This window comes from Ochlerotatus camptorhynchus, unplaced genomic scaffold (genome assembly GCF_037179485.1).
Source record: "Ochlerotatus camptorhynchus isolate MF236.1 unplaced genomic scaffold, CSIRO-AGI_Acam_v1.1 ptg000310l, whole genome shotgun sequence".
Lineage (NCBI taxonomy): Eukaryota > Metazoa > Arthropoda > Insecta > Diptera > Culicidae > Ochlerotatus > Ochlerotatus camptorhynchus.
Genome location: NW_027040798.1, coordinates 65,267 through 641,982, shown reverse-complemented (window position 1 = coordinate 641,982; position 576,716 = coordinate 65,267). Strand labels below are relative to the sequence as shown.

Here is a 576,716-nt window from a genome sequence, read left to right as displayed (position 1 = left end):
ATCTATTTGCAGCAAATCTTCAGAATCGGTTGCGGTGACACGGTGTGTGGAATTCTTACCGCACTAAAACCTCCTGGCGTCCAACCTTGCCCTTTTTCACCCAGAACCACTTGTCGTATTACTTCGGAGGGGGCCGTGCACTACGCACCTCACTTTGCTTTAGCTAACTGGCGCTTCCAGGTCGCTGATCGTCTCTCCAATTTGTGAGCCATTTAGCTCCCAGCGTCACGTTCAACTCGGTTATCCCCGGTGGTGGATTCAGCCTACTCTAATGGAGAGTTCTCCCGGCTTCGGCTTTCACTTCGCACTTATGTGAGCACATTCATACTATCTAGCTGGTCTTCGCTGCAGCGCTGACATGATCTGCGTTACTGCTCTGCTGACGGCGTTTAAGGTGCCCTCCTCTGGACACATTTCTTCGACGACATTCTCCGCGCTAAGGACGAGCATCTCCTCTCGCACAGTATGAAATCTAGGGCATTCGAAGACCACGTGCTCTGGTGATTCTTCCACATTCCCACACTCCGGACAGAAGGGTGACATTGTGTGTCCGAACCGATGCAGGTACTTCCTGAAGCAGCCATGACCAGACAGGAACTGCGTCAAGTGGGAGTTGACTTCTCCATGCTTCCTGTTGACCCAGGTCGAAAGAATCGGTATTAGCCTGTGTGTCCATCTCCATCTACCGTTCTCTGCTTCATCCCACTCCTGCTGCCACTTAGCCATCGACACCGTTCTCACCCTTTTTACGTACTCCTCTGGTTTCTCTCGTCATATAGCACTCGTAGTCCTCCGCCAAGGTGATGCCGATTGGGATCATAACGGCGATAACGCATACTTCCTCCATCGAAATGGTTCTGTACGCACTCACGACTCGCATGGCCATGAGCCGGAACGTACTGCTCAATTTCCTTTGGTTCTGCTTCGTTTTCAGCGCTTCAATCCAGGCTGGACCTCCGTACCTTAGTATCGATGAGGACACACTAGCCAGAAAAAGCCTCTTGCTGCTGCTTGGACCAGAATTGTTCGGCATGGTTCTGGCTATTGCGTTGATGACCTTCGCCGCCTTCTCGTAAGCATATTCGATGTGGCTATTAGAGTTTAGCCGGTCGTCGATCATCACTCCCAGATACTTTAGCACGCGCTTCGAAACAATGGTGTGCTCTCCAACGGTGATTTCTGCCCGCTGCACTGCTTTGCAGTTACTGACCAACATCACTTCTGTTTTGTGGTGGGCTATCTGCAGCTTCGCTCCTTGCATCCAGTTAGCAATCGCATCTATCGCCTCGGCCGCCGTTACCGTCAAGACGACATCGTCCGCAAAGCCATCGATCTCAACTCCTTTGGGCAGCTTGAGCGTCAGCACGCCATTGTACATTCCGTTCTACAGCGTGGGACCTAGAATAGAGCCTTGTGGAACTCCCACCGTGATTCTAAGCGATTTCTGCCCCGTGTCTGTCACGTAGACCAGGACCCGGTTCTGGAAGTAACTCCTTAGAATCCTGCAGAGGTAGTCTGGGACCCTGATTCAATGAAGCGCCATGACGATGGCCTCCCAGCTGGCGCTATTGAATGCATTCTTCACATCAATCGTAATCACGACGCAATATCGATTTCCTCTCCGCTTCTGTTTGAAAGCTTTCTCGGCTCTGTCAATCACTGTCCGAATGGCATCCACCGTCGATCTCCCTTTCCGGAATCCGAACTGCCTCTCCGACAACCCGTGTTCACTCTCCGTGCATTTCGTCAGCCTGTTGAGGATGATCCTCTCTAAGAGCTTTCCTACAGCATCCAGCAAGCATATTGGCCTATACGATGCAGGATCCCCCGGCGCTTTTCCGGGCTTCGGCAACAGCACAAGCTTTTGTACCTGACCCTCGTCCAGACATTTCTGCAGCACCATCCTGAACATTTCCGGGAACGTCTGGATCGCCGCCTTCAACGCCACGTTGGGAATTCCATCCGGGCCGGGAGCTTTCTTCGCCTTCAACCCTTTTGCTGCTGCTATGAGTTCCTCGTTGGAGACTTGTTCAACGTTGTCTTCATCTACCTCGCCATATGGTGTAAGTGGCCAGGTCGTTGGGTCATGCTGTGGGAAAAGTCCCTCCACGATGACTTTCAGCTTGTTAGAACACATTTCAACCGGCATCGTTGGACCTCTGATCTTTGCCATCGCGACTCGGTATGCGTTGCCCCAGGTGTTGGCATCGGCGTCGCGGCACAGCTCCTTGAAACTATTTGACTTGCTCAGCTTTATCTTTCGTTTCAGTGCAGCCCTGGCCTTTCGGAACACCACCCTGCGCTCCTCTCTGTCTGCTGCTGTTATTGCTCTCTGAGCACGCCTTCTGGCTAGAAGACAAGTAGCACGGAGGGTGCTAATTTCCTCGTTCCACCAGTAGGCTGGACGCCGCCTGTTCGTTCGCTCCAGTTTTCTCGGCATAGTTGTGTCACATGCCCTTGCTAATGATTCGGTCAGCTCGTTCGCGCTTAGGCCCGGGACGCTGTTGTCTACCCTTAGAGCTTCGATGAAGAGATCCTTATCGAATGCCTTCGTCTTCCACTTCCGCTCGCTTACTTTCGTCCTCCACATTTCCACCGGTGTCCGTTCGCCGATACTGTACCGGATCGCCTGATGGTCACTATGGGTGTACTCCTCGCACACTGTCCAGTTCATATTTGCCATTAGCAACGTACTGCAGAAAGTGACGTCGATAATGGATTCCCTACCATCTTTGCGGAAGGTGCTGATGGTTCCTTCGTTGGCCAGACTGACGTTCAACTTTGCCAGAGCTTCCAGCAGGCTATACCCTCTTGCGTTGGTACACATGCTCCCCCAATCCACTGCCCAAGCATTGAAATCTCCTGCGATGACGACTGGCCTCCGTCCAATGAGCTCTCCGGTGAGCCCATCTAGCATCAGGTGGAACTGCTCAATTGTCCATCTCGGGGGTGCGTAGCAACTACATACATACATAGATTCCATTGATTTTGGCGATCACGAAACCTTCGTATGAGCCCGCCAAGTGTGTATGTGTGTGTGTGTGTGTGTGTGTGTGTGTGTGTGTGTGTGTGTGTGTGTGTGTGTGTGTGTGTGTGTGTGTGTGTGTGTGTGTGTGTGTGTGTGTGTGTGTGTGTGTGTGTGTGTGTGTGTGTGTGTGTGTGTGTGTGTGTGTGTGTGTGTGTGTGCGTGTGTGTGTGTGTGTGTGTGTGTGTGTGTGTGTGTGTGTGTGTATGTGTGTGTGTGTGTGTGTGTGTTTTTTTTTTTTTTTTTTTTTTTTTGTTTTTTTTTTTTTTTGGCAAGGAGGAAACCTTCAAAAAGGCCATCGTGCCACCGCTTGACGACTGGGCGCACAGTCGCGGTGACACGGTGTGTGGGATTCTTACCGCACTAAAACCTCCTTAGACGCCTTGCCCTTTTCCCCCGGAACCACTTGTCGTATTACTTCGGAGGGGGCCGTGCATTACGCACCTCACTTTACCTCAGCTAATTGGCGCTTCCAGTTCGCTGATCGTCTCTCCAATTTGTGAGCCATTTATCTCCCAGCGTCACGTTCTACTCGGTTATCCCTGGTGGTGGATACAGCCTACTCTGACGGAGAGTTCTCCCGGCTTCGGCTTTCAGTTCGCACTTGTGTGAGCACATTACTACTTTCTAGTTGGTCTTCCCGCCATTTTCGCTGCAGCGCTGACATGATCTGCGTTACTGCTCTGCTGACGGCGTTAAAGGTGCCCTCCTCTCGACACATTTCTTCGACGACATTCTCCGTGCTAAGGGCGAGCATATCCTCTCGCACATCATCAAATCTAGGACATTCGAAGACCACGTGCTCTGGTGATTCTTCCACATTCCCACACTCCGGACAGAAGGGTGACGTTGTGTGTCCGAACCGATGCAGGTACTTCCTGAAGCAGCCATGACCAGACAGGAACTGCGTCAAGTGGAAGTTGACTTCTCCATGCTTCCTGTTCACCCAGGTCGAAAGAGTCGGTATTAGCCTGTGTGTCCATCTACCGTTCTCTGCTGCATCCCACTCCTGCTGCCACTTAGCCATCGACTCCGTTCTCACCATTTTTCGTACTCCTCTGGTTTCTCTCGTCATATAGCACTCGTAGTCCTCCGCCAAGGTGATGCCGATTGGGATCATACCGGCGATAACGCATACTGCCTCCATCGAAATGGTTCTGTACGCACTCACGACTCGCATGGCCATGAGCCGGAACGTACTGCTCAATTTCCTTTGGTTCTGCTTCGTTTTCAGCGCTTCAATCCAGGCTGGACCTCCGTACCTTAGTATTGATGAGGAAACACTAGCCAGAAGACGTCTCTTGCTGCTGCTTGGACCAGAATTGTTCGGCATGATTCTGGCTATTGCGTTGATGACCTTCGTCGCCTTCTCGCAAGCATATTCGATGTGGCTATTAAAGTTTAGCCGGTCGTCGATCATCACTCCCAGATACTTAAGCATGCGCTTCGAAGCAATGGTGTGCTCTCCAACGGTAATCTCTGCCCGCTGCACTGCTTTGCAGTTACTGACCAACATCACTTCTGTTTTGTGGTGGGCTATCTGCAGCTTCGCTCCTTGCATCCAGTTACCAATCGTATCTATCGCCTCAGCCGCCAACATTTCCACTTCTTCCAGCGTCTCACCGGTTACCGTCAAGACGACATCGTCCGCAAAGCCAACGATCTCAACTCCTTTGGGCAGCTTGAGCGTCAGCACGCCATTGTACATTCCGTTCCACAGCGTAGGACCTAGAATGGAGCCTTGGGGAACCCCCGCCGTGATTCTAAGCGATTTCTGCCCCGTGTCTGTCACGTAGACAAGGACCCGGTTCTGGAAATAACTACTTAGAATCCTGCAGAGGTAGCCTGGAACCCTCATTCTATGGAGCGCCTTGGCGATGGCCTCCCAGCTGGCGCTATTGAATGCATTCTTGACATCGATCGTAATCACGGCGCAGTATCGATTTCCTCTCCGCTTCTGTTTGGAAGCTTTCTCGGCTCTGTCAATCACTGTCCGAATTGCATCCACCGTCGATCTCCCTTTCCGGAATCCAAACTGTCTCTCCGACAATCCGTGTTCACTCTCCGTGCATTTCGTCAGCCTGTTGAGGATGATCCTCTCTAAGAGCTTTCCTACAGTATCCAGCAAGCATATGGGCCTATACGATGCAGGATCCCCCGGCGGTTTTCCGGGCTTCTGCAACAGCACAAGCTTTTGTACCTTCCACCTATCAGGGAACTGACCATCGTCCAGACATTTCTGCAGCACCATCCTGAACATGTCCGGGAACGTCTGGATCGCCGCCTTCAACGCCACGTTGGGAATTCCATCCGGGCCGGGAGCTTTATTCACTTTCAACCCTTTCGCTGCTGCTATGAGTTCCTCGTTGGAGACTTGTTCAACGTTGTCTTCATCTACCTCGCCATATGGTGTAGGTGGCCAGTTCGTAGGGTCATGCTGTGGGAAAAGTCCCTCCACGATGACTTTCAGCTTGTTGTGACACATTTCAACCGGCATCGTTGGGCCTCTGATCTTCGCCATCGCAACTCGGTATGCGTTGCCCCAGGGGTTGGCATCGGCATCGCGGCACAACTCCTTGAAACTATTTGACTTGCTCAGCTTTATCTTTCGTTTCAGTGCAGCCCTGGCCTCTCGGAACACCACCCTGCGCTCCTCTCTGCCTGCTTCTGTTCTTGCTCTCTGAGCACGCCTTCTGGCTAGAAGACAAGTAGCACGGAGGGTGCTAATTTCCTCGTTCCACCAGTAGGCTGGACGCCGCCTGTTCGTTGGCTCCAGTTTTCTCGGCATAGTTGTGTCACATGCCCTTGCTAATAATTCGGTCAACTCATTCGCACTTAGGCCCGGGACGCTGTTGTCTACCCTTAGAGCTTCGATGAAGAGATCCTTATTGAATGCCTTCGTCTTCCACTTCCGCTCGCTTACTTTCGTCCTCCGCATTTCCACCGGTGTTCGTTCGCCGATACTGTACCGGATCGCCTGATGGTCACTATGGGTGTACTCCTCGCACACTGTCCAGTTCATATTTGCCATTAGCGACGTACTGCAGAAAGTAACGTCGATAATGGATTCCCTACCATCTTTGCGGAAGGTGCTGATGGTTCCTTCGTTGGCCAGACTGACGTTCAACTTTGCCAGAGCTTCCAGCAGGCTATACCCTCTTGCGTTGGTACATCTGCTCCCCCAATCCACTGCCCAAGCATTGAAGTCTCCTGCGATGACGACTGGTCTCCGTCCAATGAGCTCTTCGGTGAGCCCATCTAGCATCTGGTGGAACTGCTCAATTGTCCATCTCGGGGGTGCGTAGCAACTACATACAAAGATTCCATTGATTTTGGCGATCACGAAACCTTCATATGAGCTTGCCACCACTTGTTGTATGGGATACCTGCCCATGACTTGTATGGCCGCCATTCCTGCTCTATCCGCCACCCAGTTACCATTATCGAGAGGGACTCGGTATGGCTCTGCAATGATTGCAACGTCGCACTTTGTTTCCGTTGTTGACTGCCACAACAGTTGCTGTGCTGTGTTACAATGATTGAGATTTATTTGGGTTACCTTCATTATTGCTGGCCCACCATCGCCTTCTTGAACTCAGGGCACCTGAAACTTCCCGTCACATGGCCATTTCCGTCCTCCTTTTTGCAGAGCATGCACCTCGGTTGCTTTGTACAGTCTTTTGCAACGTGCCCCTTCTCTCCGCATTTCCTGCACAGATCAGATCTGTCAGGGCCTTTGCAGTGTCTCGCCTGGTGACCGAAGCCCATGCATTTGTAGCATCTCTCCATTTTCTTAGATACCCGAGGAATAGCTTTCAACGGGCACACTGACCACCCAACCTTGATTCGGCCAGTCTTCAGCAGCTCGTTAGCTGCGTCCGAAGAAAGTCGTATCAACGCCGTCTGCGTGCCACCATACGCCTTTCTCAACCGAATTGCCATCGGTACGTCTCCCAGGTTGCATTGCACCTTAAGCGCACTTTTTAACTCGTCTTCTGTTGTGATCTCGTCCAGATCCCTGCACTCGACCACTGACTCCTGGGATAAGGCTCTTACGTTCGCCGTCTCGCCAAGAGATTTTTCGACGAGCTCCTTAAAAGCTGAGCTCTTAACCGTAGGGTCCCTTTTCAGCTCGAATAGCATCTCGCCTTTCTGGGTTCGCCTGGTTTTCACCACATTCTCGCCTAGTTGTTTCAACTCCGGATCGTCTCTCACTTTCCGGAGGAGTGCTGCGTAGGACGTTTTGTCCTTCGCCTCAACAACCAGAGCGTCACCCTTGCTTCTCTCCCTACGAGGCCTAGGCTTCTCCTTATTCTTCCTGTCTTCCTTCTTCTTCTCTTCCTTCTTCCTCGCTTCTTCTTCCTTCCTCCTCGCTTCCTCTTCCTTCTTCCTCACTTCATCTTCCTTCTGTTTTTTCTTCCTCTCCTTCTGGTTCTCGACTTTACGCCACGTACCATTTTCTCCCATCTCCTTGATGCCTTCCTCGTCGTCCCTGCGTTTTTTGGGCTCCTCCTCATCTCCTGGCGTGTCCCTATCTCTCTTTTCAGGACGTGGATTTGTGGGTCCCTTCGGAGTCTCATGTGCTTGAGCCAGTCTTATGCTCTCCTTGGCCTCCAGCAGAGCCTTTTCGGCATTTTCGGCCCTTTTTCTCCACTCTTGACATTCCCGATCTGCCACTGTTATGCCGGATTTGATACCGGTCACAAGTTGCTTGATCTCTTTGTGTACGTTGTTTTTATCCTTCACGAACACATAGAGATCATCGATCTTCCTCCTGACCTCCGTCATTTTGGTTCTCCCGAGCTGCAGTTCTTGGGATTTGCTACTACTGGATATTGGTGTGAATATCTGGCTTAGCCCAACGCCTGGCTGCTCTTCTTGAAACTTACTGCTGCTGCTGGAACTCGCAGTGACCCCCAGGTTCGACACTGGTGATCTCTGCAATATCCCACTCCTTGCGAACACGTTTGCTCCTCCGTTTTCACTGTCTGGCGTATTGCCGTCGTTCTTCATATTTTTTTGGTTTTTTCATTTTCTTCATTTTTATTTTTTTCTCCAATTTTATCCATTCTGATGGGTCCCCCCTTCGGGCCGCTATCTCCACTCGTTGTATGTAGTCTCCTATCGTGATCCCATGGTTATCTATGCAAGCAGGGAGGCCATGCTAGGGTTGACACGGTCCTTCATGGGGGCCGTGTTCAGAGCCAGATCGGCGTAAGTCAGGAATGTTACATCTGAGCCTACTACTCACCAATCACCAATTGGTGACGAGTTTTGAACGTATCCGGAGGCCTGCCAAGGTTTTACCGGGACGGGGGCAGCCGCACTATTAGCCCACTCGCCATTTCAAGAAGGTGTCACCCTTCTTTACTTAGGGAGCAGAATAGCACGACTGTCAGCCCTGTAGCGTGGTATCCAATCCATTGTACCGTGTCGTGTCCATAGTTCCATGCCGTATCCAGTATGCCGTAATAAGGATCTTACTGGCGTCGATCCTAATGTGCCGGTTGGCACTCCTGCGGGTTGACGAAGCATTTCCTCTATCGCCGTGTTATGGTTACCGCGCCAGTGTTCGCGTCGCACCCCCTCACTTTGCTATTGTCAGAAGGACAACATTGCCCAGGCTACACCACGGGGAGGCGTGAGGTAGGAACTTGTGAGAACCAGAGCTAGGTTGTCAACTCACCATTTGTAGCCCTGTGTGTGTGTGTGTGTGTGTGTGTGTGTGTGTGTGTGTGTGTGTGTGTGTCTGTGTGTGTGTGTGTGTGTGTGTGTGTGTGTGTGTGTGTGTGTGTGTGTGTGTGTGTGTGTGTGTGTGTCTGTGTGTGTGTGTGTGTGTGTGTGTGTGTTTTTTTTTTTTCTTTTTTTTTTATAGTTAGGTTAAGGAAAGCTTCAAGAAGCCGGCCCTGTAGTGAAGTTGGCACGGTTTGGTATCCACTAGTGCAGCTCCACTGAAACCCATTCCTTACTTTCTCCTCTGCCTTGATCCCCCCGGGACCACTGTGAAGCGACTACTTCGGGGGGTGGCTGTGCTCATGCACTTGTCATACTCTCAGCGCTAGCTGGCGTTGCTAGATCGCTGCTCTTCTCTCCATTTTCGCTGCAGCTCTGACATAATCTGCGTGACTGCCCTGCTGACGGCATTCCAAGAGTCCTCCTCTCGACACATTTCATCGACGACATTCTCCACGTTAAGGACGGGCATCTCCTTTCGCACTGCCTCGAACCTTGGACAGTCGAAGACCACATGCTCCGGCGTTTCATCGACGTTGCCACACTCCGGACAGAGGGGTGACGCTGCGTGTCCGAACCGATGCAGGTATTTCCTGAAGCAGCCATGACCAGACAGGAACTGCGTTAGGTGGAAATTGACTTCTCCGTGTTTTCTGTTTACCCAGGTCGAAAGAATCGGTATTAGTCTATGTGTCCATCTACCGCTCTCCGTCGTGTTCCACTCCTGTTGCCACTTAGCCAATGACTCCACTCTCACAACTTTCCATACTCTTCCGGCTTCTCTCCACCTGTAGCACTCGCTGTCCTCGCCAGGGTGATGCCGATAGGGATCATACCTGCGATAATGCATACTGCTTCCGACGAGATGGTTCTGTACGCACTGATGGCCTTCGAAGCCTTCTCACAGGCATATTCGACGTGGCTGTTGAAGTTTAGCCGGTCATCGATCATCACTCCCAGGTATTTTAACACACGCTTCGAGGCTATGGTGTGCTCCCCGACGGTGATTTCTGCCCGCTGTACCGCTTTACAGTTACTGATCAAGACGACGTCGTCCGCAAAGCCAACGATCTCAACTCCTTTGGGCAGTTTCAACGTTAGCACGCCGTTGTACATCCCGTTCCATAGCGTTGGACCAAGGATGGAGCCTTCTGGAACTCCCGCTGTAATCCTAACCGATCTCTGTCCCATGTCTGTCTCGTAGACCAGAACCCGGTTCTGGAAATAACTCCTCAGGATCCTGCACAGGTAGTCAGGGACCCTCATTCTATGCAGTGCTTCGGCGATGGTCTCCCAGCTGGCGCTGTTGAACGCATTCTTGACGTCGATCGTTATCACGGCGCAATATCGATCTCCTCTCCGCTTCTGTTTGGATGCCTTCTCAGCTCTCTCGACCACTGTCCGAATTGCATCCACCGTCGATCTCCCTTTCCGGAATCCGAACTGCCTCTCCGACAATCCGTGCTCACTCTCCGTGTATTTCGTCAGCCTGTTTAGGATGATCCTCTCCAAGAGTTTTCCGAGTGTATCCAGCAGGCATATAGGCCTGTACGATGCTGGATCCCCCGGTGGTTTTCCTGGTTTTGGCAGCAACACTAGCTTCTGTATCTTCCACCTGTCAGGTAAGTGACCCTCGTTCAGGCATTTCTGCAGAATCATCCTGAACATGTCCGGGGATGACTGGATCGCCGCTTTCAACACTACGTTGGGGATTCGACGTTATCTCCCTCTCCTTCTCCGTACGGTGTAGGTGGCCAGGTTGTTGGGTCGTGCTTCGGCAAAAGTCCTTCCACGATGACTTTCAGCTTCTCTGGGCACATTTCAGCGGGCATCGTTGGACCTCTGATCTTTGCCTTTACGACTCGGTATGCGTCGCCCCAGGGGTTGGCATCAGCGTCTCGACACAGCTTCTTAAAACAGTTCGACTTGCTCTGCTTAATCTCTCGTTTAAGAGCGGCCCTGGCCGCTCGGAACACTTCTCTTCGTTCCTCTCTGTCTGCTTCCGTTCTTGCTATCTGAACACGTCTTCTGGCTCTGAGACAACTAGCGCGGAGAGTGCTAAGTGCCTCGTTCCACCAGTAGACTGGAAGCCGTCTGTTATTTGGCTCCAGTTTCCTCGGCATGGTCGTGTCACATGCTCTCACTAACGTCCGCATTTAGATCTACGGGACTCCCGTCCACACGAAGTGCCTCAACGAACAGATCCTTGTCGAAAGCCTTCGTCTTCCACTTTCGGTCCCAAGTTCTCGTCCTCCGTACTGCCACAGTATTCCGTTGGCCGATGCCATATCGTATCGCCTGATGGTCGCTATGGGTATATCCTTCGCACACTCTCCAATCCATGTTTGCCATCAGCGACGGACTGCAGAAAGTAACGTCGATAATGAATTCCCGTCCATCTCTGCGAAAAGTGCTGCTGGTGCCTTTATTGGCCAGCATAACTTCCAGTTTTGCCAGAGCTTCCAGCAGACTGTGCCCTCTTGCATTGGAACATCTGCTTCAGCTCTTCGGTAAGTCCATCCACCGTCTCATGGAACTTCTCCATCGTCCATCTGGGGGGTGCGTAACAACTACACATGAAGATTCCGTTGATTTTGGCGATGACGAAGCCTTCGTATGAGCTCGCAACCACTTCTTGAATGGGGTATCTGCCCATAACTTGTATAGCTGCCATCCCAGCTCTATCCGCAACCCAGTTACCGTTATCGGGAGGGACTCGATACGGTTCCGCACTTTGTTTCTGTTGTCGACTGCCACAACAGTTGCTGAGCAATGTCGCAATGATTGAGGTTTATTTGGGTTACCTCCATTACTGTTGGCCTGCCATCGCCTTTTTGTATGCTAGGCATTTGAAGCCTCCCGTCGTATGATCGTTACCGTCCTCTTTTTTGCAGAGCATACACCTCGGATGCTTCGTGCAGCCTCTTGCAATATGGCCTTTCTCTCCGCATTTCCTGCACAGATCAGATCTGTCAGGGCCATTGCAGTTCCTCGCCTGGTGACCGAATCCCATGCACTTGAAGCATCGCTCCAATTGCTTGGTAACCCGAGGAGTGGCTTTCAGCGAGCACAATGACCAGCCAACCTTGACCTTGCCCGTCTCCAACAGTTTATTCGCTGCAACTATCGAAAGCCGTATAACCGCCGTTTGCATGCCGCCGTACGCCTTCCTCCATGCGGATTGACATCGGGACATCTCCCAGATCGCAGTGCACTCTCAACGCACTTCTTAGCTCCTCTTCTGTGGTGATCTCGTCCAGGTCCCTGCACTCGACCACTGTCTCCTGGGATAGAGCTCTTACACTCACCCCTTCACCAAGAGACTTTTCGACGAGCTCCTTGAAGGCTGAGCTCTTGATAGCAGGATCCTTCTTCAGCTCAAAGAGCATCTCGCCTTTCTGAGAGCGCCTGGTTTTCACCACGTTCTCTCCTAGTTGCTTCAACTCCGGATCCTCTCGAACCTTCCGGAGGAGTGCTGCATACGACGTTTTGTCCTTAACTTCGACGATCAGAGCATCGCCCTTACTTCGCTCCCGGCGAGTCCTGGGTATCTCCTTCTTCTGTTCAGCTTTCTTCTTCACTTCGTTTTCCTTCCGTTTTTTCCTTTTCTCCTTCGGCTTCTCGACGGTACGCCAGCCTTCCTCCTAGTTGTCTTCCTTGTCGTTCTTGACTTTTTTCAACTCCTCTTCCTATCCTGGTGTTTCCCTTTTCCTCTTCTTTTTTTTATTTTGGTTTGTTTTTTCCGTCAATCTTGTTTTCCGTGCTGAGCACCAATGCTACCGACGTGCCAGGAAGGCAGCTCCCACACCTGGACCCTACCTATCGACTCATCAACTCATGAACCGGGGACCAACGGCTTTACTTCCCATCCGAAGGAAGGCGTGATCAGAGATGTTATGCCTCAGAACATCCCGGCGGCGCCGACTGGGATTGAACCCAGGCCTGCTGGGGTGAGAGGTAATCACGCTTACCACTACACCACCGGCGCCGTTATCTTTTACTCTTCTCCGAGCGTGGATTTCGAGGTCTCTTTGGCGTCTCCTGTATTTCAGCTGCTGTTTTCTCCTTGGCCTCGATCAGCGCCCTTTCGGCAGTCACGGATCTCGTCCTCAGCGCATCCTGTTCACGTTCGGCAGCAATAATGGCGGATTTGATGCCCGTCACCATTTCCTTAATTGGACGTTGCTCTTATACTTGACGAAGTCATGGAGTTCATTGATCCTCCTCCTGACCTCCAATTTGGTCTTCCCAAGCTGCAATCCTTCTTGGGGTGTGCTACTGCTGGATTTCGGTGTGAACATCTGGCTTAGCATAAGACCTAGTTCTCCTTGGTGTCCTTGCTGCTCACCTTGGGGCTTACTGCTGCTACTGGAACTCGCTATGGCCTCCAGGTTCAACACTGGTGATCTCTGAAATATCCCACTCCTTGCGAACACGTTCGCTCCTCCGTTTTCAATTTCTGGCGTCTTGCCGTCGTCCTTCATATTTTTTTTGGGTTTTCTCTTTTTCTTCTTTTTTGTTTTTTTTCTCCTTTTTTCTCCATTCTGTTGGGTCCCCCCTCCGGGCCGCTATCTCCACTCGTTGCATGTAGTCGTGATCCCATGGTTATCTATGCAAGCAGGGAGGCCATGCTAGGGTTGACAAGTCAGGAATGTTACATCTGAGCCTACTACTCACCAATCACCAATTGGTGACGAGTTTTGAACGTATCTGGAGGCCTGCCAAGGTTTTACCGGGACGTAGGCAGCCGCACTATTAGCCCACTCACCATTACAAGAAGGAGTCACCCTTCTTTATTTAGGGAGCAGAATAGCACGACTGTCAGCCCTGTAGCGTGGTATCCAATCCATTGTGCCGTGTCGTGTCCATAGTTCCATGCCGTGTCTAGTATGCCGTAATAATGATCTTACTGGCGTCGATCCTAATGTGCCGGTTGGCACTCCTGCGGGTTGACGAAGCATTTCCTCTATCGCCGTGCAGCGGAAAGCCATGTGGAAGTTTTTCGTCCCATGCCCAAACAGCATCACCACGATGTTAAAAAGGGCCAGAGTGCTCTGAAGGTCTTTCAAGCATGTTGAATTCCTTTCCAGGTGGACCAGATACAGCTGGTCACGGTATTTACGTGAAGCGTTATGACGGTTCATCTTGAAGATGCTGATCGGCTTGAGTCCATGTTGCTTCAATTCATCCAACGGTGTGACGGTTTCCATGTCGAGAAGGCCCCGCAAGACTACCTTGAGCGGCTTGGTTGCCTCAATATCGTGGGAGAAATACTACGTTTTTCTGCTTCAGTAACGCCTGGACGGCCTTGTAGTGGTTCACCGCTCAAACCATCAGTTTGATGCTCTTGAAACCTTTGCCAATGTCGAAATTCATCGCCGTTTTCCAGGATGGCGTAAAGATTGTTCGCCAACAGCTTCTTCGATGCCAATTGTGCACTGACGGTTTCCGATTGGGATCGTTTCCTGGCCGGAATAGCAGGCGTGTAAACACGCGGTGGTTTTCTCATGCTGGGTTTAGGCGATGCTTTACCAAACACCGTGAAAAAGAAGCGCGAACACTGTCGCAACGAACGTAGTGAACAACTCGAGAGAGCAAGTAGAAACCGAACTGTACTGCTTGACGGTCAGGCAGAGAATGTAGTCAAATTTTCTACGTTTCCCTTAGTTAACCATTTAGATTTACATTCAAAGTACCACCTCTGTTTTGTATTTTGCTGATGTAGATCAATGAATAGGCTCGTCTCTCGGTTCTCTCGATAGTCATAGTGAGCGAGCACGTGATTGGTTCATTACGGCTGGAAACTTTGATCAAATTCCAATAACTAACCATAGATAAGCAATTATCGTCTTTTTACCACGAAAATCTTACATTCAATCTGAATAAAATTGTGTGATTTAAATTAAATTAAATTCTTAAATGATTATGTTATAAGCGTTCAAAACGTGACACTATTTCATCACACTTTTCTTTTAAATAGCATCTCAGTATAGTCCATAAAGATGTAGTCCTCCTACGTCAAAAATACCAGCACCTCCCTCCCTTCCTAAGATGCCTACGTAGTTTATGGACAGTCCCTTAGTCAAGATTCCGGATCTTGTGAAATTTTCGAAATCCTGAATATTTGGGAAAGGGGAATTATGGGGCTATTTATCAAGTACCGGTGAAGACATTTAAAGAAATTGTATTATTATTTATTTATTATTTTATTGAAGAGGTTTAAAATTTTAACGAATTCATTCGCCTCTAATAGATACACAGATTAAAATTCTGAATTTTAATAGTGATGTAAACATTTATTCACGTAAACTTGTATTTCATTTCACGCAACCGAGCAACTTGTAAACAATGTTGTTTACAACATGCATGAATGTAAACTTCCATCTCACGTAAACTAGCAACTTACAAGAAATGTTGCTTACAAATATGGACTGTGGTGCCCAATGAGCTGGATTACCGAGGTGAAGCAATCGGTTAAGTTGTGTGAGTAAAACCCCTGTACGATACAAGCAATTAGTGACGTCACTACTTGCGTTTACGTTGATTTTTTGGTTTACTAATACAACCATATTCCACGATCTGCTTCACCTCTCTCTGTACCTCATTGTGTGGTGCCCTCAGGGATATTTTAGGATGCTCGTGGTCGGAATAATCCGGGGATTCATCAACATAACTGTACACTTGTTTTTACTCTGTCTCTTTATTGCTCTATTCTCTACTCTCGCACTTACCATAGTCAATGTCATGTGGGTTAACCTGTTTCTCCTCTTCGGTAAGGTAGTAGTGTTTCAGTCGGCCGTTGTCGTGGCACCACGGCACCACATCTGGTTTTCTGTAGGAGATGGGAAATCTAATCAGCTATAAAGAAGTCCTTGAACTTTGATGGGAGTTTTACTTCTCGACGCGTTCTAGAATTTTCAGAAGTTATTAGTGATTTTGCCGGAGGTTCGGCAACGATTGGAGAAGGTCCAGAAACATCCAGTTCTTGGTGGCCAGATTCACTATCCGGCAATTCGTCGTCTGGCAACCTTTTTCCATCCATTACACGCTTGAGGTGAGCAACGTTGCGCTGGTACACCTTGTTCGTTTTCTTGTCGCTGATCGTGACTCTAGCTCCTTCCTTGCTTACAACAGTATACTCATCAGTGCCAAATGTTGTGGTCAGTTTATTTCCGGGTAGTAAATTCTTCATTAGCACTGTGTCCCCCGCCTGTATTTCAGAACATTTAGCATGACGTCTTTGGTTCTCCTTCTCTTTTCCTATTTGCTTTGAAATTTGATCTCTATCCGTTACTTCGTTGGTCGGTCCAGCTGATTCGATATCGTGTAGTGATGGGATCTTTGAACGTATTGTTCTACCAAAGCACAATTCCGTTGGGGTCTTTCCAGTTACGGAATGAGGTGATGTATAATACATCATCATGTAATCCATTAAATCAGTCTTCCAGCTTCGCCCTAGTGCGTGACTAATCTGAAGCCGTTTCAACAACGAACGGTTCTGGCGTTCTACAAGACCGTTCTCTTGTGGCCAGTATGGTGTAGAATGGTTCAGTGAAATTCCATCCCAAATCCCATGACGGGCATTTTCCAAAGTGATCGTAATTGGAAAACCAAGTCGAGTGAAGATCTTATGCAATCGTGATATGGTTTCATCGGCCGTTATTTGCCGCATTATTTCCACTTCCTTATATCGACTATAATAATCGACTATAAACATCAGGTTTTCACCCGTAGGAAGTGGTCCCATGAAATCTAGAGCGACGTCAACCCATGGTCGTGAAGGTATTTTTCTGCGTTGCATCGGCTCTGGTTTGTTTGGCATACCAACAAGTCTGCATCCTTCACATGAGGCTACAAACTTTTCGGCTTCACGGTCCATAGCAGGCCACGCGATGTCTTAGACGACGCTTCATCACCGTCTCCTCTGGATGACCTTCGTGTGCTAGGGTAAGCATTCTGTTTCGAAGAGATTTCGGAATTACCAATTTCGTACCTCGAACCAATAGATCACCGACAAAACCCAGTTCGTCTCGAAAAACTTCATACGGTTTAGCTTCTGGTCTTCCCCACTGTCCAGTGTGTGCACATTCGTGTACTATGGCAAGTTCAGCATCTTCTCTAGACGCCGTTTCCAATTCACATGTGTCAATATATGCTGACTCCATTATAGCAAGAACTAGAAACTGACTATCATCATCAAAATCATCATCCTTTCCATTTTCAGAAAGCCGTGAAAAGGAATCTGCTATGTTGTGGCAACCTTTACGATACTTGACATCGAATGTGAAGCCTTGCAACCGCAAAACCCATCTTTCTATTCTTGCGCATGGTGGTTGGAGGCGAACCACCCCAAGGCTGAAAGCCTCCTTAATAAAGCTAAATAATAATAATAATTCTTGCGCATGGTCGTGATGTGGGCACAAAGATGGTTTCAAGCGGCTTGTGGTCCGTCTCCAATTCGAATTTTCTGCCGAGTAAGTATGTTGAAAATCGTTCGACCGCCCAGACGAGTGCCAGTGCCTCCTTCTCCGCCTGGCAGTATATGCGCTCTGTCGGACTTAGACTCTTGCTCGCATAGCAGATTATACGGCGATCATTATCATGATGCATGCTTCCAAACTGGACCAACACCGCTCCAAGACCAACCGGTGATGCGTCGGCTATTACTCGTGTTCGTAGCGAGTTGTCGAAATATTGGAGCGTTGTTGCTTTTGATACCATGTCCTTAAGTTTCCGAAATACCTTGTCATGCTCATACGTCCATTGGAATAGTGTTCCTTTATGTGCAAGCAACCATAGAGGAGCGCATACGGTTGCCAAGTCAGGAAGGAATTTGCCAACGTACGTCACCAAGCCTAAAAAGCTCCTTAGCTCTTCAGCAGATCTCGGTGGTCGGAATGAATCGATTGCTGTCGTCTTTTCTTCTGCTGGTCGGATTCCCTTGGCCGAGATATAGTGACCTAGAATAGTCGAATGAGTCGAATTTTAACTTGTAATTATATCGTACCCATTATATAACTAACCGAGGAAGACAACCTCTCTCGTTTTGAATTCGCATTTTTGATGGTTCAACAGCACACCTTTTGAATTCAGAGCTTCCATCACCTGTTCGAGTGCTCGATCATGATCTTCTTCATCTTCCCCGAACACCAGGATGTCGTCAATGTAAACAACTATATTTTTACATTTCGATAGGATTTGTTCCAGCACTTTCTGGAACATCTCAGGTGCGCATGACACTCCAAACATGAGGCGCTTGTACCTGAATACTCCAGCGTGGCTGATAAATGTGGTGATATGCCGACAAGATTCATGAAGCTCCACCTGATGGAACGCTTCTTTTATGTCCAAACGTGTAAACAATCGTGCCTTCTTCAATCGTGGCAGAAAATCTTCAAACGTTGGCATGAGATGTCCTTCTCTTTTGATAGCTAGATTTGCCCATCGCATATCGACACACAGGCGTAAGTCCCCGTTGTCCTTAACGATTGCAACCAGTGGCGAGACCCACTGGCTGTACTCTTCGACAGGCTCAATGATATCGGCATTCAGAAGCGAGTCCAACTTATCTTTAATTTTGTCCAAAAGAGCAAGTGGTGGCCGCCGTGCGTGTTGAGTCACTGGAGTGACTTTTTCGTCAATTGGAATTTTGAGCTTGATACCCTTCATCTTTGGGAACGGATGCTTTTGATCTGCGCGCAGTGTGTATTCCTCTGGTGGGTTGGTGCTGGGCAATCCCAATGTCAGTACACCTAGGTCCTTATCGGTGGTCCGTCCCAACAAAGGTCGAGTGCCACCTTCAATAACGTAAAAGGTGGCGTCACAAGAAATACGTTTCTCGTGGTCCTGAACTTCGATTTTAGCTTCGAAAAATGCTTTAACAATCAGTGGCTTTGAAGACCGTCCGTACGCTCGGAAACTTTGATCTGAATGTGCTCATAGATTCGTAACTTCGATTGCTTGGCTTTTCATTTTGTCCCAAGACACATGGTCGATCACGTTTTTCTGACATCCCGAGTCAATAAGAACTTGAAGAAGGACTCCACCAATCGTCACCCACAAAAATTCATCACCTTCTCCAATACTGAATATGAAATTTGAGTCGTTACCTTGCTCCTCGTTTTTAATCGATCGAACCTGCTGATATCGTGGCCGTTTGTTGCTGTGTTCCGGGTATTTCTCGGCATTGTCGGTTCTTCGCTTCGTGGAGTGACGTGTCTGGCCTTGCTTTTGCTGCCGGGAACGACAGCACCTCGCAAAATGCCTGAGCTTGCCGCACTTATCACATGCCTTGTTACGAGCGGGGCAATTCGTATCAGATCCGTAGTGACCAGTTCGTCCACAGCGAATGCACTCTACCTTTTTCATGGGATTTTGAATCCTGTTTATCTCGCTTGGTCCAGCACGTTGTGTATCACCCGAAGTTGACATTTGTGTAGCTTGGTATCGAATGGATTCGTGAGAGTTAACCAGCTTCGAGACGTCATCTAGCGTCAATTTCTCTCGCTGGAGGAGCTTTTCGCTTAGGTCAGGAGGAGACATCAGAATAACTTTATCCACTACGCAAATTTCTTGAGCCTCCTGTTTGTTGGAACCAAAATTGCACTTATTGGCCAACTCCATTGCTCGCAACAAAAACTTGTCCAGTGGTTCCTTTTCTTGCGTTTTGAGGGACCAGAACTGGAATCTTTTGTATGCTTCGTGTTGCTTTGGAGAGAAGTATTCATCAAGCTTTCCTATGGCAACTTTAAACGGATCGACTCCCATACGCTCTTCTACGTTAGCTCCAGGAATACTGCTAAAAACTTCCTGAACGTCTGGCAAAGCACGGGCGAGAAAAATGTGCTTGAGACGGGTTTTATTTGTAACTCCATTCGCCAACGCCAGGTACTCGAAATGTCGTTTATAACGTAACCATTCATCTCTTACTTCACCCGGAGGAAGTAACTTGATCTTAAAGTTTGGAATATCGAATTTATCCATTCTAGTATTTCTTCAACTTATCTCGTTGCTCAACTTGGGTCGTAGTGCTGTCAAATTTTCCGGTGCAGTTACCGGATCGGTATGTCGAATAGCTGTAACACATAATCGAGTATAAGTTAACTTTCTATTTAAACTTATTTCTAATGTAGTTAAAGTTTTTATTAAATCAGTTCTAAACCAACTCCATTAATTTAACCTTGGCTATAGGAAGTTTCTATAATGAAACAAATCAAGCCAATCTGAACCACGAAAATGATCAAAACTATTTATTTATATAGCATTATTGTTTTCGTCCTTGTGCCTCACACTTGAAAACAAACGCGTAAAACGCACCGCTTGTTGAGCAACGAATATTTCACTTTTTTTTCCAATTTTTCCAATTTTTTTTTGTATTGTTGTCCACGTCAACACTGTGCATTTGCGCCAGGCTTTTCCGTGCGTTGCGCATTTGCGCCAAACTATGAATGTGTTGCGCATTTGCGCTAGACTTTTGCGTACATTGCGCATTTGCGCCGGACATTTTGCTTCTGCTGCGCATTTGCGCCAGTGGTTTTCTTCTTCTTCTTTATGCTGCACATTTGTGCCAGCCGTTTCCTAAACTTTTCGACTTGTGCATTTCCACCATTCTTTTTCTCTGTGCTACACATTTGTGTCAGCCATTTTGACGGTCCACTTTCTATAAAAAAAACATACTTCTGTTCCAGGAATGTGATAACTAGAGCTACGCACCTTCTGCTCTACCGTCCCACATTCCGAAGCTAACCTCAAACTTTTGTTGATGCGTTTTCAATTTGATGCGACTGTAAAAAAAAAAACTCTTACCGGCTGCTTCAGATGTAATAAAAATGCAGTGTTCCAATGATCCTGTCCTCCGTCGCCAATTTGTGGTGCCCTCAAGGATATTTTACGATGCTCGTGGTAAGAATAATCCGGGGATTCATCAACACAACTGTACACTTGTTTTTACTCTGTCTCTTTATTGCTCTTTTCTCTACTCTCGCACTTACCATAGTCAATGTCATGTGGGTTGACCTGTTTCTCCTCTTCGGTAAGGTAGTAGTGTTTCAGTCGGCCGTTGTCGTGGCACCACGGCACTACATGGACGATTGCATAAAATATATGGAATATTTCATGTCCCACAAATTAACACGATGTTAACTTGTATGATATGCGACGCTCCATTTCTGGTGCATCATAGCTACATAAATTTACACTACTTTTTCGAATTGTGCATCTGGCATCCCTGGTTATTGTGCTTTGTTAGAGTAAACAAGCGTTTCTCCTTTCTCCGATCCGTGATCCCTGGCCTCTTCTCGTTATCTGTTGGTGCACCGTTTTCACATTTCGCTTCAAAGTGCACAAATTGAGCCCCCTTTACATCGTGTTACATAGCCTGCCCACAAAAAGTATCTGAATGAATGCAGTCAAAACCGCAAAACCAGGCATTTAGCACCTCATTTGTTTATATGAATTAAAACATTTACCTCAACCTTCATCCCAAACCCCCTGGCCGGTTTGAACCAATTTATTTGTGTGAATGCAAATTTCTGACCAGTTGGCTCCAATTATCACTGCAATTCAACGCGATTGAATATTGCTAAAATGCATCCTGGACGGGGAGAGAGCCATTTTACTAGCCCATTTTCAACACTCTCAAATCAATATAATTTGCAAAATGGGTGCCAGCTTTTATGTGTTTGTGTGTGTGTGTGTGTGCATAATTTTAGATTCGAGACCCCTCCCTCCAGTCAATGCCGGACATTTGTATCGGGAAATCTATTGCCATTTTGGATCCTTTGTTTGAAGCTCCTACCTCCCAGTTGAAATTATAAACATAATGTTGTTCGTTGATGAAAGGAGGGGGTGGAATGAATTATCGATGCAATATCGAATGAATGGATGTGAAATGGCTTGAAAGTAGTTCAATTCGCTGGAAACTGTTGAACAGTTCAATGTTGTGAGGGAAACAATTTTTAATCTAATTTTGTGCCATTCGAAAACATCATAACAGTGTGATGAAATAATAACTGGAAAAGTAAAACAGCTACCACAAATCGATACTGGTACATGTTACAACAGATTTCACCGAGAAGGAGAACAAAACTTTCCTTGCGATGGACGATGGTCCCATTGTTCCGGATGAAAATGCAAATGATTTCCTACTGCTGGGATTGGATGGAAAAGGAAGGGCGACCGAAAGCTGGTTGGAAAATATAAAACACGTCATTCGCATGACAAATACTAAATTGCATGTATTCATGCAAACCTCACTATTCAATCCCAATCACTGGTGATCTTAATTACTGTCAACCATCGAACATTGCAGACGTTGAGGTCAGAGATAGAGTGACCCATTCAGGTTGTGGCTCATTTTCCGGCTGTGTTCGATCTAACCTGAAGTTAAGGCGATCAACAACAGAGGGATTTTTGAACATTCCAATTTCTGTTCGAAATGTCAAATTTAAGGGAAAATTCACAAAAGAGAACACAGCCTAAGTGTAATTTCAACAGTTATTTTCCATGTTTAAAAATCCCTGTGCTATCGATCGATCGGTTTTCGAGCAAAATACAGCCACATCTGTCGAAAATTACTCATGTGCAGTCATCAATCCTAGAAATCCCGTTCACATACTACAAAATAGAGTACTTGACACTGCAAAACATGTCTGCTACCTCTATACATGCATTTAGAATCATCCGAAGTTCCTCATTTTTTGCATTCCCGTTGCTCTTATAAATGATGTTAATCTAAGTGCGTAACTAAGGTTACCAACTTTTTCAGAGCCAGGTACTCTATTCTGAAGTCTGTGAGCGGGAATCACAAATCATGGCATGTTGAGCGATTGAGCTTGTGAGAGAAAGAGTTGTGTGAGAGTCAAAGTAGCTTATTCTCTTGATAGTAAGGTTGAAAGTAAAGTGTATGGGATGAACTGTTTTATTAATTTAAACAGTTAATTAACATGCAAAAAAAAATTCAAAGACGGTATATGTTTTCTTAGCCACGGGAATTCTCGACAATTGCATGTAATTATTGGAAATAATAGATTCTCTCTCTCCTCCCATACTTAATTTCAGCGATGCCCACCAAGGAAACAGCACCATCTCTGGAAAAAGTGTTTTGGGCAACTACTTAATTGTGACACAGCCTCAGCATGCCCACAAATAGAAGCAAACGCGGAAAATGATCATCTACAACGGAACGCAGTTATGTCAATCCCATTCTGTTACGCGACTATCGATTTTACCATGACCTTTGCCTATAATCGAACTTGTACACAGTCACATGTCTTTACACACATATCTATCCACGCAAGGGAACGAACTCCCGAATGGAAACTTCTCCAGATGGGACCAAGGTGACAGCAATCTTCATTTCGGCGTAATGCCATTCCCGCTCCACCTTTAGTCATGATTAATTTATAGGCAAGTCACTTGCTCCTTTGCATGGGAAATTTTCTCGATGTTCTCTTTTGTACGCTCACAGGGACCGGTTGATTCGGAAAAGAGTTTTTCGGTATCTTTTTTTTTTAGCTAGCCGACAACTTCTGTCACATAGTGTTCTCGACGGCTGATTGCGCCGCGGACCGTAGGCAAAAGGAGGGACTGGATAAAATTTATGGCCAAGTTTAATTCAATGAGTTTGTTCACGCACCCACGTTTTAAGCTGGGTGATGCGAAGTGATTTTTTGTGCAGTGTTGGCAACGCTAAAATAATCACCATCGGTTGACAGCAAGCGTAAAGATCAATCGTGACTCTTCGATTGTTTGTTTACGGTCGTAAATTTGTGAAAGAGAAGGAAGTTGCAATCCTAACAAACGATTTATTCCCTTTATATTTAGATAAGATTTAGTTTAAGTGTTAAGTTTTAAGATGACAATTGTTATACCCAAGCAACACAAATTCATAGGATTATATTCCCCAAGCAACACACATGTTCTATGCCAATTTACATAACTTTTATCTAACTGGTTTTGGTTGCATAGCAGTTTACTCAACATAAATCTACGAATTAATGTTACTTGGGTTATTATGTTTAACTTGTTGCTTGAATACTGCATGGCAACCCGGTATTCTGACAGCTCTATTATTTTGATTTGCTTGCTCAATCTGTGATCTGTGGGTATTGGGGTCCTTGTCCGGGATGCGGGGACCCGTCGGGGTGAAGTAGATACAGTGAGGTTCCGCCGGTTTTATCGAGTTGGTTTCCGGATCCATCTTCGGTTTTGCCACTTTTGGGCCGTTTTCTGGGGCAAAGCTGGGGCAACTTTTTCCGAATGTAAACAAGAAGAGAATAAAAAGGCATGACACGCTAAAAACCGTTAACCCAAATCCTATATTGTTGAACTAAACATGCTTTTGAATTTAATTCAAACATAAATATTTTAGTTTTAAACATGCTTTCAATTTACTTTGAATAAATCATATTTTTAGAGAATAAACATTTATATTTTTGTTTTAAATGAACAAAATTCGTATCCGTGATATGCACGTTATTTTCCAATCTTTTTATTTAACTTTTGTTATTTACATTTGCTAAAGATTATCCCAAGTTTTACCAAAGTGATCCTATGTGGTTTCAAATCTATTTTTAAGTTTTTGTTTTTCAAATATTTACTGAGATGATTTTAAGTTTAATTTTGAAAATCTGTGCAATAGATTTTCTGAAGAATTTCTGATTTTTTTTAATTACATGAAGTTTTCTGAAGATTTTGAGAATGTATAAATAATATTTGAAGTTTTTTTAAACATTGAAGACGTTTCTAATAATTAGAATAAACTGGATCATTGCTGATTTTCAATATATCTTGAAAATTTCTTGGAATCTAGAATTTAATTTTTGGATGTTTAGCCTGAAACTTTCTCTAAATCTGTGTTGATCAGTTTGTGAAGACCTTTCAAAATCATTATTTTGATTAAGCTTATGCTTATGTTTTATTGATTTTTTTTAAATTTCATCTAAACGTGTATTTTATTATAAATTTGATATATTTTGAAGAAGCTTCTTGTACGTGGGCTCAAGTTTAAATTTCTTGTTATGTACATAGTTTGATCTAAAATTCAATCTCGTTGAAACTTTCTTGAAAATTTCTTGATTTTTTTTTCTTATTATCTTTATCTTATTACAATTTTGTATTTTTATTTGAAAATATTCGAATTCCATAATGTGATTTCACATCGCTCGGGATTTGTTTAAAATTTACTTTGATTGAGTTTTCTTGCTTCGAAAATTTTCAATTCAGCCCACAATTAAAACAACTTGACCATAAGAGGTGCATACAGTTCCGTTGAGAAAAAAAGATCAACATTTGAAGGAAATTATTATCAGAGCAAGTAAATGCAAATATATTGTTTTGAACGGTCATTTAACATAAAAAAGCTAGTTTAAAACAGACCTGCGACTTTTAGGTTGTTTCATCAAAATATACCCAAATTAAGTAAAACACAACTTTAACTAGAAACCCTTGAAATTAATTCTAAACTTTTCCAGCCGAGAGGTGCGAATCGCCAACCTCATCATCATCGTTCAACCTTCCATGCTTGACCACCACTCCAGGGTGCTGACCAACAACGTGTCTTTTCAAACTGAAGTTGTGTTTTGTTTTAAATTTTTTCTCACAAGATTTACACTTTAATTCACGAAGAGAGTAGGCTGTGCGTGTGTTTGAATCTGACTTTTTTTCCGCAGTGTTTTTTTTTATCTATAATCGGTTGCTGATTTGGCCATAACCAGGAGACAATTTCTAGTTCCTCATTCTAAGTCCCTATTATTTGCGCTGAGAAGCTGTTCCGAAGCCAAGTAGAACCTCCACGAGACGTCCCATCATTAGTTACATCATTCGTTAAGTCGCAGCGTTGAACCTGACTATTGGCCACGAAAAGGCTTGCCACTGCACATCAAAAATCGACTACATACACCCGAACATTTGTTTATCTCAAATCGAAGGAAGACATTCCGCGCAACTACCATAAACCGGACTAGTTCATGTTGAACTTCGTCAAGCTTGGTCTACAATTTGGACTTTTACATCAACACATGTCAGGAAGCCTTCAGGTTCAATTGGCTAAACTTGGTGAGTTCGTCCCATTTTGTAAATTTTTATCTCGTTGGTGCGTTACTGGTAAAAGATCTACCACCGAACCCTAGTCATGACAACCTCAAACTAGGGAATCAGGATTTTCCAGTAATCAAAGGATAACATTTTAGTCCTTGTTACTTTTTATGACTTGATAATAGTGACAAGACTGCGGTAGTGACCACCGACCACATTTCTAAATTGTATATTTCAAATCAAAAATATTGTTTATGTTCATAGATTTCACATAATCCTTTTCCCTTTGTCCTTCTCCTTTTCCTTTCGCTCTTCTCTTTTCAGTCATAAAAGGCTAGGACAAGAGTTAGTGCTCATGCCCCAACCGTCAGAAGAAAATGGCGTTTCACTTAACCTCTCTAGCTTTGATGCTTCCAACGACCAACCATTCATATAATTTCCAAAATCGGAACGTACGGTACGAGATGTCCACGTGTTTTCTGAATCATCTTGCCCCTTAAATGCTGTACAGTAGGCCTGGCCGTTTTGATATGTGTGACGCATCTTAGATGTGAAATTAATATATATATATAAATATATATAGACAAGAAAAATGATGTAGGTATATATATATATATCATTTTCCAGGATGCTTTCAAGAACTGGCTGTGCTGGTGTTAGATTAGATTAGACAAGATCTACACTTTAATTCACCATCTGCTGAATCTCCTAACTTGCTGAAGAACAGAGCCGTATCAAAATTTGATTTGCGTTTCTGCGTCATCTTGCAACCAACTGAAGGTTATGAATTAATCGATTCATACTCCACCTGATTTAAACAGCGCTAGACCAACAATTGAAATAGGCGGAACAACAAATTGTAAACAATGGCATTAAACATAAATTCTTTGAAAATCAAAGCACATCCAAACAATCTAACGCCAACATCTGATAGAGCAAAATTCCTTTATCAAATGGAAATTTTAGTTTACGTGGTAGTGTTTTGATTCTCAAGAAGTTTGTGTTTAAAACCAGAGCGACGTCGAATGCTTACAGATCCTAAAAAAATGACGCCAACCTGGGCGTCATCGTCGTAGTCGTGACCCCGAGGACTGATTTTAGGGATGGCTTCAAATCGGGCGAGAAATTCAACTTTACCTGGTTCATCGCCGGAACGATCCAACACGAGCCAATCCTTTCAATGGAATCTGATCAAAACTGGGATTATCCTGTAATTAAAGACTGCACACGACCAATGAGAATAACCGAAATGTAAAATGTGAAAACTGCAGGAACTCATAGACTGTGTAAAGTTGTCCTCGGTTTTCCTCAAAAATCTACTCGAATATGAGAAAAATCAACATATACTAATGTACTGAGTAAAACCTATCTCAATTTTCCCCATCTTCGAGAAGTTGTTCCTGTTTCCCAAAACTGGGAAAATGGATCTTAAATTTGGGTTATTCTCATTGGCCGTGAACAATCTTGTATCGCTCTTAAAATCTACTTCGGACAAAAAAGCCGTTGTGTAAATTAAAAGTTCATAGGTGATAACGACACGGAAGACTCTTTTGGGCTAACAGCAGCCAGGGGAGATTCCTGCTTCACTGGTGTATTCTCTTGCGAACTCTCACTGGTGCTGGAATCGGACGATGATTTCAAACTGCTGGAGGGATCCGAAGAAAAAACCAGCACGGGTGAGCCTTACGAATATGTTACTTTATTATGGACAGTACCCAGCAAAGATTTAAAGCTGAATAAAGGGTGATACGGTCAAAATTTGGTCAAGGGAAAACGCGTGTAAATCGGTGAAATCGTTTATTTAAAAAATCAAATTAAATTTCTTTTTCAAGTTCAATTAGTATAAAATTCAGGAAAAATATTCAGTTAGGCTTCCGCTTTTCCAAATCCGAATTGCCGGGCCTTACGCTTGACCCCTGCCATCAGATTTTGTACAGCCACCTTGTCCACCTTCTTCGCCGCAGAAAGCCAGTTTGCCTTGAACTGCTGATCGCCCTTAGCAGTTTTTTTGGTCTTCTTTAGGTTCCGCTTGACAATAGCCCAGTATTTCTCAATTGGGCGGAGCTCTGGCGTGTTGGGAGGGTTCTTGCCCTTGGGAACCACCTGCACGTTGTTGGTGGCGTACCACTCCATGGCCTTTTTACCGTAATGGCAAGATGCCAAATCCGACCAAAACAGTACGGAACAACCGTGTTTCTTCAGGAAAGGCAGCAGACGTTTATTCAAACACTCTTTCACGTAAATTTCTTGGTTGGCAGTCCCGGAAGCTATGAAAATGCTGCTTTTCAAGCCACAGGTACAGATGGCTTGCCAAACCAGATATTTCTTTGCGAACTTTGACAGTTTCATGTGCTTGAAAACATCTGCTACCTTTCCCCTTCCTTTTGCCGTATAAAACTCCTGTCCCGGAAGCTGCTTGTAGTCGGCTTTGACGTAGGTTTCGTCGTCCATTACCACGCAGTCAAACTTCGTCAGCATCGTCGTGTACAGCCTCCGGGATCACGCTTTGGCCGTCGTATTTTGTTTATCATCGCGATTTGGAGTCACTACCTTCTTGTAAGTCGATAGTCCGGCTCGTTTTTTGGCTCGATGCACGGTTGTAGACGATACACCCAGCTTATTTGAGGCATCTCGGAGAGAGAGGTTAGGGTTTCGCTTGAAACTACCGGCAACTCTCTTTGTCGTCTCAGCGGCTTCCGGTTTTCGATTTCCCCCCGATCCAGACTTCCTGGCTGTCGACAAACGTTCCCCAAACACTTTAATTACATTTGTAACGGTTGATTTGGCAACTTTTAGCGATTTTGCCAACTTTGCGTGCGAGTAGCTCGGATTTTCGCGATGCGCGAGCAAAATTTTGATACGCTGCTCTTCTTTCTTGGACGGCATTTTGACAACTGAAGAGTGAATTCCAAAATCAAAATAGGAGCAACATTCTACACACACACACCTTCAAAATGAGGGGTGTTCAGGTTTTTTAAATGCAAAATTGAAAGAAATACGTCAAGTTGATATTGACCAAATTTTGACCGTATCACCCTTTAAGAGCTTATTCGGGCAAAAAATTGCTTCTTCAGCTAATAATGGCTTATTCAGCTTTTAATAAGCTCATATTGTTTGTTGTTAATACCCAAGAGGACACTTGGTGAGATGTTTGACGTTCCAGAGACAGTTATACATGTACTCACTCACTTCGGTCACTATACGACATCTGCCAAGATTTGTGAAACGGATTCCATTCCACGCACGACATGATGTAATCCTCCTAATTCTGCCCCTCGAGTGAGGTGAGGTGGCAAAAGTCACTGCGAGTGAGGTGACTATTTATTTGATTTGCACGGAGAGTCACCTCACTCGCAGTGACTTTTGTCACCTCACTACCTCAAAAAAGGGGGCATGTTTCGGACAGGCATTAGGATGAGCGTTGTTTTAATGGATTCTATGGCGGGGCTTGACGGAAATTTAGGAAAGTCACGAGTGCGGTTTCCTATAATTGGATTGTGTAAACAACAATGGTTTAAAAATTTCTGCGTAGGCGAAAGGGACTGCATAGTGTTGCCAGAAACATTAAAGATCATGACCCTTATTACGGGTGTCACTTCACGGTGAAAACGAGGTGAAGTGATTGCCGTGTAAATCAAATGGGAATCACTTCGCCGTGAGTGATAAGTTGTCACTTCACCGTGAAGTGACATCGATAATAAGAGTCCATATAAAATTCTAACCATAGGTGTCGTGTAGCGCCAATTGGTGTACCCAGGTGTGCCCAAATCTGGTTTTGGCACAGTGTGCTGAGTGACCAACCCCTTGAGGGTGATATCAAATCTTATTTGATGAAAAAAAATTGTTCTACGCATATGATCAAATCCCAAAGATTACTGAGCTATTAAACTTTGTTCTGATTTGGTCTATTCTTGCCATAAATTGATTCTAACTCGAAAAAATAGGCTATTTAGCACTAAATTGATGCTTTCATTGGACAGCTTAGAACATTTCCTACTTAAAAGGGTCCTTTCTATTTCAAGTAAGCTGCATTTAATTATATTTTAGTGATAAACATGATGTTTCTTCGTGTTTTCCTATATTTTTTTAAGTTTCGTTATAAAGGGCCTTATTACGGGTGTCACTACACGGTGATAAGGAAGTGATACTCAGAATAAGAGCCGTGATTGCCGTACAAATCAAATGGGAATCACTGCACCGTGACGACAAGTGACAAGTTTTCACCGTGAAATGACATCCGTAATAAGCCCCAAAATGTATTATTTTGTCTAATAAAAATGTGCCTCTCAAAGCGCTCTACAACTCTCTCTTTGACTGTAGCTTTCTCTCTCGTTTAGTTTTGATGCAATTTTGTTCTAAACACCTCATGTTGGGTCGTTGATTAACGGTTGCATAAAACACGAATTCAACCCCACCGTGTGTTACCGTTGACGTCTGTATGCAGCGCGCATAGCACACTTGATCGCCGTCAGCAGCATTGTTGTTCATGTTACACTTATCAGACCGTCACTCCACGTGGCGATCAAGTGATAAATGGATTCTAACTACGGAAGTGGACTTCAAATCAGCTCGAGGTGCTGCAAGGTCTAAGCGATGAACAAGTTGGAACGCTCTCCACTTCAACCCCGATGAATTCATCAAGGCACTCGGAATAATATGGGAACCTGAGGCCGATCTTCTCCGTTTCGATTCCCAGATTCGAGTCAGCGACAAGCCTCTTACAATGCGGTCCATCCTCTCCGATACAGCCAAGCTTTTCGACCCTCTTGGACTCATCGCACCGGTAGTTGTACGGGCGAAGATCATCATCCAGGAACTATGGCTTCTTTCTTGCGACTGGGATGATCCTGTACCAGAACCCGTCAAGTCGAAATGGGAATCCTACCAGCAAGATCTCTCGAAAATCTCTGAGCACCGTGTCGACAGACATGCCTTTCTTCCAGATTCAGTACTCCAGCTGCACACTTTCACAGATGCTTCCCAAACTGCTTACGGTGCCTGCACCTACCCCCGCTGTGAAGATAGTCAAGCACGAGTGAGGATCCAACTCCTAGCGTCGAAATCTCATGTAGCACCGCTGAAACAAGTCACAATCGTGATAGCCACTCATCTATGTACATGCTCGCATCAAGAACGTTATTGACGTCAACATTTCTGCATCCTACTTCTGGTCGGATTCCGCAGTCACACTACAAAGGCTACGATCACCTCCGAACGTCTGGCCGACCTACGTGGCCAACAGAGTCTTGGAAATCCAACAATACACACATGGCTGTCAGTGGAAACATGTCCCTGGAATTGAAAACCCTGCCAACTTGGTCTCTCGCGGCTTGAGATAAAAACTATCGTTGCAGTCATTCAAGCGTCACCGACTTCCACCCATGGTTTCTGCGCTGGTCTTCCTACAGTCGTCTGATCCACGTCATAGGATACTGCATGCGCTTCGTCACTAAAGTCCGTTTGAAAACCCCCACACAGCCCTCGCCACAGCCCGTCGGTCAAGCACTCACCGTAGCAGAAATCATTATAGCCAAAACCTATCTCACCCGATTAGCCCAGGAGGATGGATATGCTGGGGAAATCAAACAGCTGAATAAGAAGAAAACTGTATCGAAGCAATCGCACATACGCAACATGAGCCCGTTTTTGACGTAGGACTACGTCTGTGATTTCTATATGGGGGTACACTTTGTGAAAACCAAAAATGGAACATGTAACAAAATTATGAAAGATTTTGAACGTTAATAACTCTGCTGCCCCTGGACCAATTTCAATCATTTTATCACCAATTGATTAGAAATATTTCTACTAAATTTAAAATATTATCATTTTTCAATATGTCACTATTGAAAATTGCACGGATGTGCAACTGTTGCTATGATGATGAAAATTAACACCGATTGCCAGTGAAAAGCGATTTCCCTAACACAGATTTCAAAGAAGAATTCCATCCGGTCTCACCAAACGGTGTTTATTCAATCACCACGTGGTGAGTGGTGGTGTTCTCCAATACACAACGAAAGGCTCCCCGTAAGCAGCTAGCTATCAAGGCTGGCTTCAACCGCCGATCGGATTCAGTTCCAATCACCGTGTGTGGTGGTGTCCGGTCGTCGGCATCAGCAGCAGCAGCAGTGCTTTCGGCACGTGGCATTGAACATTGTTCTCCAGTACAGAACGAAAAGCTTCCTGCAAGCAGCGAGCTGCAGCCCACTTGAGCTCCATAGAAGGAGAAAGAAGAAGAAGAAGCCGCACCGCTATTGATCGGAATCAGTAGCTCTTCGTGAGTCCTGTGGGCCATCTATGTCAAGCGCGTCATTCTAAGGAGTATAAACAGAGAGATCCCCACTAAAATTCCTATTCCTACACAAAACACGAGCTCCTGTTGCAGTTAACTAATAAGATTTATTATATAAGACCACGTAGTTCTACGTGGCCATTGCTTACAACCTAATAGGGCTGTCCCTTGTAGTTTTTCGATTCAGATGGAGTGTTGAGAGTGGGAGGTCGTCTTAGTTTTGCTCTATTGCCCTACCAATCCAAACATCCTGCCCTGATTCCCACAAATCACCCGTTCACCCGCCTATTCGTTGAACATTTCCACCGCAAATTGCTTCACGGCGGTGGGCGCCTACTTTTGACTGCTGTTCGAGAGGAATTTTGGCCACCAAGGGGACGTAGACTGGCTCTCAGTACCGTCCGAAACTGCTTCCGTTATACTCTCCTCAACCCAATACTTTCCCAGCAGCAAATTGGGCAGCTGCCTGTTCAACGAGTCATTCCAAGCCGTCCATTTAGCGTCACGGGTGTTGACTTGGCCCGCTTTATCTTCGACCGATACACAAACGCGCTGCACCTGCCAAAGCCTACCTGTGTCTCTTTGTGTGCTTCTCTCGACCAAAGCAATGCACTTGGAGTTGGTCAGCGACTTGTCCACTAAAAGTTTCCTGTGTTTCCTTTGACGGTTCATCGCTCGCCGTGGGCCCACATCCACTCAGACAACGGGAAGAATTTTGAAGGGGCAAATAACGAGCTTGCTAAGCTATTTGACCGATTATGTGACCGTTCCCAGCAAGATGAAATCGTATCTGCCTGCGCCAGCGAAGGGATCACCTGGCATTTGACACCACCCAAGCACCGACGAATCGACATGCCACTGGAGCATTTCGTTTGTCCACAATTCGATTTGTTAAATGAGGGATTCGATCTGTCAAACGAGCGATCAGATCTGTCTAACGAGGTGAGACGCAAACCAAGTCAATATAAATTTTACGTGTGTTCGTGTCTTTGCACGTGATGTAACGCGATCGGATGAGTAGATGGCGGTAGGGTTTAATCTAATTTAAATATAGCGTCATGGGCAAGAATTTGAATGAAGCTTATATGAGCTGGCACATCGGTTCGTCGGTGACCCAAGGCCCCACACTTCGGTGGCCTGTGGGAAGCGGCTATCAAAGTAGCCAAAAAGCACCCCTTTCGCTCACTGGGATCCTCTCGCATGTCGTTCGAAGAAATGTGTACCTTCCTTACGCAAATCGAGGCAACAGCCGGCCGCTGCTTCCGATGATTGAAGACCCCAACGACATGGCCGCTTTGACTCCAGCTCACTTCCTCGTCGGTGCATCACTACCCGACCCAGATCTCCGAAGTTTTCTGGCATACATACTCGACCACTACCAGCAACTGCAACTGCATGTGCAACAGTTTTGGACCCACTGGCGGAAGGAGTATCTTCAGGAGCTGATGAAGGGCACCCGAGGCTGGAACCGTAACGACGAAATCGCACCAGGGAAAATGGTCATCGTAGTCGACCAGATGCAACCACCAATTCGATGGCCTCTTGCTCACATAGAATCGATCATGCCTGGAAAAAGACAAACTAACACGAGTTGTTGTTCTCTGTACTGCTCGTGGTACTATCACTCGATTCATTGCAAAAAGCTGCTTGCTACCGTACTCCACGATGGCCCCAGACGTTGAAGAAGGTTCCGGAATGTCCAGCGATACCCAAATGGTCCAGGAAAATTGAATTAACCTCGATAGATTAAGCGATAAATTGTTAGAAGTAAGAAGCAAAATCTAGTCCGTAAGAGTGAAAAATGTTTGAGGTTTGTCTACATTTGCATGTTGAACAAAGTCATCAAGGCGGCGAGTATGTTGGTCTGGCAGCGCGGAGTGAGATTCGTTTTGCTCACTTCAGAGCTGGTGCTAGCGGGCGCAATTTTCTGCCAGTTTCTTCTAGCGCTTCTGGCAGCCGCAGCCGCTCGACTGACTGACCGATACGTGGTTTTCAATGTTCCACTAGCATATCGGCCTGTTTTAAGAAGTTCGTTCTTGTTTATTTATTAGTGAATCAGCCTGCAAAAAGGGAAGATTGTATAAGGACGCAGTGCAGTTTGTTTGCTGAGAAGAAATTCGGCTACGATTCCTGGAACTCGTATGGTGTTGTTGTGGATGGTCCGTTCGAGTGCTACCGAATGCTGCCCAACGCTGAGCCCTTGGTGCGATGGGTAAAACACAAAAAACAACAACAGGGGTATTGACGCCATCAACTGGTGTTTATTAGAAATCGGAAAAATGGGATAGTCTCCAGCGGTGGGGGTAGGCCAATTGGCTTATGACTTTGGATTTCGTTCCATAATAAGTTATTCCACCATTCTTTGTTTAAATCGGAGAGGGTCGATACAACTGTCTCGGTCACTTGAGATGGAATGACCCTCCAGGCCCGCAGATCGATAATTGATCCACCTAAGTAGGGCTACAGGAAAGGCAAAAAATACAGTCATCTTAAAAAGCTCAGCCAACTCTTGCCAGTGGATAGACCTGCCAAGAGCGTCTGTCACCGAAGTTGACCTTGTTGCAATCAGCCAAAGTTTGCGCTCACGTCACACCACAAGATCACAATCTCGGCACCATCAAAGAATTTGGAGGGATTGCTTTCTAGATGGAATTTCCCCGAAAAAAAATATCCGAAAAACTTTCCCAAAACACGTGAGCATCCTACTAAGCAAGCACCGAAAGAGCCTTCCATTCCCGGTCACGATTTGGTTTCGGAGAGTGCAAAGACGGTACTTTTAATTACATTAAATTTCGTTCAAAGGATGAAATACTGGAACGCGCAATAACCTTCACTTGAGTTCACCGACGGACGACGACGTGATGAAAGGGATTTTCCTAAATTGAGTCCCATCGATATCGGGTGAGTATTTTGAAGTAGATTTTAATCAATTCTTCTATTCTTCTGGACTGAAGGAAAGAAGGAGGCAAGCAGATGTCGATTTTCCCAAAATCCCCATAGTACAAGAGCATAAACCGAAACGACGACACTTCCTGTGTGTGTTTTTCGGTAATTGAGACGCAGTGTTTTGAATTTCTATTACGCATTCTCAGAAGCCAGCGTGACTGAAAGGTGCGTAACAGTTCTAGTTTCTCTTTGTGGAACAAAGGTTACGACATATAGGATTTGCATTATTCAGTAGCAAGAAAAGAGAAAATCGGAAATCGTTCCGAGAACTGGAGATCCCGAGTAAAATTTTGAGCGTTAACAATCTGCATCATATTTCAACATCTTTCCAATGTAGTACGTAGTACGGTGTAAACATGAAAATTAATCTTCACATGATTTCCATTCGGGTTGGCAGACGCAGAGCAAATCAAGGTAAAAGAGGCTCGAGCTGTAAATGAACGGATCTACCTAGGAAAATCGATGAATCCCGGTTCTTCCACCGAAGCTGTGCTACTGTTTGCAGAACGAACCGAAGCGAATCTGGCAGACATAAGACGCCACTGAGCGTTGCGAGCCAATAGGGAGGGAGTGAGAAGCTAGCTCAATTATATTTCCAACTTAAATTATACGATTAAATTGGGGAATCCCTTCGGGAAAGGGGGTTCCTGTGTTTGGGTAAGTTTCTCCAGGATGAAACGAATCAATTCAATTAGGCGCCTTTAAAATCCGTTGGGTAGCTTAATTGAAAGTCAATAATGGCTCGGACTGGAGGCTTTGATCTCTTCGTCTGCAAGAATTCAATTGGGAATTGAAATACATCGTTGCTAATTATCAGGATTGTTGTTCGTTATCGGATTGTTCAATTAGAACCCAACACGGGTGGAGGAATTTGATTGGATTAAGTGCATTCAATTAGTTGCTCGGAATTCCGATTGTTGGCCATTATCTAGTGACTGAAGGAATAATTGTGTTTATGATGGAATGCTGAATGTGTCATGTAAAATCAAATTGCGTTTCAATTAAATTTGAAACAATCACTTTAAATAAAATCGAAACGGATCCAATACTAATTATTTAGTTACTTCTCAAATCATGTGGCGATTAATGATCATTTATTTTTGCGGATCCATGATATGGTTTTAATCTCTACCAGTCGTAAACTTGCATTTCAACCGTCCTGACAGTTATTTAAATTACAATTAAAATCAATAAAGAAATAAAAATTTTACACTGCGTTCAAGCTGAATAAGACTTTCATAATAAACTTATAATTCGTCATTTCATTTTTTTGTAATGTCCGTGATTTTGTTTTTTGACGTAGGACATCGTCTGAGATTTCTATATGGGGGGACACTTTGTGAAAACTGAAAATAGAACATGTAACAAAATTATGAAAGATTTTCAACGTTAATAACTCAGCTGCCCCTGAACCAATTTCAATAACTTTATCACCAATCGATCAAGGCTACGCTTACGCATCGATATCAATGCTTTTGACTGTTTATGTTCAACAAGAAACTATTAAAAAAGTAGTAAATGTCCAGCATTGTCCAAAAGCGTCGAATTAACTAACAAATCCACCAATTACGTACATGCATATGCTGCTTCCCCAGCACAGTCGTCAGAGAGTATTAAGTAGACGAAACAAGTCGAAGTGGCATTCACCTCCGATCCTCTGGCGCGTGCGAATTTAATATTCCAATGATTCATCTGACATATGGTTGTCTTAATGAATTAAAAAAGTATAATTAAAACAAAAACAGGACACATTCTAATTCAGGACAATCTTCCAATAAAAACAGTTAACGGCACATTAAAGTCAAACAATGCATAGACGTCATTAAACGCATTAGCGACGGCTCGGATAGGTTCATTCAGTGGCGACGAGGTGAAAATCAGTTTAGAAAAAGAGTTTTCTGCACTAAGTTCACGACCGTATGGTTTCGTCCATTTTTTCCCGTCATTTTCTCGGCGTGAGTGGTGCTTTGATAAGTGTGATTTCGGGAAAATAGCAATTAATGTAAAAATTGAGCAATCATTTTCCGTCCCATGCGGTTTTTCAGTGATTTTTTTTTCGGTTAATAAAAAAAAAGGAATTAGCTTTGCTGGGGTTGAGTTGGAAGTGATTTATAATCTTTTTCTGCCAAAATTACGATTTGCAATTTTAGTACTTTTGTAATTCAGGTTCTTTTGTGGAATAGTTCCTTTTAAATTTCATTTCTTTGGACTCCATAACAATTGTTTTTTGTACTTTGAGCTTATTGTCTTACACAATTGTATTTTTCTCTCCCTTTAACACCATTCAACGGAAACCAACACAGTAACACATCAGCTTTTGAGAGCGTCTTTGACGACATATCGACAGTGAGCATGCATAAGGGCCAATACGCGATGATCGATTCTCTTCGTCGATTTTTTCTTTTGTTAATAACTCGCTATATTTAACGTTTCTCGGTGCGTTTGCTGTTGCTTTTGACAGCCAATACAACCTGTTACTACTCTGCATTGAACAAATTCTAGATAATTGTTTCGCTTAGCTGTAGCAATGCAAAGAGAAAATCGATGAAGAGAATCGATCATCGCGTATTCGCCCTTATGCATGCTCACTGTCGATATGCAGTATACTGTGGTAAAAGCGGTAAATCCATTTTACCGTGCGACTCTCGTTGGTGATGTTTGACATTTCATTTTCGTTGGACCTGCAGCCGGCGCAGAAGATTTTTACAACTTGGTGGACGCTGAGTTCAACGACCTTCGGTGAGGGTCATCGACGTCCATTGTAATTTCCCAGCTGTTGCTGAAGTTCGTGCCGGAAGGCACCCAAATCGCATTTGCTGCTTTTGCTGTTGGATTGAGTTTTTGTTGCTGCTGACTAGTGATTGGAAGCCACTGCGTGATTTGGCTAGTGTTTTCAAGCCCATTTTGGAATTTTGGCCTGATTGGGTACGTGTGATTGCTACTCGGTATCAGGGAGTTTTCGTCAGTCACATCGGATTGGAAGGTATGTAACCTTTTTTGTTCCTATGATTTTTTTTTAGAATTCGGTGAAGTTTATTGAAATTTTATTGAAATTTAGATTCAGGGGTGAATTTTCATTTAGATTTTTTTTATATTTTACTTTCACCCTCAATAAATAAAAGGGATGTCCTTATCAACGACCACAATACCCTTTTCACAGTATCTAGAGCAGCTTGAGTGGCAGTTTTTGCATAACATCTACGGTGAGGATCGTTATAAAACATCATTTTTAGCTGTGTGCGGAACAGAGGTGTTCACCCAGTTAAAGCTCCTTTTTCCGGGGCAAAAGCTGAAGGATTTAACGTATAAGCAAATAACTGAGGCCCTGCAAAAGAGATTTCAGAGTTGGTTGGAAATGCTAACATGAAGCTTTAGTGTGATGATTTATTAGCTAGAGAATGATCTTTAGAAAAGAGTAGGTGGATAGTTCCGTTAGCGTACGGCAGTATGAAAATTGAATAGAAGTTGAAAATGAGCGAAGGGCCATTAAAGCGACAGTTTTTCAAGATAGACGCACATTTTTGCCTAGCCCGTACGATGTACGCGGGGACTTGAAGTATGTCTCCAAGTCCACAGGCAAAAATGTGCGTCCCTCTTGTTGCTCATAAACTGACTGCGGCTGTGGAATAGTTCTAGCGACGTTTTCATCACTACCTAAAGCCCCACGTTGCGAGATCATTTCCAGTCGATGGTGTGTTATAATGCAGTTCTTCTTTACCCAACTATTGTGTTGCTAAAGCTTCTAAAGCTTCATGTTAGCATTTCCAACCAACTCTGAAAATCGTTAACTTCGCGTATGAAGTAACATAAAAAACACTTTGAATGTAACAACTCAAGGCGGGAGTAGCCGTCAACAATGCTGATGATGGTACAGCACGCAACAACCACCCTACTGCTTTCTCTCTGAGATGATCACGTTGGTCATGACGAGAGGAGCAACACAATAGTTGGGTAAAGAAGAACTGCATTATAACACACCATCGACTGGAAATGCTCTCGCAACGAGGGGCTTTAGGTAGTGATGAAAACGTCGCTAGAACTACCTATAAATTTTGGACGCGCAGACAGGCTTCAAATGAAAAATCGGAGGATTTTGTACTCGCAATCAAACAATTAGCAGAACTTTGTGATTTTTGGGGCTTTAAAGAGCGCGCAATTCGTGACGCACTAGTGATTGGCGTATACGATCGCCAGTTACAGAAACGTCTTTTAGACGAGGATGATTTGACTTCTGAAAGAGCTGTAAAACTTATTGTCACTCAAGAATTGTCTACTGATAGAACGCGTTTCATGGACAGTATGATGACAACCGTTCTACTTTGATATATGACCTCTGCGACAGCTTTAATATGACAATTCTTAACAATGGAGAAGTAACACGTTTGGCTGGCCCATCCTCGAATGGAAGCAGATTAGACCTCACACTTTGCTCTAACTCATTATCGTTGGATTGCACGTGGAATGTGATCCAAGATCCCCACGGTAGTGATCACTTGCCGATCAAATTTTCAGTTGCCAGTGGGTTCAATCCGTCTGAACCCGTTAACGTCGCGTACGATCTTACCCGTAATATCGATTGGACAAAGTTCAAGAATGTGATAGAAGATGCCCTAACGTCGGTAGAAGGGTTTCCACCGTTGGAGGAATATAACTTCCTCTCCAATCTGATCTTGGACAGCGCGCTTCAAGCTCAAACTCGGCCGGTTCCAGGAACGGCTTTCCGTAGGAAACCTCCTTCCTCTTGGTGGGACCAGCAATGCACTGAGGTTTATCGTAAAAAGTCCGACGCGTTTAAGCTTTTCCGGAAACGTGGAACACCCGTACATTTCGAAGCGTACTCGGCTCTTGAACGCGAACTCAAGAGCCTCATCAAAGCCAAGAAACGCGGATACTGGCGGCAATTCGTGGACGGATTATCGCGCGAAACGTCGATGAATACGCTTTGGAATGCGGCGCGAAGGATGCGTAACCGGTCTTCAAACAACGAGAGCGAGGAGTACTCGGATCGTTGGATTCTCAAGTTCGCGCGAAAAGTATGTCCTAGTTCTATGCCATCACAGATGATTCCTCGCGAAACGACGAATTCGGTAGACGAGATCAGACAGCCTTTTTCAATGCTGGAGCTCTCACTCGCGCTCCTTTCGTGTGGCAATTCGGCTCCGGGGGCTGATAGAATCAAGTTCAACTTGTTGAAGAACCTCCCAGACGTCGCTAAGAGGCGCATGTTGAACTTGTTTGGTCAGCTTCTGGAGCTAAATATTGTTCCGGATGATTGGAGGCGGGTGAGAGTTATAGCCATTAAAAGGCCTGGAAAACCCGCGTCAGATCACAACTCGTATCGTCTAATTGCGATGTTATCGTGTATTCGAAAATTGTTGGAGAAAATGATCCTTTTTCGCCTGGACAAATGGGTTGAGTTGAACCACCTACTCTCAGATACTCAATTTGGTTTCCGTAGGGGCAAGGGAACGAACGACTGTCTCGCGTTGCTTTCCACTGAAATTCAGTTGGCTTTTGCTAAAAAAGAGCAAATGGCTTCTGTCTTCTTGGATATTAAGGGGGCTTTTGATTCAGTATCGGTTGAAGTCCTTTCAGACAAACTCCACGCTTGTGGCCTTTCTCCATTAATTAATAACTTTTTGTACAATTTGCTGTCAGAGAAACATATGAGCTTTTCTCATGGAAACTCTACAACTTCACGATTTAGCTACATGGGTCTCCCCCAGGGCTCATGTTTAAGCCCCCTTCTGTATAATTTCTACGTCAGAGAAATTGACAATTGTCTAAGGGACAACTGCACGTTGAGACAACTTGCAGATGACGGAGTAGTGTCTATGACAGGACCCAGAGAGGCCGACCTGCAAGGACCCTTACAGGATACCTTAGACAATTTGTCTACTTGGGCTATCCAGCTAGGTATCGAATTCTCCACGGAGAAAACTGAGTTGGTCGTTTTTTCTAGGAAGCATAGCCCAGCACAACCGAAGCTTCAACTTTTGGGTAAGCCGATCACTCATTCCATGTCTTTCAAATATCTTGGGGTTCGATTCCAAATGCACCTGGAGATCCCACATTGAGTATCTGAGACGAAAATGCCAACAAAGGATCAATTTTCTCCGAACAACTACCGGAACGTGGTGGGGAGCCCATCCGAAAGATATTCTAACGTTGTACCGGACAACGATTCTATCGGTTTTAGAGTACGGTAGTTTTTGCTTCCAGTCGGCGGCTAAAACGCACATCATCAAACTGGAACGAATCCAGTATCGCTGTCTTCGTATCGCGTTAGGATGCATGCACTCGACTCATACGATGAGTCTCGAAGTGTTAGCGGGCATGTTGCCACTCTCTGATCGGTTTTCGGAATTATCCCTTAGGCTTCTCACCCGTTGGGAATTATGAACCCACTGGTGATTCCAAACTTTGAGAAGCTTCTTGAGCTAAACCCTCAAACTCGGTTTATGTCATTGTACTACGTGTACATAACACAGGATGTCAGCCCTTCGCAGCATAATCCCTATCGTGTTTGCTTCTCCGACTTCGACAATTCTGTTCATTTTGATTTATCAATGACGCAAGAGATTCGCGGAATCCCAGAGCATCATCGTTCCATGATTGGTCCGTCAATTTTCGCTGCAAAGTTTGGCCAAGTTGATTCCGCAAGATCATTCTTCACAGATGGATCACTAATAGAGGCGTCCGCAGGTTTTGGTATTTATAACGAATTTCATAGCGCCTCTCGAATGCTTCATGCTCCTTGTTCCGTATATGTTGCTGAACTGGCGGCAATACATTATACGCTAGAAACGATCGCCTCACTTGCACCAGATCATTATTTTATTTTTACGGATAGTCTCAGTTCTGTCGAGGCTATTCGCTCCATGAGGCCGGTAAAGCACTCCTCGTATTTTCTCATGAAAATACGAGAGCTTCTAAGTGCTTTATCTTTAAGATCTTTTGTCATCATCTTTGCATGGGTCCCATCTCATTGCTCGATTCCGGGCAATGAGATGGCTGACTCACTTGCAAAGGTGGGCGTTATGGAAGGCGATATTTACGATCGACAAATCGCCTACGACGAATTTTTCTTCATTTATCGTCAACAGTCACTCGCCAGCTGGCAAAATAAATGGAGTGAAGGGAGTTTGGGACGATGGTTATATTCAATCATCCCTAAGGTGTCGAAGTGTCCTTGGTTCAAGGGGTTGGATGTGGGTCGAGACTTCATTCGGATGATGTCTCGCCTCATGTCCAATCACTATTCGTTAAACGCTCACTTGTTCCGTGTTGAGCTGGGGGACAGTAATATCTGTGAATGTGGACAAGGTTACCAGGACGCAGATCACATTATTTGGTCATGTGCTGAGCACCGTGGAGTCAGATCCGAGTTGTACGATTCCCTTCGAGCTCGAGGTAGACAACCTAATGTTCCAGTTCGGGATATTTTGGCTAGACGCGATCTGGAGTTTATGCAACTCATATATGTTTTCTTGAAGAATATTAACCATAGATTGTAAGTTTGATTAACCTTGTGTTCAGTTTGTGTTTTGTATGTGTGTGTGTATTTTTTTTTTGTAGATTTGTTTCTGTAATAATTGTATAATTACAGCGTTGATATAACGTCGATAAGATTAAGTATATGTTTTAGAAACAGTGAAATTTTTGAATCATAAATCATATTCCAAATCTCCTTTTCCCTCTCCCGATCCAAACAATTGTCATCCAATAACCTCGAGAAGACCGCAAGTAATCGGTTCCAATCCTTTAATTTTAGATTTAAGACATTTATAATGTATAAAGAAAATGATAACTTGGCTCCGTAAAGTTTATTCGATTGAGCCTGTACAAATAAAGTAATTAACAAAAAAAAAAAGAAAGAACCCCGCTAAAATTCCTATTCCTACATAAAACACAAGCTCCTGCTGCAGTTAACAAAAATATTTATAATATATTAGTTAAGGTCTTGAGGGACCGTGATAACTTTTTAAAAACTAAACTTCTCAGTTCAAACGCTGAACTAATAATAATCTATTATGTTATTTTAGTCTTATATTACACCTACCAAATGGTTAACCTAGCAAGATAGCTAACGTAGCCTTCTAGAAATCGATCAGCAGCAGCTGAAGAAAACGTATCAACTGAAGTATGATTCATATAACTGGATTCGGCTTCCTTCCTACAGGATGTGGTTCTACGATGCAATTTGCGGTGCGGGTAATTGGTGCTGTTCCGGGAATCTGCTTTCCCATGCAATTTGGTTTAAAAATGAGTTGATCTGTTGTGTAGGTTACTGGGGATACTTTGACATTATGAACTGATGTGGGAATGATGTTCTGATCGGATGCGTGAGCTACTATGGTAGAAGATCTTATGTCAGGGGTTATCTTGTCCGTAACTTGATCAGAAATTTAACTCTTATGGAAAATCTTGGTGACCCTGAAAAGGGCCGATGGTAGTAGAGGCTTAATCTTTTGGAAGATGATGATGACGTGTAGACAGCTGGATCAGCAAATCGGACGGGACAATCCCATATTCTTCGGTTCAATGATTGGGCACTCGCAAGAGTCTCGGCCCGTCTGTCACTGGACAGGAGTTGAACTGGTGTCTGCGACAGGTTGGAAGGCCCCAGCGAGGGAAACCACAACCTTACTACGATGAATGAGCACTCGAAAAAGTCTCACCGCGGCTGCTACTGGACATCGGTTGACTAGGTGGCTGCGACGGGTTGAAAGGACGCAGTGAAGGTTACCTCAACGACCAATGGGCACTTGGAAGAGTCTCTGCCAGGCTACTGCAGGACACGGGTTGACCCGGTGGTTGGAAAGGCGGATACCTCAACTTCGCTACGAGAAATGACTCAGAAGAGTATCGGTCCGGTTGCCTGAGGATTAGAAGCTTGGTTGCATCCTCTTACACTCCTGCTTTTCTTGTGCTCGCCGTAGAAAATATTTGTCCTTTTGCGGTCACAATTTCAGACAATGTTAGTAAGTACTGTCATCGTTCATATTTTGAGGTTAATTAAGTTACTCTGTCAATTGAACCAACTCTGAGTAGTTCTGTGCTATCAAACTCTCTCTTGAAAATAAATTGGTGGCACGCTGACGGTAACAAACAGTTTGTAACCAAGTACCCGAATTTTCCGGTCCATGAATAGTTTGCTGTTTCTCCGCTTTCTCTGGCGAGTTCGGCTGGTCTTCTGCTTCTGGTCGTACACAAAAGCCTTTATTAGAGCAGCAATTACAGGAAACAGAAATGGCAGGCAGATGGCTTCCTTTCGAACGGTTGTCCACAAAAGACTCAATAAGAGCGGCAATTTGATGCCTGGAAATGCAGGAACTAGAATTGACAAGAGCACGGAAGAGCAGATTTTTCAATACTAGGTTGAATATTCCGTCAAACCCGGGGGCGTTCATGTTTTTGCTGCATTTCAGCGCTGAGCAAATCTGTTTCACTGTGATTCTATCCTCCGGAGGGATGGCACAAGGGGAAGAATCAAGGTTGAGTACGCATTGCTCAACCTGAACTTTCAGCGGACTTTGGATGTTGAAGCCAAGGAAGTGCGATTTGACAATATGCTCACCAATCGCATTTGCTTTGCTCTAGTGATTATGAGCCGATCGTCATCATTTTCATCTTTGGGTGGAGGAATGGGTTTGGGGTGCGTCTTTAGGACCTTGGCAACCTTCCAGAATGGTCTGGAGCGGTCGTCCAGATTCTGGATGAGCCGCCCGAAACTTTCGTTCCGGAGTGAGACCGTTCTGGAAGCGATCTCCTTGTTCGGATCGGCCATTTCACGTTTCCACGCTAGATCTCCGGTTCTTTGGAACTGGCGTCTACGAACATTTTTGAGTCGAATCAATAGTTGGGTGTGAGAATCAATGGCAATAAACTTACCCCTCACAGGAACTCGTCGGACGCACGCCTCGTCAGCCACGGTTATGGCTTGGTGGAGTTCCTCCAACGCTCGGTCGATGTCCTCCACGGAGTCAAGCGGCGGGTTGTCGATGATGTGCCTGTCTACCACGCGTCCAAACTGGGCCCAGTTTACGCGATGGTAGTCCTTGCGCAGGCTTGGAGCAGGAGCTACGTTGTATCCCAGTTCAGCCACCACCGGTTGATGGTCGGAGCTGAGTTCGTTCAAGGCTACCGGCAAGCCGGTATTCGTAAGAAACAGGTCTAGCGTCGATGGGTTGCCTGCCGGTAAGGTGTATGTTGGCTCGTCCGAGAACCAAACGGAGTACAGCCCATGCTGCGAATGGTCGAACAGCAGAAGACCGTTCTGGTTCTGCTGGTAGTTCCACCAGGCCTCATGGCGAGCATCCAGATCTCCTTCAACAACGAAGCGGGAACCGGTACGGGTGATGGTGGACAGGTCTTTCTTGAATTTAGCCGCTAGTCCGCTGCTGGCGGCACACTTTCGAGGGCAGTAGACAGTGATGAACTGGACAGACTGCGATATTTTTCTGACGATGATCGCAACACACCGCCCTCCCCCCCGGAGCTGGTACGATCAAGCCGAATGATGTTGTGGTTCGGTAACCAGCAACTGTCGCCGGACTTGAGGTGGGTCTCGGTGAGGAGACCCACGTCGATGGTATGCTTGCGGAGGAAGTCCGCAAGTTCGATGGTTTTTGCTCTTAAAGAGCAAGCGTTCCATGTGGTTTAGACGCCATAATGCATAGCCAGTTTCACGATAGTTTCGAACTGTTCGTTCTTGTTGGTGCACTTGCGGAAAGCGCATGTAACATGGACGAACATGTTCCAACACTCATCCCCCGAGTACATACATAGCGTTGGCGGTGTTCTCCAGGATCCAGGGGGGAGCGGAATTTGTTCACCGGGCGTTGGTTGGGGGGAGCGGGTGGCACTCGCGGTTGCTGGTTGGTTCGAAGAGGCGGAAAATGGTTGGTTGGTTGGTTGGTTGGAGGTCGATGCATCCTTTCGGATACGCTTGAACTCCTCGCGTTTGGGGCACTGCCTGTCAGAGCCCTGATGAGTACCGCCACAGTTGACACACTTGATAACCTCAGGACTGTCATCATCTGGGCAGTCGGAGGAGGCATGGTCCTTGGCGCAGAAGCTGCAGCGTGGGTTGATGTTGCAATTTCGGGTGCCGTGCCCGAAGTTGAGGCAGCGCGCCGGCCACCACGGTAGGACTCCCAACGGATGATGACGTTGAAGAGCGAGCGGATTGCTTGCAACGCATTAAGCGTCACCGTCCCCTTCTTGAAGTATACCAGGAACAGGCAATCCTGGTACTTCCTCTGGCTTTCGTTCCTCCTCTTGATCCGAAAGACGGCGATGGGGGCCAGCTTGTACAGGTCTTTAATTTCAGCTTCGATCACCTTCGTATCGAAGCTCGGAAGGCCTCGGATGACTACCTTAAATGGATTGTCGCCCGGGATGTCGTGTGTGAAAAATTCCACTTGGGATTTCTTGAGCGAAGTCAAAGCTTTGTTGTAGTCCGCTTTGATGTGGAGGATGATTTTCGTGCCAATCCCGCACAGCTTGTACTCGGCAGCGACGCCAAGGGATGCCATCTCTTGAGCCAGCTTGTCGAGGGGTACTGTCTTCACCACTAGAGGTAGTAGTTTCACTTACGGACCGTTCTGGCCGCCCGTGACCATGTTTTCAACGGACCCGTCGAAATCATCGACGGCACTACCGTTGATTACTGTGGCGTTATCCTGGGGACCAGTTTTCATTTTGGTATGGACACTTGGGCAGCGTTAGGCTGGGTTGCAGGGTTCGAACCCTGGTTCGAGCCTGTCTTCTTCATCCGCTTCGACATCACACGCGATGCACCGAAACGACCGAAAACGTGAACAAACGCGTAGCACTACTAATATCACTGGCACTGAGCGAGCGAATCAAACAACCGACTGTACTGGGAAAGCCTGTGATGCGATTAGGATTGGGCGATCTTGGATCGATCTTTTTCATCCTGATTTCCGATTTTTCGGATCGATTCTTTGCCCACGAGGAAATCGAAAAAAATCGATCTCTTCTTTCAATCTTTTCGATCTTCAAAAAAAAATGTTTAATTGTTTAAGTGTATTTACATCGAAAAAACGATCTACTCTCACCACAGACTGCGCAGTAAATTAAACGAACATAGCGTCAACATCAGCATCGCTCGCTTCAATGACGTCACTATTTGCGTTTCCAATATTAACGAAAACAGCAACATTTGAAGGTTTGTGCTACCATCCTCCTGTGCACGTTGCTCCTTACTGTCACGACAACATTTAATTGAATATTATAAAGGAAATAATTTCTTCAGGCACCAACGTAAACAAGTGTAATAAAATAAAAATCTTAAGATCTTTGGCACCGATTTAATCAGTGGCTCGATCCTAGACCCAAATATAAGATCGATCCTCTAAGATCGATCTTTCTCTGAAGATCGCCCAATCCTAGATGCGATTCAATAAATAATACAGCACTGGACATCGAACGAAAAACTAGATGCTAACGACACCACCAAATGGGAGGAGCTTCGGTCAGCTACTGTATGAACGAAAGCAACAATTATGGACATATCAGCTGAAGTTCCTCCTCTTTTTATGGTTTTTTCGCTTGTCAATCGGACAAGAAAAAAAAAGATTTTTCGAAAGTTAGCAAATCATGCCTCACCCATTTTGGGTATTTTATCATGCACTTCATCTGCTGTGCCTTTCTACACTAAATTATGCGTTGTATAGAAACAGCCGGTAGAATATCAGTGTCCACCTAGGTAAAGCTCCTCCCACTTTTAGTTTTTCTCGTTAAACTTCTTCTCGCAACAAGTTGGTTAATCTTAGCCTTTAGCAGAAAGACGCTTAGCACGTTTTTTTTTTAAATTTATAATTCTGTTTCAAGCATGGTTCTTCTCACTCTCGACGAGCTAAATCGTCAAAGGATTCTTTGCTCAACTGTTGAGCTGTTCAGTCCGTATTTTCGCTCGAAATCTCGTTTCGATTTTGTTTCGTTTTGTGCTGTCGCGTTGCGCCGTGGAAGTGTCTCCACCTTCTCGCGTTCTGGCAAGTTTAATTGAACTTGCAAACACGAAACAAATGGTGCGTAAACGTGCCAATGAGCCAGCAGCGGGCCCTTCAAAGAAGATGCTAATCAAGCCCAGCGCGTCGCAGGATGACGCCGGAAAACGAGTACTGCAAGCCAACCAGTATGCAGTACTCCCGGAAGAAAATGGTGATGGTGACGCCGTTCCCATTGCAAGAAAAGAGCGGATTCCCCCACTTTTCACGCCGGTGAAGGATGTTGCCAAGCTGGGTGCTGAACTGGCAAAACACAAGCTGCTGCCTCGCTTCAAGCTTTGCAGCGGTACCAAAATCATGTGCTCCAGCCTGGATGAGTACAATCAAATAGGATGTTTCCTGAAGGACAACAACGTGGACTTCTTCACGCATGATCTGCCATCGAGCAAGCCACTGAAGGTGGTTTTGCGTGGATTACCGTCGTTCAAGGCGGCTGCGGTGAAATCCGAGCTGGAGCGGCTTGGGCTCAAACCTGAGGCCGTGTTCCAGATGAACCGGCGTTCCAACAACAATACCAGCTTCCGTGACCAGTTGTTCCTGGTGCACTTCACGAAGGGATCCACCAGTCTTCCGGCTCTGAGATACAAAATCCGGAACCTGTTTCAAGTCATCATTAGTTGGAAGCATTACAAACCTCAACATCGTGATGTTACGCAGCGTATAAACTGCCTCTCCTATGGCCATGGCACAAAAAACTGCCATATGAAGACAAACTGCGGCAAGTATGCTGGAATTGACTCAACTGCGTCCTGTGAGCAAGATGATGACATCGAGCCAACCTGTGTCAACTGCGGTGGAAACCACCAAGCCTCCAATCGTGGATGTCCCAAGCGAGAGGAGTTCATGAATATCCGTCGGAAGGCTACAATCAACAATCAGTTCGGTCACCTCCGTAATGATCGTTCGCCTCCTGTACTCACGGAAGTCAAGTTCCCAGCTCTCCAGCCCCGTCGACATGTTCCGACCTTAACCCCACTGCCACTCAACAACCAACAAGCCAATCCTGCGAGTATCCAAATGGTTCCCAACAGTCGGACAGTTCAGCATCGTCTCGCTGCTGCTGCGGCCCAGTTAATTCCAGGTTCATCCACCGCCCCTGGTTTATCATACGGTGGTGCTGTCTCAAGTGAATCTGTCGACGATTCTTCGTTCACCTTGGTGGAACTTGTGACGCTCGTGGCCGAGATCATCATCATCATGCGCACATGCAAGACTCGATCTAAACAGCTACATGCTGTCCTGTCCCTTGTCACTAAGTATGGACCGTGAAGCCATCAAAATCGTAAATTGGAATGCTTGCTCCTTGAAGTGCAAAAAAATTGATTTTGTTGACTTTCTCAACGAACGGCACATCGACATAGCCGTCATCACCGAGACTCACTTGAAACCCGAGCTTAACGTCTTCCGTCCCGACTTTCGGCTCGTAAGGCTCGACCGCACCAGCTCCGGGGGAGGGGGAGTGGCCATCACTGCGAGACGAAACATCAGCTGCCGGCTACTACCAAGCTTACATCTGAAAACTATCGAAGCCATCGGAGTTGAGGTGAGCACATCGCTTGGTTCAATCACCATCATCGCGGTCTACTGCCCCAAGCAAACCAACATTAGGGACGGCTCGGCCGCAGACCTCCGAAGAGACATCATCAAGCTAACATGACGGCGGCAAAATTTCGTCAAGCCTGATGCAATAGTCGGCGAAACCAGAACGACACAATCTTATACAACGATCTGCAGGAAGCCCACTACAACATCCTGTGTCCCCTCCGGTTGAGTCGATCCGGAGCTCATGCCACCATCGACATCTTCATCAGCAACATTGGCGATAACAACTCTCAACCTATCGCCTATCAGGAACTGAGCTCGGACCACTATCCGGTGGTGGTCGGAGTTAGTTCCTCGGCCAATAGGTTTCAAGTTTCCCGGCGAAATTACCATCGTGTCAACTGGCAGCAGTATCAGCGCTGTGTGGACACAGCAATCGATTACCGGAGTCGTTCAAAGAAGTCGATCAGTGTCTGCAAACCATCGAAGAGGCGATATCCCGTGCCAGGGAGCACACGTACCAGCATCCAGACAGGTGAGTCATACTCTGAACCTTGACAGCCCAACCAAATATCTTATCAGGCTCCATAACACCATTCGTAGGCAGTTCCAGCATTCTGGGCTGCCCCACTTGAAGACCAATGTCAAAAGGCTAACCACAATTATCCAGGCCAGGATGGTGTAACTCAGAAATAACAATTTTGCCAACAAGATTTGCTCTCTCCCAGATTGTGCAATACCATTTTGGAAGATGACCAAAATTTTGAAAAATAAGTCGAGGCCGATCCCTCCGCTTTCCTTTCTTGACGAGATTTTGGACCCATCGCTACTCATAACCCCAGTTGAAAAGGCCAATGCTCTTGGCCAACATTTTGTGATTTCACATAATCTTGGTCAAACCAATGGCAATGGCAATGTCTAGAGTCGCTGACACCCCCATAGTAGTGCATGATGATAGTAGAATATCGACTGATGAGGTGATAGCAGCTATTAGAAGCATTAAAAACATGAAGGCTGCGGGTATGGATGTTGTAGTCATCCTCGAGTTGAAAAACTTGAGTATTGACTTCTTTAACCATCAACAAATGTTTGGAGCTTGGCTACTTCCCTGCATGCTGGAAGTTAGCCAAAGTGATTCCAATACACAAGCCTGGCAAAGATCCTACCAGTGCCAAAAGCTATCCCCCCGTCAGGCTCTTGTCTTCCATCTCGAAGCTATTCGAAACGTTGATACTCATCCAGTTGCTGGAGTTCTCCAACGAAAATCTTACTCAAGGAGCAATTCGGATTTAGGAAAGGCCATTCAATGATCCACCAACGGGCAGAACAAGCCCGTTTCAAAAACATCTGCTATTGCATTGTTGGACGTCGAGAAGGCGTTCGACAATATCTGGCATCATGGTCTAGTGTACAAGCTGCATCGATACAACTATCCGATCTACCTCGTGAAGATCGTCAAAAACTACTTGTCGGGCGGTTCATTTCAGGTCTACTTGAACAATGTCCCTCAGGGTAGCCTGCTTGGGTTGAATAGGATCAACATTTTCACGTCAGTTGTTCCTCCCCTGTCGGGTGGTGGTATCCTGTCGAAGATGACACCTCCATCATCTATAAGGGTCGAGTGATCCGTGCTCTAGTGAGCAAACTACAATTTCTGAAAGAAGATTACATTTCTCAAGGGAATTGCTGGCGATTCTATCAGCCAGGTGAATTTCGACTGGTAGCCCATCTTTGTTTCGTTTGGTATTCTCGAATGACCATGACTGCTTTGGATTAAGCCGTAAATTAGCCTGCACACGCCTTGTGTAGCTATTCGTTGCTCTGTGTTGAAAATAATCGTTTGGTGAATGGGTTACGCGTACGACAGTATTTACGGAGGGCCTTCGATCTCAGACGCTTCAAATTCCGTAGTCGAACATTGAACCATGCGGGTTGGGGAGAGGGTCTCCTTAATGGGATAGAACCAGTTATTGCCTGGCCAACGACCTCAGCGAAGTAGTTGACGGCTTCATCAATAGATGAACACGTGTCAAGGAACTGTCAATCTGCCTGGGCAAGCGAGTGACTCAGCGCGACGAAATCTGCTCTACGAAAGTTGAGCTCATGTACAATTTAGGGTGTTTCATTTTGAAAAAAGTGATGAATTTTTGATAGGCCACCCTCCAGTTCGATTCATAGCCCCAAAATATGAACCTGTGCAAAAAATGGTAAAGATTGATGAAGGTTTAGAGGTCGCGCCAATGATTTGGATTTTGTATGGAGATTTTGGTGAATTAGTATGGGAAATTATTGATTTTCGTTTACATTGCTCTAACTTTGGTTGTAGTTGTCCAAACGTTGAAAAAAAAAAATATGTGGTTGTCATGACAATGATCAACAAGCCTGTTGTTGTTGCGATGAAATTGGCGTTGTTGCCTTGTACATATTCATCTGTCAATTTACCCTATTTTGCCATTTTTTCACATTTTTATAATTCTTGATACGCTGCAAAACTGAGCGTAGCAACTGTAGGCTTTTTGTTTATTGCCATAGCAATAACATACTAAATTTTTTCGACATTTGGACAAGTAGAAGCAAAGTTATAGCGATATAAGCGATTTTTTAAATTCTTCCATAGTAATTCCCATACAAATTTCAAATCATTGGCGCGACCTCTAAACCTTCATCAATCTTTACCAATTTTTGCACAGGTTCATATTTTGGGGCTATGAATCGAACTGGAGGGTGGCCCATCAGAAATTCATCACTTTTTTCAGAATGAAGCACCCTAATGTACATCAATAGGGTGGTTTCGTAGCGAACAGGAACAGATAGGTTGATGGAAACTTCCAACGCAGGATGATTGGTGTCGATGCCAATCAAAGGCTCTGTGGCTTCTATGATAGAACATTCCAGTCCTGCAGCTTCGTTCGCCAGAACGAAATCAAGCAGCCGAGAGTTGCTATTCAGTATCGAGTTGATTTGCGCAGGTTGAAACCATCAAGGAGAGCACAGCAGGATGCGGGCATGTACGAGCGAAGAACATCAATGCTAGGAAGATCGTTTGCAGGAACGTTCCATGAGAGCCCAGAGTCTGATTGTAGTCACCCCAGACTGATTGTAGTCACCAAATACCAGAGCTAGGTCGTTTTGTTCTAGTCGAGAGAACACGGTACAAATCGAACTGATGTGGTTTGCAATGCTGCTCGAATCAGATTTCCTGTCTGGAGGTAGATTCATAGCTTATTGATAGCTTATGATAGCTTATTGATCTACGAGGCGTCGTTATTTTGACCCACAGCTGCTCTAGAGAAGTGCAAACTGAAGCAGGATCGATGCAGGAGCTTAGACGTTTGGATACCGCAATCAAGACGCCTCCCCCACGCGATTTGGTACTATTCTGGTGGTTGCGGTCGTTTCGAAATACCGTGAATAGACTGCCGAATAATTGAGATGAATTAATGTGGTCATCGAGCCAGCTTTCCGTAAGAACTATGACATCGTAGTCAGAGTCAACGGCAGTTCAGGAGAAGAACTGTTTTCAACAAACGCATACTTGCCTGATGTAGAAGGTTGGAAGACCCCTTCACCATTCTCAACCACAGGGCCAGAACGACTACGATGACAGGAATCAGCAAGCGCGATTGGGTTGAGTGGCTCAGGGGCTTCCTTGAGACAGCAGGCAGCGCGTTCTGGTCTGGGATGTTCCAAAACGTGGCGAGCAAGATCCGGTGCAGTGCTGTATGTCCCATCGGTGATGTGGGATTTGAAGCCATCGGAGTATGACGTATTGCTGCAACTCGGAGATAAATCAGGCGGAGAAGAGTTTGTTAAACGAATATACTTGCCTGAATTAGGTGCTTGGAAGACCCCGTCACCATCATCAACCACAGGGCCAGAACGACTACTATGGCAGGAACCAGAAGGCGTGACTGTGTTGAGTGGATCGAGGGCTTCCTTGAGGCGGCAGGCAGTGCGTTCTGGTTTGAGCTGATCATGATAAGAAAGAATGGTGGTCGGTACAACAGAATCTCAGTACTTGTTGTCGATTTCGATGGTGTTGCCATGCGACGATTCTCTGAAATCCGAGGAAGTATCAGGCAATGGGACACTAACGCCAAAAACGTACTTGCCTGGGAAACTATTTTGGAAGATCCCGACACCTTCCTCGACCACAGGGCCAGAACGACTATGATGGCAGGTGCAAGCAGCGAGCGCGACTGTGTCGGGAGGACTAGGGGCTTCCTTGGTACTAAAAGCAGTGCGTTCTGGGTTGGTTGCTGTTGCATTGAATGTCGGTATGTAAGCGTGATTGCCCAAAAGGGTTTGACGCTACTGGCCACCAACTCCGGATGGAGATGGGTTTGTAGGGATCCTGATGACTCGGCGGTTTTGTGGGTAACTGATGAACTCACGGAAGTACACATTTTCGGGCCATGTGTCCTTGGACAAGGTTTCGTTCGTGAGGGATTCGCTCAAACCTACCTTGAACGTGACAAAGCTCAGCATGGCAGGATCTGAGTGTACGACTTTCGCTGGAAAGAGAAGTTGCTGCTTTTTTGAATATATACGTACGTGCCATCGCAGATGACGATTGTTTTTCGCATTTCCAGTAGAACATCCATGTTTCCGTGTATGGTGTCTGAGATCGTCTGGAATATGATCAAATCCTTAATGCCTGGACACAAATTGCAGTCATAAACATTCTCTGGCTTTATTGAGAAGTCGTTCAAGTGTCCGTCGGCTTATTTTAAACAATACACTTAGATTTTCGTTTGATCCACCACTACGCAACTTTACAAGACATATTCCCAAAACCGTACCTGGAGTTTCACATCTGTTTGTAAGGGACAGAATTTGCTCAAGAATTTGTTCGAAATGTTGTCTTTCAAATCCTACTAAATAATAAAGTTTATTATCGTTCATTTCAAACAAGTTTTCGAAATCTAATCAATTTTACTGCAAAGCAGCTCTTAAAATATCAAACATCTATTTTGTATGGGTGCCGTTGAAATCGTGGATTAGGTTTGAAGAATTCAATAATTCTTCTCATTCGTTTCTTCGTAAATGTTCCTGGCACACTCTGGAATTTTGTGGAACTTAAAAGTAATGGTGGATTAGCAAACACCTCTTGATTACTGCGATTAGAAGTATTTGCTGGCGTGAATACTCGTCAATCTCGAGGAATCCCACGGTATTAAGCTGTACATTTCCAGCACGAGAATTTCGGTTAGCTCTGGCCCAGTAAGCATGACATAGATATTCCTCGTTATTAAAAACAATCTATGAATGAAAAGGTTAACAATTCAATAGATATAGTAACTAAGTCTTGAATTATATTTATTGTCTTGAGACTTGGAAACCGAAATGACCCACTCACGTTAAAAATAACGTCGCATCTAGTGCGCTGTATTCGTTAAATGATGCGCTATAGTTCGCAGTAAAAATTGATTGTCGCAAGTAGGTCTTTCGGTTTCCAACTCTAACGACAATCAAAAACTCGACAATGTCTTTTCGTAAACGCCCGCTATGCAAATTTTCCATTGCAGACGTATACGAAAAGACGTTATCGAGTTATCGATTAACAACCCTGATATTGCACTCAATTCATGGTCAAAATAAATGCCCTTATCACAATGAAAACGAAGTAAAATCATAACTTGTCACTCACGGTAATGTGATTTCCTATTGGATTTGCACGGGAAATCTATTGAATTTCTTCTAAGCAAAATCTCAACAAAATGAAAAATGTAACACAAAACACCGAGCTGTTAACAAATTCCGGCAATCAAAATGTAGCTGGCAATAAATATGAGTGAATTTGGTTTAGATAAGATACACTACTCGAGCTCCGTCGAAACAGCACCTGAACTGAAAATCAGAAAACAGGAGCGAGATCAACAAATGAAAGAATAATTATATAATAGAGGCCATGGAGTGAATTTATTTTCACAAAGGTCGTTGTTCCCTTATTCAATGCATCGAATAATGGTGTATGATAAAAGTTTTGAAAAGATTTGATTTGAGCATATACGGAAATCTGAGGTCACTTGATCACTATTATTATATTCCGATACTTTTATTCAATACTCATTATTTGGCTACACATACTTATGTACTTGTTACATTCCGTTGATACGTAGCGTTAATCTGACTTCGTAGACGCTAAAGCAATTTTTTTTATTGAGTACCCCAAGAGACCCAATTAAAAAGATTAGTGGTGTAAGGCTGCTTGTGTTTACCTACAAGCGTATGTGAGATCAGCGAGCTTGTAACTCGAAGCCACAGAGCATTTGAAAACCACCGCTCTAAGGGAGTGCTGGTATTATAAAGACTACAGGTGACACACACGCACGCACACATCACATGCAAAAAGAAAAACATGATTAAATAGCAAAACGAGCAAAAATGGCCAATTGCCAACATTACACCTTGAGTATCTTTTTTCTCCCACGGTAAATTTTTTTTAACCTCATACCAACTTTTTCTTGTCTCAATGATACCTTTCGAATGAGATATCAGTCAATGATGTATATTCTTAAACCAGTCTCCATAAATGTTTGCCCAATCTTCTTTACTACTACATGGTTCTTCTCTATACCTGTTCAGATAAATTAGTACTTTTATTTATTTTCTCTACTGCGCTAAATCAAATGAGTAGAAATAAAAAGGGCTATCGGTTACGCGCTCGAACAATTGAAAATTCGATAAATATTTATTCGAATAGCTGGAAAAATCTTAACGATTGATCGTTAATCGAATAAATGGACTTTTTGGCATCCCTGAAAATAGAGTTATTTCATGTTTTTTGGTGGTCCTTAAAAATGTCGGACAGCAGAATTGCAACCAGCAAGTGTAACCCAAGAGCCAAAAGCGGTGCGATGCTAGTTTTAATTGCTATGACGACGACTGAATTAAGGGCTTTAGAAGCAGAGAGGTGAAAGTCAATTCTCTTCATCGATTTCCTCTTTTGATGACCATGGCTTCACTAACCTATTTCGCACTATTTCTACTAAGCTCTTTTATCATCCAGAACAACAAACGTATCAATGAATGTGTTTGCCGTCGAGTTATTAACAGAAAGTCGATGAAGAGAATCGATTAAAATCACCCCTGCTTCCAATTTTGGTTACAAGATTTCAACTCTGGAGAGCATTTCGTGTGGTCATTGAGGGCGTGTGGTTCTGGGAAAAATGTTACGCAATTGCATCCTCCCTATTTGCAAACGCCCGAAGATCGGAGGTGAATGCCACTTCGACTTGTTTCGTCTACTAACGATTCTCTGATGACTGTGTTGAGGAAGCAATATATGCATGTACGTAATTGGTGGATTTTTTAGTTATTTCGACGCTTTTGGACAATGCTTGACATTTACCACTTTTTTTTAAATAGTTTCTTGTTGAAAATCAACAGTCAGATGTATTGTTAACGATGCGTAGAAATATTTCTAATAGATTGGTGATAAAATTATTTAAATTGGTCACTGGCGTGCACAGGGTGGGGCAAGGTGGGGGCAATTGCCCCACCTTTTATAAATAAGATTTTAATTTCCACATTTACAAAGCTATGATAAAAAATATCTAGATTTCTTGATAACTTGATTTGAAGGTAAAATTGAAACCCTTTTATTGTGTCAATTCCTTTGAGATGGTGCCTGAAAATTGCACCACAAAGGTGCATGAAGGGACAAACTTCAATGAAATTTTTTTGGTCAAAAAATTGCACCACATTATTGGTGAAAACAAAAAAAATTCTGGTGTAATTTTTTTTTTCAAGGTTGATCATGGAGGGTTAAAAGAAAAGGGTAAATTTAAGGTTAAAAAAAATCACCTTCGTCGTGGTAAATCGAAGAAAAAGCTTTTTATTGAATATTTCTGGTGTAAAAATATCATCAAGGTGGTGCATGAAGGGACTAATCAAAATGAATAACTCTGGTTCTAAAATTGAATCACGCTAAAAATTTGGAGGTGCACATTTAACTGAAAATTTCTGGTGGAAAGTTCGCAACACTGTGGTGAATGTAAAAGCAAGGTTTATTATTTTTTTCTGGTGCATAATTTGCATCGTTCTGATGAATGCAAGTTTCATTGAACATTTATGGTGGAAAATTTGCACCATTCTGCATGAAGAGGCAAAGCCTGAAAATTGCACCACAAAGGTGCATGGTGAAACAAACTTCACTGACAATTTTTGGGGCACCGTTCTGGTGAATGGAGGAGCATGTTCTATTGAAAATTTCTGGTGCAAAATTTGCATCGCTCTTATAAATGAAATGAATAGAAAATTTCTGGTGGAAAACTTGCACTAGTCTGGTAAATGAAGGCACAAGCTTTATTTAAAATTAAACTTAATTTAAAATTTCTGGTGGACAATCTGCACCGTTCTTGTGAACGGATGGACAAGCTTTACGGAAAATTTTTGGTCTTAGATTTGCTGCATAGAGAAACAAATTTTAATAATAATTTCTGGTGTCAAATTTGCACCACTCTGATGATTGGAGGAAAGCTGCTTTACTGAAAATTTATGATGAAAAATATGAAAATATGGGGCAAGCTTTATTTGAAAATATCTGGTGGAAAATGGAAAAAGGAAATCGGCACCAATCAGAAGATTGGAGAAGCAATTTTTATTGAACATTAACGGTGGGAAATTTGCATCGTTCTGGTCAATTCAAATTTTCTGCTGTAAAATTTTCTGGGGGCAAGTTTGTATTGAAAATTTCTGATGTTTGATTTGTAACATTCTGCATGAAGAGGCAAAGCCTGAAAATTGAACCACAAAGGTGCATGGTGAAACAAACTTCACAAACTTGAATGGAGGAGCATGCTCTATTGAAAATTTCTGGTGCGAAATTTACATCGCTTTGATAAATGAAATGAACAGAAAATTTCTGGTGGAAAACTTGCACTAGTCTGGTAAATGAAGGCACAAGCTTTATTTAAAATTACGCTAAATTTAAAATTTCTGGTGGAAAATCTGTACCGTTCTGGTGAACGGATGGGCAAGCTTTTCGGAAAATTGTTGGTCTTAAATTTGAAACATAGAAACATATTTAAAAATAATTTCTGGTGTAAAATTTGCACCATTCTGAGGATTGGAGGGAAGCTGCATTACTGAAAATTTATGATGAAAAATATGAAAATAGGGCAAGCTTTATTTAAAAATGTCTGGCGGAAAATGGAAAAATGAAATCGGCCCCAATCAGAAGATTGGATAAGCAATTTCAATTGAACATTAACGGTGGAAAATTTGCATCGTTCTGTTCAATTCAAATTTTCTGGGGGCAAGTTTGTATTGAAAATTTCTGGTGTATGATTTGCAACATTCTACTGCATGGAGGGGCAAGCTGAATTGAAAATTCCTGATCTAAAAATTGCACAGTTCTGGTGAATGGAGGGGCAAGATAGTTTATTGAACATTTCTGGAAGAAAAACTACAACGTTTTGGTGAATTAAACTTGATTTCCGAGAAGAACCTAAAGAGTATTGAATTCTGAGGACAGTTCCAAAAAAAAAATTCTGGGGATGATTTCATGAAAATTCTGAGAATAATTTCTAGTGAATCCTGCAGATAGTTCCAAGATAATTTCGAACAGAATACCGAAAGAATCAAATTTTGAATGAAATTCCAAAGGGATGTTGAGGAAAATTTCAAGGGAATTTCGATGATAATGTCAAGCTGATTCTGCGAAGAATTTATAGAGAATACAGAGGAAATTTTCTGAAACTTTAGGGGAATTTCAGTTCCAAAGTATTCTGGGAAAAAAAAGTTCTAAAATATTCCGAGAAGAACCTCAAATATATTGAATTCTTAGGAGAGTTCCAAAATATTTCTGGGGAGAATTCCAAGAAAATTCTACGGATAATTTCTAGTGCATCCTGCAGATAGTTTCAAGATAATTTCGAAAAGAATACCGAGAAAATCAAATGTTGAGTGAAATTCCATAGGGATTTTAAACAAAATTTCAAGCTAATTCCGAGGATAATTTCTAGCTCATTCCGGGAAAAAAAAAATCTGAAACTCTAAAGGAATTTGAGTTCTAAGGTGTTCTGAGAAAAAATCATGAAGAGTTCTAAGCATAATTCCAGTGGACTTCTGAGAAGAATATTAAAAGAGCTCTTAGGAGAGTTCTAAAAAAATCCGCGAAGAACCTCAAGGATATTGAATTCTGAGGACAGTTCCAATGGATTTCTGGGGAGTATTCCAAGAAAACTCTGCGAATAATTTCTAGTAAATTCTGCAGATATTTCCAACATAATTCCGAAAAGAATACCGAGAAAATTAAATTTTGAATGAAATTCTAAAGGATTTTGAGGAAAATTTCAAGAGAGTACCGATAATTTCTAGCTAATTCCGAGAAAAATCTCTGGATAATGCTGAGGAAATTCTTCTGAAACTCCAAGGGAATTTTAGTTCCAATGTGTTCTGAGTAAAAGTCAAGAAAAGTTCTAAAAATAATTCCAGATGACTTCTGAGAAGAATTTCAAAAAAGCTCATAGAGTTCTAAAAATTTCGAAAGAACCTCAAGGAATTCTGAAGATGGACTTTTTCGCAACTGTACAAAGTCTAAAGACAGATTTTGGATTCTCTAATTGAAAAGTGGGTATTAGTTTGTTAGTTACTAAAAATTCGTCTAAGAATCTTCTCTGAAAGTTTAAAGTCATTTGTTACCGTGGTTAAAAAGTTACAGCTGTTTAAGTGCGTTGCAATAAATTCGGGTTTGTCTTTTATATTATCTTTAAAACTTGTTGAATGTTCGGCATTATTTTCTGTCATTCCGACTGGCGGTACTTTGAGACAGTGTTGACATGCTCAATCCTTCGCACAAGTCGTCATTCCGTTAACAATCATGTACTCGATTGTCAAAATAGTTTTGTGCGCGTTTGTTCCAGTCGTTACATATTTGTTAAACCTCTTTAATGATCTATGATGATGGTATTTAGGTCAAAATTTGAAAAAATAGGACCACAATTTTTGCTGAAAATGACCAAATTCAACGTACTTGCAACGGTAATAGTTAAGTGTAACTACAACAGCATATAAGGGCTTACAAAACCTTGAAATAGTCAATAATAAACTGTAACGATACCTTTAAAATATACAAAAACGTACTGCACTAAATTTCAGAAACGAAACTGCATAAAAGATGATACCAGTACCTTGAAGAATATATTTTCTTTGGTTTATATTTTTAACCTGTAAAGAAGAGCATACCGCAAAACATTATTACAACGATTCCTACAGGGTTCAGAAATTGGAAGAAAGCGACCAAGATGCAGGGCAAACACAATCGCAGTGATACCCATGTGAGTAGTATGGACGTGTGGAAGAATTTCAAAATCAGGAAGGGTGTTATGTACTCAATCTCTCTTGGGGTAGATCATTGCCCTTACCACAACAGCACAGACGAAAACCTACCTTGTAATCGAGCCACCGACAGCTATGCACTTCACAGCCACCAGCGTATGGATCGAAGAGTCATCAATGGCTGTACACGCTACAGCCACCAGCGACGGGATGCCTCTCTCGAACGAAAGACCACGACACAATTCGTGATCAAGCCACCGACAGCTGTGCACCTCACAGCCACCAGTAGTGGGACGATGAGCCACTGACAGCTGTGCACACCACAGCTACCAGCGAAGGGACGATGCATCGTTGGCTGCGCACACCACAGCGGACAGCGTAGGAACGATGGGTCGCCGATAACTCTTCAGCCACCAACCGTTGAGCTGCCAACAGCTGTAACCACTAACAGCCACCAGCGAAGTAAACCTCTCTCTCTCTCGAAGGACCACGGCAAAACTGCCGAACACAAGGCTCCGATGAGCAAGGAAACAGGAAAGTTCAACTCTTTTAAAAGTGTCCACTAGGTGGAACTTATGGAAGATGAATCGATCACCACATGCAACCAGTGGATGAACGAACAGGAACTGGACGAAGCACGAATGCTCGGGAAATCTCCGTTCTCGGACGAAAAGAATGAGACACTGTTCTAAATTCTGCCTTTTTATTCGCTGCTTCCTCTTCAATGGCTAAATGCAGGATACAGATTTAACCATGAATTAGAATGTTGTTTGCTTTTATAGTCTTTCTTCGGCTGCGTCAGCCAATCAGGATGCGCCATTCGATGACGTCGTTCATTTTTCTATTGGAAGCGTTCATCGCGTACAAAGGGTATCGACGAAGAACTGGACCACCAAAAAAAGAGGTATGATTGCTGCTAGTAAGGCAAAGCGGCTACAAAACCGCTATATAATGGAACTTTTCATCGATATTATGGGCATACTTTGCAAAGGTGGCCAACCACTTCGTGAACATTCGGAAGGAGCGGAAAGTGTGCCACCCAGTTGGTGGCTAACTACGATCCTGTGCTGGAAAAACACTTGGTGGAAGGTGCCAAAAATTGCCAGTACACAAGTAACCGTATTCAAAATGACATGATTAGATCGTTGCACAATATAATGTTGCGGAACATTGCGAAATCCTTGCAAGGAAAACCAGTGGTAATCATTGCAGATGAGACGAGCGATTGTGGGCATAACGAGCAGTTGGCGATTGTCATCAGGTAGGGGAAATGCAGGTAATGTCAGCCTGTCCCTAATTTGGGCCCATACATTAATTCAGCAATCGACTAAATTTTCAATAGCAACCAAAAATATCCATTAGTAACGTCCCAATAACGCGTTCATCTAGATAAAATTGATAAATAGCAGATTTTTAGCGATGGGCCCAATCTTAAATCCATAGGCCAACATTAGAGACATTTCCCTTATATTGATAATGATCGACCGACGGAAACATTCGTGGGTGTGAGACGGGTGTTGAAAACAGACGCGACGACCATCTTCAATGCTATTACTGAGGTCCTGACAGCGATGCAGATTTCTTGGGAGCAGGTGTTGGAAGTATGACGGTGCCAGCCCAATGGCTGGCAGCACTGCTGCAGTACAAGCCAAGTGCAAGGACGAAAACAGCAATATACTTTTATGAAGAGCTTTGAGTGTGTTGGTTTATTTTCTTTTGACAAATACGCGTAATTCGTCTACTACTTGCAGACTTCATCCGTGCCAAGCACTCAACACCACTGATCAAGATTGGATTGATCAAGAGCAATATACTGTTTGTTCACTGCTATGCAAACTGTTTGAACCTTTCATTTGTCGACGCAGTGTGCATGCGAAAGGAGAATGTGATTCTTATTGGTCATTCATGTCGGTTTGTCGGTGCTATCACCACCAACTGAAGTGACTTCAGCTGAATCCAACCACCAAGGCAACAACATTGCAGCAAATGTATCATTTCGGTTAAAGCCCTACTATTGCAACCATTTGACGAACTGATCATCATCGACATTGTCGATGGGATTAAATTGCCAATTCCATTGGCTGTCTGAAAGCAGTTTCCATTGAAGAAGATGAACCACCACCGGAGTAAAAAAATAAATAAAATTAGCTAAATTTAACAGTAGGGTATCAGTGGTGGCTGGACATCACCATCTCCCACGCACTTTGGAGTACTCTCCATCCCCAGGTTAAATGCACCATAGAAAAAAAAATTGCCTCTCCTTCACAAGATTCCTGTGCACGCTAGTGAAATTGGTCCAGGGGAAGCTGAATTATTAACGTTCAAAATATTTCATAATTTCGTTACATGTTCCATTTTTGGTTTTCACAAAGTGTACCCCCATATAGAAATCACAGACGTAGTCCTACGTCAAAAAAAACAGTCCATCCCTGAGCTGAATTTGATATTGAATTATTATTTCAATTTTCAATTATTGCCAATAGTTCGAAAGCTATTCAACGCCAGCTACCTTTTCCCATTCAAATTGTGTGTTGCACCACAGGACCGTATTGAAAACATCATTTACAAACATTCCACTCACGTTCCAACATCAAGATACTCCTTAATCTCCGGCCCCACCAGAGTCTTGAAAACGGCTCAAGGATTGCCTTCCTTTGCGAAACACACAAAACCAACACCTAAAAATAAAGAAAAGGCTTAAAAGTCACGAAAACCTCCACACTTTATCCGTCCACCAACAAACATCAACAACAGGAAAAATAACGACAACAACAAAGGCGAAGGCGGCGGCGGCGACGACGAAGAGAAACACAAAAAGTCCCGTCATCCGAGACGACAAAAAACAATCGAGCGGAAAATAACAGTGTGCCAGTTTGCCTGTTTGTAAACTGGAGAAAATTGAAAAAGGCCGGAAAAATGTTGGCTTTTACACACATCTACTCATACACATATAGGTATACAAACACGTGCACACGAGCGCGGAGAGCAAACAATGGCTGTTGAAAGCCGCAACAATCTCGCAGAGATTTATTCCACGGCAAGGTTTGTCGGCAGGAGTCGGGTGCGTCAAGAATTAATTTTCAGTCATCTTCCAACACACCTATTTCCTTCGGGACAGCCGGTCAGTTAAACCAATAAAAAAAAATTCAAAATCCAGGAAAACCCGGCAAAACTACGACAACACCAGTGATTCTTTTGCAAACCTTGCCGTCAGTCGAAAATATTGCATGGATTTCGATATTTACTTTATGGTTTTCTGTGTTTCCACCTCCTACAATAACAATACTCGCCTGTGAGACTGACTCCGGTTGTGTTGAAAGTGGAAGACCGTCATCATTTCGGTTATGGATGAGTTCAGAGATTTCGTTTCCTTTCTGTTTGGCTACGATGGGAAGATCGAGGGCCCAAATGAAACAGCTACTTCTCAGCCTGGGAGAAAAATCCTTTTCAATTTGTTTCCATCGGTATCGGAGCACGAGATGGGGACGGTTAGGTGTTGATAGTGTTGGATAGATGGGGTTTATGATGAAACAAGAAGAATAGAGACGAGTGAGCTACAAATTGCTGATACGGATGAAGGCGAGATGAACTTCAGAACATAGGGCAGACTCAATCATCATCCATCAGCATTATCTGGCACAAGTTCGGTAGGACGCATTATCGCAGAAGCTTACGGGTACGAGTTTTGAGTCGGAAATGTGTGCGCCACATTATTACATCGGAAATTCGAAACGAGATTGTATGCTCTCGATAAACAAGTAGCAGGTTTACATTTTCCCAATCGAAATTCCGCTCGAACCCGAAAAATTACTCCCACAATTAATGACTCGCTGAGTAAACACTAATTAATTTTTTTTTTCGCTTGCATTGCTGCTGCAGCAATCCACCAAACGAAATGCAAACTCCTCCCATTCCGAACACGTCGATGCCCGAATTAAAATGCTAATAATTACCCATTTCGCCTCGGGAAACTGTTTCATTTGCCAATTCGACTGAAACCCCGCTATGTGCCCTGATTGCGCAAGTGGAATTGAAAAACAAAAAAAAATCCCAAATAAATGGATTTTCTGGTTCGCAACAATTTGAAACGCATTTCTCCCAACAAGGAAAAATCACAACACCAGAGGACAACCGTAAACCTTCCAGTCATACCGGGAGTGAAATTGCCAGGCACAAAGAGGCGATTAATTTTGAGCAACAGTTCCGTCGACGACGGTTGGTTACAAAAATACTGGGGGGGGGGGGCGGAAGGAGGCGCACGGTGGCTGTCTGTGGCATGCCGAAGCACATTATTCTTTCACCACGTGTTTTAATAACAAGTGTTCTCTGTACAGTGGCAGAAGCTCAGTCTGTTGGAAAGCAGAAGCCAACCAACCAACCAGCCAGCCAAGCATCCAACCCGGACGACCAGGGTAACGAAAGACAGAGGAAAAAGCTCATTTTTCTTTCTTCCTGGTGCGACACATTGGGCTTCGGTCGGTGGCGGCAGGTCTTCCGAAAGGCTCAGAGAGTGAGAATACACTGAAGTGCCCTGTATCGATGTCTGGATAGATGAGTTTTTCAAGAATCGGAGAAAAATTGCTGGTCGATTGAATGGTTTGAAAAAGTAGCCAACCAAAAATGTCCCTCACTGGTAAGAAATATATACATCGGATTACAATACTACGTCACCATATAATGGGGAGTTTTGTCAATTTTATAGAGCATGCAAAACAAATATTTTCGGAAGAGTTGCTCAAACTGACATTCTTTAAACACATTCAGAATACACTGTAATATTTATGATATGGTTGCAACTAAATCAATACCTTAAATATCCTTTATTTAGCGTTGGTAATATCACTAATATCAACACGAAACTTTAGTGCGATAGCTGATTAGCTAGAGAAAGTTCTGAAGAGGATACATTGATAGTTTCGTAAGAGTACGTCAGTATGAAAATTGAACTGTTCCCAACTCTATATGGTACAGTCGCATCATCTATGATATCGTTTCTGTATGGTACCACAGAACAGAAGGGGAACTTCGGATCAGAAAGTGGCTCAACTCTTCATTGGCGAACACTAGCGCACCTAGCGGTAGAAGCAGTCTTCACGAAACACAGACGCGTTGAGCTTGAGTTCCAATTAACCATTATGTCAAGCCTATTTTTAGTATTTTTCACACATATGGCGCTGTTTCATTGGTAGTGAGCAAGAAATCAAAATTATCTCCAAATGACAAAATGACAAGCTATCAGCGAACCGAAAAATAACGCTATGTCAGAAGAGCAAAGCAATAATGATATAATCTTCACCGTTCTTTTTCATGACAAGCAGCCCGTGCGACACAACTCACTCGGGGCGGTAGAAGGAAACGAGCAAATTGTTGGCAAGCTGCTTCACGAAGTAAAGCCGAACATGATACACGTGTGTTAATGGGAATTTTTTTGTTATGTCTTTTCTCGATTCATATCAAGCTATGTCCTCATCCGTGTATATTGCAATAAAGCAGGCAAGCAATATATCATTATCCTTCTACCACTCGGATCGAGCTATGTTAGCTATGTTAGTTATGTTCACTCATTTGGCTGAACCTGGCTTTTGATGCATATTCAGGTCAAAAAAAGATGGCGACAACCTAAATAAATAATTCATAGACTTTGACGTTCACTTTTTTCCTGGGAAATATTGGTAAACAAGGTACGATTAAATAAAAAAAAGTGCCCATACACTTTTTAACCGCTTTACTACCAGGCTCCAGAGAGCCAAAAAAAAACAAATTTGAGAGAGAAAATTCTCTCTCATGAGCTCAATCTCTCAACACGCCATATCCAGAACAACATGTGAAAAGGGCATACAAGCTTTTTGTAAACAAACCTTTGTAGGCCCTTTTCTCACCAACCGAGGGTCGCCCACGCAAACCAGCAATATAATCGGGAAGGGGAAAGTCATATAGGTGGCGAGAAAAGGGCCTACAAAGGTTTGTTTACAAAAAGCTTGTATGCCCTTTTCACATGTTGTTCTGGATATATTTTGTTGACACTCGATTTGTGATTTTCCTCTCACGGATTACAAAATAGAGTACCAGACCACTAGCGTAAACAGGAATCTTGTTAAGGAGGGGCAATTTTTTTTTTGTATGGTGCATTTAATCCGGGGATGGGGAGTACTCCAAAGTGCGTGGGAGAGGGTGCTGTCCACCCACCACTGTTTCCCTACTGTTTAATTTAGCAAATTTTATTTTTTTTTTTGCTCCAGTGGTGGTTCATCTTCTTCAATGCAAACTGCGGAAATTGGCAATTTAATCGCATCGACGATGAGAACCGTCCCAAAGTACCGTCAGTCGGGGTGACAGAAAATGATGCCGAACATTCAACATGTTTTAAAGATGATATAAAAGCCAAACCCGAATTTATTGCAACGCACATAAACAGCTGTAACTTTTTAACCACGGTAACAAATGACTTCAAATTTTCAGAGAAGATTCATAGACGATTTTTTAGTAATACAACAATAGACCAAGGTTCAATGGCAAATCAATACCCACTTTCCAATTAGGGAATCTAAAAGCTGTCTTTAAACTTTGTACAGTTGCGAAAAAGTCCATCCTCCTTAAGGTTTTTTTCGAAATTTTTAGAACTCTATGAGCTCTTTTGAAATTCTTCTCAGAAGTCCTAAAAAAAATTTCCTGGAATGAGCTAGAAATTAGCGGTACTCCCTTGAAATTTTTCTCAAAATCCCTTTGGAATTTCACTCAAAATTTAATTTTCTCGGTATTCTTTTTGGAATTATCTAAGAACTATCTGCAGGATTCACTTGAAATTACACGCAGAATTTTCTTGCAATACTTCCCAGAAATCCTTTGGAACTTTCCTCAGAATTCAATATCCTTGAGGTTTTCCTCGGATTTTTTTAGATCTCTCCTAAGAGCTCTTTTGTTTTTCTCAGAAGATCTTGAAACTGAATGAGCTAGAAATTTTACTTAAAATCCCTTAGAAATAACACTCAAAATTGGATTTTTTCGGTATTCATTTCGAAATTGTCTTGGAACTATCTGCAAAATGCACTTAAAATTATATGCAGAATTTTCTTTGAATTCTCCCCAGAAATATTTTGGAACTGTCACTGAGGTTCTTCTCGGAATATTTTAGAACTTTTTTTTTTTCTCAGAACACCTTGGAACTGAAATTCCCCTAAAGTTTCAGAAGAATTTCCTCGGCATTCTCCAGAATGTCTTCCCAAAATGAGCTAGAAATTATCCTCGGAACTCCCTTGAAATTTTTCTCAACATCGCTTTGGAATTTCATTCAAAATTTGATTCTCTCGGTATTCTTTTCGAAATTATCTTGAAACTATCTGCAGAATTCGCTAGTAATTATTCGCAGAATTTTCATGGAATCATCCCCAGAAATATTTTCTTTTAGAACTGTCCTCAGAATACAATGCCCTTGAGGTTCTTCTCGGAAATCAAGTTTAAGTTGTCTACCCATTCACCAAATCGTTGTAGTTTTTCTACCATAAATGTTCAATAAAGCTTGACCCTCCATTCACCAGAACTGTGCAATTTTTACATCAGATCTCTCCATGCAGCAGATTGTTGCAAATCTTACACCAGAAAATTTCAAACTAATCAGAACGATACAAATTTACCACCGTTAATGTTTAATAAACATTGCTTCTCCAATATTCTGATTGGTTTCCACATTTTCCACCAGACATCCCAAGCAACCAAAAGTTCTGATAAAAGGCTATTTATGGCTTAAGCACCTTGGTTGAAGGTGGTCTATAGAATTCTAAGCAGCCTCATTTTTAAGTCGTTATAAGAACTTGAAAGTTCCGGTACCATAATTGAAGAGCATTCTAAGCAGCCTCTGGCAGAACTTGAACGGAACTTTTAGAAAATAAATTAAAAAAGGTTTTTGTCCTCTACACCAATTCTATATTTAGTTCGCACTTTTATGAAAGTTATTTCTAAAGGCAGGTATTAATGTTTATTGATTTAGTATTAGTAATGGAGCTGTTTGAAGAATTAAACCCAGTTCTTCTGCGTGAGAGTCTCAGCACAAACCACTACGTTATCTGAGATATATTAAATATAGCTGACTGACTTGAGTACGAAACACAACACCTTGATGAATTTAAATTGGTGTTTGCCCCCTTGGTATTCCATTACACTTGTGGCGCAGTGGTTAGCAATCGAAGATCACATGCCGAATACACGGGTTCGAATCCAGGAAATTACTTTGTTTATAGAATGTTGCATTATGATTTATTCGGGCCACTGATTATTTCATATTTACGTACATTAAATTTTGTTACAAAAAAAAAAAGATTTGTGCGGATTGCTTCATGTGGCTTGAAAGTTCTGTCGGAACTTTATTTGAACTTTATGGAACTTGAAAGTTCTGTCGGAACTTTATTTGAACTTTATGGAACTTGATAGTTTTTTTTTTTTTTGTTTATTAATTTATTTGACAACATTTTTTAAACGATTTTCAATGGAAAGGCTAAATCTATGTTAAGAAAATATAACCAGGAGCATTACCTAGAATAAAACAAAGATTTTTTTATATTACTCTGTTAATGATATTATGACAATTTAATTTACTTTTCTTAGAGACGTTACAATACTTGGTTTTCTATTACGAATGCAACACTCTAAGCTACGATTACCTAAAATTATCGGTTATTTTTAACGATAAAAATCGTTACGTTTTACTATAAATTATGACATTTTTAACGTTAATTATTGGTAATCCATAAAAGCCGATAATTAAGGTATGTGCACTTTCTTCGATTATCGGAAATTTTTACCGATATCTAGGTATTCTTTACCGAATTTTAGGTATGTGCATCTTAGCGTGAATCTTCTCCATGTTGATGGTGATCATTGCATGATGATTGTCTGCATTCAATTCAGGTTGTTGAGAATTTAATTATATCCCAATGAAATACTCTATTGTAGTACTAGAGCCCTTAGCAATACTGATCTCGCTCTCTAGATTTCCTTATCACCGAATGATCACACGAGTAACCGTAGGTAGGGTTTTTAATTGTATTCGATCATGAGCATCTCATATAAAGGTTATACAAGAGCCAGATCAGTCTCAGTCGCAAATAAATAGCCAAACGAAAAGCATCTACTCCGATCATTCGCTGCCAGACTGTTGAGCAGTTCAGTCGATTTGAATTCTCTCTAGTTTCGTTCGTTCGTTCGCAAGTCGAATTAGCTCCGCGTTGTATAGTGACGCTCTCGCTGACCCAACCATGGGTAAGAAATCGCGCGGTAACGCGAGTGCCGGCTTACCGGGAAAACAGACTCTCCCAGGAGACGGCGCGACCACCGAGCCAGCTCAGAAGAAGCAGAAGAAAACCCCATTGCCCGTCCCGACAGGCGTTGCGGACCCGCAGCCGGGGCCTCCCGGAACTAAACGACCCAGACCTGAAGACATCAGCGCCACCGCATCGGCAGCAAAAAAGCTGCTGAGCAACAATCCGTTCTCCGCCCTGCAGAACGGAGCCCAGCCGCAGTCGGACCCTGAGACGGTGCCGAAAAAAGTTAAGTTGCCACCCTTCTATGTGAAGGGCTTCCCTCCCGGGCTATGGGAGCAGCTGGATTTCTACATTAAGCAGGGCCTTCGCTGCACCATTCAACGGTGCACGGAAGGCTACAAACTGATGGTCTCGGCCGAAAATCACTACAACGCAGTCCAGGCCCTCTTGGACAGGATGAAGCTGGAGTACTTCTCCCACGACGTCGAGGCCACCAAGCCGCTGAAAGTGGTGCTGCGCGGGCTCCACGACATGGACACCACCACCTTAATGGACGAGATTAAGGCGAACGGCCTCAAGCCGGTCGAAATCCACAAGATGACCCGCAGCAAGGCCATCAAGTATCGTGACCAGCTCTACTTGGTCCATCTGCAGAAGAACTCCACAACCGTGAAGGATCTCCATACGACACGCACACTGTTCCACATCGTAGTGAAGTGGGAGCGGTATAAGCCAACCCACCGTGGCGTCACTCAGTGCTCGAACTGCCTATTGTTCGGGCACGGCACCAGGAACTGCCGCATGGCCAGCCGCTGCATCAAATGCGGCAAAAACCACAAGATCGACGACTGCGACAGCATCGAGGAAGCCGCTCCCACATGCGCCAACTGCGGTGCTGCCCACAAGGCCACGAGTAAGGCCTGTCCGAAGCGGGCCGAATACGCCGAGATCCGGAAGAAGGCCTCGTCCAACAACCAGCCCGGTCGCAAGAAGGTCCCGGAAAACAACGCGCAGAACTTTCCTCCGTTATCACCGGTCCAACCACGGCCAATTCCAGTGTTGGCGCCGCTCCCGCTCAACCAACAGTTGGCTGCTGCCCAGTCGGCTGCCGCTGCAGTACCCAGTCAAGCCTCCGGCCCATCGACGGATCCCCCTGCTCCGGGATTGGCCGGTACAACCGGTGAAGCTACAGACGATTCTCCGCTGTCAACGGATGAGATCGTCACACTGTTGGCCCAGGCCATCATCATCAAGCGCACCTGCGCAACAAGAACACAACAGCTCCAAGCTATCATCTCCTTTGTCGCTAATTATGGACCGTGAACCCATAAAGATCGCCAACTGGAACGCTCGCTCCGTAGGGGCGAAAAACATTGAGCTTGCAGACTTCCTCCGCAAGCACGACATCGACGTGGGCCTTCTCACCGAGACTCACCTCAAGACCGGTGACAGCTTCTGGCTGCCCGACCACAGCATTGTCCGGCTTGATCGCACCAGCTCCAGGGGGGGCGGTGTCGCGGTCATCATCAAGAAAGGCATCAAGTACTGCACCCTACCCCACTACCGCACTTCCATCATCGAGGCCGTTGGCGTAGAGGTGGAAACATCGACCGGAAACGTCCGGTTCATCGCCGCCTACTGCCCCCGGCAATGTACCGTTAGCAATGGTACAGCACAGCAGTTCAAGAACGACCTTGCCATCATAACCCGCACCAATGCCCGCTTCGTAATCGGAGGGGACCTGAACGCCCGGCACGAGGCCTGGCGGAACTACCAGCAGAACCAGAACGGCCGCCTGCTATTCGACCATTCCCAGCATGGTCTCTATTCCGTCTGGTTTCCGGACGAACCAACCTTCACATCACCGACGGGCAACCCATCGACGCTGGACCTGTTCTTGGCAAACACCAGATTAGCCAAGCCGGTTGCCGTCAACGACCTGAGTTCGGACCACCAACCGGTGCTGACCGAGCTGGGCTACAACGTGGCCCCTGCACCGTGCCAGCGGAAGGACTACCATCGAGTCAACTGGGTCCAGTTTCGACGCGTGGTCGACCGCCACATCGACGACAACCCACCGCTCGACACAGTGGATGACATCGACCGGGCCCTGGAGGGTCTGCATCAAGCCATATCCGTGGCTGACGAAGAGTGCGTTCGACGAGTTCCTGTGAGGGGTAAGTTTCAAGCAATTGATTCCCACACCAAACTCTTGATTCGGCTCAGAAATGTTCGTAGACGCCAGTTTCAGCGGACTGGGGATCTGCAGCGTAAATACGAAATGGTCGATCTGAATCGGCAGATCGCTTCCAGAATGGTCTCAATCCGGAACGAGAGTTTCGGGCGGCTCGTTCAGAACCTGGACGACCGTTCTAGACCATTCTGGAAGGTTGCCAAGGTGCTGAAGTCTCACCCCAAGCCCATTCCACCACTTAGAGTCAATGACGAACGGCTTATCACCAACGAAGAGAAGGCCAATGCGATTGGGGAGCACATTGCCCAGTCGCATATGCTTGGCTCTAAAATCCCAAGTCCACTCGAGAACCAGGTTGCGCAGTGCGTCCTGACGTTAGATGCCTCCCCTTGTGCCGTCCCTCCAGAAGAACGGATTACAGAGGAACAAATTTGCTCAGCGCTGAAATACAGTAAGAACATGAAGGCTCCCGGGTTTGACGGAATATTCAACCTAGCGTTGAAAAATCTCAGCCCGAGGGTGCACTCGCTGCTAGCTGCCACCTTCAACAGATGCTTGGAGCTGCACTACTTTCCAAGCATCTGGAAGGTGGCAAAAATCATCCCGATCCGCAAACCTGGGAAAGACCCTTCACTACCGTCAAGCTACAGACCGATTAGCCTGCTCTCAGCGCTGAGCAAGCTGTTCGAAAAATTGATCCTCAGCCGACTAAACAAGTTTGTGGAGGAACATGACATTCTTCTTCCGGAACAGTTCGGGTTCCGTAAGGGGCATTCCACCAATCATCAGCTAGTGCGGGTGATGAATAACATCCGGAGTAACAAAGCTGTATCCAAGTCCACAGCCATGGCCTTGTTAGACGTCGAAAAGGCGTTTGACAATGTCTGGCACGACGGACTTATATACAAGCTTTGTAACTCCAACTTTCCACCATACCTTGTGAAAATCACCCGTAACTATCTCCAGCAAAGGTCGTTCAGGGTGTCGTTGAATAGTTCCCTTTCGGGACAATTTCCGATCCCAGCAGGTGTTCCGCAAGGGAGTCTGCTGGGACCACTGCTTTACAGCATCTACACGTCGGACATCCCTCCTCTAGGAGACGGTTGCGTGTTCTTTCTGTTTGCAGATGACACCGCGATAGCCGTCAAGGGTAGGATGCCTCGTGAAATTACGAACAAGCTGCAACGATGCCTTGACACCTTTACTGATTATGCCACCACGTGGAAAATCAAAATCAACGCCTCGAAAACCCAAGCGATCATGTTCCTTCACAGACAATCATTAAAACTTAAACCGTCTCCCTCCTGTACCGTAATGATGGATGGTACAAGGGTCGAGTGGTCCACTGATGTTACTTATCTCGGGATGTTGTTCGATGAGAAGCTCCTGTTCCGCTCGCACATAGAGAAAACCCTAGTTAAGTGCTCCGCCTTGGTTAGGTGTTTGTATCCGCTCATTTGCCGCAGATCCCGCCTCTCAAGGCAAAACAAACTGGCTGTTTACAAACAGATCATAGCCCCCGCGATCTTATATGCCGCCCCGGTGTGGGAATCGTGCGCTCAGACCCACAGGAACAAAATCCAGGTTGCACAGAATAGAGTGTTGAGGATGATCCTAGATCGTCCATTCGACACAAGAATAGCAGACCTCCATCAAGAGGCAGAAATTCCCAAAGTAGATTCCAAAATTGATGATATGACAACTAAATTTATTCAAAAATGCAATCTTTCTGAACATGCTTTAATAAGCAATTTGTACATAGTAGGTTAAGTGTATATAGTAGAGTAGGTTAGTTTTAAGCTGTAAATAGTAGTATTAAGTAGTTTCTCTTCAAATTCTAAAAACAAAACAAACCAATCCCACCAAGGTGGTCGACCGTGTACTAAGTCTAGGACTAATTCTGTAAAACAAATTTTGAATTTTGCCCATACCTAAAGATGAAGAAATCATTAAATCACTTAGTAAAAAATTTATATGGTAATCGTCCAAGTTAAACTAAAATAAAGATCATTTAAACTAAAAAAAAAAAAAAAAACATCTACTCCGATATCAGTTCATTACATTGAAGCGAGCAATAAAGCAAACCTTTTTCTTACACCGAGACCGGACCAAATAAGTTATTTTTCGGTACATAGGTGAAAACTACTTAGGAAGGTTTAAAAAAATGTACGAAGATTAAGAGATTTGAGGATAGTGATCCAGTATGATACGTCAATGGATAGTGATGAGTTTGAAACTTTTGAAAGGTTTGCTTCGCCAAACATCTGATGGTGACTTTTGGGAAACAAACAAAATTGATTAAAAGCTAATAAGGAGCGTAAATTAAATCTGGACGTCAACCACGCAGCATTTAGTTCTAATTTTTTTGTGTATAAAAAACTATATGATCAGAAAAAAAGCAGCTTACATTTCAATAAATAGCAACCAATAGTAATGTGAGTAAATTAGAGATTTTGTATTTGAATATTGCGGGGTTATCTACAAACTAGATTGTAGAAGATAATCGTCCACTTTTGGTTTTGTTAGCAGAAACACATATTGTAGAAATTGAATCTTTTGATCAGTATAGCATTCCGGGATATAAAGCTGCTGCTTGTTTGTCACATTCAAGGCACACTGGCGGTGTTGCTATTTATGTCAAAGAATCAGTTCAATTCAATCTTCGCCAAAACGAAGTTATTGATGGCAATTGGTTCTTAGGCATTACAGTTGTACGTGGCATGAAGATGGGTAATTATGGTGTTTTGTATCATTCTCCCAGTTCAAGTAATCAGCATTTTATTGAAATTTTAGAGAACTGGTTCGAGACATTTTTAGATTCTAGTAAACTAAATATACTTGCGGGTGATTTAAACATTAATTGGCATCATACTAGCAATTAGCTGATTTCTTTAATTTAAAACAATTAGTAAGTGAATATACGCGTATCTCCCGGCACAGTAGAACTTTGATTGACCTTGTTTATTCTAATTTTGATTCTGTCAGTTCAGTTACTCAAGCTGATTTGAAAATAACCGATCATGAAACTTTAGTGATTAATGTCTTAGACCATGTTAACGATAACGATAATTTTGTTAAATTGAAGTGCTGGAGGAAATATTCGAAGCAAGCTGTTTCGATTCTTGTTGAGAGGAGCGTGGATTTTCCATTCGCGGCCGGTAACTTAGATGAATCTACAGCTGTTCTTAATAACGTTTTGAGAACTTGTACCAATTTAGTTGAACAAAAGTTTGTTTCTTTGAAAAACTCGAACAGCTGGTACAATTTGGATCTTTTGCGTCTTAAACATAAGAGGGACAAATGGTACAAAAAGTTTTGTAGATCTAATAGTGATAATCATAGGAATAGGTTCACGGTCGCGCGAAATAAATATTCACAATCGATAAAGACAACTCGATGTGAATATATTCAGAGGAAAATTGATCAGCATCAAAACAACAGCAAAGAGTTATGGAAAATTTTGAAATCTTTGATGAAGCCTAGTAATTGTAAATCGCGGACCATAACTTTTGATGGCATATTAGAACAGTCAGAATCAGTAATTGCTTCTAAGTTTAATGACTATTTCGTCGAGAGCGTTTCACTGATCAATCAATCTATTGAACTGATCAAAGAACCGGACGAAATAAAACAGCCGATTAATAGTAATTGTAGATTTAATGGTTTTCACCCAATTACATTAGATGAACTTAAAAATATTTGCTTTTCATTAGGCTGGAGTAGATAATGTTAATGCTAGAGTTATTCAAGATTGCTTTCATGTCATTGCAATCTGGGCACGTGCCGCATATTTGGAAAGAATCTTTAGTTGTTCCTATACAAAAAGTTGCTGGGACGATTAAAACCGAAGAGTTTTGTCCCATCAACATGTTGCACACATTAGAGAAAATTTTAGAACTTGTTGTTAAAGGCCAGCTGTTGGAGTATTTAAATAGTAATAGTTTGTTGATACCAGAACAATCGGGATATCGGGAAGGTCATTCTTGTGAAACCGCGTTGAATTTGGTATTAGCGAAGTGGAAAAATAACTTGGAGTGTAAAGATACGATTGTTGCTGTTTTTTTGGATCTAAAACGCGCTTTTGAGACAATTTCTAGGCCCTTATTGTTGAGAACAATCAAGCGCTTTGGAATTTCGGGTTCTGCATACAAATGGTTTTAAAGCTATTTATCTGACAGAACACAAAGGACTGTTTTTAATGATTTTGTATCTTGTCCCCTTGACAATGACCTTGGAGTGCCTCAGGGAAGTGTATTAGGGCCCCTTTTGTTTATTATGGATATTAATGACATGCGACGAGTTTTACGGTTTTGTGATATTAATCTTTTTGCTGACGATACTGTGTTATTCATTGCAGCTAAAGATTTAGAAGAAGCCGTTTCACGCTTGAATGAAGATTTGCGTTCTCTAAGTAGATGGTTGAAGTATAAACAATTGAAATTGAATATAAGTAAAACTAAATTCATGGTAATTTCGCGGAATCGTGTAGATGATGATGTCTCTGTTGTTATTGAACAAGGCATTAGCCTACACATCTTGTAACGCACGTCTCGCAACCTGCGAGATCTCGACCACAGCATACGCTTCCTGTCTCTAAAACGAGTGGCTTAAGTACCACCTCCGAAGACGACCGCTCGTCAAGGTTTGATTTGCCCGGTAAGAAACCCAACCTCAGGGCGGGTTTATGAATGGAAGAGACCAAATTTAGTTTGAGACCAAATTTAGCAGACTGAAATCCCATGAGAGATTGAGATCCTCACAAACAGAGGCCGCTTCACACGGTCCTAATACCACAGACAGACATACAAATTAGTACCGTTGTACTTCTTTAATCTAGTAGCTCTAAACGTACAATTTGTGGTACTAGCTTAAAGCAGTACAACCAACAATCAATACGAAACTAACGATTTTAAATTGGCTCACCACTTTAGTAGCCTATTGGTCCCAAGCAAACGATTAACGTACCCTATTCTAGTCGAAATTCTAGTACTACGCAATGTTTGTTTTGATTCGCTATGAAAGTTTGACAGATAAAATGAGGGGTTATTGGTTTTTCCTATGTTTCGAGGGGTGAATCGATTAGCTTGGGACCGAAGAGAGTACCAGAGCTGAGCCAAAAAGTTGAGCACGTTATTTCGGGACCTTCTAGTCTTAGAGTTACCTCTATGGTACAACGGTAGTACAACAGTGAACTTTGTATGTCTGTACAAGGTATAAGCGAAAGTTGATGCTAACCGTCGTTCTACCGAAACACAACAACCCCACTCACATTTATCATCACTGGAGGAACTTACTTGTTGATCAGCCCTATAAATTTTAATTGAGAAACTCGGCTAGCTTGACGGCTGCCACTTTTGCTTACTGAGTAGAAGATCTTTGGTTTACTCCCAAGATCCTCCTAAATACAAACATTAGATTTGAATATTATTAGAGACAAGCTAGTCAAAGCAACCCATGCACCCATGTAACTATAGAGTTAATAAAGATTTAGTTATTACTTGTTCTACCCTTACTGACAATACAAGCGTTTTTAATTACTCTGCCCCATCAAATTATAAGCCCAGAAAACGCGTTGCTAACGAAAAAAATCAAGTTTCAAGATTTCACGAAAACTGAAGATTTGAAAAATTATGGCGAATTACGGCGGTCAATTTGTCAAGCTGCGGCTCAATGAAGACCTTGGCTTCAACCGCTCACTAGCTGATCGGAATCGGGTTTCCTCTAGACGACAAGTGAATCGTTATGCTATTGTTGGCAGGACTTCCGCAAGAGCATCGTCCAATGGTGATGGGACCAAGGGGTGGTCACTCTACACACTTATTTTGCGTCAACTTTTTTTTCTCAGTGTACCTTGCGTGTGCCGCAGCTATGCCACCAGTGCCGAGAGCGCTGTCTTTTGGCTGACTTGGTTTGCTTGTTTTGTTTTGAAGGAACAGTACAACAAGTGGAATCCAAACCAAGATGACGGGACAAATACACCCCAGTTTGACAAGCTGATTACGGACAGGCTGCTAATGTTGAAATCGATGGAAAAACGATGGCTACCTGCAGAGGATCGCAACAACACAAATGCACGGTGTTGCCAGGCAGGCAGTGTTGCCATTCACTTCTAAGATCATAACAATTTCCAACCATGGGTGCCAAACAGTACCAATGAGTGTGTCAAGGTGTGCCTTACTATGTTTTTGGCACACTGTGCAGAGAGACCAACCCCTTGGATGGGACTTGAAAATTCGGTAATACAGATAACAGAAGAAGTCTTCAAGACCAAGTTCCTACAGGAAATCATCATGGCAGAGGCTACTGCAGAACCGGCGTTTGTATCGAAATGAAATCCAAAGAGCAAGCACGAGAAAGTGATCAAGACAATCTACGGAACCGGTTCAGCGAAACGCGATGCAACGAAACAACGAAGCGATGCTGACCAACGTGCACGAAGCGAATGGAAGCATCTACGCGGCAAATAAGGGCGTTTTGAAGATTGTCGCGGAAGGATCGATGAAGCTGCAGCCTGCGTGCCTTCCAGATGTGGTCGAAGTGACGAACGTCGAGTTAATCCCGGAGCTGGCAGTAAACCTACTGTCAGCTGGTAAGATAGTTGACCAAGGTCATGTAGTTATTTTCACCAAGACAGGTTGCAATTCGGGTGGCAAGGTCATTGCAACGGGAAACCATTCGGATGACTTGTTCCAGCTGGAGCAAAAACAGAGTAAGGCGCTGGCGTGCACACCTTAAGAAACGGCACACTTGTGGCACAAGCGCAGGGGTCATTTGGCTTCCGTTGGATCTCGTGCTAACGAAGTGTTCGAGTTAGTCCATTCGGATATTGCTGGTTTAATGGAAGAAATTTTGCTAGGAGAGGTGATATTGAAGTAGTAGTTTTTCAAAAAGACGTAGGTCGCAAAAAAACAAATTGATATGATAGGGGGGATGTAATGTCGTTCTAAATGCCCCTAATTTGGGCCCATACATAAATTCAGCAATCGACAAAATTTTCAAATACCGTATGCGTGATAATGTTTGCATCTTTGAGCAATGTCAAAATTAAAAAAAAAATCTCAAAAATTTCGTTTTCGAGTTTTTTTTTTATTTTTTTTAAAGAGGGGATGCTTCTCAGAGCCTTAAACTATGTTAATCATCGATCGAATTGCGGCAATTACGGCCTCCACACGCTTCCGGAATGCACAGCAGTTTCTAATAATGTAGTCTGGATCCATTTCTCTCCAGGTACGGGTCAATGTTTGTCTGAGGCTTGCTGTACTCGGGTGGCGTTTAGAACAGGCCTTGGCCTTCATGACGTGCCATATTGAGTAATCCAGCGGATTAAGATCAGGGCTGGATGGCGGTCACATCTGAGTGTGGTTCGAGGTGTGGCACGGAGCCCCATCTAGTTGAAATACAACATTTGGCTTCGGACCGTACTGTTCTTTGATCCACGGAAGAACATACTTACTTAAAATCCCGATTTAGACCTCCGTGTTGACCTTGTCGCCTTCTGGAATGAACATCGGGTCCATTTTTTGCCATCGGAAGCCACCAATCCAAACACAATAACGCTAGCAGGATGCTTGGTCAGATACACGTTCTTGTGCTCGTCAGCCACGCCTTTTACGGGAAGAGAATTAATATACCGGTCGGTTCTGGAATTTGATACGGGATCGACGATAAACATGCTCTCGTCGGTAAACAGGATTACCGGATTTTTTCGCTTAAGGAAGTTCAAGATTTTCTTGCATCGTTCGACTCGTAGCTCCCGGATGCGGTTCGTAATCATGTGAGTTTTTTTTTCCGTGCCCTCGACTTCGTCCCGCAATCTTCCTTTACGATCTTCCGTGCCGTAAAGTCACTGATCCCGTGTTCCTTTACCATTTTCCTTATTGAACGCACTGGATTCACCCGAATCTTACTTTTGATAGCAGCGATAACCCTCGGAACGCGAGCTGACCTCGGACGACCTGTGGCCTTCGCGGACAGTTGTCCTTTCTTTTCTCGGTCTAAAACCCTTTTGACGGTCCACCGGGACACTCCCACGGCGATTGAAATGTCTTTTTGCGACATTTGCGCGTGGGACAAATCACGAATACGCTGCCACTTCGTCATGGTGCAACTGTCAAACTAAGTAAATCATTTTCTTTTATACACAACCTACTACGGTATGAGCTATAGCTTACGTGCATGCAAAGAAAACCAAGGCATTGTATGCACAGGTGAAACGGAACCTTATTTGTACGATGGTGCAAACATTATCACGCATACGGTAGCGACAAAAAATATCCATTAGTACCGTCCCAATGACGCGTTCATCTAGATAAAATTGAAAAATAGCAAATTTTTAGCGATGGGCCCAATCTTAGATCCATAGGCCAACATTAGAGCCATTTCCCCCATAAGTTTTTGAAGAAAGACATTTTTGAAAAAAAAAAAATATCGATTTTTTGGACTACCCTGACAATGAAATGGTCAACCTAATGACAAAATAAAAAATACAGTTCTATTATTAGCCGATAAGGAACAAAACAACCAATTTTTACGAAATTCTAAACCTACATGTGAACTATGGCCATAGATATGGCTTAGTTCTGCTGTTAAATTCGATTGAAAGACAGACCTGCAGTATGTAAAAACAAAGAACATGTAACGTTGCACACAACTGACAGTTGTCGAGCAGTGCTACTATTTGATTTAAAGAACGATCCAATATCTAGAACAATGTGCCGAGAGTGTGCCCAACGATGCCGAATCTACTTTTGGCACACTGTCCTGAGTGACTCAATAACCCCTTGTTTTCCAGTCTATATGCAGTGCCGACTCGTACTTGACATACGAAAATCATTCCTCTGACAAATCCCCCAATTGCCACACCGTTGCCTCACGCAGGCAGCACTCAACCAATCAACCGGCGAGGAATGGTACGGTTGCCCCGGTTGGTGTTCGCACTGCCATCCTCCTGGCACGCTGTTATTTAGTGTTCCCTCGGCTTCCGGGCGGCCGCCACTTTTTTCCACTTTCTCGGCAACGCAAACGGAATTCCTATTCCCGCGAAGTCAAGAAACAATTGAGTGGAAAATGGCTGTAATGGAAAAATTGCAGCCCGGCACACGTCGTGCCAGCTATCCCAACAGCGTACAGTCTGTTTCTAAACACAACCTACGGTGGTAGATAGGTATGTACACCTTTCATCACTCTTTGGGGTTACGTACCGAGCCCCGGTTGGTCCGGGAATATTCATGAACTTCATGTACGCAACGGACGACGATGGATTGCCGTACATTTCCAAGCCATGCTTCTCCCAGCTCTAAACTCAGATAGATGGAGTGAAGCAATTTGTCGGAACGGAGTACAGTCATTTTACACGATTCGATAGTTTTTCCAAATTTTGCGTTGATTGTTATTGGAAGCCAGGGCACGGGGAGGGGGTGGTTGGGTACGTTGTGTTGTCAACTGCATATACACAGGCAGTCGCTTCCTTTTGTTTCAATTCGCACACAAATCTCAGCTGGGATTTCGGTTCGTTGCTAAATCCGTAGCATGATAGTGCTTTTCTTGAAAGCAGTCCTGCTCACTGTTCACCGAGTTCGGTGGGAAAGTGCTTTCGAATCGATAGCTTTCTCTCGGTGAGGACTGGCATGAGGCAGTGGGACCTGGGAGTAACCCTCTGGAGGATTACGCGCGTACGATTCGTCTTTTGCCGAGAAAAGGTTCGGTCTGTCGGTTCACTGCCGTGTAACTTGTCTTGTCGTATTTTCATTTATCTCCAAAAGCTGCTGCTGCTGCTGCTGCTGCCATCATCAACTCGACAATTGGAGAAAAGAACAGAAAGAACGGGGTATCCCTTGGAGAAAAGCCCGGACTAGAAAGGGGGAAACGAAGCAGAAGGAATCCGTTACGTGTGGGGAAATGGGGGTAAAATGCGCATTCCCTTCTATCTTATTAGCTGTCAGTTGTAGTGTTGAAAGCATAACCATCAGGCGTGATGCCTCCGTGGCAAATTTCGAAAACAGGTTCTTGTTGGCCTTTTAAATTAAAAGCATATCAATTGTGATAGCTTGCCAAAAGCCTAATACAACAAATAGATGGCATTGCATTTAAATATCTTCTTTAGAAAGGGCATTTTACCTCCATCTCCCCCATCATTGTGTCGTCGTTCTCTGTCGAGATAAGGCAAAGTGTAGTTATACCTATCCTGATCAACCGTTCGTTGTTCGTGGAGCCAGACGATGTGGAATTTTTCATTTCTTATTTGTTTCTGTCGAACTTGTTGTGGGTGGGCGAGAGCTGTCTGTAAGTAACGAAGGTGACCGATCTGTATAGGAATGCTGCTTTCGACTAGATAAAACATGAATGAATGACATAATCATATGGTTGATTGTCTTTCGAAAGGGTTAGGAGTTTGAATAAGGATTTTCATATTATTGTCCGGGACGATTACTCACAGTCGATTGTTTTCATTCCGTCGATGATGTATAGGGAAAGTTGATTCATTTGTCAGTTGGAAGGTTATTGTTGATTAATGTAATGTGTTTCCAACCCAAATGACTCAATTCAAATCCTGACACCACGAGATAATATCCAGCAAAACCAATTAGTGGCAATCAATAATTTGATTGCGGCTGCTCACAATCAACCGTTGAACGGCGAACAATGTTTATTCGCACTTTTCCACTTGATTAAAACTCATATCACCGGTTTATTTTCAGTTTTGCGGTCCATTTGTTGATCTCTGATTCGCTGAATGCAGGAGCATTGTGCGGTTTGGTCGATTGAGTTAATTGCGGGCAAGAATTCAATTCCATGTCCAGTTTTTTTTGCTAACGCTTAAATAAACTGCGAACTTCGCACGGCTTCTAAACTTCATAATTGAGCATTGTTGTGCCAATCAATGCACGTACCTACCTACCCCAAATCCCGCCCGGTCCCAGCAGCTAACGGACTCCAATTTGCACCCCTTTCAACCAGAAATTAATAGCATCACGAAGCAGAGAGCTGGTAATGCAGTTTGCTAGGGGAGGTGGTTTTCGGTTTTTGTCAGAGTTCACAAACCCAACAAACGCTGCTAACCTCAAACCCGCGGATCAGCCGAACGCCCAAACGTCAAACAGTGGCTGCCAATTGAATTGGCGGTTTTTATTAGATGATTTGATTTCGGCTTCCGGTCCGGTGCGCTTTCGAGGTACGGTGGGAGACAGCACATGGCAAACCGGACGGGGGAGTTTCGGTTGTTTTGGTGGTTTTGCAGTTTTTGCGAGCGTGTTAAAACTAGGTTTTTGTTTCGCATCGGCAGATAAATTTGTATTTGAGATTTGAAACAACGATAACATGGTTAGTTCCGAAGCGATCATTTCAGGGGCTGCAATTTTGGTTTTTGAACGATCCTGGAGTGATAAGCTTTGGACACCGGTATATTTTTTTCTCTATGTATTTTTCATTCACATGAGTTTATTACTGACGTAACGCCGATACTAAACTTAAACGAATTATGGATCTGTTATTACGTGACTTGAACATAGTCACTAGTGAAGTTAATTCACGATGTTTACCTCCTAGCGTGACATGCGAATACAGGGAACCCTAGTCGTAGCCGGATTCAGATATTGAGCTTCGATTCGGAAGATTTAGATCCGTCCTTCAGCGAATCCGATTCAGATTCGGATGACCTGCTGCTTCACAAAACGTACAGAAGCCTCATGTCACGCAAACTCTTCTGGCTATTACTGAACTGTGCAGTAAATGTATATGGATTTTGGAATTTGAACACGGATTCTAAATTGGCAGGGCTTTATAAGCAATTAATACATTAATTATAACTTTTTACTATTCAACATTAAACTAAGAAACTGATTCATACTCCCTTTCAGTTTCCACTAAAGCTGAAACAAATCAAACTAAAGCTTAACAAAAGGTTAACTTAAAGGTTAACAAAAAACAATTAATCAAGTTTACGTTTGATATAGTTAATAAAAAAATATGTAATTATCAATTAAAAAATGAACTAAATAAAATTAAAGCAAAACTTTCTTTTTTTCCTTTTGTTTTCCGTCGAACGAGTGCGAATGCTACCGACTTCAGCTCCAGGGAGGCAGCTCCCACACCTAAACCCTACCCCTATCGACCCATCAACTCATGGACCGGGGACCAACGGCTTTACTTCCCTCCCCTCTCCGTGATCAGAGATGTTCCCGACGAGACCGACTGGGATTGAACCCATGCCCTTTGTAGTGACCGGCAGACACGCCTACCACCACGCCACCGGCGCCGCTAGCTAAACTTACTTCATATGAATTTGTTTGAGCAAATGCTCGTAATCTCCCTAATAATGCATAATCGATCATAAAGGATCGGTTTGTTCCTTCGTTAACAACTCTACAGCATCTCTTAAGGTCTGAGGTCACGATCCGCCATTTTTGATGGTTTTTTCGAAAAACTGATGTTTAAACCCAATTATCTCGAATATGGTAAAGATTATCGCAAAATCCAACTGACAATCGTTTCTAATTATGCCAAAGAATATTCTGTGGAATTTTCAAAGTTCTGGGAGTTCTCAAATTTAAACTTTGATCACTTTTTGTTACCATTTCTGGAACCGTTTTTTAGTGACTTTATGCCTTTCTCTCAAAGTTTTTAGTTGTTAGAGAAATAGGATCGATAATTCCTCCTGACAAAAGTTTTGTTTTTCCCTAAGGATCATTTTAGAACAAAAAAAAAATGTGTGCACTCGCTATAATTTTTGAGAAACTCGGCTTCAAAGTTGCGAAATATTCATTAAAATTTACTTGAATTCCTAAATTGGGAGAGAATCCTTGAGATAATCCTCTGCCATTCTCTCTGAGCAGAAGAGAGAATGGAGCATATACCATAGTCGAGCAAGTACTGTGTTGCCAGTGGAAGGCTATGTTTCTTTTTCACACTTTGATGACCCGCAATAATGCTGTAAATGCAGCAGCATTAGAATCTTTTCGAGTATGTGATCAATGTATAATATGCAATTTATCAAACCATTTTATTAAATTGCGTTTATGTGAAATTAAAATAGCTATTATCCCTCGGTCAATTATTACTGCCAAAAGCAGATACATAAATAAACATCCTATACGAGTTGGCCACATGGCTGAGTCTGATCCTTGAACCCGAGAGAATCTAAACAGAGAAGTATGGGAAATCTTTCTATGTGGCGCGTTTAGTACTGTAAAAAACGCAAGGAAAAAACTGCTCGAATTTGTATTCCAAAGTTACGTAGCAAGTGTTTGGTGTCGGTTCATTTATTTTTTTTTGCAAAATGGGTTTTTTTAAGAAAAAATCTGCTGTCCGTCAAGTGAAAAGGTATCAACGAGAATGCCAAGATACACAGCCAGTAGAAAGGCCGTCACCAAAGCGTCAGAGACAGACATCTTCGGATGGTGAAATAAGGTAAGGTAGTATGATGATAATTCAACCAAAGTATGTCCAATTTCTTCAGTAACGGGACCCTGCTATCGCTAATAAAGTGTGTATGGTTATTTTGCTTAACGTCATGTTTTGGGTATCATCCAAACGATTTGTGGAACAGTTCTATTACTTGGGTTATCGTTCAGGTATGGTATTTTTTTAATTGGGGATGTTGGTTTATGTAACGATTTATATTTTTCTAAGACAATAGGTCTATGACCTGATTTGGAGTCTATTTTTATTTACACAAGATCATCAAATCGTCCTAGAGTTTTTTTTTGCTATTGTCACATGGGTGACAGGCTAAAGCCACGGGTGGTCCATCCCGTCTAATCGTTAAGATCACTCGATCTACTTGATCAACCACGACTGAGATAATTGCCATATCAGTGAAGCATGTTCAAGGAGTCATTCTTTAATTTCGTAAGAAGTTAGGAGGAAGGCAGTGTTGGAAATTAGCGTTATGTATGTTTTTTTTTATAATAAGGAAAGCTTCAAAAGCCCGGCCTGTTACTGTGTTGCGTGTTTGTTCTCCTTTTGGCACTATCCCCCCGGAACTCCCCTAGAGTATTTCCTCGGGGGGGGGGGGGGTGTGCTCAAGCACATCTCTTTAGCTCAGCTAACCGGCGTTTCTAACTCGCTGATCATCTCTCCATTTTCGCTGCAGCTCCGACAAAATTTGCGTCACTGCCCTGCTGACGACGCTCCACGTCCTCTCATCCCGGCACATTTCGATGACGACATTTCTCGCGCTAAAGGCCGGCATCTCCACTCGCACTGCCTCTAATCTTGGGCAGTCGAAAACCACGTGCTCCGGCGTTTCGTCCACGTTGCCACACTCCGGACAGAGGGGTGCGTTGTGTGTCCAAAGCGATGCAGGTACTTCCTGAAGCAGCCATGACCAGACAGGAACTGCGTCAAATGGAAGTTGACTTCTCCATGCTTCCTGTTCACCCAGGTCGAAAGAATCGGTATTAGCCTGTGTGTCCATCTACCTTTCTTCGCTGCGTCCCACTCATGTTGCCACTTAACCATCGACTCCGTTCTCACCATTTTTCGTACTCCTCTGGTATCTCCTCTCATATAGCATTCGGTGTCCTCCGCCAAGGTGATGACGATGGGTATCATACCGGTGATAACGCATACTGCTTCCGTCGAAATTGTTCTGTACGCACTCACGACTCGCATGGCCATGAGGCGGAACGTACTGTTCAATTTTCTTTGGTTCTTCTTCGTTTTCAGTGCTGCATCCCAGGCTGGACCTTCATACCTCAGTATCGACGACGATACAGTAGCCAGAAGACGCCTCTTGCTGCTGCTTGGTCCAGAGTTGTTCGGCATAATTCTAGCTATCGCATTGATGGCCTTCACCGCCTTCTCACATGCGTAGTCGACGTGGCTATTGAAGCTTAGCTGGTCATCGAGTATCACTCCAAGATACTTCAGTACGCGCTTTGATGCTATGGCGTTCTCCCCGACGGTAATTTCTGCTCGCTGAACAGCTTTACAGTTACTGACCAATAGCACTTCCGTGGGCTATCTGCAACTTCGCTCCTTGCATCGATCGCCTCGGTTGCCAGCAATTCCACCTCTTCCAACGTCTCGCTTACTACTGCCAACACGACGTCGTCCGCAAATCCTACGATCTCGACTCCTTTGGGCAGCTTCAGCGTTAGCACGCCGTTGTACATCGCGTTCCAGAGCGTTGGGCCAAGGATGGAGCCTTGTGGCACACCCGCCGTGATCCGGATTGAATTCTCTCCCATGTCTGTCTCATAGACTAGAACCCGGTTCTGGAAGTAACTCCTTATAATGCTACACAGGGAATCAGGAACCCTCATTCCATGCAGTGCTTCGGCGATGGCCTCCCAGCTGACGCTGTTGAATGCGTTATTCACGTCGATCGTTATCACGGCGCAATATCGATCTCCTCTCCGCTTCTGTTTGTACGCCTTTTCAGCTCTCTCGACCACTGTCCGAATTGCATCCACCGTCGATCTCCCTTTCCGGAATCCGAACTGCCTCTCCGACAATCCGTGCTCACTCTCCGTGTATTTCGTCAGCCTGTTTAGGATGATCCTCTCCAAGAGTTTTCCGAGTGTATCCAGCAGGCATATAGGCCTGTATGATGCTGGATCCCCCGGCGGTTTTCCTGGTTTCGGCAGCAACACTAGCTTCTGTATCTTCCACCTGTCAGGGAAGTGACCCTCGCTCAGGCATTTCTGCAGCACCATCCTGAACATGTCCGGGGATGACTGGATCGCCGCTTTCAACGCTACGTTGGGGATTCCATCCGGACCGGGAGCTTTCTTCACCTTCAATCCTTTCGCCACTGCTACGAGCTCCTCGTTGGTGACTTCGACGTTATCTCCCTCTCCTTCTCCATACGGTGTAGGTGGCCAGGTTGTTGGGTCGTGCTTCGGGAAAAGTCCTTCCACGATGACTTTCAGCTTCTCTGGGCACATTTCAGCGGGCATCTTTGGACCTCTGATCTTCGCCATCACGACTCGGTATGCGTTGCCCCAGGGGTTGGCATCAGCGTCTCGACACAGCTCCTTAAAACAGTTCGACTTGCTCTGCTTTATCACTCGTTTAAAAGCGGCCCTGGCCTTTCGAAACACTTCTCTTCGTTCCTCTCTGTCTGCTTCCGTTCTTGCTCTCTGAACACGTCTTCTGGCTCTGAGACAACTAAAGCGGAGAGTGCTAAGTGCCTCGTTCCACCAGTAGACTGGACGCCGTCTGTTATTTGGATCCAGTTTCCTCGGCATGGTCGTGTGACATGCTCTCACTAACGTTTCTGTCAGCTCGTCCGCATTTAGATCTACGGGACTCCCGTCCACACGAAGTGCCTCAACGAACAAATCCTTGTCGAAAGCTTTCGTCTTCCAGAGAGAGAGAGAGAGAGAGAGAGAGAGAGAGAGAGAGAGAGAGAGTGTGTGTGTGTGTGTGTGTGTGTGTGTGTGTGTGTGTGTGTGTGTGTGTGTGTGTGTGTGTGTGTGTGTGTGTGTGTGTGTGTGTGTGTGTGTGTGTGTGTGTGTGTGTGTGTGTGTGTGTGTGTGTGTGTGTGAGTGAGTGTGTGTGAATCTCTACAAATTTCATTCAGAGAATTTTAATATGGGGTTCATATGGGACACATGCAAGTCTTTATTTATGCACTATGTATTATTATTGTTGTTCTTACAGAAAATGCTTAACCACATATGCTTTGAGTGGCCATTCAATTCTTACCTAGGTCAATTTAGCCACCCCCTCTCCCTCCACACCATCAATGTAAGAATGCCTTTCCTTATATGACACTTACGAAAAGTTTGAAATTCCAGCTCCCCCCGCCCCCCTAAATGGGCTCGTATATATTGAATGATTCCTAAAACATAAATCTTGCATTATCAAACAGCATTTAAAGATATTATGCTAAAAAAATCAAGCGAAAAAAAATGTCCCGATTTTGTCAGTGTCCCGTTTTTGTCAGCCTTAAATTCATCAGGGGGCTGACAAAATCGGGACGTTACTGTATTTATAATTCACATTGAACCTCAATTATTATGAGTAGTTTCGAATGTATTTGAGATTATTGTTTAGAAATATCAGCATATTTGGAAAATAAACTTGCTAGTGTTGGGGTATTTTTGAAAATAATTTGAATACATTAATTAATTTTAGTAATAACCCGAGAATTTCAATTTAAACTATTTATTAGTCAAATTGAACTTCAATTCACATGAGATGTTTCAAAAATATTTGAAGTTATTCTGTAAAAAATTAAAAATATTGGGAGCAGAGAATTTCATGTATCTGAGAATTTTCGAATATAAATACGCAAATTTAATTTATTTTAGAAATAACCCAGTTTTGCCATTTGTGATTTAAATATTTATTTGTCACATTGAAATTCAATTCTCATGAGTTGATTGAAAACAATTTGAAATTATAGTGTAATAATATGACATCCTTCCGATGTATTGTCAAAATATCTAGAGAACATTGATTGAAATCTTTAGAATAATATTAAACCCTCTCAAATATTAAACCCCAAACGGCGCCGATGGTGCAGTGGTAAGCGTAATTACCTCTCACCCCAGCAGGCCTGAGTTCATTCCCAGTCGGCGCCGCCGGGATGTTCTGAGGCATAACATCTCTGATCACGCCTTCCTTCGGATGGGAAGTAAAGCCGTTGGTCCCCGGTTCATGAGTTGATGGGTCGATAGGTAGGGTCCAGGTGTGGGAGCTGCCTTCCTGGCACGTCGGTAGCATTGGTGCTCAGCACGGAAAACAAGATCGACGGAAAAAACAAACCAAAGGAAAAAAAAAATATTAAACCCCCTCTTGTTAAAATATTTAGAGAATACATTGTACAGGAATTTGACCAACTGATGGTCTTTGGCATAATTCCTGGTCAACCTGCTGTCTTCTGACGGTACGTTATAACTTTGTATGCTTTGAATTATTGAACAATTAAACATCTTCAGATTAATAATAAATCATCCTGAAGCATTGTCAAAATATCCCAATAACGTTATGTAGGTATATGACCAACTGAAGACCAAGGTAATTTTTTTAAACTAAGCAATTTTTATTAAGGTATAAAAATTATTAAGATTCTCTGAAAAATTCTTTGCTTTGTCTGTTTCAAAATATTATACGATCATGTGACGTTTGAAATCATAATTTTGTCGTTGAATTAAATCTGTAATTTTCTTGAAACCTTTCTTTAACTGTTTACTGATCACTTCTAATGGGTGCTCTAAATAAACATTTTTTTTTACATATTTCCTATTCTTTTTATTTTCCATTATTCTGGTAATTAGTGTTCCGAACATTGATCTAAATGGGCACCAATATGCTCACGTGGTTGACCCATTGTGGTTTAAAATTTCCGGTAATCGTATAGTAGAAATAGATTTTCTAATGCGATGGACATTGAGACTGGGATCAGAACATGCAAAGCAATGCAATGATTGCAACTTGGTAGTAACCAATGAAAAGCACATATCAATGGTATCCACTATAACTATAACCTGCCAGACGTGTGGGCAGATCTTCGTCGGCAAAACTGTAGATCCTGCACATGAACTTCATATCAGAAAATCTGCTGTATGGGGAAGTGTTGTTGCCGGGGAGACTCATAACCACCTTGAGGAAATTTTGGCACACCTGGATGTGCCATTTTTAAGCCACAACACATATAACCGGGATTTAGAGGAAATGTACACCATAATAAAAGCAGCAGCTGATAGGAGCACATCTAGAGCGATAGAGGAAGAGAAAAAGCTCTGCCACACGTTTGATCGACAGGGCGTTCCAATTTGCCAAGTAATTTTGGACGGAGGATGGCCTGTTCGATCTTACGGGAACCGGTACAAATCTAGATCTGGAGCAGGTAAATATTTTCAGCATTTATAATACTGTAGGATTTATATCACCCTAATTATTGCAGCAATTATGATTGGAGAAAAAACTGGAAAAATATTGTACGGTGATGCCAAAAACACTTTCTGCATACTGTGCTATATGAACGATAAATTTGACAAAACAGACAATCACGTGTGCTATAAAAATTTCAAGGGCACTGCAGGAGCTATCGAGCCAACGATCGTTTGTGAAGGCATTAACAAACTCTATGAGAATGGTCTGAAATTTTCTACAATTATAAGTGACCGAGATTCATCGGTTTTTGATGATCTTCAAAATAATTGTGCTTACGGTGAAGAGTTGGAGAAAGCTGATTGCATAAACCATGTGCTTAAAAATTTAAAAAAGGGCCTTATTGCGGTAAGTTTGCATTTTTGCAAAGGTAAATTAACCTAAATATTCCTAAATTATTATTATTCTAATTGTACCATTAATAAAATTCCGCTAAAATTTAAAAAAATGTCAAAAATCAGTTAAATTGGTTGCAATTAGGAGTGCCTCAACTTGACTGAATGTTTAAATGGAAATTACTATACATTTATCATAGAAAGTTCTAAATTGAAGTGTAGACATAAGCTCGTGTAACAACCGCAAAGACATAAAAAAGAAAAATCATTATTGGTTAAGCGGTTCGGGATATTTCACGGAATCATTTATTATTCATGCACAAATTACGTAGCATATGACTGGGAAAGGAAGTCAAGCTTCTTTTATTGCCGTTTCAGGGAAAATAATTCGACGCAATTAACAGCCACATAGCAAACTGATAATCTAATGTCAAATGCTTATTTTTCTCTGTATTGGCAATACTTATTGCAGCATCTGGGGGAGGGGATAAAATGAGAAATGTTACTTAACGGATTGACCAAAGTTAAACAAAATTCGAATAGCAAAAAAAATGTTTTAAGGTTAAATAAATCCTTGACAAACTGAAAATTTTCAATTCTTTTTTAATCGAACTTACTTAATTTGGAGGATGGTTCTTGTCAAGAGTTCCTTATTGTAACATGAGGGTGTGTTCAATATGTTTCACAGCAGGAAAATGTGTTATCTAATTAAAATTATGTCTGCCGGTGAAAAAAATCTAAAAATTGTTAAAAAATCAAAATAACTGTTTTTCTTTCAGAACAAAAAAAGCGAAATTGAAATACTTTTAAGCTAATAATTTTAAAACTCATCAATAGTGCTTACTTTTCTGAAATCTTCAATGAAGACGTTTCACAAACATCGTAAGAGATCAACTTTTACTAAAATGTTCAAACATATCATTATTGCAGAATGAGATTTCTTGTGACTGAAGCAATATTTTTCAAGAGTAAATTTTACTAAATGTGACCGAGAAAAGTTGGAATTTTTTGAATATTTCTAAATTAAAAGTATTATGTTTATTTTTCTGATATTGTGATAAAGAATTTAATCTCTTATAACTTGTTCATACTGGACTGATTCTAGTTAAACAAGACCCATGTAAATGGTCCGTGAACTACACAAGAGCAAACATTTATTGGTTTATTGTACTTCAAACAAACGCATAGTCAAAAAGGATTTTCTAAAATGAAGCGTCTTATAATTGCTCAAACTTTACACAAAATCAAAAATCAAGTTCAAAATAAAACCGGTAAGTCTTGAATGCTTGGCCAACCGCAGTCAAGCTTTCAGAAAATTTCATGGACAAGCGAAATAGGTACTGCTCATTCAATTTTTTGAAGAGAAAAAAAACTGGTGATATATTTTATACGGTATGTATTTTTAATTTCTTTGCTATGGGAGTTTTTATCATTGCCAGAGTTGAATTTTTACATTAATTTTTTTTTCTTGTTGAATGAGGGCATCTATAGTGAAATATTTGTATAAAAAAAAGAGAAGGATTAGTAATTTCCATTTAATTCCACTGCCATAATTGCTCATCCTTAACAGCAGGGCGCCTTCCATTCATTTTGGTTAAAAAATGTTCTATGGAATTAGTGAATAATCAGATATTATGGTGATATTGTGTATGTGTAAGTAACAATAAAAGATTGTAAAGTTTGTGTTTGACACATTAAACCTACAAATTTTAATTTGACAGTGTCACAATGAGCAATTTTCTGATGGCCTCTTCACGAAGGGTGAAGAGCAAATAGTAGAGGTGAAAAATGATAAAATCGCTTATTGCAAATCTCATGTAGCAAAAGTGGCAGGTATTATGTGTCAAACCCAAACTTCACAGTCTTTTCTTGTTGCTTACACAACAAAATATTATAATAATATCTTATTATTTCATAATTTAATAAAACATTTATTTAGCCTAAATAAATGGAAGGCACCCTACTTAACAGATACGCGTATTTCGTGTAATATGTGCAGACTTTTTCAATGTCTTGTACTAGAGTCAAGTATTAGTACAAGACACTGAAGAAGTCTGCACATTGTAAATGAAATGTTTTTGATTAGACGAGAATTTTCGAACAATAATTAAAAGTGTCATGGCAAATGGAGAGGGTAACGTTTGAAATTGCTTAATTTGCTCAAAATCAAAACGCTCTGTTATGTGTTCTAGTAAATTTGTAATACAGTTTTTTTTGCGTAATACATATGTAGACGACAGATGTCACTAAAAATGTGAATAACAGGATGCAATACAGGTCGCAAGGCATAAAATCGCACAAATTACTTCAAATCCACACCTATTTTAGGTCTAAAGAAACTTTCATAAACAATACGGCTCACTTGAATCAATGACCATTTGGCTAATTTTTTAAATATTTTATTGAGTAGAAAAATATTAGTGGATTAAAAGGCCAACTGTAAATTTAACATGGTAAAATTATGGTACAGTGACTAATGAATAAAACTTTGAAAATCGTTATAGCGAAGTTAACCACCACGAAAGTATTTTCATGTTTTGATTGATCTAAAAATATTGAAAATTAAAGGACATAATTTATCTAATATTCTTGAAAATAATAACGTGCCTTTGCTTCTAATTCTTCATTTTAAAAAAGTTGGAAATAAAACAAAATCGTAAGGTTTCGTTTCTGTGGTTTTCTATACCTAACTTTTTACCATAATGTCATTCGAATAACATGTGTTTACACGTAAATTTTCTTTAAAATCTGCGGAAAAACAGATTTTTATAGATTTTCAATAAAATTTTTCATTTGTTTTAGAAAAATCAAATGCATTTTTTTTTACTGTGGTGGTAAGCTTCACGGTAATTTTAATTACTGTTATTTTTTTTTTTTGATTTCTAATTTCATATCATCATTTTGTTGACAGATTGTTGGTAAATCGGAAAGTGATATTTCTCGTACCCTTCTAATGTGGACCGTACACGATTGCTTTTATTGACAATAATCGTATTGTCAATACATTTTATATTGACGTCAATACATCGGTATTGACAATATTTCTGTATTCACATCATCAATATTATTGTCAATACTTGTAAGTATTGACAATATTTCTTACCGTGTGGGGTTCGCTTAAGGTCAAAAATTGTAAAAATTTGCGCAGGAGTAAAATCTGCAATTTTGCATTGCGCTGCAGGTGGTGGTGAGGATGTCACGGGCCTAAGGAATGACATACTAAATACAATACAGCATATAATGGGACATCACCAACATTGCCGTGCATATTTTTGCAATGGTGAAGGGAGTTCCCAGCCTGCCGATGCATCTATTACCAACAGCGATGCCTTTAAAGCTGTTCAACGGTTGTTGGATACCTTAGCAGCCAATGCAGACAAGATCAACAATGCAAAAACATCAAATAAGGCCGAGAACTATTTCACCATACTATCCAAGCTAATTCTTGGAAAGCGTGAAAATTTAACAAATCGCGGTAACTACTCTATCCGTGTTATGGTAGCGATTTTGTTATACAATGACGGGTATGGATGGAGTATGGAAGGAAGTTTTAAAGAGTTAACTGAAAAAGATCCTGGAGAAACATTTACTAAGTATGTTAATCGAAGGAACAGGCAACGGAAATATTCAGCGGATCATTCAGAGAAACCGGAAGCAATTCAGAAGAGATATGATGTCTCAAACATCGCTGAAATAAGATATGGGCCGAGCGTGCTGCACACTCCGACCAGTGCCGCGATAACTGCAAAAGACTCTGAATATTTGGTAAGTACAACGAAAATTTATAATTTCTAATCCATCAATAAGCTCTGCTGTCCAAAAATATTTCTGTAATGTAAGCTAAAATAGAATAATTAATAGAGTTTAATTAAAAAACTTAGTAAACGCACACTGTGCTATTTCTCTTGATTTGTTTCGCCCAATTATCCAAAGTTTGTTAAATATTTTTTTGCTATTACTTCTCCCAAAAAAAAAAAAATAACAACAAAAATACATTAAAAAACAATGTAACAATAAGACAAAAATTATTGTCTTAACAATGATTTATATTGTTACGTCTACAATAAATTTACCATGATTTATGTTGTACTAAACAGTAAATTTCATGGTAAATGGAAAATTTACAATAAAAAAGGGGGGTTCTTAAGTATCTTAACAATGAAATTTTCACGATTTCGCCATATATTTTTTTTCAATAACATTATATATTATTGTTATTTTACTGTTGGTTGGCGAATTTATTGATTAAAAAAATAACAGTGTACTTTAGAGCGTATGTGTTGGCTTGACAGATCTACTTTATCGACTTAAAAAAAAATAGAAAATCGCCCCGGGAAGGGAAAGGGGTGGTGTTATGTCTGTTACGGGTGAGTCCTTTTTTTACTGGTTATGGATTGAGATTCGATCCGGAACTTGTGAGAAATGCAGGCCAACTCCCGTGCACTCGATCTCCCTAGGTCACGTCTCCTTGGTAGTTCGACTGGAGATAATCGTCCATCCTGACATCTTCAAGCGGTGGATTTCTTTTTATATTATTGTATATTATTGACTGCACGGAAAAGGTCTACATTAAGCGGGATTTAGATGAGGCAGGTGAGTTGAATTCAACTTAAACCGATCTGGTCGTAGGCGTTCAATTTACTTGGCAACGAATAGAGCAAGTCCGATATCAATCAGATTTCTGGACGTTCATTTCGCAGTTCAAGTGAGTTTAACGCTGAATTGAACCATTTTAACCCAGCTTTAGAGAGGGTCTATGATAAGAGATGAGCGGACGCGGACTGGTTGGTTTTGAGCCAAACGAACTGTCAAAGTCAGAGCCATACGAGCAGCGCCTATCTTGATTACATTGGCAGTGTTGCTGACCCTCTTATAGTCTGCATGCTTCAATTAGATTTATTTTTATTGATCGTGAAGTAACCCACAGTGAAAACACATCAATATTTGATGTAACAACAATTTTTATTGTAATAGAGTTGTTCATTATTGTTCATGATCGAATCATGTTAACAATAAAATAAATGAAAAAAAGGATAAAAATCATTGTAACAACATTTTATTCTGTACATTCATTGTACAGCCAGGTAGCAGTTTTGCCGTTTTTAGAATGGTACATCATTATAACAATCATTTTTATTGTCGACAATAAATATTAATGTTAGAGCATTGTTTCCACTGAAAATTTCACTGTAATTTTTTTCGGACTACTGACGATTTATCAATAAGATCTCATCAAGACCATTCCTTTGAAAAAAATAATAATTCCAAATTATTTCATTGGATGTAGTGTGAAATGCTAGAAATTTATTTTTTAAACTTTACGAGATTTTCTTTGGCTGTCAGTCATAGTAATCTTGGTTGTGTTATTCTCAACTCCCACTGGACCTAGAATCAAGTTTTGTTTGTTAGGCAATAAAATTGAATTATCGAAATCACATGGCTCCCGCTATTGAGCCTTTGAAATATGTTTGGTGTTACAGTACCATCCCGTTTTTGGCAACACGACCGCATCAGCTATGTATTTACTCAAATAAAATAATGCTAGTGTTTTCTATATAGTTTATCATAAAATACCGAACATCTATAATCCTTAAAGAATGATCTAATGAAACATCAAATGGAATAATGCTGTTGGTGGATTTGCGATAAAGTAAGAAGGATAAAAGTCATGTCATAGTTTTTGGAATTGTATTCTAAATTTACTCCTGAATTTTTCAATAAATTTGTTTAGGAGCTTTATTCAAATTTACTTATTTCGTCGTTCCTTTACAATGTCTTTTTGCATCTAATAAGGTTTATCAAGTTGATTTGCTTTATTACTTCATACAGGTTTAATATTTTCTGGAGTTTGGTTGATCATAACTTTTGGAATTATGGTTTCCATTTCCTGTGTAATTTATTTTGCATCTTCCTTAGTAAGTTACTTCTGAATTTTCATTGGAATTCTTTTGGTAATGAACTAGTGGTTTCTTTCAGAAATTTCTTTGAAATTGGCCTTCATTTGTAACTCAGTAAGATTCGGGCCGCCTTCTTTGTTTCGTTGCAACAACTCCAGTGGTCGGTTTTGAAATGCTATGACAGCAGTTTGTTTTAAAAGTGCTTATCAGCCCTGAGAGATTTTCATTAATGCAGTTTCTTAAAAGTTGTGCACGAAAGTAAAAAGTAACTCACAGCTGTGAGTGTGATATATTGTAATGATCTTCTTTTAACGAAAGTGAGTAAAATTTGTATGGAAATAATAGAGAGTGAAAATGAAAAAGAGAGAAGAAAATGTATCTTGCACATCCACGTTCAAAATCCAACGTGGTCATTTCTAAACATTTCGAAGAAAAATAAAGGGTAAAGAGCTACTTTGGCATAAACGCCTATTTCCATCCTATCGAGCAGAAAACATCAAATATATCAATGATTTAAAGGGGAATGAATCAATCATAGATAAAACACTTTCTTATCAAATTCAAAAGAAGCATTCATTTTAAATCAATTTTTCTTCATCTTTACATTAACTTTACCTTCCACCGTTTGCCGAAGTATGTCCAATGAAGTTTTAACAAAATAAAAACAATTTGTGACTCTTTAACAAATCTGACGGTTTAAATCGAAAGGTAAATAAGTTAGAAGTCATCTATAGTAGAAACATACATTTTTGTTAAATTTTGTTAAACAAGAGAGGAAAAGTGCAGGGTTAGTAGGAACTTAGCTCTATTCAATTTTTTTTAACGAATTTCCAAACAAATCTTTAAATAAATTTCAGAGTATCTCCGACAAAAGGAAACACCAAAGTAATTACCAGAAAAAAAATCTGACAAAATGATCCATATTATATGGCTTGAACCGAACATGGGAAAATTTAAGTAAAATGTATCCTGAAGCAAAACTTTTTTTTTTCCTTGATTTGTTTTCCGTTGATCTTGTTTTCCGTGCTGAGCACCAATGCTACCGACGCCAGGAAGGCAGCTCGCACAGCTGGACCCTACATATCGACCCATCAAGTCATGAACCAGGGGCCAACGGCTTTACTTCCCTGATGATGAGAGATTTTATGCCTCAGAACATCCCGGCGGTGCCGACTGGGATTGAACTCAGGCCTTCTGGGGTGAGAGGTAATCACGCTTACCACTACATCACCGGCGCCGCTCTCAAGCAAAACTTGTTTTAAATAGACATTGATAAAACATATTAATTTTGAACAAAAACAGTAGTAATAATCAGCTTTGAAACTCCAATGATTTGCAGAATATTTTTAAAACTATCTGACATAGTTCTTCTAAGTTTTCTCACGATTCAAAACTAACTAAAAAAATAAATTTGACTTCAAATCATATTTTTATTTTTTACAAAGACCAGGTCTCTGAAATCTAAATAATATTTATTCATGTTCTAAGCCCACGTGTTACCAAATTAAAACCCGTGTTTCAATTTTAAAGAATTATTCCCTCGTTACTGACGACACACTTTAGCTAATATGAAAATTGTTTTCAGATCTCAACGGATATAGTAATCCGTAATCCAACGTGGCATGATGTCTCACGTTTTTCGAAAGGAAGAATACTTTCAACTGTTGTTCCGGATATTGTGAACACTAGAAATCTAGACAAACTCTCCGAAAAAGCAGACACAATATCGTCGGTTGCAAGTAATTTTAAAATTATTAAAAAGCGCATCTCTATTCAAGATAAAGCCCAGCAACTTCTATCGCAAGAGCTAAATTGTAGGTTTTCCGATTCGATCCTACTGATACCACGAAAATTACCATATTCATGCGTATTTATAGATGGTATACTAATTATGTATGTTACCTAACATGAAATAAAATATTTATTATTTTAGGACAAGATACAACTGGGCGGGCTCTCCTGCTTGCAAAACGAAAAGAGCTTCATAATATGAAAACACATTTTAATTCTTTGACAGCAGCTGCTGAGAAATGCCACGGATTCGGTTTTAAAATTATTGATGGTGTTCCTATTGCTGATAATAATGTAGTGATGGAAGCTCAGGCCTGTATATATTTTACGGATGCAGAGTTGTGCTACATCGTATTCGTGAATGCCGCTAATGAAAATGACTACATAGTTTGTAAGGTGACCAAAGAAAATAATTATTATCCAAGAAAAATTGAGCCGAAATTAACACGTTTTATAAGAGAAAATTTCCTGCCAGCTGTGACAAGTAAAAACATTGCGATGCTGGTAAACCCATAAGTAAGTAAAAAAAACCACTAAGAGTTATGCGTAAAACATTTATGAATATTAATTTGGTGAACTCTAATTATTACTACGAGGAATCAGAGCCTATGTGCTTTCGTTTATTTGCATAAATCAGTTGTTTAACTGACTTATTTGCACTTCCATCTACAAACATTAGTACAAAGTAGTTTGTTTACGTCACATCATATATGTCAAAGATGGATTTCGTTACGTGTTAATTTAGTTATTTCTATGTGTGTGACTAGAAAAACTAACCAATAGAAAAATCGATTAGATACGAGTAAGTTAACCGTACAATAAATTTTACACTTATTCCTTCATAATGATGAATAAGTACACCGAAGACGCCAGGACGATTCGACGGAAACGAGCGCATTTATCACACTTTTAACATGCAAATACGCGCTTATATGTAGAATTTCGGTACGAAACACGCCTTCACCCAAAGACTTCTTTTCCTTGGCAGCGGACGATCTGCATTTTACTCGAATTTCTAAATTCGAGTAAAAGTTCGAGCTCTTGTCGAACTGCTCGATCAGTAATTTCATCACACGTAAGCCTGAAGTGCACAACGCACCTCGCGTTGGCTGTGAGAGACCTCAAGGGAAGTGGGTGCAATACGCGTTTCATAGTAGTATTCTCAATGACATGTTTTCTCGTGCTAAGATTAATTGATATAAACAGTTTTCCTAATGATAGACCAGTAGTTTATTTACTTATAGGTACTAGATGAAAACCCTTCAATTGGTTTTGAAAAACGCATTATAAACACTTTAGGGCATATTACTTCGTGGCGCGTACTGTCTCACATTCCTCTTCTCTGAAGTTCTCTCTCAACGTTCTCTTTCTGCTCAGTTCTGACAGGATGATGGTGAGGGAACGGGACAATTTTGCTCTTCGTAAAGTAGTATGTTGCCAATTTATCACCGCAATGTTTCCCCGCACATAGTAATTTTCTCTACATAAATTATTTTCAATAACCGCAAAGCGAAGTATAAACTCTTTTCTACAATACACTTCTGTGGGGCAAAAAGGGAATGTTTTCAGATCCGCATGGTTGCCAGCATTCTTTCCTTCACTGAAACGGTACCATAGTAGTACATACCATATGAAATGTTAATTTTTTTTATTAGTAATTAGTTCCCCTTTGTGTCATAAATTGTATCATGCTGTCATTTCTATTATGCGTATTGTAATGTACATAGTAGAATTGACTGCGTAGTTAAAATTATTTTTATTATGTTGTTCAAACCAGATATACCATGGCAAATGTATTACGAGTATACAATTTTTACTAATGTAACTGTACTTGGTCAGCGCAACCATGAAAATTGTAACGTTCAATTGAATGCTTGCTGTTGAAATAATAACAGTAATTGATCAATTGGGCTATTGGATTTTTGATATGAGCATGGTAATTTTAAAAACATTACGTTGAGGGTTGCATAGTTTTCTTCTCAGACCTACAAGATATTTATTTTCAAAGTTTGCACCGTCTTGTAAAGATCGCTCCTGATTCAATTAAAATTGCGTTAACATGTTATTGAGATTATGCTCAAAATAACCAAATATATGAAATTTCTGATTTTTATGTTTTCATCCTTGGCATGTGTGTGATCAAACATGATCTTCTTTTGAAGTCTTATAGGTCATATCAGGCATAAAATTTGATAACGACTCAAAAGCATTTGTAAACAAATTTTCTAAGGCCCTTTACACGCGAACCAATGTACGCCCACGCAAATCAACAACATCATCGGATAGGAGCAACTATCACCTTTCCGAAAGTGGTATTGCTTTGCGTGGGCGTACTTTGGTTCGCGTGTAAAGGGCCTTAGAAAATTTGTTTACAAATGCTTTTGTCCCGTTTTTTTTCATTTCGTTTATTTGGCAGGCTCAAATGTTATAAAAATAACTTAGCGGAGCCGAGTAACATAGAATACCAATTATGGTACTCAAAATACAAAAAAAAAATATATACAAATATATTTTATCATATGATTTTTCTGGGTGGCGATCGAAGCGGCGACAAAGCGATCTTCTCCCGTGCACGCAACTTCTTTCTTTCCCGAATTTGTTCCTCATTTTCATTGAACCCAAATCGTGATCGCTGCTGCTGTTTCTGAACATCGTTTCCCGTTGCATGCTCTCCGCTACTCTCGTCGGTCGTCGGGGTAGTCACGTCCATTTCGTTATCTTCATTCAACATCTCCAACCCCGTGTCCGTTTCCTGATCGCTAATGACAAACGACGGTTTTGTGCCGTTATCAAATGTTATGCCTGATATGATTAGTTTTGACTCAAACAACATTCTGACCACGTCCTCGAAGGCACTCGGAACATGTCGCATGAGGCCATTGGGATATTGGCTTTCCCAATCTCTCTTTGAATGTAATTAATAGAATGGTTGATTTTTTTACCATTATATTGGCAACACTGCCAGCGCTATCTCGCAACATGTTTTGTTACTCTCTGAGAGAGGCAACACGTAGTTATTAAACGGTTAAACGTGGCTATTTCGAATTAAACCGTTGAAAGCTTGACCTCAGACCTTAAAGGTTGTAATAACCAGTGCTGTTAAAAATATTTTTTTCTACACTCAACTTAGCTGAAAATGAAGACAACCCTAACAGATAAACGAACTACCTGCATGAATTTGAGTATTGACATAACAACATTCTCTTGATCTAGGGATCGCAGTAGGCTGCGCTTGAAAGCTGACGGTTTTTTTTTCATTTGCTGCTTATTTTTCATCAGCGAATTAAACATGTTTTGCTTTAAATTTTTTAATTTGTTTGCTGAAATTTAGTTTCAAGTGTTCATAAGGTTATCATTCAGTGATATATCGTGATTTGCCTTGAGTGACGCGGTTGACCTTGAATCTAACCTCCAAAATCTACGACGCAGCTTCAGTTACATTGTTCGGTGTCGGTTTTCATTGCGTCTCGGGAGCCCGCTTCTCTGATTTCAGATGCCACACTTGCGGCGTGCAGTTCTATTGCGCGATTCGTCACCGTGGGTGAGTTTGAACTCGGTCCGGTTGCTGAATTAGCCCGGGAACGTGCTAATAATGTGTCCGTCGCAAGTTTTGGCGGTGATTCGGTGGCTGACGTAGCCGTGAATCAGCAAGTTTCCCACTTGCAAAAGTGCTCGGCTGCTGGTCTCTCACCGGTGTCGGAGATTGCGAGCAATTCGAAAGATGCCTCGCTAGATACACCCAATACTGGACGGGTGGTAGATGGTGGCCGCAAACGGTTCCTCACTTTGAAAAAAATTCACGTTCGATTTACGTGAAATATCCCGTAACTGCTCTGTTTTTAGAAAACCTCAAATGCTACGTGACGTTAGTCACTTTGACCTGCATCACATGTCAGGTTCACTAAAAATGTTAGTGAAATCTGCCGTATTTTCACGTGAACATATTTAGTGTGTCTGTGTTAGTTAGTTTCCGACTTTGACATTTCAGTGAAACTAGATTTACGTGATTTTCAGGTATACAAAAAAAATCAATATGGCGTCAAAGTGTAAGTTGGCAGAAGAACTCCTTAACGATTTAAAATTTCCCGACACCTTGCTGAAAATATTGGACGGTAATTTGATTATTTTACTCAATTTGTTTAAGATTATGAGTCACTAAAGTAGCTTCTTTTATATGTTTATAATTTCAGAAGGCAGATTTGGCATCTTTAACCTCCTTTATTCTTTATTCTTTATTCTTTATTCTTTATTCTTTATTCTTTTTTTTTGTGTGAAGTAGGAAAGCCCACTGCAGGTTTTCTCCTTTCGAGATAATTCCTCCAACAGGCACAAAACCTACTCTTCTTTTCAAAATTAACATTACAAAAGCTTTGATTCACAACATTTTCAGTTTTTGTTTTAGTCGAGGCAGCGGTGGTCGTTGATGGTTGGTGGTGCGGTGGGTGGCGGTATGTTGGGTGGCAGTGTTGCTAGGCGGTGGGAGGCGGAAGAAAAGAAAATGATTTTCATGGCATTAGTAAACAGCGTAACGGTAGTTAGGAGTAGAAGCTCCCAGTGAGAGTGATCTCTTTGAAGGGAGCATAAAGCAGCAGTGAACGATATTACACTGGTACACATCGGTCTAAACTATGTAGTTTGCAATATGATTTTTAATCCATAAAGTCACATGATGTTTGTATCGCTGTGGATTTCGTTCCGATCGTAGAGAAATAGGTAGCATGTTGTATTTTGTTCTACCATAGTAACTGTAAGGCATCTTTCCGTACAAGGTGTTATGGACGACTAATGATAAGTGCTGGGGGATTTATTGTTTCATAGCGGTGGGAAGTACGTGGAAAAGACTGGTTGTGAAGAGCTGACGGATTGTGTAGGAGATTCTGGATTTGTACCTAGGTTTGTAAGTCACGCAAGGCCGCAACAGGTAATATTGAGAAAGCTGCTTCAGTGTACAAGTCTACTGTTGGATACAGCCACGGTTTCTTGTAGATAACTTTCAGACATCTATTTTGAGTCGTCTGGATTGTTTTAAGTTTGGTTTTACTCGCAGCACCCCATATTGGCACTAGGTAGCAAATTCTCGATTGCACGAAGGCGTGATAAAGCAGTAGAAGTAGATTTGAAGGCAGAAACTTGGACACTTTCCACAGCACTCCACATGTAGTAGTGATGGCCTTCTGCAGCGTGTTGATATGGTTACTCCAAGATAGTGTAGAGTCAAGTGTTAGTCCCAGGTACTTGAAACTATCCACTTCGTCGATCTTCGTCGAGTTCACGACAAGTTCGTGACTTCTTGAAACAGTTAGGCGAGGCGAATGGAATATTATGTATTTGGTCTTGGCGAGGTTCAGCGATAGCAAGTTGATGTACGATATTGAGGTGTCATCGGCAAAAAGACGTGGTTTTCCGTGCAAACGTAGGCTCGGCAAATCATTTATGTAGAGCAGAAATAAAAGCGGGCCAAGATTGCTACCCTGCGGTACTCCGACTGACATATGTCTATATGCACTGGTAGTTTTCTGTACAGAAACAAACTGTTTTCTCCCAGATAAATAACTTTGTATCAATCTGTTTGCAGTTCCCCTGATGCCGTAATTATCGAGTTTTTGCAGCATTACAGCGTGGTCAATTGTGTCAAACGCTTTCTTTAGGTCAAGAAATAGAACTCCTACTACTTTACGCTTATCCATCGCGTCGTAAATGTCGTCGACTAACTCACTAGTTGCAGTTAGAGTATTTGAACCAACGCGGAATCCATACTGGTAATGATAAAGAGCATCGGTGACCTCAAGAAATTTGGTCAGTCTACGAACGATAAGCCGTTCTAGTACTTTGTTGAAAACCGAAAGAACAGATATTGGCCTGTAGTTGTTTGGATCCTTTTTTGAGCCAGATTTGTGGATTGGTATCACTCGGGCAATTTTCAGGAAGTCCGGATAAAGTCCGGTGTCAATGATTTCGTTGAAGACATCCGTTAATAATTCGGCAAAAAAATCGTAGCGGGTTTTCAAGAATGTTGCTGGAATACCATCCGGTCCACAACTGTTGGAGCTGTCAAGTTCTTTAATTTCCACAATTACTTCCTGTTTCGTTGTGGGTCTCATGAAAAAGGAGTTCCTGGTGGGTCTCAAACTTCCAAACTTGGTGATATCTCGACGACTTGTGATGCTGGAGGCGAGCTGGGGTCCGATTCCACTGAAGAACTCGTTTCTTCAGCTTTCAGCTACATCTTTGGGATCCTTAACGCTACGACCGCAATGCTCGAGTTCAATTTGTTGCTGCTCATCAAATGTGCGACCTAGCACTTGATCCAGGATTTTCCACATGTTTTTTTGGATATGGATCACGGAGTAGGTTACTGTCTCTTGTAGGTCTCTTGGCTTGTTCTTTTGTTCGCTGAAGCATTTTCGATACATTGGCAAGTTGTTCCTGGAGGGAAGTATCGAGAGGGTGTCTCCTGCTTCTGGATAGAATTTTATCTTTTATTTGAATCATTTTTCACAGATCGAAGGTCATCCATGGACACGACGCTTTTATCTTTGCTTGCACCGTTATGTTCCTTGAGCTATTTTCTTTTAATTCCTGATACAGGTTAATGATATACTGCAGTTTTGCTTCTGCGGATCCAGTTGGAAGAGATCTGGTGGCGTCAACAAAATCTTCGTGTAACTTTGCGTGGTTTACTATAGTTTTCTCCAAAACACGCATGTTCACAATTTTGGGATTCTGGAACGTGGAAAGCACGAAACAATGGTCACTAATATCGGAAAAAAAATGTTTCATTGACTACATTGTTCAGCAGAGATTCAGAACAAACCACATGATCTAGAATATTGCTACTGATCAGTCTTGTTGGAAATGTATTCGTTACTTTTAAGTTATAACAACGCAGTGCACTTAGATATTCCTCAACTGCTCTGTTGTTTGGCTGATTGACGGGTAGATTAACATCACCAACCACAATACAAGATGATCCGCTTCTTGCATCTGATAAAACCGTCTCCAAAGTTGAAAGATACTGTGCTACGTCGAATGAAGGTGGTCTGTACATGGCATGCACATCGAAGTGTGAACCGTTCATATCAAGGCGAAGGTGAATGTGGTGGAACCCACAAATGCGTTCATTCAAAATTTCATCGTATATCAACGACTGTCTTACAAAGACAGCTAGACCGCCACCAATAGATTCAGGACGACACGAAAAAAAGTCTTTTGTATCCATCAATGCTATAAAGTTATCGACAGTCATCTTTCACCCAAGTCTCTCCAATTACCACAATGTCAATTTCTCCAGAATAAACTGCCAAAATTTCTTTAATGTTATCAAATTTCTCAAGCGAATTCATGCCTCTAATATTAAATTGTAGGTCTCTAATCGAAACGCGGTCCGATTGTATTGGTAGGTTTTTATTTAGATCAGTAACCGTATTGAAATAATAGTTCTTATTATCGAATTTGGAGTTTAAACGTTTACGACTGATTTAAGGCTATATTTAAGCCAAGAACCGTTTTGGTGATGGTCCTTGTGGTGACGGGGTTGAGTTGTTTCCGGATGAGTTGAGTGCCCGCTTCTGAGATGCTTTCGATAGTGATTCAAGATCCTTCTGCGATGAAATTTTCTCCAGTTTTGCGCCGTCGTGACGTTTCACCAGTATTTTGCCATCTCTTCCCATCCACACGTATTTGAGGTCTAACGAGTTCTGCAAATCTTTTGTTTTTTGAAGAAGATCTTTCCCGAAGGATATTATTTCGTCACGTACAGTGATCCGATTCGTTGACCCGATGAAAGCTTCACAAACAGCAGACGCCAGCAGGACTCCATGAACTCACTTCTTCTCGAAAAAAGCCTCCTTGGTGTTTTCGTCGAAAACCCGTATGATGATTGGCGCTATATTACCGCGATCATTCCTGCTATGAATACGTCTAGCATCCACGATACAAGCAGCACTATACGAAGCTCCAACGGCGTTCATCACACAACGTACCACTTCCTTGGTGTTTTCATTTTCCAACGCAGGAACCCCCAACATAACTGCATTTTTCGCCAACAGCAAACGATTCACTCTATCGAGGTCGAGCTCTAGGTCGTACACAGTGGAGACAAGTTGTTGATTTCTGTTTTGACACTCCTGTACTTCTTTAGACAACTTAGAGTTATCTCCCTTCAAGCCACATAGCTCCTCTTTGAACATGTTGTAACCAGCCTGTAAGGTGTCAAACTGATTTGCCAGAAAAGCCTGAGACTCCTCAATATGCTTGTTTGTTTCCACCAGAGTAGCCATCGACGCAGCCATTTGAACCCTAGTTTCTTCAAAAGCAGCTCGAGACTGCAACGACTCCTGCTTGATTTCCTGAATCGACTGGTTGAGCGACCGTAACTCGGTAATAACATCGAGATCATTGGATTGTTTTGGCTGACATGAGCGGCTGTGCATATCAATGCATTCAACAGAGCAGAAAAAGGGTTTTTTCCTTGCCTTAGAAATCGCGTTTCCGTTAATCTTCTTGCAGCGAAAGTGGCAGCTTTTATTGCAATAAAGGCACTCGATCATCCGTGACAGGTCATTCTCACTTTTTTCACAAATAGAGCAGACATATTCTTCATCTAGATTAGACATTTCGTAAATAAGTGCCTGGGCAATCGATACCATCGACAGACCACATCATATAATCTACCAACACAAGGAGCTTCTGGGAACGATAGCACCAACTATAATCTGATCTCACTGTAGTTTGACACGATCCGTTTGACAGACGTATATGCAGAAACCAACCGGTTGATGTTAAAACGTTGCGATGGCTTTTGTTGTTCGTTGTATGAATAGATGCCGATGACCACAGTACGATTCCGATATAAGTACCTGACCTGGTGGCTCCTGACAAACCTCGATCCTCGGAGATAACGTTGGGACCCCAGCTGCCTGTCCGAAACAATCCTTTGCAACCAGCGGTTGAATTTGAAATGAGTCCAGTGTTGCCAGTTATTACCTCCTTACTGCATCCGAGGATCAGTTCTTAGCATGCTTAGAAGAGCTGGGCTATGAAGATATTTCGCGCACATCATTATATTTATTCGAGTTAATTCAGTCATGGCGAAACAGAAATGTATGTATATAAAGCCACATTGTTAACAACAGGTTACTAAAATGTATTCATGTTTTGTCTCTTCAGAAATCAGCGATACGTTCTTTGGAGAACTCATATATATTGACTAGCCAACCTGAACCAGAAATTGATCGGCGAAAAACTTGCTCACTCGCCCTATCGGAGGTTCATCCACCAGTTGATTCGGAACAGGAAGCCTCTCATTTAGTACAAAATACTTGTGCAGCGTACAACGTTATTTTCATCAGCCAAGCTGAAGCGGAAAGCGGTAAATGTGAAGCTCACCCACTCGCCCGGTCGGTGATTCATCAACTGGTTGCTTCAGAAGAGGAAGCCTCGTCTTCAGTACATTTTTTTTTAAAAACCTTTATTAAGGAGATTTTTAGCCTTTGGCTAGTTCATCTCCAAATTCTTCTTCAGTACAGCGTACCGTAGCGGTATATTATGTTCCGGTAAAGGATTCGGGCGCTGTTGACGGTTTTTTCCATAGTGAATTTATCACTGATGCGAGCACTCGGGTTTTTGTTCAAATTCGAGCGGCAGATAAACTACAATCTCAATTTTTAAATTCGATCTCAACCTTAAAGATTCGTGTTTTTAATTTCATGCGAATTACTACATAGCTAGAGGAAGTGACAGAAAGAACCATGGAGCTAAAATTGCCAACAAGATCGGTAATCTAAAGAAGAAGAAACGCAAAGCGGATGCTTCGGAGGAACAACACGCTATTGGTCTCAAAAGTAATGCACCAGCGGATGAAACAGTTCATCATCATGACGAGAACAGCACCTAAGCTTACGAATGGCTCGTCCTGATTATAGAACCCCTTCTTGTTAGCGCATTCGGCCTTAGCTAAAGTCGTATATACGTTCTTCCCTCACTGCAGAAATCAATACGGTTATCAATAGGTGAGTTATTTTGATGTTATAGCACAATGTTCAATTTGATTACTTTTTTTTTTCCTTTATTAACGAGACTTTCCGCCATCTCTACAATTTGATTACTATTTTTGGCTTGTTATTACTATAGATCGACATCGACTTCAAGCATCTATTCGGCGGAAGTGCGAATGAAATCCGCGGACTTGAAGAAATCCGGCCAGATATCACAGCTTACAATGCAAAGACAGCCTTAGATCCATCCGCTGAGAATATTCTCAAACTGCTCACCGACAACGATACAAACGAAGGTAAACATGTTTATATTAGGTATTTGTAGTAACTGATTGGAAATGTTTTTTATTTAGATACGAAACATTGCGCACTACTACTTGGACTCAGAACTGTGTTGCCACCAATCTCGACCGGAACACATTTTGAACCCACAATCTGCGTTTCGCAAGAAGACACTGTCATTTTTGCAGAGTCGGTAGCTGCTGCTTCCAGCAAATTACAAGACACGTACCAAACATACGTTGATCGGAAGCTACCTGTGGTTCCCAAGTTAGTAGCTTTGGAAAAGGATGTAAACAATATTAGCGGCCGATTCTTTGTTTACTTCGAGAACTTTCATTACGAGCTTCCAACGGCCGCACGTGCAATCGACGTTATCATTAAAATAACGGCAGTGTTTGGTCTACCATACTCAAAGGTTTCAAAATTGTTATGGCACTTTCTTAGCAGTGAAGTGTACAGTATTTCTGAGCGGGAATCTTACACCAGCATCAACAAACTGAGAAATTATTTGCACACAATCCCTGAAACCGAGCAACAACAATGATTGGTTGTATGATCACGTCTTGTACTTCAACCTTCCGAAAAGCTGATGAATATTTGCAGCATTTAAAAAATCATCATCAGGTGCCTGTAGCTCATCGATACGTATGCACAGTATCGGAATGTTTACAAATATTCACAAACTACCATACATTTAGAAAACACACAATACGACATGGAACATCTCAGTTCAACTCATCAATACCATCTATACCACAGCAAAGCGATAGGAAGAAAGAAGCGGACACCGCAAACTGGATCGACGATGAATCACCACCCGCCAAGAAGCCAAAGATAGATAACGATAATCGTGAAACGCAAGCCGAATGTAGTAGTCAATATGTGAAGAAAATCGACAATATGCTTTCATCAGCAGTGCAACTTACGTTAGGATTGCACATGAAAAGCAACGTTACTCGTAAAGATGTTCATAATATTCAACGCTCCCGAATGTTACACGGAATAGCCGACGATTTAGAAAATATGAACCTTGTTCACCAGAATCCACAGGACGAGTTTAATTTTAAGAGATACTTAACTAAGATGAAAAACATGTTTGGTCCAATCAATACCGATTATAAGTTTTTGGAATATTTAAAGAAAATAGATAAGCACTAGGCCTCAGATAGTTACAATACAAAATGACGGGAATATTACGTTAGAACTAATGAATTTCGACACCGACTCTATCGAAGAGAAAAAGATTTTCCTTGTAATGATGCCAATTAAACATCAGCTTAAAAGTTTTCTAGAATGCAATGAGGCCCTAATATTGTTAAACGCTGATGAAATGAAAAAAAAAACACTCAAAAAAATTACGTTAATGGAAGTAACTGGAAACAAATCAGACAAAAATATGAAAACGACATACCTAGTTGTTCCGATTTCACTTTATGCTGATGAATTTGAGGTCAACGATGCTCAAGGATCGCACAATAATAGGCATAGCGTATGTGGTCTTCTCACTTTACCAAATGAATTCTCGTCAAAGCTGAAAACATTTTTGTCGCTGGAATGTTGAAAAAGCAATACATGAAAGAAAAGGACATTAACGAATTGGTTGAACCATTGATTTCCATATTTAGAGATCTGGAAGAGAATGGTATAAATTTCTGTATTGATGGTTAGATTTGTGCTATGTTTACTGTCAGGAGACAACTTAGGCATTCATACACTATTATTTTTGTCAAGCGGGTTCAATGCCACCTTTTACTGTAGATTTTGCAGAAGGCCAAAAGATCTTCTTAAAAAGGACACTTTGGAGCTTGCTGACTGTCTTAGACGGAAACTAGATTATGATGATGATGTTAGAACAAATTCTCTAATTGAAACAGGAATTGCTGGTTACTCAGTATTTAACACATCACCATGTCGTGCAGAACAGAAGTGTCGATCCTATGCACGATCTTTTTAGCTCAGGAGAATGCAAGTTTTGAATGACGAAAAACGTAGAGAAATTCGTAAAACATGTCCCAACGATGAGCTCAGACGTATGCCCGATGTATCAGAATACTTCATGAGTCGCAAAAAAACAAAAATCTGTATCTCTCAGAATGACGTCAAGTGAAATGCTCAATTTCACACATTACTTTACTTTGATCTTAGCTAAGTATGTTCCCACAGATGATTTAGTCTGGAAATTTTGCACCATAATGATACGATTGGTTGAAAATCTGCGTTTTCACTGGACGATCATGCTTGACTTAAGCATCACTTCTAAGTTCATTATCCTACCGTCATTCAAGATTCAGGTCCTGTTTATAAAATGATGTGCTTTCGTAATGACAAGCATCGTGGTTTCAAACAGCATGCTCATGTAATGTCTTCACGTAAAAACATTTGTTATACACTGTCCGTAAAAGCATCATTGCAATTTACGTATAATGTTTTCAGTGAAACATTCCTTGAACATGACATCAATGATGGATTTCAGATGGGCGATATTCTATTACGAAAATACTTCTCCGAGCTTGTTCAGTCTCTACGTCGTAAGTGATGCTTTTTAGGCAGTGTGAATAACAAAGGAACTAATTATCGAACAGGAAATTTCATGACAATGTTCAGAAACGGTACCACACTTTTATATGAGATTCTTGAAATAATGTATTTTGAAAACCATGCCTTATATACTTGAATGATCACGTAGATAATTGAAACCGGATTTTGTTTCGGCTTCATACCATTCCAGTCAATGTTACGTGAAAAGTAGGGTGAACGAAAACCACCTATGTTTACAGGTAAATCGGACGTGAAGATTTTTCAGAGTGCTGGGAAAAGAACAAGACGCGAACCACCTCCCAGATGACCATGGCAATGCAAGACAATTTCCAGTGAAACTAGATGTATGAGTGCTCATTGTGTAAGCTACGGCTTACTTGCCAGCCTATAGCTGGCCCGATTTTACCCCGGCGGGGCGGCCTCGAGCAAGGGTACTTCCCCCAAAGACGTTCGGATTTGGGTGGGACAAAACAACAAAAGGAAATGCAATTTTAGACGTCTATTCGCTACTTATCTTTGCCCTCTCCTCCTCGCTGTTGCTGTTGCTGCTCTTCGGTGGGGCCCTTCGACGACGGTATGGCGGCGGTTCTGCTGCTACAAAGCACGGACTGTGCTGAGCGGTTTGCTTTTTCGGCTGCTTAGCAGCTGTCCTTGACACTTAGCGGGGGGGATGAGCTGGGCTCGTCTGTTGGAACCCCCCCGGCGACGTTGGTGACGAATCACCGGATTGCCTACTCGCCGTAGGCAACCCCGGCAGACACCGCAGTGTTTCTGCCCAGGCGAACTTACCTCTGGTATCGCCTGCTTCGTCCTGCTTGACGATTAACTGCGGTGGCGAGACTGGCTCTATTGGCTGAGCCACCGCAGTCAGGACGGCGAGTGTCTACCGGATCCTTTTTGGTTAGCCGGGGAAGCGATTAGCTCCTTAGTATTTAGCTTCCCACAATGGCGATCCGACACTCTGTTGCACTCAACAACACTCACGGCCACGGAGCCGACTTTCACTCGCGGTGCACAACAAATCCTCCGGACTGGCACTCGCGTCGCGGCTGGGCAAACCTTTCCCAGTTAAAATCGTTTTTCTCGGGACTAACGGAAAAAGTGTCTCCGAAGAAAAAACCCGCGTAGACTTCACCGTGGCTCGAATTGTTCTCCTGGCGTTCACAACGTCACAAAACAAAACAAAAACCGCCATCGTTCTCCTGCAACCGCGCTCGACTTTTTATGTTGTTTATGGGATTCGCCTTCTTTTGCAGCGGGAGGAGAATCAGGACCTAACTTTATTTGAGACGCGATACATTAATAAACGATAATTTTTTTCCTATCTAGCTAAACTAACAACATAAAAAACCGAATAAAATCTACAAAGAAAATAACAAATTAAAATATTTACATATCAGGTAGTGGTGAGTATGTTGCCGAGCGTGTGACCAAAACAAAAACAAATTATAACAGACAAGACACACGCTCATGGCAAACACGGCAAAAGGGTGGTTTATAATTGTCACCCTGGACGAGGGTTACAATCTCGCCAACACCGAGGAGAAAAAAAATGGCAACCATTTTTTTTACTAACCCTAACACCTAACACCGTGAACAATAATAAATAAACGAATTAAAATGAAAATAAAAAATAAATAAGAAAAAAAATAAAAAATCTGCCTAATCCTAACAACTTTTTCCACAATAAAAAATGTCACAATCAGGGACAGAGAAATGACCGGACTAATAAATCGGTGCCTCGACATTCTCACCCATCTGTAGACCAGAGTTGGGTCTCCGAGATGCGTCAACTCCACCATTATCACATCCGGGTTGCAACGGGTGAATGAAGACTCAATTCCACCCGAGTTTATTTGAAACACTCGGAAGCATTCGCTTCCTAAAACCCTGCAAGTCCCAGTTACGGTTTTGACTTGCAGTGGAACGGTTGTCAATTCCAGTTTTTTTTTTGACTGTCCAGTTTGTGCCCTGACGATATCCATACTCTAAATATCGATTGGGGTTCTAATTCTTTTCAAATTCATACTTAAATGTCTCACTCATTCATCAACACTCATTTGGCCTACGCGTTCATTATTCAGTAACGTGAGTACTCCGAATTAAACCCCCGACATATTACACACATAAAGTAATCAAACAACTGGACACATACTGGACATCGGTAGGTCTTCTATACATCAAGTGAATTTCCGAAGAAAAACACAAGAGCAAGACCCCGAATGTGAAAGCCAGTCAATTAAAATCTATTTCTATGAAGAATTAGCCTAATTACTCTGATTTCAACATAAAATGAAAGAAAACAAAAATTATGAAAAACAAATTAAAATTGGTGTTTGCGCGCGCCAAAATTACGGCGAGAAATTTTCTCAGTGTATTCCCACTGAGGTGTTACGCGCAAAAGTGTAACCCATCCTGAACAGATTGCGGAACGCACGATAAATGAAACTGTCAATCCGTTGATGACGTCATCCTCGCGAAGAGGCAAAAGAGAATGAGAAAACGAGATGTAAACAAAAACAATCGAATCGCGAAACCGTCGATCGCGGTTCGATTAATCTTACCTCGTTTTCGGTAGTTTTGAGGCTTTCGCCGTCGGGAAAGCCTCTGGTGATGATCGTATTTGCTGGTGGTGTCCTTCTCCGTGTGGAGGAAAATAATTTGCACGGCGGATTGGCCGTGTTAAGGTCGAAAATCGACCTGTGAAAATCCCGTCATTCAGTATGAATGACAACGGGTAATATTTTGGTTCTCTGATGAACCATTTGAACGGTGCCGAAGAAAGAAATTCTCCCTGCGGAGCAATTTTTTAAGTTTAACGGGTCCTAGGTCGACCCTTTGGATGACTCCGACTTCCAAACAGTTAGAGGAATCTGGAGGTAAGTCAACCGGCAACATATTGGTGATGAATTCGCTTCCGAAATCGTCACTTTCCATCCCGAGACTCCCAATTGAGTACCGAGTATGATGTACTGATGACGATTTGGAAGCAGTAGGAATTTATTTTGTTGACCGGTTGACGATTATTCGCTGTTGGACGGAAAATGAAACTTCGGTACAAAGTACTGTTGTTGGTAAGTACTTTGCATGTAAATCAATTAGAATTAATCATGCTAATTGATATTTTTCATTTTAGGTTATCTTCATCAAATCCCGGTGGATGAGGAAGCTTATTCCTGTTTGGATGGTGCCGCGAAGGCTGGAAAAATGTTTGGGCTCGAATATGGAATTTTTCCATTGAGAAAATTGAAAAGTAGGTGAGCTCCAAATTTAATAAGAATTAATTTATAATGAAGTTTTTGAAGGGATAAGATTCCAAAACTATTTTTAGTCGGATCTTATCCCGTTTTTCAAACAATAAGGGCATTGAGAATGCTCGTACCCTTCAAATCCACAGATAACACAGAACACACGTGAGGGTAGGGGGCACGATTCATGATCGTGGCCTCTTCCTTCGCAGTTATAACAGACTCCAAGGTCTGGTGGACGATATACGTCCACAAGGCAATCTAATAGGGTTACCGATTTGTGTGTCTGTGTTGTTTTCAGGTTTTTATGAGCATTCTTGAGGAGATTCTGGCCCATCTGTTTACCAGATGGTTTGTTGATTTCTGGTGAAGGTGGTCGTCCACTTCTATTCCAGAAAATCTTTGTTTTAGAATTGTTTCTGCGATTCTCCTGCTGTGGCTTCCCGCATAAGCGCGAACCATAAATTGACCTTACCGATAATGGTTATAAATTGTTTATAATCCCTGCTAAACTTCAACTGAAATGGTTATGGAACTTTACATGAACGTTTAATGATAAAGTTTTAACCTTAAGTATTATAGTTTTTTGGAAGTGGACCTTACAAATAATGGGTTGTTAAGAACCATTACCATTCAAAATTCTTGTTTTCTCCATACATTTTCGGAAAGAAAACTATACTAAAACCTTTTAACTTATGGTTTGAGAACATTAATGGTTATGGTTATGGTAACCAGTAAGGTCCATGAATGGTTTTGTAACATCGATAAACTTTATGTGGAATATATCGCGAATTGGTTGCCTGTAAATTACTGATTACCAATTCACGATATATTTCACGTAAAGTTGAGCGATAATACAAAACCATTAATGGACCTTACTGACTACCATAACCATAACCATTAATGTTCTCAAACCATAAGTAAAAACGTTCGAATATAGTTCTCTTTCCGAAAATGTATGGAGAAAACAAGAATTTGGAATGGTAATGGTTCTTAACAACCCATTATTTGTAAGGTCCGCTTCCAAAAAACCATAATACATAAGGTTAAAACTTTATCACACAAACGTTCATGTAAAGTTCCATAACCATTTCAGTTGAAGTTTAGCAGGGATTATAAACAATTTATAACCATTATCGGTAAGGTCATGTGATGGTTCGCGTTTATGCGGGTTATCTCTTTTGTAGCCATCCGAGGCAGGTTTCGCAGATTGCATTGTTACTTCTCTGAACTTCCCGAATACCTTTTGGTAGATGGGTGTCTTTGAAGCATCTACTGATTTCCCGAGGCTTATTAGCTCGGCCAGCGTGTTCACCGGCTGGAAGATTAGAACCTCTTTGTATTCGGTTCTGAGATTTCGCTTTAAAATTTCGAGTTTTTCGCTTCGTGTTAGCGGTGCGGTCATAGCGCAAAAGATTTTCTCCATTTGTAGGTAATATTCCTGAAAGGATTCATCTCGTTGTTGGCGACGCTGAGATGCTTTTGTTTTGAGCGCAGCGTCAAGTTCAGGGTGAACAAAGTTCGCCTTGAGCTCACAAACGAGATGATTCCAATTGAAAAGGCGCTTTTGAGACCGCATAGTCTGGAACCAGGCCAGAGCATTTCCGGTGAACAGATGCATGGCTGAGTTGAAGAGTTCCTCTTCGGAAAGTTGTTCTGATTCTGCATAGTGGTGAACATTTTCTAAAAATTCGTTAAGTCCGATCCCCTCATCATTCCCAGCGTATTTTTGGATTTTCCAGTCAGCCACCCGTTGGTGCTGACGACAGAACGCGGGGAACTCGACCGTTTCTTTACTTTTCCAGTTTGGAGAAGTAAAGATCGGGAGTGAAGGATGAAATTCGGAGTTCTGAAAATAATGTCCAGGACCGACACTACCGAATGTTTTAGAATTGTTCACCATACCAGAATCAATAAAAATGTGTGGTTTAAAAATACCTGGACTTTTTGCAGGCTCTGAAAAGCGCTTTTGCAAATCCGCTGGATTTATAAACCCTCCTAACGTGTGTTGGTCTATATAAGAAAAACCGGTTGGTTCTCCCACCAAACACGGATCATCCAGTTTTGTGTTTAGATCTGGGCCAGTCACGTTAGGAGTCATGTTGTGAACGATGATCTGTAAATCAGAAACCGTTTTGCGAAGTGTTTCGACTTCCAAAAGTGTGTTCTTCAGTGCAGAGGTCATCGAGTTGATTGTAGCAATCCCGCTGTGGAACTTTTGAAGAGATTCTTCAAAAGTTTGATTCCTCAGAGAAGTCTTTGCTTCACTCTGTGCGGATTGTTGTTGCAAATCCTGAATCTCCGCCCTAATTTCAAGTAATATAGCGAAAATTTCATTTCCTACGCCTCGGTTTCCCGAGTTTTCCACATTAGACCATTGTTTGTATTGATCTTGGGGCGTAGTGTCCAAAACGAGCAAGTCATCCTCATTTTCTCCATCTTCCTCAATCGTCAATGGATCAGATAAAGGAATGTTTTTGTGATTTTTGTCGAAATGTTGCTTGTATAAAGCAAACACTTTTTGAAAGATTTGTAAAGTTATTTCCCTTATCTGACCCATGACGTGATGTTGGATAATTTGAAGTCGGGCACCCAAATGGAGTAACCTACTCCGAAAAATTTCCTTGTTCGGGCACCTTTGGTGAAGTTCTTCCTCAATGGAACAGAACTTCCCCTGACAAACCACCAAATCATCCACCGCACTACCTGGGAGACGACGAGCAACTTTAGTGGATTTCTCCTTTTCGTCATTCATCATTTCCCACAAACGACAACATCGTTGGACACCAGTTGGATCCGATTCAGGAGGGATAATAACACCACGAGAGTTCAACTCGTAGTCCAATTCATCGCTACACAAATAATCAACGCGCAACTGCAAATATGCAGCGTTGAAATCGTCAAGCGACAACGATTCAACAGCCATGTTGATAGGATGAATGACACAAAGAAGCAAAATATGAAAAGGATCCAAACGACACAAACAATATGTAGAGTATGGACACGGTAAGGTACCTTAATTGATTTACTGACGATTCCTTAAATTTTAGGTAACCAAATGCGTCCGAATGCCATCCAAATCGGCTCGAGGGAATTGAAAGTCAACTTCTGAGAACGAAACAACGCCGGATATGACAACTCGTTCTACAGAAGGCAACAAGAGTCGATTAGCCGATTTAGAATAAGACAAACATGTAAAAAATGTTAAAACGAACCGCGCCTATTGCGGAAAAAGCCTCACCACTATCCTTATTCCACCCAAAATCCAACTTTTGGTGGAAGTACCCCACGCTCGGATGGAAAAAATATCGGAAGATATTTTTTTCGTGTATATTTACGTTGGGCGCCAATTGTAAGCTACGGCTTACTTGCCAGCCTATAGCTGGCCCGATTTTACCCCGGCGGGGCGGCCTCGAGCAAGGGTACTTCCCCCAAAGACGTTCGGATTTGGGTGGGACAAAACAACAAAAGGAAATGCAATTTTAGACGTCTATTCGCTACTTATCTTTGCCCTCTCCTCCTCGCTGTTGCTGTTGCTGCTCTTCGGTGGGGCCCTTCGACGACGGTATGGCGGCGGTTCTGCTGCTACAAAGCACGGACTGTGCTGAGCGGTTTGCTTTTTCGGCTGCTTAGCAGCTGTCCTTGACACTTAGCGGGGGGGATGAGCTGGGCTCGTCTGTTGGAACCCCCCCGGCGACGTTGGTGACGAATCACCGGATTGCCTACTCGCCGTAGGCAACCCCGGCAGACACAGCAGTGTTTCTGCCCAGGCGAACTTACCTCTGGTATCGCCTGCTTCGTCCTGCTTGACGATTAACTGCGGTGGCGAGACTGGCTCTATTGGCTGAGCCACCGCAGTCAGGACGGCGAGTGTCTACCGGATCCTTTTTGGTTAGCCGGGGAAGCGATTAGCTCCTTAGTATTTAGCTTCCCACAATGGCGATCCGACACTCTGTTGCACTCAACAACACTCACGGCCACGGAGCCGACTTTCACTCGCGGTGCACAACAAATCCTCCGGACTGGCACTCGCGTCGCGGCTGGGCAAACCTTTCCCAGTTAAAATCGTTTTTCTCGGGACTAACGGAAAAAGTGTCTCCGAAGAAAAAACCCGCGTAGACTTCACCGTGGCTCGAATTGTTCTCCTGGCGTTCACAACGTCACAAAACAAAACAAAAACCGCCATCGTTCTCCTGCAACCGCGCTCGACTTTTTATGTTGTTTATGGGATTCGCCTTCTTTTGCAGCGGGAGGAGAATCAGGACCTAACTTTATTTGAGACGCGATACATTAATAAACGATAATTTTTTTCCTATCTAGCTAAACTAACAACATAAAAAACCGAATAAAATCTACAAAGAAAATAACAAATTAAAATATTTACATATCAGGTAGTGGTGAGTATGTTGCCGAGCGTGTGACCAAAACAAAAACAAATTATAACAGACAAGACACACGCTCATGGCAAACACGGCAAAAGGGTGGTTTATAATTGTCACCCTGGACGAGGGTTACAATTGCAAGACAGCGTATATCACGGGATATACGCTGTAATGTGAACGGGGTATAGGGCTGTCCACGAGACAGTTGCGATCACCCGATCACTTGGAAGATGCATTTTGATCCAGCTTAAGAAACACGAGAAGGCTGACTGATAACAGAACATTCGGGTGAGACCCTTCCTTTTTCCAAACTGCACGAAATAAGGTCCTAAAATTTCAATTGAGAAGCTCAGCTAGCTTGGTAGCTGTCGCTTTTGCTTACTGAGTAGAAGGCCGTGGGTTTACTCCCAAGCTCCTACTAAACAAAGCAATTACTATGGTCGCATCGCCTGCTTAAGTAGATGTTACATCACCAATATCCTTCCATTCCCCGTACCGGAGAAGATGGGCGTGGCCGGTGATGGAAATTGTCATGCGCTGGATAGTTTTTCTTAAGCGTAATCAAAATAAAAATGTTACAGTAGATATATGACAGTTGTCAGTATGCAATCTACGAACTACGCTGTTTCAAACACAACGCAACGCATGCTTTTGAAAGAAATAAAATCGGACCATATTTGACGAAGTAATAACACTCTACAGTTGACCAAAATTTGGCCTATCCTAATTATTGTGTATCTGTATACTAATGGAAAATAATCACCTTTCTTGCTCTTATGAGTATTCGACTAACAACCCAAAACTTAACACACATTTTATAAAAAAAAGTTTTTTAAATTTAAATTTTAGCCCAATCAAATAATTTAATCATCACTCTCAGCAGGAAATTGGAAAACTGGCCGCATTGCTTTGAAAACAGTTCGTCCAGTTATTTGCTAAATTACAGTCCCCACTGGTAATTTCAAATTCCACTTCAAAAATTCATCACCAGGCCCAACAATCATGCAGCAGCACAAAGCCACCGGTTCATATTTCAACCCAAACGACCCCCAGCGGAATATGATGCTGGAGATTCACCGCACCCGGAAGTGCATGTTCTGGTTCTTTCGGTGGATTTCCTGCATGAGACATGAATTTTTTCCCTCTACCTTTGCAATTGTTTTCCCCCTGTTCCACCGGCGGAATCAAATACAATCTCGCTAGAACCCGACCGACCGCGACCGGGCACTCTTCCGGACCCGGTCCAGCTCATGCATTTGCCACTTCCGTCAGCAACGACGTGGTTTCTCTTCTTAATTGGAGCTTAGAGACCAGCCCGGAATCTGCTTTGAGTTGGTCCTGGCTGCGGTTCGGCTTGGTTGGGAATCAAGAAGCTTTTTCCGTGAACAACGTACGCTCGCGTGTTCGGACAGAACCTGAAGAAGAATTAAATTATAAAGATATTAAATTATGCAAGAAATGCCTGGGATTATAATGCGGACAGGGTTTGGAAGAAACACGGCCGATGAAAGCGAATCAGAGCTCGAGTAAAATTGTATTTCCTTTCTGAAAATTTTACTCAGTTTCGTAAAAAGTTGAGTTACTCAGAGCTTTGATTAACTTCACTTTTTACGAAACTGAGAAAAGTCAAGTGATAGCTATACAATTTAACTCTGTCTCCGAGTTACTTTCATCGGCCGTGAAAGCTTCATTTCTATTCAGCTCCACCGGGATGCTACTGCGGCCGAGATCCGAACTGAACCGGACTTGGTCTGTCGGGGGAATAGGATAATTGAAACGGTTCTCCAAAATTAATTTAAAGAGAGGAAGATTTTTTTTTCGTGCCACAGGCATGTCGTTCTATTAATCTGTATAATTTTCAGAGAAAATGGAATGGAAATATAGAAGGCGGGAGTGGGTACCCGATTAAAAATTCTGAGAAAGTGTAATTTGACACTCTGATACATTTTGAGAAGACGTAACCCCTGTATGTTCAACGGTCATTCAAAAGCAGAATTTTACTCGGCCATCAGCAAGAAGCTCAAAAGACCAAGGGGAAGCAAAATTATTGTGCAAACCCTGTGATTTAGGGCCAGGCATCCGGAGAGGAGAAGGCAAGTTAATTTGCTGATTCTGGGAAATTAACGGGAAGTGATGATTTACCGGGTGGTTGTTCCTTTTTTTTTTTGTCATGTCAGGTAATTTGAATTGCCATGCCTTCCCGGATTCGCGGATGATGGAAATGAGCCCTTTAACTGCCAGGCACTGCAAATGAATATCATTAGGAATTCATACGGACTCGGGAGGTTGGATTTTCCCGTGGAAATGTGCGCCATATGTGGATCAAAGGAAAAATTTCGGGGATAGGACGGGGAATTGCTCGAAATATCATAAATCAACTGAAATGATGCCTCGAACTGATCAAAAGCGGACGTCCTCTTCTGAATCAACAAATGGATCCCACGTCAACATACACACACACATCCGCACGCACACGTGTATCATTTGTCAGCAGATAAATAAATGGGGAAAAAAGTGTCTGTTTATCTTCGGTAAACATTTGAGCTGGCAATAATGGAGGTCCGGTAAAAAAATTGTTTACTATCCGCTTCAAAGGACATGATTTCCAAACACATTTGATCACTTTCACTCCATCATCGGACTTGTTACGAGAATTACAGAAACTTCACTCGAACGGTGCACGTATCAATCGGCAATCAGAGTAATTGCTTTGGTATTTTGGATTGAAAGTGTTTATATTCAACAAAAGTTGGTTCGCATTCAATAGTCATGACATTTCGGATTTCAGAACGCTTTTGAATAGTAAGGCAACAAGGACCGAGTCAATTAAAGCTCAACGCTGAAAATCAACTTTAAAATCATATACATATTGTGGATCTTCCTACCAATCGGCTACCGTAGAGTTCAACCACAGCTGTCAAAGTTCAATCGCAGGTATAAAAACCTGAATTTACCCACCTATCGGAGATTTGACCCTTCTTACTGATTTACATTTTATTATTTTTTTTTTAATTTTCTCTATTTAGAAGATTTTCAGCCGCAGGCTGGTTCCTCTCCGTATTTACATTTTATTTCTGAATGAAATTCTGGACTGTATCTACATTTTCATGCGATTCATTTTGGATCATGGTACAAGTCAAAAGAAACAATCCACTTCCCCGGGGGTACCCGGAACATTTCCAGATGTGGCAAATGTTGTCCAGGGCTACCATTGTACTAGTTTTTGATTTCTCATGTGATTTGAGGTGTCACCTGATGGATTTCGCCCAGTCCCAGTCCTGGCCACTTCCCTGGGAGAATTCGAAACATTTTCAGATGTGCCAACTTGGTTTGACTACCAAATGAACTAGTTTTGAATTATCATATGATTTGAGGTGTTTCATGATGGGTTTTGGTCCAAATCAGAAACTAATCACTTCCCCGGGGGTACCGGAGCATGTCTGGATGCAGCCAATGCGGTCCTGAACACTTTACATGAATACCATTGAACTAGTTTTTGAATTTTCGTGTGTTTCGAGGTGTCACATGATGGATTTTGTTCATCGTCTCGAATTTATAAAAAACTCCACAAACTGATTCATAACCTAAGTTCCTAATTCATCTTTTGAATACAAACTTGGACAAATTAAAATCAAAGACAGCACTAACATTGTTACACGCCCTAACACAATTAAAGACTGGCTAAAAGTAAATTGGTACGCCCCTCGCGCGCCGCTAGCACGCCTCTAGGTTTGTTTACACTTCTACAGTGAACAACTGGTGCAAGTTTGATCAAAGTAGTCGATCACGTTAAGAAATAACATCAACGAACTCGCAAGACGAAAAAATATTGTGCACAAACACCTGGAAAATCCGGAATGGTCCGGTTCAAAGCTGGTTAAAGTGCTGAAGATGCCGAAAACAACAGTTTGTCGAGTGCTCAAAACTTACAAGGAAACCCTGAGTGTGGAAAGGAATCAGCGGACCTTCGAAAAAACTGAAACCAGGGATCGTCAGCTGCGCAACAAGGTGCGTTAAAGCCAGCTGGTCTTTCGATCCGAAATGTGGCCAGAAGGTACAACGTAAACTTTCAAATGGTGCGGAACATCCTTGCCATGGAAGGATACAAGTCGGACAAAGCCAGTAAACATCCAAACCGGCACGTGAAGCAGAATTCCGTGGCCAAAATGCGTGCAAGGCTCTTGTACGACCGTTTTTTGACGAAACACAAGGGCTGCACTTTGATCGATGACGAACCATACGTCAAACTCGATTTTAAGCATCTTCCCGGTCACATCCCCGATGATGACATCCCAAGTTTACAACGAAGAATGCCTGAAAAAGCGTGTTCATCCGCAAGCACAGGGGCAAAGTCATCTTTTCGCCCGATTTGGCCAGCTGCCATTGCTCCAAGGTAGTTCTGGAGTGGTATGCTGCCAACAAGATCGATTTTGTCCCCAAGCTAATGAATCCTCCGAATTGCCCGGAATATCGACCGATCGATTACTGTGGACCTTTTCTGGTTGCTTCGAACAACTCCGCGTAAATATTTTGTCGCAATCTTCGTCTGCTTGGTCACGAAGGCTGTTCATCTGGAGCTGGTGGGAGATTTAACAAGCGAAACCTTCTTCGCAGCATACAAGCGTTTCGTCGCACGAAGAGGCAAACCAACCCTGGTAATGTGTGACAACGCTCTCAGCTTCGTCGGAGCAAGGCGCAAACTCGACGAACTACACGAACTATTCCGTAACCAGCAGTTCCATCAGTCGGTCGTAAATGAAGCTGAAGAAGACGAGATAGAATACCGATTCATCCCAGCACGTTCGCCCAATTCCGGTGACCTTTGGGAAGCTGCCGTAAAATCCTTTAAAAGCCACTGTAAACGCACTATCGGATCCAGAACGTTATTGCACGACAAAATGCAAGCGGTGATAGTTCAAGTGGAAGCGATCTTCAACTCCCGTCCGTTGACGCCGATCAGCAATGACCCAACGGATTTCGAAGAATTGACGCCTGGTCATTTTCTCGTTCAGCGACCGCTAACAGCTGTTCAAGAGCCGGACCTCAGTCACATCCCGGAGAATCTTCTTTCACTGTGGCAAAAATCGCAAGACTTCGTGCAGCAGATATGGAAGAAATAGTCCTCGCAATACCTGTCCGATCTCCATAACCGAACCAAGTGGCCTCGTCGGCGCAATAACATCTCCGTTGATACAATGGTTCTCGTGAAGGAGGACAATCTTTCACCGATGAGATGGAAGCTGGGTCGAGTAGTAAAGGTTCACGCGGGTACCGATGGGAATATCCGTGTAGTGACCGTGAGAACGAAGGACGGTCTTTTCCGGAGAGCTATCTTGAAGATTTGCGTCCTTCCCATTCTTCTGTGTGCTCCTGTCATCGTCGACTATACAGTGGTAGGGGTAATAATAGCTGCAATTTCCAAACCTACGACTGGATGCCTTTCTTCAAATACCTCTCACTATCCCTCTCCAAAGGGGGAGTCTTCTTCAGCTGCTAATGTTACGGTACCGTTAGTCATAATTGAATCGTTTGAAAATATTAGATCTAGTACTCGGTCAGAACAGTTTCGAATTATATTACGCTGCCTCAATCCAAGAAATGACATACTATCAAGAATGATTTGACTGGCCATTGAAGTCTGTGACAGTATCGGATCAGCGAAGGCGTATCCACAGCTCGAACTTTTCCAGAACAGACGATGTTGATTGAAATCACCGAACAAAACGAGCTCACCCATATCGATATGCCGTCTGTTTGCTTCAAAGATGGCATCTACATGAAGCTGAACAAAATTCTGGTCCTGACTTTTATCTGGCAGCCAACAAACAGAAGTAGTGGTTCGACAGCAACTTTCACCCACAGCTGCTCAATGTTGCTTGTAAGCTGGACAACTGAAGAAGCGTACGTCGACGCAAGCTGTTGGAGGCGCAACGGTCAACGCGATAGACGCAGTAGTCGTTGTTGAACAGCTGACAAGATTGTATACGATCGTCCAGCCAAGTCTCTGTGAACACGTACCTACACGTCGTAATCCAATTCGGTGGTTGCAAGAAAAGCTTGATCAATTTTAGTCCTGAGGCCACGAACATTTTGGTAGCACAGGTGTAGCTCAGATGATATATCGGTGACGTTGGGTGCGGTGAGACCAGAAGATGCACCATGCCGCTCAGGTAAACTGCAACGCGAATGTATGTCAGGCAGAGAACCCCCTTAATAACCGTAAGGGATGTTCCATTAATTATGTCACGTAAATTTGGCCCATTTTCAACCCCCTCCCCCCTTTGTCACATTTTTTGTATGGACCTTTATTTTTTTTTGTATGGCTCGTCACAGTTTTCAAAACCCCCCTCCCCCCTAAATGTGTGACATAATTAATGGACGACCCCTAACTTCTTTTTTTGAAATTCCCAATTTTTTAAAAGAAACGTGTGCAAAAACGAAGGTTTTAGAATGATTGATAGTGGACGAAATTTTCTCCAGCTGCCTGTTAAATGCGTGGTTAAATGCTCCTCAAGAAAAAAAAAACCAGAACTCGAACCGACGAAAATTCAATCCCACTCTGTTCATCTGGTCGATTCAGAAGTACTATCGTGTCGCTGATTATGATGTATCCTATTGGCCACCACCCATTACACACGTTTAAGCCTACCAAGTTCACAATCTTATTTAGTTCTGGTACCTTCCTCAATGTACTAAAGCATGGCCCACTTAGTAATGGCACAAAATCATTTGGGTCTATTTCGGATTTGAAAACGGTTTTTTACTCAAGTGCATACTATTCCTTGTATTTTAAGAAAAAATATGAAACGAATTATTCGTCGCGAAAAATTTTGAAAGAAAAACAAACTTTGACGTTCCTCAATGTCAATGTCAAATATAAGGGCCACGTCACCACATAAATAATGAGACAATTTGAAAGGGACTGGAGCTAATCGCAAATGACGTCCCAACGGTAACTGAAAAAAAAACACGGGATGCTAACTACAGGTAGAACCATGTGGTTGTTGTTGCTCATCTGCACACCCATGGGCTTTTGCCGAACAGTAAGTTGCTTAGTGTCGTCATGCGGGAACCGTTCACCTCACCGTTACGCCCTCTACCACGAATCAAATTTGAGAGATTGAGCAAGGCCTTACGCGATCGACTACTTTGATCAAACTTGCACCAGTTATTTTATAATATCATTTATTTAGAGATGAATTAGCCAACGGCTAAAAATCTCTCTAACAAAGTTAAAAAAAAAATCATTTATTTATAAAGGCTCAATTGCGTTAGCTTTGCGGAGCCGTAATTCAATGTATAATATTATTATTTCGGGGAACGGGGACCGAATACTAACGGCTTTATTTTATCTAGTTCGTTTATTTTTAAGGCTCAATCGCGTTAGCTTTCCGGAGCCGATAATTCATTGTTCTTTGTTTGTAACAAAATTCACTTAATTCTATGTCTAGTAGGAGTTGGGCCGAATACTCGCGGCTTACTCGAGGTTAGAGAGGTACATTGTCGAAGAATAGGAAAAGGGGAGGAGCTTGGGGGTAGGGTTTCGTTGTTTCATCAGAGCGATGTCGCCAGTATGAACGGTAGTGTGGTTCTAGATTCGTCTGGAGTTCGACCGGCTATGGTGACCAGTGGGTGACGATGAGACTCATCGAAACGGAGGGACAACACAAAGAAAAACTATTAAAGAGAGACAAAAGACAAAGGAATTAAATTCTTATACTAGACATTTGAAGAAACACATAAACCGACCGACAGATATCGCGAGTTTCTAACACGTCTCTGATAGGAACAAAGGGTTGTCTTCCTTGGGCCTCAAGGGTATTCAAAAGTCGCTATCTGGTGGCGTAATTATCCGTACATTGCCAAACTGCGTGATCGATGTCATCATAACCGTTTCCACACCGACAGATGTTGCTGTCCACGAGGTTTATTCTATTGAGATGAGCATCTAGCGAGTAGTGGTTGGACATACGTCTACTCATCACGCGAATGTAGTCACGACTTAAGCCCACGCCTTTAAACCACGCTCTCGAAGAAACATTAGGAATAATTGAATGTAACCACCGTCCAAGATTTCCAGTGGCAATCGGTTTGCCAACTCGAAAGGGTACTCTGACGCACTAAATGGTAAAATTCATCGTGTGAAATTTGCCTGTCATAAAATTCGCCTTCCTGCGCGCCCACCTTTGCGAAAGAGTCCGCCTTCTCATTGCCTGGGATTGAGCAATGTGAGGGGACCCATACAAAGGTAATCATATATGATGAAAGGAAATAAGATGAGTGCCTACTTGGTTTCATCGACCGAATAGCCTCAATCGAACTGAGACTATCCGAGAAGATGAAGTAATGGTCTACGGGCATGTTGGAAATCATCCCCAATGCGAAGTTGATTGCTGCCAGCTCAGCAACATAAACAGAACAAGGTTCCTGAAGTTTGCGGAAGGCGCTAGAGTTTTCATTGAAGACACCGAAGCCAGCGGATCCATTGGACGTGACCCGTCTATAAAATATCTTTTCACGCAATTGACGTGTTGGTACTTTTCAATAAAAATACGCGGGATAATAATAGTTCGAAGTTGATCTGGAATCCCATGAATCACTTGTTTCATGTACAGATCATATTCAATTGAGGAACTGCGATTGGTGAAGTGAGCACGGTCTGGAGTATAACAAGGAAGACACATATCCGACGATATGTAGTGGTGATAGATTCTCATCGGGATTGTGTGTTCAGCCCAAGAATTTCTTCAAAATTTTCAATTATAAGCGTGTTCGTCACTCCGCATTTGGTGTTTATTCTGAGAGAGAGCTCCCAGAAACGGTTCTGGAGGGGTGTTACTCCTGCCAGAACTTCGTGACTCATGTTATGCGTTGAGTGCATACAGCCAAGAGCAATACGCAGACAACGATATTTAATTCGTTCCAATTTTATTAGGTGACATTTTCTTGCCGAGAGAAAGCAGAAAGAGCCGTACTCTAGAACAGAGAGAATAGTTGTTTTATAAATCGCTATGAGGTCTCCCGGATGAGCACCCCACCATGTGCCGCAAATTGAACGGAGAAAGTTGATCCTCTGCTGACATTTTTGCTTCAAATACGTAATATGGGTATTCCAAGTGCACTTTGAACCAAACCAGACCCCAAGGTACTTGAAAGACAATGATTGAGTAATGTTTCTGCCCAAAAAAATAAGATGCATTTGGGCTGGGTACTGCTTTCGAGTAAACACTACCAGCTCAGTTTTCTGCGGCGAGAATTCGATCCCTAGATTCCTAGCCCAAGAAGACAAATTATCTAAGGAACTTTGCAATGGTCCTTGCAAGTCCACGGCATGTGGACCTCTTACGGAAACCACACCGTCATCTGCAAGTTGTCTTAGCGTGCATTGTTCTGCCAAACAGTTGTCGATATCATATTGACATAAAAGTTATAAAGAAGAGGGCTGAGACATGAGCCTTGGGGCAGGCCCATGTAACTAATTCTGGAAGTTGTCAGTTGTCCAAGGGAAAAGTTCATTTGCTTTTCTGACAACAAATTGTACAAGAAATTATTTAAAATCCCGGAAAGTCCACATCTGTGCAGATTGTCTGACAGAATTTCAATGGAAACTGAATCAAAAGCCCCCTTAATGTCCAAGAATACTGAAGCCAATTGCTCCTTGTGTGCAAAGGCCAGTTGAATATCTGTGGAAAGCAGCAATCGTTTGTTCCTTTGCTCTTGCGGAACCCAAATTGTGTATTTGATAGCAAGTTATTTGATTCGACCCAGTGATCGAGTCTCCGAAGGATCATTTTCTCCAACAATTTCCTAATGCACGAAAGCATAGCAATCGGACGGTATGAGTTATGGTCAGACGTTGGTTTGCCAGGTTTTCGAATGGCTATTACTTTGACCTGTCTCCATTCAGGCGGTACAATGTTGTTTTCTAGCAAGGAATTGAATAAGTCTAGCAAGCGTCTTTTAGCGATATCTGGGAGATTTTTCAGAAGATTGAATTTAATCATATCGCTTCCCGATGAGGAGTTGTTCGATGAAAGAAGAGCCATAGAGAAATCCAGCATTGAGAATGGTCTATCCAGAGAGCTGCCGCTCAGAGACGCTTCTCGAAGAAAGTGTTGTGCAGGAACTGAGTCTGGACAGACCTTTTTAGCGAAATCGAATATCCAACGGTTGGAGTATTCTTCACTCTCATTAGAAGATGAGCGGTTACGCATGTTGCGAGCCACCCTCCACAAGGTGTTCATGGAGGTTTCTCGTGAGAGTCCCTCGACGAAATTGCGTCAATAACCGCGTTTTTTTGCTTTGATTAATTGTTTCAGCTTTGTCTCAAGCTTTGAATATTCCTCGAAGTATGTGGAGGTTTTGTGTCTACGAAAAGCTTTGAAAGCATCAGATTTTTCTACATACAATTTTGTGCATTCTTCGTCCCATCCAGGTGTGGCTGGTCTCCTTTTGAAGGATGCACTTGGAACTTTTCTTTTTTGTGCTTCCAGTGAACTTTTGTAAATTAAATCGGTGAGGAATCGATATTCTTCCAATGGTGAAAGCGTATCTATTGATTCGGCACCGATTGTCACCGCCGTTGCATATTTCTGCCAGTCGATGTTCGTTGTAAGATCAAATGGAACTCGAGATGGTTCTGCAGATTGACCACACTTAATTGAAATGATGATTGGCAAATGATCGCTACCATGGGGATCATTGATAACCTTCCACAGACAATCCAATGACAGTGATCTTGAACACAAAGATATGTCGAGTCGGCTTTCTCGAGCCGGAGGTTTTGCTATACGTGTCACTTCACCAGTGTTCAAAATAGTCAAGTTGAAATCGTCGCATAAATCGTAAAAAATAGCCGCTCTATTGTCATCGTATAGATCGCCCCACCCAGTACCATGGGAATTCATATCACCTAGAATTAATACTGAGGATGGAAGAATCGAAACTAGATTCCAGAGTTGACTACGGCTAATGGAGGTTCTTGGTGGAACATAAACTGAAGCTATGCAAAGGTCTTTGTTCTTCACATTTATTTGGCAAGCGACGATTTCGACGCCTGATAGAGCAGGAAGGGAAATTTTGTAGAAAGGGTAGCACTTTTTGATCCCTAAAAGAACTCCTCCATAAGAATCGTCTCTATACAGGCGTATAATGTTAAAATCGTGGAAGTTGAGTTCTTTATCGGAAGAAAGCCATGTTTCACAGAGAGCAAATATATCACAATCAGAATTGTGAAGTAAAAATTTGAACGAGTCTAGTTTAGGCACTAGACTACGGCAGTTCCACTGTAGCACAGTGATCATATCTTCAACCTCGTTCGACGAATTATCCATCGAAAGATATGATTGATGCAAGGAGGGGCCATGAAACAGTCAATTGATTAAGATATGATTCTAATGTTGGAAGCAAGGCAGAAACTAAGCTTGTTTATCGTAACCCAAAGATGACCCAATTTTTTTTCTAGTCATCTAACAGGTTTACAAAACCTTTCTTATATAATTTTCCCCAATTTTATTAGATAAGTTCCCAAAGCTTACATGAAAGATATGAAAATGAAAAAAAAAGTACTAGAGTCTGTGCCTAGGGGCACGAACGGAAGGTTGATGTAGGACCGCGATTGGTCGGTACACTTGTTTTTGTGCTTAGTGCTTTTCGTTGTTTAAAATCTATATCCTTAAACTCTTTAAATATTTCAAATGGTGCCGTTTGTGTGAACATGGAATCGATACCAACAGTGAATGAACTGCGGCACCGGTGGTTTAGTGGTAAACGTGATTGCCTCTCATCCCAAAAGGCCTGGGCTTCAATCCCAGTCGGTGCCTGTGGAATATTTCTGAGGCATAAAATCTCTGATCACGATTTACGGGAAGTAAAGCCGTTGGTCCCCGGTCCATGAGTTGATGGGTCAATAGAGTAGGGTCCAGGTGTGGGAGCTGGCTCCCTGGCGTCGGTAGCACTGGTATTCAGTACGGAAAACAAGATCGACGGAAAACAAATGAAGGAAAAAAAGTAAATCAATTTTTTAGTACAACCGCTGCATTGTTTTAATATTACCGATGAGTTTTCTAGTGGGGTCTCATAGCCTAGTCAGTAAAGGCACGGTATTACCAAGCCAGAGGCGGTGGGTTCGATTCCCGGTCCGGTCGAGGGAATCTTTCGGGTTGAAAATTTTCTCGACTTCCCTGGGCATAGAGTATCATTTTGCTTGCCACACAATATACAAATTCATGCATTGTTAATGCATTGAGGCGAATCTAGGAACCTAATGAAACGTGCCACACAAAGAAGAAGTGTTAGTTTGTGATGTCCGTGCAAGAGAATATAGATTCATCCCATCCGTTCGCGATTCTGATTAGTACGCGACATATTCATATTTTATTTGTTAAATTTCTTAATTGTTCAATTGTTCTATTTTCACTATTTGTACTGTACATACATCAAAAAACTACAAGGGACAGCCCTATGGGGTTGTACGCAATGGTGACGTAGGACTACGTGGTCTTATATGAAAAATCTTATTTGTTAACTACAGAAGGAGATTTTTAACAAATTTATGGTGGCCCTGAAAAGGACAGTTTTGTCGTGATGGTTGAGTAATGCTGAGCGTTCAACACAGATAGGCTGGTGAGCTGTGAGTTGTTAGGAACGAGGGTGACGCACTTGACATAGATGGCCCACAGCGGCTCACGACGCGCAACTGAATCCGATCAGTAGCGGTGCGGCTTCTTCCTCTTTCTTCGGTGAATCTAAGGATCTTGTGGGAAGCCTTAATAGCTAGCTGCTTGCGGGCAGCCTTTCATCATTTAGTGGAAAACGCCACGCGTCGAAAGCACTGCTGCTGCTAATGACGATCGGACACCACCATTCACCACGCACGGTAATTGAGTAAACACCGTCCGGCGAGGCAGAAGGGAATTCGATTTTTAAAACTGTGTTAAGGAATGCGCTTTTTGGAGGCAATCGGTGATAATTTTGATCGTCATCGCAACAGTTGCACATTCGTGCAATTTTCAAAAGTGACCTTTTTCTTATTCTTATTTGTAGAAAAATTTCCAATCGATTGGCGTTTACGAATTAAAATCCATCTCTGGATCAAAATCAAATCACTTTCATGCCACGACCAACTTTGGTTTTTGTAATTGTAGGTTGTCTTAAAAATATATGGTATGTTAGATTGAAACTGAACGGCGCCGGTGGTGTAGTGGTAAGCGTGATTACCTCTCACTCCAGCAGGCCTGGGTTCAATCCCAGTCGGCGCCGCCGGGATGTTCTGAGGCATAACATCTCTGATCACGCCTTCCTTCGGATGGGTTCATGAGTTGATGGGTCGATAGGTAGGGTCCAGGTGTGGGAGCTGCCTTCTTGGCACGTCGGTAGCATTGGTGCTCAGCACGGAAAACAAGATCGACGGAAAAAACAAACCAAAGGAAAAAAAAGATTGAAACTTATGGGAACTGATATCCGATTAATGACCATGTGAAATGTCCAGAAAAAAAAACTATTTAACAAATTTATGGTGGTCCTGAAAAGGAACGTTTTGTCGTAATGGTTGAGTAATGCTGAGCTACTATTAGGGTGTTCAATACAGATAAAGCTGGCGAGCTGTATGTTGTTTGGAACGAGGGCGATGCACTTGGAATAGATGGCCCACTGTGGCGCACGACCGCAACTGAATCCGATCAGTAGCGGTGCGGCTTCGTCCTCTCTCTTCGTAGAATCGAAGGCTGAATCAAAGAGCATGCAGCTAGCTGCATGCCGGCAGGCTTTCATTATGTACTGGAGAACGCCAAGCGCCGAAAGCACTGCTGCTGCTGCTGATGACGACCGAACACCACCACTCACCACACGCAGTGATTGAATAAACACCGTTTGGCAAGACCGGAGCGAAATCAATTTTTAAAGCTGTGTTAGGAAAAGCGCTTTTCGCAGGCAATCGGTGATAATTTAAATTATCATAGCAACAGTTGCACATTCGTGCAATTTTCAATAGTGACCTATTGACAATTGGTAAAGTGTTCATTTTAACAGATTTGTAGATAACTTTCCAATCGATTGGATTGTTTAGAATTAATATCCATCCGATATGGACAGAGTTATAACTGTTCAAAATCTTTCATAATTTTGTTACATGTTCCATTTTGGGTTTTCACAATAGAGATCACGGACGTAGTCCTACGTCAAAATTTCTGGATGTTTTCTCCGTCGAATGAAATATTTCCCAGTATGTATTGGTTTATTTCTCCATTTATAAACTTTTCGTTACATGCCTCCCATGCCTGAAATAATAAAAATCTGAGAGAGAGGAGACAGATTTGCTATCGATCACGCAAACGTCATCGAGGTCCAGTCATGAACTGTCACTGCAAACTAGGCCGAACATTAGAAATGGGGCTATCATCCTTTTGAAAACAACTTTTTTTCGTGCGGGCCCAGGCTTGCCTTCGCAAACCAACAACACGATTGGGTAGGGGAGAAAAAAAAAGAAGACAAAGAAAACAAACCATTCGTCATTGAGCTGGCTTCTCTCTCTAGGATAAAAATGATGTTTATTCAAGAAGTCGGCTATGGCGTATTCGGCCCCAACCTAGATACCAGCAGAGGCCTTCCTAAGCCTACATCGATCTTCTCGGCTGAGGCAGCTGCCATCTTCTCAGCCGTTACGGAGTCCAGTTTTTCCTGGAAGGCCATCATTACCGATTCGGCCAGTGTGCTGAAGGCCTGGAGAGTCCGAAGAACCGACACCCGTTGGTGCAAGCAATCAGAATGGCTTCGAACAGTAACACCGTATATGTCTGGTTTCCCAGCCACTCAGTGGAAACGAGGCTGCGGACAAGCTGGCAGCGATCGGCAGATCGAAAACCCCAGTGGAACCGGAAGTCCCTGCAGCGGACTTAAAAATCTGGATCAAAACGATCATCGCTTCGGCATGGGACAAGAAATGGGCTAATACCCGAGACCCTTTCTTACGCAAAATAAAAGGAGATACGAAATGCTGGTCCGACACCAAAAAATGGAAGGACCAGAGAGTACTTTCCAGATTACACTGCGGCTACACCAGATTCTCACACGATCTCGGATCCCGTGATGGATTCCACAAACAATGTATGGGGTGCTCAACCAAAATGTCAGTTGAGCATCTAATTATAAATTGCCCTGCACATCAAAACCTCCGAGACCAATGCGGTACCGGTCTCAGCATCAGAGACGCATTATCCAATGACCCAGACAGGGAAAGATCACTTCTCGACTTCCTTAAAGACACAGGCTTTTATCAATATACGTAGAACCCCGCAACGAACAATGACACGACAATGGACGAACGACGGCACTTGGACAACACCAGCTCTCTAAATGACATGTCAAACGGAAGAACAACGATGACAACCCCGCAGGCTACGGACACTGACTCTCTCTCTCTCGGAAATTAACCACAACTTCGTTCACTTTCTTTACTGTTAAAACAATCGACACAGAACTCTGAGATACTTAAACTCTGTAACAAACACTGGTGGTGGCGGGGGGGGGGGGGGGTGACACCCCTCACCATCCCTCTCCAAAGGGGGAGTTTGGTAAAGAGAGATGAAAAAACCGGTTTGTACCTTCCTTAAAAGTTGTCCTAGCTCGCTATTCTAACATCTATATGCAATCTTCACACTGCCGTACTCTAACGGAACTATCAACTCTATGCTTTCATCTACTCCATCTATCGTATAAAAATTACCACTCTAGTCTGTTATTTGAAATTAGCATCTTCAACTACTAAAAAAAATGTTTATTCAACCCATGAAAAATGTAATAATACTACGTATAAAAAAAATTAAAATGGATTTGTAACGTTAATAATCGATTGTGAGTTGATATTTTTCAATTTTTAGACTTAAAAAATAGTTACGTTATATCGAGGTGGAAGTTACGTTATATCGAGTTACGTTATATCGAGTTATGTATGACTGTAAATATAGCTTACATATGCCTAATGAAGTCATTCTTGTAACGAACTTTTAAGCAGACGTACTAGCAGCAGTAACAGCAGTAGCAGTAACAGTAGTAGCGGCAACAATTCAGGTAGCGAGAAACCAATTGCATTCGTGTAGCCGTGACAAAGGCTAGAAACCTCTGTCCGGTTACGACAGTATCCAGTTTGTGTCTTGACAGTGGCAACCCTTATTTCAGTGCGTTTAGATGCGTCGTTTCAAGCAGTGAAAAGCATCCTCAGAATGGCTCATAAACTTAGAAGTGAAACTCTCGTTAAATTTGTGGGGCCTGAATGTGAAGTTATCACTGGAGCTCGTCCTCCGACAATACGGCAAGTGCTAGCTACCTTTTACTACCAGCATCGATCCGCAAGGCTTCCGGTCAGATTGAGTGCTAGAAATACCGCTAAACAGGTGTTGTGCTTCTGGCAGAAATCAAAAATACCGGTAGTTCAGGAAATTCACTGTATTAGGAAAATTGAAACACTGCATACCGAGTTGTTTGCATTTTGCAAAAATATGACACGGGCAAATAGCAAAGCATAAATAAAACGCAAATCCCATTTTAAAACCAAGCTTGACGACCTGTTTGACATTGCAAAGAGCATGGCAATACCGGAAATGGAACGAAGCGTACAGCAAGAATTGAATCCTGGTGTAAGACAGGCGATTCTCGAAGACATAGCATTTCTGAAGGACCAGAAAGATGGACAACGACGCGTAGGTTCCATTGCTGGCATCGAAGGGGTTCTTGCTACCAAAATGCAGAAGAAGGTGGCAACAGTGAAGCGTAAAGAAGAGAGGCAAAAGCTCTTGGCAGAACGTCGAAGAAAAAGTGAAAATATGTTGACAACTGGTAATATTCAGTTTCTTTGCTTGATTACAGTGCAGTAAATTTATTTCATTATAACCGACTTCATAGAACTCGACCTATCCGATGATGAGCCTGACGATGCAGACAAGCATGTGAAGCATCGCTCACGACGAGGAACTCAAAATGTTGTAACCCCAGAATTATCCCACACACTACTAAAAAGTCATGTAAATTTCGGTTCCCTGAGACCGACACATGTAAGCGGACCTTTTGACACAAGAATCAGTTGAAAGAAACGTGAAAATCAATGCAGCAAAAGTCAGCACAGATTCTGCCACAGTTATTCTGGCAGCAGTTGCAAAATCGTTTGGGGTTGATCTAGGGAATACTAACATCAACCGTTCCACTATGCATCGATTGCATGAGCAATACCGGTCTGAATCGGCCTTGAAATTGATGGAGAATTTCAGTCCCGATGAAATCCTTACAGTTCACTGGGACGGTAAAGTGGTGAGTTCTTTGATAGGGAAGGAACTGGTCGATCACCAAGCAGTACTTGTGAAAAGGAAAAAGCACGACACAGCTTCTTGGCATTCCATTTGTTGAAAGACGGACAGGAAAAGCCATCGGAGAAGCTGTTGTGGAATTGATTAAAGCTTGGAATTTCACACTTAGAAAAATTGATGTAAATTTAGGTGCCCTGAGACTGACATATACGAGTGTCAATTTTGACATAAAATTAAATCATAATAGACGCGAAATTTAGCTCAATCAAACGTACTTTTCGTTGAGTAATGAACTTTTCAGTCTCGGAGCACTTAATTTTACATGACTTATTTTTTACGTATTATCCTTTAAGTCAAAGATGGTTTCCGTCACATGTAAAATTAGGCATTTCTAAGTGTGTTAACTGATCGAATTAAAGCTATATCCTTTGACACCACCAGTGTCAATACAGGTATTTATGATATCTTTTTAACTTTATTTCCACACTAGGTCAATTGCTGAAGTCGTTACTTTCCTTTTTTGCTACTTAATGATTTTCAAACACGGTTACTAATTAAAGGCTGGAAGAACGGTGCAGCTTCGTGGATAGAGCGCCAACTTGAGGCGAACCTTCTATGGCTACCCTGAAGGCACCATATTTTAGAGCTAGCCCTAGAAAGTGTCTTCCTTACCATCATGGGGCCGACAAGCGGACCCGACATTATTATATTCAAGCAATTTCAAAGCCACTGGAAGTCAATAGATAAGGAAAAATAAGAAGTTCCGCTGACATCCGAATTACAAGTTTCGCGGAACACAACATCATTGGGAGTATTTTATCTTAACTCATATGATAAGAAAATGTTATTATTGCAATGATATTTCGTAGCTTGGACAGCCGAGGGATGATAACCGTGAGTTTCTGGAACATAAAATAATTTTTTTGGGCAAAGTTCCTCCAAGAGGAATTTATTTCCGTGCACCGGGACCTGTGCATACGGCGCGCTGGATGACACGGGCTATCTACAGTCTAAAGATGTATCTCTTAAGGGCGCAGTTTCATCTCCACAAAGACCCGGCCGGATTGCTTGTAGTATGCGCTTTCATTGTTGGAGTGTATGTGGAAGCGTGGTTATCCGCACCCTTCGCTGCATCTGCTCCTTGCAGTGATCTCAAGTTTATAGCGGATCTTAAGGAGTTCGAAAGTTTCAATCCAGATGCTGCTGGTGCTGCGCAAAGAAAATGTTCAGGCCATTTCTGGTATCTAAGTGAAGAACTAATTGGTCTCTCTGTGTTTGACACTAGCTTATTTTTCGAAGAATGAGAGAAGCTTGTCCAATCCATTCGAACAAGGCAAGGCAATGATGATCCGATAAATATTCCGACGGAATATTCTTCTCACTGATTTGAGTACAATTCCACTGGACCAGCTGGCAACTACCAATACTGTGGAATTTTTTAGAGTATTGGGGATTGATATCAGCTTCTTCGATGAACCAGTAAGTGAATGGAGTACTAATAAGGAATACCAAAAAGGAGAAGAAATCGTTACTCGGCTTCAAGTGGTAAACGACCACGCAGAGAGAGCAATCAAATTGTTGCAGGATTATAACAGAAATGTGACAAAAAAAGAAAAAGACTTCCAGAATCTGCTGTTAAATGTGGAAGATTTGCGGAAGAAACTTCCAAATAAACAAAAGACAACACTACAAAACTTTGTTAATAAGTAAAATAAATTAATTGGATTGCCTTCATTACTTTGCTTTAATCTACTTTTGAAATAACGACTATATTGAACCAAAACACATTAAATGGAAAACATATCGCTTATAAACTACACAAAAATAATTATTATGCATATACACTATGTTTTGAAAAAGTTGCTTACACCAAATGAGATTAATCTGACGTTCCATGATCTGTTTGAGGAATACCAACAAATGATGTATTTTTACCTATGACGCATACACTACGGAAGCGTGCTTGCCGTGGCATGGGGGGTCTCCTACACTACCATTCATTTAGAGCCGATGAGCGACCTCTAAACGTTAACGTACGAACTTCAAATTTTAATATGTTTGTTTTCTAACCAAAACGAACATTTTAAAAGATTGAATTTACAAATTGGTCGAATTTCAGAAAATAAGGGACGGCCTAACGAGGAGTCAGTCAGCCTTTATTTTCCTAGGTAATTTTTTTTTAAAGTAAAGACGCATAATCTTCAGCAAAATGTAGTTGTAGATTTTTTTCTATTATTACATTTTTAGATAATCGGAGAAATAATGAAAACAGCAAAAAAGGGCTATCTTCCATTTATTTGCACTTAATTAATTTTGGTATCCGTTGCGTATTTCGACTACAATGTGCAGTCTTTATCAGTGTCATTCCCACTAAAGAACTTATCAAAATCTAACCCCCTTAAGTACTCATCCCCTAAGTAAAAAAGTCAAGATCACAGGTATAAAAATGAAACTACAATGTGTTTAATCGGAACCTACCTAACTTATGAAAACCAAAGATTTAAGTAAACTAAGGCCATCATAATGAAATAATGAAATTAGGTTGTTAGCGGAATGCTTAAATAAAACAGCAAAAAAGGTTACCTTCCATTTAATTCCACTTAATTAATTTAGATTAAGGGGTTTAGATTTTAATAAGCTCTTTAATGGGAATGACACTGATGAAGACTGCACATTGTAGTCGAAATACGTATCTGTCATTAGACTGGCCCACCTGGTCTTGCTAAATTGCCATCCTGCTGGATCACTGTGCACTGCTCTGCTCTACTGTTAATTCCGATGATGTCATGTGCATCCATGTGATAATGGTACCCTTCACTCTGCGCTCCAGCTTTCCGTATCCTAATAACACTCAAAATAAGTCTGCAGTGATATTCCACTATTCCGAAAGAAAGAAATCGCACCCACTAATTGAAGATTTCGGCGTTATATTGTTCAATAGACTTCTTTCAATATACAACATCATGACTCATCATCATCATCATCATCATTCTTTTCGTTCACTCGTGCGTAGGAGCACGCAACTACTTTAGTACTCTCTTCATCACATCCCGGATAAGATGACTGTTTTCAATTTTGGGGTTTTCTTCTTCTTTTCTTTACAATGTAGATTGTGAGATTGCATTTTACGACTTCTGCCCGTCCCACTCCCGGGGCGTTAAATAGGACCCGGATTTTTCTCATAACTTTGGAACTGTATTTGCACACAGCAGGGTTAATCTTTACTGACGCATAAATTCTATTTCAGTGGCAAAGTTTTTGTGTGTGTGTGTGTGTGTGTGTGTGTGTGTTAAATGTAGATGTTTATGTGTGGGCGTGTGTATCTCTGTACAACCATCTTTCAATCGTTCAAAATCGTGTTTTATTGAAATTCACTTTCCTCCCGGTCTTCCCGCCATTAGCCTAAAAGTGGTATTGTTCTAGTTATTCAGCTATCAACTATTGTGTTTACCCCGATTATTACTTCAAATTCATAATATAACTATCGTTAGACTCTTACACTGTGTGTGTGTGTGTGTGTGCTGCATGGTTTAAATACAAAAAATAGCTTTTCCACTTACACGACTTTCGATTTTGTTTACAACTAAGCTTCTAGTAAACGAAAAGAGTAACGAATGCTGTGCCTCCCCCTAGCCACATCCACGTCCATCGTTGCTCTCGAATTCCTCCATACCGTTCTCGGAGACATTGGCATTTAAGTAGAAGAAGAAGAAGCACTGCTCTGAACAACATAAATACTGTACACACCCACTCCTCTGCCCCCAGGTTCTGCAGCCACTTTACCTTTAGTAGGTCATCGTCATCCGCTGGCGTTAGGAAGCAAGCAACAGAATCGACGCTGGCAAGGCTATCAGTAACCGAGTCGGCACAAAGGACGATACTGCCACCGTTGCTGCTGTTGCCATTATAGTTACTACGATCAAGCTGCCAACGATGGACGGCCATTGGAATTGGCCAGTATCTTGGAGTTTACTGATGCTGCCGTTGCTGCTAGCGTACAGCCAAGGGCCAACAGCCAGCCAACATCGACGGGAGGCCATCGACGGCCAGAGCCGGTGGGATGACGAGGCGGATGATGCTGCAACGGAGGAAAGTGAAATGGAAAACATGAGAAAATTGAATTTTTATGCATGTTTGACACCACCGACTGTTGCCACCGTCGTCGTCTGATCCTTTGGGGGGAAATGGAATGGGCGTTCAAGTTACTGCACATCACGTAATGTTATTCTGAGATTCGCATACCGTGTGATACAATTGCTATAGTGAAGACGACGACGACGACGACGACGGTCGGGTTTCAGTTTCTTAATTAATTCAATTACATATTAGAGTCACATTTGAGCATACACATACATGGCGATACAGAAAGGACATTATGGCAAGGGTGTCCGTAATACAAACGTGATCGAATCGGATCTTTATGGCTGGGTGCAGTCGAGAATACCTAGACGGCGACAATGGGTGGATACACAAAGGGTTGATTATTTTTGTTCAAAATCAACATGTTCGATATTATCGAATACCTATTCTGAGCACATCTAACGAGTTTGTAACGAGGAGAAAACCCATTTGGCAATACTTGTTGAAGTGTATGCATTACAATTTTCACATGGCAATGAAGCGCTTGTAGATTGGTCGAGTATTTTTCCAGAGAATACACTGGAGTCGCTTTTTAGGCGGGGGAATACGTGCTACGTAAATTCCGAAGTCCTCGTAAAATCTTAAACTCGCCTAAATTGCAACCAATCGAGATTTTTACAAATTACATTGTATTTTTTTAAGTGTAAAAACCCATGATGTCTCCCGTACCTTCTGCACATAAGAAAAGTTAGTTTACACCAAGCAAAGCATTTTTTTTACGCAGTGTTCCTCTTTTAACGAAGTAAATCCGAAGACAACATATCAAGAAGACTGGCAACTCTTCCATTTTCTCAAACGACCGACAGGCACATTCGCGTCATCTGCCGCTCAAAGGTAAATGTTCCGAACGTATTGGATAGCAAAGGTTCCATCCTCAGAAGAAAGGTTTGTATATTTGCTCTGGTTTCTATGCATTGCTTCCACCTTCACTCGAGCGCAGCGCTACTGTGTCTGTCGCTCGGATTTAGGCAAAGTTGCCAGTCTTCTTGATATGTTGTCTTCGGTAAATCCCAAATAACGAGGATTTTTTTTTACGAAGTAAATTCCAAACTACGAGTTTTTTTTTGTTGCGATTCTGGGAAACTAGGAAACACTGTCAAATACTCAACAATATGGGTATTTTTGGAATCAGGTTGACGGGTGTGTTCAATCTAACCCCCACTGGCTGGCAGTGGTATTATGGAAGAAATTTGCTTACAACAATCCTTTCCGGGAGTTAGAAAGCGATAGCTCTACATATGCAGATTCAGCAACCCATTTCAGAATGCCTGGTAAGTCACGTCCATTCCAAGGTTACTTTCACATACAATGAGCCCCGCATGCAAACACTACCGTTATCATATGAATAAAGGTACTGCAAACACACTTCCTGATTTCGAAATGTGATGTTTCGAAATCTGGCACGTATTTAGTAATATATGGAAATATGCATTTATGATTGATTTATAATCAGATGGATCTCAGCAAATTCTGCCTCCGAAAAATCATCGATTTTTTCACTCGTGGTAATCAAAAAAAAATCTTCCGCGTTGTTTCTTACTACCGAACACAACATTTTGAATCACATGTGAAGTTTTTCATTTGCACCGAATTTTTGCCTAAAACCTCATTCGCCTGCATCCTCTGGAAGGCAGAGCGCCAGCACCAAGAACCGAAAAAAACATACCCGGTAAAACTCTTCTTGGGTGGCAGGCAAAGCACCAAAAACAAGCGAAAAGAAAAACCGACCAACGCGACACCACAACAACACAGCTACTCGAAACAAATTCTTGTCCCAAAGTTTTCACGTTAATTACAATATCACTAAAAAGCTTCCTAAAACGTGAGAGATCATAATTTACACTTGACTTGGCACAATTTAAAAATATGCGGAAGACAGATGAAATCAGCACCAGCTAAAACAAAACCAACCGTTTGCGGGCAGAGCCTACTGCGTTTTTTTCCTGGAAACAGGTTGACGTGTAGGGACCGGAAATCCATGTCACTCCATGCACCAATATTGGGTCATCTTTTTATTCAGTGTGCCGCAAGTTTGCCAATTGTGCCGGTCATAGCGCATTGTTTGTAAAATATCCATCTCGGCAACCCGATATTTCTGACACCTTAAATGTTTTGGTTTGAAATCGGAATCAGGATGACGTGGGAAGTGGCGGGAGTGCGAAATGTTGGTGTTCATATGTTAATAAAAGTCCTGTGTTGTAGGGTTTTATAATGCCCTCAAAGGCAGACCAGAAACCTAGCCTTTCGTGATGTGAAAAGCAACGGTCTAATAGCGGCCGGAAAGAGTGTGGGGGAACATTGTTGGGAAACATTATTGGAGACAGACTGTAAAGGATGATGGACATGACTTCTGTAGTTTGTTTTGCGTGAGTTGCAGCATTATTTGAATTTAAGGGTAATGGGGTCTGATTAACTGCTTCTTTCTCTTAAGCCCACTCTAGAACCTGAATTTCGTATTTAGATCTAAAGGGCGAACACGAAATTATTGCGACACCGAAAATGTCATGCCAATTTTCTTATAATGTTTAGAATCAAACCAAAATTTTAGGGTAGTTTTATACATATATTTACTTCAAAAATCAAAAGAAAAGTTAATCGACTGAGCCTTGAGTGTAAAATTGAACGCATTTTCGCTTGATGCCCTCCATCAAAGTCTTTACAGTGTCATCCGGTACCAGTTTCTCAGTTTTTTTTTTTCCATTTTCTTAACATGTCCTTCTCGTCTTTGACTGTCTTCTTGCTCTTCCGAAGTTCCCGCTTCATTATTGCCCAGTACTGCTCCACCGGGCGCAGCTCCGGACAGTTTGGCGGATTCATGTCCTTTGGAACAAAATGGACAGAATTGGCCTCATACCACTCCAGGACACTTTTAGAATAGTGGCATGATGCCAAATCTGGCCAAAAAAAAGCGGAGCTTCGTCGTGCTGCTGCAAGAACGGCAAAAGGCGCTTCTCGAGGCACTCAGATTTGTAGATCTCGCCATTTACTGTGCCCTTTGTCACGAAAAGCTCGCTCCTCAGTCCGCAAGAGCAGATGGCCTGCCAAATGAGATATTTGGAGGCGAACTTCGACATTTTCTTCTTCTTAAATTTGTCGTCCACATCGAACTTGCTCTTGCCGGTTGAAAAACTCCAACCCTGGAATTTGCTTAAAATCGGCTTTTATATACGTTTCGTCGTCCATCACACAGCAGCTATATATTGTCAGCATCTTCTCGTAGAGCTTCCGTGCCCGAGTTTTAGCCGTCGATTGTTGCCGCTCATCGCGGTTTGGGAAGTTCTGTACCTTGTATGTATGTAGTCCAGCTCTCTTCTTTGCATTCTGGACGTAGCTCTGCGACATGCCGATCTTTTTAGCCAAATCACGGCTTGAGACGTTGGGATTTGCTTTAATCATCCGCTTCACCTTTCCCTCCGTCTTTTTGTTCTCCGGTCCCGGTTTTCTTCCAGCTCCTTTGCCGTGGTCCAACGTCAACCGCTCCTGGAACCGCTTCAACACTCTGGAGACGGTTGAATGGTGAATGTTCAACATTTTTCCCAACTGCCGGTGCGACAGGTCAGGAAATTCCAGGTGTTTGGAAAGAATTTGAAAATATGTATCCTAGCCACGAACACACGTATAAAATTTATAATTTGGTTCGGACAAATTATTTTTAATCTAGATAAAACATTTCTATGGTTTTGACGGATGGGATTGCTGCACATTTGAATCGGCCGTTATGGATTCTCAATCAAGAGTTAGGTTTAAGTGTTATGTTGGTTTGTCGGTGAAATTCTGTCAAATTCCCCTCAATATGGGTATTCTAAGAATCGTGCGACAGGGAAGCTTGAGTTTAAAAAAAAGCATGCTATATTGTACGTAGCCCCCCCCCCCTATTATCTAAGGGGCTACCCCCTATGATTATCTCCTTATACCCCCACACTAGCCCCCACATGCCTAATTTGGTTCCATTTGCTTGATTAGTTCTCGAGTTATGCAGAAATTTCTGTTTCATTTGTATGGGAGCCCCCCCTTACAGAAGGGGGAGGAGTCTCAAACCATCATAAGAACCTTCCACGGCCCCAAAAACCCCTGTATACAAATTTTCACGCCAATCGGTTCAGTAGTTTCCGAGTCTATAAGGGTCAGACAGACAGACAGACAGACAGACAGACATAAATTAATTTTTATATATATTTATAGATAGATAGATAGATAGATAGATAGATATTGCGGCTTTCAGTTAGAGAAAAACTGAAAAATACTGACAAATACCCCAAAATCGGAATCGGGGTGACGCTATTTTGATATCCAAGATGGCAGCTCCCGGTTATAGAAAAACTGTGACAAAGTGTCAAATACCCCACAATATGAGTATTTTTAAAATCATCCTGCAGATTACCTCATAATTGTCTTGCAATTCAGCTCATAATAATCCTGAAGCTTTCTTCTAAATGGCTGGCAAATGACTTCGATAATGCGTACCACCGGTACTTCGCGTACTTGAAGGTTATAAAATAGACCCTTCACGCAAGTGAAAGTGGTCCTTAGCCTCTTGCCCAGTAGCTCCTATCCCTTCCACCCCGCGGCACCGGCTGGTGTACGAGTAACCTTAGGGAAGATCGGGTAACCAAACCCGGTGGGAACTTCAATCGAATTATAACTGATGTAAGAACTCAGCACTCACCAACTACCTACTCGGAGATCAAACATACAGCACCCGGTCGACTCAGGTGACAAGAGCAAGCTCCGGAACACCCAGGGTCGGCTAGCTACCGGGTAATCAGAGGGTTTCGCGATACAAAAACGAAGAACTTTCACTTGTCTTTAATTGCATTTATTGGCCACTTTCTGTATTATGTGCGTGTTGTTCTATGTTCATAGTTTCGTGTAATATGTGTCGTGTAGCCTAATCGCGTTGTTCACTGTACCGGTACATACCGCTGGTGCCGTTGATGGTGAATCGGGATGGCCGACACAGTGACTCCTGTCCTACTGTGCGGCCGGAACTCTCGCCAGATTGGCGAAGCGAGCGGATGACGGGCCAGCGGGCGTTGCTGGACGATGGGATGGCAGGCGTCGTCCTTCGTTAGCACGATCGGCCGACCGTTCAAAACACCAACCACTGCACTTAGCAAATTGAAATGCGTCTTAGCACACGGACGCCTGATATTGAAAGAGGCCGATTTTGGGCAATGGCCGTTCTTTCTCCCAATTTTCCTTCATCCCGTCAGCCTTGTTTTGCATAGTTTATTGTAGCTCTATGGTGGACATAACGTAACGGCACAACATTTTCACAGAGGTACAGAACCCTATCACTTCTGTGGTATACTGCTGTTCTTGCACAAGAAACGTGAAGGTTCTGAATATATAATATAAATGACAAAAATCTATGAACTTGTGACCAAACGGTTACAGAATGCTGACAGGGAAAGGGGTAGCTGCATCCTTTTCGAAGGATGTGGTTTACAAAATCCGAGCGTCTGGTCTCCATGTTGGGGGCGGCTCAAACAGCGTCTGACTGGCATCCAGTGGCTGAATACGAAATGCTTCTCCCCGAAAGCTATACCCAAGATGGCAGTCCAATCACGGCGGATAGGAGACCTTAGGCCGAAACCATCAAATTGTTACAGAAACCTATGGTGAAAGATTACGAACTGATTTTATGGCAACGACTTTTAGCGCTAAACAACGGACAAGAATTCGAACATGGAATGAACTGACGCTAGCCCAACAGGGTAAACTGGCACAAGCTAGAAATCCTGGGACTTAGTGAAGTCCGCTGGTCGAACTTTGGAGAACACATGCTGCCTTTGGGACAGGTAATTTAAAAATTGTGGTATGCGAGGTGAAAACGCTCCGCGACATCGTGAAGTTGGCTTTCTGCTAAGCGCCCAAGCACAGGCTGCGCTCATCAAGTGGGAATCTATCAATGAGAGAATAATCGTTGCTAGATTCAGATCACGGGTCCGAAACCTTACCATAATCCAATGTTATGCGCCAACCGATGCTGCCGAATTGCAGGACAAAGCGAACTTTTACAGTCAACTGAATGCTGTCGTGGATAAGACTTCAAAAGGTGATATCAAGATCTACACAGGCGACTTCAATGCGAAGATCGGCTCCGACAACTCGGACTATGAGCGCACTATGGGACGCCATGGTCTCGGAGATATGAGCGAGAACGGCGAGCTGCTAGCAGAGTTTCGCGGCTACAACGACATGGTGATTGGGGGTTCGCTCTTCCCCCATCGCCTAGTGCATAAAGTCACATGGATCTCCCGTGATGGATATACAGAGAACCAAATCGACCACATCTGCATCAGCCGAAAATGGAGACGGAGCTCTCTTGATGTTCGGAATAAACGCAGCGCTGACATCGCGTCTGACCATCATCTCCCGGTCGGTGAGGTCCGCCTACGCATTGCGCGGGTTCAACGGCGGGAGGAGAGACTCGGGCGGCGATTCAACACACGCCGACTGGAAGACCCAGCAGTGAAGAGATTGTTCGTCGAAGAACTCGAGGCTCGCGCAGCTAATATTCCCGAAGGCGGCAGCGTAGAAGAACAGTGGACGAGAATGCCTTTATTGAAACAAGCGAGAACAACCTGGGTGAGCTGCGCACTCAGAGAAAGGAGTGGATCACCGATGAAACCTGGAGGAAGATCGAGTAGCGGAGACAAGCAAAAGCCGCGATAGAGCGAGCAAGGACCCGAGGAGCCAAGAATGAGGCCCGTCAGTGGTATTCGGCCCTAGAGAGGGAAGTTAAGCGCTCCTGTATACGGGACAAGCGAGCGTGGGTGGACTCCCTGGCTGATGAAGGGGAGAAAGCCGCAGCAACTGGCGATATCCGCCTCCTCTATGATGTTTCACGACGCCTGAGCGGGGCAAGGATGAACCCAAGGATGCCTGTGAAAGACGCGACTGGACAGTTGCTCACCGACCCCACTGACCAGTTGAAACGTTGGTTTGAGCACTTTGAACAACTTCTCGAAGTTTCAACGGTCAACCAACCACCAACATCTCGGCATGATCCGCCAAGTGTGAGGCACGTTACTCGCGTCAACACTGAAGCTCCATCATTGCAGGAGATAGAAGCAGCCATCCGAAGTATGAAGTCCAACAAAGCCCCGGGGGTCGATCGCATATCAGCAGAGATGCTCAAAGGTAACCTCATGCTATCCTCACAAACGTTGCATCAACTATTCGGCAATGTGTAGGATACCGCAACTTTTCCGGCCGACTGGATGCAGGGCGTCTTGGTAAAAGTCCCCAAGAAGGGGGGTCCAACTGCATGCGAGAACTGGTGAGGCATCATGTTACTGTGTATTGTTCTAAAAGTTCTGTGTAAAGTTATTCTCAATCGGATACAGGAGAAGATCGACGTGACTCTGACAGCAGGCAGGATTCCGTGCTGGAAGAACCTGTGTGGACCATATTGTCACGCTCCGCATCATCTTGGAGCAGGTCAATGAGTTCCAAGAGTCCCTGTACTTGGTATTCATGACGATACAGCCATGATCGAATCGTCAGCAACCATCAAGGCACTCCGGCGTAAGCAGCCCTTCCGAAAGCAGCAGTTCAAGCAAGAGATGGGGCACTCAGCGTCGAAACCAGGTAAGCCCGATGGAACTGGTCCAGCTACACCATGTTGGAACTGCGGCAAGCACAGGTGCAACGAAAGCGGCCAGTTTGGCCATCGGAAAGGCTACTGTTCCAGCGCAAGGAAAACCAGCAGCTCTTCGAAGCGGAAGAAATTCAAGCCAGTGGCAACCAAGACCGGCAGCGCTGGTGAGCAGCGTGAAGAAGCAGCGGAAATTCGTGACAGTGCAGTTAGGAGGGAAAGCGGTTAATCTTCAGCTCGATACGGCATCCGACATTAGCGTAGTTTCGGAAACGACGTGGAAAGAAATCGGTCAGCCACCGTTGAAGCCAGCAACGATAAATGCGTCTACAGCATCCGGTCATCCACTGAAGCTTGAGTCGGAGTTTTCGTGTGAGGTCTCGATAGGCGGGGTCACTCGCAACGGTCGATTTTACGTCGTAAAGCAACCGTTGCATCTGTTGGGCATCGATCTTATCGATACATTCAATCTGTGGTCGGTCCCAATAGAGCATTTCTGCAACCAGGTCAGCAGTTCTCCATCAAACATCGACGCCCTCAAGCAAGCGTTTCCCTTGACATTCTCCAACGCACCGGGGTTGTGCACGAAAGCGAAGGTCCGGTTCAGCCTGAAGGAAGGGCAGACTCCTGTGTTCCGTCCAAAACGGCCAGTCGCCTACGCAATGTACGACACGGTGAATCAAGAGCTGGATCGACTGGAACAAGCAAACGTCATCACACCAGTCGAGTACTCCGAGTGGGCTGCACCGATAGCTGTGGTCCGGAAGGCGAGCGGTGCCATACGAATCTGCGGTGACTATTACAGCGGGCTGAACGACGCTCTCCAACCGCATCAATATCCGCTTCCTCTCCCACAGGACATCTTTGCAAACCTGGCCAATTGCACAATTTTCAGCCAAATTGACCTGTCAGACGCCTACCTGCAAGTCGAAGTAGACGAAGCCTCAAGAGATCTGCTAACAGTAAACACGCATCGGGGCTTGTACCGCTACAACCGATTGCCGCCAGGAGTGAAAGCAGCACCTGGAGCGTCTCAACAACTGGTGGACACCATGCTGATCGGACTCAAGCATACCTCAGGTTACATCGATGACGTGATTGTAGGAGGAGTGGATGAAGCGGATCACCAACGAAACCTGCAAGCAGTTCTTCGTGTGAAGTGTTCTTTTGGGTAGCGACAAATAAAGTACCTTGGGCATCTCATCGACGGACGAGGATTGCGACCGGATCCAGCTAAAATCCAAGCCATCCGGGAATTGCCAGCTCCTACGGATGTGGCCGGCGTTCTCTCGTTCCTTGGGGCAATTAACTATTACGGTAAATTCGTCTCAGGAATGCGGACTTTGCGATATCCTCTTGATGAATTGTTGAAGGCCGGCAAGAAGTTTGAGTGGACGTCGGAATGCCAAAAATCCTTCGATAAATTCAAGCAGCTTTTGTCATCTGATCTCTTGTTGACGCACTACAATCCAGAGCTGTCGATCATTGTTTCGGCTGATGCGTCTTCAGTGGGAGTTGGAGCTACATTGAGCCACAAGATGCCCGATGGATCCGTCAAAGTCGTGCAGCTCACTTCTCGTGCACTAACACCGGCAGAGCAAGGGTACGGTCAACCAGATCGTGAAGGCCGTGCGATCCTGTATGCGGTTACCAAGTTCCACAAAATGTTGTACGGTCGCAGCTTTCTCCTTCAAACAGATCACGCTTCTCTTCTCCGTATCTTTGGGTCAAAAACGGGAATCCCCGTCTTCACGGCAAATCGTCTGCAGCGGTGGGCGTTGCAGCTACTGCTCTACAACTTCAAGATCGAGTACGTCAACACAGAGAAGTTCGGGAACGCGGACGTTCTTTCTCGACTCATCGCCCGCCATGCAAGACCTGATGAAGATTTCGTCGTAGCCAGTGTCATCCTCGAGGAGGACTTGAGGTCAGTAGCATCCAATTCTATCAAGTTCGTTCCTCTCAGTTTTAGGACAGTACAGCAAGCCACCCAGACTGATCCAGTATTTAGCAAGGTCTACCGGTTCGGGCAGCAGGGCTGGCCGAAGTCCAGGTTGGCCATTGCCGATCAAGTTCAGAAGTTCTACGGCCGTCAAGACTCGTTGTTGGTTGTCCAACTTGGGTGTCCGGCTCAATTTCGAGGTAACCCCGGAGTCCAACGCATGAAGGCAATAGCTCATAGCTACGTTTACTGGCCTTCAATCGACGCCGACATCGCAGCATTCGTCTAGACTTTCCGTCAGTGCGCATCAAAACCGTGGCCAAAGTCAACCCAACCGTGGCAACGCGTACACATTGATTACGCTGGACCACTCGAAGGTGATCATTTTCTACTAGTCGTCGATTAAGTGGATCGAAATCGTGAGAACCAAAAGCATCACCTCATTAGCCACGATTGTCATTCTTCGGAGTATTTTTGCACGTTTCGGAATGCCCACCACTCTGGTTAGCGACAACGGCGTGCAGTTCACGAGCGCCGAGTTCAGCTGTTTTTGCCTTGACAACGCTATCGACCACATAACCACGGCGTCCTATCATCCGCAGTCCAACGGGCAGGCCGAACGCTTCGTCGATACGTTCAAGCGGGCAATCCGGAAAATACGAGAGAGGAGAGGATACATCCAGGTAGCCCTCTGCTAACCTATCGCACCACACCGAATCCCTTAGCTCCCGATGGTAAATCACCAGCGGAAGTCATCTTCGGACGGCCAATTCGGACGTGTCTGGAATTGTTGCGTCCTCCAGTGGCCCGATCAGAAGCAACCAACAATCCAAAAGCCAAACTACGATCGTTCAGTAAGGGATATCTGGTGTACGCCAAGGTCCACTCCAACAACATCTGGAGATGGGCTCCTGCTGTGGTGCTAGAACGAATCGGAAGCACCATGTACAACGTTTGGGCTGAAGACCGACGACTATTGCGGTCACATATCAACCAGTTACCAAACCGATCAACGTCAACCAATGCGTCAGTCGACGATGCATCCAGCCAAGCCTGTCGGCGAACAACTTCCGCTGGATATTCTTTTGGGAGAATTGAACCTTAAACTTCCCGAAAGTCCAACATCGCCATATGTTAGTCCGACACTTTTGGAACCTTCGACATCGCAGAACAAGTCTTTGCTTGGTGAACCATCAACGCAGTCAACACCATTGGTACATCCTACCGATGAATCAAGACGACAAGAACGTGTATCGGTCTCACCACCGTCAGCCGATCGTTCGAAAACGTCTACAACTACGTTGGCATCAACCACGTCTTCATCCGGTGCCACCAGTTCCAAGACAACGTCGCTTATTGGTTATTCTAATATGATGATTGCGTTTAGCGCTAATTTACAGGATACCCTTTTAAGGGCTTGTTTTCGCATGAATTTAAAAATTTGATAACCTACCTACTTGAGCACAGGAACCTGCCTAAATACTTGAACTAGGTTGCCAAATCACGAATGATCTGGTGGTTTGATCGCAGACATTTGACTCTAAACCTATCCAGCGTGGACGTCTTTCGCTCCTCGAGTGTTGAATCTCAGAATTACGAGTTCGCGGTGGACTGTTAAGGATCATTCTGAGGATCTTGTTTTGGATCCTCTGAAGCTTTAGGTGGTGGCACTTAGCACAACTCTCGCAGATTGGCATACCATACTCAAGAGCCGGCAGAATGATCTGCTTGTGAACAGCAAGCTTGTTTTTGAGGGACAGGGTGGTCTTCTTGGTCGATGTCTTGTCCACATGGGATCGGAATAGCAATTTGTAATCGAGGCTGAGACCAAGGTAGACTTCTTCACTCAACCATTCAATGGGAGTGCCATCAAGATGGATATTTACGTTAGCTTAGCTGCATTGATACAAATCTTCCATCTCTTGAAATAGTCGGACAGAACATCCAGGCCTGATTGTAGTTTACTCGTTTAGTGGTGGCGCAACAGCAGTGCTCTTTTATAGCTTTACAGGTTCAAGCAGAAAGATGCGCAACCAAATGGTACTCGATTTTTTCATGAAAACAGTGATAAAATTATCACTTTTTATTTGAACATTTTTCAAAACCTTTAAAATGAAAATTTTAAAAAATATGTGTTTCAGCAGATTTTTATAGTTATTTTCTATCGATTGATGTGTTTGGAATTTAATTCTATCTATAAACGACAAAGTTATAAGCGTTCAAAACCTAACACCTTTTCATGATGGTCGCAATTTGAGATTTTTGATTTACCACCTGCACCTTTACGTAAGACGTAGTCTCTGTCAAAGAGGGTAAGCTTTGCGTTAATGCGGGAAGCAGTGAGTGATTTTAAATTACATGCTGTACACTTGACATCCATCCTCTTTAAGCGTACCTCTTGATAACCACAATCCTCAATCCAACAAAGAAAACACAAATACATGAAATTGCAAATAAATGACCATATTGGATGGCAAACAAAAGGAAAAGCAAACAAATGCGGAAGCAAACATTTGCATCCGATAATTAGCTATATTGCCAGGCCTCAGGCCAAACGGTGCAATTTTCCCGAGTGAGCATCAACTGATGCGTCGTCGATTAATCCCATCAAAGCTCACGCTTCCCCGTAAACCACCGTCGCCGCAGGATTGCACTTTTAATCATATCTGTGCACGGCTGATTCTGACTGGAGCTTACGAAATCAATCAATCCGTTCACATTACACAATGTATCCATATTGATCACCATTCGATTGCTCGCTCGACGACGAGTTTAATTAGTTTAATTGAATATCGATTGCAACTCGAGTGCAGCCAGTGATTAACGCAAATGAACACTTACGATAGGTCATCAGCGACCAGTCGAACCGAAATGCAACTCACCTTCGTCCTTATCGCTCATGAAGGAAAAGTGCACCCCGTTGTCGCTGTTGGAGAGCACCCGCACCTGGGGGTAGTTTTCGTCCGCCGTCTGCAGCGCGCTCCGTTCGTACAGATCGAATATCCGGGCGATACATTTCACCTGCAAAAGGAAAATAAAAGCACAAAACGAGAAACTTTCCGTTAGTTGGTGGCTTTTTGCTGGTGGCGGACGAATTTCAGCATCCGGGAAAAAGTGGTCTCGAGAAAGGTCAATTTTCGTGATGATGGGGGTGGAACTCATTCGAAATGATGAAGAGAGCGAGTTCATTAGTACTGGGAACCGATACCCTTTTCGGTAGATTTGTGTGCATAGGGGTTTCCTGCTTAGTAGAGAACAAGTACAAACCTCGCAGTCTGATAGGAAAAATGAAATATCTCATTCAAACAAACATACAACCCCCAAAAGCGACGTCCAAAAACAGCAAATTTATCACGAACGAAACAATTCAACCTCTTCCCCGATCCCTGCACTCAACCGCAAAAGCCAACAAAAAGCTCGAAAAACAATTTTTCAATCATAAAGTGAAGGATATTTGAGCTTACGAGCTCAATTCCAGTCTCAACTGAACCCGGGCGACGCACGACCACTCACTCTGCCACATCACACTCACATATCATCATTATTTTCCTCCAAATCATAAATTTTATTCCTCCATTATTTCTTCTGCCAAACGAACCCCATCACCATTCAACTGCCATCCATCGGAATGCTTTTTTCACCCCAACAATTCCCAACCCTCACCAGCACCGTCGTCGTCATCAATACGACGACGACGACGACAACAACGGCGACCATGAATGGCGATGCTTGTTCGCTCGTTCGCTCGTTTTTTTTTTATATAAATACCTACCCCACCTACATTCATGCCAAGCCCTTAAGCTGTGCGAATTTTTTTATTCGTATTTGCACGACTGAAATTTCTCACTGTCATTTGTTGACAGTAAAAGCATTGCCATGTTTATTCACATTCCTAGTATATGCGGTGGGTATTGTTATTTTACCTTTTCGGTCCACCTCACCTCCCATGTGGTTGTCGAAATAAATCGAACCCCACGCTCTCGGTTTGATACTGCGCCCTCATGGGGGTTTACCATTGCGGGAGGAGAATGAGGTAGGGATGTTTAAGTTGTTTTAATTATTGTTTTCGGTTTCTGTGGGTGTGGGAAAAAACAGGGATTCTCCCTCTTGTCGATATCCATTTAGTTACTGATGCGGTAACGCACAGTGCAAAATGGGTTTTTCTGTGTGCGGTTTGCAATAATGGACAATTTTAACAAAGGCCATTACCGATTTTTCGGCCCACCGCAGCAGCGCGCCACAGGATGTTTATCTGTGCTGAGTTGAGAATAATGGGACATTTAATTCGAATCTGCGAACCATACAGCTTCCAACCTGCATACCTGTGCGGGAACATATTTGCAATATTTATTTTTTTTAAATAGGAGGAATCAATATTTAACTATTGAGATCACTGGGAATCTGGTAACCCGGCTCAGCAAATGTCATCAAAGTTGAATTATTGTGTCACTTTTCAATTACTACTATTACATTCAGGCTAGGGACGGGTTGTCCTGTGCTGTACGATAAAGTCGTCTCCATTCCACTCGATTCATAGCCAGCGGTGGAAGTATTCCAGATTTATCTGGATTTTTCAGATTTTCAGATATCAGACACACAGACAGCCTCGACAGAACTGAGACTATCCGTAAAAATAAAATAATGATCTGGTACAAGTGAGGCGATCGTTTCTAGCGTATAGATATGGCCGCCAGCTCAGCAATATACACGGAACAGGGAGCTTGAAGCATTCGAGAGGCGCTATGAAATTCGTTATAAATACCAAAACCAGCGGACGCCTCTATTAATGATCCATCTGTGAAGAACGATCTTGCGGAATCAACTTGGCCAAACTTTGCAGCGAAAATTGACGGAGCAATCATGGAACGATGATGCTCTGGGATTCCGCGAATCTCTTGCGTCATGGATAAATCAAAATGAACAGAATTGCCGAAGTCGGAGAAGCAGACACGATAGGGATTATGCTGGGAAGGGCTGACATCCTGTGTTATGTAAAGGGTGATACGGTCAAAATTTGGTCAAGGGAAAACGCGTGTAAATCGGTGAAATCGTTTATTTAAAAAATCAAATTAAATTTCTTTTTCAAGTTCAATTAGTATAAAATTCAGGAAAAATATTCAGTTAGGCTTCCGCTTTTCCAAATCCGAATTGCCGGGCCTTACGCTTGACCCCTGCCATCAGATTTTGTACAGCCACCTTGTCCACCTTCTTCGCCGCAGAAAGCCAGTTTGCCTTGAACTGCTGCTCGCCCTTAGCAGTTTTTTTGGTCTTCTTTAGGTTCCGCTTGACAATAGCCCAGTATTTCTCAATTGGGCGGAGCTCTGGCGTGTTGGGAGGGTTCTTGTCCTTGGGAACCACCTGCACGTTGTTGGCGGCGTACCACTCCATGGCCTTTTTACCGTAATGGCAAGATGCCAAATCCGGCCAAAACAGTACGGAACAACCGTGTTTCTTCAGGAAAGGCAGCAGACGTTTATTCAAACACTCTTTCACGTAAATTTCTTGGTTGACAGTCCCGGAAGCTATGAAAATGCTGCTTTTCAAGCCACAGGTACAGATGGCTTGCCAAACCAAATATTTCTTTGCGAACTTTGACAGTTTCATGTGCTTGAAAACATCTGCTACCTTTCCCCTTCCTTTTGCCGTATAAAACTCCTGTCCCGGAAGCTGCTTGTAGTCGGCTTTGACGTAGGTTTCGTCGTCCATTATCACGCAGTCAAACTTCGTCAGCATCGTCGTGTACAGCCTCCGGGATCGCGCTTTGGCCGTCGTATTTTGTTTATCATCGCGATTTGGAGTCACTACCTTCTTGTAAGTCGATAGTCCGGCTCGTTTTTTGGCTCGATGCACGGTTGTAGACGATACACCCAGCTTATTTGCGGCATCTCGGAGAGAGAGGTTAGGGTTTCGCTTGAAACTACCGGCAACTCTCTTTGTCGTCTCAGCGGCTTCCGGTTTTCGATTTCCCCCCGATCCAGACTTCCTGGCTGTCGACAAACGTTCCCCAAACACTTTAATTACATTTGTAACGGTTGATTTGGCAACTTTTAGCGATTTTGCCAACTTTACGTGCGAGTAGCTCGGATTTTCGCGATGCACGAGCAAAATTTTGATACGCTGCTCTTTTTGCTTGGACGGCATTTTGACAACTGAAGAGTGAATTCCAAAATCAAAATAGGAGCAACATTCTACACACACACACCTTCAAAATGAGGGGTGTTCAGGTTTTTTAAATGCAAAATTGAAAGAAATACGTCAAGTTGATATTGACCAAATTTTGACCGTATCACCCTTTACACGTAGTACAATGACATAAACCGAGTTTGAGGGTTTAGCTCAAGAAGCTTCTCAAAGTTTGGAATCACCAGTGGGTTCATAACTTCACAACGGGTGAGAAGCCTGAGAGATAATTCCGAAAACCGATCAGAGAGTGGCAACATGCCTGCTAACACTTCGAGACTCATCGTATGAGTCGAGTGCATGCATCCTAACGCGATACGAAGACAGCGATACTGGATCCGTTCCAGTTTGATGATGTGCGTTTTAGCCGCCGATTGGAAGCAAAAACTACCGTACTCTAAAACCGATAAAATCGTTGTCCGGTACAACGTTAGAAGATCTTGCGGATGGGCTCCCCACCACGTTCCGGTAATTGTTCGGAGAAAATTGATCCTTTGTTGGCATTTCCGCTTCAGATACTCAATGTGGGATCTCCAGGTGCATTGTGAATCGAACCAGACCCCAAGATATTTGAAGGACATAGAATGAGTGATCGGTTTACCCAAAAGTTGAAGCTTTGGTTGTGCTGGGTTATGCTTCCTAGAAAAAACGACCAACTCAGTTTTCTCCGTGGAGAATTCGATACCTAGCTGGATAGCCCAAGTAGACAAATTGTCTAAGGTATCCTGTAAGGGTCCTTGCAGGTCGGCCTCTCTGGGTCCTGTCATAGACACTACTCCGTCATCTGCAAGTTGTCTCAACGTGCAGTTGTCCCTTAGACAATTGTCAATTTCTCTGACGTAGAAATTATACAGAAGGGGGCTTAAACATGAGCCCTGGGGGAGATCCATGTAGCTAAATCGTGAAGCTGTAGAGTTTCCATGAGAAAAGCTCATATGTTTCTCTGACAGCAAATTGTACAAAAAGTTATTAATTAATGGAGAAAGGCCACAAGCGTGGAGTTTGTCTGAAAGGACTTCAACCGATACTGAATCAAAAGCCCCCTTAATATCCAAGAAGACAGAAGCCATTTGCTCTTTTTTAGCAAAAGCCAACTGAATTTCAGTGGAAAGCAACGCGAGACAGTCGTTCGTTCCCTTGCCCCTACGGAAACCAAATTGAGTATCTGAGAGTAGGTGGTTCGTCTCAACCCATTTGTCCAAGCGAAAAAGAATCATTTTCTCCAACAATTTTCGAATGCACGATAACATCGCGATGGGACGATACGAATTATGATCTGAAGCGGGTTTTCCAGGCTTTTTAATGGCTATAACTCTCACTCGCCTCCAATCATCTGGAACAATATTAAACTCCAGGAACTGACAAAACAAGTTCAACATGCGCCTCTTAGCGACGTCTGGGAGGTTCTTCAACAAGTCGAACTTGATCCTATCAGCCCCCGGAGCCGAATTGCCACACGAAAGGAGCGCGAGTGAGAGCTCCAGCATTGAAAAAGGCTGGCTGATCTCGTCTACCGAATTCGTCGTTTCGCGAGGAATCATCTGTGCCGGCACAGAATCAGGACATAGTTTTCGCGCGAACTTGAGAATCCAACGATCTGAGTACTCCTCGCTCTCGTTGTTTGAAGACCGGTTACGCATCCTTCGCGCCGCATTCCAAAGCGTATTCATCGACGTTTCGCGCGATAATCCGTCCACGAATTGCCGCCAGTATCCGCGTTTCTTGGTTTTGATGAGGCTCTTGAGTTCGCGTTCAAGAGCCGAGTACGCTTCGAAATGTAGGGGTGTTCCACGTTTCCGGAAAAGCTTAAACGCGTCGGACTTTTTACGATAAACCTCAGTGCATTGCGGGTCCCACCAAGGGGAAGGAGGTTTCCTACGGAAAGACGTTCCTGGAACCGGCCGAGTTTGAGCTTGAAGCGCGCTGTCCAAGATCAGAATGGAGAGGAAGTTATATTCCTCCAACGGTGGAAGCCCTTCTACCGACGTTAGAGCATCTTCTATCACATTTTTGAACTTTGTCCAATCGATATTACGGGTGAGGTCGTACGCGACGTTAACGGGTTCCGACGGATTGAACCCACTGGCAATCGAAATTTTGATCGGCAAGTGATCACTACCGTGGGGATCTTGAATCACATTCGACGTGCAATCCAACGATAATGAGTTAGAGCAAAGTGTGAGGTCTAATTTACTTCCATTTGAGGATGGACCAGCCAAACGTGTTACTTCTCCATTGTTAAGAATTGTCATATTGAAGTTGTCACAGAGGTCATATATCATAGTAGAACGGTTGTCATCATACAGTTCCCCCCAGCCTGTACCGTAGGAATTCAAATCTCTTAAAATCGACCGTGGAGCAGAAAGTACTGAACATGAAAGTTGTTTTCGCTTAACAAAGGCTCTAGGAGGAATGTAAACAGAAGCAATACAAAGGATCTTACCTTTAATAATAGCCTGACAACTTCAATACCTGGAAATTGTGGAAGATTCACTCTATAGAAGGAATGGCACTTTTTGATCCCCAAAAGTACTCCTCCTCCACGCGAATCCTCACGATCCAGTCGAATAATGTTAAAATCATGAAAAGGAAGATCGATATCTGAAGAGAGCCAAGTTTCACACAGAGCAAATGCATCACAATCATTATTGTGAACAAAAAACTTAAACAATTCTATTTTAGGAATAAGACTTCGACAATTCCACTGTAAAACAGTGATCAAATACCCGACCTCGTTTGGAAAATTATCCATCGAAGAAAATGATTGCTGCAATGAGAGGCCACCCAGATGAAGAAGGGGCTTCTGTTCTTAAAAATGGGACATCAGGGGTTTTGGATGTCCCCGGGAGAGGTGGAAAATCCTGGGTATAGTCAGTTCTTCTGAATCCAGGAGGAGTAGAAACTTCCTTTTTTCCACCACTCCTTGATTTGGGCAAGCTGATTTGGGGTTCTTCATTCTCAACTTTCCGCGAACGGATGCGTTTTCGTTTCCGTGCTGAAAAACAGAAAGAAGTTCCCTCCTCAGCCAAGTCAGAGTCAGTCTCGTCATCTGACAAAAGAGAAAAGGGATTTTTGTCGTTGGTCGATGGCGTGGCCGTCTTAAGCATTTCTGCAAAAGACTGCCTGGAACGGTCCTTAAGAGAGCGTTCTAGTTTCTCCCCGCGTTGTTTGTACGCCGGGCACGACGAGAGACCATGGGGAGTCCCCTTACAGTACACGCATTTTGGTGCAGTGACTGTGCAGGCGCTATCCTCGTGCTTCTCCCCGCATTTGGAACAGCGTGCCTTGCTGCCACAGTGAGAGGCCGTATGTCCCAACTGTGTGCAGTTTTGGCAGTTCATGACACGAAGAACAAACAAGCGCACAGGTAGCCGAAGTTTTCCCAACTCGATGTAGTGATGATGGGCTGAACCAGAAAAGGTCACCCGAAACGAGTCTGGGGGGGTAAAGCTCTTTTTACCCTCGCTAACAGATACTGAGCCCAGTTTTTGGACATCCAGTATCTCAACCGTAGGAAGCAAGGGGTTCTTGAAACGGCCAACCGCTTGCTTCTCCAAGATCTCGGGGGTCAGACTCGCTTCGGTGACTGGGATGTACACTCTATACTCGAGTGTAAAGTGCTGGGAGGCAGCAATCTCGTTAGCTTGTTTCAGGTTAGAGACGACAACGCGAAGTTTATTGTACCTCACCTTCGAGATTTCGGTCACGGCCGAGAACCGCTTCGTCAGATCATTAGTAATTTGCATTACATTCAAAGGTTTGTTTTTGGGCTGAAAGTAAACAACCCATGGGCCAGTCGAGTCTTCTGGGTAGGCTCGCGATCGGGGGCTTATCTGTCCCTGTCCATTACCAGACTGAGATGACGAACCAGGGAAGGCATCAACTGATTTCTGGGATGACAGACGTTTTCGACCCTTCTTGCTATCGCGTGGCAAAGTGGTGTCACCTTCCGACAAAACGTCCATTTCGTCTTGCGACAAAATGTCCATTATGCCGTACTAGTGAGAGCGAAAAACGCTCTACCACTGAAACGATAATCACTCGGACACAATACACGAAAAAAAAAACTACAAACACAGAAAAACAAACTTAAATTTAACTGATGGGCGAAAGAAAAAAACTAGAACAAAAACTTATCTGATAATCCGATACTACCTACTACTACCGATCGTTTACACAGCAGCAGCGGAGCGACGCGCAGCGTGGATGATGTTCGATCCGCGTGTGCGGGCGGTCTTCGTTGGTGTGTGCTTGTATGAGGCTCGGCACTCAGATGAACACACGATGATGGATGAGCGGTTTAAATGTGGATGCAGGGCGAGATGGACCGTTAGCGGTCTTAGCCGTCCAAAATAAGGACAACACAAAGAAAAAAAATGTGGATGCAGATGCTGACACTCGATGACGATGATCCGTGTGCAGGTATGCGTGACCACGCACCGATGGATCGGAAAATGATTGGCGAATTGCCAATCACAAAAACAATTTTCGATGATGCCGAAAACACACTTTCTTCTCAGAAAAAAAAACTCACTTTTTGATAAATTTACTGGGAATTATGCCAGGAATCACTAAGCGAGAAAAAAAACTGATTATTTACGTCAGAGAATAGCGAGAAAACTTCCAAATTAACGGAGCGCGAAACAAGTCGACCATACTTCTTGCTAGGACGCAGTGGATGATGGACCTTCTGCATTGAAACAAACAATAACGCAATTTACAGGATGTAAACAATACACTTCAAAGAAAAACTATGCAAAGTTTATTAATTTCCGCCTAGAAGGAATAAAGATACAGCCAGTTGTAAGTGTTGCAATAATTTCGTTTCAGCCCTTTAATATGCATTTGGAGAGTTTTTGTGTCGAGTCAGCTCTCAGCTTGATTTTTGCACGTTGTCGCAATATCAAAGGAGCTTTTAAAATCAACATCAAGCATGATATTTTGTTCCAATATCACGTGTGATATTGAGAGCTTATGAGAGCGGAAAAATATTATTTGATTGATGATTTTTCCAACACTGATCATCATCATATCGACTTATAACCGCTACCTACTTCTCTCCCTTCCGCTCTCAGGACAGTGTTGTCCCTTTTTTTCCAATTTAAATCTGTATTTTCAATGTAAAAGATCTTTTTAATCTACATCTGGCTGACAAAAATCTGTTTAATAATCTGTGTAGATTCTTAGATATGATCAAAGTGCGGATTTTCGTAACCTTCCTTTTCAAAGTTCAGAAAGAGTTTGTCCCAAGCTTAGAATCTTGTAAAATTATCAGCTCGGTTTTTGCTCACTCTGTCGAGTTGTTCGAAAGTTTTTGGTTTGTTCCAAACATTCGCAGTTTAATCAACCATTCAAGTAGGCTGCGCTGAAAATCTGACGTGTTGTTTTTTTCAGCTGCGTTTCTTCCTTCCGGAAATCGAACAATTATAGTTTCAAAATACTTTAAAGTATGACCCAAAACTTATATCCAATCATCCTGTAGTCAGCCCAGGCGATCCGTCTCTAAAAACGTGTGGCTTAAGCGCCACTCCACAAGGGAGACCACACGCCCAATGTAAATTTGCCCGGTTGAGACTCTCCTAAGGGCGAGTCCATTAAATTTCCTAGAAAGGATTTACGGATCAGGCAAGCCGGCTTTCAACTAAACGTCCAAAATGGGAAAAACCCTATTATCTCCATGAAACCACAAATACGATAGTCACTCAGAGAGTCGGTGAGAGCTCACCCATACCTAAAAACCTCTACAAAAGAGAATTTATCATCATCGGCAGTCTCGTCACTTGTCACCAGCGATGCCAGATCTACGGAAATCTCCGTAGATCTACGGATTTTACAATTTTTTGCGGAAATACGGATCCGTAGGCAAAATCTACGGAATTCGGTACAGTTTCTACGGATTTTTCTTCAGTATACGTCTGCCTTCAGAATCGAATTTTACAATCTAGAGTATAATCTGATTCTGAAGGGAAAGAAGCAGAAAGTAAAATACAACAGTTTTCTTGCTCACTTATCCGCTTTTTGATAGAATTGACGTTGACGGCGACTCTGTAGCTCTTCTCTCCTATGAAATATCCCGTAAGCAAACGTCTGGCTGTGCGTGAAACTCTTCACTCCGGAGAAAGTTCCCATAATATACTGTAAATCTTTGCTTGAAGAGAAAAATTTTCGACGGTGCCGTGTGAAGGCGAATAAAAGTCGTGTCGGTCGACCGTAGTCGACACATTTTCTGTGATAATCGACTGCCTTTGCTTCCGATACTTGCAAAACAAGCTTTCAAATAACAGTACCAATGTTATACGTCAGGCTCTGTCATACGACTCTGTCACCGAAGGCCGTAACGGATGTATGTATTTGAGTTTTTCTCATAATAAGAGCTACTGATGTGTGCTTGTGATAACATTTCTGATCAGAAATGGTTTAATTGACACCAAATTGAGGAATTAGAACGAAATCACATATGTCATATGATAGTTATTTGCTAATTTTATTTTTGCTCGAATGTTGCTCTACTGTTTGCGTTGTGTAAGAGAGACGCCGCTCTCTTCTCCGTCAGCTCGATGATGATCAGGCCTTCAACGTGTTCATCAAAAAGCACGTAATCCATAAGTCGTCGTAGTTGTCCGGCTTTATAAAGGAAACTACGGTTAAAACTTGGCTTTCTTATTAGATTACGACACCACTGTACCACCGCTACGGGATCACAATTGATCAGATCGCCATAGATGGTCTTGAAACCCCTGCAGTGGATCCTCAGATTGAGCTGCAAACCATTGCCGTGGATAATGAGACAGAATTGCTGCTTGGGCAACAAGAAACGATCCTTTGGAATAAGGACAAATGCCTGGAGATCACTCTCGCGCAAAACAGGGTTCATCTGTCATTAATATATGACGAGCACGGCGAAGAGATAGCTTTTCCTGCCATATGTTTTGACCATCTACGGAAATTCAAGCCAGGGATTCGGATGACATATTTCATGATGGCATGCAGTGAAACTCGTCGTTAAGACAGGCGTGTGGGCAAACCACAACATTTGTTGTGAAAGTTCTACGCCTTAGAGTTTACGAAGGCTTGCAATGCACTTTTGCACACTTAGTGCAAATGAAATGAAGTGGTCCCATTTGTTGAATCTCCTACATTGTCAGAAGGACGCAATGGCAATGACTTAACAGATCCAATCCAGGAATTGACTGCACTGCAAAGAGCAACTCTGGTCAATGATGATCCAGTCACGTGCTGTGTGTACTTCAACAAGCTGCTTCATACGATTGAGTTTTAAGCACCGTGGAAGTCCTCACGCACACATCTTGTTATGGCTGAACATTTATCCCCGGGAAGCAATCAGTGAAAGTATGCCAAAAACTACAGGTGCAGCAGTATCATGGTATTCATCCCTGTACTACCATCGACCCTTTTCAGGGCCACCAAGATTTTCCAAAAGAGTTAAATTTCTGAACATGTCCCAACTAAAAATCATATCAAAGGCTTCTTTTCAGGGCAATCATAGTCATACTAAAAAGTATAAACAGAGAGAACCCCACTCAAATTCCTATTGCTACACAAAACAAAAGTCCTGCTGCAGTTAATAAATAACATTTATTATAAAAGACCACGTAGGCTGACGTCACCATTGCGTACAACCCCAGAGGACTGTCCCTAGTAATTTTTTAAAAGTTCTTTCATCGATTTTTCATTTAACGTAAAATATCAGCATAGAACTAAAAAACAAATCACCTTCGACTAAAAAAAATCCGTAGAAATCCGTAGATTTGAATAAGTCGTATTGGTAATGGCGAACGTTATAGTTTATTTCGCAGTGCTGTGATAAATATTCAATTAATTAAGTGTGAAATTGTGCTTGTGCCGCGGTAGAATTGATCCTACGCGTGCCCCGTAGTGATAATTTATTGGATAAGTAGGAGAACGGTTACTGTTGCCGCTGGTTCTCGTTCAATTTTTGTGTTTTCCCTTCGCCCGGCAAACTATTTGGTACCCTTTTAGTAAGCTACGGCATTGTAAATTTTTGCTTTCGTTCGTTTTTACTTGTGTCTCTGTAGTGTTGCATGTAAAGTTTATGTGTATAGGTGATATATATGGCTGAGTGTGCAATATGTAATTTGGGGATTTTGGTAAGTGATTTGCCGGTTATCTGTGTGGGTAAGTGTGCTCGTGTATTTCATTGCAAGTGCACTACACTCACGCGGACTCAGGCAAAACTTATCACAGATAATGCAAATGTTCTATTCAAGTGTAGTAATTGTCTGTCAGATCAGAGTTGTGACGAGCAGAATGTATCGGTTTCGGATACCAAAATGCTGGGGGAAGCAATGAAGCAATTGTCTTCTGTTGCTGACTCTATCACTGGTATACGAAACAACGTTGCTGCTCAGATAGACAACGCGTTGAGAATTGGCATGGAAAAAATGCAACAAAATATGAACGATTCTTTAAGTTGCTTTGAAAAATTAATTAGTGAGAAATGGAATACGATGACTAGTTCATGTTTTGAAATTAGTACGGAAAAAAATTTAGCTGCAACGAATGGTGCATCTAGGACGGTTCATTCTGAATCGGACCGAAATCCCAGACGCAAAAAACGTAAATTTCAAAATAGTGACAACGATTCGACTGATGATGTTTTTCAAGAAAATGCGAGTTTTGCGGATGTTGTAAAAAGATCTAGTCATGCAAGTAAAATTAAAAATATTAGTAACAGTAATAGTAACATTAACAGTAACAGTAACATTAACAGTAACAGTAACAAACAGAGTAATCGTAAGACTCGTCCGGTCATTGTGATCAAACCAAAAGAGTCCAAACAAGCTTGCGAAGATACTCGTAAGTTTTTGAAAACTCAGTTGGATCCAAAAACACACAAAATCAGTAATTTTAGGAATGGTAAAGATGGCTCTATTATTGTTGAGTGTGCAACAGGAGCTAATCTTAATGATGTAAAAACTGGTATTGAAAGCAATCTGGGTGAACAATATAGTGCTGTTGTTCCCACTTCGGTGCCAAGATTGAAAATAGTGGGCATGAGCGATCAGTTTTCCTCCGATGTCTTCATTGACTACTTAAAAAGTCAAAATGAAGACATCGCTATAAATGATGTTAAAGTAGTGAACATGTTTGAAAATCCACGCTTCACTTATAACAAGTTTTGTGTTGTAATTGAAGTCGATGTCGATACTTATAAATGTTTGTTATGTGCGAAAAAAGTAAATGTAGGGTTTGATCGGTGCTCGATAGTTCCCGCGATTAATGTGTTGAGATGCTTCAAATGTGGAGAATTTGGGCACAAGAGCATGGATTGCAAAAATTGTGATAGATGCTCTAGGTGCAGCCAACAACACAAAACGTCGGAGTGTACGTCAACTGTATTGAAATGTATTAATTGTTTGAAAACGAATAAAGAACGAAAAATGAACTTGGACGTCAACCATGCCGCATTTAGCTCGGAATGTTTGCTCTATAAAAGACTTTTTGATCAGAAGAAAAGCAGCTTGCGTTTCAATAAATAGCAGCCAAGTTCCAGGAATGTGAATCAATTCGATTTTTTATATTTGAATATTGCGGGGTTGTCAACAAACTACGTAGCATTACGTCAGATTGTTGAGGAAAAACGTCCTCTTTTAGTTTTCTTATCTGAAACTCATATTGTAGAAACTGAAGCTTTTGATCAGTATAGTATTCCGGGATATATTGTTGCTGCTTGTTTATCACATTCTAGACACACTGGCGGTGTTGCTATTTATGTCAAAGAATCAGTTCAATTCAACCTTCGTACCAACGAAGTTATTGATGGCAACTGGTTCTTGGGCATTACAGTTGTACGTGGCATGAAGATGGGTAATTATGGTGTTTTGTATCATTCTCCCAGTTCTAGTGACCAGCGTTTTGTTGAAGTTTTAGAGAACTGGTTTGAGACATTCCTTGATTCTAGTAAATTAAATATATTGGCTGGTGATTTTAATATTAATTGGCGTGATAACCATAATTCGAATCATTTGAAGCGTTTAGCTGAGTTTTTTAATTTAAAGCAAACGGTAAATGAGTATACGCGTATTTCCAGGCACAGTAGAACTTTAATTGACCACGTTTATTCCAATTTTGATTCCATTTGTTCAGTTACGGATACTGATTTGAAAATAACCGATCATGAGACCTTAGTGATTAATGTCTTAGACCATGTTAACGATAACGATAATTTTGTAAAATTGAAGTGCTGGAGGAAATATTCGAAGCAAGCTGTTTCGAATCTTGTTGAGAGAAGCCTGAATTTTCCATTCGCGGCCGGTAACTTAGATGAATCTACAGCTGTTCTTAATAACGCTTTGAAAACGTGTACCAATCAACTAGTTGAGCAAAAGTTTGTTTCTTTGAAAAACTCGAACAGCTGGTACAATTTGGATCTTTTGCGTCTTAAACGGAAAAGGGACAAATTGTACAAAAAGTTTTGTAGATCTAATAATGACAATCATTGGACTAGGTACACAATCGCGCGTAATAAGTATTCACAATCGATAAAGAAAACTCGTTGTGAATATGTTCAAAGGAAGATTGATCAGCATCAAAACAACAGCAAAGAGTTATGGAAAATTTTGAAATCTTTATTAAAACCTAGTAATTGCAAACCGCGGTCCATAACTTTAAATGGCACATTAGAACAGTCAGAACAAGTAATTGCAGCTAAGTTTAATGATTATTTCGTAGATAGCGTTTCATTGATTAATCAATCTATTGAATTGGTCGATGAACCTGACGAAATAAAACAGCCAGTTAATAGTAGTTGTAGATTTGAAGTTTTTCACCCAATCACATTAGATGAACTTAGAGTTATTTGTTTTTCATTAGGAAAATCGGCTGGAGTAGATAATGTTAATGCTAGAGTTATTCAAGATTGCTTTCATGTCATTGGCCACATCTTGCTGGACCTTATTAATGAATCATTACAAACTGGACATGTGCCACAAATTTGGAAGGAATCCTTAGTGGTCCCTATTCAAAAAGTTGCTGGAACGATTAAAGCCGAAGAGTTTCGTCCCATCAACATGTTGCACACATTAGAGAAAATTTTAGAACTTGTTGTTAAAGGTCAGCTGTTGGAGTATTTAAATAGTAATAGTTTGTTGATACCAGAACAATCGGGATATCGGGAAGGTCATTCTTGTGAAACCGCGTTGAATTTGGTATTAGCGAAGTGGAAAAATAACTTGGAGTGTAAAGATACGATTGTTGCTGTTTTTTTGGATCTTAAACGCGCTTTTGAAACAATTTCTAGGCCCTTATTGTTAAGATCAATCAAGCGCTTTGGAATTACGACTACTGCATATAAATGGTTTGAAAGCTATTTGTCTGACAGAACTCAACGGACTGTTTTTAATGATTCTGTTTCCAGTCCCGTGGGGAATAACCTTGGAGTGCCCCAGGGAAGTGTATTAGGGCCCCTGTTATTTATTATGTATATTAATGACTTGCGACGTGTTTTACGATTTTGCGACATTAATCTTTTTGCAGATGATACTGTGTTATTCATTGCAGCTAAGGATTTAGATGATGCCGTTTTACACTTGAATGAAGATTTGCGTTCTCTAAGTAGATGGTTGAAGTATAAGCAGTTAAAATTGAATACAAGTAAAACTAAATTTATGGTAATTACGCGGAATCGAGTAAATGAGAACGTCTCTGTTGTAATTGATGATGAGACTATTGATCGCGTTCGGGAGATTAAATATCTTGGCGTGATTATTGATGACACACTTAAGTTCAACTCTCACATTGACAATGTCATCAAGAAAATTGCCAAGAAGTATGGAATTCTATGTCGATTGAAAAACGATTTAACTATTGCCAGTAAAATACAGCTATACAAATCAATCATCTCTCCTCATCTTGACTTTTGCCCTTCCATTTTATTTCTGGCCAATGCAACACAAATATCGAGATTACAGCGCTTGCAGAATAAAATAATGCGTTTGATTTTGAGATGTAATAGATTCACTTCCTCAACTTTGATGTTAGACGCCTTACAATGGTTGTCGGTGAAGCAAAGAATTGTATATTTGACTATGGTGTCATTTTTAAAATAGTTAACGGTTTTCTGCCTCGATATTTGTGTGATCGAATTGAAAGAGGAAGTGACTTTCATAGATATAATACTAGAAACGCGGATGAAATAAGTACACCACATTTCTTGACTTGTGTTTCACAGAATTCATTATTTTTTAAAGGAATAAATGTTTTCAATTCGATGCCTATAAAATAAAATGCCACAAAAAATAATCACTACTAAAATTAAAAAAATCATTGGTAGAATTAAAAGTTTTCGTTGGTTCTTTTTGGTAGAAAGTCTGAAGCATTCAAAATAAAAATGTGTAACTTGTCAAATCAAAAGTTTAGCTCTTCGTTAATTTTAAAAGTTGATGCTTTTGAATCAAATTGTAGAACTGTCAAAAGGAAAACCAATGCTTTCAAAATGAAGTGCAAACTGTTTCAGTTCGAAAAGAGTTGTTTTTATTATGACAATATATTTGTTATATTAAATTTTAAATATTATCATATTAATGATTTTCAAGATTAAGAAAAGTAGCCAAACTAATGTTTGTATCATATTTAAAACATAAATTTATTCATTTATTTAATAAAAAAAACAAAGAAAATAAAACATAGTTTATGTTACCAGCGCAGATTGTGTCCTAGCCCTATTAGGAATCAAAGGAAGGCTAATCCTACTGTTCATCGTCCTGAGTCTTCTAAGTGGCATGGGCTGAGTCAGATTCTTGTCCGTCTTGTAATGATCAAAGTATTGAGTCGAACCTAAGCTCCACGTTCATTTCGAAGCATTCCTCGTGTTTCCATCCTTTAAGACAACGACATACAATACAATATAGTGGGGGTTCACCAACACCAAAACAGTGAGCTGGTGGATAATTCCCTGTACATCATTGTCTTGTACGTTCATATGTTCTACGCCCACGTACGTTTGGTGGTCACTTTCCGGAATGATGAGTTAGGTGCCATGTAACGGGGTTTGTTTTAAGGATAGTCTTTTTCGGTCGAGACCTAGGTCGAGACGCTTCACTCTGTTACGGGATTTGTTGGCCGGAACCATCCGATGTAAGCGCTTGTTTGTCAAGTAATAGCGTACCTACAATGTAAACATAAATGTAATCGATCCTAAGAAAAATAATTTTCCAACTCACCTACATGCCCTGTTGCAGCGGCTGAATCACAATCGATCACCGGAGGCAGCTTCCAAACACCGAATTAATCGAATTAACCCATTAAAAAAATGAAATTCCGTGGAACGATTTTATTTTCGTCGCGTCAATTCTACTTTGGCGGCAAATAATGTGAGGTCCAGTGCTGCCAAAAACGTTACTATGAAGAAGTATTTTTGACAGTTGAACAACTTTTATTTTAAAAAATACACTTTTAAAATTACAAGTCAGAAGTGAAAGAAAAACTTTCAAACCAAAGATATAGCTTTCATTTTGAAAATTTTCACTGTTAAAACTACGAAATTTGGGAAACTTTTATTTTGAATTTGCATTATTTTTATACCAACAATTTTTGTTTTTTGTGTGTAGGCATATCAAACGTTCAGCAACACTTACAGAATTTAAAAGACACTGCATTTCACACGTTAAAACTGTCTTTTGAACAGTTATCCAGTGATTTTTTTATGAATTGACAAATTATGTATCTTGACGAAGTTATCTCTAACGGATTATTTTATATGGATAGCTGTCATAACGACTTTTTAATAATTATTGTAGCACTGCAAAAACTATTTTTGTTCGCCACGATGGTGATGACGGATTTTTATCTGGTAGTAGGTAAATTAAAAAAAAAGTAGTCTACAAATGTTTGAGCCTTGCGCGCCTTTTACGGATATAGAGGACTGAATTTAACATTTGATAAAAAAAATAATACAATTTTGAAGCTTATTTGGAAGATACCTTGAGTTAGTAGTAAGTTTTCTGGCAAATGTTAGGGGTACGAACCCTGAGCATTCCTGATATTGCTGAAAATTATGATAGCATCAGATTGCGGGGTTGCAAGTGTAATAGGATGCTTTGTTGATTGTTCATTGACTCTTGATTGCTTGTAATACTTATGAATATTTTAGGTGGACAAAAAGGCGAACTAAGAGGTAGACGCCTGAGTTTTTCCACATTTATATCGCGGTGAAGCAACTGTAAACTCTAGAGGAAATTTATATCTGCAACTGTAACCAGTTCGATTTTGTTTGCAAACCTGGTTAAATTGTCATATTTATTATCTTAAAGATAAATCGTCCAGCTCAAACCTTTGTAGGGGTAAGAGGTGGGACTATTATCATCATCATTATCAGTGTTGGAAAAATAACAAAAAATCATATCTCACCAATGCCCAAGATCACGCTTGATTTTGGTAGACAAAAAATCAACAAGCAAACAACTGCGGTTGATTTTGCAAGCTGTGATATCGCAGCTCAGAAGATCAAGCTAACAAAACTCACCAGCTGCAAATCTTACCAAATTGTGGTGAGATTGAGTTTAATGATTTTTGCTTTACACCCGAACGCAACCGAAGCTTCCATAGCGGCTGGCAGCAGTCCCTTCGTGTCTGCCATCGGTGAAGAGTAAAAAGAGAAAGCAAACTATACTTTCTCTTTCTAAGAAAATTATGGGCAACGGAATCGTTTTTGTGTCGAGTCAGCTCTCAGCTTGAGTTTTGCCCGTTGTGAATAGTCTCGCAATATCAAAGGAGCTTGTAAAATCAAAATCAAGCATGATATTTTGTTCCAATATCACGTGTGATATTGAGAGCTTATGAGAGCGGAAAAACATTATTTGATTGATGATTTTTCCAACACTGATCATCATCATATCGACTTATAACCGCTACCTACTTCTCTCCCTTCCGCTCTCAGGTCAGTGTTGTCACATTTTTTTTTTTTTTTCCAATTTAAATGGGGGTACACTTTGTGAAAACCGAAAATGGAACATGTAACAAATTAAGAAAGATTTTGAACGTTAACACTCCGAATACGGTGGGTAAAAAACTTTACGCCGACTACGAAGCCTCCGAAAAACGTGTAACGGCAAGTTTGCAATGTCATAACTTAGCCATTTCTTAATTAATTTCAAAAATTGTGGTACTTTAAGAATTCCTAGGGTTTGTAGATGATTTTGATTGCGAAAAGATTGAAAATAGAGTCGTCTACTTTTTTAAAAATCGAAAAGAGTTGTTACGCGTATTTTTGAAAAGTGTGTTTGTAGGGTTTTGCAAGTGGCGCAAGATCTGTAATTTAGATTAATGGACACAAATATTCACAATTAGCCAAAAAACAGTCATGGTTCCTATATATGGATGCTGGAGACAACGGAACGGTCCTCAAAAAATCCGGAACATCCGTAACAGTGGTCAATCCTGAACCTGATCCTATAGCTCTGTGGTTTTTTGAAAACGTTAGGAACTGTAATATTAGAATGAATTTGGGATTGTGACATAAACATGAACCCAGATGGCCATCGGACCGCCTTCCGGAAGATCCGAAAAATCCGTAAAAGTGGTCAATGTATAGAACTGATCCTAGAGCTCCACGGTTTTTTTCGAAAACACTTGGAACTGTCATATATACATTAATTTGCGGTCGTGACATAAACATGTGCCTAGAAGGTCATGGGACCGTCCTCCGCAAGATCTAGAACATCTTTAAAAATGGTCTATCAATGAAACTGATCCTAGAGCTCTACGGTTTTTTCGAAAGCATGTGGAACTGCGATATAAGAAAGAATTTGGGGTCATGCCTTAAACATGAACCCAAATGGCCATATGGCCATCCTCTGGTAAGTCCAAAACATCCGTAAAAGAGGTCAATCAATTAAACTGATCCTAGAGCTCCCCAGTTTTTTCCAAGAACGATCCCAAATTCATTCTATCATCTCAGTCCTTAGTGTTTTTCAAAAATTGCGGAGCTCTAGGATCAGTTTCATGGATTGACCACTTTTACGGATGTTCCGGATCTTCCGGAGGACGGTCCTATGGACATCTAGGTTCATGTTTATGTCACAACCCCAAATTTGCTTCTATCATCACAGTTCCTTATGTTTTCACAAAAAACCGCAGGGCTCTAGGATCAGGTTCATGGATTGACCACTTTTACGGATGTTCCGGATTTTTTGAGGACCGTTCCGTTGTCTCCAGGATCCATATATAGGAACCATGACTGTTTTCTGACTAATTGTGAACATTTGTGCCCATTAATCTAAATTACAGATCTTGCGCCACTTGCAAAACCCTACAAACACACTTTTCAAAAAAAACGTGTAACAACTCTTTTCGCTTTTTAAAAAAGCAGACAACTCTATTTTCAATCTTTTTGCAATCAAAATCATCTATAAACCCTAGGAATTTTAAAGGTACCACCATTTTTGAAATTGATTAAGAAATGGCTAAGTTATGCCATTGCAAACTTGCCGTTACACCTTTTTCAGAGGCATCGTATTCGGAGTGTTAATAACTCAGCTGCCCCTGGTCCAATTTCAATAATTTTATCACCAATCGATCAGAAATATGGCTACGCATCGATAACAATGCTTCCAAATGTTGATTGTCAACAAGAAACTATTGGAAAACTGGTAAATGTCCAGCATTGTCCAAAAGCGTCGAATTAACTAACAAATCCACCACACAGCAAAAAAATAATTTTGATATCACATCAAAGTGGATGCACTACAATCAACAATCAATACGAAACTAACGATTTTAAATTGGCTCACCACTTTAGTAGCCTATTGGTCCCAAGCAAACGATTAACGTACCCTATTCTAGTCGAAATTCTAGTACTACGCAATGTTTGGTTTGATTCGCTATGAAAGTTTGACAGATAAAATGAGGGGTTATTGGTTTTTCCTATGTTTCGAGGGGTGATTCGACAAGCTTGGGACCGAAGATAGTACCAGAGGTGAGCCAAAAAGTTGAGCACGTTTCTTCGGGACCTACTTGTCTTAGAGTTATCTCTATGCTACAATCATGTCGAAAATTTCATGTAATTTTTATGACCACATAAATAAACAAATGCAGTAAAAGCAGCGTAATGTCAGTTCATGCATTGTATTAATGATAATTTTGTCCTTTTTAGCAAGTAATATAACACCATATTTTCGACATGATTGTAGTGCATCCACTTTGACGTGATATCAAAATTATTTTTTTTGCTGTGCAATTACCTACATGCATATGCTGCTTCCCCAGCACAGTCGTCAGAGAGTAGTAAGTAAACGAAACAAGTCGAAGTGGCACAACCCGGGGGCAACTTGACAAGTCCAGTACATTTCCAGTGTACTCCGAAAATTTGGGGCTGGTGGTTCTGTCAAACTCACAAATTTCAGAAGTGTTATCTGAATAGGGCGAATGCAGATATGTAAATAAAGTAAATAAAATACTGAACATTAAAACAGATAGCCTCATCTGTTTCTTGAAACTTCAAGTTGGTGGTGAACAATGTTAATTAAACGGACGGGTGTAACAAAAGACAATCACTGAAATTTATTCGTTTTAGAAGCTCAATATGAATATCTTTTGTTGAGAGACGCTTATTTTAATTTATTTTATTTATTTCTTCATGTTTGAATGGATATACGAAATGTTAGTGTTCACACAGCAAACCTGCTACTCACCGCGAATAAGAATCAATTTTGTGTTTTTTTTTTCACCCCTCAATAGAAAGATGGGGATGTAAACTGTTTTTAATGATACGGCTTTTTATTGCAAGTCTTCACCGCACACACGTAGAAAAAATACTGAGGCGTAAACCAAAAAAATATTTTGTTATTATTCAATGCAAAATTTCTATTTGTTTCAGTTCATAAACAAGTTTCAAATTAATACAGAAGCCCATTTAAATCAAACCAATAAAATTGTTTAAACCTGTTTTTGATTGTTGTGTGTGTAGTGCACGTTTCAAACTGTCAGTCGACATCGTTGTTAGTCAAAAAGGTTCTCCGTATGGAAAGTCTGCCTTCGATTGTTAATCTTAACAAGTTAGTTTTAGTTTTTTATGTCTTAGTATAAAGTTTCTCAACTAGCAATCAACCTTAACTAACATTTGAAATTTCAGTGTTGACGTGTGATAGCGCACAATTTGCATGAGGATTTGGTTCGGTTGAACCAACGAGAAGGTGAAGATGGGGATTCCAACTTGGATAGATGCTGAATAAATTCAGCCAAGGTTGCAAAGACTCATTTCAGCTAAAATAATGTTTTTCGGAATAATAAAACCAAAAGATGGTATGATGGCATGTTTTACTTGTAACTTACAAGAAGAGGTTACAAAGTATGCGTTGGAAACATAAAACCTGTAAATTTTGCTTTCTATGAGTCACAATCAGCGATTTGCTGATCGCTGAGTGAGTGAGTGAGTGAGTGAGTGAGTTTGTGAAAAATCGCTGATTGTGACTCTCATGAAGTGAAATAAACAGGTTTAATATGTCAAACACATTCTTTGCAACCTCTTCTTGTATCCTACCAATTCAAAATTTGATCATGGCATCTAATTATTTCATAATTTAGAAAAACATTGTTTTAGCTGAAATGAGTCTTTGCAACCTTGAATTCAGCAGCGTGGGAATCATTTAGAAATGAATAATGACAAGTTGTCAGAAGCGCATCTTGACCCGGAGAACCAGGTGGGTTTAGATGTGGAAATTGAATGGTTCAAAACGAGCATTTTAGAATATTCTACCATTATAGGAACTCCTCCTCTGCCATTGCGTATGCTGCACCGTCCGAGGGGGATGACTCTAGCTACAATGCAGAAAAGATTGTGTTTTGCTGTGGCTAGCTGCGCGCACACTGAGTAGATAGAAAGAAGATTGATGACGATTCTGAAGATTTCCTGTAAAAAGATGATGCGCGATGCAAGTAGAAGCGACAAATGAAAAAAATATTGTTCGAAGTGTGAGATATGTTGAGCATCTAATTTTGAGATTTAGATGTGTTGCTCCCCTCGGCACCGTCTAAGGCTCCACCTAAATGCGTCAACACCAGCAGCTGCAGCAGAATCTCCACTAGCAGCAAAACAATGTTCAAAATTACCACAAACAATAACGTAAGAATCTACACCATGGTCCATTGAAAGGCACACAAGGAAAACAAGTTTTTCCACCCATTCACGCACCAAATGCTTCAATGCAATGAGCTGATTGACTGATTAATAATTTAATAAAAAAAAAACAGTGGATTAGTTAGAAAATTGATTGAAATTATAATTGAGAAAATATTGGTTTATTTTTAAATAATGACAGCTAATCTGACCTGAAAGTTTTAATAAATTTGATTTTGAAATAATAGAAATAACGTTTCAATACAACTAAAAACGATAATTACTTTAAATAATGCTTCAACTTGATTTAAGCAAACATTTTTTTCAAATCAATAAAAATCGATGTTCAATTCAATAAAGTTAGTAGTATTATTCCAACTCAATTTTTTTGTTGAATTAATCCATCAATTTTATTGATCCATATTCTATTCAAAACTTTGTTTAAAATGAAACATAATTTGTTTGGTTGAACCATGTTTTTTTCTGCGTGCAAGTATGCTCAGAAATATTATTCTCAAGACTGATAATATTCAAGAGCAAAATATAATAGAATTAACCAATGTGTTTTTATTTCTATTTGATTATATAAGAAAAACTTCCATCAATCTGTTCCAATTTGTTTAGATTTATTTCATTTCACCACGAAAATCATAAATCGCTCTTTTCACATGGCATTCTTGCTTATTGCTTGACATCCACACATGGTGAAACAAAAAGTTGCCTTCCCATAGAGAAATACCATTGCGGCGGTGAAGGGCAGTCCCTTTGTTTACGTTGTGTGGCGACATCTACTATTTGCAAGTGGGTACGTGAAACTAAGATTATCTGTCACCTTGCCGGGGAGTTGAAGTGGCATTCGCCTTCGATCCTCGGGCGCGTGCGAATAGGGAGGATGGAATTGCGTAATATTTTGCACACTCATCGCCATACTCAGAACCACACGCTCCCAACGACCACACCACTGTGTGGTGGTGTTCGGTCGTCAAAATTAGTAGCAGCAGTAGCAGTGCTTTTGGCGTGTGGCGTTGAAAATTGTTCTCCAGTAACAACGAAAGGCTGCCTGCAAGCAGAGAGCTGCAGAGCCCACATAAGCAACCATCAAAGGAGGAAGAAGCTGCACCGCTATGCTATAGATCGGAATCAGTAGCTCTTCGTGAGTCGCTGCGGATCGGTCATCTATGCCAAGCGTGTTACCCTCGCTCCAAACGACATACAGCTCGACAGCCTCATCCGTGTTGAACACCCAGCTCAGAATTACTCAACCATCACTACAAAAAGGTCCTTTTCAGGGCCACCAAAATTTGTTAAAGAGTATTATTTGGACATTTGGACATCAGTTCCCGCAAGCAGCTAGCTATCAAGGCGCAACCTGCCTATAGAAGGTGTGGAATTGTAGGCCTGAATATATTGGTGCAATTAGTTTTTCCTCGGCTTTCATTCCGCACGATTCGTTTCTTTCGTTTAATCAATCACCCTTGTAGTGACGTCGAAAATATTGTTTCAATCGGTGCGCACATTAGAAATTTAATGTGGATTATAGAATTTTATGCATGTTACCAAAATTTATGAATGATTTGCCACTAAATGTTGAGATAATTTATTGATTATTGAATTATCGCACTGTCATGGTATATAAAAAGCAGCCTGTTTGTGAGTTTTTGCCTGTTTTCAAGTAAGGAGTTTTCATAAAAAAAAAAAAACAAATCGCCAGCTGGTATTTCCCTGCGACTTTACAACTAAATAAAATCAAACAAAATCATGATGCAGAACTAGCTAGGATTTGTTTTACTTCATATTTGACAAAATTGCTTTCGAGTGTTAAGACATCGTCTCCCGCAAAGCTTACATTTTCCCTCTACCAACACATACATCAAGGCTAGATAGATCTCCATAGGATCTATAGAATCCACGCAATTTCAAAAAACCAAAATGCACAGCATTACGAAAAGAGGTCAGGTTTCGACCAATAGCAGATAGATTTTAATTCTAAACAAGCCAAACGATTGGAAATTTATCTACCAATCTGCTAAAATGAACACTTAGTTAATTTTCAATAGGTCACTATTGAAAAATACTAAATGTCCAACTGTTACAATGGTGATCAAAATTATCACCGAATGTCTGAAAACAGTGCATTCCCTAACACAGACTTAAAAATCGAATTCGATGAGGTCCCACTGAACGGTGCTCATTCAATCACCGTAAGTGGTGGTGTCAAGCAGAGATGCCAGGCTCATATTGAAAAAATCTGGCAAAACCCGAATAAAATGTCTGGCATAAATCTGGCACAGCAAATTAACATAGGAAGCTGCCAGATTTCTCAAAAAATCTGTCTGGCAGAGCTTAAATTTCTCTGGCTGTGCCAGATAAATCTGGCAACCTGGTAACGCTGGTCAAGTCCAACAACAACAGCAGCGACCTGCAGAGCTCATATGAGCAACCATAGAGAAGGAGGAAGAAGTCCCCCCGCTAGGCTAGGATCGGAATCAGTAGCTCGTCATGCTCAGCTCAGCATTACTCAACCATCACTACAAAACGGTCCTTTTCAGGGCCACCAAAAATTTTTTAAAGAGTATTATTTGGACATTTGTCAAGGTCATCAGTTCCCGCGAGCAGCTAGCTATCAAGGCTCAACCTGGTCTCTATAGAAGGTGTGGAATTGTAGGCCCGAATGTATTGGTGAGATTAATCATCGTCCGTAGGAAGTGTTAAAAGTCCATATAGAATTTGAGAGAAGTGAGAATAAATAAAATCAAATTTGTGGGAAAATTAGCTCTCACGAGTTCAATCTCTCGGAGTCCCTCCTTTTTTACATATTTGCACAAACGATACTTTCCGCCCCGCCCCATTCATATAATTCGGAAGGAAATCCTGTGAGGGGTGAATTGAATACACTTTTTAGTATTAACAAATGCACAAAACTTAAAAATTCATAAATAACAAAAAATTCAAAATACACCTTTTAAAGACGGGTAGATGAATCGAAAATATTCAAGTTGACAGTCCCTTGGATTCTCTTCATCAACTTTCTCTTTGAAATAAATACTACAAATTTGAAACGCTTACAAATAAAAAACGGAAAGAGTTAAGATAATTGATGATTGATCAATTAAAAGAGCTAAATGTTCACATTTGTTCCGTCCACTAGCGGTCCTACGTCAAGCTTCCGTTCGTGCCCCTAGGCACAGACCCTTCTAATTTTTAATCTGCATCTGGCTGACAAAAATCTGTAAAATAATCTGTGTAGATTCTTAGATATGATCATAGTGCGGATTTTCGTAACCTTCCTTTTCAAAGTTCAGAAAGAGTTTGTCCAAAGTTTAGAATCTTGTAAAATTATCAGTTCGGTTTTTGCTCACTCTGTCGAGTTGTTCGAAAGTTTTTGGTTTGTTCCAAACATTCGCAGTTTAATCAACCATTCAAGTAGGTTGCGCTGAAAATCTGGCGTGTTGTTTTTTTCAGCTGCGTTTCTTCCTTCCGGAAATCGAGCAATTATAGTTTCAAAATACTTTAAAGTATGAGCCAAAACTTATATCCAATCATCCAAGAAGTGATCAGTGTCGATTTTGCGTCGGTCGTTGTGTTTTTATCTTTTTTTTTTCGTTTATTTGGTTGATGATCCGGTCAAAATCTTTCGGAGGCCGTTTGCTCAACCTGCTACCAGAACCAAACATCAAAGTACATTTATTCACAAGCTGCTTATTCATCTCTGTCTTCGGCTCTTTGTGAGACAACTGGCTCTGATCATCGCGAACGTGCAATCTGAAAATGTACACTTAAAGGATCGGGGATGGTCTTTTTCACGATGCGTGCACAGAATGTCATGAAGAAGAAAAGTGATTTTTAGTTATTGTGTGGTTGGATTCGCTGGAGGAGGAATTGTTTAAAAATGACTAGAGAAAATTAAGCATCGGAGATGCGCTCCCGGATATATCGATTTGGTGAGTACGTTCCAGTTGAAGATTGTTCGCTCTAAATAACCCTTTTTTGAATACATTTCATTAATCAAACATTATTGTATGCTGGGTTTGGGGGGGGGGGGGCAGCCTAAGGGTTTCAAAGGATTTGTAGACTGGAAATGGGTTCGTGGATTTGCCAGTCCCTTGTCACGTGTTGACAGACGTACATCTTGTCTTTTGTCTTCCAAAGGTCTTCAATGAAGTTGATTCACCCTGTTGCAACAAACAATCAGGCAGAACTTTACAACCAGTGAAGTATCTGCAGTCATAGGTAATCCTTGCACTGATGGTGGGTTCTATTCACATCACATCACATCACATTATCTAAGCATCTTTTCTTATGTATCGATGAGTGTTACGTTAACTCGTCCTTACTTCAGAACTACTGGATAAGGAAAGAGACGACTAATTCGCTTTTCTAGTCCAGTTCTTCAAAACGATGAGTATTAGAAACTATCAACAACTGTCAGTTAGCTGTGGTGACATTATAGTTCTAGAGATGTGACCCAATATCAGAGATGTGAACGATAAAAAACGATAGTCTTTATTTTTAGAGATTTAAGCTCACCGCACTTCAGGGTATCTTTTTAAGTTTTTCTTTATGAAATCTGAGACATTTGTCCCACATGAAAAAAACTGCATATTTAAAAAAAAATCTTTACATACAGATATCTGTATTGAAATATTGAGAAAAATCTGTATGATAACAGATACATAAATCTGTATATGTGGCATCACTATCTCAGGATTCGACGACTCGCTGTCTCTTGTGGTGTGTTCTTCTAAAACTGAGCAATATTCAATACCGCAAAACATCTCCGCAGTGATATTTTCTTTCGGCGCAGTTGATGTGCGGTAATCGAAAGTTAAGAATGTATCTCAGCCTTTACAATAATATTCAAACGTGCGCGTATTGGACTGCAACAGCCAAACATACAAACGATAGAATGACCGTAGCGCATTTTAAGAAAACGTCGCATGTTTCCATGGGTGATTTAAATCAATAATTACGAAGAAACCATCAAACCTACTAGATTGCTACCAACGGCACAAATCTAGGTAACTGCATGGAGAATGATTTGTAAAACCAATAAATAAACAGTAATGAAAATTTCAATTGATTACGTATTTAAATAGTACAAACTTTTCAATTATGATGTATCATAATTAACTTTAATCGAGTTCCTCTCAAAAGAGCTCTGACAGATAAGACTTCTCTCCTAAATTATCCATGTGGTATATGGATGTCCCCTACCTCAAATAAAGATGTGCGCCATTGTTAATTGAGTAATATTGTGAAGGACACTTTCTGCTATCATTTGATTTCCTCCTGTCTTTCCTGCCCCTTCTGTAATGTTTGTGTGACTTTAAATGTGTACACTTTTCAATATTAATTAAATAGGTACAGAGTAAAACACACGCAACCAAGCCAAAGAATAGGCACCCTTAAGCTAGCGACTTTTAATTAAATCCATCCCGCTGAGCCACGCCATAATTGTCGCTTTGATCCTGGATTATCGTTCTTTCACAAAGCAAATTATCGCACGCATATGTAGGGCTAGGATTTTTTCCCCCCACCCCCAGGGGTCCATTTTTATTGCAATCATAAAAACGAACAAAATCAAGGCATGAACATTGCCACATGTAGGTATGTCTGTCTGTGTGTGTGTGTGAATTGTATGCATAGGTACGTGAGTTCTCATTGACGTCGTGCATTGTGCACCGTTTTGTTGTTTTCACGTTATTTCTCACTCAATGTTTTCTTTTTTTTTTTTGCTTGCCATTCACGGGCTTCGGGGAGAACAACGACGAGCGCAACAAAAAACTTTTTTATTCGAAATTTATTTGAAATTCAATCCCCACGGTCACCTCTCCCCCCGTCTCTCGTTTTCCCTTCATCCCATCGGTGGCTTTCTCCCGGATCAAAGCCGAGGAAGCGGAACGTGCGGATGCTTGATTCAACGCCAAAGTGAGAATTATTGTATCGCTTCACATTTCAATGCCCCCTCAAGTGCCCCTCCACCAACCCGTCCTACTAGGGGGGGGCGCGTCTCGGCGTCGGGCGTTTGAAATGGCTGCCCGAATATATGAGCATGGCAAAATGATGGAGTCTGTTTTTATTATTTTCCCAAAAAAGTATCGCAGAACTCGTTGGAGCATTCCGGAGAGTTTGAGGTAACAAATAAAATAATAATAGTAAACGTGAAAAGAAATAAAAGTTCAATATGTTTCACAGTGGGGTTTTTTTTTTCTCTCGCCAATTGTTTGCTCTGTACTTCGGTAGTCGATTTGCTGGCAGGAGGGAGGAAGAAGTGAGTGAAAATATACCTTCTACAGAATAAAAAAAAAAAAAACAAACGAAATGTGTTGTGTTATGTGAGTGGGAATGTCGGCAGCCAGGCAGCCAGCGTCGAGCAAAGAGTTGAAAACAAATTTCATTTGATTGGATGGCATGAGCTTTGGATTGCTTCCGACAAAAAAAATGTATTCCAAAGGGGAAAGTGGGTGGTGGAATTGTTCACGTTGCCACAAATATTGTGCGAATAATAAAACTGCCATGGTAGATTGAAAAATAGAGTAGTCGCGGTCCATTGTTATTGGTACTTTCCAGTCGGAACATAAAACGAATAACACGGGCTGGTTGTTTTCACGAAATGCCAAATGGGCGCTCGATCCAGTGGGAAAGGGGTTTCATTGGAGTAATGTAAGCGTCAGCTGGACTGATGCAAAACCTTTTTCACAATCGGAATCGATTTTGAAATCACTGCAAAAGTTTCTTTTTTTTTTTTTTTCCTTGATTTGTTTTTCGTCGATCTTGTTTTCCGTGCTGAGCACCAATGCTACCGACGCCAGGGAGGCAGCTCCCACACCTGGACCCTACCTATCGACCCATCAACTCATGAACCGGGGACCAACGGCTTTACTTCCCATCCGAAGGAAGGCGTGATCAGAGATGTTATGCCTCAGAACATCCCGGCGACGCCGACTGGGATTGAACCCAGGCCTGCTGGGGTGAGAGGCAATCACGCTTACCACTACACCACCGGCGCCGCTCAAAAGTTTCTTGAATTGTACTTGAATGGACTAGCTCCATCTGAATTTACTAATTCAGTAACCTCTCCATATATGCGGTGGGTGGTACCGTCCACCGACCGCTATTTCTCGGCTGTCTTTCAATTAATTGAGCCGATTGTCTGTATGGTTGACACTAATCACATACAAAAAATCATCGTAATTGACAGAAGAACTGCTGTTGAATGTAAAAAATCGGCCCATTGAGGTTCCAGAGCCTGTTTGAGAGTGTATATTTAGTAGCGCTTCACAACTGGAATTGGACCAATAATCAGTCATAAGAACTTACAGTTCAGTTTGCCTTACTCAGTTCAGATAGTTCTTGCCAACTTCTATCCTAAACCAACCGTTACAATAGTTTCTTCCTTTAAACAATCCAAAGTTATAATTGTGATTAACGCAAGGGGTGGTCACTCTACACACATATTTTGCGTCAACTTTTTTCTCAGTGTGCCGAGTGTGCCAATCATTGAACTGACTTTGTTTGGTTGTGAATAATGGCATGTTTGGCAACTCGGTAAATTTGACAGCTCAATTCAAGGCTATTTTTTTTTATTTGAATCAACTAACACAGCAAGCAGTGAAATTCGAAAAACCCGAACTAAGACGACGATACTTTTGGCGAGATTGGCCGCGACCAGGCATGGAAAATCATTTGCATTCATTTCGTGCATTCATTTACATTCATTTGCCTCTAACTTTTTTTTTCAACAACATTCCACAACATGATGTATAGAGCTTTTGTAGGTGTTGTTATTAACTACAACTTTTGTTTACAAGTCAAATCCGTATCTCTTATGCATGACGAAGCAGAGCGAACAGAAGCCACTACTGTTTTTCAGTGAATGAGTTTTACATTCACTGAAAAACAGTAACAAGTTCTGCCTGCTTTAGCTCGTGATGCATAAGAGAAACAGATTTGACTTGTTTACAAAAGTTGTAGTTAATAACAACACCTACAAAAGCTTCGTACATCATTTTGCGAAATACTGTTGATGGAAAAAGTTAGAGGCAAAAGAATGTAATTGAATGTATGAAATGAATGCAAATGATTTTCCATGCCTGGCCGTGACTGGTCTTAGCCGTCCGTCACTACACAACAAAGAAAAAAGACGACGATACACTCCAGCTGGACAAGCTGATACCGTACAAACTGGCACGTCTGGAGCATCCTCACGAGAAGTCTTTCGAATTCTTCCAACCGCTTGACGAAGACAACTTTGAAACGGATCTGATTGTATTCAAAATTTACAGACCTGCCATCGCTGAAATGGGCTCACGCTATCGATACCAGAGGGAGAAGCTCTTCTGGGAATCGAAATAAGCTTCGGAGATCAAAGATAGATATCTGGCAGCGAAATGGGACAAGGCGGAGCAGCAACGGACGAACAGGTAGACGCATTCAAAAAGTAAAGGGGTTATGTTTACCGATGTTGCTACTTTTACCAGCACCCAGTCGTCGTCGCCGGCGTCTTTAGCGACCGTCCCACCGTAACAGTAACAAGAGTAACAGTCATCAAAACCCACTATGCTACAGCTACATTATAATCGAGATCGAAATAAACGCTAGCTAAAACTAGCCTATCCCTCCAAAGGTAAGTCGAGACCTGGGTACTGCGGCCTCACTCAATGTGCTTGACACCTGGGAGCCAGTATGAACCGTCAAACGGGAGCCAAACATTGAGAAGCAACATATGCAGTTACGGTTCTTATCTATCGTCAAGCATTGTAATATCATACATATTATCCATACTTGTTCATAACGCATTCCAAGTTTTAAGCTCAAAGCAAGGGGCTGGTCACTCCGCACAATGTGCCAAAAACACAGTTGGGTAAACTCATCGGTGCAGCGCATGTGTCAAATATAAAAGTAAGCACAAGCAATTTTCCAAGGCGAAGCACCGTCGTATCGAGGTCAATCGGTTACAAGCCTTGAACCTTCACCAAGCGCACCTAACCGCAAATCTATATGGCGGCGGCAGCAGCGTCGATTGGAAAACGACATTGACCTATCCGGAACCAAGTATATCGACAGTGGAGGCGGTTTCCTAATTAAACAGCGAATCTTAATCTGAAAAGCGATCCGAAGTAGGAATAGAAGCTGGTCGACGAGAAGGAAGTGGAAAAAGGCTTCGTCCCGATGCCGATACAGTTCGATGAATGTCTAGAGCAGGCATGGAAAATCATTTGCATTCATTTACATTCATATGCCTCTAACTTTTTTCTTCAACAGCATTCCGCAAATTAATGTATAGAGCTTTTGTAGGTTTTGTGATTAACTACAACTTTTGCTCATAACTCAAATCTGTATGTCTTATGCATCACGAACTAGAGCGAGCAGAACTTGTTACTGTTTTTCAGTGAATGTAAAATACATTCAATGAAAAACAGTAGTGGCTTCTGTTCGCTCTGGTTCGTCATGCATAAGAGAAATGAATTTGACTTGTTAACATAAGTTGTAGCTTATAACAAAAACTACAAAAGCACTATACATCATTTTGCGGAATGCTGTTGAAGAAAAAAGTTAGAGGCATATAAATGTAAATGAATGCACAAAATGAATGCAAATGATTTTCCTGCCTGGTCTGGAGTGTGGAGATTGCTTTGCGAAATGGCATCTGTTGGCCACGTTAAGGTTTGCGATGCCTGTTGAAATTCAATTGAGAAACTGAAGGATTGCAACCGGAACAGGAACCGATATAGCAGGTGGAGTAAAGGGCGCTGAAGCTTTGGAAATTGGAGGATAATTTAATCAATTAATCATTTTGTCAAGCTTCTGTATTCATGTTCCATCAGATGTCACTGCTGTTGTTTGCGGTGACATCTATCGGAAACTACGCACAATCTGTTTTCCGTTCATTGTTCACAGAGGACGCTGCGGTGCAAAACATGTCTGGTACCTTTATATTTGCATTTCGAATAATATTCGAAGTCCCTCCTTTGTTACACATTCTGCACATAAAATAGCTCACCTCTCACAGAATTTCCCACCGAATTTAATGAATGGGACGGGGCATAAAGTATCTTTTGCGCAGAATATGTAAAAAAGGAGGGACTTCAATAGTTAAAGTAAATGCATATATAGAGGTACCAGACATGTTTTGTAGTGTCAGGTACTCTATTTTGTAATCCGTGAAAGGAAAATCACATATCGAGTGTCATCAAAATACATGGCATGTTGAGAGATTGAGATATTGAGAGCAAATTTTCTCGTTTTTCTTTAATTGTAGCTTGTTTAACAATAATTTCCGGGAAAAAAAGTGAACGACAAAGTCCCTGACTAATTTCTTCAGATTGTCGTTCACCTTTTTTTGACCTGAATATAAACCGAAAGCGTTATCCCCACTACTCTCAATTTCTATATGAGGATTTTTATCACTTCCTACCAGCGGAATAGCGCCATCTCTGTGGAAAATGGCCAGACGAAATGATTAATTTTTCCTTGACCTGATAAAAGGTTCTACCAGCAGGATATGGTAGACTAAATAAATTACAAGTACAATTTATTTTTGTCAAGATTGTTCATGACATTAAGCACCTCAAACCGTGTATCCGCGTTGTCCCGGTTTGCTGCCACGTATCCATCGATGGATCGCCACAGCGGATTTCGATTTCGGAAGAGCGATTTCCACAGTAGCAGCTTGTCCCAGCGGTTGCAGAATTGTGCGAAATTCTTTGCCAAGCATTTACTGCGGTCGGAGGAACTCAAACACCTTCTGAAGGGTTGCTCCCGTTTGTCCGGTATCAGCTTGTCCAGTTGAGGTGGCTTCAGATCACCATCTTGGACCTTAAAAAAAAACATTTGACCTGTCAAATTAACCGGGTTGCCAAGCATGCCGTTATTACCAAGCAAACCAATTTGGCATGGTAACTGGCACTGTCGGCACTACTGGCACAGCTGCAGTACAATGAAAAAAAAAAGTTGAGACAAAATAAGCGTGTAGAGTGACCACCCCCAAGGGGTAAGTCACTCAGCACAGTGTAACGAAAGCAGATTCGGTACAGCTTGGGCGCATTCTCGTAGGCATTGGATTGTTCATTAAATAAAATGGGAGCACTGCTGGACAGCTGTTATTGACGTTGTTCACAATATTAAGTGCTGTTTGACTGTATATTGCAGGAACATCCTCTAATTGAATAGACCAGCAGAAACCAAACCAGCAATTCGCAGCAATGTAGGCATTCGCTAGTGCTCTAAAGTAAAAGGCAGTTAATCAGTCCCCAATAGTACCCGTAATTCAAATTACGGTGCAACTTACACAAAATAAACTACAGAAGTCATACTTTTCATCCTGAATATTCAGTCTCCAACAATGTTCCCCACCAGTTCCAACACTTTCCGGCTGCTATTAGACCGTTGCGATTCACAACTCGAAAGACTGGGTATCTAGTTTGCCTTTGAGGGCATTACAAAACCCTAATACACATGACTTTTATTATCTTAATATCTTTATGATTTCAAGGGGCTGGTGAACGAATATTACGAATTGATGCTTCATGTACAACCAGGGTTTTTAATGACGTTGACGTCTTCAATGCAAATTCCCATTGATGACGTTAACGATTCACAGTACTGTCTACAACCGATCAGATAGAATTAGGAACAGGTTCGATCAGCTCCCATGAGGTAGTAACCACATTTATGAGAGCATTTTTTTCTTCTCATACGACCGATGGCGGTTGCTCCTTCCTAGTATTTTTCGAAGTTATTTTCGACATTGTTTTCCTCCTTCTTGTCTTTGATGTATCCTGATGTATCACGGCCTAACTCGCCAGCATTCTTCCTTGCTTGTCGCTAGACTGATGATATCCTTGTTATTGCAAACCAAAACATTCAAGCTGTCAGAAAAATCGGGTTGCCAAATATATCATACTATTCGTATTCTACAAAAAAAAATGCGGCACTGCCGGCACAATCGGCACACTTGCGGCACACTGAGAAAAAAAACTTGACCCAAGATTGGTGTGTGGAGTGCCCTACCCCTTGAGTATTTCTCATTTTTTTCTGATACCGGAGGCCATCATCATAAATTTCAAGAAATCCATTTCCAGTCCCTAGACCTCATATCGATTCCAAAAATACCCAAATTGAAGGGTCTTGGATTTCAAAATGTCATCCGACATCAATTAACGGTCCTTAGATGTTACCCCGATTTAAAAAAAAATATCCACATTGAAGGCTATTAGGCAGTATTTTACACTTTTTCTGTTAGCGGAAGCCGCCATATTGGATTTAAAAATGGCATCGGGAGACGATTTCCGGTCTCTTGAAGTCATCTCGATTCCTAAAATACCCAAATAGAAGGGTATTTGACAGTATTTTCCATTTTTGGCGTAGAATATTGGGGTTGTAATTTAAAAAAAAACTAAAATCGACCGCGTTACGTAAAGTGGTCAGGTTTTGGCCATTTATAATTCTGTCAATAGCGGATGGATTTTAATAAAAAAAACAAGCCAATCAATTGAAAAACATTCTACGAATCTGCTCAATTGGGTTGTTTAACTTCGAAAAATATACCAATTTTTATAGATCATCTGATCGAGCTTCAGTTTCTGAGCACAACGATATTTTTATCGATCCCGTAGAAATTCATCTCGATTTTTAAATTAAGATTTAAATATTTGATCCTTGACACTAAATCCAAAGATGAATACTAAGATAAACTGTCGGAAGAAAAACTTTCTATTTTAGTGTCTTCTTTCACGGTCCCTTTCATCGAATGAGAACCCCCCGTATTCAAGGTAATTTTATAGTTTTGCTGCCCCCTCGGAAGAGATGAAATTTTGCGCTAATTTTTATCAAAACAATCACACCAAAATCAGAGATGTCCCATTTTTTAATTACTCGATTAACAACTAATCGATTATTTTTTGTTCGCTGTGCTGCCATTTTTCCACCAATGAGAGTGCAGCACATGTTTGAAACGATCGGTGATGATCCTGTGGAGATGTTAATGCTTATATCGGCATGATCTAACCGATTATAAATAATTTACTTTTCGGTTCGTTAATCGATTAAACGATTATTCGAATGAAAATCGAACATCACTAGATGAATGTGAAACGTCATTTCAAATATAAGGCCGTTCATAAATAATGATACAATTTGAAAGGGACCGGGGCTAATCACAAATTACGTCTCCATGGTAACTGAAATAAACACGAGTGTTCACCGGTTGCTAAATCTATTCGTTGACAGCTCGCTCCCGTACAAAGTCCCACCAAGGGGGGCTAAAATGGTGATTTTTTCTAATGTAATCGTACTTATTTAAAATAGTTCCAGTGTACCAAAATTGATGAAATTTTGGATTTCGGTTCCATTTTTAATGCAGATAACGAATATGTCAATCAAAGTTCTACTGTGCCGGGAAATACGCGTTCATTCACTTACTAATTGTTTTAAATTAAAGAAATCAGCTAATTGCTTCAGATGATTCGAATTGCTAATATTATGCCAATTGGGTTCTTTAATTTTGAAAAATATATCGGTTTTTATATATCATCTGAAAGAGCTTCGTTTTCTGAGCACAGTGATATTTTTTTCGAACCCACACACTTTCATCTTGATTTTTAAATCAAGATTTAAAGCAAAATAATAACTACACTGTTTGACACTAAACTGACAAACTGACAGCTCGCATACACCGAGGGGCGCTAATAAGGTGATTTTTGTAAATGTAATCGTTAAACTAGTTCCAGTGTCCAAAAATTAATGAAATTTTGGGTTTGGGTTCCATTTTTAATGCAGATTACGAATATGCATTAACCTCAATACCCTTAAAGAACCCAATTAATGTTAAAATCACCCGCAAGAAAATAATCATTTTGCATTTGATCCTCAAAATCATCCCCACCAAGATGAAGTCGAATATTGATATTGACAACACACAGTCGATAACAAGCATCCAGCCACGAAGAAACAAAAAACAAATGTTGACTTCGATACTCAGAGGTTGCCTTGATCAAGATAATGTGTCAAAATTCAAATTCATTCAGGTAGTTGGTCTATCTGTTAAGGTTGTCTTCATTTTCAGCTAAGTTGAGTGTAAAAGGAATGATTTTAATCAGCACTGCCAACACTGATTAAATTTATGGAATTTTATTAGTGTATGATTGATTGAAAAATATCGAATGGCATAACTTTGAAAAATAAGGCGTGAGGCATAATGGCTGAATTTCGGAAAAAAAGTGGTTCATTGCCCCTGGTGAACAATTATGCGAATTTCATGGAATTCAGGGAGGGAAAAATTAAATCAATTCGTCAGTTGGCGTGGAACTGTTCAGCTGTATAGTAAATATTGACAGAGCTGCAGCTGGATAGAAAATCATGGCCTGGGTTTGACTCGCTAATCTGACTGTTAAATCCATACTAAAAAAATCAAAACAAACAGATAGCATGCTTCTAGCATAAATCTGAAAATTGACAGCACAATGTATTGAAACGCGTGTTTATGCTTTTAAATCCGGGGTCCGTATTATCGAGTCGTCGGATTAACGAATTTGCATATGAAATGGGAAGCTCTGTTCGAAAACATGGGAAAATAACATAATTGTTATTAAATGATCAATAGTTGAAGCACAATTTTAACGGTTGCTCTACAATTCAAATCGTTTTATCGGTCTCATCTCGCAACCCTTTTCGACCCTTTTATATTTTAATTGCAAAAAATCAATCATTCAATCTACGCGCTCAAATTGATTGAATGCTCGATTCTAATATGGATAACATTTCGTTCATTTCCGCTGTCACTACAAATCACCACCACCGATGACGGTAGGGCCTAAATCTCCTTCCTTCGCCCAGCCCCCTCACATCTCCTCTTGATCCAGCCAGGAGTCAGCTTTCCAATCAAATCTCTATCCCTTTTCGCAGCGAGCGCTACTGACAGGCGACATTTCCGCGATAACAACGCCCCTCGCAAAAAAAAACCTGTTTTCGCTAGCACCATACACCTCTCGCGGGAAATTGAAAATTTCAAATCGTCACCCACCCCCAATCCACAATCCACAAAGCCCATCCTGTTGAATAGCACTCGTTTCGCTCGCCAAACAAACAAAAAAAAAGACGCAACCAGGCAGTGCACGTCACATTCACGAATTCATGAAACCTAACACCGCAAAAATGGATTCCAAAGCCTGTCATCGGCAACAGGAGGATGACAACAACGACGACGACGATGGTGCCATTATCTGGAAATCTTCCAAAAGCGACCTACTTTTACTCCACCACTGCTGCCATTCTGCGAACTCATTTTCATTTCGCCGAAAAAGACTGGCGCTTTTCCTGGGATGCGGTTTTCAGTTCACATCAACAAACACACAATGCGGTCGCACTTTGCGCGAATTCGGAAAAACTCAATCGATAATGAATCCCATAGCGAGTAACTCTGATTGACAGCCAGCGGCGCATTTCATTACGCAAAAAGGAAACACGAAATGATGGATTGCATTTGTTGGTAGACGACTCACCTTAATCTTCCCTTTGTAGAAGTGTTCGTGTCCCAGCAGAAGTTTTAATCGGGAAATGGCTGTTTCGTACCGTGCCACAGGTGCACCCTTTTTGCCACCGGATGAAGACTTCCTAGACGACGACGACGACGACGGGGCCGTGGAGTACACGGCCGATGGCGACGGGAGCGCTGGGGCCGACGACACGAGCTGGGAGCTGGCCGTCGTCAGTGAGAGGGCCGCAGCCGAGGCGACTACGGCAGCAGCCACCGGCACCGTAAATTCCGGCGAGTGGTACTGCAGCGAGTTGCTGTCCAACGCCGATCCTCCGGCAGGTTCGTCGACGTCGACGTCGTAGAGCTGCTTTTGGCGAAGGGAAGACTTACTGGATTTCTTACTAGAAGAAGTGGTGGTTGGGCTACTATTGTTGCTGCTGCTGCTGCTGCTGCTACTGTCGCTCCAGTTCGTCGTCGCCGGCAACGTGGCAAATTCCAGCCGGGACGGAGGCTGTATCACACCGAGGGGCCGATCGTTGATGAGCCATTCGAGCCGGGCCGCTGGCAGTGATTCGTTTGATATGCATTCGACCTCGAGAAACTCGTCGGCACCGTAGTACGGCTTCATGTCCACGATCCGGGGATCGCCTTTCGGTAAATCTGCGGGCCGATGGAAGAAGATTTAGGTTAGGAAAACAAAGTACGAATCGTGCGAGGGGGGTATCACTTACCTACTACATTTAAATCTCTAGTGACTATCTTAGTGTGAAACGACGGTGCCGCCTCGGTGATCTCGCAGCTGAACTTCCCACTGGTGTGCGGTTCGACGCCCCTCAGCACCACGTGGCTCGCGTTGCAATGGTCAACCTAATCAATCAACAAATGCTACTTCATTACAATTTTAAATTCTACGAAAACAACTCACATTAATGTTGATGCCCGCCTTCGGGAAGATCTTAATCGACGGAATCTCCTTCGATGTGTAGCGGAAGAACTCGTGCTTCCCCTTGTACCACTTAACCGAGTAGAGGTCCTCGTCGAGGAGGTCACTTTCGCACACCAACACCGCCGGGCTGCCCACGGTCACCGCCGCCGGGACCCGCACGTGAACGCTGTCCAATCCATGAACGCTGTAAGATACTGGAAAAAAAGAAGAAGAAGAACACGAAATTTTGCCTTAGTTCATAGGTTTAAACTTTCTCCGGAAGCGACGAAGCGGAAAATATTACGAATTTGAACATGCGGAAAATTTTTCGGATTTAATTAACCATCCAGTCGAAAGATGAGCCAGCAGCAGCTGCTTCTCCAGTTACGCTCAATGAACCCCGAAAGAAGAGCTTAGACGTATTTCTCCTTCCCTAATGCCTACTGGCATTTGAATAAAGACACAAACGAAAACGTTGCTGGGAGGAGAAAAAAATACCCGGGTCGAAATAAGCCTTCAGGGTTGGATGCGATAAATCTGGCGGTGAAAGTGAAAGGTACCGGGCAGGCACAAACCTTCGTTCGGCAGAGGGTTCAAAAATTATAAAGAAAGTGCTTATTTTCCATCCAAGGTGAGTTGATTCTCTTTTTCCCTTTTCAGTGGGATTTGGGTAAAAACCGGTAAAAAGCAACATCATTCACAGCCCCAGCAGGGTGGGTGGAAAATTTCCCTTCGGCTGAGCCGTTTTTCTCGGAGGAGTTGAAAAAAAAAGGCGGATAAGGAGCATCGTTATGGGTGTTTTTTTTTCGGGTGCCGAGGAAGTTCATGGCTCGATGCGTGTATTCGATTGGGAGATGGAGGAGGGTTTTTTTTTTTGAAAAATGGCAACAGAAATTCATGATTATGAAAGGGATAAAAATATACATTCGTTTCCGAAACATACCAAAGATAACCCATGTAGCAACTTGTAAATTCAAGTAATGGACTTTTTCCATATCCGGAGTGATTCTGAAGAACACTGTTTGTTTTGATAGTAACACTGCTCAATCGCTGCCGGTTTTTGATTGTTTTAGTCCATTCAAAGACACTTCACTGAAGTTATTCGTGTACCTCGGTAAACTCTAGTTTTGTGAATTTACGTGGAAAGTGGAAATCAGTTGTTTCGTGTTGACTTTTGACGTAGGATTACGTCTTTCGGCAACATATTGGGGGTGCAATTTCAAAAAAACCAAAATGGACCGCGGGACAAAAATAGGTCAGGTTTTGACCACATATACCTCTGTCAATAGCAGATGAATATTAATTCTAAACAAGCCAAAGAATTGGTAATTTATCTACCAATCTGCTAAATTGAACACTTTATTAATTTTCAATAGGTCACTATTTAAAAATACACAAATGTCCAACTGTTGCAATGGTGATCAAAATTATCACCGATTACCTGCAAACAGCGGATTCCCTAACACAGATTTAAAAATCGAATTAGATCCTGTCTCACTAAACGGTGCTCATTTAATTACCGTGTGTGGTGGTGTCCGGTCGACGGTGTCCACAGCAGCAGCAGCAGTGATTTCGGCGTGTGGTGTTGAACATCGTTATCCAGTACGGGTACACGACGTTAGGCATACGGTCGTTAGGCATATGGACGATAGGCATAATGTACGATAGGCATAATGGACGTTAGGTATAATGGGCGTTAGGCATAATGGACGTTAGGCATAATCTACCCGATTAATTCCAGACGGACAATAATGGGGACCTTCTATTGATTGCTGACATGGGTGACAATAATGAAAGAGCCTTAAAACTTGCGGCGTCTTGGACAGACAAAGTGATGGGTTGCAGATGGTACGTTTGCCACTGTTTCTTGTTTGAACACTCAATCCAATCAATTTGACCTTCCCAGAGAAGCGAGAATTTCCGGAATTCTCCTTGTTTGTTAGAGAATGTTAAGCATTCTCTTGGAATTGATGAAGATCAACTGTTGTAAAAGTAGAATTTTGGAATTTTCTGCGTATGTAACACATATGTACATCCTGACGGATCTGGCGAAAGTCCTAGTCCTAGTTTTATTCGGAAAAGCAGTCATGGGTAAGATTGTGCCGACCGTTAAACTCAATGTTGTTCTCGTTCGAGTGTTCATGAAATGAAATCCGTGGTTAAATAAATGTAATTTATATCCAAGATGAACACTAGGTATTCACTTATTGAGTTGTGTTTAACGCAAACAATTGGTTTTATTGCAGATGGAGGAAATACGCCCTATTCCTCCGTTTCGATGCAACCAAATTGAGACGAGTAAACTGGCCAAAGAATGGCGAGCGTGGAAGGAGTCACTTGAGTGCTACTTTGCAGCTTACGGAATTATAGACCAGAAGGTCATGCGAGCAAAGCTGCTTCACTCAGGTGGTCCTGCTCTTCAAACTGTATTCAGAAATCTCAAGGACTATGACCACGTACCGGTGGTAGCGCTCAACTGGGGGTTCGATGCCGCCGTTGAAAGATTGGATGAATTTTTTGAACCAAGACATCAGAGCACATCTGAGCGTAGGAAGTTGCGACAAATGAAGCAAAAGTCAAACGAGCGGTTTGCTGATTATGTCATCCGTTTGAAGCAACAGGCCACGGAATGTGGATTTGAGAAGTACGGAACGGAACTAGCTCAGATACTCACAGAGATCTACTTGACGGACACTATGGTCGAAGGATGCACTTCGAATGAGGTTCGCAGAAGGATTCTGTTGAAAGATTTACCGTTTGCTGAGATTGAAGCACTTGGTATATCGCAAGAGGGAGTTGATCAACAGGTGGAGGAAATTGTTTCGTTGAAACCACCAGAGAAGATTTACAAGGTAGGGCAGTCGACACCAGACCCAAAGCACAGCAATAAATCGCTCATTAAGCCGGCTTTAGTTTGCTACAACTGCGGACGCAAGGGTCACGTTTCGGCATCGATGGCATGCCCTGCTCACAACAAGCAGTGCCGAAATTGCAGCAACCATGGACACTTCGAGAAGATGTGCCGAAAACGTAAGCGTAACGATTCCAAAGGATCGGCAGGAACACGTGGTGACAAAATTGGAAGAAGCATGTACCTCAGAAGGCAAAAATTCTGGAAATGGTGAACAGGATAAAGTGTACTACGCGTTTTATTCTGGAAATGAGGCCAATGTGATCGAATGTGTTGTTGGAGGTGTGAAGCTGGAAATGCTCGTTGACTCGGGTGCAGACGCTAATTTGATAAGCGATGACGCGCGGACTGACCTCAAGTCACACAATGTCACAGTATCCTCTTCCACAAAGGGATCCTCTCGAATCTTAAAAGTATACGGTACTGATAAACCTTTAAGTATCTTGGGATCGTTTGTATCACTCATAGCAGTAGGTGAACGTGAAGTCCGTGCAGAGTTTCTTGTTGTGAAAGGTGGCCAGCGTTGCTTGTTGGGTGACGTCACTGCTAAAGAGCTAGGTGTCCTACGTGTGGGGATACAGGTCAACCGAATGATCGAATCATTGAAGCCGTTCACTAAAATAAAAGGCATAAAGGCTCATATTCACATGGACCCAAATGCAGTTCCAGTATTCCAACCGATGAGAAGGATTCCAATTCCTCTTGAAGAAGCTGTCAACCAAAAAATGGATCAACTGTTACAGCGTGACATTATTGAGGTCAAGTCAGGGCCCACTAGCTGGGTGTCTCCGTTAGTGGTTGTCGGTAAGAAAAATGGCGAGCCGCGTCTCTGTCTTGACCTTCGTCGAGTCAATGAGGCTGTCCCTCAAGCATCATCCCATGCCGGTTGTCGATGACTACATCATGCGCTTGGGAAAAGGAGGAATTTTGAGCAAATTAGATATAAGGGAGGCATTCCTACAAATCGAGTTGGCGAAGGAGTCACGTGATGCCACTACGTTCATCACGAATCGTGGGTTGTTCCGCTTTACCCGTCTACCATTCGGCCTTGTGACCGCGCCAGAACTGTTCCAAAAGGCCATGGACGAGATTTTGCTAGGCTGCGATAGAACTTACTGGTATTTGGACGATATCATCATCGAAGGAAAAGATATGAAGGAACACGACGAACGCCTGGAGTAGGTAGCATAAATTTTTTTTTTTATTTGTCGAACTTTTGAATTAGTTTTATTTTTCTTGTTTGGTTTAATGAATAAATATTTCCTTTGAATGAATATTTCCTTTGAATGAATATGAATTGAATTATTTCAGGTACTATTACGATTGAAAGAGAGATCGGTTGAGCTAGATTGGCACAAATGTCTGTTCAGGGTAACAGAATTAGAGTTTCTGGGGCACAGAATCTCCCATAGCGGAATCAGACCAGGCGAATCGAAAATCCAAGCTATTTTGTCCTCAAAATGAAGCCGAAGTTCGAAGTTTTCTTGGGTTGGCAAACTACCTCAACAAATTTATCCCAAATCTGGCCACATTGGATGAGCCATTACGACGCCTTCTAATTAAAGAAGCAAAGTTTTTATGGACGGACGAGCAATCTTGTTCATTGCAGGCGATTAAAGAAGCTATGAGTAGAATCGGATACTTGGGATTTTACAAGGTTGAAGATCGCACGGCTGTCATACCCGACGCCAGCCCTTCTGGGCTAGGAGCGATACTAGTTCAATTTGATTGTGAAAACCGTCACCGTATAGTTAGCTTCGCATCGAAGTCCTTAACTGAAACAGAACGACGGTATTGTCAAACGGAAAAGGAGGCCTTAGCTATCGTGTGGAGCATTGAAAGATTCCGGTATTATCTTTTGGGAAAGAAGTTTCAGATCTTCACGGATTGTAAAGCACTGAAGTTTTTGTTTTCCGTACGTTCGAAGCCTTGCGCACGGATAGAACGTTGGGTTCTAAGGCTGCAGACTTTTGATTACGAGGTTATCCATGTAGCAGGAAAAGACAACATTGCCGATACACTCTCTCGTCTGGCAAAGGAAAATCCTACTCCATTCGATATATCGGAGGAAATCATGGTCAACGAAGTTGCTCTGTATGCTGCCAATTATTCCGCATTATCCTGGAAGGAAATCCAAAATGCTTCAAGAGATGATTCTGAAACACAACAAATTTTGGAAATGTTGAAACGAGATGCTATACATGAGCTGCCAGTTGAGTACCGAGTTGTTTCCAATGAATTATGCGAGTTAAATTACATTTTATTAAGGGGCGATCGTATAGTGGTTCCCAGTTTCCTCAGGATGAAAGTATTATCGACTGCTCATGAGGGACATCCAGGGATCGTTATGATGAAGAACCATTTAAGGTCAAATGTTTGGTGGCCAAGGATGGACAAGGCTGTTGAAAGATTCGTGAAGAATTGCCGAGGTTGCACGTTAGTGGCGGCACCTGATGCACCGGAACCAATGATCCGCAGCAAACTCCCATTTGCTCCATGGGAAACAGTAGCTCTTGATTTTTTTGGTCCACTTCCAGAAGGACACTATCTGCTGGTTGTTATTGATTGTTACAGCCGTTTTATGGAGGTCATCGAGATGGAGAGTACGACCACGAGTGACGTTATCAGTGAGCTATCGATCATATTCAGTAGATTCAGAATTCCTTCAATTCTGAAGGCAGATAATGCTCCACAATTCAGCTCCGAGTGTGCTGAATTCCAAAAGTTTTGTAAAGCCAACGGAGCGAAGCTATTGAATACTATTCCCTACTGGCCCCAGTCTAACGGGGAGGTTGAAAGGCAAAACCGTTCAATTCTCAAGCGCTTACGAATCGCACAAGAGTTGGGCCATGACTGGGGAAAGGAGTTAAGGCTTTACCTGCTCACTTATCATGCCAGCAAACATCCGTCCACTGGAAAATCACCTGGAGATATCATGTTTGGGTGTCGTATAAGGAGTAAATTTCCGACTTTGCATAATTTCCAGGAGGATGCCAGCGTTCGAGAACAAGATTTGGTTTCAAAAGAAAAAGGGAAGGAATATACGGATCGGAGACGTCATGCGAAAGCAAGTGACTTACGTGAAGGGGATGTGGTTCTGCTGAGAAGAATGCGTAAGAAGAATAAGCTCGATACAGACTTTGCAAATGAGGAATTCATTGTTAATCGTAGGTCAGGAACAGATACCATTGTCCAGTCTAAACGCACTGGAAAACATTACAGGCGCAGTACTGCACATTTTAAGAAAGTCAGTGGATTTGAAACCGAGAATAGCGACAGCGATGATACACCTGATGACAGCTCTGGTACAGTGAACGATGAAGTAAATGAGGATTCTCTTCCTTTGCATAAGCCAACACCTGAAGATGATTGTGAACCTTCTGGTGAACCAGGTGCTGTTGCAAAACGGATTAGAAATCAGCCTGTGAAGTACCGTGACTATGTATCTTATTGAAACTCAATGAAGTTCAAATCAATCTGAATGAAAGAAATAAAACATGACGTTAATAAATATTGTTCAAACTTTATTCTTAAGGGGGGGTTGTAGTGTAATGACCATACCCTGTTAATACAACATTGCTCACCTCCAAAGAGAGAGGTAAACCATACTCACCTATGAGGAAGGGACCTTGCTCTTGGAGTGAGAGGGACGGACGAAGGTGGAGGAGGAGAGGGGATTGAACGTACGAGAGGAAGAGCACGTACGGAGGCCACTGAGACTGGAGGATACGACGGGACAACATCCAGGAGACCAGGGCACGAATTCTACACTACCCCAGCTACATCTGCTAGACCGAATCATGATCGCCCCTCAAAACGCCGTCGAGGTGATACGGAAACACCAACTAAACCGACTACTGGAACAAGAGTCATTGGAACTAGCGATACGCTCGCTGTCAATGCTCCATCAAGTCTGTTTTGGGTTTACCTTTCCCGCTTTCACCCCAGTGTTAAGAGATATGTGGTTGAGAAACTTGTTCGTGATGAACTGCGAACGACTGAACCAGTTAAACTCGCCTCTTTAGTGAAAAAAGGCACCGACCCACTATCGATGAACTTCATCTCCTACAAGGTCGGCGTTCCAATGGAACTAAAAGAGAACGCTTTGAACCCTGAAACTTGGCCACAGAGAAATCGAAGATACTCAGGCGAAAAACAATGTATGGCTACCTTCTGATATCCCAGCACTCCCTGCTGTTCCAGAGACTATTCCGGGCGGCTCTCCAACGGGCACACCGTTTGGGACACCAGCACCTCTCGATATGCCAGCCCCTTTAGGAACACCCAGTATAACAGTCACCCCTTAATCCCCTCATCTGACGAATCAACAATGCCCCCGAGACGCACCGTTGAAAATCTGATGGATGCCCCCGATCGCTCCAACACAGTCCCGCCTACCGCCACCTTCGTTCAACATAGTCGTCTCGGCCCTGTAGTTGGTGGTGGAAAGGGGGTCTTCCACCTTGCTTGCATAGGCAAGTACCTCTTTAATTTATGTTTATCGTTGCGTGATGAGTTCTCCCATACTCAGGTTATTCTGACCCCGGTCCAAAGGGAATTTTCGGTGATGCCCTCTGAAAATCTATTGAGCCAAATTACTTCTCTACCAGGACGCACCGTAGAAAGCATTTTGGGAGTCCCCAGTTCCTCTAAATCAGTCACGCCTATTGCAGCCAGCGTTCATCCAAGTCGCCCTGGCCCTGAGTTTAGATGTGGATTGAGGGTTTCCCAGCTTGCTATATTAGGCAAGTACACACTTACTAGCGAACTTTCACTGCCTGATGATGATCATAATTCCAGTGCTTTCAACTCACCTCAAACATCTGTCAGTCGGCAACATGCAGTGTACATCCCTCCAGATCGAACCCGTGACTTGGATCTTATTGACGCACATTGTCGATCCGTCTTGGCCACTTCAGACAAAGCAGGCCTTCCGACGAAGTTATTGTTCTTGGCGATTTTAACCTACCGGACATTGCATGGACTTCAATCCATAGTGGTTTCTTTTGTCCTGATCACGAGCGTTCATCTTTCCACGTAGGAGCCATCCAGCTCCTGGACAGTTATGTCACAAATCAATGGCCTGTTGAATGAAAAAAACCACACCCTGGATCTCTGCTTTGTGCGTGCTCGTGATACAGCTCCTTTCCTCTCCACGGCACCCAAACCTTTAGTCAAGGAAGTGCATCATCAGCCTGCTTTAGTTATCGTGATCGAAAATAATATTGTCCATGATTTCACCAGCACTCCAAACGCTGTGTCATGTGACTTCCGTAGAGCTGACCATCGCAGTATCGTCCATGTGCTGTCTAACCTAGATTGGGAGCATATTCTAGATCCTGTAGACGTCAACATTGCTGCACAAACCTTTTCTCACGTCTTGGCATATGTCATTGACAGACACGTTTCTATAAAGATCATCCATATCGACTCTCGCGTCCCGTGGCTCGGCAGGATCGGCACCAAGGTGATGCTCCGTACGAAAGCGGAATACGAGGTAGCCGTGAAATATCTGAAAGATTCCAAGGCGGAATTCTTCGCGCACGACATCCCCGGTGAGAAACCCTTCAAGGTAGTCATCAGGGGTCTACCAAACTTCAACCCCAAAATGGTTGAAGCTGAAATCAATCGGTACAAGCTAGCCCCAATCGCTGTCTTCCGAATGACAAGGAGAGACGAAAACGTGAAGACGTACCCGGATTGTCTTTTCCTGGTGCACTTCCAGAAAGGGACGGTGACGCTCAATGCGCTGCAAGCCATCCGATCGATCTACTCCATCATCGTGCGGTGGGAGCCATACCGTGGAGGCCATCGTGACGTAACGCAGTGCCAGCGGTGACTCAAATATGGACACGGTACCCGCAACTGCAACATCAAGCCACGCTGCAGCAACTGCGCTCAAGAACACGCCACTTCTGACTGCCCTGCGGATGGAGTCGTGGCGTTAAAATGCGCCAACTGTGGTGGTGCACATCAAGGTTCCGACAGACAGTGCTCCAAACACGAGGACTTCAAACGCATCCGAAAGCAGGCGTCAAGCAACAGTCAACCAGGACGCAAGAAGGACAAAACCCCAGCATTCAGGACGGAGGATTTCCCGCCTCTTCGTGCTCCTCAGCAAAGGCAAGTGAATTCGCGGCTGACAATGGTTATCGCATTGAGATTTCTGTGACCGAATTTCCTGTGCCACTCATTTTTGCAGCCTTTCTTGTGGTTCCTGCCTGCCAGCAGGATTACTTCGTTCGGCTGCTTCAAGTAGTACAGACCTTGTTTGAGCGTTGCCGTGCCGACTATTTGCTGACCCCGCATCACCCGGCAACAGTTGCGTGTTTTTGCGCTAGCGACGGAACAGACAAAAGATTCGTGGCCAGTGTGGGTGAATACAGCGCCTTGCTCAGCTTCATCTCGGTTTGCTTACCCTTGTCATCGTAACTCCGGGACCTTCTCCTTTGACGATTGCTCGCTTCCCGTCAGCAAGTGTAACGTGTTTCACGTCGGTTTCGTGCAGCTCCGAGAAACAATCACGGCTCGCGACGGTATGACTGCTCGCGCTCGAGTCCACAATCCAAGGCTTGTCTTCATCTCCATTTTCATCCTCGCGTCTTCCGGCCAGAAAAGCGAACGATACGAAATTTCCATCGTTTTTCGGTGAAGGCTTTCCCTGCTCTCCTGGCTTCGTTTCCTTCTCGTTGTTCCGGATGAATTGTCGACAATCCCTCTGCATGTGGCCTGCCTTTTTTGCAATAGTGGCAGACCAGCGTTTTCTTTTTCCTGTTACCCTGTCCAACCTTCATCGCCGAATCCGTTCCGGAGCCTTGTCGTCTCGCGGCTTCATACAGGAGTTTCCGCTTGACATGTTCCAGGGTCAGGTCCTCGTCCGACCGGCTCTCCAAAGCGGTAGTCAGGGTGTCGAACGTGCTTGGCAGGTTTCTCAGGATCATGGCGACCATGAGATTTTCCTCCAATTGCTGCCCGCCATTCGCAAGGCTACCATAGAGGTAACTCTAAGACTAGTCGGTGCCCCCGAAGAAACGTGCTCAACTTTTTGGCTCAGCTCTGGTACTATCTTCGGTCCCAAGCTAATCGATGCACCCCTCGAAACATAGGAAAATCCACTAACCTCTCATTTTATCTGTCAAACTTTCATAGCGAATCAAAACAAAGATAGTGTAGTACTAGAATTTTGACTAGAATGGGGCTCGTAATCGATTTGCTTGGGACTAATAGGCTAGTCAAGTAGTGATCCAATTTAAAATCGTTAGTTTCGTATTAATTGTTGAGTTGAGGCTACTGAACAGTTCCTCCATAGCGAAAACGTGTTCGGCCATGTCCTCTCCTTCCGTATAACGCTTGTCGCAGATTCGCTTCAGCAACGAGACCTTTGACCTTTTGATGATGGTTCTGGAGTGACATCCATGCTTCCTTCGCTGTCTTCGACAAACGGATCAACGCGTGCTGGTTGTCCTCGATGAGCAGTCCGATGGCTTTGGCATCTCCAGCGTTCCAGACGGCAATTGCTTCCGCCTCAGGTTTTTCATCTGGTACCCCGTAACGCCACAGGTCTTCCTGAACCTGGCTAGAGCGCTGCACCGAAGGAGTGGATCGAAGGTACCGTATGCCCAATCTACAAAAAAGGGCGACAAGTTGGATTGCTGCAACCACACTGCTGAGCGCCGCCTACAAGGTACTCTCCCAAATTCTATGCCGCCGCTTGTCACCATTTGCAAGAGAGTTCGTGGGGCAATACCAGGCGGGATTCATGGGTTCATATTAGCGATTCGGTAGGTTCTCCACGGGTACAGATTTCCGGATAAACTTACGCGATTGGTCAACGCGACGATGGATCGAGTGATGTGCGTTGTTCGAGTATCGGGGATACTCTCGAGTCCCTTTGAATCTCGAAGCGGGTTACGGCTGGTGATGGACTTTTAGAAGAGCAGGGATAGACACGAGTGGCACGATCTTCAGGAAGTCCATCCAGCTTCTTGGCTTCGCCAATGACATCGACATCATGGCACGGAACTTTGAGACGATGGTGAAAACGTACATCAGACTGAAGGCTGAAACTAGGCGGATTGGACTTGTCATCAACGCATCAATGACAAAATACATGAAAGGAAGAAGTTCTAGGGAAAACAATGTAAGCCTCCCACCCTGAGTTCAGATTGACGGTGACGAAATCGAGGTGGTCGATGAGTTCGTGTATTTGGGCTCACTGGTGACCGCCGAAAATGATACCAGCAGAGAAATTCAAAAACGCATTATGGCAGGGAACCGTGCCTACTTTGAACTCCGGAGGACGCTCCAGTCGAATAAAAATCGCCGCCGCACGAAGTTGACTGTCTACAAGACGCTGATTAGACTGGTGGTCCTTTACGGCCCCGAGACCTGGACTATGCTCGTGGAGGACCAACTTGGTGTTTTCGAACGGATGGTGTTGCGTAACATGTACGATGACAAATGGAGTGCGGTAAAAATCCGTAGAACTGTCAACATGAAAACATCGTCGGTACTTGAGCGTGTCGGTGATCATCTTTTTTTGCCAGTGGTGGCAGGGGGAATACCCCTCACCTTCCCTCTCCAACGGGGGAGTTTGGTAAAGAGAGATGATCAAACCGATTTGTACCTTCCTAAAGTTGTCCTTGCTCGCTTTCTACTCTCTATATGCAATTTTCACACTGCCGTACTCTAACGGAACTATCAATTCTTCTCCTAATCTATCGTATAAAAAATACCACTTTAGTCTGTTATTTGAAACTAGCATCTTCAACTATGTAAACCTTTTTTTATATTTTTTTCGACATGATTAATTTTACTCACACAAATATTTAAGATACCAAAAAGGCGATTTTCTTGAGCGTATGATGCTCAACACTCGAACACGCAAACCCCACGTCCGTCCGCCGTAAAACCGGAATCATGATAAATTAATTACCTTAAAAAATACTACCGTCACGCTATCAAGGCAGCCCACCACGATACAAGGGGATATAATTTTTCATCCCGGAACGGACAAGCAAGAACACAAGCGCCTTGGCAGACATCGTTATGTGAAACATGGAGTTGGCTCTTCTTCACGATAAAAACTTATCCTCGTGAAGTATAATAGTGCTACTAAAGTCAACTTGGCCGGTGGATGAGGACGGGCGCGGGAGGCGCTCAACTCGAATCAAATTAGCCGTCCAATTAATTAAGTTTTACCCCCTTGTCGTTTCTTCGGAGGTGGACAAAGTATATATACGTTTCTTTTTGATAAAACCATTTAACTGCTGTTGGCGAAAAATGGGATGACATTTCAAAGAAAATTAATTAGAACGGCTTTGAGACGCCCGTGGAATATGCTGCTGGGTGGTGGGTGACTAAACATAATTGAGCTGTGTGTCGGAATTTTCGAAGCAGGTATTGCGTAACCCTTGTAATTATGAAGTTTTTCACTGCTTTAAGTCGGAATCCCTAATGCTGATAAAAGGTATCGCTATCAGTATGCTGACAGTATTACTCTGCTTACAGCTTACATCAAAATTAGACGCCATATTCAACAAGTTCCGTTCGCGGCTCATTGGGTCGGAAAATTGGCACGCATTAAATTATATTCCATCGTGTCGTCGCTGTTCACCGACTGGCTGCGAGATCAGTTGCCACAATTCCCACGCTCATCTTGCCAAAAAGCACACGCTCCACGATAGAGATAGAGAGAGAGAAAGCGAGTTGCCAACATCAAAACACTAATCCGAAGCTGTTGCTGGAAACCGTGGCGAGATGGCAGCCTACACCAAAGCCACAAATAAGATACCTAATCGAAGCGAATTGTTTACGCACCGGTGAGCCTTCGGGGCCCGGTTCGCTTACGTGCCTCTGGGAAACTATTTACACCGAAAATGATTGGTTGTTTACTTCGGTTGTCAAGGCCCAGGAACATTGGGAAAGAGGGAGTTTTGTGAAAGGATACGTCGTGATTATCTATGTGCAAATGGAGCCCCGTTTCCGGGAAGTCCGTCAACCGATTCGGATCCGTCCGACCCTTTCGGCCATTGAAAATCAAACACAGGAAATCTTTTCACCGGGACCGGTGCTCTTTCAATCTGAATGTTCGCCACTCGTTCTGGGAATCTACTGCCTGAAAGGCCAAGGATGATGCTTTATGGGAAATAGTAACGGTATCGCTTTCCTTCACAACAACGGAACGATGGGATGCTTATTTTCTATAGATGGGACCTGGAGCGGCAAATCATCTGCAATTAATTGACTCTTCCGGTGGAAGAGACACATTTGCTGCGACGTTTTGAATTATTGGAAGGATGAAGTTTTCTTCAATTCAGGAATATTCATTCCTCGGAAGATATCACCTTTTGATATCGAATCAATGTGGCTATGGATCGATAGATTTGCACCATGTTTGGGAATTCCCTGGTAAATCTTCTATCAATCTTTCACTTGAAGTTTTATGGAAGGATAAAGGTCTCCGTGGAAAATATCCACCCCAAACAATAGGGGTGTCGGACTTATACGGGAATTTTAGAAACGATTTATGCCACTGTCGGTTCAACATGATCCGTAGAACATTGCGAGATGCTAGACCTTTTCCGTGGAACTCGTTGAGTCTGCTGCTGATTGGACCATAGGAAGTGTTCTAATTTTCTTCGATTTCAAGAATCAATTACATTATACAAATTTTCTACAGTCGTCTTATATTTGCTATATCAAATTTATTGCCTCTAGTGATGACAATAAATTTGATATACAAAATATAAACAGAATGGTAGAAAATTAGAACTCTTCCTATGGTCAAATCAACAGCAGGCTAAACGAGTTGCACGGAAAAGGTCTAGCATCTCGCAATGTTCTACGGATCATGTTGAACCGACAGCAGCATAAATAGTTCCTAAGAGTCCCGTATAAGTCCGACACCGCTAATGTTTGGGGTGGATATTTTCCATGGAGACCTTTACCTTCCATAGAACTTCAAGTGAAAAATTTATAGAAGATTTACCAGGGAATTCCCAAACATGGTGCAAATCTATCGATCCATAGCCACTTTGATTGGATATCAAAAGGTGATATCTTCCAAGGAATAAATATTCCTGAATTGAAGAAAACTTCATCCCTCCAATAATTCAAAACGTCGCAACAAATGTGTCTCTTCCACCGGAAGAGTTAAGGGTTTTCAGATGACCTTAATTTACTAGGATAGAGATTTTCCATGGAGGCCTTCAGGTAATTTCAAGTGTAAGATAGATAAAATGTGTACCAGGGACTCCCAAACATATGCTAGAAAAAAATCCTCCAAAAGATCGATGGTCTTCCGAAGGAACCACAAGCACCATTCAAAAATAGCTTTAGACAACTAGAAAAATGCAGGCGACACCTGTGCCTGTCTGGCCGAGATTGTTGAGATTCTCGCGAGATTAATGTTTCGATTTAAATGTTCCGCGACTCACCGCCAGATGCCGCTGACAGTAGGAGTGGGAAGCCATTGGGAGGTGGTATAAAGGGGGTCATGATGGGGTGACATTGGGCTGAAAGAAAATTGCTCAACGATCGAAAGCGCAAGGCCATCCGCCATCGTTGGTCTACGCTAGATCAAACCAAAACCAAATTAAAGCTATAGGGTAAACGTACCTATAGTGCAGGTACGTTAGTGCAATGTGTTCCAGTAGTGGCTTATGGTGTTTCCATAAGCCACTATAGGAATATATTGAACTAACATACCTCCACTATAGGTGCGCTAACCCTAGTGAAAGATCGCAAAGTTAAAGATGGGGATAAGTCTGCACGAGACTTGAGACGTGAGACTTGAGCAGTAGTGAAGGAGGAGCCAACACGTCAATCTATCCAGCGGGACAAACTTAACGAATTTCAAAGTTGATACGTGTTTTGGAATGTACGAATAGAGTACCATAGCGTACCTTCAAGGATTTTGAACGTACCTTAAAGCCTCCCGGAAAACCCGTGTCCCGCTGGATAGACATACGATTTCAGCAATGACCAAGTCGATCGACCAGATTTCTACGGAAATGTGACGTACCAAATGCGTACTTTACGAATCTGTATACATTTTTAACGTACGTCTTATTTTCATCTAAATGCTTATACTAAACTTTTTAAATCTGTTTATGTATGAATTCTGGGTACAGAATTGGATTCCTCGGAAAATTTAAGCCCGATTTCATATAAAAACATTATACTTAAGTGCATCCAATTTGAGGACCAAAAACAGTTTTTTTATATGCTTCCCTTAAAAATATAGTAATTTCGAACAAAACCGTTAATTTTATGAATAATTATGGAGACGCACGGTCCTGCTTAGAAAACTCCATAATGAGAAATTCCTTGATCGGTCATGACCATGACCAGGGGTTGAAACAGTTGACGTTTTTTACTACACTCGCTTCTTTGTCGTGCGCGATAGTCTGTTTGTATTCGAACACTCATGCTCTACCGTCGTCTCTCTCACACAACACGAGCGGTAGAATAACATTCGAGCTAAAAGAAAATAATCAAAATAGCTATCATATGACATGTGTGATTTCGTTGTAATTCCTCAATTTGGTGTAAATCAAACCATTTCTGATCAGAAATATTATTACTAGGACATCATTGCTTGCTATTTTCAGAATTCACACAAGCACACCATCAGCAGCTCTTATTATGAGAAAAACTAAAATACATACATTCGTGACGGTCTTCGGCGACAGTGTCGTATGACAGAGCCTGTCATACGACATTTTAGTTTGGTACTGTACTATGATAGCTTGTTTCGCAAGTGTCGGAGGCAAAGGCAGTCAATTATCACAGAAAATGTGTCGACTACCGTGACCGCTTACAAGACTGGTCATGATGTACCTAACTGGAATTCAGTTTCTGATAGAATTTACCAGTGATTTAATTAAAAATTTATATTATTTTAAAAATTCCATTTCTTCGATATTGATGCATATATTATGTCACGTTCTAAGGGGGGAGGGGGGTTTCTAAGATTTTGTGACAAACAATGCATTAGGTATAGGAAGCAGACGGAATGAAGCAGACGGAAGGAAGCAGACGGAAGGAAGCAGACGGAAGGAAGCAGACGGAAGGAAGCAGATGGAAGGAAGCAGACGGAAGGAAGCAGACGGAAGGAAGCAGACGGAAGGAAGCAGACGGAAGGAAGCAGACGGAAGGAAGCAGATGGAAGGAAGCAGACGGAAGGAAGCAGACGGAAGGAAGCAGACGGAAGGAAGCAGACGGAAGGAAGCAGACGGAAGGAAGCAGACGGAAGGAAGCAGACGGAAGGAAGCAGACGGAAGGAAGCAGACGGAAGGAAGCAGACGGAAGGAAGCAGACGGAAGGAAGCAGACGGAAGGAAGCAGACGGAAGGAAGCAGACGGAAGGAAGCAGACGGAAGGAAGCAGACGGAAGGAAGCAGACGGAAGGAAGCAGACGGAAGGAAGCAGACGGAAGGAAGCAGACGGAAGGAAGCAGACGGAAGGAAGCAGACGATAGGAAGCAGACGGAAGGAAGCAGACGGAAGAAAGCAGACGGAATGAAACAGACGGAAGGAAGCAGTCGAAAGGAAGCAGACGGAAAGAAGCAGACGGAAGGAGAAAGTGAAGATGATGGTGTAGCGGAACAGAGGAGAAGAGCGCCCTCGTCGACGACAGAAGACGAAGGATAAAACTAGTGAAGGCTAAAGTAGGAGATAGCTGATAAGAAAGTGGGAAAGTTTAGGGAAATGAAAGGTACCTATGTGAAAACGGAATAAAGTAGGAGTTCATCAGTGTGTGCCAAAAGTATTTGAGTAGGGCCACCTTTATGGAGCACAGTCTGGCGAAAGAACTGGATCTCGAAGGAACATCGCATCCATTGTGCCTTAACTGGACGGGAGGTCAACAAAGGGAGGAAAAGGAATCGGTGAAGCTAACGCTGAAGGTTTCCGGAACACACGACGCCAGCAAGGTCTACGAACTCCCAAAGGTTCACACGGTACGGAACCTTTCTCTACCGAAGCAGTCGGTGGCAGCCAAATACAACTACCTGCAAGGATTGCCAGTGGAATCCTACGAAAGTGTGTCTCCAAGAATCCTGATAGGGATGGACAATTGCCACCTCGGTCACGCGTTGAGAAGCACCGAAGGAAACGAGAACGGACCGGTCGCGACGAAGACCCGTCTCGGTTGGCTCGTGTGTGGACCGTGTTCGATGATATCTGGAGTAACAAATACAGGTTACAGCGGCTACCACAGTTTTCACATTTGCCCGTGTAGTACGGAAATGGATAAGGATCTGAATGGTGCTTTGAAGGAGTATTTCTCGAATTGAGTCGCTGGGAATCTCTGGATCGTCCAAACCACTAATTTCGAAAGACGAAGAACGAGCGCTAAATATTTTATCCACCGAAACACGCCTGAAAGGGAACCGCTATGAGGCCGGACTATTGTGGCGGTACGATCAAGTGCTGTCTGCAGAAGCGGATGAGTCGACACCCCGAGCTGGGTGTGGCAGTGCGAATGAAGCTGGCTGACTATGAAGAGCAGGAGAAGCATTCAAATGACTGGTACTTGCCAATTTTCCCGGTAATCAACCCGAACAAGCCAGGGAAGATACGTATCGTGTTCGATGCGGCAGCGAGAGTTAACGGTGTCTCTTTGAACTCATTTCTCCTTACGGGACCAGATCAGTTGCTGTCGTTGCTTAGCGTTCTCTTCAAGTTCCGAGAATTCCGCGTCGCAGTTGTTGGAGACATCCGAGAAATGTTCTTTCAAGTCAGGATGAAAAAGCAAGACCAACGAAGCCAGATGATATTGTGGATCAGCGGAGATCCTGATGAAGAACCGGAGGTGTACGTCGTGCAAGTAATGACGTTCGGTGCAGCATGTTCGCCGAGTTGCGCGCACTACACGGGAAAAAAAGAGTTCCCATATTCGTGAACCACAGTCGTGAACCATAGTTCACGGTGTATATTTGAGAAAATTTTGTTCTGGATAGTTGGCCGTGATTTTTAGTTCACGGTCCGTTCCCGTTTTCGGGAACGGATTTTTTTCCGAGTACGTTAAGAACCAGAATGCGGACAGATTCGTGGAAGATTATCCAAGGGCAGTCGAGTGCATCAAACACGAACACTATGTCGATGACATGTTGACCAGCGTTGAGACTGAAGAGGAAGCGGTGAAATTGGCGAGCGAAGTCCGATCCATTCACTCACAGGGTGGCTTCGAAATACGTAACTGGTTGTCGAATTCATCAGCAGTCGTCAAGCGTCTACACGAAAACAGTACCACAGAGAAGGACATGAGCCTTTGTGCGGACATGGCAACGGAAAAGGTGCTACACCCAACCGGTGGATGTAAGATTCGCTTACAATTATGTGGGATTCATCATCAGAGGATGTAAGTGGAGACCGCATGAACCGAGGATGCGATATACCTAGCTGCGGTCCGATGTAAGAAAATTGGAGACCGAAAAGTGTGGAGTGTATTAGTGAGTGAAATTAATTATGTCGAAAAAAATAGAAAAAAGGTTGCCGACTGGACACGAACCACGGACGTTGCGACTATCAGACCTGTGCTTTCTCCACTGCTCTCTCTATGCTTCCGATTATGGACAGCCTAAAAGCAAACATGAAGCGCTCATTTTCTCGCATGCTCGACTTCGTATGCTTTTTCTGCAGGAGAGATTCGAGATAAGTGTGTGCGTCGTTCTACAATGTTCTACAATGTGCGTCGTTCTACAAGCTTACTGGTATAGTCGAAAGCGTAGATTGAACCCGAAATAAAAATGCTCGACTTCGTATGCTTTTTCTGCTGGAGAGATTCGAGACAAGTGTGTGCGTCGTTCTACAATGTTCTACAATGTACGTCGTTCTACAAGCTTACTGGTATAGTCGAAAGCGTAGATGGAACACGAAATAAAAAAAGACAAAAAACCATTACATCGCCTGCATGGTCAATTTCTAACATTCGTTGCGATGTTCATGAACAGAGGATGATAGGAAACGGAACTAACATTCATTGTAATAGATTTTTGGTTTGCGTGTAGCTGACGATGGGACGAAGTGGGCACGGTTACCGGACTTTCAGCCAAACATTCGTTGGTTCCGTGGACCCGATTTGTTGTGGGAACCTGAAAGCGAATGGCCTGGTGATGGCGGAGATCAAGGCTCAACCACGGAAGAAATCCGTCTCAGCGTTCTCCGGCATACAATCACCGAACCTTTGGTATGTTTTCAACGCTTCTCCAAATGGAAACGGCTGCTGAGGACAGTTGCATACGTTCATCGCTTTGTGGTGAATCTTCGTAAGCGTATCAATAGAACGGAAACAGAACTTGGCCCGCTAACGCAGGAGGAGTTGAATCGTGTCGAGAGCATCATCTATCGACACGTTCAACAGCAAGCATACCCGGACGAAATCCAACTGGTCTGCAGCAGTAATCCAGAGGCGCAGCCATGGGAGCGTACTTTGCCGAAGACTAGCCCGCTATATAAGCTCAGCCCATTCATCGACGAGCACGGTGTTCTACGGATGCGTGGACGTATCGATGCTTGCGAGTATGTAGATGAATCTACCAAGAATCCAATCCTTCTGCCCAGGCGCAACTACGTATCCGATCTAGTGCTCGCCGATTACCACGCTAGATACCGTCACCAGAATCACCACACTGCGCTGAACCAGATTCGACTAAAGTACAACATCCCCCGTCTTCGTACAGAGTTCGAACTAGTTCGCAGAAACTGTCAGCGTTGCAAAATTTGGCAAGCGAGTCCCAGGCCTCCAGCAATGGGGAACCTCCCAGCTGCCCGGTTGGCACCATTCCAGCGACCGTTCTCTTACACCGGGGTCGACTATTTCGGGCCGATGCGAGTGCTAGTCGGCAGACGTACCGAGAAAAGATGGGGAGTACTTCTCACCTGCATGACAAGCAGAGACGTGCACATTGAAATAGCACATTCGTTGACGACAGACTCGTGCATCCTAGCGCTACGCAATTTTATTGCTAGAAGGGGTCCACCGCTCGAGATGATTAGCGATCGAGGAACGAACTTCATCGGAGCCTCGAGGGAGCTGCGCGAAGCTCTTAAACTCATCGACGAGAAGAAACTGATGGTCGAGTTCGTCGGTCCTAACACCAAGTGGACGTTCAACCCTCCGGCCGCTCCACATTTTGGTGGATGCTGGGAGCGTCTGATCCAGTCTGTCAAGAAGACCATGAACGATTTCGACCCCCCGCGTTTGCCTTCGAATGAAATTCTGCGTTCCATGCTAATGGAGATCGAAATGATATTGAATACAAGACCGCTCACTGACATACCTCTAGATAATGACACTGACCCCCCATTAACACCGAACCACTTTCTGTTGGGTTCTTCGAATGGGAGTAGTAAGCCCCTGATCGTTTTCGACGACAATCCCACCGTGCTGAAGCAATCGTGGAAGATGGCCCAGGTATACGCCGACAGGTTCTGGAAGAAGTGGGTTAAAGAGTACCTGCCTACTTTGACCCGCAAGACCAAATGGTTTCAACCCGTAAAAACCATCGAGGAAGGCGATCTGGTGTTGATCGTGGATGGCAATCTCCCGAGGAACTGCTGGCCACGAGGACGTGTGGTCGAGACAGTCCAAGCTAAAGACGGACAGGTTCGACGCGTGACCGTGCAGACATCCAGTGGACTTCTGACGAGACCAGCGACTAAGGTTGCGGTGTTACACGTCGATTCCAATGGTGGTAAGCCACTTCGACAACAGTGGCGTACCGAGGGGGAGTGTCACAACCCTGCGCTTGTGACGAACCGGTCTACCTACATCAATGTCGACACGACGATGCGCCCAACTACGGCCCTGGCTAACGGACTAACAGCCGTTCTGTCAGATGGTGATGACGCGGCGTATGTTTGTCAAAACAATAAAAAGTAAGTCATTTTCTAAAGTAATTTCTAAAGCGTGCTAGTGCGTAGGTAAGATTGTGAAACAATCAAGGAAAAATTTGTTGGTAAATTGTTTATTTCACCTAAATTTAGCTTAAAATTATATTTAAAGCAGTGCACGCTGAGTGCTACTTAATTCTATGGATTAATTCTATTATATACACACGAATAAGAGGTAAAAATGAAGTACCACATAAATTCCTAACCTAATGTCCCGATAAATTTACAGCGATTAACTAAGCCTACATACTTCGAAAATCCTAATTTTACACGTGACGGAATCCATCTTTGACATAAAGGATGACACGTAAACAAACATGTCATGTAAAATTAAGTGCTCCGAGAATGAAAAGTTTGTTACTCGACGAAACGTACGTTTGATTGAGCTGAATTTCGCGTCTATCACGACTTAATTTTATGTCAAAATTGACGCTCGTATATTTCAGTCTCAGAGCACCTAAATTTACATGAACTTTTCTAAGTGTGTAGTAGTATGGATTGTTGATGCTAGTACGGACAAAAATCACAGAAGAACACTAAACGTAAGTGAATAACTTGATAATTTGCATTGCACTTGACTTTGTAAAATAGTTAAAACAAAAATGCTAGCCACCATGAAACATATATATATGCAATCTAGGGTAGAACCCCCAATATTGAACGTGGAAAAACTTAATCTAATATTGTTATTAATATTTTTTCTTCAAAGGAATTTTATAACTCCCTCCCTCTCCAACATCACCACGAGAAATAAAGAATTATAAAACTGGAATACAAAATCTTCATTGTCTGATTGCTAACGCGACAGCCACGGTAGTCACACCCCTAGAAATAGTTCAAGCTGAACAGTAAGAATAGAAGCTGATTATTGGTTGATTTTAAGTGTACGATTGGTGCTTGTGGTGGTCTCGTTGTACATTGGACATGTTACATCGGATGATTTTGCTCAATGACATAATCAATGAGTGTTACATTGGACGTTTTGTCCTACATGATACTAGAATCCCTTGCACAGATTTCAGAGTAGAGTACCTATCTTTAGATTGGCCCATCATTTAAAAATGTACATTGGACAATTTTTGACAAATGATTATCTTAAATAAATGAAAGTAAGTTTGGATGGGTGCTTCTGTATCACACACTTAGAAATAACTAATTTTACACGTGACGGAAACCATCTTTGACATGAAATATGAGACGTAAACAAACATGTCATGTAATATTAAGTGCTCCGAGACTGAAAAGTTCGTTGCTCGATGAAAAGTACATTTGATTGAGCTGAATTTCACGTTTGTTATGACTCAAATTTATGTCAAAATTGACGCTCGTATATGTCACTCTCAGAGCATCTAAATTTACATGATTTTTTCTAAGTGTGCACATACAATGATAGAATAGCAATAGTTTGTATCGCTTAACTCGATTTGTTTACATATTTTACTTAGGATCTTTTGGAAAGAGACGCGAGAATTGAGGTATTTTGACAGTTGCATCGGGTGGAACTAGGTAGGCTCTGCCATTATTGGCCCGCCATCGCTGTTTTTAAAGCAGGGCATTTGAAGTCTCACGTAATGTGGTCTCTTACAAAGTGGCCCTTCTCATCGCATCTTCTGCACAGCCGTCTGGGACTTGGCAGTTTCTTGCTTGGTGTCCGAAGCATATGCATTTGAAACATGTCTCCAGTTACTGAGTCTGCAGTCTACAGTTAGTTCACTGACCATCAAACCAGTCACCAGCTGCTTGGCCGTCGAAAGTTGTATAGCCATCGTCTTCTCATGAGAATAGTCATCGGTATATCTTTCAGCTCAGCTCGACAAGCTCGATTTCTGTTGTGATTTCGTCCAATTTCTTGCACTCAACCACTGTCACCTGGCATAGATCTTCGCCACCTCGCCATACGATTTCTCATCGAGCTTTGTAGACTGAGTCCTTGATTTATGGGACTTTCTTTAGCTCAAAGAGCATACCACCTTTCCTGGTGCGCTTGGTTTTGACTATGTTGGCTCCTAGCTTTTCTATTTGCAGATCTTCTCTCATATTTCGGAGGAGTATGGCGTACGCCATTTCACCTTTAGCTTCGACTATCAAAGCGTCGCCCATTACTCTCCTTCGGATGCCTTGCCCAAGTTGCAATTCAAGCTGAACAGTAAGCACAGAAGCTGATTATTGGTTGATTTAAGGTGTACAAAGCTGCCCAAGTAACCATTCAAGCTGAACAGTAAAGGCCCAAGCGCAATGTGGGGCCTCCCTTAGCTCAGCCGGTAATGGCGCAGCTACAAATCAAGATCATGCTGGAGGTGGCTGGGTTCGATTCCCGGTCCGGTCTAGGAATTTTTCGGGTTGGAAAATTTCTCGACTTCCCTGGGCATAGAAGTATGATTGAACTTGCCACACAATTATACCAATGCAAAAATGGTACAGGCATCGAAAGCTCTCAATTAATAACGTGGAAGTGTATCTAGAACACTAAGTTGAGAGCACGCAATATGCTAATATGCGATATGCAATAAGCTTGAAATGCGAAGAAGAAGAAGAAGCAATGTGGGCGGAAGCGGAACGGAAACGGAAAGTTTGACAGTTGTCACAAATGACATCAAGATGCCTAACCGAAGTCGATTTGGTTCTAACTAGTTTTCAATCCGACAAGTAGGCTTTTTCAGTTCGGGCTTTTCCGCTGCCGCTGCCGTTCCGCTTCCGCTGTCATCGCGCTTGAACCTTAAGAACAGAAGCTGATTATTGGTTGATTTAAGGTGTGCAAAGCTGATTAACAGCAGGCTGAATATAAAGTTGATAAGTAGTGCGTCAAGCTAATTGTATCCCCATAATTCAACCTCAATAGGTTAAATGACCTAATGATTAAACAAGCCTTATTTTAGCTAACAGTACTCCACAAATCAGCAATGCACTACAAATATTGTGATAGTCTGATTTGTTAAATGACACTAACTTCACTCGTTGCATTTCCGGCATTTTAGTTCTTCTAAATTCACTGCCTTCCTTTCTAATCCAAAGCTGCGGCAGCAGTAGAGGCAAGGAAGAGGAGCTTTTTAGGAATAGCTCCAGGTAGAAGTGGGCTGCGACGACGTCGAAAGCATTAACATTTGTATTTCTGTGTTTTGAATGCTATATTGCACTGAATTTTCAGACAGAATTTCAAAAATATAACTCAATTATGGCACTAAAACAGCTTCCACATGACGATCGAAATAAATCGCGCACTTGTGTCCACATTGTGAAAATGAGATGAATGTTTTACTGTCACCAGTTGTTGTTTACAATTCTGCATTGCTGTGTATAATACTCTTCCGGTTACTGTTATTTAACTTAAATCTTGTAGGTATTGCTCGTAGCAGAGAAAGACAGGATTGATTTAAACGAAGTTTATTACTGTAAACACAGCTTGATGGTTGGATTAGAACTAATTAGAACTAGGTGAAAATTCACTATTTATACCCTCCTAGTTGTTTATTGGTTACCATGGAGTCCTTGGTTATATACTTGCTGCCATGGTATCCTTTTGTTATTTACCTAGGTTGTTTATCCGTTGCCACGGCAATCTTCAAACAAACGGACCTGGCTTCGGCGTATCCTCGGCTACTTTGTTTCACACTCCCTCTCAATCCGACATTCCTAGGTAAGACGTCAGTTGTTGGAACCGGGTGGCTTCCAAAGGTTTTGTGAACAGATCCGCCAGTTGATCACGGGTTCCAATCGGCTCGATGTGCAGTGTACCACTCTCCACCAGATCTCGTATGAAATGATGTTTCACGTCAATGTGCTTGGTCCTCTTGCTTTCTAGATTTTTGGCCATGCCGATGCATCCTCGGTTGTCTTCATAGATTGTCACTGGATTGGCAATTACTTGAAGGTCGTTCAAAATGCCGCTGATCCATACGGTCTCTGCTGCTGCTACACTAAGAGCAACGTACTCAGCTTCACTTGACGACAATGATACGGTGGATTGTTTCTTGCTACTCCAGGATACGGTGCATCCATAGACCTTGAAAATGAAGCCGCTCACAGATTTTCGGTCATGAAGGTCGGCCGCCCAATCGGCATCGGCATAGCCTATGAGCGGTACTGATTCACTGTTCCTCTGGTATTCGAGACTCAGGTTTTTTGTCCCGCTAAGATACCGCACCACTCGCTTCAATGCATTCCAATGTACGGTTGATGAATCCTGCTGGAATCGCCCGAGATAACCGACAGGGTAACATACATCTGGCCTGACACAGAGCATAGCGTACATCAAGCTGCCTAGCAATTCGCGATATGGTTCTTCAGCGCTAGGCCCACCTCGAGGTAGTTGTAGTCCTTTTTCCATTGGAGTCTTGATCGGATTGCATTCACCCATTCCAAAACGATCCAGTACCTTTGTAACGTTGGATTCCTGTGACAGTCGCAAAGATCCACCATTACGGTTGTAATTGATCCGTATACCAAGAAAGTGTCGCAATTCTCCGCAATCGGCCATCTCATCTCAACAGTAGATAGCTTCTTTTTTAGCTTGTTGATGGTGTCCAAATTTCTTCCCGCAATCAGAAGATCATCGACGTACAGGATGATATAAAGCTCATCATTCTCCTCGTACCTGACGTACAAGCAGTAGTCTCTCTTTGATCGTACGAAACCCAGTTTCTCGATCTGGCTAGTGAACTTCTGATTCCAACACCGTGGTGACTGCTTAAGTCCGTAAAGCGACTTTTGCAGCTTGCACGCCATCCCTGGTGCTGACTTCGTACCGTCTGGAGGACAAATGAAAATTGATTCCTTTAGCTCGCCGTGAAGAAAGGCCGTCTTTACATCTATCTGGTGAAAGAAGAAGCCCTCGTGAACACCAACCGCAAGGATGATTCTAATCGTCGCAAGCTTGGCCACTGGAGCGTACGTCTCTTCGTAGTCCAATCCAGGTTTCTGCAGAAAACCCTTCGCGACAAGTAGGGCCTTGTACCATACTATCCGTCCGGCCTCGTCCTCCTTAATCCGGAAAACCCACTTGGTTTTTAATGGCTTCACGTTAGCGGGGCATGGTACTATCTTCCACACCTGATTTTTCTCCATTGACTGCAACTCGTCTTGAATGGCTTGCAGCCACTCGTCTCGGTCTTCCCGAACTAGCACATGCTTGTAGGTTTCAGGAACATCTAATGTGAAGGAAAACGCAGCAGGGGTTGCTTGGAAACCAGTAATATAAGCGAGCAACTTACCCGGAAACTTGCGCTCCCGTTCACTACGCCTTGACGATTCTGTATGAGTTTCGTCACTATTTATTTGCGAAGGGAGCGCAGCGACTGTTGCTTCATCTGATATGTTGTCCTCTGGATCTTGGAGATGTTGTCCATCGTTGTCCAAATCTGATTCTTCATCGGCAGGTTCGTCTTCGGGCTCAGCTGCTTCCCCCTCTTGCTCGTACGAAAGTAAAACGACTAACGGCTTCTTCTCTTTTCTAGGCTCAGAAGCGTACGGGAAACAGGTCTCGTCGAAACGAACGTCACGAGCAATCACTACCTTCCTGCTTTTTCTATTCCATAGGCGGTATCCATTGGTTGTATAGCCGATCATGAGGACTTCTTGACTTTTAGCATCCAACTTTTTTCGGAGTTGCGTAGGGATCCATGCATACGCCTTGCATCCAAAAACACGAAGCTTCGACATGTCCGGCTTGGATCCCATCCAATATTCGGCCGATGTTACTCCTTCCAGCAACGCTGCGGATGGACTGCGGTTGATCAAATACACCGCTGTAAGAGCTGCTTCATTCCACATCTGCTTCGGCATTGACGAATCAAGCAACATGGTCCTCACTTTTTCCACAAGCGTTCTGTTGAAACGCTCAGCCACACCATTTTGTTGAGGCGTGTAAGCGACAGTTGCCTCAACCTGAATACCTTTCTTCTTGTAGTAGGCTTTCTGTGCCGTTGATCCATATTCCCGACCTTGATCCACGGTCAGTTTCGAAATCCGCGTGCCGAAATGAGCGGTTACCAGTGCTTCGTACTCCTGGAATTTTTCGAAGACCTCTGACTTCCGTTTCATGAGGTAAATCATAGCAAAGTGCGTTTTGTCGTCGATAAATGACACAAAATATTTCGATCCGTCCCAGGCTGGTGGATCGATTTGACCGCATACGTCCGAGTGAATCCGCTCGAGGGGTCGCTTTGCTCGGGTTCGTGTTCCATCGAACGGGTTTCGACACTGTTTGCCTTGAGCACAGGCATCGCAGAACCGATTTAGTCCAGGCTTGAAATCCACACCAGTGGCCAGCTCCTTTTGAACGATTTTGGCCATTCCACCTTGGCCAAGATGTCCTAAGCGACGATGCCAAAGTTCGTTGCGATCCACCTGGCAAACGTTAGCAACTGGATCACTCACCTTAATATCGAGCTCGTATAAGTTCCCCTTCATTGGTGCAGTAGCGATAACATCGCCATCCTTTTTCAGTACAGCTTTATTCTTGAGAAACAGCACTTCGACACCGACGGCCGCAAGTTTCTTCACTGACAACAGGTTTTCGCGGAGATCCGGCACGTAGAGAACATTCCTCACTTTCAGAAGCACGCCGTGGTTACTGTAGCCATTGGTATCGCCTTCGTCCTTTGCTACTAGGTTTTCACCATCCTTCGCCACATTGATCACCACCGGGGTCGGGAGTCTTTCAGTCGAGTCGAAAAACGTTTTTACATTGACCAAATGATCCCTCGCCCCAGAGTCCAATTTGAAATTAATTGTGTTACCGTTTGATTTTGTTGACTCGTCGCGGCTCACCATAAAGCTAATTGCTTTCTTTCCAATTGCAGCATGCACTTCCTTCTTTGGGTTGGGGCAGTCCTTCTTCATGTGGCCTGGTTTGCCACAGTTGTGGCATTTACCCTTGAATTTGCCACCACGTCTGTCCTGGTAGTGTGCTGCGAAAACCGCTGGTCTGTCCTCAACAGTTTCGTCCATCCGATCAGCACGTTTTTGTTCTTCCGCAAGGAGCCGTTGCTTCACCAAATCCAAGTTCAAGTCTTCTTCCTTGATGTTTTCCAGCGCTGTGACGAGGGGATCGTATGAGTCCGACAAGCTAAGGAATAGCTGAGACACGAGATCTCCATCCTCCAGGTTCGCACCAGCCGTTTTGAGTTGCCTCACGAGATCATCGAACGCCAAAAGGTGAGACCGCATCGAAGCTCCCTCCTTCATCCGTAGGCGTCCAAGCTGCTTTCGTAGGAGCGTTTGACTGGCCACAGACTTCTTGGCAAAAACTTCACGCAAGCTTGACCACATCTCTTTCGCGCTGCTTTTGTCCCGGACTACTTCCAGAACATCATCTGCCAAGAATCCTACGATGTAGCTCTTCGTTTTCCGATCATCTTCTTCAAACTTCGCTTTAACTGCTTCCACTGTTGGTACGTTTTCCGTCAATGTCCGCAGCACACCAGCTGCATCCAAAAACATCTTGACGCGAAAACTCCAATTCTCTAATCCCGGTCCACTGGAATACTGGGGAATTCCATGCGCAGCTTCCTTCGGGGTGCCCATAACCTCTTGTAGGTATTGCTCGTAGCAGAGAAAGACAGGATTGATTTAAACGAAGTTTATTACTGTAAACACAGCTTGATGGTTGGATTAGAACTAATTAGAACTAGGTGAAAATTCACTATTTATACCCTCCTAGTTGTTTATTGGTTACCATGGAGTCCTTGGTTATATACTTGCTGCCATGGTATCCTTTTGTTATTTACCTAGGTTGTTTATCCGTTACCACGGCAATCTTCAAACAAACGGACCTGGCTTCGGCGTATCCTCGGCTACTTTGTTTCACATTAAATTTGACTTGTTTCAAGTCAATGTCCGTACTTTTTGCCACACATATGCTTAAGTGGTCCAGTAGGAGTGATTGATGCCTGTGAATAAGCGACTGCCGGTTCGAATCCCGAAATTCAAAGGCAATTTTTAGACTTATAATAACAATCTAAATATGTAAATCCAATTAGTTAGTCAGTCAGCACCTTGTTGCAGTCCCATAAAAATTTATAAGATATTAAGCGGTATTCAGTTATAATTTTCTTTTTCTAAATAAAACTAGAAGGCCGAACAAGGGTTGGAAAAGACTGTTATTTAAAGCCTTAAAGAAAAGCTTATAATTTAAATAACTGTTAAGCTTTTGGCTGATTAATATTTTAAATGATGTTAGATGTTTAAAAGCTGAACAAAGGTTAACGTTGTCTATGAACAACAATTATTCAAACTAAGGCTGAATTAAAATCGACTGAACAACACTTGTTAAGCATCGAATTGTTACCTGGGTGGTTTCTCCTTCTGTTTTTTCTTCTTCTTCTCGTTCTGATTTTCGACAATTTACCATCCCCTGCCATCTCCATATTTTTCTGGCTTCTTGTTGCCTTCCTAGTCATCTTCCGTTTCGTGTTTCCCGTTTCCCTCTGTCTATGTATGTTTGACTATATCTATCTTTCTAAATTTATCAGAATGATTGACTTTGTCGGACTGTCTAAATGATGATCAAATTTTTCCATTCATATATGACTATGAGAAACCAACAGCTTTTCCACAACTGACTTATACTTTGGAAATCTGAAACTCTTTTTAATTAATTTTCAAAGATTTTCCGGGTGATTGTGAAGATTTGGTCTTAATCAGATAATCAAGACTGCAAGTATAAAAAAATCGGTTCCTGTAGTTATATTTTTGAATCTGTTTACGCTCTCTTTGAAGCAAAGCTCATTCGCAAAAAAAAACAAGAATCAAATTACCTTCATCAAGATGCAGAACAAACGAATATGAAGGCGACCGGAACATGCACAACATCCTACATTCATCCAGTCGAGAGGCTCTTATCGATTGAGCCTTTTTTTTGCTATTTTCTGAATGTGTGATCATCAAGAGGAGGAAATGAAGTTGCGATTCCTTCTCCATCACACATCATCTCCTCATCGAAAAGGATGACACTTTCTTCTTTTGGCTTTATTACATCCTTGCCGGGACGTTTCGCCGGCTTTCAACTTGTTGTTAATTGAGAACATTCTAGGCTTGTACCATTTTAACATTATGCCTAGACCGGTCCGGGAATCGAATCCAGAATCTAGCTTTTATGGCTGCTGTGCCTTTACCGACTGAGCTAAGGGAGGCCCCTAAGGATGAAAGGGAAACGGGATAGAAAAGGTATATTAACCACATCAGAAAGATCTGATCTGCTTTCAGTTTGTGGATTCCTAGTTTGTCCGCTGGTAAGTATACAAATATCGTAATCGGAGATCAAGGTGTCGATGATGATACAAAGGCGGTGTGACGGGGGAGTCCATCTTCCATTCGGACTGATTCAACTGATGATATTTTCCTCCCGTCTAGGATGAAAGAGAATAAAGAGCAGGGGGATCAAATGGTAGCTGCAAATTTATTCCATTCCAGGTGATTCAAGCATGATAATGTTGTTTCTGAATGGCAACACATCAGATTAATAATTCAATGGTGGAAAGCTTTCTTTGAATTATGAAAGCCGGTTGATTTACCGATTAGGGCTAATGTATTTCCGCAACAAATCGTGTGACCAAAAACGGTACCACAATTAGTGTTGAACACGAACTCCGAAATGGTCACAGTCTTTACAATAAATCGCTGTCACACACCGTACGCCTTTTTTTTCTCCTTTCACGATGAAAGCATAAGCCGGCATTCCTTCATAACTGCCCGTGCACGATACCGTTGCTCACACCATTAGGCTTATCGGTCCGGAGAAAAATGGAGCAAAATGCTTGCACGGAAAGAAATTCGTGCGATTTTCAAAACGAGCTCCCGCAGGCGAAAATCTTTCCGTGCTTTTAAATAAATCGCTTTCAACTACACCTTGTTCTCATGCATATCGGATCACAGCGATCTCATCGCGTGGTGTTGAGTATGATGAGAATTAGCTAGGAATAAAAATGGAAAATGTTGATTAAGCTTGGGTCTTCTGAACTGGAAGTGAATTTTTTTTTTGCTGCTCCAATTCTACGTGATTGTACATGCATGACTGGGACAATCTGTAGATTCATTTAATTATGCCATAAAAGCTTTTTTTTCTTTTTACACACTGCCATTCTGTGTTGATGACGAGAGTGGGAATGCGACCAAAAAAGTCCAGTAACTTAACCTGCAATAGATTTTGAATAACATCAGTCAGCATTTCCGGAGGAAGTGCTCCAGTATTATTGGAACAATTTATTCCTGGAAGATTTTTTTCCAGAATTACCATTGGTTTTTTTTCAATATTAGTTTCACCAATACGGACGTGGAGCGAAAACTAAAACGTATGGACTAGTTTCGATTTCGTTGGTTAATGACATTTCGAATTCAAACTAGTTGAAATAAGGTGTAGCAACATGGATCAAGGAATTATGGCAAAAGGTAGTAAATTATACCAATACACATCGAATTGTCAAAGTTCCAGTCCCGTCATCGTCAGCAGAAATTCTTTTTTCCAAATTTCTGCACTCAAAAAATTCAACCCACTTTTTTATGCGAATTTCCATGCAAAATTCCATATGATTTTCATGTGAAAACACATAAACAGAATCCACTAAGAAGTGCACATGAAATGTATGTATCAAATGAATAGTATGGGTGATCGCACTGCCAATTTTGAATCACTACCCAACAAACAATTCAGAGTCACAAATAAGCATATATATTGAATAAATGCTGTATAACAGTATACAATGCTGAATAAAACGAGTATGTGCTGAAAAGGCTCCTTTAGATCGATAGATGCACATTTATTTCACTGTTTGCTCTGATCTGATTAATTTACTTATTAAAGGCTCTAAAAGCGTTAAATGTCCTCCCACTTCAACGCCAGAAGTTTGATCTAAAAACAAACTGAATAAGTGTAATTTGTACATACATTGTCACTTTAATTCGACTGTTTTCAATTGATTTAATAACATGCTTTATTAGTGTCGTATAAATGTTCTCTAGCTCCCTTATTAGATTTCATTACATTGCTTTACAATATTGCTGAAAAAAGGTGAATACAGTCACCATAATAGCTCTTATACCGCTATGCGTCCATGTTGTAATCACATGATTTGTAAATGCCTAGGGGCATCCCACTCTAAACTTAGTATTTCTATCGATATACCTATAGATACCTGGGAATATTTATAAATAGTTAAGAAATGTCTAGCGATGGTTTGTTTGATCGGTTGCTATAATCTATAGGCAAATTTCATTTTTTTTGTTTATCTGACGTTTGGATTCAAATCTCAACCGAACGGTAACAGTTTTTTGTTGCGTATAATTTTAAGACGATAGGAATATAAACAGTGTTCAGTTTGCTCAGCAAGTTAACGGTCTATTTGTAGTCGATAGCCACACACTTAGCAAAATTTATGTAATATTAAGTGCTCTGAGACTGACATATACGAGCATCGGTTTTGATATAAAATTGAGTCCAAATAGAGGCGAAATTCAGCTCAATCAAACGTACTTTCAAGCTTTTCAGTCTCGGAACACTTAATTTTGCATTACTTGTTTGTTTACGTCGCATCCTTTATGTCAAAGATGGATTCCGTCGCGTGTAAGATTAGGTATTTCTAAGTGTGCAGGCATCTACACGTTTCGTGACTGGTGGCAATTGGACTCCCATAATGAAAGGGCCACGATAGAACAGCGGAGAGAGCTAAACGCATAACGAAAGGGAGTTGCTGGGTGGTGGATGAGCTACGATGAAGAGGCGAGAAGGTCAGTGAGTCTAGAGCTGTGGAACAGAGTGAATCTGGTGAAAATTCAGGGACGTGAGGCACGTTGTTAGAGTGCACTTTTGGAAGGTAGTGTGTGAAGAGCGGTGATACTGTACCTATCGGAGACCGAGATTTCAACCTCTGGGACAGCTAACGTCCGTGGTCTCCCAGGATCTGGGATCAGTCCACACTACAGCCGTCGATAGCTACGAAGATCGGTAGCCTGACATCGACAGCGGCTGGTTTCTCTATTGCAGCAGCGTAAGTGTTTCACCTCCCGTCCACCATTGGATCAATAAAACCATAAAATTAAAGCCTAAATTAACCCTTTTTGTCAAGCTTCTCATAATTCCGAAAACTCTCCCTACCTCGCCAACGCCCGGAGACCCGGGAGCAAAAGAGGCCTTTGGTGCCCACCCCAACAACTGCCGACTGGCTTAGACCAGCAGTCAGGGATGTAGACACGTCCCCTTCAGGAACGGCGCAGAAGCTCCCGGTGTCAAACAGTTGTTAGTTTCAATATTAATAGAATTGGGTTGTTTAGGGGTAATGAGGTAAATACATATTCGTTATCTGGATTAAAAATGGAACCGAATGGTACACCGCAAATATTTTAAATAAGTACGATTACATTAGCAAAAATCACCATCTTAGCGCCTTTTGGTGGGACTTTGTATGGGAGCGAGCTGTCAACGAATAGATTTAGAAATAATTTAAATCTTTATTTAAAAATCGAGATGAATGTCTACGGGATTGATAAAAATATCGTTGTGCTCAGAAAACGAAGCTCTTTCAAATTATGTATAAAAACCGATCAAAATTCAACAACCCAATTAACTACACGCCACTGACCGTATCGTACGTGACTCGTTGATCCAGTCTCAAGAGGAAGCTATACTGATGGCTATTGGAACATTTCGACTATTGCTCGTTTAAATGTATCGTTCAAAATACAGATCTGGAAATGACTATCATGTTATAAGCAGAGATGCTATTCTCCCCAGTGTAAGCAGGGTGATGAGTTGAAAAGACACCTCGCACTATGACAAAAGCAAACTCACCCGAGAGATCTTTATTTTGTTTTCAGTTTATATCGCTTCTCCCACTTCGCAAACAAATACAGTTTCTGACCTCGCACCTCCACCAGTCCAACACACCGGAGCGTATGAGTGATCACTAGGGAGCACCGTAGAGAGTCCGTTTGCTTCACCGGGGAGAATCACCCCGGTGAAGACTTTGGTTGTTAGTTTGTTACTAAGAGGAAGAGGAGACAACTGACTTCTTACTCTTTTATCTCTATTTCTATCTCTATCTCTATCTTACGCATTTCAAATCGGCCAATCACGTTCGCGTTTGACAGAAAAGTGATTCGTTTTCGCCCCCGTATTGTCTTCTCTTCCTCTTAGGTTTGTTGCATACAAAGATTTTTTAAATGTTACTTTTTCTATTAACGTACAGTAGTCAATTATTTTAAAATTTGGTGTTCACATTTTGGAAATGCGAATACGGGAAGTGCATCAGCGCATCATTATTGAAATTTGCTTCAGTTTAGTCGACAGACAGACATGGGACAGAGATCGATTAGGATCACAGCGGGAGTTCCACAAGGCTCCATCTTTGGTCCAACGCTCTGGACCGGGATGTACAACCATAGAGGTAACTCTAAGACCAGAAGGTCTCGAAGAAATGTGCTCAACTTTTTGGCTCAGCTCTAGTACTATTTTCGGTCCCAAGCTAATCGATGCACCCCTCGAAACATTGGAAAATCCAGGAACCCCTAATTTTATCTGTCAAACTTTCATAGCAAATCAAAACAAACATAGTGTAGTACTGGAATTTATACTAGAATGGGATACGTTAATCGATTTGCTTGGGACCAATAGGCTAGTCAAGTAGTGAGCCAATTTAAAATCATTAGATTTGAATTGATTGTTGGTACAACGGCGTGCTAACGGTGAAGCTGCCCAAAGGAGTTGAGATCGTTGGCTTTGCGGACGACATCGTCTTCACGGTAACAGGCGAGACGCTGGAAGAGGTGGAAGTGCTGGCGACCGAGGCGATCGACATGATTGGTAACTGGATGTAAGGAGCGAAGCTGCAGATATTCCATCATAAAACGGAAATTCTATTGGACAGTAACTGTAAAACTGGAAGATATCACCGTCGGGGGCATGCCATAACCTCAAAGTGGAAGACAGCGAGTGCTACAAGCGGAGGAAAGCCGGAAGAGTACGGAAAGTTGTGAGAGCGGAGTCGTTGGCTAAGTGGCAACAGAAGTGGAACACGACAGAGAACGGTAGATGGACACGTAGACTAATAAAGAGATAAACCAGCTTCTGGCTGAAAGTCTCACTATTAAAGATAACCTAACCTAACCACGTAGACTAATACAGATTTTGTTCGACCTGGGTGAACAGAAATCACGGAGACGTCAAATTCCACCTAACGCAGTTCTTGTCTGGCCGCGACTGCTTCAGGAAGTATCTGCATCGGTTCGAACACGCAGCGTCACCCCTCTGTCCGGAGTGTGGCAACGTCGATGAAACGCCGGAGCATGTGGTCTTCGACTGTCCAAGGTTCGAGGCAGTTTTGTGAAGGGAGATGCCCGTCCTTAACGTGGAGAATGTCGTCGATGAAATGTGTCGAGAGGAAGGTACTTGGAATGCCGTCAGCAGCTGCAGCGAAAATGGAGAGAGGAGCAGTGATCTAGACACACCAGAACACCGATGAATATTGACGAGATGCCGCTTCAAGTTGAATACCGTGACCACTTTTAATGTTTTTCCATTTGCCCTGCAAAGCACAACATTCACAACCACCTTTTCGGTACCGTCTTCAAATCGCGTTAAACTCAGCAACACAAAGGCTTTCGGTGAAATGGCGTTCGGTGAAATGGCATTCTGCCAAATTTTCCATAGTAATTTTTTTTCGCCCCTCCCTAGCTCAAAACCTGGCTACGCCCTTGTCTTTGTATACGTTTTTCAGCCATTTTATTGATGTTTTCACTCACTCACGTCCAGCTCTGCCGGAATCTTTCGAGAAACAATAACGCATTTGCGCTGCCATCTTTCTCACGGAAGTGAGTGTATAAACAGACAAAAAATGAACTGTCAACATTCTCACTCTCTCGTGCTGTGTCTAAAAATCTCTCCAGTGGTGCCAGGAAAAATCTCCGAGGAGACTAGCAGAGATTCACCCCCAGAGAATGATATCTCTTGCACCCGGGTGATTCTCCCCAGATAATTTTCAACTCTGGTTATAAGTATAGTTTTCACTGAGGTTTTCACCGAGGTTTTAATCCACTAGGATATTGGTCCTGTGAAAATGACTACGGACATTTAGGCTGATGGGAGCTGAATCGGAACTTGTGGCATCCGGAGAGCCGAGTGTCATAGCTTCCGTAGTGTGTGTTATGGGCTGCAGAAATGAACAACATTTCCATGGATTTCTCCCCATACGATGCCCTTCTACTTGAAGCTCATAAAGGTCGCCAAGTTGGACAAGTTCAAATCGAAAAATCGGTTCAGAACAAAATTTAGAACATTCAATTCACCTGTTATTTTTTTTTACAGACGCTTACTTTGAACATTCCCATGTGGACATTATGGTCGTACAGGTTTAGTTTGAAGAAAATCTAGTATTCCAACCTAAAGAAACCAATAGATTTGGAACCATTGAGTTGGAAATCATGCATTAACTACTCCTCGCAAAAATTAGAGAAAATGTACTCCCCCCTTCCCATTCGTCACGTTGTTCCAATACCTTATGCATTGCTTGTCACATATTTGTAAATCCCCCTCCACCCTAAGATCGTGACGTTTTTAATGGATGCTTCATTAGAGGCTTGAACTAGCTTATAGTGGATAGTTACAATGATTTTACGTCACAGATTATAAAAATGGGGTATGCTCATTAAATGGGTTACTGAACGATAACCTTACAAAAATGCTCCATTTTCCATTTTTCATTTTATCGTTTAAAAAACAATATTATAATTTTCAAATTATTGTTATTTATAGATTCGGTGGTTCGGTAAAGTATGATTAGCCAGTTAAATTTTTAGCAGTATTGAGAATAAACACTTTCATTGTGTTCAGCGTTTATTTATTCCACTAATATGGAACACTTCCATATGATGAACACACTAGACTGACTGTAAGTAATTAAATGTTCTTTAATTGTAGGGGACTGTACACATTTAAAGGTCTTTGGTTCCACAATCGTCTTCTAGGATCCTGATGTAGGAGAAAACGGATCAACAAGACTTGGTGTACTTCGTTTTCACATTATAGATCACTGAAAAACATACATTTTGTTATATCCTTTCGTAGGCAGATTTGAAATACGTAGCGCTTGGAAGGAATGCAGACTTCATTTAAAATAAACTCATTTTATACTCAAAAAAATGATCAACTAAATGAATCGACTAAAATTATCGAACTGATGGAGCAAAAAACAACAAACATAGCACTAGCAACCGGACATAAAACAAAGTTACTACGATGAAAATAAAACCTAGAATTAAAATACTTAAAAATACTTAGCGATACTCACGAGATATTTAAAAAATATTTAATAAATATTGGAACTAAAGTTTAGAGTGGCATGCCCCTAGGTAAATGCTTTATAAACGACGTATTAGATTCATTATTCGACAACACTGGTTCAGTCTAACAAGACGCACAAGACGAAATCAGTAGAGTAGTGGTTACCGTTTCCGCTTTCCAAGTAGAAGGTCGTGAGTTCAATCCCAAGCTTAACACTTTTGTTATTTGTGTTCTACGTCTAATTAATTTAAATAGTAATCGTCGATCACATGACTCACGACAGTGAATGCAATGATCTAGTTTAAAATATAACCGAGCATCCTTTCTTTCGACTTGGAGAGGTGAAGAGGTAACATTGGTCTCATTTAAAACAACGATGAATGAATTAATCATTCCCACAGGGCCTTGAAGAAGCTAGAGCTGCGATCGGGAGTACTGATAGGTATTTACTTTCAAGCAAGCTTTTATTGATTATTGAGAGATCGAAGTAGGTCGCGCTGGAAAGTTGACACGTTTTTTTATTTTGCTGCTGATTTTCATTTAGTGATTTTAACCATTTTAATCATCTTTAAACAAACTTCCTATTGTTCAATTGTTCAAAATCTCATGGACGGGATCGAAATAAATCAGACCATGGCGGATGATAAGTGAAAAAAGAAAAAGAAATAAAAGGAAGATCCAGGAGCTGTGTTTGTTGGGAGCTGTCTTATCTGATGGGCAACGAAGATCCCAAGATGATCACGATGGTGTGAATCCAGCAGGCTAATAAAGATACCGAGAGATGCCGGACTGTTGCATTTGATGCATCCCTTTCCGAGGGCTGGCAACGAGAAGCGGTTTTCCTTAATCAAGATCCAAGAACCATTTCTGAACTGTATTCGGGAGCTTCAAGGATTATTCGGGTGAGATCTTTCCTTTTTATTTATTTAGTTTGTAACATTATGATCCATATAAATTTCACTAATACAGTACTAAGAAAACAAATGAAGGAATTCGGCTTGCTTAGGGGCTGCTGCGTTTGCTTATACCCCGTTCACATTACAGCGTATATCACGTGATATACGCTGTCTTGCAATGAGCACTCATACATCTAGTTTACACTGAAAATCCTATGTATGAGTGTTCATTGCAAGACAGCCTATATTACGTGATATAGGCTTTAATGTGAACGGGGTTTATTATCAAATTCCTAAAAAAAATCAACCATTTGCTTTTGGTTGCATCGCCTGCACACTTAGAAAAACTCATGTAAATTTAGGTGCTCTGAGAGTGACATATACGAGCGTCAATTTTGACATAAATTTAAGTCATAACAGACGCGAAATATAGCTTAATCAAACGTACTTTTCAGGCTCGTAGCACTTAACATGACATGTTTGTTTACGTCTCATCTTTTACGTCAAAGATGGATTCCGTCACTTGTAAAATTAGTTATTTCTAAGTGTGTGGTTGAGGCGTATGCTGACTTAATACCGTACCCAATACTCCAACTCCGTAGTACTTATGAAGGTGTCACTAATTCGGTGACCTCTCGTTGAGTACGTACTACATCAACATTTCCTTTCATATCCCTAGTTACAATAAATATAGAATATAGGCACACAAAAGGAAAAGTTCGCGAGTTATTGTGAGTTTCACGAACTTTTCCTGTAGATTGATTAGATACCGTTTTTTTTTCAGTTTTTAAACAAGGGAAGATAGAACTAGGGTTCCTTCCTACTTTTCCTTTCTCCTACGGCCTTTTATTCATTTTTCTTTTCTTTTCAGAAAGCGAGTAATGGCGCTATAACCATAAGCCATATAGGGCTAAGACAAGAGCTATTGCTCATGTCCCAACCAATCGCGGAAAATGGAGTATCATTTAACTTTTTTAGATTAGATGCTCCCAACGACCAATCATTTATATCAACGGAACGTACGGTACGAGATGTCCACGTTTCATCCATTTATTGGATTCTGAAGCATCGTGTTTAAATCTTTGATTTAAACAGGCCCGATGTTTCTGAATCATCTTGCCCCTTAAATGCTGCACAGTAGACCTGGCCGTTTTGATATATTTTGCGCATCTCTGATGTACAAAATATACCAAATAGACAAGAAAAAGGATGGAGGTATATCTATCAATTTCCAGGATGCTTTCATGAACTGGCTGTGTTGGTGTTAGATTAGATTAGATTAGATTAGAAGCAAGCTTTTATTGATTATTGAGTTGCCCATATGATGAATTCTAGAATAGCTCAGATGACAAGGCAAGCGGCTGGTGATCGGAAGGTACATGGTTCGAATCCCGTGCAACGACATGTATAAGTATTTTATAAATTTTCTAATATATGTGTGGTGCGATACACGTCAGACATAATGAAAACAATCACTTAAGAAACAAACCCTTCCCTTTCCCCGTCCCTTTTATTTTTGGGTTTATTTTCCCACAGTTGAATAATCGTTTGATAAATGTATAATAATGTCTAATTAAACGTTACTTCACATGAGAACCAAGCGTATACAGAGCATCACTGTTTTAAGGAAGCAGTGATGTCTAATAAACGCTGAATAATCAAAAATGTTATTGTATAAACTCTGTTACAACTCATATAAGTCAAATAAAAGCTTCTCGACATACCTTACACAACACCAAGTGGTTCAATGTTGCGGTTGAATAAATTCTCCAGATTTGTATGAACAAAGCCTGAACAGAAGTTATCATTAAAAATAGTACAAGTACAATTAAGCATGCAGTTGAATAAAATGGCCAAGAAGTCGTTTCTTCAATAGACGATTGTTTATTGGGTATGCTTTCAAGCGGATGTATCTCAGAATCTGTTTGGTTTAGAATAAAACGTTATTAGAAGAAAATAATATGTACTTATTGTAGTTTAAAGATACAATATGGGATTTGCTATTTTTATTATTCTCGAATGAAAATTCGAACTTTGGGCTTGATACATGCCATCAACTTCTGCTGGTCAACCTCACCGGTTGCTTTTTTCCAGTATCTGGCCATTGAAAGAGCATCCTTAGCCATTTATTTTATTTATTTTTTCAATACATTTCGATTGGAAGGAAATACGGGCAGTTGGGGGGGGGCGGTGGGGTTCATCCCTTTACAATGACGTCTACTCCCTTATCACGATACCACTGTTGCGCATTCTTACTGTAGTGGCAACTCGCCAAATCTGGCCAAAACTTGACGGGGTTCCGGCAATATACAATTTTTCAGGCATTCGTTCTCCGCTGCATTTCTGTCCGAAGCTATATTGGTTGGCTCCGTTACTGGCAATCGGACGTTCAGCAAGCTTCTTGAGCTGCTGAGTGGACGCTGGAGCTTCTTCGACTTTCCTTTGAATAGTTTGGAAGACAGTCACCCTCCGCTGGATGAACGATATGAGGTCTGTGAACGAAATGGCATCCTTCGTCGCCAAGTGATCCTCCCAGTCTCGTCGAGTGGTTGGATCCAGGCGGATGCTCAACATTCGGATGAGGATGATGTACCAGAACTCAGTCTTCTCACCAAGTTGCTTCAGTACTTTCACGTTGGCTTCAAACTTCTCCAATAGCGAATGAAGTTCAGCTGCAGATTCGCGTTTCAGTGAAGGAAACTCAAAGGAAGGACCATAGAGGTAACTCTAAGACCAGAAGGTCCCGAAGAAACGAGCTCAACTTTTCGGCTCAGCTCTGCTACTATCTTCGGTCCCAAGCTAATCGATGCACCCCTCGAAACATAGGAAAATCCAAGAACCCCTCATTTTATCTGTCAAACTTTCATAGCGAATCAAAACAAACATAGTGTAGTACTGGAATTTATACTAGAATGGGCTACGTTAGTCGATTTGCTTGGGACCAATAGGCTAGTCAAGAAGTGAGCCAATTTAAAATCGTTAGTTTCGTATTGATTGTTGGTAAGACTGCTTTAAGCGAGCAGTATTTTGAAAATGGTCCACCAGCAAATTCCAAGCGACGGGGTAGTTGTTCGCACTAAGTGGAATCGTTTGAACCAACTTTAGAGCGTCTCCAGCCAACGACAAACGAAGATAATAGAACTTTTGAATGTTGGATAACTCGAGCGATGAGTGAGCCAGGGAAACGAAAAGGTCGTGGAAATTGAGCCAGTCGTCAAGATTTCCACAGAATATGAGCAGTACACGTGACATGATGAACCAGGGAATTGCGAGCTTGAAGAAGAAGACGAAGAAGTATTTATGCGGAGTGACTACGGCGTTTTATTGATGGACAACAGAAATCCTTTAACACCATAATACGTCGTCTCGAAATCGAGCTCTGACTAGACCTGCTTATAGTACGTTCAGACTATATCTGATATCATGTAATATAGGCTATCTTGCAATAAGCCCTCAGACATAGGATTTCCAGTGAAACCTAGAAGTATGATTGCTCATTGCAAGATAGCCTATATACATGATATAAGCCATAGTCTGTACGGGGTATTAAAGTAAGTCCATAGTGCGTCGAGGCTTTCCAAGCGAACCGGAATTTCGCAGGCTCCAGTTTCCTCGTCGTAGTTGTCAACGAAGGCTTGAGGTCGAATGACGCGACAGATGGATGGGTCTGAAAATCAAAAGACCACGCAGCACAAAAAGGAAGCAATACACGTAGTTGGAATGTTAATAACCTTTGAAAGGCTAAGCAATGCCTTTAACTGAATAATCCGAATAGCAGCTGTAGAGATGGCGGATTCTTACGATCCTACATGATGATCTCAAGGATGGCAATGGTGGATCCTGTGTGAGTCGTCCCACTGCAGTGGCGGTTTTGCTACCCACAGGAAGGTTCCGGAACGGACGGAGTTCGACACCAGATCCGGCTTGAAGGACCAAATGTTCGTATACACAGTTCGAAAAAGTAGTGTAAATTTCTTTGTGATGAAAATCGGAGTCCGGTGAACTTGTTCGCGAAAAAAAAATCTTGGGAATAGCTCCACGACCCCTGGCCACGGAAAACTTCTGTCCCGGAAGCTGTTTGAAGTCCAATGTGACATACGTTTCATCGTCCATAAGCATACATCCGTTGAATTTGGTCAGCACCTGGTCATACAGCTTTCGGGGCCACGTTTTGGTCGTAATGTTTTGCTTTACGGTTCGGTTCGGTTGCTTAGTAGCCCAGTACTTGAAGAAACCTTTTGGAATGCGTATATTCCGAACAGTACTGCGAACAGCACCGAGTTTGTTGGCCACATCCCCGTCCGAAAGTCCTGCATTCGCTTTGAAAAGCACAGCCGGTAGTTTTGGCCAACAATTATTAAAGTGCCACAAATGTGTTTATTGACATAAGTGCCATAAGCAGTTTACAAAAAACAGCTTTAAATTAAACTATTAAAAAAAATGATTTAATTTTTTTAAATAAGACATGTACTTTAAAGTATATAAAGCACTTTTTATTCTAGATTCTAGATCAAAAATAATAATTAAAAATCTACACTTGTAAAAAAATACATAATATTAAATGTAAAGTTTGAGTTATCAATACATTTTTGAGCTTGAAATGCATTAATTTTTAACAGAAATGTTGCCATTTTCAGGGGTTTTATTTTATCACAAAATATCTACTCATGTTTTCCCATGTGTATGGGGAACGGCATAGTAAACAGATGGGGCATAATGAGCTTCCTGTTATTTAGCCAAAAAAAATTAATTCTATTAATCTAGTTCCAGGAGTCAATAATTTATTTTACAAAGGTCAATTTATAGATTTATTACTAGGTCTAAGATATAAAAAATCTTGGAGTTTAAAATTGCTTCTAAGTTAAAAATCATTAAACAAAATCAACGTGGCTGAAAAAATAAAGTCCCTTACAATTTCTCCTATAGAAGACTCTTTGATTCACTCTGAAATTCTAATAGAATTCTTAATTTGGTTCTCTGTATTATCTAGGAATTTCCCATAAAATTCTCCTGAAATAAACTCTCCTTAAAATTCACTAACTATTCTCCTAAAATTAGCGAATAATTATCTTCGGAATTTCCTCTTTATTCCACACAGAACTCTCTTGGAATAGTCCCGTAAATTCCATGTAACGATCATTAGAATTCTCAAGGAACTCTTAAAAAAATATTACAGTAATAGCCTCCAAACTCTTCTAAGTATTACTTTAAAATTTACCTCAAAACTTCGCTGGAAAGATCCTTAAAATTCTTCCTTCTCTTGGAATTCTACTCTTAAGATCTCAAGAATTTCTCAAGATTACTTTGCAATTTTAATCAGAACTATCCTGGAATCCTCCACAGAATTATGAAGAAAATTCACTTTGAATTCTACTCATAAGCCTCTTGGGATTCTACTGAGAATTGCAGTACCGGACAAAGTTTCATGTACATGCGGAGAAGTTACAGCTCTTTGAGCTTTTTTTGGAGAAAAAAAATAACGAAGTGATATACTTTTGTCCAGTACTTTGGAATTTTCCTCACGTTTCACCTGGAATCTGTAGTTTAACAAAACTAACATGAAAGGAATCCTCAGGTCAAATATCATTCGAGTTTTCCAACCGATTCTCCATTTGCGTTCTCCTTTGAATTCCCTTATCTCTAGGAGTTCCTTGAAAATTCACATCATTTAAATTCTTTCATTAAAGTCCATAAGATGCGACACTTTTGCCTTATTAAAAAATAATCTGAGTTCTTTGAAAATATTTAACGCCCTGAATATTTCTTTTCGATCCAGATTCTTGAAAAAATCTCCAATTTTAATTAGAGTTTTAAAAAATTGTCCTAGTTTTTTATCTGATTCATGTCTAAGTAAATTAATAAAAGTGAATTACAAGGAAGATAAAGTTGGCTGTACACTCAGTACTTTTTTTTACACGGCGGATATGCACCGTGTAAAAAAATGAGCTTGAAATGATTTGGTTTTTAACATACTAAAATATAAACAAAAAATTATGTGACATGCATAAGAATAGCATGCTATGGTCCATATAGACATATTTAAAATTACACTAAAAAAATATGTGTTTAGTATGCCAATTGATTACCTATGGTTTGAAAAGGATATTTTAAATTTAAACATTAGCCGGGAATTTCAGGATTTTATGGGAAATTCCCATGTTGGAATCAGATTGACGACAGGATTTCTTCAATATTTTCTATAGAATGTCCTTACAATTATCTCGGAATACTCTCAGAGTTTATCATAGATCTTTCTCTTGTATCCCCATATAATTTGCTCCATAATACTCTTAAAAGTCTTCTGCAGAACACTGTTTGAATACACTGTCCAATGCTCTTCAAATTATTAATAATTCTTGCAGTATAACCAAGGAATTCCACGGAGATTTCTAACATTCACTTTGTATTCTCCCATGAAATTATTCTAGGAATTCATATTTATTTCGGTTCAGGACTCGTATAAATTAATTGATTTATTCCTCAGAATTCCATTGTAGGAGAGTTTATAAACGCCTTGAAATGTTCCTTAAAATGTTCCAATGAAATAACTATCATGGGAATTAAATTACCTTCGAGTTTTCATTGAAAAAACCTTTAAATTCTACTCAGTAAGAAATCTTCTAGAATTTTTCTCAGAATATGAATTAAATTAATTTCAGAATTCCCTTTGAATGTTCACTCCTTCCCTTCGAAGTCTTCTCGTACTGAAACTCTCCTAAGAATTCACCTGCAGTTCTCCTCACAAATTCCTTACTTTATTTGTTGGACATTCAGTCAGAACTCTCCTGGAAATATTTTCCGAATTTCATTGAAGTTCTCAGAAATTATTCTCGGATTTATTTGCTATCCTCTTTCCCCTAAGTTTTCTCGAAAAATGTCCATGGAATTATGCTCCAGATTATTATTTTTTCAAGAAACATCAAGACATTATCTTCAGAATTACCTTGAATTCCTCCTTAGAATTGCCGTGGAATTCCCCTTAGAATTATCATAGAATATTCCTCGGAATTCATTAGGCAACAACGTCAGAAATTCCGATCATTATTTGAAGGTAGGTATTTGAAATCATAGTGAACGACGTTCTTTTTACCCGCTCTAATCATTACATTCGGTCGATCAGCATGGATTCTATCCAAAAAGGTCGGTTGCTACAAACCTTGCTGAATGTACCTCACTGTGCATTCAAGCAGTTGATTCCGGGATACTTTTGATCGGGTTGATCATAACATCCTTCTGAAGAAGCTGGAGGGCCGGCGCTGGTGGTGTAGTGGTAAGCGTGACTGCTTTCTCACCCCAATGGGTCTGGGTTCAATCCCAGCCGAGGTCGGTGGGATTTTTCTGAGGCATAACAATCTCTGGTCACGTCTTCCTTCGAAAGGGAAGTAAAGGCATTGGTTCCGGCCCATGTGTGTTGAAAATGGGTGCGATATCCTACTGGAAGCTGCCTGCACCTCATAAATTTGGTACCGTCGGACGATACCAGTACATGAGGTTTAGGAAATGTCCTTTATGAGCTCTACCGGAACTGGTTCCGGGTATCCAAAGGTGGCCAGACCCACCCGTCGGACGTTACCAGTACATGAGGTTTTGGAAGTGTCCTTTTGTGCCGGAACCGGTGTCATAATTGAGAAATCCTAGGAAAGGTGCCATTTTTGGAACCATCATTTTTCATTTGAGGCTAAACGATCGAAAATCGGTTTAAAAATTGATTTTTGGGAATGAATTGCAGTTTGGATCTTTTTTGATCCGCTAAATGCAAAATGCTTAAATTATTTGGATTCATGAAAATTTACCTTAGAAAATTCATGATAATTTCAAGGAAGTCCAAAGAACACCAAAGAAGTTTAGAGAACATCAGATAATAAAGACTTTACGAATATTTCTCACACGTCAGAATTCCAGTAAAATTACGAAGAAGATACGAGGCTTCCCGCAAAATAACGGAAACATCAAAGCTTATTCATGAATTTTAAGAAAATCGTGACAACTTCCGACAACAACTAGTAAATTTTGGAAGCTTTAGCAAAATCTAAATATGTTCAAACATATGTATTTTGAGATTTCAAGGAAAATTCCATCAGCATACTTCTGGGCAGTGCTGGAAAAATATCAAAAAATCAAATCTCACCAATGCCCAAGATCACGCCTGATTTTCGTAGAAATAAAATCAACAAGCAAACATCCGCGGTTGATTTTGCAAGCTGTGATATCGCAATGAGCTGGATGACCGAGGTGAAGCAAACGGTTAAGTTGTGTGAGTAAACTCCCCCCCCCCCTCCCCCCAAGTAACATTGCAAGCTTTATAGAGGTTTTATAGCATTCTACAAGTCCAAATCATGGTCTACAGAACCTTCATAAAATCAAAATTGTTACTTGGGCAATGAGTGACGTCGCTACTTGCGTTTACGTTGATTATTTGGTTTACTAATACAACAATATTTCACGACCTGCTTCACCTCTCTATGTACCTCATTGGTGATATCGCAGCACGGAATATCAAGCTAACAAAACTCACCAACTGCAAATCTCACCAAACTGTGGTACGATCGAGGGGGGCGACTCTATCTGCGATGCAGGAAAGATTTTTTTTTTTTTGCTTTGGTTAGCCGCGCTCATGCTGAGTAGATAGAAAGAAGATTGATGATGATGAAGATTTCCTGTAAAAAGATGATGTGCGATGCAAATAGATACGAAAAATGATAGAAAATTTTTCAAAGCTTCATTCGCTAGTGTGAGATCTTTCGAGCATCTAGAATTGAGATTTAGATGTGTCACCCGCTCGGGTAAGATTGAGTTTAATGATTTTTGCTTTACACCCGAATGCAACCGAAACTTCCATAACGGCTGGCAGCAGACCCTTCGTGTCTGCCATCGGTGAAGAAAAAAAAAGATAGCAAATTATACTTTCTCTTTCTAAGAAAACGATGTGGAACGGAATCATTTTTGTGACGAGTCAATTCTCAGCTTGATTTTTGCACGTTGTGAATAGTCTCGCAATATCAAAGGAGCTTGTAAAATCATTTAGCAAGCATTATATTTTGTTCCAATATCACGCGTGATATTGAGAGCGTATGAGAGTGGAAATTTTTTATATCATTGATGATTTTGCCAACACTGCTTCTGGGAAGATCAAACAACTTCAAGACAGTTCCATTAACTTCAAGAAAATTGCGGGAACTTTTTAAAAGTTCATTGGAAATCAAAGAAGTCCAGGAAATGTTTGATAGTCCTGAGAATTACTAGGAAGTTGAGAAAACTTCAGTGAAATCCAGAGAGCATTTAAAATCGATAGAAATTTACAATCCTTAAATCATTCAATTAAATCTTTACGTGAAGAAGTTACGTGAAATTTAAAAAAAAATAAAAAAGAAAGGTTGTAACCAAGACGCGATTTAGTGCTCGATGTCAATATTCTGCGACTGTGTTAGGGAAACCACTTTTTCCCATCACGGAAACGCCTTGTTTCTGATAACAAAAGTACGCATTTTCGTGCACAAAACGCACGGAATTTTTGGTTTCTTCAATAGATAATAAAACAAGCGAAAATTGATTGGAGGAATTTCTTGCTAAAATTTTCCAATCGCGAGATTTTTGCGATCAATCATATAAATTAGAGATTTTTCGTTATGGAGAAAACCTTACCTTATTTCGAAGTGTTTCTGGTTAATTGACAAGGTCATGTGGAATTCGGTCATTGCGAGAATTTGTATGTACCACTTCAATACGCGTTTGACCACAAACGTTTGATTGCTGGGTACATTATCAAAGAGCTTTGGGGGTGATGTGGCTGGCAGCAAGGCGAACGAACGTTCAATGAAAATTAACTCTTAAACAACAATAATTTATGATGGTCCTGAAACGAACCGTTTTGTCGTGATGGTTGAGTAATGCTGAGCTCGCCTCTATTCGTTACCGGGTGTAAACGATAGTGTCTGCTCGATGCGAGGGAAGCAGTCCGACCACTATGAAGATAACGCCCGTAGTTGACGCTAGTGCGTGAAGAATCATAATCCCCGTTTTCTGGCCCGGTATGAAAACCAAAAAACAAATTAAATGATTGTGTCCTAGACACGACCACACTATGATGTAGAACCAGGGTAAATTGATGTTTGTAATGCATTTTTGACTATTATTCTTATTATTAAGATCGTTTCTTTTGTGCAGAATATGGAAAAAAGGATGGACTTATCATTTGCGCATTTTTTAAAAGTTGTTTGATTAAAAATTGGAAAAGTATTTATTTTGGCAGATTCGTTAAGTAATATCCTATCGATTGGCGTATTTGGATTTTAATTTCATCAATAAATGACAAAGTTACAAGCGTTCAAAACCTAACACTTTTTCACCACACATATTTTTTGATTTGTCCCCTAGTATAGTCGAAAAAGACGTAGTTCTACGTCAAAAGTACGGTTCGAGTGGACGCTTCGTGCTGATAAGTGTCATTCGCGAAGGTGGTGTACTTTGGTGTGTCAGCGGAACGGAGAGTCCCCTCTCCCAACGTAAAAATTAACCTTTTAGACAGAAGCTAGGCTCCCCCTGAGATGAGTCATTGAGGTACGTCGCATGCTCCCAATTGTAGGAAAAACCCTTCTTACAATGATTTCACTTATCAAGGCTAGGATCTGGATTTGCAGCGAGTGTACGAAAGTTTTTTACCTCTTAAAAATCGATAGCTAACAAAACGAATTGATTGGATTGTATGAATGCTGTTCCCTATACGTATATTTAAGTGGTGGTATAGTGGTAAGCGTGATTGTCTCTCACCCCAAAAGACCTGGGTTCAATCCCAGTAGGCACCGCCGGGATGTTCTGAGGCATAAAATCTCTGATCAGGGAAGTAAATCCGTTGGCCCCGGTTCATGAGTTGATGGGTCGATAGGTAGGCCCTGGCGTCGGTAGCATTGGTGCTCAGCACGTAAAGCAAGATCAACGGAAAACATATCAAGGGAGAAAAACAAAAGTTTTATAGCATATATAGCATATATATATGATGGCAACTTAAATATTAGGGTGGTACAAAATATCGCTCTTGCTCCATCAAGCTCAATCGGTTTCAAATCAGACGAGGAATTACTACGGGAAAAGTGAACTTTTTGATCTCATCGTTCTATTCCGGTGCAGTAATGATCTAAGAAAAGTTTGCTATCTGTAGTCTCACCTGAAACTTTGCCCAAGACTGCATCTCAATTGAATGTCAGGATAATTGGTTATTAATTAAAGAAGAAGCTGATATTCTCCCGACATGCTCCATAAACTGCTCAGCAGGCAACATTGGTGTGCTTGTCGGGAAGAATAGGGAAAACAATCCAGGCTACTGTGTCACAAGTGCACACAAATTTAGTTTTTGCTGTGAAGTTGTCGGCTTCGAAAGCAATTAGTAACTAATTATCTTGACGTCTAGCCAAAAAGTGGTCTAGAGGGAAGTTGTAGCTGATAACAGCTGAAGTGCTAGAATATTGAGAGCAAAAATTTCAATTTTCCTACAGCAATTCCTATATAAACTTCAAAGGTCAGTGCAGTATGAACTCCCATACAAATAAACTCAAATTGTGGGAGAGTAATAAGGACGACCTGGGTTATAATCAATTGAACCTGGAGAAGCAAAATTCATATTTTGAACCATCCTATCACATATATTTTTCAGTTCCTACATTACAATTTTAGACTCTCGTGAAAGAGGGCGCATGAATTGAAGGTGGTCGGGGCGCAAATATGAAAATTCAGCGAGTAAGCAGCTCTCAACTTACCATGACAGCACTGACCGGAACTAACAAAAGACGCAACCGTACCGATCAAATCCTCTGGATATTCTTGAGCAATTTCTTCTGGAGATTTCCTTAAAGGATTTTTGAACGAAAACAAATTGAAGACTATAAAAACAACCATAACCTTAATTAAAGTAGCTACAAAGTGCAACCGACGAATGATCCAATTCTGGCAGCACTGCTAGCCGCCTAATGGTATTAATTTAGGAATAATGAAATGTCTGAGGAAAACTTATCACGTTGCTTCATAAAGTACCGCGTAGAAGCGATTGTGGAGCAGTCAAACAGATTCTTATTAAACATCGACCAGCACGCATCGGGCACTTCGCAATCTACAGCAGCGACCGGCTTTTCGGCCATGTAACCGGAACGAGCTCCCATTCTGCCGTTGTGAGTGCGAGTTGCGAGAGTGTGTAATTATACGTTCCACTTGGGTTGTGGCAGACGCAAAAACTGACTCGCTCGTATCAAACCGACAACGATCGCAAGAATGCTGTAATTTACTGGCGGATGAAATTTCCCGTCAAACAGTATTGCGAGTGAAACCCTACCCACCAGAACGGTGTGGAAAACTTTCTAGCCAAAAAGCAGTCATTCTTCGACAACCGAGCAGAAAAGGACTGACGACGACGACCGGCGGAAAATTTCTTTAATTGTGACTAATTTAAATTACAAATTAGACATCTGCCATGACAAAAGTCCTGACGAGCGAGAGAGCGCCACTTCGGTAATTACTGCCGTTTTTCCACACAAGGAATTTTCATTAAATTAACTCCTAGTTTTTCGGGGGAAAAGTTCGGCTAGGAACAATACTTTTCCATTGGGACGGACGGATGAATTTCCCATCGAGGCGACACTTCTTCTCTTTGCACTAATTACTCTAATTGATACCGGGTTTTCCCGGTTCGCTCCTCAGAACGAGAAAGGATGTTGAATGGAGGTTAAGGTCACGGGCTGGGAAAGCTTTCTGTTTTTTTTTTTCGGCTGCCGTTGGTCTTATGGCAACATTTTTCCTAGTTATAATTAAATTTCATGGAAGAATATTTTGTGTCAAAGTGATGTATAACGGCATCGAAGTGAGTCAAACACATTTTCCCAGTGATATGAAAAGCAATGAATTTGGTTAAAATCCAAATGTATGTTTTCCATTCGAATCAATTAGCTTATTTGCCGAACCAAGACCTACGGACAGAAAATATACAAGCAATTATCATTGCTAAACACCCCTTCGTTCGGAGCCTGATGGCTAAAACCCGGATTCATGTACCGACTTAGGTGGTATAATAGTAGAAATTAATTTCCCATACATGCCCTCTGCGCTGTTCCGCTGCCAAGCCAAGCCAAGCAAACAGCAACAGCACATTATAGTTCACAGCAATTGCGGGATTAAACTGCATTAAATCGAGACATCCTGCTGGACCTGCCTGCCCTTCCGTCCGGAGAAGTGGCTGCTGAGCTCAGCATTATCCACTTTCCCATTGGAGCATGATGTTTCGCTATCTAGAGTGGACCCCCGACAACAAACATGACCGACCCGTGTCCTGTGTCCGCTTCTATCCGATCCGATTCGATCCGATGCCATTTTGGTGTGCGGGAAGCAAAAGATAATGACTCTTTGGCCAAGCTTTAATTTAATACCGAACATAATTGCATTCATTATACACAATAGAAAATCGAATCATTCCGAATCGGTTTTGGTCAGAGGCAAGAGCAAACTCGCACTTGTTCCGGAACACCCAATATTGGAATACATTTATCATCTGGACTATCTGTGGCATCAGCCGTCGTCCACCCGGATTTAGAAACTGCAAACGAGTTCGAACAAAGTGTTTTCTGAAGCAGCTCCTACCAGCATTTATTGATTTGCGTTCGAAGCTAATTAATCTTGTGCCGTTTGACTCTGTATGTACCCAATCCCATATCTACTCAGTGCCGCATGCCGAGAGGAAACATGACGTTACAGTTCATTTGCTTCTGGGTGATTTATGGTTACAAATTTGTACATTTTCCCCAACAGCAGCACAAAGGGAGACGCATTGAAAGCAATTATAGTAATATGCGCAAACTTGGCACAGGGAACTTTCAGCAAACTCTGACACCGCACGCAACCCTACTCTAGTAGGAACACGATGCAACTCTCACACACACTCACACCCGGAGATAAATATGGAAACTTTCCCATACCGGATCCTTCTCGCTCGAGCATCTGTTTTTGGAACAACTATGACACTACATGAGAGTAGTTTCAGCGGCCATGCTGGGTCAAATAGTTCCCACTGATGGTCCATAAGTAATTGGCAAGCAAGCATGGTACATGGGAAAAGTTGCAATGGGATACTGTCACCTTCAGTGTGAGATTCTTAGCCATGTGGTGTGAGAACATTAGTTGAGAAGTTTCGTTGGTAAATTAAGGCAATGGGTTTGATTTTTAACGTAAAAATCAAAATTGACCGCATTACGAAAAGTGGTCAGGTTTTGACCACATATAACTCTGTCAATAGTGAATGGATTTTAATTCTAAACAAGTCAATCGATTGGAAATTTCTCTACGAATCTGGTACATTGAACACTTTATCAATTTTCAACAGGTCAATATTGAAATTTACACAAATATCCAACTGTTGCAATGGTGATCAAAATGATCACCGATTGCCTGCAAAAAGCGCTTTCCCTAACACAGATTTTAAAATCGAATTCCATCCGGTCTCGCCGAACGGTGCTTATTCAATCACCGTGTGTGGTGGTGTTCAGACGGTCTTCAGTACACAACGAAAGGCTGCCCGCAAGCAGCGAGCTGCAGCCCACATGAGCGTTCATTCACCGAAGAAGGAGGAAGAAGTCGCACCGCTACTGATCGGAATCTATCTTCGTGAGCCGCTGTGGGCCATCTATGTCAAGCGCGTCACCCTCGCTCCAAACAACATACAGCTCGCCAGACTCATCTGTGTTGAACACCCTAATAGATCAGCATTACTCAACCAACACGACAAAATAAAGCAATGAGCACGGGAGGGAGGCAGCGAAAATGTTGCTGAATTCGTAAAGATCGATTTTCCTAAGATCGAATCTTCCAATCATCATACATTGAACGTTCGCTCTCCTTACTGCCAGCCACACCACCCCCAAAGCTCTTTGATAATGCAACCAAACGTTTGTGGTCAAATGCTTATCAGTATTGAAGTGGTACATCAACAAAACATTCTCGCAATGACCGAATACCACATGACCATGTAAATTAACCAGAAACACTTCGTACGGTTTTCTCCAGGACACAAAAAGCAAAAAATCTCAAATTTATATTATTTAATGGAATTCGAAAAATTTTAGCAAGAAAGTCCTCCAATCAATTTTTGCTTTTTATTATTAAATAAGCCAAAAATTTCGTGCGTTCTGTGCACGAAAATGAGTAATTTTGTCATCTGAAAAGTGGTTTCCCTAACACAGTCGCTGAATATTGATAGCACTGAGCATACCAGACGGTACCTATCTCTATGCCTCTAGATGCAAATTTTAAGTCCCTCCTATTAAGAGAATTATTAATTCTCTTAATAGAGCTTAAAATTTGCATCAAACGGTTCTCTTGTCGGTCGCTCTCTCGAGTAGTTCGGTGTTTTAAGTCGGTCGTTAGGTCGTGGTACCCGTCGAGAGTTTTCGCTTCGGCTAGCAACGTGTCGTCAGTTCTCGCCTCTCTTGTGGCAGTCGCTAAATCGCCGATAGTGGAGCAACAATTGAATGCCTCCACCAGTGATGGAAAAATTCATGAAAATCCAAAATCAGGAACGGTCGAAAATCACTGCTGATCTTGAGATCAGCAAAATCACAAACAGAAAATCACGGCGGATTTTCTCTTAGCTGATCTTGAAGGTAGCAAAATCACACAGCAGAAAATCAAGGCTGATTTTAACCTTAGCTGATTTTGCGGTAACAAAAACCAAACGGAAAATCAATAGATTGGTATTACAGTCAAAGTAAAAATCCGACATCCACCGCGATTTTGGAATTCAAGATGGCGGACCAAAATCCAATAAGGCAGCCTCAGACAGGGAATATTCATCTAAACCCATGCAATATGGGTATCTACGGAATGGGCTCGATGAGGTGAAGCAAAAAATTGACAACTGCCGCCATTTTGAAAACCAATATGGTGGAACAAAATCCAATATGGCGGCCCCCGGACTAGGAATATGCATTTAAACCCATGCAATATGGGTATCTACGGAATGAGCTCGATGAGGGAAATTGACATCCGCCGCCATTTTGTAATCCAATATGGCAGTCCAAATTCCAATAGGCGGCCCCAGACAGGGAATATTCTTCTAAAACTATGCAAAAAGGGTATCTGCGGAATGGGCTCGATAAGTGGAAGAGGAAAATTGACATCCGCCGCCATTTTGGCATCCAGGATGGCGGAACAAATTCCAATAGGCGGCCCCGGACAGGTAATATGCATTCAAACACATGCAATATGGGTATCTGCAGAATGAGCTCGATGAGTGGAAGTAGAAAATTGACATCCACCGCTATTTTGTAATCCAATATGGCGGACCAAATTCCAATAGGCGGCCCCGGACAGGGAATATTCCTCTAAACCCATGCTATATGGGTATCTACGGAATAGGCTCGATGAGAGGAAGTAGAAAATAGGCATCTGACGCCATTTTGGAATCCAAGATGGCGAACCAAAATCCAATATGGCAGCCCCCGAACAGGGAATATGCATCTAAACCCATGCAAAATGGATATCTACGGAATGGCCTCGATGAAGGAAAGTGGAAAATTGACATCCGCCGCCATTTTGGAATTCAATATGGCAGACCAAAATCCAATAGGCGGCCCTGGACAGGGCTCTTGATTTCCAAAATGGCGGTGGATTTCAATTTTCCACTTCCACTCATCTAGCCCATTCCGCAGATACCCATATTGCATGGGTTTAGATGTATATTCCTTGTCCGGGGGCCACCATATTGAATTTTGGTCCACCATCTTGGATTCCAAAACGGCGGCGGATGTCAATTTTTCACTACTACTTATCGAGCCCATTCCGTAGATACCCATATTGCATGGGTTTAGATGCATATTCCCTGTCCAGGGGCCTTGTAAAGGATCGTAATCGGAAATACCGATTGGAGCTTATGGCCATTAAGGACATGTAAGTAGTTGGCAGTGCTGAAAAATTTCAACTGACAAATTGGAAAATGACAAACCAAAATATTTCAGTGTGGTGTTTTCTCTCTCACTATCATTATTTTCGCCTTTGTGAGAAGGATTGACAGGCCGCCGTGAGCACAATCCATCAGTGATTCTTACACTCGCCTGTTTTTGTTCTTTTCACTCTTTCTCTCGATTTCTTCATTCTGTCTGGTGTCATTTCGAGAATGACTAGGCAATGTTTTTTTTTTTTTTTTTTTTTAGTCTTTATTATAGAGATTTGGCAATGGTGCTTCGTCATTTTTGGTTTTTTCTATATCACTTCCTCAGTCATTCGCTATGTGACATGACAGGCTAAAGTGAATGACCTCTGCCTTTCAAAAGGTTCGTTCACGGCCCATGTCTCGCCTCTTTCAAATAAAATTTGACACGTGCTCAAGTAAAATTTTTCTTCGCTTCTCTGAAGTAGTTGTATTTGCCTAGGCTTGGTGAAATTCAGGTTTTTTTTTTCGTGATTTTTAAGTGCTAAGTGAAAATATCATACCACCAGCTAAAGGGTATCCAAAAGAACATGTTTTTATGTATTTGTAAAAAGAAATCTAGAGAAAATAGTGATAATTTACCGAGCTACAGCTTTTTTTCTCGAAACGCATCAGTTTTTATAGCAGTTGCGGTTAGCACAATATCTCCATAATAAATTCACCAATCGATCTGTTTTTTTCATGAGCTTTTGCTTACTATAATAGCTAGTTCGTGAAAAAGGAAACGGCGAATTAAGTGTTGGGAAATCCAGGGTTTTTACAAACATTTGCGGATTTCGTGAATTTTGCGGATTTGTCGCGGATTTGAACTTTCAGTCGCGAAAATCCCGGAAACATTAAATTATATCACGAAAATCGTGAAGAGACTGACGTGCTATCACATAGTTATGTATAATTTATGATAATTTTTAGGAAAAATTATCACGATTTTCCATTTATGTGTATTATGAGGTACAGAGCAGTGAAGTGTGATGATGCCTGGTGATGCCTACTTGGTCCAGGTTTTTAGGACGCATCTAGTTAAACAGTTAAAGTTTGAAATCTTCCACTTTTTTAAAAATTCATCCAGTTTTCCACTGTTAATAGCAAAATATGTTGAGGTATGATTACCAGTATGATTGGAATAAAAATCTGGAAATTGCAGTATTCAAATTAAATGCAATATTTCAATTGAAATCTGCAAACTGCGTGGCGATGATAAAATCAAGCTCGCTTCACGGCAATGAGACAGGCGTGCTGTGTCACAACATCGACACGTATTTTGCAGGTTCTTATGCAGTTACAAATTTTCATGTAGTTTGTTGTCTCACAATACCAAAGGAGCTTGTAAATAAATAACAAGCTTGATATTGTGTTCCAATATCACTAGAAAGATTAAAAGCGAATACGTTTTTTATCGGGGTGCGAAACCGAACTTTTTGTCAGTGCGAACCTCAACCTGAGCCAGGTTTTAAAAACAAACGAGCAAACTGACGTTTGTCAGAAAACAAGCAGACCCAATCTTGAAACCCGGTGCAGGTTGGAGCTGAATAATAAAGGAATACGATATAAGAGTCTTTGAGTTCACAAAAAATCAATTAAGTGATAATTATGCCGTCACTTAGTCCGATGATTTAGTTTTCTGAGCATTAAAAATACAATTTCCATCCAAATTAAAATCCCTTCGTCCACGAGCTAGTTAGATCAACCCCTGAACATTTCAGATCGATCGGTGCATTTGTTGCGGAGATATTGTGCACAACGCAAAGTTTTCGTAAAATGTAATTCGAGTTTAAAGTTGCACGCTGCACTCAAAAGTAGAACTGCTAGTGCTAGTGCTCGGATCTTCATGTTCACTTAATACGAATATGAGCGCGCTCTTTCAAATAAAATTTCACTCCACTTCTCGTGATCTGAATTCGAGCGCTCTTTCAAGTAAAATTTCACTTCGCTTTTCTTAATCCGAGTTCCATTGCTATACTATTGACTGTACCTCTCAAAATCCAAATTTGAGCGCGCTATTTATTGCAAGATTTGACTTCACCTCTCTTAATCCGAATTTGAGCGCACTCTTTCAAGTGAAATTTTACTTCGCTTCTCTTAATCCGAATTCGAGCGTGCTTTCTAGTCAAATTTGACTACGCCACTCAAAATGCAAATTTGAGCGCGCTTTTAAGTGAAATTTTCCTTCGCTTCTCTTAATTCGAATTCAGGTGCCCTTTCTAGTGGAATTTGACTCCGCTTCACATTATCCAAATTTGAGCGCGCTCTTCCAAATAAAATTTCACTTCGTTTCTCATTATCTGAATTCGATCGCGCTTTTTCAAATAAAATTTGACTTTGCTTCCCTTAATCCAAATTCAAAAGCGCACTTTATAGCAACAATTGACTACGCCTCTCAAAGTCCAAATTCAAGCGCACCCTTTCAAGTAAAAAATTACATCGCTCTCGATTAAAATTTTACTTCAGTTCTCCTAATCTGAATTTGAGCGCGCTCTTTCAAGTAGTATTTGACTTCACCTCTTGTAATCCGAATTTGAGTGCGCGAGTAAAATTTCGCTTCGCTTTTTGTAATCCAATTTTGAACGCTCTCTTTCAAGTAAAACTACACTTCAATTCTAATACAAAGTCGAGCGCGCCTTGTAAAGTGAAATTGACTGATTTGAATCCAAATTTAAGCGCACGTTTTCAAGTATAATTTCACTTCGCTTCTTGTAATATGAATTCGAGCGCACTCTTTCAAGTAATATTTGGCATAGCTTCTTCACATTTAAATTACTCATTTGTATATTTTCCTTGTATTGAAATATTTTTTCCCTTTCAGCGAAGTTCTGAACGTATCCAAAATGGAAAATCAAAATAACATGGAAGTGTCACCCGCCGGTAAGAAACAAGTTGGTAAAAGGCGCAGTGGTTCCAACGAAAACCAAAGTTCTTTGACGGAAATTGCTTCGAAGTTCATCCTGAGGAACGGAAATAAAGCTTCATGTCAAATCGACCCAAGCAGCAACTGTAAATACACGCAGGGATCCTATGACGTTGGCAACTTCATTCGCCATTTTCGTGCTCGGCACACGGAGGTGGCAAATGCAAAAGGATTACAAAAAAGTCCTGATGGATCCAAAAAGCCTCGAATTGCTGCGAAAAGACCCATCGCAATCGACAAACAACTGTTTGTTGATTCAAGCATCAAAATGGTATCGTACCACAATATGCCACTATCCTGCTTCGAGTGGGAAGGAATAAAGCAGCTTTTTGATCCGATCGCAGCAGCTGTTGGTGTATGTATTAATCGAAGTAACATAAAAGTCCATTTAAAAGTGGCGTATGAGATAATACACGATTACATAAAAGACGAAGTTCGTGGAAAATTACTTTCGATCAAAATCGACTCTGCTTCCCGGTACAACAGAAGTGTACTAGGCATAAATTCACAGTACACAGTAGATGGCGTGGTTGTAGTCCGCACATTAGGTTAGTAAATGTTTTCTAAAAGATTCTGGTTACGGAAGTCTTAAGCGTGGAGGTCTCTCTATTCTTAAACAACTACGCACAATGGATACGATTTTGTTGCTTTGCCCTAAGTTAGACGGATAACCCATGGGTTAACTGCCAAGCTAACGTCAACGCAACGTAAACGTATACATTGTGCTTGGGTCTTTAGCATCGAATTTTCATTGAAATTAATTGAAACACATGCGAAGAATTAAAGTTTTCCTGCTCCGTAAAATTAATGCAATTGTCCAAACAAACAATCTAGCTAGAAAAGAATTTGAAACTTTTTTCGCCATTTTTTTAAAATCAACATTGCACATTTAAGGTTTAAGTCACGAGTAACAATTCTGTATGCAGGGGGAAATGGCCTATCTGCTGTGATCGATTCTTTTCATCGACTTTCTCTTTTGAAAACCACAAAAACGTTTAAATTCAAAATCGTCGAACAGAACAAATAACGTTGTCGATGTACACGGATAGAAATCTCCTTATACCTTTTGGCAAATTTCCATTGCTGATTATTCATAAAATGTATAAGTCAACTAATAAGCAGACGCCTTGCAAAAAGTTAATAAAGATCATGTGTCAAATGAAATGTATAAGCGGTCACACATACCTTTTATGCATTCTAATAGGACCTATGTGGTTTGTCTTATGGAATGTATAAGGCTGATGCTTTGGCAAAAATGTATAAGTGAAACACATGAATTAAATAATTGATTTTCGTTTCGTGTAGAGAAGCGATTAGAGCAGATAGGCCATTTTTCTAGCTCTGTATAGAACTAAAAGCAATGGCTTCTAACGTTAATTTAACGGAACTAGTCACGTTGATGGTAGTGCGAATTTGCGAAAGCAAGCTAGGAATTCCATGAAATTGACGTTTGAAGTCATAGTTTACGTTAAATGTGAACAGATTTTCTTATTTTCACCAAATGACTTTTCAAATAGAAATGCTTTCTGCTTATTGTTTCCATGTCCACCAATTTCTCGAGAAAGTTTCAAATTGTTGAAAGCTAAAACTGTTAAAAATTACTTCACATGTCAAATTCTGAGCAGTACTTAGAATTTAACGTTTGAAATTTAGGGGAAACGAGTCAGTCAAAACGTAAAAAATAACATGTATCGTCGATTTCTCATGAATTACAACACCCACACAAACTAACTAAATCATCTGATAGAAATTTTTTTGATCTAACAGATGGTGTACATTAAACGTTCGCTTACTGAAAAATGTTTACTTTTTAACTAGTGGACGGCATTCACTAACTGAAATGCAGTTTTATTGTGTCGAACTAGCTATCATTTTTTTTTCAAAATGCCAGTGTTCATCAGCTTCTGTCAGTCTCTCTGACATTTTGAAAGTTCATCATTTTGACTGATAAATGCTCTTTAACTGAAAAATAGTTTCAGTAAACGGACATTCAGTTAAAACCATTCAAGTTAAAAGTCTATTGCTAAGATTGCGTGGGCATTCGCGGGAAATCTATGTTCAATGTTTACGTAAAATTGTGTACGTTTTATGTTAGGCCATTTTAAAATGTTTCCCCTGAATTGTTATTTCCAACCGTAAGTAAACATTCTCGAGATTTTAGATCCTTTGACCAATTAAAAAACAACGTTATACCTTTCAATTATTACGTAACATTATACAGGTATGCTGGAAGTACAACAAAGACAAACTGCTTCATTCCTTAAATCTAAGGTACTGGAAATCATTAATGGTTACGGAATAACCATTGAACAGATTTTTTCTGTAACATGTGATAACGGTGCAAATATGATAGCAACGGTGAAGCTTTTGAAGCGTGAACTTGAAACTGAAATGTTGCGTTGCGAAGATGCTGAAGAAGATGCTGCTAATGACACTGAACAAAAATTTCTGGAATCTTTGACAGAAGAGTTTCAAGGTCAGTTAAATTTGGTTAGGTGTGCAGCGCATACCATTCAACTAGCCATATTAGACGTAGTGAACAAGGGAAACGAAAACGTCAGGCAGATTACAGATGTGGTAAAAAAATGTAAACAAATCAAGTACCGAACGAGCTTTGAATTATACCATGCATCATACCCGCCGGTCTGGAACCAGACGAGATGGTGCGGCATTTATTTAATGATGGAAAGCTTAACCAAGCAAGAAGTATTTTTCCGCCACCTTGCTGAAGAGTTTCCTGAGTTAGGTAATTTTAATCAAATATTTCAATGAAAACTGAAGGGCTTAACTCAAAACGTAAACAACAGCTTGAATCGTTAGTTCCTCACGTTCTATCAGAGGGTATAAACAACAATCAATGCGAAACTATCGATTTTAAATTGGCTCACTACTTGACTAGCCTATTGGTCCCAAGTAAATCGATTAACGTACCCCATTCTTGTCAACATTCTAGTACTACACAATGTTTGTTTTGATTCGCTATGAAAGTTTGACAGATAAAATGAGGGGTTAGTGGATTTTCCTATGTTTCGAGGGGTGAATCGATTAGCTTGGGACCGAAGATAGTACCAGAGCTGAGCCAAAAAGTTGAACACGTTTCTTCGAAGTGACAGACGGAGCGGCTTTAAAACTTTGGTGACGAACCTACTATTGCAATTTTTCAGTGTAACACATGGCAACACTACTACTGGATTGTACTAGCATTTTCATCAAATGTACTCGAATGTTTTGGTTCTATCTGTTTCACTCTACTCAAAACTGAAATGCCTAAAAAATAACAGAATGATACACTCTTTGCACACTGTCAAAGATCATTAGCACACAAAATCAACTTTGTTCAAATAAAAACAAAAATACTAGCCTATCTGGTGGCTGATGACACAAGCTTCTAAGGAAATTCTATTACAGCGAACCACATTATTTAATCGATTTTTTCGCCAGTTAGTCGTCTGTCACTTCGTTTGTGCTTGTAAGAAAATTCTATTACAGAGGCATTCCACGAAGGTTCACAAATTGATCCTGACCGATCATTTCCAATTAAGCTGAAACTTTGCACAGTTGTTCCTTTTAAATAAAGATGCCAATTTGTTTTATCAGTTCTTCAAATTGAATCATGACTACTTTTTGAAAAGGGCCTGTGTAAAAATAGTACTAATGAGTTTAAAAACATATATTGTCGAAACGCTTTGTTCGATTGATTTGGTGTTCTCAGCAAAGTTGTAGATATTATTTTGGCAATTGTGTAAAAAATAGACACCGTAAAAAATTTTGTTTGTTTCAATGAAAAAAATTATATTTATTATTAAAAAAGTTCATTTCTCAAAAAGTACATTTTAATACATTGCAAAAACGGCTTGCTTGATTGCTATGGTGTCTTGAAGAAAGTTGTCCAAAATTTAAATGCGATTCTTGAAAAAATATACACGGTTGAAAAACATGTATTTTTAATAAAAATGTAAAAATCGTGAAATTTTCAAAAAATCATAACTTTTTTGTTTTTGAGTTTACCATCACCAAACTTTGCCAGTTTGTAGCAAACAATATGAGCTTCAATAAGGTATAAAACGAAAATTTTTAGAAATTAACTTTTTTAATAACAAATATAATTTTTTTCATTGAAACAAACGAATTTTTTTACAGTGTATATTTTTAACATTATTGCTAAAATTATATCTACAACTTTGCTCAAGAAACCAAATCAATCCAACAAACCGTTTCAGCAATATATATTTTTAAATTCATTAGTACTATTTTCACACAGGCCCTGTTAGAAAAGTAGTCGTGATTCAATTTAAAGAATTGATAGCACAAATTGGCATCTTTACTAAAAAAGAACAACTGTGCAAATTTTCATCAAAATCGGAGCCGACAAATTAAAAAAAAATTAAAAAATTCGTCAATCTGTAGAGAATTGCTCTACAGCGAACCACATTATTTAATTGATTTCTTCGCCAGTTGTCTGTCACTTCGTTTGTGGTATAAGTGGTTAACGTGGATATTGTAAGAAATCGAAGTTCATAGTCATGTTTACGTTTCGAGTTAGATGCTTCTGACATGTTTGCCCTGATTCCTAAAATAAAATTCATAAGATTGAAAGTTTCAAGGGGTCATCCACAAATTATGTAACGTATTAGAAGGGGTAGGGATTCTCAGCATTTCGATTCAGGAACTTTTAAAATCTTTCTTAGATTTGAGTGAGAAGGGAGTTTAAATGGCAATCTTAAAGGGTCTTACAAGGGAGGGTTCCATAATCAAAGTCCCTTACATAATTTGTAGATGGCCCCCAATTGTTAACAATGACTTCAAACATTAATTTCTCAACACTGCCAGCTCAATGATCTGTAAACAATGAGCTTGCCGTCTGTTTCGTTTGCTACACTCCGTCATAAATTTAAATAGCCGAGTACTAAACAGACCTCAAATCCACTAGTCCTCACCTGTTTACATCTCATTGCTGCAACTGTGTTACCTGACTTATAGCGAATAATACGAATACACGTTGGATACGAGTATCTCAAATACAACGTATAGCTCGTCTAATATTGAATTGCAAATGCTATGCAAAATTAGGTGAGTTGTACGTTGTATTCGGGGTACTCGTAAGCAACGCATATTCGTTATAAGTCAGGTAACACAGTAGTTCACCCACGTAAACAAACACCAGAAGAAGGTTGGATAAATTTCCCCCTTCCTATTGATGGTGCTAGTCGTGGGCGAGCTAGTAGTGTCGTGAAATGACGTCATTGGGTAAAATTGTTCCTTTCGACCATATGACAATTTTCTCGAGATTATTTGAGTATTAATCCTTTAAAAAAAAATAAATGTATTGTTGAACAATTGCAGAGCTCTCCAACTACTGGTTATTCATTTGTCAGTATGAAACAGCTTTCCGCCCTCTGTACGTATGTACTAAGAGAATGCAGGCCAACCACTTGCCACTGTCTGAGTGTTATATTCAGTGGTTGATGGTTGTTAATGAGATTCGGAAGCTAGATTCTAACCCGTTTGCAGCCGATCTCACTCAGTCGCTCAGCAATCGCTTGGAAAGTTTACGGACATCTAGAGCCTTTAAAATGGCCATTTATCTAGACCCCCGATTCACATACTTAGGATCGAAGATAATTGAACATGACCAAAAGGATATAGTACAGGTTTGTTTTTAATGTATTATCTTCCATGTGGTTAAAATATCATGCTATTTTTATTATTTCAGTCTTATATTGTCGAAACCTGGAAGCGGATCTGCCAGGTCAATCCTGTCCCAAATGAAAAGGATACAAACACCCCAGTAACTGTTGGACATGATTTCGATGACTTCCTAACAGAGATGTTCGGTGGGTCTTTGACATCTCCATGCGCTGCAAGTGGCTCCTCGACATTCATGGAGCAGTTAAAAGCGATTGATGTTGGACAGCGTCAGCCACATGATTTTGATGTTTGGCAATACTGGGTTAGCCGAAAAATTACACACCCCGAATTGCACGCAGTTGCAATGGTAGTGTTTGCCACTCCTGCAACTCAGGTAACTGTGGAGAGAGCATTTAGTGCCCTTGCTCTAGTGCTTACAAGTCATCGGAGCACACTTGGTGAAGATACCCTTCAGAACATTTTGACTACCAAGCTAAATAAGGACTTGTACGAGAAACTGCTTCCAAATTTGTATAATTGGAGGGAGGATTCGCTGGATGAAAAGCTTGATGCGAGACTGGATGCTCTAAGTACTTCCTCGAGTACACTTCAAAGTCCAAGTACTACCTCGAGTACACTTTTAACTCCGAGCACATCATTGAAGTAGTCGGTTTGATGTCCGTCCGTCCGTTACCGTAGACTATAAAGTTGAATTTAACACTTAAATCCACGATTAGACACTTGTTGTTTTTAAGTTCCATGACGAAGGTGATGTTTTTTCAAGATCAAAGTATGTTTAAATAGTAAATTGTTATAATCTGCAGAGAAATAAGCAACAAAATTAAATTAATTGTTTAATAATAAACCAAAATAAAAGAACATTTTATAGGGAAAATGGCTTTAAAATTGACTTTTGAAAAATCTTCTGTTTCCTGTAGATTGCGCGCAATCCGGCTCTCTTGAAAAAAAACACTCGTTTCCGTGCAGCACCATTTCACCGATGCCGGATTTGGCAGTGTTTCGCACCTCATTGTTGGACAAGAACATGGGCAACTGCAACTCGACCCAGTTCGCAGTAAACACTTTCAGGCCACGGAAGCACTCGTACAGTACGCCAATTGCAAAGGTCCGTCGTTTGGTTTTCTCCTGGTCATTAGAATAGTCAATGGTCAATGATTGGATAGGGGCCTAAGAATCGATAACAACTTACGATTTTTTGAATGAAGGCTAAACGCTTCCAAAATACACGGTAAATTTGATCGGAGGTAGGGCACTTCCAAATTTAACCAGAATACCAAACCGACTCGATGATTGCCTCACTGACTCGCTTTCCTCTTGCTCTTCTTCGACTGGTTCATCAAATTTGCAGACTACTTTACCGTTCAGGACATCAACGACACACCCAAAAATGGCATCCTTCTGTTCTTCTGCATGCATAGTAGCAGCACCAACTGCATCCGTCCAGAGCCGACTTGACGATGATCCGTTCCTCGTTCGTCCGGATAGTATCGCTCTGCTTGGGAATCAAAATCCGAAAATTTTTAATGACTTCCTCGACGTTTCTCAGCTCGTGGAGCGACACGACGAACCGCTTCAAGACATCAATCGAAGCTTTGCGGATGTCTTTGTTGCGGTAGATAAGTTTGTAGATTTCTTCGAAAGCGGTTTGATTGAACGGCGCAAAGACTGGTTCAGTATGTTGGGCAAATTCCATCAATGCCAAGATAGCTTCCTCCTCTTCGTCCACGCAGGCGTTTTCCACTCTTTCGTCGTCGGCACCGTTCACTGCCAGATCATCCCAATCATCCTTGAACGTTGGCACGATTCCTTCCGTACTTTTGACGCTTTCCAGCAGATTCTTATCTTCGCAACTGATCAAAACAAAACAAACGGATCAAAACGTCAACTTTGATTTTCGCCCGTTTCGCTTGATATGGAAGGAGCAAAAGAGACAAGGAAAATGACTAGAAGAATACGTGAGTGATGAGATCGCTCGTTCTGAGATGCGAGCGACGAGAATTTTATTCTTTTGTCATTGACAAAGCGAATGAAAGAGGTGAAACCTTTGTCAGTGAATGACTGGGGATGACTGAGAAAGTGTTGGTGAATGACAAGAAATTGTTCTTTCTCGTTGGCGACTGAGCAGTAATAAATTGAAAAGTGACGATAAAAGAGTGTAGTTTTCGGCGAATTTTGATAGTTGATAGTGATAGTTTTCAGCACTGGTAGTTGGTCCAAGAAGGTAAGATAAATTAATAAACATATAAAGTATCCGTTCGATTTTGGCAACACGTTCTCAGTATATTTAAACTGCTTGAGCTCTGCAGTTATATTATTAAATTCTATTTAATAATTTTCTTAGATTTTCAGTAAAATTGTGGAGCTTTAAACGTCACCTGCAGGCCTGTTCTGCGAGTAGTATGGCTCTCTGTCGCTAGTAGGGTGACGGTGGTCGCCTCGTGTGAGGTGACTCTTCATTTGATTGCACGGAGAGTCACCCCACTAGTGCGTGACTTTTGTTGACTCATTGGTGGTGGAGATTCGCACGACTCGCGGAATAGGTCAGATGATAAGATTTGCATTTATTAAAGATTTTGAAAAGCTAAGAAGGCAAAATTGTGTTGACAAAATCTAACGGATAATGCCGATATTAATATATATATATACACACATTAAATGCAAAGGGGAGGGATGGGACCACCAGGGCACCGGATTGAAGCGATTTGGATGAGGAGAGTGGAATTGCCAACTCCCTGTCATTAACATTTCGTGAATTGACGGCGGGCTCTTCTCCCCACTCATTGGGACGTTCCCTCGTATGATGGCTTGTTCTAAATCGGGTTGTAGGATTTTATCATTGGAAGGCGATTCTCCTGATCCCGCGGATTGCGCGTAAGTGTATCTGCTTACGGGTCCACCCCTCCGTTTTTGGCCCTTCTTACAATGGTAAATTGAATACAACCAGGTATCGTACTTGATCAAGTCATACTTGGAGGATGATCCACTGTCTAATGGCTGTGCCTTGCAACAATGAGTGGTATCCTTCACATACATACATACATACATACATATTCCCTGTCCAGGGGCCGCCATATTGGATTTTGGCCCGCCATCTTGGATTTGTGGGAGCCATCTTGGGTTGAAATCCACCATTTTAATTTCATCCGGAATGTTGACTTGAATTTCGGAATGCCCCAAACTCTAGAATCTCACATATCTTCTTATCCTATGATTTTCGATGATTTTGATCTTGGTTGATATTGATGCTGGTTGATTTTGAGAATCGAAAATCACGGCTGATATTGGTCGAAAATCACGTGTGATTATAGTGGTGATGATGCCTTGCGATATTTTTTGGTGCCAGTGATTTTAGGTGATCTTGATCTTGAAAGATTGCTGATTTTGATTTTCTGATCTTGATTTTAGCCAACACTGGCCTCCACTCACCCGTTGAAAAAACAAAAGGTGATGGGTCGCCAAAGTGTGGATGCAACCGCATTCGATCAAGATGCCCCGAAAAGGCCTCGCAAGCAAGCTGGTGGTGCCAGCAACCACACGGAAAGGTTGCTTCAAAGTAATCCGTTCTCGGCACTCCCCCCACTGTTCACCTCGACGAAGGAACTCGCGTTGCTCAGGAATGAACTGGCTAAAAATCAAATCCATCCGCCGTTCAAGCTGTGCAGCACGGGTATCAAAATCTTGTGCTCGACGCCGGCATACTACAACGCTATTGGCACTTTTCTTCAGCTGAACCGGTTTGAGTTCTACACCACTGAAAATGGTGATCCGTGGTCTTCCAAATCTTCCTGTTGCGGAGATTAAAGCGGAATTGAAGCTCCTTCATCTGCAACTAATCGACTTTTTTCCCATTGCGAGACGTGATGAAACCAGTGCATTCCGGGACCAGTTGTACCTGCTGCACTTCGATAAAGACTCCACCAGTGTGGCAGCTCTGCGGCAGATTCGCGCTCTGTTCAACATCGTGACTCAGTAGGAGCAGTATCGCCCTCGGCACCGTGACGCGGCACAGTGCTCTAATTGTCTGGCATTTGGGCACGGTACGAAGAATTGTCACATGAAGGCTCGTTGTGGCAAATGTGCTGGGGCTCACTCACTGCCTGCAAGAAGAGAGAAGAAGCTGAACCTAAGTGCGTGAACTGTGATTCCAACCATCTGGGCAGCGATAGTCTGTCCCAAGTCCCAAGCGAGCGGCGTTCATCTAGATCCGACAACAGGCTTCCCACGGTGTCTCTGGTAGAACAAAATTAATAAAAAAAAATCAGTATCGCTAAAACACTCACCAAACGAAAGCTTATGCTCTCCCCTTTCAAATGAGACCTCGAAATGTTCTATCGGGGGGCCTAAAAAATTTTTTTTTTGTATGAGTTACGGTTGAAAATTATCAAAAATCATCCTTTTCAAAGGATGGTTTGAAAAAAATCAGTGGAACTTATGATTTGGATACAATTTGATCGTAGCAGGTCATGACTCTAAAAGCCTATCTGTCATATGCATTCTGCGCACGTGGTATTGTGAACCAGCTGGTATTTGTTTTTTTGTGAAAAAGTGAGCTTTTGTTGTTTTGTGTCATCGTTTTGATTTGCTGAAAAAAGGTATGGCTCTATCTAATTAAAAAATATTCAAACGTTTATCTATATACACATATAATTCTAACAGCAAAACTTAAACATGAAACCGAAAAGTCACGAAGAAAATCGTTTGGTGTTCAATTTTGCATTTAAAAAACCTGAACACCCCTCATTTTGAAGGTGTGTGTGTGTAGAATGTTGCTCCTATTTTGATTTTGGAATTCACTCTTCAGTTGTCAAAATGCCGTCCAAGCAAGAAGAGCAGCGTATCAAAATTTTGCTCGCGCATCGCGAAAATCCGAGCTACTCGAACGCAAAGTTGGCAAAATCGCTAAAAGTTGCCAAATCAACCGTTACAAATGTAATTAAAGTGTTTGGGGAACGTTTGTCGACAGCCAGGAAGTCTGGATCGGGGGGAAATCGAAAACCGGAAGCCGCTGAGACGACAAAGAGAGTTGCCGGTAGTTTCAAGCGAAACCCTAACCTGTCTCCGAGATGCCGCAAATAAGCTGGGTGTATCGTCTACAACCGTGCATCGAGCCAAAAAACGAGCCGGACTATCGACTTACAAGAAGGTAGTGACTCCAAATCGCGATGATAAACAAAATACGACGGCCAAAGCGCGATCCCGGAGGCTGTACACGACGATGCTGACGAAGTTTGACTGCGTGGTAATGGACGACGAAACCTACGTCAAAGCCGACTACAAGCAGCTTCCGGGACAGGAGTTTTAAACGGCAAAAGGAAGGGGAAAGGTAGCAGATGTTTTCAAGCACATGAAACTGTCAAAGTTCGCAAAGAAATATCTGGTTTGGCAAGCCATCTGTACCTGTGGCTTGAAAAGCAGCATTTTCATAGCTTCCGGGACTGTCAACCAAGAAATTTACGTGAAAGAGTGTTTGAATAAACGTCTGCTGCCTTTCCTGAAGAAACACGGTTGTTCCGTACTGTTTTGGCCGGATTTGGCATCTTGCCATTACGGTAAAAAGGCCATGGAGTGGTACGCCGCCAACAACGTGCAGGTGGTTCCCAAGGACAAGAACCCTCCCAACACGCCAGAGCTCCGCCCAATTGAGAAATACTGGGCTATTGTCAAGCGGAACCTAAAGAAGACCAAAAAACTGCTAAGGGCGAGCAGCAGTTCAAGGCAAACTGGCTTTCTGCGGCGAAGAAGGTGGACAAGGTGGCTGTACAAAATCTGATGGCAGGGGTCAAGCGTAAGGCCCGGCAATTCGGATTTGGAAAAGCGGAAGCCTAACTGAATATTTTTCCTGAATTTTATACTAATTGAACATGAAAAAGAAATTTAATTTGATTTTTTAAATAAACGATTTCACCGATTTACACGCGTTTTCCCTTGACCAAATTTTGACCGTATCACCCTTTATCCTACAAAAATTTGTCGAGCATGTTCGTTTACAGTTTATTCGAATAGTAATCAGAATAATTCTGATAATACCACGCTGTACAAGTATAAGTACAATTTAAAACTTGCCACTCGAAGCGCTGATATTTGCGCATGCGAGATATGCATTGCTGCAAGAGTGACAATTTCACCTAAATCCAAGGGGAAACGTGGCAGATCCAGCTCCTCGGGTAATGCGAAAAAAAAGTGCCAGTTGAGTTTGTGTCCATATTGCTATTCGGAAATGGCAAAAGGTAAACGACATACATGTACGAAGACTGTAGCGAAGCGCAATTTGCTCGGGATTGTCCAGAACGCTCAAGATGCTGGAGACCCTGTCTGTTGGCGCGCTCCTTGGCACCAAGGCGGTGAATTCTCCTCGTCAAGGCGGAAAAAGCAGAATCGAGTCAGTTGGTCGACCAGTCCAGCGAAAGCGGTTTCGAAAGCGGCAGAATAAAAGGAGGACAAGTTTTTACTTTTAATCCTTTATTCTCCGATATTAACCGTGTGCGATACAAAAATTAACTCAGCTCATTCACTTTAGTTTTTTTTTTAGTTTAAATGATCTTTATTTTAGTTTAACTTGGACGATTACCATATAAATTTTTACTAAGTGATTTAATTGCTTTCTTCATCTTTAGGTATGGGCAAAATTTAAAATTTGTTTTACAGAATTAGTCCTAGACTTAGTACACGGTCGACCACCTTGGTGGGATTGGTTTGTTTTGTTTTTTAGAATTTGAAGAGAAACTACTTAATACTACTATTTACAGCTTAAAACTAACCTACTCTACTATATACACTTAACCTACTATGTACAAATTGCTTATTAAAGCATGTTCAGAAAGATTGCATTTTTGAATAAATATAGTTGTCATATCATCAATTTTGGAATCTACTTTGGGAATTTCTGCCTCTTGATGGAGGTCTGCTATTCTTGTGTCGAATGGACGATCTAGGATCATCCTCAACACTCTATTCTGTGCAACCTGGATTTTGTTCCTGTGGGTCTGAGCGCACGATTCCCACACCGGGGCGGCATAGAAGATCGCGGGGGCTATGATCTGTTTGTAAACAGCCAGTTTGTTTTGCCTTGAGAGGCGGGATCTGCGGCAAATGAGCGGATACAAACACCTAACCAAGGCGGAGCACTTAACTAGGGTTTTCTCTATGTGCGAGCGGAACAGGAGCTTCTCATCGAACAACATCCCGAGATAAGTAACATCAGTGGACCACTCGACCCTTGTACCATCCATTATTACGGTACAGGAGGGAGACGGTTTAAGTTTTAATGATTGTCTGTGAAGGAACATGATCGCTTGGGTTTTCGAGGCGTTGATTTTGATTTTCCACGTGGTGGCATAATCAGTAAAGGTGTCAAGGCATCGTTGGAGCTTGTTCGTAATTTCACGAGGCATCCTACCTTTGACGGCTATCGCGGTGTCATCTGCAAACAGAAAGAACACGCAACCGTCTCCTAGAGGAGGGATGTCCGACGTGTAGATGCTGTAAAGCAGTGGTCCCAGCAGACTCCCTTGCGGAACACCTGCTGGGATCGGAAATTGTCCCGAAAGGGAACTATTCAACGACACCCTGAACGACCTTTGCTGGAGATAGTTACGGGTGATTTTCACAAGGTATGGTGGAAAGTTGGAGTTACAAAGCTTGTATATAAGTCCGTCGTGCCAGACATTGTCAAACGCCTTTTCGACGTCTAACAAGGCCATGGCTGTGGACTTGGATACAGCTTTGTTACTCCGGATGTTATTCATCACCCGCACTAGCTGATGATTGGTGGAATGCCCCTTACGGAACCCGAACTGTTCCGGAAGAAGAATGTCATGTTCCTCCACAAACTTGTTTAGTCGGCTGAGGATCAATTTTTCGAACAGCTTGCTCAGCGCTGAGAGCAGGCTAATCGGTCTGTAGCTTGACGGTAGTGAAGGGTCTTTCCCAGGTTTGCAGATCGGGATGATTTTTGCCACCTTCCAGATGCTTGGAAAGTAGTGCAGCTCCAAGCATCTGTTGAAGGTGGCAGCTAGCAGCGAGTGCACCCTCGGGCTGAGATTTTTCAACGCTAGGTTGAATATTCCGTCAAACCCGGGAGCCTTCATGTTCTTACTGTATTTCAGCGCTGAGCAAATTTGTTCCTCTGTAATCCGTTCTTCTGGAGGGACGGCACAAGGGGAGGCATCTAACGTCAGGACGCACTGCGCAACCTGGTTCTCGAGTGGACTTGGGATTTTAGAGCCAAGCAAATGCGACTGGGCAATGTGCTCCCCAATCGCATTGGCCTTCTCTTCGTTGGTGATAAGCCGTTCGTCATTGACTCTAAGTGGTGGAATGGGCTTGGGGTGAGACTTCAGCACCTTGGCAACCTTCCAGAATGGTCTGGAACGGTCGTCCAGGTTCTGAACGAGCCGCCCGAAACTCTCGTTCCGGATTGAGACCATTCTGGAAGCGATCTGCCGATTCAGATCGACCATTTCGTATTTACGCTGCAGATCCCCAGTCCGCTGAAACTGGCGTCTACGAACATTTCTGAGCCGAATCAAGAGTTTGGTGTGGGAATCAATTGCTTGGAACTTACCCCTCACAGGAACTCGTCGAACGCACTCTTCGTCAGCCACGGATATGGCTTGATGGAGACCCTCCAGGGCCCGGTCGATGTCCTCCACTGTGTCGAGCGGTGGGTTGTCGTCGATGTGGCGGTCGACCACGCGTCGAAACTGGACCCAGTTGACTCGATGGTAGTCCTTCCGCTGGCACGGTGCAGGGGCCACGTTGTAGCCCAGCTCGGTCAGCACCGGTTGGTGGTCCGAACTCAGGTCGTTGACGGCAACCGGCTTGGCTAATCTGGTGTTTGCCAAGAACAGGTCCAGCGTCGATGGGTTGCCCGTCGGTGATGTGAAGGTTGGTTCGTCCGGAAACCAGACGGAATAGAGACCATGCTGGGAATGGTCGAATAGCAGGCGGCCGTTCTGGTTCTGCTGGTAGTTCCGCCAGGCCTCGTGCCGGGCGTTCAGGTCCCCTCCGATTACGAAGCGGGCATTGGTGCGGGTTATGATGGCAAGGTCGTTCTTGAACTGCTGTGCTGTACCATTGCTAACGGTACATTGCCGGGGACAGTAGGCGGCGATGAACCGGATGTTTCCGGTCGATGTTTCCACCTCTACGCCGACGGCCTCGATGATGGAAGTGCGGTAGTGGGGTAGGGTGCAGTACTTGATGCCTTTCTTGATGATGACCGCGACACCGCCCCCCCTGGAGCTGGTGCGATCAAGCCGGACAATGCTGTGGTCGGGCAGCCAGAAGCTGTCACCGGTCTTGAGGTGGGTCTCGGTGAGGAGGCCCACGTCGATGTCGTGCTTGCGGAGGAAGTCTGCAAGCTCAATGTTTTTCGCCCCTACGGAGCGAGCGTTCCAGTTGGCGATCTTTATGGGTTCACGGTCCATAATTAGCGACGAAGGAGATGATAGCTTGGAGCTGTTGTGTTCTTGTTGCGCAGGTGCGCTTGATGATGATGGCCTGGGCCAACAGTGTGACGATCTCATCCGTTGACAGCGGAGAATCGTCTGTAGCTTCGCCGGTTGTACCGGCCAATCCCGGAGCAGGGGGATCCGTCGATGGGCCGGAGGCTTGACTAGGTACTGCAGCGGCAGCCGACTGGGCAGCAGCCAACTGTTGGTTGAGCGGGAGCGGCGCCAACACTGGAATTGGCCGTGGTTGGACCGGTGATAACGGAGGAAAGTTCTGCGCGTTTTTTTCCGGGACCTTCTTGCGACCGGGCTAGTTGTTGGACGAGGCCTTCTTCCGGATCTCGGCGTATTCGGCCCGCTTCGGACAGGCCTTACTCGTGGCCTTGTGGGCAGCACCGCAGTTGGCGCATGTGGGAGCGGCTTCCTCGATGCTGTCGCAGTCGTCGATCTTGTGGTTTTTGCCGCATTTGATGCAGCGGCTGGCCATGCGGCAGTTCCTGGTGCCGTGCCCGAACAATAGGCAGTTCGAGCACTGAGTGACGCCACGGTGGGTTGGCTTATACCGCTCCCACTTCACTACGATGTGGAACAGTGTGCGTGTCGTATGGAGATCCTTCACGGTTGTGGAGTTCTTCTGCAGATGGACCAAGTAGAGCTGGTCACGATACTTGATGGCCTTGCTGCGGGTCATCTTGTGGATTTCGACCGGCTTGAGGCCGTTCGCCTTAATCTCGTCCATTAAGGTGGTGGTGTCCATGTCGTGGAGCCCGCGCAGCACCACTTTCAGCGGCTTGGTGGCCTCGACGTCGTGGGAGAAGTACTCCAGCTTCATCCTGTCCAAGAGGGCCTGGACTGCGTTGTAGTGATTTTCGGCAGAGACCATCAGTTTGTAGCCTTCCGTGCACCGTTGAATGGTGCAGCGAAGGCCCTGCTTAATGTAGAAATCCAGCTGCTCCCATAGCCCGGGAGGGAAGCCCTTCACATAGAAGGGTGGCAACTTAACTTTTTTAGGCACCGTCTCAGGGTCCGACTGCGGCTGGGCTCCGTTCTGCAGGGCGGAGAACGGATTGTTGCTCAGCAGCTTTTTTGCTGCCGATGCGGTGGCGCTGATGTCTTCAGGTCTGGGTCGTTTAGTTCCGGGAGGCCCCGGCTGCGGGTCCGCAACGCCTGTCGGGACGGGCAATGGGGTTTTCTTCTGCTTCTTCTGAGTTGGCTCGGTGGTCGCGCCGTCTCCTGGGAGAGTCTGTTTTCCCGGTAAGCCGGCACTCGCGTTACCGCGCGATTTCTTACCCATGGCTGGGTCAGCGAGAGCGTCACTATACAACGCGGAGCTAATTCGACTTGCGAACGAACGAACGAAACTAGAGAGAATTCAAATCGACTGAACTGCTCAACAGTCTGGCAGCGAATGTCCAGCTCATTCACGAATGGGCTGCTTTATTTATACTCATTCACCGATCCGACAACGTATAATGGGCGGAGCGTTGCGCGCTATTCTACGTTTTCTTCTTGTAGGTTGCCTTTGTTGGTGTGCGTCGCTTCTACTGCTGCCGCTGCTTCTGTTGGTGTGCGTCGTTTGGTTTCATTTGGCAGTCTTTCCGGAGCGAACGGTTCGGTCGCGAACACTGTCGTTGCGAAGTATATGAGGGACAAACCCACGGATGGAGATGGTCAGGTAAAGTTCTCTAATCTACACGGACTACCATCCAGCTGGAAATCCACTACTACAGGTGAAAAGGAAACCACTGACGATTTGTTTTTGATAAAAAAAGACTTGCGATTTGAGTACCAGACGGACATTACAACTGAGCACCTGTCTAAGGGGCTCTTCCAAAATAACAATCCTAAACCAATCACTCCAGCGTTTTTTCGAGGTAGCTGAATTACCATTCTATTTGAACGATAGTGAAGAAATGGTTTTGAAGCCAGTGGTCTATTGTAACGACGTGCAAGGATTGGTAGAGCATGTTATATCCAAAAGAGGCGTTGATTTGACATGCTCGTTCTGTAAAATCGATGTTGACGGAGGGGGCGGTTCTTTTAAAGTGACTCTGTCCATTATCGAAAGATCTCAAACCACGAACTCCAAGTTGAATGAAACACGAGGCCATTGCAAGGATACTGGTGAAAAAATGCTATTACTGTTAGCAGTTGCTCCTGGAGTCCCCGAGAAATATGCTAATATCGCAAATATATGGAGTACACTCTTGCACCTGAACAATTTCAAGTGCTTTGTTGCCGGGGATTTGAAGATTGTCAACCTCCTTAGTGGAATAATGGGACACAGCTCGACATTTCCTTGTCCTTATTGCACCGCACCGAAGAATAATCTTTGCAATACAGCTGCACAGCCTCGAACTCTCGGACATATTCGTGAGATGTCAGCGGCATGGAAAAGCCAGGGGTTCGCAAATAAACTGGCGAGAAACTTTTTCAATTGTATTGATGAGCTATTGCTGTGCGGATCATCTGACGACCAAATCATAACCCTCTGTCCACCGCCTTCCTTACACATTACGCTTATAATTATAAATGCAATCTACAAGAAGGTGGAATCCATTGATTCAGACACTGCTATGGATTGGGCAAGTAGCAGTAGCTGCCAACGTCACAGCAAATACGGATTCACCGGCCGGAATTGCCACAAACTGCTGCAAAATCGACATGTTTTGCAATCTGATGGAACCTTGAAGTTGCTAAGAACTGCAAGTAAAGGGTGATACGGTCAAAATTTGGTCAATATCAACTTGACGTATTTCTTTCAATTTTGCATTTAAAAAACCTGAACACCCCTCATTTTGAAGGTGTGTGTGTGTAGAATGTTGCTCCTATTTTGATTTTGGAATTCACTCTTCAGTTGTCAAAATGCCGTCCAAGCAAGAAGAGCAGCGTATCAAAATTTTGCTCGCGCATCGCGAAAATCCGAGCTACTCGCACGCAAAGTTGGCAAAATCGCTAAAAGTTGCCAAATCAACCGTTACAAATGTAATTAAAGTGTTTGGGGAACGTTTGTCGACAGCCAGGAAGTCTGGATCGGGGGGAAATCGAAAACCGGAAGCCGCTGAGACGACAAAGAGAGTTGCCGGTGGTTTCAAGCGAAACCCTAACCTCTCTCTCCGAGATGCCGCAAATAAGCTGGGTGTATCGTCTACAACCGTGCATCGAGCCAAAAAACGAGCCGGACTATCGACTTACAAGAAGGTAGTGACTCCAAATCGCGATGATAAACAAAATACGACGGCCAAAGCGCGATCCCGGAGGCTGTACACGACGATGCTGACGAAGTTTGACTGCGTGGTAATGGACGACGAAACCTACGTCAAAGCCGACTACAAGCAGCTTCCGGGACAGGAGTTTTAAACGGCAAAAGGAAGGGGAAAGGTAGCAGATGTTTTCAAGCACATGAAACTGTCAAAGTTCGCAAAGAAATATCTGGTTTGGCAAGCCATCTGTACCTGTGGCTTGAAAAGCAGCATTTTCATAGCTTCCGGGACTGTCAACCAAGAAATTTACGTGAAAGAGTGTTTGAATAAACGTCTGCTGCCTTTCCTGAAGAAACACGGTTGTTCCGTACTGTTTTGACCGGATTTGGCATCTTGCCATTACGGTAAAAAGGCCATGGAGTGGTACGCCGCCAACAACGTGCAGGTGGTTCCCAAGGACAAGAACCCTCCCAACACGCCAGAGCTCCGCCCAATTGAGAAATACTGGGCTATTGTCAAGCGGAACCTAAAGAAGACCAAAAAACTGCTAAGGGCGAGCAGCAGTTCAAGGCAAACTGGCTTTCTGCGGCGAAGAAGGTGGACAAGGTGGCTGTACAAAATCTGATGGCAGGGGTCAAGCGTAAGGCCCGGCAATTCGGATTTGGAAAAGCGGAAGCCTAACTGAATATTTTTCCTGAATTTTATACTAATTGAACTTGAAAAAGAAATTTAATTTGATTTTTTAAATAAACGATTTCACCGATTTACACGCGTTTTCCCTTGACCAAATTTTGACCGTATCACCCTTTAATCTTATCGTTATTTCAATTATCGTTTTATAATGCTAATTATATTGCAGGTACTCGATCAATTTGATCTTGTCTACAAGGGTTGTTTTCAAGAAAATGTATGTGAAGATTTCGTAGAAAAGGCTGAGAACTTTTCTAGGACGTGGATTGCAGCCAGCTTACCCAATAGCTCCAAATTCCATATTTTGCGATACCATGTCCCAGAATTTTGTAAAATCACTGGAAGTGGTTTGAGCAAATATGGGGAGCAAGCCAGTGGAACTGTATATTTCGATTTTCAAATTGTTTGGAATCGTGTCAAGGCCCCAGAAACCTCTGAAGTATATGATTGGCAGCTTCTTCGTGCTGTAGTGATGTACAATAGTGGACATTTGTAAACTGTTAATTATTTTTGGTTATATTTTAAACAATCCTTGTTCACAATTGAATTCAATGAATAAAAATTAATATTAACTAAAAAATTCCTTTTTTAAGATCACAAATTTAAAAAAAAAATCTAAATATTTGTCATGGCTACCTAGATAACCGTAGAAATGGCTAATGCGATATCCATAAGATTCAAATCACAAAGGATACATTTTTAGATGTAATGTTTTGAAAAAAAATGTTCTAGACCCCCCGATAGAACATTTCGAGGTTAGTCTCATTTGAAAGGGGAGAGCATAAGCTTTCGTTTGGTGAGTATTTTAGCGATACTGATTTTTTTTTTATTAATGTTTTCTATCAGAGACACATGTGATCGGAGATGATCCTTTCGGAGTGACGACTGGGACTGGTTGCTGAGAAGGAAGAACAACCCTTAAAGCTGGTTGGAAGTGTAGGTTGTTATTGGTTGTAAGCAGGCACCAGCACATGTTCTACCATAATATTCCAATTATTCGAGAGGTTTAGAATACACTTGGGAGTACATTATTTACAAACAAAACTGACGTCTAAAATGAGTAAACGGAGGAGGCAGGCATGGAAAATCATTTGCATTCATTCCATACATTCATTTACATTCATTTGCCTCTAACTTTTTTCATCAACAGCTACATTAGCTACAACTTTTGTTAACATGTCAAATCTGTATCTCTTATGCATCACGTACTAGAGCGGGCAGAACTTGAACTAAAATACATTCACTGAAAAACAGCAGTGGCTTCTGTTCGGTCTGGTTCGTCATGCATAAGAGATACGAATTTGACTTGTCAACAAAAGTTGTAGCTAATATCAAAACCTACAAAAGCTCTATTCATCATTTTGCGAAATGCTGTTGATGAAAAAAGTTAGAGGCAAATGAATGTAAATGAATATGTGGAATGAATGCAAATGATTTTCCATGCCTGCCTCCTCCGTTTACTCATTTAAAACGTCAGTTTTGTTTGTAAATAAAGTACTCCCAAGTGTATTCTAAGCCTCACGAATAATTGGAATATTATGGAAGAACATGTGCTGGTGCCTGCTTACAACCAATAACAACCTACACTTCCAACCAGCTTTAAGGGTTGTTCTTCCTTCTCAGCAACCAGTCCCAGTCGTCACTCCGAAAGGATCATCTCCGATCAAAAAAAAACTTTCACCGTATCACTTTGCTTTAAAAACTGACTTTAAATACTGAATTTGGTCGTAGTAAATTTTCTCAGCTACAACTTTGTTCAAAACCACTTTTCGATATAATTTAAGCTTCAAAAGTTATTAATGATTCCGGCCACTAATGTCTTATGAGTATGCTCAATCAACTATTCAGCAGGCAACATTTGTGTTCCGGCGCGTAGAATAGAGCACAAAAATCATGGCTACTATGTTACACTGCAGTATACAGTGTTGCCCACAAAACAGCTGCTTGATCATGCCATAAAATTTTCAATCTATTGAACAATTAATAACTGAACCGGGAGTCGAACCCTCACCCTCGTTCTTGATAATACCATAGAGGTACCCAACAAACAATTCAAAGTCACAAATAAGCATACACATTGAATAAATGCTGTATAACAGTGTACATTGCTGAATAAAACAGTATGTCGAATTATGTGCTGAAAAAAGCTCATTGAAATCGAAAGATGCACCTTTATTCCGCCGTTTGCTCTGATATGACTAATTTACTTATTAAAAGCTTTATAAACGTTGACTGTCTTCCTGATTCAGTACCATAAGTTTGATCTAATAACAAACTGAATAAGTGTAATTTGCACATACATTGACGCTTTAATTCAACTGTTTTAAATTGATTCAATAACATGCTTTATTAGACGTCATATAAATGTTTTATAGCTCCATTATTAGATTCCATTGTATTGCTTTACAATATTGCTGTAAAAAGGTGAATACAGTCAACAAAATTAGCTCTTGTACCATTTTGCGTCCATGTTTTAATTGCATGTCTTGAAAATGCTTTATAAACGGCGTATTAGATTCATTATTCAACAAAACTGGTTCAGTCAAACAATTCGGAGTCACAAATAAGCATATAGATTGAATAAATGCTTTATAACAGTGTACAATGCTGAATAAAACGGGTTGTCAACAGTCCGCATCGTGCTCTCTTGCCGTGCGGATCTATTTGCTTTTTGCTTAAGGAAGTGTTACTACTACCTAAAGCTACAACAAATTTAAACAGCACTTTTCAGTGCTCAACCTGTAAAAATTTTCTACCTTGTTCAACTCCTCTTATTCCTCTTCGATCCTTGTTTGGACCCTACCTGAGGTAATCCTTCTTGGATATCGATTTGGAAAATTCCTCTTCGATCCTTCAGATTCTTATAGTAATCTGCTTGGAAGTCGATTTGGATAAAAATTTACTGCCGCCATGGCGCCTAAACGCAAAAGAAAGGGGCAAACTCTTGACCCCCCTTCTGAAGAAATTAATTTGAGTAATCAATTTGATTTGCTCACGGATGATGAGAATGATCCATCATCCAAGAAAAATTCTAGTAAACTTTCCTGGCTTAATGCCAAGAAGGAAAAGATTCCCCCTATTGTGATAACCACTTCCGATTTCCATGCTCTTCGCATGGAACTTTTGAACTTCGTGAAAGTTAAGTTTTCTCTACAAATTGGACGTCGGGGTGAATGCCGTGTATTGGCTGAAACCTTGGACGGATTTAAATGTCTTCTCAAGTATCTTACTGAGAAGAAGCACAAATTTTTTACTTACGACACCAAAACTGAACGTGTGTTCAAGGTTGTCATGAAAGGACTGCCCAGTGGTGAATCCCTGGATCAGATCAAAGATGAACTGGCAAAATTACTTGGAGTTGTGCCACTCCAAGTAATCAAAATGAAAATGAAATCCCGTCCTGGCGATTCGCGCAACGGGATTTCTAATGATTTTTATTTAGTTCACTTCAAGTCTAGTGAACTAAACAACCTTAAGGCCTTAGAAAAAGCTAGCCTTATGCTCCATGTCCGAGTGAAGTGGGAACACTTCAGGAAGACTGGAGGAAATTTCCAAAACCTCACCCAGTGCCGTAAGTGCCAGGGATGGGGTCACGGAACTAAAAATTGCTACATGCCAGCTAAATTCATGAATTGTGGTGATTCCTCTCACGCAAAGGACGACTGTCCTGTGAAGGAAGATCCTAAGAAATTTAAATGTTCAAATTGTGGTGAAAACCACAAATCCAATTTTTGGGAATGTAAGACTCGCAAAGCGATCCTACAATCTCGTTCTAACCGACAGGTAAGAAACGCTCCACGTTTCCGACCAGGTACAAATTCCTCTGCTGTTAACAACGGTCAGCGAGGAACAAATTCTACATTCGTACCCGTAGGTACAAATATCACCCCTGCTTCAAATGTTTCATCTGTACCTACTCCCCTCGCTGCTAACAATGTTCAGCGAGTTAATGGAGCTACCTATGCTGCTATTGCATCGGGTAGAAATCAAAAAACTAACCAACGTTCTAACGGAAATTTTGACAATTTTGACTTAGAAAGCATTACTGCCCCTAAAATGGAATTTTTACAGAAATCATTAATTGACATGATTTCTGATATGCTTAAATCTAACTCCATGTTTGATGCTATTCAAACTGGAGTAAAATTTGCTAATAATATTGTCATGACTTTAAAATTCAGTAATGGATTTTAAAGCATTAAACATTTTAAATTGGAATGCTCGATCTCTTAAAGATAATGAAGACGAGCTATTTAACTTTTTGAGAGTTCATAACGTGCATATTGCCGTTATAACTGAAACGTTCCTTAAACCTGACCATAAGGTTAAGAAGGACTCAAATTATTTAATTTATAGAAATGATCGTCTTGATGGACCCTGTGGTGGCGTTGCCATCATTATTCATAGACGAATCAAGCATAAAATTCTTTCTTCATTTGAAACCAAAGTTTTTGAAACTTTGGGAGTTTCTGTTGAAACAAAATTTGGACAACTTACGTTTATAGCTGCCTATTTGCCATTCCAATGCGTAGGCCAGAAAAAGAATTTTCTCAAGGGTGACCTCCAGAAACTTACCCGTCATAGGTCTAAATTCTTCATTATTGGTGATTTTAATGCAAAACACCGCTCATGGAATAATGCTCAAAGCAATTCCAATGGTAATATTCTGTTTGATGATTGTTCTGCATGTTATTACACTATTCAATATCCAAACAGCCCAACATGCTTTTCTTCTGCAAGAAATCCCTCCACTATTGATTTGGTCTTAACTGATTCATGTCAACTTTGTAGCCAATTGGTTACCCATGCTGACTTCGGTTCTGATCACCTTCCAGTAACTTTTGAAATATCCCAAGAAATAATTTCTAATCCCAACAGCTCTACTTTCAATTACCATAGGGCTGATTGGGAGCAATATCGAACATTTATGGAATATAACTTCGATTTAAACATTCCTTTGCAAACCAAAGATGAAATTAATTATGCTCTTGAATCTCTGACTACTTCTATAGTTGAAGCAAGAGCTGCCTCAGTACCAAAATGCGAGGTTAAATTCGATTCAATTATAATAGACGACGATCTTCAGCTCTTGATCCGTCTTAAAAATGTCCGTAGGAGACAATATCAAAGAACACGCGATCCTGCCATGAAAGTTATCTGGCGGGATTGGCAAAAACAAATTAAAAAGCGATTCTCTGCCCTGAGGAACAAAACTTTTGAAAATAATGTTTCTAAATTAGACCCGAGTTCCAAACCCTTTTGGAAACTCACAAAAAATTTGAAAAAAACCTCAAAAGCCAATTCCAGCGCTTAAAGAAGGTGGTAAAATTTTGATCACAAATTTGGAAAAAGCTCAGAAACTTGCTAAGCAATTCGAGAGTTCCCATAATTTCAGTTTGGGTCTTACTAGTCCTATTGAGAATCAGGTTGCTCGGGATTTTCGGAATATTTTCTCTCGGGAAAATATTTTTGATGATTCCTGGGGGACTGATTTGGACGAAGTAAGGTCTATAACTAAAAAATTTCAAAATATGAAAGCTCCAGGTGATGATGGAATTTTCTATATCCTCATCAAAAAACTCCCAGAGAGTACCTTGTCTTTCTTGGTAAAATTATTTAACAGATGTTTCCATTTGGCATACTTTCCTGATAAATGGAAAAATGCAAAAGTTGTTCCAAATTTTGAAGCCGGATAAAAATCCAGCTGAAGCTTCTAGCTACCGCCCAATAAGTTTGCTTTCTTCAATAAGTAAACTTTTTGAAAAGATAATTTTGAATAGAATGATGCTTCACATCAATACGAACTCAATTTTTGCAGATGAGCAGTTTGGATTTCGCCATGGGCATTCAACTACTCATCAACTCTTAAGAGTTACCAATTTAATTCTTTCAAACAAATCGGAAGGCCACTCAACTGGAGTTGCTCTTCTAGACATAGAAAAAGCATTCGACAGTGTTTGGCATGAAGGTTTGATTGCTAAATTGAAAAAGTTTAATTTTCCACTTTACATTATGAAATTAGTTCAAAATTATTTAACTGACAGAACTCTGCAGGTAAATTATCAAAATTCCAAATCTAATCGACTACCTGTTAGAGCAGGAGTTCCTCAGGATAGCATTCTTGGGCCTATATTGTATAACATTTTCACTTCGGACCTCCCTGATTTGCCTCAGGGTTGCCACAAATCTTTGTTCGCTGATGACACAGGCATTTCCGTTAAAGGAAGAAGTCTTCGTGTTATTTGCAGCAGACTGCAGAAAAGTTTAGATATTTTCTCTTCCTATTTACAAAAATGGAAGATTTCTCCCAACGCTTCCAAAACTCAACTTATAATATTTCCACATAAGTCTAGAGCTTCCTTTTTGAAACCTAGTTGTAGTCACGTGGCTACTAGGGCTCGTGAACTGCAAAAAGTGAATGTGAGCGTAGCTGCTATTCAGGAAGTACGGTGGCCTAGATCCGGAGAACGTGAATTCCGGGCGGTGGATCCCATCGCCAACACTTCCTTCAAGTATCATATCTATCACAGCGGTGGCGATAGGGCAGAACATGGAGTAGGGTTCATAGTGATCGGGAAGCAGATGAAGCGTGTTATGCGGTGGAGACCGGTAAGCGACCGCATCTGTGTATTAAGGATTCGGGGCAAATTCTTCAACTACAGCCTGATCAACATCTATGCGTCAACCAACGATAAATCCGATGACGTGAAGGACGCGTTTTATGACAGTCTCGATAAAACTTATGATGAGTGCCCAAAACACGACGTGAAGATTGTAATCGGAGATGCAAATGCGCAGGTCGGGAGGGAAGATTTCTTTCGTCCAATCATTGGTACAGAGAGCCTACATACAGTAACCAATGATAACGGCCTGAAACTGATAAACTTCGCCGCTGCTAGAGGTATGGCCATCAGTAGCACCTACTTTGCACGCAAGAATATTCGAAAGCACACCTGGAGACACCCAAATGGCGAAACTTGCACCCAGATCGATCACATGTTGGTGGATGGCCGGCATTTCTCAGATGTCATTGATGTAAGGACTTTTAGGGGGCCTAACATTGACTCAGATCATTATCTTGTTGTCTGCAAAATTCGGGCGCGTCTATCGACCGTTACGAATTCAACGAACCGGAGATCGATGCGTTTCAATATCCATCGCTTGTCAGTAGAAGGTGTTGCTGCAGAGTACCGCCAGAAGCTTGATGAGCGGATTAGCGAAATCAACGTGAACGAGGACCTCAACAATCTGTGGAACACAATCCACGGAGCGGTGAACACAACAGCACAAGAAGTGATAGGTACAGCTCAAAGACGACCACGTAATGGCTGGTTTGATGAAGAGTGCCAGAGGTTGACGGATGAGAAGAACGTTGCCAGAAGCCGGATGTTAGTGTCTGGTACCCGGCTGAACAGAGAGCGGTACAAGGTAGCAAGGGCAGCTGAGAAACGAACCCACCGCAGAAAGAAAAGGCAGTACGAAGAACGCGTGATTGCTGAGGCGCAAGAAAGTATGGAACAGAACGATATGAGAAGGTTCTACGCGACTGTCAATGGTGTGCGGAGTAAAACAGCGCCATCTCCCGCCATGTGCAATGACCTTGAGGGGAATTTGCTGACAGATAAAACAATAGTGGCTGCCAGGTGGAAAGAACATTTTGAGACATTGTTGAATGGAGAGAGTGAGGGAGTATCGAGGAACAGAGTAAACATCGCAGACGACGATCAAGCTGTGGAGCCTCCAACGCTAGACGAGGTTAAAAAGGCAATACGTGAGCTGAAAAACAATAAGGCTGCTGGGAAGGACGAGCTCCCGGCCGAACTTTTCAAACACGGAAGTGAGCAGCTGCATCAAGCAATCCACCGTATTCTAACGAAGATATGGGAGGACGAAGAACTGCCTGCTAGCTGGTTGGATGGCCTCATTTGCCCATTATTCAAAAAAGGGCACAGACTCGAGTGCGCCAATTATCGAGGAATAACTCTTCTGAATTCGGCGTACAAAATACTGTCACGCGTTCTGTTTAACAGATTGAGACCGCTTGAGGAGTCCTTCGTCGGTGAATACCAGGCTGGTTTTCGTGAGGGCCGATCAACGACGGATCAAATGTTTACCCTGCGTCAAATCCTTGATAAATTCCGGGAGTACAACTTGCAGACTCACCATCTGTTTATTGATTTTAAAAGCAGCATACGATTCAGTGAAGAGAAATGAGCTTTGGCAGATTATGCTAGAACATGGTTTTCCGGCGAAACTAATTAGACTGATTCGCGCAACGCTAGATGGATCGAAATCAAGTGTAAGGGTTGCAGATGAGATTTCGACCTCGTTCGTGACCTTAGATGGATTGAAGCAGGGTGATGCACTTTCAAACTTACTGTTCAACATTGCTCTTGAAGGAGCGATTAGGAGAGCTGGTGTGCAGAGGAACGGTACCATCATCACACGATCGTACATGCTCCTTGCCTTTGCGGACGACATCGATATCATCGGAATTGACCGTAGAGCAGTGGAAGAGGCGTTTGTGCCTTTTAAGAGGGAGACGGCGAGGATTGGGTTCACGATAAGTTCTACCAAAACGAAGTACATGGTAGCCGGTAGACAGCGTGGGAGCAATAGTGGTGTTGGTAGTGTAGTGTTGTTAGATGGTGAACAATTTGAGGTAGTGGAAGAATTTGTGTATCTTGGAACACTAGTGACATGCGATAATGATGTTACCCGCGAGGTGAAGAGACGTATTGCAGCTGCAAACAGGGCCTTTTACGGATTACGTAGCCAGCTGAAGTCCCGTAGCCTGCAAACGAAAACGAAATTCGCTCTGTATAAGACGCTGATACTTCCGGTAGCCCTCTACGGCCACGAATCGTGGACGTTAAAAGAGTCTGACCGGAGAGCATTTGGTGTCTTCGAGCGTAAGGTGCTGCGAACAATACTCGGCGGTAAACAGGAGAATGGCATCTGGCGGCGTCGCATGAATCACGAGTTGTACCAAGTGTATAACGGTACGGATATAGTGAAGCTTATAAAACACGGCAGACTACGGTGGGCTGGGCATGTAGTGCGGATGCCGGAAGAACGACAAGCAAATATTATATTCAGCAGAGAACCCGGTAGAGGTCGTCGACTCCGCACAGCAAAAAAATAATTTTGATATCACATCAAAGTGGATGCACTACAATCATGTCGAAAAGTTCATGTAATTTTTATGACCACATAAATAAACAAATGCAGTAAAAGCAGCGTAATGTCAGTTCATGCATTGTATTAATGATAATTTTGTCCTTTTTAGCAAGTAATATTACACCATATTTTCGACATGATTGTAGTGCATCCACTTTGACGTGATATCAAAATTATTTTTTTGCTGTGCGGGGTAGACCTCGGACACGTTGGCTATTTGCAGTTGAGGAGGACATCAGGTCGCTAAACGTTCATGGCGACTGGAAGCGATTGGCTCAGGACCGAGTCCAATGGAGAAGAGTACTTCGTTCGGCGTTGAATCAACCTGGCGATTCGTAGCCCATCAAGTATCAAGTAAGTAAGTAGTCACATAGTCACTATGAGCGGAGTTCCAATTTCCTGGTCAAACCAAGTGAAATATCTTGGATTAGTTCTTGACCAAAAATTAACTTTTAAAGATCACATTGAGGGCATTCAAGCCAAATGTAACAAATATATTAAATGTTTGTATCCTCTTATAAACAGGAAATCCAAACTTTGCCTGACGAATAAACTTCTAATATTTGAACAAGTTTTTAGACCGGCCATGCTTTACGCTGTGCCAATATGGTCTAGTTGTTGCACTACCAGGAAAAAAGCACTTCAAAGGATTCAGAACAAAGTTCTGAAAATGATTTTGAAGTTGCCTCCCTGGTACAGTACTACCGAGGTACATAGAATTTCGAATGTTGAGACTTTAGAACTAATGTCCAACAAAATAATGAATAATTTCAGGCAAAAATCGTTGCAATCCTCAATTGCAACGATTAATTCCCTTTATACTTAGATAAGATTTAGTTTTAGTTTTTAGTTTTAGGATATCAATTGTTATACTGACATGCAGGTTTAAAAAACCTGTTTAAAATACTGAATTGCCAAGACAGGAACAATGTAAAAACACTTAGATATATATCATAACAATTAAGGCTGGTAAGTTACTGTAGTAACTGGAGCACCTAGGTTAAAAATGAAATGTAATTTATTTTGAATATGGTACAAATAAAGAGTTAAAAAAATAAAAAAAAATAAAAAAAACGGGTTGTCAAATTAAGTGCTCAGAAAACCTCATTGAGATCGATGATGCGCATTTTCCGCTTTGCTGTGATTTGATTAATATACTTATTAAAATCTATACAAACGATGACTGTCTTCCTGATTCCACACCAGAAGTTTGATCTAATAACATACCGAATAAGTGTAATTTTCACATACATTGACGCTTTAATTCGACTGTTTAAAATTGATTCAATAACATGCTTTATTATAGTCTAATAATTGTTTTCTAGCTCCATTATTAGATTCCATTGCATTGCTTAACAATATTGCTGAATGAAGGTGAATACAGTCAGCATAATAGCTCTTATACCACTATTGCTTTGTAAATGCTTTACAAACGGCGTATTCATTCATTATTCCACAGCACTGCTTCAGGCTAACAACAAAACGAAATTGGTAGCATAGTGGTTACCGTTTCCACTTTCCAAGTAGAAGGTCGCGAGTTCAATCCCAACCTAAACCCTTTTTATATTTATTTTCTACGCCTAATCATAGATCGTATCACTCAATAAGACAACCAATTCATAGATCTATCTAAAAGAATAGCCCAGCATCCTTTCCATCGAAATTAGAGAGATGGAGAGGTAACATTGGTCTCATGTAAAACAACTATTAATGATTTAAATAATCATTCTCACATCTCCTTGAATTAGCTAGAGTTACGGCAGGGAGTGCTGATAGGTATACAGATTCAAGCTTTTATTGCTTATTTAGCTGCCCATATGATGTATTCTAAAATAGCTCAGATGGCAAGGCAAGCGGCTGGTGATCGGAAGGTCATGGTTCGAATCCCATCTAACGACATGTGTGTGTATATGTATGTATGTAAGTAATAAATTTTCTATGATCTATGTGTGGAGGGGAGTGTACGTGCTTGGACAGAAATAATGACACCACAACAATCACTAACGAGGGCAACCATGCTCTGTCCCGTTCTTATTTTCGGATTAATTATCCCGTAGTTGAATAATCGTTTCATAAATGTATAATAGTGTCTAATTAAACAATATTTCACACGAGAATCAAGCGTCTATGTACACCTTTATAACACCGTTGTTTAAGGAAGTACCTAATGATGTCTAATAAACGCTAAATAATCAAAAATTTGATCGAATAAGCTCTGTTTCAACTCTTGTAAGTCGAATAAAAGCTTCTCGACATACCTTATTCAGCACCAAATATTTCGATGTTGTGGTTGAATAAATTCTCCAGATTTTTGTGAACAAAGCCTGAACAGAAGTTATTATTAAAAATAGTACAAGTATTATTAAGCATGAAGTGGAAAAAGTCATTTCTTCAATAGGCAATTGTTTGTTGGGTAGCTTAAAGACCAGAAGGAGACCAGAAGGTCCAGCTTTCATAGCGAATCAAAACAAATATAGTGTAGTACTAGAATTTCGACTAGAATGGGGTACGCTAATAGATGTACTTAGGACCAATAGCAACCGGTGGATACTAACGATTTTAAATTGGCTCACTACTTTACTAGCCTATTGGTCCCAAGAAAATCGATTAACGTACCCCATTCTAGTCGAAATTCTAGTACTACACATGTTTGTTTTGATTCGCTATGAAAGTTTGACAGATAAAATGAGGGCTTCGTGGATTTTCCTATGTTTCGAGGGTGCATTGATTAGCTTGGGACCGAAGAGAGTACCAGAGCTGAGCCAGAAAGTGGAGCACGTTTCGTCGGAACCTTCTGGTCTTACAGTTACCTCTATGCCAATAGGCTAGTCAAGTAGTGAGCCAATTTAAAATCGTTAGTATGCACCGGTTGATAATACCGTGCTTTAAATGACTAGGCTATCTGAGGCCCCGATCATTTGGCGCCTGTTGTCTTCAACTTGAAGCAGTACACACATAATACTCCATTTGAATTATAGAGCGTCAAATTAACAGCTAAGCACTGTACCGATCCACACTAAACCATAAGAAAGCCCTTTTCCTCCGGGTCATGTCCTTAATTAATCAAATGGGCACTCCCGTTTCCGCTCTTCCTTCGGGGCCAACTATTACCATGGCTCCCTCATTAGGGACCAGCGCCGCTTCCGGCTGAAACCGCAAAATTGATGTACCCGACATGGAACGAAGTTTGGGGCCGGTCGGTCGGCCGCTCGGTCGGCGTGGTGGACGGGTTCACTCACGTAACAAAGGTATCATTTAGTAAATAAATGGCTTTCGTTTGGCTCGTAATCGCTACATAACTCAACTTTTGCCTTGAGTGCTGCTGCACATGGCGTGAGCGGGGTGTGAGAATGATAAATTTTCGCATAGGTGAGGAAAATTCTTGGGGGTCCGATTTCACATTACATTCTGTCCACGACCGAGCCGGGTGCCGGGGAAGAAGCAGGACTTTGAGCATAATGACCCGAACCGGACCGGATTTGACACGTACACGACCGGGGAGCGATTCGCATCGTGGACGTTTTCGTACACGGTGCTTAATCACATGCGTTCCATGGCTTTCTCGGTCATTCGATTCGGATTGCGCGTAAATCCAAAGTCGTAAATCATAATATGGGCATGGTTCTGGTTCTCTGGCGCGCTTGCATGCGGAATTGTAATGGGCATTAATGTCGCTGGAATTTCGGTGGGGGTGTGAGTGCTTTGTATGCTTTTCGTGAGGATTTATTCGCGCAGAAGTGGAGACTTCTGGAGGTCATCGCTTAAATAATTAATGACACGTTGACTTTGCTGGAATCAAAGTGATGAGGGCAGTTGGCATCCTCGGCAATCGTTCCATGCAGTTCTGTAAGCAATCGAATCGATAAACCCATTAAAGATTATTTCAACTCCTTTTGACCTTCTGCAACAAAACAATCGCCACTGCCGACAACCTAAATTTATCATAGAAAACGGCATTCACCCAAACAGACCACCAGAGACGCTTCTGAGACATAAATCCTAAATTATGTAAATTTACCCCTGGCCCTTTCGTGGCGAGCAACTTTTCGGCTCATCATTGGCAGTGAGCAAGCATGAGCAAACTCCAATTACAATTGCCCCCACCCTGCCCTATGGAACCAAAAAGGCAAAGGGATGCCCATTTCGTCGAACCGGTATCCGGATCCGGCCGATTTCCGGCCTCCCTTTCCTTCCTCTGGGTTCGTAAACAGGAAAAGGCCAACCGGGGAAGAAAAGCGATAACGTGGCAATAAAATTCGCTCAGACACGACACGAAGGTCCGTTCGTTGGACCGTTTTCTTGGAGGGTCGTCTGCCCGTCTTGCGGGAGCATGTACTTCTAAGAGTTGATTGCATCACTTGCAAGGCGGGGCTCCGGGAAGAGCAGTTTTGTACGTTGTTCTACATGACACTACCAACTCTGATTGGATTGTGTCGGATGGAAAACTTGTTCCTGGCAGCATGCCCCAACCTCGGGAAGATCTGGCAGGTCGCTTACAGCCCGGCTCAAAATTGCGAATGTATGCAGATCTCTGGAGGGAACTTCTGGCTAACTCAATCACAAAACGTGCCGCAGGAATTTGTCACCCGGAAGAAGGAAGTTTAGCATATTTTCGTTTCGATGGGAAGTGCTCAAGGGGAAAAGTTTGCCTTGGCTGTCACTTACTATCTTACTACTGATGCTTCTTGAGGTCGTGGAAGCGAGAGTTGAAGTTGCACCATTCAGCTGTCACTCGGCTGAAAACTAACTGACGGGTTTGTTGAGTTTCAGTCAGTCAGTGGAATGAAGCAAGATGTGTGGAAGACAACTTTTCCGGTGATGAATTTTCTCCAGGAAGATGGTCGGATATTTGCAAGTGGAACATTCAGGCAAAGTGATTTGAATAATTTTAAGGATAAGACATGGTGCACAAGTTGTGCAAATGGGTTCAAATGTTCGAGAAACTTACCGTCAAATTCAAGTTTTGCCGATAACGCGGACATTTTTTAGACAGTCTTTATCCACACGCAAGACAAATTCAATTGCATGATTATAGGGGAAGAGAGAGTAAAATTAACATAGCAGGTGGAATGAATATGACAATGACTATTTAACGAGAAAATCATCGAAATTCTGTATCTGTAAACAATTGAAGGGGAAGAACACACATCGATTGAAGAGCCTTTGCGCTGAATTGATTGATAGTATGGTAAATAAGCCCCTTATTTTACCCCCAATTCCCTCATGAGTTTCACCTACACCCAAAATACTGAAACAGTGCAAGAATTGATCGTTGCCAAGCACGGCATAGTGTGAGCGACACTTGTTCGTCACGTATTTTGACATATAAATACTTCTCGCATAACATTTGAAAAAGGCCTGTACACTTTTGTAAACAAAACCTGAAGTTACAGAAAGTTTGCAGAACTTTCCATAAAATTGCAGAACTTTCCTTAAGCTTACAGAACTTTCCTGGGGTTCTTAAAAAATAGCTGTGTATTTCAAAACTTTCCAGAAGTTCGTTAAAAAAACTCTGAAATTCACAGAATGTTTGCTTTTGTTCTGTAAATTTTGAAGAATTTATTCAAGTTTTTTAAAGTTTTGTAAATGCCAAAGGAGTTGTGACGAGCCCGTTGAGGTTCTGGAAACACCATCGAAGTTTTCAGGATTTGTGGAAACTCTTTTGAAATTCTGGAAATGAATCTTGGGAAATTTCTCTAAAATTAGGGGGATTTTAGAACTATTACGAGTTTTCCTACAATTGATGAAATTTCCCTAAAGCTCTGGGAAGAACTTCCCTGGAGTTATGGGAAGAACTTTTCGGAAGTTCATGGAAGAACTTTTCTAGATTTCGTGGATGAAATTGGCCAGAACTTCAGAAAAGTTCATCCCTGAAGTACTGGAAAGAAGTTCCCTCCAGTTCTGAGATGAACTTCCCTCAAGTTCTAGGAAGAAATTCCCTCAAGTTCTGTGAAGAACTTCCCTCGTGTTCTGGGATGAACGTCCCTCAAGTTCAAGGAAGAAGCCTCCTTAATTTCTGAGAAGAACTTCCTTAATGTTCCAGGATGAACTTCCCTCAAATTCTGTGAAGAAAATCCTTGAAATTTTGGGAAGAATTTTTCTGAAGCTTTGTGAGGAACTTAACTGAAGTTCTACGAGAAGTTTATCTAGCAGCACATTAGGTGGATACCGGCTAAGGCAACTTGTACGTGACTTATCTTAGTCACATACAAGTTGCCTCAACCGGTTTGCACCTAATGTGCTGCTTGGGAAGAACTTCTCGGAAATTCATGGAAGAACTTGTCTGGATTTCTTGGATGAACTTGCCAGAATTTCAGCAACTGTACTGAAGGTCTGGAATATCTGGAGCTCTGGGAAGAGCATTTTTGAAGTTCTGAGAAGAACTTTTTTTTGAAGTTATGAGAAAGACTTTTCTGAGGTTCTGGGAAGAACTTGTCTGTAGTTCAGGGAAGTAATTCCCTAAATTCCCAGGAAGAAGTACCATGAAGTTTTGATAAAAACTTCCCTCAAGTTCTGGAAAGATTTTACTGGAGTATTGAGAATGACTTCTCTGAAATTTTGGGAACACCATCCCTAAAGTTCTGCGAAGAACTTTTTTTTTAAGTTTTGGGAAGAGCTTTTCGGGAAATTTGGGAAGAGCTTCCTTGATATTTTGGAAAGAACATCCCTAAAGTTTTGAGAAGGATTTCCCTTGAGTTCTGGTAAAACTTTCTCTAAAATTCTGGGAACAACTTTCCTTCAGTTTTGGAAAAAAAAACCAGCCTCAAGTTGGGGATAGAACTTTTCTAGAGCTCTGCGAAAAAATTTCCCTAAGTTTATTTCAGGATATTTTTCAAATCTTCAGCTTAATCAGGATTTATTCTGAAGATCTTCAACAGTCCATCAATGTAAATCAAGTCTCTCAGATGATCAAAAATTATTTCAAGAACCTACACAAGATTCTGAAGTCCCCAGGGATTTTAATTTACGACCTTAGGTTGACCCGGTATTATTTTATGTTCCCAGACGTCCCTGTTACTTGCAGAGATTCCCTTAAGTTCGTAGAATTTTACAGGTAGAAGCAGACTTTACTGCGGTTCTCAGAATTTTCAGAAAGTTCGCCACCTTTACTGAAATTGGCAGAATATTTTTGAAATTTGCAGACTTATTTGAATTAGATAAAAAATTTCCCTGAAGTTCGTAGACTTACTTGAAGTTTACAGAATTCCCTGTAGTTCCTAGATTTTTCATGATCTTTGCAGAATTTTTGTGAAGTTTGTAGAATTTTCCAAAAATATGCTGAATTTTCCTGATTTTTTTAATCTAGTTCGTATAATTGGAAGGCTCAATCGCGTTAGCATAACCGAGTCGAGGATTCATTGTTCACTATTTGTAGTAACATATACTTATGTCTAGTAGGAGTTGGGCCGAATACTCGTGGCTTTTCCAACTTTTCTGAAATTCGCAGAATTTTCTTGGAGTTCTTGAAAATTTTCAAAACTTTTCAAAACTTTCCAGTAGTTTGTTGCAATCTTCAGAAGATCCCAGAATGTTCCTGAAGCTCACTGACTCCACTGTAATTGGCAGAATACTTTTGAAGTTCGCATAATTTCCCTGAAATTCGCAGACTTCGCATTCGTTTGCATATTTCCATGAAGCTTGCTGACTTTCTATAATTTAGTACAGTTTTATAAATGTTGATAAAGTTTACAGACTTCGCTGAGGTTCTCAGACTTTTCTGACGTTCTTAGATTTTTTTCTGAAATTTCCAAAATTTTCCAGAAATTTGCAGAATTTTCCTAAAATGTTCAGAAGTTTCCATAAATATGCTACTCAAGTTAATAAAAGATTTTTGAATTTTTCAAAACTTTCCAACAGTTAATCAAAATTTTCACTTTTAATTCTATAATTTTCTCTTCAATGATAAATTCTGCACTTTCACTGTTTACATTGTTTACCTTTTTTGGCCGATGACGTCCAGGAACAAGAGAGCAAACTCACGACGGCTGGAGCTTTTATAGCTTTTCTCTAGAGAGTGGCTAGCATAAGAGAGGAGTGGATCCAAAACAAACTGCCTTGGCAACCGATGCCTAGGTGGTTTCTAGCAACACTGCCAATGCAATCGAGATAGCCGCTGCTCGATTGGCTCTGGCTTTGACAATTCGTTTGGCTCCGCCAGCCAGTCCGCTCCTCTCTTACACTAGACTACTTTTCTCTATCTTGCCGATCCCGAATAAAGCCCTCCAAGCAAAAGCATGGCCATCTGTCAAAAGTTGTTCCAATCGAACCGTCAAAATGAACTGCTTTGCTCGATTGGAACAACTTTTGCTCAGTTTTGTAGTGACAGTCGTCCATACTTTTACTGAAGAACTTTATTCCCGAAGGGCCGTTATGTTAATGTCAGCCAACAGTTGTCGGAGTCGGTTGGTCTAACGATGTTTATAAAGCTGTGGCTATCAAAAGAGAATGTTGATGAAGAGAATCGATCAAAGTCACTTACATCCCTTTCCTACTAACCCCCTCAAATTTTAATGATTGACCATAACCACATCCCTGGCAAGACTAGTACTCGCTGAATTCGCCACCCATGGTGGTGGTGTTAGTGTTGACAACATGTTTTTAAGCTACATTCATGTGTGCCGCATGGTTATATCGCGTTAAAAGTTTTTACTGGTGTAGTAATGCTGCTATCCCATAAAATTATAATGCACTCAAGGGGTAGGTCACTCCGCAGACCAATCTTGGGTCATCATTTTTCTCAGTGTGCCGATTGTGCCGGCAGTGTCGGTCATAGAGCAAGCTGCGATTTTTGGTTAAGCGATACTCTAAGGAAGCCTTAGCGTGAAACTTCAAAGGCAGACATTTGTAGTAGCACAGCAAACAAGGAGTAGCAATCTCAAATTTGTATGTTTTGTGGAAGCTGACATTTGTGCCTTTAAAGTTTCACGCTAAGGCTTCCTTAGAGTATTACCTTAAATACGAATATTATGGTATATTTGGCAACCCGGTATTTCTGACAGCTTAAACGTTTTGGTTTGCAATCGCAAGGATAACATCGGTCCAGCGACAACCAATGAGGAATTCTGGCGAGATCGACCGTTAGCGGTCTCAGCCGTCCAACAGGACACGTTGTGTCACACAACAAAGAAAGCCGGAGATCAACCGAAAGTGTCCCCGCATCGAAAACCATTGGATACGAAAATTGAACGGCTCCGAAAATGTCGAATAGCGTCCTCGATAAGGATTCCTGCTACCGACGATGATCCGCTGCAGAAGGTGGATTGCATTCTGACGGCGGTTGGGTTTCCTCGTCTAAACCATAGCTGTGCGAAACCACTGACCAGCAAGAAGAAGACCGACTTCTTGAAGCAGATCGAGAAGGACGGTGTGGAGGGCATTCCGTCGGTAAAGCTATTGGTTCGGGATAAGAACGACAAAGACAAGGCCAATTTTGAAAAGCTGCTGGAGGCGATCAAGGGATCCAAAGATGACAAAACGTTGGGCGTCTTCTCCAAGTACAACTTCCCCGGTGAATTCTGTGAATCGTGGCTTCGTCAAGAACAAGAGCTTCGACACGGGGACATCAGCTTCGGGTACCGGTGTGGATACCAACTAGTTGGAATTGTGCTACCCGTCGATTATCCAGTCGGGTAGCAATTACAGCTTGAAGTTCAGTGCATTCAGCGACAAGAACTATCTGCACTTCGGATCGATCACCTGTGCTCTGGTCAATTCGATGGAAACGATTCAGAAGCACTACACCTTTCTGCTCGATCTGGAAGAGGAACTGCAGAAGGTGATGATTCCGGGCAAGAAGCTCTCGGAGGTTTTCGACGTCGGAATCAACCAGTGAAATTCGGTTTAAAAATTGTAAGTTAATTAGGTTGAGTGGAAGCTATAAATAAATTAGTTCGGTATTGTTCAAGTGAGTTTGGTTTGGTAGATTGCTGGTGATTTGCTGTATAAAAGTGCATCAACATAAAATATTCTTGATTAGCCAGTAATCTTCTCCTTTGAGTTTTCCGTATCCAACCGTAAATCCATCCAAATTGTTCTTGCATTTCGGTTCGTAGTACACTCCATTTGCGTAGTAGCTGAAAGACTTGTGACCGGCATCGATAGCAATCGACAGCCCTCGGAAGCCTACATTTCGAATTAAAATGTGAACCGAGAAGTGAATTGCTGGTCTGAGTTCCTGTAGTATATTCAATTAGAGTATTTTCTGAAACACACAGTCAAGCAGGTGTGAACAGCTTCAATGATAGCTGTCCAGCAGTACTCTCATTTTATTTAATGAACAATCCAATGCCTACGAGATTGAGCCGAAGGTGTGCCGATGGATGTGCCCAAGCTGTGTCATATCTACCCTTGAATGCACTACATTATTAGGCAACGATAATTCCTGTTAAACACAGTAAACAGCGCCTATGGCACAGCAGCGGCATCCCACCGCTCTTGATAAACCTTTTTAACAAAGTATCACGCATGAATAGAGCTTGCTTGCGAATATTTGCAGCAGCTGTCAAATGTTGACGTAAAATCGAACTAGAGAACCAGGATTTTTTGGCTTCACACAAAGTATATGGTAACGACATGAATCTGGTCCTCGAAGGCCCTCCGCTATCATATGCAGATGATCTTAAAATCTATATCCGGATCCGTTCTATCGATGACTGTCACTTCCTCCAACGCCAGCTCGAAGCGTTTGCTAAATGGTGCAACTTGAACCGAATGGAGGTCAACCCCGCGAACTGTTCAGTTATCACCTTCTCTCGCAAGAAGGAACCGATCATGTTCAATTATGCACTTCAGGAAACAACTAACCACGTAAAAGACTTGGGAGTTATTCTGGATTCCCAGTTAACGTATAAGCAACACATCTCGTTCATCGTTGACAAGGCGTCAAGATCTTTGGGATTAATTTTCAGGATTGCAAAGAATTTTTCCGATATATATTGTCTCAAATCGCTATACTGTTCCCTGGTGCGGTCCACCCTGGAATATTGCTCTGCAGTATGGAACCCAAGCTATAACAAGGGTGCTGAAAGAGTTCAGTCCGTTCAGCGTCGATTTCTTCGATTTGCTCTGAGGAAGCTGCCTTGGAGAAACTCTTTTCGTCTACCCAGTTATGAAAGTCGATGTCAACTGATTGATCTGGAGCTTCTACGTACTCGGAGAGACACTTCGCGGGCCCTGCTCATCGCGGATAGTTTACAGGGTAGAATTGATTGTTCTACAATCCTGGAGAAGATCAACGTGAACGTCCAACCCCGATCGTCTGTTTAGTCGGCAGCAACCATTGTGTGGTCCTCCTCATTGTTCTTCATCAGCAGTTCTTTCAGTCGATACGTCGTCAACTTTGCAAAGCAACCCTTTCGTGATGAGTGTGTGAGTGCTGACCACGTTTTGCGTCCATTGCTACAATGGAAGCGCTCTGACCCTCGTTGGCGAATCTGCCATACAAGTAAACCACTGGAAGCGGCTCCCGTTCTGGTAGAGGAGACTTATTGGATAGCGGAAGATAAAATGTGTATTGTGTTGTACCTTTTGACTATAGTTTTAAGATGTATCGATAGTGAACAAGAATCCTCGGCTCTGTAAAGTTAATTCGGTTGATCCTTATCAAATAAATTAATATTAACAAAATAACGTTTTGGCAAGTTCGTAAAGTTCCTGAAATTTGCCTGAAGTTAATATGATTCCCCTGAGGCTCTTTGATCTTCTTTGGAGTAACAAGCAATAGCGGAGCAATAAATTTTCAAATCGAGAGCGCCTAATGAAAATTTGCTTCCACAAATTCCTTTGCCTTTGGAGATGTAGGTGCATCCAATTCATAAGGCGACCCAAATAAAATAAAACTATTTATTATTTTCTACATAATAGGCGTATATAGTGCAATTTTGTTCACATGAGGAAAGTGCATGTAGATCGAAATTTCTGCGCCCAGTTATGTTTGATTAATAAAACAACTTCAAGGGACTACGTGGTCTTATATAATAAATGTTATTTGTTAAATGCAGCAGGAGCTTGTGTTTTGTGTAGGAATAGGAATTTGAGCGGGGTTCTCACTGTTTATACTCTTTAGTGTGACGCGCATGACAAAGATGGCCCACAGCGACTCACGAAGAGCTACTGATTTCGATCAATAGCGGTGCGGCTTCTTCCTCCTTCTATAGAAGGTCATGTGGGCTGCAGCTCGCTGCTTGCAGGCAGCCTTTCGTTGTGTACTGGAGAACAATGTTCAACGCCACGTGCCGAAAGTACTGCTGCTAATGCTGATGCCGACGTTCGGACTCTACCACACACGGTGATTGGAACTGAATCCGATCAGCCGTTGAGGCCAGCCTTGATAGCTAGCTGCTTGCAGGCAGCCTTTAGTTTGATTGAATAAGCACCGTTTGGTGAGACCGGATGGAATTAAGCTTTGAAATATATATTAGGGAATTCGCTTTTGGCAGGCAATCGGTGATAATTTTATTTATCATAGCAACAGTTGCTCATTCGAGCAATTTTCAACAGTGACATTTTGAAAAATGATAAACCCTTAAATTTAACGGATGCGTAGAAATATTTTTGATCGATTGGTGATAAAATTATTCAAATTGGTTCAGGGGCAGCTGAGTTATTAACGTTCAAAATCTTTCATAATTTTGTTTTCACAAAGTGTACTCCCATATAGAAATCACAGACGTAGTCCTACGTCAAAAAACAAATTGGGTTTCACAGCTGGTTACTTTTGGAGTAACCCCAAGTAGCACACTTGTTCTATAGTAGTTTATATAACCTTTGTATGACTGATTTTGATTGTAAAAAAGTTTACTCAACATAATTCTATGAATTTGTGTTACTTGGAGCCATGAGAAACCACCATGACAGGCCTGTCAGGACAATTCCAGTGATCTGCTGAAGTACTACCTTCTAGTCCACTAAATGCTTCAAACACACCGTCGCAGTCCAAAACGAAATAATGAAATTAGTGATCTCTGATGAAAATTGCGCTTCCCGGAATATTCTCATTCTCCGACAAAATTATTTCAAAAGGAAATCATATCCAACGAATCGCACAATTGCTGTAGCAGATTCCCTTAATTTATTGCGAAATTTGTCACTCCAATAGATTCAATATAAATCCCACCCCAGCGACAACAGCAGCAATCGCTTTAATCATTCAATTAACATACTACTCCTCCGCTCGAATAAATTGCCCTGTCACGACAAAAGCCATCCAACAACGAGCGACAAATCGACATAGATTAACGGAAGCGAAATATTCCGTTCGGTGCGTCGCGTAGTTGTGTATTGTTACTTGAAAGACCAAATTCTCCAATTTCGCGAACCCACCAATCTAATTTCGAAGAAGGACTGTTGTCGTTGTCGCGTCGCTGTCGGTGGCCTAGTGCACGAGCGACCTTATTAGCATAAAGTTTATTTCACGAATTTGGATGCCTGAAATCGACGCCGCCGACGACGACGCTGGTTGGCTTCTGATCAAATCCCATAAATGCCTTACCAAGGACCGAGAGTAGGGATAGGGAGAGACTCAGATAATTCAATTGAACTCCTCCAAAATGGAAAATTGGTTTAGCGTGTTTGGAACGCGTAGTGCGGTGCGTCGTTCGATGGGGTTGTTAATTGATATTCAAAGCGGATTGGATGGGAACGTTCGCCTGTCAGTCATTCTCGGTGGGAGATTTCCTTTTTGAAGTCGCCTGAAGGTATACGCACATGTACAACACGTGTAACGTGAAAACTTGTTCTGATGGTTGAGATGGATGAGGATCTGAGTCGTAAAGGAGGATGTAGGTAAAACGAGATTAGAGCTCTAGTAATGAATATCAACTTGAGTACTCTTGACAACGCAATCGATTGCAAGAAGCGATCCGAATAAAAATTGATATGAATCGATTCTCTTCATCGACATTCTCTTTTGATAACCACAGCTATGCAAACAGATTTCGGGCTAGTTTTACCACATAATGTAGTTTGATAAAGGTGGGTTCTTATCAAACGTCCAAAATGTCAAATTCAACAGGGAAAGGTTTTGCAGCTGAATTCGAGCTGAACAATCTGAGCCTTTCGATAGGGGACGTGGCCAAGAAAGTCAATTTTTCCGTGTGGTTCGTCCAGCAGACAATGAAGCGGGTCGGACTTCATGTCTTCAAGGTAAGGAAGGCGCCTAACCGAACCGATAAAAAAACGGTGGCCGAATCCCGCGCCAGAAAGCTGTACTGCGAGTGGTTGGTGAAGCCGAAATGCATCGTAATGAACGACGAGATGTATGTTAAAGCGGACGCCAAGCAGATTCTCGGCCTGGAGTTTTTCGTCGGCAAGTCCCGCCTGGATGTTCCGGAGAAGTTCCGGAGAAAGAAGGTCGACAAAATTTGCCAAGAAGTACTTAGTGTGGCAGGCGATCTGTAGGTGCGGCAGATTCAGCAAGCCGTACATAACGACCGGCAGCATCAACGGCCAAATATATAAAGAAGAATGCCTCCAGAAGCGCCTGCTGTTCTTCCTCCAGTCCCACGAAGGTGACACTCTGTTTTGACCGGATCTTGCATCGTGCCATTACGCGAAACCGGTGATGGAGTGGTACGAAGCCAACGATGTTGTTTTTGTGCGGAAGGAGGCAAATCCGCCAAACTCGCCAGAGCTTCGCCCAGTAGAAAAAAATTTGGGCGATTATGAAGGGCAAGCTCTGGAAAACAGGGAAGGTCTTCATAAACGACAAGAGTATATGAAAGGGTGTAAGAAAGATGGCGCAAGTGTTGCACAGGATTTGATGGGAAGCGTTAAGTCAAAAGTGCGGGCATTTAGCCTAGGTGAGGAGGTTGAATAAACCAACATTGCAAAAAACATAGCTAATATGTGTTTATTTATTCCTTGAGAGTTTCAAAAATATCCGACTTAAATTGAATTTTTCGGTGATCATTTTTGTCTGTTGCATTTTTTCGAGTACAGCCTTTATTAACGATAAAAAAAGTCGATGGAGATAACCGATCAATATTACTGATCACCTAATGCATTGTTCAGCTTGAATTACTAACGAAAGAGAAAATCGATACAGAGAATCGATCAATGCAGATAGGACAATTTAAAATTTTTATGTTCGCCCTCACAACACATAGAACATCAATGAAACAAGAATAGTCATCACCCCCAACTTACCTTTCATCACAACAAGTTGAAACACGTACATCCAAATGTTGGCCTTGATTAGCATTTTTGCGGCCGCTTTTCCCCCCGATTGCAAACTAGCCTGGAGGAACCCAGGCAGCCTGGGAGGATGCTCGTAGTTCGAGATTTGAGCGGTTTCACTAATACCGCCACCACCACCACCACAACAACAACCACCGTCTTCACAAAAACACATCAACACTCACGACACGACATTAGCGTGCTAAGCGTCCTCACCGCCACGACGTTCTTCGACCGATTCCAAAATCATCCTCCTCCTCCTTCGCCGCCGTTCGGTCGTTCTGGTGTGATTTTCATTTCCGAGGATTAGCTAATTTCGAACGGGATAATGATAACGGTTTTCTTTGCACTCTGACTGGAATTTTTCAGACGGTCGTTGGTGTCAAGTTCTTCTTCAGGTTGAGTCTGTAAAGGAAGAAGAAGATGGGGGAAATTACTGTCAGACGGGAATGCGTGGTGGAAATTCAATTTGAAAATGAATCTCGATTGGAATTGGAGCACAGAAGTTCAGAAATGGTGGAACAGATGGTGGAGGGTTTAACGGTGATGATACCTAAAGGCTGACTAAAAGTAAATTAGTACGCATAAAATGACCTGTAATTCGTGATTCAATAAGTTTTAAAAGTCCATTAATGATTGCTTTACAGTACTTTTATTAAAACTTCAAAGTTATAGCATAAGATGGTTACATTTCTCCAGTTCGAACGAAATCTCGAACCTTCCTCTTCCGGGCAATTCGGAGGATTCATTAGCTTGGGGAGTAGTTGCAGCAAATCGGGCCAAAAGATGACTTTGCTCCTATGCTTACGGATGAACGTCAATACACGCTTTTTCAGACATTCTTCGATGTAAACTTAGGATGTCATCGTCGAGGATGTGACGAATGGTTCCGTTGTCAGGCCACAACTGCAAATCACTTGCAAAATCATGGCCTTCTACTCGAACTTGTCGGCAAACACGAACTTGAATCTTCCCGGCACATCCCCACGTCCAGTCGCGATGTAAAACTTTTGACCGGGAAGATGCTTAAAACCGAGTTTGACGTATGTTTCGTCATCGATCGAGGTGCAGCTGTGTTTCGTCAAAACACGGTCGTACGAATTCAGTATTTTTTATTAAAAACATAATGTTTATTCTTCAAAAAAACGTCAATGAATATTGGAGAAGGGGCCCTGGTCAGCCGTACGACGCAACTTAGTCGCGATGCTCTCAAAAGAGCGCTGGACTGTAACCGATGGTTCCAGAATGTTGGCTTGTGACTCTATCACAAGCGGACTTATGATTAACTGTATAACAGTTTTGTAGAATTGTCGTCCTAAATCCAACCCTGCTTTTGGTCGCTCACTTTCCCATACCTTTCCATTCGCCTGCGGCACCACTCACTCTCATCAAACCGGTTGACAGCAGGCGCTCTGTCGAGAAGGTTGTCCATAGATGGGACAAGGGGAGAGACAACGACCGGTTAAATAAATATGTAAATACAGCAGCATTTCGGGTCTGCTCGTATTTCGTGGTTTTTTGCGGGTAATTGCTTGGTATGCTAGCAGGAGTCAATTTAATTCTGTTCCAACCGCACTCGCGAATAGACTCAGTGCGTGACGTGCTAATTTTCCCGAAGGTTCGCTGGAAGGGCGAGGTAATGTGTAGTATGGTTTTTTAAATAGTGTGTTTTGTTGTAATTACAGATCTAGGGTTAGTCAAACTAAAAATTAGTAGTTTCAGTCGTGATTAAAAATATCGTTAGTAAAAGTGGTTAGTAGTGTTAGCTGTAAAATTAATATTGAAAATAATGTGTATGTTGTTCTTAAATGTTAGGGTACTTCGACCAATATTCACCCCAAACTGACGGTTGACTGATACCGTGCAGATAATCCCAAAAGAAACAGGTAAATTTATGTACATTTATTGTAAATTTGTGAAAAATCTGTATTTTATGGTAAAAATGCGGTTGGTTTCGTTTTAAAAGGGGCAGGCTTACTAGATGTATATGGCGTGGTTCTAATAAGCGTGGTTAGGTCCACAAAGGGCCTTTTTATATTTTTCTTTGGCAGTGGTTGTCCTGGAGAGAGCGCCATTGTGTCCGAGGTCAAAGGACAAGCCCGGCATAATCGGAGAGTCCATTTTGGAGAGGCTATTGTGGAAAGACCACGTTGCAGCGGAAATTGCCACTCTCTATACTGTTCGTCAGTCGCATATTATCACCACACGAAGCTACAGTTTTGTTTACTTCGCGCTGTGAATAATATCAAAATTATTGTGTATATAACGTAGATTTTTTCACGAAAATCACTTCAACGGATCAACTAGTGCCTGAAAATTGTGAACCAAGTGTTATTATTTAGACTTTTGACGAATCTGGAGTGCTACAAAGCAAACAAATTACCATCATATCTCTATTGATATTAGCAACAAGTAGTGTATAGTAACTAGCTGGGAACCCGTGAAACTCTCGGTTCTTTGGCATAGAAGTTTTTAAGTGAGTGTGAAACCATAAGCCGCAGTGCCCTTCTCCGGCCCCATGGTCGGCCACAACCGTGCACCCCCCAGTGACCCACCGGATGGGGGAATATTACCTGACTGGTTGCTAGGCGAAGATGAGCTCGGACAGGTTATTGCGCTTCAAATGAGAGTACGTCAAACACCTGACGAAAATAGTGACGAAAATGAACTCAGCCTCCCATCCTATCCTTTTTTGATCGGTAGCGCAGCAATACTAGCCCTGGGCTCTGTTGATGCTAGAAAAGTCCATGCATCAAAGGAAGCACGAGGTAGCCGATACATTCTTCGAACAAAGTCACGATCAATCTGCAAAAAACTGAAACAAATCTCCGAACTGCCGGATCACACTCCTGTGGAAGTAATAGAACACCCTGGGTTAAATGTTGTTCAAGGGGTAGTGTATGATCTGGATACTATAGACAAATCTGAAGAGTATATTAAGCAACACCTACAAGAGCAAGGTGTGTAAAGTGTACGTCGTATCACAAAACGTCGTGCAAACACCGTCACCAACACACCACTGCTTGTTGTCACATTCCGTGGATCGATTTTACCAAAGTACATCTATTTTGGTGTACTTCGGATTAATGTACGGCAATATTATCAATCTCCAATGTTCTGCTACCGCTGTGCAAACTTCGGCCACACAAAAAAGAACTGCAACGATAGCAAAAATCAACTCATATGCCTAAACTGCTCAGGTACACACAAATTGATTGAGGGAACCCCATGCACTAAACCAGCTTACTGTTAAAACTGTCAACAAGAACACTCTCCATCATCCAAGGAATGTCCAATCTATCGCGAGGAAGAAGCTATTATTCGGCTAAAAACGAATCGTGGCCTAACGTACGCAGAAGCTAGACGGGAATTCCGTGAAGCCAATAAAGGCTCCTCCTACGCGAGCGCTGTGCAATCAAGACTCCGTATCGAAGCAGAGGATAAGGATCGTACAATTTAGCTAATCAAAGCAGAAATCGAAACGTTGAAACAAATGGTATCGAATTTGAAGTCTCAGATAGGTAAAAACCGTCGTGACCCTCATCGCTCGACAAATCAGTCAAACAATGACTCGAATGGAAATGATTTCAGTGAGGATGCACCTACAGATGCTCTGGGAATTTCACCTCTGGCAGCAACTGTGAAAGCAGCTCGCTTAGTGGCACCTAGTCAACCGAGAGAATCGGCTCTGAAAGCAACATTCAAAGCGTTTCACATTAGTCTTGAGAGGATCGACCAGAAGCATACTGACAAGACACCTGATCATATGGACGTTGACCCTACTAGAAGTAGCAAGAGAAAAGGTGTTGATAACAAGAAAGACAGCCCACCGGACTCCCCAGAAAGGAAAAGAGGAGGTTCGACTTCGGATTTAGGAAGAACCCACCGAAATCAATCCAAAAGAAATTAATGGACCAACAACCACAACTCTATAATTTTGACCCGGCTATGGACCCTGACACGACCTACGACCCCCGATATGACTCTGAAACCAACGAATACTCTGGCATAAAAATGGACCATGACCTTGGAAACCGATTGGATAACGACACCATTACCAGCATCAATGTTGGGCCTAAGTCAGGAATGAACACCTGGGGAGATTACGGCAGACACCCAGTGTCCAACAAATCCTCTTGGGGATCAGCCGAAAACAAAGTGCTAAAGCTTCCACTGAATGTCCTCAGCAATGCGGACTTGTATGATCAACTATACTACCAAACACAGAAGCAAAGCGTAAGCAGAGATATCTGCAGTCACAAGACAACATCTCAATTCAACAAAACTCTATTACGTGATTCGCCAAGCGCGAGGCATCCCACGTCGGCCCTGACCAGGGATGTACCGGGACTACTCGAAGAGCATCTGGCGGCAGCTGACGTAGGCCGCCTGAACCCACAGGCAAGTATCTTCTCCTGTTCTCCCACTTCAAGTATGTCCGTACTCTCTTCGTGTGCTTGCGTTCTTTCAGAGCACAATAATCCAGCATCACCACCAATACTAATTCCGCTCAACACCAATGAAAATCCTGAGCCACCATCACTTGATGACAAGCATCTCTTAGAATCATCCAGCTGCAAGAATAACAAGACAATCTCTGAAATCTACAAGACTCCACTGCGTGATACGCCAAGCGCGAAGCATCTCATGTTGGCCCTGACCAGGGATGTACCGGGTCTACCCGAAGAGCCTCTGGCGGCAGCTGACGTGGGCCGCCTAGCTCCACAGGCAAGTACCCTCTCTTGCTCCTCTACTTCAAGTGCATTCGTGCTCTGTTCGTGTACTTGTGTTCTTTCAGAGCACACTAATCCAGCATCCTCATCAACACCAATACTCACCAACACCAATGATTACCATGAGTCATCACCACTTAACGACGATGCCCTCTCAGAATCATCCAGTTCGTATAGTGAAATAGGAAGAGTATCTCGTACTTTTGCTGTACAATGGAATATCAATGCTCGCATCGTGACGAATTGCTACTTCTCCTTACAAAATATCAACCAACAGTGGTATGTCTTCAAGAAACAAACACCTGGGAACATCAGGTTGCGGCCAACTACCTTGGGGGAAACTATCAGCTTCTACTTAGTCCTTGCTCATTCCACGGTAGGCAAGGAGCCGGTCTGGCAGTAAAAGAAGGTACACCCTTTGAAAGACTTCAACTGCATGCTGATATCCAAGCAGTAGCCATAAGGCTGTATGTACCAATGGAAATGACACTGGTTTCAGTATACTTATCACCTAATGATAAGAATGCTGATGACAAACTTCGTAATTTGGTTGAGGAGCTTCCAAAGCCGATTGTTCTTCTAGGCGATTTGAATGCCCACCACTCTGCTTGGGGAAGCCGAATATCGCACAAAACAAACTCGGCTCAGAAAAGAGGCAACAAAATCTTACAACTAGCAATTGATCAAGACATGGTAGTCTTGAACAACGGATCGCACACCCGTATTGACCCTGCTTCAGGATACACACAAGCTCTCGATGTCTCTATCTGCACCGCTTCCATTGCCAATAAATTTACAAGGAAAATAATCTCGGATTATGGAGACAGCGATCACTTTCCAATTCTGATTGATATCCCCGGCATTCTGACTGAACCCAGATTTCGTAAAAAAAAATGTATCTACGACCATGCAGACTGGAAACGATATGAGGAATTATGTAGCAGAACTCTGAGCCCTCACCGTAGAACAATTCACCCACCTCATCACTTCCGCCGCTGAAGCTAGTATCCCTAGAACCAGTGGAAAAGTGGGAGCAAAAGCCGTCCCTTGGTGGAATCCCGGAGTAGGAAAAGCAGTGAAACATCGTAGGATGAAATTACGTACACTTCGGCGAATTAGCAACGACGATCCCCGGAAAGTTGAAGCACTAAAAGCTTTTCAAGCTGCCCGCTCAGTATGTCGTAAAATGATCTGTGAAGCAAAGCAGGGAAGTTGGGAAAACTTTGTACAAACCATAAATCCCAATAGTCGTAGCAGTCAAATATGGACCCGAGTCAATCAACTACAGGGGAAAAGAAAAAAACAACTCGATAACTCTGAAGCTCCCACGAGGAGTCACCAACGATGCACAAATAGTAGCTGACGCACTTGCAGACGAATATCAAAGAAAATCATCTGACGAAAATTACACAGAAAAGTTTCGAACGACAAAACTAAAGGATAAGCATGTAACATCAAAAACATTACACCCGAAGGACCATAAACGGTACAACGAAGAATTTTTGATAGATGAATTGATGTGGGCCTTGATCGACGAGGAGGCTCCTCTTCTACAACGCCTACCATTCTCAGCGAAGTTGTCGCTTTTGCATTTGTACAATCAAGTATGGACAAGTGGCACATTCCCAGATGAGTGGAAAGAAGGTATAGTTATTCCAATTCCAAAACCTGATGGAGATCGGAGTAAAGCAGACGGATACAGACCGATTGCCCTTCTAAGCTGTCTAGGAAAAACATTCGAACGCATGGTGAACCGTCGACTCCTCACAGAGCTTGAAAACAACGGCAAACTCGACCCTCGCCAGCACGTTTTCCGTGCTGACAAAGGCACTGATTCACACCTGGCACAGTTGGAAGCACTACTCAAGCTCAGCGAGAACCAACATGCAGAAGTAGTATCACTCGACATTTCCAAAGCCTATGACACCACCTGGAGACCCGCATTCCTCAAGACTCTGACAACATGGAAAATAAACGGCCGCTTGTTATTAGTTTCCTTAACCACAGAACATTTAGGGTTACAGCTAATGGAGCAACATCCAGCTTGCGTGTTGCAGAAAACGGTGTACCACAAGGATCTATTCTGTCGGTCACACTATTTTTAGTTGCAATGCAACCTATCTTCGAAAAGATTCCACCAAATGTTCAAATTGTAGTTTACGCTGATGATGTAATTTTGATTGCTAAGGGACGAAACTTTGCACAAATTCGGAAACACTTACGAAATGCAGTTACTGAATTAACCAACTGGGCTACGAGCGTTGGATTTGCTATCGCTCCGGAAGAATCAAAGTTATTACACATCTGTAATACGAAACATCGAAAGCGTGGTCGGGCTATCAAAGTCAATGGTACTCCTATACCACGTGTTAGAAAGATGCGAATTCTTGGTGTGTTGATAGATACGAAAATTAATCTTCTTCAGCACTTTGCACAAACCAAACGTAGCTGTGTGCAGCGATTAAACATACTTCGAGTTTTGGGACGTCGTCTAGTGAGAAGCAACCGTTCAACTCTCCTTACCATTGGTTCAGCTCTCGTGACTTCCAAGCTACTGTACGGCCTAGGTTTCACCAGCATCAACATCGAAGCTATGGAACGTACTCTAACCCAAACATAAAATGAGGTGATACGACAAGCTTCTGGCGCGTTCAGAACTAGTCCAATTACCTCCATTATGGCTGAAGCGGGGTGTCTGCCATTTCGTCTAATACTAATCCAGCGCCTATCACAACTAGCAATACGACTTGTGGAAAAAAAAACAAACTAGTAGCCGACCTACCAGTGGTTAAGCGAGCATCTGATCTGTTTCTAGCAGTAACAGGAGTCTCCATGCCGAACATCTGTAGTGTTCTAAGACTAACCAATAGAGGGTGGTATACTCCATCACCATCTATAAGTAACGACTTGAGGGAGAAAGTAAAAGCAGGCACTTCAAGTCAAGTTGTTGTGCCAATGTTTGTTGAGCTTGTAACAAATAAATACTCAACACACAGGAAAGTATTCACCGACGGATCTAAGGACAATGAGAAGACTGGTGCAGGAATCGTTACAGATACCAAAAGAACTGCCTTCAGTTTGCCAGGAAACTGCAGTATATTTTCTGCAGAGGCTTTTGCGCTCAAAGCTGCTGTGTCAGAAATTAGCAAAGACGAACCAACAATCATATTTACCGACTCGACTAGCTGTCTAAATAGACGCTCTTCAAAATGGGAAATCAACTCATTCTTGGATCCAAGCAATTGAACGCGAAGTTATTGGAACTAAAATTGTGTTTTGTTGGATTCCCGGTCACGCAGGAGTTATGGGAAATGAGGAAGCTGACAAACTGGCAAATCAAGGGCGGAGGGGAATTCCACCAAACATGCCAATTCCACGCCAGGATGCTGTGCGGTTTATTAAACAAAGCATTTGGTGTGTTTGAGACCAAACCTGAGCACACCTACGTCAAATCAAACCGACTGCAGGCAAATTTGTTGACAGAAAAAAATCATCTGAGCAGCGAGTTCTTACCAGATTACGCATCGGGCACACTCGGCTGACTCACTCTCACGTGTTGGAAAACAAATCTCCACCAATGTGCTGTTTTTGTGGAACTCGACTTACTGTGCATCATATACTTGTGGATTGCAGAGGATTTGCCGAATTTAGGCAAAACTGTGGAATCGATGGGACAATAACAAACACCTCCAGCAAAGAAAAAGCAGTAATTAAATTTTTGAAAGATGCTAATTTATTCAAAGAAATTTAATTCGTAAGATAATTCAATCTGTCATAAAAAAGAGACACGAATGTCACAGAAGTGATAAAGTGTCACTAATAAATAATAATAATAATAATAATATGCTGTTCGTGCTGCCACCGGCGAGAAATCGGCACAAGTTGCGCTGATACCGGTAGATAATTGCCAGTTGCCAGAATTTGGCACATTAGTAATTCGCCAGAGTGACCACCATCCGCTTCATCACCACCACCGCCGAGAAACCCCCAAACTGAAACCAAACCGCAAGAAAAATGTGACGTCACATTGTTAAAATTTACCTACCCAAAATTATGTACTATGAAAATGTGTAATATAGCGTTATTGTTTATGTAACTTTCTTTGTTTAGAACTTGTCATACTATTTGAAAATCGTACTATCCTTTGTGGTTTGTTCAGTAGGAAATTGACTCTGCGGCTTTTGAGCATAGAAAACCATAAGTAGAATCATTCATGTTTTCCTTCCCCTTTGCCCTATTTATGGACAATACGTCGTGAGTTCCTACTGACAGCATAGATTGATGCGTGAGAGTGGTGTACCGTATTCCTTCCTTCCGAACCTGTTGATAACTTCTTCCACTGAGTAGCAGAGGGGTTTACAGGACGGCACTGACGTCCTTCTTCCTGATACAATTCCGGATCCTCGTGGTCAACTGCTTCGTATCCTTGGCCCACCAATTATTTTTGTACACTAGGGCACTGAGGGAGCCGAAAAAATCCTCAATGGGACGGCACTGGGGCAAGTTGGTCGGGTTCCATTCTTTCCACGTACGGTATCTTTTTCAGCTCAAGATACTCCAGTGTCTTCTTGGCGTGTCCGGCCAGAAGACGTACTTCCCATCCGTATGATGCTCCTTTAAGAACGGCAGAATTTTTTTCTCAAGACACTCCTCCTGGTACACTTGTTGATTGATGGCCAGACCGCTCGGCTTGAACCACGGCTTTGAAATCTCTCTGGCCGATATGGCGATGTACAGCATAACTTTTTTTTTCAAATTTAAGCTTAAACTTATATTTTACTGACCGACTTGTCGCTGGAATAGTAGCTGTCATTTTCTGGAATGTGGGTCTTCGAGAGCGGAAAGTAACTTTCGTCGTCCAGCATGAACGACGTCCCGCGGTAGTTCTTCGTCATGCACAGGCACCGCGATTTCACGGTCGCTATCGCCTTGTCCGTCTACTCGGGGTACCGAGTCTTCTTCTGACAAATGATGCCCTCCATCTTGAAGGTTCGGTGAATCAAGATATGGGAGCAGTTATATTTTCGGCCGGCGTTACGCAAACTCGTTCCGTCCTTGTTGTCGAACAGCTTTTTCAACGCTTCCTTCATCTTCTTCGTCATTATCTTCGCCGGACGGCCGCTACCGGCCTTCCGCTCCACGCTCAGGGATGCCAGGATCCGGTAAACTGTACTCACGGGCACGTTTTCGTCTCGAAAGTGGTCTACCGTAAACTTTTTTCCACGATGACTATGCGTTTCGTAAAACCGTAGGTACAACACGCTCGCGGAGTGCTTGCTGTTTCGACGCCATCTTCGATTGAACTAACCAGTGGTGGCACGAGTCCTGGAGTTTAACATTTTTTCCTTAACATTTGATACTTTTTGCGATAACCATTTTGACGACACACAAAAACAAACTGGCAAGCGGCAAAAATGTCATGACATTTCTAAACTTTTTTCTGCCAGCGACAGAACATTTTCGCACAAAGAAGCAGACAAGACCGGCGGCGCGCGCGACATAAATTTATGTCGTGTAGAATTTTGCTGATTTCTGCCTAATTACTGCATTTATTTGATGTTTATTGCATGGAATTAAAAGATAAGAATGAAGACTGACCGCTCATAAGCATTGATGTTAAAATTATGCGTAAATAAGGGAGTTGGTAATTTACTGTCACACGCAAGCCTGCAGCTAAAATTTCATTACAATAAACTGTTTGGAAAAATCAGGCTGCGAGATTTTATTTATTCTCTATCTCCGCTGTTCGCTTGGAATGTAGTTATAAACGGTTGCCCGTGTGCTGGCTGTTTTGTTTCGCTCTGGACGATGGTTTTTCAAAAAATGTACTGTTGCCACCTCTGGAACTAACAGCGAATATAAACATGCCACCCATTTTAAGGGAGTCCAGAGAGCAATTCCCTTGGAGAGAAAAAAATTTACGCTCTTTACTTTAATTACAGAAAGGTATTGAAATCATTCTCATTTTTTATTGAACACAAGAGCCTTGCACACTTTTTGGCCACGGAATTCTGCTTCATGTGCCGGATCGGATGGTTACTGGATTTGAACGACTTGTATCCTTCCCTGGAAAGGATGTTCCGCACCGTTTGAAAGTTGGCCACATTTCGGATCGAAAGACCGGGGTTGGCTTTAACGCACCTCAACACCTTACTGCGCAGCTGACGACCCCTGGTTCCAGTTTTTTTTGAAGGTCCGCTAATTCCTTTCCACACTCAGAGTTTCTTTGTTGGTTTTGAGCACTCGACAAACTGTTGTTTTCGGCATCTTCAGCACTTTAGCCTCCAAGCTGGACCACTCCGGATTTTCCAGGTGTTTTTTAGCTGAGATCTCGGCAAAATTCTCATTTGCTAGCTGAGATCTCGGCAAGTATTTTACTGAGATCCAGGAAAATAAAATACCGAACTGCTCGATGATGCCCATCTCGGCAAAAAAATCCAAGTGATTCAATTTGAATTCATGATGTTAATAAGGCTTGAAACTATCAATTTGGTTATAAATCATTCGAATTTTCCTCTGACTTTGGTATCATTAGTGATGATTTGATGATGGACTGCCCCTTTTTCCCCTTTCATATATACGAATCAGCCCGGCATTATGCAAAGTTCCATGGAAATTTGAAACGGTCGAGCCTTTATTTAGCCTTAAAATGCTTTTGAAAAACTTGTGTAAACATTAAACATCGAAATCAGAAGCTTCAGTTTGAGGATAAATACTACCCTTTCATCATTATCACATATCCGTTTCCAAATCCATCCAACTAAACCGCTAGCATGTTCCTTCCCAACGGTTAAGGCCAACAATGGAAACAATCGTTATTTGCATCCCGTTTCCGAGATAAACATCCTGAATGGTGCAATTTGAACGAAAATCCCGCAAAATTGAGTCCTCCTCTAACGCGTTCCCAAACGGTGGACCCCCACTCGACTAAAAAGCTGCTCGCGTTTATGACACTATCCACCAAAGCACCGCCCCTTTCGCTACGGACAGCGCAATATTTGTCCAAACACGTGTCACAGCAGTTATCTTGCCGGTGCCGTTTCGCGTGCAATAGCAGCCTCACCCATTGCTGCTAGCTCGAACTCCCAAACCGCGGTAAATACACACGTTATCATAAAAAAAGAACCATCGCACAAAACCACTTTTAAGCACGATCGTTCTCTACGCCCCCGCCTGTGATGAATGGTTCTGAGATGGGCCAGAATTTGGTCATTTTTTAACGACCGTCATCAATTATTTCGACGCTAAGCACCGCTGTTTGCTGTTACTGTCACGCGCTGATATTGTTATTATTATCATTTCCACCGGTTGTTGTTGTTGTTGTTGTTTTTTGTTCAGTCATTAATGGCCGTCAGCGCAAACTGTTGCGCTCTTCTCCAGCGCTCGTGGTTCGTGATGATCAATTATTCAGATTGAAATTGCCGTTTGCCGTGAATGTGACGATCTTTAATTATTCAATTACTCTAATGCTGCGGCGAGCTGGTTCGGTTCATATGGTGACCTTTAGTTTGAATTTAACGAAATTTTTCGATTGCTAGCTGCTGAACAGAGTTTTTTTTTAATTCAATTGACTCACTAATTGAGGCCAACGTCAAGGGCTCGGGGACAGTTAAGAAGATGATGGAGGTTCAGCCAGATTAGTTTAAGATAGGCAGTGGAAAGTGAAGTTGATTTCACAATATCACTTAATCAAGATTAATAGGCCGAATCTGTTTTTCGTTCTGCTTATTTTTATTTAAAGACCGGATATTCAAGTTAACTTATCGATTAATTTCCGTACGTTTCTGGCTCTCATAGAACACCATTGAATTTTATCCCGATCGGACATTTGGCTCTGAAATTATGTCCCAAATTAATGTGGTTTAGAAAATAAATTTTGCCAATTTGCTTGGCAAATATTACCCAGATCAGAATTTGTTTTTATAATTTACCAGCACATGTGACATGTGACTAGAACTTCAACCCAGCGAGCGAAATAAACAAATGAGTTCATTATACATTTACGGATATGCGTTATTTGATATTCACGAATGCTCGCTTATCCAACCAAAAATTTTAAAAATCAAGAACAAAATAATCCAATTAATGTTGGGCAACATTATAATTTTAAATATTGGCGTCCCCAGCGCCTAAATCCAATATATTACCATCAATTCAGCATTAGTCAATAAATTCCCATCGATCAGTTTGTAAAAACCAACACAACACGTTCTACAGAGCTATATTTGTGTAAAATGAAAATAATCATTTTGTACACGGCGAATGAGAACGACTCAAATTCAGTTTAGTCAACTCATAAATCACATAAAGTGCAGGAACTCAGCGATGAGTAAATTTGCCTCATGTTTTCCCAAATTTTTCCAGGATTTTCCAGGGAAAAATTCACGAATTTGAGAAAAGTAAAGATTGGATTCACTCAGTCTATTGGTACTTGTTATGATAATTGCCATACCTTTGATGTACTACCTTTGTATTACCAGTCTATCATACCACTGTCAAGAGAAAAGGAAAAAGGAATAAACGTCATTCTTTGTTGTGAATTGGCAGTAGTAAGACACTGTTTCATTTCACTCGGGCTTCGGCCAATCCCTGCGATCATAACAGTTGGCGACGAGTGGATTAGTAATCCTACATTGAAAAAAAAAATATTACGTTGCTGTTTGGCCACGGTGGAATCGTGGCAGAGTTCCAGTTTTGACGCTATGCGTACTCCTACCGAGGAGGACGAGGAGGAAAGTTCCGGATAGAAGGCGTTCTACATTGGGGCTCATCGAGAAGGAAGAGAAACTTCACGCACACATACCTACGTTCGTTGTTGCTGTTTTCCGGACAGGAGAAAAGTTGACGTACACTCATTTCTGCTGTGGTGTACGTGTTGCTGCTCGCTAACACCGTGTGCGTGTTGAATCTGTGCCTGATCTGAAGCCTGATAATGGCAAATCCAGGAGAAGGTGGTGCTGCTGCTGCTGCGGTACAAGTTGCTGCTATTCCACCCACTTTTGCTATCGAGCCATTTGACAAAAACAAATCGAAATGGTTTCGATGGGTGAAGAGATTCGAAGGAGCGCTGCAGATTTTCGGAATTCCAGAAGCAAACCAGAGAAATATGCTGCAACATTACATGGGAGCCGAGACGTAGAATGTGCTATGCGACCATTTGTCCCCAACCGAACCCGAAACCAAAACATACGATGAGATAGTGACACTCCTTGGAGAGTACTTCGACCCGCAGCCACTGGAGATGGTGGAGCTGTGGAAGTTTCGTCAGCGAGTGCAACGGGAAGGTGAATCGATTGCGGAGTTCATTACGACGCTGCAGCGAGAGGCAAAGCATTGTGGATTTGATGAATATTTGCAAAAAGGATTGCGCAATCAGCTGGTGTTCGGCTTGAGGAACCAGCGTTTTCGTACGAGGCTGATCGAGGAGGAGGAGTTGACATTCGACAAGGCGAAGCAGATCGCGCTCTCCATGGAAGCATCCGGTGAAGGGGCAGAAGTGCTGAATCGACGGATGCACGATGTTAACCTGACGGACCGCAAGAAGTCTCAGCCGAGACTAGATGCTTCAGCAGCATCCGCTGCAAGGAAGGTAACTAACCCTATTAACAAGTGTTTTCGTTGCGGAAGTGAAACGCCATTGTAAGAAAGTGGGTCATCTAAAGCGGGTGTGTCTCAGTTCTAATGCTGCAAATAAGCAGAAATTTAATAAGAGCAAGAACATGTCAAAGAAATATTCGGCAAATCTATTGGAATCGGTTTTGGAATCGGAGCATTCTGATGAAGATCAGGTGTATGTTGTTGATGTATGTAAGATTGATAACGATTCCAAAGATTTGTCAAAGATTTTCCTTAAGGTTAGGGAAGGTGGATCACTGGTTCAGTTTGAGGTGGACAGTGGATCTCCGGTATCTCTGATCAGTAGTGCTGACAAGGCAAAATACTTGACCGACTTGAAATTACAACCGACAGACATTGAACTGCGGAGTTACTGCGGTAACAAAATTGGGGTTCTCAGTGTTGTGGAGCCAAAAGTTGCGTACAAAGGCCAGACAAACAAGTTGCGTTTGTTCGTGGTCGATACTAAGCGACATCCATTGATGGGACGCGAATGGATGCGAGAGCTACAGTTGGACTGGAGCGACATTCTGGGTGGTTCTGTTAGTTCCGTGGACAAAATTACTTTGCGTACACCGCCACCTGTAGCGGTTAAAGGGTTGATCGAAGAGTTTCCCACAGTCTTCGACGAACCAATAGGTACAATTGAAGGAATTCAAGCCTTTCCAACCCTGTGTTCCTCAAAGCTCGTTCTCTTCCGTTTTCGATCCGCGATATAGGCGTTCTGGTGAAAGTGGAGCGCAGCGAGTGGGCAACACCTGTCGTACCGGTCATGAAGTCTGCCAACAAAGTTCGCTTGTGTGGAGACTATAAACTCACGGTCAATAAGTGTTTGCTGGTCGATGAATATCCGTTGCATACAATTAACGAGATGTTTTCGAACATGGCTGGTGGAGAAAAATTTACTAAGCTGAATCCAGCCCAAGCTTACCTACAAATGATGGTACGATTGGAGGATCAGCCGATGCTGACATTGAACATCCACATGGGCCTGTATCAACCGACAAGGTTGGTATGTACGGTGTTGCCTCTGCACCTGCCATCTTCCAGAGGGAAATTTCGCAAATCCTACATGGAATACCAGGCGTATCGGTTTTCTTCGATGACGTCAAGATTACTGGGCCGAACGACGAAGTTCACCTGTGTCGTTTGTGAGAGGTCTTGAAGAGATTCCACGAACACAACATGCGTGTGAATGTAGCGAAATGTGAGTTCTTTACCGACAGTATCGAATATTGTGGTTACACCATTGATCGCCATGGCATACATAAGATGCAGCAAAAGGTGAATGCCTTACAGAAGATGCCACGTCCGCAGAACCGTGAACAGGTTCGTGCGTTCATAGGGCTTGTGAACTACTACGGTAAGTTCATGAAGAACCTGAGTACGAAGCTTTACCCAATAAATAATCTACTAAAGGACAATGTACCATTTGAATGGACCGATTCTTGCGAACAAGCGTTCCTATGGGTTAAAGCCGAAATGCAATCGGAACGTGAATTTACTGCTGGTATTAGCAACAGACGCATCGCCATACGGCGTTGGAGCAGTGTTAAGTCACATATTTCCAGATGGCAGCGAACGAACGATCCAGTACGCTTCATAGACATTGAATACTACCCAACAAAACTACACCCAGGTAGACAAGGAGGCCTACGCGATTATTTTCGGTGTGAGAAAGTTCTACCAATACCTCTTTGGACGAAAGTTTATCTTGGTAACTGACAACAAGCCTGTTTTCAAAGAATCCATGCAGACTTCTCTGGACCATTCATGGAGTTGAACTTCTTGATCATAGTTGACGCACTCAGTAAGTGGCCAGAAGTGAAGATTATTTCGGATCTAACTACGGAGACGACCATCGAAAGAATGAGGGAGTTTTTTGCTACCTTCGGATTGCCGTTGGTCTTGATGACCGATCGAGGCACGCAGTTCACATCGGACAACTTTCAAAAGTTTCTTAAGAAGAACGGAATCGTACATAAGATGGGAGCACCATACCATCCCGCCACTAATTGTCAGGCGGACCGTTATGTCCAGACGTTTAAAGACAAAATCAAGGCATTGAAGTGTCAACGTTCCGAGATCCAGGTCGAGCTACAAAATTTACTAATGGCATATCGGAGAACTGTGCAACCTTCTGCAGGACAGATCAAGTCGAGGATTGATCTTATGATTCCAAAAGTAAACCAGCAGAGTTCTTCGCGAGGAGAGGAGAAAGCGGTGCGTTCGTTCATGGTGAATGATAGAGTAGCGGCTCGGGATTTTCTATCGAGTTCGGAGAAATGGAGGTTTGGAGTGGTTGTGGAGAAAATTGGAAAACTTCACTATATGATCGAACTGGATGATGGTAGGATGTGGAAACGTCATATCAACCAACTGAATCCAGGACCCGTGATTCAGCAGACTCGACCAGAGCTTCAGATTCCAGCTGATACTCCAAGACGTCGTGAAGTGATAATACCTTCCCCAGCAGGTCAAAACGTGGTTCTGTATCTACAGGACAAAGAACGCCTGACAGCACTACGGTTAGGGATACGGGAGCAGGTACAGATTCAAGTATCAAGCGGAGTGTAAAGTCTAGAACAATGGTAAAAACTGCTTGCGATATTGTTCGTAGATCTATTCGTGAGCGACGACCTCCACGTAGACTGGACCTGTAATGTGTTGTGACTAATCTACTAACCATTGCGTTGTGTATGTTTTCCACAGGAAACCATGAGACAAATTTACTCATCGCTGAGTTCCTGCCTTTTGGCGATTATGAGTGAACTAAACTCAAATTTGGGTCGTTCTCATTCGCCGTGTATTTGATCCGAATATTAAAATTGACTGCAACCTGGGGTGGGACGTGCTGTATGAAATTGGTTCCAAACGTAAACAAACCCTGTTTATGACTTGTTCACGTTTGGAACCAGTTATGCGATGTAGGCGACGATTGTTCGTATTTGACAGCCACCTCCCCCCCTTGACTACAGCAAAGACGATAATCTCGGCGATAATGAACATCCAGCCACGATTGAACAATAACGAAATTTAATGTTAATTTTGATACTCAGAGGTTGCCTTGATCAAGATAATGTTGTTATGTCAAAACTCAAATTCATGCAGGTAGTTGGTCTATCTGCAATGGCTGTCTTAATTTTCAGAACGGAAAACTGAAACAGTATGATGATGCTCAATAGTTTCAAATAGTTTGAAGTCAACGATTACTCAGACTAATTCAGTAAATACTTCTAAAATCGATATAAGATTGACAGTTCAATCAACCAATTCAAAATTTACGAACCTAATAACAATCCTGTACTCATTCAGAGCTTTTCCAACAAATGCAACAGTGCAGTCAAACTATGCAAATGTCTGCCTCCCAGTAACACGTATGCAAGTGGAGCAAAATGTTTCACAAAGATTTCTGAAACCGAACAGTACGGCTTCAGTTAAAAACCCGCCTTTTCCGGTTTGCTGTTGTGATCATTACTCTTGTAAATACCTATGTAGATATAGTTAATCATCAACCCTCGGAGCGAAATTCTGCTCAGCTTCACAACCAACCGTAATTACCCTGCTACAAAGTTGTTGTTTCCCATTCCTGATAGCAAACAGCAACAACTAGGCACCATCAAGACAAAGGCAAGCCAGCAGAACACTGTTGTTTGTGTGCTGTGTTGCATCTCGATAAGAACCGGCAGTAATAAAAGCACTATTAAGCGTGATCTGTGCACCAATGTTCCAATGTAATGCTGATATTTTGCTCTTGAGAAGGGAATTCCTGCATCCGGGTACTTGGACATTCTTGTTACAAGAACAATGGTGGCAAGTTTGATTTATTATAATCATAACTATCTTAGGGAAATGGATAACATTTTATAGGAATTAGTTTCTCTTGAATGCTATTTTGCCGGAGATGTCTATATTATATGGAATGCCATGTCTGCTCGGAATATTGAAGTAAACCTTCCACCAATACCAATCATTTATTTCATGCTGGTCATTTCTGAGTGGTTTTGAGCATGAGTATGAACATGATTGACCGCCCGCGGTTGCTACTCCGTTATTGCTACATCACCTGTTGTTACACAGAGAACCAACGGATGAATTTTAGGACTTGCTGTAATCCTCATTGTGTAAAAACTGGTAATCTCAATGTTTTCAATACCCATGCTGGCCGCATCCGACTGCAGGTCAATTAAGGCATTATTTAGAAGATGTTAACGTGATACTCGCTTCGTTGGAAGCCGGAAAGTCTTCTGCACTTCAACGAGAAATCACTGGGATGATGGATAAAAGAGTTGAGTATGCATCAAAATAAAGCGATTAACGAATCTTGAATGTGAATGAGCCTGAGCTAAGTAAGTAAAATCGATCGCTCTAAGGCCACCGAGCCCCTAATATCACATCACATCATCTATGATCGAGTTGTTGTTTTAAACATTCAAACCCGGTATCAACGACGACGACGACAAGTTTCGCAAAACACACGATGAGCAAGTGATGTGACTCAAAATCTAAATAAGCAAGTGATCTGACTCTAAACCGACTACGACCGATAATTTTTCAAACCCGGAGACACAAAGCTACGAAAATACGCTTAGGCCTGCATTAAATTCTATTTTTACGTGATGTTAATGGTTTATACTTGGTCCTTACGTAAGATGGAAACAGAACTTATTAACTGCCCAACGTTTCGACCGTTTTTGGCAGCCTTCTTCAGGGTAAATTAATCTTTTTCGTTCACGTTATTACATTGATTTCCAATGTTCGCACGTCTCATCCTTAAATTTGATTTTGGATGTGGGTTTTACTCGCTGGAATTAATTAATTTTTGTGCTCTAACTAAACTTATCGTTTGATCTCACAAGACTACATAACCCAATCCCGTACAAACTTCTGACCAACAGTTGGAAAACCAAATATAACTTAATAAAGAGTTCCAAGAAAATCTGTAACCAGTTGGTTACAATCCGTGGATTTTCGTCTGTATGAGTTGTTGTTGTTTGGAAAATTCACGTATTTTAATGACAACAACAGGTGGCAACACACAGCGCTACCAAAATACTCGAACGATACAGAATGGAGGAAAATCGTAGCCTTAAGCTAAAAATGGATGCGCATATGCTGAAAAGAGCATTGGCAAAATTGATTGAGAATAGCCATCTTAGGTTTAGAAGATGAGGCAGAAGTAATATCAGGCGTCTGTGTGTGTAGATTGAGATATATAAAAGTGCAGTGCTATTATATTAACTTAACACTCAAACCCCTACCCCCTCACCCCACACCCCTCACCTTGTGGAGCGATAGAACATTGGCAAGTAAATATGTTAGAAAATGTGAACATTCCTGTGTTTTCATACTTTGTATCGCGTCCTTTCATCACCCGGTGGTAAGCCGGCTCTGAGAACCAGTTCGAGGAGTCTATTGCTATTTACTGCTGAGTTGTCGGGTTAACTTTTGGGCACCAGCTAATTACAAATCTCTAGATTATTGATGAATAAATAAATCCTATATTTTGAGTATATTTGCGAGCATATTCTAAGAAGAATTCCAAGGGAAGCTAGAAGGGAATTTTGAAAAAATTCTGTTTAACGTTCCAAAGGAATTTTAAAGAGAACAATGAAGAAAAGTTTAAGCAAATTCTTTCGAGAATGTTTAGGAACGCAGAGAAAATTAACCATTTTATTCGAGCACTTAAAATGACGTTTACTACCACTCGAACTTTGAAATAAAACATTATTTTGAGATTTTTTCTTCTAGAACCTCGAGAAAAGTAGCCAACATTTGTGCGTTTCATAAAAAAAATTTAAATTAGTTGTTCCAGTTTTGTGAAATCGCTGGCAGAAAGTCACGCCAAAACTGCTTGACAAAGTGGTCAATTGTAAAGGGAATGTTAATTTTTTTCACAAGAGAATTTCTAGACCATTCTGCAGAAAAATCCAAGAATGTTGTGAAGAATGTGTGAAGGTAACAATTCTAAAATAATCAATAGAATTTTGAAAAGACCTCTGACGAAAGTCTGTCATGATTACCTGAGTTTTGTCAAAAAATCGTAAATATTTACGCTGTGCGCATCGAAGAATTGTCACACACTTTACTTCACTTCTAGATAGAGCTGGAATTAGGGCCTAACAGCTTTTGTAAACAATGAATTCTCTTGATGATTTCTAGAAATTCAAGGCTCGCCCACGCAAACCAACATCCTCATCGGGTAGGGAAAGACTTCCTCTATCCGATGGTTAGGTTGGTTTGCGTGGACGTGCCTTAAATTTCTAGAAATCATCGATAGAAGCGAAGGGGGCGACACATCTAAATCTTCTTCGAAAAATCTTTTTTCATTTGTCGCATCTACTTGCATCGCGCATCATCTTTTTGCAGGAAATCTTCAGAATCGTCATCAATCTTCTTTCTATCTACTCAGCGTGCGTGCAGCTAGCCACAGCAAAACACAATCTTTTCTGCATCGTAGATAGAGTCGTCCCCCTCGGATAGAAGTCATTGTTTACAAAAGCTGTTACGCCCTAATTCCAGCTCTATCTAGACTTGTCACATGTTCAGTCGTGTTAAGCGTGTTAAGCATGCCGTCGAAACAGGAAGAGCTGCGGGTGCGCATTGTACAAGCCTTTCAAGCGAACGAATATCGTGGGAAAAAGTACACGGTGGACCATTTTAAGAGGGTAAATGTTCCGGTATCCACCGTATACCGTATCCTTGCATCCATGACAGTAAACCGGAAGAGAGTTAGCAGCCGTCCAACGAAGTTATTGAATAAGAAGACGCTCCGCTCGCTGCACAACATATTCAACAACAAGGATTCGGTAAGTCAACTGCTGCCAGGAACTTCCGTTGTTCGAAGTCACACACCTGCAAGACTCTAAAGCTGGGTTTAGACTAGGCAAGTCAAATGATCAACTCAGTTGAATTCAACTGACTTGATCAATTGACTTGCCCCGTCTAAACCCAGCTTAAGGAACGAGGGAATAGTATAGAGGTAACTCTAAGACCAGAAGGTCCCGAAGAAACGTCCTCAACTTTTTGAATCAGCTCTGGTACTATCTTCGGTCCCAAGCTATTCGATGCACCCCTCGAATCATAAGAAAATCTACGAACCCCTCATTTTATCTGTCAAACTTTAATGGCGAATCAAAACAAACATAGCGTAGTACTGGAATTTCGACTAGAATGGGGTACGTTAATCGATTTGCTTGGGACCAATAGGCTAGTCAAGTAGTGAGCCTATTTAAAATCGTTAGTTTCCACCGGTTGGGAATAGTGTGTAGAAAGAAATCCAGATCCTCGGAGTACACTGACGAGCAAATCCAAACCGTGAAATCCCAATGCCGATGGATGACCCGAAAGTACGGTAGATAACCAAAATAATATACCATATGAGCCATTGCCGGTCTATTGAGCCCATGGTATACAAGGATAATTGGAAGGCTAAGAACACCAAGCAACTCACGAACAGGATAAAAAGCTGCAGTCGTCCAACGATCATGTGCCAATATTCACTAAGCTCAGTTTGAAAACTTAAGTTTAAACTTTTTTTTTTTTTTGTCGATCCATTCTTTACATTCTCATCTAGTAGTTTTTCATGCCCGGGGAATCTCAGGAAGCGATAACAATGAAATTCACATTTCCAAAAAAATTTAGGGAGAAACGCTAAAAAAAATCGGTGATACTTTCAAAGGAATCTAGAAGAACTTCTAAGCATTTCAGAAGAAAGTTCAAAGTGATGCTGGAAGAGTCTTCCAGAGGTACTAAGATGATATTTTTCGGAGAAGACAGAACAATCTTCCAACACAAATCGGTAGAAACTTCTGTGGAAAAGCTAACATAAATTTCCGAATGATTTTAGAAGATATTTCGAGGAATTCGGAAGGAATTTCCGGTGGAGCTCTGAAAAAGCAGAAGTCACTTCCATAGGGAGTCAGGAACGCCATGATGTTCCGTGTGAAATAGGATACCATTTCCACTCCCAAAAGAAGCCAGTGAGGCTTCTGGATCGCATTATCTTGATCACGCTTGATTTTCGTAGAAAAAAATCAACATGCAAACAACTGTGGTTGATATTGCAAGCTTTGATAGCGCAGCTCGGAATATCAAGCTAACAAAAACTCACCAGCTGCAAATCTCACCAAACTGGGGTGAGATTGAGTTCAATGATTTTTGATTTAAACCCGAGCGCAATCGAAACTTCCATAACGACTGGCAGAAGTCCCTTCGTGAAGAGAAAAAGGCGACAGCATTATTAAACCTTCTCTTTCTAAGAAACCGAGGTGCAATGGAATCATTTTTGCGTCGATTCAACTGTCAGCTTCAACTGTACACGTTGTGAATAGTCTCGCAATATCAAAGGAGTTTGTAAAATCAATATCAATCATGATACAGTCAACTTTCGCTCGTTGGGCTAAATCCATAGCCCACTTAGTGAAGTGCTTTCGTTAGTTGGGCTGAGCTGTCAAGCCAAGGGGGGAGGTTACTGTCAAATACTAACAATCGTCCCCTACCTCGCATAACTGGTTCCAAACGACAACAAGCAACGATGGTTTGTTGGTGTTTGGAAGCAAATTCACATATGGAAAATCAATGAGCGTAAACAGGTTAGAACCAGTGAATTTGTCGTCTCTTTCGTTATTCGGTTGTTTGAATGGAAGCCGGAGTTGGACGTCACAGTCGTATAACCATTTAAAAAGCGGGAGAATGAAAGAGACGGCAAATCCACTGCGCCTTACCAATTTGCATATCGTTGATGGATGATTAGTAGGCAATTCCACAGCCCATCCCGCCCCTGTGTCAAGCTGAAAATGGGTTGAGGGATACACCGATTTATTATTATCTTGATTTATTGATACTTGTTCATCCATGAGCCCCATAAAAATGAATCAGTTTGACTTCGATTCAGGTAGGCTACAGCCCACAGCGAAATTCGACTGTATGTTGTTCCAATATAACGCGTGATATTGAGAGCGTATGAGCGCGGAAAAATAAGAGTTTGCTAATGATTATGCCATCACTGCTTCTGAAACATACTTTAGAGCAGTGTTGGAAAAATATTAAAAAAATCAAATCTCACCAACGCCCAAGGTCACGCTTGATTTTCGTAGACAAAAATCAACAAACAAACATCTGCGGTTGATTTGCAAGCTGTGATATCGCAGCTCAGAATATCAAGCAAACAAAACTCACCAACTGTACACACTTAGTTTTTTCTACCGAAATCAGCTGTGCAAATCTCGGCAAAAAAAGTTTTACTGAGATCTCAGCAAAAGTGACATTTGACTGCTGAATCTCGGATAATGCTTAGCTGAATCTCAGCAAACAAATGAAATGTTTGCTGAGATCTCAGCAAAACTTTTTTTGCCGAGATTTGCACAGCCGATTTCGGTAGAAAAAACTAAGTGTGTAAATCTCACCAAACTGAGGTGAGATTGAGTTTGATGATTTTTGCTTTACACCCGAATGCAACCGAAACTTCCATGACGGCTTGCAGCAGTCCCTTCGTGTCTGCCATCGGTGAAGATTAAAAAGAGATAGCAAATTATGCTTTCTCTTTCTAAGAAAACGATGTGCAACGGAATCATTTTTGTGTAGAGTCAACTCTCAGCTTGATTTTTGCATGCTGTGAATAGTCTCGCAATATCAAAGGAGCTTGTAAAATCAATATCAAGCATGATATTTTGATCCAATATCACGCCTGATATTGAGAGCGTATGAGAGCGGAAAAATATTATTTGATTGATGATTTTGCCAACACTGCTTTAGAGGAAAGTTTAATGAAGCTTCCGAAATACTTTGACAGAAATTTCTACAGAGAGCGAGAAGAAACTACTGCTATATTTGGGATAAGATGGAAGAATCTTTTCAGATAATTTGTAAGAAATTTCCGAGAGGAATCTAAGCATCTTTTTCCAAACAAGCTCGAAAAAACTTCTAAAGGATGTTGCAAAAAATTTCCGGTATAATCTACAAAACCATCTGATGAAAATACATGCTAATATTCATAGGAGGATTCAAAATTGTTTGATTTATTGGCGAATCATATTTTGTGCTTCATGGATCAATCTACATGTACAATCCAATAAATAACTATCAAAACATATTCCTCGTCACAATATAAATATATTCTCCGATTCTCCGAGAAATTGAAACTCTACTCTGAAGCCTAAGTTTATCATGTTGAAAAAGAGTTGGCAGGCAATCAAACGTATTCCAATAATTGAAAGAGTTTTCGCCTAACTCCACAAGGGGGCGTTAGAAGAGTATTAGAGAAATTTAATGATTGTTGGATGACTTTGAAGTAGCAAGATGGCGTTAAGGATGACAGTAGATCAGCTAAAAATTATGGTATTTAAAACTGCAACAGTAGGCTATAGAAACATGATGATTTTTATTGAATGATTTGCAGTGGCAGGAGGTACAAGGGCCAAGTAACATTGCAAGTTTTATAGAAATTTAAAAGCATTCTACAAGTCTAAATCATGGTCATCCAAACTCTTATGAAATCTAAATTTTTACTTGGGAAGTGACTATTGAACTTATACCAATAATATTAGGAGGTTGTTCTGCAAAACGCTCTGTTCGAGGTGTTTTTAGAAATAAATTTTCTAGGATTTTTTTGATTACAGGAGGATAGCAGGAGGACGTTCTTATTGACTACTGATCACCTTTGAATATTTTAGGAGGTTGATCTGCAACAGCAGGGTGTCGATGAAGGCTGACTAAAAGTAAATTGATACGTCCCTCGCGCGCCGCTAGTACTCCTCTATTGTTGGGAATCGAAAATCTTTGACAGTGGTTTGTTTACACTTCTATGGAGAACAACTCAAGACCATCAATTGAAATGGCCTTAACTCCATTTTGTAAACAAACCTTGTAAGGCCATTTTCTCGCGTTTGATCAAAGTAGTCGATCGCGTTCAGAAATAATGTCAAATGGAACTCGCAAGAAGAAAAATATGGTGCACAAACACCTGGAAAATCCGGCGTGGTCCGACTTGGAGGCTAAAGTGCTGAAGATGCCGAAAACAACAGTTTGTCGAGTGCACAAGGAAACTCTGAGTGTGGAGAAGAATCAGCGGACCTACGAAAAAACTGGACCAGGGATCGTCAGTTGCGCAGCAAGGTGTTGAGGTGCGTCAAAGCCAACCCCGGTCTTTCGATCTGAGATGTAGCCTGAAAGTACAACGCCAACTTTCAAACGGTGCGGAACATCCTTGCCAGAGAAGGATACAAGTCGTACAAAGCCAGTAAACATCCGAACCGGCACATGAAGCAGAATTCCGTGGCCAAAAAGCGTGCAAGACTCTTGTACGACCGTGTTTTGACGAAAGACAAGGGCTGCACTTTGATCGATGACGAAACATACGTCAAACTCGATTTTAAGCAGCTGCCCGGTCAAAAGTTTTACATCGCGACTGGACGTGGTGATATTGTGCCGGGAAGATTCAAGTTCGTGTTTGCCGACGTTCTGTTTCTAATCCGGATACATCAAAACTAAAGTAATACTCAAATTTATCATTATCTTTCAATTGTAGTTGATTATTTCAGATTCATGGGAAATTATTTTAAAATTCACGAAGTCCAAACATAGTTATTCGGTATTTGCATCAAATATTCGAACTTTGCGCTTAACTCCATCCATTAGGGTTTGTACAGACTCCTCAGTGTTGGAAGTGTTGTATATCTTTGATTTCTTGTTACTTTCCAGAAAGCTTCCGCTTCATCAGAGCCCAATATCTCTCGATTGGACGTAACTCTGGAGAATTAGGCGGATTTGCGGTTTTTGTAATTGTAATTGTAATTGTTCAGTGCATAGGCTGTGCCTTCCGCTAAGAAGGCTTATCTAGGGACCAACCCCCTAGTCTATACACCTACTGTCCTTCCCGTTGCACTCGTCAGCTCGTGCGATACTCTAGACACACATGGGTGGTCGTATCCGGGTCCTCCCCTGGGTAGGCTCGTGTCCGTCCAGGTTCTGGTACATTAACTTATATATATGCATGGTAATTATATTTTTAAAACTCACCTTTTGATTATAATATCGGAAATGCTGAAACTAAATAAAGGTTAGCGATCCATATAAGGTGTGTGCTGCGACGGAGTGGTATTCGAAGGAAATGAGGTTCTGATGTGAAGTATAGGTAATTCTAAAATAGGTAAATCTGATATAAGACGCGTACGATTTGTGCCAAGTGCTTGCTTACCCTTTATTCATTGTTACAGTCCGAAGGTATCGTATCACTTACCATCGAATCGGAGTCATATGTGTTGAGTTCTAACCCTGGAAATGTTTCTTCTCCTTCTGAATCAGAAAATCCAAAAAATTCTTCCTCATATTCCTCATCGTTCTCGGGTACTTCTTCCGATAAGCTTTTCCGTATGTTGTTTAGGAACGCTTTTATTCTCTCCCGATCTTCGGCAATGTAGTGGATATATTCGGCTGACAATTTGGTGCACAATATGTCCTGTTCCACGCAGAATTTCCAATTGTGACATGGGCGTCCTAGTTTTAAGGGCCCTGGAATCATGTACTCCGCTGCTAGCTTTTGCACCTCATCGTCAGGCATTCGTTGCAGGTGGGCCCAATATAATATGCGAGCAATTCGGATCTTTCGCACTATGGTGTTTCCTTCCAGCATACTTTCTGCATCCATTGATTCCGACTCAAGCTCTTGGGATTGATTCTCTGATTGATTATTTGAGCGTCTTTGTGCGATATCATGTGAGCAGTGGAACAGGTCTGATACTATCGTGGCCTCCATGTCACGAAGGCGATCTCGATTATGTTTTGTCAACGTTGTCACTTTTAGACCATACAGGACGATAGGGGCGATTACTGAGTGATATATGCGGACAGATGTTTTCCACCATACCCTGAACTTCTTAACGAAGTCCAACACGCTGCGATATACTCTGAAAGCTTTTGAAATTCTTTCAGCTACTGCCTCCCTACGATTCAGAGAGCTTGTGAGATATATCCCTAGGTATCTCATCTTCGTTACCACCCGTATGTTGTAACGCCCAAAAGTGCCTTGGTGTGGGGGGTCCCGAGCAACTGTTATTGATGGATCACGTATTAGAACTTCGGTTTTGGATACATTGAGTTCCAAACCAAACGCCTCTAAGGCAGGAGTGAGGATTGTTATAAGTCTTTCGATCTGTGATGGATGCGTTAACAATCCAATTATATCATCGGCATATACCCGCAGACAGGGAAGTCGAATGCTGCTGGATTGTTCCAACAATAACTCCGGCATTTCGCGTTGTAGTTGGATGAGAGCTTGATCCAAAAGGTATACAAACAACTTTGGCGATAGTGGACATCCTTGCTTGATTCCGCGCACCTTGGGATATTCCTCCGTTCTTTGACCAAACCATTGAAGTGAGGTGCGTTCCGTTAAGCAACACTTTACGATTCGATTTATTAGGTACACCGGTACTCCTAGCGCACGAAGTACTTCTGGCACTCGGTTCAGGTCTATGCGGTCGAAGGCTTGACAGAGATCCAGCGATAGAACATATGTCACTTTACCTTTTCTCCATCGCTCATCTAGTATCTGTCTTACTATGAAAACTTGATCTTCAGCAGAGCGGTTTCGGTGGTATGCAAACTGATAGTTAGGAACATCGCCTAAAAAGAGTTCCAGCTGCTCTAACAAAAACCGTGCGTACATTTTGTACACTGCCTGGCAAAGTGTTATGCGACGATATTCTTCCGGGCCTTTGGGCTTAGGTGTCTTCGGAATCGGTACTTGGAGGGTTTCAATTATACCGCGCGGAATTTCATTTTTGTTCCACATTATTGCGAGCAATCGATGCATGTGCTGATGTAAGGACTCCGGGCCATATCTGATCAGTTCCGGTTGTACTCCATCTGTTCCCGCTGCTGTGTTATTTTTCAGTTGCGCGGAAATCCTTTCCACATCACTTAGCGTAGGGCCTGATTCTGATGGGGGAGGAATTTCTTCGGGAATTAACGACACATCATTTGAACTGGCACTTTGTTGTAGCATAGACTCCCATTCCCTTATAGCTATGTACCTGTTTGTTTTTTGATTCTGGCGGCGACGGCGGTGTTGTTTCAGATACCTATATGTTAGTCGCACCCGTTCTAGTGGTGGACGCGTACTTATATTTTCAAAAAACATTTCTATTTTGTTATTCAGGTGTTTTTGGTAGGCCTTTTCCTTATCCTTCTTTGCTGTCTTCACGGCTCTTTTTAAGTTCGCATTTTCTGGGTCTTGTAGCGAAAGTTTTCGAAGGTGTTCCATACGTTTGCCTGCACGGGATCGATTAGGCGTCTTGGGAGAGCGTTGAGTTTGAAGTGAAGTAGTGGCAGCGTTCCTCATGTTATCTACCAGCCAGGATAGTATGGTAGTTGGGTCTTCTGTGATGTCCTCATTTGCACTCAGCTGACTTGTTAACGTTTGATGATAATGATTTTTTAGTAAGTTCACGTCATATGAAGGCTTTGCTGCTGAACGACTGTCTCCAAGTGTATGTAGGTGACCGGGCCTTGATGGGTTGGTTGATTCTTGGCGATGTTTTACACTTAGTACAAGAAGCCTATGGTCCGAAAAACCAGGAGCAACGTCCAAGCATCTGGATGTTGGTAACTGGAACCTGTCGATTACCGGCATGATTATGTGATCAATTTGCGATCTACTAGATCCACGGCACCATGTGGTGAGCACACTGTTACACCTGCTGAATGTGTTGTATAGTTTGTATCCATGAAATCGTAGAAGATCTTTTACTGCTTCACCATTGGCATTGCATTCGGAGTGATGAAGTTGTTTGCCAATGATTTTTTGGTCCACTGGTAACAGATCTGTGAAACCAATGTGGGCATTAAGATCCCCCATGATAAGCACATTCGACCTTTGTTGCTCGTTCATTCCGTTGAGATACCGGAGTAAATTTGTTATCTCTGGGTCCGCTCGTGATCCAACCGATCTTGCATAGATTGAGAATATATATAATTCCGTGCTAAAAACCGGCACTTTTAGCATGCAAATGTTGTCCGTGACGCGTTGGAACTTACTCATACTAATCAGCTCTCGACGCACAAGTATTGACGTGCCGCCTCCCATTCTTGCTGCTGTTTTCGTTTGTTGGTTAACGTTGTACCACGTGAAATTCAATGTTTGGACTGTGCATGATGCCATGCGCGTCTCCTGAAGGCAAGCGACTTGCACTTCTTGATTCTTCAAAAGGCGATCTATGGTATCGCGGTCACAGACCTGTGAGCATCCCGATACATTCCAGGTAGCAGCAATGAAAGTTCGAGGTGGTACTGATGTGCTCTCACGAATGGATACGGTTTGCTGAGTTACTTCTTGGGCAACTGTGGGAGCTATTTGTTGAAAAGCCTGTACTTCTTGTAAAGGAAAATGTGTGCGCGTTGGCGTGATTCTTGAGGTACCATCCGATACTACGATACCATGATCTTGTATGCTCGTGGAGGTTATTTCCGGAGCACCCAAGGAGGCGGCCACTGTATTATTGAAGGTCAGGCGACGACGCTTTCTAGCTGTATGCAGTTTCATCACACTATCGTAATGGTTGTACTCCGCTGTGCCCGAAGAGCGATAAATGATTTCAAGTCAGCGCATTCCGTTCTCATTTATGACTCTGCTACATCCTTTTTCTCTGTAAATCCTTATTGCAAAATCGAAAGTTCGTGCAATCGCTACTAAGCTTTCCTCTCCTCCCCAGAATCCTGGTTTCGAAATGGAAGATAGGAAGAGTTCCACCAACTCGTCGCGTGTTGTTTCCTCGGCCTGTTGTGGTAATGCAACGATCGCGTGTGCATATAATTGTTCCGTCCATTCATTTAACCGTCTTTGGTAGAATTGTCCGACCATTGTGCGCAAAGTTCTGGCATAAAGCTGCCCAGTCAATGTGTTTGCATTACATTTCCATATCTGATGCGCTAGCGATGAGAATAGGCAATTTCCATCTCCTGGTATTCGCAACACTTCCACGATTCCCTCATCAACATGAACTAGCTCGGTTTCCATGTTTACTATTATTTGAAATATTATTTAGATGGATATTTTTATAGACTGTATAAGGTCCTTACTAGCATCAGCAAATTATGTTCCTGCATCAAACTATGAGCACCACGGCATCCAAATAAACTCCTCCAACTGCGCTTTACTTTTTGTGTTTGGCACTTTCACCTAACCTCAACTTATTTCCCGACTTTGCAAGTGTTGCGTGTGTACCATGTGACTTTTTGACTTTGCTAGCGATTGTGTGGTATTATCCTAAGAGAAGAGGAGACAATACGGGGGCTAAAACGAACCACTTTTCTGTCAATTTTTAACCAGCTCGTGATTGGCCGATTTGAAGTGAGATAGAGATAAAAGAGTAAAAGTTAGAATCCAGTTGTCTCCTCTTCCTCTTAGGTATTATCATGTAAGCTTCTGTCGGTCTGTGTGTGCCCATAATTCTCTCCAGGCGTATTCATATTGGTGCGATTTGCTTGTGTTAGTGATATGAAATTTTGTTAGCTATGAGAATTGTCAATCGAAAAATAAAATAAACCATAAACCTAAAACAAACCTCCTCCATCTATGGGTAAAACCCAACACAACCCCAATAAAAGCTGCTCCACTCATTAATGAGTGAATTCTTTTAACAATTAACCATTCGCTGCTAACAGTTACTAATAAATGGGTACGATAAATCACTCATCAATGTGAATTGCTACTCCCACTGAAAAATGGGCAAAACCTCAATCATAAATGGATATTCGATTCCTACCGTGTATTTAAAGTAAAGTTAGGATCTTATCAAGCAAGCACACACCTTTTACGATTCTTGTCTTACTTACGGTTTCCTGCACATCGACTTTTCCTAGATACAAGCTTCGTCTAGTATACCTTGGCTGTCTCCAACCGGCATGATCCTTTCTGTCTGCTTCCTCTTGCCGGTGCAATTTTAATTCTTCTTTTTTTGTTCGAACATTCCTACTACTTTTTCCTATTGAGCTTCTGGCTGTGTTCCCATTTGTCCTAAGGCAGTTTATATTAGCACATGATAGGAAGAAAGGAAGAAATAGAACAAGTTAAGTGTGAGCCGCATGCATTGGTTACTTATTTGGGTCATGGTGTTGTCTTCCCTATTTATTTGTCTCTATTCGTTCTCATATCGCAACGTTTAACTCACCCCCTTCCCTCACACTATTATGGTCGGTGACGAGAACCCATTTTTAGTAATCTATCGCGAAGATGCAGAAGATATTAATGGCAAACTAATCTGGAACTGGTCTAAGACATATAACCCAGTGAGTATTGACACATCACACTGTAGTGAATGAACGGACGCGAGATTTACTAGAGTATTAAATGCAAAACGCAAATTCAAAAATAAAACTTGACGAGACATCGTCAATCCCCTTATTCTTGGGCAGGGTCTGACGATGTGAGTCTGATTTTGATCAGTTAACGGGCCCCATATGGTACATATTCTCACTATGAACCTGTCATTTCCAGCCTATCTGAACTATTTAATAAATGGAAACCATAACATGGGTTACGCTTCCCCTAAGCGGGCCCTCCGCATCCTATCTCTGTCTTATCTCAAATGCCAATGGTTTGAATGTATCGATATATACATTGGAAATGCCGTTCAATCAAATAAACCCATACCCCACTCACTTGGCCAGGCTTCAGGATCGTCCAGTAGGCAGTGCGCTCTACACTCCAAGTTCCCTTTTTTTCAAATTTACCGCAAATTTGATATTGATTGTTGATTAATCACAATGAAACATTGTAACAGAGGTTGAGGTTACTAGTGTATTAAATAATCTAGGTCCTATTTAGGATTATATCTGAAAATCCAAATCTGGCCAACGCCCACCCTAAACCTAAACCTGTTCTAATCCACCTGAAATTACTAACGAATGGAAGACTTTGACTACCCAGCCATGCAATAGTCTCATTCCGTGCCTTATGGCAACTTGATGATTCTATTGCGCTCATCTTCTGGCACCACCCAGGGGAGACTTGGTCCTGTACCCAATGCTTAACTTATCTCCATTCCACTCAGCTACACGCAATTTCTTGTGATATAGTGGGCGGAATATTATTATATGAGACAATTCAATGCAGACGTCTTTCCAAATTTGGGAGATCGACAGGTAATCGGTGAGTTACCACGATAGTTGCTCTTCAACAACTCGACAACGTCCCATCGTCAACGCCTGCTATGAGAATTTCTCATTGCAGATGCCAACGAAACGACGTCATCGAGCTATCGACCAACTAGCCTGGTTATCGCCTGGTACCTTATAGCACGATGCTAGGAGGCGAACCGGAAGAATCGATGAGCTACCTCCCCTAATTAGGCGGATTTGCGGTTTTTGTTTCAATATTCACTTGGTTTGCTTCGTACCACTCCATCACAGTTTGAGCATAATGGCATGATGCCAAATCGGGCCTGAACAAACGGTTTTCTTTGTGGCTTTTGATGAAGGGTAGCAACTAGCAATCGCTACTACAGGCACTCTTTCTGGTAAATCTCCTTGTCGGTTGTGCCTGTAGTGACGAAAAAAATTACTCTTTCGGCCACACGTGCTTGCAAAAACAGGTATTTTTTGGAAAAATTTCGATGCCTTCTCCGTCCTGAAATACTCAGCAGTAACATTTTCGGCTACAGCAGAATAGAAAGCCAGCCCTGGAAGCTGCTTGTCATCGTCCATAACAAGGCATGAAAACTGTGCTGTGATTTTGCTGTCAAATTCTGTTTGTCGTTGCGATTTGGAGCTGTTTTTACTTTATACGACTTCAGCCCCAAATGCTGTTTTGATTTTTGGACAAAACCAGGTGACATTCATATTTTACAAGCCCACGTAAGAACAGAGAGATTCGGGTTTTCCTTCAAGATCCTCTTCACCTTTCGGTCCATATGACAGTCTCAGTTTCCTCTCGATCGTCAAACGTTCCTAAAATGATTTGAGCACACCGTGAACAGTGGATTTAGGTAAATCCAATTCTTTTGCAAGTTCCCGTATTAATAGGTAAGGATTTGCATTACGTCCGCTCGGGCACATGTTTTTCATTCGTCGCCATTTCGAATGTGAATGCTAATGATAGTCTTTTTCATCAATGACTCCCAGCTATACCTCAGAGAAATGAAAAGCATCGGAAAGGTGCATGGGGTGCTAAATCAAAAAGATTTTAAGGTGCCATGAGCCCCACCGCCCCTGTAGTTTTTGTAGATTGTATTGAACTAAATGATTAAAAATTGGGCATAAGAATATTTTCCCTTATCGACCTTATTGAAGATTTTTACTAAATACACCTGGAATCGCTGTTGAGAAATGATGATTATAAAATGGAACTCCCACTCGTTGCAATACAACTGTCAGTAGACTGTGGGCTACGGGGCTACTTTCGCTGTTTCGACTTGATCAAGTTTGATAACCTCAAAATTGTAGTCAACCTCCGATTGTATGAAGGTCCAAAAACGGTTTGGGTGAAACCATGTGCATCCACGGGATAGTTGAGAATCTCCTTCGAACAACAGGATCATACAACCAGTCAAAAATCAGGGTATCTAACAGGAAGATGCCCCAATGAGTGGGGAGAAGAGCTCGTCCTCTATTCACGAAATGTTAAATTTCGGCTGCACCAACCACTAGCGATACAACTTCCTGGTGCGGGATTTGGCCATCGGTTTATCGGTTCGGCTACGCGCTTTCCTTACCTTGAAGACATGAAGTCCGGCCCGCTTCATTGTCTACTGAACGAACCAGACGGAAAAATTGACCACGTCCCGAATCGAAAGGTTCGGATTGCACTTGAAGTAATCCCTCACCTTCCTTGCGTTCATGGGGTCGGTCGTTTTCGCTTTTCTTTCGCTGCCAGCTCACCCCTGGGTCGTCTGGGTCTCCTTGAATGATTTTACCACACGATAAACGGTCGAATTGTCGATTCCAAACTGTTTCGCGATCCACCTGTGGGACTGGCCTGAATTTTTCACGACCTCTCCTATAATTTTTTGGCGAAGCACTTCTTGCTTGGAAGCCATCTCGATAGCCACTTGACAGATTGTGACGGGATTTTGCACATGTACAATTTTTAATTTTAGCTGAATAAGCCAATTTTTGACTGAATACGCTACTATTCAGCTGTCAACCCAAGTAACAATTTTGGTTTTCTGAGGGTTCTGAAGACCATGATTTAGACTTGTAGCATGGTTTAAAACCTCGATAAAACTTGCAATGTTACTTGGGAATGTTCGTAGAGTCTCCATAATCCTCAAATTCGTTACCTAACTGCACTTTTTGTAGGACCTTCCGCTAACAACTCTAACCATTCCAAAGCTCCTGACAAAGGATGCGTTAAGTCATCAGATCAATAAATATCAAACAGATGCCAACTGAACTGAACCACACTCAGATGCGTTCCATAAGCCGTGTGTTATTGCACCATTCAACTCCAGTGTCGTGTCGTGTGACAAATGAATAAAATATGTTTGCAAAAGTGATTAGAGTGAGTGTTTTATTTGCACTAGCGAGCGCCCTCTGCAGCATTTGGGGTTACTTTCCCACCAACAGCCAGTCAGCGAACGGTGCCACCATCCAGTGCCGTTTGAGTGGCAAAGTGATACTGACGATCTAGTCTGGCAGTCAGTCAGTCAGCTAGCCAGTCAGCCGGCGCTGTTCCTGTTCCGGCCCCGAGTGGGTGTTTATGGGGTGGCCTTTTTTGCCACCGTCACTCGCTGGATGTGTGTAGCTCCATTATTGATGGTACAGTTACGATTAATTGGATCGTTCTCCAGGACAGGAATTTATGGTGTTTTGTTGTCGGTGAAGGTGACTTATCGGGTCGCGAAAAAGTAGTTACGTGACGGTGACGCTGATGTGGTACGGGAAAAGGATGACTATTCGCTATAGATCTCCAAAATTGCGTTTCGACCATATTGAGTAATCGGATCAAATTACACGACAGACTAACACGACCTTTTGAACAGGAAATGCCTTTCAAATATCAATTTACTCAACCAGCCGATTTCCTATTCATCGAACCACACTTGCCCCAGCAGTACACATAAATTCCATCACCATCAAATACGATTTACGAGCTTAGGCTATTTCGATGCCTCTCGCCTTTTTCCTTCGTCCCATCGTCCAAAATGCCATCATTACAACTTAATCTGCCTCGACAAAAGAAGAAAGCCACATCGCTCTGACGTGTAAATAGAAACATCCAATCCATGACGAAGAAAAAGCATCATCTTTTTAAAGTGCTCGGAGCTCTTCTGGATTCGGGGGGATAGGATTTTCCATCGGAAGTCCAAGCGGCGCGCGGTGCGGTGATAATCTTGTATTATCCGGAAAAGCCGCCGACGTCTAGCGTCTCCAGTATCCAGTCAATAAAGCAATATCACAAATCCCAACGTCCTTGTGCGAGCGATGGGCTGTTGTAAAATCAAAAAGAAAAAAGAGAATGGCCACTGACCGTCATAAAAATACCTTGCTGGAACGGAGTTTCGTGCCAAATTGAGTATTGATTTTCAGAGTGTTTTTTGATGGATCAATTTTAAGGCTGTTTGTTTGTGGGGCCTCCCTTAGCTCAGTCGGTAATGGCGCAACTACAAAGCAAGGCCATGCTGGAGGGAGGTGGGTTCAATTCCCGGTCCGGTCTAGGAATTTTTCGGGTTGCAACATTTCTCGACTTCCCTGGGCAATAGAGTATGATTGTGCTTGCTACATAAAAGCTCTCAATTAATAACTGATAAGCTATACGTTTGAAATGCGAAGAAGAAGAAATATATCTGTATGTGGCACAACAATTTATCCAATAGAGTTTTTGATGGAATTTCACCAAAACTTAGTTTCAAATCAGCGCCAGCGTAATTACAACAATCATAATAATTAAATCATTTCTCGAACTGGGCTATAATCCGGCTTTACCCCCATTACATAAATAACGCCCAAAATGCGAGGAAACGACCCTGGAATAGGACCGAAATTGCGAATCGATTTATCGATTACACACAGCGATCGTAAATTTACGACCGTAGGGGTCCTTTGCTGCTATTTTCGTTCTTTTCGTCGGTCGGTGTTTTATTTTCTCCGGTAGTAAGTCAGCTGCAGAATGTCTGGTTACGGTCCAACGGATCGGTTTGGTTTGCTATATAGCTAGGATTGCATACAGCAAGCGGCGTTTTTTTTTCGGTAATCGAGAGGAGGTGGAGAAACGGATACAACAGCCAACTGGGCTGCGAAAAATTTGAAAAGTTTATCTCAGAGTGTGAGAGGAGCACAGCATGCTGTGCCAGATGGCGCGTAACGTTGAGAGAAGTGGCAAGAGCGAGGCATTCGGAGGAAAGAAAATTGTTTTCGATTTTCATGCTTTTCTGGCAGGGGAACGGAAACGTGAAAGCCTGTTTTATGGTGCCTTTCTTAAGCCACAAATGGGCAGTTTGAATGCGCTGGAAATGGATGAGGTTCTTAAGTTTAATTTTTAATTTCTCAATTTTGTTGTCTGAACGCCATATGGGTTTATTATCCTATCTATTTACGCAGACATTCATTTCCATCCGAATGTTAAAATTTACTTAACGGGAAATGTACACTCAATCAGCTAAAGCCTTGATTTACACATAATTTCAGTGGTGGACAACACAGCATCCAGCACCCTCGTTCGTTCCGCATGATCCTCCCATAACTGCAGAGTATGAGTATCTAGCTTCGAACACATCCACGCAACTATCATCGCCCCCCAATGTTCCGTCTTTTCATCCAACTGTTTCAATATCTTCAGTCGTGGATCAAATTGGTCCACCAATCCATGCACCTGCGCCGCTGATTCCTTCTCGACCCTTAGAAACTCCGTAGGTGCTTGAAGATGCCGCTTTTTCAGCAGATACTACTCGTTAGAATATCGCTTCGTAATGGTCTCCCAAGCTATCGCATAGTTACTCGCTTAACATTTGAAAAGGGCCTAAGTCCAAAATGTAAACAAATGATATTGTTGCATCATTGGAAAGCCTATTATTTCATTTTCATTTTCATTTTGCAGCGTTTGGTGGGGCAATGGGAGCGCAAGTCAATCCAAAGCCGAGGATAAAGGAAGGGTAATGGCTGAATAGTCTATGCGGACCACTTGAACGCCATGGGAAAAGGAAGGGATTGAAGAGGTCGGTTATTGGGGTTTTGAGGAAATGATACATAGTACTAGATTTGTGTTGCAAAATGTAAAGAAACCGAAAATCCATCTCCCACTGATTCATCCTTTCACATATATACCAAATTGATATTTTAAAGCAACCATCAAAATAAACAGACAATATATGAATAGGCTAGTTGCCTCCCTAAGCGGACCCCCCGCATCCTAACTCTTTTGTTAATCTACTTAATGTTATTAGGCTCTCTAAATTTTCTTATTTAAGTTCGTTTGATGATTATGATATCTCTAGTCTAATTTAATAAATAATTGAAATCCCTAATTTACCTAATCAATCATAACTCATGCTTTATTAAGTACCTAAACTGCTGTGTAATCTAAAATTTAACGTGTTGCAAGTAATTTTGACTTTGATCTATATTTATTATATCTTAGACCCAGGTGACACCTTCAGGTGACTAAAATGCCTCACTTTGAAATTAGTTTCCTAGCTGATTTTTAAATTAAATAAGGTATATGCTCCAACTACACTCACACGTTTCCACTATGTCGTCCCACAAAATTACGTATGGATATGTCACAATAGAAGCACGCCACAGTGGAAATCCCGAGCCATAGTTCAAACACTTATCCCAAACCAAAATGAAGCATATATAAGATTAGTTACAATACCATTGTGGTGTTTAATATTGTTCCCTGAGTAATGCTTCAATGAAAACAACAATGAAAGCTTGTCACGCAAATAGAAGGAGCACCGTTGGGCACTTTCTGAAATATTTCAATAGTATAATTCCCTTGCAAACCCAAATAAATCTATCTGCGTAAAAATAAACAAAATAAGAGTGATTTGCGGCAAAACCCGCCAGTATCGCACCCAACGTCAGTGCCTATACGTAAGCGTACTACAACGCGGCTTTTAAATAAAGGAGTAACAAGTGTGATACTACAACTTCAGGCTAGAACTTTGGTTCTCTTATGCAATGGTTCATCAGAGAGGGGAAGCTCAGTAATCCTCATCGCATGCTCATGATGCTATTCTGTCACGCCATGAGCCAACGATGCCGGACCTAAACCAACCGTCTCGAACGCTCCACTATGAAGCATAAGATTAGGCCCGCCCACCAACGTCCAGGTTAAAAACTAGCCAAGGGGAAGGATCATTGGAAAGCCTATTATTAGTACTATATTATACATGCAAATGTTCGAAATGAATAAAAAAAAATTTTGAAGAATATAACACTTAAAAAAAGACCTATGCACTGATTTTCTTAGAAGTAATTAATTAATTAATTTAGCTTTATTTAGGAGGCTTTCAGCCTTAGGCTGGTTCGCCTCCGATTTCTTAGAAGTAATCATAAGCCCTAGTGTCAAAACGGCCCATCAATCAAATTATATTTATTTATTTATTTATTTATTTACTTGTATACTTGTAGAGTAAGAATTTTCTCTTATAAATTTCTACAATCGGTTTCTTCGTTGTTCACACCACAAATGCAATTCAATCCATTTTAACAAAAAGGTTCAAAACATAACTTAATATAATACAAAACTACTTTTAAATATATGCTATTCCAAACCTCAACCCTTTGCTCATTTCATTCCATTCAATTCCCTCCACTGAACCAGTTCAAACTCTCATGGTAGAATCCTGCAGCTGATTGTATAGATTGAATGTAAGTAGGAAGCTGATTCCATAGTATAATTGCACGAACAAAAAAGGTACTACCGTAATGAGAGGAGTTATGTTGCGGTACTACGAAGTGTCTTACTCGAGCGCTTCTGAATGGTTGTAATTTTTCATCAAGATAGTTTGGGCCATGATGCATAATTTTGAATAAGGTAGCACAGCTTCTCAGTTTAAAGAATTCATAAAATGGGCAGCCCAAAAGCTGCCGTTGTAAGTGTGTTACTCTAGCGTATCTTGACAAATTGAAAACCCAACGTACGCACTGATTTAAGGCAACTCTTAAACGATCCAAAGCATTAGCAGAAGCATTTAAAATCAGCTCAAGTCCATACGAAAAATGTGGTTTCAAAAGAGAGCTGAAAAGCTTGATTTTGGTTGATACCGATAACATAGCAGCCGTTAGCCTTAAATGTCGTAATCCAGCATAAATCTTTCCCCATTGGGAATTTACTTGAGAATCCCATTCTAAATCATTTTGTAATATTATACCGAGATTAGAAGCCTTGTTAACAAAGTCAAAAATATCATTTATTTATAAAAAGATTTGGTAGCTCAATGCGTGTCTGCCATCTGGAAATAAATATCGCTTTTGTTTTAGATGAATTTATCGGAAGCAGATTTCTTGAAGACCATAGCGATACACACTTCAAATCATTATTGATTAGACGAGCCATTTCTTCTACAGATGCATCAATTGAACAGAGGTATAATTGAACATCATCCGCAAACATGTGGATCAAACAGACTTGCAATATTGACGGAAGGTAATTGATGAATAATGAAAATAAAATAGGACCGAATACTGACCCTTGGGGTACACCTGATAATATATTAATGGGAGCCGAAAGATTACCTTCAATATCCACCACTTGAGTGCGAGCACTTAAATACGAATTGATCAAAGAAACAGCTTCACGACAGAATCCGAACTGGTGTGATAATTTTTTCAGTAGTTTGACGTGTGAGACCCTGTCAAAACCTTTAGAGAAATCAATCAAAAGTAAAAAAGCAACTCCTTTTTTATCAATTAATTTATGGATATCATCATGCACCTTAAGAAGTGATGAAGTTGTACTGTGCCCTGACCTAAAACCTGATTGGTAAGGGCTGAGTAAGTTAAATCGGTTAATATACTCTTGAATCTGAGATTTAAGGATCTTTTCAAAGGCTTTAGATAATGAACATAGGATACTGATTGGGCGAAGGTTATTCAAGCTAGTTCCTGCAGGCTTTTTCCGAATTGGAATAACTTTTGCGGTTTTCCATGCACTAGGAAATCTAGCGGTCGAAATGAACAAGTTGAACAGGTAGGAAATCGGAGTTATTACGAAGGGTAAAATCAATTTGATGAACTTTAAAGGAACACCATCCATACCAATCGCGTTGGATGAAATTGATAAAATTGCAGACAAAATTTCCAAATCAGTGCAAGGAGAAAAACGGAAACCTTCAGGATTCAGTGGTGGTATCGTGGGTAATTCAGGATCGATCGTAAAATTTTCACCAAAAAAGGCATTAACTTCATCACTAGTATTATGAATCTTCACACTGCTTTTAGATTTTTTGGCAACATTCAAATGTTTAAGTTTTTTCCACAGCTCTTTACTAGAGTTAGCAGCTTCCAAGCCACTGCTCAAAAAATTTGATTTAGCCTTATTTATCAGACTGGTTACCCGATTACGAAGTCTTCTAAACTGAATATGATACGATTCAATTCTACTTGATATCCAAAGTCGATATGCAATGTCTCTCGCAATCATTGCATTCAATATATCATTGTTGAACCACATCGCATTGGGATTGGACCGCACAGATCGCAGAGGAACGAAATTTTCGAAAAGATCAACTATGTGTGCATTGAAGAACTCGAGTGCCAAGTCAGAATCACTAATACTATATAACGGGGACCAATCAAAATTTGTCAACGTACTTTGTAGTAGAGGGTAGTCAATACGATTATAAGCCCTAAATAACTTAGGGAGATCCAACTTTCTACGAGATATATTAAGTGATGAAAAAAATATATCGTGTTGAGAAAAACCAGGAGCAGCAACTTGATTGAAATTTAGAACAAAATCAGTATCGTTAGTTATCAGTAAATCAATCAGTGAACTTCCACCAGAGTAAAAGTGCGTTGGTTCATTGTTGACAATGTTTAATCCAAAATTTTCCAGAACACTGCAAAAGCGTGAAGTTCTAACGCTGGTTTTACTCACATCAATGTTGAAATCTCCAATCAAAATAACATTCGAATAATTAAGTGACAGTTCGGAAAGCTTTTGATCTAGCAAACTAGAGCAGTCAACTCTAGGTGGCGAATAAATAGTACCGAGGAGAAATAATTTATTGTTTACTCGAACTTCAATAAACATATATTCGGTTCGATTACAGTCTTCCAATTCCGTTAGAGAATCAGAGACAGCAATAACTGTGCAATCAAGATCTAGTTTGTGATAAATACAAATGCCACCCCCCCCCCCCCCCCCCCTCTGCTGTACTTGCGATCGTTCCTTAAAACTCGGTAACCATCCACGGCAATTAAATTATCGTCAATACTTTCATTTAACCAGGTTTCAGATACGCAAATGATATCAACTTTGCTACTAGCAAAACAATGCTTAAATTCGTTGAATTTGCTTAATTGACGAGCACACAAACTTTGCACATTCATATGACATACGTTCAAGCAATCATCCAGTAGGGCCACATTCATAACAGCTCGTGGGATATCAGCAATACCTTGTCCTGTCCGTGCAATATTAATCTGATTAACCGACATCGAGAAACAGAAACATGATCAACAGTGAGAGCATGAACCGGAAAAGTAGATTGAAGGAAGGGAATGGAAAGAGCATCGAGTCAAAGAACAAAACAACATACATTCCTATCGTTTTCGTTAATATTCTACTCATCTGATAATGTGATGTACGATCGCTCACTCAATTGAAGTCGATAAAACGCAACAATGTCTGCTTCGGCGGTGACTATGGTGATGGAGTGAAACAACGGGAACAACGGCAGCAACAGCAACAACAGCAACAGCATCAGTTATAAACAACGCCCATGATGAAGATTTATCCGAGGTCCAACGATGTCTGACTTTTAGGAGGGAAGATATCAAGGATAATTGTAGGAACGGAGTCATGGAAATATCAATGAAGGAATAAATGAAATTCGTAGGAAAGGGTTTGGTATAGACGGCTTTAATGATGTTGATGTTTGATCGATCCGTACTCCGCCAACTGGTCCACGTAGTAAATCGGCAGAGCTGGAACGTCTTCAGTCGGCTCCACAAAAATGATCCCATTCTGGAGAAAATATGATGAATCTTCCCAGAACGTTTCAGCTTAAGAGCAGTCCCTTTGATGTAACGAGCTGATTCGGTGAGATTCTCATTTATGTAGATGCGTCTGTCAACGTCGTATCCAAGCTGAGTCAAGTTCAAATTCTTCCTAGCGAAATAGCGATGGAAAAATTCATCCCTGGATGCTCTGAAGGCAAACTGGATCAAAATCGGTGGTGTTGCACCCGCAACAATAGGTGTTCGAGCCAATCGTTTGGTATTAACAACTGGGGCATTCGTATCACTGTATTCAACTGCAACTTTCTGAATTAGAGCACCAGTGTTCTCCATGGGGCTGTAGGGTACTCCAGTCAAAATAAGATCGTTTGATTTCGGCAATCTGTTAACAGCATCCTTGCTTTTCTGCACATCCAATTCCGTTTTTGCATGAGATTCGTTTAGCCGATTTAAATCACGGGCGTAGTCGGCCTTCAGTTGGTGCACCTCTTCACGCAGTGTAGCAATTTCACAAACAACGGCTTTATTGCTTGACTCGATCTTCTGTTCGATTTTCGTGTTTCCATCATCGATCATCTGTTTTATTCGCACCAACAGATTGTCGAAGGTTTCGTCTTGTTCTTCGGTCTTATCCAAGTCTTCCCTCGATTGTTTTTTGTTTTGGTTGTCACTTTTGGAACCGGTTGACAAAGCGAGCGTAGATTTACTCATCTTTGTAGTAACAGCACGAGTCACTGCTCTGTTTATGTTCATCCAGTGAGTGTTCAAGGTAGTGTGTAAGTAGAATGAGGTAGCAGATGAACACAATTACGGCACAGAGCCAATATGGAGTATACTGAATAGGCACATTTAGAAATACGTTTTAATTTCACTAGCGTAGATAATGTTCTTGAACTCCACACTATTCAGGCATGTCTTCGCATAACGAGTCAGAATATCGAAGAGAAACGTTGCTTGAGGAGGTATTACAAGCCTAAAAAACTTCATTGAAACGCGACCACGAACAACTCACATGCTACCACTGCCACTACCACAGCGAAATATAGTCTAGGGATTGGCCCTTTTTAATACGTGGCTGAAAAAGGCCTATTCACAAAACGTCATGCTCTCGCTTCATACGCCATTTTGTTTAAAAGCAAAGCTTCTGATGTTGACGTTGAATTTTTGCCGCTGTGTAATATTGTGCTTAAACTATAAATTTTAGTATTGACTAGTTATTGTTAGTCAACACAACAGTGTTTTAACAAACATTATATTGCTAAGCACTTAAAATGGACGGTGTAGGAATCGAATTTCTAATAGGTAACAGTATATTTATTCAAACATTCACATGCGAAAACCAATCTCATACGACCATTTTGTAGCTGCTGCTTTGGCTTTAGATTCTAGTCGCGGGGAGAGTGATCGAGAAAGCATTGATGAGACGAATAAGTCGGTGCAAAATCTCAGTATTGTTTCATTCTCGAACATTGTCACTTCAACGCCAAGGAAGCAATATTTTTCCAACCCACGATGTACGACAGCTCTAGATCTGTCAGTTTCAATGCAGGAGGAATCACCATTGGACTTATCCAAGGAGAACAGACCCGATAATGGGTCAGCAGTGCCGCTAGATTTAGCAGTATTTAAACAACACAGTATCGAAACTGTAAATGGAGTGAATAATAAACGAGGCCCTTTGAATTTGATCGTATCAAACTCAAATACAAAGTTTGAAACAAGTCAAGTCACCGAAGGTAAGTGCATCCGTCGTTATTATCCGCATCTTTTATAGTTATTATCATGAAATTTTTCTAATTTTTATTATTTTACAGTTAATACAAACGCCACTGCCTGGAAAACATCAAGACCTTTTGATCCGGCAAGGTATTTTGACGCTATGCCGATAAAGAATAAACCTACATTGTCTTCCGACTAGCACTCTGCGGCCATCGATGGACGCGGAATCAGCGAGAAGCCAGCCAGGTCCTCGCTTTACAGTCTTTACGATGAGCCTTCCACCACGGCCACCAATGAATGTGGCATAGCCGCGCAACCAGCCATGTCTACGAATACAGCATTATTGTCGGGTGATTATTTCACCATGGCCACCGGTGGGTGCGGCATTGCCGCGAAACCAGCCAGGTCTTCGAATTCACCATCACTTTCCGGTGAGTATCCCACCATGGCCACTGATGGGCACGACATTAACGAGAGACTAGTGGGGTTCTCGAATTCAGCACCACTTTCCAGTGATCATTCCGCCATGGCCACCAATGGGTGCGGTATCACCAAGAAGTTAGTCAAGTTATCGAATACAGCGTCACTTTCCGGAGGGCATTCCGCCATATCTACCGATGAGTGTGGCATCGCCGCGATACCAGCCATGTCTACAAATTCAGCATCGCTGTCTGGTGAGCATTCCGCCATGGCCACCCTTGAGCGTGGCATCTTCGAAAAACCAAGAGATTCATCACGAACTGCGCATTCTGGTGGTTCTAGTGAGGACACTAGATGTAGCACATCAAAGAAATCATCCGACATTTCGAATCCTCTATCACGTTCCAACGAGGGTTCTAAAGAACCGCTGTTTATTGACGACGAAGACATGAATGGTGATGATCAAGAAAAAGGTGGTGATGCCACTCTTTTAAATCTGTTTTCAATCCAGGAATACTTTGAACCATATCATAATAATACAGTTGTTGGTCTTGATGATGATGAAACTGAAGTTGAAAATGGTGCGTGTATTCATAATGTAAAAATATTGGACCGTACTTAATCTGTTTATTATTGCAGTTGTACCGGATGAATCATGAAAGCAGAAGGTGACCCGGATGTCCTGTGATGTGAAAACTAAGAGAAATTGATAAGATTACTTATTACACACTTAGATTTTTTTTGGCCGAGATCGGCTTTTTATTTTGCTGTATCACAGCTCTCAAGTACATTTATAAGTGTACCCCTTTCTCGTACTAGAATCTGTTAGACTTTGTGTTTGTTTTGATTCGCCTGCACGTTTAGAAAAAATTACCCAAAATTAAGTTCTTTTCACTCATCTCGGCACTATAGTGCACGAACCCAACAGTAGGTAAAGTGGGTCAAAGTAGTTTTCATTTACTTGTGTGCAATTCATATGGAATTTTCCACTCGCTTTCTACCAAAAAGTAAGTTAGTTGTACCCAAAAGTAGGTAAATATGATTTTACTCAACGTTGGGTTCCCGCACTTTACTACCCCTGTTGGGTGGTTTTGCTCCTCCGTTTTTGACAACATTAGAAGGAGAAAAGGAGACAAACTAGTCAAAAGTAGGTAAAAGTGAACTGTCCGTTGGGTACTTTCTTCTTACTGTGTGTATATTTTGACAGAGTAAATGGGTTATCGGTATTCACACATGGAGGTTGACTCCATACATTCCGCCATTGAGCGAGCGAAAAAGCTTAAGTCAATGAATATAGAAATACCAAGAGATTGGACTATTTTGATCTCCCAAGTCCGTCGAAAAGTTCCAATTCACGTCATCGATATGGAAATCAAGGATATTTTTGCACTGAAAAACCTTGACGTGCGATACAATCGCCCAAAACATGACATGGACGGGAAAGTTTTGAAGTTCAAGGATATAATGTTGTTCGAGTATCGTACCGGAGATTCTGGAAAAGTTTACTATAAAATAGATCCCATGGAAGACAATTTCTTTTGTTTGTAGCGATTTGGAAGGAAAGCAAAAACTCGCAGACCTCAAGAAACTTATGCCGTACGTTTACAACAAGCAATACTATGAAACGTTCCTGAAGAACCTTGTACCACCAAAGCGAGGTAGAAGGAAGAAACCTGTATGGGGTGAGTTGAACGAATTTTTTAATGATAATATCATATTATGTCAGGAGAAGAAAGCATGTAATTTATCTGTTGCATTGCAACATGAAACAAATCTTTTACAATTCAATGCAAGGAATTAATCTGTCAAATATCTGTTTATTGTTGATAGTCAAATCGTCTGTTCAAACTACAAACTGAATCTGTTGCAGTTAAATGCAAGTAATAAAACTGACGATTTCCGAATGGTGGTAAGCTCGAACTGGTAATATCATAGACTAAGGGTACGGCCAGGGTAGACGCGATTCGCGACGCGACGCGACCAATTCAAAAGAATCTTATTATTTACTATTATTCCTTGCGTGAGTCGCATCGCGTCGCGTCGTGTGTCGCGTCTGCCCTGGCCGTTCCCTAATAGTACGTTCAGACTACAGAGTTATAACATATTATAGCGCTATCTTCATGGTGGTTTCTGTGTTGTAATTATTTGACAACCGTTATAACATGTTATAACTCTCAAGGCTGGACAGCGTTTAACACTAACACCATCAGGGGGACCGAAGAAACATCCTCAATCTTTTGGCTCAGGATGTTCCAAATCGACAATCCATAACATCATCACCACATACATGCTGAATATACGAAAATTACTGCGCAGTTTCTAATGAGCCGATACTTTATGCTACACAAAAAAAGGCTAATGATAAAGGCCTATTCAAGAGAAGAAACAAAGAAACGGCCAAAAAAAGGGCCAATAATTTATGTTTCGTAAGAAAAGGCTTATCAAAAAGGCCTATTGATGAGAAACGTTAAATAAACGACTAATAAAAAAGGGCGTATTCAATTACGAACACAGAATGGGGCTTAAAATATATTTTTATTTTTTCTGCTGGTTTATTAATATTTTCTATAAATGTATGCAACCAACGTTTAAAAAACATCTTTTTTAATATATTTCTGGACGAAAATTCTAAGAAAATGCTTTTTTCTTTAAATAGGATTTAAAAAGGTTGATCAAATTTTTCAAGTCTCTTTCTGGTTTGTTTACATTTTAGACTTAGGCCCTTTTCAAATGTTACGCGAGAGTTCTCGTTGGTGATCAGCTTAGCTGCCTCCCCTTTTCTATGTTGACTTCAGTTAGTGAAACTTTTGTACTTCACTGAGTTCAGTGGACTCATGAATCAGTGAAACGAACGTTGATTTGAAGAATAGCCACGCCTTGTAGTCTCCGGCAATGAGAGCTCCACAGCAGCTGGCAATACACGAGGCCCAGTGTCAGGCAAAAAAAGTGCTACGGAAAGACTTCTACGTCGACGATTATATTGGAGGAGCTGCAAGTGTCGAAGAAGCCATCACGCTACGCGAAAGTTTGACTACCTTGATGGCCAGAGGGGGATTTCCAATCCGGAAATGGTGCTCTAATCGACCGGAAGTATTGGCTGGTATCACTGAGGACCGTTGCTTTGCCTCTCCAAAACCAAATTGCGTATCTGAAAGTAAACCATTCGATTCGACCCATTTGTCTAGACGAAAAAGAATCATTTTCTCCAACAATTTCCGTATACAAGACAGCATCGCGATGGGACGGTACGAGTTATAATCCGACGCGGGTTTACCGGGTTTTCGAATGGCGACAACTCTTACTTGTCTCCAGTCATCCGGAACAATGTTGTGATCCAGAAATTGATTGAATAAGTTCAACAAGCGTCTCTTCGCGACGTCTGGGAGATTTTTAAGCAAGTTGAACTTGATTCTATCCATTCCTGGAGCTAAGTTGTTACATGAGAAGAGCGCAAGTGAGAATTCCACCATCGAAAACGGGGAATCTATTTCGTTACTACCCGACGGACGATCACGAACGTTGGTTTGAACCGACACCGAATCCGGACAAACTTTCCGCGCGAAGCTGAATATCCAACTGTCTGAGTACTCCTCGTCTTCGTTGACCGGCGATGACGCATTTCGCATTCTCCTGCCGACATTCCAGAGTGTTCTCATGGAAGTCTCTCGCGACAAACCATCGAAGAACCGACGCCAGTAGCAACGTTTTTTTTTTTGCTTTAATCAAGTCCTTAAAAGTTTTCTCGAGGTCGGTGTACCGCTCGAAATTCCCGACCTAACCGTGTTTGCGGAAGCGCTTGAACGCGGCGGACTTCTCGCTGTTCGCGTCTGTGCAATCCTTATCCCACCACGGGATGGGAGGTCGCTTCCCAAGTAGCATCGCAAATTTTATAGAGGTTTTAAAGCATTCTACAAGTCTAAATCATGGTCTTCAGAACCATCATAAAACCAAAATTGTTACTTGGGTTGCGAACGGAAACACCCGGAACACGTTTCGTCTGTGCTCGCAGTGCACAATCGATGATGAGACGCGCGAGAAAGGAGTACTCGTCCAGTGGAGGAAGTATTTCAACCGATTGACTGGCATCAAGAACTGCGGTCGTGAATTTTCGCCAGTCAATGTTTTTCGTAAGATCGTACGCGATATCAACCGAGCGAGATGATCCATTGGTAATAGAAATTTTGATTGGCAAATGATCACTACCGTAGGGATCTTGGATTACTTTCCACGAGCAATCCAACGATAGTGAACTCGAACAAAGTGAGAGGTCTAATCTGCTTACTTTTGCTGGAGGTTTGGCTACTCGTGTTGCTTCCCCGGTGTTCAGAATTGGGATTTTGAAGATGTCGCACATGTCGTATATCAAGCTTGAGCGGTTTTCGTCGTACAGTTCTCCCCAGCCTGTACCGTGAAAGTTACAATCTCCCAAGATGAACCGTGGCTCCGGCATAATCGTGCAGATATCCGAGAAACTTTGACGAGAAATCGCATTTCTCGGAGGAAGATATACTGAGGCAATACTAAGGCATTTACCTCGAATGTTAACCTCACATGCGACAACTTCAATACCTGTCACCGAAGGCAGATCGATTCTGTAAGGAATGGAGCTTGTTGATCCCGAAAAGCACCCCTCCATACGGATATACGCGATCAAGTCGAATAATGTTGAAATTGTGGAAAGCAAGATCGTTGTTTGAAGAGAGCCATGTTTCACAAAGGGCAAATGCATCAAAGAGTGAGTTGTGAACTAAAAATTTAAAGGCGTCAAGTTTTGGTATAAGACTTTTACAGTTACACTGAAGAACAGAGATCATATCCCCGACCTCATTCGGAGGGTTATCCATCAAAGGAATGATCGATGCAATGAAGGTCCACCTAGAAGCTAGTTGCTGCAAAAGAGTTTTCACCATTGGCAGCACTAAATTAATAATGCTCCTCGTTGAGTCCAAGATATTGAATATACTGAAGACGCTATCCACAGTACCAGAAAACGTGAACATGGGGGCATATTCTTGCTGAATATTCAGCTGATGTTCTGACTGAAAAACTGGGACATCTGGGGTTTTAGATGATCCTAGAAGTGATGGAAAGTTCTTGTCATAATTACAAGGTTTAAAACCCGGTGGAATGAGTTTCGGTGCATTTCCGTTACCTCTTGATTTATCTAAGGAGGGAGGGCGGTCCATACAAGTGGCCTTACGATGCTTTTCGATGGCTCGTTTTCTCGTATTGCCTTTAAAGATAAACGGACCACCCTCACCACCCTCTGAGTCAGAGTCTAGATAATCAACTGGGAACTAATCTTACCATAACTTTTGACTTAGATTCCGAAGAAAAGACCAAAACTCTCGGGATTACTTGGGAACCGAAAGCGGATCAACTACGTTTCCTGTTCAATGTCGGAAAAGATGGAGGCGATTGGGCTAGAAGGCAAATTCTTTCTGCTACTGTGAAGTTGTTCGATCTCCTAGGATTGTTTTCTCTCGTCGTGGTCACAGCAAAAAAGTTAGAAGGGTTGTATACTAGATACGACCACAGGGTTGGCGCTGGATAACGTCTGTTATGTGTTGTATATATTTTATATTTTAGAAATATTCCTTAATAACTCTTTTGTGAAAGTTTGGTGGCCCTGAAAAGGGCCGTTTTGTTGGGCTGATGTTGTTGACAATGATGGAACGGGCGACCTTTTTGGACGCTTATATAGTAGAACAGAAAATATCAGAGGTGTCAGATACTCGCATCTGATGTCTCGGTTGGAGAAAGTATAAGAATATAAAAAAATCAATCGATTCTCACCATCTTTAGACAATGGTTTACTTTTAACCATTTTTCAATAGTTTACAGAATGAAATCAATAGTTTTGAAACATTCAGCAAATTGCTAGAAATATTTCCAATCGATTGATGCCATTATCTCGTAAATCTATCGAGAGACGGTTGAGTTATTATCGTTCAAAATCTTTTAATTTTTCGTAACGCATCCAAAATGAATGTTTTCAATTTTGTACCCCCGTATGTTGCCGAAAGACGTTATCCAACGTCAAAATAATCATGCAGAAACTTGCACTACTGCAAACCGGATCGGATTCACCTGGACCATCGCAACTTGACGAAAAAGTAAGAGGTTGTATCCAAGATACGACCGTCAATTTGACGTAAGATTACGTGATCGGTATCAATATTAGGAAAACCACTTTCATCACAGAAACGCCTGGTTTTCGCAAAAAAAAGCACGGAATTTTTGGTTTATTCAATAGAAAATAAAACAAGCGAAAATTTGTTGGAGGAATTTCCACTTCAATACTGTTGTATGTACCATTTCAATACTGTCACGCATTTGACCACAAACGTTTGGTTGCTGGGTACATTATCAAAGAGCTTTGGGGGTGATGTGGTTGGCAGCAAGGAGAGCGAACGTCCTAATAATATTAACTCTTAAACAACAATAATTTATGGTTGTCCTGAAAAGAACCGTTTTGTCGTGATGGTTGAGTAATGCTGATCTATTAGGATGTTCAACAAGGATGAGGCTGGCGAGTTTTGTTGTTGTTTGGAACGAGGGTGATGCGCTTTACATAGACGACCCATAGCGACTCACTACGAGCAACTGAATCCGATCAGTAGCGGTGCGGCTTCTTCCTCCTTCTTCGGTGAATCTAAGACTCTTGAGGGCAGCCTTGATAGCTAACTGCTTGCGGGGAACCTTACGCAACCACTAACCACCACCGCTCGCTGAGACCGGATGGAATTCAATGTTATTTTCAATAGTGACCTATTGGAAATTGATAAGGTGTTCTTTTTAGCATATTCGTAGAAAAATTTCCAATCGATTGCCTTGTTTCGAATGAAAATCAATCCGCTATTGACAAAGTTAAAAATGTTCAAAACCTGACCAGTTTTCGTAAGGTGTTTTTTTTTTAATTACAACCCCAATATGTTGCCGAAGGACGTAATCGTACGTCAAAATTAGAAATATTCAGAGGAAGAGATAGGCGGAGAAAACAAAATACAATTGGGTTCTTTAGGGGTATTGAGGTAATTGAATATTCGTAATCTGCATGTCAAATAGAACCGAAATCCAAAATTTTATCAAATTTTGTGCACTGGATCTATTTTAAATAAATGTGTTTGAATTAGCAAATATCAACATCTTAGCGCCCCTCGGTTGTACTTTGTATGGGAGCGAGCTGTCAATTTGTTAGTTTAGTGTCAAACAATGAAGTGATTATTTTACTTTAAATCTTGATTTTAAAATCGAGATGCAAGTAAATGGGATCGAAAAAAATATAGTTTTGCTCAGAAAACGAAGCTCTTTCAGATGATATATAACAAACGATAATTGTTTCAAAATTAAAGAACCGAATTCGGCAGCAGGGATTAGTTCCTAAATTATCTTGCAACCCTTGCTAGAAGCTAGCATTTCAAATTACTTGTATTTTTGATTCGATTTACGTGCAAAATAATAAATGATTGCATCGCAATATTTTGTACATTTCTTGGTGCCATTCATTAACCAACGAAGATCAATTAATCAATAGAGTTAGAATATTGTTTTTGATTCCAAAAACTAGTTGAATTTGAGAAGCACACAAAACATAAAGATAATTGAATTTCTGTCCGATTGCAATACTCTCAAATTTATTCTAGTAAGAATAAGAAATCCTCGGGCAAATTCTAATGGGAATATTCGATTGGCTCAGATTTTGACAGTTCATTTGGCTCAAAACATTCTCTCCTCCCATCTCTCCCTCTGAGTATTTCTAGTCAAAATGGAAGGATTTCTATCGTCATTTGTCCTTCATTTCAGATTACGTCGGTTTACAGCTGCACTGTTTCACCGATGCTTCGGATCTTGCGTACGGAGCACGTTTTTACGTTCGCTGCACGGATCGCGACAACAACTTCCGCATTGAGCTTCTCTCATCGAAGTCTTGGGTTGCACCTATGAAGCGATTGACGACGCCGAGATTGGAACTCTGTACTCTGTACAAAGCTCTCTCGTTGGATAACGTGATGTCTTTCTTCTGGTCAGACTCGACTGTAGTACCATAGAGGTAACTCTAAGACCAGAAGGTCCCGAAGAAACGTGCTCAACTTTTTGGCTCAGCTCTGGTACTATCTTCGATCCCAAGCTGATCGATGCACCCCTCGAAACATAGGAAAATCAACGAACCCCTTATTTTATCTGTAGTACTAGAATTTCGACTATAATGGGGTACGTTAATTGATTTGTTTGGGACCAATAGGCTAGTCAAGTAGTGAGCCAATTTAAAATTGTTAGTTTCAACCGGTTGGTAGTACTGCATTGGTTGAACGCACCGCCGAATACGTGGAAAACCTACATTGCTAACCGCGTATCGGAAAGGAAAATCCAGCGGATCTAGTTTCAAGGGGAATGCCTGCTATGGATTTCCTTGAAAGCGAACTTTGGAAGACGGAACCGTCATGGTTGAAGCGAACACCTGATCCGCTGACCAGTCACATGCTCTGGTCCAGTACCTTCAGATGTGGATTTGGAATCTCAAGTCATCGTTCAAACAAATACCGTCGCGGTAGAATCGAATCCTATCTTCACGATTTTTTCCTCGTTGCTTCAACTGCAAACGGTTCTCTGCCAACTGTCGCAAATCAAACAGCCATACCCTCAAACCGCCTCGCACACTATCAGCAACGACAGCAGATGCACCGGACCATTGCAAGATACCTTGGATAATGTGTCTACTTGGGCAATGAATCTGGGTATCGAATTCTCTCCGGAGAAAACAGAGATGGTTGTTTTTTCTAGGAAGCTTTATCCAGCACAGTTTCAGCTTCAACATATGGGTAGCACAGTTACTCACAGCATGTCGTTTAAGTATTTAGGTGTCTGGTTCGATTCCAAGTGCACTTGGGCAAAACACATAGCGTATCTGAGGCAGAGATGCCAGCAGTGAATCAATTTCCTTCGTTCCATTACCGGCACTTCATGGGGAGCCCATCCGGAAGATCTGATAAGACTTTACAAGATCACCATTCTCTCGATTTTGGAGTACGGTAGCTTTTGCTTTAAATCAGCGGCGGGAACGCACATATTGAAGTTCCAAAGGATTCAATATCGTTGCATTAAATAGAATCGCTCTAGGTTGTATGCAATCGACGCATACCATGAGTCTTGAAGTTCTTGCGGGCGTCCTCTCCTTAACAAATCGTTTTGTGGATTTATCGTTCCGGTTCCTCATCCGCTGTGAAGTCATGAACCCGCTGGTGATCGAAAACTTTGAGAAGTTGCTGCGGAATCCTCAAACACGATTCATGAGCTTGTACTACAAGTACAGGACTCTGGACATCAGCCCCTCCTCGTTCAACCCCAATCGCGCTGTCTCCCATCATTCCAGTTGTTCTTCCGTGGGATTCGAACTCACAATGAGACAGGAGATTCAAGGAGCCTCACCGTTCCCTGATTTTCCCAACTATTTTTGCGAACAAACGCCTCCGAGAAGAGGTTTTTCACAGATGGGTCGATGATAAATGCGTCCACTTGGTATTCCACAATCTTCATAGCGCCTCATACAAGCTTCAAAAGCCGTGTTCGGTATACGTTGCTGAACTAGCAGCTATATCGTACACGTTAGAGCGTATTGCCTCACTTCCACCTGACCATTATTTCATTTTTACGGATAGCCTAAGCTCCGTAAAAATGTTAGTTCCTCCAGGAACTACGATCGTCATTGAGTGCTTTATCAAACAGCTCGCATATCATCACCTTGGTATGGGTCCCTTCTCATTGCTCTATCCCGGGCAATGAGAAAGCGGACTCGCTGGCCAAGGTGGGCGCTATGGAAGGCGATATTTACGAGCGACAAATCACCTACCACGAATTTTTCACGATTTCTCGTCAGCAAGTCCTCGCCAACTGGCAACAAAAGTGGAATGATGGTGATCTGGGAAGATGGCTACATTCTATTGTCCCACAGGTGTCGATCAAACCCTGGTTCAAAGGGTTGGATATGAGTCGTGATTTTATTCGTGTAATGTCCAGGCTCATGTCCAATCACTGTTCGTTAAACGCCCACCTCTTCCGTATTACGCTCGCCGACAGCAACTTGTGCACCTCTGGAAACGGTTATCACGACATCGAGCATGTTGTTTGGTCCTGCTCCTTGCATCATGAGGCGAGATCCGTTCTGTGTGATTCCCTTAGGGTCTGAGGAAAATAACCCTTTAAGCCAATTAGAGACGTCTTGGCTTGGCGTGATATCGACTTTATGAAGCTTATTTACGACTTTCTTAAAGCTGTTGATGTATGTTTTTAATGTTTTGTGTTTTAGTCATCCTTTACGTTTAAGTTTTAAATTAGTTCAAAATGCTTTCCCTTGTCCTCCCCCCAAATGATCAATAAATGTAATGCCTAATCTCGAGTAAGCCGCGACTAATCGGCCCCCGTTCTACTAACATTAGTTGTAAGAAATGATATTCACTCTGTAAAAATCCCCAGTATGTAAACACAATCATGTAAAAAATATTCGGCTCCGCAAAGCTAACGCATTTGAGCCTTGACAAATAAATGGATTATAAAAAAACGACAGCAGATGTTTCAACGGTACTGGCAACGCTGGGTCGAGAGTATATGACCGGTCTTCAATCAGCGAGTAAAAATCTTCTGCCAAGTCCCATTAGCATCGGCAGCATCGTAGTAGTCCGAGAAGATAACTCACCACTAATGGCCTTTAGCAAAGATCATCGAGATTCATCCTGGAGCTGACGGAATCGTCCGGGTAGTTACGATCAAGACAGAGGGTGAATCGAATTTGTCCTTTGCCATTCGAGAAATACGAAGATCAAATAAAGTTAAAAGTAGTTTCAAGGGGGTCGGAAGTGTTTTAGCATAGCTATTATACATTCAACACTGATAAGAGACACTCACCATGCACGTATACACGACTATCACAAATGAACACAGAATACCAATGCATAAAGAACACAGAATATAATAGCAAGAGATAGTTGATCAGTAGTCAATTTATAGCCGAGGAATAAAGTCAAAAATTCTATCCACGCGAGTTCGTAAAAACTAAAATAAAAGCACAGACAAACAGACATAACTCTGGCAATTGGTTCATCGATATATATCACATATCCAATAACCCTTACGTTTGACGTTTGCACACTACCCCCATCTGTTCAGCGTATTACCCATCACAGTATGCTCAACAGATGGCGGTAGTGTTTTAGCGACGATGTTTAAGATTGAAAAATATTCAATGTGTTATGTATGTTTGTCTGTGATAAAAGTGTACTCCAAATAATAATAAAAAATAAAGCGTTATTACTATTTCGAATAAGTGCTTGGTGAAATTCAGTGGAAGAACGGCTGCAGGATCTGTAAAGGATAACGTTTTAAAGAACTTGAATTCAGAAAGGACGATAAAGTAAAGGAATACCTACAACGAAACACTATTTAGAACGGGAAAGAACACCACTGCACTGTTTATCATCACGGGAAAACCACAAACGACACAACACACAACTTAGGACCTAGAAGGTAATTTGCTCAACCCGCAAACCACCGACAAACCGACATGACACTTAATTCTGACTTATGCCGGAAAATTGGCCGATTAAAAAGTGCAGTGATCCGAACTAGTAGTGGTACCTCTATCGAATAAAGCAGTGGCCGAGAATCCGGCTGTGGTTGAGCCATGCGATTTACCCGTAGATGATCAAGAAGAAGACGCCTGGGAGGATGCGCCGCCTGTTGACGACGAAGAAATGTTAAGAAGGTCAACCAGGACAAGGAAGGGTCAATTGCCGGCTCGGTATGCTTGCTCGGCGGAAGATGTGGTTCAGGAGGAGGCAAAAACAGAGAAGGAGGCGCTGTTGGGTCTGGATAGCCACAACTGGAGGAAAGCGATGCTGGATGAACTCGAATCGACCAATAGCAGTGATGCTTGGGAATTGGGCGATGCCCCACAAGGAAAGCGAGTGTTGAGGTGTAAATGGATTTTCAAACTAAAGCGCACCGCTGATCGTTAGGTTCAAAGCCAGATTCGTAGCACAGGGCTAAAACCAGCAGTATGGGAGTGAGTTCGACGAAGTATTCGCACCCGTTGTTCGTCAGACCACATTCAGAACTCTCATAACTATTGCGGCCAAGCGAGGAATGGTTGTGAGGCAGTTTAACATAAAGACGGCGACTGTTCAAGTTCTGTGGCGATGATGATGATGATGATGATGATGATGATGATGATGATGATGATGATGATGATGATGATGATGATGATGATGATGATGATGATGATGATGATGATGATGATGATGATGATGATGATGATGATGATGATGATGATGATGATGATGATGATGATGATGATGATGATGATGATGATGATGATGATGATGATGATGATGATGATGATGATGATGATGATGATGATGATGATGATGATGATGATGATGATGATGATGATGATGATGATGATGATGATGATGATGATGATGATGATGATGATGATGATGATGATGATGATGATGATGATGATGATGATGATGATGATGATGATGATGATGATGATGATGATGATGATGATGATGATGATGATGATGATGATGATGATGATGATGATGATGATGATGATGATGATGATGATGATGATGATGATGATGATGATGATGATGATGATGATGATGATGATGATGATGATGATGATGATGATGATGATGATGATGATGATGATGATGATGATGATGATGATGATGATGATGATGATGATGATGATGATGATGATGATGATGATGATGATGATGATGATGATGATGATGATGATGATGATGATGATGATGATGATGATGATGATGATGATGATGATGATGATGATGATGATGATGATGATGATGATGATGATGATGATGATGATGATGATGATGATGATGATGATGATGATGATGATGATGATGATGATGATGATGATGATGATGATGATGATGATGATGATGATGATGATGATGATGATGATGATGAACATTCAGATTCCGGTAGGTCACAAGTGGAGATACGAAACATCCGTAAAAATGGTCAATTCCTAGAGCTCCGCGGATTTTTCGAAACCACTCATCGACGTCTTATCAAAAGGAATTCGTAGTTGTGACCGGAATATTAACCCTGGTGTTCAAGGGATATCACAAACTCGAAGGAACTACTAGGCATTGTTCGAAAGAAAAGTTTGTTTCACACTACTAGTTAGATTGTATTTTCAAAATGTGCTTGCCTCTAATTAAAACTAGGGTGTGGGTTAAAACTTGTCTTCAATCAGCTCGTTATAAAACAGAAAAATAATGAATATTGGAATATTGTTTTTTTAAGTTTCAGTCCTTGGACTTGGCCTTCTTCAGGGTAAAGTTTTACCGTCTTTCATTTAGCGTAAAAAGCTGACGATATAATACTAATCCTAGCCGTTATGAAGATCTCAACCCCTGGACCGAAACGTTGGTGATGATAAAACTGTAATCAGCTGAGTTGGAAGAAAATGTTATACTAATACCAAAATGATGCTTTAGTGCGATAATTTATTAGTTAGAGAAAGTTCTGAAGTTAGTTCCCTCAGAGTATGGCAGTGTAAAATATGAATAGAAGTTGAAATTGAGCGAAGGGCCATTAATGCGAAAATACTTACCAAATGCGCACTCCTTTACCTAACTCACAGTTTGATGGATGAGGGGTTTTGAAGTATTTCCTCAAATCCACTGGCAAAAGAGTGCGTGTTTGACTTTCTCATGTCCGGTGTAGCAAAGAGAGACAACGGCGAAGGTGTACAGGTATCCAATGAGGAGCTCACAGCAGTGCACTACATTGGCAAAAGGATTAAAAGAGAAGAATGCATCCGGTCCTGAGGTCATGTTGCCAAAAAAACGGCAACTAGATTGATTTTCATCCTGTTGGCACAAAATCTTCTTAAGAATGTATAAAGCAAACGATAACATTGCATTTCATCATCGAGTGCTTACCATAAGAAATCACAGTGTTAGAAAATTAAACGAAAATTTCGCTTTCATAGCTCAAGATTTAATTAACTTTCCCCCGTCTTCCGATTCCGCAACAACTTAGCTTTAATTAAACTTTACAAGAACACCACCAATTTGTTCTCAATTCTGCTCCCTCCTTTTTGATTTCCGGCATGGCTTTGAACGAAACTTGCTCCTCCCCAATAAAATAGCCACCCAGTTCCCACTCCCAGTGGAAGAAACTCGCAAAATATATGAGCTCATAAAATTATCTTCCTGCCAATATAATTTGCTCCCACTTACCTCCCTTTCCCCCTTCCGACAACTTTCTCATATCCATAGAAAACGAGGAAAAGTTTCAACCGACTCAATCCCCAATTTTGTACAAACCACCACCACGACGACGACGACGACGCGGAGCAGATAAAAGTCAACCGAAAGACAAATAAACTACGAATTCAAATTGGGCTCCATTTCGGGATTCAACCGATATTCCCCCTTTCGGTTTAGGAGGAAACTATTCCGGTTATAGCCGGACTCTCCGGAGACGGTCCGGTCCCAGTTCCCCAGTCTAAGCGAGCGAGGTCCAAAACGACTCGTAATCGTAAATTGCCGTCGCAGCGAAGGATTGAACGGCGGCTGACGGCAGTTTGGTTAAGTTTTATTTGAGTTTTTCGGTGTACAACTATTCCGGATAGTCGAGTCGGTTACTGGGGAGAGAGTTTGGTTATTGGTTTGGCAGTTTTGCGGAAAGCAAGAGGAACGAGAACTGGGTCAATATTGAACACAAGTTGCTTCTTTCTTAGCTATTATTTGACAGAATATATGAAGTTCCTCGTCGGGTTGAAGATGTTCCAGGGGCGGCAATAGACCTGCACAATTAGTTTTGTTTGCCAGCTGAGCACTTGGTAATGAAATTTTACTGAGCTATTAAACAACTTGTTGCCAAACGATCAATAGGTTATAGCACTATTCAGTTAATTCTACCGAGATGGCGACGATTTGGAGACTTTGATAAAATTATTCAGAATTAAGTATCAATTTTATACCTAAGCAATGCTTTATTTAAAAAGAAAATCTTCAGGGAAACAATGGTTAACAAATATCCACAAATGTGTGTGTGTCACGATGGTGATGACCGTTTGTACAATGCTCACTGCCCCCAGGCAATCAGTACCATCTAAGAATTTGTCTTCAGTGCAAAGATATGCTCGTTCGCTCACGTGCTTCCCAACGATTTCCGAGTAACTTATTACATTCCACTGAAATATTTATAAACGGGCCCACCGGTTGGGTTATTTATAATTCCAGTAACGCAGAACAAAGATTACCAGTGCAAATAATAGATGGATCCACTTTGGCAGTGGCAGCTGTTGAACACATTTTCCCAGAAACCAGGGATGCCAGATATACAGACATGACTGTGTTTATACAGAGGAGATTGAAGTTAAGCTGGGTATAGGCAGGGCAAGTCAATTGATCAAGTCAGTTGAATTCAACTGACTTGAACGCGAATTGAACGTGTGAACCATGCCATTCAACTGACTTGATCAACTCACTTGAATTGAAAAAAAATGAACCAGGCTCAACTTTTCAAGTCAATTGAATTCAACTGAGTTGATCATTTGACTTGCCCTGTCTAAACCCAGCTTTTCTCATTATATCTAGTTCTACGTCCCTATTATTTGACAAGCTATTCCGAACCCAAGTAGTAGCCCTCGAAATCCCATCATTCGTCCCATCGTTGAGTCGCAGCGCGGGAACTGGCTATTGGCTGCGAAAATGCATCCCAATGCACATCAAAAATCGACTTCATCTCATGTCGAGGGAAGACATTCCGTGCAAGCTCTACCATAAACCGAACTAGTTCAGGTTGGACTTCGTTGAGCGAACGGTCTACAATTTTGAATTCTACATCAACATACGTCAAGCTTCCTTAAGGTACAATTGGCTAACTTGGTGAGTTCTGGGGGCAAGACAGCTGTACTCAGAGTAAATATATTTGCAGCGCGTAAATTTGAGTTACTCATATTTACTCAAAAATGATCATAGTCTCGATTTTCTGATCAAAGAAAATATCGTCTGACAGTATATTTCCTGACAGTATATTTCGTTTGAAGCATCTGTGACAGATCGAATCGCTCGTTTAACAAATCGAATTGTGGACAAACGAAATGCTCCTGTGGTGGTTTGACAGCACGGCGGTTTTACGGGGCTTATCGTTCGTGTTTGGCTTGAATGCCTTTCAGTGAAGTTGGACTCATTAACATGGATGAGTGAATGTATTTAATGGTGAATAAATATCGAAAGATATTTCAAAAAGAAGTAAACAAATTATTTACCCTTTGTGGAACCTTAACATTAATAATCATGCCATGACCAACAACCAAAAACAGTGTTTATTTCCTCAATGTTGTGCCGAGAACACAACATTTCATGAAATATCAAGCGTCTAATCCCTTAAGAATGATCGAGTAATATTTCGAGTAAGCTTTCGATAAATTTATAGATAGCATAACATGCAAAAATCTTAATCGGAAGGCACTGTATTCTTATCTTTTTGAAAATCGTACAGCCTGTATGTACTCTATTATTTTTATATATTTGAATAAATTACGTTTTTATTGAGCTTCTGAAAGTTTAAAAAATACATAAACGTGAACTATATTGCTCTAAGAATTGAATTTATTGAATTAATTTAGCCTAATCCCTACCTATCGAACCACCAAAAAGGTCCCTACACAGAAATTCCAAGAAAGCACGTCAGCTTATTTTGCTTGACAGCATCGGTTTCAACATTATTTTCAATATAACAATCAGGTTGCTATGTGTATATAAAATATTGAGCAACGGGAGTTACTCAGAGTTACTCAAAATTAACTCCGGTTTTACTTGTGATCGAAAGCTGCCTTGCCCCCAGGGTGAGTTCGTTCCTTTTTGTCAATTCTCAACATTTCAAACCAGTAACGCTGGTAGATCACTTTTTCGTGGTACGGTATAAGGTATACCACCGAATCCTAATCCTAACATCCTAAATCCTAGGATTTTTCAGTAATCAAAAGACTCATTTTAGTCCTTGTTGCTTTTCATACCTTGTTAATAGTGACAAAATACGGATAGTGACCATTTCCGTTTCAAATCAAAAATATGGTAAATTTTCCAAGAGTATATATAGTCCTTTTTCCCTTTGTCCTTCTCATTTTCCTTCCCCTCTTCTTTTTTTCAGAAAGCAAGTAATGACGCTATAACCATAAGCTATAAAAAGCTAGGACAAGAGTTAGTGTTCGTGTCTCAACCGTCAGAGGAACATGGAGTATCACTTAGCCTTTCAAGCCTAGATGCTTCCAACGACCTACTAATCAACTAATTACTAAAATCTTCGATTTGAACAGGCTCGATGATTTCTGAATCATCTTGCCCCTTAAATGCTGGCCGTTTTGATATGAGGGACGCATCTTTGACGTGAAACATATACTAGAAACATACACACTTAGATTTTTTTTGCCGAGATGGGCACCACCGAGCAGTTCGGCATTTAATTTAACTGGAAATTCAGCTAAAAATATGTTTGTTAGCTGAGATCTCGGCAAAATTACCGTTTGTTAGCTGAATCTCGGCAAGTTTTTCACTGAGATGCAGCAAAATAAAATGCCGAGCTGCTCGGTGGTGCCCATCTCGGCGAAAAAATCTAAGTGTGTAGACAAGAAAAATTAGAGAGGTATATCCATTGCTTTCCAGGATGTAGAGCGAGCGACTGTTGTATCAATATCAAGGTCATTCAACACGTTCCAGTCGATCCGGGACAATAAACGCCTAAGCAAACGGAAATCGGACTTCCGAAAATTGAGCCGATTGGCAGTCGAGGTTTCATCAGTGCTTCAGCGACGACACAGTACAGAAGTGCACTTCCGCTTACAAAAACCAAGTCAAGAAAACGAGACTGGACATTGGTAACGAGGTTTATCTGGCTCAGTCCATGAAAAGCCGTGCCATCTACAAGCAAGCGGCTGGCAGAAGTAGTTGAAGATGCAATCGGATCTGGACAATACAAAGTGAGAAAATGACAGGTGGTTTATTTAGTCGGAGCTGGAATCAGAGTAATTTGGAATGAATAGTAGAAGAGTGAGATGAGACGTACACTCGGAGAGATTAAAAAAACGGATCGGGATGACCGCTAGAAGAGTGTGATTGGACGGCCAATCGGAGAGATCAGAAAGAGCGGATCGGGATGACCGCTAGAAAAGTGCGATTGGACGTCCACTTGGAGGGATCAGAAAGAGCGGATCGGGATGACCGTTAGAAGATAAGACGTGAGATAAGACGTGAGATGAAACGTCCACTCGGAAAGATCTGAAAGAGTGGATCGAGAAGACCGCTTGAAGAGTGTGATTGGACGTCCACTCGGAGAGATCTGAAAGAGCGCCTCAGGATGACTGCTAGAAGAGTGCGATGGGACGTACACATGGATGAAGTGAATCGGGATGACCGATATGAAAGTACGAAGTGTTATGACAATGCGTTATTAAGATTTTGAGATCAAAGTGAATCAGTCCATGAGAGTAATTTGATTCGATGTTTCTGTAAAGGGTCGATGACGGCATCGGCAGACGTTGAATGTTTTCGACAACCAAAATTGGAACGTTAATCTCACTGGATTTTCTCTAAAAAAATACTTCGCTGAATGTTTTCATTCGATTCCTCAGTCTATAAGCTTCAATCTGATTACATTTTTACGACTGATTAAACGCATTTTACCACGTTTTCATGAAATGTAACTCAAGCTGCTTATTTCGAGTTCCCGAAAATAGAGGAGCAGTCGAACACGCAGTTCAAATGAAAAGGTTATCGAATACAAATAAATTACCGCACACATACTTTTAAAGCTTGGACAATTCTTTCGATGGTAATGGATAGAGCAGCAGGCAGCAGGGAAACGTAAATAAACAAACACTGTGTGCGCTACGTCCAAAATAAAAGAGAATATAGGAGCGTGAACGGTGCTTAGATTGGCGAGAATAAGTAAATTCCCCTAATTAAGATTGAGATTATTTATTTAAGCTGTGAACCATTTAACTAAAATGATTCAATTATTACAAAGTGATTCAGTTCTTGAGGAAGTGATTTCAAACGTTAGTGAATTGATACAGTACATTCCGAAGTGATTCTGAAACGTTCTGAAGTGATTCAGTTCTATCCCAAGTTATTCCGAGATTGAGTGAAGTGATTCAGATCTTTCCGAACGAAAGCGATTACAAACTTTCTGGAAAGATTCAGTATTTTCCAAAGAGGATCAGAAATTATCTGAAGTGATTCCCCAAGTAGCACCATTGTTATAAATTGGTCTTGGAAACTTATATACGACTAATTTCAGTTATAAACAAGTTGCTGCAACTTTTTGGGACAGAATTGTGCTACTTGGGTCAATACTATCCGAAGAGATTCCGAGAATTTCTAAAGTGATTCAGTACTTTCTAAAATGATTCAGTACTTTCTGAAAACATTCTGGAATGATTCATTACTTTCCGGAATGATTCCAAACTTTTCTAACGTGATTCAGTACTTTCTGAAAAGATTTAGTACTTTTTGAAGTGATTCCGTACATTCCTGAAGTGATTTAGTATTTTCCTACGTGAATCCTAACATTTCTGAAGCAATACAGTGTTATAGTTAAAGCTATTTATTATTATTTTTTTAAGTTCTCATGGAAGTGATTACAAACTTTCTGGAAATACTGAGTATTTTCCAAAGTGGATTAGAAATGTTCTGAAGTGATTACATGCTGTCCAAAGAGTTGCCGAGCTTTTCTGAAATTATTCAGTACTTTATGAAGTGATTTGAACTTTTCTGAAGTGATTCTGAAATTTGCTGAAGTGATTTAATACTTTCTGAAAATATTCAGTATTTTTCGAAGTGATTATAAACTTTTATAAAGCGATTAAGTACTTCTAAAGTGAGTCCGAACATTCCTGAAGTGATTCAGTGATTTTCCGAAGTGATTCTGAAAACTTCTGAAGCGTTTCAGTACTTCCAAAGCGATTCCGTACATTCTTGAAGTGATTTCCTAACATTTCCAACGCGATTCAGATCATTTCTAAGTCATTAAATTGTGATTCAGCTCCTACGGAAGTACTCTGAAAAGATTCATTCTCCAAAGTGATTCAGAAAGAAGTGATTCAATACTATCCGTAGAGTTTACGAGCTTTTCTGAAGTGATTTAGTACTTTCTGATATCAAACTTTTCTGAAGTGAAGTGAGTGTACTTTCAGAAATGATTCTGTACTTTAGAAATGATTCAGTGCTTTCCAAAATGATGGCAATTTTTTTCTGAAGCAATTCAGTTCTTCCGAAGTAATTCCAAAAATTTCTGAAGTGATCAGTGCTTTCCTCAGTGATTCCATTTATATTTAAAGTGATTCAGTTTTTGCGGAATTGATTACAAACTTTCTGGATGCTGTGATTACAGTACTTTTCGAAATGATTCTAACCCTTTCTGACGTAATTGAATACTTTCGGAAATGATTCCGAATTTTGCTGAAGTAATTTAGAACTTTCCGAAATGATTCAGTACTTTTTGAAGTGATTACAAACTTTTCTGAATCGATTCAGTACTTTTCAAAGTGAATCCGAATTTTTCCGAAGTGATTCAGCACTTCCCGTAGTTAGTACAATCTTTTCTGAAGTGATTCAGTACTTTCTGAAGTGATTCAGAACTTTTCAACAGTTATTCATTACTTTCTGAAATGATTCAGTACTTTCCGAAGTGATTCCGAACTTTTATGAGATTTTTAAAATATTCAAAAATATCTCAAATTGTAATGGATAAGATATTGTGGTCAGCGTTTGAGATATTAAGGCCGGTAAAGCTGTTGGTTCAAGATAAAAACGACAAAGACAAGGCCAATTTTGAAAAGCTGCTGGAGGTAATCAAGAACTCCAACGATGGCAAAACGTTGGGCGTGTCATGGACAACTTCTAGAGTGAATTCTGCGAATCGTGGCGAGCCTTCTTCAAAGACAAGAGCGTAGACACGGTGGACATCAGCATCGCAATCGGGTACATCATGTGCTCCAAGGAGGACTCCGAGGTTATCACCATCAAGAAGGCCTGCCTGGTGACGGTAGACGTATTCAACAAGTATCTCAAGGATCACATCATGGAGATAATCGATGCTGATAAGAAACTAAAACATGCTAAACTGTCCGAGGGTGTCGAGCAGTCTCTGACGGACAAAAGGTACGTTTCCGGTGTGGATACAAACTTGTTGGATATGTGGTTGGACCAGAAGTTCTTGATTAGCCAGTAATCTTCTCCTTTGAGTTTTCCGCATCCAACTGCCACCATGGCATGATCCAATCCATCCAAATTGTTCTTGCATTCCAGTTCGTAGTATGCTCCATTTGCGTAGTAGCTGAAAGACTTGTGACCGGCATCGATAGCAATCGACAGCCCTCGGAAGCATAAATTTTGAATTTAAATGTGAACCGAGAAGGGAATTGCTGGTCTGAGTTCCTCTAGTATATTCAATTAGAGTATGTTGCTGAAATATACAGTCAAAAAGCACGTAATGTTGTGAACAAGTTCAATGACAGCTGTCCAGCAGTGCTCCCATTTTATTTAATGAACAATCCAATGCCTAAGTGCCTGTGGACTTGGAGACATACTTCAAGTCCCCGTGTACATTGTACGGGTTAGGCAAAAATGTGCGTCGATCTTAAAAAACTGTCGCATTAATGGCCCTTCGCTCATTTTCAACTTCTATTCAATTTTCATACTGCCGTACTCTAACGGAACTATCCACCTACCCTCTTCTAAAGATCATTCTCTAGCTAATAAATCATCACACTAAAGCTTCATGTTAGCATTTCCAACCAACTCTGAAAATCGTTAACTTCGCGTATGAAGTAACATAAAAACACTTTGAATGGAAATTGGGATAATGCCTAGAGGATGAAAATCGATATCCGACGCCATTTTGAAATCAAAAATGGTGACTTCCGATTTACGAAAAAGTGGAAATACAGTCAAATACAAATCAATATTGGTATTTTTGTAATCGGTATGAAGTCTACACACAGAAAAAAAAATTGTTGAATATTACATCCAAACTGCTGCAACCAGGTCAATCCATCGGTTGTGTAATATAACGTTGTACGATGTTCATCGATTTTGCGAACAAAATTACATCCATTGATGTAATATTGTATCTGCTTTTTGCTATTACATCATTGTTTCATAAATCAGCTTGAATTACATTGTTCGATATTACATTTCTTTTTTTTTGCTGTGCAGATCGAAAATTGATATGCGACGCCAATTCGAAATCCAAGATGGCGGCTTCCGATTTCAGAACAAGTGGGAAATATTGTCAAATACCCATCAATATAGGTATTTTTGGAATCGCGTTGACGTCTAGAGGCCGGAAATCGCTATCCGACGCCATTTTTAAATCCAATATGACGGCTTCCTATTTCAGAAAAAATGGGAAATGCTAATGCCGTCCCATCAATATGGGTATTTTTGGAATCGGGGTGACGTCTGGAGATTGGAAATCAGTATCCACTGCCATTTTGTAATCCATCAAATACCCATACAAACGGTTTTTTTTTAAGAATCCGGGTAACGTCTAGAAGCCGGGAATCGATATCCGACACCATTTTGTTATCCAAACGGCGGCTTCCAATTTGCGGAAAAGTGTCAAATACCCTAAAATGTGGGTATTTTCAGGATGGGGATGAGACATAGATGCCGAAATGAATGTCACGCCGTCTTTTTTTAAATCGGGCTGACATCTAAAAGCCAGAAATAGATGTGCGACGCCATCTTAAAATTCAATTTAAGAAGAAGTGTCAAATAGCCTACAAATGGCATCGAATATCGATTTTCAGCATCTACGCGTGGTCCCCGTTCCGAAAATACCCAGATCTTAGGGTATTTGAAACTTTTGTGAAATCCGATGGCCGCCATATTGGATTCCAAAGTGGTATCTGATATCGATTTTCGGCATCTACGCGTTGTCCCTGTTCTGAAAAAAACCATATTGTAGGGTTTTTGACACCTTTTCTGAAACCCTATGGACGCCATATTGTAGTCCAACATAGCATTGGATATCGATTTTCGGCAACCACGCGTTGTCTCCGTTTCGAAAATACCCATATCTTAGGGTATTTGACACGTTTTAGGAAACTTGATGGCCGCCATTTTGGATTCCAAAATAACGTAGATTATCGATTTTCCGCACCTTCATGTCGTCCTCGTTCCGAAAATACCCATATTGTGGGGTATTTGAGACTTTCCCTGACCCCGATGGCCGCTATCTTGGAGTCCAGAATGGCCTCGTTAATTTAATTCTTATTCAATATAAAATAATACATTATTACTACACCTAATCTGGATGCCTTCCGTATCGGCAATCTTTATTGTGCGGATACTATCCGGATACTATATGCCTGCCTCGTCGTCAGGTCGTGACAAGTCGAATGAGCCCCGAATTGAAGTGAAAGTGGAAAATCGAAGGAAGTAGTTTTCGAGTCATTCATTGCGTCAATTGAAACAAGTCTAAGCTTCAAATGAAATGAACTGAAGCACTCGACGAACGAAACAAGTGATAGTCCTGTCATGTTTGAAAAGATGAATGTTCATCGTGACTCGATAACAAGAAACACGATGACTTACACGAAAATAATATTGCTCGAAATGAAGCGATTTGCGGAGTTCATTTTCTTTTCTTTGTTTCGAAAGTGCAGAACCCTGGTTGGTATTCTTTGCATTTGCAACCTCGGTCTGAAATAGCCTTATGGCCTTAACTTTCATACAACCCACTTAATCGCTCTCACTATTCCAAATTTCTGATACATATGCACTTAGGCAAATAAACTTAAGAATTTCATAAGATTCGACTTATGAACCACACATAGCGACTTATGAAAATGTTTCGTCTTGCATGAGGTAGCTCTTATACACCTGTAGCCATTGGGTCTTCTCAAGCGTTGACAAACGTGTGGTTACGACACAGACCCCACAATCTCAACGTCCATGGTTCGGTTCCAGTCTGCTACGTTTTATAATTTTGTTGTCAACATTATTTTTCATAAGGCAAAACAATGAAATTCATACTAATTACTTGTGGCTACGCTTACGTTCTTTTGCCTCAGTGTACAGACTCCTTATTAGCTTTCGTTCAGATAATTTGCAAAGCTATCTGGCACCCCTGCTGCCAGAAACCTACCGCGTTGGTAAATTGTGCCTTCTGCGAATTTCAGATTCAGACAGGCACGGTAAAGACGACGGTTCCGTTCCGGGCCGTCCTGCGTCAGCATGATGACAACGCCGCTTCCGCTCGGCTCTCAAAGCTCAACGTAGTCTATTTATTTGAAATCAGCACGCGCCGCACGACGGTCGGACAGCTAATATAACAATTTCGACGAAAATCTGCCTGTCATTGCACGTACTTGTACCTTACAGACTTTCCGCGCCATCTTGCTCTTGATCTCAAGCCTTGGCAGCATGAATTTCGACCAACACGTATACAGTCCGAAGTCCAACGTTGAGCCGGACGGCCACCGTCGTCGTCGTCGGTTGTGGAATTATTCATTCAAAAAAGAAATAAATTTCCCCGTGCCGGTGAAAGCCCAACACGGCCGATTAAACCAACTCAAATTTAAGTAAACATCACTCAATTTCACAAAAAATATAGATTAACCGATTTTCCTAAAATTCTTAAATTTTTCTGGAAAATCGGGGAACATTTTCCTTAGTTTACACTAGTGGAAAAAAATTTAAAGACACTTTAAAAGCCTGGCTCCTTCAAACTTTAAGAATCAGATTAATTTTAAGATCATGTGTGTTGGGAAGTTACATTATCTTGGTACAATATAAATCTAAGAATGAACCAATTGCATAATATTCCTAGGGGAAGTAAATGGCAATGTGATTTTCTCCTACGGAACTAAATATAGGGATGCCACACAAAAATGTATGGGATATTGGTAATTTTCGATGCATGATTTAGCATGTCATCAATTATTGCGGCTCAAAATTAATCAAAGAGTTAGCTCCAATAATCATGAATCTCGATTTTTGCTAAATTTAAAGTATATCCAATCGGTAAAGTTCTCAAATTTGACCACTTTGTCAAGCAGTTTTGGCGTGACTTTCTACCAGCGATTCCATAAAACTGGACCAACTAATTTCTATTTTTTTATGAAACGCACAAATGATGGCTACTTTTCTCGTGGTTCTAGAAGAAAAAATCTCATAATAATGTTTTCTTTCAAAGTTCGAGTGGTAGTAAACGTCATTTTAACTGCTAGAATGAAGTGGTTAATTTACAAAAATCATTGGTTGATCATCGAAGGTCACATACGAGATACATACATTTAGGCGCTTCCAGTATACCTCCTACACTGCGTAAAATTTTCGTCAATTTTCTTCATATTCGAGTAGATTTTTAACGAAAAGCGAGCCAAATTTTACCTAGTCTAGAAGTAACGTTTTTTGCGATTTTGTGTAATCCCACCGGCCGTGAACCCCATTACGGACGCAGTCCCGGTGTGTCCATGGAAGCTTTCCTTCTTGGATTTTTTTCCCCCTGTTTTTCGTCGGGGGGAAAATTCCGAGAAGCGCAATAAATCTTCCGTTTATGTTGTTTACTCATGCCGCACTTTTGGGCTCACACAGCCCATTGCATCATTGGAGGGAAGGATTGTTAGGGCGGGCTGTTGTCGGGTGGAAGGGGGGTAGGAAGCTTCGTTTGCTACATTTATTATGTATACTCGCGGGCGCTCGCTGAAAGGAGTTGCCTCGTCCTTTTTTTTTTGGCCAGGACTCGACGAAATGGCTGTAGCTGCTGGAAGAGTAAATACTCACATGTACGTTGACTTTTTCGCCCTTATTTCGCTGGCTGAATGGCGCCCGACACCCTCACTCACATACGACTGTTCTGTAGAATCTTCCCAGCAGCAGGGAGGGGGGCGCACTGTTGTTAAGCAAATCATCATCGCAAATCTGGATTTTATGACGCTCCAAGTATCTTGGAAACGGGACCGGGCCAGACATAGAGACAGACCGGAAGCAAGAGCAGAGGAGTGGATATTTTGTTGCGAATTAATTGTTGACTTTGTGACTTTCTCGTTTTGTTTGGCCGGGCAAGGCCGGGAGGTAACTTTCCGTTGACGATGGGTTTTTCAATGAGGTTCATTAGGACGTATAGGTGGGTTGGGATGTGTTTGAGTCTGTCCGGATTATTACTTTTTGTGTTGCTTGTTCTTGCTGGGAGTATGCGAGAGCGCGAGCTAGATGATTCTGCGAATGCCAGGTGAATTATGATGGGTGGAAAGTTCGCTGAAGCGACATTATTTCTATTAGGTAATAGCTGTTGTGGGAGAAATGTTTAACCTTAGAGTACTCACGCCGTTCTGTTTTGTACAACACGGAGGTAAAAAAAAGCCTGATGTGTTGTATTTGAGCATATTGTATTCATCAATTCAAAGCGACTTTTGCAGATTATATATTCAATATAAATGGATATTAGTTCTTCCGGCTTGTTTGTTGGCATCCTTAAAACTTACGTTCAGATCAGCGAAATTTCGTTAACTTGAAGAAGATTGGAGAACTTCATGACAGTTCCAATAACTTCAAGAACATTTCACGAACTTCAAGAAAACTTCTGGTAAGTTTAAAGATCTTTGGAAAAGGTCAGAGAGCTTCGGTGAATTTCTGAAAATCTCAAGCCCGTTTCTTTAAATTACGAAAAATTGTGATTACTTTAGGGAAATTCCTAAAACTTCAGGAAAGTTTCGAGTTATTACAACAAAATGGCAGGATCTTTACAGATGTTCCAAGAAAAATAGTGCAGACAACTTCAAGCAAGTTGGGATTGCCATCAAGGTAATTGCGGGATCTTGAAAACTTTATGTTACTTCCATAAACATGGCTCTTTTAGACGTAGGACTACGTCTGTGATTTCTATATGGGGGTAAACTTTGTGAAAACCAAAAATGTAACATGTAACGAAATTATGAAAGATTTTGAACCTTAATGACTCAGCTGCCTCTGGACCAATTTCAATAATTCTATCACCAATCGATTAGAAATATTTCTATGCATCGATAAAAATGCTTACGACTGTTGATTTTCGACAAGAAACTATTGAAAAAGTGATAAATGTCAAGCATTGTCCAAAAGCGTCGAAATAACTAACAAATCCACCAACTACGTACATACATATGCTGATTTCCCAACACAGTCATCAGTAGAAGAAACAAGTCGAAGTAGCATTCGCCTCCGATCTTTGGGCGTGTGTGCTCTCCAGAGTTGTAATCTTGTAACCAAATTTGCAAGTGATTTTGATCGATTCCCTTCATCGACTTTCTGTTTCGTTAATAACTCGACGGCAAACACATTCATTGATACGTTTATTGTTCTGTATGATAGAGGAACATAGTGCGAAATAGGTTAGTGAAGCCATGGTCATCAAAAGAGGAATTCAGTGAGGAGAATTAAATTTCCCCCCTCTGCTTCCAAGCCCATCAATTCAGTATTCGTCATAGCAATGAAAACTAGCATCGCACCGCTTTCCAGAAGTTCTGAGAATTTCAAGTGAAGATCCGAAAACTTCATGCGAACATAAAGGACATCCAGATCTACGGGGCAATTTCAAGAAGCCATTCATAATAGGAATTTTACAGAGGTTTCCAAAATAACATCAAAGCAGTTCCATGAATATCAGGAAAATTTTGGGAATTCCAGGAAATGTATAACGAGAGATATCAAGATGTTTTAAAAATAAATGTATTCCCGAAAATATCAAAAAAGTTTCAAAAATTTGAGAAAAATTCCAAAAACTTCACAGAAGCTCCGATAAATTCAAGGAAGTGTACAAGCGTCAGCAAGTAAAGAGATCTTCAGAGCAGCTTCATCAATTTCAAGGCTATTCCAAAAACATCCTCAGAAGAAGATCGAGCACTTCAGGAATGATTAGAGAACATCAGAGACATATTTTAGGAACTTTATAGCAGATCCGAGGAATGAAAGTAAATAAAGGGTGTCCACAGTTAAATTGCATCACTTAGAAGTATTCGCCAAAAATAAGTCCCTCAACCGATTGTCATGAAATGTTTAGGGAATGTAATACTTTACATAAGCTTGGTTAACGGCCGCAACTCCGGTGTGTTTGGGGGATTGAGATCCTTCGGCACGAAATTGACCCCATTCGACTTGTACCACTTCAGAACGTCCTTGGAGTAGTGACAAGAGGCTAGATCCGGCCAAAACTTGGTAGGAACGTTTTGTGATTTCAGAAACGGAAGCAGTCGTTACTTCAGGCACTCATTCATGTAGACTTGTCCATTTACGCTTGTAGCTGTTACGGAAGGCTTGCTCCGTTTTCCGAACGAAGCTGCCAAATCATGAACTTCTTGGTGAGCTTCGACACTTGCTGTTTTCTAAGGGACTCTGAAATATCTAACTTGTCTTTCGCAGTCCGGAATTTGTTTGAAGTGTGCTTTTGCGTATGTTTCATCGTCCATGATACAGCAGTCACTCCATCGACGAGCGTTGACCGTACCGGACGTGCATTGTTTTCTCTCCGTCGTTCTTGAGCTGTGTTTTTTTTCCGTTTCGGGTTTTTTTACGCCATCGCGCAAGTGTGCAAGTGATAGTGCTAGTTGATAATACCACAAGCAGTCAGCAACGCTCTTCGTGGAAGCGAGCTTCCCCAGCCGTCCCTGAAGCAAACCCCACACATATCAATATATTGACGCGAAGGGGAATTATTGACATTAATATTGATTATGTGAATACAGAAATATTGTCAATACCGATGTATTGACGTCAATATTGAATGTATTGACAATACGATTATTGTCAATAAAAGCAATCGTGTACGGTCCACTTGATGGCAGCATTTTTTTTTTCAATCGTGCCAAACCGAACTGTCAACAACGATCAGCACTACCGGATAGCAGCGTAGATGGGTCTTCACCATCATAACGTTGTACCGGTGTAGTTAGATAAGTAGCAAATATATTGTATTGCCCTTTGTTCTCGTTCTATTCTTCTTCCATTACTCCCTTTCCCCGCAAATAGTTTTTTTTTTCGCTTTCTCCTTCCCTGTGTGTTCTGTGTATCCTTGTGTGTGTAGTTTTTTTTTTAAATCCATTGCAGTGGTAGTTGTCACGCAATGGATAGTAGTAGTGATGGCGAGGGGGCTTCCCTTTCTACCGTTCCCACTGATGATGAGCAGTCCGATGTGTAAATGAAATCCCGAATGACAAAAAAGATTACCGGAACCATCCCAAAGGTTAAGCCTTCACCGTCCCCACCTTCTCCCCTCTCACCACCCACACCGTCTCCCTTTACCCCACCTAACCCGTCACCCCCAACACCGACTAAGCCGTCTCCGCCAATACCGCCTATCCCTGTAGAGCTAACGCAAGCTGCCCCCCGCCACAAGGCATACCCAGACGCCTCGAAAGGTCCATGGGTTGTTTTCTTCCGACTAAAGCAAAAAGCTCTAAATGTTAACCGGATCGAAAAGGATCTTTTCAATCGTTTCCCGTCCGTGACCGACGTTTTGAAGGTGCGACCAGACAAACTGCGCGTCACTGTTGCTAGTCGTAAGCAGGCAAACGAGATTGTTGCCTGCGAGCTCTTTACGTTGGAGTATCGTGTTTATATCCCATGTCACGACGTGGAAATCGATGGAGTGGTCACCGAGTCGAGTATGATCAGCGACGACTTCCTGAAGAGGGGGCTTGGTGTCTTCAAGAACCCCACCCTTCCTGAAGTAAAAATTCTCGACTGCATTCAAATGCAGTCAGCGTCCCTGGATGGGACGAAAAAAACCTATTTGCTATCAGACTCGTTTCGAGTGACCTTTTCCGGATCGGCACTGCCAGATTACGTCAGGATTGGAAGGGTTCGACTTCCTGTGCGGTTGTTTGTACCGAGGGTGATGAACTGCACAAAGTGTAAACAATTAGGCCACACCGCTGCCTTCTGCGGCTACAAGCCATGCTGCGATCTGTGCGGCGAGAAGCATGCGGAGGGTGCTTGTAGTACTCCTCCCAAATGTGTTTATTGTTTGCCATCTCCGCATCCTCTCGCAGATTGCCCTAAGTACTAGCAACAGGGGGAAAAACTTAAACGGTCCCTGAAGGCACGCTCTCAGCGTTACTTTGCAGAGATCTTGAAGGCTTTTAATCCTCTTCCCAGAACCACTCCGGAAAATAACGACAATAACCCTTTCAACCTTCTCCCAGTTGATGAGGACGACACTGATGCCGGGGGCAATGACGGAAGTCATTTTGTTTTCCAAGGTCCTTCTAGGAAGCGAGCCAGGAATGGTTCGCAGAAAACACCACTAGTACTGACTCCCAAGCCCCCTTGGATAAATCAAGAGGCCGTGGAAATGTCCCGAAACCCGTTCCACCGGGTTTCAAGCCTGTCGATTACGACAAAGCATTTCCGCAGCTTACGGGAACATCTAAAACCCCAGATATCCCAGTTTCACAGCCAGAACAGCGTAACGCCATGTTCACGTTTTCTGGAATAGTGGACAGCATTCTCGATTTGCTTAACATCTCTGACCCTCTAAGGAACATCATTGATATGATGCTTCCAATCGTGAAACCTCTTCTGAAGCAACTAGCTTCCAAGTGGCCCCTCCTTGCTTCGATCGTATCCTTCGATGGATAATTTTCCAAAAACGATACGGTATCTCTCCTACAATGGAATTGTAGAAGCATTTTTCCGAAGCTAGACGTGTTCAAATTCTTGCTAAGCAACCTGAATTGTGATGCTTTTGCTCTCTGCGAAACATGGCTTTCTCCAGACATCATCGATCGTGTAGACTCCTATGGGGGTGTGCTCTTGGGGATCGACAAACGTCACTCTTTTTACAGAATTGTCCTTCCTGCAATGTCGGGTGTTGAAATTGTCGCATGCCAGGTGAATATTCGAGGTAAAAGCCTCAGTATTGCCTCGCTATACATCCCTCCGAGAATGGCTGTTTCTCATCGAGCTTTATCGGACATCTGCTCAGTGTTACCTGAGCCGCGTTTGATCTCAGGGGATTTTAATTCCCACGGTACAGGCTGGGGAGAGCTGTACGATGACAATCGCTCAACCATCATCTATGACCCATGCGACAATTTTAACATGACTATTTTAAACACCGGAGAAGTAACACGAATAGCCAAACCTCCAGCAAAAGAGAGCAGATTAGATTTGTCACTTTGTTCGAACTCACTATCATTGGATTGCATGTGAGAGGTAATCCAAGACCCCTATGGTAGTGATCATTTGCCCATCAAAATCTCGATCTCTAATGGCTCATCTTCGCAACATCCAATCAACATCGCATACGATCTCACGAGAAACATCGATTGTGAAAAATACGCGAACGCGGTCCGTGGCGGCTCAGAATCGGTCGACGTTTTCTCTCCTCTGGATGAGTACTCCTTCTTATCTTGCCTCATCGTGGATTGCGCGCTTCAAGCTCAAACGAAGCCAGTTCCTGGTGCTTCCATTCGTAAACGTCCTCCCACTGTGTGGTGGGACAAGGAATGCACCAACGCGAATAATGAAAAGTCAGCTGCGTTTAAACAACTTCGTAAGCACGGTTCCTACGAATACTTTGAGCGGTACACGGCACTGGAGGAAAAATTTAAGAGCTTGATCAAGGCCAAAAAACGCGGCTACTGGCGTCGGTTCGTCGAAGGGTTAACGCGAGAAACTTCCATGAAAACGCTCTGGAATGTCGGCAGGAGAATGCGTAACGCGCCATCGTCGGTCAATGAGGACAAGGAGTACTCTAACAGATGGATTTTTGATTTTGCGCGCAAAGTTTGCCCTGATTCGGTTCCGGTTGGAAACAACACTCGCGATACGTCGTTGGAAAAGAATAACATGGACTCCCCGTTCTCGATGCTTGAATTCTCAATTGCTCTTCATTCATGCAACAACTCGGCTCCAGGAATGGATCGAATCAAGTTCAACTTGCTCAAGAACCTCCCAGACGTCACTAAGAGACGCTTATTGATCTTGTTCAATCAATTCCTGGAGCACAACGTTGTTCCGGACGATTGGAGACAAGTGAGAGTTATAGCCATTCAGAAACCCGGTAAACCCGCGTCGGATCATAACTCGTACCGTCCCATCGCGATGCTGTCGTGCATTCGGAAATTGTTGGAGAAAATGATTCTTTTTCGTTTGGACAAGTGGGTCGAGGCGAATAGCTTACTCTCAGATCCGCAATTTGGATTTCGAAGGGGCAAAGGAACGAATGACTGCCTTGCGTTGCTTTCAACTGAAATCCAATTAGCCTACGCTGAAAAACAGTAGATGGGTTCAGTTTTCTTGGACATTAAAGGGGCTTTTGATTCTGTTTGCATCAACATCCTTTCGGACAAACTCCATACCAGTGGGCTTTCACCAATTATCAATAATTTCTTGTACGATTTATTGTCCGAGAAACAAATGAGCTTCTCTCATGGCAACTCGGCAATTTCACGAATTAGCTACATGGGCCTCCCTCAGGGCTCATGTCTAAGTCCCCTTCTGTACAACTTCTATGTTAAAGACATTGACGATTGTCTTGCCGAAAATTGCACGCTAAGGCAGCTTGCAGATGACGGCGTGGTTTCCGTGGTTGGACCAACAGCACCGGACCTGCAAGAACCATTGCAAGATACCTTGGATAATTTGTCTACATGGGCAATGAATCTGGGTATCGAATTCTCTCCGGACAAAACTAAGATGGTTGTTTTTTCTAGGAAGCTTTATCCAGCACAGTTGCAGCTTCAACTTATGGGTAAAACAATCACTCACAGCATGTCTTTCAAGTATTTAGGTGTCTGGTTCGATTCCAAATGCACTTGGGGAAAACACGTTGCGTATCTGAGTCAGAGGTGCCAACAAAGAATCAATTTTCTTCGTTGTATCACCGGTACTTCGTGGGGAGCCCATCCGGAAGATCTGATAAGACTTTACAAAACCACCATTCTATCGGTTTAGGAGTATGGTAGCTTTTGCTTCCAATCGGCGGCGAACACCCACATCTTGAAGCTGCAACGTATTCAATATCGTTGTATACGAATCGCACTAGGTTGTATGTATTCGACGCATACAATGAGTCTGGAAGTACTTGCGGGCGTACTTGCGGGCGTACTTCCCTTACCAGATCGGTTCGCAGAATTGTCGTTTCGCTTCCTTATCCGCTGTGAAGTCATGAACCCGTTGGTGATCGAGAATTTTGAGAAGCTGCTTGAACGAAATCCGCAAACACGATTCATGAGGTTGTACTACGAGTACATGACTCTGGAAATTAGCCCCTCCCCGTTCAATACCAATGAAGTATCCCACGATTTCAGTTGTTATTCCGTAAGATTCGATCTCACAATGAGGGAGGAAATTCAAGGAATACCAGAGCCCCATCGCCCCCTGATTGTGCCATCCATCTTCGCGAACAAATACCGCCACGTCAATGCCGAGAAGAGATTTTTCACTGATGGGTCCACAATAAATACGTCCACTGGTTTTGGTCTATACAATGATCTCCATAGCGCCTCATATCAGCTTCAAAAACCATGTTCGGTATACGTTGCGGAACTAGCAGCTATATTGTATGCGTTAGAGCAGATCTCCTCACGTCCCCCTGATCAGTATTTCATTTTTTCAGATAGTCTAAGTTCTCTGGAGGCTATGAGTTCTAATCACAGCTCACATATCATCACCTTAGTATGGGTCCCTTCTCATTGCTCTATCCCGGGCAATGAGAAAGCAGACTTGCTGGCTAAGTAGGGCGCTATGGAAGGCGACATTTACGAGCGACAAATCGCCTACAATGAATTTTTGACAATTGCTCGCCAGCAAGTCCTCATCAACTGGCAACAAAAGTGGAATGATGGTGATCTGGGAAGATGGTTACATTCGATCCTCCCACAGGTGTCGATCAAACCCTGGTTCAAGGGATTGGACGTGGATCGCAATTTTATCCGGGTAATGTCCAGGCTCATGTCCAATCACTACTCGTTAAACGCACACCTCTACCGCATAGGGCTTGTAGACAGCAGTTTGTGTACCTGTGGAAATAGCTATCACGACATCGAGCATGTTGTCTGGTCCTGCACCTCACATCATGTGGCGAGATCCGAACTAATTGAATCCTTCAGGGCCCGAGGGAAACAACCTTGTCCGAGACCTGTCCGACCTATTTGGTTTCGACCTCCACACGACCTTCACCAGAAAACGTACCTCCTTCCTTATTGAACGAATCGTCCTTTCCTTCCTTGATCCTTATCCTTTCTGTATCCTTGTCATCGGCAGATCCTTCTTCACATGCAGCAATCAAAACATACTCTTGACACAATACACGAATTTATTTTAGTTTGAAAACGACACTACATGATTTATTCACTAGTACATTTATTCTTAAGGCTAACAGTAAACAATTTAAAAAACGATAACAAGGGTTTACCCCTTGTCACTGATCGCGACGACGGATCTATTTCAACTAACTATTCTCCCAGTTTTCTACACTCTCCTACCGATGACCATCAGACTGCCCGCATAGTAGTGGTAGAATTCCGGGAGCCCGTGTGAACCGGTGCACTACCACAACCATAGTAACCACAGCTCGTGGAGTCCCTGAAATGCGGTGAGTGTGCTTGTTGCTGGCTGCATCCGTTGATTTGGTAAATTATGTAACTCGCAGACAAACCTTATATACAGAGACGTTCTGGCTTACCGTGATCTCGATGTTATGAGATTAATTTACGCATTTTTAAAAAGTGCTGATTTGTGTATGTAGTAGTGTTTTGTGTTTTAATTCTTTCATTCTTTCATCACTATCCCAACCCAAGTTCCCTCTTGAATCATTTCAGCTGTGCTTTCAATGCTTCGATATCCACAGCACATGCCCGCCAATACAGTGCAGTGACACTCATCCATCGAAAGAAGCAGAAAGAAGATTTACCAATATCCCTTTCCCTTTGTCCCCTTCCAATCCTCTAAATAAATGTATTTATTAATCTCGAGTAAACCGCGAGTATTCGGCTCCCATTCTACTAACTTTAGTAGTAAAACAAATTATAAAAAATTACATTTAAATTAATTTGGCTCCGCAAAGCTACCGCATTTGAGCCTTTACAAATAAATCAAGAGCAAATTTTCATTACGTCGAATGTAACAAAGGTAAACAAAGTCGAGCTATCAGTGTCAATCGATTCTCCTGCTATTACACTATATACTGTCCGAATATAGGATCAAATCCCATTTTTAAATTTATTTGCCAGTCAAATTGCTTTTTGACGTAATCACCTTCCGATCAAAATAGTTTTCAATGTTACTTAAGTCACCCAATTTCTATGGAGATGCCGTTTGACTTAAGTAACAGCGCTGAGAAACCCGTGAAAAGTGTACGTTCGTCGTTTCGCTTTCTCATTATTAAAGTGAATAAATCGAACTGTTTGTTGCTAAGATGATTTTGGTAGTCCTAAAATGATGAATGGGCTGCACGTAAGGAGATGTAATTGATAATTCTCCCGAATATCCTGGTAAATACACTTTGACTTAAGTAACAATAGGGGCCACCAAACGACGTATAATAACTTTTGACTCAAAAACCAGTATTTTTTAGCATGAAAGCTAGCGATTTGCATTTGTATGATTAAAACCCTGCTAAATATGTTAAACATTGCTATAACTATGAGATTATATGTGTTTACTTGGAAATAGGAATAACTTTTCGGTCATCAAAACAAAACTTTATTTTTCTCGGATTGGTGCGAATGTTACTTACGACATAATGAAAATTTGCTCTTGAAATGGATTGTAAAAAAATGATACAGCAGTGTGGTTTTGTCAACATTTGTGTGTACAGCTTACGTGCCCGCGTTCTAGCTGTCCTATTCTGCCGTTCATTCACAATGAAATTCATGCAGTGTAAACAATACACGCTGAGGTCATCTCACCCAAAATTTCATTTAAATTAGCCCAAAGGGCAAAAAGTTACAGCTTTTTAAAAATGATGAAATTTAACTGTGGACACCCTTTACCGTTGATTTCGGGGAAGATCCATCAACAGACTGCGGGATGATAAGGTAAGATCTGAGAATTACTATAAAACGTTGGCACCTTCAGCGAAGCTATCTTTAAGGCGGTTCAATCAGCTTCAAGAAAACTATTGGAACTTTTGAGAAGTTCTGATAAATTCAGCGAAGTCATCAAAACTTCAGAGAAGTTCACAGAACTTGAGAAAAAGTGTGAATACTTCATAGAAATTCCAAGAACCTCCGACAACCTTGGTCCTAAGCTCTTCAGACAATTTCCTATAACTTCAGGACAGCATTTCGGGGTAGTTTAAAGATCTGTAAGGGTTAGTATCGATTAATTCTGGATAGCTCCATGAAGTCCAGAAAAATTTCAAGAAACCTTGAGAAATCTTGAGATTTCAGGAATGTCCTCTTGAAAAAAAACTTCATACATATTTTTTGAACCTTCAGGTGAAGAACTTTATGAGAATCTCCAGTAGCTTGGAGAACATCAGGGATGGTCAATTAATCTCAGTTCAATTCAATTAACTTAACTCTAAACTGAGGAGGTGACCCCGGCAAAGTGGTTTGAATTCACACTATAGTTCTGAGATCCTCACGGAAGTCCTGAGAACTTCAGAGAAGTTTGGAAATGTTTAGACAATTTATGAAATTTCAAGGATGTTTCGATTACTTGAGCAGTTCCATTAATTATTTTATTCGTACTAATTCGATAGCCTTTGAAAAATCGTTCTATAGTATGTTGATCCAATGGACCACTCGTTTACTAGGGGCTTGGACAGTTCATGAAAATTATATTTTTTGAAAATTCTTACTAGCTTCGGTTTCCGTTGTCCGAACATCTTCCCTCTAGAACCGATGATACAGGTTGAACCTCTGGGACGGTCTTCTCGCTCTCGAAGAGCGCCTTGGTAGCTGTACCTCTGGCTGCACCGTTGGTTTGCTTGCAGCAACCGATTTGAAACTGGAAGATGCGGTGCTTGAAGACGAGGACGATGACGACATATCCGGGCTGGTGGCTAGACAGGTAGGTGGTGACAACGTTGGTGTTCGAATAATATCGCTTTCAGTCGTAGTTGGCGGATTCCACGTATCGAGTAGAGCTTCCAGTGGGAGTTGCATCTGCTTCGATGACTGGCTGGATCCAGTACCTTGAACCGAGCTGGTTGACGTTCGACTTCTCAGCTGGTTCAGGTGCGATCGAACTAAACGACGACTATCGATCAAGACATTGTACATCACTAGTCCTACTCTTTCGACAATCGTGCCAGGAACCAAGTTCCACGTGTTCTTCTTGGTGTAGATCTTGGCGTAGACGAGATCGCTTGGGCTAAAGGACCTCATCCTGGATTTCTTCTGGTCGACCGGTGACGGTTCCGGCGGTGGACGTTCTGGCGATGGACGTAGCAGTTCATGACAGGTGCGTAAACGTTGTCCGAACATGATCTCCGACGGTGAGCGCAGCTGTCCACGATCAGCCCAGCAGGAAAGCGATGGAACATTATGCTTCGCTGGCAGTGTTCCCAGAGCTTCGGTTTTTGTTGTCCCAACCGTTTGTTACCAATTTTACCATTTTGAAAACAATTTTTTTATTTCTTTCTATCTGACGTATTTGACATTTTTGATATATCTTGTGCTACGTCATTTCTAATCGAAATGGTGTCTGTGACTATGTTGTAGGGAAAAATAATCATTCTTAACTTGAGGCTTAGATAGTGCACCTAGTGAATATAAAAAAAAAACTACAAAAAATGACCCTAAAATTTCAGGAATAAAGATGCATAGACAAATGCTCCAAAGACAGTTTTCGAATGCATTTGCTACACCTACTGATGAGCAGAACTGATAAATTAAATCAAAATTAATTTCATCCAGCACATCTTCTTCAAATTAACTTCCCCACACTAGATGAAAAAAAAATATCTCCCCTCCGCAACAAAGTCCCGAAGAACCATCATCAAAAAGTAGTCCGAAATCGTCCTGGAAAAATAATTACCGCAATAACGGAGTCCATTTCGGGCGGGCGCACGTCTGCACGCCGCGTGTCACAAGGTTTATGTACTTTTCACTGCTCCTTTTTACAGACTCCCTGCCCATCCCCCTTCGAGCGCTCCGGCGGCAGCCCACCGAGGACCCACTTTACACCATAATTAAGCTTCAACTTCTCGTTGCCGTTTTGCTTTTTCTCTTTCTCTGTTTTCGGTCGAACAAAGACGCAGAATTAATGAATGGCGGCTGAAGAACCTGGTGGCCCCGTAATGGCTCATAAATTAGGCGCCCATTGCGCCCTTGAAGCTTTCTCCCGTGTTTGTGTGCCGAGCAGTTGCTCTTGCTGTGCCCGTTGTAAAAGAAATTTTGCCATTTTTTTTTTTTCTCTTACTCAGCTGAGTCGGTGAAAATACGTTTTCGCTTTACAACATTCCGAGGAACAATAAAATACAGCGTCGAGATCTGTGTGACGGTGCTCGTCCGTGCTCTGGCTTCATCTAAGGTACTACATTGTTGGAGCTTTCAACAGTCTTGCCACGGATGGCGGCCGGAATGAGTCTAATTTCCTAATTCAAGCTTAGCTTCACCTCGCCGAGGCCATTATAGGGCAGTGGGTTGGAAAGTTTTGGCGTGGCAGTCAGAACGGTGGAAGGGGAGGAGCTGAAAATCAGCCTAAATTACGAAACGCGGGGAAGCCAGCACAGGCTTTCGGAATTATTATTATCTTCCTTCCCGGCGAAAAGGTGCTACCGTAAAGCGGGGGCAAATAGATCACTGGTTTACGGAAATATCGAAATAAATCTCGATGACCGTTTCAAAAGGTCCTATCTGCTTTGATTGATTTTCTCTTTTGATAACCGCTGATACACGCTTAATTTAGCTTACTCACGGGGTGAGTCGATCGTACTGAATTTCGTCCGATGCATTAGGTTGTCCAAATTTGAGTAAAAGAGAAATGTCAAAATGAGTAAAAGCAACAATCAATACGAAACTAACGATTTCAAATTGGCTCGCTACTTGACTAACCTATTGGTCCCAAGCAAATCGACTAACGTACCCCATTCTAGTATAAATTCCAGTACTACACTACCCAACAAACAATGTGTGCTGATTAAAGGCTTAACAAGTCATTTTTAAGCTGAAAAAGCATATTTTTGCCTGAATAAGCTCTTGTTCAGCTTCCAATGTTTGTTGGGTATGTTTGTTTTGATTCGCTATGAAAGTTTGACAGATAAAATGAGGAGTTAGTGGATTTTCCTATGTTTCGAGGGGTGAATCGATTAGTTTGGGACCGAAGAGAGTACCAGAGCTGAGCCAAAAAGTTGAGCTCGTTTCTTCGAGACCTTCTGGTCTTAGAGTTACCTCTATAGTAAAAGCAACTCAGTCACTCAAATCTGAGACTGTCAGAGCAAACGCTGTAAAAAACGGCGAAATTATTGTATAACACCGGCTGAAATGTATTAAGGTAAGTAGGAATTGCATGTGGAGACGATTTTCAGTCGTCTTCAGCTCCAGTTAAATTAAACTTTCCATTTTTTATCAAAACAAATAAAAAAAAAACTTCCCAGCTGAAAATAAAGCAGAGCGGTTTTGAATCAAAAGTGAGTAAAAGTGCGCCTACTCACTTTTGAGTAGCCATATTTCCCGCTGAAATGAGCATGTTCGACTCAATTTTGAGTTATTGCGAGTTGCCGTGTATATGTATATACCCGTTTCAGGTGAGCCAAAACTTCCTACGTCGAAGAAATATCCGCAGGAATCTGTAATTCCGAATTCTTTACAAAACTGACTTCCACAAGGGGCAAGTCACTCAGCATATTGTGCCGAAATTAGATTCAGCACAGCTTGGGTACTTCCATCGGGTTACCTTCGGCACAATCTCGTAGGCATTGGATTATTGTAAATAAAATGGGAGCACTGCTGGACATTTGTCATTGAAGGAGTTCACAACATTACGTGCTGTTTGACTGTATAATCAGGAACATCCTCTAATTGAATAAACCAGGGGAACTCAGACCAGCAGTTCACTTCTCGGTTTACTTATAGATCTACATTAGCACCCTTAATTTAAATAATGCTGCAATTTACACAAAACAAACTACTGAAGTCAAATTCATCATCCTCTATCTTCGGTCTCTAACAATGTTTTCCACCGGTTCAAATTTTTTTCGGTCGCTGATACACCGTTGCTTTTCACATCATGAAAGGCTAGGTTTCCGGTATGTCTTTGAGGGCATCATAAAACCCTAAAACACAGAATTTTTATTATCATATGAACACACCACAATTTTGCACACCTGCCACTTTCCGCATCATCCATAATCCCATTTTTGCTTGCGATTTCAAACTAAAACATTCAAGGTGTCAGAAATACCGGGTTGCCACGATGGGTATTTTACAAACAATACCAGCTTGCTCTATGACCGTCACAATCGGCATACCTCGAGGGGGACGACTCTATCTACGATGCAGAAAAGATTGTGTTTTGCTGTGGCTAGCTGCGCGCACGCTGAGTAGATAGAAAGAAGATTGATGACGATTCTGAAGATTTCCTGCAAAAAGATGATGCTCGATGCAAGTATATGCGACAAATGAAAGAAGATTTTTCGAAGATTGATTCGCTAGTGTGAGATTTGGAGCATCTTAACTTGAGATTTAGATGTGTCGCCCCCCTCGGCATACCTGCGGTACACTGACCTATCCCTACCCCTTGGACTTCCACCACTTGCGTTATTTTCACGGTCATTCGAACCCAAAATAGTTGTTGCATCAGAGCGATTACACAACCTTCAATTTTACACTGTAAACTGTAACTCTGTGCTGTAACTTATGCTACAATGTTTGCAGAATCTCTCCGAAGATCACGGAAACAGTCCGGAGATCACCAATCTGAAGTTCGTCGAACATCTTACGAACCATAAGAAGTTTTTCAAACCTGTCACATAAAATCTCTGAACTCAAAACTCGTCTCAGAACCACGCTTGCTTCCACTAACTTGCTATAAAAAAATTATTTTCGGAATTTTGGAATCATTAAATGTTATAATTATATTTGTTCTTGTTAAATACAGGAAGAGGTTAAAAGGCAAGTGTTTGGCACATAAACCTGTCAAATATTGCACATAATGTGTCAAATACATACTTTGCAACCTCCCCCTCCTTGTACAAAAAAAAACAAAATAACATCTAACGATTTTATAATTCCGAAAAACATTTTTTATAGCAAGTGACTGCAAGCAACCCTGCTCAGAACCATCCTAAATTTTTCAATATTTCTCGGAAAATTCAGCAGCTCACTGAATTCCATAAAGGATATCTACGAAGTTTAATGATCCAACAAAGAAGTTCAGCCATTTTCAGAAAAGTTTATCAAAGTCCAATTCAGGAAAGTTCAACGATCTGCAATGCTTATGCTAACTTTAGAGAAGTTCAAAGAACTTGCAGCGAAGGTACATTCAAACGCATATTCATTCTTTCTTGATTTCATGTCCTATACTGTTAGATTGAGCTGTATAGGCGCTCGCGATTCCGCTCAGGCAACGATTTACGATATCTCATAGGCCATAGAAGGTGTAGTTTGTAGCGCTCCTCGATCCAGGGAATCACTTCTGACGGAATGTTCGTCGGCAGTTGATCAAAAGTGACAAATATCTCATCTATTATAACCTTTTGAACTGCTGCTGGGGGTGCAACATACCTACCATTGCATTTAAATCCATCTACTTGCATCGCTCACCAACTTTTTCCAGGAAATCTTTAAAAAAATCATTTTCATCTCACAACAGCAAAGCGATATTTTTCCTGCATCGTAGATAGAGTCGCCCCCCTCAAACTGCTTTTGTTGTAGCAGCACATGGTCGTCGTTCTTCTGAGTAGTTCGCAACGCGGCTGAATTGAAGAGCGGTCTTAATCAGGCTTCTTTAATGTGTTGATAAAGATAGCTCATAGATTTATTTTACCGAGGCCTTGCTCAACTTGTACCCGGAGATATTCATTTGCTGGCAGGTAAGGACAATCGTAGCCCTTCTTAATGACATCATTTCATTTCTGTTCCTTCTGGATACTTCGAAGCGACGGATTGGATGCTACTTCTGTTCCATTTATTTCTCGTAATTTTTGAATAATTAGAAGGAAATTAAATGTTTGCAATGAATTGCAGTGTATGAGCCATTACAGGGTTGCTTCCACTCACTTGCTATACAAACATATTTTTCGGAATTATGCAATCGTTAGATGATATAATGATATGTTGTACTTGTAAGTAACGAGAAGAGGGTTTAACGTATGTGTTTGACTCAAAAAACCTATCAACCTTTCAGAGCGTCACAATAAGCGATCTTATGATTCGTGAGCGTTGACTCAGAGTGAGCACTCACGAGTCGTAAAATCGCTGATTGTGACGCACTGAAAGCAAAATTGATAGGTTTTTTGTGTCAAACACATACTTCACGTCTTCATCTTGTAACTTACAATTACTAATTTTCGCTATACCATCTTATTATTTAATAATTCCGATAAACATGTTTTTTTAGCTAGTGAGTGGAAGTAACCCTGTGAGCCAACGATGTAAGTTCGAACAACAGTTCCAGACAATGTCATTTTCGTCAGCTGCAGATCCTTCTTGGTGGACTCAATTCCTTATGCTACTCATAGTTTGAGTGAATCAACCAAAGTGTTTGGACAAGAAATCCACGTCGCTCCGCTATTCGCTTAATTCTGCAGAAACTATTCCGCGAGGACCCTCCCAAAAATAGTGAAAAAATCGCCATCTGCCCGCGAGAGTAGCGGACAATCGTTTTCATAGCAGTATTCATACCCACACGTACCACTACATCGACTCGTGCAGCCCGTGAAGAATAGCCAAAGGTGTAACACATCATACACCATAGACAAACATAGCTTCAAGTCATGGAGAATTGCAACGTATGCAACAAAACGTTAAGCTCAAGCAAGTTGATAGTTTGCAGTGGATCATGTAACCGGCGATACCATCCAAGCTGTGTAGGAGTGAACAGAAGTCATCTTGCGTCATGGTCTGCTCAAGTGGGACTCCTATGGTTCTGTCAGGCTTGTCGACTGAACTTCGAGCCTGCTGTTTATGACCGTGACAAGATCATCATGATGGCATTACGTGAGCTTCTCATCAGGATGGATTCGATGGACACAAGACTGGGAAACTATGGAGAGAATCTTCGAACCATTAACGGAATTCTTTTTGACCAGAAGAAAAGAGCATCCAACCTTTCGTTGGATCAAGCCGCCTTTCACAGGACAATCGATCAACTCACACTTGATGATTCGATTGATCCTCTCGATCGTTCCAGATCATGCGATGATACCTCTTTCTTCGAGGTTCTCGATGATATTAACAGTACCATTCATCAACCAGCTGACAAATTCATCGTTGGTAACAAACGTGTGCAAATCGTATGTGGAAATTCCAAAAGCACCTCGTCTCAACAATCAAATCTGAAGTCCACCGACACCGGTGCCACTGCTGAATCGAGACCAGTTACATCTGCTAATCCTCCCAATCAAACAACAAACCTGATGAACTCCACTTCAATTACACCTCAGCAACAAACCACTGGCCAACCTGGACCATTATCCGTATCAACCGGTTTCAATTCACTCAAGGTTGCTCGAAAAGAGCCTCAGCTGAAAATTGACGAACACCAATGTTTGGCGATTACAATCATTCAGACGTACTTTGGATATCAAATGAAAACGGTTACTCTTCTGTGGACATGGATCGTTCCCGTCTTTCAACCGCCAGCTGCGCATTGGTGGACGGATTCAACTTGCATGGATTATCGCAGCTCAACCAGATTGCAAATTCAAAAGGCCGCATCCTCGATCTAATACTTGCAAATGACATCGCTTTGCCTAATTGTACGGTCTCAGAAGCCATCGAACCACTGACTTCTATTGATATTCATCATCCAGCCATAGAGGTTGCATTATCCCATACGGTCCCAGTTTCATACGAAGCGGTGCATGATAACACCAGTTTCAATTTCCGAAAGGCTGATTTTGCTGCGATGAATCAAGCTCTACTTGCTATCGATTGGAGTTACCTTAATTCATTCCAGAACTTGGATGATGCTGTGGATTTTTTCACGAACGCTGTAAGCAGTATTATCGCTGAACATGTACCTCTTGCTGGAGCTGCACAGAAACCACCCTGGTCAACCAATCGCTTGCGAATGCTTAAACGCCACCGTTCTTCGGCCCTTCGAAAATATTGCAGCAGTCGTTCGTTGCACTTAAAACTACAGTTCAATCGTGCAAGCGAGCATACAGGAACCACAACCGTTTCTTGTACGCTCGGTACATAATTCGGATGCAGCGCAACCTACGTACCAACCCGAAGCAATTTTGGTCGTTTGTCAAATCTAAACGTAACGAAGAGGGTCTTCCTTCGTCAATGTATCTAGGAAATCTCTCTGCTGACTCAACTGCTGAAAAATGTGAACTCTTTGCATCCCAATTCAAAGAGTCCTTCAATAATTTCGCTGCGCAACCTGCTCAAGTTGAAGAGGCAGTTCGAGATACTCCACAGGACGTCTTGGACTTCGACAATTTCTACATCGATGAAAATGAGGCTGCGAGGGCAATAAGTAAACTGAAATTCTCGCTATCTGTTGGACCTGACGGAATTCCTTCAGCGATGCTGAAAAGATGTACTTCTGCGCTATGTCAACCTTTGATGAAACTCTTCAACCTTTCGTTTCAACAAGGAGTGTTTCCCTCGAATTGGAAATCATCATTCTTGTTTCCAGTTTTCAAAAAGGGGGATAAACGAGATGTCAGCAATTACCGTGGCATAACCTCCTTGTGTGCATGTTCAAAGGTATTTGAAATCATCGTGAACGACGTTCTTTTTGCCCGCTCTAAACATTACATTTCGGTTGATCAGCATGGATTCTATCCAAAAAGGTCGGTTGCTACAAACCTTGCTGAATTTACCTCTCTGTGCATTCAAGCAGTCGATTCTGGGAAGCAGGTGGACGCTGTCTACATGGACCTGAAGGCTGCTTTCGATCGGGTTGATCATAACATCCTTCTGAAGAAGCTGGAGAAGATTGGTGTAACGTCTGCTTCAGTGGATTGGTTCAGGTCGTACCTAACCAACAGATCCTTGTGTGTAAAAATCGGTTCAAGTCAATCGGAGATGTTCGTTAATCAATCTGGCGTACCACAAGGGAGCAACCTGGGACCACTGTTGTTCTCCTTGTTTATCAACGATGTGTCACTGATTCTGCCACCGGGAGTGCAACTTTTCTATGCTGATGATGCTAAAGTCTACGTCATTGTAAACAGCTTTGAAGACTGTCTCGAACTGCAGAATATCTTGAATTCCTTCGAAAACTGGTGCACAAGGAACTGTATGACTCTCAGCATCGAGAAATGTCAGGTAATCACGTTCAGCAGAAAGTTCAAGCCAATCGTATATCCATATTCGTTATCCGGGCAACCTCTAGCGCGGGTACAACGTATTCGAGACTTGGGAGTTAGTCTCGATCAAGAACTCACTTTCCGGTTCCACTATGATGACATCATCTCTAGAGCAAACAGGCAGCTTGGATTCATTATGAAAATTGCTAGTGGATTTCGTGATGTTTTCTGTTTGAGGTCATTGTACTGTGCTCTAGTACGGTCAATTCTGGAATTTGGAGCAATCGTTTGGTGTCCTTATCACGATAGTTGGATTACACGAATCGAATCTGTACAGAGGAAGTTTGTACGTTATGCTTTCAGGAACCTTCCATGGCGTCATCCTCAGCATCTGACACCATACCAGGATCGTTGTCAACTACTCGGAATAGAAACGCTGAAAAATAGACGTCAAGTTGCTCAAGCGATGTTCGTCGTTAAAATCCTCAGGAATGACATTGATTCACCATCCTTACTAGCAAGAATGAATATCTACGCCCCCGAATGTTTACTACGACGACGAAATTTCCTACAGTTTGAACCCCGCAATACTCTAAATATATGGACAGCATGATCCGGTTAGATTTATGTCAGCTACCTTTGATGAAGTTTTTCATTTATTCGACTTCAACGTACCGGTGTCCACGCTGCAACGACGGTTTACTGACCATTTTCGTAATACTTGACTAAATTTGTGTAATTTTATTTATGTATATTTGTATGAACCCTACATTATGTTATTCATTAAGACAAAAAAGTGTCAGATGAATTATATCAAATAATAATAATAATAATAATAATAATAATAATAATAATAATAATAATAATAATAATAATAATAATAATAATAATAATAATAATAATAATAATAATAATAATAATAATAATAATAATAATAATAATAATAATAATAATAATAATAATAATAATAATAATAATAATAATAATAATAATAATAATAATAATAATAATAATAATAATAATAATAATAGCAAAGCGTTCCTCTCACCTCTGCAAAATACTGAGAGAAGCAGAACTAAACGGTTCCACAAGCCACAATGTTAAAACAGCTACAATTTTTCTGTATATAAATCCGCCCGGTCGCCCATTTTCAGTTGCTCATGAAATTATTGTTGAAAAATATTTGTCAGTCGGCTTCAGCCCACCGGTGATGACAGATTTCAACACAAAAATTAGGTTGCTATGTGTGTTTGATGTTGATCAACGCGAGTTACTCAGAGTTGCTCAGAGTTGCTCAGAGTTACTCGAAATTAACTCTGATTTTACCCATGATCAAAAGCTGTCTTGCCCCTTGGATTCAACCATGTTTTTGGGTAATGCAGTACCGTGGACTTCCGTTAACCTGAACGACACACTGCGTGCATGTTAACGGGTTTCTATTTTAAATTGAACTTCTAGTAACCCTACGATCATCAGAAAAGTTATTGTCTGGTAGCCTTATTTGATGTTTTGTTTTGAGTCTGAGTTCCGTTTCGCATCGTTCCATTTCACTTTTCTCTGCTCCATGTGCTAGATGACGTTTGAGCAATTTTTAGCTTGCACGGCGTGCAGATTAGCAGAAGTGTGCAGATTAAGAATAGTCAGATTACCGGGGGTCCACGGTATTCAAATATTATAAATTAACAATATGGTTCACTCTTCTATTATTCTCAAGACACGATTTTTCCCGACGCTAGCGGCTCTCGTACACTGTAAATTGAGCGCTTAGCAGTTGACAGCTCAATAACAACAAGGCTACAAAAACAACTCACAGTTAAGTAAAATTTTATCCAGTATTGTGAAAAATTACCTGTTTTGAATTATATTATTCGAACTGGAGGCTATGGCAACACAGAATGTACAGTATGTTAGGGTATTAATTATGTCACGCCAAATCGAGCAATAAATTACCACTTCCTCCCCCTCCCCCCACCCCTAACGTGACGTTTTTCCTATACCTAATGCATTGCTTGTCACAAAATCTTAGACCAGACCGTGACTTAATATATGCATCATCCCTTATAGAAAAAAAATCAAGATTAGTCTAATATGAATAATATTTAATCTTGGGGTAATGGATGTAATGTCGGCCCCTAATTTGCGCCCATACATAAATTCAGCAATCGACTAAATTTTCAATAGCGACCAAAATTATCCATTAGTACCGTACCAATGTGGATCAAATTTATAAATAGCAGATTTTTAGCGATGGGCCCAATCTTAGATCCATAGGCCAACATTATATTTATTTATTTATTTATTTACTTGTATACTTGTAGAGTAAGAGTTTTCTCTTGTAATTTTCTACAATCGGTTTCTTCGTTGTTCACACCACAAATGCAATTCAATCCACTTTAACAAAAAGGTTCAAAACATAACTTAATATAATACAAAACTACTTTTAAATATATGCTATTTCAAACCTCAACCCTTTGCTCATTCCATTCCATTCAATTCCCTCCACTGAACCAGTTCAAACTCTCACGGTAGAATCCTGCAGCTGATTGTATAGATTGAATGTAAGTAGGAAGCTGATTCCATAGTATAATTGCACGAACAAAAAAGGTACTACCGTAATGAGAGGAGTTATGCTGCGGTACTACGAAGTGTCTTACTCGAGCGCTTCTGAATGGTTGTAATTTTTCATGAAGATAGTTTGGGCCATGATGTATAATTTTGAATAAGGTAGCACAGCTTCTCAGTTTAAAGAATTCATAAAATGGGCAGCCCAAAAGCTGCCGTTGTAAGTGTGTTACTCTAGCGTATCTTGACAAATTGAAAACCCAACGTACGCAGTGATTTAAGGCAACTCTTAAACGATCCAAAGCATTAGCAGAAGCATTTAAAATCAGTTCAAGTCCATACGAAAAATGTGGTTTCAAAAGAGAGCTGAAAAGCTTGATTTTGGTTGATACCGATAACATAGCAGCCGTTAGCCTTAAATGTCGTAATCCAGCATAAATCTTTCCACATTGGGAATTTACTTGAGAATCCCATTCTAAATCATTTTGTAATATTATACCGAGATTAGAAGCCTTGTTAACAAAGTCAATAATATCATTTATTTATAAAAAGATTTGGTAACTCAATGCGTGTCTGCCGTCTGGAAATAAACATCGCTTTTGTTTTAGATGAATTTATCGGAAGCAGATTTCTTGAAGACCATAGCGATACACACTTCAAATCATTATTGATTAGACGAGCCATTTCTTCTACAGATGCATCAATTGAACAGAGGTATAATTGAACATCATCCGCAAACATGTGGATCAAACAGACTTGCAATACTGACGGAAGGTCATTGATGAATAATGAAAATAAAAGAGGACCCAATACTGACCCTTGGGGTACACCTGATAATATATTAATGGGAGCCAAAAGACTACCTTCAATATCCACCATTTGAGTGCGAGCACTTAAATACGAATTGATCAAAGAAACAGCTTCACGACAGCATCCGAACTGGTGTGATAATTTCTTCAGTAGTTTGACGTGTGAGACCCTGTCAAAAGCTTTAGAGAAATCAATCAAAAGTAAAAAAGCAACTCCTTTTTTATCAATTAATTTATGGATATCATCATGCACCTTAAGAAGTGATGAAGTTGTACTGTGCCCTGACCTAAAACCTGATTGGTAAGGGCTGAGTAAGTTAAATCGGTTAATATACTCTTGAATCTGAGATTTAAGAATCTTTTCAAAGGCTTTAGATAATGAACATAGGATACTGATTGGGCGAAGGTTATTCAAGCTAGTGCCTGCAGGCTTTTTCCGAATTGGAATAACTTTTGCGGTTTTCCATGCATGAGGAAATCTAGCGGTCGAAATGAACAAGTTGAACAGGTAGGAAATCTGAGTTATTACGAAGGGTAAAATCAATTTGATGAACTTTAAAGGAACACCATCCATACCAATCGCGTTGGATGAAATTGATAAAATTGCAGACAAAATTTCCAAATCAGTGCAAGGAGAAAAACGGAAACCTTCAGGATTCAGTGGTGGTATCGTCGGTAATTCAGGATCTATCGTAAAATTTTCACCAAAAAAGGCATTAACTTCATCACTAGTATTATGAACCTTCACACTGCTATTAGAATTTCCGGCAACATTCAAATGTTTAAGTTTTTTCCACAGCTCTTTACTAGAGTTAGCAGCTTCCAAGCCACTGCTCAAAAAATTTGATTTAGCCTTATTTATCAGACTGGTTACCCGATTACGAAGTCTTCTAAACTGAATATGATACGATTCAATTCTACTTGATATCCAAAGTCGATATGCAATGTCTCTCGCAATTATTGCATTCAATATATCATTGTTGAACCACATCGCATTGGGATTGGACCGCACAGATCGCAGAGGAACGAAATTTTCGAAAAGATCAACTATGTGTGCATTAAAGAACTCGAGTGCCAAGTCAGAATCACTAATACTATATAACGGGGACCAATCAAAATTTGTCAACGTACTTTGTAGTAGAGGGTAGTCAATACGATTATAAGCCCTAAATAACTTAGGGAGATCCAACTTTCTACGAGATATATTAAGTGATGAAAAAATTATATCATGTTGAGAAAAACCAGGAGCAGTAACTTGATTGAAATTTAGAACAAAATCAGTATCGTTAGTTATCAGTAAATCAATCAGTGAACTTCCACCAGAGTAAAAGTGCGTTGGTTCATTGTTGACAATATTTAATCCAAAATTTTCCAGAACACTGCAAAAGCGTGAATTAGAGCCATTTCCCTATTTGTTTTAAGTTGAGCGCCGGCTAAATTCTCATTACAGAAGCGTTAGAAGCCTACACGATATTTGAAAACTACTCAAAATTAGTTAGAGTCAAAACTGAACCTACCCAAAAATGGGTAAACATGCGTTTACCCAGATTTGGGTAAACATATTTTTGGAGGAAACTGGGCAAAGTTTACTCAGCTGTTGACGTTTTCTATCTGGGTAAACGTTACCCATTTTGATAGATAAAAAAAGCCGTGTCAGGCTGCACAAACAAAGCCTCATCCGACTGGCTGCTCTAGGCTCTTTCAAGGTGCTAATTCATGAGTTTTCGAAATGGAACTCCACATTGCAATCCTCTAGTAGGGATATCCTATCGAATGCTTTTGAACTAGCTTTTGAATGAGGTTTGTAAATTGGTTCACAACCAACAACAAACATTGGCCAGAAAGGCATTCTACATTAAATTTAACGGATATCAATAAAATTATCTTCATAAATTCGATTTTTGTGGATTTCTTCGATTCGTGAAGTATAATAACACGCACTTGCCGATATCATCCGATTTCATCCGCTATTCATCGGTAATCTTGAATGAGTCAGAATTATCCAACCGTTATCGCATTTAATTTTTAGTGTGTATTACGGTTTGACTGTCACTTTCATTATCGCACCTCGGATCACTCATAACTCATATTTTCAACAAGTTGTGCGTAAATTTCATTAACCCACCCAAATCCTACATTCACCCAACCATCTACATCAGAAGCACAGTCCGAAGCTCTTCGTATGAAGCTCCCAACCAACGAATTTCTTTCATAGGATCTTCCATTCCTCACCGAATACTTCTGAAATCCAGCATTCAGCCGAAATTCGTTTGCCTTCACAACCACTTCCGGCTTCGACTAGGAACACCTCCAAACCGTGGCATTATCTTCGCCCTGGTCTTATCGTTTTCCATTGTCTTGCATCCTTTTTAACTGGGGTACACGACGTTAGGCATACGGTCGTTATGCATACGGACGTTAGGCATACGGTCGTTAGGCATACGGACGTTAGGCATAATGTACGATAGGCATAAAGGACGTTAGGCATAATGGAAGTTAGGCATAATGGACGTTAGGCATAATGGACGTTAGGCATAATGGACGTTAGGCATAATGGACGTTAGGCATAATGGACGTTAGGCATAATGGACGTTAGGCATAATCTACCGGATGAATTTCAGCAGGATGATAATGGGAACCGTCTATTGATTGCTGACTTCGGTGACAATAATTAAAGAGCCTTAATTTTTGGAACTCATGAAAACTTGCGACGTCTTGGACAGGTAAAGTGTTGGGTTACAGATGGTACGTTTGCCACAGTTCCTTGTTTGTTTCGGCAACTCGTCACTGTTCATGGAAGTATCGCTCCCTCACATCAGCAGACGGTAACGCTAGTTTTCATTCTGATGACAACAAAAACAGAATCTTTGTATCGAAAAGTATAGCAGCAGCTGGTATGTTTTTTTTTATTGAATGAAAAACCACAGAATTTACCATTCTTCATTTCATGAGCTGTTCTTTTGCATCATATTTTATTCAACCTTAGCTGTTTTTTGTTATTGAATGAAAAATCACAGAATTCACCATTCTTTATTTCATGAGCTGTTCTTTGAGGAAAATCTTTTCTCCTTGACAATTGTAATATGTGTGTAAGAATATATTACATCAAATGTGTGATTTTTTTTATTTCTAGATGCGATTGATTTCAAGTTATAGTTCAAAACTATGCTGAGTTTTCATTGCCAGATTACTTAACCGCTATCGCTACTAATTTTGGATCTAAGTAAATATGTAGCTACGTCACTTATGATATGATAAATAATGGATTCCAAACTGTGCTTATTAAAGAAACCTAGACTAACATTTGAAAGGGACGGAAGAGCCGAAATGTAAACAAACCATATTTTGCCACATATAGAGAGAATAGTTCACAAACTACTCGATAAACACGAAAAAGTAGAAGAAAATATCACTTCAAATCATCAAAAACGTTTCTTCTTACATGGCGTATTTCCAACTTTCAACTCTAAGATGCATCTGGTTGTTACGCCTTGGACCAGTACTACGAATTATATCGTTTTATTATTCCAAACGTATTGAGTCTGTAGTATCTAGTCACGCCCGATTCATTTGAAGTGCATCCGATTGATAGTTCACGTGTAAACAACGAACAAAAAGAAGACCAAAAAAATCTCCGGGCGTAATTCCACTCTCACAAAATTTGCGAACGATGAACCAAGGCGGAACAACAAACAAAAAATCCCGAGGGTGTACTTCCACGGCGTATCACCAGTGTTGGCAGTTCAAAGGGTGGAAGATCTGGGGGGTAACAACATGTATGAAATTATCAGGGCGTATGATGTTTTCTTCTCAATTTCACGGCAAAGAAAATTTTTTTTTTGAGTTTTTAGTCATGCATGATGATAGATTACACTATTAACTATATGACAAGCTTATAAAATCAACCAGAAAATGGAAAGTCGTGAAATAGGATTAATTTTTAGGTCAACAAAATTCACAAGCGATTTTCTCGATATGGTCTTTTTGGAATTACGCCCTTTTCAAATGTTAGTCTAGAAATACCGTAATCTGTCATGAGAAAGTTAGAGATGTGACCCGATATTATAGGGATGTGATCGATGAAAAATTATAATATAATATTATTTTTAATTTTGGAGATTATATCTGATAAAGTGGATTTTTGTGGATTATTTTTTCAAAAAACTTGAATAAATCTGGGAGTTTCGTCCCCCTCGGCTGATAGCTTTGTCATTCAAACAGTTCCGTAGCTGTTAAATTTTAAGCAGTACCGTGGACCCACGTTAATCTGACCGTTCTTAATCAGAACACTTTTTAGTTCTAACCTCGCTAATCTGCACGCCGTGCAATCTAAAAACTGCTCAAGCGTCATCTACCACGTGTAATAGAGTAAAACGAAATGGTAAGTAAATTATCATTTTCACATCATTTCCATCTGCCGGTCGACCGTAACGTAAATTCATCAATATGTATGAAGTGTATTTCGGATTAACGGGGGTCCACGATATTTAAACATTTATTACAGGAAGATGGTGAAGAAGTAATCAGAATAATGGCGAGCAAAGCTCTTACGGAACTTGAAAAGAAATATTTTCAAACGATGAGGGAAGAACTTGCACTGCACACTGAGCCAGGAACCGAAATTAGCAAGACAAAACCTCTAGCGCATTGGGTTTGCATTCTATTGAAATGGTGTCTTTGGCAAAGTTTCTCGGTTTAACATGCGCCTTCATCTGGTAATGAAAATTAGTTCCAATCTTCTCCGCATAGATGGTGCTGCGATACTAACTTTCTTATTTCACATGCTAGAGTTTTAATGTCTTAGGCAAAATTGTAGAACATTAAAAAATATTAAAAAATACCCAATGACTTAAACTTCTAGGTCTTCAAATAACAAAGATATAGTGAATATTGTAAAATTTAATTGAAATTTACGTTTTTTGTACTATTTTCCATACAAACGACAAATCCTTCATTTTTAACACCTTGTATCTTTTAAGTCGGATAATTTGCAAGTTTTAAGGAAGAGTTACCAATGTTTTGGGTCGATACAAGCGAAATATTAGCCAAAATAGCGAAAATTACCATGATCTTCATAATCCGGTTTCTCGAAAAGTAGCAAGTTTTAGCAAAAAGTCATTTACTTTCTAAAATGTACCATTTATCATCAATCAAAGGTGAAAGTTTGCCGGACAAATAATTTTATATATTTGAGATATTTGAATTCATAGACTACAATGTTTATTCAAGCAGCGTTCGCCAACGCACGGCTTGCTGACTGCATGCGATGGAAACGATGGAACATGTCTCTTATGCTTCGCTAGCTGCACGTTGGCTTCTTCATGTTCATGTTCATTCTCGAACATGTGTGCTTGTGTGATGAGATATCTAGATTCAAAGTTTTTTTTTTTTTAATTCTAACAACTACCTGTTATCTTGCATTGTCGATTATTGCAACAGCATTTGCACGGGTCCTGGAAATTGCTCTTTCTTGGTTTGAGGAACCTGTTTCTGAACTGTCAACATCGGGTCAGAGGTCAGCAAAAGTCGATGGAATACGTCCTCGATTTCTGCAAGACAACTGAATTGTCGAGAATGATACTCCCGATATTTTCTGATGGATTTGTTTCGTTGCTCTTGCGCCTCTTCGGATAATAAACCAATCGGAATATCACAATGGCTTATGATTATCGGTCCATGCACCAAGATCCTGTGTAACGTAGGTGACAAAGTGTAAAAACTATAATAATGGACAAACAACCTTCTAGTCTCTTCTGCGTAGGTTTCGAATGCCTTTACGTCGATTTCAAGCTTGCTAGATAGCACACACAGAATTGTAACGAATCAACAAAGGATATCCTTCTCAATTCCTGTAATTCTTGTCGTTATTTCTGGATTTTTTAATAATCTTCTGGCGGTGTTGCCATCGACCCAAAACATTGGTAACTCTTCCTTAAAACTTGCAAATTATCCGACTTAAAAGATACAAGGCGTTAAAAATGAATGATTTGTCGTTTGTATGGAAAATAGTACAAAAAACGTAAATTTCAGTTAAATTTTACAATATTCACTATATCTTTGTTGTGTAAAGACCTAGAAGTTTAAGTCATTGGGTATTTTTTTATATTTTTTAATGTTCTACAACTTTGCCTAAGACATAAAACCTCTAGCATGTGAAATAAGAAAGTTAGTATCGCAGCACCATCTATGCGGAGAAAATTGGAACTAATTTCCATTGCCAGATGAAGGCGCATGTTAAATCGAGAAACTTTGCCAAAGACACCATTTCAATAGAATGCAAACCCAATGCGCTAAAGGTTTTGTCTTGCTAATTTCGGTTCCTGGCCTGGTGCAAAGCGTTAAAATTCCTATTCAACCCTCGTTCTCGTCCATGTTCTCGGACGCAGGGTCCTCCTTTTACAGTCATATGATTATGAGATCATACTTGAGCCGGAAGCCAGTAATCTTGCGGATGCACTATTTCGAGTGTCAGTAAGAATTCCGAAAGCATTCGACACATCCGGAAAAGCCTTTGTGAACCAATTGTTGGAATATGCTTTACCGGAAGCAGTCACTCCGGAAGATGTTAGGTTTTTTTTTTTAAATTCTTTATTTAAGAGATTTTTAGCCTTAGGCTAGTTCATCTCTAGGAAGATGTTAGGGAAGCATCACAAGAAGACACTGTTCTCCAAGAACTGCAGCAATGTCTTGAAACAGACATATGGAATGAGAGAGTCAAAGGATATAAGCAATTTAAACCGGAACTTCATGTCATGAGGAGTATAATTATGCGCAGAGATAGGTTGGTGATCCTGGACAAACTACAACCGAAGGTGATTTTTTGTGTTCATTAAAGTCATCCGGGGATGAACGCCATGAAAAGGAGACTGCGGCAAAACAGGTAGATAAATGCGTCAAAGGTTGCAATGCCTTTACGTTAGTATCGACAATAGGTCCTCCTGAACCAATGAGACGGTCAACCAGATTTGTTGGGCTCTCTGTCAAGTGGTCATATCTTTGGATATGGTTGATAATTTAAGCCGGTTTACGGAGGTAATAGTGATGAAACAAATTACCGAAGAACTCAATTTTCAAGCTTTATTCGAGACGTTCTGCCGTTTTGGTATCACGGAGTTGCTACGCTCGGACCATGGACCTCAATTCATTAGTCAATCTCTTACAACCTTCTGCAGAGAATATGGTATCGAGCAACAGAAAACTACTCCATAGTGGAGAGGTAGGAAGAATGAACTATACCATCCTTAAGCGAGAATTAGGTGCATTGGATTCAGTCCGCATCGTGCTCTCTTGCCGTGCGGATCTATTTGCTTTTTGCTGAAGGAAGTGTAACTATTACCTAAAGCTACAACAAATTTAAACAGCACTTTTCAGTGCTCAACCTGCAAAAAAACTCTTTAACTCTTATTCCTCCTCGATCCTTGTTTGGACCCTACCTGAGGTAATCCTTCTCGGATATCGATTTGGAAAATTCCTCTTCGATCCTTCAGATTCTTATAGTAATCTGCTTGGAAGTCGATTTGGATAAAAATTTACTGCCGCCATGGCGTCTAAACGCAAAAGAAAGGGGCAAACTCTTGACCCCCCTTCTGATGAAATTAATTTGAGTAATCAATTTGATTTGCTCACGGATGATGAGAATGATCCATCATCCAAGAAAAGTTCTAGTAAACTTTCCCGGCTTAATGCCAAGAAGGAAAAGATTCCCCCTATTGTGATAACCACTTCAGATTTCCATGCTCTTCGCATGGAACTTTTGAATATCGTGAAAATTAAGTTTTCACTACAAATTGGACGTCGGGGTGAATGCCGTGTATTGGCTGAAACCTTGGACGGATTTAAATGTCTTCTCAAGTATCTTACTGAGAAGAAGCACAAATTTTTTACTTACGACACCAAAACTGAACGTGTGTTCAAGGTTGTCATGAAAGGACTGCCCAGTGGTGAATCCCTGGATCAGATCAAAGATGAACTGGCAAAATTACTTGGAGTTGTGCCACTCCAAGTAATCAAAATGAAAATGAAATCCCGTCCTGGCGATTCGCGCAACGGGATTTCTAATGATTTTTATTTAGTTCACTTCAAGTCTAGTGAACTAAACAACCTTAAGACCTTAGAAAAAGCTAGCCTTATGCTCCATGTTCGAGTGAAGTGGGAACACTTCAGGAAGACTGGAGGAAATTTCCAAAACCTCACTCAGTGCCGTAAGTGCCAGGGATGGGGTCACGGAACTAAAAATTGCTACATGCCAGCTAAATGCATGAATTGTGGTGATTCCTCTCACGCAAAGGACGAAGGAAGGTCCTAAGAAATTTAAATGTTCAAATTGTGGTGTAAACCACAAATCCAATTTTTGGGAATGTAAGACTCGCAAAGCGATCCTACAATCTCGTTCTAACCGTCAGGTAGGAAACGCTCCACGTTTCCGACCAGGTACAAGTTCCTCTGCTGTTAACAACGGTCAGCGAGAAACAAATTCTACATTCGTACCCGTAGGTACAAATATCACCCCTGCTTCAAATGTTTCATCTGTACCTAATCCCCTCGCTGCTAACAATGTTCAGCGAGTTAATGGAGCTACCTATGCTGCTATTGCAGCGGGTAGAAATCAAAATACTAACCAACGTAATTCTAACGGAAATTTTGACAATTTTGACTTAGGAAGCATTACTGCCCCTAAAATGGAATTTTTTTCAGAAATCATTAATTGACATGATTTCTGATATGCTTAAATCTAATTCCATGTTTGAAGCTATTCAAACTGGGGTAAAATTTGCAAATAATATTGTCATGACTTTAAAATTCAGTAATGGATTTTAAAGCTTTAAATATTTTAAATTGGAATGCTTGATCTCTTAAAGATAATGAAGACGAGCTATTTAACTTTTTGAGAGTTCATAACGTGCATATTGCCGTTATAACTGAAACGTTCCTTAAACCTGACCATAAGGTTAAGAAGGACGCAAATTACTTGATTTATAGAAATGATCGTCTTGATGGACCCTGTGGTGGCGTTGCCATCATTGTTCATAAACGAATCAAACATAAAATTCTTTCTTCATTTGAAACCAAAGTTTTTGAAACTTTGGGTGTTTCTGTAGAAACAAAATTTGGACAACTTACGTTTATAGCTGCCTATTTGCCATTCCAATGCGTAGGCCAGCAAAAGAATTTTCTCAAGGGTGACCTTTAGAAACTTACCCGTCATAGGTCTAAATTCTTCATAATTGGTGATTTGAATGCGAAACACCGCTCATGGAATAATGCTCAAAGCAATTCCAATGGTAATATTCTGTTTGATGATTGTTCTGCAGGTTATTACACTATTCAATATCCAAACAGCCCAACATGCTTTTCTTCTGCAAGAAATCCCTCCACTATTGATTTGGTCTTAACTGATTAATGTCAACTTTGTAGCCAATTGGTTACCCATGCTGACTTCGGTTCTGATCACCTTCCAGTAGCTTTTGAAATATCCCAAGAAATAATTTGTAATCCCAACAGCTCTACTTTCAATTACCGTAGAGCTGATTGGGAGCAGTATCGAACATTTATGGAATATAACTTCGATCCAAACATTCCTTTGCAAACCAAAGATGAAATTAATTATGCTCTTGAATCTCTGACTACTTCTATAGTTGAAGCAAGAGCTGTCTCAGTACCAAAATGCGAGGTTAAATTCGATTCAATTATAATAGACGACGATCTTCAGCTCTTGATCCGTCTTAAAAATGTCCGTAGGAGACAATATCAAAGAACACGCGATCCTGCCATGAAAGTTATCTGGCGGGATTTGCAAAAACAAATTAAAAAGCGCTTCTCTGCCCTGAGGAACAAAACTTTTGAAAATAATGTTTCTAAATTAGACCCGAGTTCCAAACCCTTTTGGAAACTCACAAAAATTTTGAAAAAAAAACTCAAAGCCAATTCCAGCGCTTAAAGAAGGTGGTAAAATTTTGATCACAAATTTGGAAAAAGCTCAGAAACTTGCTAAGCAATTCGAGAGTTCCCATAATTTCAGTTTGGGTCTTACTAGTCCTATTGAGAATCAGGTTGCTCGGGATTTTCGGAATATTTTCTCTCGGGAAAATATTTTTGATGATTCCTGGGGGACTGATTTGGACGAAGTAAGGTCTATAACTAAAAACTTTCAAAATATGAAAGCTCCAGGTGATGATGGAATTTTCTATATCCTCATCAAAAAACTCCCAGAGAGTACCTTGTCTTTCATGGTAAAATTATTTAACAGATATTTCCATTTGGCATACTTTCCTGATAAATGGAAAAATGCAAAAGTTGTTCCAATTTTGAAGCCGGATAAAAATCCAGCTGAAGCTTCTAGCTACCGCCCAATAAGTTTGCTTTCTTCAATAAGTAAACTTTTTGAAAAGATAATTTTGAATAGAATGATGCTTCACATCAATACGAACTCAATTTTTGCAGATGAGCAGTTTGGATTTCGCCATGGGCATTCAACTACTCATCAACTCTTAAGAGTTACCAATTTAATTCGTTCAAACAAATCTGAAGGCCACTCAACTGGAGTTGCTCTTCTAGACATAGAAAAAGCATTCGACAGTGTTTGGCATGAAGGTTTGATTGCTAAATTGAAAAAGTTTAATTTTCCACTTTATATTGTGAAATTAGTTCAAAATTATTTAACTGACAGAACTCTGCAGGTAAATTATCAAAATTCCAAATCTAATCGACTACCTGTTAGAGCAGGAGTTCCTCAGGGTAGCATTCTTGGGCCTACATTGTATAACATTTTCACTTCGGACCTCCCTGATTTGCCTCAGGGTTGCCACAAATCTTTGTTCGCTGATGACACAGGCATTTCCGCTAAAGGAAGAAGTCTTCGTGTTATTTGCAGCAGACTGCAGAAAAGTTTAGATATTTTCTCTTCTTATTTACAAAAATGGAAGATTTCTCCCAACGCTTGCAAAACTCAACTTATACTATTTCCACATAAGCCTAGAGCTTCTTTTTTGAAACCTAGTAGTAGTCACATAGTCACTATGAACGGAGTTCCAATTTCCTGGTCAAACCAAGTGAAATATCTTGGATTAGTATTTGACCAAAAATTAACTTTTAAAGATCACATTGAGGGCATTCAAGCCAAATGTAACAAATATATAAAATGTTTGTATCCTCTTATAAACAGGAAATGCAAACTTTGCCTGACGAATAAACTTCTAATATTTAAACAAGTTTTTAGACCGGCCATGCTTTACGCTGTGCCAATATGGTCTTGTTGTTGCACTACCAGGAAAAAAGCACTTCAAAGGATTCAGAACAAAGTTCTGAAAATGATTTTGAAGTTGCCTCCCTGATACAGTACTACCGAGGTACATAGAATTTCGAATGTTGAGACTTTAGAACAAATGTCCAAAAAATAATTAATTATTTCAGGCAAAAATCGTTGCAATCCTCAATTGCAACGATTATTTTTCTTAATACTTAGATAAGATTTAGTTTTAGTTTTTAGTTTTAAGATATCAATTGTTATACTGACATGCAGGATTAAAAAAACCTGTTTAAAATACTGAATTGCCAAGACAGGAACAATGTAAAACACTTAGCTATATATCATAACAATTAAGGCTGGTAAGTTACTGTAGTAACTGGAGCACCTAAGTTAAAATGAAATGTAATTTATTTTAAAGTGGAACAAATAAAGAGTTTAAAAAAAAACAATTCAAAGTAGAGTAAAATTTTACCCAGTTTTATGAAAAATTACCTATTTTAAATTATATTATTCTAACTGGAGGCTATGGTAACTCTTAGACCAGAATGTCCCGAAGAAACGTGCTCAACTTTTTGGCTCAGCTCTGGCACTCTCTTCGGTCCCAAGCTAATCGATTCACCCCTCGAAACATAGGAAAATCCACGAACCCCTATGTCAAACTTTCATAGCGAATCAAAACAAACATAGTGTAGTACTAGAATTTCGAGTAGAATGGGGTACGTTAAACGATTTGCTTGGAACCAATAGGCTAGTCAAGTAGTGAGCCAATTTAAAATCGTATTACTGTCGCGTCTTTTCAGAAACATATGAGAATTCGGGAGGTGAACCATATTGTTGATTTATGATATTGGATTTCCGGATAATCCGGAAAATTCAACTTGATTTTACGTTAGCATTCTACAATAAAAATTAATGAAAAAGTCCTAAACCAGTGATCCATCCCTGCCCACAAGCAATTCTTATCAGCATTACTCGCAGTAGCAAAAAATATGAGCAGACACCTGGAAGGACAACAGCATCAACAGAGACCTTTCCAACACACAACACTCTACACATCACCGCTATCAGCAACAGGAGCAACAACAATGTAAATGGGCGCTTTAGCAGACAAGAAGAGCAGCAGTTTGATTTAACTACGAAACTAATTTTTAACCTTCAAATATTTTCGGTGTGATGAATTTTTAGACAATTTTACATAACAATTTTAAATCATGACCAGTTCTTTCGAGTTTCAAGATTCTAAAACTGCTGACATGTTTAGTTACATATTTTCCAAATCAGATATTTCCTTCCTTGAAACATGAGCGGTTCTTTCTAGGCATATTTTAGCAATGATTTCCGACATCTTGAATCAACTATTCATCGACATCGGCCTACTTCATTAGCTGCTCATGTTTTTTTTAATCTGAAACAATACGGATGCCGATCATGTAAAGTGAACAACTTTTAAGGCCCACCCACATTAGATCCGGATCTGACACTTTGCGATAAAATGACAGCTAAATCTATTGTCTAACTTTCAAAATTTACGTCAATGCAACGCAAACGAATCTAATGTGGAGGGCCCTTTAGAATCTCAGCCTAATGGCGTTCGGCCTAATGGCATTCACTTCTAACAAAAATTCAGCACCCCACTATCAGATAGGTACATATGCCCTATCAGCTTTTATTTATGGAATTTCCCAAGCATAACTAATTACATCAACGCAAACGCACCTGTTCCTGCACGAGTCTGTCGTACAAAATCCCTCTAGAATTTTCCCATCAACGCAACAGCCAAATTTTCCCACCGTAAACGAAGAACTACACTAAATCAGTTCCGAAACCTACTTCGGAAAACACCGCACCACATTTTCCCGGAAGCTCTCCCGGGAAACGGCTGACTTTCTCTCGAAACAAGCGAACGGCCGCCCCCCGGGGAAAAGTAATCACAAATCAAACCAGATGTTTTACCTCCCCCTCCCCCTCCTCCACCCCACCCCACGCTACAAGCGCTTTCGACGAACCTTCCTGGAAGCTGGTGCTACACGTTCTTCAGTATAATCCACCGTAAATATATGTATTTTAAAGTTTCCTCCTTTTCGGTTCGGTTCGCTTACATTTCGGTTCGGGAGAACTGCTCCGTTCCGTTCTGCTCCGCGAAGAATGCTCCTCCACTTCCGATGGTTTCTCCTCTTCGTCGGATTTGGTCTTTCTCAATTTCCCACACTCATCTTCATCAATCTCGGGGAAAAACTTTTCACTCGCTTCCCTGCTTTCTGCACTTCCTGCCGAATTTTCACTTCGCCCGGCTCGGGCAAACAATCACAAATCCCAAATTAGCAACACTCGGGTAAACTTTTCAATTTTCGCTTCACGCTTTTGCCCTTTCGACGCTGCTTACTGGCTGCATCCTCGTACCACGGACTGTGTTTTCATCTTCGCCTCTTCCAGGGCAGCTCACTCTTTGAATTCTTCCAACTCCTGCCTCAGAACACCACCGTTGGCCAAAAGCAGAGTGTCCGTGTATCGGATTACGACGACGACGTTTCCTGCCTTCGTAGCCTTTTGTGGGTTTTTCTCGCATTCGCTCTTATCTATTCCCATCAGGCTTGAACTTTTGCACTTTCCTAGAATAACGGGCCAGTTCTCCACCAAACAACACAATCACCACCAAGTTGGAGAGGTCACGTCTTGGCTTAAGCTAAAGGAATGCTCCCCCAATGTATTCTCCCGTCGTCCAGCAGACGTCGTCGATCGAACAAAAAGAAAAACATTCCCCATTCACCCTTTCATCACCGAAAGTCGCAGTCGGCGGATTCAGAACACACTGCGAAAACAACCTTCTTTTCTCGAAATTGGTTATGTCACAGCACCGCCAATGGGCAAATACACCTAGCAAAAGGATACACTTTCGCCCTGGAATCACCCTTTCCACGGGATAAAGCCACTGCCGAGCCGCCCCTGCCAATAAAGACTATCCATGGAGCCAAAATATCCAAACATCACGTCGCCGTCGTCGTCGTCGTCGTCGTCGTCGCCGTCATCGTCAGTAGTGACACTTGCCTCTCAATCGAGAATGCTCTTCCTGCAAATCTTCACCGAGCACGATTCCAAAAAAAAATCACTCATCAAAAGCTGTCACACCACAGCACTGCCTATGGACTGCTGTTATGATCAACGAAGAAACCGCACGAAAGACGCGACCGCATCCGGACCGATTCGACGAGCGACTAAATTGCGACAGTTCTCCAGCTCCAGCTGCTCTCGCCATCGTCGTTGTCGTCGTCGTCAGTCGGTGTCGCGGAACGTGGCCCGTTCGGGCTCCTGAATCGGTAGATTGGACACTCGAAAGGAAGTTGCATGCAAGTCAATGTGAGAGCATGCGCTGTCCGTGTCGGATCCGGACGTTTGTTTTGGCGGGAACATTACCGATCTAGTACTGCGACTGGAACGGTAGCGCGATTTTTTGTCGGATTAAATTTCTGGCAGTTATGCAGTTAGAGGGGATCTTATTTTTTGAAATATTGCTGCTTAACTGAGCACTCAGAAGTATTTCTACTTTGTAACCGTTTAGTTACAATGTCCTAGGTTTTAATTTGTGCATGTTGTTTTAGGAAACTGTAGTGTTTGTTTAGTGTCAGTGTTGGGTTAGGATTAGTAGGATTGTTGGTAAAATTGCTGTAAATTGAAAAATGTATAAATTTGTGTTAGTAGCGCGCGCAGTGAGAAAAAAAATCCAAACTTCTGTCCACGAACCATTAGGTCTTGATCTTCTGAAGAACTTTGCCGAATACAGTAACCTTATATATGTCCAGGATCGCGAGATATTCCATGTTGGTCCCTATTAGGTCAAATCCCATATGCTACGTGTCCTCCATTTACGCGATTCCCTCGCGCAAACGGAATCATTCGAGACCAACGTAAATGGATTTCGTGTAGACCGAGTTCGCGTTCTTCGGGGGGAGCGTGTAATCCTGTTTAAATGCTAGTGAATTGAGTTGGCGCACGGAACTGCCAACCAGGGTGAAAAGAACTCAAAATTAGGTATTTTTTTCTTTCCGTGTAGGCTGGTTCATCTCAATAGTTTGAGCAAGCCAAGAGCCACATGTGAAAAGGGCATACAAGCTTTATAGGCCATTTTTTCACCAACCGAGGGTCGCCCACGCAAACCAACAACATCATCGGGAAGGGGAAAGTTTCCCCTACCGGGTGATGTTGATGGTTTGCATTGGTGTCATATGGATGGCAAGAAAAGGACATAAGAAGGTTTGTTTACAAAAAGCTTGTATGTCCTTTTCACATGTTGTTCTTGAAATGATTTTCGTATGGTTTTATTGGTAAGTATTAACAATAATTTATAATAGAATCAAGACAAACAAATTAATGTTAGATACTTTACTATCTTTAGGCAAGTCCATAGAACTCTAAAAGTAGGCTGTGCGTGCGTACGGATGTGACGTTTGTTTTCTTTTCGTATTTGAAAATTTGGAAAAATTTAAAATAAATAATTTATGTGTGATAGCTTGCCTCGTGATTGGAGCACATTTTCCGCGGTTCGAAATTCCAGTGATGACCTGTGTTATATTTATACTTGGGTGCTGATCCGGTCAACAACTACCATAGATGGACCTGGATTCGATTGCCCGGTTCTGGGTCGCCACCAAAGCCGAGATTCAAGATGTTATTTTCACGAGTAGCTCAATTCCTGGCGCAAATGGCCAATCATCAACAACGGAAGATCTTCTATTCGAGACTCCGCGAGTGCACGTACATCGACTGTCTGCAGGACCTACATTATCCCCCAGCTTGTTCCTGGAGCCGCTGTCAAGCCAGTAAACCCCCAACGTCCCATCGTTCAGTGCGATCATGTTGCCGAGGTAGGACTTTCAAATGCCAGAGATTACATTGCATATTACTGTTACATTCACTCATAACCTAGCTCGGAACGTTTGGTACGGTATGTCCACGCATCCTTCCACCCCTGAAGTATTCTTCTTTGCCTGAAGATTCACGAAATGCATCGCTGATACCATGCCAGCACCATATTTGACGCGTTCCTTATGATGACGCACTCGTCTATTTTGACAAGATATTTTTTTAAACCTTGTAACACCATCATCCTCCTAGAGCACTGAAACTAATATTTGCAGAAGTAACATTTCAAAAATAATTATTTAAAATAGTCGAACGTTATGGAGTGTGTGCTTCGATTTAACTCGATTCCTTTCACAGAATCATCTTTGCGGCAAATGCAACGCAGTAGGCCTGGCCGTTTTGATGTTTGTGTCATATCTCAGATATGCTGCAAACATCAATGTTGACAAGAAAAATGATTAGATCTTATCTAACTGTTACGCAGTAGTCAGTTGGACGGGTGAATAGAGACTGATTTTATTCAAAGAGCAAGGTAAATACATAGTGAAGGTTGTTATGAATAATTTCATGAAAGCCAAGATATATATAGGATGATATGTAGGTGTAAGCATTTCCATAACATCTCCCTTTTCATCTTCTTTAAGAAAGTTAGAACATCTCGAAATCTTCAAATCTCTTCGGAACCTGGATGACGCGCTGTGGTCGTGTGAACCTCTCAACGGTTGGTGGAGGTTTTGGTGATAACTGTTGGTTCAAAGATGATTCCTCCTTGATATGATGCGACTAGCCTTCCATCATCACGTTTGGGTGTGCTGGTTTAATCAATGTATTATCGCGGCGATACTCCCTGTCTCCAACAGCAACTATTGATGAACGGTCGGTTACAGGTTTAATCACTGTTGCGTTTTTCCACTCCTTGTCATCTGGTCTTAGCTTCACATATACTGGCTGTCCAATTTCGAGCGGTGGAAGTTTCCTTACTTTGCGATCGTAATACAACTTTGCTTCCTGACGGTTTATCTTCTTTATCTTCTCCTCTACAGCTTCTTCGATTCTCGGGAGATACTTCTTTTCTGCCATGGGTACACCAAATCGTGTTCTTCTGTTCAGTAAGCGTTGGACAGGAGAGCTGTCACACTTGTTCGGAGTGTTCCGCCATTGTAGAAGCAGATCCCAAAAATCCTTCTTCGACTCGTGCGCTTTCTTGAGCAACAGCTTTGCTATTTTGACGGCGGACTTAGCTTTTCCATTAGCTTGCTGGTGATACGGTGCTGACACAGTGTTCTTGAATCCCCAGTCTATTGCAAACCGCTGAAATTCTTCTAATCTAATCTAATCTAATCTAATCTAACACCAACACCGCCAGTTCATGAAAGCATCCTGGAAAATGATAGATATACTTCCATCCTTTTTCTTGTCTATTTGGTATATTTTATACATCAGAGATGCGCAAAATATATCAAAACGGCCAGGCCTACTGTGCAGCATTTAAGGGGCAAGATGATTCAGAAACATCGGGCCTGTTTAAATCAAAGATTTAAACACGATGCTTCAGAATCCAATAAATGGATTAAAAGTGGACATCTCGTACCGTACGTTCCGTTGTTATAAATGATTGGTCGTTGGGAGCATTTAATCTAAAAAAATTAAATGATGCTCCATTTTCCTCGAGTGGTTGGGACATGAGTACTAGCTCTTGTCTTAGCCCTACATGGCTTATGGTTATAGCGCCATTACTCGCTTTCTGAAAAGAAAATGTGTATAAACTAAAAAATACGGGTCTCTAATCAATCTAAAAGAAAAGTTCGCTAAAACTCTTAATGACTCGCGAACTTTTCCTTTTGTGTGCCTATTAGACTGATGCAAATTTTGACATTTTCGCTCCATAGTGCTCAAACGGTTCCAAATCGGGTCCTGATAAGACTCCCAACATTTGAACTCCTTTGATAAGAAACTGACTTGGCACAAACCATTTGAAGTTTATATGGAAATTGCCATAGGAAATCCAAACTTTTGTTCATTGTCTTCTTACCTTTTTCCATATTGCACTGTTCAAAAATTCAAAAACTTATGGAAAATTTTCTCAACTACAACTTAGCAGAATATAATTGTTGAGCCAAACGTCAAATAAAATAGTTATTAATTGTTTAAGAGATTGGTAATCTAATGGCATGATCAAGCAGCTGTTTTGTGAGCAACACTGTATCTTGCAGTGTGACATAGTAGCCATGATTTTTGTGCTGTATTCTAAGCGCCAGGAACACCAATGTTGCCTGCTGAACAGTTGATTGAGCATAATCATAAGACATTAGTGGCTTGAATTATTGATAACTTTTGATGCTTACATCATATCGAAAAGTGGTTTTGGACAAAGTTGTAGCTGAGAAAATTTGCTACGAGCTCAGTTATCATTTTTTTAAAGCAGAGCGTTATGGTAAATTATCAGATGGATATGAACAATACATTTGGTTTTTCCATAGTAACCTCCATATAAACTTCAAATGATTTGTGCCAAGTCAGTTTCTTATCGAATGAGTTCAAATTTTAGGAGGCCAGTCAGAACCCGATTTTAAGCCGTATGAGGATGAGCACTGTAGAGCGAAATTTTCAAAATTTGCATCAGTCTAGTGCCTATATTTACCGTAGCTAGGGATAGGAAAGGAAATGTTGATGTAGTACTTACTCAACGAGAGGCCACCGAATTAGTGACACCCTCATAAGTAATACGGAGTTGGGGTACAGTATTAGGTCAGGATACGCCTCAACCAGGCGATACAACCAAAAGCATATGATTGTTTTTTTTTAGGAATTTGATAATAAACCCACAATCTTATGCACAGTAAGCAAAACCCAGCAGCCGCTAAGCTAGCCGAGTTCCTCAATTTGTTTTCTTAGTACTGTATTAGTGGAATTTATGTGGAACATAATGTTACGAGCTAAATAAATAAAAAGGAAGGATCTCACCCGAATAATCCTTGAAGCTCCCGAATAAAGTTCAGAAAAGTTTCTAGGATCTTGATTTTGGAAACCCGCTACTCGTTGTCAGCCCTCGGAAAGAGATGCATCAAATGCAACAGTCCAGCATCTCTCGGTATCACTATAAGCCTGCTGGATTCACACCATCGTGATCATCTTGGGATCTTCGTTGCCCATCAGCTAAGACAGCTGCCAACAAACACCGCTCCTGGATCTTCCTTTTTCACTTATCATCCGCCATGGTCTGATCTATTTAGATCCCGTCCATGAGATTTTGAACAATTGAACAATCGGAAGTTTGTTAACATGATTAAAATGGTTAACATCACCAAATGAAAATCAGCAGCAAAATTAAAAACAAGTCAACTTTACAGCGCGACCTACTTCGATCCTGCAAACCGCTGAAATTCTTCGCTGATAAACTGCACTCCGTTATCCGTCGAAACAATCTGTGGTCTTCCAAATCTGGCGAAGTTTTTCTGCCAGGCTTTTATGATCGTCGCAGAGTGCAACGATGTTAGATCATCAATGTCAAAATAGTCATAGTAATGGTCAACCGTGATGAGATATACGATTTTCTTTCCTCCTAACTCAACTTCACAAATATCCATACTCAACTTCTGGAACGGATAGCTTGGTATCTGGTGGCTTTGCATTGGTTGTTGCTGTTGGCTAGGCAAGAACTTGGTACAAATGTCACACTGTTGTACCTTTTGACGAATTTGGTCGTTGATGCCAGGCCAAAACACGGTGTCCCGTGCTAATTTCGAAGTTGATTCAATTCCAGAATGTGACTGATGCAAACGTTCCAGAATACCTCCTCGAAGGATTCGATCGTTTCGAAAAACTAGTCCGTTATGAGTGCTGAACTCTTCTCGAAACGGCCAATAGACCTGGAGTGACTCCGGTACTTCTGATCTACTCGGCCAACCGTCGATCACGAATTGGATGATAGTTTGCATCTCTGCATCTTGCTTTGATTCCATTTTGATGTGTTGAATTCTATCGTCGGAGATCGGTATGTACTCCAAAGCGTAGACGTCATAGATTTCCCTGCTTGTATCATCGCCATCGGCGATTGTCACTCGAGAAAGCATATCGACTATGATGACTTCCTTGCCAGGTGTAAATCGTAGGGTAATATCATATCGCTGAAGTGCTAGAAGCATTCGTTGGATTCTAAGAGGGGCTTCACTTAATGACTTCTGAAAAATTCTGATCAGTGATTGATGATCAGTCTGAACGATCACTGGCTTCCCGATAATGTACATTTCAAATTTTCGACAAGCGAAGAGAATGGCCAGCGTCTCCTTCTCTATTTGTGCATACTTCCGCTCCGTTGCACTCAGAGTCTTGGAAGCATACACTACTGGATGTCCGTCTTGCAGGAGTACAGCGCCGAGTCCAACGCTACTGCTGTCGCATTGGATAACAACGTCTTTCTGCATATCAAAGTATCGTAGAATGGGCGCGGACGTAACCATACGCTTCAGTTGTTGGTAGGATTCATCTTGTTCATGAGTCCAATCCCACGGTTCATCCTTGTTAGTTAGACGGCGTAGAGGTTCTGCAACAGAAGCTAAACTGGGTAAATAGTTGGTCAAATATGTAATCATCGCAAGGAAACGAAGAAGGGATGGTACGTCTTTCGGAGGATCCATTTTCAAAATACTGTTAACTTTTTCTGGATCCGCTTTTACCCCTTCTGATTGGATCGATACATACCCGAAGTTTATTGTTCCGCTTCACTAGGACCAGGTTGCTCACCCAGTCTGTGTGTTCCTTCTGCTCTGTGATTATACCTTGCTGTTCCATCTGCTCCAAAGCTTGACGAAGTTCCTCACGAAGTGTTACAGCAATTCTTCTCGCCTGCTGTATCACTGGCTTGATGCTGGTGTCGATCTCCAAATGCACGTCTCCCTCCAATCTGCCGAGGCCTTCAAATACTGCCGGATATTCATTCAAAATCTGCCTAGCTGCATCCGGTGTTTGTTGTTTGCAGACGCTGTAGCAAACTTGAATCAACTTAAGCTGCATACACGTGAAAAGGAGTGGAGTTTGGTCAAAATCGACAACGTGGAAAACTAGCTTGTATTGCCCACCGCCATGAGTACACGCGATTGCTGTTCGACTCAGCGACATCAAGGAGCTTCCACCAAAGGCTTTAAGAACTGCTCGCTGATTGTCCAGTTGCAGTAGATTCGTTCCCAGAATGTCCATGGCGTTCTTCTTCCCGATGACGTTGCATGATGCAGCGGAGTCCAAGATGCAGTTGACTTCTAACGGATTCATGTTCGCTGTTTGTTTCGTTTAATCTGCTGCTACTGTGGATAGCAACTTCTCTCCACCAGAAGTGCGTTGATCTTCCGACCAATTTCTTTACTGCGTAGTAATTTTTTATTCTGACACCATGTTACGCAGTAGTCAGTTGGACGGGTGAATAGAGACTGATTTTAGTGAAGGTTGTTATGAATAATTTCATGAAAGCCAAGATAAATATAGGATGATAGGTGTAAGCATTTCCATAACACTAACCTAATGATTTTCCAGGATGCTTTCTCTTACTGGCTGCGATTGTATTAGATTAGATTAGATAAGATTAGATTTAGGGAAGTCCAGAGAACTTCAATTTCAAAGAACTTCTGGGGAGTAAATATATCTGTAGTGAAGTCCCGACTATCGGGATAGTTTAAAGATCTTTAAGAGACTATTCGGACAATTTCGTTTTCAGGAAAATGTTGAAAACTTCATCGAAGATCTAGAGTAGTTTTGATGAGAGCTTCAGAGAAGTTCTAACGAGAACTTAGTTTTGAGGATTCAGAGTAGTTCCGGTGAGAACTTCAGAGTAGTTCTGAAGAGAAGTTCAAAGTAATTCTGAGGAGAACTTCAAAATAGTTCTGAGGAGAATTTCAAAGTATATTTGTAGAGAGTTTCAGAGTAAGTCTGAGGAAAACTTCAGAGTAGTTCTGAGGAGACCTTCAAAGTAGTTCCGATGAAAACTCCAGAGTAATTCTGAAGAGAATTTCAGAGTTGTTCTGAAGAGAATTTCAGGGAAGTTCCGAGAACTCCAGAGAAGTTCCATCAACCATATTTTTTTTGTTTAGAACTTTATTAGCTAGATGTTTAGCTCTTTGCCTAGTTTATATCGTACCATTGGCCTAAGGAAAATTAAGGGAAATTTATTAAACTCCCCGGGAGCACCCGGTACATGTCTTGCCAGCGTGGTCCTGAGTACTTAATATGGCCACCAATGATCTTATTTATGTGCCGTATGAGGGTGTAGGTTCAAGAAGAACTTGACCACTTTCGCGGGGGTACCCACAACATGTATGCGGCCAACATGGTTCTGACTACTTACTACGGATTTTTTTACGTTTTGAAGGTTCTGGTTAATTCAAAATTACCAAAAATACAACTGAAAACATTGAGCACTTCTCAGGTTGCCGCTCAATCACACCGTGTTTTTCCAAAATGTTGAAAAAACGCGTTTTAGTACAATGCGCTTTTGCCGCAGCGTATTGGAAAATTTTCGCTTGTCGCTACTGAGCTTTTTGACGTTTAATCGGCGCACACTAATGCATCATTTAAATTGAAGGAGTGCGAGCAAGAGGGAAACAGATCAGTGGGAAAACAAACCATCCATACATCCCTGTTTGCTAGATAGAGAAATACTATTAAACGTCAAAAAGGTCTACCCAACAAACAATTTTAGTCTAATATGGACCAACAGGTCTGTGCCATAAAAAGGGAACAATTTGAGTTGGTCAACAGCTGAATAAGCTCTTATTCAACATTCAATGTTTGTTGGGTATGCCGCTATCATTGTGTTCACCCCTTTACTCTCAACATTGTTTAAAAAAATATTTTAGCGGCTAAATTTTATGGTGTAAAAATAGTGGTAGCTCATCGATTCTTCCGGTTCGCCTCCTAGCATCGTGCTATAAGGTACCAGGCGATAACCAGGGTAGTTGATCGATAGCTCGATGACGTCATTTCGTTGACGTCTGCAATGGGAAATTCTCATAGCAGGCGTTGACGATGGGACGTTGTCGAGTTGTTGAATAGCAACTATCGTGGTAACTCACCGATTACCTGTCGATCTGCCAAATTTGGAAAGACGTCTGCATTGAATTGTCTCATATAATAATATTCCGCCCATTATATCACAAGAAATTGCGAGTAGCTGAGTGGAATGGAGATAAGTTAAGCATTGGGTACAGGACCAAGTCTCCCCTGGGTGGTGCCAAAAGATGAGCGCAATAGAATCATCAAGTTGCCATAAGGCACGGAATGAGACTATTGCATGGCTGGGTAGTCAAAGTCTTCCATTCGTTAGTCATTTCAGGTGGATTAGAACAGGTTTAGGTGGGCGTTGGCCAGATTTGGATTTTTCAGATGTAATCCTGGATAGGACCCTTAATGAAGGCCTAAGTACTTTTTCGTAGTTTTTAGTTTTCGGATTTGAAAGATCGTCGGTTACAGTGGCCTGCTTACTGAGCAGAAAAACGCGTTCCCAGGTCCTTACATATCAAAGAGATTTATGGTAAAATCGCTTGTGTATCGTGTAATTTGCGAAACTCGTTGTTGTCGTTGGTTCCGGGTTTGAATGGATACAAAAATTTGAGCAACGGTATTATGTGATATGAGGGGCTCGGTGGCCTTAGAACAACCATTTTTGCTTACTGAGCAGAACATCATGAGTCTAATCTCATGCCCATCCACATTCAAGATTCGTCAATCGTTTTATTTGTTAATATGACTACATGATAATAACAGCAACTCGGTGATTAAAAAGGTGCTCGTCTGCCTAGCGGCAAACGTTTTTGCTTACTGAGCAGAAGACCGTGGGTTTAGTCCCAAGCTCCTTCGCGTTATATGATCGTTAGGACATCAATTCAGCTTATCGTTTACCAAAACGAACCCTGCTGCAAACCCAACCCTCTTATCCAACATCCCAGTGATTCCTCGTGGAAGTGCAGAGGTGTTCTCGGCTTCCATCAAAGCGAGTGTCATGTCAACACAATCCTTCCCATTCCTTTCTTGACCTGTGTTCGGGCGCGACCGGCGCTGGTATTGCCTAATTTAAGATCACCAGTTTTTACACATTGAGGATGATTGCTAGTCCCAAGCATCGTCTATTGGTTCTCTGTGTAATTACAGTTGATCTGGCAGTAACAGAGTAGCAACCGTGGGCGGTCAATCAAGCTCAAGCTCAAGCTAAATTTTTTGGTGTAAAAAGTAGCTTTTTAGTGACCGACTTGAAAATAGTGATGTTGCCTCTATAAAGTAACCTTCTACCAGCCTGGTACCAAAATTATGGACTTCACATTGCATTCGTTCGGGTACATTAAGGAGGGCGTTCTCCAATGAAATTCTCGCGAAGATCTACTTCACATCACACTACTTTCAACAGTCGGAAGAATTACCTAACAGTAAATAAATGTCGAATTAAATTGCATACAAATCGATTCTATTTACTAGTTAAGTGCCCTTTTATCCGATCATACCGGCAGAGTGAGGCAAAAATGTCTGCGAATATCCCATCCCCCACTTACTCCACCTTCTCCATCGTGTCCTGGTTATTATCAACTGTTCGAAGTGTGGCAAAATCAAGAATCAATATTTTCCTCCCAAAAACTCCTCCGGTCGGCCGTATCGACTGCAGGGGAGGTTCTCTCGCTCCGGGCAACGCGTCACAGTACGGAGCAAAACTTTGACACCCAATTAAGTTTTTGTGCCGAATGAGGACTTGTGGGTAGAGAGTGGATTTTGAGCTGCGACGATATTGATCATGGGGGAGTAAATTAAGCGACTTTACGAGTGCCTCCGTTTTGCGAATCGTATCGAAATATGTTGTGTATGTGTAGCGTACACATTGTTACGGCTGCTGCTGCTGCTGCTGCTGCTCTTTCGGTGGTGTTGAAGTTTAATTCGATCCGAAGACGATGACGTGGTTGAACAGGAGGAGACGGAATCAGCCCAGCGAATCGTTACTTGTGGAACTTTATGGGACTTGTTGCCGAGAATAAGGGAGTGTGTATTATGAGGTCTAATCCGGATTAACGGGGGGTGAGGATTAAATTTCAGCAACAAAGTGAGTGAAATATGGACTTGCAGCTTTGTTACGGTAAATTGAGATTTTATACTCTGATCCTTGTTGAATGTTGGTGGTAGCTGGACTGAATACAGATTTGAAATTTTCAAAACTGTTCAAATTGGATTATCTCTAGTGTCAAGCTATGAAACCAAGACTGCACAGATTTCCAAAAAAAAATATTTCTGAAGATCCATTACAGAACCATCCTGTCCTCAGATTCTGGCTAAACATAAAGATGATTACACTCCACCAGAAAGCTCTCATCGTCGTCGTCTATTTCTGCTACTTATGAGATTCTAGGTCAGTACCACCAGAAGCTACATGCCCCCCCCCCTCGGACCATCTCTGCAAATGTTGGCAATATTTCCTCCCAATGGATTAGCAGAAAATTGCATTGGCAGAGGTTTTACGAGCTTTCGAGTTGGTACGCCGGCTTCCATCTTCCGACTGCATCCAACCATCGCCCGGGTATAATGTCTCGTTAGAAAGGTTAGACGAGTTGTGAGAGGCAAAAACCACTTGACAGGCTATCCGATATCGATTGCTCTTGCTCCTGACTGACGACGTCGAAGTTCGAAGTCGAAGACGACGTGTGTGTGTTTTCTTTGCTCCATCATTGCTTGGCTCGGATTGAGGGAAGAAAAGTGCACATTTCCAGCCAAGCCACCAATATGTGTGCCTCTTGAGTGGATTGTAGCTTGTAGAAAAGAGGGAAATGCAAGCATTTCCCAACGGAGACCGAGAGAGAGAAAGCGAAAGAGTGGAATTGACATTCTGCAAATGTTTGTGGTGTAGCAGCGTGCGTCTCCATCAGTGTTTCAAATTTCATCACCCATCGAATGATTGATTGGTGGCACTGATTCAAAGATCATACAGAAGCTCAGTGCCAATGAATAAATTTTGCAGATCCTATATATTTGAGCAGCTTAGCATGATTATTAAAATTAAGCAAAAACATGAGGTACAAAAATAGATTTGATTACTGGAGAGAGTTTTTATTCTCGACTCCACCGCACCACTAAAATCTAGTCGCGAACAGCCTATGGATTCCAGCGATATTCCCTGAATATCAGCGACATGAATAAACATGCGATTCTCTCTGATATCCCCTTGTAATTTCCTATTTGTAAATGACAAAAAATTATTTGCAGAACTATCCGAACGTTTCTTGAAATTCAGAAACTTTTGCGATACTCTTCGAATTTTTATTGATTCTCTTTTTTGATCCTATACTTACCTTACCAATCAGGCTAAGGCCTTGTTGTCCTCTGCTGTCCGAAGAAGTCGTCTCCACTCTACTCGATCCATGGCCACAGTTCGCCAGCCTCGTAGTCTGCGAAGGATCCGCAGGTCACCTTCTACTTGGTCGATCCACCTTGCCCGCTGCGCGCCTCTTCTTCTTGTTCCTGTTGGGTCGCTTTCTAGAACCATTTTCACTGGGTCGTCGTGCGGCATTCTTACGACGTGCCCAGCCCACCGTAGTCGCAAAATTTTTGCAATGTGGACGATGGATGGTTCTCCCAGCAGCTGGTGCAATTCGTGGTTCATATGCCTCCTCCACGTTCCGTCATCCATCTGCACTCCACCGTAGATGGTACGCAACACCTTCCGTTTGAAAACACCATGGGCGCGTTGGTCCTCCACGAGCATAGTCCAGGTCTCGTGGCCGTAAAGGACCACCGGTCTAATCAGCGTCTTGTAGACAGTCAACTTCGTGCGGCGGCGAATTTTATTCGACCGGAGCGTCCTCCGGAGTCCAAAGTAGGCACGATTCTCTGCCATAATGCGTCTTTGAATTTCTCTGCTGGTATCATTTTCAGCGGTCACCAGTGAGCCCAAATACACGAACTCATCGACCATCTCGATTTCCTCACCGTCAATCTGAACTCGGGGTGGGAGGCTAACATTGTCTTCCCTAGAACCTCTTGCTTTCATGTATTTTGTCTTCGATGCGTTGATGGCAAGTCCAACCCGTCTAGCTTCAGCCTTCAGTCTGATGTACGTTTCCGCCATCATCTCAAAGTTCCGTGCTATAATGTCAATGTCATCGGCGAAGCCAAGGAGCTGGATGGACTTCCTGAATATCGTGCCACTCGTGTCTATCCCAGCTCTTCTGATCACACCTTCTAACGCGATGTTGAACAGCAGACACGAAAGTCCATCACCCTGCCGTAACCCCCTTCGAGATTCAAAGGGACTCGAGAGTGTCCCCGATACTCGAACGACGCACATCACTCGATCCATCGTCGCCTTGACCAATCGCGTCAGTTTATCCGGAAATCCGTACTCGTGCATAATCTGCCATAGATGATCTAACTGTGTGTTGGTCAGGTGATCTCCAGGTGGCTTTGTGGATATCCTTCCGGGGGAAAAAGGTACTTCGAACTACCATACCCCGGGAGGCTGCAAAGTTCACGCATCGTTGGCCGTTGTCGTTCGATACGGCATGCAGGCTGTTTGGCCCGATTGCCGGTCTATACATTGCCTCCCGTCCTACCTGAGCGTTCATGTCGCCGATGACGATTTTGACGTCCCGTTGCGAACAGCCGTCGTACACCTGCTCCAGCTGCGCATAGAATGCTTCTTTCTCGTCGTCGGGTCTCCCTTCGTGTGGGCAGTGCACGTTGATGATGCTGTAGTTGAAGAAACGGCCCTTAATCCTCAACTTGCACATCCTCGCGTTGATCGGCTGCCAACCAATCACGCGTTGGCGCATCTTACCCAGCACTACAAAGCCGGTTCCCAGCTCGTTGGTGGTGCCACAGCTCTGGTACAAAGTAGCCGCTCGATGCCCGCTTTTCCATACCTTTTGTCCCGTCCAGCAAAGTTCCTGCAGTGCTACGACTTCGAAGCTGCGTGGTTGAAGTTCGTCATAGATTAACCTATCGCAACCCGGGAAGCCGAGCGATTTGCAGTTCCATGTTCCGAGTTTCCAATCGTAGTCCTTATTTCGTCGCGTAGGTCTGTGCCGATTGTTCCGATTCGTATTTCTTTCTTCGGTATTTGCAACTTTGTTTGTTTTTTTCCAGGGCGGCTTGTTGGGCCTGCCCCAACCCCCTGTCTAGCCGGGGGACCATCGTGCACAGCTCTGTTTAGAGTCCCACGCTGGCACTAGGACGGTGATCAGCCGCTCCTAACATGGAGAACAGACGCCGTTTTGAGCCGCACCTCCATGGTGAGCAGACGCTTAGGTTTGGTGAAGCATTTCCTCTATCACCGTACTATGGTTACCGCGCCAGTGTTCGCGTCGCACCTCTTCACTTTTCTATTGCCGGACTGGCAACATTGCCTTGGCTACGCCAACCAGCTGTGTCCATGTTTCAGCTGGTAGTCTTTTGTTATCATATGACTCGAGGAGGCGTGAAGTAGGAACTTGTGAGGACCAGGGCTAGGTATTCCGCTCCTTCCAGGTTGTCAACTCACCATTTTGTAGCCCCTATCCCCTATGATCCTATAGAAAATGCTTTGAATTCTCCTTAGAATTCTCATGCAATTCACCAATGTCTGAAATGTCTTGATATTCAACTCAGAGCTATCATGGAGTTCTTATCTGAATTCTTCTAAAAGTGCACTTACAATTCTATTCACAATTCTCTAGAATTTCATCTCCGAATTCCCTTGGTATTCTTCAGAATTCCCGTAGAGCAACTTGAACAGTCACTTTGGAATTCTTTTCACAATTGCCTAGAAGATCTAGTCAACATTCTCTTGTCACAAAACATGTTACCTTAGCGTACTTCCTAGAATTCTTTTTCAATGTTCCTTGTTTTTCAAAGTGTCAAAATCATGAAAATTCACGCCCTTAAAACCATTCCGAGGACCACAATTTTAAATTTATCATAGACCGGGGACCAAAGATTCTACTTCCCGTGATCAGAGATTTTATGCCTCAGAAAATCCCGGTGGCACTGACTGTTTTTCATATAACCCTCAAAAATCGGGATCATCTCCGATGGCCAACGGCCACCACACATTTTCAAATTATTTATTAAATCTGCTATAAATTTCCTATCAAATGCATTTGGTTTCATCAAAATTGGTGTATTTTTGGAAAATTTAATGCCATTTGAATTTTGACATAATTTTTCCAGTCCCGATCATTTTGTCTCGAACATGACCGGAACCATGTTTATATGGATGTCAAACTCCAAGATTTTACAAGCCAACACCAATGGCAGTTTTATCAAACCAACAACTTGCTATGGCTACTTTGTAGCAGGTTCTGGATGCCCCGAAAGAAGTGGCCAATTACGGACATGACCGGAACCACATCAATATGGGTTTCAAATTTCAAGAATTTGCAAGCCAATGCCAATGGTAGCTTTTTTAGGTCCTCTACTTGGTCCGGTTTCCTTGGAACAGGTTCTGGGTACAACAGGGAAACAGGTTCTGGTCAGGTCCAAAATGTTTCACTTCCCCCAGGGCATCCAGAACTTGCTACAGAATAGCCATGGCAAATTGTTTTCCTATAAAAATGCTAATGTTGTTGGCTTGTAAAATCTTGAAGTTTGACACACATATTAACATGTTCATGTTTGAAAGTGGCCTCTTCCCTAGGGCACTCAGAACCAGGTCAACCATGGTAAGCTGTGGACATGCAAAAACTATCATTGGCATTAACTTGAAAAATCTTGAAGTTTGACGTTCCGGTCATGTCTCACTTTGGCCACTTCCCCCCGGGGCACTCAGAACCTGCTCCAGAGTAACAGAGGCAAGCTGTAGACATGAAAAATCTACCATTCACAGTTGAAAAAAGTAGTGTGAATTTCCGTTACTATGATGCACATAAATGGAGCGTCATATATCATTCAGGTTTACATTATAGATCGTGTAAATTTTATAAGACATGTCATGAAATATTCCATATATTGCATACAACTGTTCATCTTCTTAAGTAACATTTCTTGCAAGCTGCTAGTTTACGTGAAAAGGAAGTTTACAAGTTTAAACTTCTCGTTTGGTCGCCGGTCATCATCGTATAGTGAAACTGTTCAGTTTGAATGTTAAACGGATAATGTGAGTCTATTGTGAATCAAACTTAAAGCTAACTTTCTTTTAATCTAGTACTTCGTCTAGTTTTTCCTAGCTGGTGGGAGAATCCTGGAACAACCATTTACTAATACACCAATGAAGAGAAAGCAAAACGGAAAGACAAATACCAATACCTGTACGCGATCAGGTCAGGAGTAAAAAGAAAAGAAATTTGATGCCATGAGACCGTTGGTGTAACATGGATAACAATTATGAGTCGACACTTTGGTGCCTGGGAACACAAGTGAATCGGTCTGATTGCAACACTTGTGTGGTATAGAAATAATCGATTAGCTGCGAATTGACATGACCCAGATTTGTTTGTGGGAACATGCCTTGTACGGAAATATGAATAGGCGCATCCAACTTGCGCGCGGGAATGTTCAATGAATTTTCAAAAGTTTCAAGAGGATTGTAAATTTCGTTGGAAAACATTAAGATCACTGATTTATGATCTTAGGAAAATCTGTTACAGTAGACATGCATGAATGTTTGCATGCATGGATATTTACATCACCAGTAAATTCCAGATTTTTTTTTCTGTGTTGGTATTGGTTTACAAAATCTTGAAATTTGACACCCATGTTGATATGGTTCCGGGCATGGTCATCGCAATTTATGACGCTGAAAACGACTCGGGATATATCGCTCTGAAAAATCATGAGGATTGATACCCCGATTTCAATAAAATGGTCACATCTCGATTGTGTCTCAACAGATCTTGGATCTGTGGTCAGCATTAAATTCAGAAGTGCTTCTAGTATCAGGAAAAAATATGAATTCAAGCTATCTATTATACCAGAAAAAAACACAAACAATTTAAAAAAAATCAATTTTTGACATACCCACCAAAAATCCGGATGATCTCCGATGACCAATGGCCACCACAAATTTTCAAATGATTTATTAAAACTTATTTAAATTTTACCGTCAAATGCAGTTGCATCAAAATTGGTTTATTGTTGGAAAATGTAATTTGAATTTTGACAACATTTTGTTAGTCCCGATCATTTTTTCTATACTCTGTACCAGACCTTCAGTCCTAATTCAAGCATCCCTCGAAAAATAGGAAAAACCACAAACCCCTCATCAAACTCTGTTAAATCTATAAGGCGAATCAAAACAAACTGTGGCTTTACATGTATGAATTATCAAGTGACATTGATGCGTCTTTTCAACTTTAGTTCATTTAAAATTTTTAATTATTATTTAAAGTTTCTAGTCCTATCAGCCCTGTTTTAAAGAATGACCACCTTAGTGGGTGAACATCCTCGGTTTAGGGGTCCCATATTTATACCAAGTTTGGCTTTGTTCGAGAACGTTCGAAACAAGCCTGTTACTAACGACGTTGTTACTGTTGCTAACCGAACAACGTTGTTTGCTCGTTGTTGTTCCTAAAGGCGTTGCTGACTTGGATCGCTCTAGGAAGTGCTCGTCTCGTACAAATGGGGTACGCTTATAGATGGCTTGGAACCAATAGGCTAGTGAGCCAACTTAAAATCGTCAGTTTCGTATTGATTGTTGGTGTCAGTTTGCATGGACGAGCTAATAGTTTCGACAAATTGACGTTTGAATCTTTGTTTACAAAATCAGATTCAACCGTTTGAAAATTAACTTTTGAAGTTTTAGTTTGCACGGCGTGCATATTAAAATTGTTCATATAATAGACGGTAATATTACCAGGGTTCAGTGTATCTTTATAGAACATCTTCAGAATTCTACCGTATGCGTGATGATGTTTGCACCATCGTATAAATAAGGTTCCCGTTTCACCTGTGCATTAGACTGATGCAAAATTTGACTTTTTCGCTCCACAGTGCTTAAATGGTTTCAAATCGGGTCCTGATTATCCTCCCAAAGTTACAACTCATTTGGTTAGAAACAGACTTCGCACAAGCCATTTGAAGTTTACATGTAAATTACTATGGGAAATCTCAACTTTTTGTTCATTGCCTTCTAGTCTTTTTCCATATTGAGCTGCGAAACAGTTCGATAACCATTATTAAAGAAAAAATTTTCAGCTACAACTTTGCTGAAGATCGTTTCTATGTAAAACGAGACAGGAAAATGTTATTAATTATTTAAGAGATTGGTAAACTTATGACATGATCAAGCAGCTGCTCTGTAGGCAACACTGTATTTTGCAGTGTGACATAGTAGCCATGATATTTGTGTTCTATTCAACGCCCCAGAAACACCAATGTTGCCTGCTGAGCAATTGATTGAGCATGATCATTAGACATCAGTGCATTGAACCATTGATAAATTTCGATCCTTGCATTTAATCAAAAAGTGGTCTTCGGCAAAGTTGTAGCTGGGAAAATTTCCTACAAGTACAGTTGAAAGTTTTTGAAGCAGACCGATATGGTGAATTATTAGATAGACATGAACAAAAATCTTGGTTTTACCATAGTTATTCCCATACAAACTTCAAATGGTTTGTGCCATCTCAGTTTCTCATCAAATGGGTTCAAATTTTGAGAGGTTAGTCAGGATCTGATTTGGAATCGTTTAAGTATTGTGGAGCGAAAAAGTCAAATTTTGCATCAGTCTACTGTGCATACAATGCCTTGGTTTTCTTTGCATGCACGTAACCTATAGCTCCCATTGCATCAATTTGTACAATTAGAAGCCGAAAAGTGTGCTCTAAGGATTACAAGGTCAGTGAAACTCTTTGAAGGAGACCTTAGAGGACATCTTAGGATTCTAAAAACTGTTAGTATCAACTAGGGACGTTGCGATACTACTGATATCAGTAAAATATCGATACTTTTATTTCGATACCAAGTAATTAAGTATCGATACTTTACAATCGATACTTCTCCAATATCGATACTTTTATCGTGGTATCGTGGTATCGGTATCGAATCGGATGGAAAAACAAGCTAGGATGCATATGGTCAGCATGGCAACTTCTGTTCCATGCGAGCGACTCTTTTCAAAGGCTGGATCTATAATTACTGACACCAGAAACCGATTGTCAGCAAAATATTTACAGAAACTAATATTTCTAGCAAGCGTCGATGATGCTGAATGGTTCAATTAGTTGGTTAAAATGCTTTTGTTTTTAATAAAATGATACAAACGACATGTACATCAAAACTTGTCTGGGAGTGTGTTCAATCACTTTAAAAATTGTCTTGTCATAATCAAGTCAACTTATATTGGGTTCCTGGTCATTGCGGGATTGAGGGAAATGAACGAGCTGATGCACTAGCAAGACTCGGATCTTCTCATAAGTTCATCGGGCCAGAGCCCTTTTGTGGCTTATCGGCTGCATCTCTTATCAAAACTGGAAGAACACTTCTATTGCTAGGCAGTCGAAACGATTCATTAATCCAAACATTTCTGTGACCCACAAAATCCTGGAACTTTCTAAGAAAGATCTTAGTATATGTGCAGGTCTTATAACAGGTCATTATCCGAGCCGTTATCACTTGAAGCTGATTGGAAAACTTCAAGATGATGTATGTCGCTTCTGTGGCATAGAAAGGAAGACTAGGAACATTTGCTATGTCACTGTCCGGCAATTTTCAATAAAAGGCGTAAGTTCTTCGACAAGGGACTGATAGAACCCTTTGAGATTTGGATAACAACTCCCAGTACGGCAGTGCACTTTATTCGAAGTATAATGCCGTGCTGGGATAATGCTATTAGTCAAACGATGGCGTTCACTCCTAATAATAGTGATACGGCATCTTGATATAGCTAAAGATTAAAAATGGGGAATATATCACAATAGAACAGAAAAATAGTCGCAGTGATGTAAATACCCGACAAGGAAAAAAAAACCTATAGCTCATACCGTAGTAGGCTGTGTATAAAAGAAAATGATTTACTTAGTTTGACAGTTGCACCATGACGAAGTGGCAGCGTATTCGTGATTTGTCCCACGCGCAAATGTCGCAAAAAGACATTTCAATCGCCGTGGGAGTGTCCCGGTGGACCGTCAAAAGGGTTTTAGACCGAGAAAAGAAAGGACAACTATCCGCGAAGGTGGCCACAGGTCATCCGAGGTCAGCTCGGGTTCCCAGGGTTATCGCTGCTATCAAAAGGAAGATTCGGGTGAATCCAGTGCGTTCAATAAGGAAAATGGTAAAGGAACACGGGATCAGCGACTTTACGGCACGGAAGATCGCTAAGGAAGATTGCGGGGAGAAGTCGAGGGCACGGAAAAAAACTCACATGATTACCAACCGCATCCAGGAGCTACGACTCGAATGATACAAGAAAATCTTGAACTGCCTTAAGCGAAAAAATCCGGTAATCCTGTTCACCGACGAGAGCATGTTTACCGTCGATCCCGTATCAAATTCCAGAACCGACCGGTATATTAGTTCTCTTCCGGTAAAAGACGTGGCCGACGAGCACAAGAACGTGTATCTGACCAAGCATCCTGCTAGCGTTATGGTGTTTGGATTGGTGGCTTCCGATGGCAAAAAAATGGACCCGGTGTTCATTCCAGAAGGCGACAAGGTCAACACGGGATTTTAAGTAAGTATGTTCTTCCGTGGATCAAAGAACAGTACGGTCCGAAGCCAAATGTTGTATTTCAACAAGATGGGGCTCCGTGCCACACCTCGAACCGCACTCAGAAGTGGTTGCAGGAACATTTTCCGTTGTGGGCGAAGGATATGTGGCCACCATCCAGCCCTGATCTTAATCGGCTGGATTACTCAATATGGCGCGTCATGAAGGCCAAGGCCTGTTCTAAACGCCACCCGAGTACAGCAAGCCTCAGACAAACATTGACCCGTACATGGAGAAAAATGGATCCAGACTACATTATTAGAACCTGCCGTGCATTCCGGAAGCGTGTGGAGGCCGTAATTGCAGCAAGTGGAAACTCGATCGATGATTAACATAGTTTAAGACTCTGAGAAACATCCCTTCTCTGAATAAATAAAAAAAACTCGAAAACGAAATTAGTGAGATTTTTTTAAATTTTGACAAGGGCCCATGCATTAATTTTGTCATGCTAAATTGAGGAAAAATTTACCCCCCCCCCCCCTTCGTTACGTTTTTCCTATACCTAATGCATTGCTTGTCACAAAATCTTATACTCCCCCTCCCCCCTTAAGGCCCAAGCGCAATGACGGCGGAAGCGGAACGGCAACGGCAGCAGAAAAGGCCGATCTGAGTAAGCCAACTTGTCGGATTGAAAACTTGTTGAAACCTGTTGAAACCAGATCGACTTCGGTTAGGCATCTTGATGTCATTTGTGACAACTGTCAAACTATCCGTTTCCGTTCCGCTTCCGTCCACATTGCGTTTGGGCCTTTAGGAAGGTCTTGGGATCCACTCTTCAATTTTCTTTGTATTCTCAACAATTCTCGTGAGAATTCAGTGATTTGTGTTCTCTTTATTATATATAAAATTTCTCTAAAGGCTGACTAAAAGTAAATTGATACGCCCCTCGCGCGCCGCTAGCACGCCTCTTGCAACGGGTGAACACTCGTGTTTATTTCAGTTACCTTGGGGACGGTAATTTGTGATTAGCCCGGTCCCTTTCAAATTGTATCATTATTTATGTACGGCCCTTATATTTGAAATGACGTTTCACATTCATCTAGTGATGCCCAATTTTCATTCGAATAATTGATTAATCGATTAACGAACCGAAAAGTAAAATATTTGTAATCGGTTATATCATCTCCAGATCGTTTCAAACATGTGCTGCACTCTTGGAAAAATGGCAGCACAGCGATGGGACATCTCTGATTTTGGTCAGATTGTTTTGATAAAAATGAGCGCATAATTTCAACTCTACCGAGGGGGCAGCAAAACCACAAAATTACCTTTCATACGGGGAGTATTCATTGGATGAAAGGGACCGTGAAAAAGGACACTAAAATAGAAAGTTTTTCTTCCGACAGTTTCATCTTAGTATTCATCTTTGCCTCTAGTATTGGGAATCGAAAATCTTTCACAGTGGTTTGTTTAAACTTCAATGGAGAACAACTGGTGCAAGTTTGATCGAAGTAGTCGATCGCGTTCAGAAATAACGTCAAATGGAACTCGACAGAGGAAAAAATATTGTGCACAAACACCTGGAAAATCCAAAGTGGTCCGGTTCCAAGGACTAAAGTGCTGAAGATGCCGAAAACAACGGAAAGGAATCAGCGGACCTTCGAAAAAAAAACTGGAACCAGGGGTCGTCAGCTGCGCAGTATGGTGTTGAGGTGCGTTAAAGCCAACCCCGGTCTTTCGATCCGAGATGTGACCAGAAGGTACAACGCCAACTTTCAAACGGTGCGGAACATCCTTGCCAGGGAAGGATACAAGTCGTGCAAAGCCAGTAAACATCCGATCTGGCACATGAAGCAGAATTCTGTGGCCAAAAAGCGTGCAAGGTTCTTGTACAACCATGTTTTGACGAAACACAAGGGCTGCACTGTGATCGATGACGAAACATACGTCAAACTCGATTTTAAGCAGCTTCAAGGTCAAAAGTTTTGAAGTTCGTGTTTGCCGACAAGTTCGCGAAGATGGCCATGCTTTGGCAAGAAATTTTCAGTTGTGGCCTGAAAACGGAACCATTCGTCACATCCTCGACGATGACATCCCAAGTTTACATCGTAAAATGCCGGAAAAAGCGTGTATTGCCGTTCATCCGCAAGCATAGAAAAGTCATCTTTTAGCCAGCTGCCACTACTCCAAGGTGGTTCTGGAGTGGTATGCTGCCAACAAGATCGATTTTGTCCCCAAGCTAATGAATCCTCCGAATTTCCCGGAATTTCTACCAATCGAAAAATACCGGGCAATTTTAAAGCAGAGACTTCGACGAAGCGGCGGGGCAGTCAAGAACATCCAGCAAATGTGGGAAAAATTGAAGAAATGCGCTGATTCCGTTCGTTCCGCTGGGACGATGAATTCCGAGATCGTGACGCAAATCCTGCCTCTTCTGTTTCCTCGAATATTGTCGTCTGTGCGATCGATCTGTTTGTACCCAGTTTGAAAAAGTAGAGTAAATTTCTGTTCAATATGATGAACGTAAATGGAGCGTCACACATCATACAAGTTTACGTTATATATCGCTGTGTAGTAACCCTCCTTGGTCCAACCACCGAATCAACCGACTGAAGCCATCCAAAGGGCTACCTTGAAGAAATTTTGAAAACTTCGAACGAAGGTATCGAAGCGGAAGTACAACCTCGTTAACAAACAGTGTAAGCGGCTCAACAAACAGCTTTATCAAGCCCATCAGCGCCATCTAGAAACTAAACTCTACCCTACTAAAGGTTGATAATAAGTTTAAAAAGTCCATTAATGGTTGCTTTACAGTACTTTTATTAAAACCTCAAAATTACAGCATTAGATGGGTACATTTCCCCAGTTTGAACGAAATTTCGAACCTTCCTCTTGATGGAGGTCTTCAGCGCCCGCACAGTGGAAACGGACACGGAATCAGCGCACTTCTTCCATTTTGCCCGCATTTGCTGGATGTCCTTGACTGCCCCGCCGCTTTGTCGAAGTCGCTGCTTTGAAATCGCCCAGTATTTTTCGATTGGTCGAAATTCCGGGCAATTCGGAGGATTCATTTGGGGACAAAATCGATCTTGTTGGCAGCATACTACTCCAGAACCACCTTGGAGTAGTGGCAGCTGGCTAAATTTTGACAAAAGATGACTTTGCCCCTATCCTGCTTTCTATGCTCGGTAATGGCGGCCTACTTGTATGAATAAATGTATCCTTCACTGTGCTATCTGGAGGTTCGGATTTTGACCCCTCCCTTTCTCTCTCCCAGGAACAGATGAAAATGAAACAATATACGCCCTCCTGTTAGTGTCAAAAAGCACAGTGAAGGATACATTTATTCATACAAACAGGCCTCCATTGGATACTTGCGGATGAACGACAATACACGCTTTTTCAGGCATTCATCGATGTAAACATGGGATGTCATCGTCGAGGATGTGATGAATTGTCCCGTTTTCCGGCCTCAACTGCAAATTGCTTGCCAAATTATGGCCTTCGCGAACTTGTCTGCAAACACAAACTTGAATCTTCCCGGCACATCCCCACGCCCAGTCGCGGTGTAAAACTTTTGACCGGGAAGCTGCTTAAAATCGAGTTTGACGTATGTTTCGTATGACGTGTGTGCAGCCACGTGCAGCCCTTGTTTTTCGTCAAAACACGGTCGTATAAGAGTCCTGCACGCTTTTTGGCCACGGAATTCTGCTTCATGTGCCGGTTCAGATGTTTACTGGTGTTACGGCAGGCAGAATGAAAAATGATACGTTTCGGACACCGGGTTTTGAGCAGCACATAAACAAATCTTTTCGATTTAGTGCAGCTTTAAACTGCAAGTGGAATTCAGTGTATTAGGAATAGATTAACAAATTATAGGTTAGTTTGCTTACACTTACGGTTTTCTACGTGTGCAAATGATATGCTTGAAATCTATGTTTTTTTACTTGTTTAGGAACTGCAACAAATTTTAGGGTATTACAATTGTGTGTAAATAGGTTTTATTGTACACTTACTGTTTCTGTATGTGCTTTTAATTAGGCAAACTTCACTACTAGTAACAAATTGAATCGTTTAGGTATTAATAAATTTTAGAATAACAAATGTTCGCTGGAGTAGCCTCTATTTCGCTTGTTGCTTCGCTATCCGTTCTGTTGTTCCTCGTCGGAAGTAGTTTGTCCCCTTCTTTCCTTACTGTCACCTGTCATACGTTCAGCTGACCGTTGACAGCTGTCATCGGAGTTCAGCTGGGGCGACAACGCGGAACGCCAACCTGAAGCAATGCACCCAGCGGTAACATCCTCCCCCCCCCCGTAACACTGGCCCACGGTCCCAGTTTTACCCCCTGACTCAACCTCCAATACAGCCAACTTGGATACTGGCCTACGTCATATCTCCCTCGCAGTTTGTACAATAGCTTGCTGAACTCTTCCATCCTTCGCTGTCACGACCTCCTTAACGCGTCCACGAATCCAACCGTTCCTGCGGGTGTCGTCGATAATCAGGACCAGGTTTCCTTCAGCTACGAGTTTGACATCGCCGAACCATTTCATCCGCCTCGTCAGCATTGGGAGGTATTCCCGTACCCACCGTTTCCAAAAAACGTCCAATTGGTGTTGAATCTGGTTCCAGGAGTTTCTCACTGCAGAAGCTGGATTACTAAAGGCTACAGTAGGTTGGCGTACGCCTCTTGAGCTTCCCATCAGGAAGTGGTTTGGTGTAATGGCTTCACCTTCTTCAGCATCCAGTGGCAGGTACGTGAGCGGTCGACTGTGAACGATACCCTCGGCATCGTTGTTGTAAGCGGTCTGCATGGCCATCTTTATCGATCGCACCATTCTTTCCCAAGCACCGCCCATGTGAGGTGCTCCTGGTGGTATGAAGATCCATTTGGTATCTGAGTTTGTGAAAGTTGCTGCCAGTCCGTCGTGAATTTCCTTAATCTGCTTTCGTAACAGATTCTCTGCACCCTGGAAATTGGTGCTGTTATCTGTATAAAAATCCGATGGCGTTCCACGGCGGCAAACGAAACGGCGAATGCACTTCACGCAGGATGGTGTGGAAAGACTGTATGCAACCTCCACATGGACAGCACGAGTTGTCAAGCAGGTTAACAAGCAGATCCAGCGTTTTGCAGTAGTCCTTCCTACTTTCACAGACAGCGGGCCGAACAGATCAATTCCAACGTACGTGAACGGTCGGGTAAAGGACGACAGGCGAGCCGTAGGGAGTGGTGCCATTTGCGGTACCTTCGGTGTTGCCTTCGCCAACTTGCACCATTGACAAGCAGCCGCTACTTGCTTCACTACCGTCCTCAGCCGGGAGATATAGTAGAATTGACGAACTTCATTCACCACTGTTTCGGAGTTCCTGTGGCGAAAAGCTCGGTGAAAATCATCCACAATCAAACTGGTTACTGGATGTTTCCTCGGGAGAATTACTGGAAACTTGGCATCAAACGTAGTATGTGGTGCAGCTCCAGTTCTACCACCGACCCGTAGAACTCCGTATTGATCCACTGTTGGCGTCAACTGGTACAAGGCGCTCGTTTTGTGTAGCTCCATTTGTCTTCCCATTATCAAGTTCATCTCCTCAGGATACTCCTCCCACTGCACCATTTGCATCAATGTGTTCTTCGCTTTCTTCAGCTCATCCTGGATCAGATACGATGATTGTGTTTCTTCTCCTCGTCTTCTACGCCTGCAGTTGTCCACAAAACGGTGCACGAACGCAACTGTTCCTAATAGCCGGCTCCACTTTGAAAATCGACAGAAATCCACTATGGTAGCTGGAATTGTTGAACCTTGTATCACAAAACAGGGCCGTAGTTCCTCTTTCGGTTGTACCAGTTCCTTGGTTTGCTTCGGCCATTCGTTCTCGGGGAGACGAAGGTATTTCGGGCCTCTAAACCATTCGTCAGTGACTTCAGGACACGGGTTCTTTCCCCATTTTATCACCGCATCCGCAGGGTTGAGTTTGCTGGGGACCCATCGCCATTCTGCGATGTTCGTTGTTGATAGTAGCTCTCCAATTCGACACGCTACGTACTGTTTGTAGCGGCGGTGGTCAGCTCGTAGCCAAATCTCCACAGAAATCGTCGCTTCACTTCGACTGTACAAAAGACATCAAGCGACTTCCCAGGACTGCTGCTTGTAGTTCCAAGCGTGGAATTGAGAGTGGCTTGAGCGGTGCGACCTTCGCCTTGGCAGCAACTATTGTGCATTCGGCTTTACCTTCAGCGTTGACCACTCTAAAGTAAGCTACAGCGGAGAATGCAGCTTCGCTTGCATCAACGACGATGTGAAGTTTGAAGTTGATCGTATGTTTGCGTGGTCGCTTTCTTGAAGTAACAGCGAGGGATTCGTAAGTCACCAATCTTACGAAACAGTCCAGTCCAGTGCTTCCGGCACCTTTTCGTCCCACTGCAGTCCAGCTCGCCATACATCCTGAAGAAGTATTTTGCCGTGAACGAGGAACACGCTCAGAAGTCCCAATGGATCGAAGATCCCCATCAGACATTTCAGCATCTGCCGTTTAGTCGGCCGATCTCCTCTACAAATTACCTCCTGAACTTCATCCTTCATTGTCATCGAAAACTGCAGCTCATCTTCATCCGTGAGCCACAGCATTCCTAATACTCGGTCGCATCCGTCTGTTGGACTCAAGCAGAGGATCTTGCTTCCCAAAGTTTCCTCTTCCTTCAGTTCGTTTAGCACTATAGCGCTGTTTGACATCCAGTTTCTGAGATGGAAACCTCCTTTTTGGTGTATGGTTCTCACTTCTAGGGAAACACGAACCGCTTCCTCTTCGCTCTCGAAACTATCGAGAAAGTCATCCACATAGTGATTCTTCAAAATAGCTTCAACCGCCCGTGGAAAGACATCAGCGAATTCTGCAGCGTTGGTGTTCTTTAAATATTGCGCCGACGCTGGTGAACAGGTGGCTCCGAAGGTCGCCACGTCCATTATATAGATTTCCAATTGATCCGATGGATCACTCTGGAATAGGAATCGTAAAGCATGACGATCTGACTCTTGCATCAACAGCTGATGGAACATTTCTCTAATGTCTGCAGAAACTCCCACCATATACTGCCGGAAACGAAGTAGCACCGCCGGAAGCGACGTAAGCTGGTCTGGACCTATAAGCAGCATGGAATTCAGTGATATTCCATCGACTGTAGCTGCCGCATCCCACACTAGACGGACTTTACCGGGTTTCCTTGCATTTGTTACTGCACCCCGCAATAGATACCATACGCGCCTCGGATCAGCTCGTTCTAGTTCCTCTTCCGTAGCGCGATGCGCATAGCCTTTAAGCAAGTACTCCGCAATCTGCTTCTTCAGGTTGGCCGCCAGTGCAGGATCTCGAACCATCTTGCGCTCCAGACATTCGAAACGCTTGGCTGCCATGTTGTAACTATCTGGGAGCTCCACGTCATCGTACTTCCACAATAGACCAGTTTGGAATCTTTCGCCTACTCGTATAGTCGTCTGCTCCATAATTCTCTTTGCGCGTTTATCTTCATTAGATTCCGGCACTGGTGCTGGCTGCACACCTGCATCCTCCACCGTGAAATAATCTCTCACCGCATTGTGTAGCTCCTCGTCACTCGTACATTTGCAAACATGGAAATTCAGCGTATGTGATGCCTCCTTACCACCGAAGAGGCTCCATCCTAACCTGGTCTTTACTGCGATAGGCTCGCCTTTCTTGCCTTCTTTCACTTGTAGTGGTACCGTAAGGTTCACGTTATTTACGCCGATTAACAGGCGGGGAACAGCCTTCTCGTAGCTGACAATTGGCAGACCCTGAAGATAACGGTAACGTTGCGCAAGATCATTGTAGTTAAGGCTCTGCTCCGGCAAAGTCAGCTCCTTCACAGTACGAATGTCATTGAGGATGAACTGTTTCTGACTGTTCGCCCCTCTAATCAAAACTCGAACATGTTTCGACTCCGACTCGACTCTGGTAACGTTCCCTGTCCACTTGAGGCACAACGGTTTCGTCCATCCATCGATACCGAGCTGCTCCACCAGGCTGCTCTCAATCAGCGATTGATCTAACCCATCGTCCAGGAAGGCGAACGTTTCGATGGACGCTCGGGGTCCTGAGATGATGACAGGAACAATACGAAATAGTAGAGTCCATGAAACTTTGAATAATTTTCGCTAGGGGTAATGAACCAAATTTGTACTGAAATTCAGCCATTTTGGTTCTCGCCTAATTTTTCAAAATTGCGTGTTTGATATTTTTCAATAAATCATAGCACGAAAACGGCTCATCTAATCGAAATGACGTCTGAGACAAAGTTGAAGGTAACTGTTACAACAGAATGTTGCTTAACATTCTTGTTAAAAATTAAAGTTAATCGACGTCAAACCATTCGTATTTGATTCCAAGTTTGTGGAACGCCATATTACAAGCATTACGTTTCGGAATTTAATAAATGGAAATCCGCGAATCTACCTAAACGCAACCACCTGGTACTCATTAATTCGTTTCTAATAAATCTTTTCAACATTAGCCAACCGGCACGAATTTTGACAAACGCTTTTTTATCGATTCGCAAAACCACACTGAGTAAAGTACAAAAAAAAGGGGCGGCCAGCCATCAAACTTCAATTTCCTCCCTCTCCGCCCGAAACGAGCATGCGACGATAACTGTCAGCACGCAAAAACTAAACCGCCATCGAGTTCGTTCTCGCATCGCGTTTGTTTGTTGTTCGACAAGAAACATTAGATTCCACAATCCGATAAAGATCTTCATTAGCTGCGAATACAACCTAGCCCCTGTCCCGCCCCACCTCTTATGTTGTTGTTGTTCGTGCATCGACGTCGTCGCCATACTGCCGCCGGGGCAGCTGCCTAGCTGCTGTACAATGTACCTAGTAGTCGTTGATAGGTCCCTAGTAGTGTGGCAGTGGCAGCTGGCTTGCCCGAAAATGAACGTCGTCGTCTGCTCCTTCTGCTGCTGCTGCTGCTGCTAAATTGTAGCGTGAAAGTTTTCCCTTTTCCAGATTGCAAAAAGTGACCGGGGGGGGGGGGGGGCAGAGCAAGTTTAGAGAGAATGTTGCACATTTATTGAGAGGTGGTTCATAATGATGTTGAATGGAGCGGAGGGGGAGGGGGGTGGTATGAACGCCCTTCTCGGAGCAATAGTTGGATGTGCTTTATCGTTTCTTGATTTACTGCTTCCGTTCTTTCGCTAATACCATCATTGTTCAATTTTCAGTCTCCGAGACTCCATCCGTCCGTCGTCGTCGTTGTTGTTGTTGTTGCTACTGAGCAGCTCCAGGCCATGTCGCGGAAAAATAAACGAATTCTATGAAACTTCGCCTAACTTTTCGCTAGGCGCAATGAACCAAGTTTGTGCCGGAATTCAGCCATTTTGACTCACGCCTAATTTTTTTTAAAATAGAGTATTTGATTTTGACGTAGGACTACGTCTGGGATTTCTATATAGGGGTACACTTAGTGAAAACCGAAAACGGAACATGTAACAAAATTATGAAAGACTTCGATCTTTAATAACTCAGCTGCCCCTGGACCAATTCCAATAATTTTACTACCAATCGATCAGATATATTTCTACGCATCTGATAAATTTAAGACTTTATCATTTTTCAAAATGTCACCATTGATAATTGTGCAACTGTTGCTGCGAAAAGCGATTTCTTTAACACAGATTTCAAAGTTGAATTCCATCAGGTCCCACCAAACGGTGTTTATTCAATCACCGCGTGGTGAGTGGTGGTGTTCTCCAGTACACAACGAAATGCTCCCTGCAAGCAGCGAGCTGCAGCCCACATGAGCATCCAGAGAAGGAGGAAGAAGCCGCACCGCTATTGATCGGAATCAGTAACTCTTCGTGAGCTGCTGTGGGCCATCTATGTCAAGCGCGTCATACTAAAGAGTATGAGCAGAGAGAACCCCACTCAAATTCCTATTCCTACACAAAACACAAGTTGCTGCTGCATTTAACAAATAATATTTATTATATAAGACCACGTAGTCCTACGTCACCATTACGCACAACCTCATAGGGCTGTCCCTTGTAGTTTTTTGACAAATGGGGAAACAAGCCATTTTTGCAAACTTTCTCTAAGAGCCAACTGGAAATTTTAAAATTTGTATTTTTTTGTTATTTCAGTCTTGTAAATATTCAAATTTCTTTAAAAATCCTGATTGTAGAATTTCGAGATTTTCTAATTAGAATAATTCTTTAGAAAGCAAATTTTAGTAATTTTTCAAGATTCTAAACATTTAAGAAATTGTACAGATTTTTGTCAGCCAGATACAGATTAAAAAGATTTTTTGATCTGAAAACACAGATTGAAACTTGAAAAAATGTGGCAACACTGACCACTGATCGGATTCAGTTCCAATCACCGGTCGTCAGCATTAGCAGCAGTGCTTTCGGCGCGTTGCGTTGAACATTGTTCTCCAGTACACAACGAAAAGCTGCCTGCCAGCAGCGAGCTGCAGCCCACATGAGCATCCATAGAAGGAGGAAGAAGCCGCACCGCTATTGATCTGAATCAGTAGCTCTTCGTGAGTTTCTGTGGGCCATCTATGTCAATCGCGTCATACTAAAGAGTATAAACAGAGAGAACCCCGTTCAAATTCTTATTCCTACACAAAATACAAGCTCCTGCTGTAGTTAACAAATAATATTTATTATATAAGATCACGTAGTCCTACGTCACCATTGCGTACAACCCCATAGGGCTGTCCCTTGTAGTTTTTTCAATAAATCATAGCACGAAAACGGCTCATCTAATCGAAATGACGTCTGAAACAAAGTTTTAGGAAACTGAATTGGACAAAAATACACACTGTAAAACAATCACAAATTTTCGTCAATAGATGAAAAAGACTGTTATAATTAATATTTATAAGATATTTAAACATATTTATTTGAAAGCTTGTCAAAAATGCTATCTTTTCTGAAATGGACACAACGGACTCTACAAGCATAACTTTTCAAATCGATGTATTTGATTTTGTAAACAATCACGATGGCAGATTTGCCAACGGGGAGTAGAGCGCTTCCATTGCAGCAATGGACGCAAAACGTGGTCAGCACTCACACATTTATCAAAAAACGGTTGCTTTTCAAAGTCGACGACGCATCGACCGAATGAATTGCTGATGAAGTACAATGGTTGCTGCCGAGTAGACAGACGATGGCGTGACACAGCCTGTCGACAGCCGAGTGAACACTGATAAATTCTAAATCAAGCGTATTTATTCAAATCGACGGATCTGCTTTTGTAAACAATCACTTCAATCGACGATTTGTGGCAACTGCTAGCTCACTCACAGAAACTAGACACGTAGTTTACGAACAGCCCCTAGCTGGTGTTGTTAGTTTCTGTGAGTGAACTAGCAGTTGCCACAAATCGTCGATTGAAGTGATTGTTTACAAAAGCAGATACGTCGATTTGAATAGACAAGTTTGATTTAGAATTTATCAGTGATTCCCCTACCTGACGATGGTGTTTGTTTGCGTGGATGAGTTAGCACTTAAGACAAATCGTCGATTGAAGTGATTGTTTACAAAAGCAGATACGTCGATTTGAATAGTTACGCTTGATTTAACAATTTACAAAAATCGAAGAATATAATTTATTAGAATTTATCAATCTTCACTCGGCTGTCTACAGAAGCAGACCACTCGCAATGTGTGTCACGCAATCGTATGTTTACTTGGCAGCAACCATTGTTTGGTCCTTCCAAGGTATAAGTCACTCAGCACATTGTGCCGAAAGTAGATTCGGCACAGCTTGGGCACATCCATCGGCACACCTTCGGTAAAATCTCGTAGGCTTTGGATTGTTCATTAAATAAAGTGGGAGCACTGCTGAACAGCTGTCATTGAAGTTGTTCACAACATTATGTACTGTTTGGCTGTGTATTTCAGAAACATACTCTAATTGAATAATACTAGAGGAACTTCGACATGTAATTCATTTTTCGGTTCACATTTAAATTCGAAACGTAGGCTTCCTTGGGCATTGCTATCGATGCTGGTCACAAGTCTTTCAGCTAGTACGCAAATGGAGTGTACTACAAACCGGAATGCAAGAACAATTTGGGTGGATTGGATCATGCAGTGGTGGCGGTTAGATACGGAAAACTCAAAGGAGAAGATTACTGGCTAATGAAGAACTCCTGGTTCAACTACTGGGGCAACGATGGATATGCTTTGATGGCGGTGAAGGGTAACAACTGTGACCTTACCACCGATGCGACGTATGTAAATTAGAAGTGAGAATTCTCTTTAAAATTAGAATGAAGTACGTTACGAAGTTACGTCCATGACCAACGGATGGAATCCGGACTGCCCTCTACGATGACCAACGGATTCTAGAATTAGTACTTTCCGTAGTTGTTTAAAATGTACATGTTAGTAAATTGTATTGCGTAAAGTAATGTACGAAGAATATCCTAAAATATTTATCAATACATTCCATTTAACTAAAACACGCTGCGATTCAAAGTAAAAAAGAACTCAATTTTCAGTTAATAGTACTCAACCGTTATGTTTTCACCGTTGGGCACTTTTAATTTAATTTTGGATGAAAATCATAACAACCTGCACTGCCACGTGAGTGACTACCGACTGAGTCGGACGTGTGTGCTGTTTGCTGCTGCGTTCAGGCTGTTGCTGTTGCTGGTTCGAGGAAAGTGTTCGACGGAAGGCTGGTCCGGTAATACGGATTGACGTTTTTTACTACACTCGCTTCGTTGTCGTACGCGACAGTCTGTTTGTATTCGTACACTGATACACGGTTTCAATCGGTGGCGGTGATAGAAGAAGAAAGAAAAAGCGTGATTGAGACTGCTTTTGGCAGGATTGCTGCTGAAGGGGCGAAGGGTCTATGCGGGGAGGCCCAGTGTGCATATGTGTGCGAGGGGAGTGCGTTTAAGAGTGGAAATTGTGGATTCCACGCCGAACGGTAGCGAGAAGGCAGGAACGGGGAAGAAAAGAAGAAGCTGATAGTGCGGGGAAAATAAAAAGCTGCAAACAGTAGTGTGTGAGTGAGCACCCTAAAGGAATACAGAGTAAAGCGGTGGTGAAATTCTGTGAGACGAAGAGAGTAGAAAGAAAAGCAAAAAGAAAACGGTGAAAGAGAGCGGCAGCGGTTTTAATGCAGCGACAACCGATAGTAGGAGAGTGAGTGCCACATAGGTGTTTCATCTTCTCGTAGTAGGGGTTAAAAGAGAAAAAGAAGGAGAAGAACAGTGAAGTCCGACCGCAACGCGGTCCGCAAGAAAATAGTTTCCCTAGAAGCCCTTCAATTTAGTGAAGAGGAAGAAAGTGCTGAGTGGTTGCGATGATGCGCGTTGGTGTTGGCCAAATGTTGTAAAGGATCGTGATAGGATTTACCGGGAAATACCGATTGGAGCTTATGGCCATTAAGGACAGGTAAGTAGTTGGTCCATCAAGGTAAGATAAATTAATAAACATATAAAGTATCCGTTCGATTTTGGCAACACGTTCTCAGTATATTTAAACTGCTTGAGCTCTGCAGTTATATTATTAAATTCTATTTAATAATTTTCTTAGATTTTCAGTAAAATTGTGGAGCTTTAAACGTCACCTGCAGGCCTGTTCTGCGAGTAGTATGGCTCTCTGTCGCTAGTAGGGTGACGGTGGTCGCCTCGTGTGAGGTGACTCTTCATTTGATTGCACGGAGAGTCACCCCACTAGTGCGTGACTTTTGTTGACTCATTGGTGGTGGAGATTCGCACGACTCGCGGAATAGGTCAGATGATAAGATTTGCATTTATTAAAGATTTTGAAAAGCTAAGAAGGCAAAATTGTGTTGACAAAATCTAACGGGTAATGCCGATATAAATATATATATATACACACATTAAATGCAAAGGGGAGGGATGGGACCACCAGGGCACCGGATTGAAGCGATTTGGATGGGGAGAGTGGAATTGCCAACTCCCTGTCATTAACATTTCGTGAATTGACGGCGGGCTCTTCTCCCCACTCATTGGGACGTTCCCTCGTATGATGGCTTGTTCTACATCGGGTTGTAGGATTTTATCATTGGAAGGCGATTCTCCTGATCCCGCGGATTGCGCGTAAGTGTATCTGCTTACGGGTCCGCCCCTCCGTTTTTGGCCCTTCTTACAATGGTAAATTGAATACAACCAGGTATCGTACTTGATCAAGTCATACTTGGAGGATGATCCACTGTCTAATGGCTGTGCCTTGCAACAATGAGTGGTATCCTTTACATACATACATACATACAAATGTCAATCAATCAATCACTTGCTTGTATTTGTTTTCCATTTTGGTGGTATTGGTGTTATCGAAAATATCACAAATCATGAAAAACTAATACAGCTACATCTTACGTATTTTATGAGATTTGATAGATGGGTAGTATTGAAATCATGCTGCTTAGTATATTTAGTATATTTTCTTAAAATCTTAGGTAGGAGTTCGTCCCAAAAGTACTCGAATGATGCACCCCATTCTGCCAATTTATTTATGGTAGTTTAAACGCTCCTATAGTTGCGGTACGTTAGAAGCGTTAGATTCCTATAGTTGTGTATTGAGTCTCCATACACAACTATAGGAACCTAACGCTTCTAACGTACCGCTACTATAGGAGAGTTTCCCTAATAAAAATAACCATAAAAGAGAGCTTAACGACGTGTTCGGGGTATCATCCAAACCATTTGTGGGATAGTTTACCCATCCGGGATACAGTTCGTTTATGGTATTTGTTTATTAGGGTTACCCTAATAGTAAGAATACAATAAAATACCCAAGTACCAAAAACGACTTGTGATCTGACGATCAAATGGTGAAACGACCCCAATCAAAAGAATGTCACTGAATCTGGATATTCAATCTATATGATTTGTGTTTGCCAATGAACTAACTTTTAATTACTACCTCATTTTCTATTATTTTTTTAAGGAACATAATTTCGAAGAAATCCATTGCTTTATCTTCAACTCTCACCTGGAAGTAGAGTTTTTTATCCAATGTGGCACTTACTCTTACATCCCATCTTAACCGAACTGTCATGAACAGAGCCCTTTATCGCCCTTATTAAAACAGTTTTCCCGTCTGCGGAAACGCCTGAAATATATTTTGTTAAATGTTGATATCAGGGAAAGTAAGGACGCAAGTGTATTATATGTTGATAAATGACCATCAGGAATGCAACAAATAAAATTATGACATTTGTCAAAAAACATTTTGCGGCCACTGAGGCCGTACTGAAATTTATCATTTATCAATTGACTGATTGGAGCGATATTAATTTTTTCTGTCTTCGGGTAAGACACGCACGGGAAACTCCTTGTCTTCACTATCATTTTCCACTGTATCACCAGCTCTAATGATTTTCTTAAGTGCTTCTCGTTTATGTGCAGCTATTTGTGCTTTCGATTTCCGCGGCATCGTTCGAATATTGACTAGGTATATGATACGGAAGTCACGGAAGTCAAGCTACACTGTGTTGTTTGTTTGTAAACATCAGCATAATCATATGGTCGAACATATGATATTTTGGTTAGTCGTGTTGCCGGTTTACCCAAAAGAGAAAATATGTAATTTTATTAAAACAAAATTTCGATAGAAAAGTGTCATCTAGGGCGATGACTTTGTCTTTTCAATAAATAAAATATTCCTGAATAGAAAATAATTGAGTTGCTATGCACAAAGATGCTTCTAGCAATCATAGAATTTATTTTACTGAATCTTATGTAATAGTTTCATGAAACTGTTTTGGCAACGTTGGCCAATGATTACTGCTAGGATAAAACATGGGATGCGTAGCTTAACGCATACATTCATAATGTGCGCATGTGTCAGTCTTGTTGTGATCTTTCGTTGTTTACCGGTAAATCGTGAATAAAAATACAGTTTTTCTACTAATTTTCATTATAAATCGGGTTTAACTTATTAGATTGTGAAAGTAGATATATGTGCAGATGTAGTGAAGACAATTCAAATACTGTATCCCTTCTGGAAGTGAATAAAATAAGCGGTGTTCAATTTGGGGCTTGGATATTTTTTTATTGTGATGATTTTGTGTGTGTCGTAGTGCTAGGCCAAAAAATAAATTCGATGTTATTGAAAAGCAGATATCTACCCAACAAAATGAGATATTGCTTGAATAAAAGGTGAGTGCATTAAGATAATGAATCAGAGCAAACTTCGAAATACTTGTTGTTGATGTATTTTGTGTGTTTAGGCTGGAAAAAGCTTCAGAAGTTGTGGGTGGTTATTTTCATTAACTCGTTCCCACTTTTTGATGATCATCATTGATGACACCTTCTGAGGCTGACTGTTAGTTGCCTCTTAAGCGCCTAGGTAAAAGTATCGAATTACAATGTTGCGCCACTTGAAGAGTGCAACGCATTTAAAAATGTAAACAATAATTTGAGGTTGAAAGACCTCTTCTGATATTTTGTAATTCCTATTACAATGTATTGTATAGTGAACAAGAATCCTCGGCTCTGTTAAGTTAAATCGGTTGAGCCTTGTCAAATAAAATAAAAAGAAAGTAAAAAATCAGAATTTTTAATATTTATGTGAGTTATGCACGTGAAACAATTTTCTGGACTAAAAAAAAATTAGAAATATTTTACGAAAAAAATACAGATTTGAAATAATAGTTGTAGATTTTATACAGTTTAAGTCAACTTTGAAGAGTACATTGTGCCCATTTCAGAAAAGTTTGCTTTTTTGATAAGCTTTCAAATAAACATAGTTTTAATTTTTTTTAAATGTACTTTATTTGAAATTGAAGTTGGAAACAGTATTTTATTTAATTTATTTTAATTTTTGACGAACATTTTTGATTTTTTTTTCAAGTGTGTATTTTTTTCTGAAAAAGGCAATTAAGTTTCCTACAACTTTGTCTTAGTCTTTTTTTAATTGCTTTATTATTGAGAGTTCTAGCAACAAAGCAATTAAAAATTAATAGCAAAAATAATAAAAAAAAAAAACTGGGACAAAAGTTTAGGAAACAGCATAGACTTTTCAGAAAAAATTACACACTGAAAAAAATCACAAATGCTGCCAAAAATTAAAAAAAAACCTGTTAACTGTTCGTTCCAGTCGTCATTTCGATTGGGTGAGCCGTTTTCGTGCTATGATTTGTTGAAAAATATTGAATACGCCATGTTGAAAAATCGGGCATGACTCAAAATGCCCGAATTCCAGAACAAACTTGGTTCATTGCCCCTAGCGAACCATATGCGAAGTTGCATTGAATTCGGAGAGTAAAATAAAATCGCTTCGTCAGATGGCGTGGAACTGCGCCACTATTGGTGGGGTGCTTTTTGCGCTTTTGTACTGGCGAATGTGCACAGAAGTATCGAAGCTTTTGTGCTGGTTGACGATAAGATTGGAAGTGAACTTAGATGTGGGGATGATCCAAAGAAAACATGGCCCATGGCGAATTATTAGACGACAACGCTTCTTGGAAATCGGAAAAGATTCTGCCTTCCATGCACATCACACCGTTATTTCATCAATGCTGAGGATCACGCTGAGACATCCCTATCTAATATATAATCGCCAGCACATTGTTGCAGATATTGTTCCTTCAGCTCTATTGCCACGGATTTTCAAGTAAAGAGATAGTCGGTCTCAAGTCTTGCTCATTGCTGTTGTTGCTAGAGATGCTTCTTCGGGGGCAAATCGCGTGTATGCGAATGTGGATGTGCATAGCATAAGCTTCTAGTGTAGCCTTCACTCTGCTCTGCTGTTGGCTCCAGTAGAAAAGGAAAAGTTTATCATATCAGTTGTTGTTAATCTCGTACTATTATCTTGCGGTGAGCGAGGCGCTACGAGGGAGGCACGGGACGGGTGTGTCTTATTTATGCTTTCTTCATTGAAAGCGTAAATATGGTATGGAAGTTTTGCTCATCCATTCCGGGCGGCGTAACAGTATTTATTTATAAGGTTGAACACGCCCGAGTAAGCCATTTCTGATTTTCCTCACAATAGTCTACACCGGAAAGCTTCGTTCGAAAGTTTATGACTGATTAGCTTAGGATAAGCAACCGTGGAAGTAATTTGCTAAGTTTACCGAAACGCGAAATTTGTCGACAACTGATAGGAGCAATTCATAAAAATGGCTCGTAAATGAGACAGTTAGGAAATATATCTTCCGCAAAGTAGCTTTAAATTAGCTCAGCAACAACTTTGCTGAAGAACATGTGGACCACCTTAATTGTAAAAATGACCAAAAGATGAAAATATTTAAGCTGAAAAAATTCACCCGAGTCCTATGTTGTTTACGACAAAAGCACTTTTGTCTATCTAAATTCAAAACCTCAAGTTTGTGGAAAGTAAGCAAATTCATCATCGTTTCGATTTTGGATCAACACCAGGTTTGAAATATTGATTTGTATAGTAGAACATCCAGTACACATCTCCATCGGGCAGCTCAAACATTGAGATCTAACTCACTCATCAAATCGATAAGATTCGTTCCATTTGAAAAGCAGTGGATGGTTTCAATTCAATCTCCAGTCCAAGCTAGGAGAACATTACTGGCTGCTGCTTTCCATCCGATAAAACTGCAGCCAAAATCATGTTTTCCAAAGCGCAAAGACGACCCTCGTCGAAGCACTCGAATGTGATACCTTCTTCCCATTAGCCACCATCCTTGATAGCACCTAATTCATGGTTTTCCAACGGATCGGGAGAAGAGGCGAAGGGATCTCGATTTAAAATTAGAGCAAACTCCGGCGGGCGAAAGGCAAAGGCAGTGCGCACTCTGCTCGCCTCAAGATAAGACAATGGCAGAATTGCTCTGTTTGTGTTGACTAAACAGATACAATTCGGTACGTTGTCGTTTTCTTGTGGAAATCTTCGGGCCGCACTGCAAGCAGATCTGATGGCGAATGAATCCCTTTCCTGGCTTCGTCTCTCGACAAATGAAAGCAGCCGGCAACAGTAGTTAGGTAGTCGGTCCGGGTTTGAGATGAGGATTTAATTATTCAAAGAGCAAATCAGGCTCAGGGTTTCCCGGATGTCTGGCTGGACATTTTAAAATCGAGGAATGGGAAGATGTCTGCGGAGAAAGGGCACCATAAGAGGCTTGTGCTTTTCAATCGACATCGACATCTGCCTGTTGATGGGGAAAATATTAAATTCCATTCAATGTAATTCCGGTTCGGTATTGTTTTCTGATTTCTTAACGGAAGAGAGGTTATGTTTGCCGCTCGGCTTAGTGTAACTAGGATTTCCTTTTACATTTAACATCCATTGTCTTAGGATATCTTCTGCCTAATCCTCGTGAGAACCTACGAGGCAGAATGGAAGATAGGGGAAAAATTGAGCCAATTTATAGAGCAGTTCCACGCCAGCTGACGAATCGATTTCATTTTTCCCACTCCGAATTCCATGAAACTTCGTATAATTGTTCACTAGGAGCAATGAACCCAGTTTGTTATAGAATCCAACCATTTATACTCAAGCCTAATTTTCGAAATGGCGTATTGGATATTTTTCAATAAATCATAGTTCTAAGGCTGTTGTCCGTTTGGTGAATTTTCACTTAAATTTGACTGATGGAAATTTTTCAAATATAGCTGCTATTGCACCAGACTTATTTCTGACCGACCAGGAATCAATTTTGACAAACCCAGTGGTGTTTAACTCTGCACATCCCAATCTGTGCCGAAAGCTTGCTCTAGCGTTTTGCCAAACGTGCCGAAGTGTGGCAATCAAGCTATCAGTCTCAGTAACCCATGAGTTTGGCAACCCTGCACTTATGACCTTTGAGATTGTGTGTTTACATTTTCAAGTCAAGGGTGGAAAAAAGTCGTGAAACTTAATTCCAATATCATATTCAACGAGCTGGTTTTTGTTCATCCGCTTCAAGAAAATGGCCCTCGAAGATTAGCCCCTCCGCGAGGAGGAGAAGGGTGACTGATGGCAGAAGCTGTCCATCCAGGAGAAGACAGTTCTCTACCGTGTGTTATTCTGGCAGACGTTTGCCGAAACCAAGTACCCAACCGGCAAGTGGAAGATGAATCTTGTCTACAATATCATCATGCTACTCGGGAAATGCTACAATCTGAAAAATAGGAAGGACTCGACCTAAAATGACCACCGGTGGTAGGAGTAGCAGCAATAGACCTGCAGTGGCTTCCCAGTGTCAGACCAGCCCTGAAGAAGATCTCAACCCCTGGATCGAAGCGTTGACAACGATAAAACTGTTAATCATTATCGTATACTAATTCTTCAAGATTTTTAAGTTTCCCCGAAAGTCTAGACTTTTCAGGAGATTTCTGAGCTTCCCTAAAGTAATTGGAACTGCTAAAAAAATGTCTAAACTTCAATAATGTTCTCAAGAGCTGAATATATCAGAGATTTTTAAAAGTTGATGCAATTTTCCTTAAGTTCTTCAATCTATCCTAAGACTCCCACAATTTTTCGGATGTTTCCAATATTTCATTGAAGCTCATTGAACTTCCATTTAAATATCAAAACTCCCTTGAAGTTTTTTAAATTTGTCAAGAATTATCTCTTTCGTTTTTTCAAGTAGTTCTTGGAACTGCTCTAGCATTCAGACAATTTTCTCTATATTCATGTTACTTCCCTAAAGACCCCACATATTTAAACATATGTTCAGACTATTCCCCGAGTAGCACACTTTCATCACAATAAGTTACAGCAACTTGTTTATAACTGAAATCAGTCGTATATAAGTTTCTACAATTGATTTGTGACAAGCGTGCTACTAGGGTCGTGAAATCCTCGGAATATTACATAGTAATTATTATTGTTCTTCGAAATTTCTTGAAAGTTCCTGCAATTATTGATGGATCTGCTCTGAAGGTCTCTTATTTTCCTAGAAATATTTGTAACATCTCTGAAAATATTAAAACTGCTTAAAAACCTTAAAAATTATCTAAATTTCTCTGATCTTCTTTTAAGATGTGGGAGCCTTGCTTTTGGAAGTTCCCTGAGCTTCATGGTGCTTTTTTAAAGTTCCTGTAATTTCCTAAAACTTAATTGAAAGCCCAGATCATCTCAAATCCACCTTCAAGTTCTTTCAATTCTCTTGAAGTTCTTGGCAATGTCTTGAAATAAATAGAACTGTCCTAAAACAATTTTAATTTGTTTGAAAATATCTGACCTTCTTTCAAATTCAAAATCTAGAGTTTTCTAAAATCGTCAGGACTTTCCTAAACTTCTCTAAAATTTTCTTGCACTTCTTAAAGTTTCACAAAATTTTGACGACTTTCATGATGCTGTCCTGAACTCATCGAAACTAACGTTCAAGAGTTTTAAACTTGTTCGAAAACCTGGCCGTTCTGAATATATTGTGACAGTTTAAGAACTTTGAGCTACCCTGATAAACGCTAGACCTTTAGTGTTCACAATTTTCCTCAACCTCAGCTGAAATTCTTTGATGTTTTTATGACTTTCCTGAAGCTCTCTGGATATCTCTGTAGTTCCAATAGCTTCTTGAAATTTCCAGCAGCTTCCCGCTGTTCGAACCCCCTTAAATTTTTCTAAGCTTGCCTGAAGTTTCCTTACTATCCCGCAGTCTTTTCATGAAACTTCTTCAAAATCCTCGGTATTTCCTTTCATTCCTCAGAACTTCATAAAATTTGCTCCAAATTGTGTAGAAAACCCCCGAAGTTTTCTTATCATTCCAGGAGTTCTCACTACTCTTCTGACAATGTTTCTAGAATTGCTATGAAATTAATAAAACTGCCCTAAGGACCTCTAAAATTTGCAACCATGCAGTACCGTGATTATTTTTTGTCTATCTGTGAAGTTTCCGAAATATTTTTGGTTCTCTAAACTTCCAAAATGATCGCTAGACTGTCATTGATTTTTTTTTTAACTTCTAATTTCAACCTTCAATCTTGCTATTTTCCTGAATTTAATGAAACAGCCCTAAAGTAGTCAAAATTTACCTTAAGCTTTTGAAGCTTCTCTGAAGTTTATGGAATTTCCATGAAGTTTCCATTCTTGATGATTATGAAACTGCTGTGAATTCTCAGAACTGCTGGCCTTTTCCGTACCGTTGACCTTAACTATTTAGTTTAAGTTTTATTCATTTAGACAATAGGTAATTGTCAGTTGAATTTTTCAATATACAAATAAACAAATAAACAAAATGCACAAATGCACACAATGATTTACTGAACATTTCAGCTGATTTCATGGTACTTATTAACCTTTCTACAGCAGCTTTTTTGATGATATATGGTACAATTACACTTCAAATGGTGCAAAGCGGTGCATACTAAGGAGCATTTTCAAATGCTTAATGTACAGTTTTCTCTATTTTATTGAGCGTACTTTAAATATTTACTGAGCATTTTAAAAATTTTAAAGTATTTTGATCAATCATTTAAGGAGCAACCCGATCTATTTTAAGGAGATTTTTGTTTTTACTTATTAACAACATCGTCATTGTTTAATGATTCATTTACCTTTCTACCATAATTTCACAGCAATCTGTGTATAAAAACCAACACAACACGATCTACAGTGCTATATTTTTGTAAAATAAAAATAATCATTTCGCATTTGATCCTCGAAAACATCCCCACCAAGATAAAGATCTTGACAACAACACTGGCGATAATAAACATCCAGCCACGAATGAATATAAACAAATGTTGACTTCGATACTCAGAGGTTGCCTTGATCAAGAGCATGTTGTTCGCGCGACACTAACTTCTTTAGGTTCCTTCGGATACACTTTAAAATAACGCGGCGGACTTCAATTTATAAAACTATTTTATTACGCGAACAGAGTACATATATTTTTACGATATTTAAATACGTGTTATACACGCGACGGTTTATTAAAGTGTGTCCGAAGGAACCTAAAGAAGTTAGTGTCGCGCGAACATTTGGTCCTTCGAGCCGGATTTACGGTGAAGGTTCATGGACACCCGGTGGACAATTGTCGCGAAATTTATTGTGTGAAGATCGCGATGGACGACGATCCATAGTTAGACTATTGTGACGGTGTGAATAAGTGACCCGGTGAATAGTGTCACCATTTTCCGACGCTAGTGAACCTCGTGCCAAAGGAGCCATCGTGAAATTACACTTGATTGGCAGTGTGCAGCCATTTGGAAGCTGCATCAAGGAAAGGCTCGGACCAGGAACAAGTCATCTTGGGCGGTAGGAAACTGGATGAAGACAGCGATTCGTGTAATTCGGAGCCAAAGGAAGTTCAGGGAGTAGTGCATGTTGGTGGCGTGTTGCATGAGACGCTTTCAAAACTCTGTGGCTGATTTTGTAATAAATTATGAAATGCATGTGAGTCGATCTTTATTTATAAGCAGTAGCCTTGTTGTCCACTCGCCATAAGTCTCGATTGGTCTAAATTTTCGCTGGTATTGTCGGCTTGTTGGTTCTCCCAAGGTTGGTCCTCTTGCTGCAGTCAAATTGGTCAGGTCGATCGTCAGTCAAGTCGTAAGGTCCGGTGGGTGGTACGTTGAGTCGATCGGTAGTGCATTGTGGTGTGTGGCAGTGCAGTGCAGTGAGATTGCAGAGAAGTGCATCCTGTAATCACATAGTGTGAATTTTAAATTATTAGTGCAGTGCTAGTGCAGTGAGTGATTCATTATGGCAGACCTAAGGACTTTGAGCAAACGAGAACATCAGTTGCGAAATTCTTTGGACGGGATCCAACAATTCGTCAAAAACTTTCAAGCAGAAAGGGATGCTCGCCAGATTACCGTGCGTCTCGAAGCGTTTGAGAATATTTTTACGAAATTCGTCCAGACCCGCGAAAAAATTGAGTTGCTGCTTGAAGAGGAAGAAGAGGAAGAAAAAGATGATGGAAAGCAACAGGAAAACGATCAGCTCATGCAGGATTTCGAGGATCGTTATTACGTTTTGAAGGCAGATCTGCTGGATTTCCAATCGATTCGAATCTGTGAGACGGCAGTTTCTGGAAACCAGCAATCGGGCGTGCAAGCCGCAGCTCAATTCGCAAGAGTAAAGCTGCCTGAAATTAAATTACCTTCATTAGTGGAAGGGTTCACGAATGGGTGCCGTATCGTGACAGCTTTCGGAGTCTCATACACAACAGTACTCTACTCTCGGAAATCGACAAGTTCACCTATCTTAGGTCTTCTTTGTCCGGTGATGCGCTACAGGAACTAAACGCAATAGAGCTTTCTGCCGCCAATTACGTTGTAGCGTGGAAGGCGTTAGAGAGTCGCTACGAGAATAAGAAGTTGATCGTAAAAGCTCATCTCGACGCTATATTCGCGGTGGAAGGCCTCAAAAGAGAAACATACGAAGGGCTCAACCAGTTTATTGGAGACTTTGAGAAAAATCTTCAGATGCTAGATAAGATCGGCGAAAAACCTGCCGACTGGAGTACCATCCTGGCCTACATGGTGTGTTGCAGATTGGATTCGGCCACAATCCGGCATTGGGAAACACATCATAACAGCAAAGAAGTCGCCAAGTATGCAGATTTGATGGTGTTTCTAAAGGGTCACTGCTCAGTCCTGCAATCAATCGCCTTAGCAAAATCTGCCAGCTCGAGTCCACGGATACCACGCATCGCAGTTTGCCACACAGCCATGAAATCAGCTGGCAAATGTCATTTTTGCAGTGAACCACGTCACTCAGTATTCCAGTGCATTCGATTTCAACGGATGAAGTTGGCGGAGAGAAATGAGGCTGTCACTAAGAACAAACTTTGTCGGAACTGTTTGTATCCTGGGCATATCGCCAGAAACTGCGAGAAGGGAACGTGCCGCCATTGTCATCAGAAGCATCACACTTGGTTGCACAGTGATCAACCTAGATCCTCCGCTCCACCCTCGCTGTCAAGACCTTCGACAGCAAACCAACAGTCTGGACAGCCACAATCCAGCCCACCAAACTCGAACCATCAAACACGGACCGCTAACACTGCAAACTCACAAGACTCACACACTCAGCCAGCCACAGAACACGCCACCACAAGCCAAACACATGTAGCTCTCCCCATCACACCTACACAAAACATCGTTCTCTCGACCGCAATGGTCAGCATTAAGGATCGCTATGGCAATATTGTGCTTGCACTAGCTTTGCTCGATTCGTGTTCACAGCACTGCCTTATGACAAAGAGTTTCGCTAGCAAGCTCAAGCTAGAAGAAACACCAGTCTTTCTGTCAATCCAAGGTATTGGACAATCTCAAGCCGTTTCGACGAAGTTAGTCAGTGCTGTAGTGGGTCCAATATCGCAAGATATTTCATCATTCACTGAAGAGATGCAGTTCCACGTGTTGCCGAAGCTAACTGTGTCACTTCCAACCGCAAGTTTCCGCATCACGACGTGGAATCTTCCCGATCGTCTGCATCTAGCCGATCCTAAGTTCTTCGAGACAGGACCCATCGACATCATCATCGGAGCGGAATATTTCTTGGAGCTGCTGAAGGAGGAGAGGCAGAAGGCGACCGAAGATGGCCCGACGCTTCAGAACACCGTATTCGGTTGGATTGTTTCCGGTCGTATTCCTGAAAATCGTGCAGGCGCATCGTACACTCTAATCTGTTCAACAGCGCAGATTCAAGATCAGCTTTCGAAGTTCTGGGAAGTTAAAACTTGTACGCAGTACGTTATCAGTCGAGGAATCAGCATGCAAAGAATTCTTCGATAGGACAACGGTCAGGAATGAAGACGGGAGATACGTGGTTACGTTACCGAAGAAGGAGGCGATTATCCAGCAGCTCGGTGAGTCCAGATCGACTGCAATCAAGCGTTTTATGGGAATGGAGCGTCGTTTTTCGATGAATCCAGAACTGAAAAGGCAGTACGTGGATTTCATGCACGAATATTTAGCCATGGGTCATATGCAGGAAATTTTCGAAGAAGATACGAGTGCCCCGTCATACTACTAGCCTCACCACGCCGTTTTCAAGCCTGACAGCACGACGATGAAGCTGCGAGTAGTATTCGACGCTTCTTGCAAAACGTCCAGTGGCATTTCACTCAACGATGGACTGAAGGTGGGACCCGTAGTCCAAGACATGATAGGGGATATCACTCTCCGTTTCCTTACGCATCGATTCGCTCTTGTAGAAGACGTTGCCAAAATGTATCGGATGGTGCTGCATAGTTTACTGGATCGTCTGCTGCATAAAATCGTCTGGAGAGATAGCGTCACAGAACCCATTCGGACATTCGTTCTCAATACAGTTACCTACGGCACTGCATCAGCACCTTACTTGGCAACGAAATGTCTGCAACGCTTGGCCGATGAAGGCAAGGATTCGCACCCAGCTGGACCCAGGACCTTTGCATCCTTAGAAAGAACTTCTACGTGGATGATATGTTGTCAGGCGTAGATGACATTGAGGAAGGGAAGGTGCTCATCAAGGAAATGATAGAGTTACTGCAATCAGCTGGATTTTCGTTACGAAAGTGGAATTCTAACAGCAAGGAATTGCTGTCAGAGGTGCCGGTGGATTTGAGGGACGAACACTCGATTTTAGAATTGGATTCTTCGAGCTCGTCTGTGAAAACGCTGGGTTTAACCTGGGAACCAAGCACAGATTCCTTTCGATTCAGTTCGCCGATGTGGAATGAATCAACGGAGATAACGAAGCGTTGTGTCCTATCAGATGCGTCCCGACTGTTTGACCCTTTGGGACTGGTAGGACCAGTAATAATTCAGGCGAAGATCTTTCTGCAGGATCTCTGGAAGCAAGACTGTGGATGGGATGATCCACTCGAACTGCAGTTACAGGAGTACTGGCGAGAGTACAGGCGGAACTTAGCAAGCTTAGACGGGATAGCAGTACATCGATGGATTGGAATAAGCCGTATCGTCGTAGCAGTAGAGCTGCATGGCTTCTGTGACGCCTCGAACAAAGCGTACGGAGCATGCGTATACGTTCGCACTACAGCTATAGATGGAAGCGTGGCAGTACATCTTCTGACCTCCAAATCTCGAGTAGCTCCACTCGAAAATTTGAAGAAAAATAAGAAAACATTATCGACTCCTCGCCTGGAACTATCGTCAGCATTGCTCCTAGCGCACCTCTACGAGAAAATCGTCAACAGCATCAACGTTACTGCCAAATGCTTCTTTTGGGCAGACTCAACCATCGTCATTTGCTGGCTTTCGTCGTCGCCATCTAGATGGAAGCAATTTGTGGCAAACCGTGTTTCCAAAATCCAACACATAACGAAGGGAGGAATTTGGAATCACGTCGCAGGAGAGGAGAATCCTGCGGATATTATTTCAAGAGGCATGACCCCAGTGCAGCTGCAGTACGATCCACGCTGGTTTCACGGGCCTTGCTGGCTGAAGTTAGATCAGCAGTACTGGCCCAAAGTGCTAGAAATCGATGAGAACAAGTTGAACATAGCGGATCTGGAGAGTAAAGCCATTGCAGCAGCCCTTCCAACCGTCAGTCCGAGTGAAATTTTCGGCCTTCGATCGTCTCTGGTAGATCTTGTGCGACTGACTGTCTATATTCAACGGTTTAAATGGAATTCGTCACCAGTGAATCAACTCTGCAGGAAGGTGGGCTACATCACTTTCCATGAGTACAGCGATGCGATCAAGGCTCTCGTGAAATTGTCACAGCAAGAAAGTTTTCCCCAGGAACTAGCAGACCTTTCCAAGAGTGGTCAGGTGCAAGATTCGTCCAGAATATCTCCGCTCAATCCGCAACTTACTGAAGGCTTACTCTGCGTTGGCGGCCGGCTGAAGAACGCTGCTGTATCGGACCGTCGGAAACATCCCTACATCCTGGATCATCGGCATCCCTTCGCACGAGCAGTTGTAGCTTACTATCATCAGAAGCATTTCCATGCCGGTCAGCAACAAGTAGTTTCCAACGTCCGAGAACAGTTCTGGCCTACAAGCATCAGGAAACTGACTAGACAAGTCATCCACGAATGCGTCAAGTGCTTCCGCGTGAAACCTAAAATCCAGGAGCAATTAATGGCAGACCTACCTCCCGAGCGAGTAACGCCATGCTTCCCCTTCCAGAAGGTTGGTGTCGACTACTGCGGACCGTTTTACGTAGTCTACCCTCAGCGTCGAGTGCATCCGATCAAGTGCTTTGTGGCAGTGTTCGTATGCTTGGTTACAAAGGCAGTGCATCTTGAGCTATGAGCGGATCTCACTACTCAAGCGTTCCTGGCTGCGTTGAGGAGGTTCACATCTCGTCGTGGAAAACCGTCTCTCATCATGTGTGATAACGCGAAGAACTTTGTTGGCGCCAAGAGGGAATTGGATGAACTCGCACGGTTGTTCGACAGCCAACAGTTCAAAGAAGCAGTATTACGACATACGACAGAGGATAGAATCGAACTTCGGTTCATTCCGGCACGATCACCGAACTTCGGAGGGCTTTGGGAATCAGCGGTTAAATCATTCAAGATCCTGTTCAAACGAACGATTGGCACCCGCAGCCCGGTATACGACCAGATGCAGACCGTGCTAGCTCAGACGGAAGCAATCCTGAATTCCCGACCCCTGACACCCACTAGCAACGATCCAGACGACTTCGAAGCGCTTACACCAGGACATTTCTTGGTTCAGCGGCCTCTGACGGCCATTCCAGAGCCCAATCTCTGTGCAATTCCCGAAAACAGACTTTCAGCTTGGCAAATGGTGCAAGCATATACCCAGAAACTGTGGAAGAAATGGTCGGAGCAGTATTTGTCAAATCTCCACAACAGGACAAAATGGACGCGTCAGAGGTACAACATAGCAATTGGAACTATGGTTGTTCTCAAGGAGGAGAATCTCCCACCGTTGAAGTGGCAGTTGGCACGGGTGACAGAGGTTCACCCAGGATCTGACGGAAACATCCGAGTTGCAACCGTCCGGACCAAGGATGGCAGTTACAGACGAGCGATCTCAAAGATCTGTGTACTGCCAATCAGAGACAATCTTCCTATGTCAGAAGAGGAGAACTAGGACTCCTCCAACGGCGGAGGTCGAGAGGCCTCCGCACACCCAGTTAAGTTATGCATAATTTCAATTTTCTACAAAGTAATCGCTCATTTTTCTCCAGTCAAACCTCAGCGTTTTTGGTCAACCCAAAACACCCGACACTCCTTCGCCAAATTTGAGTTGTCTAGCGTCCAATTTCGAAGTAATATGTGTCGTTTTTGGTGGTGGTATTTGCATGTGCATCCAGTCTTGTTGAGGTCCAGTCAAGACGGTGTTTAGCAATGGTGCTAACCGTCAAATTTATGTTCAGCTCGATTCGAAATTCACACTCCCAAACACGTTTGATATTTCGAGGTACGACCAAACAGTGACAGCAATCCTGAGGAAGAAGTGCGCAATTCGTCCTCCTGGTTCTACGCTGTGATCGCCAACAGGTATGGCCAACCTGCTTGTACTTTCTCAGCAATGTGGGTCCAACATCGCAGTCACCGTAGTTCAATCGTCGAATGTCAGAACGTCGTCTCGATTCGAATCGTACGCAGAGGGATGGTCGATGCCACACGGGCAAGTCGTTTTGTTTTTCAGTAGTTCAATTGAAAAAGCACCCTCTTATTTTATTCAGAGATCACATCGCACGCACCGTGCGGATCGGCCGTGAACATCGTCACGCACCGCACGGATCACGTCAGTATCGCATCAGCTACAACATCAATCACCGAAACCACACGTACCAAACCACGGAAGGCATCGTTCCTGTTGAGCCGTCGATCGGACGAAAGCATAGTTCCAATCCTAGAAGGAAAACATCACCAACGTCAGAAGCATAATCGAAGATTCACAACAGAGCAACCGAAATCAAACCTGGATAGATAACCAATGTCGTGCCAATCGGACAATTGCAGAAGCAGAAATATTTCTGCCAGGTATGTTGTTCCGATTTTACACAACCAAACTGCACGACACTACATCCGTTCCATGTTTACCGAGGTACACTGGCAAATCAACATCAAACATCCAACGAGATGGATCGCACGGCAGCAGCTGATCGAACAATAGGCAGTTACAGCAGTGGAATCCAGAAGTTCGAATTTAGGCCAAGGTCATCACGGTCAGCAGCAGTTATCGTATGTGGGTCAACTGTTCGATAGTCAGCAGCAACAGCGGCAGCGGCAGCAGTAGTAAGATGAAAATGAATTCTATTGTAAATTGTAACTATATCACACCACACATTGAATTTTGAAAACACACAGTAGTAAGAGTAGGATAGATTGAAATCGATAGGATTCCAAGGCGGCTTATGGTCAAGCAGGACAGGGTTAAATGGTAAATGAGTGACCAAACGGGTTCCACACAGTTCGCCACTACTGTTATCTTTGTTATCTTCACGTAGGCTCTCGGTCTGTTTCACTTTAAGAAACGATCGATAGATAACAGTAGTGTGCGAACAGGCCTTTTATCCCGATCGCTTCTCGATCGTCAGCAGCTGTAGCCGGTCAGCTGATAGTGTAGATAGAATATAAGATAGAAGTTAATAAACCGTCGCGTGTACAACACGTATTTAAATACCGTAAAAATATATGTACTCTGTTCGCGTAATAAAATAGTTTTAAAAATTGAAGTCCGCCGCGTTATTTTAAAGTGTGTCCGCAGGAACCTAAAGAAGTTAGTGTCGCGCGAACACATGTGTTTATGTCAAAAATCAAATTCATGCAAGTAGTTGGTCTATCTGTTAAGGTTGTCTTCATTGTATAAAAGGAATGATTTTTATCAGCACTGGATGTGACACTCGCTTTGATGGAAGCCGAAAAATCCATTCCGGATTCACTATCATTAATCCGCTGCTTGGTGATCGTGTACATAGCCTTTTTATACAGGGTGCTTCAAGTGTCTCTAGTAGGAAACTTGTAACAAATTATTGAAACCAAATAAACATTCTTCAACCAACCACAGGAATATCAATAATCTCTCAGAATTCCAGGTTTTTTTCAAGTAAAATAAAATTACAATTGTTATGGTGGCTCTAACCATACCGTATGCGTGATAATGTTTGAACCATCGTACAAATAAGGTTCCCGTTTCACCTCTGCATACAATGCCTCGGTTTTCTTTGCATGCAGTTAACCTATAGCTCATACCGTAGTAGGCTGTGTATAAAAGAAAATTATTGACTTAGTTTGACAGTTGCACCATGACGAAGTGGCAGCGTATTCGTGATTTGTCCCACGCGCAAATGTCGCAAAAAGACATTTCAATCGCCGTGGAAGTGTCCCGGTGGACCGTCAAAAGGGTTTTAGACCGAGAAGAGAAAGGACAACAATCCGCGAAGATGGGCACAGGTCGTCCGAGGTCAGCTCGGGTTCCGAGGGTTATCGCTGCTATCAAAAGGAAGATTCTGGTGAATCCAGTGCTTTCAATAAAGAAAATTGCAACGGAACACAGGATCAGTGACTTTACGGCACGGAAGATTGCGGGGCGAAGTCGAGGGCACGGAAAAAAACTCACATGATTACCAACCGCATCCGGGAGCTACGAGTCGAACGATGCAAGAAAATCTCGAACTACCTTAAGCGAAAAAATCCGGTTATCCTGTTCACCAACGAGAGCATGTTTACCGTCGAGCCCGTATCAAATTCCAGAACCGACCGGTATATTAGTTCTCTTCCGGTAAAAGACGTGGCCGACGAGCACAAGAACGTGTATCTGTCCAAGCATTGGTGGCTTCCGATGGAAAAAATGGACCTGGTGTTCATTCCAGAAGGCGACAAGGTCAACACGGAGGTCTACATCGGGATTTTAAGTAAGTATGTTCTTCCGTGGTTCAAAGAACAGTATGGTCCGAAGCCAAATGTTGTATTTCAACAAGATGGGGCTCCGTGCCACACCTCGAACCGCACTCAGAAGTGGTTGCAGGAACATCTTCCGTTGTGGGCGAAGGATATGTGGCCGCCATCCAGCCCCGATCTTAATCCGCTGAATTACTCAATATAGCGCGTCATGAAGGCCAAGGCCTGTTCTTAACGCCACCCGAGTACAGCAAGCCTCAGATAAACATTGACCCGTACCTGAAGAGAAATGGATCCAGACTTCATTATAAGAACCTGCCGTGCATTCCGGAAGCGTGTGGAGACCTTTATTGCAGCAAGTGGAAATTCGATCGATGATTAACATAGTTTAAGACTCTGAGAACCACCCCCCTTTAAATAAATAAAAAAAACTCGAACACGAAATTTTCGAGAATTTTTTTTTTAATTAATTGGCATTGCTCAATGATGCAAACATTATCACGCATACGGTAGTGTTTCAAATTGCACTTCCACAGTTGTTGATTGAGAGCTTTCTATGTCAACCAATGCATTATATTTTGTGGTAAGCACAATCTAGGGGAAATGACGGCTTCGGCATGACAGACTATTTTCGGCAACCCAAATTGAAACACTATTTTCACTGGATTTTCTTACGAAAACACTTCGCTGAATGCATGCAAACGATTCTTTATGCTTTCAGCTTCAATTTGATTATATTTTTACCACCGAGAAAAAGCAATCTACACACTTAGTTTTTTCTACCGAGCTCGGCTGTGCAAATCTCGGCAAAATAAGTTTCACTGAGATCTCAGCAAAAGTGACATTTGATTGCTGAGTCTCGGATAATGCTTAGCTGAATCTCAGCAAAAAAATGAAATGTTTGCTGATATCTCAGTAAAACTTTTTTTGCCGAGATTTGCACAGCCGATCTCGGTAGAAAAATCTAAGTGTGTAGCAAGGTTTTCTTGAAATGAAACACACGCACTACAAATTGTAGCTGATTTCGAGTTGCCGATAATAAAACAGCAGATTTACATGCTGTTCAAATGGAACGGTTGCCGAAGAAAAATTGGTTGCCGACAATACTCGCTCTCACTAGAGAAGATTGGAGCTTTGTAAAAGCGTTTCAAAACAGTTTTTGACAACTCTTTCGACTGAAATTGTTAGAGCAGCTGGCAGCAAAAGATTGTAAACAAACCAACACTGCATATGTGTGCGTTCCTTAGAGAAAAAGGCCTTAGAGAAGAAGGTCGCTGCTTAGGTTGCCGAGAATACGTAAATTCCCCTATATGCCCAAGCAAGTCGAGAAAATTTCCAACGTGAAAGATTTCCTTGACCATACCGGGAATCTAACCCACCGCCTCCTGCATGAAAATATCGTGCCTTTACTGACTTGGCTATCTGACCCCCTCATATTTACACTGCATGGTACTTTCATTACTCTGTCGGAAAGTGATTGCCTTTCCTTAAACCCTTAAATACCTACATAACTCTTTACAACATTACTCTGTGAAATTGATCGGGGGACTAGCTTATAGATCTGTCTCAACTGTACTGTCGTCGTAAACAACTCGAAATTATGTTTACAGTTTCAACGAACAATAAACAAGAGACCGTAAAGTACAAATACAATTGTTCACACATACAGACAAAGACGATGATTGTCTACGTGGAACGTCATGATGATTTTGATTGCACTTTTATTGGACGCCACCGTTGCCTTACTTGCCATTACTTTGCCACTTTTAGGGCATTTCATCCCAGTTTTACAAGGTAATTAAAATGCTGGCACGATCTGGACCCTTCTCGCCATCATCATCCTGCACGCTCGAATCCCAAGCCGGCAGCCGGGTTCAGACAACCGGGATAGCGCCGTATACATCACGACTTTTTATGAACTTTTACAACCAACACACACACACACACCCCCGCGTGCTCCCCTTCTCGGAAAAGGCATCAACTATTTGAAATTCCGAGGTTGTTGGCTGACGACTGTCAGTTAGCTCCTCTACCCTCCCATCTGACATCGCATAAGAAGATGATCAGATGAAAGTGCTCTAATCGTCATTCGTGTGTCTACTCTTCGCCCTCTCCGGTGGTGGCCCCGACGTCGCTGAAGGGTTCGCTGTTGGGGGAGTAAAGAAAGCTCTGACGAAAATGAAAATGAGCTGTGAAAACGATTCCACAAGGAAGAGGAAGGATGGAGGAGGAGTGTCGAAAGAGGCGATGAAATGCAGGGATTTGTTGTGTTTCGGCGTGGGATTTTTGGGGTGAAATGCTCGTTCCGAAAGTGGGGATCGTTTAAATTTTATTTGGCCATCCAATTTGATTGGGGGGTTCAGTGTGCAGCTGCTTACTGTCTAAAGGTTGGGATTGTTATTTCAGATGAGGTAGGGTTTCTAGTATAATTAAGTTAGCTTACATTGGGATACTTGTTCTTGCGAAAGAACAAGGCCAACCGAAAACGGCACTTGCCAAGGCTAGTAAGTCATAACAATCGCAATTTACAATTACACGTTTGAAAGTGCATCCATTCGCCAAATGAAGCGTAGAGCAAATATATTCCAATGTGTTTATTGACATAACTCACGAACTTTCTCAAGTTTTGATTTTTTTCTTTTCTACCGTTAACTTTCGAGTTCGAACGAGGCGGTGGATCGCCGCTATTCCCAGAATGGCATGGCGCACCTCTTCACAAATATGCAAACATTGAAAAAGCAAGCAGCCAGTCACCGTGAGTGGTGGAAAAGTCTGCTGAATAGGTTACCTGCAATCTGGTTTGCAGGTGTGTTTCTCCATCACAGCATTTTCTAGCTGGTTGGCAGGATCTGTCGAGAGTGAAGTCAAGAGGAAAACTGCAGTACAGAAAGAGAGTTCATATTCCGCTCAGTGTGCAACATTTATCGTGTGCAGTGTCTCTCGTGCAATAGATGTAGGTAGATTGGATACAACAAACTTTCGCTTCAGTACATTAGGGAAGAATTTGCAAAATAACTGTACGTGTGCCCTCGGTGGATAGGGGATCAGAGGGTATGTTGTTTTGTGTAGCATTGACAAATTTAGGAAATTTTAAGAGTGCTCCATGCTCTTTAACTTGCGAAGAGAAAATAACTGCTACTGATACCAAAATTTGGATGAAGTAATGAAATTGGGTTGTTAGCGGAATGCTAAATAAAACAGCAAAAGGGTTTATCTTCCATTTAATTCCACTTAATTAATTTTGGTATCCATAACAGATACGTATTTCGACTACAATGTGCAGTCTTCATCAGTGTCATTCCCACTAAAGAACTTATCAAAATCTAACCCCCTTAAGTACTCATCCCCTAGGTAAAAAAGTCAAGATCATAGGTATAAAAATGAAACTACAATGTGTTGAATCGGAACCTACCTAACTAATAAAAACCAAAGATTTAAGTAAGCTAAAGGAGAAAAATCTATACAAATCTCTAATAAGGAAAATCCCCAAAGGCTTGGTAGCCATCATAATGAAGTAATGAAATTGGGTTGTTAGCGGAATGCTAAATAAAACAGCAAAAGGGTTTATCTTCCATTTAATTCCACTTAATTAATTTTGGTATCCATAACAGATACGTATTTCGACTACAATGTGCAGTCTTCATCAGTGTCATTCCCACTAAAGAACTCATTTTATCAAAATTTGGAGTTGATCGATTTGACATAAGAGGTAAAATGCCAAAGAATACTTCTTATGTCAGGCTAATCCATACCAATTTAAGGTATCGAGATAGTCGTTCCTGCTCGATATTTAAGTACCCTAGGCGACCACAATTCCACGATAACACTGGGGAGTAGTGGTTAACATCCATACCTCACTCGCCAAAGTCACGAGTTCAAATCTCATCCCCAGACAAGCTCCGAATGGCTCAAGAGTGCTGTCAGCATGGATGCCAGATTTGAAGATTTGTCTTCATTTTGAAGATATTTGAAATTTTGTGAAGACATTTTGACCAGCAGACTTTTTATGATTTGTGAAGATTTTTGAAGACGACGTTGAAATTCAAGAAGACTTCGGATGGCTTTTTGAGTTTCAAGCTGGAAAGATAAGATTATTTCTTTAGAAATGAAGATTTTAACGTTTTTTTTTTTCTTTATTTAAGAGGTTTTGACTTTAAATTTTAAACTCCAACATCAAGATTATGAAAATAGCTAATAATAACTTGACAAAATATTCATACTTAAACTTAAAAGTGTTAGTTAGGAATCACGTCAAAACGTGTGTTCTAAAGGGTGTCCACGATGAAATTGCCACACTATGAAATTGCTCTAACTTTTTAACCGTTGGGTAGAATTTAATGAAAATTTGGGTGGATTTAGTTCATAGTGCATTATTTACATCCTGCAAGTTTTAAAGTCCTGTGATCAAAACTCGCGGAAATGGAGTCGAAAGAACAGCTCGTGCGTGATAAAATCTTGCGCATTCATCACGAGAACAAGGATCTCTCGCATCGTTCCATCGCTAAAACGTTGGGAATCGCGAATTCCACGGTGTCACGAGTGATTAAGCGGTTCGAGGAACGGTTGACCACCGATCGGAAGCCCAGAAGTGAAGGAAAAAGTATTCCGTACAACACCAAAAATCACAACCGCGTAGTTGGGGCCTTCAACCGAAATCCGAACGCCTCCGTTAGGGATGTGGCTAAGAAGCTGCACCTAAGCCGAAGTTTTGTCCAGAAGGCCAAAACTAAGGCTGGGCTTCGAACGTTCAAGGTACAAAAGGCCCCTAATCGCGACGAGAAGCAGAACAAGTCCGCCAAAACCCGTGCCAGGAAGTTGTACCTCAACATGCTGACGAAAGTTGAATGCTGCATCATGGACGACGAAACATATGTGAAAGCCGACTTCAAACAGATCCCCGGCAACCTGTTTTTCACGGCCAAGGATAAGTTCAGCGTTCCGGAGCATGTCCGCACTCAGAAGATGTCCAAATTTGCGAAGAAATTCCTGGTTTGGCAAGCCATCTGCACGTGCGGGAAGCGGAGTGCACCTTTCGTGACCCAGGACACGATGAACGGACAGGTGTACATAAAAGAGTGCCTCCAGAAGCGGCTGCTTCCTCTCCTGAAGGCCCACAACGTCCCAACAATCTTCTGGCCGGATTTGGCCTCATGCCACTACTCCAAGGACGTGCTGAAGTGGTATGCGGACAATAAGGTCAATTTCGTGCCGAAAATGTTCAACCCTCCCAACACTCCGGAGCTCCGCCCCATCGAGAAGTACTGGGCGATTATGAAGCAGCACCTTCTTAAACGACCTAAGGTAGTGAAGACAGTCGAGGAACTGAAGAAAGTATGGGTTTACATGCAAAAAACGGTTGATTGACAGGTTATGCAGAATCTTATGGCCGGGGTTAAGGCCAAGGTGCGGGCATTTGCGTATGGACTGTAAATAAAATACGAGTAAAATGGTAAAATGAAGTTTAATAGTTATTTCTCAATCCCTGAAAATTTGATGGCAATCGGATGAAAACTCGAATTTCGCGAATCAATTTTGTGTGTGGCAATTTCATCGTGGACACCCTTTATTTTCTTTTATCTTCGATGTTTAACCTCAGTCTAATTTGATTTGTAAGAGTGTCTAGTTAACTCGTGCATTTTTTTAACATGGCTAATCCAGTTCCTGCATCAGCACCTGGATTGACAGCGGCACAAAAATTTGCAATCGAGAATTTTCAAACGTCGGTAGATTATCCTACTTTGTGAAAGGTCTTACCATATTCGATGGAAACCCAACTGATATAATAAGTTGGATAACAGACGTTGAAGGTATTTTTGATGAATACACAGATCTCCCTAAAGACAGTGTTGAATATGGCATTTTAATCCATAGCATTAGACGGAAATTTTTTGGAGAAGCCTCAGCCTCAGACTTTCTTAACGCAAATAGTTTTGACTACAACTGGGATGATATTAAGAGTACCCTACTACTTTACTAGAGAGACAAAAGGGATGTGCAGACGCTAGACTTTGAGCTAACAGCTGTAAATGGCATCAGAAAGTCGCAGCGCCTACTTTAGTAGAGTGAATGAGCTCCTGTCTGCCATTATAGTTCAAATACAAGTGAACAAAGAGACGCATCCCAACGCAGCCTCACATATAGATTATTTCCGAAAAAAGCTTTAAATTCATTTACACTAGGTTTAGAGAAGCCTTTGAATATCCTGTTAAAACAGTAGATGTAAAAACTCTAAGCAGGGCATACCAATTTTGCTTAGAGTATTATAATATGGATATCCGTGCAGCTCCGTTCCGAAATGAGCACAACAATCATCCTATTCCCAAACCTAGAGAACTTAACGTTCCAATCCCTTTAGCTAGAGCTCCTGTAAAAAAAATCCATCACCATTGCCACCAGCACCCTTTCCAATGCCTAGAAACGAAGACTACTTTTTACCTCCAAGAGTACCACCACGTCCACAATTTCAACACCCAATGTTCAATCCTCAAAGATCCAAAGACCTCCATTTTTCCAACCACGACCAATGAATCAAAATAACATTTTTAAACAATATAATAAACAACTTCCCAGACCAGAACCCATGGATCCAAGCATCCGTTCTAGAAACATAAATTATGGCAAGAGACCTCCCCTGGAAATCAAAAGACCTCACTCACCATCGAACCAAATTCAACAACTTAAACGAGTGGCACACCCAATTGAATATACCAATGATGCTCATTACTCAGACGATATGTCGGTGTACGATAATTTCTATTATCAATTAGAGTCGCAAGACGAACAAATTCAACCAGACGCTTCTTATTACGATGGGCCAAATGTTGAAGAAACCCCAAGAATTAGATGCACAACCTTCCTCTTCATCTCAGACCAATTTTTTTTTTAGAATGGAAGCCGAGTTGGTAAAACCAACTCTTCCGTATATAAATTTAAAGAAGACCATTGGAGAATTTCCTTTTCTTATTGATACTGGAGCCAATATTAACATAATCGATCCAAAGTAAGCCTATCAGTATAAAGGGTTTAGGGTCACTCCGCTCACCAATCTTGGGTCATCTTTATTGTCAGTGTGCCGCAGTTGTACCGATTGTTCCGGTCATAGAGCAAGCTGCGATTGTTTGTTAAATACCCATCCCGGCAACCCGGTATTTCTGACACCATGAACGTTTTGGTTTGAAATCGCAAGAATAACTCGGATTGAGGATGACGCGGGAAGTGGTGGGTGTGCGAAATTTTAGTGAATTAAGGGTACTAATGGGGTCTGATGAACTACCTCTTTCTCTTGAGCCCACTCAAGAATCTACATTTCGTATTTAGATCTATAAGTGAACTGCTGCTCTGAGTTTCTCTGGCATATTCAATTAGAGGATGTTCCTGAATATACAGTCAAACAGCACGTAATGTTGTGAACAACTTCAATGACAGTTGTCCAGCAGTGCTCCAATATTTACAACAATCCAATGCCTATGAGATTGTGCCGAAGGTGTGCCGAAGGTATGTCGAAGATATGCCTAAGGTGTGCCGATGGATGTGCCCAAGCTGTGCCGAATCTAATTTCGGCACAATGTGCTGAGTGACTTACCCCTTGAGTTTAGACCCTATGATTTTAAAGCAGATGATATTTCTAGCGCAAATGGTACTTTCAAAGCTACATCTGCCATTGACATAATAAATTTTTTATCCTAAAATCAATCATTCTGCGCAATTTTTACTTCATAAATTCAACCCGTTTTTTAAAGGAATTATCGGAACAGAATTGAAAACAGCGTTCTGTATTTAAGAAAGGGGCCGAAGCTTTAGAAGCCCCATTTTTATTATATAGTTCCATACATTCAACATCAAATAATTTATTTAGGACTACATCGGTAGACGAAAGAGAGAAACTTCAAAAAGTGCTTGATTCACATAGAGAGGTTTTTCATCAACCAAACACACAACTCACTTGCGGTACAACGGTTGAATGTTCTACTAACACTACTGATAACATACCTGTTCATCAGAAAGTGTATCCATATCCTGCAGCCTATGCAGATGGGGTGCGAAAACAAGTAGATAATCTTTTGGCTGATGGTAAAATTAGGCCTTTTCGGTCGGCTTGGACGTCACCGGTATGGATAGTGCCGAAAAAAAAAGATGCTTCCGGCGAAAAAAATTCCGAACGGTTATCGATTACAGGAAACTTAATGAGAAAATAATTTCCAATCGATATCCAATGACCGAACTTGGTTATGTAATTGACCAATTGAAAGGACAGAAATATTTTTCAACACTTGACCTTGCGTCAGGCTTCCACCAAATAAAGATGAAAGCCGATAATATTGGAAAAAAAAACAGCATTCTCTATAAACAATGGCAAGCATGAATTTACTTGAATGCCATTTGGCCTGAAGAATGCGCTCGCAACATTTCAAAGGGCAATTGATGATGTTCTTAGAGAACACATCGGGAAAATCTGCTATGTCTACATCGATGACGTAATAGTTTTCGGTAAAGATTTGGAAGAACACCTGAAAAATTTATATATTATTTGCAAAACTTTAAATCATGCAAGATTGAAAATCCAATTAGATAAATCGGAAGTCCTACATCAAGAGGTCGAATTCCTTGGCTACATTATAAGTTCAGAAGGAATCAAACCTAACCAAAAGAAAATTGAAGCGATTAATCTATTTTCAGAACCAAAAAACCTAAAAGAACTTCGAGGATTTTTAGGAAAATTTCAAAACCCCTGACAAACCTTCTAAGGGGGGGGGGAGAGCAAATCCTCATCTAATAGAAAAAATTTCATTGAATGATAAGGAAAAGCAGTGCTTTCAGAGAATGAAGAGCCTGCTTTCATCTTCTGATGTTCTTATCTACCCTGACTTCAACAAACCTTTCATTCTCACGACGGATGCCTCTGATTTTGCAATCGGTGCAGTTCTGTCACAAGGAAAATTAGAGAACCCATACACTATGCTTGCAGAACACTATCTAAAACAGAAGAAGGATGCTCAGACCCTGAAAAGGAAATGCTACCCATTTGTTGGGCACTGCAAACCTTTAGAAATTATTTGTATGGTTCGAAATTTAAAATTCTCACGGAGCATCAGCCTCTCACTTTCGCTTTGTTTATTAATTTATTTGATAAGGCTCAACTGAGTTAACTTTACAGAGCCGAGGATTCTTGTTCACTATACAATACATCTTAAAACTATAGTCAAAAGGTACAACACAATAAACATTGTATCGTCCGCTATCCAATAAGCCTCCTCCACCAGAACGGGAGCCGCTTCCAGTGGTTTCATTGTATGGCAGATTCGCCAACGGGTAGCAGCGCGCTTCCATTGCAGCAATGGACGCAAAACGTGGTCAGCACTCACACATTCATCACGAAACGGTTGCTTTCCAAAGTCGACGACGCATTGACCGAAAGAACTGCTGATGAAAAACAATGAGGAGGACCACACAATGGTTGCTTCCGAGTAAACAGACGATCGCGTGACACACATTGAGAGTGGTCTGCGTCTGTCGACAGCCGAGTGAACACTGGAAGGCATATTTAGAAGAGAATGAAATGATTATCAAATCATTTACAGACCAAGAAAAACAAACGTTGTAGCCGATGCTTTAAGCAGAATTGTGTGTTCTATGACAGGAACCCAGCATTCTGCAGACGATAGCGACGACCTTTATATTGAATCCACTGAATCACCGCTAATGTATTAAAAAAGGACCTGATAAAACTGTTACTGAAAACCCTTTTCCAGGATATACTAGGACAACAATAAATCTAAACGACATTAACGAAAATTCACTGTTTCAGATACTTAAAACTCACTACAACTGTTAAAAAAAGGGTCTGTTAACAGACGAAAATACAATGGGAAAGATCCAAAAAGTATATAAGTAAAATTTTGGACAGCAAAAACTGTTAACTATTCAGTTTATACATAACATGCTTGAAGACGTGAGGGAGGAAGACCAACAGTGGGATCATAAGCACCGAACACAACAGAGCACACAGAGGTGCACAAGAAAATAAACAACAGATATTTAGAAACTAAGCCAGAAGGTGGAAGATTTTATCACCAACTGTCAAATATGCAATGAATGTAAATATGACAGGAAACTGCTAAAATATCCACTTCAGTGTTGGGAAAATATCAAAAAATCAAATCTCATCAATGCCCAAGATCACGCTTGATTTTCGTAGACAAAAATCAACAAGCTGCGGTTGATTTTGCAAGCTGTGATATCGCAGCTCGGAATATCATGCTAACGAAACTCACCAGCTGCAAATCTCAACAAACTGTGGTGAGATTGAGTTTAATGATTTTTGCTTAAAACCCGAACGCAACCGAAACTTCCATAACGGCTGACAGCAGTCACTTCGTGTCGGTGCCGCTGAACAGTAAAAAGAGATAGCATACTATACTTTCTCTTTCTAGGAAAACGATGTGCAATGGAATGATTTTTGTGTCTAGTCAACTTTCCGCTTGATTTTTGCACGTTGTGAACAGTCTCGCATTTTTTTTTTTTTATTAATTTATTTGATAAGGCTCAACCAAATTAACTTTACAGAGCCGAGGATTCTTGGTCACTATACAATACATCTTAAAACTATAGTCAAAAGGTACAACACAATAAACACTTTATCTTCCGCTATCCAAAAAGCCTCCTCCATCAGAACTGGAGCCGCTTCCAGTAGTTTCATTGTATGGCAAATTGTTGTACGCCAACGAGGGTCAGAGAGCGTCCATTGCAGCAATGGACGCAAACACAATGGTCAATGACGTTTATATAAGGTCTGGGCCAAAAGGGTTATTGGTGTTAGTGAAATGTGCAATTGTTTAGTGATGTTCGTATTTTATTGCAATGTTTATCTTTTTACACGAAACAGCTGTTGGCAGTGACGTATTTCTATCTGTTCTCAGTATGTTGGCAGTGACGTATTTCTATCTGTTCGGAGATGTTCAGCAATGTTTACAACATTTTTGCTTCTAATACCAGCAAGCTGCCTGTTGGCCCAGACCTTATATAAATATCATTGCACAATGGTTGCTGCCGAGAAAACAGACGATCGCGTAGCACACATCGAGAGTGGCCTGCTTTTGTCGACAGCAGAGTGAACACTCAAGTCTCGCAATATCAAAGGAGCTTGTAAAATCAATATCAAGCATGATATTTTGTTCCAATATCATGCGTGATATTGAGACCGTATGGGAGCGGAAAAATATTATTTGATTGATGATTTTGCCAACACTGATTCCCTTTAAGAAACACCGATTCCTAAAGCTCCTTTTGAGATTGCACATATCGATATAATGTGCCTAGAAAGTCTTCACTTTCTAACATATATTGATAAGTTTTCAAAATTCGCGCGAATATTACCGGTTGAATCTAGAGAAGCTATCGATCTCACACCAGCTATAAAAGATATTTTGCTTAAATACAAACCTCCAAACACACTCGTCATGGATTGTGAAAAAACTTTTATGACGGGAGAGCTCGTTAACTTCTACAGTACACACAAAATTACACCTTATAGAACAGACACACAGATTTCATTCAACGCTTCTGGAAATCTACAGAATTACCAAAACCGAACATCCAAATCTACCAGTTTTAGCTCTTATTCAACTTTCCATACAAAAATATAATTCGTCCACAAAATTCACCTCTTTTGAAATAACTCTCCCCTCACCAAGGAAACCGGAAATTATAGAAAAATGTACAAAGAAATATGAAACAAACACCGGAAAATGCATTAGAACATCATAATAAAAATAACAAATTTGTTCCAATGGAGGAAAATCTTGAAGCTTACGAGACGACTCGACAACGACTTAAACATAAAAACAGGTTTAAAAAAGTTAAAATATCAAAAGTAAATAAAAGTACCATCACAACTGACTGCGGACAGCGGCGCCGGTAGTGTAGTGGTAAGCGTGATTGCCTCTCACCCCAGCAGGCCTGGGTTCAATCCCAGTTGGCGCCGCAGGGATGTTTTGAGGCATAACATCTCTGATCACGCCTTCCTTCGAAAGGGAAGTAAACCCGTTGGTGTGGGAGCTGCCTCCCTGGCGTCGGTAGCATTGGTGCTCAGCACGGAAAACAAGATCGACGGAAAACAAACCAAGGAAAAAAAAATATTTTTATCCTCATATTTCAGACCATTGCTGTTACTCCTCATTCAACCATACCATTAGCACAATCAGAACATGACGTGACAATTGACATACGAGGCATAGTACGCCAGCCGATTCTGATATTCCATCAAGGCGAGGCACGAATCAGACTAGACTATAAATATTACATCCACCATTATAATCTCACAACTATCAAGTCACAAGTTAAAAACCTCAGAGAACAGTTTGAAAATTTCAGTAACAATCAATCAGTGTAATCAAAAAATTTAACGAGATAGATTTTTGTTTCAAAAGCATAGATCCAATCAGGCGACATAAACGTTGGGATAGATTAGGTACAGCTTGGAAATACTTGGCCGGTAGTCCAGATGCAAATGATTTAAAAATTATCAACTCTTCCATAACTATTCCACTTGAACCAGAACCAAATCATCGACACAATTACTTTAGCAAAGTTAGGGATAGTTAACGAAAAAATTCTAAGCAAACGAGAAATAGATATTTTAATTGAAGATTTAGCAAGGGAAAACATAACAGTTCATACTGCTGTGGAGGCTACAACATATGCGACGACATCAGTAGAATCAAATAAATTGGAAATTGCTCTCCTCATAAAAATGCCACAGCTCGACCCAAGGATTTTCAACAAAGTGCGCTTGTTCCCCATTATACACAACTATAAACAGATCCACCTATCCAACGAATTCTACTTCATCCACGATGGAGATATTTACGTTGTACACTCAATAGAACCAACTATTTTCGAAAAACAAGAGCTTTATTTGGACATGTATACCGAGGCTAATAGGAGGGAACCCTGCAACTTGCAACTTTACCTCGAACCCAGGCGATGGCAAAATTACTTATCTGGATGATCAACACATACTGATAAACTCAATCACAAATTTCACACTATCATCTAACTGTGGAATAACAAACAGAAACCTATCTGGTTCATTTGTCATTTCGTTCAAAATCTGTCATTTGAACATAAACAACGTTCTATACTCCTCTAGAACCCAGAAGTTACCTGGAAACCCTCTCCAATAACCACTGAATGGAATTGAGGTTAAAAAGCACCGGGAGGGGGCTTATTACGGATGTCACTTCACGGTGAAAACTTGTCACTTGTCGTCACGGTGAAGTGATTCCCATAACGGCGCCGGTGGTGTAGTGGTAAGCGCGATTACCTCTCACCCCAGCAGGCCTGGGTTCAATCCCAGTCGGCGCCGCCGGGATGTTCTGAGGCATAACATCTCTGATCACGCCTTCCTTCGGATGGGAAGTAAAGCCGTTGGTCCCCGGTTCATGAGTTGATGGGTCGATAGGTAGGGTCCAGGTGTGGGAGCTGCCTTCCTGGCACGTCGGTAGCATTGGTACTCAGCACGGAAAACAAGATCGACGGAAAAAACAAACCAAAGAAAAAAAAAAAAAAAAAAAAAGTGATTCCCATTTGATGTTTACGGCAATCACGGCTCTTATTCTGAGTATCACTTCGTTATCACCGTGTAGTGACACCCGTAATAAGGCCCGAGATCTTTAACATAAGTTTGGAACATCTTCACGAGTTGCACCTGGAAACAAGGAAGGAGTTGGACGCCATTCGACTACCAACTAACAGCATCAGTGGTCACATTTGACCATTCTCGGAGGAATCTCATTCTCTCCGTTCATAATTGGTTCTATTCTCTTGAGTTATTTCTTCTACAGGAAACGGATCGTAGAGGTAAAATTCAGCAACCCACCATCAGGGACAGCTACAACTACAAATTCTCAACACAACATCTTTCGGAAACTATCACCTGCAGATCTAATTCGGATGGAACCGAATCATAAAGAGGGACGAGTTAGCAGCGAAGCCACACAGCTGACATGCTGACACTGAGGTTGCACCTTGGAACTCGGCAACGACGGCACACAACGTGGGTAGCAACAAATATGCTACACGAGGCATATTTATCGACGACGGCAACGGACGGAATTCGGACAATGGAACCATCGCAGGAAACGCAGAGTCAGCAGCATGCTGGGGATTATTCGATAGAAATATATCATAATTAGTTTGGTCGCGAACGCGAGTAGTTCTTTTTTTAAAAGCTTATCACGTCCGAGAAAGCTTAACTCGCGCTTTTGAAATAATTGCTAGGCCCTTATTGTTAAAATTAGTCAAGCGCTTTGGAATTATTAGTGCTGCATATAACTGGTTTGAAAGCTATTTGTCTGACAGAACTCAAAGGACTGTTTTAAATGATTCGGTTCCCAGTCCCGTGGGGAATATCCTTGAAGTGCCCCAGCGAAGTGTATTGGGGCCTCTTTCATGTATTATGTACATTAATGACATGCGACGTGTTTTACGATTTTGCGACATTAATTTTATTGCAGATAATACTGTGTTATTCATTGCAGCTAAGGATTTCGATGATGCCGTTTTACACTTGCATGAAGATTTGCGTTCTCTAAGTAGATAGTCGAAGTATAAGCAATTGAAGTTGAATATTAGTAAAACTAAATTTATGGTAATTTAGCGGAATCGAATTCCGAAGAATTTCTCTAAAATTAGAACGTTAAGAGATAGATAAAATGTTTTTCCAGCAAAGTTACTCCAACTGCCACAGAACTGAAATAGAAGCTCGTTTCCAAAAAATGGCTCCATATTATTTTTGTGACACTAGCGCACCTAGTGGTAGAAGGCAAGCTTTGCCTGCTGATTACATGCGCAACATGCTTTAATTGTGTGAGTGCCCATAGAAAACCCGTGTTCTAAAATGTTCTTCCACTTTTTGAGAGACCATATGTCTTTATTTTCAAAAATATGAAAGTTCGTATTTGAATATCAAAATTTCCTGAAAATCGCTGGAGTTCTGTAAAGTTTCCCAAATGTGTCTAAAGTTTTCTTAACCCTTACCTTTCCAGAAGGTTTGTTGTTGTTTTGAGATCCATTTTTTCAGATGATCCTTACAGTTTTTCAATAGCTACTCAGTTGAATTCTCAAGAATACATATGGACGGGAACAATGAACACACAGACAGAGAAACTTAGATAATTACGGACTATTAAATGGTAGATTGAAAAACATGTGACGGATCAAAAAGTTGTGGATCACTTGATTTGCTTCTAAAGAGTTATGAACTTCGACTAAATTTCAAGAACTTCCTAAAGTTCCTCGAAATATTATCTCAAATTTATCGAAACTAACCTTTGCCCATCTATAAACTTCGCCAAAAGTCTGGACTTTCCTGCTTAAGCTATTGGGACTGCCCTTGAGATCTCTAGGCGTAGCTTCTCTGACGTTCATGACTTCCTTTTAGCGAAGACACCAAATCAAGAAGACTGGCAACTCTGCCAGAATCCAAGCGACAGATACAGTAGCGTTCGAGTGAAGGTGGAAGTAACGCATAGAGAAATGAGCAAATACAAAAACCATTCTTCTGAGGTTGCAATCTTTGCTGTCGAATTCGTTCAAAGCATTTATCTTTTCGCGTCAGATGACGCAATTGTGCCAATCCCGGTTGTGTGAGGAAATGGAAGAGTTGCCAGTTTTCTTGATATGTTGTCTTCGCTTTTAGGTAGCTATCTCTGCTTCCATGAAACTTCGCATAATTTTTCACTAGGGGCAATGAGCCATATTTGTACCGGAATTCAATCAACAAATTTATAAATAAAAAAAATTACATCTTCCAAAACAAAAAATCACATGTTTAAAATTATTGAACTAATGTTTATTTGAAAGCTTATCAAAAATTCTCAGAACTATACCTGTTTACTCAGACATTAGTATTTAAAATAGAATTCCGTAGAAATTCCGGAACCTTTGTTTAACTTTTATGGGAACTTCGTAGAAAATAGACGAATTTTTAAAAAATTCAGGGAACTTTGTAGGAGTGTAGCAAATTTCATAGAAATACTGGAAACTTCGTAGAAGTCAAGCAAATTACGTAGCAATTCGAGAAACTTCATAGAAAAGCTGAGATTTTATTTAAGTTCAAACCACTTGGTAGGAGTTTAGTCAAAATTGTGGAAGCTAAGTGAACTTCGTAGCAGTTCAGGAAAGTTTGCAGAAGCTCAGGAAGTATTGCAGAAATTCAGCATATTTCTTAGAACATCAGGGCTTGATTTGGAAATTTTATTAACTTAGTTGGGACCTCCCTTAGCTCCCTAAGTAAAAAAATTGAAATGCAAAGAAGAAGAAGAATAACTTAGTTTCGCCCAGCAAAGGTCAATTTTGAGGAAGGCACGAATTGGGCTAGATGGGAGCTTACCGAGGGGCACGCCCTTCCAGATATAAGTGCGTGATATTTAAAATACATCGTAGTAATTTAAATACTTTTAAGACAGTAATAATTTGAATTTAAATACTTTAACCGGTATTGACAGTAATTAACGAATAATTAACGGTTATTTATGTAATGACAATTATTTTAACTACATTGAAAATAATTTAAATAAATGTTTTTGTGAGTAACTAAAGTATTTATGGAAATTAAGAGTGTATTTAAAGTATTTAATGCAGTAATGACAAGATTTTAAATATTTGGTTAGCAGGCTGTGTTGTATTGGAAGACTAATGCGTGCCCCTCGGAGCTTACCATCAATCAACAGCTGCAATTTCCAAACCTATCGCTTAGATGCTTACGTCACATGACGACTTGAGTGTGAAACGATCGATAGAACTGTTTCCGCACATCGAAGGTACGTGAACAAATCGGCGATCATATCTTTTGCCAGTGTTGGCGGGGGAGATACCCCTCACCATCTCTCCTCAACATGGGAGTTTGATAAAGGAGGTGATTATCCCGATTCGTGCCTTCCTCAAAATTGAACTTTGCTCGCTTTCTACTCTCTATATACAATTTCACGCTGTCGTACTCTAACGGAACTATCAACTCTATACTTTCATCTCCTCATCTATCGTATAAAATGAACACTTTGTCGTTAAGCATCTGCCACTACATAATGTCAAATGTTAAATGATCACTCAAGCAGAATACCGTGGCTATAACCCGTGCTAGAAAGCTGTATGACAACCTGCTCACCAAGTCCGGTCGGTGAATGCTTATGGATGATGAAACCTATGTAAAGGCCAACTTCGGACAGCTTCCAGGACCAACATTTTACAAGGCGAATTCTCGAAGAGGTGTCCCTGGCAGATTAAAATTTGTTTTTGCGGATCGCACGCAAATATACTGGGGCCTCCCTTAGCTCAGTCGGTAAAGGCGCAGCTACAAAGCAAGACCATGCTGAAGGTGGCTGGGTTCAATTCCCGGTCCGGTCTAGGAATTTTTCGGGTTGGAAAATTTCTCCACTTCCCTGGGCATAGAAGTATGATTGGGCTTACCAATTGGGCTCAATGCAAAAATGGTACAGGCATCGAAAGCTCTCAATAAATAACTGTGGAAGTGCATCTAGAACACTAAGTTGAGAGCACGCAATAAGCTAATATGCGATATGCAATAAGCTTGAAATGCGAAGAAGAAGAAGAAGAAGAAGAAGAAGAAGAAGAAGAAGAAGAAGAAGAAGAAGAAGAAGAAGAAGAAGACCCAAATATATGATCTAACAAGAAATTTGCAGCTGCGGCCAGAAGACAAAGGTTTTCGTCTCTGAGAAAATGATTAACTCGGAGGTTTACAAAACCATATGTCTCCAGAAGCGAATTCTGCCCTTCATCCAGTCACATAATGGTCCGGTGACATTTTGGCCGGATCTTACGAGTGGTCACTACAGCCTACTGTACTTCCCAACAATGGTACAATGACAACGGAGTTCAGTTTGTCCTGAACAGCCTCAATCCGCCCAATTGTCCCCAGTTCAGGCCCATTGAATACTGGAAAGAGGAAACAGAAGGTAAAAGGTACAGTCATCAAAACGGCAGCTCAGATGAAAAAATTGCTGGGATAAAATCGCCAAAACAGTGGACGAAACCGTTTTGCGCCGCTTGATGGGTCGTATTAAGGGAAAAGTTTGAGAATTCCGTCGAAACCGCGACGAATAATTCGTTTCGTATTTAATCGTATTTAAATCCGTTAATTCAAATCAGAAATAAACCCAAATGATTTTGTTCCATTACTAAGTGAGCCATGCTTTACTACAATAGATCAAATACCGGTCGCAGTGGTTTTATGTCCCAAACAGAGGGAAGAAAATTCTAAAGTTCTCCAAATTTCAATTAATTTCATCAAAGTTAACTAAACTTCTACCAAATTATTTAATTTTTACAAAGTTGTCTGACATTTGCTGCAATCCTAGAAAGTTTCCTGATCTACTACACAATTCCGTGAACTTCTATGAATTTCATCAAAATCAAATGATGTTCCTTTTACATCCCTGAACTTCTGTAAACACTCAGTTTAAAAATAAATAAATATTAAACACCTCCCCGTTCCGGTTGCAAATTTGAAAATTAGCGGTGAAGACATGCGAAGACATTCCAGCCATCTCGTTGAAGATTTTTTCTAAATACCCCTGACATCCTTGGATTAGATCGAAGATATCAAATCAAGAAGACTGGCAACTCTTGACCGGCACAGTCGCGTCATCTGCCGCGAAAAGGTAAATGCTTCGAACGAATTGGATAGCAAAGATTACAACCTATGTCTCTATGCGTTACTTCCACCTTCACTCGAGCGCAACGCTACTGTATCTGTCGCTTGGATTATGGCAGAGTTGCCAGTCTTCTTGATATGTTGTCTTCGATTAGATGCTGGATAATAGTTTCTTCATCGATCAGTGTGTTGAAAATAGCTAGACATTACTAAACATGGCCTGGATGCAAAGAGAAAGAGAATCTGCCAAATTTTACTCAGGACCTTATGCTTTGTTCGGCTTGAATTATTTACAAAATCGATAGTGCGTTCGCTGAAACTTCACAATACCGAAAATTGAAAAGACTTTATTGCTTAGTAAACTTTGAATTTCCAAATTTTGAACTGCAGCTGTGCCCATTTTCCCCTACACGAACTGAAAAAGAAACCAAAAGAGCAGAAGCGCTCCTCCGAAGGGGGTTGGGGGCAAATGTCGCAGGCAAAACTATTTCCAGTTGCTGTTTTCTCGAGCTTCTTTTTTCACCCTCAAGTATGCATGCATACACTGTCGCTCTAGTTTTCCTCCGTTTCTCGTATTGACAGTCGTTTTTCCGCCTTTTTACCTCACTGATTGAGGTAAACTTAGCTCGCCCGTACAACAGCGTCGAGCGAGACACGGCAGATAGAGTAGAGAGGAGTCCATGAAGATCGCTCTCAAAGGTCTATTTGCTTCAGCTTCTACTATTTCTGCAGCAGCGGAGTACACTTTGGTACACACCGATGTGATAAATTTTTATTCAATTTTCGTCCTTCTCGTCCTCCGCCCTCGGTGAAGTGAGGCGGCAAATGATGATGATGGCAAAGGGGGCCGGCGGGGGCGGTGTATGGGGAAAATCAGATTTCACATAAAAGTATTTACTGATGCACATCCGGCCGTAAAGTTAACGAGCAATTCGGAGCTTTGTACCGCTCGGAGCTTGGAGTTGGAGTCGCCGAATTGAGGTAATGGAGATGCTCTGCATGCATGTAGATATAATGTTACACAGTGCACAGTATCGAATTGATTGGTTCTTTGCATATTTAATGAACGTTGCTTCCGGTCGTACATTTTCAACAGTTTATCATTTATTTAAGCTTCGGTGAAAATTGCTCCAAAATGAATTACTTGCGCGAGCAATTTCGGAAAATTGATTTTCTTTAAAGTCACATTTGCGTTCGAAAGCCATCGAAGTAGCCATTTGCAGGATCGTTATCACAAAGTTGGCCGGACCGAGTCAGACGGGAACGTGATATTGTTCCATTCAAATTTGTGCAACATCATTCTGCCGGAAAGGAAATGACGTTAACAAAGGCTGTCATGGAAGGAAAGAGGCCTCACCGCAGTTAGTTAGCGCCACATTTTCACTCAACCGAAACCCACCCGGTGTAGAAGTCATATTCGTTCGACATTTTTTTTTTTCCTCCTGCTCAGACTCAGAGTCCAACCGTTCGGCTCCGGCATGATGTTCCGTTTGTAGGGAAACAGGAGCAAATGTCATGCCGATAAGAGAGATATGTAGGAGGAACCCCGGGAGGGAAGCGTTCGTTTGGTGCTCATTTTAATGAACTCATTTCCGCCTTCACGACGCCATTCGCTGCCACCAGAGGAGGGAGAATTTTTAGAAATGGATCGTACCTACGGCTACGAGATAAAATGGCGGGGCAGAGGGTACCACTTGTTGCGCGGGGGGTCGTCATCGGTCGTCGGTCGTGCGAAGGAAGTGATGCTACGGAAATGGGCTGCAAAGTGTGAATAAGGCGATTCAAATGCGAATGGAAACTTTTGGTGTTTGATTTGATGCAGCGTCCTGGTGGAAGTTCGCTGTTTCGGGGAGTGGAAATTTCATAGGGCGTACTTTGATTGGATGAACATATTTTAGGAGGGTACTTTAAAATAGCTGAAATTTGATTTGGATGTCTTGACTTTGCATTGTCTAAAATTAAGAACAAGGCAGTTTCAGGACAAATAGGAAAAAATTATAATTTCAGACTCTTCAAAGGTCACAATTGTTTATTATGGGTCATCATTTACATTTCAGGTTAAATTCAGACATTTTGAATCTTGCAAACTCCACCCAGTGCACACTGTAGACTGATGCAAAATTTGCATATTGTACTGTTAACAAATTCTATTGCTATTCTTATGGGAATTTTTATCAGCTACAATTTTGTGTAAAATTGTTTTTCAGCCAAACGTCAAATCAAATAGTTATTAATTGTTTAAGAGATTGATAATCTTAAGGCAAGATTAAGCAACTGTATTGTGGGCAACACTGTATTATGCAGTGTGACATAGTAGCCATGATTTTCGTCCTCTATTCTACGCGCCATAAACACCAATATTGCCTGATGAACAGTTGATTGAGCATAATCATAAGACATCAGTGACTTGAATCATTGATAATTTTTGTTCCTTACATTTTATCGAAAAGTGGTCTTCAACAAAATTGTAGCTGTCATTTTTTAAAGTAGAGTGAACTAGTGAATTTAGAGATAGATATGAACCGAAATTATGGTTTCTCCATAGTAATTCCCATATAAACTTCAAATGGTTTGTGCCAAGTCAGTTTCTTACTAAATGAGTTCAAATTTTGGGAGGCTAATCAGGGTCCAATTTGGAACCGTTTGGAGCGAAAATTTAAAATTTTGCATCAGTCTAGTGCACAGTGGGGCAGGGTGAAATTTCAAGTCCTATTGATTTTGTCTTAGAGGTTTAGGGTCAGCTTAAAAAGAGCTGATAAGAGAGGATCGTGAGAGGGACCTGATCGCTTTGTGTGAGAGTAAGTGAAGTACAATTTCGTGTGGAACATGTTTGGTGGTAGGGTGCTTCTATTTATGTTGGAACCTACCGCCCACCTTGGAATCTCTGTGATTTCAATCTAATCTAAACACTTGTCTTCTTCGATACTGCTGCCGACGTCAATGACGTGGACTAACTTCTCCTCCTTGTTGCTGCTACACTGCTACTACTGCCTACTGCTGGACGACTGGGCAGTCATACAACCCAACTATTGCCGGAACTTGGCATGGAATGACTCCGATCTTCTTCTTCGACTGACTGACTTGAGGTCTGACACGGGTTGGCGACGGAAAGAATTATCTAAAAAATGAGACTTGCCTGGAGCGGAGGCCTCCGCGGTCACCGGAGTACCGACGATGATTCCATGTCGCACAGACGAATTGATTGAATGAACGGATGTGTTGACCACCAAAACGAGCTGACGATGCTCAGCATCGGATTGGGGTGCCATGCCCAAGTAACAATTTAAGTTTTATGAGGGTTCTGGGGGCCTCCCTTGGCTCAGTCGGTAAAGGCGCAGCTACAAAGCAAGACCATGCTGGAGGTGGCTGGGTTCAATTCCCGGTCCAGTCTAGGAATTTTTCGGGTTGGAAAATTTCTCGACTCCCTGGGCATAGAGTATGATTGTACTTGCCACACAATTATACTAATGCAAAAATGGTAGCAGGCATCGAAAGCTCTCAATTAATAACTGTGGAAGTGCATCTAGAACACTAAGTTGAGAGCACGCAATAAGCTAATATACCATAAGCAATAAGCTTGAAATGCGAAGAATAAGATATATAAGAGGGTTCTGTAGCCCATGATTTAGACTTGTAGAATGCTATAAAACCGCGATAAAACTTGCAATGTTGCTTAGGATGGATTCCCCTTATCCATCAGACTCTGACTCAGGGACGTATCGTTATGACAGACAGGACAGCACCGTGAACTTTACACATGCAGAACGATACAGGTTGCCGATCACCAAGGATGGATCAGCGAATTACGGACGGATGGACTGGACTTGGTAGACCTCAAGATGTTCCGGATTTTCGGAATTGGAAAATGGTGTTGACAGTGGTTAGTTCTGGTCGCACCGAAGCACGAGCAGAGTGCAGTTTAGTTTTGCTCGGAAGCAGTCTTGCGTTTTGACAGTAACTTCGCGAATGTTTCCATCTGAGCCAGCATTGATGTCAGCGACACGTCCTAGCTTCCATTTCAGAGGCGGGAGGTTGTCCTCTTTCAATAGAATCAAGGTACCGATGGAGATGTTATCGCGCTTGCGGGTCCATTTTGTTCTATTGTGGAGATCGGAAAGGTACGGGACAGACCACTTCTTCCAGATTTGCTGAACATAGTCCTGAGCTCGTTGCCACATAGACAGTCGATTGTGCTGAATATCTTCCAACGAGGGTTCTGCAATCGCTGTTAATGTACGCTGGACGAGAAAGTGTCCCGGAGTTAACGCTTCGAAGTCCGACGGGTCGTTACTGATCGGAGTGAGCGGTCGAGGATTGAAATGCCCTTTGAACGATTTCACAGCGGCTTCCCATAGGCCACCGAAATTGGGAGATCTTACCGGAATGAAGCGAAACTCTATTCCTTCCTCTACTGCTCCACGTGCAACAGAATCGTGGAATCCTTGATCCATGAATAACTGCCGTAATTCATCCAACTGACGCTTGGCTCCTACAAAGTTCAGGGCATTGTTGTGCCACGAATCACTTGAACGCAGCAAGAAAGGCTTCACTGGTTAAATCGCTCACCAGTTCAAGATGGACTGCCTTCGCTACAAGGCAGACGAAGATTGCGACAAAGTGTTTCCTAGGGAAGGATCTGCGGATTGGATAGCTAATCAGGAACGGTCCGCAGTAATCCACACCTACGTTCAGGAATGGTGGCGCTGGAGATACACGTTCGGATGGAAGGTCAGCCATTAGCTGATCTAAAACCTTCGGTCTGCTGTATATTATGGACGAAACTACGTATTCCTGCGATCAATCGGTCCAAGCTAAAGAGCGACGAACGAAGGCTGAATATTTCACTGACTGGTTCCGATGTTGGTGGCAGTGCAACGATCTTTCTTTCCTCCAGAAGCGCTTGATCAACTTCTTCTTCTGGAACATTCGACGGCCATACACTAACATCTTGGTGAAGCCACAGAGGACCTTCGAACCACAGCTTTTCATACTGTAACTGGGCTGGAATCATTCCTCGCGAGATAATGTCGGCTGGATGGTCTGCACCGGCTACAAGCTTCCAGGAACTTCCTTTTGTAATGTGCTGGATTTCAGACACTCGATTCGCTACGAACATCTGCCATCTCGATGGCAAGGATGACAGCCAGTACATCACGATCGTAGAGTCGGTCCAAAAGTGAGCTGTGTGGTGGATACCGGTACTGCTGACAAACTTCTCGTACAGATGACTGAGGAGTAGCGCGCCTGACAATTCCAGTCGTGGTGTAGTTTGTTCCCTTTTCTTCCGCTTGAGATCCTCTAGAGGTGCAAAAGCAGTGAATTAAATTGAAGCAAGGTCCGTACAGAACGCCACCCACCGAGGAATCGAAAGCGAATCTAAAGCGGAAAGATTTCTCCTGTATTCGATCCAGAAGTTCTGCATTGTTTCTGGTAGCGATTCATCCCAGTCACACTTCTGTCTCCATAAATCTTGCACGAACATCTTCGCAATGATGACGACTGGTCCCACCAGGCCAAGAGGATCGAATAATCGAGCCGTGACCGCAAGTACAACTCGTTTGGTAATAACTGCATCTGCATTCCAGACGGGTGACCGAATTAGGAAGCAATCAGAGCTCGTATGCCACAGCAGACCTAATGTTTTGACAGGAGCGTTCGACGCATCAAAGTCGATGAGTTGGTAACTCAGCCAGAAAAGCACTGGAGGAGTTGGAATTCCACTTTCTTAAGTTAAATCCACCCGAGGAGGTTAGCTCAACCATTTCCTTCACCAAACTGATAATGGCTTCGATGTCATCCGCTCCAGTCAACATATCATAGACGTAAAAGTCATTCTTCATCGCCTTCGCTGCAACGGGATACTTGTCGAACTCAAGCTCTGCTAGACGTTGCAAACACTTGGTAGCTAAGTAAGGTGCGCACGCTGTCCCGTATGTGACTGTAGTCAACTGGTAGATACGAATCGGTGAGTTTCTCCACAAGATGCATTGAAGTCGTTTATCCAACTGGTACACCAGTATCATTCCGTACATCTTCTCGACATCTGCAACAACTGCTATTCGATGGAGGCGGAAACGGAGCTGAATTGACAAAAGATCACACGCAGTTTTGTGGTGGTGCTTGGGATCAGTCCATACTGAAGGTTTCTGTATTCGACAAAATTGTTTAGTAGGTCAAGATTTTTTTCTCACTACGCGGCGCTAGTGTGCAAATTATTAATATGCTATATCTTGGGCTTCTGGCCATATAGAAGGTTTGTGTCTTCGGCACAGTTGTTCACATCTTGGAACTCTTGCCATATGGATAGTTTTTGTCTTTGGGAAAGCTGTTCAGTAGGTCAAGGACATTTCGTTGGTGGACAGAAGTTCAAAATTTTCTCACTACACTACTACCCAAGCAACACACATGTTCTATATCAGTTTATATAACCGTTTTATAACTGGTTTTGGTTGTATAGCAGTTTATTCAACATAATTCTATGAATTTGTGTTACTTGAGTGGTGTGCAAGTGAGTTTCCTGAATATGCTATATCTTGGAATTTTAACCATATAGAAGGTAGCAGTCTTTGGCAAATTTGTTTAGTAGGTTAAGCAATTCCATATATGAACAGAAGATCCGATTTTTTCACTACGCTCCTTAATAAGCTATATCTAGGGATCTTTGCCATATTGAAGGTTCTTCACATACCTAATTTGCCTAAGACAGACACCATTTATATGGCCTGTATCCTGTATATTATAATATATAGAATATTCAGGAAATTCACATGCACACTTGCGCCGTGCAGTGAGAAAATCGTTCACGTCTGTCCACCAATCCAAAGGCCTTGAGTCAAGTATTAGTACAAGACACTGAAGAAGTTTGCACATTGTAGACGAAATACGAGTATTTGTCAAGGATAAGCAAATTAGGTAGTGGAATTAAAATTAAAATTACTAATCCTTCTCTCTCTCTCTTTACACAGGTATTCCACTGAGACGTCCCGAATAGGTGAGAATAGCAAACCAATAGCAAGTTTTGCTATTAAAAAGAGGATATCAGAACATCTCAATTTGTTATTAGTTTGATTGAAATAAGAGTTAAAATATCAAAAATAATAACGGAAACCGTTCGGGAGCAAAACTAAATAATAGCAAATCTTGTTATTGTAATATCAAACTAAGAACAAAAAAATCAAAAAAGTCCAAAACATATTTAGCTATTATTGAGATATTAAGAACTAATCAATTGCAAAATGTGTTATTAACTAATAAGAACTAATTAAGAATAAATTCAGTTGTTCGGATTGAATAACAAAATAATAGCAGCCTTAGTTATTCTTCTTGGAGAGCTTATAATAATAGTATTTTTTTCGGTGGAGAATCAGTTTTACTGATAACAATGATTGAGTTCAACAATTCGGCAAAGCTTTTTTTTATTTGTTATAATAATAACGATAAATCAACATGAAATAAAAACGTAACTTTCTAAAAAAAAACCGAACAATGGCTGAACAAAACAGATTTGAAGTGTTGTAGTATTTTCTCTAGCGTAACTTGTGTCGTTTTCTTTGTTGTCGTACATTTGTACGCTTCTTATGATGTCCTATTGCGTTGGCACATGGCGCAACACAGGATTATTCGCCAGCGCGGTTGCGATGTGCTTATTTATTTGTTGGGACAAATGCTGAGCGACCCCTACTGGGTACTGCAAAATTCGTCTTCTCTCGTACAGCCGAGCTAGCGATTGATAATAATGATTATAACGTATACAAAGTTGAAAAGATACTATTTACCTTTCATATATTTAACTTTTTCAGGATCCATTTGAACAATCGTTTTAATGTTCTGATTTGGCTCCGGGGCTTTCTTGCTGCGTCCTCTGGGGTTGTTAGAACACCTGCCGGTCACTGTGGCGTTGCCTACGCCTCTTGGAAACAGCGAGAAGAGCAACTCTTTCACGAACAGATAATCACTCTCGTGTGCATCTTGCGATACCCTCAATAGCCAATTTGAGTTGGGGTATCCTGGGATGTCGGAGAATGATAATCCCATAGGTTTCTCCACCAGAGATTCTTGAAGCTTCATGTTTAGATGGCGCAGCTTGCAGTTTTCCTCCCGGATTTGCTTTATTTCCGCTGACATTATCTCGATTGTCCGACGTAGCTCATTCACCGTTCTTAAATAATCAACATTCGGTTCTGGTACACCAACTTCAGCATATCCCGCAAACAAACTTGTACTACTGTCTGAGTACTCAGGGCTAAAAGCAGAGTTTGCAGAAGTTGTTCCAGCAAATTCTTGGTCTTGAAAATGTTGTGGAGTCCCAGACGTGCAAGGAAAGACACTACTGCCATGATTTGCAGAAGATGGCCCTGCAGATTCTACGTCAGTAGACTGACCAGTTATCGGGACTCCACACATAGCTGGAACGATAGGACCGGTGCTAGCGGCACTTTTAGCGATTTTTCCCGGGCGTTTATTTTGCGGATTAACATTTTCCTTTAGCTGTTCCTCCTGAACCTGCAATTTTAAATTTAAGGTTAGAACTAAAATAGTACGAGAACGACACTACTCACATGTTTAGCAAAGGATGGTCCTGCAGAACATTTGTTAGTGGGCTGGTCAGTTGGGCGAACTCCAGAAATAGCTGGAATGACCGGATCGATGACAGTCGCATTTCTTGGAGTCTTTCGTGTGCGTTTCTTTTTCAGTTCAAAATTGTCCTTTAGATGTTCCTCCTGCACCAGTAAATTGAAATTTGAGGTTAGAACTAAAAAAGTACGAAAACGACGCTACTCACATGTTTAGCAGAAAATGGTCTTGCAGAACATTTGTCAGTGGGCTGGTCAGGTGGGCAAACTCCAGAAATAGCTGGAATGACCGGATCGACGATAGTAGGACTTCTTGAAATCTTTCCTGTGCGTTTCTTCTTCGGTGCAATATTTGCATTTAGCTGTTCATCCTGCATCTGCAATTGAAAATTTGGGGTTAGAACCAATAAAAAAAAGTACAAACGCTACTCACATGTTTGGCAGATGATCCGGCGGAACTTTCGTCAGTGAATTGGTCAGTTGGGTGAATTCTAGGAATGAATGGAGCGACAGGGTCTATGGCACTAGCGGAACTGTTTTGGTTTTTTTCCAGAAGTTTCTTTTTTTGTTCAGAATGCTTTTTTAGCTGCTCCTCCGGAAATGAAAAATATTGAGGTTAAATATCAGTAATTATTCTGAATTTGCAACGTACCATTTTTCCAAGGCATGCCATACTTGCAGCATTTGCTCTCTTAGTAGCAAGCTTTTGACCTTGATTTTTACGTGGATGGCCCATTTCTGTTGTTAAATTTAACAGTTATACTGATTTTTTTTCACATAAACTTAGACAACACGAATAACTGTGTGATTCACGTCCTGTTCACAACCATACTGTTTATACCAATGACGTTTATATAAGGTGCGAGCCAACAGGCAGCTTACTGGTATTAGAAGCAAAAATATTGTATATATTGCTGAGCACTCAAGGAACGACGTCACTCCCAAAACATTCCATATTGAGAACAGTGAGATTGATGTAACTTCGAATAGCTGTTTCGTGTAAAAAGATAAACATTGCAATGAAATACGATGGACCGTGATTGTGACGTCATCATCAAGATCCATAACAACAGCAGACCTTCACGGTTAGAAAAAAGTAACCAAAATTAAGTTCTTTTCACTCATCTCGGCAGGAACCCAAAAGTAGGTAAAGCGGGTCAAATTAATTTTCATTTACTTGTGTGCAGTTCGTATGGAATTTTCCACTGGCTTTTTAACCAAAAGTAAGTTAGATGTACCCAACAGTAGGTAAATATGATTATACTCAACGTTGGGTTCCCACACTTTACTACCCCAGTTGGGTGGTTTTGCTCGTCCGTTTTTGACAACATTAGTAGGAGAAAAGGAGACAAACTAGTCAAAAGTAGGTAAAAGTGAACTGGCCGTTGGGTACTTTTTTCTTACCGTGTGTGTACTGTGACATAGCTCTCATACGTCATCTGCTATTCTTCATAAATCCTAAGATAAGATGAGCAATAGGGGACCTTTGTTGAACCAGTTTTCCATCAAATGCGAACCAACTCCTGATTGCTCAATTTGAAGTTCACGTATATCGGTCGAACGTATACAACCCGAAGATTTTAACAACAGATAATCTTTTTTCTTGTGTTTTGATAGTCAGTCGTGTTGACCAGAATTAATTGCACGGTCGGTTTTGCGAGAGAAGAAGAATACTTTAAAACAAAAATGAACCAGTTGTCTAATCTTATCTTAGCATAAATAAAAACTACTCTGACTGTTTTGTTTAAAGTATTCTTCAATAAAATAGTTGTTTATTTAATTAATAAATTACCATGAGTGCGCGACGAAGACGACAATTTTATTTGTCACCCGAGTACTATGGACGGAAATATGTCAAAAAGGTACGTATGTCGGATAGAAAAAATATCAAAAACTACCTAATATCTTGTGCAGCCCAGGCGAAACATTGTTAAGGATCCCATCTGTTCATCAGGATTAGAAACTGTTGAACTTATGTATTCAGACCATGAACCTGAATTCATTGAAGTTAATCCCGCCTCGGAAAAAAAACAACCATCGCAATTTAAATAAAACGGTTTATTTAAATGATGAGCCTACAGATTCTGAATCTGAATCTGAGCACTCAGATCCAGCCTCGGAAAATACGATGATACATGACCTAAGCAATCACCACAGTTTAAATTTAAATCGATGATTCTAAATAATGAACCTACAGATTCTGATGCTGAGCACTCAGAGGAGGACGCCAACGATGAAATGTTGGATATGGCAAGTGCTTTACCGATAGTAGGTTGACCAATAAATTGTATACGTAATAACATACCTAGGATAAGTAGAAGATGACTAACTAAATAATATTTTTCTTGCTGTCAGCTATTTTCAAGCTTCCATAAAAAAACCCTTCATATCAGTATCTGGCCTAAAAGTCAAGGATATTTTTACATGGTTCTTAACTACTATGTACGGCACGGAATTACACAGACTGCACTGGACGACTTACTGAAGATGCTCAATACTATTTCAGGAATAAAACTATTTCCTGAAAGTTTTTCTACTTTTATGTCGAATTTCAAATCAAATCCTTACAATTCAGTACGTGTATTTTTCTGCATCAATTGTAAATATGACTTTGGCACAACTTCTCCAGAAGCGAATACCGAATGCCCAATTTGCGGATCCAGAGCAAAAGACTTTTTCATTTCTATTCCCGTTGAGCCACAAATACGAGAGCTTGTTACTGAACATAAAACCAAAATTGATGAGTACGCACAACATGTTGAAAAACATGAAATCGCGGATGTTAAACGTGGAAGATTTATTCGAAAAATTTGCCCACCAGGATCACAGGAGTGTCTTACGTTGAGTGCTAATACAGACGGAGCCGCCACTTTCAAATGCACGACACAAAAACCATTATATCCCGTATTTGTCACTTTGAATAACCTCCCTCCCAATGTTCGATATTCAAAACACAACTTGATTGTCAGTGCTTTGTGGCTTTCGAAGGGTGAACCAAACACCAATTTATTATTTAAGTACTTTTGCATAGAGCTACGACGGTTAAAGGATACTGGAATGAACATTGATGGAAAAATGTACTCGGTGTCATTACTACAAGTAAATCTTGATTCCGTGGCGAGGTGCAAAGTACAGAACATGAAGCAATACAACGGATTATATGGTTGCACATATTGCCTACATCCAGGAGAAACAAAAGTTTCGAATAATTCGAGATGTTATCCCAACATGCATAATGTACGCAAACGAGAAGACACACCCACAAGACAGTTGATGGAAGAAGTATCTACCACAGGCATAGAGAAGCTTGGGGTGATGGGAAAATCTGTATTTACTTTTTTGCCTGATTTTGATATCATCGACTGCTTTCCTCCAGATTATATGCACGCAATATTGCTCGGCGTAATGAAACAGTTGTGGAGTTTATGGACGGAAAGTGAAAATCATAAGCAACCTTTCTACATTGGTAACCGCTTGAAGGGAGAAATTGAAAAGAGAATGTTGAGCTTTAGACCTCCTAGTGTTTTTCCTAGATATCCGCGGCAGTTGAAGGAATATAAGAAATACAAGGCGAATGAGTGGGAAGCTGTTCTTCTCCATTATTTATATCCGGCCGTTACTAATATTTTACCAAAACAATTTCTTGACCATGTCATGTTGCTATCATCATCGATTCACCAGTTATTAGACCCAAAATTGAACGAAGCCACGATACATTCATGCGAAATGAACTTAAACATGTTTCTGCAGCAATTTGAAACACTATATGGTAAAGATAACATGTCGTATAATGTTCATTTAACGGGACACATCATCGAAGCTGTTTACAATTTTGGAGCCTTATACAATTTTTCGTTATTCCCATATGAGTCAGGTAACTTCTTAACTATGCAATAAAATTATAGATATTGTAATAGATCTCTTCTAGGAAACGGAATGCTCCTCGGGTTCCGAACTGGCAATAAAAGTCCACTTGTGCAAATCGAAAGGAAATATTATATGAACAAGTTATGCCACCGCAACTATCTTGATTTAAATCCAGATGTGAAAAATTGGATTCAAACTTTATGGTCAAAACAGAAAAGCTCTGTTCAGTACGATCCAAAAGGAATATATATCTTAAATGATAATCTTATGTTTGATGCAGACGTAGTCGAAAGATCGTTTAGCGTCCATGGTAAAATGTATTCTAAAAGTTTTAATGTATGTACCAAACAAACATGCCATGCACACAAATATGATGATTCATGGGTTTACATAAACGAAAATTTCTACGCCATTGTAGAAATTTTATGTGATCAGAATAATATTGTTTACATTGCTGGGCAACAACTGCACTCCAAAAAGTTATGCCATAATATTTATTCATATGAACTAACAAATATTATTAAAGTAATGCGAGTCAACGACACATTTCGTCAATGTATAAATATGTGCATAAAAATGAACGATCGATCATTGCAGTTTATTTCTAAATGTAAAATCCGTACACAAATTGATTGATTTATGGGTCCACATTTGAAGTATTTATGGTATTTATGTTACATAAGTCTTTAAAATCTGTCGATCATATACAGAGTAAAAAAATAAAAATAAATACCTATCATTAAAATAAAAAAAATAAAAATTTCTGAAACATTGAAATGGAAAAAATATTCACCTTACGACTAAAAATGGAAAAGAATATTAATATGATGCCAATAGAAAAATAAGATACAACATACATTTTCGACTGTTTTATGACTCAAAATTTTAATATCATGAAAATAACAAATTTTGATGTGTTATCATATTTTGTTATTAGATTGTTATTATGTGTTATGGGTAAATAACATAATATTATCAAGATAAGCCATGATAGTAAAATTTGCAATTGGTTAGTTCTTGGTTTGCTATTCTCATCTACTCGGGGTCCGCATTCATCAGGGCCTCGACCTACTGAACTACTTTGTCGAAGACTGTAACCTTTTATATGGCCTGGATGCCAAGATATAGCATATTCTGGAAATTCACCTGCAAATTAGCGCCGCGTAGTGAGAAAATTCAGAACTTTTGTCCACCAACAGAAAGTTCTTGACCTACTGAACAACTTCGCCGGCGACTGTAACCTTCTATATGGCCAAGATCCCAAGATATAGCATATTCAGTAAATTCACTTATACACTAGCGCCGTGTAGTGTGAAAATTTTGAACTTCTGGGAAATTCGAAGAACTTCTAGGAAATTCGTAAAAAAAATCGTAGTCCTATTCTGGGAAATTAGTGGAATTTCTGGGAAAACGTAGGATTTATAAGAAATTCGAATAACTTCTCGGAACTTCGAATATTTTCTGGATAATTCGTAGAACTTATTGAAAATTCGTAAAACTTCTGAAGAAGAAGAAGTCGTAGATTTTTGGGAACATTCGTAAATTTTTAAGGAAAAAATTAGAAATGCTGGAAATGTTCGTAGAAATTCTTGGAAGTTTGTAGAGCGAGAACAAATATTTAAAATTTTGTCATTACTGCATTACTGTATTCATTACTTTAAATACACTCTTAATTTCATTAAATACTTCTATTACTGATAAAATTTTATGTTTCAATAATGTTCAATGTATTTAAATTATTTTTCAATACATTAATTATCGTTAATTATTTGTTGATTAGTTTCAATAAATTCAAATATTTGCTGTTATCAAAGTTAGTAAATTACAACGATGTATTTTGAATATCACTCACTCAAACCTGGAAATTCGCGCCCCTCGTTGTAGAGCCTGTGGGAAAATCGTATAGATCTTCGGAGCAATTCGTAGAACGTTTATTAATATTTAAGAACAGTTGGGAAGTTCGAGGAAAATTATGCAAGTTCGCAGAGAATCTGGAAAATTCGTTTAACTTATGGGAAGTTTTTTGAGCTTCTGGATATTTCATAGAACTTTTGAAAAAAAAATAAGCACTGCTGGGAAGTGCGTGGAACATCTTGAAAGTTTGTAAAGCTTCTGATAAAATCATTGAACTTCTGGGACATTCGTAAAGGTTCTGGGAAACATTTAGAAATGCTGGGAATGCTGGAAGTTCTTAGAAGTTCAGTTTGTAGTGCTTCTGGAAAAATTTTAGACCTGCTCAAAAATTGTAGAAATTCTTGAAAATTTTTACAACTCAAAGGAAATTCGTACTATTTCTGGGTAAATTTAATAACTTAGGGACATTGATAGATCTTTTGAGAGTTCGTAGAACATTTAGGAAAACTAGTGCGTGGAACATCTTGAAAGTTCGTAGAGCTTATGAGAAAATCATTGACCTTCTGTGAAATTCGTAAAAGTTCTGGGAAAATTTAAGGACTGCTGGAAATTCGTAGAAATTCTTGGAAGTTCACTCTGTAAATTCGTACTACTTCTGAGAAAAATTTTGACCTGCCCAAAAATCGTAGAAATTTTTGGAAGTTTGTAGAACTCCTAGGCAATTCGTACTATTTCTAGGAAAATTTAATAACTTCTTGGATATTGGTAGATCTTTTGGGAGTTCGTAGAACATTTAGGAAAACTGATGCGTGGAACATCTTGAAATTTCGTAGAGATTCTGATAAAATCATTGAACTTCTGTGAAATTTGTACAACTTCTGTGAAATTTGTACAATTTTTGGGACATTCGGAGAACTTCTGGGAATATTTAAGAACTGCTGGAGATTCGTAGAAATTCGTGGAAGTTCACTCTGTAAATTCAAATTACTTTTGGGAAAATTTTAGACTTGCTCAAAAATCGTAGAAATTCTTGAAAAATTTTAGAACTCCAAGGAAATTAGTACTATTTCTGGGTAAATTTAATAACTTCGGGGACATTGTTAGATCTTTTGAGAGTTGGTAGAACATTTAGGAAAACTGGTGCGTGGAACATCTTGAAAGTTTGTAGAGCTTTTGAGAAAACCATTGAACTTCTGTGAAATTTCTACAACTTCTGGGACATTCGTAGAACTTTTGGGAGAATTTAAGAACTGCTCGAAATTCGAAGAAATTCTTGGAAGATCTTTCTGTAAATTCGTAGTACTTCTTAAAAAAAATTAAACCTGCTTGGAATTCTTGGAAATTTTTACAAACTCTCAGGAAATTCGTACTATTTCTGGATAAACTTAATAACTTCGGGGACATTGGGGACTTTTGAGAGTTCTTAGAACATACAGGAAAACTGGTGCGTGGAACATCTTGAAAGTTCGTAGAGCTTCTGAGAAAATCATTGAACTTCTATGAAATTTGTACAACTTCTGGGACATTTGTAAAACTTCTGGGACATTCGTAGAACTTCTGGGAAAATCTAAGAACTGCTGGAAATTCGTAGAAATTCTTGGAAGTTCACTCTGTACATTTGTAGTGTTTCTGGAACATTTTTAGACCTGCTCAAAAATCGTTAAAATTCTTGGAAATTTTTAGAACTCACAGGAAATTCGTACTATTTCTGGGTAAATTTAATAACTTCGGGGACATTGGTAGATCTTTGGAGAGTTCGTAGAATATTTAGGAATACTGGTGCGTGGAACATCGTGAAAGTTCGTAGAGCTTCTGAGAAAATCAAAGAACTTCTGTGAAATTTTGACAACTTCTGGGACATTCGCAGAACTTCTGGGGAAATTTAAGAACTGCTGTAAATTCGAAGAAATTCTTGGAAGTCCACCCTGTAAATTCGTAGAACTTCTGGGAAATTTTTAGACCTGTTCAAAAATCGTAGAAATTCTTGGAATTTTTAAAACTCTCAAGAAAATTTGTACTATTTCTAGGTAAATTCAATAACTTCGGGGAAATTGACAGTTCTTTTGAGAGTTGGTAGAACATTTAGGAAAACTGGTGCGTGGAACATCTTGAAAGTTCGTAGAGCTTCTGAGAAATCATTGAACTTCTGTGAAATTTGTACAACTTCTGAGACATTCGGAGAACTTCTGGGAATATTTAAGAACTGCTGGAAATTTGTAGAAATTCTTGGAAGTTCACTCTGTAAATTCGATTTAATTTTGGGAAAATTATAGACCCGCTCAAAAATCCTAGAAATTCTTTTTAAGTTTGTAGAACTCCCAGGGACTTCTGGGACATTGGTAGATCTTTTGAGAGTTCGTAAAACATTTAGGAAAACTGGTGCGTGGAACATCTTGAAAGTTCGTAGAGCTTCTGAGAAATCATTGAACTTCTGTGAAATTTTGACAACTTCTGGGACATTCGTACAACTTCTGGGAAAATTTAAGAACTGCTGGAAACTCGTAGAAATTCTTGGAAGTTCATTCTGTAAATTTGTAGTGCTTCTGGAAAAATTTTAGACCAGCTCAAAAAATCATAGAAATTCTTGGAAATTTGTAGAACTTCCAGGAAATTCCTACTAATTCTGGTAAAATTTAATAACTTCGGGAACATTGGTAGATCTTTGGAGAGTTCGTAGAATATTTAGGAAAACTGGTGCGTGGAACATCGTGAAAGTTCGTAGGGCTTCTAAGAAAATCATTGAACTTCTATGAAATTTGTACAACTTCTTGGACATTCGTAGAACTTCTGGGAAAATTTTAAAACTGCTGGAAATTCGTAGAAATTCTTGGAAGTTCACTCTGTAAATTCGTAGTTCTTCTGGAAAAAAGTTAGACCTGCTCAAAAATAGTAGAAATTCTTGTAAATTTTTAGAACTCCCAGGAAATTTCCTACTATTTCTGGGTAAATAGTAGCTTCGGGGACATTAGTAGATCTTTTGAGAGTTGGTAGAGCATTTAGGAAAACTTCGTAGGTTCGTAGAGCTTCTGGAAAAATCATTGAACTTCTGTGTAATTTTGACAACTTCTCGGAAGTTCTTGGAAGTTCACTGTGTAAATTTTTAGTACTTCTGGGAAAAAAATAGACCTGCTCAGAAAATCATAGAAATTCTCGAAAGTTTGTAGAACTCCCAGGAAATTCATACTATTTCAAGGAAAATTTAATAACATTCTGGGACATTTGTAGATCTTTTGAAAGTTCACAGAGTATTTAGGATAACTTGGATGGTTTTGAGCTTCTGGCAATATCGTAGGAAATTCATATAACTTGTAGGACATTCATTGAACTTTTATTAAAATCCTTAAACTTTTGAGATGTAGATAGATCTTTTAAGAAGCTCTTAGATCTTCTGAGATATTTTACAACTTATAGAACTTCTAGGGCTGATGGGAAGTTTGTAGGCGTCGTTATACGATTATGAAGCTTCCGGAAAAATCATATAACTACTAGAAAACTTGTAGAACTTCTGAGAAAATTTCATAGAAACTGTTGGATGCTTCTGAAGCTTTTGAAACAGTCGTAGAACATCTGAGAAGTTCGTAAAACTACCGGTAAATTTGTAGATCCTTATGGAAGTTAGGAAAAATTGTTGGAAGTTCGTTGCAGTTCTAGGAAATTTGTAGAATTTCTGGATGATTCGAAGAACCTATGGTAAAATTTAACAATTGCTAGTAGAAATTCTTGGAATTTCGTAGAACTTCTGTGGAATTCGTATAACTTCTGGGAAATTTTAGAACTCTTTGGAAAATCTTAGAAATTCGTATACACACTTAAAAATTATCGCCGACTTCGGGAATTTTTACCGAAATCTGAATCAGCTACTTTGAAACTAAATCTCCACTAAAATGACAAGATTTGATCATTAAAACAAGGATGAACATGTTTTGAAATTAGTTTCAAATTCAAAAGCCTTTAAAATGAAGGTTAAAGTTTTACCGAACGTTCAGCTGTTCTGATTTCAATAAAATTTACCGAACACGAAAACAAAATCTTAGTGTGTAATCTTCGTAAATCTTCTGAGAAAATCACAGAACTTGTGTTACTTCCAATGACCTTCTTGAAATCTGGTAGATCTTTGAGACATTCGTAGCACTGATGTGAAGTTGGTATGAATCTTAAAAGAAATTTTTAAGACTGCTTTGATTTTTGGAAATTCTTGGATTTTTGTAGGTTTCTTGCGAACTTAGTAGGTGAATTCATTAAACTTCTTTCGATTTAATTCGAAGGACTTTCTGGAACTGGTAGATCCTCAGGAAATGTCGTAGATTTTGAGGAAAGTTTGTTGAAGTTCTGGTAAGTTCATTGAACTGCTGGGAAATTTGTTGTTCTTCTACGAAATTCATAGACCTTTATAACAAAAAAAATCTTAAGGCTTGAGACAAAGTATTCTTGGACGACGTTTATACCAACGGACTGCTCAGAATGCGTACTTGTCGGCCTTGTCGAATTGCTAGCCACAAACTAGAATTTCCGGAGATTTTTGAGATTTGGGCGTAAAAACACAATCTCCCGAACAAACTATACCAAATGATAGAGGAATCATTCCCCTACCTGTTTGTGTTGTTAGTTTTGTAGATTGAGCTTTAATTCGCGAGAAATCAGCAAATGACGTGTTTGTTTACAAAAGCAATTACACCCTAATCTCGAAGTTCTCCGGATTTGACACTTTTTGCGTGTTCCAATCAATACCGTGCGGGACCGAAATCCGTACAGCACCGAAATCCGTACACCCTGTTGAATTTGTTTATTTATATGCATCATAACAATGTAAATATTAAACATGAATACATATTCATGTTCATTCATGCATTAGCTTGATGTTTACGTCAACAATTAAGCAGTATGTCATGCAATTAAAATAAGAAAAATAAAAAACTTATCATGTGTCGGGCATTTCTATCAATCGGTTGCGTTCTTAACGATTTTCTAAGAAAATCACTCGGATTTACTTCCAGTTGTTAAGCGTATTTAAGTGATTTTTGCAAGTAGTTTCCTGAAGGTCGATCAGTGAGGTAAGTGTTTATCGTTTTATATCTCAATTCTAAGCAATGGATCATTCATATGGTATTTATTTATCAAAATTAGTACTGTACGGATTTCGATCCATATATAACAGCTGATTCTAAATCCGTACACTTGTGCATTAACAATGACGACTCCACTTTATCCAATGTTTTTCAGCAGATCATGGAAGCTAAATACACGCCGGAGGATTTATAGAAGACTGTGGCAATGATGCGTGCGGGGAAATCTTACCGAGAAGCATCCAGGGATTCTGCCGTTCCATTCACCACCATAAGAGATGCCGTATTGAATCGCTACTCTCTTATTTTATTCGTATTGTAAATGTTATATTATTAATATCTTTAAATGAAGAGCGTCAAGAACCGTCAAGGAAAACAGCGCTGCTCCCCTACAGGATATCACCAAGACGCATATACAAATTACAGAGAGCAGACAGAAATGGGCAAGAGAGCATTCCCAACAGTAGCCACCAGCGAGGAATGGCCGAAAATATACATGAAAGTGAACGGGAGAAAATTCATAAAGAGAACGCAAAGAAACAAAGGATTGAGAAACGACAAAAGGAAAAGGTTGAGCGAGAGAGGAAGAGGAGGAAGAAGAGAAAGAAGAGGAAAGAAAGCTGGAAGTAAGAAAGCATTATAACTTGAAAAGGCAATGGCAACAATGGAAAAGAAGCAATGAAAGATCTGCATTTGTATGATTATTACTCTCTTGACGTTTTAAATTAAATTAAGTTTTAGTAATTAACTAACGTTTATTTTATTTTTCATGCACAAAACGAAAAACTAATCTTTGATGTTAATTCATTGTCTTTTTTGTTGGTTTCGAAGATGGTTGTAATTTTTTTTCACTTATCCGCCATTATAGGGGTACCATCTTAGGAACCGCTTATTCTATCGCTTGATGCCAGTGGGTTGGTGGAGCGTTTCCATTATCGGTGTATTAAAGATGTTTCGGCAGTCTTCGCATCAGTTTGCTATTATTGATTCGACAACATTGTCCAAGCTACACCGCCAGTTTAGTCCCGGTTAATAATGTTTTGTAGCGTTGAGCTGGAGTGCCCCCAAGTTCCAAAGTATAGCGCATCTTGCACGTTATCACATGTCAAATTTCAAAGACCTCGAAGTTGTGATCGGAGGTAAACTCTTGTAATAATATTTAACCCAAAGCACTGGTATAGAATAAAATTTGGAGGAAATGAATCCTTAAACATTATATTAGTTAGCATAAAAATCCAGAGCAGTTACCTTCCTAAATAAAAAGATATCAGTTACCTTTCCTTTGTGGTTTTAGTAAACTCGTTTTTTTTTTAAGTGAGATTTCATTTTTAAGCTACATCTCAAAAACTGTCCTACTGAGATTTTTTTGGACTACATTTTTGGATTCAGCGCACGATTTTACATGGGAAATGACCATCAGCGTACAAAGTTCAAACATGCTGTAAACTAGTGTATTTGAGTATATATGTTTTGGACTCCTAGCCAAGCAACTTTTAAAAAAATACTTTATTCAAGACAGCAACATGTTTTTTTTTTTTTCATTTATTTAGATCGATTTACATGCATGTACGGATTTTGATTCATGACTGTACGGATTTTGATTCATCCTCAACACAGTGTACGGATTTCGATTCAAAATTGTACGGATTTTGATTCAATCGCAGAACGCTGTACGGATTTTGATTCAAGAGATGTGCAATTTAAATACTTTTTTCTTATAATTAAAGGTAATTTTAAGACCTGGTGTTTGCAAATAATGGTAAAATAAAGATAAATGTATAGGAAAAAGATGTGATACAGAGCATAATGTGATAGCATTATTTAGTATTGACCGTTAATGATTCTCTCGTGCTTAGGTGTACGGATTTCGGTCCCGCATTTTTGCAGTTTACAACCGCTTCCGTCTCATCAGAACCTCTCTATCAATGACGTTGATATAATGTCTGGGTCAACAAGTGTTACTGGTGTTAGAATCAACAATTTAGAAAACTTGCTGAACAATCAAGTGACGACGTCACTCTATCCAACATTCCATACTGCGAACAGATAGAATTACGTCACTGCCCACAGCTGTTTTGTGTAAAAAGATAAACATTGCAATTAAATACGAACACCACTAAACATTTGCTCATTTCACTAACACCAATAAGCCCTTTTTATCAGACCTTATATATAAATCATTGCCTATGTCAGACCTCAGACCTTATATCTAGATAGAGCTGGAATTACGGCGAAACAGCTTTTGTAAACAATGACGTCCACGCAGGCCAACATAACCATCGGATAGTGGAAGTCTTTCCCTATCCGATGAGGATGTTGGTTTGCGTGGGCGAGCCTTGAATTTCTAGAAATCATCGATAGAAGTAATTGTTTACAAAAGCTGTTAGGCCCTAATTCCAGCTCTATCTAGATATATAGAACCAAAATTTCCAAGTGCCTGGATAGGTGCAGAGCAGCAGACAAACCGGCAAGGTAAGTATCAGGATCCAGCAGACGAACGGAGAACACACAGGTACTATTTTCACTTTCACTTTTATTTGCTTCCTTGCAGTAGCACTGTTAAAACTAATAGAATATCAAACCATCAACCAAACTACCACGCCTACTACGATTAACCGAACGAACAATCACACGCTAAAATGAATTATGCTGGAATGGTGAATAAACATGGTCTAGTCAAGCAAGATGAATATTTGTGTACTTGCCTTCCGCTTACATCCACTAAAAGCAAAAACTCAAGTTACAACGAAAACCGCTGTCTTGCCATTTAATAGTGTGTTCCAATCTCCCACGAATTAACAAACAACTCGAGGCCTACGGCAGTCACTGACGGTGCCAGTTGGTACCTACGACCGCAATGAATCCCGGGCAATATTTGTGTAAACTTGAACAAAAAGACAAAATATAGGTACTTCACTCCCTCCGTGGGCCAACAGCATCCGTTCGGCGTGCGCGTTGTGCAAACAAATGGGAAACGGCGAGTGTTCTTCGCATACGTTGTGGCAAATTATATGCATGTCCTGTTGGGGGGGGGGGGGGGGACAGGTCCCTACCAACTAACCAACCATCATTCGTGTCAGCTGGCTGCTCAATCCACGTGCGAGTGCCCGGGTGTTTTTGATGCTGCCACTCATTGCGAGGAGTAAAATTTCCCATACACCCCCAGCGGCGGAAGTAATTGGAAAATTCAAATTTATGTTTACCCACCGCAAACATTTGCGTCACACCGGAAGCCAATTCCGGCGACTTCCATCGTCGTCGTCGTCGTCGTTGTTCTGATGGTTGGTGTGTTATGGTCTGGATGGGTGAACTAGTCCGGAACCACCGAGCAACGACTGAGCTGGGTGTTGTGTAAGTGTTAAGTGAGGTAGAATATTCGGTTATTGGAGTAATAAATATGCTGATCTACGACCCCAGGGAGTAATGGTGCGAAGGGTTTGCAGGTTTTTGCTGTATCTTCCATGTCGAAACACAATTTCTGCACGGCATGGCACTTTCAAGCAGTTGTTGCACGATTAACAATCTTCTGAAGTGTTTAAATAACGAAAACGTTATTGATGTTTAACGAGAGAATACCGAATAACTCTTTATTGCGAATCAACAATGGGTGGCTTAATGAAAATGTTGAACATGCAGCTTGAATTCGTAACGTGATGCTAAAACACGCTACAACACACTCTTTCTACCTTTTTTAATAAACATTCACCTCTTGGTATTTTTCACACTTGTTTGGTTCTTCGATCGATTTGACATTCCTTGTTCGTTTGAAGATGCTGGAGTTTGAAGCTACTCCCACTATACAATGTATTTACAAAACAGATTCACCTACTTCGATGGATGTTGTTGATTCGTAGTTGACGATTGTGGGAGAATTCTTCCTGGTAGTCGGCACTCAATAATTAGGTGATAAATCACTTAGTAATATCCGCCTTCGTATAGTTCCGGCTTGTAGGAGCCGTCATCCTCATGCCCATGGCCTTGTTCGGCCCACGAAGCAGGTCCGGAATGAGCGCTGGCCAGGGCATTCAGATGGGCGGCCTTGGCATGCTGAACCTCTGGGGTTTCAACTGGAACTCCGTTGTGGATCACTGGAACGTGCTGGGGTCCATGCCAAGCTCCACCTTCGTGATGGTCAACTGAGGCGTGATATGGTTCCGGGGCATAATGATCGTATCCGGCAACCTTGGCGTAGGCGGCAGCGTGGAAAGCCTTGGCATGCTGCACTTCGGGGGTTTCGACCGGGACGCCCTTGTGGATCACCGGAATGTGGATGGGTCCGTGCCACTTTTGAACTGGAGCCTCATGGTGGCCCCAGTGGTTGCCAGCTGCGTGGGCAGCGAAGTGAGCAGCCTTGGCTGCGGCCACTTCCGGTGTATCGGCAGGAACGAACGATCCGGAACTAACCGAAGCCAGCAGCAGCACTGATCCCAAGATCTATAAAATCCGCATAAATTCGTTAAGTAACTAGTCACATTATAGGTATTCTTTTGCTTTCACTTACAAAGGCCTTCATTGTATGGCTTGGTTCTGGTTTGGGTGAATTTTCCAAATCAAAAATAGACACTAACTGAAACTATTGAGTGCTTCTGTAAACGCAAACCTCCTGGTCGTACTGAATCGGACGAGGACTGTTCGCGGACTGTGCCTAACCTACTGCATAGGGAGCAGTTTTATACATTCCACACACAGTAGGCTCTGGTCACTTTCGAATTGTGGTTATTGTTGCTATGTGGTCGGTGAGTGCATCGGTGCCTGCTTCGCCAAGCCGGTCGCATGGTAACAGCCGTGAAAGAAGAACCGATCAGAACGATCGATCCGCTCCAGTAGGCTCTTTCCAGACTCGGCGGCACGCTCGCCCAATTTGCCACCATGGGGGAGCAGCGTTTGCTCATTTCCCACATGAGTAAATTAGCAAACGATAATTAACTTCCATGACAAACGAGAGAGAGAGATGCAACCGATTCATTCATGCTTCGACCGTTTTAAGACCCGTTTTTTTCGGTTTTTTGTTTTTGCACCCAGAACTGGTAAATGTCATGAAGATGTTATGGGGGAAAACTGTTCCCAAAATTTAGCTCTGTACCTATACAACATGAACATAAGATGCAACATCCGGTGTGGTTCTAGATTAGGGCGCATCTGCTTTTATTACCAGGTGCATCAATCACTGATTTCTCGCGAATAAAAGCTTGATATTGTAAACAAACTAAAGGGTGTCCACGATGAAATTGCCACACACAAAATTGATTCGCAAAATTCGAGTTTTCATCCGATTGCCATCAAATTTTCAGGGATTGAGAAATAACTATTAAGCTTCATTTTACCATTTTACTCGTATTTTATTTACAGTCCATACGCAAATGCCCGCACCTTGGCCTTAACCCCGGCCATAAGATTCTGCACAACCTGTGAATCAACCGTTTTTTGCATGTAAACCCATACTTTCTTCAGTTCCTCGGCTGTCTTCACTACCTTAGGTCGTTTAAGAAGGTGCTGCTTCATAATCGCCCAGTACTTCTCGATGGGGCGGAGCTCCGGAGTGTTGGGAGGGTTGAACATTTTCGGCACGAAATTGACCTTATTGTCCGCATACCACTTCAGCACGTCCTTGGAGTAGTGGCATGAGGCCAAATCCGGCCAGAAGATTGCACAGCCGCTTCTGGAGGTACTCTTTTATGTACACCTGTCCGTTCATCGTGTCCTGGGTCACGAAAGGTGCACTCCGCTTCCCGCACGTGCAGATGGCTTGCCAAACCAGGAATTTCTTCGCAAATTTGGACATCTTCTGAGTGCGGACATGCTCCGGAACGCTGAACTTATCCTTGGCCGTGAAAAACAGGTTGCCGGGGATCTGTTTGAAGTCGGCCTTCACATATGTTTCGTCGTCCATGATGCAGCATTCAACTTTCGTCAGCATGTTGAGGTACAACTTCCTGGCACGGGTTTTGGCGGACTTGTTCTGCTTCTCGTCGCGATTAGGGGCCTTTTGTGCCTTGAACGTTCGAAGCCCAGCCTTAGTTTTGGCCTTCTGGACAAAACTTCGGCTTAGGTGCAGCTTCTTAGCCACATCCCTAACGGAGGCGTTCGGATTTCGGTTGAAGGCCCCAACTACGCGGTTGTGATTTTTGGTGTTGTACGGAATACTTTTTCCTTCACTTCTGGGCTTCCGATCGGTGGTCAACCGTTCCTCGAACCGCTTAATCACTCGCGACACCGTGGAATTTGCGATTCCCAACGTTTTAGCGATGGAACGATGCGAGAGATCCTTGTTCTCGTGATGAATGCGCAAGATTTTATCACGCACGAGCTGTTCTTTCGACTCCATTTCCGCGAGTTTTGATCACAGGACTTTAAAACTTGCAGGATGTAAATAATGCACTATGAACTAAATCCACCCAAATTTTCATTAAATTCTACCCAACGGTTAAAAAGTTAGAGCAATTTAATAGTGTGGCAATTTCATCGTGGACACCCTTTATATCAACTCATAGAAGCATCATTTCCCTAATCTTCCTCGTTTGCTTTTTTTTTTTATGTTCAACGACTTTGTTTTTCAGTGCAAGCAGTGTAAATATTTACATTATTTTTCGAATCTTAGGTAATCATGACAGCATTATACTATACACGCTAACTTGAAAGCACCCATTAATGGTTGAAAAATACCCGTTTTGAAGAAAATTTGCTTAAATCATTAAATGAGTAAATTCAGTGCTAACATTTGAAAACGGCGCAAAAGCCATTTGTAAACAAATGGTTTGTGGGCCCTTTACTCGCTACCCGAAGAACGCCCACGCAAACCAACAGCATCGTCAGGAAGGGGAAAATTTCCCCTACCCGATGTTGCTGTTGTGTCGCGTGGGTGTACTTCAAGTAGTGAGTAAAGGGCCCACAAACCATTTGTTTACAAATGGCTTTTGTGCCGTTTTCAAATGTTAGCACTGAATTGTTTACTCATTAATGAGTATCTGTTACCCATTAATGAGTAACTGTTAATCAATTAATGAGTAAAAGTTACTCATTAATGGGTAACAGATGCTCATGAATGGGTAAACAAAATTACTCATCAGTGAGTTAAGTAACTTTTTTACAAAATGGGTATTTTTTTACTCTATTATGGGTGCATTCAAGTTAGCGTGGAGTTCTCATATTTTCTTCATTTGAATTGTTTTCAATAATCGAACATCATGATTATCTGGCTTTTGTCATACAAGGTAAATATTTACACCGGTTGCGCCAAAGAATTGCGATTTATTTAGATCGATAAATCACCAGCGTTGAAACCGTGAAGCAGGATGAAGACTTCCAGTTGAAATTGTACTTAAGTCGTTCGGGTCTTTACTGTTGTCTCACTCACCTTCTTATGCAATACTGTCATTCTGCTGCTAACGGTACTTCCCTTGAAATCATTAAATTTAGCTGAACTGGTTGTCTCAATTTTCCTAACTATCATGTATCATCTTTGAAGTTCTCACAGTTTTCTGAAATTCTAGGATAGACCTGAAGTCTTAACAATTTCCATGAATTCCCCGAAACTTCTTTAATTTTTTTGTAATTTCCCTAAAATTTATGGAACAGTCCTAATGTTTTCAAATCTTCCCTGAACTTTTTGAATGTATCTTTCTCCTGAGTTCTCTAAGCTTCTATGAAGTTCAAAAAAAAACTGAAGCTATTTAAACAACTCGGAAGTTCTCTGAACTTCATAAAAATCTGGGAACTTCTTCAAATGTTCTGCAGTTTTTCCGCATTAATAGATTTCCGCGAAGAGCCCTCAAATCTCGAAACAGCCATGAAGCTTACGAAACTTCTTTTAAACTGAAAGTTGGCATTTTCCTGATGTTTGGATAGCAACCGTTTTTGTGATGAGTGTGTGAGTGGTGACCACGTTTTGCGTCCATTGCTGCAATGGAAGCGCTCTGCCCCCCGTTGGCGATACTGCCTAACAATGCAACCACTGTAAGCGGCTCCCGTTCTGATGGAGGACGCTTATTGGATGGCAGAAGATAAAGTGTTTATTGTGCTGTACCTTTTGACTCTAGTTTTACGATGTTTTGTATAGTGAAAAAGAATCCTCGGCTCTGTAAAGTTAATTCGATTGAGCCTTATCAAATAAATCAATAAACAAAAAATCATAATTTCTCTTAAGTTTTCTGATCTTTCCTGACGTTCACTGCAATTCTATGATGTTCCCGCAGTTTTCCTGAAATTTCTTAACTACCCTTGAGTTCTTTGGAGTTTCCTAAAATTCCAGTCCCAATTTTCTTGAAATTACAACGAAATAATAAATGTCGTTCTAAGATTTTCACTAAGGTTCTCCAAAAATTTTACCGAAACTCATAAAAACGCTCTGAAATTATGGAAACAAATCCATCATCATTTTAAAATTTCCTCAATGGTGACTATCTTGATGTTCAATGTGCTTTCCTTATGGGACTACCAGAAAGGTCTCTGAGCTTCCCTAAATTTATGGATGTCTCCGCAATTTTACTGTAGTTAATTTAATTGCCTTGCAGTTTTTTGACGTGTGATTTCTATATGGGGGTACATTTGTGAAAATCGAAAATGGAACATGTAACGAAATTATGAAAGATTTGGAACGTCGATAACTCAACTGTCCCTGGACCAATTTCAATAATTTTATCACCATTCGATCAGAAATATTTCTACACATTGATAGCAATGCTTTTGACTGCTGAGTTTTAACAAAAAACTATTCAAAGAGAAGTACATGTCAAGCATTGTCCAAAAGCGTTGAAATAAGTAACAAATCCACCAATAACGTACATGCATATGTTGCATCCCCAACACAGTTATCAGAAAATCGTTTCCAGACGAAACATGTCGATGTAATATTTATTATATAAGACCACGTAGTCCTACGTCACCATTGCGTACAACCTCATAGGGCTGTCCCTTGTAGTTTTGAATATTCCTTGAAGTAGACGTAATTTTCTTTAACTTTTAAAAATGTCTCAAAAGCTCACGGAACTTCACCTAAAATTCTAAATTTTCCTGAACTTCTTTGGATATCCATGAAATTAATGGGACTGCTCTAAAGATCTCTGATCGTCGTTGAAATACTCGAAACTTCCCTGAATATAATGAAACTTCCTAAAAATGTGCAAACTTTGCATAAGTTCACTGATCTTTGTTGAGGTTCCTGCTATTTTGTAAGTTCTTGAAACTACCATAAAAATCACGGGATTCCCTTAAAATCCGTTCGCATTTTCCCGATGTTTCTTTCAAAAATTTTATTGATTCCTGAGTTTCCCGGAGCTTCTCTAAAGTTCCTGTAATTTGCTTTAAATTGATTGAAATGCCGTTATAGGTTCTATGATTTGTTTTAATTATCTCGGAGCATCCCTAAAGTTCTCTGAATTCTCCGGTAGTTCTTGGAACTGCCCTGAAATATTTTTTTTAAATCTTTATTAATGCCACACAAGGTCACTATTTCTATGACATTTACCACGTCTGCCTGGACTAGTTTGAAATTCTCGAACCTATTTTAAGGTTCTCGAAATTATCTTGAAGTTCATGTAACTATTCTGAATTTATCGGAACTTACGCTTACGCTTATGTAAATTTTCTCCGAAAGTCTGGACATTCCTGCAGCTCTCGGAACTTCCCTAAAGTTATTGGAACTGTCCATAAGTTCTCTAGACCTAGCTTCTCTTGGCACTTGCAATCCAAAATTTTCTTTGAGTTCTCTCTACATCTCTGCAGTTCTCTTGACTTCCCTGAAGTTCTCTTGATATTCCTGAAGTTCACAGAACTTTTTAAAAGTTTCTTTTTTCGGAACTTCCCATATCTTCTCGCAGAATCTCCGTGAATGAAACTGCACTAAAGTTCCAGGAATTTACCTGAATTTCTCGATATTTTTCTGATATTCATGGAACTGCCTTGTAATTTTCAGAACTGCTTCGAAGTTCAAGTTGCTTCCTTAAAGATCTTTAAAGTTATAACTGAAATTTTGACAACAACCGTAAAGTTTTTGAAAACTTCCTGAAGTTAATGGACCAGAACGCCAGGTCCGAAAGAATTTCAGAGCATGGGCATGTATCGAAGACTGTCTGTGCATTTCCATTCCATTAGTGAGTTATATGAACATCTCGAGAATTCTATGAATATCTCTAAAACCTGTGAACTGCACGAAAGTTCTATGAACTGGTGAAGGGAATGCTGAAACTTAAGCCAATTTAAGAGGACCTTACAGAGGCAAGGAATGCTCAAGGGACGTTCTACGCATTCAAGCTCACACTCATCTTTAATGGTAAGAGGGTCTTTCAAGAATTTTGGGGCAATACCAGAAGACTTTCAGGACGATTTCAGAAAACATTCAAGGAAAATCGAGAGTACTTTCGGAACAAGTCTAGGAGACTTCCAGTACAAATCAAAATACAAATGTCCATGCCATTAGTGAGTTCTATGAACATCTCGAAAATTCTATGAATATCTCTAAAATCTGTGAACTACACGAAAGTTCTAGGAACTGGTGAAGGGAATACTGAAACGAAATGAATACAAAGAAAGCGGAGAAGAAAAGAGAGATTCTTAATAGTACTGGAGCTCTGTGAACTTGTCGGAAGTTCTACGAATATGTCGGAAATTCTGCAAACTTGTAAGTAGTTCAGTGAACTTGTCTGAAGTTCAGTGCAATTGTAGGAATATAAGTGATTTTGGCGTATGTTTTATGAACTGGTCGGACATTCTGTGAATTTGCCAGAAGCTCTGGAAACTTCTCGAAAAATCCATGAATATGTCGGAAGTTCAGTGAACTTATCGAATGATCTGTGAAGGAAGTTCTATGAACTGGTCGGAAGCTCTGTGAACTTTTTTTGGAAGTTCTAGGGACCTGTCGGACGTATTGCGAACTTAACGGTAGTTCTGTAAAGTTGTCGGAAGTTCTATGCACTTGTCGGCAGTCCTGAGATTTTTAAGCCAGAGTCTCAAGGCAAGCCCAGAAGAATTTCAAGGCAAGCTCATCTGTCATCAAGTCAAGTCTCTCAAGCAGAGTTCTAAAGAATTTCGTGGCAAGACCCGAAGACTTTCTGGGCGAGTTGAGTAGACATTCAAAGCAAATCGAGAGCACTTTCAGAACAAGTCCAGACTTTCCGGACAAGTCCAACAGTCTTTCAGATCAAGTCTATGAGACTTTTTTGGGTAGTCCAGTGGAGCTTAAAGGGTGAGGCAGAGATCTTCAAGGCTTTGTTCAGAGCACTTTTCATGGCATTCTTATCTTTCATGGTAAGTGGGTCTTTCAAGCGGAGTTCAGAAAATTATCGGGGCAAGGGCAGGAGAGTTTCAGGGCGAATTCAGAAGACATACAAGGAAAATTGTGAGAACTTTCATAACAAGCCCGAAGGTCTTCCAAAGTAAGACAATGGACTTCTAAGAGAAGTCCAGTGGACCATAAAGGTGTACTTTTCAGGGCAAGCTCAAAGGGCCGAGTTCAAACGATTTTCAGAGGAAGACCAGAAGACTTTCAGGAGGATTTCAGAAGACATTCAAAGAAAATCGAGAGTACTTTAGGAACAAGTCTAGGAGACTTCTATTACAAATCAAAATACAAAATACATTCTACGCATGTTCTTCTTTCTGCTCGAAAGTGCTGTGATTATCTCAGAGGTTCCATGCTCATCTTGGAAGTTACATGAACATCTCGGAAGTTCTTTGAGAGTTTTGGAACTTCTCGGAGGTTCTATGAACTGCTCGGAAATCTTATCATCATCTCGGAAGTTCTGTGAACTGCTCGGAAGTTCTATGAACATCTCGGGAGTTCTACAAATATCCCGCAAATTCTGAGAATTTCTCGAAAGTCTTGTCAACTGCATGGAAGTTCTATGAACTGGTCAGAAGATCTAGGGACATTTCTGAAATTCTATGATCATCTCGAAAGTTGTATTAGCTGCTCGGAAGTTCCATGAACCGCTCGGAAGCTCAAAGAGAGATTTGTTTTTAATAAAGACAATAGTAGTAGTACATCTCGGAAGCTATATGAACTACTCGAAAGTTTTACGACCATGCTCGAAAGTTCTATGAACTGCTCTGATGTTCTATGAACTGCTCGGTAACGGTAGTTCTGTAAAGCTTTTGGAAGCTCTATCCACTTGTCGGAAGTTCTATGAATGTGTCGGAAGTTTAGTGAACCAGTTTTAAACTCAGTGAAGATGTCAAAAACTCTGTGAAATTGTCGGAAGGTGGAAGTTTAGTGAACTTGACGCAAGAACTTTCCGGAAGTTAAGTGTATTTATTTGAATTCTATAAACATGAAAGTTCAATAAATTTAGTGAAAAAGCTGTGAACTTGTCGAGAGTTCTGGAAATCTAGTGAAAAAGCTGTTAACTTGACGAGAGTTTTGGAAACTTGTCAGAAGTTCTGAAAACTTTACGGAACTTCCCTGAAGTTCTTTGAAGTTCCGTGAACTTATCTGAAGTTCCGTGAACTTCCCTGAAGTTAGGTTTAATTCTGAAGATTTTCGACTGTCGAACAATTTAAATCACTACTTTCAGATATTCTGTCAAATTGTCAGATTGATCAGAAATTATTCCGAAGACCTTCAGATGATAAAAACAACAATCAATTCGAAACTAACGATTTTAAATTGGCTCACTACTTGACTAGCCTATTGGTCCCAAGCAAATCGATTAACGTATCCCATTCTAGTCAAAATTCTAGTACTACACAATGTTTGTTTTGATTCGCTATGAAAGTTTGACAGATAAATTAGCTTGGGACCGAAGATAGTACTAGAGCTGAGCCAAAAAGTTGAGTACATTTCTTCGGGACCTCCTGGTCTTAGAGTTACCTCTGTGATAAAAAGATCTCAATAAAATCCTTTGGATGGTTTTTCAAGGATCATCAGGTATTATTCTGAAGATCAACAAACGACCAACAATTCAACTAATGTTGAAACATGTCAGTAGTACTGAAAACTTGACGGAACTTCTGTGAACTTGTTCTGTGGAATTGTGAACTTCCCTGAAGTTCCGTGAAGTTCCGTGAACTTCCCTGAAATTCCGTTAACTTCCCTGAAATTCCGTAAACATCCTTAAAGTTCCGTGAACTTCCCTGAAGTCAGCTTTAATTTTGAAGATTTTCGACTGCCCAATAATTCAAATCATGACTCTCAGATATTCGCTGAAATTGTCAGGTTGATCAGCAATTATTCCAAAGACCTTCGGTTGACCATTAAGTCCTTTGGGTGTTTTTTCAAGACATCAAGTTGACCAGGAATTATTCTGATGATCAACGACCGACCAACAATTCAACTAATGTCTCTCAGATATTCTCTTAAAATATCAGGTTGGCCAGATAATATTCCAAAGGCCCTCAGGTGGTCAATTATCTCCATAAACTTTGACCTGGAATTATTCCAAAGACCTTCAGTTGATCAAGACTTCAAGTTGGTCAAGTATTATTCTGAACATCATCAACTGTTCAAAAATTCAAGTCACGTCTCTTAGATATTTTTTAAAGATAGCGGTTGATCAGGTATTATTCCAAGGACCTTCAGGTGATCAAACAGCTCCATAAAGCTTGACTAGGAATTGATCAAAAGACCTTTCAGTTGATCAAAGATCTCCATAAAGTCCTTCAGATATTTTATTAAGATTTCAGGTTGGTCAAGTATTATTCTGAAGATCATCTACTGTTCAAAAAATCAAGATACGGTCTCTCAGATATGTTTTAAAGAAAGCAGTTGATCAAACATCTCCATAATGTTTGATCAGCAACTATCCTAAAGACCTTCCGTCGAACAAAGATCTCCATAAAGACCTTTAGATATTTTTTCAAGACTTCAGGTTGATCAAGTATTGTTCAACTGTCCAGCAGATTAAACATCTTAATGAAGTCCCCTAAATATGTTTTCAAGACTTCACGTTATTCAAGACTTTCAAGTATTAATCTGAAGATCATCAACTGTTCAACAATTCATGTGACGTCTCTCAGATATTTTTTGACAGTTTGATCAAGAATTCCAAAGAGCTTCAGTTGACCAAAGATCTCCATAAAGTTCTTTGGATATGTTTTGAAGACTTCAGGTTCATCAGGTATTGTTCTGAAGTTCTTCAACTGTCCAACAAGTCAAATCACGTTTCTCAGATATTGTTTTCACGATTATATCAGGTTGATATATTTCTAAGAACTTCAGCAGATTAAAGATCTCCATAAAGTCCTTTAAATATGTTTTCAAGACTTCAACAGGGTTAAGTTTTATTCTGAAGATCATCAACTGTTTAACAATTCAAGTCACGGCTCTCAGATATTTTTTAAAGATTGCAGGTTGATCAGGAATTATTCCAAAGAGCTTCCATTGGTCAAAGATCTCCATAAAGTTCTTTGCATATTTTTTCAAGACCTCAGGTTGATCATGTATTATCCGGAAGATGTCCAACATTCCATCATTACAAATTATGCTCAGCTGTTGAGATTTCGGTATAATCTCACAGAAATCTGTGAAATAATCTAAGTGTGAACATATCAGGTTCATCTAATATTATTTCAAAGACTTTCAGTTGATCAAAGATCTACATACAGTCCTTATATCCATACAGGTTTATCAGGAATTATGCTTAAGATCTCCAGCTGTCCATCAATTCAAATCACGTCTCCCGGATTATTAAGTTCATCGTAAATTATTTCAGAGATCTTCAGGTCTTCTTAAAATCCAATGGATATGTTTTAACACTTCAGGTTGAACAGATATCGCTCTGAAGATCTCAAACTGCCCAGCAATTTAAATAAGGAGATACCAGGGTGATTAAGAATTATTCCAAAAACGTTCAGTTTTATCAAAGATCTTTGTCAAATCCTTTGAATTTTTCTTTAGGACTTCAGGTGGATCAGGTATTATTCTGAAGATCTGCAACTATCCAATAATTCATAACATGTCTCCCGAATATTCTTGCAAGATATCAAGGTGATCAGGAATTATTGCAAAAACTATCAGTTGATCAAAGATCTTCATAAAGTTCTTTTGATATTTTTAAAAGACTTCAGGTTGATCAGGTTCCATCTGTTCGACCCTTCTGAAGTTCGTAGGACCTTCTCTGAAGATCTTAGGATCTTCTGAAGTTCGTAGGACCTTTCATGAAGTTCGTAAGACCTTCCTTGAAGTTCGTAGAACCCTCCCTTAAGTTCGTAGTAAGTCCGTGAAGTTCGAAGGACCTTCCTTGAAGATCATACGACCTTTCTGAAGTACGTAGGATCTTCCTTGAAGAGTAGAACCTTTCTGAAGCTCGTAGGACCTTCCATGAAGTTTGTAGGACCTTCCTTTAAGTTCATAGCATCTTCCATGAAGTTCGTAGGACCTTTCCTGAAGCTTGTAGGACTTTCCCTGAAGTTCGTAGGACCTTCCCTGACGTTCGTAGGACCTTCCCTGAAGATCGTAGGACCTTTCTGAAGTTCGTATGACCTTCTCTGAAGATCATAGAACCTTTATGAAGTTCATAGGACCTTCCTTGAAGATCGTAGGACCATTCTGAAGTTCGTAAGATCTTCCTTGAAGATCGTAGGGCCTTTCTGAAGTTCGTAGGACCTTCCCTGCAATTCGTATTACAATCCCTGAAGCTCGTAGAGCCTTCCCTTAAGATCGTAGAACTTTCCCTGAAGATCGTAGGACCTTCCCTGAAGATCGTAGAACCTTCCCTAAAGTTCGTAGAACCTTCCCTTAAGTTCGTAGTACCATTCATGAAGTTCGTAGGACCTTTCCTGAAGTTCGTAGGACCTTCCCTGAAGATCTTAGGACCTTTTGAAGTTCGTAGGACCTTTCTTGAAGTTCGTAGGACCTTCCTTGAAGTTCGTATTACCAAACCTGAAGTTCGTAGAACCCTCCCTTAAGTTCGTAGGACTTTCCATGAAGTTCGAAGGACCTTCCCTGAAGATTGTACGACCTTTCTGAAGTTCATAGGATCTTCCTTGAAGAGTAGAACCTTTCTGAAGCTCGTAGGACCTTCCTTGAAGTTCGTAGGACCTTCCCTTAAGTTCGTAGGATCTTCCATGAAGTTCGTAGGATCTTCCATGAAGTTCGTAGGACCTTCCTGAAGCTTGTAGGACCTTCCCTGAAGTTCGTAGGACCTTCCCTGACGTTCGTAGGGCTTTCCTTGAAGTTCGAAGGACCTTCCCTGAAGATCGTAGAACCTTTCTGAAGTTCGTATGACCTTCTCTGAAGATCGTAAGACCTTTCTAAAGATCGTAGGACCTTCCCTGAAAATCGTAGGACCTTTCTGAAGTTCGTATTACCATACCTGAAGTTCATAGAACCCTCCCTTAAGTTCGTAGGACCTTTCATGAAACTCATAGAACCTTTCCTGAACATCGTAGGACCTTCCTTGAAGATCGTAGGACCTTCCCTGAATTTCGTAGGACCTTTCCTTAAGTTCGTATGACCTTCTCTGAAGATCGTAGGACCTTTCTGAAGTTCGTAGGACCTTTCCTGAAGCTTGTAGGACCTTCCCTGACGTTCGTAGGACTTTTCTGAAGTTCGTATTACCATAACTTATATTCGTAGAACCTTCCCTTAAGTTCGTTGGACTTTCCATGAAGTTCGAAGGACCTTCCCTGAAGATCGTAGGACCTTTCTGAAGTTCGTAAGATCTTCCTTGAAGATCTTAGGGCCTTTCTGAAGTTCGTAGGACCTTCCCTGAAATTCGTATTACCATCCCTGAAGTTCGTAGAGCCTTCCTTTAAGTTCGTAGGACCTTTCCTCAAGATTGTAGGACCTTCCCTGAAGTTCGTTGGACATGGAATCTAGTTCCACGGCCAAAACATCAAAAGGTAATCGGTCCAAAGTGGATCTACAAGGTAAAGCGCAACGAAGACAACACATCAGGCAACGTTTCGAACCTTCCTCACGGTGGCGTCGAGGCACGATATGTTCGTACGCCATTTGGATATTAAGACAGCCCACCTATATGGATGCCTTGAAGAAGACGTTTTCATGCGACAGCCGCATGGTTTCGAGGAACATGGCAAGGAACAACTGGTATCTCAGGAACAACTGGTACGCCAGTCAGCTCGTTGCTAGAATAAACGGTTGGATGAAGTCTTGGTGAAGAACGGGTTAAGAGCAGCTGCAGCCTGCCCGTGTTTGTATGTGAAGGAAGGTGGTAAGGCAAAAGTGTTCCTGATGGTGTACGTAGACGACCTTCTTGTCGGATCAACGGATTAATTCGGTATTTAGACGATTTGCCGAGGAAGTAAGGCATTTCCTCGGTGTAGAACTCAAACGCGTCGATGGAGTGTTCAAGTTAAGTCTGCGGAATTACATCGACAAGTTGCTGAATGAGTTTGGGATGAAGCTGTGCAAGACAGCAAAATCGCCGATGGATCCCGGATATTTGAAGATGGTTGATACTGGCGAAGCGTCCAAGGATCCAACGAAGTACCGTAGTATCGTTGGAAGTCTTCTGTAGCTGGCTGTCGTGCAGCAACCGCAGCGATTCTGGGACGAAAGTTTAGTGAACCTCTTGAGATCGACTGAACCGCAGCGAAGTATGTTCTTCGATTTCTGAAAGCAACAGCATCAGCTGCAGCTAGGAGGCTAGAAGGATCAGGGGTCTTGCAGGAAAAGAAAGCTTTACTATTTCTACCAAACACGAAGCGTATTCAGGATGGATCAAGAAGATTATAAGGGCTAGTCTAGAGGGCTTTCAGGACAAGTCCTGTCAACTTTTCGGGAAAATTCACAAAACTATTCTTTTTTAAGTTAAAAATGCTTTTGAAGAAAGTCCAGCGGCCTTTAAAGCAAGGTTGCAAATACTCAATATTTCTTTCTAAGAGTCAAAATCATCGATTTTCAGTTCGCTGAGTGATTGAGTGAGTGAGTTAAAATTGAAAAATAACTTTTTCTTCTTCTATCTTACAAATATAAAATATCTGAAATGAGTATTTGAAGCCCTGTTTAAAAATCAAGTTCTAAGGACTGAGGACTTGTTAATGACTCTTCCAATAAAAGATCAGAGAGCTTCCAAGGCATTTCGCGATTTCAGAGAAAGTCTAGAGGGCTTTCTCGACAATCCCTTCGAACAACCAATCCGGTTAATCCAGCCAACCATTGAAGCAAATGCAGAGCACTTTCAAGGCAGCGGTCAAGGGGCCTTTCAAAGGATCATTCCCAGAACAGTTTCTCCTTTTGTTTTCCTCGATTCCTTGGAAATCTCTTCACCAATTTTCCAATAACAAACTTCCCAATCCACTTCCGCTAACAAGTAGTAATAGGTGGCTACGTCAGAAACACTCGTTCTCTTTTCGAGGAAAATTGAAAATTAGCACTCGCAATTCTAAATTCCCTTTCATCCACCCGCTTTCAACAGCAAATCAAACAGATGTAAAACAAGCTCTCCGTCAAACACCGAAGACCCCCACTCTTTGCGCCCGACGATTGACGTTCATCCGGGGTAATAATCAAATTAAGCGCCCGGTTGCCGATGCTGTCGAATGTCAAAAACAAATATTAAATTATTTATTTCCGATGTGACGCCCGTGGATGAAAACTTCTCTCCGACTGCTTTCCGCACTTCCTGGGAAACTTTCAAAACCGAATCGACGAGCGACGACGACGACGACTCTGGGAAGTGTGCTGATTTTAATGAAGCGATTCATTAGTTTATAGAAGAAGTGTTTTGGAAGGGGGGGGGGGAAACTGGAGGCGTATTTAGTATCAAAGGCTTGTCGCTGTCGTCGCCGTTGCCGTTGTCGTTTTCTTGTACGACACCAAACTTATAATTACTATTCAAATGAGGCTGGCATGTTCGATGAAACTGGCAATGATTATGATGATGATGATGCTGGGTACCGAGTGCCGGAGGATGTTTCCAGAGGAGTGGTAATCTACGGTGGAAGGTTAGGAACCACGTGGCCATTTTGTGATAGATTTTAATCAAAAGTTTAATTAATTTGCAGAGTGACGGCAAGAGCTACTTGTCGGAGACATTCGGCGAATGTCTGGGAGCTGCAGAAGATTGGTAGGTCAAATGCTAATTTCAAAATTTAAAACAAAGAATCAATTTGCATGCTGGAATTGAAAAAAATAAACGAGTTGTGAAAGGATACGGTTCGAATCGGATAATTTGATAGAAGGAAAGCTAGAAGAAATCAGAAAGGAAATGCCAGAAAAGAGATAACACAGAAGTAATCATAGAACGGCATCAAGGGGGTAAATAAACTAGGGAAGAAAACCGAATGATTTTTGAACCAAACCAACGATATCCAAGGGACTTGGGGCTTCACAAATTTCTATATTTTTGAAATACAGGAGAAGTTCTGCAAATTTCAAAGTTATCGGTACTTAGCAGAAGTTTTGTAAACCCCGAAGAAGTTCGTAGGACTTTCCATGAAGCTCGAAGGACATTCCCTGAAGATCGTAGGACCTTTCTGAAATTCGTAGGACCTTCCCTGAAGATCGTAAGACCTTCCCTGAAGTACGTAGAACTTTCCTTGAAGTTCGAATGACCTTTCCTGAAGATCGTAGGAACTTTCTGAAGTTCGTAGGACCTTCTCTGAAGATCATATGAACTTTCTGAAGTTCGTAGGACCTTTCCTGAATTTCGTAGGACCTTCCTTGAAGTTCGTATTACCATACCTGAAGTTCGTAGGACCTTCCCTGAAGTTCGTAGGACTTTCCATGAAGCTCGAAGGACATTCCCTGAAGATCGTAGGACCTTTCTGAAAGTCGTAGGACCTTCCCTGAAGATCGTTAGACCTTCCCTTAAGTTCGTAGGACTTTCCATGAAGTTCGAAGGACCTTCCCTGAAAATTGTAGGACCTTTCTGAAGTTCGTAGGACCTTTTATGAAGATCGTTGAACCTTTCTCAAGTTCGTAGGACCTTCCCTGAAGTTCGTAGAACCTTCCATGAAGTTTGTAAGACCTTTCCTGAAGCTCGTAGGACCTTCCGGACCTTCCCTGAAGTTCGTAGGGCTTTCCTTGAAATTCGAAAGACTGAAGATCGTAGGACCTTTCTGAAGATTGTAGGAACATTCTGAAGTTCGTAAGACCTTCCCTGAAATTCATAGAACCTTCCCTGAAGTTCGTAGGACCTTCCTTGAAGTTCATTTTACTATATCTGAAGTTGGTAGGACCTTCCCTGAAGTTCGTAGGACCTTCCATGAAGTTCGAATGACCTTTCCAAAAGCTCGTAGGACCTTCTTTGAAGTTCTTAGGACCTTCCCTGAAGATCGTAGGACCTTTCTGAAGTTCGTAGGACCTTTTCTGAAGATCGTAGGACCTTTCTCAAGTTCGTAGGACCTTCCCTGAAGTTCGTAGGATCTTCCATGAAGTTCGTAAGACCTTTCCTGAAGCACGTAGGACCTTCCGGACCTTCCCTGAATTTCGTAGGGCTTTCCTTGAAATTCGAAAGACTGAAGATCGCAGGACCTTTCTGAAGTTCGTAGGACCTTCTCTGAAGATCGTAGGAACTTTCTGAAGTTCTATGGACCTTCCCTGAAGTTCGTAGGACCTTTTCTGAAGTTCGTTTTACCATATCTGAAGTTCGTAGGACCTTCCCTTAAGTTCATATGACTTTCCATGAAGTTCGAATGACCTTTCCTGAAGATCGTAGGACCTTTCTGAAGTTCGTAGGACCTTCCCTGAAGTTCTTAGGACCTTCCATGAAGTTCGAATGACCTTTCCAAAAGCTCGTAGGACCTGCTTTGAAGTTCTAAGGACCTTGAAGCTTGTAGGACCTTTCCTGAAGTTCGTAGAACTTATTATTATTTCGTGTTGGGTAAATTCATCACTACGACCATTACTTTGAACTATTGAGCTAGGCAAAAAATTAGAGTTTTTGAATTGAAATTGTATGTTAAATGCAATGATTCACATTTTTGCAAAAACTCGGTCATTTTGGATCTTGTATAATTTTCATAATGGCACCTTTGATTTTTTTTTTTAAATAATTGTAGCACGAAAACGGCACTTCTGATCAAAACGACGTCGTAGAAAAAGTTGTTGATACATGTTTTTCTACGAAAAATATCCGGGAAACTTAAATCTTGCAATTACTTTAAATACACTCTTAATTTTATTAATTACTCATTTGAATTACTGACAAAGTATGGTATTTTAATTGTTTTCAATACATTTAAATTATTTTCCATTACATTGATTATTGTAAATTGTTTATGGATTACTTTCAACACTTTCATCTAGAGGTGGCGTAAGGGCTCTAAGTCCAAAATGTCGAACGATGAGCTTTTTCAAATAAAACATATGCGTCTCTCAGTAAACACGTGATTTTGTGACCTTAATGGGCGAAAATTCTATCTTATTCGCTCTCAATCTCATATTTACTCACGCCGCATCTATCACCACGAGAATACTGATTTCGTAAGTCCATACACACTTAAATTTTTTCGTCGAGATTCCAACAGCCGAGCAGTTGTGCAAAATATTTTGCTGAGGTTCAGTAAAACATTTGCTGAGATAACAGCTAACAAACAGATATTTTGAAGAGATATCAACAAAATTAAATGCCGAGGTAATCGGCTGTTGGAGATTTCACCGAGCTAGATTAAAGGGTGATACGGTCAAAATTTGGTCAAGGGAAAACGCGTGTAAATCGGTAAAATCGTTTATTTAAAAAATCAAATTAAATTTCTTTTTCAAGTTCAATTAGTATAAAATTCAGGAAAAATATTCAGTTAGGCTTCCGCTTTTCCAAATCCGAATTGCCGGGCCTTACGCTTGACCCCTGCCATCAGATTTTGCACAGCCACCTTGTCCACCTTCTTCGCCGCAGAAAGCCAGTTTGCCTTGAACTGCTGCTCGCCCTTAGCAGTTTTTTTGGTCTTCTTTAGGTTCCGCTTGACAATAGCCCAGTATTTCTCAATTGGGCGGAGCTCTGGCGTGTTGGGAGGGTTCTTGTCCTTGGGAACCACCTGCACGTTGTTGGCGGCGTACCACTCCATGGCCTTTTTACCGTAATGGCAAGATGCCAAATCCGGCCAAAACAGTACGGAACAACCGTGTTTCTTCAGGAAAGGCAGCAGACGTTTATTCAAACACTCTTTCACGTAAATTTCTTGGTTGACAGTCCCGGAAGCTATGAAAATGCTGCTTTTCAAGCCACAGGTACAGATGGCTTGCCAATTCAGATATTTCTTTGCGAACTTTGACAGTTTCATGTGCTTGAAAACATCTGCTACCTTTCCCCTTCCTTTTGCCGTATAAAACTCCTGTCCCGGAAGCTGCTTGTAGTCGGCTTTGACGTAGGTTTCGTCGTCCATTACCACGCAGTCAAACTTCGTCAGCATCGTCGTGTACAGCCTCCGGGATCACGCTTTGGCCGTCGTATTTTGTTTATCATCGCGATTTGGAGTCACTACCTTCTTGTAAGTCGATAGTCCGGCTCGTTTTTTGGCTCGATGCACGGTTGTAGACGATACACCCAGCTTATTTGCGGCATCTCGGAGAGAGAGGTTAGGGTTTCGCTTGAAACTACCGGCAACTCTCTTTGTCGTCTCAGCGGCTTCCGGTTTTCGATTTCCCCCCGATCCAGACTTCCTGGCTGTCGACAAACGTTCCCCAAACATTTTAATTACATTTGTAACGGTTGATTTGGCAACTTTTAGCGATTTTGCCAACTTTGCGTGCGAGTAGCTCGGATTTTCGCGATGCGCGAGCAAAATTTTGATACGCTGCTCTTCTTGCTTGGACGGCATTTTGACAACTGAAGAGTGAATTCCAAAATCAAAATAGGAGCAACATTCTACACACACACACCTTCAAAATGAGGGGTGTTCAGGTTTTTTAAATGCAAAATTGAAAGAAATACGTCAAGTTGATATTGACCAAATTTTGACCGTATCACCCTTTAAGTGTGTATGCAGAAACATCGCTATGCCCTATATCTCAAGATCGAGTGAAGATATCGTAAATTGGACAAAATTTACTTATATAGTCGTCATCCCAGTTCCAAAAAGTACCCATATTGTAGGGTACTTAACAGTTTTTTAGAGTCGGAAGTCGCCATTTTGGATTCTTTATTAGAGTCAATAATCAATTTCCGGCCTTTACTCGTCGTTCTCATTTAAAAAATATCCAGGGTTTAAAAAGATTGCCATATTGTCAAGCTGATTAAAAGTAAATTGGTACGCACAAAAAGACCTGCAATTCGTGATTCAATAAGTTTAAAAAGTCCATTAATGGTTGCTTTACGGTACTTTTATTAAAACTTCAGAGTTATAGCATTAGAGGGTTACATTTTTCCTGTTCGAACGAAATCTCGAACTTTCCTCTTGATGGAGCTCATCAGCGCCCGCACAGTGGAAACGGACACGGAATCAGTGCTGGATATCCTAATGACTGCCCCACCGCTTTGTCGAAGTCACTGCTTTGAAATTACCCAGTATTTTGCGATTGGTCGGAATTCCAGGCAATTCGGAGGATTCATTAGCTTGGGGACAAAATCGATCTTGTTGGCAGCATACCACTCAAGAACCACCTTCGAGTAGTGGCAACTGGCCAAATTGGACAAAAAGATGACTTTGCCTTTTGCCCCTATGCTTGCGGATGAACGGCAAAACACGCTTTGTCAGGCATTCTTAGATGTAAACTTGGATGTCATCGTCGGGGATGTGACGAATGGTTCCGTTTTCAGGCCACAGCTGCAAATCACCTGCCAAATCATGGCCTTCTTCGCGAACTTGTCGGCAAACACGAACTTGAATCTTCCCGGCACATCCCCACATTCACTCGCGATGTAAAACTTTTGACGTATATTTCGTCATCGATCAAAGTGGAGCCCTTGTTTTGGGTCGTACAAGAGCCTTGCACGCTTTTTGGTCACGGAATTCGGCTTCATGTGCCAGTTCGGATGTTTACTGGCTTTGTACGACTTGCATCCTTCCCTGGCATGGATGTTCCGCACCGTTTGAAAGTTGACGTTGCACCTTCTGGCCACATCTCAGATCGAAAGACCGGGGTTGGCTTTAACGCACCTCGTTGCGCAGCTGACGATCCCTGGTTCCAGTTTTTTCGTCCGCTAATTCCTTTCCACACTCAGGGTTTGGTTTCCTTGTAGGTTTTGAGCACTCAACAAACTGTTGTTTTCGGCATCATCCGCACTTTAGCCTTTAAGCCGGACCACTCCGGATTTTCCAGGTGTTTGTGCACAATATTTTTTCTTCTTTCGAGTTCCATTTGACGTTATTTCTGAACGCGATCGACTACTTTGATCAAACTTGCACCAGTTGTTCTCTATAGAAGTTTAAACAAATCATTGTCAAAGATTTTCGATTCCCAACACTAGAGACGTGCTAGCAGCGCGCGAGGGGCGTACCAATTTACTTTTAGTCAGCCTTTAAATAAACTGGAAGTGGCCATTTAGGATTCCAGAATGATAAGGATCAAATTCTAATTGATAGTTCCTGCTTTTTATGCCCTGCGAAGGATTTAAACACCCTCCAGAGGTGCGCCACTTTGTCAGTTAAAATCGGATTCATTAACAGCAAAATCCAGCAATGACACCGATATTGACCTCGCATCAGAACCCTAGCCTTTTCAACTGCAAACTAGAGAACAACGTATAAAAGATTGCGAATCACATGAATGAAAAATAACTAGGGGAAATGGATGTAATGTCGGCCTAAATGCCCCTAATTTGGGCCCATACATAAATTCAGCAATCGATAGCTATTTCAATAGTTAGGACCAGGCTTCGGTGGTTCAGGCTGCCAACAAATGAAATGTTTGTTAAAGTTGGTCTCCACTTTCATTTGTTTTCCATTTCTTGTTCTCCATTTTAAGAGAACAAGCAGAAACTTCTCGAGAAACTCCACAGAATGGTTCTGATCCTATGAATTGTTGAGATAATCCTAGCCTTGCTAACATGGCGGCTCTTACATTCCCTTGAATTCCACAGTGGCCAGGAACCCAATATAGGTTAACGTGGTTGCGACAGGCCATGTGTCATAACACATTCCCATACAAGTTTTGATGTGCATGTTGCTGATTTTTAAAGCATTTAATGCTGCTTGACTACCGTTTTTGATCTGAACACTTTTTAATTTGAACCCCTGTAATCTGCACGCCGTGCAAACTAAAAATGGTTCAAATGTCATTTAGTTTATGGAATGAAGCAAAGTTAAATTGAACATTATGAAAAAGAACGCAGAAACAAAACTAAAAAAAAAAATAATTGTAGTAGGCCTAGATGTAGTAGGCCTTGCCTGACTGTCATAAGTTAGAGATTGATTCTTGATCCGACCACCAACCAAGATAGACGTAATAAATAGTAGCTCTTAACAACAGCTTGTTTTACTTGTTAGCCTTTGGTTACGGATATAACAATTGGCGACGAGGAAAATTTTGGAAGCACCTCGAACCTCGAAGCAAGAAACCTCAAGCAAGAAAATGTCTGACGAGGATCTTCGGAACGCCATCCTGCAGCTAACGAATCTCATCACGAGGCAGCAGCAGCAAATTGAAAACCTGGAAAATCGGGGAAATCCGACTGCTGGCAGTGAGAAGATTATTGAGTCCTTGGCAAGCGGGATCCAGGATTTCCAGTACGATCCGGACGGAGGAGTTTTCTTCGATGGCTGGTATGCAAGGTACGAGGATGTCTTTACAAAGGACGGCCAATCCCTGGATGACGCCACCCGTGTGAGATTGCTTCTTCGCAAGTTAAGCACGCCTCTGCACGAGAAGTACGTCAACACCATTCTTCCCAAGCATCCCCAGGACCTCACCCTGGACGAAACCGTCACGAAACTGAAGAAACTGTTCGGTCGACAGAAGTCGGTTTTTCATTCCCGTTACCAGTGCCTCCAGTATGTAAAAAGTGACGCGGATGACTTCACATCGTATGCTGCCATGGACAACAAACACTGTGAAGCGTTTCAGCTGTCCAAGCTCACACCGGACCAATTCAAAGCTCTCCGTTTCGTCTGTGGACTCCAATCGCCACGGGATGCGGACATACGAGCTAGGTTGATCTCGAAATTGGAAGCCGACGAAACCGCAGTAAACGAATTGGGAGAACCCTGGAGAACCTCGTGGAAGAATGCCATCGCGTGGCCAATCTCAAGCAGGACACATTGATTCTCGCAACCAGAATAATCCTGCCTCAAAAAAGAACCAAAAAGTGCCGAAAACGCCATGTTGGAAGTGTGGCGACCACCACTATGTTCGTGAGTGTCCGTTCGCTTCGCACACCTGTTCCAGATGCAAGCAACAAGGACACAAGGAAGGTTATTGCAACAGCAACAAGAATGCGCCGTCGAAACCGTTCAAACAGGCCAAATCCAAAGAGAACGTGAAGACAAAAAGCATCTGCACGGTTCGCAACATCGGAAGCAAGCGGAAGTTCATCCCGGTCGAGCTCAATGGTGTAGCAGTCAAACTTCAACACGACTCGGCGTCCGACATCACCATAATCTCAGAAGAAACATGGATCAGCATCGGACAGCCACCCACTCAACCGACGGAAGAATCTGCAGTTACAGCTTCTGGTGGCAATCTCAACCTTCTCGCTGAGTTCCAGACCAAGATCACCATCAAAAATGTTACCAAGACTGGTCGCATTTTCATCTCAAGCAGCGCTGAACTCAACGTTCTAGGAATCGAGACTATGGATCTGTTCGATTTGTGGTCTGTGCCGATAAGCAGCTTGGTCAACGTCGTACACCAATGTTCTGATCAGTTCACCAATCAACTTAAGCAACAGTTTCCGGAAGTTTTTCGAAGCACGCTGGGTAGATGTACAAAAGCGCAAGTGAAGTTGTACCTCAAGCCTGACGCACGTCCTGCATATTGCCCGAAACGACCAGTAGCGTACGCTGCACTCGCCAAGGTGGACGCAGAACTTGAGAGGCTCCAGCAAAACGGTATAATTTCTCCAGTTCAATTCTCGGACTGGGCAGCACCAATAGTCGTCGTACGCAAGTCGGACAATGTATTAGGCCGTGTATGTGGCGATTATTCGACGGGGCTGAACAACGCGCTAGAATGTGACCATCATCCACTGCCTCATCCTGACGACCTCTTTGCGGAACTAGCTAGAGCACGTTACTTCACTCATCTCGATTTGTCTGACGCTTACCTACAGGTCGAGGTCAAGGAGGAATCGCGAAAGCTACTCACGGTCAACACGCATTGTGGACTGTTCCAGTATAACCGACTACCCCCCGGAGTCAAGTCGGCACCCGGCGCTTTCCAGCGCATCATCGACAGCATGGTGGCCGCAGTCAAGCCGTATTTGGACGACATCCTCATCGCTGGTCGCACCAAGCAGGAACACGATCGCAGTCTCTACGCTGTTCTCGAGCAGATACGTGAGTATGGCTTTCACCTACGCCTCGAAAAATGTCGTTTCGCACTCTCCCTCCCAGATCAAGTTTCTCGGACACATCGTGGATAAGGACGGTATTCGACCTGACCCTTCAAAAACAGAAGCCATTTCCAAGATGCAGTCTCCGAAGGATGTCCAGCAACTCCGTTCCTACCTCGGTGCTGTCAACTACTATGGTAGATTCGTTAAGCAGATGAAGCAACTCAGGGCTCCTCTGGACAGCCTCCTCAAGAAAGATGCACGCTGGAACTGGACCAAGGATTGCCAGAAGTCTTTCAAGCAGCTCAAGGCCATTCTACTTTCCGACCTGCTGCTTACACACTACGACCCGTCCAAGGAAATCGTTGTTGCAGCAGATGCATCGAAGTACGGCCTTGGCGCTGTCATCATGCATCGATTCCCGACCGGTGAAGTGAAGGCAATTGGACCTTTGGACCTACTGAAGAAACCTGTTCCTGTAACTGAAGCTGTCAAGAACCACAAACAAAACGAACAGTTCAATTGGCGGCATGGAGCAGTCAAGCGCGAGTTTGAAGAAGATGACCTGGTCTACGTTGAACAGCATCGCAGAAACACAAAGTCCTGGATACCTGGTCGAGTCATCGAACGGAAAGGTTCCGTCAACTATATCGTTGCACTGGACATGAACGGGAGACCGAAGCTGGTGAGGTCGCATGTAAACCAAATGCGCCCTCGTCACACTTCTGATGATCCAGAGCAAGCGACGCAGCAACTACCATGGGAAATCCTGCTTGATGAAATTCAAGATGAAGCTGTACCGTTGGATCCAGAAGTGCCATTCAATCACGATATCCCTATTCCTGTTGGTTCCGTATCACTCGAAGCTGTTGGTCAAGTGGCAAGTACGTCTGGCGAAAATCCTTTTTCGACAATCGATCATGAACCTGCTGCTCAAGATGGAGAACTTCAGTCCGCACAAAAGCCCGTGTCATCTGAAGCAGTTGGAGACTTTATTCGACGTTCTGTACGAGAATCAAGAATTCCAAGATGGCTCTCTTCCTATGACATTTTCTAAAAGGGGGAGATGTAGTAGGCCTTGCCTGACTGTCATAAGTTAGAGATTGATTCTTGATCCGACCACCAACCAAGATAGACGTAATAAATAGTAGCTCATAACAACAGCTTGTTTTACTAGTTGGCCTTTGGTTACGGATATAACAATAATGCTACCAGAAATTAGCTTTTCAGATGCTCATATGGTTACTAGAAGTTCAAATTGAAAATGAACTCCGTTAATATGAATGAAGTACTCTCTACTCTAGCATATAACATGACATTCAAAAATTGCTTAAGTCCATTTCTGATATCACTAGACCCCTCTTTGGGGATCTTATCTACTTGAAATGTCATGAATTAATCCCCAGAAAGTGCTACTGTGTTACCTGACTTATAACGAATATACGTTATATACGAGTGCCCCGAATACAACGTATAGTTCGTCTAATTTTACATTGCAAATGCTATGCAAAATTAGACGAGACATACGTTGTATTCGGGGTACTCGTATACAACGTATATTCGTTATAAGTCAGGTAACACAATAGCCCTAAGTTGAAGAAAAAATTAGTTGATGAGGTCGTGTTGCCAAAAACGGGAAGGCACTGTACTCACACTACTAGATCACCTTCAATCAGTGTTCACTCGGCTGTCGACAGAAGCAGGCCACTCTCGATGTGTGTCAGGTGATCGTCTGTTTACCATTGTGTGGTCCTCCTGATTGTTCTTTAACTCTACTCATCTGTCTTTATCTGCATATTTTCCTTCCTGCTCTTTACAGGTCTAACTTTTCGGGTCTTAATTAGTTAATTATTCCCTAATCTACTCTTCAATCAATTGAATCAAATTTTGAGTGCTTCCAAATTCCTACTAAATCATTCTCTGCTGAGAGCGACCCCTTAAGTCTCATAATTGCATTATCAACAAGAAAATCAACCCCTTTTATCCGAACCAGATTCTTATTGATCCCTCATCTCTAATTGCATAAAAGAAAACGCACCACCACCCGGGGTATCGCATGTCAGCATTTGCACGAAGCACGCAATCACAGATGCAAATGAAAAGCGAATCAATTCGAATTAAAATTGCGCTGTCTGACAGTTCCTTTTAGTTTATTTTTTTTTTCTTCGTTCCCGAAAAGCTACCTTCGTTTCCTCGTTCTTCACGCTTTCCAATCTTCACTGACGCCACTGCTCATGGCTTCACCGGAAAAGTGTGTGCCTTTCTCGCTTCCAAATTGTCACTTGAAATCGAAATCGTCGGGCTCATCCTGTGCTCTGCTCTGACACTGGCTCTGCGTGCAAAGAAGGCGGTGAGGCGAAAATGTCGATCGAATTTGCATTCCGGCACCGTGTTGCCTTCAGATATGAATTTCAATCGAGATCCATTAGCGACGATTTCTGGGAATTCCACCACCCTCCCCCGGCCCCAATCCATTGATTTCGGTACAGTTTCAGTTTTAAAAGCACCTACCTACATATCTGCTATTTACTCTTCGTCTTCGCTTCCATTCGTAGTGGATTCGTTCCGGCACTGACGGACGATCGGGTAAGGGAATCCATTGGCGAGACGACGCGGGAAGGTGGGTATACTGCACAAATGCAAATTGGAATCGAATTTCCCGCTTTTGGGTTTCGGTTTGGCCATGCTGGATACTCGTCGGGAAGTGGATACACTTTTGCTTTTGGCACGGGCTCGGTGGTGGCAATGGCTAACCCAAATGGCAAGTGTCCAATGCCATCACATGTGTGGGAAGTGTGTAAGTGTTGCTCAAATTATCCTACAGTGGAAAGACACGTGCTGCTATCCAAAGGAGAGGATTATCGTGCGATTTTGCTTTCATTTTTTTCCAGAAGAATTTCATTTTTTTCCGGAAGAGTTTTACGCCCAACCAGGAAATGTATAATTCTACTAACAGATTTGAATACAGCACAGAACTTCACCGCATGAACAGATTCTGTAAGGTGGTCGTCGAAAGAAACATGTACAGAGGATGTCATAAATCCACCCTTTCATTTGATGTTCATGCCATTTCGTCTGCGTGTAGAAGGTTTGTACGCCTCTCTTGAAGAGCGTTTATCCTCATCATGACATCTCTGTTTTTTAAATCGTTTATTGTATAGGCTCAATTGTCGTAAAAAACAACTCAACGGAGTCAGGTAACAACAAATATTAAAATCACAGACAAACAGACGTAAGTCCATCTTCTCAATCGTCGTGCACGCATTTAACGTTCAATTTAAATATTATTAGTTTCGCAAACCCCGCAAACAGCGCTGGCATCGGATCATTTTGACGTTTCTATACATTCTATAAAACTTGTATGCAACATTTTTTGAGACTTGGCAAGCAAGTTTTTCTTCCGCGAATGTCGTTAGTGAATCCCGTGTCGATATTTTTAAGGAAAATTTATTTAAAGGGATACGTCTGTACATTATATGAGTATGGGGGTGACTTGATTGTGGTTTTCGCCGGTGCTCGCAATTTACTACTTTCCTGCATTCTCTGTTTCTCCTTCTCTCCATTGTGTTGTATCTTCCACAATTCTAGAGCTTTCTGATAGACCACATTTTTCGCGTACTTGAACCTGATGAACTTTGGTTTCCCTCATTTGTTCACCGTTACTCTCTTCTCCCATCGTCACGATAATTTCAACTCCTCAAGCACCGCTACTTCTTCCTCCGTTTCCTGGTTGTTGTTGTCCAAAGACGCACCTTTAGTTACTACATCAGCTGCTGCTTTTCCTCATCCTGGTGTTGCTTTTCTGGTCCCTTTCAGGTCTTCCACTTGGGGCAGGAATTCATCCGCAGAAATGCCCCTCCGTCTTATAGAGGACATAACATATCCGATTGAGGAAATGCAGTGACGAAAGGAATCTCCATTTTCACATCCATGTATGCGAGGTGTACACATGTGCACAGTGTCGAGGCCCAACTCCACAGGAAATTTCGCCCAGATGACACGCTTCACTTTCCAGTATTTTCCCAGCACCAACGGTTAGATCAACCGCTCCGCACTCGTGTTTATTTCAGTTACCATGGGGACGTAATTTGTGATTAGCCCCGGTCCTTTTCAAATTGTATCATTATTTATGTACGGCCTTAAATTTGAAAAGACGTTTTAGATTCATCTAGTGATGACCGATTTTCATTCGAATAATCGATAAATCGATTAACGAACCGAAAAGTAAAATATTTGAAATCGGTTATATCAACAATCAATACGAAACTAACGATTTTAAATTGGTTCACTACTTGCCTAGCCTATCGGTCCCAAGCAAATCGATTAATGTACCCAATTCTAGTCAAAATTCTAGTACTACACTATGTTTGTTTTGATTCGATATGAAAGTTTGACAGATAAAATGAGGGGCTCGTGGATTTTCCTATGTTTAGAGGGGTGCATCGATTAGCTTGGGACCGAAGATAGTACCAGAGCTGAGCGAAGGGGGGCGATACATCTAAATCTTAATGCTAGATGCTCGAAAAATCTCACACTAGCGAATCAATCCTCTAAAAATCTTCTTTCATTTCTCGCATCTTCTTACATCGCGCATCATCTTTTCGCAGTAAAACTTCAGAATCGTCATCAGGCCTCTTTCTATCTACTCAGCGTACGCGCAACTAGCCACAGAAAACCACAATCTTTCCTGCATCGTAGATAGAGTCGTTCCCCTCGAGCTGAGCCGAAAGTTGAGCTTGTTTCTTCGGGACCTTCTGGTCTAGAGTTACCTCTATGGTTATATCATGCTGATATAAGCATTAATTTCTCCAGAGGATCATCACCCATCGTTTCAAACATATGCTGTACTCTCATTGGTGGAAAAATGACAACCCAGCGAACAAAAAATAATCGATAAGATGTGTGATTAATCGAATAATTTAAAAAATGGGACATCTCTGATTTTGGTGTGATTGTTTTGATAAAAACAATCCACTGCCTTTGTATTAAGATAATGGTGTGGGCAACAGAGGACACAACACACAGTGGAAAAACCGCGTAGGGAACTTCGAAAGAATAACTACATAAACACGGACGCTATTACGGATACAAAGCACTTGTATTCACGTCTTGATTCGGTTTGACAAAGATGGTTATGATAATAATAAGCGCCCATTACACATGTCAATATATTGACAAACATCGTATTGTCAATTTTCCTTACAATATTATCAATACATAAATATTGACAACATTAATAACAGTGCGCTAAAGCGCTCGTTACACGGGTCAATATATTGACAGTAAATTGACATACTGACAATATTATTGAAAAGGTAATATTGATGACGATGGATTGATGACGAGTATTGTTGAACAACTGATTTTCATTTCTCTTTTTCAATATTCTTCCCCTACCCAAGAGGAGGGAGAACGTACGTCATTTAGATCGACTGCAGCGAGGCATGCAGTGTTGCCATTTGTTTAAATTTTCGTTTGTGATATGCAATCGATTTCAAACTAAATAAAAATGTATCTTTTTATAGTCACCAATCACCCAGGCTTCGTTTATGTGGATGTACATTTTCTACAAAATCACAAGCATAATTATGTTATTTTTTTACTTTAAAATAAAATAAATACTATCAGCGTTTCACATACCTACAGGTAACGTAAATTAATTATTATATGCATGATTTTCATTTATGAATGTTTACCAAAACATCAGCATGATAGTTTCTATTTGGGAAACTGCGTACCGTTCACGTGGATTATTCCAAACGTGTAGTAATTCCACGCACTCAATAATCGATTTGATTAAATTCGATCAATTTGGAAGTACATGTCCTGTGCATTTTCTGTGTCCTGTCAAAAAGTTACAACATTCGGTATACCAATTTGGTATTTGAATGACAAATCTGCGGATTTACAGTTCACGCAGAATAACCCACGTTCACGGTACATCCTATGTTGATTAATAAACTATATGTGTGGTCATTAATACAGTTCATATCACATATCACATTAGTTGACTTTAATAATCATCAATTTTAATTTGCCAGAAAGTATTAGAAGATTTTCATCATGATAAAACAAGTGTATCATTATGATAAAACTAAGCATTATGGGGATTACTCCGAGAGTCGAAGTGACTTTTGTCTCTAGTGAAGTAAGTAAAGTCACGTGGTGGTAACGAGACTCTCCGTTTGATTTGCATAGAGAGTCACGACACCACGTGACAAAAATCACTTCGACTCTCGGAATAACCCCCTATATGTTGGGTAACATTAGATAAACATTAGAGTTCAGTGATATCAAAAATAAAATTGGATGCTATAATTAATCACCCAGTTCTAACATCATTCTGAGAACTTAAGAGTAGGCCCGGAATTGATCATTATTGAACACTATTTATTCTAAAAATTCTGAAAGTTAATTTGAAATGAGCAAGTATAAGTAAATGTTGGGTGGAAGTTGGTTTCGTTATATATCCACTAAACCAGGACTCCGTTGTTTGGTAATTTTTGAGCTACGGAACTTTTCGGTAAAAGTTTACAAATCAGTGAAAAACTAAAAAAAAATGGAAATGTATACCGAAAATGTTCGGACCTAGTTAACCCCTTTTGAACGATACAAAACCAATTTGTCGATTTTATTAATTTCCTTCGAGTAACGGTCATTTGAAATTTCCTTAAAAGCTTACCTCCGTGAGGGGTAAACCGATGGTATATGGTGAGGGACAATCCATTGCTCAATGGTTGGCCTTCACATACGATGTAGGCTCATCAGCCGAATGCACGGTAATCCCTACCACGAAATCGAGCAATTGACCCAGCAGTGTGCCGCGATCTCGGCGACTAGACAGCCTAACACCGTCGTCCTGCTCCTCCTCCATCACAGTCAGGGGATCTTCTTCGGATTCAGAGTCCATCACATCGAAATAGTTTTCGGATTCACTCTGGTCTCCATCTTTGTCGCAATCTCCTTCACTTTCTTCTTCACCAGAATCATCGGGTTCTTCTTCTTCTTCCTCCAGTGGCTGCTGCTCTGATTTTGGTACAAAACACCATTCATCTTCACCATTCGTGGAATCCGCACACGGCTTCTCCTCCTGATACAATCTATCATCCAGTTCCTGGAATCGTAACTTTCGCTCTTTCCTTTTAAACTTGCCCCCTTCGACATTGGGAATGTGCACGTTAGCTCGGTATCCGTACACTTGAATTTGTTTCGACATCTCCACTTGCTTCAGTCGGTACAAGCAATCGGATCGTTCACCAACGACCAGCCCTGTACCGGTTCCGTCTCGAATGTCACAGCCATTCGCTTTTAAAACAGCCGTGAATCCTTAGGAGGTTAATCGATCCACGGTAACGATGGATCATAAAGCACTTTTTCCAGTTTCACATTGCCTTCTCCGTCGATGCCATGCACTGTACCCTCTCCACATCCAGCCGTTTCAGCAACCTTGCCATCGGCCAGGAAAACGTTCGGACCATCTCTAATCGATATTGGCGAGAAAAAACTTTTATCGTTCCTCATATGGCAACTGGCACCACTGTCAATAAACCACTTATCACTATTGGTAAATCAAAGTTGGCACTCGTGGAGAATAGATGAACTATGAAAGTGATGATGGTTTCAAATTTTTACACTGTGAGGTATACGAGTTCAATCTTAAAATGCCATTATTTTCCAAAGGGAGCATTTTATTTAAATCTGGTTAGTGCTAGGTTAGTAGAAAACTTAAGGACTACTCAATAGATATATAATATAGAAAAAAATCATTTCTTTTCAGATTTTAAGGTGTATGCATAGATTTCAGCTTTTCTACAACTGTAGCAACAACCAGATTTAAATACAACGCTCCATTTTCAAAATAAAAGCATTTTAAGATTGCACTCGTATAGCTCTCCGTGGAAAATTTTTAAAACCATCATCACTTTCATAGTTCGTCTATTCTCCACGAGTGCCAACTTGTCGGAATCACTTTTAGATCCTCTCGACTTTACCTATCACCTTGTCGCACTTTTCATTTCTTTTTCCTCACAGCCCGTATCACCAGATCGTTCTTTTCTTCGCTCGAATTCATCGAGCAACTTATATCTCACCAACTGCATTGTGAGATCCGCATCGGGCCGACTCTCTAAGTCCGCCGCCAGCCCGCCGTAGGAATCCGGCAGACACCGCAAAATCATGGCGATACGCAGTGATTCTTGTAGCTCTTGCCCCGCCACTGTCAACAGGCCTTAGATTTCGATCAGGTTCTAAATTACCACCCTCCAACAGGTTCAAACTACACAATTTTTTCAACAGCGACACTCGCGAAGTAAAGGCCCAAGCGTAATGACAGCGGAAGCGGAACGGCAGCGGCAGCGGAAAAGCCCGATCTGAGTAAGCCTACTTGTCGGATTGAAAACTAGTTAGAACCAAATCGACTTCGGTTAGGCATCTTGATTTCATTTGTGACAACTGTCAAACTTTCCCTTTCCGTTCCGCTTCCGCCCACATTGCGTTTGGGCCTTAACTGTCGCCTTCTCGTGATACGCACGTAATTGATCCCAGTACGCTTTCACCGAAGTAGCACATTTCACCAGACTGTACTGGCTTTCTTCGATACAAAGCCCGATCGTTGCACGGGCTTTCTGATCATCTATTTTCCATGCTGCTGTAGGTGCTTCTGGTTTTGCTTCCAAAACCACGGACCAGAGCTCTTCTCGCGTTAGCAGCATTTCCCTGCGAAATTTCCTACACTGCCAATTACTGTTGTTCAGTTTCGCGAACGAAAATTTGCTCACGTCCGCCATCTTCGCCGGCAAGCAAAATCACACGCGATGCAAGTGAAGCAAGCGAATCAAAAAAATCTTCGAAATAACACTTTTCTTAGAGATTTCTATTGTTCCGGAATCGCATTTTCTGGGCCCATAACCTGTCGGCAACAGAGGACACAACACACAGTGTAAAACCGCGTAGGGAACTTCGAAAGAATAACTATATAAACACGGACACTTTTACGGATACACGCCTTGGTTCAGTTTGACAAAGATGGTTATGATAATAATAAATACAATCCATTGCTAAATTCCATCAAATGGAATGTTAATTGCTCCTGGATTACACTTCTGGGTATAATTCATACTTGCATTCGATTTAAATTTGATAAAGATAGTCTTCTTCTCTGCAATCTGATATGTGGTGTCCATTAGAGTGATGCAAAATTTGAAATTTTCACTCCACAATACTTAAACGATTTCAAATCGGATCCTGACTAACCTCTCAAAATTTGAACCCATTTGGTGAGAAACTGAGATGGCACAAACCATTTGAAGTTTGTATGGGAATTTCTATGGTAAAACAAAGATTTTTGTTCATGTCTATCTAATAATTCACCATATCGGTCTGCTCCAAAAACTTTCAACTGTACTTGTAGGAAATTTTAACAGCTACAACTTTGTTGAAGACCCCTTTTTGATTAAATGCAAGGATCGAAAGTTTTCAATGGTTCAATGCGCTGATGTCTTATAATCATGCTCAATCAACTGCTCAGCAGGCAACATTGGTGTTTCTGGGGCGTTGAATTTGTGTCCTATGTGGATCATGGCTACTATGTCACACTGCAAAATACAGTGTTGCCTACAGAGCAGCTGCTTGATCATGTCATAAGTTTACCAATCTCTAAAATAATTAATAACTTTTTCCTGTCTCGTTTTACACAGAAACAAACTTCAGCAAAGTTGTAGCTGAGAAAATTTTCTATAAGAATGGCTATCGAACTGTTTCGCAGCTCAATATGGAAAAAGAATAGAAGGCAATAAACAAAAAGTTGAGATTTCCCAAAGTAATTTACATGTAAACTTCAAATGGCTTGTGCGAAGTCTGTTTCTAACCAAATGAGTTGTAACTTTGGGAAGCTAATCAGGACCCGATTTGAAACCAATTAAGCACTGTGGAGCGAAAAAGTCAAAATTTGCATCAGTCTAGTGTCCATGTCAACAGGATTCACGTTCAGTGACTTCACGAAATTTGCAATCTCGCCCAAGTAGGCTTCGGGATAAGCAACATACACAATTACCTTTTCACCTTCGGGTATTTGAAATATATATGAAAAAAAATTAAATGTAATTTGAAATTAAATTCAAGTGATTTTTTTATTATTATTTCAATCAATGCTTCTTGAATGGAATAAATAAACAAAAAAATTAAATTATAAATTAAATTTAAGTTCAAATGTGTTTAAGACATTCTCGAGTAAAAAATTAACCAGCTGGATTATTGGTAAATCTTTCATGAACATGTTTGCCACTTTTTCATGAACGCCAGACAGAGCGTACTATCGGTCGAGCACTATCGTTCTTGTGGTATTTGGTGCCGCACGGATGACACTCGACCGGCTTCAGCAGCGATAATGGTAAACAAATACCCTGCGGTAAACGCCATGCTGCAGTGGCGGATGTGTGTAGGACCGTGGGGCAATACGCGCTCCCATAATGAAATGATAGATTTTCACTAACATTTCTGCCGGGTTTGTTTTGGCTCCCGCTTGTTGCCGTTTCTCTTACTCTAATGAATATCGGAGGGTAAAAGGAAGGCAAAAAGTGAGGTTAGCTTTCACGTGCGCACTGCTCTAATGTGCGCCGTGTCATGCGGTAACATCGAAACAGCCGTTGGAATTGTAACTTCTAATGTATCTCATTTGATGGCTTTGTTCCATTTGATGAATTTTCATTTAAATTTGATACTTCTTCAGTTCTATCGTGGCTTTGGCGATCAGCTGCTCATCCGTTTTGGCCACGAAATTATTGGAACAAATCCTCCGTTTGAGATTCGCCCAAAAAACTTCTCTTCGCAGCTGGGCGACGTTGGGAGGGTTGGTGGTTTTCGGCACAACGTTTATCTTCAGCCGGTCCATCTCCTCCAGTGACCTCTTGGCATAATAAGCCGAGGCCAGGTCCGGCCAAAAGACCACATCCTCGCGTGATACTTCTTGATGAAGGCGACAACTTCCGGCAGGCACTTCGTATACTGCATATCTCTCGTTCACCGCAAGCCCCCGATGAAAGATTAGCGGTTTGAGCATTCTCTTCTCGCTGACCGTCAACCACGAGCTCGACTGCCGCTTCCGCATAACAATGTCCATCTTGTCCAGGTACTTCTTCACCGTTTGCCCGTTTTCTCCGACCTCCCGGCCCAAGGCACGGAACGATGAGACCACCTTGCCCTCGGTCTTCCTCTTCAGCTCGGGTGGCCAGAACCAGGCTCCCGTTCGACGCTCTCGCTTTTCTCCAGAAGGGAGAGGATGTTGTAAATGCCGGATCGGCTATATCCGGCGGACACGAAGTGCCTCACGATGTCCAACTTCTTCGCTCCAGGGTGGAGCTGGCAGTACGAACAAACCATCGAGCGTAGTTGCTTGCTATGGTTGCTGCAAATCAACTGATAACGCTGTCATTTTTTTGACGTAGGATTACGTCTTTCGGCAACATATTAGATGTGTAATTTCAAAAAACCGAAATCGACCGCGTTTCGAAAAGTGGTCAGGTTTTGATCACTTATAACTCTGTCAATAGCGGATGGATTTTAATTCTAAACAATCCAATCGATTGGAAATTTTTCTACGAATCTGCTAAAATGAACACATTTTAAATTTTCAATAGGTCACTATTGAAAATTAAACAATTATCCAACCATTGCAATGGTGATCAAAAACGAGGCGTTTTCGTGATGGAAAAAGTGGTTTCCCTAACACAGTCGCCGAATATTGATACCGAGCACGTAATCTTACGTCAAATCTACGGTTGTGTCTTATATACAACCTCTTACTTTTTTTCTGTACAAAACAGGGTTACTATGATTGGCGATGCATAGGTGGATTCACCACCAGGTGGCAGGGTGATCGCATGAAAAATCGCCAAAATTAATTCAATTTTTTCAATGCATACGTTTATGAAGATGTGCCAAAATGGAACGGGTACTGTAAAACTGATTTCTCGAGAGAAAATTTATTGGATCCTTAAACCATTTGTTTTATTTTAAAGCAGAATGAAAAATGCTCATGATGGGCTGTGAGAGTTTATAAAATCTATCGAAGTGGGCAAGGGGGACGACTCTATCTACGATGCAAAAAAGATTGTGTTTTGCTGTGGCTAGCTGTGCGCACGCTGAGTAGATAGAAAGAAGATTGACGACGATTCTGAAGATTTCCTGCAAAAAGATGATGTGCGATGCAAGTAGATGCGAGAAATGATTGAAAATTTTGCCTATTGGTCCCAAGTATATCTATACGTGTACCGCTTTCTAGTCGAAATTCTAGTACTACACTATTTTGTTTGACAGATAAAATGAGGGGTTCGTGGATTTTTTTATGTCTCGAGTAGAGTCGGTGTATAATGAGTCACGCCAAGAGAAAAACAGTTGAACTCGCATCACGGTTTCCGAAGGATTCCCTTTCTTTTCACTTGGCAACAGAGGACTTCTACATCCACTTTAAATGACTTCTAGCGAGAACCAAAAATAACGGCTGTAGTGAATCATAATATCAGTGATTTTGTCAAATTATCTTATCAAAAAATAGTAGAAATTCTCATTACTGATCAAAACCAAACGTATCCCATGACCATTTAATGCTCGCTGCGTGTTTATGATGATTTCTTCAATTTTATTTTATATTTCATTGCAATACCTTTCGTAGACCTTTCATAGCATCGTAATGTTTATTTACTTTGCACGATAGGTAGCCGATTTGACAGTTCAATAGGTAGACTTGGCTTCACTCTTGGCGTGACTCATTATACACCGACTCTAGTCTCGAGCAGCGAATCCAAACACATAAAGCAACCAACGATACAGACAAAACGGTTGCTACGACTACAATGACAAACTCGCTCTGTAACATAGCTCGATCCGAGTGGTAGAAGGATAATGATATATTGCTTGCCTGCTTTGTTGCAATATACACGGATGGGGACAAAGCTTGATATGAATCGAGAAAAGACATAACAAAAAAATTCCCATTAACACACGTGTATCATCTTCGGGTTTACTTCGTGAAGCAGCTTGCCAACAATTTGCTCGTTTCCTTCTACCGCCCCGAGTGAGTTGTGTCGCACGGGCTGCTTGTCATGAAAAAGAACGAAGAAGATTATATCATTATTGCTTTCGACTTCTGACATAGCGTTATTATTCGGTTCGTTGATCGCTTGTTTTTTTTTTTTTTTTTGTTCTTTATTATAGAGATTTTTAGCCTGAGGCTAGTTCATCTCTTCGTTGATCGCTTGTCATTTTGTCATTTGGAGATATTTTTGATTCCTTGGTCTCGAGTGGTGCATCGATTAGCTTGGGACCGAAAGTAATAGCAACAATCAATACGAAACTAACGATTTTAAATTGGCTCACCACTTTAGTAGCCTATTGGTCCCAAGCAAACGATTAACGTACCCTATTCTAGTCGAAATTCTAGTACTACGCAATGTTTGTTTTGATTCGCTATGAAAGTTTGACAGATAAAATGAGGGGTTATTGGTTTTTCCTATGTTTCGAGGGGTGATTCGACAAGCTTGGGACCGAAGATAGTACCAGAGCTGAGCCAAAAAGTTGAGCACGTTTCTTCGGGACCTTCTAGTCTTAGATTTATCTCAAGGGGTTTAGAGATGAACTAGCCTAAGGCTAAAAATCTCTTTAATAAAGAATTAAAAAAAAAAAAAAAAAAAAAAAATCTCAAGGGGTTGGTCACTCGACACAGTGTCCCGAAAACAGATTCGGCACAATATGGGCACACTAATTGGCACCCATGGTCAGAAATTTACATGATATTTAAACAAAACTAGCAACACTGCTATATTACTATCATTGTTTTCATTCTGGTTGACTTATAGAATCAAAAACGTGTCTCAAACAGCTGGATTGGATTCGTTCAGAAATATGTTTGCATTAAAGCCAAGATATAAACAGTATTCTTCGTTGTTTAATCTTAAAAAGAATATGATTATATATTTACTGAAAAATAAATCTAAACTGAGCTGAAAAAACCGAGTGGGGTTGGAGCAGGAAGAATGGGAGTGGTTAATCAAAACCTGAGTCGTGAAGCGTAATGTTCCGGATAAAACGGGATTAATCTGGCTGATAACTGGTGTTGACTAGCGCGTCATATGTTTGTCAAGGCAGAAATAGCAGGTGTCTGGAGCAAGGCGTCCGCAAAGATACTTCCGGAGCAAACGTTTAATTTGCTTTGGTAGGGGTACAATCCGATCAGTCGATTACTTTTCCCGGGGGCATCTTTGGATATGGATTTTAGCACAAACGAAGTTTATGATTGTGGGAGCCGTTCAAACTTCCCATATAATCGCTTTGCATCGTTCTCTACGCATTTACTCGAACTCGAAGCAACCATGTGGTAGTGTACAATCATTTCATGATCTTGCGACCTACTTTCTCCGGCTCCCTGGCAGCGGTCTCCCTTGCCGAGTTTTTCACGTTGTTATTCTTCATGCCGTTATTTTCCTCCGCAGTTCTTATCAATTCCATTAGCAAGCAGTTGAAATTGAAACAAAGTGTTATCCAGTCTTTAGTTGCTTCAATTCCGTTTCAAAACATTCGAACTGCCAGAAATACCGGGTTGCCGAGCATACCCAAATATTCACTATTCACTAAAAAATACAGTCGGCTCAATGACCGGCACAGCTGCGGCACACTTGAGACACACTGCGAAAAAATGCTACCTATTATGTGCGTCGAGTGACTTACCCCTTGATTTGTCACTACCATAGAGGTAACTCTAAGACTAGAAGGTCCCGAAGAAATGTGCTCAAATTTTTGACTCAGCTCTGGCCTCTCTTCGGTCCCAAGCTAATCGATGCACCCGTCGAAACATTGGAAAATCTACGAACCCCTCATTTTATCTGTCAAACCTTTATGGAGAATCAAAACAAACATAGTGTAGTACTAGAATTTCGACTAGAATGGGGTGCGTTAATAGATTTGCTTGGGACCAATAGGCTAGTCAAGTAGTGAACCAATTTCAAATCGTTAGTTTCCACAGGAAACAGTTGTTCAAAATATAACGGTGGCGCTTATTACCCAGCCGGTGCGTTTTACACCATTATCCTCTACAACGCATTCACGTACTTTTTGTTGATCACCGGAATTGCTTTTGGTTTGAACGAACTTGAAATAGACACATGGGGGTGATCAAATTTCTTTTGAAATCAAAGAAGATTCCAGCGTTGACAGACATCTGCACACTGAAGCAAATCTTTCATCGGAAACGGTGCTTATGTGTTCACGGAAATTTCCGTCAAGGCAGCTCCGGATTCAATACGATTCTTTGTGTTTCCACTTATCCACTCGCAATACAAACGGTAAAATCGTAGGTACACCGACAAATTCAGTTAACATCTTCCAGGAAGATCTCTCCCGAGTCCCGACAATGAAAAGCAGGGATCGGCGTTCGAACCAGATGGCTACCATTGTTCCGGTTTTCCATTTGCTTCCTTTTATCCTCTGCCTGCCTAGCCCGTCAGCTTAATGGAGCCATCCCAAGCGGATTGCTGCGAAATGAAAACAATTATTGGTCGCTTGTAGCCATGACCACCACCGTACGGTCGGTTTCGATTCAGCCCAGCCTAACTGTGCACCACGGGACGGGGCAGTAAGCCGAAAGCGATGTATCCGAAATATTGATCCTTGAAGAATGAGAAGCTATTGGATTTTTTTTTGTTCAGCAGGGGGTGGGTGGACCCGAAAAAAGTGACAAAGTGAATGCGTTCTTATTGCCAAGCGTTTCGGACGGGTAGCCGGAAGGATGAAATGATCATTTTTTTATTGATGTGGGATTGCGGTTTCAGCAATGAATGGAGTGCCATACCATGATGACACGCAGTGAAAAAAAATCTAATGGACAATTTGAGTTAGCAATTATGTCTACGGTGGATCTGACACTGTCAAATTGTCATCTCTTCAATTCGAAAAAAAAGCTACAATCAATTCAATCGTAAACCGCATGCATCAAATTGTTTAAGATTCAGGCTGTGTTCCAATTGGTGAATTTTCTCTTAAATTTGACAGATGGAAAATTTTCAAATAAACCTCCTATTGTACCGGACTAATTCCTGACAGACCAGGAATAAATTTTGACAAACACATTTTCGAAAATCGGAAGATCATCAACAGAAGGATTTTCGAACATTATAATTTAATTTCGAAGTGTCAAATTTAAGTCAAAATTCAATTTGCATTGATGCATTTCGAAAAATTCAAAAGCGAGCTTTTTGCAATCTTTTCGAAAATGCATCAAAGTAAATTGAACCTTAACCTCAAAATTTAATGCTTCGCACAAATTACACTTGGCCTATTCGCCCTCGGACATGGGAGCGATATTAAATACAACAACTCACCTCAGGGGAACCTCATTATTACCTGCTCCCCCTCACAGCTACACGGTAACCGAAATCGTACGCGAGGTAAAAAGGTCAATTTTAAATATTTACACCCCGCTGACGCCACCATTCCAATAAGCAGCACCCTTCCGCTCATATGGGTAAGTCCTGGCAATGTTTCTGGTGTACCGCAGCACGAATCTCGGTCGGTAGGTACGTCCGTCGTTCGCCGCCGGGAAGTGAAATGATTCTCGAATAAATAGCCGCACGTGTTCGGCCGCTCTCAGACACAAGAGCACCGAGGACCCTCCTCTTTGCGATGTAATGCCAACCCAAACCCAACCCGATTTAACCCTTAACCGACCCGCATAACCCATTGTCGAGCAACAACTGACACACTGACACCGGAAGGTTTCGGAAAACCCCAAAAATGAATATTTTAACCATTATCGTTCATTATCGTCTCCTGCGGCCGACTTCCACCGACATTATGACCGGATTTTTTTTTTCATTCATTTTGTTTTCTGAACCCTTTTCCAATTCCGTGCACTCCTGTTGCGTGTCGATTCAGTGGGATGTCGTTTCCATTGTTTGTACGGGTCCGTTTCTGTCGCCAAGAATCAAAGTCATCATCATTAGATTGATCTGTTTGGTCAAATGTGGTTTAGAGTGTAAACGCTCGTTTGTCAAAATGGGGAGCCAGAAGAATCCTTTGACTGGAGTTGGAGATGCTTAACGTCAACATCAGACTTAAGGCCTGTATAGAGATCCAAGCAAAGTGACCTACCACACCAATCTTGGGTCATCTTTTTTGTCAGTGTGTCGCAAGTATGCCGCAGGTGTGCTGATTGTGTCAAACATTGTGATTGTGATTGTTTGTAAAACACCCATCCCGGCAACCCGGTATTTCTGGCACCTTGAATATTTTGGTTTAAAATCGCAGGTTAAATCGGATCGAGGATGACGCGGGAAGTGGCGGGTGTGCGAAATTTTTGTGTTTTGTGTTCATAGGATAACAAAGTTTTGTGCTTTAGTGTTTTATAATGCCCCCAAAGACAGACCAGAAACCTTGCCTTTCGTGATGTGAAAAGCATCGGTCTATCAGCGGCCGGAAAGAGTTGGAACCGGTGGGGAGCATTGTTGGAGACTTCTTTGGTTTGTTTTGTGTGATTTGCAGCATTATTTGAATTAAGGGTACTAAGGGGGTCAGATTAACTCCCTCTTTCTCTTGAGCCCACTCCAGAAACTGCATTTCGTATTTAGATCTATAAGTGAACTGCTGGTCTGAGTTCCTCTGGAATATACAATTATGGCGGTAAGCTCCAACTCGGATTAAATTTTAATACCGTCCCTGTTTGGATGATCTGTGAATTGTTTGCATAGCATCGTGTTGAATAACTCTGATGTCGGCATCAAGGCAGCCGGACATTCTTGATCGGGATTTAATCCGAGGATAATACCGATTGGAGCTTACAGCCATTAGAGGATTTTCCTGAATATACACACGGCGAATGAGAACAACCCAAATTTGAGTTTAGTTCACTCATAATCGCCAAAAGTGCAGGAACTCAGCGATGAGTAAATTTGCCTCATGTTTTCCCAGGTTTTTCCAGGATTTTCCAGGGAAATATTCCCAAATTTGAGAAAAGTAAAGATTGGGTTCACTCAGTCTATTGGTACTACTCCGAGACTGAATAAAATTTTCGTCAATTTCCTCATTTTCCGGCAGATTTTTTAGGTTTTCCACAGGAAACCATGAGACAAATTTTACTCATCGCTGAGTTCCTGCACTTTTGGCGATTATGAGTAAACTAAACTCAAATTTGAGTCGTTCTCATTCGCCGTGCAGTCAAACAGCTCGTAATGTTGTGAAGAACTTCAATGACAGTTGTCCAGTAGTGCTCCCATTTCATTTACAACAATCCAAAGCCTACAAGATTGAGCCTAAGGTGTGCCGAATCTACTTTCAGCACAATTTGCTCAGTGACTTACCCCTTGAAAAATATACGATTCAGCGGAATCGGACGATGTGGATCGCATCTTTTTGCTTATCTGTCTGTATCTGTCGGATTTTCACTTCACCGGAGGTGTAAAGTGATCTATTTCGTTTCACGTGAACTGTGAACTGCAAAAAGACCTTTTTCGCTAGCGAAAATTCATTATTTACCAGCCGACAAATAAAGAATTTTGAAATATTTTATACTGGGAAATCCGGGTATAAAAATTTCGACCATCTGAACACCCCCTAAATCGCGATTAGCGCAATATTTAAGGAGATAAATCGATTTAAAGGTTTGGAAGATCCACCAGCCGACAAATAAAATTTTTTGAAATAATTCATATTGAGACATCCGGGTATAAAAATTTCGACCATCTGAACACCCCCCAAATCGCAATTAGAGCCATATTTTCGGAGATAAATCAATTTAAAGGTTTGGGAGATCCAGCCATATTTACGGAGATAAATCGATTTTAAGGTTTGGAAGACCAACAGCCGAAAAATAAAGAATTTTGATATATTTCATACTGGGAAATCCGGGTATAAAAATTTCGACCATCTGAACACCCCCCAAATCGCGATTAGAGCCATATTTACGGAGATAAATCGAATTAAAGGTTTGGGAGATCCGCCAGCCGACAAATAAAGAATTTTGAAAAATTTCATACTGGGAAATCCGGGTATAAAAATTTCGACCATCTGAACACCCCCCAAATCGCGATTAGAGCCATATTTACGGAGATAAATCGATTTAAAGGTTTGGAAGATCCACCAGCCGACAAATAAAGAATTTTGAAATATTTCATACTGGGAATTCTGGGTATGAAAATTTCGACCATCTGAACACCCCCCAAACCGCGATTAGAGCCATATTTACGGAGATAAATAAATTTAAAGGTTTGGGAGATCCACCAGCTGACAGATAACGAATTTTGAAATATTTTATACTAGGAAATCCGGGTATGAAAATTTCGACCATCTGAACACCCCCCAAATCGCAATTTGGGCCATATTTACGGAGATAAATCGATTTAAAGGTTTGGGAGATCCACCAGCCGACAAATAAAGAATTTTGAAATATTTTATACTGGGAAATCCGGGTTTAAAAATTTCGTCCATCTGAACACCCCCCAAATCGCGATTAGAGCCATATTTACGGAGATAAATCAATTTAAAGTTTTGGGAGATCCACCAGCCGACAAATAAAGAATTTTTGAAATATTTTATACTGGGAAATCCGGGTTTAAAAATTTCGACCATCTGAACACCCCCCAAATCGCGATTAGAGCCATATTTACGGAGATAAATCAATTTCAATGGTGGGAATTCCACCATTAGACAGATATAGAATTTTGAAATATTTCATACTGGTAAATCCGGGTATAAAAATTTCGACCATCTGAACACCCCCCAAACCGCGATTTGGGCCATATTTACGGAGATAAATCGATTTAAAGGTTTGGGAGATCCACCAGCCGACAAATAAAGAATTTTGAAATATTTTATACTGGGAAATCCGGGTTTAAAAATTTCGTCCATCTGAACACCCCCCAAATCGCGATTAGAGCCATATTTACGGAGATAAATCAATTTCAATGGTGGGAATTCCACCATTAGACAGATATAGAATTTTGAAATATTTCATACTGGTAAATCCGGGTATAAAAATTTCGACCATCTGAATACCCCCCAAATCGCGATTTGGGCCATATTTACGGAGATAAATCGATTTAAAGGTTTGGGAGATCCACCAGCCGACAAATAAAGAATTTTGAAATATTTCATACTGGTAAATCCGGGTATAAAAATTTCGACCATCTGAACACCCCCCAAATCGCTATTTGGGCCATATTTACGGAGATAAATCGATTTAAAGGTTTGAGAGATCCACCACCCGACAAATAAAGAATTTTGAAATATTTCATACTGGTAAATCCGGGTATAAAAATTTTGACCATCTGAACACCCTCCAAATCGCGATTAGAGCCATATTTACGGAGATAAATCGATTTAAAGGTTTGGAAGATCCTCCAGCCGATAAATAAAGAATTCTGAAATATTTCATACTGGGAAATCCGGGTATAAAAATTTCGACCATCTGAACACCCCCCAAATCGCGATTTGGGCCATATTTACGGAGATAAATCGATTTAAAGGTTTGGGAGATCCACCAGCCGACAAATAAAGAATTTTGAAATATTTTATACTGGGAAATCCGGGCTTAAAAATTTCGTCCATCTGAACACCCCCCAAATCGCGATTTGGGCCATATTTACGGAGATAAATCGATTTAAAGGTTTGGGAGATCCACCAGCCGACAAATAAAGAATTTTGAAATATTTCATTCTGGGACATCCGGGTATAAAAATTTCGACCATCTAAACACCCCCCAAATCGCGATTAGAGCCATATTTACGGAGATAAATCGATTTAAAGGTTTGGAAGATCCACCAGCCGGCAAATACAGAATTTTGAAATATTTCATGCTGGGAAATCCGGGTATAAAAATTTCGACCATCTGAACACCCCCCAAATCGCGATTAGAGCCATATTTACGGAGATAAATCGATTTAAAGGTTTGGAAGATCCACCAGCCAGCAAATACAGAATTTTGAAATATTGCATGCTGGGAAATCCGGGTATAAGAATTTCAACCATCTGAACACCCCCCAAATCGCGATTAGAGCCATATTTACGGAGATAAATCGATTTAAAGGTTTGGAAGATCCACCAGCCGACAAATTAAGAATTTTGAAATATTTCATACTGGGAAATCCGGGTATAAAAATTTCGACCATCTGAACACCCCCCAAATCGCGATTAGAGCCGTATTTACGGAGATAAATCGATTTAAAGAATTTTGAAATATTTCATACTGGGACATCCGGGTATAAAAATTTCGACCATCTAAACACCCCCCAAATCGCGATTAGAGCCATATTTACGGAGATAAATCGATTTAAACGTTTGGGAAGTCCAACAGCCGACAAATAAAGAATTTTGAAATATTTTATACTGGGAAATCCGGGTATAAAAATTTCGACCATCTAAACACCCCCCAAATCGCGATTAGAGCCATATTTACGGAGATAAATCAATTTAAAGTTTTGGGAGATCCACCAGGCGACAAAAAAAGAATTTTGAAATATTTCATACTGGGAAATCCGGGTATAAAAATTTCGACCATCTGAACACCCCCCAAATCGCGATTAGAGCCATATTTACGGAGATAAATCGATTTAAAGAATTTTGAAATATTTCATACTGGGAAATCCGGGTATAAAAATTTCGACCATCTAAACACCCCCCAAATCGCGATTAGAGCCATATTTACGGAGATAAATCGATTTAAACGTTTGGGAAGTCCAACAGCCGACAAATAAAGAATTTTGAAATATTTTATACTGGGAAATCCGGGTATAAAAATTTCGACCATCTAAACACCCCCCAAATCGCGATTAGAGCCATATTTACGGAGATAAATCGATTTAAAGGTTTGGAAGATCCACCAGCCGGCAAATACAGAATTTTGAAATATTTCATGCTGGGAAATCCGGGTATAAAAATTTCGACCATCTGAACACCCCCCAAATCGCGATTAGAGCCATATTTACGGAGATAAATCGATTTAAAGGTTTGGAAGATCCACCAGCCGGCAAATACAGAATTTTGAAATATTGCATGCTGGGAAATCCGGGTATAAGAATTTCAACCATTTGAACACCCCCCAAATCGCGATTAGAGCCATATTTACGGAGATAAATCGATTTAAAGGTTTGGAAGATCCACCAGCCGACAAATTAAGAATTTTGAAATATTTCATACTGGGAAATCCGGGTATAAAAATTTCGACCATCTGAACACCCCCCAAATCGCGATTAGAGCCATATTTACGGAGATAAATCGATTTAAAGAATTTTGAAATATTTCATACTGGGACATCCGGGTATAAAAATTTCGACCATCTAAACACCCCCCAAATCGCGATTAGAGCCATATTTACGGAGATAAATCGATTTAAAGGTTTGGAAGATCCACCAGCCGGCAAATACAGAATTTTGAAATATTGCATGCTGGGAAATCCGGGTATAAGAATTTCAACTATTTGAACACCCCCCAAATCGCGATTAGAGCCATATTTACGGAGATAAATCGATTTAAAGGTTTGGAAGATCCACCAGCCGACAAATTAAGAATTTTGAAATATTTCATACTGGGAAATCCGGGTATAAAAATTTCGACCATCTGAACACCCCCCAAATCGCGATTAGAGCCATATTTACGGAGATAAATCGATTTAAAGAATTTTGAAATATTTCATACTGGGACATCCGGGTATAAAAATTTCGACCATCTAAACACCCCCCAAATCGCGATTAGAGCCATATTTACGGAGATAAATCGATTTAAAGGTTTGGAAGATCCACCAGCCGGCAAATACAGAATTTTGAAATATTGCATGCTGGGAAATCCGGGTATAAGAATTTCAACCATTTGAACACCCCCCAAATCGCGATTAGAGCCATATTTACGGAGATAAATCGATTTAAAGGTTTGGAAGATCCACCAGCCGACAAATTAAGAATTTTGAAATATTTCATACTGGGAAATCCGGGTATAAAAATTTCGACCATCTGAACACCCCCCAAATCGCGATTAGAGCCATATTTACGGAGATAAATCGATTTAAAGAATTTTGAAATATTTCATACTGGGACATCCGGGTATAAAAATTTCGACCATCTAAACACCCCCCAAATCGCGATTAGAGCCATATTTACGGAGATAAATCGATTTAAAGGTTTGGAAGATCCACCAGCCGGCAAATACAGAATTTTGAAATATTGCATGCTGGGAAATCCGGGTATAAGAATTTCAACCATTTGAACACCCCCCAAATCGCGATTAGAGCCATATTTACGGAGATAAATCGATTTAAAGGTTTGGAAGATCCACCAGCCGGCAAATACAGAATTTTGAAATATTGCATGCTGGGAAATCCGGGTATAAGAATTTAAACCATCTGAACACCCCCCAAATCGCGATTAGAGCCATATTTACGGAGATAAATCGATTTAAAGGTTGGAAGATCCACCAGCCGACAAATTAAGAATTTTGAAATATTTCATACTGGGAAATCCGGGTATAAAAATTTCGACCATCTGAACACCCCCCAAATCGCGATTAGAGCCATATTTACGGAGTACAAAAATTTCGACCATCTGAACACCCCCCAAATCGCGATTAGAGCCGTATTTACGGAGATAAATCGATTTAAAGAATTTTGAAATATTTCATACTGGGACATCCGGGTATAAAAATTTCGACCATCTAAACACCCCCCAAATCGCGATTAGAGCCATATTTACGGAGATAAATCAATTTAAAGTTTTGGGAGATCCACCAGCCGACAAATAAAGATTTTTGAAATATTTCATACTGGGAAATCCGGGTATAAAAATTTCGACCATCTGAACACCCCCCAAATCGCGATTAGAGCCATATTTACGGAGATAAATCGATTTAAAGGTTTGGGAAGTCCAACAGCCGACAAATAGAGATTTTTGAAATATTTAATACTGGGAAATCCAGGTATGAAAATTTCGACCATCTGAACACCCCCCAAATCGCGATTAGAGCCATATTTACGGAGATAAATCGATTTAAAGGTTTGGAAGATCCACCAGCCGACAAATTAAGAATTTTGAAATATTTCATACTGGGAAATCCGGGTATAAAAATTTCGACCATCTGAACACCCCCCAAATCGCGATTAGAGCCATATTTACGGAGATAAATCGATTTAAAGAATTTTGAAATATTTCATACTGGGACATCCGGGTATAAAAATTTCGACCATCTAAACACCCCCCAAATCGCGATTAGAGCCATATTTACGGAGATAAATCGATTTAAAGGTTTGGAAGATCCACCAGCCGGCAAATACAGAATTTTGAAATATTGCATGCTGGGAAATCCGGGTATAAGAATTTCAACCATTTGAACACCCCCCAAATCGCGATTAGAGCCATATTTACGGAGATAAATCGATTTAAAGGTTTGGAAGATCCACCAGCCGGCAAATACAGAATTTTGAAATATTGCATGCTGGGAAATCCGGGTATAAGAATTTAAACCATCTGAACACCCCCCAAATCGCGATTAGAGCCATATTTACGGAGATAAATCGATTTAAAGGTTGGAAGATCCACCAGCCGACAAATTAAGAATTTTGAAATATTTCATACTGGGAAATCCGGGTATAAAAATTTCGACCATCTGAACACCCCCCAAATCGCGATTAGAGCCATATTTACGGAGTACAAAAATTTCGACCATCTGAACACCCCCCAAATCGCGATTAGAGCCGTATTTACGGAGATAAATCGATTTAAAGAATTTTGAAATATTTCATACTGGGACATCCGGGTATAAAAATTTCGACCATCTAAACACCCCCCAAATCGCGATTAGAGCCATATTTACGGAGATAAATCAATTTAAAGTTTTGGGAGATCCACCAGCCGACAAATAAAGATTTTTGAAATATTTCATACTGGGAAATCCGGGTATAAAAATTTCGGCCATCTGAACACCCCCCAAATCGCGATTAGAGCCATATTTACGGAGATAAATCGATTTAAAGGTTTGGGAAGTCCAACAGCCGACAAATAGAGATTTTTGAAATATTTAATACTGGGAAATCCAGGTATGAAAATTTCGACCATCTGAACACCCCCCAAATCGCGATTAGAGCCATATTTACGGAGATAAATCGATTTAAAGGTTTGGGAGATCCACCAGCCGGCAAATAAAGAATTTTGAAATATTTCATATTGGGAAATCCGGGTATAAAAATTTCGACCATCTGAACACCCCCCAAATCGCGATTAGAGTCATATTTACGGAGATAAATCGATTTAAAGGTTGGGAGATCCACCAGCCGACAAATAAAGAATTTTGAAATATTTCATACTTGGAAATCCGGGTATAAAAATTTCGACCATCTGAACACCCCCCAAATCGCGATTAGAGCCATATTTACGGAGATAAATCGATTTAAAGAATTTTGAAATATTTCATACTGGGACATCCGGGTATAAAAATTTCGACCATCTAAACACCCCCCAAATCGCGATTAGAGCCATATTTACGGAGATAAATCGATTTAAAGGTTTGGAAGATCCACCAGCCGGCAAATACAGAATTTTGAAATATTGCATGCTGGGAAATCCGGGTATAAGAATTTCAACCATTTGAACACCCCCCAAATCGCGATTAGAGCCATATTTACGGAGATAAATCGATTTAAAGGTTTGGAAGATCCACCAGCCGACAAATTAAGAATTTTGAAATATTTCATACTGGGAAATCCGGGTATAAAAATTTCGACCATCTGAACACCCCCCAAATCGCGATTAGAGCCATATTTACGGAGATAAATCGATTTAAAGAATTTTGAAATATTTCATACTGGGACATCCGGGTATAAAAATTTCGACCATCTAAACACCCCCCAAATCGCGATTAGAGCCATATTTACGGAGATAAATCGATTTAAAGGTTTGGAAGATCCACCAGCCGGCAAATACAGAATTTTGAAATATTGCATGCTGGGAAATCCGGGTATAAGAATTTCAACCATTTGAACACCCCCCAAATCGCGATTAGAGCCATATTTACGGAGATAAATCGATTTAAAGGTTTGGAAGATCCACCAGCCGGCAAATACAGAATTTTGAAATATTGCATGCTGGGAAATCCGGGTATAAGAATTTAAACCATCTGAACACCCCCCAAATCGCGATTAGAGCCATATTTACGGAGATAAATCGATTTAAAGGTTGGAAGATCCACCAGCCGACAAATTAAGAATTTTGAAATATTTCATACTGGGAAATCCGGGTATAAAAATTTCGACCATCTGAACACCCCCCAAATCGCGATTAGAGCCATATTTACGGAGATAAATCGATTTAAAGAATTTTGAAATATTTCATACTGGGACATCCGGGTATAAAAATTTCGACCATCTAAACACCCCCCAAATCGCGATTAGAGCCATATTTACGGAGATAAATCGATTTAAAGGTTTGGAAGATCCACCAGCCGGCAAATACAGAATTTTGAAATATTGCATGCTGGGAAATCCGGGTATAAGAATTTCAACCATTTGAACACCCCCCAAATCGCGATTAGAGCCATATTTACGGAGATAAATCGATTTAAAGGTTTGGAAGATCCACCAGCCGGCAAATACAGAATTTTGAAATATTGCATGCTGGGAAATCCGGGTATAAGAATTTAAACCATTTGAACACCCCCCAAATCGCGATTAGAGCCATATTTACGGAGATAAATCGATTTAAAGGTTGGAAGATCCACCAGCCGACAAATTAAGAATTTTGAAATATTTCATACTGGGAAATCCGGGTATAAAAATTTCGACCATCTGAACACCCCCCAAATCGCGATTAGAGCCATATTTACGGAGTACAAAAATTTCGACCATCTGAACACCCCCCAAATCGCGATTAGAGCCGTATTTACGGAGATAAATCGATTTAAAGAATTTTGAAATATTTCATACTGGGACATCCGGGTATAAAAATTTCGACCATCTAAACACCCCCCAAATCGCGATTAGAGCCATATTTACGGAGATAAATCAATTTAAAGTTTTGGGAGATCCACCAGCCGACAAATAAAGATTTTTGAAATATTTCATACTGGGAAATCCGGGTATAAAAATTTCGACCATCTGAACACCCCCCAAATCGCGATTAGAGCCATATTTACGGAGATAAATCGATTTAAAGGTTTGGGAAGTCCAACAGCCGACAAATAGAGATTTTTGAAATATTTTATACTGGGAAATCCAGGTATGAAAATTTCGACCATCTGAACACCCCCCAAATCGCGATTAGAGCCATATTTACGGAGATAAATCGATTTAAAGGTTTGGGAGATCCACCAGCCGACAAATAAAGAATTTTGAAATATTTCATATTGGGAAATCCGGGTATAAAAATTTCGACCATCTGAACACCCCCCAAATCGCGATTAGAGCCATATTTACGGAGATAAATCGATTTAAAGGTTTGGGAGATCCACCAGCCGACAAATAAAGAATTTTGAAATATTTCATACTTGGAAATTCGGGTATAAAAATTTCGACCATCTGAACACCCCCCAAATCGCGATTAGAGCCATATTTACGAAGATAAATGGATTTAAAGGTTCGGGAGATCCACCAGCCGACAAATAAATAATTTTGAAATATTTCATACTGGGAAATCCGGGTATAAAAATTTCGACCATCTGAACACCCCCCAAATCGCGATTAAAGCCATATTTACGGAGATAATTCAACTTGGAAACCTGGGCAGTTTACTTAGAGGTGCTCTACAGTCATCGTTGTGTTGCAAATATCGCAATGTTTTCGGAACGAAGTCGCACTCCCCATATTATGGGTCGTCCGAGTATGTCCTGAGCGGAGACGAGAAAGAATCAGTTGGTCCTGACGGTTTGGGGACGGTAGTTTCCCCTTTGATTTTGCGGAGAAACGGTTCCCTTTTACTGGCCCACTCCTGGGCGCAAGCGTTCCGAAGATTGTACTTCACTCAAACCTTAATATCAGGTCCAGGAACGGTTTTAGTAGCGAGCCATCCAGATCAAAGATCAAAATACAGCCTATTTACAGACAAGAGTGGGAAGGGGTGTTGAGTTGATAACCCCAATTATTTTCTGTTTTATGTAGTGAAATGAAATGAAATATGATTCAGATTCTTACCATTTGATAGCGTTGATTATATTGCAACGCAAATTCCAAACAAAACCGCGAGGGACTACATATCACTCATTCCCTCATTTCTGACAGTTTGGGGTTATATTCAACTCCATTAGACATTTTCCCACCGACCATTGTAGTTCGAAACGTCCGATTCAATTTCCTCCTCAAACTGGAAGTACCAAGACATCAAATTTCATGGCAAACTACAAACAATAGCAAAACTAACATGTCACAATCGCACAGTTTACCTGAGGTGAGAGCTGCTGCCTGCAGTTGTGCGGTAAGAAGACACCATCAAACGAACAGACAATCGGTGCATCCCAGCCAAGTCACGAAACATGTGTCAGAGAATTTGAAACTGGCCCAGATAGAAAAAAATAGAACGGAAAATCAACGCCAACTGTGACTGGGCTGAAACGTGAACGTACCTACAGGAACACCACCATCATCCAAGTCTGCGAAAAAAAGGGAGCAGGGAGTCCATATCGCCTATTCCCTTCGACGATTCCGCTATCACACGATGCAACAGTCTCATTCTGCAAATGACAGGGAATGCAATTTTCAACCGAAACCTGACAATCGAACAACTCCGCACACAAAAAAAGAACGTCCCGAGCCGCGTTTCGAGGTTTTCCGAGTTGTCTTTTTCTGTTGTTCGCTTCTAAGCCTCCTGCTCGCAAAAGCGAGCGGATGTGGGAAAGCTTTGGGAACTTGGGAAACCTCTGGATTTGTGCCACCATCGGGAAAAAGCCTTCACATTGTGGTGGTCAAAATAAAATAAAAATAAATTGAGACAATGCTCGTCGTCCTCGACGTGAGTGACAAAACGGAACTATTTGCTCGGAAATTTGGTGTAAAGAGATCGGTTGTATTTTTTGCTTACTCTTTCGCCCGGAGGTTGTGGAGCTAGTTCTGGAACTTAAATATGGTTCACTTGTTGGTGCCTGCCACCGATCGTTGTGTGCAATGTTCCAGAATTTTGGGGGTTGTTTTTTTTTCGTTTCGTTTTTTGTTGCAGTGTGGTGTAAATAGTGCCGGGGTAAACATTAACGGTTGCCTACCCATCAGGCTGATTGGAGTGGGGGTATGTTTTAAAGCTCGCTGTATTTTTCACGCAATAGCGCCTCAAGGGTATGGTTTACATTTTTAGTTAACAGCTGTAGCAAATTTCTGCAATGAAAATAAATATGCAACAATCATGGTAAGAACACACATGGGCAATGAGAATAAGGTAGAGCGAGAGCCACTTCTACTCTGAAGTATGGAGAAGTTTCTAAAAACTGCTGGAACTCAGCACGTAGGGGAAATGCATGAAATGTCAGCCTAAGTGTCCCTAATTTGGGCCCATACAGAAATTCAGCAATCGACTAAATTTTTAATAGCAACCAAAAATATCTATTAGTACCGTCTCAATGACGCGTTTATCTAGATACAATTGATAAATAGCAGATTTTTAGCGATGGGCCCAATCTTAGATCCATAGGCCAACATTAGAGCCATTTCCCCTAGTACTTGCAGTTTTTTTTTATAAATTTCTCATACAACTGAGAAGACGTGACTCTCACTCTGAGCTATTCTCATTGGCCAAAACCTAATACAATGCAGTTTGTTTCAAGATAGCCCCCTACATTTCAAAGCTCTGATAGATCGTTATTACATACTTCTAACTAAGTGCACCCCACACGACAGAAGTTTCGTCAATATTTCCATGAACATGTTCATGTTCATGTTCTTCACTAAAATTGTTGTATCCGATGATTCCTAGTAAAATCACAGGCACCTTGACAAAAGGCGCAGGCCCTATCTGCTGCTGTAGTAAAATATTGAAAATGACATCAAACCTTTTTGATTTTTCGTCAATATTTGCATCAATATGACTGTCAATGCTTTTTTAGTATTGTCACAAGCGGTTGGTCACTATGCACAGTGTGCCAAAAACATATGCATATGCATGTGTTAAAAATTTATATTGATGTTGCCACAATCCATTTTTTACAAAACGCAATCGTGAATCACCACGAAGTCCCGCCATAGATTCTCCACAAACTGATTGGATTCCTGAAAACAGTCAGCGCACATCCTAATGCCTGACCGAAGCAGTAGGTACATCATTCCGCGCCGGACTGCGCATCATTCCAACCACCCGGCATTATCGCTAATATTTTAACCATACAATAGAATTTAATGTATTCCACAATAGAATCTATGGTAAATAGGGAAATATACAATAGAACAACTGGGTTGTATTGTATCTTAACCATACGAAAAATCACATGTTCCCGAACAAACTTGAGCCATTTAATATTAATTGTATTGTGGTTCTATTGTTGAAAATCCTTACTATATGGGACGTATTGTACATCTATTGTAATACAAATATGTTAAAATTTCTTTTACAATATAAGTGAAATAGGATCGATTGTTGTATTTTATGTTATGGCAATTGTATTGTCGCGCGCCCACTAAATCGGAACGCGCGTGTGAGACACGCGACGTGGGACTCACACCTGAATTAACTGTCATCACGACATTTGTACCCATGACAGTTCGGTCATGATATTATTTATTTATAATCTGCTTTCATTTGTAAATATATTTTTGTTTGTTCCCAGTTCATCACACAAAACGAGTTTGCTATTTGAAAATGTAGAGGAAATTGCTATAGTACCAGAAGATTTTACGTTCAAGGTTGGTTTAAAATGGTTAATCCTATTTAACACAACGTCCGGCGCCAGCATGTCAGTTGTAATACAGTGTATCACCCAACAAACAATTTGGGCTGATTAAAGATTTAATAAGCCATTTTTATGCTGAAGAAGCTTATTTTTGCCTGATTAAGGTCTTATTCAGCTTCCAATGTTTGTTGGGCATGCTCTTTATGGCCCTTATTGCCTTGGCATTTCGAAGAGGAATTTAGCTACGATTTACGGGAAGGCAATTTCTACCATCTACGATTGGTTTGGACGATACGAACGTGATGGAGTGTTCAGAAGGAAACAACGTGAACGGATTTACAAAAAATTCTGTTTCAAAAAGAGAGAACAGCTGGTGAATCTCTACCGGATCGAACCAATCCTGTTTCTCGATGAAGTCAAACAGAGATTTCAACACTATTTTCAAATTTCGATAAGCGTTTCGTCGATTTGTACTATCCTACATGAAGCCGGACTTAGCTGGAAAACTATTGAAAGGCGGGCAATGCAGATACGAGACGATGAGATAATTAGATTCGTTCAGGAATTGCTCGCAATTCGGTGGGATTTGTATAATTTAGTGTTTCTGGACGAAGTGTCATTCGATAACAAGGACATGTTACGCAGGAAGGGGTATGGGGTGATCGGACAAAAACTGATCTACCGAGGAGAATTTTCTAGAAAGCCTAGAGTTTCACTTCTATGTTTTCTTGGATTGGTTGGAATGCTGGATAGTTTTTGGACGGAAGGAACTTTTAACAGGCTTAAACTTTTTGACTGCTGCCGTAGGTTTGCGTTGAGTTCACTCAATCTGGATTCTAGATGGTCCACGCATCCACTGCGATCCACACATTATCCGTTACTTGAGATCTGTTGGTATCATCCCCATATTCCTACCTGCGTACTGTCCTTTTTTTAATCCCATTGAAATCATATTCGGGATAATTAAGAAGCACCTTCGGAGATACCACCAACAAAATGCGTCAATACTTGGGGAAGTTTGTGAAGCCATGAATTATTTCAAAGTGTATCCGTGCCGCAATATTTTCGAAAATTGTGGGTACATGTCTGGGGGTGTATTTCTTCCGGAAAAAAGCTTAGCTCAGGACCCAAAATATATGGATTTTAATGTATTTCCCAGCTAACCTTTCGAAGAAAACCATAAAACTGTAAATCAGCTTGATTAAAACGTTTATTGTTCAATTTTTCTTAAAGCCGAAAAAACGAAATGAAAACAAAGATAACGAAATCATTTTAATTCATACAACAAAAACGAACTAAAAAAACGAATTCACAAAAATGCCTTTCTTTACGTATGATCTATATCAGTGCAATCCAGTGCAATTCTCTGTCAAGGAGTGACTCAAGCTTGATTCTTCCGGTTGGGTGGCAGATTCCATCGCACTGAAAAGCTCTGACTCAGTATGACCCCGAAAAGTCATGGCCTCCAGTTTATGCGTTACTCCTTGGAGAATTGAAATTCCGAGAGAAACTTCGGTCTTCACATCATCTAGTTCGCGACACCAGGCACTATTCGATGTCCGAGCTACAACCATTCCTGGGTGAAGTGATTGTAAACGAGCTGCTTCAGACACAGCAGCCCATCGAAAATACTTCGAAAGCTCGATAGGCGGAGATTCCGCTTTCTTCAAATCCTCCTGCTTATGAGCTGGCGAAGAATTTATTGTATTGGCCCATAGTAGCCATGAGCTCTGATGGCCCTCGAGGTGGCAATGACTTCGGCGTAGCTCATCAGCCAACGCAGCATCATCCCTTGTTGAATGGGCATCCGCTCGGTCAGGATTTTGTGGCACCAATATTTTTTTGTTACCTGTTGGTACTGCCCGGCTGTTTCCACCTTCGGTGAATAGGCATAGACAAATATTTCGACACATTTGTCTCGCCAGTTCGTCAGCAGCCGTGGTGTCAGAACACTAACTGCATACAGTTTTCTATTTACATCGTCTTGCAGAGTTACAAACTCATGCATGTCTTCGATGGTTGGTTCAGTTTTCTCCACCCAACTGGGAACGTCATTCTCGAACGTGACTTGTCGATCCATTAAGTTTTTGGCTTGGATCCAAATTGATTCCAGAATTTCGTTCACTGAATTACCATTCACAAAAGCTCTGTTTGTCTCTTTTGGGTGTTGCTGGCTGCGATACAGTCGACGGCAGAATATTCCAGTGAATAAAAAAACTTATTCTTCACCAGATTTTTCCTCTACTTCACCGTTGGAATCATCACCCTCCTCGACATCGTCATTCATCGGCCACAATCCCAGCTGGTCGTAAGGAAGCTCAAGGTTGTAGATTCCCGTATTCTCTTCAGTCATCATCAGCGCATCTGGGTCGTTCTCTTCTTCCTCGTCCAAATGTTCTTCGCTCTCATAGGAACTGAAAAATCCAAACATTGATTAAACAATCAAAACTAAATCTAAATAAAAACGCTCACTCCTCCATTTCCGAATCCATTATTGGAGTTTTTTCACATTACACGTAGATATTTCTAGTATAGTATATTTCTAATAAGTAAATAAAATCAGGGAAACTTGTTTACCATAACAAAAAACAGGTTCAATGATTATTTGAGCGTTTGGAACAGTTACGATTTTTTTTTTTTGCTTTTTGCACACTATTGGTATGTTTTTTTTTTGCGTTTTTGTCGCGAGTGAGATGGCTGAGTTCTGAACAGCGCCCGGTTTTTGATTTTCAATCGAACAGACAATATGGTTATTTTTTTCCAAGTCTCCCTCAGCCTTGTAACCAGTTGGTTACAACCCGTGGATTTTCGTCTGTATGAGTTATTGTTGGTTGGGGAAATTCACGTTTTGTTAAACCTAAAACAGCAGACACACACAAAAGCGAGAGGGCTTGTGCCGCTGCCAAAACACTCAAAGGCTACTGAAGGGAGGAAAATCGTAGCCTTGCGGGGTGTTTACATATGTGCGGATTTGCTAGCGCTAGTGTACTATCCAACTCGCACGAATTTCAGTTGCTCCTGAAATCTCATGCTGGTAGACACTTGGCAAAATTGATTGAAGAGAGCCATCTTAGATATGGAAAATTAGGCAGAAGTAAACACACGCGTCCGTGTGAACAAGACCATAGTGATGTGCAGTGAAATGGTTTATGCCTCCCCCCCCCCCCCTTTTAGGGACTCGAGATGGAAGGACAGCCTCCTTTCAAGACCTCTTGTGCTTTTGTACATCTTGTACACCTCGTACCGTACAATAAAACGGTCTAACACGGCTCGGCTCGAAAGTCAAGATGGCTTCCGAGCCTAATCGTTAATGATCCTCAATCGTCCATCAGGGACGATTCCCTCAGGCCGGCGGCCTTAATTGCCAAGAAGGGTCCTATCTCGGCTCGACCAAGGTGGCCATGCTACGGTCAGCCGATGTCGTCAACGACGGAGGACGCCTGCCAGCCAAACGAGCCAGCAACGCCTGCTGAGCCGAATGTGGCGGATGAACGCCACCAAATCCGCCATTCTCCCAATTCAGCAACGAAACGCTGCTTGCAGCCCGCGTCGCAAGTTTCCGGCCACACGGTAATGCAGGAGCAGCCGTGTGGGCCAACGCCAGCGTCGCGACGCCGTAGGAGATCCCGCTGCAGCAGTGAGTACAGTGCCAATTTTAAACCCTCGCATACACGCCACATATATGGAAAACTCACACCAACACGCCACAGAAAAGGGCAATAAGTGTTTTAGAAAATGTGAATGTTCCTGTGTTTTCATACTTTGTCCGCGTAGCTCCTCCGAATACCCAGTAACATGCCGACCCTGCGACACAGTTCAGGGGTCTCATACTACTGAGCTAGTTACCCGGGAGTGTTTGGTCATGCCATATTCACAGCCTTGATCAATCCCAACATTAACAGCGATATGAAAAAAAATGCACATCCAAGGTAGTTCAGGCGATCATTGGTTGTCACAGATTTAAAAAATCCCTCCCCGCTATGAGCGTGACGATTTAATGGATGCTCCCTTATCACCTTAACCCTGGACAAAGTTCTCATCCCTTCCGGGTTCATATGCTCCAGCTCCGTTATTAAAAGATGCACAGCCTCCCGGCTCTATCATTAGATCTTTAGAACAGCGGGAAGTCAGAAAGTCAATAGCCAACCAAAAACACTACCATCCGACCTCGCCTCTGGCTGTGATCCATTTGCCGAGTTAAATTTAACTCGTGGTTAAAAGTGACATTTCGAAAGTTATTTTCTCTATTCGAAAATCCCCGTGCTGTCTATCAACCGGTTTTCGAGCCACGGTTGTCAAAATTTAAATTCTTGTCTGTCAGAAGTAACCACGCTCGGATAGCAGAGTTAATCGATAACTAACCATATGTCAAATTTTAACCAAAAGTTAAAATAATCCACCAAATGGTTCAGAGCCTTAGATTTACCTCTATGGTTATATCTCTGAAAGATTATAGATTATAGATTATAAGTTTACCAAAACGATAAAATAATTAACTTCGAATTTGGAGTCTGACTTTCATTAGTACACCGGCAGTGTTGGCAGAAAAAGGGATTTTTGGCATTTAATTCGAAACATTGATCTTTGAAGAACTAGAACTTTTTTTAGGGGCATTCTAATACAATACATTTTGAAGCAAAGTTGTTAGGCAATTCCTGGGCTATACTTTAACGTATTTAGATGTGTAAAATTGTGGTACCTAGTAAGGGGCTGTTCATAAACTACGTAGACAGTTAAGGGGGGGGGGGTTTGAACAGTATCCACGACGCATACAAATTTTAAAAATTTTGTATGGACAATTGTCTACGCAGGGGGAGGGGAGGGGGTCAAGAATCCCAAAAAACTGTCCACGTAGTTTATGAACAGCCCCTAATAAAGATGCAAAAAAGTAGGTTTTCCCATACTAATTTCCATACAAATTTCAAATGCAATGCGGAAAGCCGGGTTACAACCAATCGCCCCCAAATTTTGCACAGTTGTTTGGGACCCCAAATGGAACCAAAAAAACATTGTTCTGAAAAAAAAAACTACAAAGGACAGCCGTATGGGGTTGTACGCAATGATGACGTAGGACTACGTGGTATGATATAATAAATATGTTTGTTAACTGCAACAGGAGCTTGTGTTTTATGTATGAATAGGAATTTGAGTGGGGTTCTCTCTGTTTACAATCTTTAGTATGACTATGATTGCCCTGAAAAGAACCTTTTGATATGAATTTTAGTTGGGATATGTTCAGAAATTTAACTCTTTTTGAAAATCTTGGTGGCCCTGAAAAGGGCTGATGGTAGTACAGGCTTAAAGCCTTTGGAAGATGATGATGACGTGTAGGCAGCTGGATCAGCAAATCGAACCGGACAATCCCATACTCTTCGGTTCAATGATTGTGCACTCGCAAGAGTCTCGGCGCGGCTGGAAACAATTTACATTCCATTAGTGGCGCCGGTGGTGTAGTGGTAAGCGTGATTGCACCTCAGCAGGCCTGGGTCCAATCCCAGTCGGCGCCGCCTGGATTTTCTGAGGCATAACATCTCTGATCACGCCTTCCTTCGGATGGGAAGTAAAGCCGTTGGTCCCCGGTTCATGAGTTGATGGATCAATAGGTAGGGTCCAGGTGTGGGAGCTGCCTTCGTGACGTCGGTAGCACGGAAAACAAGATCAACGGAGAACAAATCAAGGTAAAAAATCCATCTTGCCGTATTTAAGCTTCCAGAAGAGCTTTACAGAGTTTAACAGGATTGTATTTAAGTTTAAGTATTTCTTTCAAAAGACTTCAAAAGTTCTCCTTAAATAAATTCGAGTTAATCTCTGGGACTGCATTGAATTTTCTTTATAACAGTGCAGAAATTATCTGCAGAACACACAAAAAATCATGAAATTCGTCCTTAGATTCTCTTTGAATTATAAACTTTTTTAAAGAATTCACCTCCTTAGAAATTTCCATGCTGTTCACCTCTGAGTTCTTATAAATATTTAATCTGAATTGTCAAGGAGTTCTCCTCTAAGTTTTACTGAAAATTCACATGGAGTTCTCCTTAAAATTATCTGGAAATGCTTTCCAAGTAGTTTCTCGTCCAAGTTGTACCCAAGAAATTGTTTACAGGGCTACTTAAAAAAAAACACTGATCTCACACAATTGACTTGGACATCTAGTCATAACCCTCGTATAGTTCATCCCAAAACTCCCCAGAACTTTTTGCCCGAAGTACCATTACACATCTCTAGAATCAATTCTAAAATCTGTTCAAAACTGCTTTGGAAAAAAGTTCTTTTAAAAGTTCTTCAAAGTAACTGTATCCTGCAAATCTAGTCTATTCCAAGGTGTAGAGACAGGATTGAAATAATAATTTAAAAAAAAATAAAATAATAATAATAATAATAAGATCAACAATATATACATATGTATCAAAAAAAAAAAAAAAAGGCAAGCGTCAATAAATCTCCCTTCTTACTAAACCGTCATCATGATACTCATTGGTCAGAAGAAAAGGGGAAATGAAACGATCTTGGGTATAAATAAGAGAGCGCAAACTTCGCTCTCGGACTTTTTCGGCAGATGCGGTACAAACCACAACAGCAGCAGCAGTAACCAGCAGCAGTATTAACCAGCAGCAATAGTAACCAGCGGCAGTGTAACAACAACAACAGCACCAGCACCTATCCGACAATAAGTCGAGTAAGCGAGTGGCATCGCTCTCACTTGTCGGCAACGATCCAGTAGAAGTTTTCCGTAGCGGCATCCGACAATAAGTCGAGTAAGCGAGTGGCATCGCTCTCGCTTGTCGGCAACGATCGAGTAGAAGCTGACCAGGGTAGAAGTTGGCTGTTTTTCGTAGCGGCATCCGACAATAAGTCGAGTAAGCGAGTGGCATCGCTCTCACTTGTCGGCAACGATCCAGTAGAAGTTTTCCGTAGCGGCATCCGACAATAAGTCGAGTAAGCGAGTGGCATCGCTCTCGCTTGTCGGCAACGATCGAGTAGAAGCTGACCAGGGTAGAAGTTGGCTGTTTTTCGTAGCGGCATCCGACAATAAGTCGAGTAAGCGAGTGGCATCGCTCTCACTTGTCGGCAACGATCCAGTAGAAGTTTTCCGTAGCGGCATCCGACAATAAGTCGAGTAAGCGAGTGGCATCGCTCTCGCTTGTCGGCAACGATCGAGTAGAAGCTGACCAGGGTAGAAGTTGGCTGTTTTTCGTAGCGGCATCCGACAATAAGTCGAGTAAGCGAGTGGCATCGCTCTCACTTGTCGGCAACGATCCAGTAGAAGTTTTCCGTAGCGGCATCCGACAATAAGTCGAGTAAGCGAGTGACATCGCTCTCGCCTGTTAGTAAAGATTTTCGAGGAACCTGCGGCCGGATCATCCAAACCAAAGAATATGGCAGATCTGCCTGGGTTCGATTGTCCAGCCGGTCGCGACAATGGCGCGGCAAATGAACCAACGGCTCCCCCAAAGTAAGTTTAAACAAAATGATAATAGTATCTGGGGTTTCGGTGGAGATAGACGAAACGCCCAATAGCTTGTGCATCCGGTGGTAAAAGACGGACAGCAATAATAATAAAAACAAAACTGATGCAGGAGGGTAGAGTTTTGCAGAATACTGGGTTCCGGTGGAGATAGACGGAGCCCCAATCATCCATTAATGTAACTTATAGAGAATTTTTATTTCAAATGTTTTGTTGCAGAAAGATTTCAAAAAACCGTATTTTGAGAGAACTAACGGAGGCCATCGAAAAGAACAATACTTTGCGAGAACAAGTAGCACGACTTTCCGCTGATGCGGATCAGGGATTCGGAAGTGGATTTAATCAGGCTAGCTCACGTGAAGATTCTTTGATGCTAGCCAAAATGAACAACTGGACATTGGGCACACTCAACATTCCAGAGTGTGTTCCGTCATCTGGCGAAGCGGATATAGACAAACAGGCGTTTGAATACTGGAAAGATATCCTTGTTTCTTCTCTTCAGCTTATTAACGCTGTAGATGAAGAAACAAAATTCGGTGTGTTTAAGATAAAGTCGGGACTAAAACTACGTGAAATATTCCAAGCAACATCTTCTGTCCCAGGAATGCCTGATGAGGAGACCCAACCGTTTTCGAATGCTATGGCTCGCTTGAATGATTACTACGGATCAAGGACCTACACTCTATCCCAACGGGGAAAACTCATGATGATGAGTCAGATGGATACGGAAAGCAGCGTCAATTTTGTTCGGCGTGTAGGATCAGCAGCAAAATTGTGTAATTACGGGTCGGACGAAGAAATGGAGGCCATGGTGAGAGTTATCACCAAGAATGCAAATGATGCAAGAGTACGAGTACTAGCGCACCGTAACTGGGTAAAGCAAGGTTCAATGCAAGACCTTATTGACCTTGTACGCGACCGTGAAATAGAGAAATCAAATGAAGAGGAATTTCAAAGATCTCGTAGCAACAGTCAGACCATGAAAGTATCAGCAGTTTCTCAAGATCGTTCTGAGTTTCAAGGACATCGTGAATCTTTCAACTGTAACTGGTATCGCAGAGGATACCATCGAGGAAGCCGCCGTAATGGAAGAGGTGGATATGGAATTTCACGAGGAAATTTTCGTTCACAAGCACCTTCAAATTGCTAGCGATGTGGTAGTGCTTTTCATCGGGCGTCTGGATGCTTCGCAATCAACAAAGAATGCCGAGTTTGTGGACGGTTGGGTCACATTGCTCGGGCATGTGCTTCTCGTGGCACTTCTAATCCGCCTAGAAACCAGACCAGAGGGCTAAAGCGTTTTGCAGACCAGGAAGATTCGGGCGTTGAGAAGAAAATCGCAGCGATCGAAGATACAAAAGCTGAGTCATTCGACACCAAGGTATGCGAAAATAAAGATCTTGAATAATTTTTTTAATAATTCGATAAGATTTCCTTTTGTATTGAATTTAACTGAATTGTTTTGGAATAAATATGACTAAATGTACACTGCATTACAGAAATTGCGTTTTGGATTATTACAATCACATTACAATGTCCGGTCATTAATCAAACCATCACGTGGGAAGGAAATTATCAAAAATAACAGCGCAATAGTTGAAGCGAAAGTTGCCGGTGTAAAAGTCGAGTTTTTAATAGATTCCGGCGCTCATGTTAATACTATAACTAAGTCGATGTTTGATGAGATTCTGGTCAAGAGAAAAGCTGTATCCAAGATTCTTGCTTTGCGTTACTGTACTGATAAACCTTTGAAGGCATATGCGACCAACGGTCAGATAAAGGTTATTGCCAACTTTTTCGCTGAATTGTTTATCTCAGAGGACAGGCCAGTTATGGTGGAAAAGTTTTATGTTGTGGATGAATCAAGAGCACTTCTGGGCTTCAACACTGCAATTAGGTATTGCGTCCTTGACGTTGGCCTAGACGTTCCAATACGTCATCATCGGTTGCTGTCAAGCCAATGCTTGCAATATCCGTGATATGGCGAACAAAGTAGTGTTTTTGTTGAGTTGTGCTGTGGAAATAAATACATAATTTCGTGTGAAATAGTGCCGTGTGCCGCGAAAGGATCATCCCAACGCGTGCCCGTTGTGTTGTTTTTAACAGGATAAGTAGAGAACGGTTGCCTAGCAACTCGTTTTGGATTTAATTTTGATTTTCCCCCCAGCGCGCTATTGATTTTGTATAGTGAGCTGCGGCGGTAAAATTTTATTTTGTGTTCTCTTCCCCTGTATATGTCTACTGCTAACAGTGTGCGCGTTTAATTTGGCGTGGTAATATGGATGTGTGTAATGTCTGCAAGGAGTCTATTACTATTAGTGGGCTCCCAGTCACATGTGTAGGTCCGTGCAATGGAATGTTCCACTTCAATTGTGCGGCACTCACTAAGACTGCGGCGCGCCTAATAGCAGATAATGCAAATGTTGTTTTCAAATGTGGTAACTGTCTATCAGGTCAGTGTTGTGGCGAGCAGAATGATCTGATCTCGCGCGTCAATAGGATAGAAGAAGAGATGAAGAAAGTTTTTCAACTCTCGGACTCTATCACTGGCATACGAGATCACATTGCTGCTCAGATAGACATCGCGGTTAAAAGCGGGATTGCAGATATAAGCCGAAATGTAAATGGTTTTGAAAATTTAATTTGTGAGAAATTGGATAATATGAAAAGTTCATTTTTTAAAATTGATGCGGAAAACAAATTAGCGGTAATGAATGATCAGTGCAGTGTATCTAGGACGATTCAGTCGGAATCGGACCAAAATACCAGACGCAAAAAACGTAAATTAGTAATCAGTAATAGTGATAATGATGATGTTTTTCAAGAAAATGCGAGTTTTGCGGATGTTGTAAAAAGAGACAGTCGTGCTAGTAAAAGTAAACATGTTAGTAACAGTAACAGTAAAAATAACAGTAACAGTAACAAACAAGATAATCGTAAGACTCGTCCGGTCATTGTGATTAAACCGAAAGAGTCCAAACAAGCTTGCGAAGACACTCGTAAGTTTTTGAAAACTCAGTTGGATCCAAAAACACACAAAATCAGTAATTTTAGAAATGGTAAAGATGGCTCCATTATTGTTGAGTGTGCAACAGGAGCAAATGTAAGTGATGTCAAAAATGGTATTGAAAGCAATCTGGGTGAAAACTATAGTGCTGTTGTTCCCACTTCGGTGCCGAGATTGAAAATAGTGGGCATGAGCGATCAGTATTCCTCCGATGTCTTCATTGACTATTTAAAAAGTCAAAATGAAGACATCGCTATAAATGATGTAAAAGTAGTTAACATGTTTGAAAATCCACGCTTCACGTACAACAAGTTCAGTGTTGTGATTGAAGTCGATTTCGATACGTATAAATGTTTGTTATGCGCGAAAAAAGTAAATGTAGGGTTTGATCGGTGCTCTATAGTTCCCGCGATTAATGTATTGAGGTGTTTCAAATGTGGAGAATTTGGGCACAAGAGCATGGATTGCAAAAATTGTGAGAGATGCTCTAGGTGCAGCCAACAACACAAAACATCGGAGTGTACGTCAACTGTATTGAAATGTGTTAATTGTTTGAAAATGAATAAAGAACGTAAAATGAACTTGGACGTCAACCATGCCGCATTTAGTCCTGAATGTTTGCTATATAAAAGACTTTTTGAACAGAAGAAAAGCAGCTTGCGTTTCAATAAATAGCAGCCAAGTTCCAGGAATGTGAATCAATTTGATTTTTTATATTTGAATATTGCGGGGTTGTCAACAAACTACGTAGCATTACGTCAGATTGTTGAGGAAAAACGTCCTCTTTTAGTTTTATTATCTGAAACTCATATTGTAGAAACTGAAGCTTTTGATCAGTATAGTATTCCGGGATATATTGTTGCTGCTTGTTTATCACATTCTAGACACACTGGCGGTGTTGCTATTTATGTCAAAGAATCAATTCAATTCGACCTTCGAATCAACGAAGTTATCGATGGTAACTGGTTCTTGGGCATTACAGTTGTGTGTGGCATGAAGATGGGTAATTATGGTGTTTTGTATCATTCTCCCAGTTCTAGTGACCAGCGTTTTGTTGATGTTTTAGAGAACTGGCTAGAGACATTCCTTGATTCAAGTAAATTAAATATATTAGCTGGTGATTTTAATATTAATTGGCGTGACAACCATAATTCGAATCATTTGAAGCGTTTAGCTGATTTTTTCAATTTAAAACAAACGGTAGATGAGTATACGCGTATTTCCAGGCACAGTAGAACTTTAATTGACCACGTTTATTCCAATTTTGATTCCATTTGTTCAGTTCCGGATGCTGATTTGAAAATAACCGATCATGAGACCTTAGTGATTAATGTATTAGATAATATCAATAATAACGATGACTTAGTCAAATTGAAGTGCTGGAGGAAATATTCGAAACAGGCTGTTTCAAATCTTGTTGAGAGAAGCGTGGATTTTCCATTCGCGGCCGGTAATTTAGATGAATCTGCAGCTGTTCTAACTAACACTTTGAAAACGTGTACCAATCAATTAGTTGAGCAAAAGTTTGTTTCTTTGAAAAACTCGAACAGCTGGTACAATTTGGAACTTTTGCGTCTTAAACGTAAGAGGGACAAATGGTACAAAAAGTTTTGCAGATCAAATAATGATAATCATTGGAATAGGTACACAATCGCGCGTAATAAATATTCACAATCGATAAAACAAACTCGTTGTGAATATGTCCAGAGGAAGATTGATCAGCATCAAAACAACAGCAAAGAGTTATGGAAAATTTTGAAATCTTTATTAAAACCTAGTAATTGCAAACCGCGGTCCATAACTTTTAATGGCACATTAGAACAGTCAGAACCAGTAATTGCATCTATGTTTAATGATTATTTTGTCGAAAGTGTTTCATTGATTAATCAATCCATTGAATTGGTCGATGAACCTGACGAAATAAAACAGCCAGTTAATAGTAGTTGTAGATTTGAAGGTTTTCACCAAATTACTTTAGATGAACTTAGAGTTATTTGCTTTTCATTAGGAAAATCGGCTGGAGTAGATAATGTTAATTCTAGAGTTATTCAAGATTGCTTTCATGTCATTGGCCACATCTTGCTGGACCTTATTAATGAATCTTTGCAGACTGGACATGTGCCACAAATTTGGAAGGAATCCTTAGTGGTTCCTATTCAAAAAGTTGCTGGAACGATTAAAGCCGAAGAGTTTCGTCCCATCAACATGTTGCACACATTAGAGAAAATTTTAGAACTTGTTGTTAAAGGCCAGCTGTTGGAGTATTTGAATAGCAACTCTTTGTTGATACCAGAACAATCAGGATATCGGGAAGGTCATTCCTGTGAAACTGCGTTGAATTTGGTGTTAGCAAAGTGGAAAGACAACTTGGAGCGTAAAGATACGACTGTTGCTGTTTTTTTGGATCTGAAACGCGCTTTTGAAACAATTTCTAGGCCCTTACTGTTAAGTACAATCAAGCGCTTTGGAATTACGAGTACTGCTTATAAATGGTTTGAAAGCTATTTATCTGACAGAACTCAACGGACTGTTTTTAATGATTCTGTTTCCAGTCCCGTGGGGAATAACCTTGGAGTGCCCCAGGGAAGTGTATTAGGGCCTCTTTTATTTATTATGTATATTAATGATTTGCGACGCGTTTTACGATTTTGCGACGTTAATCTTTTTGCAGATGATACTGTGTTATTCATTGCAGCTAAGGATTTAGAAGTTGCCGTCTCACATTTGAATGAAGATTTGCGTTCTCTAAGTAGATGGTTGAAGTGTAAGCAGTTGAAATTAAATACAAGTAAAACTAAATTCATGGTAATTTCGCGGAACCGAGTAAATGATAATGTCTCCGTGGTAATTGATGATGAGGCTATTGATCGCGTTCGGGAGATTAAATATCTTGGCGTGATTATTGATGACAAACTTAAGTTCAACTCTCACATTGACAATGTCATCAAGAAAATTGCCAAGAAGTATGGAATTCTATGTCGACTGAAAAACGATTTAACTATTGCCAGTAAAATACAGCTATACAAATCAATCATCTCTCCTCATCTAGACTTTTGCCCATCCATTTTATTTCTAGCCAATGAAACACAAATATCGAGATTACAGCGTTTGCAGAATAAAATAATGCGTTTGATTTTGCGATGTAATAGATTCACTTCCTCAACTTTGATGCTGGACGCTTTAAAATGGCTGTCAGTGAAGCAAAGAATAGTTTATTTGACTATGGTGTTCATTTTTAAAGTAGTAAATGGTTTGCTGCCTCGATATTTGTGTGATCGAATTGAAAGAGGAAGTGATTTTCATAGATATAATACTAGAAACGCGGATGAAATAAGAACACCACATTTCTTGACTTGCGCTTCACAGAATTCATTGTATTTTAAAGGAGTAAATGTTTTCAATTCGATGCCTAGACATATTAAACGTGCAACAACATTAGCAGAATTCAAGAGACATTGTATTTCACACGTTAAAACTGTCTTTTGAACAGTTATCCAGTGATTTTTTTTTTTTTTTTTTATGAATGGACGAAGTATGTATCTTGACGAAGTTATTTATAACGGATTATTTTGTATGGATAGCTGTCATAACGACTTTTTAATAATTATTGTAGCACTGCAAAAACTATTTTGTTCGCCACGATGGTGATGATGGATTTTTTTTTATATTTGAATTAAAGTAGTAGTTAAAAAAAAAAAAGTAGTAGTCTACAAAGGTTTGAGCCTCGCGCGCGTATTACGGATATAGAGGACTGAATTTAACATTTGATAAAAAAAAATGCAACTTTGAAGCTTATTTGGAAGATACTTTGAGTTAGTATTAAGTTTTCTGGCTGAATGTCGGGGGTTCGTGAGCATTCCTGACATTGCTGAAAATTATAATAGCATCATTGCGGGGTTGCTAGTGTATAGGATGCTTTGTTGATTGTTCATTAACTCTTGATTGCTTGTAATACTTATGAATATTTTAGGTGGACAAAAAGGCGAACTAAGAGGTGGACGCCTAAGCTTTTTCACATTTATGTATATTGCTGTGAAGCAACTGTAAAGTCTAGAGGGAATTTATATCTGTAACTGTAACCAGCTCGTTTTTGTTTGCTAACCTGGTTAAAATGTTTATATTTAATTATCTTAAAGATAAATCGTCCAGCTCAAACCTTTGTAGGGGTAAGAGGTGGGACCATCATCATCATCATGTGACACAGATACAATTTATTTTACACAAGAAGTTTTAATTCCTGACAAGTTTCCAAAATTCAATATCCCTGCTGTTTCGTTAAGATACGACAAACAGATGCCTCCAGCTCGTAATGTGTATACGAATATTCCGGTAGCGTTTAAGGAAGCCACAAGGCAGAGACTTAAATACCTTTTGTCGAGTGGTATTATTGAGGAAGTGTCAAAAGATATGGATCGATCATTTTGCTCATCCCTTTTGGTAGTACCAAAAGGAAAAGATGACATTCGTCTTGTCATAGATCTCCGCGGACCAAATCGTTGTATCTACCGCACACCCTTCAAGATGCCTACGTTCGAGTCGATAGTAATGGAACTACATCGTGCTCAATGGTTCTCCACCATAGATCTTACAAGCGCATTTCATCATATAGAGTTGAACGAAGACTCTCGGCATCTCACAAATTTTTTCGCTGGAGATGGAGTCTACAGGTACTGTAGGCTGCCTTTTGGGCTTACTAACGCCCCGGACATATTTCAAGAAGTTCTTCAAACTGTTGTCCTTGCTGGATGCAAAGGGGCCGTTAATTACTTAGACGATGTAATGATTTTCGGAAGAACAAAGGTAGAACACGACGAAAATTTAACCGCAGTATTGAAATGTTTTAAAAACCACAACGTCAAAATGAATGAAGCTAAATGTGCGTTTGGAAAACGCTCTGTTAATTTTCTGGGATTCATAGTCTCTGATGAAGGATGGAAGATAGAAAACGAAAAGATTGCAGCTATACAGAACTTCAGAACCCCGGAAACTTTAGCTGAGGTTAAAAGTTTTCTTGGTTTAATTAACTTTGTCGAGAAATTCATCCCACAAAGAGCAGATAAGACCTGGAGACTTCGAGAGTTGGCAAAATCAGACAATTTTTATTGGAATCATGCGCTGGAAGATGAATTTGAGTATGTCAGAACAACAGCTTGGAAGACCATCAAAACATTAGGTTACTTCAGGAGAGAAGATCGAACGGAACTCTACGTAGATGCCTCTCCTTATGGATTAGGAGCAGTTCTGGTACAGTTTGACGAAACATCTAAGCCAAGAGTGATTGCTTGTGCTTCCAAAACTCTAACGGACACTGAGCGAAAATATCCCCAGACTCAAAAAGAGGCTCTAGCAATGGTCTGGGGAGTTGAAAGATTTTCCATGTACCTCATGAGCCTAAATTTTACAGTGAGAACTGATGCTGAATCAAATGCGTTTATTTTTGGTGGACTACACAGGATCGGAAAACGGGCTGTATCTCGAGCAGAGTCATGGGCGTTACGGTTACAACCGTATGATTTCAATGTATGCAGTATACCTGGAGAAATGAATGTGGCAGATGCCCTTTCAAGATTGGTCACACAATCGCAGACATCTGAGTCGTTTGATGATGGAGCCGATGAAAAACATCTGCTCTACTTCATTGATTCGGGTGCTATGGAAATCCGATGGGATGAGATTGAGCTACAATCCGAGCTCGATAAAGAATTGGCAAGAGTCAGAATGTCAATTAAATCAGAAGAGTGGGAGAATGGATTAACAAAATATGAATCTGAAGCAAAAGAGCTTACTATCCTGGGAAACATGCTGTTCAAAGGCAATAGAATTGTGCTACCTGAGGCCTTGAGAGCAAAGGCCATTAAATCAGCTCATCAAGGTCACATGGGAGTTGGATCAACTAAAAGGATATTACGACAGCATTTCTGGTGGCCTGGAATGAGTAAAGCAGTAGAGATGTTCATTCAAAATTGTGAGACATGCCTTTTGCTTTCGAAAAAGAATCCACCGATTCCTCTTACCAGCAGAGAGCTCACTAACGGTCCTTGGGAGATTCTGCAAATTGATTTTTTTACCGATAACGAGTTCGGGTTTGGAGAATTTCTCGTGGTAGTTGACACCTACTCACGTTATTTGCATGTCTTGGAGATGCACCACACTGATGCGGAATCAACCATCGAAGCACTTAACAAAATATTTGCTGTGTGGGGTTACCCGCTAGTTCTACAAAGTGACAACGGCCCTCCGTTTCAAAGTGATAAATTTGTGGATACTTGGGAGCACAGAGGTGTGAAGATTAGAAAGTCAATTCCTCTAAGCCCACAATCCAATGGAGCTGTTGAGCGCCAAAATGAAGGAATAAAGAAAGCACTGGCAGCATCAAGATTAGATAATATTAATTGGAGGAGTGCTCTGAACAACTATGTTCATATGCACAATAAAGTACGGCCCCTCAGTCGACTCGGAATAACACCATTTGAGCTACTGGTTGGCTGGAAACATAGAGGAATTTTTCCTGGCCTATGGAAAACTAATGATCAGTCAAAAGTAGATCGTGAAGATGTCAGAGAAAAAGACGGATTTTCCAAGCTTGATAGTAAGAAACATGCGGATTTTCGAAGAGGAGCCAAACATTCTGATCTCACCGTTGGAGACAGAGTGGTCCTAGCACAATCTAAACGAATCAAATCAGATCCTACTTTTGGACCAGAAAAATTCACTGTAATAGCCAAAGATGGGGCAAAATTAATCGTCAAAAGTGATCGTGGTGTCGTATATTCGAGAAACGTAGCAGACGCCAAAAGGGCTATCGAGGTTATTATAGACGTATGGAAACCACAGAATTATGGTGATATTCTGGATAGCTCAAAAAAATCTCATAGCCGATGAACAAGATACAGAGATGCACTACCAAAACGGTCACAAAAATACGACTGAATCAAGTGAAACTGGAACTGATGAAGCTTTGCACAAACAACACATGCCGAACCGATCTGGCCATGAAGATCTGACCAGATCACGCCCTAGACGTGAAAGAAGAATGCCGGATAAGCTGAAAAATATGGTTTTGTTTAACATTTATGATTAGAAATTAGAGGTAAGACAAATTGCAATGAAAAAAAAAAAAAAAGGGAAAAAAAATTGCTTTGAGTGAGTTATTGATAGAAGATTTTGTTTTCACAGAAACCACTGAAAGATCCAGAGATGTGCTACCAAGAAACAAAATTCTCTGGAATCGATGAAGTTTGGTACCAACAACGAATGCGGAACCAATCTAGCCATGAAGAGCTGATCAGATCACGCCCTATGCGAAAAAAAAGAAAGAAAAAAAAATAATACCAAATAGCTAAAAAGATATGGTTTGATTAGCATTAGAGAGTAGAGGCAAGAGGAATTGTAGAGACAGGATTGAAATAATAATTTAAAAAAAAAAATAAAATAATAATAATAATAATAATAATAAGAATAACAATATATACATATGTATCAAAAAAAAAAAAAAAAAGGCAAGCGTCAATAAATCTCCCTTCTTACTAAACCGTCATCATGATACTCATTGGTCAGAAGAAAAGGGGAAATGAAACGATCTTGGGTATAAATAAGAGAGCACAAACTTCGCTCTCGGACTTTTTCGGCAGATGCGGTACAAACCACAACAGCAGCAGCAGTAACCAGCAGCAGTAACCAGCAGCAGTATTAACCAGCAGCAGTAGTAACCAGCGGCAGTGTAACAACAACAACAGCACCAGCACCTATCCGACAATAAGTCGAGTAAGCGAGTGGCATCGCTCTCGCCTGTCGGCAACGATCCAGTAGAAGTTTTCCGTAGCGGCATCCGACAATAAGTCGAGTAAGCGAGTGACATCGCTCTCGCCTGTTAGTAAAGATTTTCGAGGAACCTGCGGCCGGATCATCCAAACCAAAGAATATGGCAGATCTGCCTGGGTTCGATTGTCCAGCCGGTCGCGACACAAGGGTCTTGAGATTTTTAAAGAGAGGAAGAAGCACGTTTTGTTTTCAATTTGCTATCGAAGTTCACGAGTTTATCCCGGTAACAACGAATTTCCGGTATTTTCCGGTTATCACGATTTCCCTGATCATTTAATTTTGCAGTGGAAACTGGATCCTCAAAGGTGCGAAATCGCAAAAAAAAAAGTGTGCTTTGATGATGTATCATCTTGGTTTCTTCTGCGTACTTTTTCGTTCGTCAGTTTAATGAACTTCCAACTAAGAACTACGCATACTGTAGCACTGTAACAATTTTTATTAATTTTTTTAACGAATTTTACATTACAATTCAAGCGGGAATGGCGAAAAAAAGTGATTTGAGTGACATTTTGTCGAAAATAGGGACTTTTTATTGGCCACTTTCAAAAAAGTGACAAAGTCACTAAAAAGTGACCCGCTATCAGCCCTGCGTGATGTCTTCCCTCAATTTGAGATAAAAGATATTCGGATGTAGTCGATTTTTGATATGCATTGGCAAGTCTTTTTGTGGCCAATAGTCAGGTTCAGCGCTGCGACTCAACGGTGAGACGAATTACGGGACTTCGATGGAGGTTCTACTTGGCTTCGTAGCAGCTTGTCGGAGGCAAATAATAGGGACGAAGAACTAGATATAACGAGATGCAGCTCTCGCAGCACTTCTTTTGTCTTAGTGAACTCGCTGAGGAACTAAAAATCGTATCCTGAGCATGGTTTCCACCAGATCAGCAGCTAATTATAGCGAAAAAAACTCCACGGAAAAACAAACAAACGTCACGTTCGATCACACGCACAGCCTACTCGAATTCTGAGAAGAACTAGCTTTCGGCTAAAAATCTCATATAGGTATAAATAATTTAAACAAAAACTAACTCAATCAGCATCTACCGACGATGAAAACCGCTATCAATCAAAATTCTCTCCAAATAAATTACCTTCGAGCTCCACACAAAAAAAACGACAATATCATAAAATAACAGGCAGTTCATCAATTTTCAAAGCAAAAATAAGCTATCCATTTTTATAAATTTCCATATTCATCAACGCACTACCACCGGCTCTCGTCAACATGCTGCCTAAATGGATACGTTGAAGAATCGTGGATTAAGCAGGGAATAGGCCGGTCGGTTACTCATCGCATACATTATGTAGATTTGGCGCAAAAGATAGCGTGGGACGGGTCAGGATTTCACCAGCTGCAGCAGCACTGCAAACTAAGTCTCGTGTGGCGTGGTTTTTTTTTTCCGACATCAAAATCAAACAAAAACAATACGCAATTGTTCAGCGGGTCAGTATTTGCCCCCCGTAGGATATGTATGTGTTTGCTGCTATATCGCCGGTTACTGATGCACATGTTGTTTGTTTTCCAGTTTTTTTAATGCACGCTTCATTCGTAGGTACATTTTCATCATCTAGCTTTTTTGCTATACGGTCACAAGTGGTCACTTTTTTTTTGCGTTGCTGTATATGAGCACGTTCAAAGGGGTACACATAAATTTATAGATCGTCGATATGTAGGTACATATATATGTGTGTGTGTGTAGAGTAGAGGCGCACATATTGTTTATGACCTATAGCCTTAGGGCGGATCGCATCGATATGCTTTTAATTATAGTTAGTTTTGTGCCGCCGAGCTGGCCGAGCAGAATGGGGATAACTGGGAGCATAAAAATGCCACTTCGAAGGATATAAAGCAATGTTTTTTCTGCGTTTTTTTTTTCTCCGGCACGGAAAAAGACCGTGTCAATTTTAATATTAATGAAATCGGACGTATTTTCCATGCATTTTAATTAGGATTAATTTTTATGCATTTCTGTACTAGGTTATTAGGCGCCGCGCATTGTTGATTGAACTGGAATTGAATCGAACGCTCTTATTTAAAAATAGCAATCGACTCAGCTCGACGAGATCGGAATATATGGGTGTGTGTGTGTTTTATTTTTCAATTTTTATATTAAAACTAGGGTCCGGATGAAACTTGTCTGCAATCAGCTCGCCATAAAACATAAAACCACAAATTGTTCGGGTACATATTGGCTTTTCAGTTCAACGGAGGATTAATAAACTACGATGATGTCCGACGGTTCATGAGCATGATTGACTAGCATTCCCGTAGCTAGAAAATTTTAGAGGATGGGGGCATTTTGTTGTTTTGTTAAACTACGGTTAAATAGAAAATCAGGAACTGCCATTCAATCAATAGGCGTCAAAACTATTTGTTATGTTATTTTCCTGTTGGATACTTTCCACGTCGTCCAATAATATAACCTATTATCAACCGGTGGAAACTAACGATTTTAAATTGGCTCACTACTTGACTATAAGTGAAGACTACAAATCAAGAAACCTGGCAACTCTGCCAAAAATCAGGATACAGTAACGGCAACGCCTCTTCTGAGCAAAAGTGGAACCTGTGTATGATGGTGTGTGTTAATTCACGAGTGCATTCACTCACATAGGTAGAAATAATTAGCTGTCAATTATTGGTTTTGTTATGATTGTCGTGAAAAGTGAAACGTTTCTTTCTTTGCTTTATGCCGGCGAGTTAAAAATCCAGCTGAAATTGAACAGATGCGTAAGCAAATTTGTTTTGAAAATTAAAACTATCATTAATTTGCTATCTCAGAATTATCTTGCACTTTTCCTAAGCCCTTTAGTGATGCATTTATGGGCATTCGTATGGTGCATTAGTGAAATGCATGCCCGTTCCGCATGGCTTTGGCACCTGGCCACAACGGGGGGAGTTAATTTATGACGCTCGGCAACTTGGCACAGTACTTGCTGACCATTTGAATGTCACTGGCCAATCCGACACTGTTGTTATCATTCTCTGGAAGGGGTTGGTCGATTCCAAGAATTGTTAAAGCATACAGAGGATCACTATCCGGTGGTTTCATGTTCTGACAACATCTAAAATGGAAATATATTCTTTGTCAATACGTACCATTTGGGATTGTAGTACTTCAACCTTTCATTTCCATTTTCTCCAACATTAGATCCTGCTACGCCTTCCGTTGGATCGTGATGTGGGTACCGGATCTTTCTTCTTTTTGAATCCTTGAATTTTCAGCAGCTTTCGATTGACGGCAGTTCACTCAACGGAGGTGGAAGCCGTCAATTTCTTATATTTGATTTCTTCCAACAGACAAAGTAAACAATATTTCGGTTCATCGTACACAAGTAAAAGTTACTTTCACTAGGTATCGATCCGAGTTTCAATCCTCTACTTGATCCACCATGACAAGTTTTTCGGTTTGGCGTTGGAAAACCACCGGCTTGCTGTGATTATCACGAGTTAGCGCTCAACTTCCAAGCGGAGCAGACGTGTTATTTCCCTGGAAGCCACACGCAAGGTATATTTTTTCAATTTTCGGTTCGCTTCATTTTAATGGTTGTTTTCGTCGCGATTATCGCCGCGATGAGTGTTCGACGTGAAAACACGTTTCGCATTGATTATTCGAACGTGCCGAAGAAGCCATCCTATGATGAGCTTCATGACTTTGTTGCTACCGAATTGGGTCTACAATACGAAGAGGTTCTTCGTCTCCAACCAAGTAAGGTATTTGGATGCGCCTTTGTGAAGGTCGTCAACCTAGAGCAAGCGCAGATAATTGTAGCAGAGCACGACAACAAGCACGAGACCGAAGTAGACGGAAAAACCTATAAGCTTCGGATCACAATGGAGGACGGGGAGGTTGAGGTGAAGCTGACGGACCTGTCCGAAAGTATCACAAACGAACAAATCACCGTATTTCTCTGCGCCTACGGTGAAGTGCTCTCGGTCACCGATCATGTATGGGATAGCAAATATCGCTTTGCTGGGCGTCCGACTGGCACTCGCATCTCGCGATGGTGAAGCGCAACATCGAAAGCTACATCACTATATTGACGGTCAGTCAACGAGTGTGACATATATCGGACAGCTGCAAACGTGCCGCCATTGCAGCGATGTTGTACACAATGGCATCTCTTGTGTACAAAACAAAAAATTGCTTGTGCAAAAAACGTACACGTATGACAATGTGGCAAAACAATCGGACCGAAACCAACCGCCCCGAAAGCCTCTGCAACGACGCAGAAAATACCATTCGTCAAACCGTTTGGACCGAAGCCCGGTCAGAGGAGAAAGCAACGAACCAATCCACTGACCCAAAGACCAAGTGCAACTAAACCTGCGCTAACTGCTCCGAAGCTGTCCACACACAACCCTGTCGAACAAAGTGCTACCAACCGGTGGAAACTAATGATTTTAAATTGGCTCACTACTTGACTAGCCTATTGGTCTCAAGCAAATCGATGAACGTACCCCATTATAGTCGAAATTCTAGTACTACACTATGTTTGTTTTGATTCGCTATGAAAGTTTGACAGATAAAATGAGGGGCTCGTGGATTTTCCTATATTTCGATCGGTGCATCGATTAGCTTGGGACCGAAGATAGTACTAGAGCTGAGCCAAAAAGTTGAGCAAGTTTCTTCCGGACCTTCTTGTCTCAAAGTTACCTCTATGGTGCTACTTTCATGGCACCGCCGGCTCTGATAGGTTCAATCAGCAGAATGGTCACACGTCAAGCCGGCGATGGAAACGAAACAGATGGGGCATCGACTTCGGGAAGCTACAAACGCCGAGGTGGTCGTCTTCCAGGCAAAAAGCAACGACATGACGATGCGAACGAGGAGGTAGACAACGAACTATAAAGATGGGTTTAGACAGGGCAAGTCAATTGATCAAGTCAGTTGATTTCAACTGACTTGAACGCGAATTGAACGTGTAAACTATGCCATTCAACCGACTTGATCAACTCACTTGAATTGAAAAAAATTGAACCAGACTCAACTTTTCAAGCCAATTGAATTCAACTGAGTTGATCATTTGACTTGCCTAGTCTAAACCCAGCATAATGGATCTCAGCAGCTATAATATCACCTCGATTAATATCAATACCATCACCAACTCAACAAAACTCAACGCACTACGAACTTTTCTACGAACGGTCGATATAGACATCGCACTATTGCAGGAAGTAGAGAACGAGGAACTCAGCTTGCCTGGCTACAGCGTCGTGTGCAATGTAGATCACTCACGAAGGGGAACGGCAATAGCGCTGAAAGAGCACCTGAGATTCTCAAACGTCGAGAAGAGCTTAGACGGACGGCTGATTGCACTACGGGTGTAGAACACTACAATATGTAACCGCTTCGATCAGAGAGGGAGCGTTTCTTCATCAATACTCTCGCTTACTATCTCCGACATCGTACAGAGCACACATTGATAGCTGGCGATTTCAACTGTGTTCTACGGCAACGGGATACAATCACAGCCTCGCTCCTCGATGTTTGGGAACAACTCTGCCGAAATATACCGGGCTAAACGTACATTACCCACAACTCATCTTCTCGCCTAGACCGTATGTACGTTAACGTAGGGTCTACGAAGTCAGTTGAGAACAGCTGATGCGCATGTTTGCTGTTTTTCTGACCATAAAGCCGTAACAGCACGAATTTGTCTTCTTCAATCAAGCCGCGAACCTGGTCGTGGTTATTGGTCGTTACGTCCACACCTGTTGACAACAGACACCATTCACGAGTTCCAGGTACGCTGGCAATACTGGACCCGCCAGCGTCGAAATTACCCCTCATGGATGCAGTATTGGCTGTCGTGCGCTAAGCCTAAAATAATCGACGATTTTCATCAGGAACACTAACGCCTATATGGAGAATTACGGCGAGCGTACGATGGCTACTACCAAAACCTTGCGATACTGTCAACAATAGATCGTGTAAAAGCAAAAATGTTGACTCTTTAGCGCAGCTTCACGCAAGCATACATGCGCGTAAACGAGTCCTTCATCTCCGGAGAACCGATCTCAATGTGCCAGCTGGGCGATAAGCGTAGGAAAAAAACAACCATCACACAACTGCGAGACAACGATAACCAACTCATCGATGATCCTGATGCGATCGAACGACACATGCTTGGCTTCTACCAATCGCTATACGCTGCGGGTGAGCGGGTGAGACGGAAAGAGCAGCAGCAGACAAATTCGAATGCGAGAGAATGATCGCTAACTCTCCACTCTCTCCGTACACTCACCTTGCACCAAAAAGTGATCCTCCTCATTCATCACGTCAAAGATATGGTATCTCGCATCCATTCTTACACTAACTGCCGCTCATACGGCAAAACTGACTTTGACGATGGGAACGTTTCTGTGGCGAGGCATCGCAGCAAGAGTTCAAATGCAACAGCTCGCGTGTAGCAGAGAAGCAGGTGGCTTGAAACTGCACTTTCCAGCTTTGAAGGGCAAGGCGCTGCTACTTAATCGACATGTGAATGATATCGCTTCCCTTCCCTTGTATAGGTCCTTTCATACTCAGCAAAAAAAGCCTTACTTTCTGCAACTTTATAAGAACATTGAAAAGACCAGTTGACCTTCGGTTTGGAAGAGTCCCATCCTTGGCCTCCGATCCGGTCTAATTCAGCTACCGGTGGGAGTTCCTGATGAGCTTGAGTTTCTGAAGGAGTTTGTTAGCCTCCCTTAGGAGGAACACTTCCTCCTCATCTCCGTATGTCTTTTCCATGAAGTTCAAAGCTCTCGAGCAGGTGGTTATGGCCATGCTGTAATGGAAAGGTAACACTCCAGCTTCGACACACGCTGACGACGCCGGCGTGGATGGTAGCAAACCAGAGGCTATTCTTATGCAGCGATTGTAGGTTGGTCCTAGTTTCTGCATCATCTCGTCTGAAGATCGGCAGGTGAGTTCTATACCGTATAACAGTCTGCTGGTTACGATGGCCGTGGAAACTTGGAGCACAGTACCGCGGTTATTGTGATTCCGACGGTTCGTTCTCAAGCGTAATAGGCGTATTCTTGATTGATAATCTTCTCGGACCGTGTTGAAATATTTTTGGAAGTTGAGGTGGCGGTCTAGATAGACTCAAAACCTACTGATTTGGCCCATCTGTTAACGGCATTGACAGCTGCTTGAAGCTTTCTCCGAAGTGAAACTGGTCTATGCCCGACAATGTATATATCTTTGGGAAGGTCCCCAAAGACTCCGTTCATAGACACTAGGAACAGTGTGACTGCGAGAACAGAGCCCTGGGGGACTCCAGTCTCTTCCCTTGCGATGTTAGGCCTATGATTCCCGATGCCGACTTGGAAGGCTCAGATAATTGTTTTAAGACGAAGGGTGTCCATTAGACTGATGCAAATTTTGACATTTTCGCTCCACAGTGCTCAAAAGGTTCCAAATCGGGTCCTGATTAGTCTTCCAAAACTTGAACTCATTTGAAAAGAAACTGACTTGGCACAAACCATTTGAAGTTTATATGGAAATTACTATGGGAAATCCAAACTTTTTGTTCATTGTCTTCTTACCCTTTTCCATATGGCACTGTTCAAAAATTCAAAAGCTATACTTATGGAAAATTTTCTCAGCTTCAACTTAGCAGAACATAGTTGTTGAGCCAAACGTCAAATAAAATAGTTATTAATTGTTTAAGAGATTGATAATCTTATGGCATGATCAAGCAGCTGTTTTGTCAGCAACACTGTATCTTGCAGTGTGACATAGTAGCCATGATTTTTGTGCTCTATTCCAAGCGCCAGAAACACCAATGTTGCCTGCTGAACAGTTGATTGAGCATAATCGTAAGACATTAGTGGCTTTAATTATTGATAACTTTTGATGCTTACATTATATTGAAAAGTGGTTCAGGACAAAGTTGTAGCTGAGAAAATTTTCTACGAGCTCAGTAATCATTTTTTAAAGCAGAGCGATATGGTAAATTGTTAGATGGATATGAACAAAACATTCGGTTTTACTATAGTAATTTCCATATAAACTTCAAATGGTTTGTGCCAAGTCAGTTTCTTTTCAAATGAGTTTAAATTTTGGGAGACTAATCAGGACGCGATTTGGAACCGTTTGAGCACTGTGGAGCGAAAATGTCAAAATTTGCATCAGTCTAGTGTCCATGTCCTGTTATAAGCTTTAGACAAGTCCAAAGCTGCTATGTCTACGTGCTGTTCGGCTTGTAGGGCGTCATCTAGAACTTGACCGAGGGAAGCAAAGTAGGTTCCCGTTCCATAACCTTTACGGAAGGCATGTTGTCGGCAATCCAACAGATTATTGTCTTGAAGGAAGTCAGTAAGTCTGCGATTGACCATACGTTCCAGAACATTACAAGTGCAATTTTTCAATGAGATAGGCCGGTAGTCCTTTGGATCAGTCGAGGATGATCCATTCTTTGGTATGGGAACTACCAAGCTGTGTCTCCATTCCTTTGGGAAAACATCCTGGATCCAGTTCTGGTTCAGAAGTGAAAGAAGGATCTGCTTGCCCCTGTGTGATAGGTGTTTCAGCAATGGGTAACTAATTTCATCAGGGCCAGCATATTTACCATTACTGTTCGCAAGGGCAAAGCTTAACTCCAACATGGAGAAAGGTTGGTTGATCGGTAGAGAGGAGACGTCTTGTGGAATGGGAACTCTATCTAATGACGTTAAGGAGGCAGCATTGCTTCTGATGAAAAGTTGGCTATAGCCACTGATGGCAGAAAGGCTGGCAAAATATTCTGCAAGTTTATCGGCTACAAACGAGGGGTCTCTCGATAACCCGTTCTCATGTCTGATGGCTATTCCTTTTGTTCTCCTCTTTCCGCTTAGGGAGTTTACCCTACCCCACAGTTCGGTAGTGATCCCGTCGATGAAATCTTCCCAATTCCTGCGTTTGGCATCTCTGATGATTTGTCTGCATTTATTTTTCTTTGACCGATATTCTGCTATCATTCTTCCTTTTTCTGGGTGATCAGGCGGAAGTCTCTTCACTGCTCTCATTGCCTTCCGTCTAGCTTTGATAGCCGCCATGGTCTCCGGGGACCACCAATGCAGGGCTTTACGGCC

At 41.6% G+C, this 576,716-nt stretch overlaps 7 protein-coding genes and 3 pseudogenes across 7 annotated transcripts; 7 read left to right on the top strand and 3 right to left on the bottom strand.

The window, feature by feature from the left end:
• Positions 1-140,228: 140,228 nt before the first annotated feature.
• LOC135707415 (uncharacterized) lies at positions 140,229-401,318 on the bottom strand. Its single transcript, XM_065229228.1, has 7 exons — positions 400,231-401,318; positions 293,460-293,894; positions 192,310-192,524; positions 192,116-192,251; positions 191,410-192,044; positions 153,519-153,657; positions 140,229-141,029 (listed from the first exon to the last, which is right to left on the bottom strand). Exons 2-7 carry the CDS (start codon positions 293,662-293,664, stop codon positions 140,764-140,766), a joined length of 1,596 nt encoding a protein of 531 aa, XP_065085300.1. The 5' UTR covers positions 293,665-293,894; positions 400,231-401,318; the 3' UTR covers positions 140,229-140,763.
• Positions 401,319-446,822: 45,504 nt separating this feature from the next.
• Positions 446,823-447,453, top strand: LOC135707408 (uncharacterized). The gene is made up of 3 exons (XM_065229220.1): positions 446,823-447,038; positions 447,115-447,286; positions 447,353-447,453. The coding sequence occupies exons 1-3, from the start codon at positions 446,823-446,825 to the stop codon at positions 447,451-447,453; spliced, it is 489 nt and encodes a 162-aa protein (XP_065085292.1).
• A 431-nt stretch (positions 447,454-447,884) lies between these two features.
• Positions 447,885-449,681, top strand: LOC135707407 (uncharacterized). Its single transcript, XM_065229219.1, has one exon. It carries the CDS (start codon positions 447,885-447,887, stop codon positions 449,679-449,681), a length of 1,797 nt encoding a protein of 598 aa, XP_065085291.1.
• A 75-nt stretch (positions 449,682-449,756) lies between these two features.
• LOC135707405 (uncharacterized) lies at positions 449,757-450,491 on the top strand. The gene has a single exon (XM_065229218.1). It carries the CDS (start codon positions 449,757-449,759, stop codon positions 450,489-450,491), a length of 735 nt encoding a protein of 244 aa, XP_065085290.1.
• Positions 450,492-452,969: 2,478 nt separating this feature from the next.
• On the top strand, positions 452,970-467,260 carry LOC135707404 (uncharacterized; annotated as a pseudogene).
• Positions 467,261-483,476: 16,216 nt separating this feature from the next.
• LOC135707419 (uncharacterized) lies at positions 483,477-484,996 on the top strand. The gene is made up of 2 exons (XM_065229234.1): positions 483,477-484,367; positions 484,422-484,996. The coding sequence occupies exons 1-2, from the start codon at positions 483,551-483,553 to the stop codon at positions 484,994-484,996; spliced, it is 1,392 nt and encodes a 463-aa protein (XP_065085306.1). The 5' UTR covers positions 483,477-483,550.
• A 10,195-nt stretch (positions 484,997-495,191) lies between these two features.
• On the bottom strand, positions 495,192-495,917 carry LOC135707418 (cuticle protein 18.7-like). Its single transcript, XM_065229233.1, has 2 exons — positions 495,779-495,917; positions 495,192-495,711 (listed from the first exon to the last, which is right to left on the bottom strand). The coding sequence occupies exons 1-2, from the start codon at positions 495,788-495,790 to the stop codon at positions 495,193-495,195; spliced, it is 531 nt and encodes a 176-aa protein (XP_065085305.1). The 5' UTR covers positions 495,791-495,917; the 3' UTR covers position 495,192.
• A 20,708-nt stretch (positions 495,918-516,625) lies between these two features.
• LOC135707403 (uncharacterized protein K02A2.6-like) lies at positions 516,626-519,971 on the top strand. The gene is made up of 5 exons (XM_065229217.1): positions 516,626-517,203; positions 517,439-518,547; positions 518,666-519,228; positions 519,281-519,549; positions 519,950-519,971. The coding sequence occupies exons 1-5, from the start codon at positions 516,626-516,628 to the stop codon at positions 519,969-519,971; spliced, it is 2,541 nt and encodes an 846-aa protein (XP_065085289.1).
• Positions 519,972-549,383: 29,412 nt separating this feature from the next.
• On the top strand, positions 549,384-550,522 carry LOC135707402 (uncharacterized; annotated as a pseudogene).
• A 164-nt stretch (positions 550,523-550,686) lies between these two features.
• On the bottom strand, positions 550,687-551,851 carry LOC135707401 (uncharacterized; annotated as a pseudogene).
• Between the last annotated feature and the right edge of the window lie 24,865 nt (positions 551,852-576,716).

Excerpts from the sequence above, each read along its gene's own strand:
- LOC135707419 (XM_065229234.1), top strand. The coding sequence starts at position 483,551 with ATGAACATTGATGGAAAAATGTACTCGGTGTCATTACTACAAGTAAAT. Across the intron at positions 484,368-484,421 it reads GTTATTCCCATATGAGTCAG|GAAACGGAATGCTCCTCGGG; the intron begins GTAACTTCTTAA and ends GATCTCTTCTAG.
- LOC135707415 (XM_065229228.1), bottom strand. The coding sequence starts at position 293,664 with ATGTGTTTTTGTGAAGACGGTGGTTGTTGTTGTGGTGGTGGTGGTGGC. Across the intron at positions 192,525-293,459 it reads TCAACTTGTTGTGATGAAAG|TATCTTACAGCGTTCATGGA; the intron begins GTAAGTTGGGGG and ends CTTTTTTTCCAG. Across the intron at positions 192,252-192,309 it reads AGGCGGGCATCAACATTAAT|GTTGACCATTGCAACGCGAG; the intron begins GTGAGTTGTTTT and ends TTGATTGATTAG.
- LOC135707405 (XM_065229218.1), top strand. The coding sequence starts at position 449,757 with ATGTGTGATAACGCGAAGAACTTTGTTGGCGCCAAGAGGGAATTGGAT.
- LOC135707403 (XM_065229217.1), top strand. The coding sequence starts at position 516,626 with ATGTCTGACGAGGATCTTCGGAACGCCATCCTGCAGCTAACGAATCTC. Across the intron at positions 517,204-517,438 it reads GATGCGGACATACGAGCTAG|ATGCAAGCAACAAGGACACA; the intron begins GTTGATCTCGAA and ends CACCTGTTCCAG. Across the intron at positions 519,229-519,280 it reads TGAACGGGAGACCGAAGCTG|AGCAAGCGACGCAGCAACTA; the intron begins GTGAGGTCGCAT and ends CTGATGATCCAG.
- LOC135707408 (XM_065229220.1), top strand. The coding sequence starts at position 446,823 with ATGCAGTTCCACGTGTTGCCGAAGCTAACTGTGTCACTTCCAACCGCA. Across the intron at positions 447,039-447,114 it reads GCCCGACGCTTCAGAACACC|CGCAGATTCAAGATCAGCTT; the intron begins GTATTCGGTTGG and ends TCTGTTCAACAG. Across the intron at positions 447,287-447,352 it reads GGCGATTATCCAGCAGCTCG|AACTGAAAAGGCAGTACGTG; the intron begins GTGAGTCCAGAT and ends CGATGAATCCAG.
- LOC135707407 (XM_065229219.1), top strand. The coding sequence starts at position 447,885 with ATGTTGTCAGGCGTAGATGACATTGAGGAAGGGAAGGTGCTCATCAAG.